This window comes from Candoia aspera, chromosome 4 (genome assembly GCF_035149785.1).
Source record: "Candoia aspera isolate rCanAsp1 chromosome 4, rCanAsp1.hap2, whole genome shotgun sequence".
NCBI lineage: Eukaryota > Metazoa > Chordata > Lepidosauria > Squamata > Boidae > Candoia > Candoia aspera.
In genome coordinates, this window is record NC_086156.1 from 46,739,853 (window position 1) to 47,242,607 (window position 502,755).

Consider the following 502,755-nt stretch of genomic DNA (forward strand, 5'->3'; position numbering starts at 1 on the left):
CAGGCAGTCTGCCATCCAACTATGACCTAAGCTTGGCCCTACTTAGCTTTCACACCTCAACAAAGTCACCGCTGGGCTGCCTTGGCAGAGTTAGTTCTGCCTACCAGAATGATAGCTTTATTGAAGAAGGGAGCAATTCAGAATTATGCAAGACTTTATTAGGAGTTCTTGCTCAGGTCATTTCAGAAGATGCTCAACTTTTATCATCATATAAGGCAGTGTTTGTCAACCTTGGCAACTTTACGGTATGTGGACTTCCAGCTGGCTGGGGGAATTCTGGGAGTCCGCACATCTTAAAGTTGCCAAGGTTGACAAACACTGATGTTGGGAAATATTTGTTTTTACTTCAAATTGGCCTTTTGAAAATAAACTGATATTTCTGGCACATGCTTGCCTGAGAAAACTTATTTATAATTGTTATTGTTTTAATTCACAATAAAGAGAAAAAAAATACAAGGAAAGGGGGGAAAGAGAGAAATGAAACCTATAGAAAATAAGTATAATTTTTAAACACATCATTAAGCCTTGACACATGAAATAATGCTGGTAGTCTTTCAGTTACATCAGTAGAGATTCAGCTCAGAAAATGCACATGCGATCCAAAATTGTAAACCAAAGAGTAATTTTTTACAGTTCCCCATGCTCAATAAATCCATAGTTTTTCATATAGTGATGTTCTAGGTTTTTCATATAAAATTCAGAAATACATTCACATCTTTAAGCTGTAATGAAAAAAGGGCTTTATTTAACATAATAACCATATATTTGTTAATAAATAAAGCCCCTTTTTCATTTCAAAAATACTACAGAAACATTCAAATGAAAATGTTTGGGGGAGATGGGTGGTAATTAAATTTGAATAATAAATAAATAACATGAAGTGAACATGGCTATGCAGAAGTACCTGTTTCTGCCTGCTTTGTCATACAGAAGTATAAATTGGTTATGGCAGGTGAAACATAAAGGTAACTTACATGCAGTGGAATGGGGTACTTAGGAAGTGTGAGATAAAACTAGACATAGGATCAAGAATCAATGGGTACCGAACAAATGTGAAGTAAGTGATAAGTATGAAAGAAGTACGTTGAGAGAAGATAAATGAGGATCAAATCACAAACAAATATATGAAGACAGAATGAATGGTTTTGAGAAGGGGAGACCAGAAAAGCTGTGATTGTATGAAGTTGATGAGATCCTCAGGGGAAAAAAAGGCAAGAAATTCAAAGGCAATGTATGAATTGGTATATAAACATGGTGGAAGCGAGGATGGTTTGCAAGAATATACTGCAGATATAGAGAAGTATAATGAATGGCATTCATGTCAAATGGATTGATCTATATTTCTTTTTCCTATACTTATAATCTCTATGGCTTATTATTTATTTCTCCTTTCCTGCACTTTACATAACTTTGCGTACCCTGGAAAGGAATACTTTGATGTGTACATGTGCAGCAGTGTTTCTCAACTTTGGCAACTGTAAGATGTGTGGACTTAAACCAGCATGCTGGCCGGGGGGTTCTGGGAGTTGAAGTCCACACAGTTGCTGTAAGTTGAGAAACACTGGTGTATACCTATGAACGATTACAGTATTTGGTTGCCAAAGACAAATAGGTATTTAAAGCAAGAGAGAATTGAACGGAGTGGAAAGACTGGTTCTCATTGGCTTGAACCGGGGGTGGGGGGGCAGGCTGGCAAAAGGCAGATTGGTCCATTTTCTGGTTCAGCATTCCCTGTTCAGATCCCCTGGACTCCCAAAGGCAGACCTGGTGTCCAGGGAAGAGGCTGAAGTGACTCTTATTTTGTAAATAAAGTATAGTTCCGTGTACGGATGGCAAGCTAGGAACAAAACCATTATGTCTTTGTATCATATGTACATTGTTGGCAGAAATGTGGCTATGGCTTTTCTGTATTTATACAGTTCTACATGTTAGTTAGGTTCCCTTTATTTTCAGACTCCGCTGTCTTGCAGAAAAAAGGCAGGGAAATGGCATCAAAAACCAAGGGAAGGTACATACTGAGGTTCTGCTGGCGTAGTTTTACAGGAACTCTCCTACACTGAATAAGTGCCTTATTTGGATCCGGGCTGTTTCATAACACTTTATGTTGCCACCTGAGACCAAATGATTTTATAGCATACTAAAATTAATCTGCTATCAACCAAAGTTTTTTGTTTGGGCTCTTTCCCTAAATGAATGTTGACATTGTGCTTTTGGAACCTAAGAAGATCCTTCAGGCTAAATAACCTCTTCCTCTGGTATCCAGTATGTATATTACCAGGCATATGGCTGCTTACTGCCAGTAACTCCAATGAAGCCAGCTTGCCTTAAAGTTCTGTGTTAAATATATACGGTATGTATTTGCACAAGCAGGGTCTTTAGGTACTGATAGCTAAGAGGAAGCAAATGCTCTTTTGTTTTTAAGCTCATCCCTTAGCCAAGATATTATGCAACCAGTTAGCTTGTATTTTAAGGTTCAAAACAACTGTGTATTTTAAACAAGACATGCAGCTGTTCTGGATGCTAAGTAAGCCAAAAGGTGCTATAGTTCAAATGATTGAACTATTAATAAATGATGGGCTGGGATTTAGTATGTGGGAAAAAATATATTTTTTGTATTTTCATGAGCAGTTTTAGGGCTGCACACTGGCCTGTCCTATGCAATTAAAGAGTGTAGGCATTTACAAATGTTTACGTTCTATTTTTGCTCTTTTGTATCTTATTTTCTGTCTTCCAAGTAATGGTACTTATTAAAGGATTGTGTTTTTCATCTCATACTTGTCTTGTCATGTTTAGTGCTTGCAGTCGTTTTAAAGTGGCCTTTCTCTAAGGTTAGTTTGGAACTCAATTTCTATCTAAACCTGTCTTCTCCCTTCACATAACCTTACGCATTTAAAATCCTTGAAGTCACTAGAGGTCAAAGATTAAAAATCCATCATATTTAAGCTTTCACTTCTTTGAAATGGATTATACACATACTTGGCTTCTGCAGATTGACTTGTGCAATCCAGAAGACAGGATAAAAAAAATAGAATCTATCAGAATGGTATATATATTCCACCTTCCCTTAAGCTCTAAGAGAAATACAGAAGTTACATTATGTCATGCCCCCATGTATGGGGGTTTACCTGATTCCACCTCCCCTCTTAGAGAATCTGGTTACCTATGTCTGATAATTACTGATAAGGAAACCAGTCACATAGTGCCTACCTCTTGGTGGTCTATGTTACTGAAAGCATTGACGTGCAGCACAAACATGTTTTGCTACTGATGATGCAAACAAGCCTTGTGCTAAAGAGCAAAGGTAAAATTCACCCTAATTCAATAACCAGTGTATCTATTCAATCAACTAATGCAGAGAATATTTCTTTGCCAATTTTCCAAATGGTAATAATTTAAGACAGAGATTGATCAAAATCCACTGAGACATCCAAGTTGATACTTTATTTTTTATTTTTATTTTATTTTTTTAGGTACAAGAACATATCACTCTCTCCTATCTGTATAAGTTACAAGGTCCAAATAAATAGGGTGCGAGTGGGAAGTTACATGTGTATTTCAGATTCCTGAACCCTCTTGGGTCGCCTCTGGTTTCTAGGGATGAAAAAGTCCTGATAAAAATGGATCTTTATGAAACTTTGCCAAGTAATTGAGGTGCCTGTGTCAGATCTTACAGTCATACTCTGAATTAAGTCTGAAGCAGATTGGAAATGGTTAATGTAATTGCCATAACGCTAATCTAACTTGGTTTTAACATTTTTGTATACTAACCTGGATGTTTGAAAATAAATGGGGGGAGGGGCAACATCAACTTTCTTTGGGTAAAGAAAAAATGCCTGACGAAGAAAACTGCCTTCCTAGAACTCCAGCCTTCTCCTGTTAAATCTACAGGGTACCTGTTGTACTTCTACATACTTTTAGTAACTTTGTGGCCAAATCTCATCAATAGGATCCGTCTTCATTCCAGCATTCTATATAACACTGGATTGAACATGTAAATAGAGAATATTTTAGGTTATTTGGTTATCCCTTTCAAATTAATTACATGCTAGGTTGAAAAACTTGTTTTTCTCCAGAACTACATTGCCCATACTGTATTCCCTAAGCTAGGCTGACTGCCACAGCACTCCCAGCCCAATTTTAAACAATTGAATTGGGTTGGATCTTATATTAGTATGTATTTTAACATTTAATTCCAAACAGGATTTAGAAATTCCCACTTGAAAAATTAATAGAACCGAGGCTTTCTGAAAATATTCTAGGATGTCATTCTTTTTTGCAGCATTATTTCTTGACTCATTATCAAGTACTGTAATTATGCAAGCAGAGAGTATTTTGAATAACTTTGATTTAAGAATTGTCAGATGAAAGCTGAAAAGATGTAAATGTCTGGAAGAACAATGGAATGGATGCAAATCTAGTCATACTGGGAGCAGGTCAATTGAAATTGGTGGGACTTAATCATGGCTAGCTTAAATTCTATTTATTTTAAAAGATGGATTTTATGCATGACTATAAAGCTAGCTTCAACCACTTCATGAACTCCAGATTTATCTAGCATGCCATAAACTTTCTTAAACTGGTAGAAGCAAGAGTGGAATGCTAGCTAACCTGTTTCATACTGCATGTATGATTTACATTTATGATTAGAATTAGATAACCTGCTGTGATACCTGGCTGCAACAGGTAGGAAAGTAGGACCACCCACTTCTGCATCTGAAAATGGTTGGCTGGAGGCTTTCTCTCTCTCTCACACACACACACACAGCCCTTCCTCAGCTTCAGGAAATTCCTGAACAAGATTCTACACAGATGCAAAACTCATGGGCAAGATGCACAAAGGTGCTGCTGAAATAAGAGTGTGGCTATCTGTGTTGTTTTTCTTTCCGGTCCTCTTATACTTGTACTTTTATGCATCCCAACTCTTGGACGGTAGGTTTCCCTTAAAAAAACCCAAAAAAACTGTATACAATGTGTATGCCTGTACAGTCATGGTATCTACAACATTGAATTCATTCTGTCAATTCTTAGCTACAATAATGCCATCTGTACATTAGGAGGAAGTAGCAGCGTGGTGGGCAAACTGAAAGGATTTATGGAAATGTAAAAAAAGAAAGAATGAAACCTAAGTGAGAGATTCTCAAAAACTGACTACTGAGAACTAAATGGACTATTGCCTGACTGAGGGATGAGATATCCTGAAGAAGACATAGTTGGACAGAAGCTTGAACATTCTCTTACACATTCCACTTAGAATAATAGTAAGTCCTCTTCCTCCTCCTCCTCCTCCTCCTCCAAAGCTTCTGTGGCAGTTAAAATTTGCAAACATAAAACACAGTGAGGAGAATGAATTGTGAAAGAGAGAAAAATCAATTATTTGATAGTCTCAAGGTTTATCTTCAATAGTTCTCTAATGCTATATCAATTCTTAACCAACAATTTAAGCAATATTTTTACTAGAAAGGTTCTTTAGAGAATAAAATCTTATGTATCTGGTACAAAACTATGCTACAAGCTGGTGGAGGTACAATACTGAACATGCAGAAATAAGAATTGGGATGTGTTTAATTACAGTGTTGACCGTTAGGGGTTCCTCGTGCATCAGAATCACATCACCTCTTGTAACTCTCATTTATAGGATGGAAACAGATGTATAGATTAGGTTTAGCATATTCTAGCTGGGTAATTATCTAAGCACAGCAGCCTCTAGATATAGAACTAGCTTTTGCCAACAATTGGATCATTAGGTCTCCCTGACAGACATTAATTTACAGTATTGAAACCCAGTCCTACCAATGTGGTATAGTCTTTGCTTGTAATCTCTATGTAATCTCTGAAGCAGGGTTTTTAATACACTTTTCTTCCCCTTTGGATGAGCTACAAGTAAGGCTGAAATGGTCTTCAGCTCCTCCAATCATATCTGAAAGGGATATCTGAAATCAAACTGAAGACTCCTAATTGATTTAAAACCTTTCCACATCCTTATGAGAAGAATGTGACAGTTTGGCTTTAATTAGTAAAGGGACTAATTTGAGAACTTGGAGAGAGCAACATACAAATGTGGGGATCTTCTCAAACTATGAGAACCCCTTCCTCACAAGGCATAACATAAAGCTTATTTTCAAAAAGACAAGAATTTCACAAACATAAATTTCCCCAGTCATATAGTCATTTTCTGTGTCTCACACTGCTTCTACCTAATTTATTAGGACTGTGGCAAAACCAGTAAGAAACTCCCCACCAGCCTGTTTCACTACATCCACCTGCTGTAGCATTTTTAATATAGTTACATGTATATGTGTTTTCCTTTTTGAAGGTTGTACAGGGGGGGCGGGGGAGCCCACCAAGTTTCTGAGACAAAGTCAGGATTGCCGAAGAACTTTCAGAATACTAGAGAACTTTCCAGATTTCCTATCAAATCCATCTAAATTGTGCTGTTTATGCATGCATTCTGCAAATGTCTACAATTTACTCTGCCTTTCTAAGCATGGAGAAATAAATGGAGCTGCCCAAATAATCAAGACCAGTGTTTCTCAACCTTGGCAGCTTAAAGTTGTGTTGGCTGGATGGGTAATTCTGGGAGTTGAAGTCCACACTTCTTCAAGCTGCCAAGGTTGAGAAACACTGATCTAGACATACCCAAATTTCCCAGTGCTGACTGGTCGGTTGCAAAGGACACCAGCACACCCACTTTAAAAATTATTACAAGGAGAGTAACAAAAGAAATAGCAGAAGCAGAAGAGATTGAGAAAACATGACTTTTATTGGATAGGAACTAGGAATTCATAACTAGGAATGGTAGAGAAAGCATATGAGATTATACTTTGAACTAGAAGACATAACTTAATTTTGGTGATATAATCATCTAAAGAACTTTTAGGAACTAATTTGTGCTTCATAGCAAACCCTATTCAGAGTCATAGAATATATATAATCCTACCTAAAACTGAATTGAGTTGGATCCAAAGTTAGTGATGCTTAGAGAAGAACTCTTGAAATCAATGTCAGTGTCACACTCCCCGATCAAATGTTCCCAGAACATCTAATTGGATTCGCATCTGTCTTCCAGCAACCCGTGTCAACCTGCGAGTCACCAGCAGGGAGGGGGAGCCAGGCTGGAGTGTGAATCATCTTGTTTGAGCTAGATGCTCCTTGCCCCAAGGTCATCTCGAGAGAAACTGTTCCAGCCATCTGGTGGCACGGGAAGGAGGGGTGCATACTTACGGGGGCAGTGGGGGGGAATTTGAAGTCTCTGTGATTTTTAAAATGTAGAAACGTGGGAAATGCCATTCACAACTTTTTCTCTGTCCTGAACACTTCGCTTCATTAAATAGATTTATAAGCAGCAGCTTATGAGTCGTAACTGAGTGAAAGCTCGAGTGTTCCAGTCATTACAGTCAGTTACATTAGTTGTGGGACTAAGCTTGAAGCCAGCCTAATATATCAAATATTGCCTAGCATATTCTAAATGAAAGAACATAAACTGATGCAGCTTTGTAACATATTGCATGTTAGCAATTAGGCCTACAAGGAGAAACAATCACAAAGTATACAATGACAAGAGAAGGCATAAACACTGACAGCATCACACAAGTCCTAAAAGAAAACCAACACAATTCCTTCTAAATTATTCCAACTCCAGATTACACATATTGTGGCTTTAGTAGTCATAAACTGTCAGAATGCTGCAAACATAAAAGCATATTTGAATAATCTCTATTAAATCTCCATTAGATAAAATCAAAATAGTGATCACCTGAAGCTACTTAAATTCTTTTAGCTTAACATTTATATCTGTATATAATCTTTTGGCCTACAATCAAGGCTGCAAGTAGAATCTATAGTCATAACATGTATCTCTAGTGACACCACCTGATAGTATTTGAGAATGCGCCTACTGGGTGATGGAAATTATCTTTTCCGCAGTTATTTCTTTTAGCTGGGTAGAATTCAGTTTGGCCACTATCTTCTTCAGTCCAGTCTTCCTTGGAGCACACACTATTTTGGATTTAAAGATTTTACCAGGTGCTATGTCCCTAAGAAAGAGAAGATAAAATGCATATTATACATAGCAGCTTTTGATTTAAGAGGTCCTCTGCGGAGAAACCTCCCACTCAAAATCTGTACCCAAGAAGTCCTTCTGCTGTAATCTATGAGTAGAATTGTAGCTAAACGTCAGTTCTTTGATATGTATCTCTCCTTCTTAACAGTAGGCATGATGTGGCACAAAAGCTCTATGTGATGCTTGCTTGTATTCCAAAAATGTTCTTTGGTATGCAGGGCATTAACTTTGCACCCATCTTCAACTCTCAAAAATAGTTCATATTTAGTGCTCTAAGTCTGTCTTCTTCTAAATTTAATATGTCATCCTAAATTAGAAGTTTAAGAAAAAGACATAAAGCAGCCACACAGTCCCAAAGAAAAAAATGTGGCTGCTTTAAAAAGTGGCAGGTAGATGCCTCCATATGCTCCAAAATGCCTATTTGGAATTTGCACTAATGTCTTATACCTCATAGGGGCCCACACATGACACCCCAAATTAGATGCTTCTTAGTGCCTTATTGAGAGCCAGTTTGGTGTAGTGGTTAAGGCATCAGGCTAGAAACTGGAAGACCATGAGTTCTAGTCCCACGTTAGACATGAAAACTGCTGGGTGACCTTGGGCCAGTCATGCTCTCTCAGCCCTAGAAAGGAGGCAATGGCAAACCGCTTCTGAAAAACCTTGCCAAGAAAACTGCAGGGACTTGTCCAGGCAGTCACTGAGAATCAGGCACGATTGAATGGATTAAAATAAGTGCTTTATTAGCAACCTGTGAGCATGTTCAGTTGTTGAAGTAGCAGCATTAATAACAACAACAGTGAGGTTGATGATGGTCATAAGCTACCATGGGACTGGTGTACCACATTTTAAAGCAAAGGAAAATAGCACACATTACCAGGTACAGAAAGAAGGGGTACTCTTAAGGTCAGTAAGTCCAGAAATCTAACTTTGCTTCAGTGTGCTATTCTTTGACAAAGGCCAGTTTGGTCTAATGGTCAAAGCAACGGACTAGAAACCAGGAGTCTGTGAGTTCTAGTCCCTCCTTTGGCATGAAAGCCGGCTGGGTGACCTTGGGCCAGTCACTCTGTCTCAGCCCAACTCACCTCACAGGGTTGTTGTTGTGGGGAAAATAGGAGGAGGAATGAGTATTAGGTATGTTCACTGCCTTGAGTTATTTATAAAAATAATGAAGGTGGGATATAAAATAAATAAAACAACTGTGGTTCAGAAGCAATGTATATTAATGTTTTATAAAGGTAAAGCTCTAAGATCAACCTCTACCAGACTTTATAGATTATAATTGGTAGCACCATACAACATCTTCTTTGAGCCACTTTCATCTTACCCTTGATCAAATACTTCCATCATAAAGATGCCTAGGCCTTCTACATACAGTTTGCAGTTTTCCAGTGGAATAGACAATGTATTCTTGAAGATAAATGCACAGATAAAATCTTGATTAACCTTTGCAGTTTCTGCCATCTAAGAAGGAACAAAGAATCACAGAAGAACAGATTCAGTTAAAGAAAATGCAGATGTGTATGAAATCAAGTACAATACAAAGATAGCAAGGAGAATATAATTATAGGGTTTTTTTTAATCAATTATATGAAGATGTTATGGCCCACTACTGGGCTGGATAAGGGTGGAGAGGAAATCCTTTCATCAACAGTTCAGGAGCCTAGACTGACTAACTGGATTTAGTATCACCCAAAGTTTGCATTGGGGTGCATGTTCAACCTCAGAGGCATTTTTTTTTAATCTAAGTCATAAGATGTAGAAAGCTGTCTTAATTCTACCCTGATGTAATCTAAATAGCAACCACCACCATATCTTATCTTTGAATAGCTGTTACTTTATCTTTTTGTCACAGAAGGTAGCAGACTGTAGCTGATCTCAAAAAAAAAAAATAAGCAGGATCAAATCTGGCTCATACTTGGCTGGTGATGATTGGGAAATCCTGTGGTTGTAGACTATACCAGGAAGTTAAAAAACATATCCCTGAAGAAGGCAGAAAGTAAGCATTTTCCTATTTGTTGCAAAGAAAACAATATAGATATGTCACTATAGTCATCAGTCATCTTTGAAGTAGATTTTACTTATTTAACTTCTTACCTCAATTTTGAGAGGTGGGTACTCAAAATTTAAAGTAAATTCTTTTGTGAGTTTTTCATTAGTTTCTTGAACTTCAGCAATAATATTGACTTTTATCAGAAGTTCATCCTCAATAGACATCATTGTTGGCATGTAAGCATCAGCTGTTATTTTCCAAGGTATTTGAATAACTGCACCAACACAGAAAAGAAACAGCTAGAGAGGGAGAAGAATTTCACAGAATAGAAGATGTACTCATTGTGTCCTTTATTTGGGTGGCTTTGTTGCGTTTTTAAGGAGATTGCCTTCTGCTTCTGAGGTGGAGAAAGCTGAAAAGAGTAAGACAATGAAGGCACAGCTCCTTATACTTCGCTATTTTCTACTTTCATATAGAAAATACTGCAAATAAAGAGCCTAGGAGAAAGTGAGGAGGAGGGAAAAGGCTGCAAAAAGGAAGCACAGTTCTAAATACGGTGTGTTTCTCATAGAAGGGAGCTCACTGGGACTGTAGACTTTAGCCCTCTTTGTACAAGAAGAGGGCAGCCACCATTGTAACGAGTAATAAACATCAAAGTAATAAACAAAAGCACTTGCTTTTGATACACACGCGCACACACCTGGTTTGCCTTCAGTCTGGACAATCTGCTTGACTGTTGAAAGGTTTGCATGCACTTTCCCAGTATATGATTCAAGTTGACAAGAGGCAGTAAGGCTGCTGGTCCAACTGCCCACAGATTCATTCTCTACAGTGACATTCAAATCAACTGGCTGTCCTGGCCACAAGGAATCTTTTCTCTCCACCCCAAGTTTCAGGTTAGCCTTCAGGGTAGGAGGTGGTACATATTCATAGCTTTGGCGTTTTGAAGACGGCAGGTAGGAAGAAGCAGTTTCCATAGCTTTCCTTTCCTCAGGAGTACCTCAAAAGCAGAAGAAAGAAAACAACCAATCCCAAGAGCAGGAAAAAACCTGAGTTCATCAGAAATATTTTCCACTGTCAGTTGCATGGTCAGAAACAAGGCACTCACTGTTAGTACTTTGATCAAAGTAATCCGTTTAAGAAATACCAGACAAATCCATATCCAAGAGTTGACTAATATTTAGAATGCCAGACTGAGGGCTCTTCCATGCATGACCAGTGGAACCAGTTAGCAGTGGAAGGGCTGCTCTTTATCAATTTGCCTTTCTGACAATTATGGCCGCATGATTTCTGAATTTTAAAATACAGGTTTGTTTTATTTATATGTTTACAGTGTAAGTACACACCTTGAAATCTGAAGTGGGTGCCATTAATAAACTAGATGGAAAAATAGAATTTCCCTGCTGATAAAAAATATCAAATACATCAGTTAGTTACCTTCCAGAAATTTGTATTGGGCAGTGATATCTTCACGAATGTTCTTCCCAACAGATTTAGTGCTGATGTTCAATCCTATTGCCTTGGTTTCTTCCCACAGCTTGACATATTCTTTTGTGTCCTCCCCATTATTTACACGCCAAAAGATCTTGTCTGCATTCACTTCAGCAAACACAAACTTAGAGTCATAGGGAAGGTAGACTTCTCCATTTTTGATGGCCTTGACTGGGCATGGGCCACACTGGTAAATCCCTACAGAGAAACATTAATTATTTTCCTATTGGTAGGCCCAACAGATGGCATTTCTATGTCTATCCAGAATTTCATGGCAAGCATACAATAGGTAGCGTTCAGTAAACTATAGTTTCCTAAAGTCCTCCACTTCCATTTGCTGGTCTTTGTGACCAGGAATTTTGTTATATTTATGAAAATACTTGGAATAAACAACTATCACAGATCTTCTGATGCTGACAAGCACTATACCAAAGTGAGCATTGTAGAAAAACATCATGTTTTCATTCATACGTAGGTTGCCATGTGATATCCCATTATTTGCATCACATAGATATAAGTGGTTTGTCCGTTGGTGAATGCTGTCAGAAACAATGGTGGCACTGTCAAGTATTCCCTTGAACTAAATCAGCTATATGAATTGTTTTACTGGGATCTAGGAATAATATTCCTGGCCTCATACTTGTCTTTCATCCCCTCTGCTACATTACATTCTTGACATTTGGTTTCAAAGTTGTCCTTCCCCCCCTTTTTACTCTGAATAATGAAAGAGTAGATAAATAATCCACATTTAGTCTGCATGTTCAATTCTGGCAGCTATGGTTGCAATTCCCAGCCTGATAGGTGGTCTCAGGAATGTTGTTCCCTCTCTACAGAAACTGTATTGCACAGGAGTTAACACAAGACCAAGAGAAGATTTCCACAACCGTGCTGAGCATGCTGGGTAAACCGAGGCCTACCTAAGAGTTTAGCCTATTGTACTCTGTCTTTTTTCACACCAAATGTGCAAAAGCTATGATGGGAATGCAGGAATTGAAAAGTAGAAGCCCTCCAGATGATGCTGAACTGCAACTCCCAGCATGAACAATGGTGAGATGCCACATGTTCTTCACCCCTGAGAACTATAGCAGTTCTGGATAGCATTTTTTTTCATGGGAACCAAGTCACTTAGATATGTCCTGCCTCATCCACTGTTTCCTGCACAATCCTTCCATAGTTTCTCTTTACTATCCCTGGTTATTTGTAAAACTAGAGTTAATAGCACATTTTATGCATATAAATAAAATGTGCACGATTTATCCAGAGTGTAACATATGCATTTATGTGGCATAAAATGTAGGAGATCAATTGTGAGAGGACAAAGTTAATAGATTTTAACTATAACCAAATGTTAACCTTCCATTTGCTTATGCATGTATCTGGAGTCCTACCTTGGCTCAATTCCTGAGGTGTGGCATCGATTGCCTGCCAGCCATCAAAGCCACCGGGCAAGTCTGGCCTTTTCATCCAGGCGTCATTCCATACGTGGAAGTTCCTACATGCAGGGAAGTTTTAGAGTTGCAAACAAACATAGAAAAGGATATCCATTTTGTTTAATTTGTAAAATAAACTGCAGAGGATGTTAAATTATGAACTGATGGAGACATCAATATATGCAATATAGCTACATGGACAGGCAACCTGTGCCTCCCAAATGCTGCTGAATTATAATTCCCAGTATTCCTTACCAGTAGCTCTACTAATTGACAGCCCTCAGACACTACACTCTTGCTTAGAACAGCTTTCCCCCCAGCTGATATCCTCCAGATGTGTTGGAAGTTACATGGGGTTTATAGCCCTTCCAATGAAAACTGTAACCCAGCACATCTGGACAGCACTAGATTGTAGTAGGCTGCAGCTCTGAGCAGAGGTTTTTCCCTGGTCTGATGACAAAATTGTTTTGAATTGGAGATACTTTGAATGAACCTGCTATGTAACAAGGTGTAGGCTTTCCTAAGCAGTTCCGAAAGAGAACGATGGGCTTCTTCAAAACCTGCACTGGTACCTGTGTGCCATAATGCCCAGGAAACTGGAAGAAGCATGAAGAGTGTTCTTCTGCTCAGGCTAGTGAGTTGGGGAAAGAATTCTGCCTCGCTGTTATTTGAAATGATCAGATTTTCAAAAAGTCTTATAATGTATAAAAGGGGCACTAAGAAGATACGTGCAAAATATACCTCCTTGTCCATAGGAAGGCAGCAAATGTTTATTCTAGCTGCACCTCATTCACCTAGAACACGAGCAAGTCTCCAGACCTTCATGAATAGCTTTTTGGGAAATGTAAGAAAGGGCAACAGATTAAAAAAAAAATAGTAGTGATTTTTGGACCCCAGAATTTTAATTGCCATTTCTGTTCAAAACCAAAAGTTGGATAATTGTTTTTAAGACTATGTATGAAGCAGAAAGTCTAACTGTGATTAATCCCTCATTCACCTTATATCTGCATAATACAAAGGCAAATCATATTCCGTGTTCTCAGTTTTTCCTTCTCCAGTTATTCTTCCTCATAAATGAAAATGTCAATAAAAAATAATTTGTTAATAATATATAGTGATGGTTACCAAACTGCGTCTGTCGTTAATGAATCTATTTTTCTTCCTTTCTCATCCAAGTAAATGTCCACTTTAAGGTTTTCCTCTGTATCATGAGCCGAAGCAAAATTTGTCACACTTCTGCACGGAATCCCCAGACAGCGCATAACTAAGACACAGAGAGAAAGGAGGCTGTTGGCTCTCACTTCTTTAGCTGCCTTACTGTCTTTAGCAACAACCACCGCTTATGACAACTCAGGATTTCAACTGTGTATGCGGACTGCTTTTTAAGGCATGGGTCACTGTACACAGGAAGCTCTACTTGAAGACATGTGACCTAACTAGAATAGCTACGGCGCCGGATGGACTTCGATGGTACTTTTAGATGATCTTCATATGGCAGAAGAATGTGCTAGATTAGACTAACTAAACTCTGTCTCTTAATGAAAGTTAAACCTGGAAAATACTCAGCTGCTTTTCAAAAGAAGTACATTTATATCCAGCGCTATGGTTTCTCTCTAGAGTGATTTTTCTTCCTTGAGTTCATTTTCTGCCAACTCTGATTTAGGTGCCATTGGAAATAGCAAGATAGTCCCTCTCTACAGAGTCTTCTCCTGTCCAAAGCTTATTTTCAATCTTATTCTTAAAACTTCTTGAACAATAAGGATGCATGTGACCCCAACAGCAATTTTATAAGACTATTTTAAGAAAATAACAAATGACTCCAGACTTTGGGGTCTTGGAAGATGTGCCTCACTAACTGTTTTATTTGATCCAGGATTTCAGGTTTAGCTCTTAATGGGAAAATAACTGGCCTGACACTCAGAAAATTGATTCCCCCCCCCCATAATAAAGTAATCTCGCTACTGGTGGCAGGTTTTTGCCGTTAAATTCAAAAGCAAATGTTTTATAGTTTATAGTAGCTTAACAAATAATCCATTAAGATAGCTATTGTGGTTTCAGCAGGTGGCAGCACTTGACTGGCTTCGTCTGGATTTGCAAGCTAAGCAGGGTTAGACCTAGTCACTACTTGGATGGGAAACAATCAGAGAATGGCACGGCTGGGATGTTAAAATAATATCACAGAATACAATGCAAACCACATCTGTACTGTTGCCAAGAAAATTGCATGGATATCTCCTTGAAGTTCTCAGGAATCATGTCCTACTCAAGGGTGTGTTTATTTCTTACAAGTATTATGAATGCTTTCTCTTGTGCAATCATTTACTCTTTTGAATTTATGATACTTTTAAAAATCTTACAATTGAAATCTGTGATTGAAATAATAAAGTTTGGCTGTCTGACTGATTAAGGTAAGAAGAGGTCTACCAAAGAGTCAACCTTGTCTATCTTCCTATCTCCAAGAATAGCCAGCCAGATGTTTCTTAGAAACCTACAATAAGATCATGAAGGCAGAATCCCTGTTGTCTTTCCTAGGATCTGGATCTCTAAAGCAGTTCATGGCGGTTTTGTTTATTTTCATAAATAAAAATAATTAATAAATGCATTCATGAAAATATGCGGGAAAGACAACGGGAAAATACGTGGATAATCATTCCACCTGGAGGATTACGTCTTACCTGTGGTAAGCACTCCAGAGAAAACCCAACACTGACCATACAAGATACTTTTTTGTGTTCTGTAATATTGCTGCAAAATTGGGACACTTCCTGTCCAGGCCAAAGGAGATGTACCACCAGAATAGTTTCCTGACCAGCTTGCAAGCAGAACTCCACGATCATCATGAGAATTAACCTAAGGAACAGTTGATGAAAACAAAGCCTCCCATTCCCCGTTGTGTTAAGAACATCCTGCAATGACTTATGGCCTCTTCTGGGCAAAAGGCACACTGCATTTTCAACCCCAAGAACCCAAGGCTGTCTTTATATAAATAAAAAGGGGATGCGCTGAAATTGTGAGCTATACACAAAAATCTCAAGGTCTGTGTGATGGGACCATATGATTCTAGTGACTGAATGACTCTACATCTCTTAGTAAACTTTGATAGTCATTGGATCTATGATCTCCATCCTTCCCCCAGTCATACATAATACTGAAAACAAATGGTACAGACCTGTGTCCTACCATTTGTCTTCACATTGCAGAAAAAGTTCTCATTATAAGAAATATTTCCAGATGATTTTCCCTTCATTTGAAGCCTTTTTGCTTAGTTTGACAAAGTACATTTCAGAACAGTATCTTATTGGTAGCAGACAACTGGCTACAAAATGAACTAGAAACCATTATGCTGTGGTCATGATGGGTGTACAGAATATAGTTTGTGTTGGAGAATAGATAGCAGAAAGAATGCATGGAGAGAAAAACACTGAAGTTAGGAATATAACTTTTGGAAAAAAAATATTCTTCAGGCTGATGCCTGTGTGAAAGAAAATAAATATAAGCTTTATTTAGGGAATAGCGTGGTTATAGGAAGTCCAGAGTTACTTAAGTCTGTTCACAGCTAAGAGCCTGTAGTGTGCTCTCCTCCATTATGGAGAGAGAACAAGGGCAGATCTGAATTTCCAGCTTTCTCCAGCACAAGCCACCATTTCTGGAAGGCAGGAATACATGATGTCATCTTCAGTTCACCTCCAGCCAACAGCTAATGTAAACTCCACCCGTGCTTTCTGGCTGCGTGTCAAAAGGAGTGTTTTCTGCCTTGTGGAGGCTCAGACTGGTTTGCATGCTGCACTTCCTTCCTTGTAAGCAACTTTCTGTACTCCTATTGACTTACTACAGTGAATGCTTCCTCCATTCTGGTCACTAATTGCTGTTCTCCACTGCCATATTTTTAACAAGTTCACTAATGGAAGGTGGAAAAACTGGTCTTTTTTTTTTTTGATGGAACAATGCAGTGATGGACCAATCTCCTCCTCCTCCTCCTATTTTAACCAGGTGAGATTGACAAGAATTGTGCTACTTTCCCCTTCAAGCTCAAGTAATAGAAAAAAATGGTAAACTGTGGTGTTTTCCTTTCTTTCTCTTATTAGGTTAGGAGAAGTAGAAAAACAGGAGAATTCAAGAAACAGGGGCTGGGGTCAACACAGTTCAGACTGAACATTAAGGCATCACGGTGGCCGAAGCAAAGGAAATCTAGAAAGGACTTATTAGAGTGGCTTCATTTTCAGCCAGTTTACATGCAGCTGAAGGCTGTAGTGTGGACAAGACTCGAGTCACATAAGAACTGAAACAGCACAGATTGGAGATAGAAGAGGAAGAGAACTGACCTGTAAGAAAAAGTAAGTGACAAAAGTACTTAGAATAATCAAAGGAGGCATGTTACATAGAGGCATGCATGATAAGTATTTTAGATAAGGAAGATGGGTAAATACGCAAAAGCCACTGCTACCTATTTCTCTCTCTATTGTCTCTGGAGGTCAATAGGTATATGGGTGTGCAGAAAGCCAGTGCATGCAAAGTTAGTCCAACAGTCTGAAGGTATATACTGTATCAAGAGTGGGACATACTTTATGCATGTGGCCTGAACATGCATTATTTTAAAGGTTTTTTTCCCCATGGATTTTTGGGAACTGTAGTGTTCCACTACAGGTTTTATGTTTTTCCCACTTCAAAGTAACAAGAAAGCATATCACCAATTTTGATAATTGTGATAGGAGAGGGCGCCCGGGACCATAAAACTGTTACTTGGGTGCTGCTTGCAGATATTTTGGACTTCAACTCTAGGCCCCAGCTAACATGGCCATAGGCAAGTGAATCCAAGAGTCGTAGGCTAACATATCTGCTGGGCACTAAGTGGTACACTTCTGGGCTAAGGCTCAGATAAATGAGAAGATTAGTTTCACTGATTTCTGTTGCTTGATTTACAGGATACAAATTGGTGTCAAAGCATTTTTGATAACATACCAAAGCTGACATAGCCCTGGAGATGATCACTGGATCTCTTTTAGCACTCAGCTTGAGTTTGCTCTTGTCCAGAAGGTACATGCAGCAATCCAAAATATCTTCCTCAAACTGTTTTGCAGTACAAAGCAAAGTGTGATTATTTGATGTTACTCAGTGTTGGAAAAATAATTTCTTAACGCAACCCAGAGCAGCTTCACAAGAGTTTCAAATGTGAAATCTGCTCTGCTGACTTCCAGTAAAAAGTGGTTCAATAAAATGATTGTTATTGTTCCACAATGAATAATATTTAATTATATCACATCTTAGTCTTTTCTAAGGTAAATCCTGATCACTGTAGAAATCATTTTATATCTTCATGATATATTGAAAAGACTCTTTCTTAATGCACAAAACATATAATGTTACAAAGTTTCCTGTAAATCATACTTGACATCTAGTGACATCATGATCATATCCATTTATAATTTTCTTAGCACTGTAACAATTGTGGTCAGACCAAAGAGCTTTTGTGGGAAACAACTGTGACAGCAGACAAGTGAAATGGCATTTAAGAAATGTTCCAAGAGACTGGGAAAGGAAAATAGCTGTTCTTTTCTACTTCCTGTTGCCTTTTCCATTCCAATCTATATTCCTGACCAGAATTCCAATGTTCTATGGTCATTGTTTTTCCAGTCACTTAAGTAGAAGGATTTTATGCCCTGAACTTTCTTCTTCAAGTGACTGAAAAAGTGATGAAATGGACTGATTTGGCGGGGTGGGGGGGAAACCAGGGTGTCAGCCTCTCAATATGGGCCAGGTCGGGAAACAGATACTGCAATGATTACAGGAATTCTACTTTATTGTATAATAAAAGAATCTTGAAAGCCTGCTAGAGTTTCCCTCTGCTGTCTCTTATATCAAACAGAATCAAGGCGGGGTTATTTTGAGTTTCTTTCTCATGCTTCCCCCTTTCCCCAGATTGAATTGTCATTTTTCCTTCCTTAACAGATTTGCATTTCTTCAAGCTTGTATTTACATTCTTCTACACAGGGAACTATAGATAGCTCAGGGAAATAAAAATAGTAATTTAAAAAACCACACAGAGACATTTTTTTCTGGGCTTTGAATTGGCAACCTTCTATTTACAAGGCAAGTGTTATAACTGTTGTGCTATTATAGCACTATTAATAAAAAACATCAGGACCATGGTAACCACTGATTTCGTTGAAGGGGTGTTCCTGATTTTGCAAAGTAGCCAATGAATTGCTGGGATCAGCCTGTAATCAAAAAAGTAGTCCAGCTGAAGCAGACAGGATCACTTGTGGCAGTATAAAGGGAGAGAAATTTCTTTAAAACTGCAAGAGGGAAGTGCCTTAGAGGTCACATTTGTGATAGGAAGAGAGTGAGTTCAAAGTAACATTGTCTGTTCCTGCCCTCCAAAAATAGCTGCTGGCCCATTCTGACAATGGGACAGCTGGACAGTTCAGATAAGCCCTTAGTCAGTGTGGTTAACATATCACACGAACCCAGACAATTGAGCTGAATAGACCATAATTTAATAAACCATAGGTAAGCCTGATTACCTAGTTTTGATGAAGAAATTGTGGCTTGAAATAATGCGAAATGTTCATTTGATTATCTTTCCACTTTTGTTTCTGCCATATTATTTTACATTCACCTTTCTCTGAATGAATGATTGTGTTGTATTATATTACGTTACAGAAAAGGAGGGCAATTGCTTAATGGTAGAACACACTGGTTGCTTATGGAAGGTCTCACTTTCAGTCTCCATTCTCTCCAGAAAGGGTTAGAAATACTCCTGTCTATAATTATGGAGAATAACAGCTGGTCAGTACCAGAGTAGACAATACTGGACTGGTTGAACCTGACTCACTTAAAGGAACCTTCTTATGTTGTTCACTTGAGAGAAAGGCGTTCTCTCTTACCTGCCCAAAATTCCATGGTCTTCCATAAATATTTGCTTCTGATCCAACATAAATATAGCCAGTATCACTGAGGATATACTCGGCTCTTTCACCATCATTCAGCATGAAAACAGAATCCGCTAAAGCAAACATATAAGCATATTACATTTAGGAGGCCAAGACCTGGTACAATGAAAATACCCAGCAGTGCCACCAACAATATGAGGGAGAAGGAGGTCAATCTGTTTTCCTCACAGTTTTGAAGCCGTATTGGATAATGCCCTGAATGTCTGGTTGGGGAACAGCACACTTGGAGTTGGACACCAGAAATAGTGGCTGTTGGTCTCCAAAATAATCTGGTGGATATTCAGATAAACAGACTGATAGATTTCAGTTCACAGCCTTTCTGATTATTAATATGTGCTAGGCTTTCTCATTCCAGCTATAGGTACCCAGGAATTATCTCACATTACAAAAAGATTCAGTATTCAATTAAGGTTTTTCTTGAAAATCTGTACTTGTTTGTTGGATAAAATTTGTCTCTCTGGGGTTCATTGTATCCATATCTTATAAGAACTTAAGAACAGCCCTGTTGAATCAGACTAAGGCTCATCTAAAGTCAGCATTTGTTTCTCACAGTGGCCAACCACTGTGGCCTTCCAGGACCTGTAGAGGCTGTGGCCAGGAGAGCCTCAGCTCAACTTTGGATGGTGCACCAGCTACAGCTCTATCTGGGGCAGGAAGACCTTACTGCAATGGCTCGTGCCCTTGTCACAACCTGTTTGTTATTGCCACTGTAATGAACTTTACTTGGAACCGCCTTTAACAACCATTTGGGAGCTGCAAATGGTCCAGAACATTCTTTAGGGAATTCTGGGGACAGGGATGAGGGTGAGGACAGGAAGTCCTACTTCTTGATTGCAGTGCCCATCCTTTGGAATGGCCTCCTGGTTAAAATTAAATTGGCTCACTCCTTACCTGCCTTCTGCAAAGTGCTTATAGCAGAGCTCTTTAGTAGAGCATTACACAACTAATGTTTATTGTTATTTTAATGTTGTTGTTCTACTGTTTTATTTTTAAATTTTAAATGTTAACTGTGGGTGTTTTAATTATATACAATTGTCTACAATCTATGAAGAACTGGGAATTCTTAACTGAATTACAGCTGGATATAATAAATAAATAAACAACAGTGATAGATTTTAAGCCATTCTAGTTTGTCTTAATTACCTTGACACCAAGCATTGAACAAAACATAGATAAAATTTTTAGCAGGACTATAAATATTAGATCCTGTGTCCACCTTCAGAAGATATTTTCCAATGATCGCATCAGCTGGGCTGGTTATAGCTATTATGCACTACAAGAAGAACAAGGTTGTTAGAGCATTACAAAATTCTGTATGGTAAATATCCAGATGCTGCAAGAAGATGTGCATTGAGAAGGTGTGCTGTGTGCACATAGCTGTGTATGAATAGGAGTTGGTGGGGAAGCATGGGCATTGATTAGAGAATGAATGGGTGACCTTTTTTTTTTTCTCTTGTTCCACCATTGGCATGTGGCTTCTTGTAATGGTATGTGGGAATGATCTTGGGAGACAGGAGGAAGGTCTGCAGCCTAGGCGATGGTCTGACAAGAGGCAGCTCAGTCTGCAGGTGAGGGGAAAAGCATGGGAAGCATTTCAGAAGGTTAAGAAGACCTTCTGGAATGCTTCCCATGCTTTTCCCTTTTTTCCTGTTTCCCAAGATCATTCCCACATACCATTACACTTCTGCAAGGTTGAATGAGAATGAATGTGTCCTCAGGTGATAAAAGATTCTGCATTCCTGCTCTAGTAGTTGCATAAAATAGATGCAAACACATTTGCCTGGCTCTGAGAAGCAATACATTAGAACTGTGCAGCTATAATATAAGAGCCAGTTTGGTCTAGTGGTTAAGGCGCTGGGCTAGAAACCAGGAAACTGTGAGTTCTAGTCCTACCTTAGGCATGAAAGCCTAAGGGTGACCTTGGGCCAGTCACTCTCTCTCAGCCCAACCTACCTCACAGGGATGTTGTTGTGGGGAAAAGAGGAGGAGGAAAGAGTATTAGGTATGTTCGCTGCCTTGAGTTATTTATAAAAATAATAAAGGCGGGATAGGAAATTAAAAAAAAAAATAAATATTCAGATTCAGTCTTCAACAGGTGCTTTGGATCATCCAGGAGTTTGAATGTAGCACCTATCCACAACTCTTGGAAGTGGCCACATGATCCTTGGAAAATGCGCATCTACTTTAAGGCATGGCAAACATTTGTGCTCCCATGGTTCCAAAGAATCTGTTCCAAAAATCTGAAATGCTACTTGGCCCTAATACACAATCTTCCTTCTGGGCATCCTGCACAGGAAAAGCAAGAAATGGTATATGAAAGTTAGAAGGCTACTTGAGGGTGGACTGCGGGGGAATGGCACATGAACTAAAAAGTGATGCATAAAAGATCTGGACTCAGAATGCTACACCTACTATTTCAGAATATATATGCATTATTCCTCAAGCAGGTAACTAGAACAAAGGGAGAGAGGAAGCAGGAATCCTTGCCCACCGATAGAGAGAAGCAAGATGTCGCTTCACTATTTCATGTAAATTTCTGCATCAGGGTCTCTGATGCTAAACTCCTCATGTCTGAAAATAAAATCTCCCCTTGTTTGAAGATTCCTGCATTTTTAAAATGGTCACTGATCAATCCCCAGTCATATAGTGACACTTCTCATAAGGAGTGAGTTCATCAAGGATCAATATCCTAATGAAACAACTCTGGAGAGTCAAGTTCATTTCCAAGAGATTAAACAATAGTGAAAGCTTGTTGACACATTACATTTCTTACCCAGCTATTCAAAGCAGAATGTTCTGTAGTTCTGAGCACTGAGCACTGATGGTGTTACCTAGCTGGGTAATAAAATGTCTGCAAGCAAACAACCAAGCTCAGGGAGCACCAAGGACTCCACAGTTCAACCCCATTCTCTTCTATTGGAAAGTTCTGTATCTAAATTGCTTATATTCAGTTTCAAAGGTAATTGTCTCCTATCATTCTTTTCATCATTCCTCCTTTTCTCTTTTCTCACCATAACAGCTATGTATACATACTATTTCTTTTATAAGATTCCACTCAATGCATTTGATGAAGTGTATTTTGATCTACAAAAGCTTATCTGGTAACAAATGTGTTAATATTTAAGGGGCCATTTTCTGTTGTTTTTGCTTGCTGCATAAAACTAACAACAACTTTACCTGTTTGAGATTGCTAAAGTTGTAAATATAACATGCCAAACTAGACTGCTCCACCCTGGTGTCTTGTGGATGTGCTGAGTTTACAATTCATAGTTTTTTCTCAATACAATCTAACATCCTCTGGAAATTGTGGTCTAGTGTATCTGGAAAAAGTTGAGAAAGACAGCTCTAACTGGACATTTCAATGAAGAATATCCCAAAACTTTATACCTCCTTCCCATTTGTTTGACAGATGCTGGCATGCCATGGTTCCGCATCCTGTTGTGCCCTTGTATTCAGGGTTATGAAGGTCCCATTAGATGGCATTGGTGCTTCACCTAGAAAAGCACAAATTCATTGAGAGTAATATTAATAAACGTGTATGGTAGGGCAGCAACCTTTGTATTCTATCTCCAGCTTTGATAGATACTACTACCACTGGAATAAAATTGTATCAACAGTACCATTACAGCAGGATTGTGGGACAGATGTCTAGGGTCCCAGCCAAGAGAATGAACTTGAAGATTTCTAAACACGAGAAGGCTGGCTTAACACATTTTAAAGTAAATGAATGCACATCACCAACTAAACAGGGCATTGGGATGAAACATCCAAGGGACTAAAATAATTAGAACTACATACAGTACATATGCTGAACAGCCTGCTAATTACCACATAACCTAAGCAGTTATATTTAGTTTCTTTACTGCAGAGAGATAAGAAACTGTGCAAGATTGGCTGTGTTAGCTCCAATATAATTTAGGCAGTAAGAGTGCACCTGAAGTTTGATGTAGTCCTGTATACTGTAAATCATCTTTTAACAAAATACCATTTTTGGAGCCACTATGATATGAAAGAAAAAGATCAGCATTATGCCGAAAGAACAGGATGGCTTGAGAAACATGATATTGTTTAATAGCTTAAACACCAGGAACACAATCACTGCTTGGATGGGGAAACTATTTGGGAGGCCCATGGATTAGCTGAAGGAAGATGGGATGTTAACATAAAATGCAAGAAAGAGCCCCCATTTCCACAGTTCCTGTTCTTTAATTCCTCTTTCCCTTTCTTTCTCTTGTCATAGGGGCAGGGAAGTCACTTATGTCCCTGAGAAGTTGCTGAGTTGCAGCTCCAGGAGTCCTGTCTAATCATGGCCCATGAATCTAGGAGGTGGAGATCAGCAATCGCTTCAGACCCACTACCCTGCTCTTTTCCATTTGGTTGGCGCCTTGTGGCATCCAGGCCACAGCAGCTGCCTTTAACAAAGGTGGAACTGCCTTTGTGGATCAGAGCAGTTGGCTGGAAAAGCAGTTGCAGCACTGGTACATGTTAGACACAATGGAGTTAATTTTTTTGAGTATTGGGATGTGCACAAGTGGAATATCAACTGTGTGGAAAGTCTTCCACAAGGTTGATAACTCTCCTGAGAAACAAAACAAAGCAAGTCCTTTGGCTGCTAGCTAAGCTCTGCTCTGTCCAGCAGCCAAAGCAGAAATGTCTATGGAGGCGCTGAGCCCTGCAGCTGAATGGGAGAGGACAGTCCCACAGCAGGCCAGTTGGAGTCCTGCCAACCCCCAGTTTCCCTTAGGCTTATCCTCCAAGTGACACAGACTCTTCATATTTTATTTTATTTTATTTATTACTCAAATTTTGTTACCAGCCATCTCCCCCAAAAGATATAGACAGCTTGTTCCATTTTTCAATAGAAAACACTAGTTTCATGCTGGATTCTGGCTTCAGCCTACCTTAGTAGCCAGCCAGCCCAAAGATGAAAACTCAGTTGTGAATGCATGTCCTAAAAAAACTGTAAATAGCCCATCTTAGCACCAGGACAAGGAGTGTGTGTGGAATAAACCAATTAGCCAGTCTGACAAGTAAACCTTCCATACATCCCTTTCAGTATATTATTGCAGATTATGTGTTTACATCAACACATGGGTTTCTTGACATCTTTTGATGGGAGAAGTAGTGACATGTGTACTTACCAATGCTCAGCAGCAGATTGACTTTGTCATTCTCTTGCAGCTCCCTGCTAAATGTCACTTTTAGCTGAAATTCCTCCCCACGTCTCACAATTAGGCTACTATGGGTATAGTCATTGGTATGATGAAGACGGCTGTTGTCATCTCTGAGAAAATCAACACCGACAGCTTTCAGATCTCCTGCAAATAACAAAGAAATGCTTACCCTTTAGTTTTTCAATTGACTTTACTGCCTTTTCCCTCCTTGCCCCAAAACACAGCACAAACATGCCCTGACAAAATGTATTTTCTGCTATGCTCCTATGATTTTGCTTTCATTTGTTCCCAGCCTTTGAATGAGACCGGCATTAAGAATCCTTAGCTATAGTGAATATATTAGTAATATAAGTAAGTATATTTTCCTCCTTATTCCATACTTTGATTCACATTTTATTCATATTTACTGAATGAGAATATGATTGTTCCCTGTTATGTTTAATAATTTTCCTCCCCTAACATATTTGAATTACACAGCAAGTTGTACAGGGGCTCTGGAAACCACAGCCAAAGCTGTGGGTGGCCTCTAGTTCTGTGCCCACTTCTCCAGGGACTGATGTTGGCATTTTTTCCTTCTCAGTTGCTTTCTTTTTGCAAAGTACAGCATTTTCCCATCCATCCTTTTGAGAATATGCCGTGTGGCCTTCAGCTGCATGAATACATGAAAGAATCTGAAATCTGACAACATGGATGTGTTGTGGATGAAAGTTCCCACTCTCAATGAGTTAAATGGGGTTTAAGGAGCTCCATTCAATTCTTGAGAGAATCATTCTTCTCCTAAAAGGCAGAGGTTGTAGCAGAGATTCTTCTGGACCTGACTTCATCACTAGAAGCCCATGTTGCCTCATGAGAATAATCCAACTATGACAACTTCTGAGTTAAGTTTAGTTCTTCCAACTGAATTATCATTACTTTTTCCAAGTTGGTATCTTCCACTGACATCCAACCAATATAGCCAATGAGAGCAAAAAGCAAATTTACATTAGAAACAAAAATCTAGAAAAAAATGTTCTTCCTAGTCAAGTGTAAATGTTCTTGGTAACAATAAAGAAATGAGTGGGAGGGTCAAATCTATCTCAGTGATAAGTAAACATTATTTTACTCTTCTCCTTTATCATTTTAAACTATATCTGCAAGGATTTTTGGCCCCAGAGTAATTTTTCCAGTTATTTTTCTCTTGACAGAGCTTTCCTTTAGATATTTATGTAGAATTATTTTTCTTAGCATGTAGGATTATATGAATCTCCAACCTCCTATTGCAGGAATGTTATGTAAATTAGACCGCCACCAGATCCTGAGCTCGTAAAGACAGAACAAGTCAAGCAGAGGGAGACAAGGCTGGTGAGACCATGTGCTTAGAGATGGTTTCCCATAGTGTGTGGGGGGTCATCCCTCCTGTCATTCAGCTCTCCTGGCAATGGTGGGGGGAGGCAGTGCCCTACTTTGTGCTTAGTGCCTGGCACTTCTGGGCTGGCATCACCAGATCCTTTTAATTGTGCTGCGCTGCTGCTCCTTTGCACAACTAAGTGCACTGCCTTCCACATCCAGCCAAAAGTTGAGCAGAAAGGCATCCCATTCTTTGCAGGGGGCCAAAGTGGACAATGCTCTTTTCCCATTGCAAGGAGTAAAAAATGACAGATTGCTCTCCTATGCTTACCAAGAAAATTAACAACTTAATTGGCTTGATAGCACCCATGCCCTACTGCTACAGCTCCCTCAAGCATTACAAATGTTGAGATCTGTATGTCCGAATGGCAATTGCCAGCATTATTTTTTCTTCTTTCAAATGCAGAGGGAACTATCAGCATACCTCTGAAAGTGTAACATTTACTACAGTCTTAAAATATATCTGTTCCCATGACATCGCCTAGGGTCAGGCCCACCCCACTATGTACTGCTGTCTTGACAACAGCTCCTTGCTTTGTATTAAACAAAAGGAGCTGTCACCATAAAGCACATATTTATTGTATTTTGTAATTAGGTGGCTACACTCTGCCTTTCAGAATGGGAAGGAACAATGTAATTCTCTAGAGGTCATTTAACTGCAGCTCCCAGAAACCCGAAGAAAATGATGTTGTGCTTAATTTGAGCACAAGTTAAAATGCTGAGTTTCTTTCTCAAGGAAACGAAAGGGAATGTTTATTCTTAATTGTTGTCTTTGGTGGCTGGAAAATAAATGAAATTTGCTTGAATTAGTCAATTTTTGGTATGTGCATGTATTATGAAGTATAAAAAATAAAAAACTATAATTAAAGGGTTTATTTAAGAAAAAGGAATATACGCTAAGTTCAGGAACCTTAACCATGAGCAGGACAAAAGATAGGAAACAGGAAATAACACTGGAAAAGACCTTCGTTAAAGTTAGGTAGGTAGGTAGGTAAAATTTAGGCCAATTGGTAGCAACTGATCATAGCAATACCCAGTGTTAAGCCTTAGTTTTAAGCAATGCATCAGCATCATTGAAGGGTTTGTCAATTAGCCACAGACCCTAAAATGGAATCAGTCACAAACCTGGAAATTAAAATGTGCTTGTATCAGATTTTTAACTACACGATTGATCTGTCTGTCTGTCTGATCTATATTTAGATTGTTTATATCTATCCCACAGAATCATCTGTGAATAGAATTGCTCCATTTTAGTTTTGTTCATATCATATTTCTTCTGTAGAGGAATTCCCTCACCTAACCTGCTTTTAATCTCATCTCCTCTATGGTAATGAGAAAAACATGTCATTTCACCAACGCAAATGTATTTGATCTGCTAATAGGCAAAGATCATGACATAATCAGGGGAAACCATACCAGATTTACAGGTGCCATTTCCTTAACTGATCCACTATTCATTTACTTACTTAGTTGGCAGCTTATACAGAAAAAGGAAATTTCTTTCTTTCCAGCTCTGCTGTGTGGAGAAAATGACTGTATTTCATTTTTTATTTATTTGTAAGTCTTCTATCCTGTAACAGTCAAATGACTTGGGCAGCTTACAGGCGATATAATCAAAAATTAAAACATCCACTGTGAAGTTAAAACCAATCAAAACCATCATAACAATAACCACATTAGCCCCTACATAAAACACACACACACACACAAAGAATAAACAACAAACAAAAGACAAGATGGCCTCAGGTAGAGTTAAGGAACACCCTCCAAAACAACTCAGTTTTTAAAAGTTTTCAAAAAACAGACAAGCCAGCCTAGTCTCCATTACAGGCTGTTCCACAGAAAAGTAGCACCGTTTAGCCTCTTTCTCTATTTCTATTTCTCTCTCGCTCACACACACAAGCTCTTGGAAATGCGAGATTACAAAAAATTTCTCCCTGTACTTTCCCGACTTTGGTGACTTCTGCACTGCAGCCTTCAGTGTTTGTCGTAAATCAGCTAAAAATGAAGCCAGCTTAAAAATCCTCTTCCAGATTTCAACCTCTTCCTCCACTTTGGCCAGTGATGGGCAGACATTCTGTCCAGGCTCTGAGTAACATGGCCTCTGACTGATAGATTCCCCTGCTTCTTTTTCCTTCCCACCCATGCCAGAAAGCTTGTGTCAACTGCTTTCCTTTTGGTGGGCAGGCCTTTTGAAAACTAGGAGGGTGGGGAAGAGAGCAGTTTTACAGTCCTTCCTGTCCCTTGAGCTAGAAGGGAAAATTTGGCAGAACTCATGTCAATTTCACCCAGCAGGAAAAACCACCAAAGAACGCCACCAGCTTTTCCTGCTTGACCAGTGCATCTGTTAAAAAAAAGCACAAAAATGGAAAAGATCCAGCCTTTCATGACAGGCAGTTAGAAGCCAAATACAAAATGGGTGGAGGGAGAAAAATGCCATTTTTTACGCAAAGCAAGAAAAGCTGGGTGGGGTCACCTTCCCTACAGATGATACCATCCATTCCTACCCCTCAAAATGGTAGCTGACCTATTCTCCCACAGTGGCAAGCAGGAAATGCAGCCTTCCATGCTGGCTGGGGAATTCTGGGAATTGAAGTCCACACATCTTAAAGTTGCCAGAGTTGAGAAACACTGATCTTGTCATTTTCGATTTTAATTTCTATCAGCCCCAGCCAGCAAAGGATTGCTGGGCACCACAGCATAAAACATTTGAGCTTGGGGTTGAACTGTGGAGTCCTTGGTGCTCCCTGAGCTTGGTTGTTTGCTTGCAGTCATTTTATTACCCAGCTAGGTAACACCATCAGTGCTCAGAACTACAGAACATTCTGCTTTGAATAGCTGGGTAACAAATGTAATGTGTCAACATGAGCAAGTTCTTCCTTCAAAACAGAAGCTGTATTCATATGACACAGGCACGTAATTATCAGGAACAATAGTTTGCGCTTTATTTTTTCAATACCTGACATGCTGAGCAATAATTTAACACAGTCTGTATTTGCAGTTCCCCAGGCTAAAATGGGACGCGGTGGCACTGCGGGTTAAACCGCTGAGCTGTCGATCGGAAGGTCGGCGGTTCGAAACCGCGCAGCGGGGTGAGCTCCCGTTGCTCGTCCCAGCTCCTGCACACCAAGCAGTTCGAAAACATGCAAATGTGAGTAGATTAATTGGTACCGCTTCGGCGGGAAGGTAACGGCGTTCCGTGAGTCATGCTGGCCACATGACCCGGAAGTGTCCTATGGACAACGCCGGCTCCAAGGCTTTGAAACGGAGATGAGCACCGCCCCCTAGAGTCGGACACGACTGGACTTTACGTCAAGGGAAACCTTTACCTTTACCTTTAGGCTAAAATACAATCAGGTCATTTGTGGCTGAGTGTACCATGCCAACACAACCAGGGTGGAGGGGAAGCATATTTAAGGCAGGGATGATGGGAAGTGAATCTTCATAATGATTCTGTTTCTTTCATTGCTGGCAGGTTTGATATGGTAACTGCAGATAGCCAAGGCATGCAAAATGTGGGCCTCCAACTATGTTGGCTTACTGGTCAACAGGTTGTTGTTTATTCGTTTAGTCGCTTCCAACTCTTCGTGACTTCATGGACCAGCCCACGCCAGAGCTTCCTGTCAGTCGTCAACACCCCCAGCTCCCCCAGGGATGAGTCCGTCACCTCTAGAATATCATCCATCCACCTTGCCCTTGGTCGGCCCCTCTTCCTTTTGCCCTCCACTCTCCCTAGCATCAGCATCTTCTCCAGGGTGTCCTGTCTTCTCATTATGTGGCCAAAGTACTTCAGTTTTGCCTTTAATATCATTCCCTCAAGTGAGCAGTCTGGCTTTATTTCCTGGAGGATGGACTGGTTTGATCTTCTTGCAGTCCAAGGCACTCTCAGAATTTTCCTCCAACACCACAGTTCAAAAGCATCGATCTTCCTTCTCTCAGCCTTCCTTATGGTCCAGCTCTCGCAGCCATATGTTACTACGGGGAACACCATTGCTTTAAGTATGCAGACCTTTGTTGTCAGTGTGATGTCTCTGCTCTTAACTATTTTATCGAGATTGGTCATTGCTCTTCTCCCAAGGATTAAGCGTCTTCTGATTTCCTGACTGCAGTCAGCATCTGCAGTAATCTTCCCACCTAGAAATACAAAGTCTTTCACTGCTTCTACATTTTCTCTATTTGCCAGTTCTCAATCAAGCTGGTTGCCATAATCTTGGTTTTTTTCAGGTTTAGCTGCAAGCCAGCGTTTGCACTTCTTCTTTCACCTTCATCATAAGGCTCCTCAGTTCCTCTTCGCTTTCAGCCATCAAAGTGGTATCATCTGCATATCTGAGATTGTTAATGTTTCTTCCAGCAATTTTGAACTAGTTGAACTCATCCTCTGTTCCTCCCCAGTAGCATTTTGACCATCTTCCGACCTGGGGGTCTCATCTTCCGATGGTATACCGACATATCTCTGGTTGTACTGATCCATTTAGTTTTCACGGCAAGAATACTGGGGTGGGTTGCCATTACCTTCCCCGGGGATCGCATTTAGTCTGACCTCTCTGTCATGACCCTCCCGTCTTGGGTGGCCCTTCACGGTTTAGCTCATGGCATCACTGAGGTGCTCAAGCTCCAGCACCACGACAAGGTAACGGTCAAGAGGTGGGGCAGCATAAAGTGTGGAAGCAGCAACAATGGCAGTGGGTCCCCAAACCATCTATCAGGCCATGGGGTGGGTTAGAGGGAAGAAAGTGTGCTGATTCAGCTATTAGATGTCAGTGATGGAGATACAGACTTCAGTGCTGTTGGGCCAAGTATTTTCTTTGCAAAGTAAATTCAATTGCTGTAATGAGGCAATGAAACTCAAAGTCAGAAGGCTCCTTGGATTTCGTAAGACCCATGTCACAGAGCCTATCCCTCTTGAGAACTGTGAAAATATATTGCAGTTTACTAGTCACTAAGACTTAAACTATCTGCAGCCAGATATTTTTAATTAAGCGTTCTTTCACAAGATTGTAAATCTTTAAATCCCAAGACTTACTTTCAGGGCATAAGCTTCATTGAACAAAGTGCTACTTCCAAACCATTATTCATTGGATAGTACTGCAAGTTTATGCTTTAGGAAATTTCCTTCAGGAACTCCTGAATCAGAATGAACTACTGTGTGATGAAACCCTCCCCCCAGAGTCAGAAAGAGTCCACTCCCTGCAGCCTGCAGGTGTTCCTAACGGTTCTTGCGGTCTTCGGAAAAGTGTCCTTGAACAGGCGAGATAACCCAAACAGACATTCCAAAGTCTCTACAGCGCCTGGTACAAAGAACAAGAGCAGCCCCCTCCCAAACAGTAACACGTGTCAACACCAGCATGGCATGGGAACTAGTTACGATGTTCACAGGAACATTGAAACAGGGACCATGACCCACTGATTCATTCTATCTACAATCTATAATAATCTATAATAATCTATAATCTCTATCTGTCATCTCTTTCTCTCTCTCTAATCATCTATCTCTGCCTGCCTGCCTGCCTGCCTGCCTGCTGTTAGTAGTCTTACATGACATATGATTTCTTCCTTTTCTAATTGCCTCTTTGGTCTATTATTGTATAGCAAATAAAATTTAAAAATATTACAGTTATGAGTTTATTGTATAGCTGGTCCACATAAATCACAGGCTCGCTACTAAATATATAAACATGCACATGCAACTTTGTTGTGGTACAAACTCTTAGGACTGCATTTGTAATGTGCATGCACATCATGCATCAAGTGTGATCCTCAAAAGCTTGTGAAATAATACATTTGTTGTCTTTAAAATGCCACAAGTCTCTTTGAGCCTTCTTTCACCACTGAGTTAATGTGCTATCCTTGAGTTGGCACAAAACTATACTGGCATGAAATTTGTTGTCCCCAATGCCAATTCTTCTCCTGTCTCTATTGCTTCACTGGAGTCACTCCAAGATAATGGGTAACATAGCCTAATAGAGTTTATAACATTGAGGCTGATCTTGGGAGGCATCAGAAATGAGAAAATACTATTACTTTGACACAAACCAAGCTATGAATGACTTCAGGCTCTCTCACTCATGGGCTGGTTATGAGATGAAGGCACCATCATGGGGACATGAGAAAAAAATGATATTGCCAGGCCATATCCGTGCTGTGTGTAGCCACAAGTAGGGAAAGGCCTTTGTCATGTTGGCTTCAAAACACTTCCAGAAATCTATTTTTGACCATTTTTGACTCTAGAAGTTTTGCAAGTAGAGTGCAATACCATTAAATATTTGATCAAAGCTAGGTGATAATCAGTAACAGGGGCTCATTCCAAAGAAAAGGGGCTAGGATGGCTCAAGATGGCATAAATAATGGGCAGAGATGATTACTATTTCTTTCTCTACTATGCAAGGGAAGTTTGGTCTGTCCTAGAATTGGTCCAAAAGGGAGGCAGAAAACTAAGTATTCTCTGCAGGACATCCTTATTCAGCTATGGGTTTCCTTAAAACTTTAATGGAGAATCATCTGTTGACATAACTTCCATCTTAAATCAAGCCTAGGTATATATTCAAATGAATCTTATATTACTGAAATATTGCAAGGCTCCTTAGACTTCCAGTCAGGGCAACTGAACCCAAGGGGAATGGTGTAGCCATAAAACTTATCACTTAGAAGCTGTGAATAATATTTAGTGCGATGCATGAATGTAAAGGGTATACATTCAGCATCATTTCAGAGCAATTTTAAAACAATTCAGTGCCCAACTAAAATGAATAAAATAAAAATGTATGTAAATACAACCTCATATAATGGAAATGACAACATAAATAGTTTTTAAATAGTAGTTAACAGTGGAGCAGATCAAGTTGCTAATCCACAGCACTGGAATGGCACTTGACAAGTGGCAGTTGCTCAGTGTGACTATTGAAAATCTGTTTAAACCTGCAGAAGCCCAGACTATATCTGCTGAACAAAGAGCTGTGAAGTGTTTTACAGAGCTAATATCCTTTACAAATGATTAGCAACAATATTATCACCCAGGCTGATGAATATTTTTTAAGAAAAATGAAGCACTGAATTTTATGGGATTGAAAAATTAAATTTAATTAAAAAATTAATCATTCTAACTAGATTATAGCTTAATTTATCAGCCACATCAGAAAGTATAGCACAGAAATTTCAGTGCAACCTGATAAACCCATGACAAAACTATTAGTCATACTGATAAGGAAAAAAAAAAACCCTGTAGAACAAATGCAAAATAAATTACAATTCACGTTCAGTATAGACCTATTAGGTCAACGGCATCCTTATCTGAAGCTCATGTAGTTCCAACTTTAATTTTAAAAGGTTGGATTTCGGCTTTTAAAATCTCAGAGGCTGAGTGAAATTCCTAATATCATTCCACCCTACCACTGTGCTGCTCAAAGTTTTGTTATCCAGAGTTATCAAATAATAGCAAAGAAGAGAAAAGGAATTTGAGTTGATCTCACATTTTCTCTTGTACTTACCAGCGGTCTTACTCATGGTATTTCTTCAGCTTTGCTCCTGCAAGTTTTGCAAGAGGCAGCAGGAGCTGTAACAGGTTTGGTGTTATTTTTGAATGGGTTGAAGGGACCTTTCTCCTTTTATCAGATCTACTGTGGTGTCACAGTGTACAGTGCTGGTGGGTGGGGAGGGAATGAGGTCACCGAAACATAAGACCGACTTTAAAACTTTACATTTACATTAAAAATGATTAAGGAGATTACACAAAAACCATTTAGAGAGATGACTTTTCTGAAATTAAAAAAATGTATTTGCTTTCATTCACAAGAGGAAACTATTACATGAAAAAGATGTAGAGTGGAATGTATTAATCCCTGTTAAATGATTCATGTCAGAAATCCAGTTTATTCCTTATAGAAACACAGTTTCTCCCACAGGTCAAAGGTTTAATAGCAGAACCTTCAGATTTTGGAAAGGCACTTCTCACTAGGCAGGCCACATATGTAGGACTCTTCTGGAACTTTTTAAAGCAGCCGCATTTTTTCCCCAAGAACACAAGGGGTGTGTGTGTGTGCGCGCGTGCATGCACGGGTATGCTTTTTTTGATATCTGAGGCTTGCCTAGCTTGACACAATAGGGTTCTTAGTCTGCTCAGTATGTATTGCTATGAATTTCAGTGGATGGTGGGACAGAGAACCTGGATTTTTTTTTTTCCCTTTTACTATAAGTCTTGATACATTATATTGTTTCAATGCAGTGATATTTATATAAAGTGATTAAAGATTATTAACATTCTGTTGTTTAAAAAGCTTAAGGTATTGGAAATAGAGAAAGAAAGGTAAGAATTCTGTCAAATTTCAATTCTTCTTTGCATTGTTTATAAAATTGTGTCATTAAGTAATATCTGGGCATTCATTTTCCATCTGAAGGGTAGCTTTTGCCAGAACTGTTAATTTGTTTTCTACTACAGATTAAGATTACTATGGTAACTAATCATTTTGGCCGGTGAAGAGGATGAATTTAATTGTCCCCTTTTCACGTGTTAATGGTTGCATTGCCTAAGGGGAAGAACTTGCCTGGACTTGTTTTAGTTTCAGTTTCCCTTCTGTGTAGGCTTGCAGAGAATATGCAGCTGAGAGAAATCTCTCCTCTCAGCAAACAGCCTTAAATATGTTTGTTTTCTGTAAATAAAATTATTTTTTATAGAAATGCCTGGTGTGTGACTTTTCTGATCTCTCCTGGGCCAAATGCTTTCTAGCACTCTGCCAACAAGAACCCCATGTTATTAAAATTGGATTATCATCTTCATATGTCATTGGAAGGATTTGTACTTCTTTGAAAGATGGTGCTAGAGTTTTAGAAGCCTGGCTATAATTTACCATCTTTATTTATTTATTTTATTTATAGATGAACCTTTATTTATGGTCATTTATAGATGAAACTTCCACAGAACCAGTAATGATTACTTTGCAACAATTATTCAGACACTAGTGGCCTCCAGTGTGGATTATTGCAAACTGTTACACCGGGGCTGGCTTTGAAAGTAGAATCATAAACACATTCAAGACAGTACAGTTAGACTGCAAACTTGGACTTTGCATTTTAAACAGGGGAAGAAAAGACCCACAGTACAAAAGCTGATGGAGTGAGTGTAATTTCAGTTTTCACTTTCAGAGAATAATTTTTGGAAATGGGTTTATGTGAAGTTTGGATAAGTTATTTTAGACTTTTCCTAACTTACTGTTATATAGATTTATTTGCAGACATTTTTTGCACTGCAAAGATTGCGGGAGTAACTATTTTTGTACTTCTAAAACAGACACCTTCAGCAAATAATAGTAATCTAGGACCATATCATGTGAACTATGGGATAATTAATGAATAGTATAACTAATGATCATAAGTAAACAATATTTTATTATTTTAGCAGAACAAATTAGCCAGAGAGATGTGGGGCTCACCTTCACTGGATGTATTCAAGCAGAAGCTAGACAGCCATCTTTCATGGATACTCCCTGTACTGAACAGGAGGTTAAACCCAATGGCCTAAACTCTGATTCCATTTAACTACACTTGTCAATTGTCAAGCATTGTTTCCAGAAGGGGAGTCACGTTTATTTGTTAATGAAAGAAGAAAAAAGCTGATTTCACCCATAACACTAAATATTGTGTCTTGTTTGATTTTTGGCTTAGGACGATGTGAGTCATTGTGATTTGCAAACCATAGGTTGAGGCTTAGTGCCGTCTTCCCTACCTGTTTGTCCCCTGGAGCTGGTTCGCAAACATTTGGAGGCGGCCTGATGGGGGAAGAAAGGATTCATGTGCTGTGCACCCCCAGGCAATTCTGATAACACATACCAATTTATACATTCTAAGCCTTAAACTTCAATATAATCCCACACCAATATGCATAGTCTTATCCACTTTAGACCAGAGTGCGCGGGAGACAGGTTCAGGAAGATTACACAGTATATTCTCTCCGTGGCCCTTCTTCCTGCTTGGTGTCCTGCTTCATGTGTGCACCCATGGCATACATATGCTTAAGGGTGTTTACTGAAAGAGCATTCCTTTTATGTTGCATGAAGATAACTGTGAAAAACATCTTTGGGGTGTGTGTCACAATAAGCAATTTATTTATCAAAGAAGCAAAAAGGCTGGATATAAGCAGATGCTTCTGCCAAGTTGGATATGTCACAAGAAACATGAAGATAAATTGACTGCAATGGAAAGGAGTATTGAAGTGTCTGGTAAAATCAAGAAGAAACAGGGTCAAGAATAAATGGGCACTTTATGAATACAAATTAAAAAACAAAAGTGAGTGATCAGTGGGAGGAAAGAAACTAGGTGGTTTGGTCAAATAGAATAAATGAGGATGGAATCATAAAGACATATACACAGGAAGAGTGAATGGGTCAAGAGGAAGGAGAAGAGTGAGAAATTCATGATGGACCGAGTTGAGAAGGTCCTCGGGGGGGGGGGGGAAATAGTAATGAGATGTTTCAAGAATGAAAGGAAACATAAAAAGCAGTGTTTGGATATGGTTGAAGAAAAAAATAGTTTGTAAGGATAGTAAGGTATGGAGAGGTATAGTGAATGGATCTGGTGTAAGCTAGATTAGCTCTATTTCTTTTATTCCCATGGCCAGGCTTTAATGTCTTTTGTTTTCTATTTCTTACTTCTACGTGTATGCATTACACATTTCTTACTATATGTGTATATATGGGTGGATAAGTATGTAGTATCTATTACATTTGATTTTTCTTGGGAACTGCTGGAATAGATGCAGGAAGTTTGTATTCATTTTAGATATAATACGTTGAGGCTTTCTTGCCTATCTAACAATTTCCCACCTTTTATAAACGATACTTCGATGTTGTCAATAGGAAGAAAAACAATACAGGTTCCAAAGAAATGTTTTCAAAGCACATATTTGGTATGTCAGACATATTTGTTTTTTATATACAGAATCTCAGTTTGACCTCAGACAGCATTCTGAGTAGTGAAGACTTTTTAAAGGCAGCAGTGTAGTGCAGAGAAAGACAATTGTGTTGCTCCAGAGCTTTGGCATATTTTCCACAGCCCATCAAAACATCACATGTTTAATGTGACAGAAGTAGAAATTATTCAATACATGAGTAACAAAATTAACTGTATTTAATACAATTAAAACCATTAAAATGCATCGTTGTTCTGACTATAACAACTAGGTGTACAACATTAACACCCAGCTTTTTATAATTTGTGGATGCTTCTTAGGTTGTGGTAAATTAGAAAAATCTCAAAATTGAAGCAGTGGAAACCTCACCAAGACTGATATTGAACAGACTTCTGTACATGGATTTATAAGTGCTGTCAATTCCATCTGTATCGTATCTACAGATAGGTTTCCCATGACTAATGACTTCCAGATCTGTTGGGCCATAGAGGATTATGGAAGTTGTAGTCCAACAGACCTGGAGGCCATCAGATTCAGGGAAAATTGTTGTGGATCCTGAAACAATTCACATGACCTCATTAAAGGGCTATCTCTAGCTTGTTTTGTCTAGACATATTTTTTTAATCTGGTAGGTGTATAAAATAATGTATGTTCAGGTCACATTCCATGCTAGAATGCATTGCCAGAAAGGAGAGAGAGAATTCAGTGAGGTCTTCAAAGTCTATCTCCGTCCCCAAACCAGAGATACACAGCTTCATAACCTGCTAATCATATTAACGTAAATAGGTCAAAATTATACATCACAATTGGTCATAATTTTTGAGAATGGAGGAGGTTGCGCCAAACCTGAATTCTTTACAAGGCTATTGCTGTGTATATATTCACTGGTCATGTTCATATGATGAGCAAAGCATAACTTAAACAAATCTTGGGTATCTGAGTATACCACATCAGCTGTATTTCTGGTGGATCTTTTTGTGTATCCCAGAAACCATTTACCTGGCTGCCATCTCCTAATATTTACATATGTATGTATGCACATATGTTTGTATGTACCTATGTATGCATTTAATCAATTTGTATGGTTGTCCAATTCACAATGTAATGCTAGGCAGATAACATGGGATTAAAAATAAACAAAATGTAACAACAAATAAACAAAAATCAACCATATGCAAGGCCAACTGCAATAATCCTCTTAACCTTTATAGAACAGGTTCAGCTAATTCCTTCACCCAATGACTGGGGGGAAAGCCAGGTTTTCAATACCTTACAGAAGGCCAGAAGGGTCAGGATCATCTGAATCACAGGGGTATGCTCTTCCACAGGACAGGCACTGCAACAGAGAAGACATGCATTCTGGGTCCCATCAGTTGGCACTGTTTCACAGAAGGGACACGGAGCTGGATCTTGTGGAACAAGCAGAAATTATCAGAGATAAGACAGTCCTACAAATAACTTGGCCTCGTGCCATGAAGGGTTTTATAGGTAATAACTATCACCTTGAATTACACTCAGAATCCCACTGGGAACCAGTGCAGCTCACAGATGTTACATAGTGTGCGCATAACTGTCTGTGCTACTACATTCTGGACCAGTTGTAGCTTCCAAGTGGTATTCTAGTGCAGCCTTATATACAGCACATTGCAATAATTCTAGCAGGAGTTGTCTAAGGGCATAACTGAACACAAGCAAGGCCTCCCACTCCAGGAATGGGTGCAATTAGCGCACAAGATGGATTTGTACACAGGCTATCCTGACCTGATGACAGCTGCCACCTGCTTTTCAGGTAGGAACTGAGCATCCAAAAGGATCCCCAAATTGCACACTAACTCTATCTGGGGTAATGCTACCCTATTCAGAATTCCTGGATTGTAGGGTTCCTAAAACATAGACACTTGTCTTCCCCATCCAGATCCCTTCAGCGTTCAGCGTTCATTGGAAAGAAACTTGGTGATACCACTTGGTCAGCCAGAGGTGGAGGTATACAACTGAGTGTCGTCAACATATTGATACTTAACTCCATGTCTACAGATGACCTCAACCAGTAGCTTCGTGTAGAATGGAGAGAGCAGAACTCTGGGGAACCCCATAAAGCAGGTGCCTAGAAGCAGACCTCTCTTGTATATATTAGAACCAGCCCTAGAGGAAGGAGGTTCATGTTTGCAAATTCAAACAATAAAACAAACCAAAATCAAATCCTATTGGGTCGGTGTCACTGAGGGGATATCATCGTTCCTAAAAACCTTTGTTCTCAAACCAGTGCTCCTATCATTTATTAGAATTTATTCTATCACAAAACGATTCATAAAATGTTGCTTTTAAAATACCCATCATCTATCCACAAAAATACTGATGTTTTCAAAAAAGGAAAGATGGCACAAATGGCATAAGGACAACTTTTCAGGACAGTTTACAAGCTTCAGTCAGAGATGGAGAAATCTCCAACAGCAATGGCTCTGAGAGGTATTATTAGTCAGATGTGTTGTCATGGGATTAGCACAAAAGGTCCTTCAATGATTTTCCAATTTGCTGAGACATTTAAAAGATCAGTAACAGATGGATTATCAAAGGGAATTGCATTTATTTTTATACTGAAACTGATTTTCTAGATTGAATGTTTTTTTAAGTGTGAACATCTTCACATGTTATAAAAATAGGAAAAAAATTTAAACTTTTATGGCTGGGTTTACACATTGTTCTAACTGAACACATAGCTTTGGCTTTGAATAAAAACAGGCCATTAGGAATTTTTCTGTTAAGCATTCCCATGTTGCATTAATCCATAGCTGGTTGAATATATTACAATGACAGCATTCACAAAGCATGCCTAACCATTAGTGTCATCACTTTGTATTTTTGTTGATGTAAATCTTTTTAAAATTTCATATTTCATATTATGTTTTGGATACATTACCAACCCTAACGATATACAATATAGATGTATTTTGTTAAAAGTGGCATTTTTATGGAGCAAAAGGTGCAAGCAAAAATGTCTGAGTGGATTTGAACAACATGGGAAAAAGAAAGAAACAACATGGAATCAGTCCGGGTTCTCTCTCCTCTTCAAAGTCTGCTAAACAACTAAAGATAGAAGACCTTTTTACAAGAAAGGAAACTAAATAAAGCAAATCTTCTTCCCACTTCCAACAGATTTGCAGCCCTTGAATCACTTGAACGGGTCTTTCAAACAGAACTGGAAAAACAACAGTTGTTAGATCTCTCACTATCTGTCAGAGAAGAGCTACAGTAAATGAAAATGTGGATTCCCTTCGGTCTCTCATTATACATCTCCAGTTCAACTTGCTAGCTCACCTAATAACTTCAAGGGAAATAAAAAATAAGTTTAAAAATAAGATACCAAATCAGTATTTGGAGACAGTCCCATGGGAAAATACAACAGTTTATGGCAAAGCAATGTCTTCTTACAGCACAAACTGTTATGTCATTATTTGAGCAGCTGTCAGCTATAAAATATTATTTAGATTTGCTGAAAAAAGACTTTGAGGCTTTTGTTCAAAAATACACAGCTGGACCTGCCACCTCCCCTAAAGCTAATGCAGAAGCTCCAGCAAAGCAAGACATTCCTGGCATGCTCTCTCATAAAGGGCAAGTCATTAAAGTAAAGCAAACTGTCAAAAGTGTGCAACGGCCAAATGACTGTACTAATAAATCCCTACTCTCTGATAAGGTAAAGAATGGTGGTCTTACACAGACTAACCCCTCTTTGGATACAAAAGAGGAAACTCCCCACAAGCAAAACCGTTTACTTCAGACACAGAAGATTGGTCTCTGCATCTCTCTGAATAGTCCCAATACTGGACGTTGGGATTCTAGGAGAGCAATTAAAACCTCTTTAGGGCAACTTCTGCACCGTCAATACAGACAGATAGATCTATCTGCTATTGAATGGCTTCCTACTGTTCAAAACTGAAAACATATTTTGTTATCTTTTAATCAGTCTACTATTCCACTAATGCTATTTAAGGTGAGACCATACTTAGCATCATTTAAAATATTCCCCATCAGTTTTTCACGATGTAAAAGTTAATTCTTTATCCAACTTTGTCTCATCTAGACTTCATACCCATTCCTAAACTATAACAGAGGTTAGCAAGCCCTCCTTCCCCCGACATACGACCTTGAAAAAAGCAAGGCAGTGGGAGTCAGCCATTCATACTAAATGAAGATGTGTCAGATCCAGCTGAAGCCAGCCTTATCAGTGCTTTTGGTTCTCTGCCTAAGAATGAACAAGATAATATAATACATTAAGCTGGAAAATCTTAAGAAAACCTTACTGGTCACTACTGCTACAGCAGAACCACTTATTGATCTTGTGTCTCCAAATACTGACACAAATTGCCATTATTTGGTGGACATTATTTGGTGGACAATGACATGGATGGAAATTGCCACCCAAATAATAATTGTTCCAGCCTGTATGGGACGAATGGGGAGCCTGCTGGAGAGTGCCAGACCTTGTTAACTATTGAGGAGGAAGTATTTTTCAGACCACAGACAGATGCTGAACAATGCTCTTTGGATCTGAGACCTTTTCCATATGATGGCCTTTTATTACACCCCTTGGAGACTACTAGTCTTCTTCCCCCAAATTTAGATCTGGATACTGTTCCTGGAAGTTCTAAAATCATCCAACTGGAAGCTACCCCCCAACCTCAGGTGATGTTACAACAGGCAACACTAGATGAAACTCTGACTCTGGCCCCATTCCAGAAGAAAGACTCTGCATGTGCAGCTAATTCACTAATACCCTTAGACTCTGAATGACTCTTTCCTACAGAAGGGGGCATCTCTATCCTCTCCTAGAATGTTGCAGGCTGGAGAGCAAAGATGTCCGAAGTTTCATTTATGGAATATATTTCTTCCTTTGATATTCTTTTGTTTCAAGAAACATGGGCTACGGAGGATCTGTTAATACCTGGATATGTTCCCTTTACTTTGAATGCAGTACCCAGTACAAAAAAGGGCAGACCATCAGATGGCCTGAGTTCTATGGTTTCTGTTAAACTTAATGTCCCAGTATTTATGCTGGAGTCTTGCTTGCTCTAGCTCTCCTATTCAGATTTAAACTTTACTCTGTATTAGTTGTTAATGTGTATCTTCCCCCACTTCATGGGCATAGGGAAATAAATAATTTGTGGGATCAGTTTGATACCTACATAAATTTGCTATCATATCAGTACCCAGACTCTACCATAATAATAGCTGACTTTAACGCATGTATTGGCCAATCTAATGCTTTTCTGCAAACTCATTTTAACTGCTCAATGCCCCCTAAAACTGACGTGGGCTACTTATCAGCCAGACAATCTAAAGCCCAGCACTATAATAATGCAGGATTTTGTTTGGCTCAATTCGTGGACAGTTTAGATCTAGTTTTACTTAATAGCACTGTCAGGGACGACAAAATGGGAGTTCACATTCTGGCACCCCAATGGGGCCAGTGTGGTTTATGATATTATGATTTCCTGGAACATTGTATATCATATAGCTTACTTGTATATTGGAACTCGCCCTGATAGTGACCACTTTCCTTTAATTTGTCTTTTTGATTCTAAAACAAACCTCGAATCATTAGAAGTGGCCAATGCCCCATTGACAGTACAATGAAGGGGCAAGTACAAAATAAATGGCTTTATTATCTGGCTAAAATTACATCTGGGCTTTTGACCTCAGAGCCCTTGCTTCAAATGCATACCCAGATTTGCTCAGCTGATTCATATGAACAAGTAATGTCACTGTATCAATCAATCATTGTTAATCTTCAACCCCCCCCCGACAAGATTTACAATAGCTAATCGTATTTATGCACAAAGATGATCTAAATCTTGATATGATAAGGACTGCATTTAAGCTAAAAAGGCTCTTTTAAATGCAATAACTTCCTTTCACCAGGAAAATTCTTAGAATGCTTCTGAATTACTTAAGATTCATAAAAAAAAATTGTAACGATCTCTTGAAGATAAAGAAATGGCAGGCTGTAAGAGAGAATTGGCAGAGTTTAATTTTAGCAGCAAAGCTCAAGAATTCTACTTGGTTCTGGCATTTAATAAATCAGTCCCTTACAGATTACAGTTTTGGCCCTATTACACAAATATCTACAGATAAATGGGACGATCATTTCTATAACAGCTTTAAAATGGAATCTGCGGTAATCTCAGATGTGATTCCCTCTTGTAACAACCTCCCGGACTGGCCTGCAGTATCCATAGCTGAAGTTAAAGATCTTACTGCCCAATTAAAACCAGGTAAAGCATCTGGAGGTGATTTTATTCCCCCAGAATAAGGGAAAATAAAGACTGGTGGGCCCCAATTTTGGCCACCTTATTCACACACATCAATAATACAGGACAATTTCCATCTGACTGGAATCAGGATATTGTTGTACCAATATACAAGAATAAAGGAAATAGACTCGACCCTACAAATTATAGGCCTATTAGTTTATTAAACACAATAAATAAATGTTATGCCAGATTTTTACATTTAAAGTTAGTGGATTGGGTACAAAATGAAAATATTATTGCTGAAGAACAGGCTGGATTTAGAGAGGAACATTCAACACTAGATCATTGTTTGGTTCTTCACCATTTGGCAGAAAAATATTCTATCCCCCTTGTGGTTCCCTTTTTGCAAGCTTCGTTGTAAGGATTGCCTATTCTAAAACATCATCAGACTCATGAGCAGGATCACAAAGATATCTGATTTATTAAAGAATAGTGTGCAGGATCACAAAGAAAGCTGAGAATGGAAAAAGCGTGCCAAATGCAAACTAAAAACCCTCGGTACAAATGAGATCCCTCTCCCTGTAGAATCTTCCCAGGCTCACAATCCCAGGTGCTCCTAACGGCTTCTGATGGTCCGTGGGAAAAGTCCTTGAGCAGAGCACATAACCCAAACACATTCCATTGTAATGAGCACAGATACAGAGCTTGGCACAAGGTTTCACAGCAGCTCCCTCCCAAACAGAAATGCGCGTCAGCGCCATGGCATGTGAAACGTTACGATGTACAGTGCACATTGAAACAGTGAACATGACATTCGTTGATTTTAAGTCAGCTTTTGATGTAATACCAAGGCAGAGATTGTGGGATAGTCTGAGACATTCCACAATTGACAAAAGACTGCTTGCACTTATTCAGTCACTTTATTCAAACACCTCCCTGAAAATTAGATGTACCCCTTGGGGACATTTATCTAAAGCAATCCCAACTTATAGAGGTGTAAGACAAGGTTGCATATTAGCTCCATTACTTTTCAATTTGTATCTAAACCCAATAATTCAAGAGCTTGCTGTTTCAGCCCATCATCCACCTATTTTGGCTGATCATGCAATTCCAGCACTACTATATGCCAATGATATAGTCATTATGTCTACTTCACAGGTGGGAATGAGAAAAGCACTTAGGGCACTAGCTTTATTTTGCACAGACCAAGAACTATCAATAAATTATCAGAAAACTGAAGTCTTAGTATTTGCCCGACACTGCCATAAAATTCGCAAATGGCAAACAAATGGGACTCCAACTGAACAGATGCGGACCTATGAATAACTTGGAGTGCAGTTCCATGCTTCCTTATATCCTGCAATGCTCATTTTTTTTACCAGGCAAGTGTTGCACAGCATACCTCATCAGCAAGATTCTACCATTCAAAAGGAGCCCATTATATCCCTGCAGCTTGTAAGGTCTTTCAAGCTAGGGTAGTTTCTCAGCTTCTCTATGGCTCCCAAATTTGCTCCCTTGCAAAGCTTAGTATTACTGAAACCATTCAAAAGAAATTTATTACAGCCATATTGATGGTACCAAAAAGTATCAAAAATGCCATCCTACTGGAAGAAATAGGTATAATTTCACTGGGAGCATGGTTTCTTCTTACCTTTTGGCTAAAGTTAATTCTTTTTCCTATAGGTTTAACCCCATTGGTATTTAGAGATTGTTTTAAATCACCATGGCTAAAAAAAGCCTTAGATAAAATTCAATTGCTGGGCTTCTGTATGGAAAGTCTGTGCTCCTTAGGATTTGATAATGCTAGAACTGCCCTTAAACAATAAATCTGGGATATACTGATCTCCAAACAAATTTAAGTAAAGTGCTATACCCCAGTATTTGTCATTTTCTTCCATTCGTTCCAGCCTATTTATCAACCATTACAATTTTGAAATTTCGCAAGGCTTTCACCTTAGCCAGGCTAGACACACTGCCCTCAGCAGTCCTTTTTGGACCTTCTAAGGGTACCCCTAAGAACCTTTGGTTATGTCCATGTGGTGATGGCTCAATAGAAAACCTAAGCCATATGTTACTATACTGTTCCCTATAAGGGACTCTAGACAGACCCCTGTATATCCAATTTTGAAATTTCCAGGGAGGGTGATTTCTATTTAATGCTACTTCTTTCAGACAAGGACTCAAAAATATCCTCCCAAGTTGCCCAGTTTTGTCCTACCATCTGCACAATATGCCATTACTTAGGTTTAGAATTTCTTAAAATAGTATTTTATTTTGATTTATTTTAGTATTTATTCTTAATTTTAGATTCTATTATTGTTTTTCTCTTATATATATTACTATTATTACTAGATATCTTGATTGTATCTGGCTTTGTGTGAAAGGTGGAAGGTCCCCTGTGCAAGCACCGAGTCATGTTTGATCCTATGGGGGGATACTGCTTTCACGACACTTTCTTGGCAGACTATAGCGGGGTGGTTTGCCATTGCCTTCCCCAGTCGTCACCTTCCCCAGCAAGCTGGGTACTCATTTTACCAACCTCGGAAGGATGGAAGGCTGAGTCAACCTGAGCCGGCTACCCAAGAGAGAATCCAGCTTCCGCTGGGATTGAACTTGGGTCATGGGGAGAGTTTCAGTTGCAATACTGCCACCTACCACTCTGCGCCACACGAGGCTGCGTATCTGGCTTTAGGGCTATAATAAACTTGACTTGATTTGGTCATGGTAAATTGTGTGGTAACTATTCACTAAATATCCTCAGGTGTCAAGAGGCTGTCCTCTTTTCCAAAATTCTATTTATGGTCCTGTGTGCTGGAGTTCAGTGTAACCGAAGTATCTCGAATATCCAGCACAACAATATCTGCTATAAGGACATTCATGACAATACTGTATTTCCATCAAATGTGGAGTCCTGTTTTGTTTGTTTATTCCTTCCCTGTGTTATGAATTAAAAGCCTGTTGAATTCTATTTCTTTTTCTCCTTCACATAGACTTGCTGTTTTTGTAGAGATGGTGCGGTGTGAAGCAACAGAAGTCCAAGGAGGGAAATGGATATTCCGACCCACCATAACAGGGCATGCATTTCTCCAAACAACAACCTTCCAAAAAAGGCCTGCAAGACAAAGGAAAGAATAACCAATAGCAAAATTGTAGCCTAATCAATGTATAAATTCCTCAGCTGCCACAAACTGAAGATGCACAAGTCTATTTTAAAACACCTGCATATGCAGAAGCAATAGTATTTGGACATACAACAAAAGGACCTTTGTGTATAACATTCCAAGGCTATACAACAGTTTAGGATTTAAATATGCTGTTTGGAAAATAGCTAGGGACTGACAGAAGAAATCACACAATGCTACCAACTCCCACATGCTTGCTAAAACTTCGTTTGTGTGTTTATAGTACTGAGTGGGTATGCTAAATGTTCTATCACAAAAAGCTCTGACACCAAAATGAATTTTTCCAAATCTGGAACAGACACTTTGATTTCGGGTCACTTGAAAACCATTTCAAGAGTGGTACAGTTTTGGCAACACAGGACATTGTGATATTCTGCATTAAAAAAGGGGGTGCTCCACCTTTTTTGGGCTTTCATCAATCATGCGGGCTCTGTGATGTCACTTGTACTCACTGAAAAGATGAAGTTGGATGCTGTTGATGTCACAGTTACTGTAGCTGAGGAGGAGGAATACCTTAAAGCTTTAGCAAAGAACGTCCACATTATGGCATTGCACACAAACACTAGACCACCACAAGTTACTCGAAGTATCATGGGTACCTGCAGAACAAATGGGGACAGATATTTTAAGTGTGACCTTTTCTACATATTTTACAAACATTCCATTCAAAGCAGGAAACAGCAGATATGCAACCTAGGTGGAACTCAGCTCTGAACATTACATTGTTAAATATCCTTTTTAAAAGAAAGAGAGAAGAATATTGTTGCAGGGGCAGTCTTATAAAATGCACTGGTCATGACTCAGATTTGCTTTGCAAATGGCATACCAAAGCTCCATTCTTCATCTTGTATTTAGTTCTGAAGATTAGTTTAAAAGGAACAATCACTTTAAATTGCACAAACTTGTGCCAAAATTCCCCACTGAAATGGAAATCGTATCTCCCTCTCTATATTTTGATAATTATCACTGTAAGCATAGCACTAATGCTGGAGCTATTGAGATAGAAATATCCTTTCAGTACATCAACTTCATCAAGGTCATACATTCCAGATGTCCACATCTGTAAGACACCAGGTTGGGAAAAGCTAGTTGAGGTGTCCAAATAGCTGGGCCAGTTAAGGAGAAACGAATCATACAACTAAGCATCAGGTGGAGCAGGAAGAAATTAGTCAAATTAATCTGGATAAGTACACTGCAAAGAAAAATAATTCATGCATTCTCATTTTTCTGACATCAACATACACTGGGACAAAACTATTTTTAAGAAATAAAGGAAATAAAGCTGCTTACGTAATCATCTCTGTATTTTCTCAACAAGATCTAAAGCCGGTTCTGGCTGAAATATAAGTTCCCTCAGTCATAATGAAAAGCGGAGGCAGAGAGAGGAGTGTGATAACCCTAGCCTCTTGGGTTATCCATGGAGGCTCTGTATCTAATTAAGCACCTGATCTTCCAGAGTCTTCAAGCACACAGTACCTACATGCATGGAGAAACCCTCCATTATCTCTACTACAGAAAGTTGCACCCTACATTCAAGATTGGTTTACTACAGCCACTCCTCATAATAACTGAAGGACCTGATTCTGGTCCAAAAGCAGCTGACCCAAACTTGTCAGAGCAAAATGCTAGTTAGAGAGCAAGCTTTCCCAACCTGATGCCCCTTGATTGTTGAGATACAGCATCCATCTAAGTCAGCCATTGGCCATATTGGTTTGGAGTGAAGGGAGTTGCAGGAAAGCATGAGACTGGGGAAAGCTGTTCCAGAACATTTCCTGACAAGGCTTTGGAGGACTCAAGTCATTTGTTATCAGGAAATTATGAAACAATTTGGTTGTCCCCAGGCCTTAGTGTTTCTCAGTTATCCAGTTTTCCCCAACTTAATATTTCTCAGTTATCTGTAGGGAACACTTCTTCAAATAATTTCTGGATGATAAATTCTGCCCCAGACGTGATGACACAGCTAGCTCAAAGCCGAAAGGATTGCTAGCAGCCGACGGTGCTGGTGGTGAACGGTGAATCCGATGTTCTAAGGATCAACACACCATTGGAACCTGGAATGTAAGATCTATGAGCCAGGGCAAATTGGATATGGTTATTGGTGAGATGTCAAGGTTAAAGATAGACATTTTGGGCGTCAGTGAACTGAAATGGACTGGAATGGGCCACTTCACGTCAGATGACCACCAGATCTACTACTGTGGACAAGAGGACCACAGAAGAAATGGAGTAGCCTTCATAATTAATAGTAAAGTGGCTAAAGCAGTGCTTGGATACAATCCAAAAAACGATAGAATGATCTCAATTCGAATTCAGGGCAAGCCAGCTAACATCACAGTGATCCAAATATACACCCCAACCACAGATGCTGAAGAAGCTGAAGTAGAGCAGTTCTATGAGGATCTGCAGCACCTACTGGAACACACGCCTAAAAGAGACGTTATTTTTATCACAGGAGATTGGAATGCTAAGGTGGGCAGTCAAATGACACCTGGAATTACAGGTAAGTATGGCCTGGGAGAACAAAACAAAGCAGGACATAGGCTGATAGAATTTTGCCAAGACAATTCACTCTGCATAACTAGATGGACAACACTGAAATCAGATTGACTACATCCTTTGCAGCCAAAGGTGGCGGACATCTATACAGTCGGTAAAAACAAGACCTGGAGCTGACGAGTTCAGATCACGAACTTTTTCTTGCACAATTTAGGATCAGACTAAAGAGATTAGGGAAGACCCACAGATCAGCTAGATATGAGCTCACTAATATTCCTAAGGAATATGCAGTGGAAGTGAAGAATAGATTTAAGGGACTGGACTTAGTAGATAGGGTCCCGGAAGAACTATGGACAGAAGTTTGCAACATTGTTCAGCAGGCGGCAACAAAATACATCCCAAAGAAAGAGAAAACCAAGAAGGCAAAATGGCTGTCTGCTGAGACACTAGAAGTAGCCCAAGAAAGAAGGAAAGCAAAAGGCAACAGTGATAGGGGGAGATATGCCCAATTAAATGCAAAATTCCACAGGTTAGCCAGAAGAGATAAGGAATTATTTTTAAACAAGCAATGTGCAGAAGTGGAAGAAGACAATAGAATAGGAAGGACAAGACCTCTTCCAGAAAATTAGAAACATCGGAGGTAAATTCCAGGCCAAAATGGGTATGATCAAAAACAAAGATGGCAAGGACCTAACAGAAGAAGAAGAGATCAAGAAAAGGTGGCAAGAATATACGGAAGACCTGTATAGGAAGGATAACAATATCGGGGATAGCTTTGACGGTGTGGTCAGTGAGCTAGAGCCAGACATCCTGAAGAGTGAGGTTGAATGGGCCTTAAGAAGCATTGCTAATAACAAGGCAACAGGAGACGATGGCATCCCAGCTGAACTGTTCAAAATCTTGCAAGATGATGCTGTCAAGGTAATGCATGCTATATGCCAGCAAATTTGGAAAACACAAGAATGGCCATCAGACTGGAAAAAATCAACTTATATCCCCAAACCAAAAAAGGGGAACACTAAAGAATGTTCAAACTATCGAACAGTGGCACTCATCTCACATGCCAGTAAGGTAATGCTCAAGATCCTGCAAGGTAGACTTCAGCAATTCATGGAGCGAGAATTGCCAGATGTACAAGCTGGGTTTAGAAAAGGCAGAGGAACTAGGGACCAAATTGCCAATATCCGCTGGATAACGGAAAAAGCCAGGGAGTTTCAGAAAAAACATCTATTTCTGTTTTATGGACTATTCTAAAGCCTTTGACTGTGTGGACCAGAACAAATTGTGGCAAGTTCTTAGCGGTATGGGGATAGCAAGTCATCTTGTATGCCTCCTGAAGGATCTGTATAACGACCAAGTAGCAACAGTAAGAACAGACCACGAAACAACGGACTGGTTTAAGATTGGGAAAGGAGTACAGCAGGGCTGTATAGTCTCACCCTACTTATTCAACTTGTATGCAGAACACATCATGTGACGTGCTGGGCTTGAGGAATCCAAGGCTGGAGTTAAAATCGCTGGAAGAAACATTAACAATCTCAGATATGCAGATGATACCACTTTGATGGCTGAAAGCGAAGAGGAACTGAGGAGCCTTATGATGAAGGTGAAAGAAGAAAGTGTAAAAGCTGGCTTGCAGCTAAACCTCAAAAAAACCAAGATTATGGCAACCAGCCTGATTGATAACTGGCAAATAGAGGGAGAAAATATAGAAGCAGTGAAAGACTTTGTATTTCTAGGTGCAAAGATTACTGCAGATGCTGACTGCAGTCAGGAAATCAGAAGACGCTTAATCCTTGGGAGAAGACCAATGACAAATCTTGATAAAATAGTTAAGAGCAGAGACATCACACTGACAACAAAGGTCCGCATAGTTAAAGCAATGGTGTTCCCCGTAGTAACATATGGCTGCGAGAGCTGGACCATAAGGAAGGCTGAGAGAAGGAAGATCGATGCTTTTGAACTGTGGTGTTGGAGGAAAATTCTGAGAGTGCCTTGGACTGCAAGAAGATCAAACCAGTCCATCCTCCAGGAAATAAAGCCAGACTGCTCACTTGAGGGAATGATATTAAAGGCAAAACGGAAATACGTTGGCCACGTAATGAGCAGACAGGACACCCTGGAGAAGATGCTGATGCTAGGGAGAGTGGAAGGAAAAAGGAAGAGGGGCCGACCAAGGGCAAGATGGATAGATGATATTCTAGAGGTGATGGATTCATCCCTGAGGGTGCTGGGGGTGTTGATGACCGACAGGAAGGTCTGGCGTGGGCTGGTCCATGAAGTCACAAAGAGTCAGAAGTGACTAAATGAATAAACAGCAACAATCAGATAATAACTGCATTTACCAAGTATTACTTCCTTATTAGCATACTCATTCCTCATTTCAATTTACACACAGAAACATATGTAACAGAAATGAGGCAAACTGTTATAAAAATATTCATACAGGGGCCATTATATACATACAAAGCTCTCAAACTTGTCCTGTAATATATTGGTCTTTCATGCAATTATTTGTCATCAGAACTGAATTTTTAATACAGAGGCAGGGAGATTTTGGAAAAGAAATTCTGCAGTCAGACTGTGAAAATCTCACTGCCCAAGCAAGTCATGTGCTAAGATTGTGCAAGAGTGTATTTCACCACATCTACAGCTGGAGCAAAGCTCATACATGTTGATTCATTAGGTTGTTTCCCCAAACACACACATCTTTTTCTCCAACATCTTCACGAATCTGCTGAATTACTCTGAGCAATAGAATAAAATGACCTGGTTCTATACTATCTTCAGAGCATTATTTTCATCTGCAAGAAGGAAAACAGTATGGAAAGGCTGGTTTTATAGGGGAAAGCCCTCAATGAGAAAAGGATTACATAGCTGATTTCTGAACCCTGCAGCTCCTCATAATTTCTTTGCTTAAAAAAAGGAGGACCGGATTTGCACACCACACTAAAACCACAGTATGTTCAATTTTGATTTAGTACACTATGTGAACTTACCAATGTGGTTTCTAAATCATTGTTCACAACTTGTTCAACAATCATGTTTAAAAGTAATAGTGGCTTAGTATAACTAGCCCAATGTTATACATATCACACGTCACATCAAGACTGATTTGTCCATGTATTAACTTGCCAGAATGGAAGCCACATTCCCTGTTTGATCCTTACACTAAACCATGGGTGCCCATTTTTTTTTCAGACCAAAGTCTGCACTTGGCCCTTGAGTGGTGTCCCAAAAAATGTGCAGGATCAGCATCAAAAATGGATGGGAGCAGGAGAGAAGCCACAATAATACATTTGACTAAATTCAATTACAGTAAATCAAGATTACTCTCAAGGTATTTAATAACTGCCCACTTCTGTTACATTAATTTTTTTCAGTTTGGTTCACAACCTTTGGAGAGCCTTTGGTCCCCAAATCAATCAAAAATTCCTAAGATTTCAATCCAGCCATCACAAATAAAAATACTAGGTAAGCTGTCTTCAAAATTTGACACCCATAAAGTTAAGAGGAATGTTTAATTTTTAGGAATATTATTTTAATTTCAAGCTGTTTAGGTACCATAAGATGATGTAAAAGATTTCTGGGACATTGCAAGCATTAATTACTGATCCCTGATTATAGCATCAGCCTATAAACGAATTGCCCTTTTGTTTCCTTCACAGTTAATCAGAGTACATTAGTGTGCATGTATGTGTGCACGCATGTGCATGCTCCTTTGAGTCAGTGCTGACTCCTGGCAACTGCCTGGACAAGATCCTGCAGTTTTCTTGGCAAGTTTTTCAGAAGTGGTTTGCCATTGCCTCCTTCCTAGGGCTGAGAGAGAGTGATTGGCCCAAAGTCACCCAACTGGTTTTGTGCCTGACTAGAACTCATGGGTCTTTCAGTTTCTAGCCTGGTGCCTTAACCACTATACCAAACTGGCTCACATTATCCTTAGTTGGGAGAAAAGTGGTTTAATAATCAGTTCCAATGAAAAACACATCCTGGGTAGGTTAACTTCATCAAGTCTGAATCTTTTGCCAGTTATTGCCACAATATCTGACAATCCTATTCACAAAAATCACATCATTCACACACACACAGATGAAAAAAGGTAAGTTCTGTATCACAATCATTGTCAAGAAAGGGTTCCAGAATTTCCAGAAGGCAGCTGTAATCTAAATGCAGTGTGAGTTTAGCACAGCAAGGCTTCCTTCTGAGGACAGATGCAGAGAACTGTACAGTACTACAGAAGGCACATGAAGACCTTTCTGCCTTCTTTACAGTCTTTTTATTTACATTTGTTTTCTACAAGCAAGAGATGGAAAACAGGTAGCCCTCCAGTTGTTCCTGGCCTACAACTTCCAGAAGCCCCAGCAACATGACCGAGGCTTCTGGAAGTTGTAGGCCAGGAACTGGAGGGCCAAAGTAATAGTAGATGTCCACAGGCTGGGGCCAAAGTAATAGTAGAAGTCCACAGATTCCCCAACCCTGTATAAAATTTGTGCACCCTTGCCTCTCAATCTTAATTTTGGAGGTACTTTGCAACAATAAGCATATTGTTTTTCCTGCGACGGCTAATCCTGTTTATGCTTCTGAAGCCAGCAAAATGGGGGAACTCTGTATTTGCAGGTTATATCAAGCAAGGATGTCACTTAGTGGCATCTTTAAGATAAACTGACGTAAGTTGAAATCTTATCTAAAATCATTAACACTGAAATTGAAGGGACTTTTGAATTGAGGATTTACAGAACCCAGGTATTGAGGATTTACAGAACCCAGGAATTGAGGATTTACAGAACCCAGGTACAGAACCCAATTCAAATTGATCCTCAGCCATGGAAACTCACTGGGTGACTTTGGAATAGGCATTCTCTCTCAACCCAACCATCCTTACAAAGGTCGTGAAGAAAAATGGGAGCGGGAGCCCGATGTAGGCAGCCTTGTGCTCCCCTAGGAAAGATGAGATATAACAATGTTGTATTTCATGTTTCTCTAGAGCTCCTCCACAAACAATGAAGCTGCGATGTTGCAGCAACATAAGCTTTTGCAGATCAGGCTCCAAACTTCCTCCAGGGCCAAAGTAGGGGCTATTTCCCCTCCTGTAAAGCACAGTAATTCGAGGTGAGGGGGCAACCTGCTGACCTGTCCTTGCTTCGGATCCCCTAATGCGGGCTACATTGATTAGACTCCCGAGCTTCTCTAATGCGTGCCTGCATGTCTTCCTTTTACTGGCCGCTCGGCTGCTCCCCAGGGTGGAGGGTTGGCTGGCCCGCGGCAGCAAGGCAGCCTCGCGCCAGCCGCCTCTTCCCCAGCAGAGGCCGCCTCTTACCCAGGCGCAGGCTTCCACGGCGGCCTCCTCTCCCCCGAGGACAGCGTCGCAGGCGGCCCGTAAATAATCAGCGCCCAAGGCCAGCTTGGCTGAGCAGGCTGCCAGCGCCCCCAGCAGGCCAGCGCCTGCGGCGTACGCAGCCCCCAAAGCCGGCGGCATAGCCCCACCGCTCCGCTTTTGGGAGCCTTTAGAAAAGACAGGGCTCGCGCGGCCCCAGCGGAGCGTTCGACTGAGGAATTGTCACCTGACAATCTGACTCCGCCCTGGTGTTATCCTCCAAACAAAGTAGCCCGCCAATGGCTTCCTGTGCTTCCCTGAGGTTATCGTATTGTACGCCGCCTCAGATAACTGCAGAGTAGCCTATTTTATTTTAAACGTCAGAATGAACGTTTATGAAACCTGTGAGCTAAAGTTGGCCTTGAAGTTGTGCTGTAACACTGTTCTCTTGCAAGGATGCTATGGGTGGGAATAAAGTGAGGGGAGATACACCCCTGTTCCGCTGCTTTGAAACTCTAGAGAAAATTTGGGTTTGAACGCACGAACAAAACGCTGCCACGAAGAGTAATACATGTACTTAAGGAAGCCCTTCCTACCCAACGATAAAACCCAGGAAAGAGGCTTTCCTCTCAAGGATTGTTGGAAGTTTCCGATAATATTTCACATCTTGTTTTATTACTCCATTAGTATCAGTCTGAAGACAAAATGATAGTGGCTTAGTTGATTATAAGGAAATACTTTTAATACCATAATGCATTATATGCCAGGAAATCATGGAAAGTAAAGATTTTTCTCACATGTTATGGATCTAGAGTGAAGCAGCATCACAGTATGGAAAAGGATGGTACTCCACCTTGGCACCTCCAATTGTTGCCTATAACCTCAAGCATTCCGATTTGCGTGGAGCTGATAAGAACTTGGTCCCTGAATTTGGGAGAGAGACTAACTTTGCAGCTTTTTCACCCCTCCAGATCACATGAATCAAAAATACTTCAGGCAAAGCAAAGAGCATTTATTAAAGGGGTCAAACCTTTTTATAGAGTACAGAAACGAATGATAGACATTTGGTAAATATGTCAGACAGCAACTAATCAAACAATAACAGGCATTAATTACATGTGAGAATTAAACAGTAGAAAATATTGATTACAGATAACTTTCCACAAGTGGCAAGCCTCTGGGTTACATCACTCCCTTTCCCAGCTGGGCTCGTATCTTTCTTAAAACTTGCAAGTGTATTCAAGGATCCTTGAAGGTGCACGAAGTGCTTTGCAAAGTGCAGCAACTCTACTCTGGGACACCTCTTCAGAGTTGCATCAAATGTATGGTTTGCTGAAGTCTTGATTGACGCAAAACTTTCCATTAAGGATTTTCACTCACTGCTGAATTGATACGCCATCCACCCATCCTTGAGAAAACTATCCCAGTATGAAATTGGATATGGTCTCTAATATGGAGCCGTATCCTGCCCCTGTTGCCAAATAGATTGGATGACAAAGCCTAACAGATTTTACACATCTTGAGAATGCCCTTGGACAGTGTTCAGAAGACTTTAATACTGGTACAGCTAAAGATGACTTAAGGTTGTGTCGCTCACGTCACAGGAACAAGATGAAAGCAAGATCACGGGGACATAGAAAAAAGCAGTTTATAACTTTTCTTCAACACAAATACAAGGAATGTCCAGAGACTCAGGATGCATCAGAGCAGGGCTGGACCTGGCCTGCTGAATTAGGCCTGAAAATAGACTAAAAACCTGCATAGTTGATGATGAAGTGGCATATATGATTGTCCAGGCTTATTTAATAAATGCTCATTTCTTGAAATGGTTGATTCTGGACTCTTCAAAAATAAGCTCACCTACATTGCATCAGAATAATCCAAGGAGATTATTTGGCTGTAGCTGAATTTACTGTACTACTAATAAAAGCAAGGCTATTTTTGTCTGGATAGGGTTATAGGTGGCTTATCAGCCTAAACTAATAAAAGTATTCTGACCGACAGAAGCTACATCTGTCTATGGTAAGAAGACTAGATCGTTAAGTATCTCCATACTGCAAATGGGCTATAGATAAGATGTATTTTATAAACCTCTTAGGTGTAAACTTTTGCAACGATTCTCTTGAACATTCACATTCTGATTACCACAGACCAATACAGTTTGAGGGGAGGCCAGGGCCCATGTGGATACTTCTTTAGGTACTCACCAGTTTCCTGTCCCACCTACATTTTTATATTAAGAAAAGTAACCTATGTTATTATTTTTTCAAAGGAAGCAATGCAAACATAGAGTACCCACCTTTGTAGAAAAAGGGAAGTGTAACCAGGGGGAAGTGTGGGGAGCATCCTGCAAGGAAGAGCTGTTTACATAGCATTGTGGTTTATCAGTGCTTTGTAACTGGTGATCCTGCCCAGATACTCAGCCATTTTGTGAATGGATAACCACCCCCAGCAGCCATCGCACAAGAGCATGCCTATCCCTATTGTAATCTCAACATTCCAAATCTACTAGGCAGCCAAAAGGATTAGGAATCCTTGACTCCAAGATAATGCAATGCTGACATTTCAAAGATAACATCATTAACATGAGCCTAATGAGCCATGCATTTCTTGACCTTTTCAATTTCACATTTTTTATGGACACTGACATTTATTAGTACTTATCATTTCAAATTCCATGTGTTTTTTAAATCACATTATTTCTTAGATGTAACATAAAAGGAGAAGATAAGTAACTATGGAAGATTTATCCCCCTTCCACTTATTATTTAGTGCAGCATATAGTGCAGCACGTCTGATTTATAGTAAGTGTTCAATATCTGTAACTCTATTTCTTTCTTATTTTGTATCAAGCCTGAAATCTGATTCATTTATCATTCAGATAAATAAAGCTTTTCCTTGATATAATTTGTTGCATATTCTGACATGGTTAGTAATTAAATTATTTCATTTTGGGCTTGAGGGCTTAGCTTTATATTCTATCATAAAAAGATTTTATAAATGCTTCTTTACTGGAATACTGTATAGGGATTTATGAATCAGTCAATACCTTTTACTTGATAATATAGTTTGATGTAACATTTGCTATTTTCATTAAGGATTAGAGAAAGATAGTAGAACATAGAAACTAGGAATATTCTTTATATTCATTGTTATGAAAGACAAGTGTACAATACAGTTTTATAAAATAAGAATGTACTTCTTGAGAATTCCATGGTGGGAATATTCTAGATTCTTGAAAAAAAAGGAAGCTGATCTGTTAGTTGGTTAAAAATGCATCAGCCTTCATACAAATAAAAAAAATCACAACCTGCATATATGAAAATGTGAATAATTTATTGTTTCTGCTATGCAAAAGGATACAAAAGCTGGTACTTTAATAGATTGTTTTCTGACATGTCAGTTCCACCTGCTCTTTGATTTGACTGCTGAGAATTCATCAGGCATTATCCATATTCTCCTTTCAAATGTGTAAGCTACAGAGCTAGGATGGAATCATGCAAAGAGAGAACCAAATGCATCTACATGTAGGCTTCCACAGCAGATTATGGAAGTAGGAAATGTTCATCTAAGCCAAAATGCAGCCTGCCTGCACCCCTTTGCTGGGGCCTTCAGGATTTCAAAGACAGTACTATCAAAACTCAGCAGCAAAATAAGGACTGTTAGTGCTGTTGCTTAAAGGCGGGATAGCTTATATAAATATAAAAGTGTTGATAGGTTTCTAAGGTGCCACAGGATTTATGAGTTTGTTTTAAACTATCTAAATACTATAGTTCCTGTTGCAACTATGATTAATCATTTTGTCTTCTTTTTCTTCCTCCCCACTCTCCCACTTTCCCATTATTCTCTCTTCTCCCTGAATTCACTGGAGAGAGAGAGAGAGAGAGAGAGAGAGAGAGAGAGGAGATATTGAGAGATTTACAGCGACATTAGAAAAATAAATATTATCACTCTTTTTCTTTTTTCTCCTGTTAGTTCAAATAACAGCAACCAGCAGTGGTGGTCCCAGTGGTTATCGGCACACTGGGTGCCATACCAAAATACCTTGGACGGCACTTAGAAAATCTGCGCATTGACAAAATTTCCATCTGTTGATTATAAAAGATCACACTGCTTAGATCCACACATATATGACACTGATACATTATGACATCATAGGCTCTTGGAAAAAACTTGATGCGAATGAAGGCCAACACCAGCTAAAGAACTGGCAGCTGTAATTTCACATTGTTGTGAATCATCATCATCATCGAAGCATTATAAGACACAAGTCCATCAAAGACGATTGCAGGTCATGTACATTGCCTGAGGCGTGTCTTACCTTAGTTTCAGTAATGGAGGGACTTCTGTGCATTTTCCAAGCTGGAATGGAGCCTGTCCTTTCAATTGCAGGCTATCTTTTAGCATTCCCAACAAAATGTTCTTCTCATAGGACATTAGCTACAAAGAGTTTTTGTGAGCAGGCACTTTGCCCACTACTGAAAATAATTAAACAAAAACAGCCATTTGTCTAGCTTATATTGCTTATGGCATTTTTATGTTATGTTTCAGCTGTTCACATTTATTAGGGACAAACCTGTTTTGTTACACTGGCTTTTTTTGGCCTTTTTGGTAGATGGCCCTTACAAAGCCTTGCCAAAGTTTTATCATCCCCTGTCTCCTGAGCTTCTAGAAGTTGAATGTGAGTGGTTCTAAAATATTTAATCTGTTGTGTATAAAGTCAAATGCATGTATGGATCAAGGCATTATGCAGTGTACAGCCTATCATTTCATATCCAGGTAGTCCTCGACTTATGACCATTTGAAGTTACGACAGGGCTGAACAAATGGTTACAACCGGTCCTTGGAGTTCTGGCAGTCCCAGCACCCCTGCGGTCACGTGATTGTGATCTGGACGCTTGGCAACCAGCTCGCACTTACGACCGGTTGGAACACCTGGCAATCACGTGATCGGCATTTACGACCTTTCCTGCCAGCTTCCCCAGAAAGCAGGGAAGGTTGTAAATTGCTCAGGTAAGTCTCCCTCACTGACACACCCTCCCTCAGCCCCTCTGTGCTATTGGCCACTTGAACCCCGAGTCTCGCCATGTCTCCCTTGCACTCTTGTGCACCCTTGCCACACCCCCGTGCACCCTCCCTGAGCCTTGCCATGCCTCCCCGACTCTCACCATGCACCCGTGCACCTCCCTGACCGCCACCATGCCTCCCTTGCACCCTCCCTGAGCCTTGTCACACCTTCCTTGCACCCTCGCACACCCCCTTGTGACCTTCCCCACCCGGCAGCAGTCACTTACCTGCCTGCCGGCCTGCTTGCAAGCCATCTGGGACTTGCAATGTCCTGCCGACTTCCTCACTGACTTGGCTGTGGGAAGCCAGCAGGAAGTTGCCTCGCCTAATGATCATGGGATTTGGTTAACGATGGCAACTGGGGCTGCAAGGATTGCTGTCCCTAAGCGATGCAGTTGTGCTTCACTACTGCATCGCTTAGTGCTGTAAATTCTGGTCCCAATTACCGTTGTAAGTCTCTACCTGTATAAGACTGGGTAGAGTACCATATAGGAAGGAGACTATAAAAATGTTTTACCTAATGAAATAAAGAAGGCAGCTGGATCAGAGAATGGGATATCTTAAGCATATCCTGATCTTCACTGTGAAATGCTGGGCATACACTCTTCACATTAAATATATTCACAATGTATTAAGACATTTGTTGAACAAGCCACAATTACTGGTTTCTATAACAAATTAAAACCAAACAGACCACATTATGGCTTAACATGTTAGGTGAACTCGGTCATCAAGTCTAACATAGAGGCCATACCACAGAAACACTGAATCATTATCTTGCCAACCAGGATAGGAGGTGCAATATACTGTAGATAGAAACTTGAAGGGCTTTAAAGTGGTTTTGGAGCTATAGAAGGATATTAACTGAAGTAAATTTTATAACTATTAATTCCTGATTCTCTCTGTTCTATAATGGAAGCAAACAAGAAAGAGCCTTTTGTGAATTTCGCAGAGTTCAGTAAGTCACATGCTACAAACAAAAATAAGCTTTAATACACCTGCCCTTTTAAAAAAAGGAAGACTCAATGAAACATTTTATATTTTAAAATATAAAAACGTTATATTTAAAAAGTAATCATGCCAAACATGAGGAAAAACCTTAAACTTAAAAATATACTCAAGAATGCATAAACATTTACATGGTTTGTGAACCAAACCCACCAACCAATCTACATACCTTCATTATTTCAGTCAAACTAAGAATAATGGAATAGAAAGCTAGCTGATAACAAAAGGATGTAAAATATTCACATTTTCTTGGGGAGTAATAATATCCCAGTGCGAAATATAAATTGATCAAGTTTCTAAAGTACTTGCTAAAGGGAAGGAATACTCTCGATGGCATAATAGTGAGAAAGACTATGAATTCAGCATCCCTTGGCTTAAGCTGGCAAATAGGGAAGCAGTTTTCATTGTGTAATTTAATAAGTGCTGATATGTAGCTGAGAATCTACCACAGGAATACTCTGGAGCTCTTTACTGAAACTACTTATCTAACAATATTTTTCCAGGTTAACTTTTCACATTGGACTAGTATCCACCAAAGTGCAATAAATGAGAGTAGCAATATGTAACTCTAATTGGATGACAGTTCTAGTATTTATTTTGAGTTGCTTTAGTTTCACAATTAAAGCAATCCACTAAAAATAAGCACTAATGCCAAGGGAAGAAAAATGCAGCGAAAAGAAAATCTAGGATAGTAAACTGGAATTGCCTACTTAAGATCTAATTAATAGTTTTGTTATACAAAAAAAGCCTTACTTGTAGAAAATATATTTGAGTAATTAAAAAGTACATTAAAATCCAATGTACATTCAATATTCAATATATACATTATGTTATATAATACAGGGACTTTTAAGTGTAAAATTAATCCAGTATAAGAAAACTGACAGGAAACCAGGAAATCAGTTTACAAGTCATTAAGGAGACAGAACTCATCCACAGTATTTACAGCTTAAGTAAATGGGGCTGATTTACACTTTGGTTCATTGAAGGAAGGAAGCAAGGAAGAACGAAATAAAAACAGAAAATTCCACTGAATCACAGAACAGCTATTCAGATCAAGAATATTCTATTCAGATTTGTTTTATATTTTATAACAACTGTCAGGAAACAGAAATTTTGGCTACTGGCAATGAGCTTAATCACAGGCCTTTGCTTTAATACTCTTACTTCTTGGTATAATTAATCTTGACATCTTCCTTTCAAAAAGGCATTCTCAACACGAAGTACTTCAACTTCCTGCAGAAAGAGAAAAATAATATTCAGCTAAAACATAAATTTATAAATGTGCACATTTATTCTTGCATAGATTAAAAACTCAGATGCAAGAGCAAAACTGCTAAACTCATGAGGAAAGGTAGTATTACTTGAAAGAGCAGCTGGAACATATGAAGCAGAGGGTGTTGAATGGGAAACAAACAAGTTAGATGTAGTTATAGTACATTCCAAACCTGGCACCCTTTTAATGGGATGGGACTGCAATTCTCAGAAATTCCCAGCCAAGTCCCAATATATCTGGAAAGTGCCTAATTTGGGAAAGCATGGAAGTTACTTCAGAGCAGAAAGTTTTAATTTTAATTCTAGACTAATCTCACCTCTATCAGTTTAGCGTTCTCTTTTTTCAACTTCACAAGATACTGAATCTTCTGATTTACATTTTGGTGACCAACCAGCTTTCCATTCTCTTCAGCAAGAGATTCAATCTGTTTTCTTAGCAAGGACATCTCCTGTTTTCAACAGAAGCAGTGAAGCAATAGGGAAATTTACTTGAAGATACCCTCTAACAACAGCTTAATCTGTATGTTATGCCAAACTTTCCAATAAAGCCAAAGTTACAGAAATTCTGTCTTTCAGCTGTACTGCAGGATTTCTATATTTTTCTGGTTCAAACTCTGAGGTTCACTCACTGTATGACTAACAAGCTCTGAAATTGTGCAACTATCAACCAATATGCATTAATTAATACCGTTTCAATTTTTACTTTTTCTTCAAACACTTCCTCCAGTTTCAGTGTCAATTGTTCTTTCTCTTTGTATGCCTTTGACTCTGAAGCTTTTGACCATTCCACTTCTTGAATCATTTCCCGAAAGGCAATCTCCTTGTTTCCAAGATCATTTTTGATTTTCTCTAATCTGCAGAAAAAGATTTTTTACATGAATTGTGAAGTTACCTGTCACACAAAGACTTTTGGGGAGGTCACCCATAGCTTTATAGTAACAGTTTCAACTTTTTTTGCAAGAGCAGGGATGTAAACTTTTAAAAAATAGAAATTGGAAATTATTTAGCAGCTGCATCTCTGTACTACTGGGCTGCCATAATTTGCCAACAGTAACTGTGTAATCCCATCTTGCCCAAACTATACTGCCTGCTGACACATTTATGGGACACTGTTTATGAGGTGAATATCCTGACTGCTGACATCTTGCTGAGACTAGGCACGTGGGAGAAAACAAAGGCAACATCAGGAAAACCAGTGATCTCCACTCCTGAGTGTCCCAACAGAAAACTCTCTTGCTCCCTCCCCACTTGGTGATACTTTGAATGCTGGACTGTCACAAATTGAGAGCTGTTGCATATGCCTGCCCTCTAAGGAGAGCACAAAGCTAGGGCTGATGGAAATAACTTCAAAGGAGGGGCATTTTTCCATGTTTCATAAACATTTCCAATTTAAAATTAGGACTCCGTTGCTTTTTTATAATAAATTTATTAAGTTGTAAAACAAAGAAATAAAATCTAACAGAAACTATAATCTAGTAAAAGAATAGAAAAGGGAAAAGAATAAAGAAGGAAAGAGAGAACAGAAGTGCTGAAAGAAAAAAAAAAAGAAACAAATACAAAAAAAAGGATGACTTCTGACTTAAAATTAGGACTGCATTATTGTTTTTCTCATCCTCCAGACAGTTTTTTAAAGGAAACACAACAAAAGATTGGGCATATTACACACCCATATGGTCACCAGGAGTTTTGGTGAACTGAAGGAGTGTTTACTTTTTCACTGAAGGTTGAATTTTCTAATCATCTTAAAACTGACCAGTGCATTTGTTCTGGAAATCCTATTCACTGAAGCTTCAAATCTATGCACACTTAATTTCAGATAAATTCAACTGAACTCAATACTGTAGAATTGCTTCTGACTAAACAAGTGCAAGGTGTAATTGCATATTCCACAGATTTTCTGTTAGGAGAACAAATCAAAACAGTTTTATAAATGAATGTTTAATACTTAGGTTTCTGATAATAACAGATATGGCACGTGTTTAAGCATATTCAGCAGGGGTAGTATGGCATAATTTTCAATTAAGTATTGTTTAGAACAATACACATTTGAATGCATGCTAAAGATAAATTATTCTAACTAGAAACTGACTTTGTTTTGGATGTCAACTGGATGGAAAAATCTTTGCAAAAAAGATTCTACTGATAGAATATTGTGCAGCAGTGCTGATGCTTGTATATAACTATAACAATTTGTTCTTGCATTACTTCGATGTTAATTTCTCTACTATCATCTTCAGTTTATAAAAATGTTATTTCTACAAAGTTGTCACCCATTCATTATCCAGAAGTGATGCTGGGAATAGAATATTCATATATTCTATGTAATTAACATGACTGTCATTTGAAAAAAAAAAGCCTATTAATATTTCTATTTCCTTTATCTATGAATTAATTGATTTTAGATGTTTCTGAACAAAACCCTTTCAATAATTCAAACTGACTTATAAAGGGTAATTGTTATGCAGTTTAGGCTGTCGCCCAAAGCACTGTAATCCTGGAAATCTCCAATGAAAGCACCAAGGCTATGGGTTATTATTAAGGTTGCAATTAGGAAGCCTAAAGAAACCAAGTACAAAGGCATATACTTGTAATATGTTCCACCGAAATCAATTCATTGATTTCCATGAACCTTTAACTCCAAATAGTTTATAAAATATACAGAATTAGTTTTCTGCTGCCATCTGCTGGATGAAACCAAGGAAGCGGCCACTTTAAAAAAAGAAAAAGAAAAAAAAACGCAATGCAACGCTATTCCACTCCAAACACTTGCTTTTTAAATCTTAAAATATTCAGCATATAGTTTTTAATTTTGCTTAATTTAACTTGACATTGTTACAATTATACATACACATACATTTTGCTTGTTTAATGAATTATACACTAGTACTGGTCAATACTATTCAAATTCAGCTACTTTTAGCTATACTTAGTTTATATATTTAGAAATGTTTCACTTACTCTGAGATAGCTTTCAGCATTTCTTCTACTGCTTTATTCTAGATGAGGGAACATAAAAATCTCATATAACTAGTAGGAACCATATAATAACTGCTCACTGATAGCCAATCCATCCTCTGAAAATATGTCAGCATTCTCTAGTTTATATTATCTTGTCTTTGATGACAGATAGAGATAATATATATATCTCAGTGACTGTGTAGGTCAGCTCCATAACGGCAAGGAATATTACTATTTTCTTTTCTCAAAATGCTCAAGAAACATTACTTAAACAATAAACTAATACACACAGTTCCATCCATAGTGAATGCCAAATGTTTATGAGATAGCCATCATTATATCAAAAGTTGCAATACCTTTGCCAGTCTCTCTTCACTTAGTTCCTTCTCTTTTTCTCTTAGGTCTTGAACATCTGGATATTTTGTACCACTGTAAAAAGCAGTTTTGCACAGTGCATTTTAATTTTAAAACATGTGTTTCTTTATAATTATAACTGCCAGTTTTATTATTTCCCTTACTGCCTCTAAAAAGTTGAGGTTTAAAGCACGGTATCTGGCTATCAACTGAATTTTACATTGATGAAACGTATTGTAGAGCAAAAAAATTTGTGAGTTTTTAAGATGCCAAGTCTCATAACACAGCCATCTATAAACAGGGCTTTAGATTCAAATATTTAGCAAATAACTGAAAACTGAAGGGTTCCTAGAAAATCTCCATTTTTAAAACCCACACAAACATCTTAGCTCAGAAGTTTCATTTTATCCAGAAATGTAAAGCAACATGTTCTCACAAAGTAGTATAATATATATTTGTAGCTTCCTCCCTGGCATCTACTGAGATGGATATTGGAGTTTTCTATCTACTGTACACTGGTTTAAGAGTCATACTACTATTAATACTTGTTGTTTTTCTGTAGCATTTATCCTGCTTAATTGCATAGGCCGCTTGATTTGCACTGCACTTGCCTAGTTCTTACATCAAAGTTATCAGTGCATGATGCGACAAGGGATTTTGCTTTTAGCATCTTGTCACAGAATCTGATGCTGATTTGGGCTGAGCAGGAGTGACTGGCTCAATGCCACTTAGCTGCATTCTGTGCCTAAGACACAACTAGAACTTGGGTCTCTGCTAGTAGTTCAGCATCTTAACTACTACACCACACTGGTTCTCACTATCATTAATGCTAATCTAATTGATTTCTTAATCTAATCAAGACAAAAGCCCAATATCACTTAGTTGGCTACGGAATGACCCAGGCTAGAAAAATTTTAAAAACAGACTTCTGTAAGTGTGATACAGAATGGCAGAGCAGAAAACTGCTCCATTACTGTAAAATATTTTAATGTAAGATAACCTAAAGTTATTAGGGACGCGGTGGCGCTGCGGGTTAAACCGCTGAGCTGCTGAGCTTGCCGATTGGAAGGTCGGCAGTTCGAATCCGCGTGACGGGGTGAGCTCCCGTTGCTAGTCCCAGCTCCTGCCAACCTAGCAGTTCGAAAACATGCAAATGTGAGTAGATTAATAGGTACCGCTTCGGTGGGCAGGTAACGGCGTTCCGTGTAGTCATGCCGGCCACATGACCACGGAACTGTCTACAGACAAACGCCGGCTCTTTGGCTTTGAAACAGAGATGAGCACCGCCCCCTAGAGTCAGACACGACTGGACTTAATGTCAAGGGAAACCTTTACCTTTACCTAACCTAAAGTTAAGCTGATTTATACCTGGCTCTCCTCCCTCTTTTGGATTCTTCAAGCTGGCTCTGCAAATTTCTATTGTTTTCCATTAATACTTGCATTTCCAGACGAGTATTTTCCAAATCACACAACTGACCCTAAATCAAAAAGGATTATATGATCCAACTGACTTAAAACAAGCATTCCATAATAGTTCAATAGCAAACTTGTATGCTTTCCTATAGAAAAAAAAAATGTTGACTAAAAAAAATTATGTCCATGTTTAAAAAGATTGGAATCAGTTTCTTCAAGATTAATTATTTAACCCATGGCCTTTGTGTCCCTCTAACTCCATCAAGTCACTTAAAATCATACTTTTATAAAGACATCAAGTAGACTTAAACTTTGTGTAATAGGCCACTAATGATCAAATTTGATGTACAAAATGTTTGAATGACTTACCTTTAATCTTAATATTTCATTATTTTTAGCATCTCTTTCTTCATTTAACTCGGATACAAGACGTTCCAAGGTAACTGCAGCGGCTCTCTGGTCTGCTATTTTCTGCTCATACGTTTCTAACAGCTTTGCCAAATTTCTGTCATAGTCTGATGGAGTTTGGGGACTCTAATTCAGCACACATAAAAAAAGCATTTGAAAACACTGCATGTTGCACATAACAAAATATGGTGGCTGTGGAAAAATTTTTACTTGACTTACTCTTCTGTTAAAAGTAATATATAAATAGTGTTTGCAGTAGATCTTTTGCCTTGTTTAAACATTGGAATCTCATTCAACATTCAAATATATTAGACATATGCACTTCATGGAAGCTGCTGCATGTGAAGCAGTGAATTATTTTCTAAGAAACACCATACCTGTGGAATTGCTTCATTAACAGATTCCATAACACAGTCTATTTGCTGCATTTTCAATTCATATTCATTTCTCCTGCTTTCCAGTTCTTCTGACTTTTTGTCCAACTATGGAAAACAGCCAATTTTTAAAAAAATCACAAGATTGTTATTTATCTTCAACACAGAGAGGAAAACCATGATTCTAGACAATTCCAAGAACCTGAAACACTTGTAATTGCCTGACAGAATCTGTTCCTAATACTACAGCTTATTACAAAGCAATACTCTTAGCTAATTTTCTGTGAGATGATAGCCAAGATCAGGGGTTTTTAAACATTTTCAGGCCGCAGAATCTGTCAATATAAATAAATAAATAAATAAATCAGTTTGCTCCATACAGAATCTCCCGGTGAAGAGATTGCAAAATAATGATCTCCAGCGGGTTTGAGAGTTCTGGGATTTGGGGGGAAAATCATGCCTAAGCTGTGATTCGGCGCCTTTTAAAGAGACACTGAATTTGTCTACTTCCTGTCTTAATTACTTTAGGAAGTTGCTTATTATCGATATCTTGGAAATTAAGAACCTTCCAAAGGGCAAGCCATATTACACCGGGAGAATCACCTTCTGCCCTGGATGAAAGAAGTTCCACGTAAGTTTAAGGATTAAAAAGAAAAGTTTTATTTTTTGGAAAACAGAAAAAGGGAGACTAGAATGTGGATTTTGGAAAGGTAAGGGGCTTTCCTTATATATATTATTTTCCTATATAAGATATACAATAGAACAACAACAGATTTTATTGGATAAAACAGAGACTGAGGCAGATTTGAATGAGGATTTGGACTTTATGCCAAAATGGACAGACAAATGAAACTAGCTGATGTCTTAATAATCAAAGGAAACACACAAATAATAAATCAGAAGAGTGACTTGGAAAGCCTTTTTATCTTGGATTTACAAAAGGAATCATTGTTAAATCAACGAAGTTGTTTCTGGAAGGAGAGAAACATAAATTATTGAAGCTGTTCCTGAAAGGAGACAAAGAGAACATAATAAGAAATAAACTTGTGGGACATTGCTTGACAGGATTAAAGACCAGGCTTTTTAAAAGAAAACAGCTCTGCAAAGTGAATTTATTTGACCAGGGTTAAAATATGTATGTTGTGGTTTCTGGTAGCTGTTAATGGGATTTCTCTTTGACGAGGACGGAATGATGAGGTTTTAAGGATCTGTTTATAAGTGGGAAGAGATTTCTTTTACTTTACTTCTTAGAGAAAGTGACAAGTTGGATTACAAAATTGATTTTTTTGATTAAGGTTAAAATACACACATTATTTCTGGTAGCTCTTAATAAACTTTTGCTAATTAGGACTGGATGATGAGTTTTTATAATTTGATTATTGAGAATGGATGAGATATAGGAAGAAGAGATTTTTTCTTCTTCTTTTATATTAGAGAAGGTGTTAAGTTACTGAAATTGTTTATACTTGTCTGGAGGGGGGGTCATCTTTTATATATCTTTTTTCTTTTCTTTTTTTCTATCTCTTCACACATCTCTTTTTCTTTTCTTTACTCTTTAGATTTTCTTTAGTTTGTATTACTCTTTTATCTTTGGATTTGTAAACTCTAATAACATTATTTAAAAAGAAAAAAGAAGCCCTGAAGCTCTAGTAAAAGAAAATTGTCTGGATTTGAGTGAAAGGATGTGTATGTATTTGCCCTTAGTCTTTCATGAAACTCCATCAAGTTTTCAGCTCCACAGAACAGTTTGAAAAACCCTAGATTACTTTTACATTGATGTAGCATTCAAGCTCTTGGATAGAAACATTTCTCTAGCCATTAAGTGATTTACTTCATATTCTGAGAGTGCGCTATACTGTATACAGTATACTGTGATATTTAAATAGGGAAATATTCATGCACATTTATTACTAAAGGAACTAATATTATGAAAGGCTTAGTTGGAGCACAGCCAAGCATGTATATATTGTGAATGGCTCGGGAATGGGATGTATTCAGGGGAACTAGCTATTACTAAGCCAATGCTGTGACAGGGCGCTCTGTATGTCAAGCCTTAATGTAAAATCTGAGAATGATGTAACAAGTATAATGAATTTGCCTTATTTTGGTATTAGAAGTCTCACAATATATTGACCTCCCTTGTCTAACACTGCTTGCTTCATAGCAAGGCAAGAAATCAACAGGACTAAGACTCATCCTGCAACGCAATAAATAAATCTGTTTCTATTTGTTACTCTTTGTGGCAAATTTGTACTTTAATCAATCCATTTCCAAGATATTTTTCAAGATCCTAATCTGAGGAACATAAGGAATATGAGAAAATATTATATGCACAGAACTGCACTTCAATTTTCAACAAGATTGAAACAGCCTTAGACTTTTTCATTGCATTCCCCTTCATATTTTCAGATGCATCCATGAGGAAGAGTTCAGAGGTTTTACTTTCATTTTCAACTAACTGCAATTTAGTACTATCTTAAAACATGTAAAAAAACATTGGAAACAAATTGACTTTATCAGCTAGGAATGAATTTGGCTCACTTTCATTAAGTCACAATTTATTAGTTGCAAACTAAACTGCATTCACCTAAAACAAGCAAAAGCTCCTAAGTTCTTTCTCACACTTGAAATTAAGAAAAGGAGAGCTTGTAAACTTGATGTTCATTCATATAATGGGCTAGGAGAAAAGGCAGTTTTTTCACTATTAATCATAACTAATAACAATAAAATTATTGCTAATAGTGCTAATAACAATAAAATTTCATATTCACCTCTTTCTGAAGTTCTTGGATTAATAATTCTTTTTTAATTAGGTCTTCTTGTGCTGACTGAAGAAGTACTGCATGATTTTTAGAAGCTTCAGTTAAATTGCTCAGCTGTTCAGCGGTATGATGCAGCTCCTCACAAAGAATCTCCTTCTATGTAAATAAATAACCTCTGTAACTAATAGCCCAGCAAATAAGATTGCTCATGAGACAATTAGCATGCATACAAACACATAGCATTTGCTGTTCCTGCATTTTTTAAAGCTGTGCTTTAAAATAAATGTAACAAGATGGTTCTAGTTACACAGAATTTACGATCTTAGATAAAATTGGTAAGTTACATTGCCATTCTAGGACCAATTAATCTTATTCTAAAGTTACGCTGTTTGTGCAGTACATCCCTGTAAAACAATTCTAACCACACTATTCAATACGATTTAAAATGAAGCTGGAAGCTAGAAAGGTTAATATTACATTCTACATTAATAGGTTATATGAATGTAAAGCAGGAATAGGCAACATAATGCCTTCCAGAAATTTTGGAGTACAGTGCCAAAAACACCTGGATAACATGAACGATGTAATTATTGGGGTTCGGTTACTCGAGGAACTGCTTCTTCCCAATTACATCTGTTCGCCTATCAGGTCCAGCAGAAGAGGCATGTTAAAACACATGGTGTTGGTGTAAACCAGTTTTAGCTATGTTTCTTTTTCTTTTTTCATGCCTTTGATTTCTTTTGTTTATTCTTTCTTACTCCCTTTCTGTGTTTTGTACAATGTTGCTTACTCCAAAAGGAAATTACATGATCCAGCCTTGAGGCAAGGGCTGCAACAGCAACAGAAGGCAGATGTACCAGCCTCTATGGAGCTAGAGGAGCTCTAAACACCCAAAGCTGCCTGTGAACCTTCCATACCGTGGCCAAGAAAAATACACAGATGTTTTCCATGAAGACAACAGCTGTTGAATTTGGCTCAAGACAATCCTTGGTTTATGGACTGGATGAGGGCAACAAAACTTAATCCAGACAAGGCAGGGATATTCCTTGTTGGAAGAAACATAAATTAAGGCTAAAATAAATCTTCAGCTTGTACTGCCCACCATCAGATTTCCAAGGTAAGGCTCATAGAACTTTACACTTTAAATGTTAGATAAAACAATATTTTAACAATAATACATAATGTAATACATATTACTTAGAAGTAATTTCCATTAAGCTCAAGAGCTTATGCCAAATTTAATGCCATTTAATTTGTGCTATCTCTTTTTTGGTTTCTGATTGTGTCCATTGACTAAAACATTATTCAGAACAGTAACAGTTGAAATTTGTTAAAAAGTATCAGAGTTCTGATTCTATACGTGGTCATGGCTAGCTGGGTCAAGAAAAGAACATACAGGTGGTCCTCCAGTTACAATTGAAATTGGGACTGGAATTGCCGTTGCTAAGCGACACAGTTTTTAAAGAGCAACATCATGTGACCACACTGCTTAGCGACAGCAATCCAGGCAGTCCTGGTTGCCACTGTAACTCCAGATGCGTGGGTGGAAAGCAGAGAGAGTCCCAGGTAGAGTGAGGGGGGTGCAGGGGTGGGGGAAGCCCTGGGAGGCCCAGTGCAGGCCGTGCATGAGTTGGGGGAGGGGGATGCTGTGGTGCAGTGCAAGCTTAGGAAGGCCGGAGAAGAGCATGCGGGGTGTGTGTGAATGCAGAGAGGCTGGGGAAAGAGGGTGCAGGATGCATGCATGTGAGTGCAAGGCCAGGGAAAGAGGGTGTGGGGTGCATGTGTGCGAGCACAGGGCAGCTGGGGAAACAAGGTGCAGGGTATGTGCAAGTGCAGGGAGGCCAAAGAAAGAGGGCACAGTGTGCGTGCTGGTGAAGGGGGAAGGAGGGCGTGGTGCGTGCGAGCAAAGAAAGGCTGGGAGTTGGGGAGACTTACCTGAGTGACTTGCAACCTTCCCCATTGACTTTGCTTGTAAGAAGACGGCAGGGAATGTTGCAAATGTCAGTCACATGACTCTGGAACACTGCAACCAGTTCTAAGTGTGAGCTGGTTGCCAAGCGCTCAAATTTTGTTCACATGACTGTGGGGGCGCTGCAATAGCCAGAACTTCGAGGACCAGTCATAAGTTCCTTCATTCAGCACCATTGTAACTTTGAACAATCACTGAACAAATGGTTGTAACTTGAGGACTGCCTGAAATCTTTTATTCCAGCTAAATGTTTATGTCAATTAGAAATTTTATGTACAGATTTTCAATATGTGTCTGAATTATAAAATGTGATATATAAAATACAGTATAAAGACATTGTGAATCTTACCTCAATTTTATCAGCAGCCTGCATTCTCTCCAAGACCTCTCTCAAATCCTCAATCTGTCTCTTCTGATCTTCAGTAATAGTTTTGCTTTCTTCTTTTGCAACCAAAGTGGAATCATACTTACTCTAAGTAAACAAACAAGAATCTCACATTATGGTAGAAACATTTTAATACTAAACAGTAATGAAAATTGCTGAACATATGCTCTATAACACACATCCCTTACCCCTTGCCTCCTATATCTATAGTATAAAGAATTAACATTAAATATATTGATTGGAAAAATACCGCAAAATAAGAAATTTGCCCCAAATGAATGTCCTGTAACAATATTACTATTTACATATTCTGGTTACTAACCAGTAGTTTCTCCTAACTTTGCCATTACAATTTTATATTTTTAGAATATCTAAGCTTTTGCTTCCCACCCACGTTTCAGTTGTTCAGTTGTTAAAACAGGCCCAGAAACATTCGACATAATCTGCTGTTGAAAGTGCTCCAGTGTCTGACTTCCGGTGGGAACATGGCCGACTGAGCAGTTGTGTCCGTGCAATCTGCGGGCAAAGCTGACAATGCGTGCTTTTTTGGGGGCTCGGCAGGTTTTTTTCCTGTAGCCCAGAGCTTTTTCATGAACAAAGAAAAAGCTCGGAATCATCCCATCTGCTCTCCTGAACGCCATCCTGCAGCCAGAGAATTGCAGTGTTCACAATGATCCGGTAGGAGACAATGGGAGGCGGGGACGTCACCATTTCCTAGCCATGTTTGTAGCCTGAAAGGGACAGTAGGTCGAGCCACCCCATTTCTAAATCACTCAAATTTATATATATATATATATATATATATTTAAGTTTAGGTACCCCAAGAGAAGCTTTCTATATCAAGAAGAAGCGGATTCTTTTGGTGCTTATCGTTATTTCTGATTAATTTTTTAAAAATCTTTTAAAGCTTTGGCTTGTTTTCCCATTTAAAGATTAAGGAGGAGTGAGAATAAATAATTGTCTTCCAGCTGTCATTTTTGTACTAAATTTGAAGGATCTGCATGCTGGATTTGCTGTTTTGAATTTTCAGCTTTCTGTTCACTTTCCCTGGGACCTGCTTGTTAGCACACTTTTTTTGGTGCCAATTTCAGACAGAAGTTTTTAATTAACTCATTAACTCCTATCTGCACGAGTCAAGTATCTAGGGGGTGCCATAATCTACTGCCTGAAACACGGAGGATTTTAAAGAGGATTTTTCAGAGTCCAGTGGTGAGCCTGAGCAGACCTTTAAAGAGATCTTTTCAGAGTGCTGTCAAGCTATTCTGCAGACTATTCGGGACATTGGGGAAGATATTATTTCTAAACTGTGTCATTTGGCTGAAGATGTTATGGAGGAAGATGAAGATTTTAGCAAGGATGGAGATGTTTCTACTGACAATGAGACTGAAGTAATGCCAGACGAAGACTACATTTTGGTGCTGAAGGGGTTAAAGCGAAAGTCTGAGCTGCAGGCTACAAAGAAAGTTGTTTTTCTGAGGGATTGTTATGGGAGAGAGGAGAACTTGTTTTGTGGGAGTTTTTTTGCTGAGGTCTGAGTTTTTAAGGGGGTGGTTGGGCTGTTTGATTTTAGTATGAAAAATGCCTTGTGTGTAAAATGGAGATATGTAAATGTCTTAACATATTTCAATGTGGGGTAAAAATTTAAGAATGCTAAATCGAATTGATAATGAGGTTTTTTATGATTTTATGTCTTTTTAATGATTTGGATTAAGATTTACTTGTCTCTTTTTAAGGTTTATTTGATTTTTAAGATTTATAAGGTATCTATAAGACATAATAATAATTGCTTGGTTTTAGGTTTAATAGGGTTAGGATTGTTGTAATATTATTAATTATAAAAGTAGACAATTTATATGTTTTTATAATCTAATTTTTATTATAGTGGACAGAAATATATAGAATAGTGTTGGGAAGGAAATAATTGAATAAATGTGTTTAGGGGAGGGAAGCTGGTTTAGAGATTTATACATTTTTTTCTTTAATATAAGGGGAAGGAGCAATTATTTAGTGATTTCTATGTGTGCTGATGGATTGATTTATAGAAATAATGTGATCTTGGTTTGATATAGAGTAAGGGATTGATTATGGAAATTGCTGTATATTCTTGTTGAAAGTTGGAAGTCACTTCTTTAGGTTATCTTTAAAATGCTTTTTCTTGTGTTTCTCATTTTTTAAGTTTTATTTCTTTTTGTAGTTTTTATCTTTGCTTTAAACTTAATAAATTCTTATTAAAAAAAAGAAAGTGCTCCAATTTCTTTTATTCCACTTTCACCCTTCACTTGTGGTACCATCTGGGTATGAATATAGCATACTTTTAAGTCCTCTAGCTCACTTATGAGCCCTTCTATGCACTCTGTCTTCTGACTGGCAGACACCCTCATCTCCAGGATCTGGCTCATGAGATCGGCTATAACCTCCTAAAACAGCAAAGCAGAATTAATTGTGACTTTTAAAAGACATATAATTTTGTACAACAACAGTCAGCATCACCAGATTTTTTGTCTAAGGACACAAACACCTAAAGAGTTCTTGCTGCCAAATCTGCTTTTAAGGTAAGAGAAGAAAGAATCTTATCTTCTCTGTTGTTTACTTTTCTTAGCCAGCTGGATTGCTTTGGACCCCATCAGCTTTTTTCCAAATACTGAAACCTCATTTTAACAGATGATTTGGTGAGAGCATAACCATCATTCCTGAATTCTGTTAAATACAGAAGTATGTCATCATGGTGATTTCTGCCATTTGTCTGATAACATCATTGCATAAATGATATAAATCACCATGAAAATCATAACATGAATGTAAACTTAACATAAATGTACTTCTTCATTCAGACTACTTCAGACGCCACACACTTGTCAGTTAATTCAGGAGAATTTCTGGATGGAAATCTGGTCTGATGTGTTGAAAGTCAGCCCAATAGGAGCTAATAAAATCAAAGTTTCATTGTTTTGCATGTGTTTTCTAACAGAACCGTAACTACTTAATGTAAAGTATTATTCCTTCACAACTGTATGTTATCTTTCCTCTATGTTCAGTTCTGATCTTGAGAAAAGATCAGTTTAAAGAGTTGAAGGCAGCTGCTATGTTTGTGCTATAAACTACTTTTTTATCTTTGATTCCATGACACTGCAGGGTACTACAGGTTTATCTCTACTGAAATATATATGAAAAAGCTAATACTAAAGTCCACTAGGATAAGGAAAATAATTTAGAATTTTGGCTGTATAGTATTATTCCATTTTTTTGTGTTTATACCTCTTTAAGGGCACAAGAGAATATTTTTTCTTGTTCCTCACTCTCCCCATATGCTAGATGAATAAAAATTCATATTGTTTTCATGCTATAGAGGATTTCCTATAAAGAGTGAATTTTGCTGCAAGTTGGCTTTATCACAGAACAACAACAACAATAATAATTCAATACAGACTTGACTTCATTAAAAGTATTAGAGAAAAAAAATCCAGGTTGTTAGCTTGTTTAGCAGGCCAGATTTTGGAAAAGTGAAACTAACTCTAGAACTATCATCTTGGAGAAGTTTGGGGAATGGGCATGGTATGCAAATCTGAGGCTTCATTCAATCTCATAAAGATTTTATGTTGGCTTAGAATTACATGTGAATTAGCCCTATATTTATAAAGAATACAACAGAAATTGTATACAATACCTTATCAACAATGTTTATTTTTTGCAAAGAAGCAACAGCCTCTTCAGCAGCAATTAAATTTTCCTCCAATTTCTGCAATTTTGCTTCCTAGAAGAAAATTATCTACTCTTAGACTTCATTTGTTTTCATGCACTTGAGATGGAAAATATGATTTAAAAATTACAACATCTTGGTTTTGCAAAATAGCAGCCAAATACCATAAAGGAAATTTATAACTAGAACCTTTTGAATTTAAAGACGAGTAGTAGTAGTAGTAGTGGTAGATGTGTAGTACCTGCTGCTCACATCTTGACACCTGTTCATAGGACTCTTTTTCTAACTCTGGGATTTGAAGTGCTTTCAAGTGTTCCCTTAGAAGAGAATGGATACATCCTTTTAGGAATCCTCATTTATATATTTAAAAAAGATACTAAAAACAAACTTTTTTTTGTTTTTGTTTGTCTTATTCACTGTTGTTCTAATAGGAATTAATGTTTTAGCCTAATATATAAATGATCATTTTTATTACCAAGGGGAAACAAAATCCTTCTCAACCCATTATGGTTATAATTATAAATCTCTCATGAAGCTATTATATAATGAGAATAATAAATTTCAATCAAAGTTTTCATTTATTTAACGTTATGCTATCTGGTTCTGGTACCTTATTTTAACATACCATTTAAAAAAAAATAAAGATGGGCTTTCATTAATAATAACTGGTAAGGCTTATCTATTAGCATCTGGATGGTATTTTTCTGGATACTGCTCTTCAAATATTGTCTCACTGAGCTGACTATCAACATGCTATTTTCAGCTTACATTAAATTAGTAAATTCAAGTTGGGTTACAAAAAGATTGGGCACAAATAATGAAAATGTAAGGAGTAAGAATTTCAGAAGTGGTACAAGTATGGCACCTAAAGGTTATATTTCATTCATTTCTCCTTCCACATTTTTCTAAACTTAAAATAAGTTTTCATTTTTTCAGTGAATGATACAAGAAACCCAAATTAGGAATCAAAATTTCTAATAAGCAGTCCTTACTTAGTATGATGTTCTTTATCTTCTTGTAGCTGCATTGTTATTTTGCGGTTATGTTCTTTTTCACTTTCCAACAAGCCTAATATATTCTAAAATATAACAAATATTAACATATTTGGTGTATGACTAGAAACATTTTCAATTCTCTTTAAATTTACATGATATCCCAATTCAAAAGTGATAGGCAGAAGCACAGGAGTACCTCCCTCGTGGTTCAGATAAAGAAATGGCTGTATTCCACTTCACACTCCAACATTTTGTCAGTAATTACTGAGGCTGCAAGAATTTTAATTTACAGATGAAAGTCCAGAACGCTGTACAATATTTAAAAAAGAAAAAGAGGAAAAAGCCAATTGCAGTGGGACTACAGTCAACGTATTTTGGAACTATGGATCAGAGATTGGAGTTTCCATTATTCTAAACATTTGGACAGCAATGCTTTAGCACTGGGAATGCACAACTCTCTCAAGTATTTTAGGTAATGCAAAGCTACTGTAGGAAATTTGTGTTTAGCATTTATTAACAAGGATGGTAGCAGGCATTATTATTACCCCTAACCCTAACTCTTATCCTGCTCTGTGACCTTAATAAGGATTTGATTATGCAGAATTACTTAAGATCATCTTCAGTTCAACAAATTAAAAAACTGCCTTTGGTGACAATGGTCCACTTTTTAGCTATTAGCTAATAAGAGACAGTTCCTTAGTTAGAAGGTAGTCTATGAATGGATAGTTCTCTTTACTCTGTCTTGTGCTTGAATCATGTATAGAAATTTGCATATGTATGTTTGCAACATGTATCTTGGGAGTTGAAAAGAGCAGGTCAGATCATGCCTCTACACTTTACCCATCACTGTGAATAATTCTAGATCTATATAGTACATTAAAGCTTTGTAATGTTCATTGCTCACCTGAAGCTCAGTTTTCAGTTCTTCACTTTCCTGATTGCTGTCAATGAGCTGCTGTGTCAATTGATCAGTCTCAAATTTCATTATTTCCTGGAGATTTTCATATTCATCTTGTAGGCTTGTTTTTTCTTTGAGTATTTTTTCATATTCTAGCCTTCAGTGAAATAATTTAATCATGATATGTGATTTAAAACAAATTGAGGGCATCTTCTCAAAGTTGGAGGCAAATGATAGCTAAAAACAGAAAGGCAGGCAAGCAGACAAAGCAAGCACCAATACACATGCACTTTTGGGGATGAAATCAATTTTTTTTACCCCTTCATGTAAAAAAGTCTTTGCATTGATGAATAGACTAAACATTCTGAACACAGTGGTAGAACATGGCATACTGTTTTTTAGATATAAGTTAGGCAGCACAGGAGAAGGTCTATTTACATCATGCAATTTAAAATTGCAGGTTTCCATTCTCCTTTCATCAGGGAACCCTTGTCACATCTGACCTGCCTGCTGATGAGTCACTGGTTTAGGATTATTTTCTTATTGTGCTTTTATTTCTCATAAGAAACAAGATAGGTCTCTTTGGTTTTATGATTACCCAATATAATTGAGAACATGATCATCCAGCAGTCTCTATACTCTACAGGAAGATCAAGACACAAGATATTTTTAATGATAATTTATCTTCCATTATCTTCCATTACAGCTCTTACAACGAAAGAAACTCATAAGTGCACTAGAATACAATTAAACCCCCCCACTTCTATAGACTTACTTTATTTACCCTTAAAATGGATGGATGGATATGACAGCAAAATCAATGTCTTTTAAATATTTAAACCACCACTTCAATACTCCCCAAAAATCTGTTGCAGTGCAGAGAGATACTGTGTATAGTTCAAACTATAAAAAACTAATATTGCACCAACATTTATACTGAGTTATGTATAAACACACAGTTATTTACTATATCATTCACCATGTCTTTTTAGAAGAACCATGTGAAATACACAGAATTCTTCCATAGTCATGTTTCCTGTGATCCCAAGATCAATTCCGCTTAATATAGTTGCTAGAAAATAGCAGATGATGATGATGGGAAGATGTAATAACAGATTATTTTAATGGAAATTGAAAGCCAGTATAAGATTTTTTTAAAAAAAGATTTCAATTAATTGAAAGAATACTGCACAATCATAGTCTAATTTTTTTTAAAGATTACATAACTGGCACTTTCATTTAGAAGAAAAGAACCTATGTGAACGTGACACAACACATGGACATCTTTCTGAAGTCATCACATGTGGCAAGGTACACTATATAGTAGTGCTATTTGTGTGGGAAATAAATTGTTTGATGGGGCCCTAAGTATATTTTCCAGTGATATATAAATGCACTCTTTTTAGGGACAGTAACATACCTAACATTATCAAGTTGCAGTTGCGCATTCATATGTCTAATAGAAAGATCACTGATTTCTCTCTCCTGATTTTCTCTGAAAGTATCATACGCCATTTTTATACCAGACAGTTCCTTATCTGCAGACTGTAGAACAATTCTCAGGTCATGTACCTCACTCTTCAATACTGTTAGGTGAAATGAGAAGATTCAAACAAAATCCATATAAAACTTGACTATTGTACAAGTTCCATTAAAATATGCTAAAAATTACTAAATGCAAAGCTTTGTCTAAAAGCTAAAGGAATATGTACACATATGAACTAAGTCATTCTTCCCTATTTCCAGAAGAAAAGTATATAAAGAAAGAAAACAGAGTCCAATTACACAATTGCAGAAGATTTAAGAGACAAAAACAGGCTAAGCACTTTGGTTAAGAAAAGATGTCAATTAATAATCAAAACTCTTCTTTCCTTATTTTACTTTCTTTTAATTTCCTTCATTAGGATATAATGAAGTTTCCCAAAACATTTGTTGAGATAAATATACTAATTAAATCAGTTTTGGTTAGTGACCCTAATAAATGATTGATTGATTGAATTAATTTAAGTTTCATTCTGCAATCCCTGATCATTCAGATAATCTGGACCTATAAAGATGGTGTTAAGAAAGCAAAAGCTCAGAATGAACTGCAATTGACAAAAAGGGTAAGAAGAACATTTACATACATAACATTTAACATAAGATTTATTATGTATTCAAAATAAAAGGAAATGAAAGAATTGTTACACCAGCTGTTCAAATGAAGACTGCAAAATACTTAAAGTTAACAAGAAAAAGACAAAGCAACTCAATTTCTATTACAGAAATTATAGAAATAGAAATAGGAGGAGAATTAGGTGAACATACCTAATAGTCCTCCTAGAGACCCAAAGACCTTGTAACCTACCTAGTTTGCCTCCAACTGAAGACTAGAGACCTTCAGAAGTAGAGATTTTTGCCTTGAGCTAAGGTTTTGCCCAAAGTGAATGCATAGCCCTAATGTAAAAAATGACAAATAACCTCACCCAGCTTCACATTTTATACCATCTAAGGTAAAAGTTGTAACTGCTACATTATAAACCTTCAGAAAGTCAGACATATCTGCCCCATTGTTAGATCTATATGGCCTCACACTTTTAACTTCCTTTTTTAATTGTCTCTCAGTTCAGAAGGCCATAAGGCAGTTTTCATAAATAAGCACTAGTACTTCAAGGCTGGTTCTTCCTCTTTTCTGCATACATAGTTTTAGGATGATATTTGGTCTTCCTCCCATCAACACTTACTTTTTATTAACTTGTTTTTTTTAATCAACTCTCACCCTATCATACTCTTGGATTATTAACTTTTTACTCCTTTCTCTTCAGGACTGCAGGAATTTTCACGCCCTATGGACAATGCAGCTGCTATGTCTCTCAGATACAAAATACACTTATTTTATTTATTTATTTACTTATTTACTTACTTACTTAATTTGTCCCCATCCATCTCCTCCCATCAGGGGACTCTTGATACATTGACATGTTCCATGTTTCAGAGGAACTGACACATTCATTTAATTAGAAAAATGTAAACACAGACTACTCTCATCCACCAGTAACATTGACCCCAAACAGTTTCTGAACAAGAGAAAAGCCTTACTTTGCCCTGTCCTTCCTTGCCCCACCAAAAGCCATTTCCACACATTTGAAAGAGGTTTTAGCCACAGAACATAGTGAAATCAGTGCAAACATTACAGTAACACCAGTATAGTCTATCTTTAGAGACTTACTATCAGCTGTGTTCTGAGTTTCCTGGTACTGCTTTTCTAGACAGTCTATTTTTTCAAGAAGCTCTTGCTTTTCTGTTTGCCAATCACTTCTTTCTGAAGCAAAAAGCTTCAATGGGCAGGGTAGGGGGGAGAGAAAAACACAAAGAAAAAATCAACAACTGAGATCAAACATGGGGATACATAAGATACACAGAATCACCTGTTTCTGTTCTGACTGGCTCTGGGTCGGTCTTGGAGATGGAAATAACTATAAGCATACAGGAAAAAAAATCCCAAACTCCATTTTCAATTGAGGATTAATCAAAAACATGACATGTTCTGTACAACAGAATAATTTAAAGTAGCTTTCATTTCTTCAGTCAAAGAAGAATCTCTTACCTCTTGCATTTGGGAAGAATGGTGTTCCAACTTGCTAATATGCTGCTGAAGCTTTATAGTTTTACCTTCTTCTGCATCTAGTTTGATCTGAAGATTGCTTAATTGTTCCTGCAGTAAAGGAAAAAAAATTTTTTTTAATGTCCCTTGTATATTTTAGTACAACCTTCAGAGGAAATATTTGATTTCTGTCTTAATATACTGTAGACATCTCCAACAAACTAGATACAGCTACTTATTTTAGAAGTATAAATATACAGTTTATATTTCCCATGTGCCACTGAAAGCTTCTCAGAATTTCAGTGAACTGTAATTGAGATAAAGAATTGTTTCTAAGCAAATCACTAGTACTGCCAATCCAACAGATTTGGAACTTGCTATAAAATCTTGGCCAGAATTCATGTTGAGAGACATATACATATATTATATTGTATAATATAATGGTGCTATAAAATAAAGAGATAAAGTCCAGGAATATACCTGGAAATATACAGAATTTTGCCTAGGGTGAAAAATCTTATAGTCTCAGACAGCTCTCATTGGAACTTTGGAGATATACGCATAAATTTACTTCAGAATAGTCTACTGTTAGTCTACTGATCTAACTCCATTCACATTTCCAAGTTCTAGTCAATAATGGCTACTTGAATTCTGCCTTTCAGTATTCTGCTTATTATACAGTATTTTTTTTTTTAAATATGCACTTTGAGTTGAAGCGTTACCTGCACCATTCCCAGCTCGTCTGCAATAGCCTCATATGCTTGCTCATTCATCTCAGGAGGGATGGGTTCATTAAAAATATCATCCACTGGCTGTTCTGAACTCTGCATATCAGCAGATTCTTGCCTCCACATTTCAGGAGTTAATCTTGGCACCAGTCGAGATCTCAGCTGATAAGCTTTCGTAGGTGTAGTCATGTTCTACAACAGAGGTTTAAGATTTTTTTTTAACGTAAGATATTTACTTAGGCAAATTACAGCAATATGACCAGCATTAACAGCAGATTTGGATCTTGAATTTTTTTCCCCCATAAATATTAGTAAATGAAAGTTCTCCTTATCTATTACTTGCTCTTGTCAGAAGTATTTCTGGAAAATCACTAATAGATTTTCCTGAGCTTTGGCATAGCCTAATATTTCACATAGTGTAAGCACTCTAAAGTCACATGATTTTCTCTTTAGTTTCTTGTCTTCCTTCTTTGGAGGACTCTGGTTTTTAATTTTAGCTATGTTTCTTCTGAAGCTCTTTCTTGTAACTTTTCTTCAGAACTGATCTGTTACAGGAATTCAATCAATACCATTGAAAACAGCTACTCAAGTTGTGACCTGGATATCCACAGGACCATCTTTTCCCACTGGCTTCTGCTCATCCCATAAGATTGGGAAGGACAGACTCTCTCCACATCCCTGCTCTTAGGGACTGTCACCTTCAGGGCACAAGAAAGTAAACCTTCTCAGTTGCAGCTTCCTGCTCTGGAACAGTTACCTCCTGAGATCAGATTGACTCCCACCCCCGTTCAGCTTTAGGGCAGCTATCATAACCTGGCTCTTAAAGAGAGCCTTGGGAATAAAGCTGCTATGAGCAAAGAGCCCTCATTGTGGGTTATTTTGATGTTTTACTATTTCTCTGGTGACAATTTTTTTGCAATTGCAATTGCAATTGTAAATTGTTACATTATTTATTTTGATTTTTTAACCCCCTTACTGTACAAAGGGAATGTAAGCCATTCAGAGTCCTTTTGGATTGGAACAGCATACTGTATAAACCCAAGTAAATAAATCATTCTATTAACTAGAAGAAATATGGCATATTATTATTATAAAGAATAACTTTCAGTCCATGAAATCCCCAACACTGATACTAATTTTAAAAATGCAAATTATTGTACACCATTATTTATGTCATTCATATCCCTTTTAATTCTGGTGTCTAGATGAACTTTTATCATTGTAGTTCCATACCTTTAAAGTTTCGCTGTGGATTTTATTAAGATGAGACACTTCCTGGCGTTTACAAGCTTTAGTTGCTTCTAAAATCTTTTCAAGATGCTGATTTGCCTTCTGTAGAGACTGAAGTTCTGATTCTAATTCCATCTGCTTTTTTCTGTTTAGAGAAAAAGAGTTTAAAAATAACAGTTGAAGCACTAAATTAAGTTGCACATAAAAGCAGTTTCACAATGAAAAGGACAATTATTAAATAAGGATGTCCATGAAACAGGAAATGTGTTTTGTTTCAAGTCCTGAACAAAAGAATCTCACTTGAAACATTCTGTAGGAACAGTAAAAATGGCTGTTTTCCATCAGAAAGCTTCAAATGATTTTTTTGGAGATTGAAACAAGCCTCTAAAAATGCAGAATTTATTTCAAACTTGAAGCACTTAAAATGCCCCATTTCAAGGTTGTTTTCTGTGTTTACCACTTGGAAGTTGCCACTTGAAATGGCCACATTTGGTTCCAAGGTTGAAACAAAACAACATGTTTATTTTGACCTTAAAAACAAAATTTTAAAAAACCCCTGCGTTTTGTTTCATGCCCAGAAAATTTTAAATGGCCATTTTGCATTTCTTCTACTCAGATGAAGGGAGATATCTCAAAATAGGCTAAACTTCTCACCTATTTGTTAAACCCAGGATTTGAAGTTTTGGAAGTAACTGAGGTCAGTCAACTGGAATTGGGGTAGAGAAAGAAGGCACTACTGTTTTTAAAATATTGCCTAGGATTGTTTGGTGTTTGTGAACTTTCATTATTAGATATTTGCTTATTTGTACTTGGGAACTTGTTTGTTAATTTGCACTGGAAATTTCTTGTGTCACAATATGAACAAAATTCCTACCCAAGTTACAAACAAAAAAATGTTTGGCTTTTCACACAGCATTTTTCTTCAGTCTTTTCAGTTACTATATTTTCATTTTATAGATCTAAGTAATAACACACAGCAAAGTTTTCTGAACCAGAGTTTTAAGAAACAGTAATGTGTAGAGAAGGGATTTTGTAGAAGAATGTTAGGATACATCCATTCATCTTACTTCGTTAGCTCCTTGAATTCTTCATGTTCTTGAGTAGAACTTGCCAGCTCACTCTGGGTACGCAGCAAGCGTTCCTTCAGCCTTTCAACAGATCCTGCGGAACTGCTATCTGCTGCCAAGGTGGCAGAACACACCTGCTGACCTGTTGGGGATTTTTTTCTTTTAAAGTTACTAAGTTCCCGTTCCTTAGCTGGCTTTTCTCACTAGCTGATTTAAAACACTGACCAATTAAACCTAAAATGTGCTCAGTATACATTAGGACTGTGCAAATCCTTCAGTGAGGCACTCTGAACGCTCCATGGCCTTCCTGAGGAATTTGGTCCATGCCTTGAAGGATCTACATAGTCCTAATATATACTTACACTTTTTAATTTTAACCTAGTTTTCTAATATATGCTTACACTTTTTAATTTTAACCTAGTTTTCTCAGATATATGAACTGGAAAATATGGCTTGGTACATCACTTGTACTCAGACTGTAAATGGGGCAGGCATGGTTGATTGTTCCTATCCAAACACATATTCTTTACATAGAAACTAGACTTACAAACCAATACCTCTTATATTTATGCACTTTTCCCATATTTTCAGAAGCTACTTCATATATTTCTTTGAAATAAAAAGGCATTCCATGTATTTGCTCATCTGAGGTGATCAATCATTATAATCACTGTTCATCGTAAACACCTTCACATTTAATTTTCCAATTTTGAGGCCACCTGACTCCACAATGGGACTGGGCAGCTTACAATGAAGTAAAATTCAAAATAGCATATACCAAAGGAAAAAAGAGCCAGTTTGGTGTAGTGGTTAAGGCACCAAGCTAGAAACTGGGAGACTGTGAGCTCTAGTCCCTCCTTAGGCACAAAGCCAGCTGGGGTGACTTTGGGGCAGCCACTCTCTCTCAGCCCTGGGAAGGAGGCAATTGCAAACTACTTCTGAAACCTTGCCAAGAAAACTGCAGGGACTAGTCCATGTTGCTAGGAGAAAAAAGAAAAGAAAAGAAAAGATGGTGCGGTAGACTGGAAGACCAATCCATAACAGAAAACCGAAAAACATCTAAACGAAAAACCCCAAAGGAGCTTGACCAACCATCCTGTCCCAAGGTTTTCAACAATTTACTAACCATGTTTATCAGTATTTGATTCATTTAATTTAGAAAAAAACATAACACTCCAAAGAAATTGGGTAAAACTGGCAAGCTTGAAAATGCTATGCCCCCAAAAATAGTGAAGGATTGCTTTGAAGGGAAAATAATGTCATGAATAAAGCAGCATTATTTGATTAAGGTGTAGTTGTTTTCAGAATAAGGGTTAAGTGTGTGAAGAAATTGAATTTATTTTCCATACCTTTTTTATTGCATTCTCTATTTGAAATTTCTAGGAAAATATTTTCCAACTCTGCCATGGTTTGAGCATCCATTTCTTGGGTTATTTTCACTGTCTGTAGTGAACGAAGTTGTTTATTTTCCTCTCGGAGGATATGATTCTCCATGGCATATTTTGATACTCGTGGATGCTGCTCTACCTATTCATAATTGTTTAAATTGATGCTATAAATTAGTACCAAACTTAAAAACAAAATTTATATTACTGCTTATGTTTATTTAAAAACCTGCTACTACACATACAGAATTGGATCCAAACAGTTATACTCATAATAGACAGCTATAGTCAGTGGAAATTAAATTAATTGCAACTAACTTAAGTTTCACTGATTTCTACGGGAGTTCTCTGTGTGATTTTCCAATTGTGTAGAAAAGAGGGATAATGTGCAAATAAAACTTTCTTAAGGCTCACCTGGCTAGTGCTTAATCATGCTTTAACTTTATCCTGTAGGTGAAATAGTTTACCACAGCTTTCCCACCTAAATTTTAAAAATGATAGCAATACACACATTTCTAACCCAACACTAACCAAATCAAACTAAGAAAGGACAGATCTAATATAAATGACTAACCCTAAGCTAACCTCCATGCAGAGGGCAGGATATGAGCTATTTGCAGCTTGAGCAGGGAAAGGCAGTTAGCTGTTGGTATATTCTTTGGAGGTGTATGGCTTGCCATATCTAAAGCATAATGGATAAACTCCAAAAGCTAGACATTCAACAAAAGACATCTACCTGTTCTCTGAGAATCTTTAATTCTTCGTTCAATTCTCTGAAAAAATCTTCTTGATCTTTAGGCAAAAAACTTCCATGAGCTTGTTTATGTATTTTTTCCAGGCGAGTTATATGATCCTCTCTGAATTTAATTATCATTTTATTGGACTGAATGAATTTTTCCTTTTTCATACACAGATCTTCCAGTTGTGTAACCTTTTCTAATAGCACCTTAAAGTAAATATAGATTGTTTAGCAAAAAACGATAACGATATGAGTCCTACATAATATTTTAGAAATGATCAAATGAAATTATTAAAAAAGGCAAGAACACATTGTTAATATTCTTTTTATATTCACTCTCTTTATTCTCAGTAAAGGAATACCATGTTAAAATTTAGTCTTTCACAAGTGGAAGAAAATTGATATGTGATAGCATAAAGACATTAGTTCTTTGATCTTCTTAAACACTATTTCTAAAATCAGTACTTACCTTTTTTTCACTTTCACATTTTTCCAAGAAGAGCATAGCTTCAAAGAAATGATTCATATAATCTGTATTTCCCACATTATGTACGATGGTAGCTTAAAGATAATGTACAATGATATAAATATTAGAATAAATAAAATCAGAAAATTACCTGTTTTACTTGGTATATTTAATGTTTTCATATGCTGTAACAAAATGCACTTTGCTTAACAATGATAATCAAAATATTAAAATAGATTAAATTATATTCAGAATGAAGAAGAGTTTGATCTCTTTTCTAAAAATAAATGTTATATTGCCAAGATATAACAACTCATTAACACTTTAATTATGCATTAAATACTGCACAATTGTAAATATGATTACTCAGTAATCAGATTTATTAGATTAAATTAGTTTATCCATTTAAATTGGTAGAGAATTAGGTGCATGTAAAACCAGTAAAATAAATGGGCTTAATTAGAAATGCTTACTTCTGCACAGGCTTGGTCATTACTTATTGTAATCATATGTATATTTAGATGGAAGTAAATTCTATTGCATAAACTGGGTGGATGAAGTTCATTAATTAATTAAAGTTCATTAGTTTTAGTATCTACTTAAATCAATGATGCCAAGTCAGAATGTCATCTTGCCTGTTAGAAACAATAACTGTGCAACCAACTGAACCTGGATTAATCCATTTTGAGTAGCTTTCAAGTATATAATTGTATATGTGCATATCACGCATAATTTGTGTGCCTACGGAATTTTACCCATAAGTTTTTAATATTGTCTAATTGCGAGAGGCATTCTCTACCTGGCTCATACTAAGGTCGTTAGCCACATGTCATGGGCACATAGACCAGCACTTTTCTGGAATGGAGGAGGTGAACTGAGAAGTATTAAAATAGGGATAGTTGAAAACTACCAGAGAAGGGGTTGCTGTTTGTGAGAGCATCAAAATTGTGAGGTGGAGAAAAAATAAAAATAAAAAAACAATGAAAAGCAAAAGTCACAAAGCCCATAGAAAAATCCCTTAAGAATGGTGATGGCTGCTGGGGCCAAAGAAGAAACTTGCTGGAAAGTAGCTGTGTGGGATCCTTGGGGGCCAGGACAAAAAGCACTCATCCAGCTAATTCCCACAGAGGCCACTGGGAGAAGGGTGGAGCCTAAGAGAGAAGAATGGCATGGCATCAACAGCACAAGACAAGCTACTGCTGTGCTCATAATGTGTAACTTTAGACCCAGGTGCTTGAAGGAAAAAGCAAGAGACTCTGGGGAAAGAGGGGAGGGGAGAGAGAAAGAAGAGATATAGTAAAAATAATTAAAGTTTAACTATAAAGGAGTAAAAGTCAAGAAAGTGTTAAAAGAGATAGATAATCGGAGAAGTGAGAGCAGGGGAGATGAAGTGAAAAACAGTAGGCAGAGAAAGATGTTAAGTGTAAATAAAGTTTCAAGGTCAAAAACTGGAGACTAAAGGAAATTGAATTGAAATAAGATAGAAAAGGAACAAACTCTTACAAATGTACAGGGAGGTTTAAAAGAGACACAAGTAAGACATCACAGTCTGTATTATGTGAGCACCCAGTAATATTTTGAATATAATTGTGTAATAAAGCACTTTTTGTAATAAAAGCCTGTTCTCCTGTCAGGTCACCATCATTAATTACAAAAGCAATAAGAAAAGTAATCTACAGCAAAAGGTATATACACAACATACACCCAGTACCAGTACCAGCCTTATACAAGTGAGGCAATTGCAAAATGTTGCAGCAGAGTAATTCTATCTGTAGTTCTAACTGTTCCTGTTTATACTCCAGGCTATTTTCATTTTTTACTGATCCTGCACAACTACTGAATTAATCATCCATACTCAGTGGGTTCTTTGGATCTATGTTTGGATCTTACAATCTTCAGAGGAAAAAAAAAACCTATTTGTTTTGGAGTTGGGAGGGGGGCGTATTTCAGCAAACCTCTGAGTTTGTCAAGCCTGCTATTACATTGCTCTAGTGTATGTAAGATACCTTTTAACTACTTAAGGAATTTATACTCAGATAACAGATGGCCAAGTTAAAATTGAAAACATTTCTTTTTAAAAGGAACAGATTACACTAAAACAAACTAGCTTTTGGAAAAACAGTACAGGTAGTCCTTGATTATTGACCACTCGTTCAGCAACCATTCAAAGTTACGATGGTGCTGAACAAGCGGTCCTTACAACCGGTCCTTGATGTTCTGGCCAGCACCACCATGGTCATGTGATCGTGATCCAGGCACTTGGCAACTGGCTTGCACTTATGGCGCTTGCAGCATCCCGCAGTCACACGATTGCCATTTGTGACCTTCTCTGCTGGCTTCCCACAGGCAACAATTGCTCCCACTCCCACTTTTTCTCCCAGGGAGTCCAGCTTCAGAGTATGAGATTCTGGGGATCTCATGCTCTGTAGTGCGCACACCCGCCTGCAGCACTCCCCGCCTGTACTCCATAGTGCCTGACTGCCTGGCTATGCTTGCACAGCGCTGCAGCAGCTACCTACGTGCCTTCCCACACCTGGCAGCAGTACCCCTGGCCCGGCTACACTGCAGCAGCCATTTACCCAATCACCAGCCTGCTTGCGGGCTGCCTGGGACTTGCAACTTCCTGCTGGCTTCCCTATTGACTTTGCTTGTTGGAAACCAGCAGGAAGTCACAAGGAAGTCCTTGCTTAATGACCCGCAATCCTCACTTAACTGTGGCAACAGGGGCTGCCGGGATTGCCGTTGCTAAGCAATGTGGCCACGTGATGTCACACTTTACGACTGCATCACTTAGCAACGGCAATCCCAGCAGTCCCTGTTGCCATTGTTAAGTGAGGACTATCTGTATACAGATAAAGATGGGGGGAAGACTTACCAGCAGAAGAAATATCATTTACACTATGCCCTGAAGTAAGCAAAGCAAGCTGCTCTTTCAATTTCCTCACTTCTGATTGCAGTTGTTTTACATTCCCTTGAGTATCTTCATTTACCACAGCCTTGAGCGGAAATTTTAAGGTAATGAAACAAATACAAACACAAAATTCATAATCACACAGAAAATCCTACTATACAATTCAATCTATGGTGCTCACTCTTAAAAGCCATGCTATAATGAGAAAATAATTTTAAAAAATAAGATTATTATTTTGCTAGTAACTAATCATTTAGCCCAGAAATTTTAAAAAGTGGAATTGTAGTGTTCCCTTGTTAAGCTTATCTTTCAGAAAAATAAACTGAGCAAAGAGCATACAGCAAAGTTTTTAAACCTGAAGGCTCAGAATCAAAATGGACTTTGGAACTGTTTTCTCCTTTTTTCTGGACATTACCTCTACTTACCTCTATTCTTACATCATCTTACATTTCTTCCTCATCTGTTTAATATTTGAACATTATGCTCTTTGCTGCCACAACCCTAACTTTCTATGTTCTAAAGCATTTAAACCACAGTAGATACCCACAAATGTTTATAAATGGATGCATACATTTGGCTTGTATTATGTAAGTTATCCATATTATGCACAATTTTCTGCCTTTCGGTTTTTTTTCTAGTTCATTAGCTCTTAACAGATTGAACTAAACCTTTAATGCAAATATTTTCAACTTATTATCTTATACAAAAATGTTAGCATGTCTTCAGTCTGATCACAGGAAACTGCAATTTAGAAGCTACTTCAATATCATCCAGCAGCTGAAATGGCTAATATTTTTTTGGAGTCCAAAATCCTCAGCAAGATTTTAAATTTAATAGATAATATATATTTATCACAAATATAAATACACATTTAGTTATAGAGCTTAACAATGTGAGATCTAGTTCCACGTATCATTTTAGGAGCTACATAAACATGGTAGAATTCTTACTAGTTTAAGGGCTTGAATTACACTCCAGGCATCTTAGAGTTTGTAATTTCATTACTTCTTTCTTTGAATCTATTCAGTTCATGGCAAGGAAGTTAAGCTATAGCCGAAATCTAGTATTAGAACAATTAAAAGAAATCTGCATCTGGTAATGAAAAACTTTAAAACGTCTAATATCCAGGTAGCAACTCCCTAATAACACAAAACAACTTGCCTAGTATTATATAGCCATTTGTGAGCTGACAACATATCCCAATGCTATACCTTATTTTTTATCAGTTTTGCCCTCTGAGCAAAGTTAAGAGTAGACAAGGTTTCACCAAAACATCTGGCTCCTGGATGAACATTTGCTATGATGCATGTTTTCGCATTACCTCCAAGTGAATCCTGTTTAAAGACATGAAGACTCCATTGAGAGATTTAAAAAATAACTTTTAATATACTATCTTGCAATATTGTTTTTAGTAAACAACAAAAACACTGGAAAACTATTTTGTGTGAATCTTGTGAATGGAACAGAGTTTCTTAAATAGCATAGATGTTTCAGAGCAATGAGGGAATCTTGTCTTGGAAGTGAGAAGAATAAAGAGCGCTGTTGAAAAATGAATTGTGGAAATGATTGTGGAAAGCATGAGAATGCTTCTGAGGATTAACTGCTTCTGTGGGGCTGCTTGCCTACTGCAAGTTAATAACTTTACAACACTAAACTGGATTTCTTTCTTTGCTTTTCTTCCCTGTTCAATTATCACTTTTTGTAGGAGTATGCAAACTATTTTGTCTTGAACTGTTTCAAGTGCAAATTTCAGGAAACCAACTCCCACCTGTCATTCTAAGCATTTTGAAAGTGTCCTCTGCCTGAAACAGTATTTCAAGCTTCAAACACTTCAGGAATGCTAAAAGTGGGACATTTCATGAAACAGTTATATGGGAAACATTTTGCATACCCCCAGTTCCCCTCACCTCTATCTAGTTATATCCCCACTTTCTCTTTCTTTCCAGTCCCAGTGCAGCTATCCCTACAACATCACGACTTCTTTGCTGGATATGCTGGAAGGAAGTAGGAGAATGCGTGTGTGTTCATGTGTTTTTTCTGTAGATGAATAGTTTCTGTATTAAAAAAAAATGGTATGTATAGATTAGGAATCAGTTTTTTTAATGGGTTGTTTCACAGGCAATTTTAATAATTATGCATTTAATTATTAACAAAAAATTTTTTAAAATGTCCTGCTTCAAGTTCAAATGCCAGCTTTGAATGTGAAATAGATGTTTTCTGGTATAGAACAGGCTGTTTCAAGTATTTCGGAAGTGTTTTTAACTCAAGACAAAGTGTTTTGTTCTCAAAATAGAGTGGTTTCAAGTTGGAAGCACTTCCAAAATGCTCACAACAGCCCATTTTGCATTCGAAACAGCTGCCTTGCACTCAAAACAGTGCATTTAGACTCACAAAAGGATGTTTCACATCAGAAAGATTAGAATATGAAAATTTTGCATATCCTTATTGTTGAAAAATTATAATTTTCCAAAAGTCGTTAGCACAAACAGACTTGAATACAAAATCAAACACCTTTCCAGAACCATTGTCTAAAATGTTACCAGTTTCCATTACCCGCAGCAGAAATGTGAGCCTGGAGTCCCTGTAGCAGATATGTCTCTGTTTTCCATTGCCCACATCAACAAGTGCAGTGATCACCTGGCCCAGGCAACTTAAAGATCGATTTATGTTCCCTGCCTCCTATACAGTGCAAGGAAATAAAAGTGAATGGATATGCATCATCGTTGCTTTTAACAGACTTTTTATCATTTTTGCTACTGACCTTTAACCTAACACCCTCAGTATGAGTATCTTTTTGTCTTTCAGATCCAGCCAAATCTACCAAATTGAGTTGAGAGGATCGAATGTTCATAACTTCATTGTTCTTCTCCATTGATTCTACTGTAATAGTGAAGACCGCATGTGACCTTGAGGATTCTCTGTTCATTGAGGTAGCTGCTACACGACGATTTCTCCAGCCCATTGTTAATACCTAGACAAGAGGAAGGCACAAATAATATTTGCAACTTGTTTCAGAACACTACAATATGGTTACTACTATTCATTAGTTATTTATTATCGAAACAGAAACCGCTTGTTCTTCAGCCAGAAAGTCTCACAGAGCAGTTTATAGTCCCTGAGGCCCACAACCCAAAAGATAAGACAATTTTCCTTCAGCGTAGGATGTAATAATGAAAGGAAGAGGATTCAGATAGCAATTAACAAAGTTGGAGGTTCACATAATGGTAGCTGTGATAGAAACAGTCAGCTCAGGATGCCTAATACTAAGCTCCAAAGGGCCGGTGCCACAGCAGAAAAGGCCCTCTTCCCGGGTCCCACCAGATGGCACTCTCTTTCGCAGAGGGACCTGGAGCATGCCTCTTCTGCCAGATCTGACAGGTAGACACCACTAAGGAGAGATGGTCCTCTAAGTAACATGGTCCCAAGCCACGAAAGGTTTTAAAGGTAATCACCAGCAACTTGAAGCATACCAGTAGCCAGTGCAGCTTACGGAGCAGAGGTGTCACATTTACAAAATGACTGGCACCCATAACTGCCCGCACTGCTGCATTTTGCACCAGCTGAAGCTTCCAAGTACTTTTCAAGGGCAGCCCCATATAGAGTGCATTACAGTAAGCCAACTGGGAGGTGACTAAGGCATGAGTGGCTGTAAGCAGGGCTCCCGGTCCAGAAACGGGTACAACTGGTGCACAACACAAAGCTTTGTAGACTTCACTGAATTGGGCTTGACTCCTACTGAGCGCATGGACAAATACTCTGTAAAACATGTATTAAAGTATGCTCTACAACCATGTCCCCATATTACTCAGAACATGACTTCTATTTAATCTATTTTGGTTTAATATATGCACATGGCTTTCCCCCACTTCCAGAAGTAAATTAGAGTAAATTGCAGCAATAGAGACAACTTACTAACATTTGATTTGAGAAGCATAAAAACATTAGGTTACATCTAGACCTTGGACAATTAGGTTATAGCTAACTTAAGCTTCACTGATTTTTATGGAGCTACTATAAATAAGATTGGCTAACAAAGGGTCCAATTGCAAAATTTTCCATGTGCATACAACATGGGTTGTAGGCTTCACAAAATGCTGTGCTCAAAAGCCCCCATAAGTTTTATGTGACTTTTGATATGTGACTACACATCTACTGCTAAAAGGAGTTTGTAGTCCACACATACAAGGGAGATTTACAGTTTTTTTCCCCAGGATGTATATAATGCAACATAGGGGGAGCTAAAAGAAAAGATATATATATATAGTAAGCTTCCTGAGCAAAAAACACCCAAGTCCTTTGTAAGCAAATTCTTTCAATCATACCATTACTATGTCAATTAGTTATCTCTTGATTATTGTTAAGAAGATGTCTACCTCTACCCATCACAACAGATCATACCTGAAATGCTTCAGCAGCTGAAGTCAACACTTTCTCTACTGCACCAACCACAAATACCCCTTTTGTGATATGCTCTCTGAGGAAAAGTCCAGATGAAGCAGAATCCAATAAATCAAATATTTGCTCATTGTAGATTTCAATAAATGAACACTTACAGAGAAAACTCTTTCCAGCACCAACCTAGAACAGAAGAACATTTCTGTTAGAGCAAATGCTTTTTAAATATAGTTTGGTTTCTAATAATACTTATAATCCTGGAAAAGGTCTATCTATGTGATCACGAACAGTTACAATCAATGATATGTGTCTTGACTTCTTAGGACTGAGACTACTGAAGGATCTAGGCCTGTACTTTAGCCCCAGGGCTGCCACCACCACCAAGGAGTGTCACTGTGCAGGGCAGCCAAAAGGGCAAAGAGGGGGAGATAGGTGGGTTGGGGAACTGAAGAGGCAGCAGTCCCTTACCTTACCGAAGCTCAGGGCTGGGAGGGACCAAGCCAGGAATGGCTTGGATTGGGGTGGATCCTCGCCTAACAGCCAGTGAGATTCAGTTAATGACGACAGTGAGGACTGCCACAATTGCCATTGCTAAGTGATGCAGTAACATGATGTCATACTTTACAACTGCATTGCTTAGCAGCGGAAATTCCAGACCCAATTACTGTCGTAATTTGAGGACTACCTGTAGTAAATGCTGCCAGGATAACATTCTTTAGTGTTCAGTTGGAAACCGAAACAGAGAAATGTACACTATAAACCCTGACACTAAATGCAGCAATGGCAACAGAAAGTAAGATTCTAAAATATGTAGTCAAACTACAATTGCCCAAATAATGAAGTTTTTTAAGTACTAGGACATGTTTATTAGTTAAACTGAACCACCCAAACTAATGAATTAACTTCATTATTTTAAAAAGTTACCTTTTCTTTTTCACATTCAATTAGGAAAAAAAGATACTCAAAGCTTCGTGGTATAACTCCTCTCAGATTATGAGTAAAATTATCAGATTCTGGAGGTCCTAAAAAGAGAATTGCCCTGATAAAAATCTGAAAAAGGTTTCTAAAGTTTACAAAGGAAATAGATTACTGTTTTTTTTTTATTCTGAAGTAAAAATTTCCTTAATAGATAAACAGTACTGTTAAAATACATACAAGATTACTTTCTCCTTTCACTACTAATTTTCAAAAACAGTGCTCTGGTAATCTTATTTATTTATCAAATTTTGCCACTGCCCATCTTCCCCATTCTTTTACTTTCCCATTGGTGAAGGAAGATATTAAATCCAGAACAATATTTGGTACAGATGATCAGAATATACACTTGGTTCATTATACCATATTTGACACAGTTCACAAACTCCTTTTAATAGACTAGTCCTAAAACTAGTATATTGAACCAATGAAAATTGGTCATGTAGTTAGCACATAAATATATAGAACAAGTACATAACCTGTATCTCACACTGGAGCACAAATCAATGATTACATACTTACCCATCATAGTAAAGGTTTTCCCTGAACCAGTCTGCCCACTAAAAAAAAAAAGGTAGATACAGAAAAATGTTCCTTAGTAAACAGCAATTATCATTTCTATATAAGAAAAATTCTATATAATGTCAATGATTAGGTCTCTAATATTCCCAATAACATTTTCTTGGCAGATTTTGTCATTGCATATGAGTTGGGGGGTTGAGAAGTTCAGCAAATAAATAAATAAATAAATAAAGATCACAAAATTAGTATTGTTAATTACATTTTTACTAGAAATGTGCAAAATATTCTGTACACTGAACAGACAGTTCTGGGTGGAAAATGCCTAGACTGAAACATGTTCCTGGAACATGTATGTGTGATCCAGACATGGATCCAGAACAACATGCATGTTCCAGGCAAAGATGTCCCAAAATGGGTAAAGGGAATGGTCATTGGAGGAGGTGGCAAGTGGTAGTGGTTAAACAGAGCTAAGAGAAATGAAAACATGGGGAAAGTGGGGGAGGGCCAGTTGATTGGTTGACATGTCCCACATGAATTCAAGTGCAGGGGCAATGGTAACATGTGGTGTGGGATAAAGAAAAGAAAGAAGCGGAAACATCAGAGGGCAGAGACACAGGTCATGCAGTAGATGAGAAAGACAGGTGAGGCATACCAGCCTTGTCCTACTTGCTCCACAGGATTCTCCAAATTGTCTCAGCCAAAGCCCCAGATAACCAGGTTTTCTGGATTTTGGTTCAGCTGGATGATTCTGCCCAGAATTGAAGCTGAACTTAATCTGTGTATTCCACTCACAGAACAAAACCCATTTTCCATTTCTATTTTATATTCTAGGTTTTCCTGTATAGAATTTTTTTTAGTTTATCTCATGAATTTTGTAATGTCATATATTATGAAGTATATTGGTTTTAAAAAAATATTTATGTTTCATGATCTCAAGTTTTTACTTTTAATATTTTTATATTTGTTTTGGACTTTCATGAATTGCCAGAGTCTGGCTTTGCCAGGAGTACATGCTACACAGATGTGATAAAAGAAATGACGTTGAAAGCTTACTAAGCAAAAATAGTTCCATTGTAGCCATTCATGCATGATTCTACTATATTTTTCGCCACACTTGAGAACACTGATTCCTGGACAGAAAAGATCAGAATCCGTTAGCATTTATACTGATGAAAATAATTACCTCATAAATTCATAAACATAATGCACACAGAACTCTATTTGTTGAACAGTATACCGTATATCTGTATATCTATCTATCTCAAGAGCCAATGTGGTATGGTGGATAAGGTGCTGGACTATGAGCAGGGAGACCCAGGTTCTAGTCCTTCCTTAGGCATGGAAACCAACTGGGGGACTTTGGCCAGACACTGTCTCTCACAGCTCTAGAAGGGAACGTCAAAAGTTTTTTATCTATAAGGCCACACTGGAGCAGCATGACAGATTTTAGTCCATAACCTCCAACAAAGAGGCCTTCATTCTGCCGTGGATTGATTCAAGCTGCTACTATGTATTATGAAATTAAGTTTTTTTCCCGTTCAATATGAGCAATGCTGCTGACATCACAGAATTGGCATTATACTCAAAATAGTGAAGTCAGTGAGACTTGCATTCAGTTAGTAACTTGCAAGAAATAGGCTAGAGTTATTATGAGAATGAGCCTAATGAATATAACTAACACAAAAACAGAATTGGTTAAATGTGACGTAAATTTTAATATTATAGACTAGTCCTATCAACCTGTTTTTCAACCTTCAGATGACACTCCTTCTTCCTTGCTTTAATATTTTTCCTGTCCTTCCTTTGCCTCTCATTTGTTAAGACTGGTTGGTTATAGCTGGTTCATCTAACGCTAATTTCTTTCTCACCTTTGTCTTTCTATTTGTTTATTGCTGGAAAAAAACTACAAGCTTTTGTTTGTTTGTTTTTAAGCAAGCAGAATATAGGAAACCAGGTGACTAGAAATGCTCAGCAACAAATGATATCAGCAGCCTGCTTAAATAATTCAACTCTATTTTGGTCACTCATTACTCCTTCACTGGGCAAGAGTTCTTCTGGCATAATCTCCCATAATTATACATTTGAACTCTGGTAAATTACCTGAGTAGTACTCGCATCTGCCACATCATCAAATGTGAAGATCTTAGGTTCAGGCTTTGAGTGCAAAAGGATACTGTTTGATGAAAGAACGGATAAACACAAGCCATTATCTCTATCAGCAACCGTAGTTCCTTCTGAAGGAGGACGCACTCTTACATAAACCTTGATAGCATCACCATCAGCACTAAAGAAAGAAACATTTACATGAGTATATTAATTAATCAATCACATGTTAGTAAAAACTTACCAAGTTATTTTGACCTATTGGTATACAACTACAACTAAACTATTATAACAGTGTGTTATAACAAACATACTGTTAAAACACATATGAAAAATGATATGCTAATATCCTATATTTGAGATTGTTATAATCAAGCATTACCACGGTGGGAAAGAGTGATCTAACTTTCCTGGAAACTGATAGGCAGAATGCCTATATCTTACAGTCTTAAATGGCCTGTCAGTCTCTGATCTGGTACCAAAGTCAGTAGCATTTATATATAAGAAGGAATTCTTACCTAGTGGGTGATGTCACCATGTCCTGTGATTCACCTAAAAACAAAAGTGAGAAACGTAATAATACATAAAAGCAAGCAAGAAAAAAGGCTACCATCTAAAAGAATTATAGCCAGCTGCTAATGCTGATGGCAGGTACTATTGGCCTAGCAAAATTTGATGTCCACATTCTGGAAAACTGGAAGGCAAACCTATCATAAAATATATGCTATCATGTCTTTGATTGACTATCCTCCATTTGGGGTGGCAACCCTTATTGACTTTCTGCAAACAGATATGCATATAAATGTGCTGTTAAATGATTATTGAAAAGATGCAACTTACATGTTAGTTTTTAGCAAAAAAAACAAACAGCCTACAACATTAATAAGTAGTTGATTCATTATGGTATGGGGTTTGTGGACAATCACCCATTTTGCTGTGCAAGAAGTGATGTCAAAAGGAAAAATGGAAGGAAGAACGTGAAAATTAGTTTATAAGTAATAAATAATATTCATGTAGGAAAATAAACTATGAAAGATTTTATTTAAACAAAATTTAAGCAGCTGTATCCCACTGAGCTGAATCAGATGTACTTCCTATAAAGCATGCTTAGAATTTCTGCTGCACTTTTATTCAATAGATATGATATATTGCAAGCCTGGACATCAACTTATGTTTTAATTGCATCAGCATCCATAATGCAATAACTACTTATGAGCAAAAGATAAGCATTTGTTCTTCTAGCATAAAGACCAAACTATAGCCCATGGAATTGAATGTTTGTGGGGGAGGGGGGGAGGTCAAGGGACTAATCATACTTCATTACCAAGCTTTATTTATTTCCCTCCTAGGGCATTATGACCTTGATGTGTCAGGAGAATGGGGAAGCTTTTTTTATATCTGTCTGTCTGTCTGTAGTTTTGCTTACTGCTTTTATTTTGTTAATTGTTAGCCCCCCAGAGACATGTATTTGAGATGGGCCACCATCCAGATGTAATACACAAACAAACAAACAAACAAAGCTGTAATACCACGGGAGCAACACCAACAGTTATGCAAGTATTTAGTAGAATCACCTTTGCCCAAAGTTTGAAAGGGGAGAAGGTAAGAGTAATCTACAATACAACAGGGCAAGAGCAGATGGGGCTCTGCATGTGTGAGAAACATAGAAGGAACTCCAAAATAAAACTAAAAAAAAAAAAAAAAAGGCAAACCACTTCTGCACTGTTGCCAAGAAAATTGATATAGCTCTAACATTTAGAAAATTTTGAGTGCTAGATGATGAGATTTCCAAGTAAGAAGGCATTTCTCTTGTTACTGGGGAAGAGTGTGAATGTTGCAAGGAAGTCTGGATATTGATAGTACCAGAATTGATAGAGAAGTTCCTGCTTTTACAAGGACACAAAGAATCAGAACACAGAGCAAAGGAGGCACGAACAAAAGGAAACCTGAAATTATCGAGGTAGAAATTAATACAGGTAGACCTCATTTAGCGACCGCCTTGTTTAGTAACCGTTCACAGTTATGACAGTGATGAAAAAGTAACTTTATGACAATCCTCACATTTACAACATTCACAGATCTGTAAAGCAAAGGAAAGCTGAAGTAAGATCATGAACACAGTTGCAGTTTCACTTAGCAACTACTTTGCTTAACAACTGGATTGCTGGTCCAGTTGTGACTGCTAAATGAGGACTCCCTGTACAACATATTTGTGCTAAGTATGTGTTTGGGTATAATCCAATAAATGGCAGGATCATATTTCTTACTATTAGCATATATTGTATCTAGTAACATTAACATTCTGTGACATTACACATTTTTATCTCACTGCTACAGAGGAAACAATCTCAAGAAGACTTGAACTGGTTATTCACAATAATTCAGGAAATAGGATGGAGATCACTGGATGGACAACACTGGAATCACTATGCAACAGGAAGTAAAAGGTAAAGGTAAAGGTTTCCCTTGACGTAAAGTCCAGTCGTGTCCGACTCTAGGGGGCGGTGCTCATCTCCGTTTCAAAGCCTTGGAGCCGGCGTTGTCCATAGGACACTTCCGGGTCATGTGGCCAGCATGACTCACGGAACGCCGTTACCTTCCCGCCGAAGCGGTACCAATTAATCTACTCACATTTGCATGTTTTCGAACTGCTTGGTGTGCAGAAGCTGGGACGAGCAACGGGAGCTCACCCCGCTGCGCGGTTTCGAACCGCCGACCTTCCGATCGACAGCTCAGCGGTTTAACCCGCAGCGCCACCGCGTCCCAATGCAACAGGAAGTAGAATAGGAATATATGGAGATCCAAGGGCATTCCAGGTGCACATTGTTATATTGATGTCAAATATAACAAGTTAAATTTAGAAAACTAAAAATAGCAAAGTGGAGCAGCAAGTAATGACATAAAAGACATACAATCAATGTAAGATCAATCTAAGGAACAGTTTTACTATACTTAACTTACATGAAAAAGAATATGAAGAACTATGGGAAAAGACTGTGAAATCCAAAGCGGTACAAAATATTCCCAAAATTTCATCAAGGAAAATCCAATATTCCCAAAATTTCATTAAGAAAAATTTGTGGCCTTTAACACAAATTATCATGATGGAAGAAGAAAGCTTTGGGTACCAGGAACGTGCAACAAGTGAACACGAACTTTCATCATCAAGCAGCAAAGGACAAGGCAAGATTTGATCAAGAAAGTCAACTAATAGAGTACTGTACAACAACAAAACAAGAAAACAAATGGTCTTTTCAATATCTTTTTAAGATCGTAGAAATCACAGGGAAATGTATAACTAAATTAGAAATACTAAAGAATAATCATGGAAGAAAACAAACAGAAGGCAAGTGAGATTAAAGGAACATGGAAGAACTATAACATAAGCCTTTACAAACAGGATTATATAATGACAGAAACGTTTATAGAGAGCAAACAGATTCAGAAATCAACTCCAATAGAAAATTTATCTATTTATTTAGAAACTTACATGGCCGTCTATTTTATACATGCTAATCCTAATATGCAATAAAAACAGAATAAAACCAGCTGAACCCCACAACATCACATATTTTATTGTAAACCGCCCAGAGTCCCCCATTGGGGGAGATGGGTGGTGACATAAATAAAATATCCCAACCACAGTACCATAACATCCTCTCAACTCTACATTTATTGTATACTTAAATGTAGAGACAAGAGACAGCAGCACGAAAGCAAAAGAGAATGACAAATGAGGGAGAGAGAGAGAGAGCAAGAAATAGATGAGCAACTGATAGAGCAAAACCGAGAAAGACCAAGTGAGTGAGAGACCAATGAGTGCAAGACAATTGGCAGATCAACTGCAGAAAGGATGGAGGCTTTCAGGTAAGCATGTCCTGTTTTATCAGGAAGCCCCCCTCCTCCTTGTGGAGGAAATGGAAGTCGTCCCACATCCCATGGATCAGATTCTGACATGGCCAAACCTTCTGTCAAAACTGGCCTCTCCTCCAGCCCACATTAGGGAGAGTGATTGGTGGATAGTTATACAGTAGCACAGCTCTCTGGCCTCCTTACCAAGGGATTGGCTGTCAAATCAGAGCAAATTATGCTGGCATATTCTTGTGCTGCCTCAGAGACTGGAGGAAAGCATATTAAACTGGCTGGATACACCCTTGGATTCATGAATCCAGCTTCTGACTGAAGCCTTAAGTCTAATCAAGAGGAACCACATAGCCTTTCTGAAGCAAATCAGACTGCTTTCCATCCTGTCAAATTAGGAATTAAACCAAATCTTGCAATCAATGTGCACTCCTAACATCATGTCACTCTAAGTAAGTAGCCTTGTCTTCCATGAATTTGCTTAGGCCTCCTTAACTGATATAAGGAGAAGAAGGGGGGGGGAAGCAGAATTTGGCCACAACCGAGTCAGATGGGCTTTTTAGATTACACCATTCTAGACATTAAAAATATGACGTGTCAGTGCAGTTACTACACCAAATATTAGTATTCCGGTTAAGAAAAAACACGGCCAGTTAAATGGCTGGCTGCGGCTGTGTTTCACAACAAGGTTAACGGCACAGCCTGATGTTCTTCAGTTTTGACTCTCCAGAGACGGCGATACCGTGCAGGGATGTGGCCTGCCCGCGGGCTAACCAGCTAATCCACACAGGGCCCTCCAGACCATTTCAACTGGAGGCTCCTGATACCGAAGCTTCCTCTCAGTCAAGAGCTGCCCCCGAGACAAAAGTCGGGGTAGGCTGACTAAGCTACGCGGGCTGAGGGGGCTCAAGCACTCAGCAACAGCGGGATGTCGTCTTCCTCCCGCAGCCCCGTTTCAGCCCCCCACCCGCCGTCCTCTCAGGGCCACTTACTCCTAGTCCCGGGCGCCATCCTCTTCCTTCCACCCCTTCAGTTCCGTCCCCGTTTGGGACTGAACCTCCCTCGGCTCAAAATGGCGCTCTCTTTGAATTTGGCGCTCAGGAAGCCGCTACTGCTGAGCTGAAGCCAACGTGGAAGCGGCCATTGACAAACAGGGAAAGGAAGCCGCTGAGGCCAGCTTCTCCCACATGACAGGGGCGGAAGCGCGATGGACTGGTGATGGGAGGCGGCGTCCCTCGAGGATCGAGCAAAAAGAATCAGGCTTCGTATGTGAAGCCGGCCGAGCCCGCTTTCCTGAGTCGCTTCAAAAAGCGAATCGGCTACCGGGAGGGGCCTACGGTGGACGCCAAAGTAACAGCGTCAAACTTCCGCTCTTTCGTTGCTAGTTCCTTTGTCCCGCCCTTTCCTTAAACGCCTTCCCCGGTCCGTCCTCAAGTGCGAGGTGGAAAGTAGTGGCTCCCCGGTAGGCTTCCTGCGAGGGTCCCCCATCAGGCATCTGCTGGCAGTTTCTAGGAGTCAAGCTCGTGCCTTGTATGGCAGAGGAAAATATGCCATTGGGAAGAGAGGCAAAGAACACGAATAGGTTAGGGCTGCAAAACACCGGGCGTCCACTAGGTGACACCAAAGAGCGAGAGCGTCACTGTATGGATGTTCTTGCTGCCACCCGGTGAGCGTTCGGAGTTTTGCAGCATAGATAAGGTAGCCTTAGGGAAGGGCGGGATTCTTGTTAGGAGGGACAAAAAGCTCATGTGAACAATATTTTCCATGTGCCCTTTTTGCAGAGTGCAAAATGGCACATTTTCCTTTTCCCTAACAATCCCATGGGAAGAAAGGAAAAATGGAAATTAGTATATAAACAGATCCTCGTGAATTTGCATGGTCTTTATTATGGGATTTCTCACCATTTCTACTGTACAGGTAGTCTTCACTTAATGACCATTCATTGAGCGACCGTTCAAAATTACGACGGCGCTGAAAAACTGGACTTACGGCCTGTGCCCAAAATTATGACTATTGTAGCACCTCCGCAGTCACATGTCCAAGTTTTTGGAGTTTGGCAGTCCACCCACGCTTACAGAGGTGTTTCTACTGCCCCACCTGCTTATCTCCCCCTCCATCTCTGCCCTTTTGGAAGCCCTGCACCCTGCCTTGTGGGGCAGCAAGCCCAGCCACACAGAGCAAGGCCACCTGTCCTGTCCCAGCCATGCAATGTGAGGCTTCCTGTCGTGTCCCAGCCATGTGCCGTGAGGCTACCCGTACTGTCCCCACTGCACGAGACCACCACTGCATGCTCCAGCCCCCCCCCCCGCATTTGTTCATCTAGCTGCCTCCTCTCCCAGTTCCCTGCACTGACCTTTCAGCTTTTTCACCCAGCAGCTATTGCCTAAACAGAAGCATCTTGCTGCCTTCGCTGACCCTTTTTTGGACCCAGCAAATGTTCCTTCTACGTGGGTCCCTTTGGAATGCTGTCTTCGGAAGCTTATGCTATCTTCTCAGAGCCTTTGGAGCAGCTTTCCAAAGCTGTGCGGCCTCTGCCTCTGGGGGTTGTCTATTGTGTTTTTATGGTTTTTAATTCTGTAGGCCGCCCTGAGTCACCGTGTGTGAGTTGGGTGGCCACATAAATCTGTTTAATAAATAAATAAAATAAATGGTGGCCTTGCGCGGCATGGACGGGACAGGTGGTTTCATGTGGTGTGGCTGGGCTTGCCACCCTGCAAGGCAGGGTGCAGGGCTTCCAAAAGGGTAGAGATGGCGGGGAGATAGGCAGGTGAGGAGAGCTGAAGGCAGTGTTTGGGCTGGGAGGAACCAAGCCTGGAATGGCTTGGATTGGGTGGGTGCTTGGGCTAACAACCTGTAAAATTCACTTAACAACGGCAAGGGGAATTACCAGGATTGCTGTTGCTAAGTGATGCCATCTCGCTTTAGAACTGCGTTGTTTAGTGATGGAAATTCTGGGTTCAATTACCATTGTTAAATGAGGAATACCTGTACTTCCCTGCTGCTGTTTTGACTCTGGGGATAGCTAATCTACAGCCACAGCTTTACTGTGCCCTGTATGGGATTGGTTTTCAGGAAGGAGAAGTTGCTTGTTTAAGGAGAGGTTGCATGTTTTTGGTGGAAGGGATCACCAAACTCACCACGCCTCTTTTATGCACATGTGTCCCAAAGGAGTGAGCTTGTGGTACAATGCTGTACCACTGTTTGTAGTGACAGCCTGTGGAAACTGCTGCATCTATCTCATCTGTATACTTTTAACCCCCTACTCTGTCACTCAGTTTTGTGGGATGGGGGGGATAAAGTCTGTACTTGGGCTTGAATAGTGTCTTGGGAGCCACACTCCAAAAAGTGGCTGATGACTTTTGGTGGGATGGATTACTTCTTTGTGGGGGATTAATGGCGGTCTACTTGTCTTTAGGGGAGCAGAGGCAGCACCACAGTGGAAAATCAGAGCCCAGAGGGTGAACACTGGATGCCAAAGTCTCTCCAGATGAAGGAAAGAACAATGTTGTAATAACCTTTGGAGTTCTCCGAGAACCACACCGAAGGCTTTTCAGGATTCTTTGGAACCGCAGATTATATATCTTTGATCGACAGGATGCTTTGGCATAAAGCAGAATAAAGCAGTAACTTATTTGGGGGGAAAGACCACATTTAGCTTTTGAATATTGTGTTGAGGCAGCTCTAAGAAATATTGGTGAAGGCAAGGAAAATATGTTTATTTTTATTTATATTTCAGTAACATTAAATACATGTCTCTATTTTTGTCACATTAAAAATTATAAATTGGTAACACCTTTATAAACATACCTGAAGGGGCGCACCTAAAGTTTCCAGAGGTGTCATGCAATTCCTTGGACTTATAAGAATATGGTATTGTAAGAGAACTCCCAAGGGGGTGGGAAAGAAAAGGGAATAATGACAAACCAAGAGCAGATTAATGTTTCAAGTCTTACCTGGTAAAAGTGTTGTTAGTCCTTCAGTTAAGCAATCTGGGAGAAAGAAGCTCAAGTAAGTCACAGAGACCCCACTTTAAAGAATTTGCTGATAAATGAAGGCTGGAGTTTTACTTGTTCAATTTCCATGATTCTCTTTCTGAACCCCCTTTTTCTAGCATGAAACCTGATTAATAAAACTCCATGTGAATCTTGCTTCCACGGTTGTGTATTATTGTTTAAGGGCTTTATACATTGCTAGTCCAGAGTAGGAAGGATTGGATTAGATCAATAGGAGTGATTTCTTCAAAAATAACACTTCATAAAAAGAAAACCATAAGCTTTACAGACCATACAGCATAAAAAAGTTCTTCAGGATGACATATTTGATACTACTTTGCAGTTCGCCCTGTAAAATTCACTTAATGATGGCAAGGGGAATTGCCAGGATTGCCATCACTAAGCGATGTCATCTCATTTATGACATTGCTTGGCGATGGAAATTCCAGGCCTAATTACCATTGTTAAATGAGAACTACCTGTAGTTTTATTTCAAACATGCAATTGGATTAATGTTAAGGATAATGCTATAACTGAATAGCCAAATGACATACTGAATTAAAAGGCCATACATTTTAATGTATGACTGCTAACTACTAAGGACTTGAATAAGCAATCTATTTGACTTATGTTATAAATAGAGTATATATACAAACACCTGAAAATATTTCAGTTCTCTTTCAGGAGAAAGAAAAAGCAAAAATATGTATGGGCAGGAGAAAACATTAAAAAAATCTGAAATATCTCATTTATATAACCATTCATGCAGTACACACAATACATCAGTATGTCTTTTGATGCAAAAAACTGCTGTTGGCAAAACTTCTATATTAATTGATTAGCTGTTTGTGCAAAATGTGGTTTAAATTTGTTATTCAATACCTTTTCTAACCCTGAAATAATCACTGTACTTTGAAACATGTTCTTATTTAGTTATAATGCACTAGACAATACTTTGCCATTAACTTTGTTTAGGGTGACCAAGATGAAAATCATTGAAATCTGCTTCTTTTTTCTTTTTCCCTCCCTTGTATTTATTTTATTTTATTTTATTTATTTATTAAATTTATTAGGCTGCCAACTCTCACACACTGACTCCGGGCAGCTTACAGAATTAAAAACCATAAAACACAATACACACCCCATGGTGGCAACAAACAGATTCATACCAGCCACTTGATTGGCTCTGATTTTTTAAAGAAACTTTCCAGGTCTATTAATAACGTGTGCTAAAAACAACCATTCTATATGTACACACACACACAGTCTCCCTGCTTTGATACTAAGATTTGTCCACAGACTATACAGGCACACCAAATCTTCTGAGTAGAATGCCAAATGAAACCATCTCTATATTGATATTTTCAGAAGGAATGTTTATTTTTAATAGCTGCACATTTCTAAGCAGTTGTCATCAGTTTAATATTATTTCTTTCTTCAGAAATAATTTGCTGGCTTGTACCTCTCAAACACTGTGTTTCCATCAGACCACCCTTTTTGTCAAGCATCTTCTGTACCATTTGGTGTGATTTAAAAAAAGGATAATCTGGGAGTGACAATTGTACAGATTCATCAGTACCAAGGGAACCGTTAAAACACTCCCAAAGAGCTAAGCAATTCTAGCTGTCTGTTCCCTAAACTACTGAGCACATCTGTGTGTGTATGACTGGATTCTGTCCAGTCAAAGGGCATTTCCATATCACCCCGCCTTCATTCCCTAATCCCTCAAAAGCACTTTGAAGCTGGGCCTGGAATTTTATTTACTATCACTGACCTAAAACTACCAGGAACCGTGTCAGCCAATCAATTCTTCGTTTCAGCAGTCCAAAGAATAGAGTGTAAAGAATAGCCCCAGTCGTTCTACAGTTGATCCACCGCGTCCTTACTTCCTATCGTGATTTGCCTGGATCACGAAAGACAGGATGTTATTTGCAAGGGGGAATTGCAAACCTATCTACTATGAAGGGGAGATTCAAAGCTGCCAAGATACCAGAGCAGATAACATTGGTAAAGAATGGGGAGAGGTTAATTTAAACCTAGGAGCCAGGAGGGAAAACAGTCTGCCCCCAAACTCTTTCGCTTTTTCATGGCAAACAGGAAGATTGCTTGTTTCTCTCTTTTGGCACACTGTGACAATAAACTGGCCCAGTTGCCCAAAACGGACAATGGTGTGAGATCTCACCAGTGGCTTCTGCCACCTGAAGTAACCAGATGCAGTTCCTTCCTGCATCATCAGTCACAATGGAAACTGGGGATTTCAGGTTTCTAGCTTGCATGATAAAGTGCGCTTGTTGACATCTGCTCCACTGAACAACTATTCAAAAGTAAAAGTTCTTTTTCACCTGATCATCCAATTGCTACCACAAGCCAGGGAACTATTGCTGGCCACTGCTTTGAGCCACTTCCTGATAAAATAACAAAATGATCTGCATCATTTTCACTGAGATTGGCAAACAGCAAGGTTAAACTGGCAGAATTTTAGAAGGCTATTGAGCTACCTTTCAATTTGGGCTCTTCCATACTTACAAACTTTGTTGAAACTTACAGTCTTCACTCCCTTCATTAACAGGATTTCAAAACAAAGATACTTCAACTAAGCACAGATATTTCGTCCTGACTATTGCGTTATTTAACAGCATTGTTTTATTTGTGCCCTCTGGGCAAAAGGGAGGAATATAATTGGATGAATAAGCAAATACATTCAGCTTATAGAACAATTATATCAATTTTTGCTTAGAAATAAGTCCCACTGAAATCAATTGTTGCAGCCCTACACTATCAGGAAATTGGTTCCATTGAATGTAGTGAAACTTTCTCTTGGTATGTTAGACTCAACAAGTTAAGCTATTCTATCTGTACTTCTTCATAAAAAGTTTCATAGAAAGTTTAAATCAAGGTACTGACTCTTAAATGCCAGACAAGTTTTTTGTCCATTCCTCTTTATCCATCCAATATATTCTGTTTCCTAAGTCAGCAGTCATTTTACATTTTCCAGTTACTGAGCATGCTCAGTCCTTTTTGTATATATGTGTGCATTTATCTTTTAATGTTAGGTTTTTTTTACTGTCATTCTTGAAATGACAGGATTCCCATGAGCTTACCCTCCTTTTTATATCTCAGTGGCTTCGTTATGGTTATAATCCTATTAGGACTAATCACCCGGGCTCATTATTAGGTGCGATAAACAAAAGTAAAGGATGAGTTATAAAATGATGTATCGCTGGTATTTAATTCCCGATAAGCTGTAAAAAATGTATAATGGAGTAATGAATGTTTGTTGGAAATGTTCTCTTGGTGAAGAAACTTTTTATCATCTTTGGTGGACTTGTGAAAAGGTTAAAAAATTCTGGGATCAGATATGTGTTAATATCCAAAAGATCCTTACAGTGGACTTACAAAAATAAAAACCTGAACTGTTTCTCTTGGGACTGATGGAGAAACAGCTCGAGAAACAACATGGGACTTCGCTTTTATATATAATTACAGCAGCAAGACTTTTATACGCACAAAGATGGAAAGGTCCACAAATCCCTACTGTTGAAGAATGGATGATTAAATTGATGGAACTGGCCCAAATGCCCAAGTTAACAGCATTGATAAGAGAAAATACCATGTCTGGATTTGTTTCTACTTAGGAACAACTTCTAGACTATTTGTTTGTGTCAGAAAAAAATGAAACGTTGATTTTGGGTTTTGATGATTAAATGGTTTGATTTTATAGAAATAATGTTACTAAGGTTTAACTAATGATAAGAGATTGTATTTGTAAAGGCATTTATATCTGTATTGGAGAAGGTCGGAAGTCACCTTTTTCTGCTGTCTGTCTAATCTTGCACTTTTTATAGTTTTTCTTTTTACTTTAGTTCTGTACTCTGCCCTTTCTATATTCTATGTTTTGTATTTTAATTATATTTAAAAAAATAAAAAAAACTTGAATATATAAAAAAGTAAAGGATGAGAATGGAAAATAATTCCAGAACAATTGCTTTATAATGCATTTTTTTAAAAAGCGAAATAAGCACATCTTACTCAGAAAAGCTGAAAACAATACATCTTTAAGGAAGCTCTATAAAGATCCCACCATTCCATTAGTAAAAAATTACTAGGCATGTCAGTTTTATATGGTTATATTATACACTGAATTCTTTGTCTAATAAATCAGGTACGTTGACGTTTAGCCTTCATTTTCAGTATTTCATCAATCGTGAAACCAATTTTGCTGCTGGTTTCACAAAGAATACCACCCTGAGTGGTAATATCACCATGACTGTGGACTGTCTGCCAACTATAAATGATTCATAGGTATAATAATTATTATGCTAGCCATAAAGTGGCTATTGTTATGGTTGCTGATGAAATTGTTAACACTTTGTGTGAAAGAACCAGAAATTACAGATGAGGAAAGTCCTTAAAGAAGTATGATTTAGATACAATGTGATATAAAGCAAGCATTACTTCTTTAAAATCTTTATAGCATAAGTAGATTGATGTAATGATTGCCTATTCTAAAACACTCTCAGACTCATGAGCAGGAATTCAAAGATATCTGATTTATTAAAGAATAGTATGCAGGATCACAAAGAAAGCTGAGAACGATAAAAGCGCGCCAAAAGCAAACTAAAAACCCTTGGTGCAAATGAGATCCCTCCCCCCGTAGAATCTTCCCAAGTTCACAATCCCAGGTGCTCCTATCGGCTTCTGATGGTCTGCGGGAAAAGTCCTTGAACAGAGCACATAACCCAAACACATTCCATTGAAATGAACATAGATACAGAGCTTGGTACAAGGTTTCACAGCAGCTCCCTCCCAAACAGAAACGCGTGTCAGCGCCATGGCATGTGAAACGTTATGATGTACAGTGCACATTGAAACAGTGAACATGACAATTGACCAATAACATACTGAGTTCAATCAGACTCTGTCATGCGTACTGATGGCGAGCAGGAGGGGGCCTCTATCCAGGGGGGAAAACGCATGCGTAGTACTGAGGAATGAAGCAGCCATTCAAAGAGACACAGATCAGACCCGCCTTAACTTTTGGGGTTTATCTGTCTGGGTTTTTCCCACGCTTCTTCAGTTTGTTAGGATTTTCTGTCTTATGTAGCAGTAATAAACACTAGAGACCTATTCCTGGTCTCAGCATGATTCCTGACTGTTAGGACAGATTCCTATTATCTGTTTTTTTTTAAAAATCTAGTGAGGTGGCCCAGCACACTCTCACTGAAAAAAAGAACCTCTGAACAAGGTTTCTGTCCAGGAGATCTAATAGAATAATAGAGAATGGAGAATAATAGAAACCTTTAATATGTAACAGACTGCCAAATTGTGGTCCATAGGAATCATGGCTGGCAGTATACTTTACATTTTTTAAAAAATAGTTGACGTTATGAATGACATCGGTTAAATGAAATCATTTGCTTGGATCAGTTTTCAATACTTCTCAATTTTACTTTACCTCAGCATGTGTCAAGATCCTTTTTCCAGAATAAAATAATTGTAGAAGTCCTGTACAGGTGTTTAAACGTATGAACGCTATAATAGAATGCAGTGACAACCACAATGTTACACAGAGAGGTTCTGATTCAGAACTTTCTGGATTTGGATATGACGAGCAAAATAACATTTCTAATCAAACTCAGGTGAATGTGCTCAAAATCCTCTATACCCCCACCCCCACCACCAGCCAGGGATGACGACCAGCTTTGTTTACCCATTTCTATACTCCAATATGTTTAGTCTCCATATATTCAGATAAATGCTTTAAAAAGGCTAAGATACCATCAGAATGCTATTGTATTTTTCTCTCCCTCTATTCATACTTTCCTACTTCTTTTCATGTAATCCTAAGGGGGGAGGGGCTCCAACTGACCAATGACTCCTCCTGATTGCATTGCAATTTGCTCTGTCATAAAGAAAAATGTACTGGAACTCCCTATTAAGCAGACAGGGAGCTGTGAACTTAACAGGCCAAGGCTCATCTTAGTCCAGTATTTTCTATCTCACAGTGGCTAATTGTTCACTCTGCTTAACCAGATGCCCCTGAGGTATTCACAAGGTTCTGACCTTTAAAGCCCTTCATGGCATGAGGCTGCGTTATCTGTGGGACCGCCTCTCCCCAATTACATCTGCCCGCACCATCAGGTTTGGCAGAGAAGGCCTGCTGCAGGTCCCGCCTGCCCAGGAGTGACATTTGGTGGGTCCCAGGAGGCAGACTTTCTCTGCCGTGGCCCCCACCATGTGGAATCTTCTCTCGCCAGCAGTGAGATTGGCGCCTCCCCTCTCAGCATTCTGCAAATCCCTCAAGATGTGGCTCTGTGATTGGGCCGGTGGTTCCCAGGGGACCAGGGAGATCTTGCAATGGACCCCTTACTGTGGTTGATACTCTCCCTTTTGTGTGCCTTTTGATAGCTATTTTTAATTCTGACTACTTTTATGCATTTATTGTTTCTTAATTAAGTGTTGTACCTCGCGCAGAGTCACTTTTATGTGAGATGGGCAGCTACATAAATATGATCAATCAATCAATAATAAAAATAAAATATAAACAGGGAGCAAACTGCCTCCCACACACTAGCACTGATGATGTTACCTAGTCAGGTAATGAAATGTCTGCAAGCAAACAACCCAGCTCAGAGAGCACCAAGGACTCCACAGTTCAACCCTGAGCTACAGATACTTTCTTCTATTAGATCTGTGTTAGAAGTACAGAAATTTAAAAAAATAGCATCTTCCACAATGTTTCCTATGTGGCAAGTTGTCATGTTCACCGTTCCAATGTTACCGTTACATCGTAACGTTTCGCATGTCATTTGGCTGATGTGTGTTTCGTCTGGGAGGGGAGGAGGATTCCATCTCGTGGGATTGTTATATGTTAGCAACTGGATTGGAATGTGTTTGGGTTATCTCGTGTGTTCAAGGTTCCTTTCCCAGGACATCAGCAGAAACGGTTACCAGCACCTGTGGGGGGGGGGGGAGTTTGCAACGGCAGGGTGAGGGGAGGGATTACATTTGAGCCAAGGGTTTTTAGTTTGTATTTGGCGCGCTTTTACTCATTCTCAGCTTTCTCTGTATTTGCATACTATTCTTTAATAAATCAGATATCATTAAGTTACTGCTTAATGTAGGCAATCATTACATAAAGCTGAGAATCCAAAATTTTTTTCCGTTAGCCCCTTTCCAGATTTATTTTGTGAGGGAGAAGTGCTAGCGATGAGCAAACCAAATCCCCAAACCACGGAAAGCAAGGAATCGAGCGAGGGGGAACCTGACTCCACAGTGATAAGAATGGAGAGAGTCCCTCCTCGAGAGTCCTCAGAAGTTCGAGAGGGGTCGAGCTCCAGCCTAGGAGAAGAGGAGGTTGGTGGTAAAAGAGCCCCTGAACTGACCGGTGAGTCACCAGGCGAGCTGATCACCTGGGATGAAACACAGGGATCCCTACCAGGGACGTCCAAAACGTCTTGGAAGCAGCGATACCCGATGTCCCCAACCATGGTGAGGCAGGGGGGAAAGGAGGATTCCCAAACCCCTGATTGTATAAAACTGGTGGAGGCCAAATTGGAGTCACTAGAATTTATGTTCTGGAAAATGTCCATGGACTGGGGTCCACGGGAGAGGAGGAGAGAGGAGTCCAGTAATAGGTATTCGACTCCTTCTTTGCCCCCACCTTCCCCGGAGGAAAGGAGTAGGACCCGGCACAGAGAGGAAGTAAGAGCGCCAAGGGTGAGAATTTCAAGGTCCCCTCCTCGAGAGCGGAGCTCCCTGGGAGCTAAGAGGAAGCCTGACCGCCCAGCTGTGACGAAGGGACTGCCCGGAGTGGGTGTCAAGGACTTCACCATTAAATTTGATGGAGATCCAACTAAGCTATCGTTCTTCCTTACCAATGCAAGGAGCTATATGGATGAATGGGAACAGTGTTTCCGCTCAGAAAGAGCCAAGATTAATGCCATTGCCACTAAGCTCAAGGGCCGGGCTGCTGATTGGTATGTGCAGTTATGTCAATCGGATGCCCCTGAACTGGAGGAGTTTGAAGACTTCCTGTGGGCGTTGAAACTACACTTTGAAGACCCGTTAGCTAAAGAAAGAGCAAAACGGGCATTGAGGGAGCTGTGCCAGGGGCCACGATCAGGGACAGACTACGCTCTGGAATTTAAGGCTCTGGCTGGGAAGGTTGAGGATTGGTCCCAATCCACATTAATAGAACTTTTTAAGGACGGGCTGAATACGGAGGTCCTGAGGTGGTCGCTTGGCAGGGACGACCCAGATACCCTGTATGAATGGATACAGCTGGCAGGGAAGGCTGAGCATGCCCATGAGACCTTCGCTCACCGGAAGGTGATGAGATATGCTGGGCTCAGCAAGGGTTCCCGCACTGCTGCACCCCCTGGAAAGGCCGGTCAACATACCTGGGAAGAGGAGAAAGAGCGCCGCTATGCGAAAGGACAATGCCTCCGATGTGGGAAGGTCACCGAGCGGCGGCATGCCCGAAGGGAAAGACCGATGATCGTCTGGGAAAGTCCTCGGGGAAATATCCCTCTTTACCCAGGAAAATGAAGGCAGCCATGGCTGAAACTGAAGTGGAGGAGATTCCTTACTTTGGGGATGAGGTGGAGCCCGATCTACTCCAGCCGGTGGGAAATGCCAGCCACCTGCTTTAAAGAGCGCCTCTGGGCAGGTGGTGGAGGAGGGGTGCGACCATATTTCGGTGAGTGGCAACTATCCCACACTGACAGTGAAAGTGAAGCTAGGCTCCCGCACAAGAACTGTTGAAGTTTGGGCATTGATCGATTCAGGGTGTTCGCGTTGCTTGATGCACCCTGACGTGGTGGCTGCTTTGGAGTTACCCAGTTTTCCACTAAAACGTCCCATGATTTTTACCCAGCTGGATGGTTCTATGGTGGGGGGGAAGCCAGTCACCCATTTTACAGGCATGGTGGCGTTGCAAATGGGCAGCCACCATGAGGGGCTGCCGTTTGTAGTGGCGCCTGTGGGGGGTCCCTTAGTCATTCTGGGAATTCCTTGGTTGGTCCAACAAAACCCATATATAAATTGGGTGCACAGGACTTTGACTTTGGGGATGGTTTCTATCAAGCCCCTGGGGAGGACGACGCTCCGCAGGCTGCAGTGGGGAGAGTGGCGGCAGCAACCCCGCATTTTGCTGTCACCCCACTGGAGGGCTTGCCAGAGCAATACCAAAGCTTTGCGGATGTGTTTGGTGAGAAGGAAGCGGACCAAGTTCCACCTCATCGAAAAACTGACTGTGCGATAGAGTTGGTCCCCGACGTGCAACTGCCCAAACCAAAAACCTATGCCATGACTCAAAAGGAACTGGGAGGGAGAGTTGAGGGAGTTTGTGGACAAAAACTTGGCCAGGGGTTTTATTGAGCCAGCAAATTCGCCAGTGGGCGCCCCCATCTTGTTTCAAGCGAAGAATGATGGGACATTGAGACTTTGTACAGATTACCGCAGATTAAATGTGGTCTCGATATTAAACAAATATCCTCTGCCAATAATAAAAGACATGTTAGCACATCTGGCTAAGGGGAAAATCTTCTCTAAGCTGGATTTGAGGGAAGCCTATTTCTGTATCCGCATATGGGAGGGGGATGAATGGAAGACTGCTTTCAATTGTCCTCTGGGTTCTTTTCAGTACAAGGTTTTGCCTTTTGGGTTGGCGGGGGCACCAGGGGTGTTCATGCAGTTGATCAATGAAATGTTACATGAACATTTGTTCAAGGGTGTACTGGTCTATTTGGCTTTAATTTATACTGAAACGGAGGAGGAACCTGAGCGCTTGGTGAAACAGGTGCTTAGCAAACTGAGAAAGGCTGAGCTTTATGCTAAACTTTCTAAGTGTGAATTTCATCAGACTCAGCTTGACTACCTGGGGTACAGGATCTCTGACAAGGGTATTGAAATGGATCCTGCAAAGATTCAAGCTATTTTGGGGTGGGAGCGCCCGTGTACCCGCAGGCAGCTCCAAAGTTTTCTTGGCTTTTCCAACTATTACCGGCAATTAATCCAGGGGTTCGCAGAAATTGCATTGCCTCTCACTGATTTGTTATGTACGAAGGGGTTGGGGGACACACGCAAAGTGAAGAACCCAGGGGCATTGCTCAATTGGACACCTGAATGCCAGTTGGCTTTCGACAAACTCAAAAGCCTGTTTACTGCTGAACCCATTCTTCAACACCCCGATCCCACTAAACCCTTTGTGGTTCAAGTGGATGCTTCCGATTTCTCAATTGGAGCGCTCTTGCTGCAAGCGGATGCTGGTGGCGGCCTGAAGCCCTGTGCGTATCTGTCCCGGAAATTTTCCGAGATGGAAAAGTGATGGCATGTTTGGGAAAAAGAAGCTTTCGCAGTCAAGGTTGCTTTGGAGGCATGGCGCCACCTCTTAGAGGGGGCTAAATGTCCTTTTGAAGTTTGGACTGACCATAAGAATTTGGAAGTGCTCAGCACGCCCCGTAAGCTCAGTCCTAAGCAGATCCGCTGGGCTCAATTTTTCAGTCGCTTTGACTTTAAGTTGAAGTTCATTCCGGGCAAGAAAAATTTCCTGGCTGATGCGCTTTCCCGCCTGCCCCAGGATTCGGTCCAGGCACCTGACGTTGTGGGGACAGTGTGGACAGCACCCCAATTGGGGTTGCAAGCTGTCACACCCAGTCAGACTCATGCACAGCTGCCCCCAGCTTCGGTTTCACCGGCTGGGGGAAGAACCCCAATTCCCTTGCAATTGCAACAACAGTTTCTGCTAGAGCTGAAATCTGACACCTGGTTGCAAGCGAATAGAGACAATGTTACATTTGACAGAGGCTTCGCTTGGAAGCAAAACTGCCTCTATGTCCCTGACAGTTTGCGAAGGGAAATTTTGATTAGGTCTCATGATGATAAAGTGGCTGGTCATTTTGGGTTTGTCAAAACCTTACACCTGGTGCACCGCCAATTCTGGTGGCCCACATTGAGATGTGATGTAAAAAGTTATGTTGCTTCTTGTCCTGTCTGTGCCATGTCTAAACGGAAGGGGGGCAAACCGCAAGGGCTGCTGCAGCCGGTGGCCAGCCCCTCCCATCCTTGGGAGGAGGTTTCCATGGATTTCATTGTGGATTTGCCTCCTAGTCAGAGAAAGACTGTGATTTGGGTGGTAAAGGACTACTTTTCTAAGCAAGCCCATTTCATTCCATGTGCTTCCATTCCGTCTGCGCAGCAATTGGCCCACCTTGTTCTAGTCCACATCTACCGGATTCACGGGAGCCCCTCCCGCTTGATCACGGACCGCGGAACACAGTTTACTTCCCAATTTTGGAGGGCGTTTTTGAAGCTGGTGGGCACCAAGCAGGCGTTGTCCACTGCGTCGCATCCGGAGACTGATGGATCTACGGAGGCTCTTAATTCGACCCTGGAGCAATTTTTGCGGGCATTTGTCAACTATCAGCAGGACAATTGGGTTGATCTGCTACTTTTTGCTGAGGTGGCTTATAACAACGCCGTCCATCAGAGCACGGGGCACACCCCTTTCCGTACTGTGTTTGGGCGGGACTTTGTTCCCATTCCTGACTTGCCTCGACCCTCCACACAGCCCTGCTCCGCTTCTGATTGGGCTGCTCACCTGGCTGATTTCTGGCCAGTGATTCAACAGGCATTGGCTGATGCCCAATCTGCCTATAAACTGCACGACAATAAGCGACGAGCCCTTCAACCTGCTTTTAAAGTTGGAGATAAGGTCTGCCTTGCCACCAAGTTCATTAAATCCCCTCAGCCCTCAAAGAAGTTGGCTCCTAAGTTTGTTGGTCCTTTTCCCATTGTGGGAATTGTGAACCCTGTCACGTTTAAGCTGGATTTGCCACACAATCTGAAACGTTTCCATCCTGTTTTTCATTGCAGCTTGCTCAAGCCTGTCAACCACTCCGATCATTGGCATCCGCAACCCCCACCTCCTGTGCCGATCATGATTGATGGACAGCAACATTTTGAGGTGAAGGAGGTCCTTGATTCTTGCAGACTTTGTGGCACCCTGCAGTACCTCATTCGGTGGAAACACTTTCCCCACCCTGAGTGGGTGTCTGCCCGTGATGTTCAATCTCCTGTTTTAGTTAGATGCTTTCATCTAGCTTATCCTATGAAACCAGCTCCTTAATATTTTTGGGGGGGCAGTATGTCATGTTCACCGTTCCAATGTTACCGTTACATTGTAACATTTCGCATGTCATTTGGCTGATGCGTGTTTCATCTGGGAGGGGAGGAGGATTCCATCTCGTGGGATTGTTATGTGTTAGCAGCTGGATTGGAATGTGTTTGGGTTATCTCGTGTGTTCAAGGTTCCTTTCCCAGGACATCAGCAGAAATGGTTACCAGCACCTGGGGGGGGGGAGGAGTTTGCAACGGCAGGGCGAGGGGAGGGATTACGTTTGAGCCGAGGGTTTTTAGTTTGTATTTGGCACGCTTTTACTCATTCTCAGCTTTCTCTGTATTTGCATACTATTCTTTAATAAATCAGATATCATTAAGTTACTGCTTGTGAGTCTGAGTCTATTAGAGTAGGCAATCATTACACAAGTTGGTTGTGTTCTTTCATTTTTTTCAACAATGTCATAATTAGGTATTGTTTTAATTTGAATTCTTGGTCTCAAGCCAGAGATGGGTAAGACTGGTTTTAAAATTGAAAAAAAAAAGTCAGATATTTGGAGGTGATTTTACCAAACATGAATTGTATGTTATTTCAGACTAATTATGTTAAACTTTGGAATGATGTTAAAAAAGACTTGAGAAAAGTTACAATTTTCTCATATGGGGCAGATATCTGTGATTAAGGTGAACATTTTGCCTAGGATGTTCTTTTTCAGACTGTACCAAATCTGACAACAGATTTACCATTTAAACGGCAAGGCAAGAAATCAAGAATTATATGTTACAAGATGCTAAAGAATGAGGGGGGTTGGGTCTACTTGATCTGAAATTGTAATTTGATGCTTGTTGTTTGCTTTGGATGAAGGATTGGGTGACTCTGAAGAATAAGAAGTTATTGGACTTTGAAGGACATGATCCAAGTTTTGGGTGGCACACCTATCTGTGGTATGATAAAGTTAACAAAGATTTTAAAAATCATTTTGTTAGGTGCGCCATATTGAGGTTTTGGAATAAATATAAAGCAAGATTGTCTCCTAATGTACCGTTGTGGCTGTCACCTCAAGAAGCCTTTGTTAGAAGAGCAAATGTGGGGGAACTAAGCTGGTTGAGATATAAAGATTTGTTGAACTTTGAGGAGCGTGAACCCAAACTTAAAACAAGGGAACAACTAAAATTGGAAAGTCACACTTTTCATTGGTTTACATTTGTGCAACTGTTAAAACAATTCAAGATGGATAAAAAGATTTAAAATTTTGTTAACGAAACAACACAATCTGAAATGGAACTTTGTACAAATAATGAATATATCATTACAAAGATGTATAAGAGGTTGTTACAAATGAATTTAGAAGATGAACATGTCAAAGTTCGTATGGTTAAATGGGCTGAGATTTTTGGGTATAATATATTGAACAATGGGAGAACATGTGGAACAAAGGTTTGAAATTTACTTTGAATTATAATCTGAAAGGGAATTTTTATAAAATGATATATCATTGGTATTTAACATCTGATAAGTTGTCAAAAATGTATAATGGAGTAACAAACATTTGTTGGAAGTGTTCTTTTGGTGAAGGAACTTTTTATCATCTCTGGTAGACTTGTGAAAAGGCCAAGAAATTCTTGGACAAGATATGTGCTATTATCCAAAAGATTCTTAAAGTAGATATACAGTTGAAACCAGAACTGTTTCTCCTGGGTTTGATGGATAAACAGCTGGAGAAGCAGCATGGGACTTTGCTTTTATACTTGATAACAGCAGCAAGACTTTGATAGGCTCAAAGATGATACATGAATCCCCACAATGGAAGAATGGATGGTTAAATTAACAGAACTGGCACAAATGGCCAAGCTAACAGCATTGATAAGAGAAAATACCATGTCTGGATTTGTTTTTACTTGGCAACAACTTCTAGACTATTTGCTTGTGTCAGAAAAAAATGAAACTTTGATTTTGGGTTCTGTCAATTAAATGGTTTGATTTTATAGAAATAATGTCACTTAAAGTTTAATTAATGGTAAGAGATTACATTTGTATAATATGCATTTATATCTGTGTTGGACAAGGCCGGAAGTCACTTTCTTTCTATACTTTCTATCTGTTTCTGCACTTTTATATTTTATCTTTTTAATTTAGTTCTGTATTCCATCTTTTCTGCATTCTATATTTTGTATTCTAACTATACTTTGAAAATGAATAAAGTCCTATAAAAAAACAAAATCAAAGGAGCAGGGACAAGAGTGGTCAGGTAAATCCAGGGGTCCAAAGTGTTAGCGAGGTAGTCAGCTGGTCCAGATTCAGAGTCACATGAGTTCGAGTCCAAAGGCAAGATACACGGAGTCTGGGTTTGTGAACAGTTGTTTCCAACAAAGAGGCTTGAGCTCATAGCTCTTTTTAAACAAGAGCAGTCCCAGTGTGGCTTATTGGGGAGGACAAGGCTGCTTCCTAGCGAGTAACCTTGCTGAATTCCTTTGCTCTGCTCTCTTTGCCGAGCTCTTGCATTGGGAGGGGGTGGTAATTCCAAGCCCTCATTTTCATAGAGTGGCGGCAGCCGTCTCTGCTGACCTCTAGCTCTTGTGTGACGTGCCTGTTCATGAAAGAAACCTTTAGCCTCTGACCTCTGGACTGGCTGACAACCCTGATCTGGCTTTTGGAACCCTAGATTGGTTTTGGATGGTATTTCTGTGTGCTGCTATTTCAAAGCAAACTCTGCTGGCAAGCCTCTGCTGTGTTTACATTCCTTTGTTTGTTGTTAAATCTACAGCCTTGAAGTAAAACTGATAATCTCCTGAAGAAATCATGTTTGTGTGTGTGTGATTGAAACCTGAAGCAGGAGACTCACCAGGCCTGGACAGGGAGGTAGCAGCAGGGTGGAGCCAGCAGTTTGCACAGGGCAGGAGAAGTGTGAGGTCCCTTGAATCATCTAAACATCTGAGTGTTAATAATCTTCAATCAACACTGTATAAAGACCACTGTATCCAAATAATATAATGTACTACTTGTGTGTTATGATAATACAATAAAACAATATAAAAGGGGGGAAAAGCTCTTCAGGTCAGCTACCCAGAGTAATCCAATGAACCCATGGATTGGGATTCCATTTATTTTACTCCACTTTCTTTTCCCCTAGGAATTGTTCTTTGTACTTTTCCTCCATCAGCCAAGTCAACTCTTCATGATCTTTGACTTTGCTCAGTTCCCACTTACACCTAACCAAACCACAAGCATGCCTCGACAATGGATTTTTCCTGCCTTGCCCACCTGGTGTTGCCTTGATATCAACTCCAGCCAGTGAGTGGTTCAAGTTGAAGTTACCTGTAGCAATGCAAATGTTTGATTAGGTTTTTCCTCCTTATTCTAGGGCAGTGTTTTTCAAACTTGGCAACTTTAAGATGTGTGGATGTCAATTCCCCAGATAACGTTTCTATTCTAGGGCAACCTCAAGATGTATCAAATCTGTTAATCTTTTTTCACTTCTTATCTTGGAGAAAAGTCAGGTGATGCAGTTTGGTGGTAAAAGGAACCCCTCTCTCATACACATATGAGCTGCACTCACAGCAAACCTATGAGATGCCTCCCCCCACCACAGCCCCACTCATAAACTGCTGAATGTGCCCTTGTAAGAAAACATTCACAGCAAGCTGAATTGACCTCTTGAGTGGCAACAGGGGAAAGAATCCCTCAGGAACTGTGGCCCAGTAAACCAAATTGTTTATATTCACTGGCTATATCTGAGAGATACTATAGCTGCCGTGCTGACCTAGTAGGAAGGCATAAATAATAAGGTCACCCAGATGGATTTATCAAAAACATCCCAACTTCATGCTGTAATTTACACTGCAAGGCAAGAAATTTTGTCTTGCCTTTGCATTGTAGTAAGCCAAGGGTATATAAGCTATGATTCTGCCTTTGCTAAGGCCTACCCAACAAGCTGCCAGAGCTTTGCAGAGAGCCCAGTGTGTGCTGTTTTATTGTTGGCATACTAATAAAATTATGTTGTATCTTCAAAGTGATTTGGTTGCTTTAGGTGAGTCAGCTTTTGGCCACAATAAGTGACCGCAAACAGGCACAAGAGAGGCAGGATAGGTGGGGACTGGCAATGGGGACAGCAAACTATCATGTTGATACCATTTCTTCCCAACTCAAGGACGGGTGGGGAGCATTTCATTAGCAGGAGGGAAAGATAACCAGAGCTGTTTAAGGGGAAAAGGTCCTCCTGTTAAAAAGTTCAGGAAAATAGAAGTTAGCATCCTTCTGCTCCATCTCAACTACACCAAAAGTTTGCACTTCTCTACTGACTTTCACCTGCATCCTGGGGATATTTTAAACAGCTACTTTGGGTAAACCAGAAACATCACATATTCACACAATGATGCAATTTTCACTGTGTCTGTTCACTATCTATGTTTCTTTTCCAGTTATTCCATTCAATTCTCCCATTGCTTGATTGTTTTTCTCCTCTGGGGCTGTTGATTTTCTGGGCTGTTGGGAATTCCCGTCCCCTCCAAAACGTTCTTTGCAGCCCTGAAAAACCACAGATCTGGAGAGCGGGCTCTGATACCTCCCTCTCAAGCATCTGTCTGGTCACTGCAGAAGCAGAATGCTGGATTGAAGGGTCCTTTAATCTGACTATCACAACTCTTTTTTATGTTCTGAATAATAGCTTGGCTTTTCCTTTCCACCATACCTGGTTTCTCCTGTCAGTTCATCTCAGCAAGCTCACGGCTGGGGCTAAATGTTTCATTTTATGTTAGAACTTGAAGCAGAAGCCCAATTAAGGTTGTGTTTTTTAATCACTGGGAGAAAAGTTCAGATATGGTTTTGGCAAGATATAAAAATAGACAGCCTGTGCTTCCAGAGGTATAGTGATGTCAATCTGGGGCAATCTAGACAATGTTTGCTACACCTTGAAGACAGGGTATGTCACAGGTAGCATGTGTTTGGGGCAGGGTGTTGAATTCAGGTTATTGTATCCATGCTGTGTTCAGTTTGCAGATAAATATATTTGGGAATGCTGAGAACAAAATATTAAACAGTGGCATCAAATACTACAGAAATGGAGAAAATTACCACCTCTAACAATTCATCTGAGTGACTTCTAATTTAGTGGTAAAATCATTCAAGGGAACACTGACTGGGAGGTCTGCACTACCCTCTAAAAGGCTATTCAGACAATTGTTAATTGTGTAAATGAATTATATTTTGTATCTTGCTTAGCTCTGAGTGCTGGAGCTGCAGGAAAAATGTATTTCTCAGATGCAGAGACAGCATTTGTTATTGTGAACAGTAATATTCCATGTTATTTTCTTCCTACACTGTCTTCTTTTCTGAGATGGCAAACCAATTTACTCTGAGTTTAGCAGAGCCACTCCCATTGGATAGACACAGTTCAAAAGCCTTTGGAAATTGCAGTGTGTGTGCATGTCAAAACAAAACAAAAAGCAACATGAACCTAGATTTTAAATTCACCCAAGTAGACCGTGGCAGTAGTACATAATTAAGCAGTGTTTTTGAGCATTCCAAATACAGACAAAAGTAGTGCTCAAAAACCAGACTTTAGCGAGATTATATGTTTCTGGGTAAAAGCAATAGACCAGATGTTCACTGCTGAGAAAAATCTTCCAAATTCTAATTGATTAATTGCCGTCAGTGTGTCATGTCACAGATTTTACAGTTAGCAAACAGCTAAAATCTCCACTTTGATTATTGTAGCAGGCTTAAACACCTTTTTTCCCCCCTTCCTATTGATTAATTCAGTTTACATCTGACCTTTTTGCTTTGGTGAGATAACAAGTCAAGTTGCCACATAGACAGGTAGGTGTGCATATGCTCTATTGCCACAGGGGGCAGAAACGGAACCAGTGGGTTAAAACTTCAAGGAAGCAGATTCAGGCTAGGACTTCCTGAGTATATGAGCTTTCATCCAGTGGAACAGGCTGCCACATGAAAGGGTGATTGCTTTGCTGGAGGCCTTCAAACAGAGGCTGCATGGTCATCTGTCAGAAATGTGCTACTGGATCCTACACTAAGCAGGCAGTGGACTAGAAGACACCTATCTTCCCTTTCAGCTCTAGGATTATTGATTATATGATACTGAACTTGCATATTCTCTCTAATGTCTTTATACCGTATCACTTTGCTATGAAAATGGCAATGCAAATTAAAAAAAAGGGAGCAACCAAATGCTTGCTTATCCACAGAAGTCATACAGGTAGTCCTTGCTTAATGACCATTTGTTCAGCAACCATTCAGTGGGACTTTGCACATACCTTATTTTTAAGACTCAGGTACAAACCTATATAGTCACTTATACAGAATTAGTAGTAGTAGTAGCAGTAGTAGTAGTAGTACCTTCGAATCAGTGTTGACTCCTGGTGACTGCCTGGACTAATCCCCGCAGTTTTCTTTGGAAGCAGTTTGCCACTGCCTCCTTCCCAGGGCTGAGAGGGAGGGACTGGCCCAGGGTCACCCAGCTGGCTTTGTGCCTAAGGCAGTGCTAGAACTCATGGTCTCCCAGCTTCTAGCCTGGTGCCTTAACCACTACACCAAACTGGATTGGTTTATATATGTTAAACAAGGCTGTCTTTTGCCTAGCTATGGTTTGTTTGACTATCCAAACCTATTTCAGGAAAAAAAAGTGCTGCTGATTCTTAGTAACAAATCACTAATTTGATTTTATAGTAACAAAGTGGTAACAAAAACATGCTTTGAATTTAGTTCATGAATCCTGCCTTGTTCTAAGCATACCTATTGTTATACTTGAGCTTGGAATCCTGGCTTAATGCTAATCTGATTTTTTACCTTGTCCAGTTCTCTTGCCAATGCAGCAAAAACAGAATGGGCAGCTGTTTCTCAGGCTAAATGCCATCTAGCTGTTTTCCCTGCTTGTTAGACTATGTTCCCATTTATACTCACATTACTTAACGAACCAGGTTTCAGTATAGTAATGCATACATAATGTCATACTGCCTTGTAAAGACAATTATTATATAAAGACATAATAATGTACAGCTTTATGCTATATACTTTCATGAATGGAGGTGCATGAAAAATGGAGCACTGACTTATGCAAAGCAGGCCAAAAAGAGAAAATTCAGCTTATGCAGCACGTGGAAAAGTACCAGAAGTTCAAAGAAGGCACAACAAAGGATGGTTTTCAAAACAACAGATAGTTCCCATGTGAACTAGATGAGGCAACGGCACTCTGATAGAAAAGAATCAGGAGTGAGGAAAGTGCCAAGGTAGGGTTAGTCAAGCATTGATATTTGGGAAATGTAGTCAAAGTGACATAAAAAATATCATTTTGTTTTGATGTCCTCTCTTGATTCTTCTGGAATTCAGACTGAGCCTTGTCAGCTACTTTGAGCTGGAAAATAGGCATGATTGTGTGAACGTGTAAAGCTTATAGTTCAGAGCATGAATAATAAAAGTTGTAAAGTTATCTTTTTTTTCTACGTGCCTGAGTCACTAGATAAAAAAACATATTTTCCCTGGCAACAGTCTTCATTCCACATCTAATTCCTCTTTGAAACACAGAGAGAAATGGAGATCTAATCTCAAATGTCAGACAGATATTCAATCTGAAATGCAGGCAAAATATGCATCTTACAGTAAATAAAAAAGCCACAATTACACTTACAGACAAGCACTCTGAAAAAACATTGCCAATTATAAAAAACAACCCCAGAAAACAACACCCTTCAGACACAGAGCCACAGCACCCCTAAATTACACCCTCAGCAAATGACACATAAACCACTAAAACCAAGCTGCAAAATCAGACAAAATACCTATTCCACTGAAGGAGGCAAGAAACACACTCATCAAATGAGCATGCATACACTCACACGCACACCGCTAAAAGCAAAGGACTCTCCAACAAACTTCTTTCTACATATATGCAGAGATTTAAAAGACCCAACTCTTCAACACACAGAGCCAAAAAGAGCAGCAGCAGCTACAATAGATAGGCGGCCTTCTATGTCAGAGATCATACTGGGAGTTCACATTTATCTGTCTCTGAGGGGGCCATAACTGGTAATGGATGACATCACTGGGGAGTGTGGTTGAAATATTCATTAAGTGAAGAGCTGTTCAGAGCAATGCTGACAGAAGATAAGAACAGAATTTGATTGGACCCTGGTATAAGCTAACATCGGAGCCTATAATTCTTTCTTCATACTTATTGCATTGTGAATAAAACTGGTCCTGTCTGGTCCTAGTTGGGCACCAGGTGAACAGGATCCCATGAGATAGCAGGGGTAGTTTCTTGCAGTGTTACCTGGGAGGTTTTAAGACTGTGATTTCTTAAGGAAATGGACAGGTTCTCTGCAGCGTTAGCTCCACCACTTGCAGACTTGAGCCCTGTCCCTCCTGGTTAGTTAAAGCAGCCAGGGAAGAAATGGGGAGAGATGGATCTAGGCAACTATCCATGCCTCTTTGCCTCAAGGGATAATACCAGCAGCCTTGAAAGAGGCACTACTCTAGCCCCCCCCTTGATAGGCCTGAATTGGATCTGCCTATATTAGACAATTGTCATACTATATCCAATCTCCCCTTAGTGGGGTAGATTGGGAGACAGTGTGGGGCAATAGCTGCAGAGAGCCCTGGAACAAATTCTCTAGATCTAGATCCATGACAGTCAAGATTCGACTTGGGCATGGGACTGAGACTACGTTGTTTGCCTTCGTGGCTGACTTGTGATGAGGCTTTGATAATGGGAAGGTGAGCATTCTTGTCTCACTAGACATCTTAGTGGCCAGGCATTTTAATGGATATTGTCCATCACAGTGTCCTTTTGAACCACACTTATTTGTGCTTCTCACAACTATTTTGTTGAAGACAACATCATTCATACTCCATGACAAGTTAAATTATTGTCAGATGATTCCAACTTGAATTTGACATGCTAATTAGATGTCCTCAAGAGCAAAAGTATCTTTCTCAAAGTCTGAGGCAGGTTTATATTTAGTTTTAGATCTTGTTTATAAGCCTGTAAATTCAGAACTCATAGCAAATCCAAAAAACAAAATTGAATACATTTCCTGCTAAGAAAGAAAGCAATTGCTGCTTTGAGATTCAAATGCCAGCTTTTTATCCTGCTCTCACAGCATGGCATTCAGCAACCTACATAAGCTGGCTGTTGCCATTGTATTTTGCCTTTGCTGAAAAGCTATACTATAGGGGTTTTTTTCCTGCAAAGAGGAAGCATTAATTATTTCACAAGATTGTATATACTAACAGCAGGGAGATCTTTCAAAGCAAACTAAGTTATCTTAAGAGAATATGTTGGTTACTTACTTTCCCTTATACCTTCCCATTTTCAGAGAGCTGTTTCTATTATAGAATCATTTTCTCTTGCAGCAACAAAACATTTTAGGCCAAACTTGATGTGACATTAAATTGTCTGTACATTTTTTAAATATGTGCATCTTAAATGAGGGATACACAAACTTTTTGGGACTGGCCTTTCATGGCATGCTGAGGGTCACTCTCCCAAAAGTGGGAAGAAACAAGGCAAAGAAATGAATCAGACCTGGACAATGACAAAGGCTAATTCAATTTAATGTAATACTAAATTGAAATAATTATTGGATTTTCTGATTCAGCAAAGGGTTTGGAGCCCCTTCTGGTTCTATGATTCTAAGTACCTAATAAAATCAAAGTCTTCTCTACAGAGAGGATCTGAAAAAGCTCAACACATCTGATTAATGGAAGCATTATTCCAAAAATCTTGCTTCAGATGAGTCCAACCTGGTCTAGAACGCAGCTGAATCTCCTTCAAACATTTCTTTTCCAGTTAAAAGGATCAGATGGTGGCTGATTTAAAATATCCTCCTTGTTAGTAACCTTGGAGAACTTAAGCCAGTAAAGAATTGACATTACTGGAATAGATTGGGGTAGACAAGAGAATCTTTTCAAGTTTGAAAGCTGCATTTGGGGTTATAAGTGGGCTGGGGCCATACATGCATATTCCTAGGCACATATATGTATTAGATATATACAACTGTGCATGTGTGCATGTACACTCACAAACATGAGCACTCACCCCAGCTACATTGATGTAGCTGAGATTTCTAGGGAAAAATAAAATATACTTTTAAAAATTAAAATTAAAGCTCTCTTCCTCACCTGAATACTATTCTGAAGTTATTCCTCCTCCTATGCTGCTTTTTACTAATCAGGACACATAAAACAAAGAAGGAATGGTGTTTTCATAGTCAGGAGGAATATAGCAAGGACACTACTTGTTTATAATATAATCAATAATCAAATAATATCAGTTAGATTTTGCAGACAATCCTTTCATATGACAATTATCCAAAATTAGACTTCTACCTCTGATGCAGAAGAGGAGGATGTTGATAGTTTTATGGTCAAGTTCAATATGAAATTGACAGAATATGCAAGTAAGATTGGAAACTGGAAATAGTAAGGAGGAAAACATAGTTGGATTACATGGCCTAAGAAATCAAAATTAATCAGCAGAATTACTTCACAGTTTTTGCCTATCCAGTGATTTCTTAATTGCTAACACAGTCTTCAAACAACCATAACAATGCCTATATACATCAACATCACCGATGGAGCACAAAGAAATATACTGAAACTAAATTGTTGATACAAAGATGGGGGAAAACTCAGTTATAACGGCAAAGATGTGGCTGACTGTGGAACTGATCACAAACTTCACATGTGCAAGTTCCAGGTCAAGTTAATGCAGAAGGAAAAAAAACCCCAATCATTTCCATGATTTGATCTTGAGCAGATAATCACCATTTTCAAGGAGAACATCAGGGATCACTTTGAAGTCCTGAACCGCATAGATAGGGAGCAAGAGTAACTGTGGAATGAATTCAAAGAAGTTGTTAAAGATGAATGTGAGAAGAGACTGCCAAAGACCATGAAGCAGAAGAAAACTCACGGGATGTCAGAACAAACCATGGAAATTGCTAAGAAGAGAAGAGAAGAGAAGCCAAAGCCAAGCAAGGCAAATATCTCCAGAAAAAAACTTAAGAATTTAAGAGAGTTGTTAGAAAAGACAATAAGCAGTATTACAAAACATCGAAAGACATAAAAGATGGAAACTGACACAGAAAAACAAGGAAAGTCTTCCAAATAAAATCTCCAAACTCAGAAAAAAGTTCCAATGTTGAATTGGTATGCTAAAGGACATCAATGGACAGGTGGTAACTGATTCAACAAGACAAAGATGAAAGGAGAATACTGTACAGTAGAGATGTCAAAATCCAAAATACTTAGAAGATATTACTTATTTACAAGAACCTCTAGTACTAGAAGATGAAATAGGTCAGCTCTCTGTTCATTACCAAGTCATAAAGCTATAGGAACTGATGGATGATCTACATAAATAAGGCAAGCAACAGAACAAGAATCTGTAAAGGCCTATAAAGACCAGAACACATCCTCTCCAGCAGCCAGCACTCAGATAAGCAGGGATTAACACCAGACAAACAATTAAGCAGAAAACAATTTCCTAATCAAGGAATTAGCAAGGAGAAAACCACATTCCCACCAAAACTGGCAGGGCAAGATACTGTATATAAATAGGGAGCAAATCCCACACTTAACTCACACTGATGATGTTACCTATGGGTAGCGAAACTTCTGCAGGCAAACAATGAAGTTCAGAGAGCACCAAGGACTCCACAGTTCAACCCCAAGCTACATATATTCTCTTCTATTGGAATCTGTAAAGGTTCCAACTAAATTATGCCAGCCAATCTGGAGAACAATACAGTGGCCAACAGATCTGAAGCAGTCAGTCTATATCAGGGTTCCCCAAAGTGATCAATATCGATTCCCAAGGGTTGATGGGACTATTCAAGGGGTTGTTGTTGTTGTTGTTATTCATAGCACTATTAGTTAAAATAGTATTTATTAAATTATTTTCATAAAATAAATATTTGGGGGTTGATGAACAATCTGAAACTTCATGAAGGGGTCAATGGGCTGAAGAGTTTGGGTACTCCTGATCTATATACAAATATCAAAGAAAGGAAATTTAACAAACTATGCATATGATCATATAATATCTTCATTTTTACATGCTAACAAAATAAAATTAAGGATCATTAAACATAGTACCCTGCATGGAAAGAGAGATGCCAGATGTTCAAGCTGGATTTAGAAAAGGCTGAGGAACAAAAAATATTATTGTTTGTGCATGCTGGACAATTGAGAAAGCCAAATAATACAAAAAGAAATCAATATGTGCCTCATTGATTATAGAAAGGCCTTTGATTGGATTGACATGTCAACTCAGGAAGCCACAGTCCAGACAGAACATGGTGAGACAGGCTGGCTCCAAGTCAGCCAAGGAATGAAACAAGGCTGTATCCTCTCCCCTTATTTATTCAGTCTACATACTGAATATATCTTGAGGGAAGTTGGGTTGTAAGCAGATGAATGTAGTTTTAAAATTGGAGGAAAAACATTAATAATCTGTGCTATGCTGATAAGACTGTTCTAATAGCTGGAAATGCAAATGATTTGCAAGATCTAATAAAAGTCAAGGAGCACAGTGAAAAAAAATGGGGCTAAGATTCAACGTAAAGAAGACCAAACTAATGACAGCAGGTACAGCAACCAGCCTTAGAATTGACAATGAAGATACTGAAGTGGTAGATAGCTTTTGCCTTTTAGAATCAACTGTCAGTGGTAAAGGAACAAGCAGTGAAGAAATACATTGTAGACAAGCACTTGGTACATTATAAATGAAGGCCTTGGAAAAGATATTCAGATGCTGTGAGGTGTCTATACCTACAAGATTAGAATCTTGAAGGAAATGGTTTTCCCTGTAATGCTCTGTGCAAGCAAAAGGTGGGCTTTGAAGAAGGAAGATAGAAAGAGTATTGATACTTTCAAACTGGTGTCAGAAAAGACTCCTGCGAATACTATGGAAAGCCAATAAAACAAATAAATGGATCATCAATCAACCCAGAGTTCTCACTCAGGACACAAATGGCCAGACTCAAACTTTCATATTTCAAAATATGATTGAGAAGTCCTCACTCTCCTGAGAAGTCCATAATGCCAAGAAAAGCGGAAGGAAACAGAAAAAGATGACCAGCCGCAAAGTGGATGGATTTGATTACAGCGGTGATGGGTGCACTGTTGGAAGACCCAAAAGACCAGGCTGAGAATAGAGCATCCTGAAGACCATGTACGTATCTATGTGGTCACTAAGAGTCGTAACTGACTTGATGGCACATAATAATCAAACATAAAGGTCAGACCCACTGCAGATTAGAAAATAACTAGATTTATTTATTTTCAGATGAAATGATGTTGAATATCAAAATGTAATTCTTTAGGTGAAGTGCTTTATGGAAACTAATTAGAATTGTTCCATGGATTCTGCAAGGGAGGATATAAAGACCTGCCCCAGATTGCATCTTCCTCATTGCATCATACTGTATATCTGTATCATGTTTTACTTCAATTCTAAGCCAACTGAACATGCACCTATTATATTGAAAAACCATATGCACTTGCTAATAATACAGCACAACAATATATTCAAATAGTATGTTCAAAAACGCAGTACCCCACTATTGGATTCACATGCAACATATTACATTGTTGCATCTCTTTCCCCCCCCAACCACTAATATAAAATAAAAACAAAAAATTAAGTTTGTGGCTGATTGAGGAAATATTCTTTGTTGCTACAGTTTATACTGCTTGCTCTGTTATGTAGGACAGGAAGATTAAAGAGGTCAATTCACTATAATACACTAGCTAAATGTTTAGGTCAAACAATAATTCATTAAGAACATAAACATCAAATGAAATCAATGGTCCAATGGAGAAATGGTTCCTGTCCTGGAATTGCCTATGTAAGTACCTAGATCAAGAGGAGGAATATTGTTACCATATAGTTATTCATATACCAGTATATTATCATGCCAGCATAGTGTCACCATTGTATAATGTCAGTATATTACCATATTATTATCGTTATGTAACACTATGTTGTAGCTGTCATATTTGGAATATCATGCCCCGGAGTTGAGATGGGTTTCCTCGCTCCTGGCCTTCCGGAAGAAACTGAAGACCTGGTTCGGCCGCCTTGCATGGGATGGGGAGGTTAACAGCTCCACCTGGGGGTGGTTGGTGCCATAGCACCCCCTACTGATTGGGATTCCATCTCCTCTTGGATTTTATATTTATTATCTTATTTATGTTCTTAAAGTGTGATTGAAGCTTAGATGTTTTTATTATTGCTTTTACTGTAAACCGCCCAGAGTCCCCCATTGGGGGAGATGCGCGGTAATATAAATTTAATAAATAAATAAATAAATATTGTTAATACTATGTAGTTTTGTGCTGTGTTTTTGTATAAAGGTATGAATGGACATATATCAAAGGTAGGCTATATGCCCACTCACAAAGTGCCCCAAAGACAGAAGGATTGTTCTAAAAGATGTCAGCTTCTACTGAAAAGTACCCAGAATGAAGATTTCTAAGAAGACACAACAGGAGGCAATACTCTAAAACAGATGATGATTCTCAAAACAAAAGATGTTCCTGTACGTGTATTGGAAGAAGTGATGATATTCAAATGGAAAAATACCAGGAGGTATGAGAAGACTACCAAGCTGAGTCTAGCCTTGTTGGAAGTTATAGAAATGGTTGGGAATTGTAGTACTTTGGAGCCATCAACAGAACAGTACCATGAATGGGGGTCATCCTGCCTTGATTCTTCTGGAATCCAAACCTATTCTGGCCAATTAGACTTTAAGCTGAGTACATATAGAAGGTTGTCTATATTACATGAGAGAGAAAGTGATGCTTTTAGCTTAGAAACTGAACAATACAATCTACAGACATACATTTGTTTCTATGTGTCCTGAATCACTGAAAACAAGAACAGAAGTAATAGTGGCATTATAAAGGCTTCTCTTTATAACCCTTTATGACACTGGACTATTCCTCTAAAGAAAGAATGTAACTAAACCAAAAGTGATATGAATTCATATCCCAACCCACAGCTCGACAGATGGGAGAAATCCATTCAGCTGATGTTTTCTGTACAAATAATACAGTCAATTGTAGTTTTAGGCATGTAGATCCCTCTCCTTTTTTTTCAAGTGGAATTTTTCTGTAATTCTAGGCCTGTTTATTTATGAGTAAACATCGCTCAACAAAATGGGATTTACTTTGTAGGAAACAGTCACTGGATTAAGCTATGCAGGATTTAGCAATCTGAATGCATCTGTATTCATCTGGGAAGGAAAGTTATTTACATGGAAATATACTTACACATATACTTACGGCCAGGTAGCACTGTCTGCCTTGATGCAGTAACCCAGATTTTCAAATAAACATGCAGAATGTGGTAGAAATCAACTTTGAAGTAGACACGTTTATCATGACAGCCCTCATAGCCATGAGGTCAAGTCAAGCCTATGTGTGCAACTGCAAACATTTTTATATGGTGGCATCTGCTTATACAAGAATGGATCCAAACTATGTAAGTCCCACTGAAACCACTGGGATTTCAGTTGCTCATAATGGCTGTCCAATCTGAAAGCTCCCTGGCCATCAGGTATGTGGCCTGCCTAGACAGAGGGCAACTTTATGTGAATGACATCAAGGTGCTGGATTATTCAGAACTACTCTGATACACAGACCGTAAGAGTTATCAGTCATACAGAAGTTTGCTAATCTAGGAGACACAAAACTGATCCATAATCCTGGTTGAGTTCCTTGCTGCAAACGGCAAGAAAAGCAAATAATTACAGTGGCAATGGCAGCATGAGCAACCACAGTGATCATGCACAGAAGGAACAGTGGGGGTAAGATCTAGAAAATGGAGACAGTGGCAGCTGCATTGAAGGATGTGAAACAGTGGCAGCTGCATTGAAGGTTTGAGATGGCATCGTAATCATGATTTGTATGAACCAGGATTAAACATATGTTTCTACTGAGCACATTGTGGCTGCCCTCACTTCTGCTTATAAGGTTAAAAAATAATCGCTAATGGTGAACTCTGTTCCTTTACAGACATTCTATATATTTCAGCAAACAATACCAACCTTCTCCAATCTAGTTCTTCCACCTTTGTTAAAACTACACCTTTAATTTTCAGCCACACTACATAGGAAGTAAAATTGTTCCCAATTCCATGAACAGCAAGAAAAAAGAAAATAAATTGTGTATTATTCCTCATAATGTAATTATCAAATAATAGTAATTGTAGGAGGAGAGCCATTTTAGTTCATGGTACCCCAAAATTAGAAAGAGTGGGATGACCTTCAGACTAATAACTCTTTGCATCTGATGAACTAAGCTACAGTTCACACAGGCTTGTGCCTTTTAATAGAATTTGTTACACTGCCCAGAGACACAGTTCTTAAATAAATAAATACATACATACATACATACATACATACATACATACATATCAACCAACCAACCACCAAGGTGCTATAAGACTCCTGATTTTTGTCCAGTAATTAATAATAATTAAAGCAAATCACCATCCTTGTGTCTTTTTCTGAGATAATCTTACTTTATTAATTAGACCTAGCAAAGCATGTTGCAAAACAATTTGTCCAAAAACAAATGAAAATTAAATTTTATTAAACTGAGTAGAGCAAAAGTCCTTGAAGGTGTGGTGGGGAAGTATGAGAAAACATCTTAGAAGAGAAATAATTATGAAAAAAAGAGCTTTTATCACCTGGAACACAACTGATCCTGGAGATTTTCATGTATTTCTGTTCCTGTGAAAATAACTGAAATCTGGCTTAGCAATTTAGGAACTTGGTAAGAATTAGAAACAGCACATAATGTAAGAAATGCAGTGTAGAGAGGTAAGCCTACTTTATTGCTTTAATTTTCCATTCTAACCTGCCTGTTGGTAGAGGACAGTGGAAATAGCCTTAGAGGACAGAAGGAAGACCTGCTACTAAGGCAATGGTCAAATAAAAGGGGCGTGAGCCTGGGCCAAGAATGTAACATGAATAAATGTTCCAGACAAGCCCCTCCCTATTTCTCACAAAGGTAAAGGGAGGGAAGGGGGGAGCACATTCAAACTTGGGTGTTTCTGTTACTATAGCTTTGCAATAAAAATAGTACCGATCTACAAGGCATTGTTTTCCTAGTCTGGTCTATCTTGAAGGGCTGACGCTGTTGGATGATTCCATTTCCTCTACGTTTTATTCATAAAAATATATTTTTGGGTCTGGCTGATTTAAAATATATTAGCCTTGTTTATGAATTATTATAATTCAATAGGTTTAAAGTGTTCAAGACATTTCAGGTGCATAGATTAGCTGTAATTGTTATAATAAGCTGGTTATAACAATTACAATTAGTTATAATTGTTACAATAAGATGGTAAGATAAGGGATATTATTCCCCATACTGTAGAAATGGAGGGAGGGAAGATTGAGGCTGAGAGTGAGTAGCTTGCTTTCACCTATTTATAAATTCATTGACTTCCTCAAAACTTAGTCTTTTAGTCACTATTGCCACTCCAACTAGAGAGAAAGAATTACTGTAAAGGGGATGAATAGCAAGAAGGATTTCTAAGGCTTGGAAATATTTGTTCATTCTGAAACATCTACAGCATGCTGGGGAATTCTAGAAGTTGAAGTCCAGATATCATAAAGTTGCTGAGATTGAGAAACACTGCCCCAAAGCCATTCCAAATGTGTTTCATATTTGATTTTACTTCTGAAGCTAAAAGATTAAATTATGGTGAACAAAGTCTATGAAAAATTTGCTTCACTCCTGCATCTGTAAACAAGGTCTTACATATATTTGCAGTACAGGCAAAAGATCTTCAGCTGTGGAATAGGCCTCACAAGGAAGAAGAGCTTCTTACTGGGTGCATCTAGGTGCAGCCGAGAGTCTGAAACTCCAAGTTTCAAAGTTTCACATAAAATCCTAAGTGGCAAAGGTATTTTGCAGGACAACGTTGCTTACCAGAAACCTGACCGGATTTCATGATATTCAGATAGAATAAAAAGAAGGGCCTATTGCCCTCTGAGATGCATTTGCCAAATATTCAGGAGAGGGCCTTTTCAGTGGCTGCACCAGGGCTCTGGAATTCCTGTGTCAGGGAGGCCTCACTAGCAATGTATGGATGACTTTCTTAATATAGTAAGCAGTCCTTTGGACTGTGAAATGAGAGCTGTTTTTTCTATTCTCTTAGGGGGCACAGTCACTGGGAGCTTTAGAGGCTGTTCATTAGTTTTACTATTTGTTCTCTACACTGAAAAATGTCCAGATTCCTTCTGAAAATAAGTAAGCAGGAGATAGGCAAGCAATAGGTCTGAAGGGAACTACAGTAGCCAAGGTGCTTTATTATCTGCTGGATGAGGAAATCACTGTGACTTTTGGAGTCTAATAATAAGCCTCAAGTTGAGCCTCACTTTCCCCAATGACTTTGCTAATAGAGACAGAGTGCATGAATCTTCTTCAACATCTGTTAAAGAAAGCTCTTGGGATCTCTTGATATATATATATACATAAATTTAAGATATATTTTGCTAAGAGACAACAATATAACTATATTATCATCTGTCCTTATTTACAGCCTCAACTACTTAAGGGCTTTTTTTAAAAAGAGAAAATTAATCACCAGAGGACTCAGGTTTGCATGTGCTGATTGATGATGTATGGAAACTGATCTAAAAAGTATTATTATTTAATTAGAATCGCAGTATGTCACATCACAGTACAAAACCAGTTACTTGTATACCTCCTCTATCAGCTGCTGTGCTGTTAATGGGCAACTTTAATGCCCCTGATCTTTTTGTATATTTTGAGATCTTTAAATGGACTTGGATGGGAAGACCTTCAAATAAAGGACATAGTCAAATATTATGTGCTGTAAAATAAGACAGATGGCCACTGTTCTATCAAACCAACGTGCCTCTTGGTTTGTATCTCTTACTGTGTTCAGAAGTACACAGATACCATTCTTTTTTTCAGGATCCTGGGCAGGGGGTATGTGGCAACTGACTCATGCTTTCCAGCTACCAGAAAATTATCCAGAAAATGCTTGGAGGATGCTGTAATAACTCTTCTGCTGCAGCTCCATGCAGAAGCAGGGATGGAATTCAAGATGGCTCAGCATGTTTAGCTTGTATCATAGAATTTCAGTAAACTTTTCCTTGTGATATGAAAAAACAGCATAGACATATAGAAAATTTAACTTCACTATTATACTGCCAATGTACTTCCATAGGTGACATTGTAAGTTAAACAGCATTGGCCCTATTAGGACTTTGAATGGGAGCCATGTGAGAGTTCCAGGACTATTGGCAAGACCAGATTTTTTTTAAAAAAAATCACCAGAGAAGTAAATGGCAAACCATTTCTAAAACTTTGCCAAATTTGGCTCAAGGGCATCTTTATCTTTCTACCAAATATTAATGATTTCCTTTCACAAATAAAAAATTACTCACCTAACTAAGGCTTAATTCCTTGAAAATATACTACATATATTAAGTGTTTTGTGATCTGATGTGTAGTCTGGGGATGAGATCCCATGCATGAATTACTTAGCTCTGCTTGTAGTTCTAGTTCTTGTTCTGGGCTAGTGGCATATTCTATGCTAATCTGAATTATGTCTGATTAAATGTAATGGCCTTAAATGAACTGTGGGGACTTCTTGCCTTAGAATTTCACCTCTAGGGAAAGAAATGTCCTCTGGCCAAAATTATTCTCTCCTTTCCTCTCCAATTAAGAGTACGACTTCTCTATCAACAATCAGTTGGCAAACAGCTTGGTTCCCATAGCAACATGTTACCTGGCTATTAATGAATGAAAGAATAGCCAAATCACGTTTAGGCAATCTAAACTGGCAGGAAAATCCATAATATTATCCAAAAACTATTGTTGGGTAATATTTATTCAAGAAGAACCCCCAAAATGTTCAAATTTCCTGACGTCTTTATTAGGGAATGTGCTACCAAAGGGAGCAGATGCAGAAGCATAACAGTACAACAACATGAGCATGAACAGTACAACAACAGTACAAGAGTCAGTTTGGTCTAGTGGTTAAGGTGCCGGGCTAGAAGCCAGGAGACTGAGAGTTCTAGTCCCGCCTTAGGCATGAAAGCCTAAGGGTGACCTTGGGCCAGTCACTCTCTCTCAGCCCAACTCACCTCACAGGGTGGTTGTTGTGGGGAAAATAGGAGGAGGAAGGAGTGCTACGTATGTTCGCCACCTTGAGTTATTTATAAAAATAATAAAGGTGGGATAAAATTAAATTCATAAAATTAAATTAAATTAAATTAAATTAAATTAAATTAAATTAAATTAAATTAAATTAAATTAAATTAAACATGTGGTTTAACTCTGAGGTTTTCAGTTTAGAGTAGGGCTAAGAGATCTGAGATCAGAGAGCCAGTTTGGTGTATTGGTTAAGGCAGCTTTTCTCGACTTTTTGACCCTGGAGGAACCCTTGAAATGTTTTTCAGGCAGCGACAAGGCAAGGCCCAGCGGCGAGTTCGGGCACGGCAGCAAGGCAGGGTAAGTGGCTGGCATCTGGCGCAATGAGGTTCTGCGGTCTGCAATCGGGTTCCAGCACAGCAGTTGGGCAGGGCTCTGGAGCTGGTTCTGTTGTGGCAGCAGGGCAGGGCTCCGAGAGAGGTTCCGGTGTGGAGTCTTGGGTCGTCGGTGTGGGCTCTCTAGAATGGTTGTCTCTGGCAACCTGTTCCAGCATTGGCTTCCTTTTATTGGCACGATTCTCGTGTTTTCACGTGTTGTTTGGCCTGCCTCTCAGCTCACCTAATGTGTACGCTGATAGGCAGTGGAGGTTCTGGCCCCTGACTTTCTCCAATCGGAGGCTCTGGCTACAATTTGAATTTCGCGCCTTCGCCCTCCCTTGTCAGCAGCTCTTCCTCTTCTGACTCGGCCTCCATCATGACAGACAAGTTCAAGTTTTTAAGTAATGGTTTTTAAAAAAACGGGACAAAATTGACATTTATATTAAAACAATGGGATGGTCGGGAAATGTGAAAAAAACAGTACTGTCCCATTCAAAACAGTACATATGGTCAGCCTACCTCAAGATGACATTACAGCAGCTATGTCATGTACTTAAACCTCTGGCATGACAAGCTGTCTGCTTGAAATATACATTCAGAGGCAGGGAATGTTATTTACCATGTCTGCATTTCTTTTTGGTAGTTTTCCTTGGGTATCCTTGAGTCATTTTTTCACAAGCTACTCATATAGCAGCAGGGAGTGCAGCTTCCCATGAGCTGTGAAAAAGATTTGTTACTGAAAGTGAATCTGCATAAGCACCTTATGAACTCCAGTTTGTATTCCCTTTCTTTATGCATGTTGCTCCTCACACACCTGGAGGCATATATGAAAAGGACTGCAGTTATTTCTGAAAATATGCGTCAAGAAATAATGGAACTGAAAAACAGCTATAGATCTTTCTATCCCATGAAAATGTTCTACATTTATACTTTTTATCTTATATCATTGGAAGAAATGCTTCATTAGGACAATTAGCAATAATATAGCATATTGTTTTGGAATCCAATGTTATGTAAACTTATCTGAACTTTTCTTCCTTTAGTCCTCTTTTAGATGATTTTTTTCTGCAAGGTCCTTTCTGGAGGATCTCTGTCAGCAGGGTTACTTAGATTCCTACCACATCATTGCATTCTTCAGGTGTGTCACATGATCAAGGCAGGTTTATTTGACAGTAAGTCCTCCTAAGTTCAAAGTAGCTTATTTCAAAGTAAGGGAAGCATTACAGCAGGCTAATCCTATTCATATATAGTTGATCTCACTGTATTTAAGCATACTTACTGCCTGGTACAAGGAGTGAGCAACCTGAGAGAGAATCACCGGTCCAGGGTCACCCAGCTGGCTTTGTGCCTAAGGTGGGACTAGAACTCACGGCCTCCCAGTTTCTAGCCTGATGCCTTAACCACTGCATCAAACTGGGTCTCTGAATGCATGAAATACTTCAGCTCAAAAATACTGCAGTAAAATCAGAGTGACGGGTTTCATCCATTCCCTTAAATCGTTATGTGACTTGTTTTGTTTTAGCTTACTATCTATGAACCCAGTCATTGTGACATACAAACTGAGTTTACAACATTATGCAAATCCAGCTATTGTGATTTATTCAATAAAACTTGGTTAAATAAACCATGGTGTAATACAAACAAACATACAAACTCAGGCACTGAGCTAGCTTTTTCCCTAGGAACGGAGGTAAAGTAAATTTTTCTGATGTTGGCGATAACTTACCTTCCACCAAAGAAACAATGATGAGCTTGCTAACTAGCCAATTATGCTTCACTGGAGTGATGAATTTACATTATCTCACTGCTGAAGCAAATATGGGTATTTGCTACCCAATTCAAGGAAATGAACTGAAATGGCACTGGTGCTAACAGCTTGGTTTTTTAAAAAAGAAATCTGAGATTGTTGCTCATGAAAGAGCCCTTGCTTTTTCTCCTGTTTGTTCTTTATTGTTAGATAAAGGAAACAGCCTTTTGCCTAGAGTTTCATTGTAAATAGCATAACTGAGAGAAACTTAAACCTTTGAGCATCTCTGGCAGTGTTTAACACCATTTCCCTCCATCTTTCCTGTTGTGACGATTGGGGAAAAGCAGGAGAAGAAACTAAGAGAATCCTTAACAAAGCACTCTAAATCTGAAACTTTACAGATATGACTGTCTAGTTTCGGCTTGCTCCTTCCAACTTCGGAGGGGATTAAAAAAATAACCATTCTTGAAACAAGAAATCATATTTTCTGGTCCAGCCACCCTATGTTAATTACAGCCAGCATTTTCCATGTTTAAAAGCCATCTACAGAACACTGTGCATTTAGCTGGAATGACTAAGAACTGTTTCTTCCTAAGTTCCACGGAAAGCTTGAATTTATTCATGCACAGCTGGGGATCCATCCATTTATCTAACATAAATGTGATTATATGAATCTATGTTATTTAATTTGCAGACTTTCATTTTGGCAGATGCATCATATAACTAAGTAAATAAATACATAAATAAATACTACTTTGCTTCTTTCTCAGCTTAGGTTTGTAACAACTTTTAACCTGACAACTCCAGAATGGTTTATTCTCAGTCTCAGCACTTTGCACTGAGCTTTCTTTTATATATTTTATCGTTTTTGGCACTGTAAGTTCAAGCTTTCAACTGAGTATTTTCAAAATGTCCAAGATCTATAACTGAAAACCCCTTATTATTTTTTAATTAAATAGACTACTACCACAAACATCTATGCAAATTGAAGGAAACTTTCTATTTTAATGGAGCTGTTTTTATTCACATGAAGATTATTTTCACAACAACTTCAGGCAGTGGCCTATTAATAATAGCAGTTGAACTTGAGAAATAATGAGCTGGGTCAAAGGATGTCCACTGATCTGGAGCCCACCCCCCACCCCTTGGAGCTTCATAGTTGAAATCTTTGTTATATCAGATAGAACCCATCAAAAAAGAGATCAACAGGAGTAATGGTCTACCTCGATCACCTCCCAACTGCCCCTTTATTTGCCCCCATATAATTAAATGGCTGACATTTGGTTGTACAGTACAGGTAAGTTATTATACAAAATCCATACTCAGCCTCTTAAAGTAGATTGCCTGATTTCCGCATTGGGGCCTTTCATCAGAATATGATTTCGTTTTAAAATTGATTTTACAGAGCACTGTTACGAGTGCCAGTATGTGCAGAATGTTCTGTTATGGAGATGGTATATTCTGTTCTGCTTTGAGATCATTGCTGATCTAGCCATTGGGCAATTTCCCAGAAGTAAATCTTCCAGAACAAGAGGTGGTTCATGGTATTTAGGTATGGCCCAATCCCAAAAGGTACATACTTGCTGGGATAAAAATACTTGATCAATTTGAATACATAGTTTCCATTTTGCTTGTTTTAGTATATAAACTTATATCATGGATTTATATATTTTAAAAATTATATATAATTATTTCATAACCCTAACCCTAACCCTAAAGTATTACAAACTGGGAGCAAGGATAATTTAGAATTTCACTGCCAGACCCCTTCTTCCAAAGGCTACCCAGCAGAATAAATTTATGATAGGTTACCACCAGACAGGTTAAACCCCTTGAAACGTTTTGTCTGCTATGCTGGAAACTTCTTAGACATTCTGTTACAGAGTTTTCCATTCAGCCCAACCCTAAGAAAACAAACCTTTGGTATTTTGCCCAAAGCCTAGAATTACAGAATTGAACAAACTTTGTTCTAGTCCTGAAATGCAAGGGGTAGTTGCACAATCTTGCAGTCTTGCATGTGGAAAAAGTTTTAGCGAAGCATTCTTATATTAAATGAATGAAGCTAAATCCTGAGATATAAACTGGACTTTAGGAAAGACAAAGGAAGGAACGATCACACACACAGAGTTCTACACGGAACATACAGTCAGCCTAGCTGAACTAGTTACTTATTACTCGCTTCTATAAGCTTTGGATTTCAGCACATATTCACAGTTCACTGCTGAGAGCACATCTGAAGAGAGTTCATCTGGGGCTCCTTCCTGCAAATTGAAAAGCAAGCTGTCCTTGCTCTTCTTTCTCTCACTGTATTCCCTTTTACAGAATATGCAAGATAATTGAAAGCCAGCCTCTTTGGGGAGACTGATTGTTGCTCTGCCCAATCAAGGGAAATGCTCCATTTCAGATGTCCTCAGTTTAGTCAGTATGTTAGTTAATTATCCAGGGGCTAAACCTACCTTCCTTAATGACCCTTGGCAGAATGACTAAAGAAGCAGTCTAGTTTTCAGCAGATGTGTGATTGTATATGGGAGATTACATAGGAGAGGCAAAGCTGATTAAGGAAAAAAAAAAGTGAAGTCTGAGACCATTTATTCTATGATCAGAATAAATCAGGATGTCCTGGAGTACAGAATTTAATCATTCAGCATTTTACAGTTAATGAGAGCTCTTTTCAGTCCCTTGCCTTAAAGCCTGCAATTTTCATTATACCATATTTGTTATGATAGTGCACTGATCTTTTTAAAAAAACATAAAATATGAATTATATATGTGCTTTAATTTGTAGAACAAAAAAATTAAGAAATCCCTCGAAACCCCCTAGTGATTTTCAAGTGATCCATAGGAAAAACATAATTTTGAGAACTAGTATCATGAGGTCCTCATTCAATTAATATTAAAAAAAAGTGTTAGAAGTGATCCATCACTTTTGCTATTGTTTCACAAAACTCAAACTTGGGACTGTGATGGTTATAGTAAATGATTATGTTAAACTGTACAATGAGCACCTTAAAATGCAAGAAATGTTAGTAAACATTTTGTCATTGCAAAATCTATACTGATTGATGAGAATTGTTTCTCATGAATGTATTATGAACATATTATTAGCTCTTCTTTGAATAAAGACACCAACAGGAACATGGTATATTTTGGCAGTAATTATTATTCAAGAAATCACTGTAGTGCTATTCTCCGATTTTTAGTAGAAAAACTTACAGGTAACAACAAATACTTGGTTCATTCCCATTCAGTCTAATCTGTTCTTATGTTTTCCCCTTTCAAGCATCTGTTTCCCAAATTAGAAAATAGTGGGAATTGAGCCACAGTATTTTTTAGGCAGTCAGAACTGGTATGATGCAAACAGGTATCATTTTCAGAAGGAAAATACTTTTTTTGTGTTAATGTGGTACAATAGCCAATAATACTGATTATTACCTAATTTTTACTGAAAAATATATGCTTTCACTGGCATATTTTGAAGCTATTTGTTACAACATACTCATTTTCTCATAGTATACACTAGATGTGAAAGGTCCCCTGTGCAAGCACCGAGTCATGTCTGACCCTTTGGGGGGATGCTGCTTTTGCGATGTTTTCTTGGCAGACCATAGCGGGGTGGTTTGCCATTGCCTTCCCCAGTCATCACCTACCAACCTCGGAAAGATGGAAGGCTGAGTCGACTTGAGCCAGCTGCCCAAGAATCCAGCTTCTACTGGGATCGAACTCGGGTTGTGGGGAGAGTTTCGGTTGCAGTACTGCCACCTACCACTCTGCGCCACACGAGGCTGTTATACACTAGACAGAAGATAAGAATTTTAGTAAGGCAGGAGACTAGATTTTGGAATAACAATGATCACAGTGTACAGACTTTTACATTTATCTCATGATCCTGTACTGTGGGTCCCTCAACAATCTGTTACAATTTTAAGTAGAAAATAAAAACAGGAGATTTCCCACAGCTTTGTGGGAACCTCAGCTAGTGGGAAGGGCTTGGTATAGCTGGATGCACACTGTTCAAGTCTGATGTTTGCACACTCAAATAACTCATCTTTACTTTGCAGATGCAGTGACACTGGTGAAAATATAAATGGTACCACAGATTATGATTTTCATTTTTTAAAGACTGCACAGCTCCTGCAATATACAGGAGTTTTAAGAAACTAACTGTTGGGGTACAATATGCTCCACTGCACCCAGAAGCAGAGTCCCATGAAACGCCATTCCTTCCCCAAGGCCACTGACAACACCTATCTTGTAGGACTGAACTCAAAAAAGAATGGCAAAGACCATCACGGAAGCTTATTCAGCTGGACTTTTTGTACCTCATACACAGGATGATTGCCCTCAATTGACCTGTGGGAAGACTCTGATAAGTTTTATTATCAAACAAATATACATTGTGTCTATTTTTATGATACAGTTATGCAAGAGTAATTTCTTGGACTAGAATATCTCTTATCCAGTAACAAAAAGGAGAAAGTTCTGGAGATAAGCCCTGGAGAGGTAGGGTCATTTTCTACAGTATGGCCAAGGAGGCCTTTTTCATTCTGTTCCTGCTAGTGCCTTTAGAGAACCATTCTTGTCATCTCTCATATTTGTTAGTGATCCCTTTGCATTTCCTGCTATTGTCCTCCTACTGAAGTGCCTCCCAATTCAGATCCTCCTCCATCTCCCTTCTAAACAAATTAACTCATAAAATAAAAAGCACACAATAAGCAAATAGACAGAAAGGCACTTCTACCACAGCTAGCAGCATGGTAAAAAATTAAAATATGATTCAGGCTTACCTTGAGTGAATCCATATACGCCAAGCCTTTGCTAAAAGACCTCCAATATCCTTTCCCTTTGAAGAGCCAGGTGGAAAAAGCCAAGCTCATTCTTCAGTTGTATAGCAGTTGCATAAGACAAAGGATTTCAACAGATGCAAACTTCAGTGTGTTCTAACTTTTTAATATTCAAGAGAACTGTGTATTTTTTGTTGTTGCATCTACTTACCATTTCTACTATGTACATTTTTCAATTAACCAGATGTAATTGATAAAACTGTCTGATAAAGTTGTCAAACAATACAGTAAGAACCCGCCTATAAAAAAATAAACTAATTTCTAGGGCCCACATAATAAACTCACTCATTTCTAAGGATGAATAATCTATGGGACACAAAGATAGAAATAAAACCACCAAGTAAGATTTGAAGTGTCAAAAGTGCTTGCAATTGATGCCTTTGGGCTTCCTCATCTAACGTTTATGGCAGAGACAGCCAGCTTAATGAGCTGATCATAATAAAAGCAGCCAGTCTTAACTTGAACAATCTGAACCACAGACGAGAGCCTGACCCAGCTTTCCAAACTGCAATTTACAAGGTACCTCCTCAAGAAGCCTTCTACCCACTACTGTTGCATTCAGAGTATCTTGCAGTGCAAGAATCAGCAACAACTTTTTGTAACATAGAAATAACATGTTAATAGCAGTAGATGCAGGATTTGGCTACGCTGGTAAAAACACATGTTGTAATTGCAACCTTAATTAGAAACTTAAAACTGGAAAGGGGTGAGGGGGGGGAGAATCAATTTTTCTGTTTACATTCACTACCGCCCCCTTGTGGATATCTTCTGAACCGCGTTAATTTTCTGAAACTGAAAATTGCTCGAGCTATTTGACAGCAATTTTCCGTTACTAGCACAGAACATCCTGCTGCAAGATCATACTTGGATCAATATAACAATTTTTATACATACGCGCACATACATATTAACACTTCACTCTCCGTCATCTCCTCAAGCTGTACCTTGACGTTAGAAAGATGGAAACAAACGTGATAAGTCTGTTTTACACACACACACACATGCTGAATACATAAATGCATGCAGATTTGATTGCATCGAATCCTGCACAAGATTCTGTTCCAATCTTATTGAACTCCGCGCAGTTTACATTCCAGTAAATGCGATGAAGGGTGGGATTGTGATTCGAGATTTAAAGCACGAAGTCCCCAAATGACTTAATTCTTCTTCCCCAGTGGTCATTCGCGCCTATCTAGATAATCTTCGGCAGCTTCTTGGAAATGCAAGTCGTGTGTCCGGCCAGCAGGAGGGAGGAAGAGGAAGTGAGAGCAGCGACAGCAGCAGCGACGACGACTGGGACGTTATGTGTGCTCGGAGGCTGAGAATGGGATAGAAAGAAAAAGGGAGGGAGAGTCAGAGACATCAAAACAAGCCGCGGCAAAAGGCGAACTTCAATGGTGGAGGAAGCGCGAGGAACCGCTAGTTGGTTTCGCCTTCTGCCTCGGGGTAGCCAAGTTCATTCTTTAGCCGCTGCACTTTGTGGAACTGATTCTACTTTTTAAAAGGTACTTTAATTTCTGATTAGGGGGAGGAGGAACAGCGTGGCTTGCCAGAGGCGTGTATTTGTGTGGGGATCGGGGGCTGCTGGGGGAAGGGGAGGGAAAGAGAAAGGGCTACAGTATTTGCGCCCGGACCCCTTCCGTGTTACTCAGGCGTCAAGTCCCTTTGAGTTCAGTGCAGGTTACTGTGTGTGAAGAGCACTTGCGAGCCTCAAGGCAGCGCGATGCTGTGCGGGTGCTGTAACGGGAATGACGCCACCTGCGCTGGCGGAGCTCTCGCTGCTAATGAAGGCATGCGTGGGAAATGCGGTGCGTGGCGACAACAGATGGACACCCCCCTCCGCCCTTAATTGCAGCACTGAGAGCGTGGCGGGGAAGGGGGTCAGGGTGCGATAGCTCCTGCGAATGAAAATGTCAAAGGGGTGTCACGCTGGTGGTGTCCTGGTGTTCCGAGGCAAAGGCGGGGGGGGGGGCTATTGCAGAGTTGTCTCGAGTAAGTGCTGCTTCTCCGCATTGTTAGTCGGAAGGAAGCTGGCACGTCGGAAGCGAAAGGTTGGTTCGGGGAATGCTGCCCCGATTGCCTTCTCCTGAGGTAGGTCGGAAATGTCAGCAGCGGGAAAAAATTAAAGCAAAACAAAATGGGGAGGGGAGGTTCTGTTAAGCGTTGCAAGAGTTGATGGCGTCTGTGGGGGAAAGCCCCAGGCTCAGCAAGAAGGAAATTTCTGCCGACTGCCTTGGTGGAAGAGGAAACGCAAATCCCCGCGCTCCTCGGGGTGGCTGGTGCTTGCCCGCCGTTGGCCCACTTCGAGAGTCCTCTAGACGAGGAGAGCGAGCGAGCAGCGCGCCTCTCCCAATTTCCCGCCTTCTCGTTGCTGCCCCAAGTAGCGGCCTCTGGGTGTTGTAAGCCACTCTCTGTTGGTGTCGGAGAAGAAAGCAAAAGGCGCTTCCTTTCTCAGCCAAACTTCCATCGCTTCCTCCTATTCTAACACCAGAGCCTGTTTCTGCACTTGACTCCTGGCATGTGTGGAACACCAGATCTCTGCTCCCTCTCCCAAAACGATCTGAAGCGCTGCCGTTTTATTAATATAAAAATCGCTAGAATGTTAGTAGCACCTGAGAAGGTAGAAGACTCATTGTAATGTAGGTACGTGGGATTAGAAAGTTCCACTTTGACATTTTATAAAATGTATACAAAGAGAGCAGGTATATCCAAAGCATTTGGGGGTGGAGCTGAAGAACTAAGTATTACCTTATGTATAGGAGCACAGATACAATAAACTAAATTACAGACATTTATTACCTGACAACTTGGCTTTCTTTGCCAATCTAATTGTAAGGCCAATTGTAAATATAAATTACACTTGCAAGTCAACACCCATTCACCTGGAAGTAAAACTCATTGAACTGGATTGACTCAGTTCTATCTTTATAAGTGCCATGTGCTATGCATTGAGTTCTCTGTACACTATAGTTCTTTAGTTCCATGTTTTGTAATCTTTTTCTTAAATATTCTTTATCACTTACTGACTAGTATTCTGGGATTTGCCTTCAAAGCAGCTACGAGGGGCTTGTTTTTGACTTCTTCAAATCTTTTCCATGAAGCTTTGGTTCATCCTCTGGTGTTTTGCCAGTGTCAGATTTACCATAAACTCATCAGGGTAGGGATGCTTTATAAATTGCAACGTACTGTGTCTGGGAAAAACAGCATTCTGTGCACATTTGTATTTCTGGATTGTGGTAACATAACTTTTTAGCCCCCAAAATATCCTGTTACTATACTGAAGTTTCATTTTAAGATTACTGCACCACTTTTAATTTTGGTACTTCCAACTAAATAGCTAATCATTCATTGGGGAGATTTAAGTGGTAAGGCAATTCAAAGATTTTATAGTATCTTGGCAATCTTTCTTATACATTTATTATAAGATTATTTGAGCTTTCCTGTCTATTTCAGGTCCTATTTTTGTACATTTTATTGAATTCTGCTTTAAGCATATAGGACTTGGGTCAAAACAAGATTACAGGGGCTGGTATGACAAAACAATGGAATTAGCATATCAAAGCATTAATTTGTAGCAATTGTTCCTATCTATTCTTAAAATTACTCTGAAGTAGCAACTATGATGTGAACTGGATCCTTTAAAAATTGTTCCAGGTGCAGAGTTATTTCACATTCTAAAAGATTAGAAACCCACATTTGTGCTCAAGGTAGACTTGCCAGAGGTATATAAGCAATCCTCATCCTTAACAAGTGTCCTTCTATATATATACATATTCATGTCATGATGAACATTTTTAATTTTATTGAGAATTAATGATTTGTCAATAGTACTTTGGCTGGATGACAACTTAAGTATGAATATTCTGATTATGGTAAAGTGTATGCCTTGGTTCTTAGTTGTTGATGCTGGCTAGCAAAGATTACTGTAGTCTTTTATACACCTGGAAAGCAACAGGCTGGAATGTATTTGCTTTTTCTCAAATTCAGTTGTATAGTGGTAAAACATATTCCTAAAAACCACTATGTCTTCTTGCGTCTCTATGTCCTTTACCCTTTGTTTTAACTCTAGCCTTGCTTGATTGAAGTCCATCTCGAGAGTAGCTGGAGAGTATCCTAGCTTTAATAGATTTGCATTAATGGCCTTGATCCATGAAGATTGGAAATTATCTCAAAAAATAAGAGGTACAAGGCCTTTGGGATATAGTTTAAACTTTAGCCAGAGGATAAGAGAGGCTAGGCGCACTCTAGACTCAACCCTAACCATGCCAGTTTCAAGTCGTAAGTATGCGTTTGATATGCATCTAGGCATCTGAAGTAGCGCTCTAATAAATTTGGCTTGTACTTTTTCCAGTGGTGTGAAGCATGAGGGGGAGGGGCCTAATAAAGTCCTGTATAGAAGTTGGGCTAATGACTTGGCCTGAAAGAGTTTGTGCTGCTGGGACATAAGATTCCCCCCTTACATTGAAAAAAAATTAAGATAACATTGATGGTTGTCCAATGGCTGCAGCATACTCGCAGTGAGCCTTCCTTGAACCTGTAGTATGAATGGCTATACCTAGATACTTAAAGCTGGTCACTTGCTCTATTTTGTGTTCACAAATATTCCATGAAATACATTTCGGTTTTTTTGTGAAAGCCATTATCTTGGTTTTTTGATAGTTTATTTCTAGTTTCTCGCTGTCACAATTGTGTATTAAGGATTTCAGAGCTCTTTTAAGTCCTGTGGGGGTTCTGGATAGAACTACAACATCATCTGCGTAGAGTAGCGTAGCAATTCTACGATCTTGTAATTTGGGAGGATGAAATTCTGGCTTACTTAAGCAGTTCACCCAATTATTGATATAGAAATTGAAGAGTAGGGGGGCCAAAATACAACCTTGTTTCACCCCCTTTTGGACTTTTACAGGCTTTGAGAGAGCCCCTTGTCTGTCGCACTTAATCTTAAGGGTTGTGTTAGTGTGTAGGCACAAATTAGATGGAGAAGCCTTCGATCGATTGATGTTGCTTCCAGCTTCTCCCAAAGTCTGTTTCTAGAAACTGAATCAAAGGCTGCCTTCAAATCTATAAAGGCAGCATACAATGCTGTTATTTTATTCGACGAATATTTTTCAATTAAATGCTGTAGAATCACATATTGTTCAATAGTGCCTCTACCTTCTCTAAACCCTGCCTGTTCATTTGCTACCAGGTTTCCCTGATCCAGCCAGATCTTCAATTTTTCATATAGGTGTTTGGCATACAGCTTACTGATTATACTTAATAGGCTTATTGGTCTATAGTTTGCAGAGTCATCTCTCTTGCCTTTCTTGAAGTTTGGGACTATAATTGCCACACCCCAATCCTTAGGTATCTGTCTGGTAGAGTCAATGAAGGTGAAGAGTGATGCTAAGATTGGAGTCCACCACTCTAAATTGTTCTTTAATAGTTCTGGGGTATAAGGTTGGCATCCGGTGCCTTCCTCTTTCTGAGTTGTCCTATAAGTGACTTAATTTCGTGCACTGTTAAGGGGGGGCGTTCAGGTAGGTCTTCCTTCATGTTCAGTGCTGTTTGGTTAGATGGCTCTTCGTACATCCTCTAGAAATGTAGTTCCCAGACTTCAGGGGGTATATGAGAGTCTATTAAGGTGGGGGTTCTATGCATCTGATTATCTGTCAGAAGAGAGAGGGATTTCTTTTAATTGTAATTAGAGCTGCTAAAATTTTAATTTATGGGCTTTTAAAATCATCCCATGGGGAATGATCCTTCGCTATAATGTGAAAGCAACTTGTAGATAGCTCTCTACGGTATTTAGCACTGAAGGGCGTGAGTCAACAGTTGCTTCTATAGGTTCTGTAAACAAGTAAAACATCATAATTATACTGTACAGAAATACTTTATATCCTCAAGTATTTGTTTATAGTTGGGTATGTTGTATAAACATACAACCTTAGAAGTGACAACTGTTATTTCTGTGTTTTAAGATTTCCTCTGTTGTATATGAATGGTATATGTATGGTATATACCCCCCAAAATGGGGGGGGAGGCTTTTGACAATATGGGTAAAATAGCCATATTTTACTCTTCAGTTTGGCTACAGTCTGCAGCTTCTTTACTTCATGAAGGTTCTGTTACATCTTTGGAGCATGTGGATTGTGCTTATAGCTTCTGGTAAATGTATACTTCTTGTAGTAATACATGCTTTATAGTAGTCATTTCCATTCTCCACCGTACATTTCTGGTCTGCTATTCTCTTGTTGGCTTGTAGCTGAAACAATAGTGCATGTAACAGCACTTCCTGACAGTGCTGTCCTTCTGTAGCAAGCTAGTGAGCAAATGTTTGCTTGTGTGGTGCTGCTCCACCCTTCCTTCCTCTCTTTGTTTACTGAAATCTCTTGGATTGCAAAGTTTGAGTTCATGCAGAATTTTGTGCCATGAAGTTTAAACTACTGAGAATAGTTTAGCATGTGATCTCATGCTTTCCATACTGACAATCAAGGGTGATGCACTTTTCTCCTCTTTCAGTCCTTCTTTTCAAGGCCTTCAGTGAGTAAGTGATAATATTGGCTATTGGGGATGTTAGAGCTATGTTGTACTGCTTTGAAAGTCAGGATATCATTTTTGTTCTGAGAACTTTTGATGTTACTGACTAAGAAAAACTGTTACAGTAAAGCAACATCTGGAAATTCTGTTGCTTTCCAGCCTTGAGTAATTAAGGCCACTCTGGTGAGCCCTTCTAAATTTCCTTTTACTAATAGGCTGTACATGTTGGTATTCCTTTGATTAGACTTTTAGAGTAGGCTGCCAGTCTCTATTCACAACTGTTCTACATTTTGAACTAAATATATAAACAAGGTTTCTTATTTAGACATATGGCCTACGCAATTCAAAGGAGCCTTACATAGATAATAGCAGTTGAACAAAACATGATGGATGGTTTGTGTTCCCATAGTACTTGCAGTCTATAAATGTCTTTATATTTCAATGAGGTTATTGAACATCCTAGAATTTGTTCTCCGTGGCACAGATGCATCCATTCCAAGCTCAGCATGCTAGGTATTGTTAATGCAAGTTTTGCTGTGGCAGTGCTGTGGATCTCAACCTATGAAACTACCCAAATTGAGTTGGGCCATTGGCCCAACGAGCCAAGCATTATTTACACTAGTCATCTTCAGTCTTTTCAGAATCAGAACTCGATTTTGGTCCAGATAATGGATTTCAGGATCTACCATAACATTTTAGTGTATGTGTGTACAATAGAAAATACTGGTCTTTCTGTTTGCTTTAAATCAGGCTTCAACTGTGCAAGAGGTTCAGATGTTCCATAAACCAGTAGTCTATGTTGATTTTCAGTGTATTCAAGATCTGAGGTTAATGTCCTTCCCTTCTTTAATTTCAGATGCTGAGCTATCTGTTTTCGTATTCTAGCGGTCTCCAGAAATGCTGGACCAGCTCCCAGATTTCCTAGCTAGCGGTATAGTGCCCTAGGATTTTATGGCAAATTTGCCTTTTATAACAAAGGCAAAACCACCCCCGTTATGTAAATCCAGCCATCTGTGGATTATTTAATAAACTTTGTGTAAGGCACAACTTGTTTAATTTGTGAATCTAGCCTACTATGTACTGATCTTTTTTCTGCAGAGTCTTTCTTGATTTACCCAGCTTTATAAATTCAAGAATTTGTTTTTTTAGTTTTACCAATTTTGTACCCATGAAATTGCTTTAAACATCATAAATGACTGGGCTTATCTAGTTTAGGAAGGGCTGTGCCGCACTTCACATAAAAAGAGAGAAAAATGCTTCCGAGTGTATGTGAGGACCCACAGTACCTGTTGGCATTGTCTGAAAGTAGTTGCGTTTTTTTCCAAAATGGTGTAGCTACTCTTCACTTTTGGTTTAAGGATTTGTGCTCTGAAACATCTTTTTCCCTTTATATCTAAAATTCAGCACAGCCCTAGTGAGTGCCTCTGTTCTTCCCTAATCTCAGTTTGCTTATAGCTTTAGTGCATTTTGATGGCTGTTTCTAGTAAATTATTTTCCTGCCCATCGTATGTCATCATGAAAACCACTTGTTGATACGGTTTAGAAATACAAGACCCATGTATTAAAGTCAGTTTTATAGATCCATGATAAGGGAACTATGCTGAAGCTTGGAGGAGTTAGGGTCTGAATATAAAATAGCCTGTAATTGATGTATGTGCTAAAGCAGTTGTGGCATCTGCAGTGTGCCTGTACACTGTATATGTCTCCTTGTTGATGGGATGTAGGTAACTGTAGAGATACATGTGGTTAAGGCACCAGGCTAGAAACCAGGAGTCTGAGTTCTAGTCCCACCTTAGGCATGAAAGCCAGCTGGGTGACTTTGGGCCAGTCATACCCTCTCAGTCCAACTCACTTCACAGGGTTGTTGCTGTGGTGAAAATAGGAAGGAGTGATAAGTATGTTCTCCACCTTGAATTATTTATAAAAATAATAAAGGCGGGATTTTAAAAAATCTAAAAAAAAATGTTTAGGCACCCCTGGTCAATTTGTATGTTTCAGTGACTATAAATGAACAAGTGGTGAAGTAACTTCCACATGGCACAACATTACACATGTCCTCTTTCTACAAATTTGAATGTATATCTATTGTTCGTGCATAGTTGCTTACAGATTCAGAATAAAACACAGTGAATATGGCTGATGCAGACAGTTGGACGTATTTCCAGAAACATGTCCTTTCAGAGAAATAATAGATCCCAAACATTTTCTGTAGCCAGCTAAGAATTGTTTTGTACTTGCTTTAGGAATTTTTCCCATTCTTCCTTGCAGAATTCTTCTAGCTCAGAAATATCCTTATGTGTCCTTCTATGCACTGCATGTTTGAAAATTTCCCACAGGTTTTCAATCATGTTCAAGTCAGGAGACCATGAAGGCCATTCCAAAACTTTTATAATTCCTTCTTGTATGTATTTCAGGGTTGATTTAGGTGTATGTTTTGTATCATTGTCTTATTGAAATGTTCAACCACTTTTCAGATTCAATTTCTTTAGTGACTGTGGGACGTTAGATTCTAGGATATATTGCTATTTAGTGGAATCCACTTTGCCATACAACCCCAAACCATACTAGAGATCATCCTCATGCTTTATGGTGGATGAGGCATTCAGCCTTTACATGCTTCACCCTTTTCCTTTCCAAATGTAACTTCAATTATGTTCAATTTTAATTTCACCAGTCCAAAGAATTTTGTTCCAGAATATTTCAGGCTTACCCGGGTTCTTATTTGCATGCTGTATTGTGGTAGGTGTGCTGTTGTTATCAGTTCAGATCAATCCACTGTAGGATGATAGCCTCTTTGCTGAAGATTGTGGACCGTAAGCTAAACTGGCCACCGGTGCAGGCTGGTAGATGGATGTTTTCCAACTTCCAAATCTAGGGCTGAGAATAACTGGCCCAAAGTCACCCAGCTGGGTTCGGTGCCTAAGGGAAGATTAGAAGCTGGCTCTCCCTGCCCAGCACCTTAGCCTCTGTATCACACTGACTTTAGTAGTGAGTATACTGTATATGTGTCCAAATATTAGGAACAGGTTTTTAGTGAGAATGCAACCTACATGGAGGGTTGGTTGAACAGTTGGAATATGCAGTATACTGCAGCCTAAAATGACACTGGCTAGGAAATATGTGATCATTTGATAGTGTTAATTAGATATAAAGAAGCTCTTAATATATTTCTCTAGTACTTGATTTAGAACAGTGAGTACAGTGAGGAACATGTATTTTGTTGATTGCCCTGACTTATCCTACCCCTTTAGTGGTCCTAACCCTTTAGTGGCTACATGCAACTTGTTTTTCTTAAATGATTTGATATTTCACTTTTTATATAAGTTACATATTTTACTCAGTTCTGAATCCTTTTATTCTTCTTTGTAATTGCATTATTACTTGAATTATATTTTTATTTTTCACAAATTACTTGCTACTGGGCAGACTGGGATATTTCTTATTCTTTGGTGTGCATTTAGTAAAGAAAAAAAATTGATATAAGAGATCAGGTCTTCTGTATTGTAACTGTGTTAGCTCAGTACCTCAGGGCTTATTTAAAGATCTGAAAACACTTCTTTGTTGAAGTATGGAGGGTTTTTTTTCTGATAAGACTTGCTAATCTAAATTGATTTTTCAGTGGATGAGAAATGAAATTGTATTATCCTTGTTTCATATATCAATTGTTTTAATATTTTCAAATAAGTTTTTAATAAATAACCTTTTAGTCAATTTTTCTGGAAGTTGACTGGGAGATAGATGGCATTCACTATAGATGGCTACCTCACTCTTGTGATCCCAGTGGTAACCCAAACATACAATAAGGCTGGTATTTATTTCTATTGTAACCTGTGACCAGAATACTTGGAACATTTCAAATTTTACTCTAGTGGAATACCTCAGCCATTTCAAGTTTTTGTTCTGTCAGAATCTGAATAACTCAACACATTTTACAGAATGTTTCAAGTTGGGCTGTTTTATTGAGCTTGAAACAAAGCACTTTTTGTTTTGTTTTGTGCATAGCCTAATGCATGGTTTGTTCGTTCATTCATTTTAAAGTTTTAGGAAGATATTGAGGATTAATTGCATTTTAAAGTACTGTGCTTCTTACAGGTTGGTTAAGGATTATAGCCACTTGTCTCATTTTGTTGGCTCCAGATTACAGAAAGAATTGAAATGAATGAGCTTGCTTTGTAACTTAGATCTCCATCTTCACTGTCATTGACTTGAGATCAGATACTGAACATCTTCCAGATTTCATTTAATTTGTAAAATCTTAAGGGTATTTTTCAGCTTGTGAGAGATCAGAAATGCTACAAAATTGAATTCCAAAAGAGATGGTAGAACAATTGGATTAGCCCATTTGCTTATAAAATGGGGTCCAGAATACAAAGAAGCATGCTTCATATTTCTGTGATGTGTGCACTAAACTTTGTGTGTTGTATGATGTTCTAGCAGTGAAATTAATACTCTAAGAAGCTGTGGTTTTCCCCAAAAGTTAATTTTACTGCTAAGTACAGGGTAGGTCTTTCATTTGACACTAATAAATATTTATTTGTTGACTCTAATAAATTATACTTCATTCTAATTCTAATTACTCCCACTGGAATCCAAATACAATTTGCAGAGAGAACACTAATTTAGGAAGTTTAGTTTATATTATGAGCCTGCAGACAGAACCATAGCTTATGGTTGCCCAATGCTTCCTGTTGCTGGCTTCATTTTTAGTAGCTTAGAATTATTGCAAACTGTAGCCGTTTGAACTGATGGGTAGAATAAAAGAAGGAACTCAAAGCACTAAGCATGAAAATCTGGTATGTAATAGGACTAGGAAGATAAAGAGAGGCAGGATGTGAAAGAGAATATTATAGGAAGGTTTGCATGAACTGGTGGTAGAAGAAACTAGTACATTATCAGGAGCAGGGACCAGAGATATATGAGTATATGTATGTTCTTGAAACTGGTGAAAAAGAAGGCCAAAGCAGCATAGATTTCAAGACACAGGAAGAAACAATTTTGGCATGTGAGTAGGAATAGTTGACAAAACGAAAGTCAAGAACCTCCAAAGTTGTTTCTAACACTGAGATTGAAATATTTATTTTATTATGTTTAATAAACTATTCACAGTAATGTCAACAAAATACGGTGACATTTTTCTTGAAGCATTTTCCTGAATGTAAGTTAGCAAGCATATATAGTACCTTCCTTACATTTAAAAGAGATTAATAGTCGAAGCTTTGGAAAATCACTTTGGTTTTAGAGCTAATGGAAATAGGGAGGGGAAAGAAAGATATTTACAGAGCCCTTTAGAAATAATGGTAAATTGACATCTTGACAAAAATGTTTACTGTATATATCTCTGCTGTTCAAAAGCAGTTGCGTTATGTTTAATTACAAAACCATCAGAGTACATATTAGAAGAGTGAATTTATTGAGAACTGACAGTTTCCTCAAATCATTCTGATTTTTTTTTATTATTGAAAAGAAGTCCTTGGAAATACTAGGTTGTTGCAAAAGGAAATACTTGTAAAACTAAAAGGGGTTGCTCAATAAAAGGACACTGGAAAAGCTGGGGTATAATATTTACCTCTCAGAAATCAAGGGTACAGTTATCTAAATGCACAAAAGATTGCAGCCTATGAAAAGTGCTGGCATGCATGTTCCTGTAGTTATGCAAAAATGCCCGTTTAAGATTGTGTCTGAATAGGAGAAAATGGTTATCAGCTGGAGCAATTTTATTAGTGGACAGAATGCTGGACTTGGACTAGGGAGATTTGTATTTGTATTTTCTGCTTAGCCGTGAAGTTCACTGCATGATCTTAAAATGGCCTTACTCCTCAGCCAAGTGTACTTTTACTGTATTGTTGTGATAGTAAAAATGGGGAAAACCATTCATATCCTGCCTTGAGAACTTTTAGAGGAAAGACAGAATACAGTACGAACATCATACATAAGATTAACTCAGATCCTTTTCTAGGCAACCTGTTCCTGTTTCTTTTTTTCCAACTCTGACCACTACCTGTTCTTTCTAAGAGACAAAAATGTCTTTTCTTATGTTCATTTTCCTTAAAATTACTCATTGCTTCTCATCATAACTTGCATGCATATACACATAAATGCATACTCATCACATTCTTTGCTTTTGTAGAAAGCAACTGTATGCAAAATGCAGGAAAAAAAAGTAAGAAGTAGCAACCGTAAGGAATTAAAGGTAGAGATAAATGAAAAGGACATATAACTGAATCTAGTTTACATTAACACCATTTGTTATCTTTGCAGACTATCCTTGCTTCTACTACATCCATACATCCATTCATACAATGACTTTTGTTCATTTCGCTTCTCATTTCAGATACTTTCTCAGTTGATGGAGGAACTCATCAAGTCCCTCCAACCACATTTTTTCAACTTGCCCCTTTATCTCAGTCCATTTACTTTTCATTCATATATTTGTTTTACAGTTCCATCCTCATTCATTCTGTATGATCAGATGACATCAATGTTGTTTTCTTGTATTGCTCACTCACTTTTGTATTGGATCTTTATTAAGAACCCATTCATTCTTGGGCCTACCTGTTCTTGGTTTATCACACATACTTACTATGCAAACCATTCCTGATGCATTCAGCTTACTTTTATGTTTCTCCTGGCATTAACTCTCTCTTCCATGCAACAAAATTAACAGCAGCATGTTTTTATATACAACTATTTTTGCTTATTTTGACTTTCATTCTTTGCAGCAGACTGCATAATACCTATTACCTTTCTACCAACATTTGCTTGTCTTGAAGTTTCTCCATCCATTTCCCCATTTTAATAAACATTCTACTAAAGTATGCACATTCATCATTCTCTAATGTTTTAATATATATATATATTAAATTATATATATATATATATATATAAACTTATAATATATATAAATTAATATATATAATTTGCAACTGTTCACCCCATTTTCTCTGTCAAACATACTCATGTCTTCAGTACATTATTATTTGTTTAATCCATATTCCTTATTGATTCCGGAGAATAACATAGCACTGTCTGCTTATATAACCTGGAATAAGCATTCACATCCCAAACCAACACACTTCTTACATTGCCAAAGGTATTTCTAACACATATATCCATAAATACTTTGAAGAACAAAGTGGACATTACATATTCTTACCAAAAGTATAATAAGAAGATGGAATGGTGATCTTAATTTGTTGTTTTGGCCTTTGGTGGCATGTAATGATGGAGATCACATAGGATACACATGGAGAATATCTGGCATGTGGGATAAATCAAACCTAGGGACATCCTCCAAATTTCTCTTCCTGAAATGAGGAAAGCAGAGTTATTGAATGTTGCCGAAGGGAGGTTAGTAGTTCTGAGCTGAGAAGTAATCACTTTGAGTATTTCTAAAGCTGAGAAGTTTTTCCCCTATCAGCACTTGGAAACTGAGCATTTCTAAGTGCTCTTCCTTATGGGAAAGAGTTTAAAATGCTAGATACCAGTTTTTGAACCAGCAGAACATCTACTACTCTTATTACTAATTTCTGTCCTGCCAGAGGCATGCTGCCACCAAATGGGAGTGTAGTTGTACTAAGCAACCCTTTCCCTGCATTTGTCAGCTGTTAGTTGGCATGCAGGAATTGTGTGATGGGAGGGACGGATGTGGGAGTATTGCATGGGACTCTGTATACCCTGTGTGCCTAATAACAACTAACAGGCACACAGGAATGTGCATAGTCTAGCCGGAAGACTGTGCATCTCTGTATCTAACAGTTGCTATGAATAGGGAGGCATGTGATGAAGTGGGAGCCTTCCTCCCCTGCATCATCTTGACAGGCCATTTTTAAACAACTTAATAATCTTCTGAAAGGACACTAAACATGTGTTTAAAAGTAGTCCACTAATAAGTGACGGGCATGGGAGGAGGAGGTGCTTGGTGCAGTGGGGGAGCACTGTGCACACTCCCCCGCCCTTTCACTGTATAGTTCTTTCTCCCCCATGGTACCTGTCTTTTTTAGGTGAGCACCTTTTAAACAAGGGTGTAATGCTCAGTATAAAATAGCCTAAATAGCAGCTGACAGGCTGTGTTTGTGTGTGTCTTGAGCCACGGAGCAACAACCAGAAAGCCATCTCTCTCCCAAAACAGCTCCTACTGCTGATCAGCTGCTGTTTGAGCAGATCCAGATCTCTGGAATAGGCTCAAAGGTCTCCTGGGTAAAGGCAAACTTGGTTTGAATGAATTGCCCAAAGCAAATGGTATCTCAGAGGATGGTGCCCAGAGAATGGAGAGGAGCAGACATACCCATTCCAGTCTAAAGTGGCCAGTGAGTACCTGGCTGATCTCACCCACCTGAAAGTGCCACAAGCAGATTGTATGCACAAGAAACTGCCATAGCTTGTTGCCTGCCGAGGGGGAAGACTACAGTTTTTGAAATGCTTACATGGTAGAGCTTGGGGATGAGAAGCAGGCAACATGTTGAGGGCATGGCCAAAAAAAGAAAAGAAAAAAGAAAAGAAATATTGCTAGGACATTTTAATTAAAAATAAATTGGGCTATAGCAACAAGTAACACTTCAGCCTTTATTAATGGGGGGGGGGGTCAACACTGCTAATGATAATTATTTCTATGGTCTGTTTTTCAGTTATGTTCATTTTGTTTTTTTTTACTGTGTGCTACCATGAGTCCATATGGAGTGTTATGATTTATAAATAACATAAGCAGATAAATAAAACTTGATACTTGCCTACCTGAAAGAACCCAATTCAGGATCTAAATTATGTTCAAAAATATACTTACATAGCATTTGGGGAATCTCAGTTTTGAACATTTCCCTTAAAGGTGTGACCTACATTTCTACTGGCTTTGCTTTTGAATTTATAATTTATAATTGACAAATAAAATTTTAAAAAAACGCACCAGCTCAAGAATATCCCCTCTGTTTTGTGGTTATCCATGTTTATGCAACATCTGCACAGATAATTTCAAGTTTTTAGCTTTTGTGGTCTAGTTGGTTGATTTCCCCTTGACATGTCAAAACCTGATTTTTCACAAACAACATATGAATTCTGGAATAGATTTCTAAAAGAGATGATTAAAAAAGAAAAAAAACCCCAGCTTTTAGAAGAGAAAGCTTGTTTGCATCTTTTATTTCTTACATATAAATTTATTGATGCAGAGTTTGTTTCATTTAATTACTGAGTGTCCACCCAATGTTGAAATGGGCTCAGTCCAGAGCAACAGGGTCACCTAACATGTCAGCATGAAGAGTAAAGGATAATTGCAGCTTATATCATGGTATTTCTAAAACTCTTCTCCAGCAGGGAGAACAGGTTATATATGGGGCCCCTTACCAGTCAGTTTTGGTTCCATAAAAAATACTGTACTGGCCACTTTGTTCTATCAGTAAATCCTCTTTTTTCTTTCTTTGCATATTAAAAGCATGTGCATCATTGCTGATTTCCTAATCACTCCAGTTGGTTTTCATGCATGCAGGATGTTGGACTTTTAGTGTGATCAGTTCTCTGATGGTAGAATTTTCTCTTTTGCTTTAAATAACACTGGAATGGTAACTTAACTTCAGTACCCTTCATCTACTACTAAATTTGTTGTTAATAGAAGGAAACTCTATGCCCCTTCGTATTTGTGACTCACAAGAAATTGCTGTTTAGTACTTCAGGCACACAGTTCCTGAAAGTACAAAACCTACAAGCTGAACATTCTTTCAAGTGTAGAAAGGATACCTTTTTGCCACAAGTTGAGAAGTCACTTTTATTGTTGTCTCACATAGGAAGGCCCTGCTGTGTTAACAGTCTTGAAGAGGACCAGCTGTCAATCACCTTTGTGCCATAATTATGTTTTCAGTCAGCTTTTGTGCAGATGTCAGAAGCCTAAAAGGAAGATTTTCAAACTTTGCTGATGAAATCATGTCACAAAATAAAGAGATTATGGTGAAAGGGTCTTAGACCTTAGCATTTATGTTTGTACATTAGGAAAATAACTGATCTGGTTTTTGCTAATAAGGATGAATTCAATTGCTTGTTCAAAATAAAATAAATTCTGTAACTGTTATTCCAGCTGGGAAGGGGAGCTAACCATATCAGCAATAGACCTTTTGTGATATTAATTCATTTCTTTGTTGCGAACATGCACGAAAATTAGTGCAAAGGAGAGCACTGCATAATATTCCCCACTTAAATATTGGAGACATTAAATGAGTTTAAAGATAGGAAGATAAAATATAAAGACTGCCTTCTTCATTCATGCTGGTACATTTTGTTAATCTTGTGCACAAGGAGAATTTAGCCTCTTCCCACAGTCTAAGAACAAAAGGCTTGTCGAGGGCAGCTTTCATTCATACAAGTAGATTCTACTCGTGACATGCTTTGGCTTCTTTGGTCACAGATTTTTCCTTCCCCAGGATGTGCTCCCAATGTGTGGGGGCTATAAGCTGTAGCCCTTCCCCTTAATGACATGACAAAAAAAAGTTGAAATAAGGTGGTGCTGACTGCACTAGGCTCCCTGCATTCTGTACTAGTTGTGGCTTCCAAGGCATCTTCAAAACGTGTTGCACTAGTTGACCCACATGGTGATGAAAGCATGAGTCACTTTTGCCAGGGCTTCCTGGTCCAGGTTGGGCTGCACATTGACCTAAGCTGGGTAAAGGCTCCCCTAGTTATGACCTCCATTTGTTGTTCTAGCAGGAGCTGAGAGTCCAAGAGAATCCCTAGGTCACAGACTTGCTCCTACAGGGGAAGCACAGTCCCATCTGGAGCTATCAGTGAAACCAATATTTATGGGCAATCCAGAACAGTATCTTCAATTTGAGTTTATTTCATGCCACTGAGTCCCTCACAGCCTCCAGACACTGAAGCAGGATTGCTATAGCACCTCAACAAATGGATGATCTCTCACAGCATTTTCACATAGATACTAAACAGCATGGATGAGAGGGCTGAATCCTGTGGCACTGACTGGAACTGCCTACTCAGAGAGGAATGAAACTACATAAAATGATGAGCCCTTCTCTAAAACTGGTTGGAAATGTAATGACTAAGTTGGATCATTTTTACATATTTGGTGACAATGTTATAAATCTCAGCAATTTTGGAAAATTATAATGGAATGAAACAAATTACAAAAGCTGAATTTCCTTTCCAGTCTATTTTTTAATTAAATAGTACTAAATCCTATATTCCACAAAGTGTACTGTACTAGCTTTATAAACAGTACCACTGTAAGGGTATTCTATGCTTCCTATTGAAAAGTATGCACAACTCCTTCTGCAGAAGAATTAAGCTCTGGAAGACCCTCTCAATGCCCAGAACAACTTTGTATTTCAAAAGTAAATCTGACCCAGAATTTAACTCAGTTTGGAAACTGTTTGCAGAATATAACTATATATAGGCTTGTACCACAACTGAAATTGGGGTGTACTTAACATAAAGTCTTCTACAATTTTTATTGTAAACAGCCCAGAGTTGCTTTCTGAGTGAGATGGGTGGTGACTAAATTTGAAGTATAAATAAATAAATAAATCCATCCATCCATCCATCCATCCTTCCTTCAATTGCTTGGAAAGCAATTTCTGTAATTACTAATCTTTACGATTTAAGCGGAGCTGATTATTGCTGTTGATATTCATATATTATTTGGATTTTAACAATGATCTGTAGTTTTCAAAACAATACAGTTTATTTAGGAAAGCCAGTTAAGTGTAGTGGTTAAGATACCAGGCTAGAACCCAGAGACTGTAAGTTCTAGTCCTGCCTTAGGCACAAAGCCAGCCAGCTGGGTGACTTTGGGCCAGTCACTCTCTCTCAGCCCTAGGAAGAAGGCATTAGGAAGCCACTTCCAAAAATCTTGCCAAGAAAACTGCAGGGACTAGTGCTGGCAATCACCAGAGGTCAACGCTGACTTGAAGGTGCACATGTGTACACACCCAGTATATTTAGTTATTCAAAACAAATACATGAATTATTCAAAATGTTAACCTGATGCTTGTAAATTCCTTGCTTATTTACTCTGTGCTTTATTTTTCTGTTTTGGCCTTTTGCCTCTTTTTTCTTCTTTTTGCCCTTTAAAAATGCTTAATAAAAATATAATTAAAAGATGACCCTAGTAGATACCATGGTAGATGGTGTCAAACACCACTGAGGGATCTAAGAAGACTAGGAAAGGCATGCTCCCCACCTCCAAGTGCCAACAGAGGTCATTCATCGGAACGACCAGTGCAATTCCTGTCTCATGTCCACATTTAAATTCTGACTGGAAATGATCCATATAATTTGCTTCATCTAAGACCTCTTAGGGGGTCTTCCCCATACTCTTTTCTATAAATTTCCCTCAAAAGGGAAGATTGGAGACTGGGTTAGATTGAAATATTACCTCATCAAGAGTGGGTGGCTCACTGCCTCTTTCAAGGCTGAAGGTACCTTACCTTTCCACATTTGTGCTCATGCTCTCCAGGCCACCTGTGAGGTTTCAGCCTGCTTCTGACTCCGAAAATGAAACTTATCCGGAGTCAGAAGGGGAAAATGAAACTCATCAGGAGAGAGTTGAAGAAGCTGAACCAGGAAGTGACTGAGCAGAGCAGGAGAATTTGCAAGCACTGATTGGACAAACTCCAGAGGGGGATTTGAACTCTCCAATCAGTGCTCGAGACAGGAGAGCTGAGAAGTGCGTGAATCAGAAAGCAGTCTGATTGGCTGCTGGAGAGAAAAGGTGCGGGAAGGATTGGCTTAAAAAGCAAAGGCACGAAGAGCAAGTTGCGGGAGACAACCAATCCTTTGAGCTCACAGCCATTGTGGAAGAGTCCTTACCTGCGAAGCCTTGCCTGTAGCCAGAGTGGAATCAGCGCCAGTGTCTTCTATCTCCATGGATTCGCCTGCTGCATACTCTGCTCCAGTCGAGCCTCTCCTTGCCATCCCTGCTGAGCACAGCCGTGTGTGTAGCTCTGGAACGTCGCCATGTTCCAAGGCATTCCAGGTGTGCATCCAGCCTTTCCTTTAGCTCTCAGCCTTGCCCAAGATCCCCAGCCCAGTCCAGCCTTGATTCCAGCTCACAGCCTTGCCTAGACTCTCTAGTCCAGTCAAGTCTTGCTTCAAGCTCACAGCCTTGCCTAGAATCTCCAGTTTAGTCCAGTCGTGCTTCAGGCTCTCAGCCTTGCCTAGGATCTCCAGTCCAGTCCAGCCTTGTTTCCAGCTCTCAGCCTTGCCTAGAACCTCCGGTCCATCCCAGTCTTGATTCCAGAGATCAGCGTTGCCTTGACTCTGAAGCCCAGTCCAGCCTAGCCTCCAGAGCCAAGCCTCGTCTACAGGTTTCAGCCTGCCTCCCTGCGTGCCATCCACGAAACCTTGCCTTCTGTTTCCTCCTTGCCTTGCACTCTAGCATCACCAAGTCTGACAGCTTCAATCAGAGAGTTAGCTGAATTCTGTCATGCGGTTCTGTCTCAGTCTGACAGCACAGTCCTGCCTGTTCATCCACCATTGCCTGGGTGGTCTTGATTGAAATTGCTTGCTTAATCACTCACAGACTTTATTGTTGTAAATAGTTGTTTTTAATAAAGAGTTTGATAATACTGCTGTCTGGCCGCCTCATAGCCTGAACAGGACACTACCCAAAGGAGCCAGATTGGACATGATTCCAGAACTCATACTGCAGAAGACTACAGTAAGGTGCTGTTTATTACTAATCATGAAAGAAGTATGTTTGGCTAGAATTTCATGTTTAATTCTTTTTATTTATTTTTACTCAAGCAGAAGAGTTTGTGATTATTGTTATATAACGTGAGCAATAATTTCTTCAGGAACATGGCAGTCTCTTCTTTAAGCTGGTCTGTTCTAGGAAGCAATAATGCTGAATTGTTGTATAAGAGTGCTTTGTTCCCAATGATGTTTAGGGGAACCCTTTGTACTTTTCACTCAGAATGCTCCCAGTGATAGAAATGAGGAGGCAAGAACATGAGAAGACAGTAGCCCCTTTAGCCAACCAAGAAAACAAATGGTTTCTGTTCTGATAATGAATGCAACAAAATAAAAATTGTGTGAGAGTGATGAAAAACAATAACTTTAGGGTTTCGTTAAAAATCACATCATAGTTCTGTCTGTCTTAATACCTCTTTGCTGGAACTATATTTAATTATAACAGCATGGCAAATGTAGATTAACTGCAATAGTTTTGCATCTATTTTAAGTGTCTTAGTTTTCAGTGGTTAAGGTTACTGAAGGATGCAAGCCCAGCTATAAATGTCATGCCAGGTCAAATCTGTACATACTGTATTCCCAAATGGATTTTTTTTGCAGTAGAAATGAAAGCAGTGCTATAATCTACTTTATTGTTATTTCAGAGCTACTGTGTCCAACCTTGGCTGAAGCACTTGGCTAGGCTGGAATGCTGCTTCTGAAACCTGGAGATAAAAGTTCATGTTGTATAGTAACCTTGTGTCCAGCAGTTCCTGTTGTTCAGTGTGTGCTTTGAGTAGGCAGTTTGTATGGAAGGGCAGGGAGGCATAATTATTTGCCTTTCAGCTATTTGCACTCTGGAACTCCTACCTTCTTCCTAATCTTTGCTTTCCCTTCATTTCCAGTGTTCCAGGTCAGTGTTTGTCTAAAACGCTGTTTTGTATGGGTTGGTAGAGGAACCAGTTGGCTAATTATCTTTTCCATCATCCTTTCCTCACTGCAGGAATTTCATGACCTGTGGTGGGATCATTGCTCAGGCAAAGCAATGAATTTGCATTTTTCAGTTCTTTTGGTATTTGAGGTATTCTATCTCATGGCTGCTGTTCTTTGCTTTAATACCCATCAGAAAGAAAGCTAGTGGAAATATTGCGGCGCTTCTTCCTTTGTTCTCCATCCATCCCTTCCCCACCTGAAAATATCAACTCTGAGTGGGACAAGAACAAAATAGTGACTATTTTAACAATGTGAGTGTTTTTGTGGATATAGTAGTATGACTAAAAGGAAACCACAAGGCTGCTTTTCTGTCCAAGTATCAAATCCTTTACTTGCTGCCCTGTGTCTTGCTAGGTTACACCTGTAAAACAATTTAAAATCCAGTTTTCTAAAGTTGAACAATTAGGCAATTGGCCATTCTGCAAGTTCTGTCTTTAGTAGCAGTTCCAGTGGATGGGGACAAATAAATGAAGTAAGAGTTACTTTTGGCCCTTTTCTCTCTGCCAGAAAATATCCCTTCTTCTCCCAGAATTCACTGCCTGGTCTCACTTGATGCATTAAACATCTCTCTATCTTCCTCAGCACAGAGAGCCAATATGCTGTCTTGAGAGGACAGGAGTTATAGTCCAATACATTTGAAAGTAAGAAGTGCAGAAAATTGTCATTGATGCCCAGATCTCTTCTGTGGTCAGGCTGATAGGGTAATATGAATTCAGTTTGTGAATTGATACATGTTAGATCGAAACATTAGCAGTTTTCCTTTTTTAAAAAAAGTTTGGATTCTTTTAATGTCTACTCAATATTAAGCCTTACTGAGCTTAATGGGAGTTATTGTCAGGCAAGTGTATATGGGATTATAATATAAATCTTTTCCATGTTTTTCCTCTGAGGATAATTCCTATTTCATTTATGTTCTGATATCAAATTCACCTCAAAAAACCTTTTGCATCCTGCTTAGTTGTGCCCTAGAGATTATCTTGTGGTGTGGTCATGAGTTGGAAGAATATTTCACTTCTCCCAGGAATCAGCTGAGGAGAATTCTTAGTAATTACATCAGCATTTCAAGTCCTCAGGCTCCTGAGATTTTTTTTTCCTATGCTGAACTCCGATAGAATGTATTCTTTTTACCAAGAACTATCCATTCTATCAGAATAACAGGTAGCTTCTTTTGTTTTTGCAATTTGTAGGACCTGAGTGCTATAAAATAACCATTTAGTAATATTTCCTGGGCCACCCTGTTGTTTGATTCAAAATAATTAAAAAAAACTCCTTATGCAAGTAAAATAAAACATCGTGGAAGTGCTGTGTGATTGCTTTTCCAGAAGTACAGTAATACTGTCCATAAAAGTGTTCATACTTCTACAGACTTCTAAAGAATGAGTTAGTATTTGCCTATTGTGGTAAAATCCTTGTGAATACTTGATCGGGATCAAAGATCTACAGTCCTCATAGGAAAGGCCTTAGTTCAATGGCAGCTCTGTGCTTTCAAGTGAGTATTATCATAACAGCCTTATGTGAGACTTGTTGCCACTCTTGATTTTCATCTCTTCAGGATGTAGCCTCAGTAATGCTGAGGATGTTCTTGGAGGCAGCTAGGAGTTAATAGAGAAGATATCAGCATGGGATGTTAGGGCAGGTGATAAAAATGAAAATAGGGAGATCAAGTGAAGAATAGTTTTTAAATTGTAGGCAAAATAGGGGCCTGCCAATTTTCACCGCAAGTTTATACTGTATGGTGGGTTCCAGTACTGAGAATTTCCACCATCACACTGCAGCTGGATTTATAGCAGCAGATTGCAGTACAATCAACAGGATAGCCAGAACATAAAAACAGGATTGATTAATAAGAAAGGTAGTTTCTTGGATATTCTGATCCCAGATCTTTAGGGCTTTAAAAGCTATCAGTGCAACCTTGAAAATGGCTTGGTAGCTAATTGGCAGCCAGTGCAGAGCCTGGAGAATGGGTGTTATATGATGGTGATATGGGGCTTCACCGAACAAGCTAACCGTGGCGTTCTTACTAACTGCAGTCTCTGAGCCACTTCAAACCAGAATCTTAAATAAAGCATACTATAGTAAGCCTGCCACAGTGTCTAGACAGTAATTTCCATTGTGCATGGTTGTATCTGATTCTGATGCAACAGGGACACCTCACTTCAAATACCTAATGACTGCCCTGGTGGTTTTATATAGGTGTTAAATATTATTGAGGAAAAATGATGTATTGGTAATCCTTCGATCCCTTTTGCAAATGCTTCCCATTAAGGGCAATGGTCAGAAGGGCATTTGAACACATAAGTAGTGAGGATGTCTGGGTGACCTGACATTCTTACTGCATTTTTCAGTGGGGTTGGGAGCTGCTTCCCAGCGTCTGGGCTATTAAACGCAGCTTAATGAACTATATGAAATCTATTGTCAGGTTTTCCATGCTTTATTTTGAAAGTTGGTAATGAATGAAGAAGCCCAGTTCTGATGAGATCTAGGTCAATTGTGGTTATAGAATCTCCATTTATGAAGGAAAGGTTGGACAAACATCTATCAAGATTGTTTTGAGCACGGAATATCTGTCAGCAAGGACTTCTAACTGGATACTTTCTGAAATATCTTACAAGCCAGTTTATATCATTACCAGGTCCAGCTCTTGCATTCTTGGACTGCTGCATCCTCCTCCTCCTAGCTCATAATGTGATGTGACTGTTTGTCTTGAAGACTTACCTGTGCAATTCTGTGTCTCTCCTCCTTTGGGAGCCTGGTCTCTGTACGTGTTGAAGGGGCTGTCATTCTGTTATTCATGACTGCTTCTCTATTACAGCAAGACATTTGTTGGAGCGTGGAATCATGTGAATTGATTTCTAAACAAAATGTTGTAAAACATTTTTAAAATTTCATTGATTATTGATGGGAAGGATAGTTTGTTCTTTCATCCATAAAAGGTTTTTATGAACTTGCTCCAAGTAGGCTTTCAGCCTCTTTGTTCTCTTTAAGTATATCTTGAGGTATTGAATTGATCTGTTGTAATTCAAACCATTTTAGACCCCAATTTTGTTCCAACTAGGTCTTTCCTTTCTATAGTGCATTTTTGTACACTTCACATATTTTAGATATGTTTCTTTGCATGTTCTCTTGCATAATGAAACTGCTGATAAAATAATTATTAAGGAAGCTAGTCTATAGTCTTGATCTAATCATGCCAGTAATTCTTAGGGATGGAGCAAAGATATAAATTATAAGAAAATTTGATGTCTTTGCTTTTAATGTAATAGTTGTCACATTAGATACCAAGTCAAAGCCCATTCAGACTAAGGCCTTCTCTCTTTCTCTTTTACAAAATAACTTTCTCGCTTTGTTTGTTAAGTACCTTGAACTATTTTTTTAGTGTCTATTTAGATAAAGTAAAAACACAGTCTTATTTTTAAGTGTGGAGAGTGAAACCTTCTTAATAACATTAGAGTCCAAAGCTGCATTCTGGAAATGTGCATTAACTTGCAAACCTGCTGAGCTGATAATAATGTTAGACTTCGGTCTGTTGGAGAATGGGACAAAGATCTGTGTGAATCCAGTTATGCTGCTGAGAAAGGTTAGAAAATGCTGCTTATGGAAATGAAATATGGTAACACTGATAGCATAAAAAAGGGAAGCAGTTTGGAACTATTAATAAAATTATGCATTTTATAGACAGTGGAGTCGTGCTAGTGTTTCTTCAGATTTTGGTGATTTCTGCTTTATGGTTTCTCTTATGATTGAATGTACTAGAGTACGCAGTTTGGCTATATAATGATGTAAATAGGCAAATCATGGTGCATTGTCCATATGGTAATAACTGCAACCTACTAAATTCCCACCAATATTGCCTTTACAAGTCAAAAGTCAAAACTGAGCGTTGAGAATTTGTCAAACATCTATTTAAATTATTGCCGTTTCATCTTTATATGTGCTTGTGCAGTAGGATTTAGGAACTTAAAAGATCTGGATCATCCAAAGGTTATGCTGGTTATCACCCTGCTCCCAACAGTATTCAACCCCTTGCTTCCTGGAAACACACACAAATAATTGTGTTTCTCACTTGTTTTTGCTGATTCATGTCGATGTTGGGTGTTTTGAACAAAATGTATGTAAACTTTGAGAGTTCCAGCTTTTAGGGGAAGTATAATAACAAGCCAGTATCTTATCCCATGTGTAAGTTTTTGCTCTGTTTTGGAATACTAACCTTTTAATGAAGTAAATTCCACACCCAGAGTCATCACAGTTAGTTACAAATATGTCCTATTTTCAGATTTCTTGAAAAATTAGTTGAGGCTATGAATTAACATAGAGAGCTCTAAAACCACTCAGAGTTTTGGTTTAGACTGCTCAAAGTTCCTACAGAATCCATAGAAGAGGCTTTCTTGCTGTAGACATTTATACATCTGAAAGCAGGAGGGGAAAAATGACATGTTGTTAAAATCAGTGATTCTGGTGCTCGCATTAATAATATATACCTCTTTCATATCTTAGGGATTTTCTGCACTAGAGCCTTAAGCTGCTGGTCTCACTTCTGTAAACTGGCTGGAAATGAACTGGCTTAAGAAATTACTTCCCCAATTTTGATCCCTTTCTCCACCAGCCATGATGATGAACTGGTGCTCTGTTCAGATCACAGCACCTGATAGGTGGATTCCCTGACTTCTTTACCTGTCCTGGCTAATTAAAGGCATGCACGTGTCAATTTCATCTGCTTAGGAAAAAAAAAGCTCCATTATTTATTTCATTGTTCCATCAATGTAGTCTTTGTGTGTGTATCCCCCAGATTTTTACCATTCTGCTTGTAAACTTGTAAAAAAAGAAGGCTATAGAGGGTTCTTAGCAGTAACAAAAGGGAGGGGGCATTCCCGCCACAGTGCACGGTGGCCAGTTGAAGTGTTTGCCTCTAATGAATGAAGTGCAGGAAGTGAGCTGGACAGTACCATCTGAGCAGGCACAAATCAGAAAACACTGCTTTGGACATGTAGCATAAAAAGATGGGCAAAGGTTGCCTTCCTGATGGGCTAGGTACAGTTAGAGGACAATTATACAGAGCCTTGGAGATGACCTTGGGGAAGCTTAGCAGAGGTACAGTGGTTACATAAACAAAAGCATCCTTTAAGCCTGGGTAATAGTGAAAGTGTGAGACAGCAGCTCAGCTTGACTCCTTCCTAATTTATTGGAGTGTAAGAGGGAGAGAAGGGAGAACTCAGGCTTTCAAGATTCTGTAACTATAACTTGTATCAATAAAGTATAGTTTTAGCCAGATTTCTGGAGTCCGTTTTCTGGCCTGGCCTACCTCGAAGGGCTGACATCAACATTGTGTAGTCTGGCCCTTGGGAAATAGTCACTGGCCCATACTTGTGCTGAGTTAAATCAGACACGCAAAAGGGCTCATAATGCATAGATGGGCTTTTATCTCTTGCAGAATATACATGCTCATATTCAGAGTGATCTGTAAAAACCTTAAGCATACTTCATGTTTCTAGGTTACAAATGGTTGCATGGTTACAAATGCCTTCTATTAGGTTTCACTTGCAATTGGATGTCATGATTTCACATGATGCAAGGGTAACTCTTTGTAAGATGAGTTACATGTATAATGTTCAGGGTTCAGTGAAAACTGATTTGCAGAGTGGCATTATTTGTGTATCTAGAGAGTGGTTTTCAACCTTTTTCATCTCACAGCACACTGGCAAGGTGCTAAAAATTCCACAAAACCAGAAGTCCCATGATGTCACAGGTTGCTGGGACTCAGGAAGAGAAATGGAGGCAGTCTGCCCATGGTGATGTCAGAGAGGTAGTGTTCTGGTTGGACAGCTGCACAGCATTTCCTGTCATTTACTTGTGGCTCACTGATGCAGCACATCTGCAGACCTTCCGTGGCACACAAAATGCGTCTCGGTACAGCAGTTGAAAACTACTGATCTAGAGCTTTACACATTGACCGAATGCACAAATGGTGATTGTAGCTTAGCCCCATGCTCTTTCATGTTTTCCTCAACTATGTTGGTAGGGACAGAGAGACAAATGTGGAAGTGCTCCATTTTAAGATGACCTGCCAATCAAGCTGTCTTGGATGCTTTTGCAAATAATTTTAACATTGTAAATCATGGAGGATTTGATAACCATTTTAAATCCAATGGACCTTCAAAAACGTCTTCTAAATGACCATTGTTATTGTCAGTTTTAAAACATGCATTTTCGTTGCCATGATAACACATTCATCTATTAAAAGCATATGCCTTCTCATTATAATTGAACTAAAATACTGATGATGATTCAAGAAAAGACCATTATGAATATGTCCTTTAGGGAAATAGGTTTTTCTAATTAGCTTGGTTCAGCAAGTATGGATAGTATTCTGAGACAAAATTAGCTTTCAGGGTTGATTTTTTTTTTCTTTTCATAAAAGGGCACATGAAGAAATAAGCTTAAAAGAATGAATAGAGTATGTAATTTCACTTCCACACAATTTCATTTGAGAAGAGGAATGAGCTGGATTTATGAATAAACCAACATTCAGCAACAGTAGAGCATTGAAAAAGCATTAACTTCAGGCAGAAAGAATTTAACAGTGTAGATTGGATTGGTGACCTACTTAGTTTCACATGAAAAGAAGTCTGAGTTTTAAGGTATGCTGTCTTGAAGAAAAGTACTTTTTCGGACATTTAGCAAAACATGAAATATGCTGTTCCATTTCCCCTCCTCCTGTCATTAATAATGAGAGGACAAAGCAATCAGCATCTTGAACAAATGGTCGAACTATTTGTAAAGACCTTTCTTATTCCTGTCATGAGTTGTAGGATGGAGAGGCATTTGTTTGCTTGATTAGCTTATTAAAATCTTTTAATAAGTCAACAGCTATATACAGAAGAAAAATAACATACAGTAAAGCAGAGGGAACAATCTGTACTCCTGACATTATTGCAGAAAGTCAGCCAGTATCTAAAGTATGATTTATTAGAATTTCTAAGTATAATGCCAAGCTTTTAATTTTTCAGACTGCTGAGTAAATGGTCACATGAAAGTTGTTTTACACATTATGTCAGTCTGTGTGATTATACTGAACCTACACCATTGTATAAATCTGCCCACAGACGCTTCTGTGCGAGAGGAATAGCTGTGTCAGTATGTTTAATAATCTGTTGGATCTGTGGTCATTGGATATTATACACTTCTATTTGATTGCATTGGCACAACATACTTAAACTGATTACTGAATTCATCCATTTTCTGGCTTTTGACAACATATTGAAACAAAGTAATCAATCAGGCTGTATTTGTGCAACCAACTAGGTCATGAAAAAAGTAATCAAAATTAGTAATAAGCTGAGCAGCTGCTTAATTTGTAACTAATCTGATTAAGCATGTTGTATGAACACAGTCTTTATGTTTATATGGTCTGCAAACTAGTTGTAGGGGGAACAGATAGTTTTGTATCTCTTTCTAACACTATTTTGTGACATATCATCCCTAGCTGTGCTTGAATGGTATTAGAGGTGAGAGATGGTTTTCAATAAGTTCTGTGCCTCAGGGCTCCCTCCCTCCCTCTCTCCTTGTTTAATCCATGCACACCAACATATACTGATAGGTGACAGCAATGGATCCGGGTGATAAGACTTGGTTGTGCAGTGAGGTTGCAGCTACCTGTATGGAAGAACTAACTATGGTTGGAAGAACTTTGGTCTGGTTGCAGTCCCTATGGATTGGATAGTGGTCATTTTCCACTGTGCCTGGGAAGTGCCAGCCTGGGTGGAAGACATTTCAGAAGTCCGTGCACTATTGTCTTGACTTTGGAAACTGAACAGGTAGATAGGTGCTGTTGGTAAGGAATGCCATTAAATCTTCTTGACACTGCTGTTGTTGGAAGAGCATCCTAGCATGCCAGTGTGAAAGCCCTCCTATGTGATGGGACAAATAGATAATAAAAATACTTAGGGATGATAAAGGGAGGGTACAAGACTTTGTTGTAGTGGAGATGTGAAATATTAGTTCTGTCCCCCAGTGGAAGAAGACTGGGAGCAAACCTGACTGAACATTGAGTAAGAACTCATTTGAGCTTATATTGTGGCAATAAGGATGACAACTTGTGCTTACATTTCTGTCATTATTGCATAAGTGCACTATGCCTTAACAGCCATATTCAAGCTGATCCATTCCCTTGTGGAAGCAGAAGGGCCTCTGTGAGGGTTTATTCAACATAACAACATAACAAACTGACCATTGCAAGAACAAGGGATAGATGGGAAAAGAATGACAGCTGGATGTTTAGACTACTTGTGTTTTGCTGGCTGTTACTAGACTATCCTTATATTGTTTCTTCTCAGATACGTTGACTCCCTTAATGCATGAATTCATAGTAGTAGTTCCTCTAGTAGTAATTCCACTAGGGGTTTAATGTGCTTGCGAGAATACTATCGTCTCTTGAAATTGATACTGGGCCATAACTTTTATTCAGTGTGGAAAGTTGCAGTAATCACATCTATGTATCACAAGTAACCATGTAATATAGTCAGGTTGTACTCACTGAAGAAGAACCAAGTGTTTTTTTTCTAGCTAGTTTCAAGAAAAGGTATCACTCATTTGTTTGTCCCAACCAATCATGGGAGGGACCAGCAGGTGCAATCTAGACAGTGTGGACTAGTGTAGTGCTTGTTCACTGTTAAACTTATTTATGACTTAATGTGACAGGCAGACAGTCCAGTGCAAGGATCAGATGACTCTTAACTGCAGTATTTAAAATGGTAGCAAAAGCAGTTTATCTCCTTGTTTTTCATTCTCATAATGCTCTACAATAAATTAGCATTCTACTTGAATTCAGCCAATTTAATACTGAATGAAGATAATGTAATTATTCTTGAGCTTTGCCTTGTTTCTGCCCCCTGTAAATTTTACTTTGGATTGCTGCAATAAGGAATAATACAGTAATACTATCAGTGCATTGAACCTGAACATAGCATGTGTCATGTTCCCCGTTGCAAGGCATATGTGCATCACAACGGGGAACATGCACATTAGGTAAGAGGAAGGGATAAGCATAATCCCTAAATCACTCAAGCACCCATATCCAGAAGGGAACCCCCAACACAATAGATAAGCCCTTCAGACCAAACTTAGCACCCATAAAGAGGTAAGGGAAACGCCTTCCCATTCCCTCCGGAGATGCATTCACACCTCCCTCAGGCACGCATGTCCACAGAGGAATATCCAACATAATGGGAGCACCCATCAGACAGGAGTTAACACCTATCAGAAGATCGGGGAAACACCTTCAGGGGACGCACCCGGTCCGGACAAAGACAGGGAGACAAAGGAGATCGCCAGGATCGCCCATCAGCTGACGCGGCGTGGTCTCAAGCACCCATCCGGTCCTGGCCCGAGGGTAGAGAAGCACAACGTCCGCCAGCAAAGTATAAACAGGGCACCCTGTCACCACATGAGGATTCCCGTCTTTCTCCTTGCACGCACACCGTTCTAATAAAACCAGAAATCCTTAGACCTTCTAAGTGAGTCTGAGTCTTATTCAGAGCGTGGCTGCCCTGACAGCATGTGGCTGGTTTCTGTATTTGTATAGTCATTGAATTGATTTTATTTCTGCTTCATAATTTGTCAGAGATACAGCTTCATCCAGAAGTAGTGCAAAACAAAACAAATTTTTTGAGTCAGGATGGGACAGCCAAGATTGATACATAGAAAATGTGATGGAATAATAATAATAATAATGTTGTGGAAGCATAGCAAATAAATCTATTATCTACCCATTGGCCTTGACTTCTAAAGATTGAGGGATTTTCACTGTACAGAAGCACTGGCTTCAAATTTATAGCTTGTTAGAGTTTAATTAAACATTAAGAGGTTTGGAAATACTGACAGATTATTAATAAATTATGTCATATATTTAGAGGTATTTTTAATTTATTTTTTGTCATACATTGACCCATTTTACAATGACTATCCCATTTGTTCTGGTTTTGTTATTCTGTCCCTGCTTTAGGCCAGCCCAGTATGTAAGGACAATGCAGTATGGCAACAAATTGGAGAAAATGGTGGTGGGATCTCCAGAAATGGTCAGAGGAATTTTTGTTTGATGATGCTTAGAATTTTATTTGTTAGATTTACATCTCACCTATAATTTGTGAGTTCAAGATAGTGTACATAGTGCTCTGTACTCCTAGTTTTCTCTCACAGCAACAACCCCTTGAGATACGTTGATGTAAGAAGGTGTGACTGGCCCAAAGTCAGATGTTTGGAAGTTGATTGCAGTTATCAGAGAAAAATACTTTGCATGTATTGATACTTTATGACACTGCTGAAAGTTTTAGGACTCAGATCTGGGGCTCTCATCCTGGGTTCCCCCAGACAGCACTCCCTAGCAGTTGGGACCTAGAGCGTGCCTCTGCTGCTGGTCCTGATGGGACAGGTAGATGAAATCGGAGAGAGGTGGTTCCTCAAATAATCCGGCCCTGGGTTTTATTGAAGTATTATTTCAAATATAACTACATGTGAATCAACAAAGATAATTCAATCAAAACCTATTTCTTAATGAAGTACTTATAAAATAGACCTCCAACGGTAACTGCCCCCACCTAGTCCTGCTGTGCTGCCTCATTGTGGTGGGGCATGTGTGTGCTCCTGGGAGGAATGAGCGAAGAACGTTGGGCGTATATGTCAAGAGTATATATTCCCAGGAAGGTCACCCAAGGTGTGAAGGTCATCCCAGTTAAAGCAAGCAGGCACCTATATTGGGCACCAGTGATATAGGAAGGTGCCAGAGGCCAATGATCTCTTTAGTGATAATGGCAAGGGTATCAATTCATACCACGTGGGAAAAGGGAATGGTAAACTACTCCTGTATTTTTACCAAGAAAACCACATGGATATAAAATATAAAATGACTGATGTTCATGGAGAAAACCTATCTGTGTTGTTGCTAGTTGAAAATGACTTGATGGCACATAATCTTCAAAAGATAACTGCATCTTGTGAAAAATTTAAGCCCTTTCAGCATTCTTATAATATACTTAATAAAGTATAATGCCAAGCTTTTAATTTTTCAGACTGCTGAGTAAATGGTCACATGAAACCAAAAACAACAACCAATGATTGCAGTATAAGGGCTGTGTGAATTCAGGGCTGGTATGAACCTGGCTGTTTTCCAAAATAATATACCATTGTTTTCTGTGGAAATTTCAGCATTTGAATGAGATGATTCCTGTTGTTGTTGTTTTTGTGCCTTTGAGCCAGTGTTGACTCCTGACAACTCTAAATCCATTATATGATATTGAATGCATGAGTCAATTTGTGATTTAGTTTGGATGTACAGTAATGAAAAATCTTGGCTTCCCTGAATGGGAACAACTATGGCTTCTGTGTGACTCAGGAAAGTATGCTTTGTTCAAGCTATGAATAATGGAATTTGCCTTGATTCTTGCTTGTTGTCACTAGTAATAGTTAAAACTAACCACCGGTATGGAACTGTGGTAGTTCAAAATTCAAACCCTCTGAACTCCTTGCTGGTGCAAAAAAAGGAGGGGTCTAGAAATTCAAATCCTGTGGCTTGATGCCCTCATTCTTGTAGTAAGAAATTATTACAGCTAAACTTGTGCCTGCAGAATATTTGCTTGGCAATGCTTTTGGAGGCCAAACCAATTGAGTCTGATCCTAATAAGGTCAGATACAGTACATTTGATGAATGTTGCCGCATGACTTGACTCTTCCCCCACACCACAAATGAAAGAAATGCTACTACTTAAAATGGCACAAAACATTAGGTGTGGCTCGTTTTTGTTTAGTTTTGGAACTCTTTCTCTTTGATTTTTAAAGATGGTATGCTGTGCCAAAGGAACACTTAATTGCTGCTCTTGCTTGTACGACTTTGTCACTGTAATTCTGTATCATACAGAACTCTATAATTCCGCAATGCAGATAGCAGAGCACAGTTGTGATTTCAAATTAGACAACTTTAATTAACTGTTGCAAAAGTATGTCTTGGTTTTGCAATGTACAGTAAGTGCTACTGTACTATCTGCAGCACAAATTTAAATAGGGCAAACATGGAAGCTTGGCAAAAGAAATGATACTGAGTGTACTTGAAAAAAAAACCTTAAATATTGTTAGTGTTCTTTTAAATGTAACTTATGTTTGTCGTATAAGCCATTCTTTATTTCGTCTGATACTTGAAAGAAAAATAATTTCTTATTAGTTGGGAGTAAATACATGTAGCAGTCTCTCAGCCCTTTGAGATTGGCCAGGTCAGGAAATAGTGCGAGGATGATAAAAATGCCAATTTATTATTATAAGGTATAACAACAGAATTTTGAAAGCCTGGCAAAGTTTCCCTCTGCCCCTCTTATACCAGGCAGATTCAAGGAAGAGTTATTTTTAGTTTCTTTCTCATGCCTTCTCCTTTTCCAGGATTTAATTGTCTCTTCTCTTGCCTTGACTGTTTATTCATTTGTTCTTCAAGTTTACTCCACATACCTCTACACACCCTGAGCTCAGTGGGTAAAAGAAATGCAGTAAATGAGAACCAATTTCCAGATGATGTACGCTGGAACTTGGTGCACTACCTTAAAGCAACCTTGTCCAATGTGATGTTCTCTAGATACGTTGAACTTCAACTCTCCTAATTCCCCAGCCTACGTACCTGAACTGTAATGTGTCTCTTTATAATAGTCAATCCTCTTATAAAAATTCTGAGAAACTTTTAAGGAGTTAAGGGAGCAGAGTAAGGCTTAAAACAGCTGTGCAAGTGGGTTGACTGTCTTTATACTTTAATATTGCGATGTCAGTCTTCTTTCTATAATTTCTGCTTGTGGATCATATCCATTTTGTGAGTGTGACAGCCTAATTCATTAGAGGAACAGCCAGTCAACAAATGAGCTAGTTATTGTTCATTCAGTGGGGTCACTTTGACCAACTGCTAAACTATGGTTTAGCGTTAAATCTATGTTAGCCCTCTGAAGTAGTCCGGACAAGAAGCACAACCATGAGTACTAACTCTGTCTTTATTGTAAGGTTACATGAATAGACTCTTGCAAGAGTGAAAGTATTTCCTCCCTCCGTTCCCTTTACTCTCTGGAAAACTAGGGAGAGTGTCTTCTGAAATGTTTCCCTCACCTCTTCTCCTTGTGTGGGCTGAGAAATCTTTTACATGCAGGTTGTCCAGTCTGCAACTCCTCCTCCTGTCTCCTGAAGTCATTCCCACATACCATTACAGTCAATGAAGTGGGTCCCAAGTTCACATACTCCTCTAGTCCCAGAGACATTCAGAAGCACCAGTGGCCTGCTGTATAATTGAGAACTAGTCACCTGGTAATTAATCTTCATATGGTCCATTTTAACTACAGATAGGTAGATAGGGACGCGGTGGCGCTGTGGGTTAAACCGCTGAGCTGTCGATCGGAAGGTCGGCGGTTCGAAACCGCGCGGCGGGGTGAGCTCCCGTTGCTCGTCCCAGCTCCTGCACACCAAGCAGTTCGAAAACATGCAAATGTGAGTAGATTAATTGGTACCGCTTTGGCGGGAAGGTAACGGCGTTCCGTGAGTCATGCTGGCCACATGACCCGGAAGTGTCCTATGGACAACACCGGCTCCAAGGCTTTGAAACGGAGATGAGCACCGCCCCCTAGAGTCGGACACGACTGGACTTTACGTCAAGGGAAACCTTTACCTTTACCTAGGTAGAAACAAGCCATTCTAAAATGAACTTTTTTCAACAAATTGACCTCACTTTAGGGTCCAGACAACATGCTTTTGAAAATTAAACATTTCTGATTTCATCTTTTTTTCAGAGAGAGGATGAGAGAGCGTGCAAGTCATAGCCTATTCTCTTAAACTATGCTGGGTAGGTACATTCCGTAGGTGCAGATATGCTCCATTGTAGATTGGGAAAATGGTCAGAAAAACAGGGAAGCAGTGAATTTTGTCCATGTCTAGTGTGTGAAAATAACTGCATGTGTGAAATTTTCTGCATAGAATGTGTAGGTTGTGTGTGTGTGTGTGTGTGTATGTATGTGTGTGTGTATGTATATGTATATGTGTGTACGTATGTATGTGTACGTGTGTGTGTGTGTGTGTGTGTGTATGGAAAAAGAGCAAGAGTGTATTTTCCTGCACATTCCCTGTGGGTAGGCACTATAAAAATTGCCTGCAGCTGCATAGGATACCAGTTATTAAAAACAGGAAATTTCTACTTGAAATGCATGCCATTTCAGAATAATTTCTTTCCACTCAGAAGACAGCTATTCAGTCTTGAGACACCATTTCCAATATCCAAACTACAGAAGATGTCAGAAAATAAAAATTGGGCCAGATCTCTCTGGTCTACAACAAATGTTTGTTTCTATGATGGGACTAAATCACCATTATTGATATTAAATCTAATCTGAATCATGGAGAAAAAGAATTACAGCTGGGGATGTGATTTAGAATATAAATGCTTATAATTTAAAAAACATTGCTTATACTTTAAAAAACGTTAATCTTTCAATTAAATGTTTGTTGCATTCCAAATGGAGCACTTGAACCTGTGGCTTTTTAAAAAAGGAAAAGATACTTGCTTTTTTGTTTTTTGAAAAAGACTTCAAAACACAGTTGACATTTTGAGACATCTGCCAACTCAATCTATGTACAGTATAGCAAAAGTAACAATTACTGAAAAATGGAATTCATTGTGGTACATATTCTCGGTTACTTTGCTCCAGGAGTATATGGTTACTATATGCAGCACTTAGCCTTGGGATAACAAATTGTTTTTCTCTAAATCTTCTGTTCCATATTAAGTGTTGCAATCTTAACTAACAAAAACAAGAATAAATTGAAATTTATTGAAATTGAAATTTGTTGGAAACAAGTCACATGGTTTAATTTTAATACGGGATGGTTTTAATCTTACCATTTATTTTCTGAAGTGTTTGAAAGAACTCCTTTATTTATAATTGCCTTTATTTTTTTAAGTTAAAAGTACTGTCTGAAACAATGTAATGTTTGATGTTGGCTTCCCTAAGAATCTGTATGAAGAATAATCATGCAGGTCTGCCTAACAGTTGTAGTCCCAAAGAATAGGCAATAGAATAAGACTAGCAGAAATGGGGATGGTAGAGGTGAAGGGCCCTTGAGCTAAGCAACAGTCTTTCCCCTTATATGTGTGGAGCCATGTTTGAACGAAATCATTTTAAATGGCAGGACACTGTCTTCAAATGTCTGAAACATGGCATGAAACATATGCTGTAAAAGGAAGACTTTAATAAAATATCCATCTTTTGTTGCAATTGTAGACAGAGGAGAGCAGAATGACTTACGCTGAACATACTGTAGCATAGTTTGCCTAACTGGTAACCTGCAATGCTGAGACAAAAAGTTGTGAATCTCAATCTAATGGATATTTTATCGACAGTAAGTTCTTCTGAGTTCAGGAGTGCTTTTACAGCTAAGGAGGTGTACAAAGAACTGCAGCTTAACTTCTGTGTGGCTACCTTCTTCAGACTATGATGCATTCATTATTTTTTAGTATTTATAGTCAGAGTCTCTCTCTCTGTCTGTCTTAAGCGAGAGTGTGAATAGCCTGGGAAGCAACAAGATTCTGAGCTAGTGTGTGAACTGGTTAACCTCAGATCTGCTGTCTGTGGGATTATGGGAGTAATAATACTATTCATCTGGAGGACACCAGGCTGGGAAAGGCTGTACTTGATGCTGTGTGATAATGCAAGATTGCAAAAGGCATGCAGTTTCTCTTTTTTCCAAGATCACCTTTATGCTCACTTTTCTAAGAATCTTCTCCTATATTGGAAGGAATATCTGTATTAAACAGTTGTTTGGTTTTTTTTCTCAATGCTTTATTTGGTAAGCTCACTTGGGGGCCTATTAGCAGTCCATTGCAATGGATTGCTAGGTAACTGACATGCTTCAATTATTTAACTGTAAAAAAAAGTTATTTCCTCTTTAAGGGTTTTCTTGAACATAAAACTTAATTGGGAACATTTTATGCCATAGCTTTCTTCTTCCAAAAGTGACTACATTAAGATAGTGATTGATCTGGACCTTATAGCTTTAACACAATGAACATTGTATACAAGAAGAAAGATGGCTTTGTGACTCTCATGTAACATTGCAAGCCAGAAAATCTTCTATAACTTCCCCCTCCCCCTGTGTTTATGTGCACAGGGGCTTATTAGATTTACTCACACCATTTTTAATAGTGGAGATAGATTTTTTTTTCTTTCTGTAAACAGCTGAAATCTTATATGCCTCAGAACTGGCCCAGAATATGAGAGCCACTGGGAAGCTACACCCTAAATCTTTAAGAAAGAATATTCAAGCAAGTGCCACTGCATTGGAAAAAGGAAAGGCACAGGTAAAAGATGGGGAGACCTGGCTTGGCAGTAATACTTGTGAAAAAAACTGGGTGTTCTTATTGACCATGAGCCAGCAATGTGGTACAGCTGCTATAAAGGCAAATGCTATCTTGGGGTACATTAACAGGAGCATAGAATCCAGATCAAGGAAGTACTGAAATTGTTTCACTCTATTCTGCCTGCCTCATCAGGGTGCACTCGGAATACTATGTTTTTTTTCTGGGCACCATGGTTCAAAAAGCTCAATGAAAAATTGGTATGTGTTCAGAGGAAGGTTATCAAGATGGCAAGGGGTCTGGAAATAATTTCCATAGGGATTGGTTAAAAGATCTGGCTATGTTTAACCTACAGAAGAGACAACCGAGAGGGATATTTGATAGCGCTCTTCAAATATCTGAAAGATTATCACATAGAAGATGGAGTGACCTTTTCTTTATTGCCCTAGAGGGCAAGGCCAGCACCAAAGGATTAAGACTACAAGAAAGTAGGTTTAGACTAGATGTCAGAAGACATAATTGACTGTCAGCTATTGGAATAGGCTGTCACATGAAGTGATGAGATCATTGTTGGAGGTCTTCAAACACAGGCTGGATGGGATCCTGCACTAAGCTTGTTCCCAGTGTTAACCTCCTTTCCAGCTCTGTGATTCTAAGTGGGGAGATTGTTGTTGGTCCATCCCATGAGCCGGGAAAGGAACAGTGACAGAAAGTATTCTTTGGCTAACTTCAAGTTGCTGGGGCTAAAGACTTTGGGCCTTTTGGGGAGGCAGCCCACACATGCTGGAAAAGAATAAGCTGCTGCGAGCTTATTGACATTCCTTCCTGAAATGGTCCTAGGGCTAAAGAACTGGTAGGAATCACATTCAGACTCATTCGATACCCATATAGATGAGGGCTACTACATGTAATACATACATCCTTACCTGGGAAAAATTCAGTAAGGCTTATATCTGAGTAGACTTGTTCTGAACAAATTACAATTTTTTTTTTTTGCTTTGCTTTACCCTAGTTGGGCATTAAGAATGTCAGATTATTTCAGAGAAGAGATTTAATACACACATAAGTGCAGATTTGGAGGCGAAGCAAATTGATATACATCATTCTCTGAGTTTTAAGACTTGTAAGGGGCTTCTTTTTCTAGTGAAATGCTAGCTCTCAAGAGGGAACTCAAAAACCAGAGGCTACTGGATCAATTCAGTCTCTTGAAGGAATGATGATTGTGTTCAAATTATTTCAGTTCTTAAGGCCTTTCAACTGGTTTTGGATTGCCAATTAAATTACTAAGGGTGAGAAAGTGTCATGGGATAATATTATCTGTGCTGATCATTTTTGCAATAAAATTACAAATCCAGTGGCAGCTTTAAAAATAAGTTTTGTTTTGTTTTTTTATTCCTGAGACTAGATTCTAGCCCATGAAAAATCCTCATGTTTAGTCTGTAAAATGCCATAAGACGCTTAGCGTATATGGCAACATAGCTATCCAGCTGAATATTTTTGGACTTGATACTGGATTATCAGAAATGAAAGACTGAATATTATGAACCAATCATTCTGGAAAACTAATTGTTGACTATCACTTATGCTTATATGTTGCTTCATGCAAATCCTACTCTAAGTGGCTTACATACTGTAGAGGATTGGATTAAGACATACGGTAAATATAGCAACAAAACTAAAATACAAATCAGTACATGGAAAGAGGAGAACTAAGATATAGCTAGAGAGAGAGAGGATAAAATATAAATGCAGTTATAACTGCTGTAAAGATTGGAAGCTGCTTCTTTATATCTCTTCTCTCCTCTTTACTTACCACTTTTCTCTTTTAAAAATTTGTATTTTTACTCTGTAAAAATCTCTTCAATATTTTTTAAAATTAAAAACAAAAAGCAAAATTCAAATCAGTGTGCCCTAATTATCACACATCAATCGTATCACTTCTTCAGGAAGAATTTATCATTTCATACCATCCCCAAAGACCTTCCAGAAAAAATAGGGTCATGACACTTTTTCAGAACCATAGCAGGAATTGGTTTACCCTTATCTATGGGAGTGCACCATTCCAGAGGAGGATGGAGTTCTACAAAGAAGGTTGCCCTTACAGCTCTTGAGGATGCTACTCCCTGGGTGTCAGGACCTGTAGCAAGTGTTGTTTTTTGGCTGCCAGAGGATGGTCAGATTCCATGCTGAGAAGGTGGTCCTAGAGATATGCAGGTCCTAGCCATGAACAGCTTTAAATGTAATGACCAGCACTTTAAATTGCTCCTGGAAACCTATTGGAAACCAATGCAATTCCCATAATAGAAGTGAAATGTGAGTAAATCAGCCTGAGAATGTTACTACTGGGTCACTGCTTTCTATAGCAGCTTTTGAATGATCAACAAGGGTAGCCTCTAATTAGAATAATCCAAATGTGGGGTGGTAACAGCATGGTTGACCATCAACAAAACCACCTGATCCAGGATTAGTTACAACTAGCACGTAAGATGGAGCTGTGCAAAGGCCCTTCTGTCTCCAATTTCCACCTGTCCTTGTAAGCAGGTTCTGTGAGTCTCAGAGGGCCTTGGCAGAGCTGTTTGACAAGGCCTCAGGAAATCTCTACAAGTATCTTCTGCAAACTGCAGATGCATCATGTGTCTGGGATGGACCAACTGAAAGCTTCCTCCCTGGTCAGCTCCAAGTAAACCAGAGAATAGTCTGACTGTGATGAGGGACTGGTGTTAATCTTCCCCATCTTCAAGCAATATCTCATCTGCTCCAAGGCAAAAACACATGTAGCCTCCTGTGTTTCTTGGGCCCATGATGACAAGCCTATGATTGTCATGGTAGCCATGAACTCACAAACTGTCTCAGATGCCCTTCCCCAAGAAAGAAATTGAAGCCCTCTAGCATTGTAAACTTGGCACAATCCACTGATACCCTGGTGGTGAGGTCCAGCAGCTTGGGCAGGGATGTAGCTGTGCAGAAGGGAAGGTGATACAACAGCAGCAACAGTCCCAGCTTTTTCTTCAAGCCCAACATCAAAAATACCTCACATACAGTTATCTGAAGGATAATGCTGGTAACCTGCACAGCTGCCTAAACAACAGTTGCCAACCGCCCTGCCCTGGTATGGAAGCTGATGCCAGTTCTAAAACTCAGATGAATACATTTCCAGGAGGGAAATGCTCCCCGCCTCACCCATCCAAGTCTTGATGATATAGGCCTTGTTGAGAAGAAATTTATTACAGACAGACCTATCATTCAGAACCAGTAGTCAGATTCCTAGTTTCCCAAAGGCCCAGTAACTTGTCTCATTCCTGTCCTCCCAACACATCACCCTATGTCCTTCATCATTTCTTCCTCCTCCAAATTCTTCACACACCTAAAGTGATTGATGTGCTAACAAGCAGTAATTTTCAAATAATGCAGATCCCAAACCCACCTTTAACCTAAAACTTCATTTGAAACTCTACTTCTTCATTTTGTACTAATGTATTTAGATGCTAATTATGATCATCCATTTGAGTGCATATTGGGAAATATCAGTAACATTGTGGAAGAAGGCATTGGGAAACTATTTCCATATTGCCACCCAGAAAACTACACAAATGTGTTCATGAAATCACCACAGGTTGAGCTTGACTTGAAAAGTAGTTATTTGGCTCACCCACTGAAAACCAGTGTGGTAAAGCATTTGTCTTTCAAGCTCTCCTTGAGGACTATGCATGCAAACTGTTCAGTCAACTGTTCTGAAGAGGACTTTAATGAGGGGAGGACAATCCAAATGTTTGCATGCTAGGGAATTTTCTGAAAATAGTCCCAGTAATAGGGAAATCTCTCAAAATAGTACCAGTGTGTTTGTATCCTTAGCAACTCATCCACTCAACTGCAGATTGTGTAATCATTTACGTACATGCTGTTCACAGACAAAATAATCTAATTGTATAGAATAGAGTGTTATTTATTTCTTAACAAAGCAAAATGTAGGTGTCCAGGTATATCATAAATAAAAATAAAACCAGTTCAAGTATTGAATTAATTTCCCAGAGCCTTTCAGGGAACCTGAGAGCAATTGCATTTGCATTAATGGGTTGTATTTGGGATAGCCCTGATTCTCCTATAGCAATTGGCAATTTAATTATCACAATATAGGAGAATATTGACTTTTCTCCTCCACTTGTCACCTCCTAAATGCTGTCTCCTGCTTTATAGTATTCAGTATGCTTCTTGGCAGGAATACAGACTGTACAGACCATCATTAATCTTGGATCTTGCATGTATTAGATTAATTTGACTTAATTTTAAGAACTTCTTTTGACATCCTTATTTTATTTATTTAGCCAAAACTGCAGGGTGATTTGTAATGCATAATTCTGCAGTTGCCTAAGAAAAATTACATGCTATGTATATCTTGCTCAATTGTCAGTGTAAAATATGATTAGCATATCATATTTTTTCTTTCCTCAATGCTTTAATGAGACATATGCATACCCGCACACATGGGCAGATGCAGACACACAAACACTTGTGGTTGAAAAAAACAGTATGCTTCTAGGTTGCATAAATTCTCAGTCCTGGAAAGAGACCCAGATTTTATTTGTGATTCTATGGGTAGAGTATATTTTTCTTAGTTGTGTGGCAGGTTTAACATCTTAGCCTTAAAAGTTTGCTGCTTCTATGCTGCTTAGCAGAGAAGAAGCAAGCAGGGTGTGAACAGTATTCTATTTTTGTCTATGGTTGTAAAGAAATGCAGAAGAGAGAGGGAGAAGTGATGTGGATGATAACCCTTTATGTTATTCATCGCTTCCACTGTTCCTATCGGGATGAAGAATATGGAGATTTACAAAACCAGGAAGGATGCATGGAAAATGGATGGCACTTTGAAACTGGAACTAGAGCAATTAGTTTTTAGATCTGAGAAAAACTATCTAGCTGATGTGTAATCTTACTTGAATAAGATCAGATTGGGTGTTTCCAAAAAATTACAGAGTTTTGTGAGGTGGAATAATAGAAAGCACAAAGTGTATTTGTGAACAGTGAGGAATGGGTCTTTGTCCACTGGTCAGATTTGTGGATGTAATAATTTTATTTGTGAAAACAAAATACAGGTACTCAACTTACGATGGCAATTGGGACCAGAATTTCCGTTGCTAAGCAGTGCGGTCGTAAAGCACATCCACATCTCTTAGTGATGGCAATCCCTGCCATTGTTAATTGAATCCCATGGTTGTTTTAGATGAGGCAACTTCCTGCCGGCTTCCTACAACCAAAGTCAGTGGGGAAGCCATCAGGAAATTTCAAGTCCCAGGCAGGCAGGTAAGTTGCTGCTGCTGGATGGATGAGGGAGCATGGGGGTGGGCAGGAGGCATGAGGGAGGGTTGGTGACAGTTTGCAAGGGTGTGTGAGGTTGCAAGAGAGGTTCGGTGTGGGCCAGGGGGTGTGTGAAGGGGTGCGCGAGAGGCATGGCATAGGTTGGGGAGAGTGCATGACGGTATGATGGGGTGCGCGAGAATGGGAAGGAGGTTTGGGGAGGGTGCACGGGGGTGTGTGAGTGGCCAGTGTGGCGCAAGCACATAGGGGCAGGGTGTGCAAGTGGGGAAGACTTATCCCAGCAACTTGTGACCTTCTCTGCTAGCTTCCCCATTGACTTCCTGGGGAAGCTGGCAGAGAAGTTTGCAAATGGCGATCATGTGATTGTGTGGCACTGCAACCAGTGCTGGGACGGGCAGAACTCCGAGGACCGGTCATAACCACCGTTCGTTCAGAGCAGTCGTAACTTTGAACGGTTGCTGAACAAATAGTCATAGGTCAAGGACTAACTGTACAAATGTTTTTCTTTATACTTACAGTGCCATCCTGAACATACTTTCTTTCAAGTTAGTTACTCATTATATTAGAATTAATGATCAAGCATTGTTATTGTTGAAGCTTATTTTGATTTCTAGTTTATGATCGTTAGCATGGGAAGAATTTTTGTCCTTTGTGTCAACAGTGAGGAGGGGGAAATGAGAAATAAGGTAACAGCATTTGCATGGTGTACATCTGAGGAGAGAAACGAGTAAATGGTTTGCAACACAAGCAGTGATTTTTCTTCTTTTAAGCTTTATTTGCTGTGAAAGTTATTATATGAAAATATCCTACTCCAAAAGAAATAAGCAAACAACAACAAAAACAACTGCAAAGAGTGAGCGGTATATAAAAATGCCATCTTGTCCAGTAGGCAAGCTTCTCGCCAATTTATTTTGATATGGATGTGTTCATGAAGTTACTAGGAGTTGAACTTGACTTCAAGAAGTTACCTGACTTACCCACTGGGAACTGGCATGATAAAGCATTCATGTTTCAAATTCTCTTAAGAAGGAGAGGACAATCCAAATGCATGCTAGCGAATGTTCTGAAAATAGTCTCAACATACAAGGGAAAGCTCACACTGCATGTGTATCCTTAGCAACCCTCCACTCAGCTGCAATTTGTGTAGTATGCATATACTATTCACAGGCAAAAAAATAAGATTTTATGGAATATGGTTTTATTTATTCCATAAAAAAAGCAAAACGTAGGTATTCAGGTTTAAAATAAATAAAAATGTGTGCAAACTGTACAGATCATCTTTAATACTGGAACTTGCACTATAATGGGTTAATCTGACTTGGTTCTTTTAACATCCTTATATTTTTTTAATCAAACTTTAGGGTGATATGTATTGCATACTTCTGAAGTTGTCTAAGGAAAATTAGGCAAGTTGTGTCAATTTTTTTCTTGCTAAGGAAAGGTTTATTTGCAAGTTCCATGTGTGAAACAAAAACCCAGACTCTTACAATGAAGTTATCACTAGCTTGAGCCAGGAATATGAACTAATGCCACTGAAAACCTGAGAGAGATGGGGATAAATTTCAACTAAAAAGTACATACAGGTGGTCCTCATTTAACAATCACTCATTCAGCAACCTTTCCAACTTGTGATGGCACTGAACAAGTGGTACTTACAACTAGTCTTCATGACTGGTCCACAAAGTTCTGGCTGTCAGAGAGCCCCTGCGGTCACGTGATTGCAATTTGTGACCTTCTCTGCTGGCTTCCTACAAGCAAAGTCAATGGTTGGCAGGGAATGAGAAGTTAAGATCACGTGAGGTCCTCACTTAATGATCCATGCAGTCCTCACTTAATGATGGTAACTGGGGACTGCCGGAACTGCTGTTGCTATGCGGCATGGTCACGTGATATCACGCTTTATTACCGCATTGCTTAGCAATGGAAATTCTAGTCCCAATTACTGTCATTGAGCAAGGACTACCTATATTGATATCCATATATATGAGTATTGTGCATGCAAAGCCCTTGCTAGAGTAATGCAAAGTATATACTTGTCACAATCCTCCTAGTTTTTCATGTTGGGTTCACTTACTGTACTTCATTCATCTTGTATATTGTGTTCACTCATCAAATTGTAATTGATTTGGTTGGTTTTGGCTTAGTGTGAGATACAAGGTTTGTGAAGAATAATTAATGGTTTAATATAATGATTTGCTTCTCATTAAAATCATGTTAAAACACACCTTGGCTTAACATGTGTGAATCCAGATAGACATTTGTGGATTTTCTGCTTCAGGTATGAAAATATCTTGCTCATCTGCAAGTGACTTTTTTAGTCTTAGTGAGTAAGCCCCATCATCTGAGAAATGGACGTGTATCATTTGAATGATCCTGTCCAGAATTTTCAGTATGATGAGCTGTTGCTTTAAACTGCCAGACTTAAAAACTGCAAATCTGAATTTGGATAGAGTTCATGCAAATTGATTTTAATTTTTCCTGTTCGCTATTCTCATCTTACAATCTAACATCTTTCTGAAGACCGGAAAGTTGATTTTAAAGGATATTTGACCTTAATTCTAACTGGTGTTTGTATGTTGTAAAGAACTGGTCTCAGTTACATATTCTTAAAGAACACATGTATGTGTGTGTGTGTGTGTGTGTGTACACACACACACTGTATACACATGCACACTGAATAACTTTGATTTGTTTGCATGGTAGTTTAACACCCTTATTCAATCTAGCGCCCTCCATACCCATTGGGTTTCATCTCCTATAATCGACCTCCCACGTATTATCACATTCCTAGAGGACACCAAGTTGGGGAGGCTGCAGGATATAGACTCCTCCAATCTGGAGACCCTGAGATGTAAACTACAATTCCCAGAATTCCTAACCAGCATGGACTTGGACTCCAATACATCTGAATATACCAGTTTTAGAAAAGCAACTGTAGTATAGTTGTAATAAATCTTCTGAACCTATGTATTGAGAATGCAGTAGCCAAGATCCCACTTGTTCCAAGTTGCTTTGTGTCAGAAAAGAGACTTGTGAGCCTATCACCTTCCAAAGAAAGATGTTGAGGCAGTATGCGCTTTTGTCTCTCTGTGTGAAAAGTACTGTTCTTTTTTGCCTTCCTTCTGACATCCTGGTTGCTATAGTGCAGTGATCTATTTATGAACACATAGGAGATCACTGCTGTAGAGATAATGTTTTCTGGTCATAACTTCATGGATAATCTTTCTTGAAAGGGGATATCATTGGAGATCTAATAGGTTATTATTTTTTTCTGAAAGACTGGAAAGGAATATACCAATCTCTTTTAGTCTTTCACTGGTGGAGACGCTGGCGCAGCAGTTGCAGAGAAGAGCTCGTGGGCTTGCTTGGGAAGGTGCTGCTGATCCATCCTGAAAATCAGCTTCCACCGGTTGAAGCTGTGCTTGCAAGAGTCAGCTGCTCCTGAGGTGCATGTCACACCCAAGTGCTTCCCCTGAAGGATAAAAAACGTGTGCGGCCGCTCTGTGTTTACAACAAGTCCACAAGCTCACCGGAGGCCATGGCGAAGCAGCTAGAGATGGACAGTGTAGTCTTTCACTAGTGATAATAGAATGTTTTAATTTCAGATCATTTCTGCATTAAAAAACTTTAATTCATGATTACTGTTCATAGTATATTCTAGTTTTTCAGCTGTCTTCTGAGTAGTAGGTTGATTAGTATCATAGTGTGTGGTATATTATTGAATTTTTAAGCTTTTAACCTGTACATTTACACACCTGTAATATATCTGTCAGGTTATGCAAACAAGGATGATAGTCTCTGAATTTGTTTTAAATGATACTCTTGTCTTCTCTCCCTCCAGCTGTGAAAAAGAGACTGTGGCCTATATAGTATTCACTAGTTTTGAAGAACAGTGGTGACTGAAAATGCCTCCTCCTTCAAATATTGTGAAAGTAGCTATAGAGTGGCCTGGTGCCTTTCCGAAATTGATGGAAATTGATCAAGTAAGTGCTTATTTTTGTGTATTATTTGCAAAAATCTTTATACTCTTAGATTGACAATTGTTAATGCTTGTTACATCTTACTTAGTCTTATAATAAGACAACTGTGGAACCTTCTCTAAGCCTTTACTGAAACAGAAGGTTTGCTATAGATTTTGCATACAAGTAGTCCTTGCTTAATGAGCCTAATTGGGACTGGAATTTCTGCCACCAAGCGATGCAGTCGTTAGGCGAAATGTGGCCATACCACTTGGCGATGGCAGTTCTGGTTGTGGTTGTTAGGCCAGGATCTCATGCTTCTCCTGCCCTGTGTGCTCGCCTCTACTTCAGCTCCCACCACCTACCTATCTCCCCCCAATCTCTGCCCTTTTGGTTGCCCTGTGCTCTGCCGCCGCTGCTGCCCGTTCCGCTCTGCACTCTCACCGCCCCACGCTCCGCTGCCCCTGCCGCCCCTGCTGTCCCTAGCCGACCTTCTCCTGCTGCTGACAAGGTGCACCTTGCCTGGCCTATCACCTCATCAGCGGGAGGAAGAAGACAGCGAAGGTCAGCTGGGGGCGGCAGGGGCAGCAGCGTGCAGGGCAGCGGGGGTACAGGGCTGTTTCTGTTCATCTGCATGCCAACACTTAATTTAGAATTTGCAGGTTGGATACCAAAGAAAGAAAACACCAAAGGAAACTCCAGGTTGGTGGTAAATCTTAAAAAAGGTTTATTAAGAAATGCACCGAAATACTTACAGCGTCAGGAGAATACGACCCCAAGCAGCTGGGTGAGCCCAAATGGTGGGGAAGGTTCAGGTTCTGGAACTCAACTCACAAGGAAGCTGGGAAAACAGGGTAGATCTTATAGCCCTTTTCTCCACACCCCCACCCTTTGGAATCCTCACCCCAGTCCTGGGATGACTAGCAAGGGGAAATTAATGTTTGTATTTACATTCATTGAAGAGGAAAAGATTACAGGAAAGTAAGCAAGTACACAATGGGAGGCTACACATTGAAGGGAATGCCTTGGGGGGGGAACACCCATTGAAAGGAATGCCTTGGCACTGGCTATCTGCTCAGCATGCTGGTGGATGCAAGCCAGAGCCACTTAAGGAAGCCTTTGGGTGAAACTGATTAGGGTCTTTATCAATTTCAGATAGCAGCACAAGCTGGCCAAGGTTGCTAAATTAACCTGTGGTTAGCGGTGGCGCTGCGGGTTAAACCGCTGAGCTGCTGAGCTTGATCGGAAGGTCAGCGATTCGAATCTACGTGACGGGGTGAGCTCCCGTTGCTAGTCCCAGCTCCTGCCAACCTAGCAGTTCGAAAACATGCAGATGTGAGTAGATTAATAGGTACTGCTTCGGCGGGCAGGTAACGGCATTCCTTTTAGTCATGCCGGCTACATGACCATGGAAGTGTCTACGGACAAACGCTGGCTCTTTGGTTTTGAAACGGAGATGAGCACCGCCCCCTAGAGTCGGACACGACTGGACTTAATGTCAAGGGAAACCTTTACCTTTACCTAGCACCTTTTAGGGAAGTGCTGCACTAAAAAGCAGCTTGGAAGAGATAGTTTGTTTAGACAATCTCTGCCTTCTGCAAGGGGGGGATTCTGCAAAGGGGAAAGGGGAAAAATACAAGTTAGGCAGTCAGCCACAGGACGAGGGCGGAGTGCAGGGCAGCATAGGCGCTACAGGGCACTGAGGATGTAGGGCTGAGTGTGGGGCAGCGGAATGCCAGGTGGTGGGCATGCAGGATGGAGTGTAGGGCAGCCAAAAGGGCAGAGATGGGGGAGATAGGGGCGGGGGGGGGAGTTGAAGTGCACCCTGCGGTCGTAAATGCGGGCAGGCTGCCAAGTGCCTGAATTTAGATCACGTGACCATGGGGGCATTGCAACTGCCATAACTTCAAGGACTGGGCATAAGTACCATTCGTTCAGTGCTGTCATAACTTCAAATAGACAGTGAACTAGTGGTTGTTAAGCGAGGACTACCTGTACTACTTTCAGGCCATGATTGAACCAAAGTGTAATTTTATGCTGATGATCTGTAAAATAATTTGGATATTTTTTAAAAGATTACTTGCCTTCTAACTCATGTATGATATATTGAAATTAATCATTATAGTTCATATAATGAATTATATTGATGAGCAGTGATTGTAGCCCTCATTGAACTTTCATCAATGTATCAGATATATAGCTTTAAAAAAAAGTTAAGTTGTGGCTTTAGGGGCAGTTGGAAGTGAAAGCCATCAGCACTACTTGTGGTTTGCTTCTGGTTTGGGAGTCTTCCTGGCAGTGAAGGGCCCTCAAAACTTTAGACTAGCCCTACTATTCAAAGTGGTCAGTAGGCCCTTCTGGACGGGAAGTTAGGAAACTTCCTGAAAAACAACTTCTCGTTCTGGTGTTGTTTTGGGATTTCCCAGACTCTGGTTTTTGTCTCATATCTAATTGTTGCATATGAATCAGTTTTGACACTAGGTGAAGAAATGGAGACTGCTGCTTGTAGATAATAAATCCAATATCAGAAAATATTAATCTGTAACTCTGACATGCTATGTTGCAATCACTGTAACTATGCTGGAGGTAGCCTTTGTAATACTGCTTTATATACTGTAGAGATCACTTTGCTAAAGTTCCTGGTTCCTTACTGAATACCCTTGTGTACTGTTTCAATTCTGAGCAAGAGAACCCAGTCACTCTAGTTGCCTCAGTCCCAAATCTGCTCCTGGCACTAGACTCTCTTGCAATCATACTCATATTTGAACTATTATGGATGGGCTCATCCAACATCCTGGCGAAATGCCCCAGGGAATGAAAATATCCTTTTTGAAATTCATTGTGAAGTGTTCCTTCAACTGGAATCCAATTTCTGTATCAACTACTATCCCATGTGTTGCTGAAAAGTATAGCAAATAGTACCTTAACAGAACTAGTAAAATAAACACTTTTTTTATGGTGCAGCATTTTCCAAACCAGAGCTTTCCAGATACGTCGCATTACAATAAACATCTCTCCTGAGCCAGCACTAAAACAGTAATTAATTAATTAATTAATCATCAATCAATCAAGCTCAGAATGCTGTATGAAGGAGGTGCCTAGAAAGTCCTGTTTAGTTGCACACAGAGGTTCTTTGAGTTACTGTTGCTATATCAGGACATTATTGGAAATGAAAATAAACATAATTGTTTATTTTAATGAAGATGTATGGCAACCTACCTATTTTCAGCACCATGTAACAGCATTAGGCTCTTTGCTTATATACTTAAACTCATGTAGGCATACCTAAGCACTAATTTTTATTTATAATACTTTGTTTAAAAAAACTTAGTTACAAGCATGTAGTTATTAATCTCACATTCAAATACTGGAGTTTCAGGAAACTTAAAAGCTATTAAATCTAGACTATATAGAAACATACTGAGCCATCTTCTCATTTCTACAATGTAAAAATATTTCAATCATTGTGACAACTTGTGACAACTGGGACCATTTTAGAGTATAGTGGCATTGAAATACTGGCAACAAACAAAACTGACATATTGTTTTCTTTCTACCTGTATAGAAAATTTTCTGAGCTACTTGTGTGTTAATATCATATGGTTCTTTTTCTTTTTTTGAAAGAAGTTTTTGTTCATTTTGTTCACACTTATATACAGTATTTTTCTTTCTTTTTGATTGTATCGTCAATGTTTTTGAACTTGAATTAATTACAAGATGACTCATCTACATTTTGACAAGTTGTGCATCTCTGTTGCCTAAGACTTGAGTTACTGCCATCAGGGATTTATTCATCATGCAGTAGGAAAAAATGAATGAACTTTCATCACCATATGTTTATATTTTTGCAGCTTCTCTTGTGCTCTCTTGCAGTGCAGTTCAGAAAATTTAACTTGACTTTCATGAGTCAAGACTTTTGTATATAGACTTGACTTCCTTTTTAAAACTCTTCTGTATACAGGGCCAATAGCAAATATACAAAATACACAAAAATTAATGTATACAGGTTTATAATCAAGCAAAAAATGTTATATTTTGCTTGATTATAAACCTGTATACATTAATTTTTGTGAAGGCCAAAGTCTGCTTTGGATTTCTGTGTCTTGATTTCAGTTGCATTTTATGTTGGGTAAAGTTGTTCTATCGCATTTGGCTTCCTGGAGGAGGTCAGTCTGTCACTCAATAGAAGTGCATTTGTGTAAATTATTGAGACACATTCTTTACCTAGAAAGTTTAACAGAGTGGCTTAGAATGAAAAGTCTGTGCCCTCAGGTTTACAGTTTGAAAAAAACATGACAGAAAAAGGAGAGGATGGGTAAAAAAATATTCAGACTTCGTTCCTAATTCTGAGGGTCTTATGAAGACCAGCATTACTGTATTGTCTATAATATAGCAAGAAGCTGTGGATTGTCCTGTCATTATTAGCTGGAATGGAAACTGCTTAAAGAGAAAAGCCCAGTACTGCTGGGGTCTTGAGAGAACCAAAGGAAGGCCCATGTTTTGTGATCCTCCATCCTGCTGGAACATTTGCTGCAAGACAGTTGGGGAAAGGCAGAGCCCAGCACTGTGAACAGTCACCCTGTAGCTTTTATTGCTGACTGATGCCAATTTTACTGTTGAGATTCTATCTGTGTGAGGAATGTATTTTCCCAATTTAATCTCTTCCTAATTTTTTATAAGCATATAATTTGGTATGCCATCCTAATGTTGTTGTTTAGCTGTTATAGACCTGCTTATTTTATGATTTCAGACTAAAATGCCTTTCATCTGCCTTGTATGGTGACACGTCAAATGCTTTTTGGCTTTGTTGCCTGCCAAGAATTACTTTAAAAAAAAAAGATGACTGTGATTATATGAAGCCTGTAGTTCACTTGGTGGGTTTGAATTTATACTGATTGAACAATTATGATTTTTAAGGATTTTCTCCTCCCCCCAGAAAAATTCCTTTTGAATTACAAAAGGAAAAGATTGGTACATTACTGTATACATTGTTAATATGCCATAGAATAAGTATATAATAATGAAAAAAGAGGGAGTTAAATGTTGTGCTCTTGTATAGTGTGAATGCTCCTGTGAAAGTGTGGTATGTCCAGTATGATAGCATTTTTCAAGCTAAATAACAATGGATACAGGGTAGACAACAGGATCTTTACAAACAGGAAAAAAAAATCTTGGCCACTTCCAGATATAAGGACTGGTTGCCAAGGCTGAGAAACACTGGCTTAGCATAGCATATGAAATCGAGTCTTCCTTGTAGGATAATTATACAACTATACGTTCTCTTATGCAGACTTCTGGCTTGTTGCTTCTGATTCTTCATGACCTGATGGACATCATTTCCCAGGATTGTCTGTCTGTAATTGCTCCTTTGAGTTCCTGTAATCTTATGTGTTCCTCCAGGAAATAAAGCCAGACTGCTCACTTGAGGGAATGATACTAAAGGCAAAACTGAAATACTTTGGCCACATAATGAGAAGACAGGACACCCTGGAGAAGATGCTGATGCTAGGGAGAGTGGAGGGCAAAAGGAAGAGGGGCCGACCAAGGGCAAGATGGATGGATGATATTCTAGAGGTGACGGACTCATCCCTGGGGGAGCTGGGGGTGTTGACGACTGACAGGAAGCTCTGGCGTGGGCTGGTCCATGAAGTCAAGAAGAGTTGGAAGCGACTAAACGAATAAACAACAACAATCTTATGTGTATTTCATCAGGGACCTAGCCACTTTGGTGTCTATCTGCTCTTTTGTTCTCTACTTGCCTTGGATTTTTTCCAAGTATCAGGGTTTTTTTCCAATCAGGGTTTTTTGCCTTTGTAATATTTATCTTTATGTATGTAAATAAGTATCTTTAGTCTGATTATTAGTGCTCCTATGAACAGTCTGATTTCATTTACCTAAAACTGAATGATTTGTTCTTTGGTCGAGGTATTCTCAACAATTTTCTCCAGCATCACAATCCAAAGACATAATTTTTTCTTCGTTCAGCATTTTGATGATTACTGTCATATGTTACCACTAGAAGAAACATGGCCTTGACAATGTGTACTTTAATTTTCAGTGTGATATCTCTGCACTTAATTTTGTCTACTTCTGTCATAAAGCAGGTGGGGGCTATGGCCAGGAGAGCCCTCTCACAACTTCATCTTGTGCGCCTCTTGGATCAGGAGGCTTTACTTATACCAACTCTGTGAATTTGGAGAGGCATGCAAAGTGAAATACAGTAGAGTAAGAAATACTGGAAGAAATCATCTTACTCATGTGTACTATTAGCTAAATAGTGATTTATGTGAGGGCGGTTGTGAAAGTTAGTTGGAGGAAAACTACACAATATTTTGCTAAATCTTCATTTAAATACATTTTAAAACTATTGTTATGTATACATTTTATGCTCTTTTTGTTTAACATTTAATGTTTTTTAAAACAGATTTATCTTCCTTATTGTAGTTATTCATTACACAGATGTATTTTGTTGTTCCGCAATTTGCTTGTTTTATGGAGCATCTCACAACTGGAATGAAGCTAGGGAATTAAAGCCATTTTACCATTTCCAGAATTAAGAAGAGAAAGCTTTGGTTTATGCAGAAAATGTAGTAAAACAATTTTGGTATTAGCCTGAGTTGGGAATTCAGTTGTGTATAATCCTTTAATCTAGTCAGTCTTTTAACCTTGCATATGTTCTTGCAAACATACTTTTAAACAATGTGTTCATGCTTCATTCCCTGGACATCAGGGTGCTGGTTTGCATTCCTGTTTTTTGGGTTCTCAGAGTCATCTGTTTTTATTTATTTATTTATTTATTTGTCAGATTTGTCACCGCCCATCTCCTCTGAGCGGAGGAACTCTGGGCGGTTTACAATATAAAACAATAAATACACAATAAATTTCAATATAAAACACATTATAAAACAATGTCACAGAGCTACCAAATATAATAAAATCCAGATGGCTGTGGTCTCATTCAGTCGTTGTATAGGAGGGGCACTTCAAGGTACTAGTATGACTATTCTCCTCCCTGCTCCAAGCCCGGTGGCAGAGCCAGGTCTTTAACTTCCTCCGGAAGGCTAGGAGTGATGGGGCTAATCTCACCTCCGGGGCAAGATGTTCCAGAGTGCGGGTGCTACTGCAGAGAAGGCCCTGGACCTCCTGGACCCCGCCAAATGGAATTGTCTTATCGACAGGGTCCGTAGCATGCCCTCTCTGCATGATCGAGTGGGATGGGCTGATGAAACGGGGAAGAGGCAGTCCCTTAGGTAACTCGGTCCCATGCCATGTAGGGCTTTATAGGTGATAACCAACACCTTGAATTGGACCAGGAAGCAGACTGGCATCCAATGCAGCTCGCGTAGCAGTGGTGTTATGTGCGCCCTTCTAGGGGCGCCAAAAATAGCCTGTGCAACCCCATTCTGAACCAGCTGAAGCTTCCGGATACTCTTCAAGGGTAGCCCCATGTAGAGCGCATTGCAGTAGTCTATATGGGAGATAACAAGGGCATGAGTGACTGTTTGAAGGGCCTCCCGATCCAGGAAAGGGCGTAACTGGTGCACAACACAAAGCTGTGCAAAGGCCCTTCTGGCCACGGCTGCCACCTGTTCTTCAAGCAGGAGCTGTGAGTCCATGAGGACCCCCAAGTTATGTTAATATTTATAGTACATTTCACAGGAAAATTTAAGGAATGTGTTGTGGCTTCTGTTGGAGTTTTATCTGAGTGCCCCTAGTGTGGATGGGTTTCTCCTAATGGGGACTAGATGTGAGGTTCCTGAAGTTTGCAACGACAGTGGCCCCCAAAACCACTTTTTAAAAAAGAATAGAATAAAATATAAAATAAACATAAATAGTTCCTGTTGGGTTGTACAATGTGGCACCTACTGTATGCTTATAGATCTGAGAGCAGCCCCCTTCTTGCCTCTGCCTTAAATGAGAGCCTCAGTAAGTATGGACGAGGCATACAACTGAAGAACTGTAACTCTAAATAAAGACATCAGTTTAGGTTAAAAGCACTTGTATGGCTGTTTCATTTTTAAGCCAGTTATTCACAAAATTGGGGTGCTGAAGTGGGTGAACTCTAACATAATGAAAAACAACCATTGTCCTTGACCCTAAAACACAGCAAATATTTATGATTGGGCAAGACAAAAAGACACCTTTCTGAACATTTTGAAAATTGAAGATTAGGAAGAGGAAAAAGGAAAGGTGTTTTACTTCCCCTTGCTAAAGAGGGATGATAGTTTTACTTTTTCAGATAAATTACATCAAATTGCACTTTATAACTAGAATCGTGTGTTTTTATTCTTTTGCCTTTTTCTCCCCACATAAGGCAGCAGAAAAATTGGTGTTTAGACAAAGTTCTGGACACACTGTTCCAACTTGCGTGGGGAGGGGGGAGACAGAGAGAGAGAACACATTGCTAACAAATCCAGCTGTCCCTTTTGCGGACACTGACTCTTTTGTTGACTTGTTTGCTGAGGGGGAGGTGATGTTGCATGTGTGGTATTTTGCAGCAATACATGTGTTACATTTCTGATCTTTTTTACTTGCAAAGATCTGCTTTATAGTCACAAACTGTGCAACTCTGATGTGGCTTGCTGCACAGAGAGAATTGTAGAAGCCTTCCTGTGGTATTTTAACAGCATCTTGCATACAGCGGTCTCCACCAGAGATTAACTGTGTGATGTTAAAAAAAAGAGAGGAAAACTCAAAATATGTCTTTTATCATATGACAAAGATTGTTAGGAAAAATGTAGATGCATATGAGGATGATATTTTTGTCTTGATTTAAATATGTTTGTAACTTATTGAAGAGGCCTTTTTACTTTAGGGACATAACAAGTATTTCCTAAAAGATGATAAGTGGCATTCTCATCATGTGTCAGTTCACTGCATGTATTTCTGAGTTGGTGGGATATGAGCAAATGTTTGTTGGTATGGCATGACAGTACTAGTCTCCAGATTAGAAATTCTAGCTTGCAAAGAATAATATGAGTGTGGTTGGGGTAAAATTGGGCTTTAGTGTACCAAAACGTTTCAGTACTGTTGTTACCATTAGCAGGAAATGATGAATGTGGCACCGAAATGACTGAGGCTGGAAACCTAATTTAAACCTTATATATCTTACTAAAAATGTTATTGAAGACTAATGGTGGGAGGCAGAGATTACTCTCCGAAGGCCCATCTGGTGATGACCATGTCAAATGGAAGATTGCAACTTGGAATGTAAGAGGAGTATACAACATAAAGAGTATGAATTAACAAATGAAATGCATGGAAGAATGAAAATAGAAGGGAAGGATGTATTAGATATGCATGAAGTGATATCGTCTTGTGGAGTGGACCTGATGAATATATGCAGGCAAGTGAAGGTGTAGGTTTAATTATGAATAAAGGGGCTACAATTTATGTCGGAAAATATGAACTGATTTTCACCTGGATTGTTGTAGGTATGTATGAAAGTAGGAATCTGTTGTTTAGCGATAGTAATGGAAAAAGCAGATATGAGTTTGGGGAAAACCCTCTGAATTAATGCAACACAGGGAGAAAAAATATTATCAGGTAATTTGAATGGAAGGCTGGGAACAAAATGAGAGACTACAGAAAGAGCCATTGGGGCATGAGAAATCGAAGGATGATGAGAGATTCTGAATATCTTTTGGTAGTGCCAAAATAGGATCTCTGGAAAATATGGACAAGACAGAAGAAAAAAGAAGTGGAAACAATTAGAATGAAAGTAGAATGACTATAGAAAGAGGAATGTGAAAAGTACTGAAAGATGGTATATTTCTGTATTTTTCCTTTTCCATGCTTGAATGTCAACTCTGGGTACAGTTCTTGATTTTCTTCTATTGTTGTGTGATCTTGTGGTGAAGATATAATCAACTATGGAGGCCTTGGCTTGATCCTGAAAATAACTGTATTCACTGTATCTACATATAATATTGAAAAATTGAAATGTATTAGGTTCTGTAAATAATGTCAGCATCGCATGTTATATTAATAGAAATATAATAGTATTATAATTTTTGTATTTATATGCTAGCGTTTTTCTTTTGTGGTCAAGGTGACTTACACAGAATCACAATAATTCAGGATTATGGAAGTGAACTAAATTATAATAACTTAATAAAGCATGACTTAAAACAACTGACAGAGCAATCAGCAATTTGAATTAATATCAGTTAAAATTTGAAACAAATGCTAAGTAAACCTGGAGCCTTAAAATGTCTGCAGAAATATATGTATTTTAAGCAGCTAGCATAAAAGCAGGCAGAGCTGCATTTGTCCCTGGAGGTTATTGCCACTCAAAATCTAATCTTGATAGAAGAACTTTGTTGCAATTTAAGAAATAACAGGGCTTCCTTGTTTGGGAGCATAAGCTGAATGTTATTCTTTTTTTCCTATATTGAAACTGTCAACAGTATTTTGCAATATTTTGATTTAAAAATTGAAATATCCAGGTAAGATAATTCAGGTAAGATCAGATCAGATAAATGAATTCAAAAGGTCAATCTTGGTCCCCAAATCAAACCAGCCTAACTTTAAAGAGCTTTAAAAGCTAACAAAAGCTTCATTAATTGAGATTTTCCATATATTTTATTTCTTTATTTTATTCCATATATATTTTATTTTACTTATTTTGTAATTCATTTAATTTATGTAGTGTTTGTTTTATTTGCTTTTCATTATAAAGTAATTGCAGGCTGGGCACACTGCAGTAAAAAGAATGAAATTAAATCACAGAATTTGTGAATTAAAAACAATTAAAATAGCTTAGACAGTACAACACTAATTTATTCATAAGTGTAGTTGGACAAATAGGTCTTCAATTGAAGTTGAAAGCTTGAATGACTCAGTATTCTTACTCATATCTGAACAGAAAGGAAATTCTACAGTTGAGGTACCTGTATTGAAAAAGTGGCTTTCCATATAGGGAGAAAAAAAATGACAAAAGTGGAACCAGGCTAGTACATTAGGCAGAAGTTGTTCTACCAGGTATCCTGATGGTCCTAAACCATGCCAACACAATCACCTTGAATCTATTTTGATAACGTATTGGCAGCCAGTTTAGCACCGTTAAAACTAATATAATATGTTCCCAGTAGACTGACTTTTTGATAATCTAGCTGCAATATGTTGTACCAACTGCCACTTATGCCTTAGCCTTATTGGCAGATTTACACAGAACACATTGTACTCATACAGTTTTGATGCTATCATTGTAGTAGTACCTTTGTCCCCAAAAGACAGCTAGAAAAAAGGGTGCTTTTGCTGCGATCCCATTGATAGCTGTGTGTCTAGAAGCATCGTTATATTATACATTACATTATGCATATATATAGAACCAGTTTGGTCTAGTGGTTAAGGCGCTGGGCTAGAAACCAGGAGACTGTGAGTTCCAATCCTGCCTTAGGCATGAAAGCTGGCTGGGTGACCTTGGGTTAGTCACTCTCTCTCAGCCCAACTCACCTCACAGGATTGCTGTTGTGGGGAAAATAGGAGGAGGAAGGAGTATTAGGTATGTTCGCCACCTTGAGTTATTTATAAAAATAATAAACAAACAAGGTGCTAGGTGGTCAAAAGTAAAGATACACACTTCATTAAACAAGCAATCTCAATTTGTTGAGTTCAGCCAAGCCATAAGGTATCATGCAGATTCACAGTAAAGTAGAAGGTGTTCTATTGAAATTCAAATATTTTTTTTAACAACCCTCCTGTGAAAATGGAAAATATTTTACATCCGTTTCTGTGCACAGATGCATGCACGCAAATAACTCAAGAAAGAAAGGGTTGTGGTATGCAGTGGAGCTAGTTTCCCTGAAGTTTGTATTCACACACTTTAACTCATGATGCATGTTACTGGCAGTTTATTAGATTTGGTTGTTTAGGTATTTAGGTGTTGTCCAGAGTCACTCTTTGAGTGAGATTGGCGGTGACCAAATTTGAAATATAAATAAGTAAATTTGAAATAAATATTTATTTTTGCATCATTCTGAACAATGCTTGTGTTGAAATATGAAGTTACTTTAATCTGTCTGGAGATGTGAATAGCATAAGGGAATCATAAAAGGCCCTTCAATGCTCCATGCTTTGTTGTTTATTCGTTTAGTCGCTTCCGACTCTTTGTGACTTCATGGACCAGCCCACGCCAGACCTTCCTGTCAGTCGTCAACACCCCCAGCTCCCCCAGGGACAAGTCCGTCACCTCTAGAATATCATCCATCCACCTTGCTCTTGGTCGGCCCCTCTTCCTTTTGCCTTCCACTCTCCCTAGCGTCAGCATCTTCTCCAGGGTGTCCTGTCTTCTCATTATGTGACCAAAGTATTTCAGTTTTGCCTTTAATATCATTCCCTCAAGTGAGCAGTCTGGCTTTATTTCCTGGAGGATGGACTGGTTTGATCTTCTTGCAGTCCAAGGCACTCTCAGAATTTTCCTCCAACACCACAGTTCAAAAGCATCTATCTTCCTTCTCTGAGCCTTCCTTATGGTCCAGCTCTCGCAGCCATATGTCACTATGGGGAATACCATTGCTTTAACTATGCGGACCTTTGTTGTCAGTGTGATGTCTCTGCTCTTAACTATTTTATCGAGATTTGTCATTGCTCTTCTCCCAAGGATTAAGCGTCTTCTGATTTCCTGACTGCAGTCAGCATCTGCAGTGATCTTTGCACCTAGAAATACAAAGTCTTTCACTGCTTCTACATTTTCTCCCTCTATTTGCCAGTTACAATCAAGCTGGTTGCCATAATCTTGGGTTTTTTTGAGGTTTAGGTGCAAGCCAGCTTTTGCACTTTCTTCTTTCACCTTCATCATAAGGCTCCTCAGTTCCTCTTCACTTTCAGCCATCAAAGTGGTTATCATCTGCATATCTGAGATTGTTAATGTTTCTTCCAGCAATTTTAATTCCAGCCTTGGATTCCTCAAGCCCAGCTTGTCGCATGATGTGTTCTGCATACAAGTTGAATAGGTAGGGTGAGAGTATACAGCCTTGCCGTTCTCCTTTCCCAATCTTAAACCAGTCCGTTGTTCCGTGGTCTGTTCTTACTGTTGCTACTTGGTCGTTATACAGATTCTTCAGGAGGCATACAAGATGGCTTGGTATCCCCATACCACTAAGAACTTGCCACAATTTGTTATGGTCCACACAGTCAAAGGCTTTAGAATAGTCAATAAAACAGAAATAGATGTTTTTCTGAAACTCCCTGGCTTTTTCCATTATCCAGCGGATATTGGCAATTTGGTCCGTAGTTCCTCTGCCTTTTCTAAACCCAGCTTGTACATCTGGCAATTCTCGCTCCATGAACTGCTGAAGTCTGCCTTGCAGGATCTTGAGCATTACCTTACTGGCATGTGAGATGAGTGCCACTGTTCGATAGTTTGAACATTCTTTAGTGTTTCCCTTTTTTGGTGTGGGGATATAAGTGGATTTTTTCCAGTCTGATGGCCATTCTTGTGTTTTCCAAATTTGCTGGCATATAGCATGCATAACCTGGACAGCATCATCTTGCAAGATTTTGAACAGTTCAGCTGGGATGCCGTCGTCTCCTGCTGCCTTGTTATTAGCAATGCTTCTTAAGGTCCACTCAACCTCACTCTTCAGGATGTCTGGCTCTAGCTCACTGACCACACCGTCAAAGCTATCCCCGATATTGTTATCCTTCCTATACAGGTCTTCTGTATATTCTTGCCACCTTTTCTTGTTCTCTTCTTCTTCTGTTAGGTTCTTGCCATCTTTGTTTTTGATCATACCCATTTTTGCCTGGAATTTACCTCCAATGTTTCTAATTTTCTGGAAGAGGACTCTTGTCCTTCCTATTCTATTGTCTTCTTCCACTTCCACGCATTGCTTGTTTAAAAATAATTCCTTATCTCTTCTGGCTAACCTGTGGAATTTTGCATTTAATTGGGCATATCTCCCCCTATCACTGTTGCCTTTTGCTTTCCTTCTTTCTTGGGCTACTTCTAGTGTCTCAGCAGACAGCCATTTTCCCTTCTTGGTTTTCTCTTTCTTTGGGATGTATTTTGTTGCCGCCTCCTGAACAATGCTGCCAACTTCTGTCCAGAGTTCTTCCAGGACCCTATCTACTAAGTCCAGTCCCTTAAATCTATTCTTCACCTCCACTGCATATTCCTTAGGAATATTAGTGAGCTCATATCTAGCTGATCTGTGGGTCTTCCCTAATCTCTTTAGTCTGATCCTAAATTGTGCAAGAAGAAGTTCGTGATCTGAACTACAGTCAGCTCCAGGTCTTGTTTTTACCGACTGTATAGATGTCCGCCACCTTTGGCTGCAAAGGATGTAGTCAATCTGATTTCGGTGTTGTCCATCTGGTGAAGTCCATGTATAAAGCCGTCTCTTAGGTTGTTGGAAGAGAGTGTTTGTTATGCAGAGTGAATTGTCCTGGCAAAATTCTATCAACCTATGTCCTGCTTCATTTTGTTCTCCCAGGCCATACTTACCTGTAATTCCAGGTGTCATTTGACTGCCCACCTTAGCATTCCAGTCTCCTGTGATGAAAATAACATCTCTTTTAGGTGTGTTGTCCAGTAGGTGCTGCAGATCCTCATAGAACTGCTCTACTTCAGCTTCTTCAGCATCTGTGGTTGAGGCGTATATTTGGATCACTGTGATGTTAGCTGGCTTGCCCTGAATTCGAATTGAGATCATTCTGTCGTTTTTTGGATTGTATCCAAGCACTGCTTTAGCCACTTTACTATTAATTATGAAGGCTACTCCATTTCTTCTGTGGTCCTCTTGTCCACAGTAGTAGATCTGGTGGTCATTTGATGTGAAGTGGCCCATTCCAGTCCATTTCAGTTCACCGATGCCCAAAATGTCTATCTTTAATCTTGACATCTCACCAATAACCACATCCAATTTGCCCTGGCTCATAGATCTTACATTCCAGGTTCCAATGGTGTGTTGATCCTTAGAACATCGGATTCGCCATTCACCACCAGCACCGTCGGCTGCTAGCCGTCCTTTTGGCTTTGAGCTAGCTGCGTCATCACGTCTGGGGCTAGGTGAACTCATCCTCTGTTCCTCCCCAGTAGCATTTTGACCATCTTCCGACCTGGGGGTCTCATCTTCCGATGGTATACCGACATATCTCTGGTTGTACTGATCCATTTAGTTTTCACGGCAAGAATACTGGGGTGGGTTGCCATTACCTTCCCCAGGGATCGCATTTAGTCTGACCTCTCCGTCATGACCTTCCCGTCTTGGGTGGCCCTTCATGGTTTAGCTCATGGCATCATTGAGGTGCTCAAGCTCCAGCACCACGACAAGGTAACGATCCTTTGCTGAAGGCTCCATGCTTAATTATTTGCAATATTATTATTATCTTTGCTTATCAAACTTATTTCTCTCCACTCCACAGTGGTTTATGGTGGTGTAAATGTAGTGTGCAAATTTAAATCATGCATAATGATTCTGCACAGTGGCCATGTTGACACAGATCAATGATGTCTGAAATCACAGGTGCTGCTTACTTTAAGGCTGCCAAGTAATGTCATATTTGAACCAGAGCTTAGTTGAAATCCTAGTTCTAGATTTGAACTCCCCTGCTTTCAAGACATGCGACTACTTCCATTACCTGCAGCCAACCTTAAAATTCTATGTATAGTTGATAGGAGTTGTAGTCCCAAATATCTGGAGTATCATTGAGGAAGACTGCCATAGTGGACTAGTATTTTAAAATCTTTGGAGTCCTATGTTTAGTTTATGATTTTTGTATAGAAACTTGCTTTATTTAATTGGGCTATTTAGATCAATATTTTCAGCAATGAATTGATGGCATGTAATCATCAATCATCAGATAAATATTTATTTAGAAGATTTAAATATCACTGGAAGGAAATATTCTAAATGTACTAATTAACTGAAATAAGTTGAAATTTTATTTTATATTACAAATGTGTACTGGAGGTTATGCTGTGATGGGCACAAGTAATGATATTTCCCCTCTTTTTTATGCTCAGAAAAAGCCATTGACTGCAATCATAAAAGAAGTCTGTGATGGGTAAGTTCTGTTTTCTGCTGTACTTTTTTCAATTCCCAAATGTAGTGCACAGAAATAAATTTTGTCCTCTTTGTGGTTAATTCAGCCATCTCAGTTTAAGGAATACAGGCAGCTGCTGCTTCATATATTCAGTTTTTTATCTTATATTGAGATGAACATCATTTTCATTGTACTGGGTAAAATAGAAAAATCTTCTGAGTTTGGGCTTCAGTAGTCTTTCTTCAGTTTTGAGTGGCCTGGGAGAAAACTGTTATTTATTACATATGCATCCCATATGCATCCCATTTTTTCCCCAATGTGCCAGACAGCCCTAAGAGTTATATTAGACAAAGAAACCATAGCCTGAGGTTATCCAATAAGCATTATAGTTGAGTTGGAAGTTGATGTTTATCTGCAGCTCTATAAGGTAGGTTTGTCCAATTACCCATAATATCGAGGATGGTTTCACACCACAGTAGAGATGGAATCAAGTGGCCTGTGAGCACCTCCCATAGGGGCAGCTAGTTGTGTTCTTGGGCTCATCTATATTATCCCACTAAATCTTATAGGAATCCCTTTGAGAACTCCAGAGATGGAAGGTGAAATATTTTAAAAATTAATGTATTGCCCAATCTTGCATTAAGAAGAATAGATTTGTTGTATATGATCTTTTGTTTTGTTTCAACTTTATGGAATTGTAATAAGAGGGGGATATTCACCTTCATATCTAATTTGGGGGGAAGGGGAAAGAGAAGTATTTTGTTCAGATCCAGAAAACCAGAAATCCTGATTTAATATATCGTGGTACGTGGCAGCATTGCAACCGAAACTTTCCCTACGACCCAAGTTCGCTCCCAGCGGAAGCTGGATTCTTGGGTAGCCGGCTCAGGTCGACTCAGCCTTCCATCCTTCCGAGGTTGGTAAAATGAGGACCCAGCTTGCTGGGGAAGGTGATGACTGGGGAAGGCAATGGCAAACCACCCCGCTCTATAGTCTGCCAAGAAAACGTCGTGAGAGTGGCATCCCCCCAGAGGGTCAGACATGAGTTGGTGCTTACACAGGGGACCTTTCACCTCACACCAAACCGGCTAAAGTATGTGCTGCTGTTGCTGCTCACAGCCTGTGTGCTTCTGCCTTCATGTGAGCGGCAGAATGGATATTTTGAGCTAGGAGCTAAGCAAGACAAGATCATAACTTTCTTTAACTCAGGATTTGTTGATTGTTAGAGTCACTTAACCATAGCTGTAGATTCAGCTAGTACATAAACTTATCCCTTCCCATTTTTTTATTCACACACATGATGTAAGAAGTGAATAAACTGCATCACCAGTATGGAACTCATTCATACTGTGGTTCATTTAGGCAGAATGTGGTCAATATCATTTTTAAGGATGATCTTAAAATTTACCTTAATGTTCTGTTATCAAAACTGTAATGAAATGGTGAAGGGAAGGAAAAAGTCGTTCTTAATCTTCTCTTTTCTGTACACATTTTATTAACGTATATCTTTGTGTCTTATAAGGTGGTCTCTTGTAAACCATGAACATTATGCATTGCAACATGCTGATAGTTCCAATTTTTATATTACTGAAAAGGTAAGAAGTTGATTTCTACTCAAATCCTGTGTGCAAATCCTATTAAAACAAGTAATCTAAATAACTTTTAATGCAAACAGCATGGTTTTACAACTGTACCTAGGAAGGTATTTATGCATGCCCCTTCTCCACCTTAATCCAGAGGGACTCTAGCTGGTTTACTAATATTAGAGAACATAATAAAATAATAATAATAAATAAACATAAAGAACATCAAAATTCCTTAATATATTAAACAGGTGTCATATGGGTGTCAGTGGCAACCCAACGATCTTCTGGAAAAGCCTGATTTTGCCAACTTCCAGAAGGTATGATAGTGGAGCCTGTTGCCTCAGGGGACAAGCAATTTCATGGGGGGGGGGGTTTCCCACAAAGAACACTCATTGTCAAGCCTCCCATTGTACCTCATGGGAGATGCAGACCCTTAGTAGGTGGCTGTCTGGATCAGGCAGGTAGAATCCATCTGGGAAAGACAGTCTCTTAGATACCCAGACCCCAAACTATATAGGACTTTAGAGATAGTGATGAGCAACTTTGATGGCATTTGGAAACAGCCTGTTAACTAATAGAACTCCCATAGTAACAGTGTTATGTGGCACCACCAAGAATGAGCAGTAAGCATATGGGCTACTGCATTCTGGCCCAGCTCAAGTTTTCAGGTGTCCTTATGGCAGCCCTATGTAGAGCAAATAACCAAAAGATGGAAAGCACATGACAAACCATTCTTAGAATAAGTGGTTCCAGGTAAGGCTGCAACTGTACATCAGCTGAAGTTGAACAAAGGTACTCCTGGCCCAGCTTCCACCTGCTCCTCAAGCAGAAGCTATAAATCTAGGAAGATCCCCAAATTTCAAGCTTGCTATTTCTGTGGGAGTACATTCCCATTGAGAGTCAAAGTTGGTACAGCCCTGGAATCAGTAGGCTTCTGAAATAACAACCTTTCTGCTTTGGTTGAGTTGAGTTTGACCCCTTTTTTTCCCATCCAGAGTGTGTCAACCTTCCTGCACCAAGTCAGAACGTCCATTGCATCTCCCATTGGGCTCAGGGTAAAGATGTACAACTGAGTATTATTAGCACATTAATGTATCTTGAACTAATGGATGACCTCTTGCAACAACTTTGAACAGGATAGAACCAAGCATTGGGGCACTTCATAATGCTTCTCCCTCCCCATTGACTCTACCATCTCAGATAGTAGAACCACTGTAAAACAAAGTGGTTCCCAGCCCTTGCATGTGGTCCAGAATGATACTCTAATTGAATATTGAAAGCTGCTGGGAGATCTGGAGGAATAAGGATGATTGTGCTCCTTCCATCCAAATTCTGCCACCAGTCAATCCATGAGAGTGACCAGTATAGTTTCTGTTCTATTCTCCTGCCTGAAACAAGTCTGTCATGGACCCAGATAACCAGATCCCTCTGTAGTTGAAGTCTCACCTCTTTCTCCACAGTTTCTTCCCCCGAAAAGGAAAGTTGTAGATTCAACAATAGCTGTCCAATTCCATTGGATCCAGGCTGGGCTGGATGGTGGACTTCGTTATTTTGCGATATTTAATCCCAAGTGAATTATAACTGGATCCCTCTATCTCAACCTCAGAAGTTTCTTTGTATGGATTCCAATTACAATGCCAATACTTGTCAGGCTCTGCCTGCTACCCAGTAAAACACAGACGCTAGTGTAGGCTTTAGGTTCTGGTTTTATTAGAGTATAGAATGCATGCCTTAGGAAAAGCTGAGAGTGAGTGGAGCACGCCGAAACGGGATTTAAATAGCCCGCACTGGTCAGTGCTCCACCCCTCCTTCTCCGAGTGTACCCCGAGCCCCGTTGCCAGTAGGTGAGGGGTCGAGCAGCCCCTCCTGTGCCTCGGGTGTCTCCTTAATTGCTTTTCTCCGGCCGGTGATGGGTCATTGCCGGGCAATCCGGTTCGTAAGCTTTCTGACAGCTCGGGCGTGCCTCGTGGTCGGGTGTTGTCAATGACTTCTCTTGCAACATTGTATCTCTTCCTTCCGAGCCTCTGGCCAGGATCGATACTTTGTTGCCAGCACCTGTTGCTCTCTTTTGTTAGTTGGTTGCCTTATCCCTTAATCCGCCCGGTGCTCATTTCTTTGTATTGTTATGTGAGCCGTTGTGATGTTACAAGCATCGCAACGGTGATCATGACAATACTGTATTGATAGAGCTAAACAAAGATGTTATGCTTATAACACTTCATTCAAAAGAAACATGAATGTGTTGCATGGATACTTGCTTTTGAAATATATATGTATTATCATGCTTCCAGCTCTATTGAAACAACTTTTTTAAAATATGCATTTAGATTTTTTTTCTCCAGTCAGTTACAGCAATACTAGAGAAGAAGAGCGTCACAGTCGACCTTAGTGATTTCAATGACTTGATCCTCCCGTAGCTCTTAAACTGAGACCCACGTTTTTTGTGGTATGTTCAGTATGATCTGCACAGATAACATATACTAAAACACTGCTGGATTGTGCCACTTTAGACACTGGGGATGTGTGTGTGTGTATTTGGTGTATAGAGATGTTTGCTGCATGTTGAAAGCCTCCTGTGTGAATAATAAATAAATCCCTTTATTTATGCTCATAATTCTTTTTTATCACGGTTTTAATAATCAGGAATGGCAAATCTGTGGCTTCCAGTCATTTCTAAACTGCAACCCCAAAGGCCCCAGCCAGCACTGCTAATGATGAGGGATGCTGGAAATTACAGTTCAGTAACATCTGGAGGACTGCAGTTCAATTCTTCAGGAGCATTTTCAAGATATATTTTTATCTATTTAATTGTCATGCTGTACAATCCACATTTAACTAGCTTGCTGATCAGAAAGTAGTAAATATCATCATGACTATTAGCCAATGAATGCTGCAACATTGACCTCTTTTAAAATAGGCTAAGTTGCTGGCTGCAAAGTTGCTGGCCAAAAATTTTGCATTTTATTGTGCATTGGATAAAGAAATACTTGCTTTTATTGGTCTTGAATCTTTCCACATTTAATTTTAATAGATGATCCCACCTATCTACCTATATTTTTCATATCAGGCATGATTTTATATATCTATGTAATGTCTCCTGTTAAGTGTTTATGATCTAAGCTTAAAAGCCCTAGATGGTCTAGATTAGAGTTTCTCAAACTTGGCAACTTCAAGATGTGTGGACTTCAACTCCCAGAAATCCTGTTTTTTTTGGGGGGGGGCATATTTTCCAGCTGTAAATATCCTTTTCAAGTGTGAGAATCAGAAGTTTATGCAATATTTCAAATGCAATCTCACTCTAGACTTATATCATGGTATTAATATATTGGATGTCTTATTTTCAACCTCTTTCATAATAATTCCAAGAATGAATTTTGCCTTTTTAAAAACAGCAACACTTTGTATTATATTTTCATTAAGCTGTCCACTGTGACTCCAAGATCCCTTTCCAGATCAGTTACTAATTAACATAGAAGTTTGGGAATTTTTGTGCCAACGTGCATAATTTACATTAAATTACATTTGCATTTGTGAGGCCCATTGATCCAGTTTTGAGAGATCCTTTTGGAGGTCTCATTCCTTTTTTTGAATACTTTATGCTGAAGAGTTTGATTTCACCAGCCAACTTTGCCTCCTTACTACTCACTGCTAATTACAGGTAGTGTATGAACAAATAAAGAAATTGCGGTCCATAACACCTTTGATTCTTTCTCTGATTTGACAACTTTCTATTTCTAGTTCTGTATCTTGTCACTAATATGTGAGATTACCTATCATTTTCCATGGCTTCTGATTTGCTGAAGAGCCTTTGGTAAGGATTTTGTCAAAGGCTTTAAGAAAATCCAAATATAAAGTACTGTATCTGCTTGATCGCCCCTTGTGGACATCATTAAAAAAGTCTCCAAAGCATGTGTGATAATGCCCTTTTTGGTCCTTAGAACCAACTCCATCCGCATTTGCCAAAAATTGGTGGAAGATTTTTCATGACTCATGCTGATTTATTCAAAAAGGGTAATAAAAGCCTTAAAACAGGCTTAACATAGTTTTAAAAAAATGCAAGTTATTCACCCCAAAGCAGTAAAAACAGAACATCCTGTTTCCACACCCATATTTGCATCATTGCTCTGCCCTGAAAAGTGCAGCTCCCAAATATCAAATACATGATCCACTTTGGCTGGGGACCTTAAAACTCTTCTGCAGTAATCCCCTTGCTAATTTTGTGTATTACTATAAAACACCCAAGCCAATTTTTAAGTTTTAAAAAATCTTCCTTCTTCCCCACATTCAAACTATTAGCCCAAAAGTCAAAACTATTTTGTATGAGTATTGATTTTTTTAAAGGAAGTAATTTAAAATAAAGCATGTTTGCTCTGATTATTTAAAGTCATCCTTCATCCTGATGTTATTGCAGTATTGAAGAGTGTATGTCATGCGCTGCCTGCCGCCGAGTAAAACACAGACACTGATTTCAGGGAAGAGCAGTTTCCGGTTTATTACAGCGTAGTGCTAGACGTGAAAAAAGCTGAGAGTGAAGGGAGCGCGCCGGTGCGGGGTTTAAATAGCCCGCGCCGGTCAGCGCCCCTCCTACGTCGGTTTGCGTCATCCCCCCTTTGTCCTGCATGCTTCCGTGCCGGTAGGTGAAGGGTTGCGGGGCCCCTGCTGGTGCCCCGGGCTTGCCCATGATCGGTTCCTTTCTCCGGCTGGTGATTGCTGTCAGCTGGGCGATCTCCGTTGCGCTATGCTGACAGCTTCAGGTGTGCCTTATGACCCGCCCTGTCTTTTGTCTTTCCTTCCTCTTCTTTTGTGACTCGATGGCTGGGTCGTCCGGCCGGGGACCTTCCCTTCTCCTCGGGGTCTGTGTCTTTTGTTGTGCGTGCTTTGCTTATCCTAAATCCCTTCCCCTGCTTGATAGGTATTGTCATGTGTGCCGTTGTGCTGATGCCTTCAGCTCAACGGCACTCATGACAGTGTAGAAGTAAAGGTCTGCCCACTGTCCCAAATGGGAAGAATTTCACAGAAGTTTCTCTGAGGTCTTTTCTTCTATTTCATTCTCTGCAGTGTAAGCTACCCAGAATTGTGTGGAGTTGGGTGGCTTCTATGTTTAATAAAGAGTCCCCCTCTTTGGGGGAAGATCGGCGGTAATAGAAATTTGAATAATAAATAAAAATAAATAATAAAGCAAACAAACAATAAATGAAAGAATTAGAGGATGTCTGGATTAAGGCTTCCGTGTGGTTGCAGAGGGCTCTTTAGTCTTCTCTCATTCCACGCTGGGAGTGAGCCTGCTCAATTCAGAATGGCATGTGAGATTCTCCCTGCTGCTTTGGACCAAGATAGTGTGTGGCAGCTGCCCTTGAGTCCCACGTAATCCAAACAGGTTATGGGAATACTGTATATGTTTGAACCAACTGTTCATTGTGAAATATCCTTCATCTCATACTGGTGACCCTCCCTCTCTCTCCCCCTCCCTCTCTCTCTCAAATAAATTCAAAGGAGAGGAAAGCAGAACTCTACTCCTTCTTCAGTGGGGGAAGAAAAAGGTTGGGGGATCTCTGTGCTTCTTTGCCCATTTATCTGTATTTTTCACTTCTAATCACTCTCCCACTGATCCCCATGAAGTAAGAGACTTGTTTGCCCAGCAATTTCAGTTTTCCACTCCACAAGATTCATTCCTTATTGTTGCCCCTTGATTTTCTACCTTTCCCTCCACTTTTTTTTTTTTGCAACTTGGTTGCCTCTCTATTGCTTATATATCGGTACAAAGCACTGTCTACACAAATGATGATATGTGTATAAAATTATGAAGAATGTAGTTGTTAATAGCAACTTAAATAGAGGTGAAAAAGTTACATATAAACTGTTTATATAGGGTTTTTTTTTCCTGATCGCAGGACAAAATTATAATTTCATGCAGCATTTATGCTGCTGGCCAGTGCTGTTTGAATAATAGGGACAGTGTGAATTTAATATTAAATTGTATATTATACATAAGCATGTGGAGTGAAAAATAGTATAATTGCTGCTATTAAACAACCAACATTTGAGTGTGAAATCAACTCTGTAGGTGTTCTTTGTGTTCTGATGGAAAATTTCATCCCCTCTGTTGACGATGATGGTACAGCTAGAAGACCATAACTACCACAGCAAGAGAGGTTTTTGAAAATAATCCCTTAATGTAGATTTGAGTCTTTAAAATCACTGTTGAAAATGCTCAGAGAATAACCTGCTGTAATACTCTGGAATTTCTTCTTTTAAATTGCTACTATTCAGTATGTCCTTCATTATGATAAAGCTGCCCAGTTATATTATTTAATGCAAGTTACAAATGTTTTAACAGACATATTTGCAATAGAAAGTTGGAAATAGAGATGAAAATGTTTTGGTTTGTGATATTTAGGAGGAGACTTTTAAGGAAGACACAAGAAGTAATTGGAAAGAAATTGAAAGGGGTAATGAGAAATGCTTTCTCACCACAGAAATGACAGATCTTGGGTTTTATTTCCAGCAACTTGTGTGCTCTAAAATATGAATCATTTTTTTGTGTGTGGATATGTGGTGGTGGAGAAATTAAAGAGTAGCAATCTGACAAAATAACTTTGGTAGATTGTTTTTTAAAAGACTCTCTGAAATGAAAGCACTTAAGTTAAAATCAAGTAGGGACATTTTGAGGATTGAGTTAGGAGACCATTTCCAGTAATGTTCAGTTTAATTTAGTTTGAGTGTGTTTCTCTGAGACCACTTCTTAACAAGCACCATAGGAGGCGGTATTTTTTGTTTTTCCATATCAAAATGAAATAAAATCTTTGTGGATCACTGCAGCTTTGAATTAAATGAATCCAGTGCTCTGACTCTGCTATAGAACTATAGTCTTTTCCAGCACAAACAAGCAATTATTGCATTATCTTCTCAACTGATGCTGTCCTCTGCAGGTTTTTTGTATAAAGCATTCAGAACTGATCAAGGATTTTGAGTACTATTTTTCTGCAGTATCTTCTGTTTAGCAGAATTAAAGTGCTCCAACTGTCAGTCTTGATATCTGTGGAGTCAACACAGGTTTCCTCTATGGGAAATGTAATACCCAAGGCCACTGAAAAATTAGGTAGCAAAATTAGTGCCTTCATCCTGCAAACATGTGGACATGCAAAAACTCTGAGTGCATACTTGTTTCCTGCAAAAGTAGATGTGAATATGTTAGCATCTCCACACCACTCCCCTTCAACAATGCAGAATTGGTGCATAAGGCTATAATGAAGTTTCAGTATTTGACTCCAAATGCCCAGAAATAATGTTCTCAATTAATCAAAAATTAATTGAAGATATATTGGCACTGTGATGGTACAATAGATTGAACTAGAACTAACACATTTTTGTAACACAGTCATCACAAAATCTGTGATGAAAAGTTCTTTCTAGGTGCCAGCAAACTGCAATTGTAGGGCAACAAAGGAATGCTTACTAGTTGAAGATGCTACTAGCAAGACAGATGGACCTCAGAGTAACTAGAGTTGTGCAATGCAATCATCCTCTTTGGTCACAGATGGAACACCTGTCATCATAAGTGAGAAGACTGGTTTGTGGAGTCCATTCCAATAGAAAATGAAGGATATTGATCAAGACCTCTGCTGAAGGTCCAGGCAAACGTTTATGGAAATTTGTAATTAATTTATCCAGGCAACTTGGGCACATATTCCACCAGCTTCCAGGACTGAGCAGAAACAGAACTTCAAAACATTGCAAAAGTTAATTACTGCCATTTCTTTTCACTCCCCAAGCTTTCTGATTCCAGGTGAGCAGTTTTTTTATTCTTGCTAGTATCCTAGTGCCCTGGCATTCTCCAGTCGCTTTCACGAAGAAATCTGGGGAGAAAGCAGAACATGAGTTTCTTGTATCTTTCCTTGATGAAGATAAGCTCACTATTCTATGCTTTCTGGCTGATGGAGTCTTTCTGGCATACTGGAGTCTTCACTATGCTCTAGAAGCACCAGCAAGGAGAAACCTTGAATAGAGAAGCTGTTCAATGTTGTTAAAAATCAAATCTGTTAGAAAGAAAGAACAGTATTTGCTGAAAGAATAATATTTGCTAGGTGGGTGAGTCAAGGCTTTCAGAGATTATATTGTTATACTGTCAGATGGATCAGTGATGTTGAAAGGAATTCAGATGTCAACGAATAAGTACATGGAAGCTCAAGGAATATCATCCGTACTGGAGAGATAGGGAGAGAGAGAGAGAATATTAGAAGATGCTTTAAGTTGACAGTATCAATTGTCACAAGTGCTTTTCTCATCTAGTTCCAGATGGTGATGATCAAATAAGGCAAAAACTTGATGTTTTTTACTATGAGAAGAGACATGGCGTATGGCATGTTATGGAGATTTCTTTACCGTTATGTACTGATACCTACAAATAGTGCTTACTTATTAGATCAAATATTATATCATTTACTGACCTTATATACTGCCTTGAGCTCCTGAAGGGAAGGCAGGATATACATAAAGCAAAATAAATTTTGGAATATTTGGGCATAATGCCATTAATGACTTGTTTGACAAGTATACATATATTTAAATGAAACTTGGTAACCTTTAAAGTGATTTCATCATGTTGGTTGGATAAAAGGTAAGTAATATATGTATTGGGCCAGCCTTGATTCTCTATTACAGAGGAAAATACATGTTCCAAACGAATATCCTTATAACAGATCTAGAATATGAGCTGTTGTGTATGCTGCTCTGAACCACATGAATGCAACTTTTCTCAATATGGAAACTTCACATATCTTCCTTGGGAAACTGCATAATGGAGAACATTAAAATGTGCTAATGACATCATTCTACAGTATTTCAGTACAGTGATCAGATTTAAATATCAAGCTGTACTTTTGCTGTAAATCTGGACACCCTTGTTACCATGCTCTGATCAGATTGGCAGCCTGTGTCAAGGAGCCCTTATCCAAACTCCAGTTGAGCATGGTCACAAATCATTGTGCTTACCTCATCTAAAGAGAAGCCACAATGGGGCAATTACTTCTCGAAGTGTCCTGCCAGTTGAGGGGAATTTATTTTCCAATATCAAGTCCTCCTGAACTCTGCAGGCAGAAATTTAATTTATGCCAAAGATAAAAAATTCTTACCAGTTGACTGGATGCAACTCTCTTGAATCAGTTCAGAGAATGAGTTTAAATATAGAATTCAAACAATAAATGCTTTTGCGGTGTCAAGTAGGTGATCCCGACAAGCAACTATTAATATAAGATAAGGAAAAAACTTGTCTATTTCATTCTTTTTCCCCCCTCAGGTTTCTACAAGTGTTTCTTATTAAACTCCATTATTCCCAAATGCACAAAACCAGTGTTCTCGCTGCCTTTCTTTTTAAGCTGCACCAAATAGTGAAGTGACATGTTGGAATAAACTTTGGTTAGAGTCACTGATTCCACCTTGTGTGAGTAAAAATGTGCTCAGAATTGCCTCATTTTTCATCAGGGTCAGGCTGCCCCAGTTAAAGCACAACCCTAGAAGACTGTTTGAACAAGCCATCAACAATTGTTGGAGAGGCATGTGAGGCAGAGGGGAGGAGCCAACTAGCTTCATAATTGGTTTATGACTAATCATGAGCTATTTCCCTTTTAAAGTTGGTCCCATCAGCTGTTATCCTATAGTAACCCATTCACTATGATGACTGAGAAGTGGTGGTTATAGTAATGTTACATGCCTGAGTCTTTGGTTTGTGCAGTATCCCAGTTTCTCTGATCTGCTAGGGATGAAAAGAAATCCTGTAGTCCTTCAAATATTGCAGAATTGCAGCTCCCAAAATCTCTTGGCAGTATCCATGATTGCCAGGACTGTTGGAATTATATCTAGAGCACTGTTTCTTAAAGTGTGGTCTGAGGACCCCTGGGGGTCCCCCAAGACATTCTTGGGGGTCTGCAAAATCAAAATTATTTGCAGGATATTAAAGATATTTGCAAAAATTTTAAACTGTCACTCTTCTTGTTATTTTTTATTTATTATAAATACAGGGTTTTTTCCATGAAAAATATTTGTTAATATCTAATAGGTTTAACATGGTTATTTTTACATGATTCAATAAAAATATTCTACAAATGTGTCAACTTTAATTTATAATATGGTAAATATCAAGAAATATAACCCATACCAAAAAAAAGCTCTTTTGGGATCCTCCATAAAAGTGGGAAGGGGTCCTGAGAGCAAAACATTTTAAGAAACACTGATCTAGAGGAACACAGATACTCCAATCCTGCTGAAGTAATATGGTTGAACTTTAAATACACAGTGATGAACAATGTAGACCAACTACATTGATGTGTCCAGTCATTCATAGTGCTGGGTGATATGTTAATGACTGGCTATATGCTATACTTGTAAATTCTAAAGAAAGGTGGCTTAAACCTAAATATGGTGCATACTGCTCAGATGAATCAACTTGGCTCTTCCTAGCCATGACAGTAGCTAAAGAAATTAAGATGCCTTCATCTTGACTTTGTTTAGTGTCATGGGTAAACTGGATGCTCTGGCTTTATTTTCATTAAACCTGAATCATAAGCTGGTCTTGTTGGTTTAAGGCATGAACAGTCATGTGGAAATAATTGAGCAATGTACATTAGGACATTGCTTGCTCATGATAAAGCTGAAATTAGAAAACATCCAGGGTTAGCTACTGTGTTAAAATATGATTGATTAAAATTGAATTAAAAGCCTTTTCCACATTAAAAATTGAAGCAAAAAAGGCTCCTGTTGTCTATATGTGACATAATGATAAAAACACTATAGTTCAGTGTTTCCTCAAGCAGTGATAGTTACAACCTTAGTATGTATAGAAATGTTTGGAAAGTATGAAACTAGAATCTGTAAAAGGGGTTCATTATATTAAGACAGGATCATGTCAGCATAAAAATGTTTTAAAATGAAAATTAAACTTTTTGATTTGGTTCTTTTAATACAGTGATTAGGAGCAGAAGTGTACATGGTCTTTCTTAATTCAGTTTCCTTGATTTTATTGGGATTAAGTAGGGAGATTTGATTTGTGCAAAATGCTTCTATTGAAATTAGTTAGCATGCTGAATGCTTTTTAATTCTGCTTGAAGGAGAATTGCCTTGGGTTTAATTGTTAACGTATAAACTGTTTCCTGGCAGACTCTTAAGTAATTGTTTAGGAATGGAAAACAAAATTGGATTTTTAATTGGAAAGTAGATATTTCCCATTTAGAAAGCTAATGGTTTTGGATTAATTCCAAGGACATGCATAGGAAATGCATGTCTCTATCAACACAAGACACTTACAGTCTTTGTTGTGGCCATCCTGATTGTAATTGAACAAGACCTATGCCATCATTTACGCCTGAGTTGTATCTTTGCAGGTCTTTAGAATCAAGTTGGGCAAATTTCAGGCTTGCAGCATATTTCTTGATTTTCTTTTAAATTATGTTCTGTCTTTACTAGAACTGAGATTCACCAGTTGGTGCAAAATACGCTCTTTTTCAGTTAAAAAATTCTAAATCCATCCCATATTTTTTCATTACTAGAACTGAGATTGAGCTGCCAGATTTTCCAGAAAAATGTCTATTCTTAGTTATTCCCCACTTTTTCATTTAGGGAATCAAGTAGGGAAAGGGAGGAGTAATTTGTTACCATCATTAAATAATTGATCGTCAGAATTCTTGTGATTTCTGGTTACCTAGGGAACTATGGGCAGATCTTGATCTATCTTCTCCTATTCCTGCTTCTGAGGGCGTAAGGACATAAGTTTTGTACTGATGTTTGATTGCAAAATGCTGGATATTTACATTCTTCTGCTGTACATATAAAATCTTCTGCTGTACATATAATTTCATGCGTATATATGTTATATGTATATATCTGTTCTGTTGTCCTTTTTGTGACTTCCATATCAATTGAGGGGAAAACAAACACAAAGTCTTAATTAAATTGTTTTTCAGTCATTATAACTCCTTAGTTCCTCCATGTATTCATCTGCAATTTTGCAGGGATTTTTAATGATTTAATTTAAAAATGATGTTTACCAGAAAACCAAACCAACCTCCCTGCCCCCCAAAAATGGGGCAAGGGAAAGTGAATCACTATTTTTCTTCCAGAATTTGAAGATTTGCACATACATTACTGTTACTAGCCTTGTCCTTTTTTACAGAGTTCTTAGTGAGTACTTTCTTTCTGCTGTATTATCTTTATGACTGTTCGTTAATCAATACATGGGGACAAGTTTCTTCTCTTCTCTTTTGGAAATCCCTGAACCAGGAAGACTGTTCCTGAACAACATCCTCTGTAGCTATTCATATGGAATGTGGCAGACATAATTATGTCAGAAGAGTCAATGCCGTTTGCCTGACACAATATATATCTTGGCAGTTTTCTTAAAGAAAAAAATCAAAATTTAAACTTGCCTTTCATATACTGAGACCCTTCAATGTGAAATGTTTCATCTCTTCCTAAGTGATACTATTTCTGAACATTTTATTTTATTGTTTGTTGATTTCTGCAAAATATTGATATGCAAAATGGGAAATTTGATTTTCAAACTGAAATTCAAATGTGGGCTTCAAGATAAGTCAGGAGGCTTCCAAATCAGTTTGAAAAGGGTTTAAAAATAATAAGTTAATAAATCATGTGGTTTGTGTACATACCTCCTATCTGTCTGGCTTCCAGTATTATGTGTTTTAAAAATATTCAGTACTTAACAAGATAATCCTTGGCCTCTTTCTCTTCTCTCCAATATTGTAATGCGCTAATCAGTTGAGCAATAGATTAGCTGTTTGCTTTGGCTTATATGTATTCCCTGATTAGGAGCATGTGTCGGGGTATGAGTAAAATTTCCCAAGGGAATGCCAGGATAAGACATGTTGTTTGATTATTTCTCAACAGCAAGGAGAAAATATCTCAGACTACTCTTGATTTTTCTAGGAATGAATTACATAATTTAGGCCAAACATTATGACAATACGATGCTAGTCAGTAAAACAAGAAGTGTCCCAGAGTGACCAAATTTGACTGAATAATGGGAGGAAATTGTCACATATGTCAGGATCTGTATTTTAATGAATTAAGACTTTGCTTATTTTTTTTTCTTATTTTCTAAATGTGAGATAGTGTACTTGGCTGCTTAAAGAAACAATCTATTTGATGTCCACATACTTTCACATCTAGTGTCCATGTGTTTTGCTTAAGAGGCAAAATTCTGGTGTCAGATCTTAGTGGCTGCTCCCAGTGGTTTTAAGATTGCATATTGCAGTTATGGAAAACAGTACACCCAAGGAAAACATTGCAGTGTTACAGATGCTTAATGATGGGTTTCAGCAGCCTACAAACTCCTGAACTATATGACGTCAGCATAGAGTCAAGTTTCATAAGGCAATTTACAGATAGCTTTGACGTTGGATGTGGAATTTAAACTTGTGTTTGGAAACTAGAAGTTGCTGCAAAACACATGAATTTATATTTGAAAGGACTGAAGCCAGATCGTTTCATTTTGCTTTTCAGGAAACAGAAAGACTAGAAGACCTGGGGGTTGAACTAGAAGACCTCCAATGTCCCTTCCAACCCTCCAATTCTATGATTCTATAAAGACACCTTTTCCCATGTCATATCTTTCAAAGGAGAGAGTATATCACCATTCATTTATAACCTTATGGATACATAATGAAATATTGGAATGAATTAATGGTGCTGGTTTCAAACACAAGTGTAATTTCAGGATAAAATAGTAGACATATCTTCATGCTAACCTGTATCTTCCTAGCACTGACAGAAAAGGAAGCTGCTTCACTGTCATGTGTCAGATGCAGCCTTTCTATAGAAAACGTATCAGTTGATTGTCAGGGAAAAAACTGCAACTCAGTCCTCCACAATCACCCAGCCAACCTAACTTTTCTTGGATGGATGGGAGCAGAATACAATTTCACAAAGTGCAGATCCCCAAAGTATACTCTTCCCTTTTTTCAAGAGGCATGATTTTATCATAGGCTCACCTGCTCACTTAGGTCACTGTCTATCATATCACAGCAAGCATTTAATGTTAGCTTTGTAATGGTTGTCATTTTTATGGTCAAAGATAGTTGAAATGTGGATCAAACATACTGGGAAGGCTAGATAGAAAATGCTGTCTGTTCTAGTCTGAACAGTCCATTTTCATTCTGTTTTGACTTGGAGTCTTCCTGGACTTCCAGCTCCTGCTGGATCAGCAGGTAGAAGCTGTGGCCAGGGGGCCCTTCATTCAGCTTTGGCTGGTGTGCCACTTGTGACCCTACTTAAAGCAGGAGGACTTGACTACAGGGGCTCAAGCCCTCTTCACCATGTTTAGACTACTGCAACACACTGTGGAGCTGCCTTTAAAGACCACCTGGAAGCTTCAGTGCTTGGGTGCTCACAGGAGCTGACCATTCGGCATATATTATACTTGTTTTGCTGGCCCTGCATAGCTTCCTATTAACTTCCAAGTGCAATTTAAGGTGCTCCTATTCACTTATAAAGCCCTTTATGGCTCGGCACCTGATTTTCTGCAGGACCACATCTGCCCACTAGAGTCAGCCTGAGCACTCAGATCTCGTGGGAAGAAGCTGGTTGTTCCTCATTCTCAGGGGGTTAGGGGAGCTGAAGCTCAGAAGTGCTGTTTTCTGTTTTTCTGTGATGGAGCATTTGTTGCAAGATTGTCTGCCTTCCAGAAAAAGCTGAAGATGGAGACATACTTTCTTTGGATTTAACCTCTCATGCTTTTTATTCTTTACATACATACATACATATAGTATGTGTACATAAAAGGGACCAAATTATATCAGTATTTAACTTTGGAATTTTCTTTTCTAGAATCGCAATGAAATTAAAAATGGAGCAATACTTCGACTAACAACATCACCAGTAAGTTGCTGATACATTTGCATATATCTAATTTCCCTATCTCTCATACTGCTATTATGCCTATTATAGCATAGTCTGTATGCTATACTATACTATTAATTTGTGAGAATGGATGACATTAATTTAAATAGTTGAATGGAAAAGTTAAGAATCAAGTTGTATGTGAATGTGGCAGCCACAGAAGTTTGGATGCCACTTAAGTAAATATTCTGTAACCCCTTCCTTTGGAAGAAACAACAACTTCCAATTGTTTCCTGTAACCAGCCAAGAGTCTTTCTGTTCTTGGGCTTGGAATTTTTTCCCCCAGTCTTCCTTGCAGAATGATTCTAACTCAGAAATATGCTCAGGTCTCTTTGTATGCATTGCATGTTGGAGATTTCCCCAAAGATCTGCAATAGTATTGAAGTCTAGGGACTATAAAGGCTGTTTCAATTTTTTTTCTTTCCTATAAGTACATTTTGATTGATTTTTAGGTAAGTTTTAGATCACTGTCTTGCTGAAATAGTCTCTTTTCAGCTTTGATTTCTTCACTGTCTTTGGGAGATTAACTTCTAGGATGTTTAGCTGAATCCTTTCTTCCTTCTATCTGTACAGTATTTCTGGCATCACCAGTTACCACATAACTTCCAAGCATAAATGTCCATCCTTGCGCTTAATGGTTGGCAAGTTCTTTTTTTCTCCAAATATGTGAACAGTTCAATTTCTGTTAGATCAAAGTTTATCAAGGTTTCTCCTCCCGCCTCCTCCCCTTTTTCCATGACCTTTGTGATGAGGCTGGAGAAAAGGCTTCCTTCTGACAACTCTCCCATGCAGATCACTGTTATGTAAGCAATGCTCTACAGGTATTTTGAGACAACTATTCTGGGGACAGGTGATACAGATCTGACCTATTATCGGTTGGTTCTATCAGAGATTTTCCTTGGTCTTCCAGACCTTGTCTTGTCTTGACTTCATTGGTTCTCTGCAACTTCTATTTCAGAACAATATATCTCACAGTTGAATTTACTAGTTGGAAGCATTTTGAGATTTTTTTATAGCCTTCCTCTGCTTTGTAGAGTGAACTATCTTCATTTTCCAGTGCTTAGAGGAGCCCATAGTTGTTGAACATAAATAGTACAACAGTCACAACCTGGCTGTTTAGAAGGATTACAACAATTGTTTACCAATGGAATTGTTTTAATCTGGCTAATTTCATGCCTAACAAGTCAGTCACCTTTTTGGCCTTATTAACAAGTTTACAATAATAAAGAAATAAAAATGTAGCTCTGAATTAACTGTTTAGACTTCTCTGCCGTATTCACTGTTTTCTTATTTTGTTTTTTCTTACTATTTTTAAAAATATTTTTATTAGAAATTTTCAATGCAATAAAATATACAAACAAAGAACACAAATAGAAAATTAGAAACAGAGAAATAAGACTTTTTGTAAAAAAGAAGAAAACATACAATTGTGCCTTCTGCCCTTCTTTCTATCGAGTAGTTATCATCTTAAATTTTCCCCAACTTCTTCATCTAATTTTTAATCCCTCACTGTTTTCTTGGAATCAATATCCAACTACACATAAATAGCAAGTCTGTATTCAAATAATGCAGACAGATTTTGTGTTTAATTTGTACCATGTAGAGGTGGTGTCAGATTCTGAATGGATCCATGAAACATACAATTCAGGGGAGCCTAAACCTTTGCTAGAAACTGTAGATTGTGATCCTGTTTTAATCAGATGTTTAAAAATGATTCCTTAACAGTTTTTGCTGAATATTCTTACATAGTCAAGCAGGGAGATTTTCTTTTCTTTTTTATAACAGAAATGGAACAAAAAAAATTGATAAAGTGGATGCAAAATTTCAAAGAAATAATCATAGTACAATAGCAGGAAGAGCTAAGGAAAAAATCTATAAAATTTAATCCAAGTTGTAATTGAAAGAAAATTGGTATAAAATGTTTTATAAATGGTATATAACTTTATCAATAATTACCAAGATAGAAAAATCATATTAACAATAAATTTTGGAAATACATAACAAAAAAGGAATATTTAATCATATGTGGTGGTTATGTAAAAAAACAACAACCCAAAAACACATCAAAATATTCAGAAAATCCTAAAAATAAAATTTGACTGAAACCACAAATATTTCTGTAGATATAATCCAAGAAAACATAAATAAAAAAATATATAACACAATTTATATGCTAACAGCTGGAAGGACAATTTTGGCACTACATTGGAAAAAGGAAGTTTGCTTATAGTATCAGACTGGGAGACCAAAATTGGAGAATATCAGTGGCAAAATTTACAGTATATATGCCTAATGGAAGTTTAACTAAATTTAAGCAAGATTGGCTCCTATACAGTATATACTACACGTTACATAGCAAGGCAAATTTAAATGTTTGTAATTTGTTTTTTTAGGACAAAAGTTATGAGACCAATGAAAAATAATAGATGAGAGGATTTAAATAGATACTAGCAGTAATCCTTACTCTTTAGTGTAAAGTATAAATATCTAGGTTGTGGTCAGTGGTTGGGAAATTAAAGTAAGGAAGGGGAGAATGTGTTACTGGAAGATGTTGCCATAATATTTTTATTTATGTTTAGCAGTTTGTTTCATTTTGTGTTCAACTGTTACTATCCAATGTAGACTTTTTCCCCTTTTGTATTTCATTATTCTAAATAACATATTTTTTAAAAAATGAGGATGTTTTTGGTGTTTGATCAATCCTTGTGGGAGCGATGCTGGGGCATGATGTTTTTCCTCTTGTTTTGGCAAGGGAGTTGTAGTATAACCATCATACTTTCTCTTCCAATAAAATATCTTAACAAAATAACATCCACAGTACAGTCCTATGCATGCCTACTCAGAAGCATATCCTTCAGAGTTCAGTAAATCTTTCTCCTAGGTAACTGGATATGGGTTTGCAGCTCAGAGAAATGTCATAACAAATAGGAATTGGGGTTGATTGACATAACAAAATCAAGCGGCCCTCCCCATATTATGCTGAGGCATCATCAACCTTTATTTAAATGTTTGGCTGAGCTGGATAATTTTGAGCGTGCATCATTACACATGCAACCTGTTCGTTGCTCTCTTGGAAAATTGGTATGATCATTTATTATATTAAGATACTTCCCCTTTTCAGAAACCTCTGCAGGCACACTTGGTTTCCTAGGTTACAACAAATGGCTGAATTTCCCAATTTCTTTAGCTGTTTCTGTTTTAGCTATATGAATCATTTTTCTGCCTCCCACTTTTTCCTCTGGTTTCATCAGCCTCTTAGGGTCAAACTCATTTCATGTTTGGAACACTATGTACCTCTATACTAACCCTGAAATTGCACACTGTTTGTGGAGAACTCCATGTTGGTCTGCCATTCTTACCATGCTATTTCCTCATTTCGGAGACTCTTTTGCAAAGTTGGCTTCAACTTAAAAAAAGAGGCTACCACTGAGTTAAACTAGATAATAGATCTTAAAACATGCATAGGTACACATACACCAGCATTGAGAGGTTAATGTCTACAAAAAAAGTACATGCTTGGATTTTATTTTTTGCACGTTGCAAATAAAGCCACCAATTCTCCTTCAGATTTGGTTATATATTAACCAATATAGCCACTTTCTGCTAAGTTGTAAAAGATTGGAATAAGTGTGGTATTCGCTGGAGCGTGCGGAGAGTCACAAGAGATAGCTAACAGCTGTACATTACAATGTACTTTCAATGGTTCAGTGCAAACAGAACAATCCTTGGTGAACTTTTAGAGTTTACTCAGGATACACAAAATGTGCATGCAGTTACTAGAAGCCATTCTCTTTTAAAATATCTTTCCCTCTATCAGGGGCCAATTTTATCATATGTCAGGATGAAAACATCATTGTGTGATTTAATGTAATCTTTCTGGCATTTTAAAAAAAACAAGCCCCCTCCCAATAATTTAAATAGCATAAATAAAATCCAGCAAATTAAAAACCACTCTCGTGTCACGTGGACTGAACATTTTGCTCTCATTATTACTACTACTACATTTGGAGATTGTGAAAGGTGAAAGGTCCCCTGTGCAAGTACCGAGTCATGTCTGACCCTTTGGGGGGACGCCGCTTTCGCTACATTTTCTTGGCCGACTATAGTGGGGTGGTTTGCCATTGCCTTCCCCAGTTGTTACCTTCCCCAGCAAGCTGGGTACTTATTTTACCAACCTTGGAAGGATGAAAGGCTGAGTCGACCTGAGCCGGCTACCCGGCAAATCATTTGGAGATTAGTTGGTGCTATATAGGAGCATTGCATCAGTAGCACCACCATATTATAGTAAACTGATACTCTATTAAGTCATACCATTGGACAATATTCTAAGAATGTTGTCTTACTCATGTATGAGCAGCGTGCTGGCATGCACTGTTACTTGGCTTTTTTAAAAAACAAAATTTAATTATATTTTCAGTATAGATAAACATGAAAAAATAGAAAAGATTAGAAGAAAACTAAAGAAAAAAGAGACAAACTAAAAAAGATGCAGAAAGTAATAGAGAAGAATACAAAAGGAATGACTTCTGACTCTCTACAGCAAAGATATACATAGAAAATACATTAATCTCTTATTCCAGTTTTAACTACAATAAACTTTATTTCTATAATCCATTTCAGCTCAGTAATCAAAATTCCAAGCTGTAACTTCATTTTTTCAGTACAAAAAGCCCAAAAGCAGTTCTCTACTAGAAACAAATTTAAATTAAATATTATCTCTCATCCCTATAATCACTTTTGCCTTCTATGCCAAATCCATTAAATTTATTTTATTGTTCCCCTAATAGTACCTTCTATCACTATACATCAAAAATCTTACTCTTATAATACAACTCGAACTATTATTTAAAACAAAATATTACAAGGGATAAATTCTAAGATACATTCAATTTAAAAACCTTTAAAATTACGATATACATCTTTCCCAGTAGTTCTTAACATTCTTAAAAAACAAGAAATACCTCACTTCATATATCTTAAAACCTACTTAACCTGGGTATTATTTCAGTTATCAATATTAGTATTATCTGAAATAAAAAGAACATCCTGGGTATTCATCTTAATCACCAACATCCATACAAACCACAGTAATAAGAATTTATCCCACCTCAAAAGGAAAGGGAAAAAGGAAACCTAAAACATCTCTTTTAACTTATTCAGTTAAAAATTCTCAACAATAAAATAGATATCTAATCCCAGTACTTATATATTAACTATAAATGACAAAAAATAACAAACAGATCTTATAACTAATACATAAAATATACTACTATTATTAGTATCCATATGACCTAAAGGGAGAGTAACATCTGAGGGAAAGCATTCATCTTAACTATCAAAAAACCACTCAAACAAACATATTTAGGATTTATTCCACTTCAAAATAAACCAGAACATTTAAAACTCTCATACTCATTATTACATAACTTTATACAGGGAATGCAGTGGTGCTGCGGGTTAAACCACTGAGCTGCTGAGCTTGCCGAGCAGAAGGTCGGTGGTTCAAATCCGCGTGACAGGGTGAGCTCCTGTTGCTAGTCCCAGCTCCTGCCAAACTAGCAGTTCGAAAACATGCAAATGTGAGTAGATTAATAGGTACCGCTTCGGTGGGCAGGTAACGGCATTCCGTTTAGTCATGCTGGCCACATGACCATGGAAGTGTCTACGGATAAACGCTGGCTCTTTGGCTTTGAAACGGAGATAAACACCACAACTGGACTTAATGTCAAGGGAAACCTTTACCTTTTTAAACTTTATACAGAGAACTTTCTCCATCTTTTCTTCTTCCCATCCTAAGTACCCCAAGTTCTCTTCTGGGACCTTCCACAGTTTTAAACCAAGTTCCTTTTCTTCAAACTCCAACAATACAGTCTTAGCCATTTCTCTTTCTAGCTCCAAATCTCTCTTTTCTTCCACCTTCAACAGAAGAATCTCATCCAATTCTCTTTGTAACTCCAAATCTCTAATTTCCATCTTATTCTTTAAAAAATCCACCTTAGCCTTTGAATATTTAGCAACACTGTCAGTTTTTCCCAACTGTTGATCCACTTTGTTCTCCAAATCTTCTGCGTTGTTTCTGTTCTTCATCTATTGAATAACTTTAAGAATAACCTCCTCAGAGATCAATTTAAATTCTTCCATGTCTCTCTACAATAATCTATGGTACCCCCTAGTGTCCCAGAATATCACACATAAAAATAAATTCAGTTCAGAAAGCAAAAGTTATTTTGGAGAAAGGGAGAGAAAGTTCTCCAGTTACTGTTATTTACACAGCTAAACCAGTGAGCACAGCAGGAAATAATAACAAAAAACTTTCCCACAGAAACACAAAAACAAAAAAGAGATTTCATCTCCACAAACAGATTCACCAAAAAAAAAAAGGAAATCTTTAATAATCCATAAAACTTAACTTGCTTCTAAAAAGGGAAAAAATAGTAATCAGCAATTTCCGCTTCAGTTTTTTTGCAAAGCACAAATTTCCAAGTTGCACAAAGCACAGATTTCCTAGTTGCTCACTTAAAGTTTAAATCCCCCCAAATAATGAAAATCTCCAAGAGAGTCATGTAAAAAGCCTCTCTTAAATAACAAGCATAAAAATAAAATGCCTTAGAAATGGGGTGGTCAAATCTAAAGTCCATTTTCAGCTTCGATGCAGTCTTGAACAAGATGACAGTCCTGCCTCCCAGCTGTTCCACTCACAGAACAATTGCTGAAACTCCATTTCGCGACCCCATACACAAGGAACAGCTGTCCAGAGGACCGGGGGTGATTTCCAGGATTCTCCTTGGGTCTGGAGAATTCTTCAGGATGCAGGGATCCCGCCCACGCCCAGAGAAAGCTGCACCGTCAGCTCTGTTTCAGAAGGAGCTGATCAGTTCGCCATTTTCCTCACCGGAATTCTCCATTGTGAACTTAGTTTGGAATGCCTTTCTCTGCCACAGGAACAACTAAGCCAATAATGATAGCTCTGACCATGATGCACAACAACCAGGAAGTTTTTTAACAACCTGAAGTTAGAAACCAAGTTCTTTCAGACAAAAACAATTCAGAGTTCTTTGTTTTTACATGATAGTAAATCATAACTGGAACTATAAGCGTTTCTTTAACCTCCCACTGGAATGCCAAATGCAAGTGATCAAGCAGCACATGAGAGATAAATATATTGCTTCTTCCTAATTAAACCAGGATTTTTCAAATTCTTACTTATAGTGACCACTAAAAAGCTGGTACAGAAAGGAACCGTTTGTGAGTTTTGTGAACCATATCGGAATGGTTAGCATGTTAAATGATGTGCTCTTTTTTTTTTTTAATAGACCTCTTTGGGATTTTATTGGGGTTTTCTGAAAACAGGATTTTTGGAAATAAAACCTACAGTAAAAGTTGATTTGCAAGGAGAAGTAGATCTGCAAGGAAAAGCTAAGAATCGAGTAAATTTTTAATTGTAATATAGTTGATATGCTTCAGAGTATGGAATAAAACACATGCTCTTCAGTGCATTGCAGTGGAGGGGTTTGGGTGAAATGATAGCATGAATCAGATTCCACTGGTTCGTTGACAGTATGATTTGGTGAATTAGACGCCACATTGCTAGTTGTCTTTTTGGTTGTGGGGGATTAGTCATCTGACTGCAACTCATAGAAATAGCAAGGGTGTAACTGATTTATCAATAAAACATAATAGAAGATATACTGTAGTATTGCATTTCATTACATTACATCACAAGATAGTATTTGAAACATACTCCAATAGAGTTTGAAACAGTGTCCTCTTTATTCTTTAAAAGGATGGGTTAGATGTTTCTCTCCCCTTCTCCCCAAAATAACATACACAGTTTTGTTTGTTCCTGTGACAGTGTTGGTGGAGATGGCATGTGAAGAAAACGCCTGAGTTTTATCCAAGAAGTTAATATATGACACTCTAAGCTCCACTGAGAGAGCCAGTTTGGTGCAGAGGTTAAGGCACCGGGCTAGAAACTGGGAGACTGTGAATTCTAGTTCTGCCTTGAGCAGAAAGCAGGCTGACTGACCTTGGGCCAGTCATTCTCTCTCAGCCCTAGGAAGCAGGCAGTGGCAAACCACTAATGAAATCTTGCCAAGAAAACCGCAGGGACTAGTCCAGGCAGTCACCAGTGGTTAACGATGAGTGGAAGGTACACACACAAACATACCAGCTCCATTGAGCAATGAGGGTGGAAGAATAAAAAAGTTAAATGATACTTGGATTTGTGTAATACCATCACTGCTGAGCTGTCTGTGGGGTGCTAGCTCCACACAATGATTTTTCGTTTGTTTCTGTTTTGTAATTGGTGATATAACCTCCTGACAAGAGTGGATACTTGACCAAGCTTGCAGCAGTTCTATTTAATGCAAGGATGAGGCATGCATTTAACTATTCTGCCTTCTGCCGGTAAAGTAGGTAAAGTGAAGAAACTATTGTGGTAAATGTTCTGGGATCATTTATTTATTTATTAAATTTTATCACCGGCCATCTCCCCCCAAAGGAGGGACTCTGGGCAGTTTACAATAAAAACAAAGTTAAAATTCAATACAGTTATAAAACCAATAAATGCAGAAATAAATAGACAGTAAAAATATAAAATGTGATAAAATCCAGTTGGACTGAGAAATTCTGTAGGAATCCTTGAGTCTAAAGGGCTGTTCTAGGGGGGCTAGCCATCCCCAGGAGTAACTTATTCCCCTTCCTGCTCCAGGCATGCTAATAAAACCAGCATTATGAGAGCTATGGAGTTGTAATGCACAGACAGAGCAAAATGGCACCTCTGAGGCAGCAATGATTGCTTACATACTGTAAGATGATTTGAGAATTTTGTATACGAGCATTTGCAATAAGCGATCTGGGCTCCATAAAATCTTCCATGCAGGGATATGCTACATAAACAATTGTTCAGATTGAATCCATAATCTTTAGTAGTAGTTGCAATTATTTTTTTATTAACAGCTGTTTAGTAATAGCTTTAGTCTACAAATATACGCACCTGTTGAAGGCTGAGTCAGACTGGGGCCCAGTCTAGCCCATTGTTTTCCATTGCAGTTGCTATCAGCTCATCTTAGTCTGGCTTTTTAACAGTTGTCCTTTTATTCAGGAGCTGAATATTGGATCTTCCCATACAGAAGATGCATGAACTGATCCCAAGTTTTATTGTCTTAATGATCTGTTTCCAAAATGTTTCTGTGCAAAGTTCCTTGAAACTTTGGCTCTGAAAATTAGCTTGTGCTAAGAGTTTAAGATAGTCATCTTGTGAAACCGCCTCTGTCTTTTAACAAAAGGGCATCAGGTCGGGCTGAATCTGGCATGGTGTCTTTTGACAGTAGAAACACTGTCTCTATTTTGCTCTCATTGTCAAAGCAAACTTTTACTTTCATTTCCCCCTCCCCCACAAATAATACTATCTTCTTTTATGTATTTACCAGATCAAATTACTTTTAATAAGATGAATGTTTATATGCTGATTTTTTTCTTGTTTAATCTTGCTAACCAAACCACAGTATATTCTGAAGAGCTTTTCTCTTTTCTGCTCTGCCTTCCCAGGATCACTAATTTCTGAGAACTCCTTAAAAACTGTTGAAAGCACATGTCCTGTAGGCGTAGTTTTTAATCACATAAGGGGATGGGAAAGGCTGTGTTCCAGAGAAGAGACACTGTAGCAACAGGAGCTGGGATCAATGAGGCATGCACACTGAGTAAAGCAGGGCTTCCATCTTTCAGTTGAGACAGCAGCCAGTTTTACCCCAACCATCTATATTTTTTGTAAAAGAAAATATTCGCTTAATCTATAATCACAGTCAATTTGTCCTGCCTTTACTAGCTCTTTTAGAGACTTATTACACTACTTTCAGGGACAAAGACTTGGAATCTATCGGTTTTCACAATGAAGTACTTATTTTATTTTATTTTCAACCTTTGTTCCATGCTTTTCTATAACATACTAAAGAGAGCTGGCAACAAATTATTACAATTATACACAGTAATAAAAAGTGGATATCAATAAAATCCATAGTAAACTTGAACATGAATGGAATGGAAGTACTAGCTTTAAACAACACAGAGTGCTAATTTGTAAAAACTGGCTGAAAATGGACTATTTTTGACTGCCCACTTAAAAGTGCACAATAAAGGGAACAGAAGGGCTTTGCTGGGGCTGCCTTGTGATTGCTTGACTGCTGTTGAAAAAGATACCCACCTGATGGGATAGAGAAGATGTGGGAAACCAGTGGCTTATCAGCTGTGGCTTAATTACAGCTGGCTTCTCTTTTCCAACTATTTTTGAGTTTTTTAAACAATGCAGATAAAAACAATTAAGAACAAAACTTGTAAATTTCATTTTGAACTGTTAAGGAATAAACTACATACTATAATAAACTGAACAATCAAAGCTAAAAATAAACTAGAAGAAATAATACTAAAAATATATTTTTAAAATAATCTGAATCAAAGTTTTACTACTGTTTTACAATGTTAAAATACTATATTTATACATATTCATTTATTCAATTTATAAGGCACTCCACTTGCTGAAGCAACACTGGGTGGCTATCATAATATTCAAAACATTAATCAACAATAACAAACAAAACCAAACATACATTCTGGCCATCATAGACATCATACTATGTTCTGAGATGGGCACATCTAATATCCGTCCCAGATGCCCAGGACATTTTGTTACCATTCAGTTTTTTATCAACAAATTAAAGCTATACCATAATGTCTGATCTTGCCTCTCTGTCAGTACAAAGCCATTCAAAGCCTGAAAGTTGACAGATTTTGTTCAACTAGCCTTTAGAGTCTATACACATCCTTCTAGGAACACATAATCTGATTTGTTGCAATAGTCCAGGCATGATATATCCAAGACTCTTTATAAAGAGAGAAATTCCAATTATTTTGGAATATATTTGAACCACACATTAACATCTTTCTAATTCCCTTCAAAGAACCTGGTTCACTACTGCAATTATATCTGACCAATATAGAACTACCAGTGGAAATATCCAAAGCATATCCATTAAAGTTCTTTCAAATTTATTATATCTGCAGTATAAAAAAGATGACAGCCAAACTTAGGTGAACATCTCTTATGGAATCTAATTAACCTGAATTTTTTTTCTGAACAACTCAGATTTTTAATTTTTAATTATATGGAATGTACTTAACATTTCTTGGAATTTGAGCCCATTGATTTTGCCAAATAAGATATTCGCATTCTCTTTTTTAGATTTCTTACACATTATGCAAGTTTATTTTTGTAAATTGTTGATAACTCTGAATTGTTTTAGCCTCTATTAAAGCTTTCTCCAAAGTGCTCAAAGCCTATTTTATCAGAGTACCAGAGGCTGTCATGGAATGAGGGTCAGACAATATGTATATATTACTATTTGGTTTATTTTGGTAAAGTATATTCCTTTTGTAATTTTTCAGAGATTTTAAAGGTATTTATTAACAAAGAGTAATTATAATATTGTAACATTTTCAACTCAAAGTTTCCCACAGTTAGGAATTTTAGGTTATACACTCCTGGATATAGACCCAAAATGGCCTTAAAAGATGGATGGAGTTGTCAAGAAGATTCATACAGAACACTGAAGTGCACTATTGAGGTTGATACTTAATGAAAGTACTTTGCATATAAAGTTTATCCACCTCTTCTGTATATATCTGTCAACTTAAGATCACCCTTCGTGCCTCGGATATCACTGATTTCTGTATGTCTTGGTGATTCAATCATTACATTTCACAAATGGTGGTTTCCAACAGCAAACTAAAATCCTAGATTTAGAAAACTTGAAAATATATAAACTACTTGAATGGCTTATATGGCCTGTGAGAGAATGGAATGTATCTTGTGAAATGATGAAAAAAATATTCAGCAAAATATATGGTAGTCTAGGCAGCCTGTCAGAACATAAATGCCTCATCTAGTGGTAAAACTGTTCTTAGAAAGCCCCAATTCAAGTGATAGGAAGCAAAATAATTTCTTGAAGCTTTTATGATACCTCCCTGCTCAAAGAGAACTGAGCAAGGACAGGGATTCAATTACTGCCACTTTCTCTGATCTGAAGCCCCCATGTACTCAGTGGGGACAAGTTCATTTGTATACTCCGTCATCCATAGCCTGAAGTGGAACAGTGCAAGAACAAATGTATCCCATGGTAAATTACTTGTTTTTAAAAACTCTCAGTATTCAGTTCTGCAATTGATAAATTATATATTTTAATGCTGTAACATAACTTTGTTGCTGAAGTGATAGTACCTGATCATGAATGTAATACCTTGATCATTGTACAGTGTTTGGATGCATTGTTGTTTAATTATCTCTTTTTTTTTGTTGTTCCCACAAACTTGTTATTTTCTTATATAAATATTTGAATATTTTTTAAAAAATCATTAATTTTTAAAAAAATGGTTCACCATCTTGATTTTTTCCCCTTAAGGCAGAAACTGAGTATGTATGAGTAATGAGACAAATATGAAGCAGAGAAGGCAGAAATAATTTCACTAAATATAAGCTGTCTAGTAGCTAAGTTTGGCTGGAAGGAAGCAACTGCCAAAATACCTGGACAGAATAGATTTATTCTGCAATGCACCTCTGTGTAATGCCAGCTGCTTCAGAGACAGGAGATCGTATTGTAAGTCAACATATTCAGCCTATGTAGTATGGCAATACAATGCTACAGATTTGATTTGGAAGAGGGGCTTCAGAATACATGGGAACATAAGTATGTCATTGAAACAGACATGTAATGGTGGAAACAGGTGCTGTGTTGGTGCTGCATGTTTTCTGAATGGAATATGATGCATTTCACAGCTATAATGTATAGCTACATAGACGTGCGCTTGAATTATGTGGGTGCATCTGCAAAAATATAGATATATTTAACCAAATGTGATTATGTAAATATTTAATGTTATTTTAATTTGTCAGCCTTTTAATAATCTCTGATCTTTTTCCTCAGATACATTCATCAATTGATAACACTTTAAATTAAATTCCATTTTCTTTTTGTCTCTCTCTGTTTCTCTGATGTCTTATTTTATTAAATGTTCTGTCTTTGGTAAGACCCAAAATGCTCTTCAGCTCCATGAGAGGATTCAGTCTTCTAGTATGGATGCCAAATTGGAAGCACTGAAAGATTTAGCCAGTTACTCACGCGATGTAACATTTGCCCAAGAATTTATCAACCTAGATGGGATTTCACTCCTAACACAGATGGTTGAAAGTGGCACTGAGTAAGTATTCTGTTGTAACTGCAGTAGCATTTTTATATATTTTTCATAGTTATTTTAAGATAAGCTTTGCAAATTACTTTCATTGGACCATTTTTTAAAAAATGACTGAAGTGTTGCTTTCTGCACATCATTCTGTTGAAATGAATGAGAGATATTATTTATTTATTTATTTATTAATCAAATTTATCACTGCCCATCTCCCAAAAGGGACTCTGGGCAGTTTACAATAAAATATACTGTTTACAGTATATACGGTTTACAGTAAGATATACTGTATGTGAAATAAGTTCAAGAGAATTTGTTATTTTTATGAAGTTTAAGCAAATCATTTACTTTGTGTGTGTTATCTACTGCAGGAAATCCTGAGGTGAATCCTAACAGAAATCCTAAATTTCTGTTAGTGAAGTCATCTAACTTTCTTGAATACAGGTTGGAAGCTGATGAAGCTGACCTTAGTAGCTATTGAAATCACTGGGACTTCATTCCACTAAAACGAATCAAAGTTGTGGCTAACTTAGTCTGAATCTAGTCCCAAAGTTTTATTTTCATAATGTATAGAACTAAACTTTGGATGATCCCAGAAGTGCCCAATCCCTGTGATATTGTCAGGTTTTCTGATAAGAAGGAGGCAATCTCCAAATAGTGAGTTTTATGAAGTGATGTGATTGATAAGTCTGTTGAAGATAATTCTGCTGGAATGCAGGTAATTCAACATGATTTCTGCTTTGGGAACTGAATAATTCAATCATATTGACATGGAATAAATTACCTGCCCTCTAGGATGGCCTGACTAGAAGTATGGAAGGTCAGAACAGTAAATCATTTAGCAAGGCAGCAACCAATCTTCTCTGTGAGAAGCAACTTCTTAAATTCATTGTGGCATACTAGTTTTGTTGTTTATTTGTTCAGTCACTTCCGACTCTTCGTGACTTCATGGACCAGAGCTTCCTGTCGGTCGTCAACACCCCCAGCTCCCCCAGGGATGAGTCCGTCACCTCTAGAATATCGTCCATCCATCTTGCCCTTGGTCGGCTCCTCTTCCTTTTGCCTTCCACTCTCCCTAGCATCAACGTCTTCTCCAGGGTGTCCTGTCTTCTCATTATGTGGCCAAAGTATTTCAGTTTTGCCAGTTTTGCCCTGAATTCAAATTGAGATCATTCTATCGTTTTTTGGATTGTATCCAAGCACTGCTTTAGCCACTTTACTATTAATTATGAAGGCTACTCCATTTCTTCTGTGGTCCTCTTGTCCACAGTAGTAGATCTGGTGGTCATTTGATGTGAAGTGGCCCATTCCAGTCCATTTCAGTTCACCGACACCCAAAATGTCTATCTTTAATCTTGACATCTCACCAATAACTACATCCAATTTGCCCTGGCTCATAGATCTTACATTCCAGGTTCCAATGGTGTGTTGATCCTTAGAACATCGGATTCGCCATTCACCACCAGCACCGTCAGCTGCTGGCCATCCTTTCGGCTTTGAGCTAGCTGCGTCATCACGTCTGGGGCTAGTTGAACTCATCCTCTGTTCCTCCTCAGTAGCATTTTGACCATCTTCCGACCTGGGGGTCTCATCTTCCGATGGTATACCGACATATCTCTGGTTGTACTGATCCATTTAGTTTTCACGGCAAGAATACTGGGGAGGGTTGCCATTACCTTCCCCAGGGATCGCATTTAGTCTGACCTCTCTGTCATGACCTTCCTGTCTTGGGTGGCCCTTCACGGTTTAGCTCATGGCATCATTGAGGTGCTCAAGCTCCAGCACCACGACAAGGTAACAATCCTTTGCTGAAGGGGATACTAGTACTGTTTTATAAATCACACACAATTTGAGAATTTTAGATTATGCATTAGGAAATAGAAATAATTATATGCAAGTTAAAATAACTTGGTTTACTTGCTTAACAGAGACCCCCATGTACAGAGGTTCTTTACATTGTTCAGTTACAAAGTTTTGCATATTCCAGGCAGTTGTAATTATAGTAGTACAAGCCACATTATGAGGACAAAAAAGTGATAGCCTAGCCTTCCCCAGCCAAGTCTCTAATAGTCTCTGTTCATCAGAAATTAATCACAACAAGACGCAAGCCAAATATGTCACCAACCCATAGCAACTCCTGTCACATAGTTAATTTGATTCCCATATTTAATAGGAAAATAAGCCTAAGGACTGAGCGGGATGCTAACCTCCCACTCACTGTGACAGAATTGAACTGAAACCTTCCAAATTACTTCAGGAAAAAAACTTGTAAAAGGTCACTGCAGGTCAAGCAGAAATAAGGACACTAGAGTTTAACAAAAATAGTTAAAGCTGCATCATAGTCGGACTTTCTTTGTTAGTTATGGATCCTTTTGTTTTGTTTCACTTGTAAGAGAAGTGAGAATTGCTCATGGAAAACTGAGGATTTAGCAATGACATCTGCCCCATCCTCCCTTCCCAAGAAAGATAGAAGTTATTTTTATTTTTTATTTTTTTTAAAAAGGACTTATGGTATATAATAAACATTTTTCCTATATTTGGTAATAAAAGTAGATTGGACCTTGTTGCAATTTTTGCATGGGAGCTTTGGAATTACAAACTTGAACCAACTTCCATGCTATCTCTAAATGAGGACAGACAGGGAAGGCTGTGGCACCTTCGACATGGTGTTGCTGTGCTAGGCCTTGGCATCTTTTACATTGGAAACTAAAGTGAGAAGCTTATTCAGTTTTAGATCAAAACTACTATCAGAGCTGAATAGGATTGTTCCCATTTAACAGATTAAGTCTTTTGAGGTTATCTTCAAAGCTTGTACAGTATCTATTTCTAATTTACCATTGGAAACTGAGAGGAGGGTACTTAGGAATGTTTGGAAGGAGGGATGCACTTTAAAAAAGAAATTAATGTAATCCTTAGAAATGTTCATCTTCACAGCTTTTGGAAGAATGAAAAGCAACAAAAGCCTTTTTCAAGATGGTGCCATTATCACAAGTGGCCATGCTAACTGGATGATGGGAGTTGCGGTATAATACTTCTGGGGAAAAGCACAGTCCGGGCAAGGCTGAGGAACAGCTATTGTAACTTCTGAATTCATCTTAGATATTTTAATGCATATTTTCTTGAGTAAGGTATAATTACAAATTATAGTGGAATAGCTGAGGCTTGGAGTGGAAGGCTGGGATTTTATACCTCCTCTCCCAGAAGCATTCTGGATCTTCACACTCTGATGCTGCCTCCAGAGGAGCACCTGTCTTTCAGGGAGCATTGCCCTTGGCATCATCCCCTAGCCCTAAGGTGTGGGAAAGCTAGGCTTGTTGCAGCCTATGTTGCTTTCCTAGCAATTACAAGTGAAAAAAAAGGAAGATGATTTCAATAATACTGCTTCCTGGCCCCTTAGCATAAAGAGTGGTGACTAGAAGTTTCAGCCTTCCTTCTCTTCTTGGGAGATAAACCAGTCTCTCCAGAAATAAAGACAAGTTTATTTTTATTTTTAAAAAGGAGAGATAAACAACAACAACAAAACCCTTTCACTTTAAATCTTAAAACGCATACATTGAATACTGTAGAAAAGGGCTTTTTAAAAATCTCGCTGCTAAAAAAGGAGGTCCATTTTTTATTTTTATTTTTTTCATCTAACTAAGAAACAGTGTATATAAATATTCCTTATTAACAGCAGTATATGAATAATATTCCTTATTTACAGTAGTAGTATACTGCCAAACTGCTTTAATCAATTCAGAGTTTGTGTTTAGGCTTAAGATACAGTTTAGCGGGGATGGCACTGATTTCAATGAGCCCTATCAATTTCACTTCCCCGTGGTTGCTGTTGTTAAAAGATAAAACATAATTTGCTTTCCAGAGTCATACTGCTACCTACTAATTAGCTCTGAATATAGCTTGCAAGGAAAGGCTTGACAAACTAGTGCTCCCCTTCTAGATAGTTGAGGAATAGAATTCCCATATTTTTTTGTCATCCCTGCTGTAAGAAAAAGGCATCCACACATTTGCGCATCATGTTTTAAAAGAAAGAAGTATAATTCGGGCATCTATCTGCTCATAGTAAAAAGGAGTAAGAATATTCTATAGCAGTTTTTGCAAATCAGCAAAGCACTTGGATGCGCTTACCTCATATAATATGGTAATATTAACAGAAGCTCTGTTATTCAATAAAGATGTGTCCACAGAGTCCTACCCACTGATTTATTTTTAGCTTGGGGTTGCTGTTCCCTGCTGTTCTAAATAGCTTCCCCCTTCCTTCTCATTAATGGAAGAGGGAGAATTCTAACTACTGGCAGGGTTTATACGTCACACTAACCCATTATATGGTTGGTTTGTTTTGGCTGCTGTGTGATCCCAGCCAAATTAGGTTTCCCATAAACTGTGGTTAAACCAATCATGATTGAATATGAAATGTGAACAGAATCCAGTGACTTGGAAAATGTTCACAGCATTCAATATTAGTTTTGCCAGGATTGGAGGAAGGGTCAGTTTTTGTCTTCTTTGTTGAACTATAGATTATGAGAATTGGGATTTCGTTTCTTCCTGAAGTATATACAATTAAGTCTAGACCACAGAAGACCAGGCAGCAAGAAATAGAAGTTTATATTGCCTGTTATTCTAGGTAGAATTGATTTATTTTTGTAGAATCCAGGCAACTTACATTGGGTGTGTGATGTGCCTTTCTTGTATACTTCTGTAAATCACAGCGTTATTTTTCATAGTTGGGTAAGTACTGCACATTTAACTTGGTGATCCCACATCTGATTTATGATATTAAAAGATCCATTTTTCCCACGTCTGATTTATGATATTAAAAGAAGGTATTGTCATGAAGAATATTCCAGATAAATTTATTTTAAAAAATTACAGAAGTCTAAATAGCAAGGATGAGATTTTTGTGACATCCATTCTTTTCTCCTCTAGAAATTCCAGTTTCTGCCTGTTAGTGCATAGAATCTGTCATTGCTTGACCCCTTACAGCCTTCTGGCAGCTTAGTGTTCTCCAATGCCCAAATATTCCAAATTTGGGCAAATATCACTCTTGCAATTAAAATGTATCATAGTAGTGTTCCCTTTTTTTTTACAGATTGAATCCATCTAGAGAAATTGAATTTTCCTGGAGGCAGGGTTTAGATTCATTATTACCAATTGTACGATCATATTTTGTTCTCCTTAAGTCATCCTAACTGAATTTAAAAGTAAAGACCTTATTTTTATGTAATTAGAGGTTTTGCCAGAAATTCCACAAAGGAGTTTGTCTCATCAGAGCTAGGCAAAATTTGTCTCAGCTGGAAATGACTCCTGGCAAATATCAAATTGCACGTTCAGCAAGTATTAAGCCTTTGTGGTGTAGAGAATTCCAAAAGGAGCTGCTGTCCTTTTGATAGGAAGCCAGCTCTATAATCCAGAGCCCCTTCGGGACCAAACAGTGAGCATACTGTGGTAAACAAATGTCTAAGCAAGCATCCATTCACTATTATTCCTTACTTTTGTATTGCCATTCCTCTTCAGTTTTTTCTGTTAAAATTAGCATGAACAAAAGTCTGTGGCTGGTTGTTTATGCCTCCTGAATTATTGAGGTTGGTGCTTTTTTTTCATAATTATTTGAATTATGTGGCCTTTTAAAGGCATTCGATTTTCTCACAAAACCACTATGAATTATTGGAATGCTTCTGGCCTGCTAATTTTAATGTATCAACCATCATTCATAATCTACAAAAGGCAAATGTGACTTTAAGAAGCAACCTTAAGTTATGTCCAGTCTGTTTCATCTTACAACAACTTTGTTGACAAGCAAGATTGATGTGAATTCGTGTTATTTTTCGGTTATCTTCAGGTCAAGGGCCAATATTCAAAATAGTGAATAGATTGCTTCTTCTTCCAATCTGATATAATGGGAAATGTCTTAAAAATCTGGAAGTCTTTTCCGCAATAAATCTGTATTTTAGTTTGAATTAAATATTGAAAGCTACACAGGATTTACTTAGTTTCACTGCGTAAACCCAAACTTGAGGCGGCCACATTTAAGTCAGTCTGAGGGAAATAGTATTTTTTTTTAATGAAGACTGTTTGAAATGCTAAACAACAACAACGAATAATAATAATAACAATAATAATAATAATACTTTTTCACCCTCCTCAAATTTCTCATATTCATGAAGAAAGACATATAGATGGTTTTAATTCAATCTTTTTTCAGTGAAAAGATTGAGTTGTCCTTTAGCCACAATCCCACTGAACTCTTGGCGGTGTTACAGAAATACAAGCAGTGTAACATCAGCAGTCCTATACATAAAAACACAAACCTGAAAATCTGAAAAACAATCCATAAAAAGAGATATCAAGTGCCGAATGCCTGCTGGAAAAGCTCTATCTTCAACTGCTTCCAGTGTGCAGCCAAACTACTTTCAGTAGGAGGCCATTCCAAGGGCATTGGTGCTGTTCTAATAAGGGAGCACCTCTGTGCTCCCCTCCATCCCCTGGTACTTCCTGGAGTGGAGACCACTAGTTGCTTTTTCTGGCAAGATTGAATAGGTCAGGCCGGTTCAAATGGGTGAATGCAGCCGTAAAAGTAACTTGGTGCTAAGCCTTAAAGGGCTTCATAGGTTAACAGTATAACACTTTAAATTGCATCCAGTAATCTATAGGGAACTAACGCAGGATCCATAGCCCAGGTGTAATGTGCTCCCACTGGTAGGTACTAGATAGACACAGGCTGGAGCATTTTGCGCTAACTGGGGCTTCCAAGTGATCTTTAAGGGCAGCTTCATGTGGAGTCTATTACAGTAGTCTAACTGAGTCACTATAGCAAGGTCCCCCTGCCCCAGGTAGGATCATAACTGATGCACCAGCCAAAGCTGGACAAAGGCCCTCCTGACCACAATTTCCATCTGCTGTTCAAGCAGGAGCTGTGAGACCAAGAGAAATAAAGTCATGAATCTGCTCTTTCAGGGCTAATGCTCCCCCATTGAGTGATATCACTGCAACTGCCCAAGCACCCCGATGGACAAACAGTAACTCTTTCTCACTAGGATTTCATTTTAGCCTGTTTTCTCCCATCCAGCTCCTCATAGCTTCCAGGCATTGGGACAAGATCTCAATATCCTCACCAGTACAGCCTGGAAAAGAGATGTAAAGCTGAGTATTACCCCAGACCAGTGCGTGACCTCACCAGTAGCTTCATGTTACATATTAAACAGTAGAGAAAAGAGGACTGACCCCTCTGGCATCCCACGATGGAGCAGCCACTGAGCTGATCTCTCCTTTCTTACCATTGGTGACTGGAGCAAACCTCTGAGAAAGAAGCAGAACAACTGCAAACCAATGCCCCCAATCCCCAGCCCTCAAAGCTGGTCCAGAGAGATAACATGGTTAATGGTATCAAAAGCTGCTGAGCGGTCAGAAAGGACCAGAATGGGCAGACTACACCCATTTAGCTCCTGACAGAGGGAGTACAAAGAAAGCTGTCTCCATGCATCTCCAGGCCAGAACACTGATTGACAGGAGTCTAGATAATCTGTTTCACCGAGGGCACTCTGTACTTTGCCCCTTACCACCGTGTCAGCACCCTTTGCTAAAAAAAAAAGGAAGGTTGGAGACCAGGCAATAGTTACCGAACATCTCTGGATCCAGAAAAGACCTCTTAAATGCTACAGTTTTCTTCAAGGCTGCAAGCAACAGCCCTTCCTGTAAGGTGATCTGATATTGGCAAGAGCTTTTTAATAGTTGTATCCTGGACAGTTACCCTTAATTTCAATAGAACACATCTAGAAGATATTCATAGTTGATTATTTCCATTGGTTTCATATGTTACCATAGTTCAGATATTAATATAGTTTATTCCTTAGTCAAGCCTATTTAAATTAAGTTGTTGGACACCTTAGCTTACTGCTAATATGTGTGCGTGTGCATTTGGCATATAATGATCAGTGTGACTAATCCTTTGTAACTTAGCAATGCTCAAATTTATATTGCATTAGTGTTATGCTTGTGAAGTAGTCATTGTGTTTAGATGCTTATAAACGGCCTTACTGTTTCATAGTTCATAAGGCATTAAGTCAAGATGTTGAACTTGTAACGACAGTAAATCTGTCATGATTTATATCTTGACTCAATGGAATTCTATGATTAGTGGAATATTAGGTAATCAATTACATGATTTCTTGCTGTTCTTAGGAATATCAAGAAATGTGAATGTTTTAGTACTGGAAGACTGACATAACAATATTGGTTTCCAGAGGATTAGCTATTTTATTTTTTTACACCAGTTATAACAAAAATCATCTTGTGATTCCTTAAATGCTAATCAATATAATATTGTGTAAATGCATGGAGCGGTGTGTTATGTATGTGTGTGCACACGCATACTCATATACACACATTCACACTATTATTGAGAGAGGAGGTGGTAAAGTTAGGAATAATGAAAAGAGAGTGAGGGAAAGGATAATTATAAATAGTGACCCCAAACAAGGCAGCAATTCTAGGTGACATAGGCATTCTTACACTGAGTAGCTAATGAACTTATAGGAGGATAAATGAGAAATAGGGGTAAATCTTCTGGCACAATATATTCAAGAAGAAATAACTTCATATCTAGTGAAATTAAACTTTTTGGTTCCTAGTTTTTTGCAGGGCAAATAATTGAAGGGACTATGTAGTTCCTATTTAAGGATGTAGAAATTGCCTGCAATATTGTAGATTTGATGCTATAGTTTAAACCAAAATATCAGTTACTTACAATTAAAGTGTTTGAATCTAATCAGAATGCATAATAATGTAAGTATCCCATACATAAAAAACTTTGTTTAGTTCTAACCTTCCCTGTCTACAGCAGTTGAACAATTTTTAACTTCTAATTGCCATTCACCAACTTGCAGTGATAAACCTAAGAAGGATCCCTTCTTCTTGCACCTGCTTCTCAGGGATCAAAGTCCTCTCCCAGGTTTGATGCCATAGAGTCTCCGAACAACTTGATTGATTCACTCTGGGTGAAGAACCTAGCAACTAACCCTGCCAACATTGAATGAGTAAATCTACTGCAGCATGCTTAGGGAAAACAGTTTGGTATCCTCTTCACTCACTTGCAAGGATGTCCTTAGAATCCAGATGAGAGGGGGAAAAAAATGTCTGCAGAAGACTTGTTAATTACTGGCCCTTCCTGGCCTTTGAAAAGGGTTGGGGTTAGGGACAATGTAGGTTCTTGAGAGGACAAAATCTGAGGCCCAGTGGCTGCTGGGTGGAGGGTGAGTTTCCTTCTCTTTGTTAAGGGAGTTCTGGAGTGAAGGGAAGGAGAACAGGGTTCAAACACTCTTTCTTCCTAAAACAGACGAGTTGGGCTTGGCTGCTATCGACACATTTTTTTGGCAACAATTAAGGCAGAGAGGAAAGTATGTCTGATCCTAACAGCCAGCAGTCCCTGAAAAACAGTCTGTCTGTCTATCGATCACAAAGATCCTGGAGATTTTGCTGACAAAATTCCATGACAGTTTGTCAAATTTTGGAAGTGCGATTTCATACCAAAATAAATGAACAAAGATGTGAAAGCCTTGCAAAGGGTTTATAAACTAAAAAAGGAAAAAAACCCCACCAGTTTGAAAATCCCAGCCCCACCCACTTGTGTGCCACTGTTATGCCAAAAGCCCATTCACTGTAGCTCTTTGCCATGGGAGGGGGAAATAATGGTACAAAAAAATTGTCCATCCTGTTTTAATGGAATGATATGATTATCATCTGTCCAGCTGTGATGAAGTTTTGACATTGATAATTCTACTAAAAGTTTTTAACATTTTCAGTACTTAAAACATGTCTGTTTCCTTTGTTTTTTTCACCCATAAATGTTTGTTGGGTTGATTTCATATTTCCTTGCAAGTGTTTTTAATCCATATTGTTATATATTTGAGTCAGTTTCAGTTGAATGATTGCCAAATATATTTTTTCTGGTTGTGTTTTATAAGACGTTATTCAAACTCATAGATAAATTCAAACAATGTTTTTATGTTTCTCCTTACATGAAAGTTTTTAAATTTTTGCAGACGATATCAGAAATTGCAGAAGATAATGAAGCCCTGGTAAGAACCTGATTGGCTCATGACCCTGCAAACTTCCTCTTCTTTGCATGATTAAATTTCAGGCCTTCCTGCTGATTTTATTTATTTAAATATCTGCATATTTTGATCCAGTATATTTTCTGCTTCTTTCTTCTGTTCTTTTAATTCTATTTGCCACAGTTTTCTTATGGTTCTTTCAGTTATTTTTTATTTTATTTACTTTTGCATTGCTTACAGAATGGATACCTTATATTCCTGTGGCTGCTACAGATTTTGCTGATGCTTTTGTTATATTGCTATTTTGAGTGATAACTATTTTATATATCAGAATGCATAGTTAATAGACATAACCATAAATCATGATCATTTTAACTTCTAGCATGTGACAGCTGGGGATTATGGAGGTTGAAGTCCAGCACAGTTTGAAAACATCAAATTGGTGAAGACTGTTTAGTGTCTGATAATATGACTAGGATGAATGTATGTTATATCTTTTTCTGAATGAGATATTTCTGTATTTAATAGGACACAAATTAAAAATTTACAATATATAATTCACTTCTAGCTGTCAGTTGTTCATTACAAGAAATTCTTGAGATTATAAGGACATGTTTGATTAGTTTAAACTCATTGCAGAAGCTTAAAATTTTGTAGGCAGGGGAAAGGCATTGGTAGTCTTGTAATCTCATTTGCTCAGCAAAAACTTGTTAATTCCCATTTTGTCTGTGGGGTTATAATGTTCCATCTTCAAATCTCAAATTCAGTTTAGGTTTTTCAAATTGAACCTATTGTGTAAGTGTTCTAATTTATATTCCAAAAATGATAGGCCATCTGAATGATGAATTGCAGGATATCCTTGTATTTTTTCTAGGTAAACTTTATGCTTCTCTTTTGAGTGGCTGTCCACTACTCATGACTTCTAAAACATTTTGTTTGTTCTAAAACAAAATCTCGTAAAGCTCTGAAAAATGTGAAAAATGCATACTGATAACCAGATATAAGCTATTTATACTATAAACAACAAACAATACTGAATACCCACACTGAAATCTTTTTTTAAATTATTTTGATTGAAGATTTTTAACAGTAATAAAAGCTAATTCAAAATGAAATTAGAGAGAAAATGGAAGAAAAAGAAATAGAAAGAAAAGATAGAAAGTGCAGAAAATAAAAGAAGAAAGACAGGAGAAAGATACTTAAAAAGGTAACTTCCGACCTTCTTTACAGTGGGTACGAGCAAACTTGATAACTCTCCTCCCCCTTTGAAATTATGTTACATATATCGCTTCTTCCCATATTGCAGCCCTTTTCAAACTGCAAATCCAAAAATCAGTGACAGTTGTGTCCAGTTTTAGCAAAAAATCCATAAAGGATTTCCAGTTTTATAAAGTACTTACTATCTGTATCCCTGTCAAGTCAAATCAAATCAAATCTTTATTATGGTCATAGACCAGCATAGAAACAAGTCAATTTTATATCCTTTGCTGTTATGTAGTATTCTGACATTGTTAATCCTTAACTTGACATTGAAATATTGTTGTAGGACTTGGTTTCCATCCATATCTTCTTTTGCCCATCCTAATTTTTTTTGAGGCTTCAACAGCCCTCTCCTTACTATTTTCACCAAGTTCTGTAAATCTTCCTTTCTCTTGTAAATCCAGCAGTAGTCCATTATCCATGGCAACAGGCTAGAAACCAGGAGACCATGAGTTCTAGTCCCGCCTTATGCATGAAAGCCGGCTGGGTGACCTTGGGCCAGTCACTCTCTCTCAGCCCAACTCACCTCACAGGGTTGTTGTCATGGGGAAAATAGGAGGAGGAAGGAGTATTAGGTATGTTTGCCACCTTGAGTTATTTATAAAAAAAAGGCGGGATTAAGTAAGTAAATAAACGAATAAAATTCACATCAATTTTCATCTCTTGATTTAATGTTTGTATCTTCCTTCTGTTTGATATCTCTGTTTTGTTTTCCAAAGTTTCTGTTCTATTTCCCAAAATTTATATCTTGACTTCACTTTGAATTAACTTTCCACTCAGTTGTCCTGTAAATTCTTCAAGATTATTTTTCCTCCCTAGTTTTATCTCATCTTTTATTGTTGTTGTAGGTATAACATTCTTTCCCACTTCCTCAAAGACCTTTTGAAATGTCTCAAGTGTGATACCTTTGTCTGTAATTTCTCTAGGTTTCACTACTTTTCTAATAACAGCTATTTCATCGGGTACAAAATTAAAAGTAAAAGGGAGACTTCTTCTCTTTTTTTTTTCCTTTTTTGCATTTCTCTAGTCCTTAAGTCTTTGATCCCTTCTGGCACTCTGTAATTCTGTGGTCATATGGTTTGTCTCAGATTTCTTTTTTTCTCTTTGCTTTGCAAAGTCCACCAATTGTCATTCTACTAGAACTCTAAACAGTCTGTGTTCCCATGAAGGTATTATTCTATTTATTTAATTATTTTAAAAGCACTTTAGTAAAAATCCCAATATTTAAAATTTAACTGGCCCCTTAATCCATTTTAAACTTTCTTAGATTGAGCTCTTGTTAAGCTTTTTGCCATTGATCTTAAATTATTTAAATTCTTTTACTTTTTTCTTTAATCTGAAATGAAATGTCATTCACTAGAAGGTTTTTTTTAAAAAACTGCTGTTCCGAAGATCTCTTTTAGCTTTGAAGTAATTGTAATTCCAATGTGTGTAAGAAAATGAGATTTTAGTGAACCTAGTGTCCCTATAGGCTCTGCTGTGAATGTGAGCTTTATGTTTTTCTTATGGCTCCTGGCATTTTGACTCACGAGTTGACCACAATCCTGCAGTCTCCTCTTGAGGAGCAGCTGTCCAGAGCACAAGTGAGCAATGGCCTCTCCTTCTCCAGGGAGGCTGTGTAAGCCGGGCCATCAGTCTCCACTGCAATACTGTCTCTGTTCCCTCAGAGATAGCTTAGTCCGCCAATGTTCTCACCTGGAAGTCCCCAGTATCCATACTGAAATCTCATACAGGAGGAAAATAATGTGAGAATTCTCACCCCTTTTATTTTTGCTGATGGGCTCACTGGGTTTTGAAAATGTATTATGCATGCTGTTGCATGATGGCAGCTGAGGAGCTTGCCCATGTCCAAACATTGTCCTGGGAACATCACTGGTTAAAAAGTTTTGTATTCCATGAACCTCTATAGCGCTCCTCTTCAGGCAGGATTTTACCACTAATCCTGCTGTCTTTGTCCTTTTGGAAAGCATGTGGACACATTTCCAAACCATGCACTGCAGCTACAAATAAGACTAATAACTCTGGGCAGCAAAGATATGACAACTATATTGCAGCAAAGAGTTACTGTATTCTATGTCTGGGACCCATTTGGGACCCTGAAGCATTCTTAGAGATAAAAATGATGCTGAAGGCTAATCCTTTACTTTGTACCATGCTAGTCCCCCCCCCTTTTTTTTTTACTTAGAATTTTTGTTAATATAAATGTCCAGTCATCAGATAACTTAACAGGTACCAGTGCTGATGGGCAAACTGGTACCCATAGATAGCAAGTTGGGAACCCAAGGCCTAATGCTCTGTTTATTTTGACATAGTATCGTAGCTGGATTGTGCTGTTGACTTTTGACCTGATGGTTAGTTATACTTTCAAAGAAAAGGAATTTTTAAACCTCAGACTGAATTGTCTGCTGTATTAGGGAAAAAAATCCTTAAAATGGATCCCAGTACCATGTACTATAGATTACACTGTATCTTGATGTCACTGTGTTCTGCATTTCTCTGCCCTTAATAACAGCAATAAATCATGTGGGATGAAAAAATATCTACCACATAACGATACCATATTTTTATACAGTAAATTGCCATATGCATTACAACAGAGCAAAGGACATGGAATGTAACTGACAATTTTGGCAGTACTCTATTTTTGCAGGAAGTATTTTCAGTGCTGAGACAAACTTTTAGAAGCTTTCCATATGATCTGTTGTTATTTTTCTTTATGTGAGGCTTCTTTTTACTGGCATAGTATAGCAAAGAATGACACTATGATAACATATGGAGTGGCACTTTGCACAAGGAAAAGAATACTGGCAACGTTTAAAAATGGATTTTGTAAATGTCATGTTCCTGTCCAAATTCACTATATAACTAGCTGCCTTTTGAATATCGAAACTGTAATCATAATAACTTAGATTCCAGATGAAAATAAGGACTAGATAAAAGTGTTTTATTTTCAGGAAACAGAAGTGCTAAAAGCTTTGCTGATGAATGATTCTTTCATAAACATTCTGGTACTTGATGTTTCTCGGTTAATGTAAAGGCTGGTAACATCCATGAAATTTTCATTTTCTTGCAACAATGGTATATGCTTTGGGGACTTGTTAGCATAATTCTTTCCCCTGTTGCTGGCTGTGTGTCTTACTGCCACAGCGTTTATGAATCATCATAGGCAAAACTGTGTCCTTCTGTTCTAAAAATGCAGTGCAGCTTGACTTTTCCTTTGTTGTCTGTGCTTGCAATATTTTAATTTGCTTAAACATATTTCTTTCCTTAAGAAATTCATGTCCAGATGAATACTGCAGGTTTCAGAAATTAATATGAATTCTATAAATTTTTGTTCTGGATTAAAAAGAAAGAACTATTCTCTGGGATTTCTTAAATAAGGTTTTCATGTGGATAGACATCTGTGAATGCTTCTGTAAATGACTATTTGAGGACACACTAGAATCACTTAACTGATCTTAGAACTGTGTATATGAGCAACAGTGCATTGCAGAATCATTGTTCCTGAAGGTTATAGTTAGAACACTGCCCAAAATATATCAAATCAAGATGAAAGGCAATTACTGTTATGACTAATTCTAGGAATTGTTATTTATAATCAATGTCTGTGCATTAGTGGGTTTTGCAATAAGGGAAGCCTCTGACAGTGATTGGCTGAGCAATCCTAACCTCAGAGAAGAGTACAGGGTGCAGAAGGACTTTTAGAAGCCTTTAATTCAATCTGCTCTGACCTTTGAGAAAAACATGGTAAAGAGAAGGACTAGGCCCAGGAAAGCTGAGTACTATTAATGAGAAGACAGTAGACCAATAGAAGCAAAAAGTTTTAAACGAAAGGGTATCATGTTGTAATAATTGGATTGGTGAAGAAAATTTAGGAGGCAGAATGCCCAAGAAAAATGGGTATTCACAATCAGGTGGTATATGAAGTAAAGAATGTTCAAATATTTGTTTGAAATCTAGTCCAACCTCCCTCAGGAATCCTTAACATCAACCTAACCTAACTAGGGGATTTCAAAGGTATGAGTGGTAAAACAAGAGACAGAGTCATGAAGAAAAGGATGCTGAATGAAAATGGATTAAATACAAACATGAGTCACTAGAAATAAGTTGAAGTGGTTTGGTCATATAGAGGAAAAAATAGAATACAAATGTGTGAAGAAAGAGTGACTGACTCAAGAGGAAGGGGAAGACTGAAAAAATTGTAGTTGGGGCTGAATAATTCAAATTTGATTTCATTGAAACTTGTGCGTGAACTGTATCTGGGTAACACATAGGAAGATGAGACATAGAACCAAAAGAATTCAGCAAGAAGAACCAGTGGATCCAGCAAAGATGGCTAGCATCAGGCCAAGCCAACACATCAGATATAAAGCTAGAAGGAGTGTCAAAGAGTTGTGTCTATTGGATCTGTGGCAGGATTACTGGAAGATGGTGTATCTATTTTTCATAAGGAGCGGTTAGGTCTAAGACAAGCAAATGAATATACTCATGTTTGTTAGTAAGCATAACAATTATGGTTTTGCAGGCCAGGAATTTCCAACTATTCCCAGTTACCATAAATATATGTTAAACCAGATTAGATTTGTAGCAGATGTACCCTGAATTACTAGAATCAGTCTTGCAGTGTTTCAGTGCTCCTATAAGCTTTGGGGATGTCACAGGGTTGTAGAAAATAGCAGTTTCATTTGTTTTGGCCAGTGTAAGGTTTATATTGGTTGAAATACTTCGCTAGCATTCTTGTTCTAATCTTGATTCTAGTGCACATTTAGTACTTAAATAGATTCGAAGTTTTGAGGGCTTAGAAAGCATGTATAGTTAGGAAGCAATTCCAATATTCTTGTGATGTGAGGGAAAGTCATCGCTCAGTGAAAAAGCAATATGTGTTGCATATATAAGATACAAAGTTTTTTCTTCAGATTTGTTATCATTTATCTGCATGTTTATCTGCATGTATGCCTTAATAAAAATAGCATCAGAAAATTGATATTGTTCTCCCTTACTTTAAAAATATGGTTCTTTTGGTGGATTGTTTAATTGCCTTGCTGAGGTGCAAAGTGAAAAGGCATAAAATACACAGATAATAATATGCAACAGAGCTGCAATGAAATGCAAAAGAACGCATTGCTAGATGGCAAAGCAGTAAGATAAAATCAACCCCAATCACTTAAGTCTAATTATTGCATATATGCCCATCTGATCACAGAACAAATGCTTATTTATTTGAAGATGTCTTTGCCCAATAACAGAGGCTCTTCAGAAACTGAGCTAGGTTGAGCCTCTTGGAGCTGCCACCAGTTAGTCCCTCCCTCTGGAGATTCCAGCATAGATTTTCAGACATTAGTCAGGTAGAAGATTATTTTAAAACCTGAGCAGTCTGGTACGGAAAAGACTAGTCTTTCTGATAAACTATACCTAGGTGGGAAAAAATCTTGTAATTCTAGTTAACCACTTATACCGACATTGGTGTGTCTGTTGGGGGGGGTGACGGGGAAGGATTAGTCATACCCTTTCAGTAACATTTGAAGCAATCCAGTGTTAAAAGCAATTCCTGTAATTTATAAGGTTTTCTTGGTCAAGTCCTTTTCTACATTTTCTCCCCATATTTAAGAATTGGAATAATGGTATCCTGTTACTCATGGTTGTTGTTGTTTTATATAATTTTTAGTAAGAGTTTTTACATAGATAAAAGACAAAGGTGCAAAGAGCAAAACAGTGAAAGCGAGATAATTAAAGAAACAAGAACCAGAAAAAATAAGTGACTTCCGACCTTCTTTTCAACTGTTATAAACAGACTCATTGTCCTTCCTCCCTCTTAAATATTACAAAAATCCCTTCAATCCTTTTTTGACTATCAAATCTAGAAATCATCATTTCACTTTTTTCCATTTTCAGAAAAAAAATCATTCATGGTCGTTGTAATGGTCAGAAGGTAACAAGCATAAAGTCAGAACTCAAAGAAAGGGACAGACCAAAATTTGCCTTGGTCAATTGTAATAGTTGCAAAGAAAACAGTTAATAAATGTAAGGCTCTATGCACCATTCTCTCCTTTCTGTGAATGTTGACCAAAAACATAATAGTTTGCTATAATATTACAGAACGCTATATAAATTTGACAACAATAACAGCAGCTAGTCTTAGCTTTCCAAGAAATTTTCCAAGAATGACAAAATATATGTTACAATTTTTTCTTCCTATGAATGCCTATGCCAGGTGCTGGGAAGGAAAAAGAATCTTTACGATAGAAATGGAACCTAACTGAGCTTAATTCTGAACACATATATTTAAGGTTTAAAGTTAAATGACTTTAGTGACTTTTGTGTAGAATGTTTTGCAGCTTTAAATCCTACTTAAGCAAACAGCATCAAAACAGGGGCTTTAGACTCACCTCCTCCCCCACTTCTGTGAGTGCATATTAATTCAATGAATATGAGCTTGCCCATGGAAAAACTAGATTCTATGGGAACTATGTCATATTTTTTGTAACTGAATGTGAGAGTTTATTCGGACAGTTGACAGATAATGTAGATTGAGTAAAGAGCTTGTATTGTGATCAGCTTTCTTTCAAGCTATTAAGCTAATGAGCATCAAAATAGAACATAGTACCATGTGAAAAGTTTGAATATTTAAAACTCCCCAGAAATATTCATCCTGATGCATAAGGATATTCTTGGGAAATTCCCAAGATGACCTCACACTGAAGCAAAAGAAAACCAGTCATGTGAACTGCTGAGCCCCTGAAAAGTATGTATAGTTGGTGTTTGTCCAGCAGCAGGCTATGAAACTATGGCTTCAGCATTTAAATGCACATAATAATATAAAAGTGAGATCCTTTATACTGTTCACACCAACTTTCAGAAGAAGATATAGTGATAGAACTTGAAGGAAATTTTCCAATATAAAAGATATTACATAATGGGAGAGACCTGGGAGCCACTCTCAAATCAAATAGCAACACTGGACTTTATGAACAAATCATTGAAGCTGTAAGGTAGCTTTTTACTATAATTCTGGTAGGAAATGTCACAAGCAGAGCATCTCACTAGTGTGTTGTAGTGAATATTGCCATGTAAATAGGCTCAGCTCAGAGATGGCGTCTCCAGCCTGATGCCAATGGTAATGCTGGTTCAGGGCGATGGGAGCACCAGCTTGCTTTTTTTCTTGCTAGTGGCTGAGTTGTGGTATTTCCATGTTGTGTTAACCTCAAACTTTGGAGATTTTTATAAAGATGTCAAAGGACTATAATTCTGGAACATCAGAAGTTCATTCCAGTTGTATTCCCAAAATGTCCAGATATGGCTGAGGAACTCATGCTTGATGAATTTCAAACTTAACTTGATGAGACAGTGAGCAAGTGTCTTCCTTGCCCCATAAACAAATCCTTATTTTCTGTTACCTTGTGATATTTTTTTCTGGTCTATTGATAACATTTTGAATCCTAAATTCACATTTATTTAACCTGGATTGAAATATATAAATATATATATATATTGAAATATATAAATTGAATCTATGTATGATTCTATGAATATGTCATCAAAAATCCTACTGTGTTTTACAATGTTTATGCCTAAGTTGCACAAGATTGGTTCACCAATAATTTAGTCTTCTCTGAAATGTGTCTTGGGATAATTCTTTGCCTCAGTATTTACAATGTCTTTTCTTCACTGGTCCTCAGAAATTTTTCTGGTACTACAAGGACATCTAGTGAGAGAAAAATGAAATGTTTGTATTTTCATAGTCTAAACCATCACCAACATATACTTGACATAAGAGAACTAAAAGTAATACTGGGAAACAGTTTCAACTATGGTGATTACATTCATCTGTTTGTTCTCTATTGCCATAGCCTTGATTGAAGATTATGTCTGTCTCACATCACATTTTCTTTGGGATTGTCTTCTAAAGTTTTCCACCAGAGTGGCCTGCTTGACTTCAAATACGCAATATGCCATGAAATGTAATATTAGAATAGGTTTTCTTGAGTTGCTGTGACATATAGTAGCTGGCAATCTTGGTTGCCGCTCCTATGAATTGGTCCAATCTTTCTGAAACTCCTTTACTTACTTACTTACAAATTTTATATACTGTCCAGCTGCAAGAAGACTCCTGGGAGTTTACAATATGCAATATCAATTACAATAAATAAAAACAGATTAAAAAGCCACCAGCCTAACTCAGTGTCCACACTCCATAGCAACAATCCTTACAAATTAAAAGCTCTGTGGAATGGCTCCATCTTAACTGCCTTCCTAAATACCAGCAGTGTGGCTGCCATCAAATCTCTTGGGGAAGGCTATTTCAAAGGGACAGAGACACAACAGAAAAAAATATATCTTCTGTTCCCCACCCCACCACCAAAGCTTACAATGTAGAAAACCTCAACATCCCACCTCTGAGCAAAAGACCAGACAAGTCAGTTCTACTCAAAGGAGATGATCCTGAAAATAACTAGGAGCCAAGTCATAAACAGCTTTATAGGTTAAAGCCATCTCTTTTTATTGTTCTCTGAAATTCAATTGGAAGCTAGAGCAGTAATTGTAAAAGTAGCCATCTCCATGATTCTGTTATAGATTCCATTCATTATTTGGTCTTCAACCAAGCAGCTTCTTTCTTCCTGTTCCTTTTTGTCTCCTTGCTACACTTCCATTTCTATTGTAAATATCCTTTTTTTTTCTTTTCAGAAATTGTGTTGCTGTGCTCAGATTAGTGAGTTCCTTCCTGTCCATTTGTAGTTTTATGGTCTGCTGAATTTTGATTTCATGACAAATTTACGTGAGCCAGGAAAGAGGGAGATGTTACACTGTAAAGGGAGAAAAAAAGCCTTAAGACCAAAGTTGTTAAGTCATATTGTCATGTTGCATATGCGTCCAGTAAAAGGTACTTAAAGTTTCAAAATACACAGCTTGAAAGGTGCTCTGTTTGACTTCTGGTGGGTGACATGGCGGACTGAACAGCTGTGTCCGTGGGTTCTGCAGACAGAACTGACAATGCGGCAGTTTTTTTGGCTCAGGAAGGTTTTCCCTGAAGCCTAGCAGTGTTTTCACAGACTAGAAAACGCTCAGAAGCACCGCATTTGCTCTCCAGAATGGCAACTTGCAGCCTGAGGATCATAAACAGGCCAGGAGATGGGGATACCATCATTTCCAAGCTGCACTGTAGCCTTTAAGGGATACTAAGACCAGCCACCCCATTTCTAAATCACCCAGTTTTTAGCTTTTTAAGTTTATTTACCCTAAGAGAGGCTTTTTTACAGCAAGGAGAAGCAAGCTCTCTTGGTGCTTATCGTTATTCTGGGATTAATTAAAAAAGAAAATCTTTTCAAGTTTTGGCTTGTTTCCATCCAAATTGTTGGTCCTAAAAAGACTCCTTGGTTCGTGCACTCGGTGCGATTTTCCCAATGAACACAGAGTGGGAGAAATAACTGACTCATTTATTGAAGACGTCAACATAAAGGAGGTCTCTCCATATGCAAGGTGGAGAGCCCCGAACAATTCCACAGTTTGATTTTTATAAACAGTTCCAACCACGCCCAATCCCAATCATCTAAATGTAGAAATCATTTCCTTTGAAATTTTTTACATATGCAGGCATAAATTTGCTATGTAGCCTTTCTCCGTGTCAAGTTCTTGCAAGTGTCTGCAGTTTCAGCCCTAACTTGCCTTTACCAAGTGTAAACTCCTTACTTAAGGATTTTTATTTTCATACTTCTCTGTTCCTTGTCTATTTAACTCATTCTCTGTCTGGCACTCAGGACAATCGCACATATAATATGTCAACTCCCCATGTCTGGTATTTTTCCTCATAGTCCCCTATGTCCTGACCTTCCAATTTTCCACAATTTTCCCTATTCTGACTCTCAAAATATTGAGGAGGATTGAAAGTAAATGTTTGTCTCCCTGTTATTTTTGTACTTAATTTGAAGATTTTAATATTTTCCTACACGCTGAATCTGCTGTTTTGAATCTTCAGTTTTCTGCTGCTGTTTTTCCCTGGGGAACTTTCTCTTATTAGCCTTCTGCTTATGTAAACAGAAACTTTCCATTACATTCTACTTTTGCAATTTAAGTTCTTAAGAGGGCTCCATAACTTACTGCGTGAGACATGGAAGATTTCAAGCAGATTTTCTCAGAGTTCCATTGAGACTTCAAACAGATTTTTTCCGACTCTTGTCAAGTTATTATGCAAGATGTTTGGGACATTGTTGAAAATACAAGCTTTGAAATGTGGCATCTGGCTGGGGACATTGTGGAAGGAATTGAAGACCTTAACAATGATACAAAGGTTTCTACTGACAGCGAGATCGAAGTTTTTGTTGAAATGCCAGAAGATTATTGGATAGTTGACTGGAAGAAATTAAAGGACAGATCAAATTGCAAACTATAAGTGTTGCTGTTCTGAAGGAATGTTATGGGAAGGAAGGGGTTGTTATCTATGGGAGGCTTTTTGCTGAGAAGTTGGAGAATTTAAGGGGGGCAGTTGGGCTGTTTGCTTTTTCTTTGAAAAATACCCTGTGTGTATTTTGGAAATATGTGAATGCTTTGGTTTATTTCAAAGTGGGGTAAGGGTTTGAGAATGTTTATTTGGATTGCTTTTAAGGCTTGTTTGATGCTATTCTTCTTTAATGATTTGGACTGAGATTAGTAAGGTAAAATAACTGCAGTATTATTAATTATAAGAGCAGAAAATTTATAAATATCTTTTTGTAGTTTGATCTTTATTATAGTAGACAAATCTATAGAATAGTGGTAGGAAGTAAGTAGTTAAATAAGTGTTTTTGTGGGGGAGATGGTTTAGGTGGTTTATATATTTTATTTTAATATAAGGGGAGGGAGCAATTACATTTAATGATCTTTATAATATGTTAATGGAATGATTTATAGAAATAATGTGATTTTGGCTTAATATAGAGTAAGGGATTGACTATGGGAAATTGTTGTATATTCTTGCTGTTAAAAGTTGGAAGTCACTTGTTACATAATCTTTTAAAAAATATTTTTTCCTCCTGTTTTTTCTCACTTCTTTAGTTTTTTTGTAGGTTTTTTGTAGGTTTTTTTGTAGTTTTTATCTTTGCTCTAAACTTAATAAAATTCTTATTAAAAAATGAAAGGTGCCCTGTTTGCTGTTGCATATGAAAAGTAGCAACTGTGCTTTATATTACATAGTTAAATGGCAGTGGGGTTGCAATCAATCTCTGTTCCTAGAACTTGTACTTAGTAATACATGCATTGTAGATACATAGTATGTTTTTATTTGTATTTGCAAAACACAGTATTTGACTCAGCTGGCAGTATTACAATTTTTTTCTTTTTTCATTAGAAGTGAGAGATATTCATATGAGTATAAAAGCAATCTTACCAAATTATCTTGAAGTGTCCATTTTTGCATTTAAAAATGCAAGAATTGTAAGCTGTACACTTTGATCCTTTTTGAGAGGGTCCAACGTCTGCTAATAAACACAACAACTCCCGTTAAGAAAGTGGAATTACTCATCAGATGAAATTTCAGCATTCTAAACAACTAATATAATGACATAGTGTAGGTTACTATGCAGATACTGCATTGGTTCTTTCATTGACCACGATTATGTGTACAGTGTTTTCTCCTAATTGATTCTTAGAGTTTCTTTTTGACCTGTTGGCTTTAGTGAATTGAGTTATCATGGTCTCTGTACTAATCAGAGGCCTGACAGTGGCTGGTTAGTTTTTGAAAAAAGCAAAAAAGAGAGAAAGCAATTTGTACAGCAGAATTTTATTAATGCAGATCTGTGTCCAAATTTAGATTAGACTTGCTAAATAAAATGTTTTTAAGCCAGGAATCTAGTATAATTAATAGTCTCAGAACCACAGTAGTCCTCTTAACTAGTTGCAGTAGAAATAATTGGTGGTGTTCAAATCAATTTAGCAGGACAAGAACTGCAAATGAAATTTGGTTTATCGCTTAATTATAATTGAGAGCTCATTTGTGCTCTCTCCTCTCACATGATTTCCCACCCTTCCCGTCTTCTGCCAGATTAGGTGTATTTAAGTATTTTCACAACATTGGCTATAATTAGGCCTTTTATTTAGAAACCATAGTTTAAAAGTGATTTTAAAAGTCTAGTTAAAAGTTAATGGTGAAATTTAGGCTTGATTTAAGCCTTATTGATAGATAAGGCTGAAAGACAGATGGAATTCATGCGGGGAAAGGAACAGAACTACGATCTATTTCAGGACTGGATGTTGGTTGCCCAAACATAGGGAAACGGTTTTAATGAAAGTTATTTCATTTCTGCCTTCTGAATGTTTTTAATGGACAGGACTGGGCATGGCATAGTCTTTCCCCTAAAGCATATAAATAGATCCTCACTTTTTCTCCCAACTGGTAGATTATTGGTTTCCATGTAGAATTATTTTGATGCTTCTTTGCTGCACAGCCTTCATTTTATTCTGCTTGTACCCTTTTTGCTTAGCCGTGCTTCGTTGTTCCTTGCCCCCAGAGCTTTTCATTTCCCTGTATGTGGTCCCACCCATTACTACTATGGCTCATGTCTCTTCCAGCTTTGGAGATATGTTATCCTATACATTGACAGCATTTGTTGAGCTGATGGATCATGGAATTGTATCTTGGGATACTTTCTCTGTGGCTTTCATAAAAAAGGTAAGGTTTATGTTTGTCACTGATATCCGAAGTAGCTTTGAGGACAGCCTCATTTATTTATATTTGTGTCTGTCTCATTCACATATAAAGTAAGGAATGTGTGGCACATAAAAAATAACTGGATAAATGACTGGGTTTTTACATTGTGCTAAGCTGTAGCTTGCTTAATCATCATTTATTGTATAAATTAGTTTGGTTCATACAGCATGTGATGCTATAGTTTATTAATCACAATACCAGCATGTTCAAGCAAAACCAAACTGATTCTTTTACAGCTTAGTACAATGTATTAGTAAAGGTAAAGGTTTCCCTCGACGTAAAGTCCAGTCGTGTCCGACTCTAGGGGGCGGTGCTCATCTCCGTTTCTAAGCCTTAGAGCCGGCGTTGTCATAGACACTTCCGGGTCGTGTGGCCAGCATGACAACTCGGAACGCCGTTACCTTCCCGCCGAAGCGGTACCTATTGATCTACTCACATTTGCATGCTTTCGAACTGCTAGGTGAGCAGGAGCTGGGACGAGCAACGGGAGCTCACCCCGCCGCGCGGTTTCGAACCGCCGACCTTCTGATCGGCAAGCTCAGCAGCGCAGCGGTTTAACCCGCAGCGCCACCGCGTCCCTATGTATTAACCAAACCAATATATGATTTCTACATGTTTGCAGTTCATAGATATTAAAAACTAATTTGGTTAGTGGTATTGCTAGAATTATAAGTTTGCATCCAAGTTTTAATTTAAATTCAGGGCCTGCATGAAGTTTGTTGGATACACTTGTGCAGAAATCCTGTATCTAAGTTATTCATATGGGTTTTGTGAGGATAAAATGAAAAGTTATGAACCTAATTCCCCAAATGTATAAAACAAATTCTGAATGATACTGGAACTGAACTGCATCAAAAGGAAACATTTTTCCCATATATTTGGCAACTCTGGAAATAGTGAAATCCTGGAATGCAGCTGTGGAAAGTATAAAAGATATACTTAGTATAGTATCAACTTAGGGTTGATACAGATATTATATTCATAGGTGCCCAGCTAAAACTTCAGACCTAAAATGTGTCAAAAGGTTTTGTCACACATAGATTTCCCCCACAATTTGATATTACTTAAGTGCTGTTGTTAATCATTCTTAAATACTTTCACAGGACTGACCCAGTCATTATATAAAATGAAGCAACTACTTTGAACAGCACTCTGTCTTAGTTGGGCTAAGTCTCCCTACCCAGTGCTCTTTTCAACTGCTACTATAGTAGCTGTTTCATGACATCTAAGATGCCTACCCAGGCAATTACCATGGTCATCTTAGAGTGTGTTACACTGGGTATTCCTGCAGTTATTGTGTAGCATGCCTGGCTGTTCACTGTCTGGGGAGTTGTGAGGATGGGTGTTGCAGAGGAACAGCAGATATTCCTCCCACTTGAAGTTATAAGGCTTCTTGGGTTGTTCCTGCAAACATGAGTAGTCTCCTATCTCAGTTGGATACCCAGAGTGTTATAATATTATAATATTATATTCAAATTCTATTCATTTTACTGGAGGATTTACTTTCAGTTCTGGATTTACAGAAAAATTGTGATCTGTTCATAGATTGCAAGTTACGTGAGCAAGTTCCAAAATGATAGTGCTATACTACAAAGATCATTAGCCATTTTAGAATCAATGGTGCTGAATGGTCATGATCTGTATCAGAAAGTGGCACAAGAGATAACAATTGGGCAATTAATTCCACACCTACAAGGGTAAGTTTTCTTTGATTGTTTGTTTGTTTGTTTTTTTGCTTGTTTTAGCCTAGCTTGTTTCAAGTTAGAAACAAGTATAAGAACTAGTATAAGAACACAAACTCTTAAAACTCTTCCCGAATCAAAGATCTTTTTTGATTTCCGTTCAAGGCTTCCCAGTTGTAATAAATATAAAACTTGATAATTAAAAACCTCTAAGGTGTTGTGCAGTGTTAAAAAGAAAACCCCAGTTATTCGACCTCACTTATAAAACTGGTAACAGAGGAAGCTGGAGCCACATGTCCAGGATCCTCAAGTCATAGACTTGTTCCTTCAAAGGTAGTGCAATCCCATCCAGAATCAACATTGGGAATATAGAGGAACCACAATGTACAAATAATAGCTCAGTTTTTCTGAGGGTCAATTTAAGCCTGTTCTCTCCCATCCAGACCCTAACAGCCTCCAGGCATTAGCACAAGACTTTGATGCCTCGCATATTGATCAGCTGTTTGGCCCCTAGCAGTGTAGTGCCAACAATGAAGCTGGTTGTTAAATACTTACCAGCACATTACTGGATGTATTCCATGACAGTACTGTCTTTCTGAGGCATATTATATTGAAACAATATTTTTAAAAATTCACTCCAAATATAATGGAGGTTGTGGTGAAGTTCTATGCTAAAGCTTGTATAGTATGTAAAATGCTTATATATAATGTACTAATGGGAATGAGAAGAAAAGAATATGTATCCTGAAGCATTAATATACACCTCTTATGTAAATAAAGTATATATGTTTTCTTTTATTGATCATGGATCATATAAAATTATCAAGCCAAACCATAGCCATCTGTCTGTGTAATATACTAATGCTGATGTATAATTTATTATGATAAAGGAGTCTAATATACATTTAAAGTGCAATTGTTTTAAGTTGTTTCAGGGTTCTGCTTCCTTTCCAGCAATTTGATTCTGTAGGTTAATATTCTTTCCTTGCGATCTCCTATATGATAGCAGCATTGATTTTTGATAATTGAATATCATACAGTATTCTTACTGTTTTAAAATTGTGTTCTAATGCAGGGCTGATCAGGAAATTCAAACATACACCATTGCTGTGATAAATGCACTTTTCTTTAAAGCACCTGATGACCGGAGGCAGGTCAGCTATTGTTAATTGTTGTGATTTTTAAAATATTAGTCAGGTATTTCAGTATGGTATGTGGAATTTGGGAATAATATTTAGGAAAAGATGAGATATTGTAGTGGTACAAGGATGAAAAAATATCAGGGGTAGAAAGAAACAAGGCAGATCAAGAGTTAGTTTTCATGATTTGCATTGAAGTGTAAAATAAAACAATATTTGGCATTACAGTCCCATTTCTCATCATTTTCTCATCATATATTTTTCTGATCAAGTTTAATAGTTTAGAGAAGAAAAAAACAGTGATTTATTAGTTTTGTTTGTATAATTGTCCTAACAGCCAGGAAACACACTGAGACAAGGAACTGGTCTCTAATATTTATTGCTAGTACTTAACAGGAATCCTAACAAACTGAAGAAGCGTGGGAAAACCCAGACATATAAACCCCAAAGGTTAAGGCGGTCCCGATCTGTGTCTCTTTGAATGGCTGACCAATTCCTCAGTGCTACGCATGCGCTTGACAGTCTGGATGGGAGCCCCCTGCTCGCCATCCTTACTCATGACAATAATGGACTTATGAATTAAGTTACCGAAGGGAATGACCTATCCAAGGTCACTCCACAAAGTTTATCATGGCTGAGCGAAATTCAGAACTCTTTCTACCAAACAACAGATGTATCCAATATATTGCTATGCTATTGCTCAGTTCTCTAACTGATGTTGATAAAGAATGAATTGCTGTCATCCAATCACATCAGTGAAAAAGGAAACAAATTGTTAGCTACATGAATGAGACAATTGTAGCTTGATCTTTTTTACATGAAAGTATGCTATGGTGAGGTTGACACACTCCACCCTGTGTTACAGATACTGTATATTTCATCTGCCAAGTATATACAGGATAGTTAGTTTTCCTTTGGAGTGCTGTTTTGTAGAAGTTGTTAAAAAATTTAGCCTTCTCTTTTGGCGGGGTGGGGGGGCAGGGGAAGGTTCATAAAGTAATCTATTTCCTGTCTTACCTTAAAAGCAAAATAAGAAATTATATCCCATTCACATACTGTATTTGTTTTTTTTAAGATATAAAATTATTGGCAATACTGCTACAGAGCCAGATGGATAGGGGACAAGGAAAACCCATTAGTCACCAAAGAAAATAGATCTGGCTTTTTCAATTTCTCCCTGCTTTGTGTGCTGCAAGCAATAAGAAGTTAACGTGTTCTATTCCCTAAAATATGTGATGCTGCATAACAAGATTATACAGTGTTCTCAAACTATGTTATTACTTTGTTTTTCAAAATTAGGAAATGGCAAATATTTTAGCACAGAAACAACTTAGGGGAATCATTTTACAAGTAAGTACTTTAGCTTTTTTCATTTTTCTGAGTTACACATTAGTATTGTAACAATTACATACATAATCTGATCTTGCAGTACTACAACTGAATTAATTCTCAGCCTGATAATATTGCATCTTGGAGATTATCCTAATGCAAGTCCACCTCACAATATTATGTTTTACTTGGCAGCCACTTTCTATTATCTATCCAGGCAGATATCAAAACTGGAGTTTTATTGAGTTTTGCTTGTTAATAAGCATGATTTATGCATGATACAATGGGTCACAAGTTAAATAGGCCTGTGCTATAAAGTGAGAGGATCAAAGATAAAAAGAGGGGGAAAATGGTAAAGGATCAGATAAAGTTTATTAACAAATTGTATGCCATAGTAAGTGTGCTGGTCTTCATGGTAACAAAAGGTTATCATGAATAGATTTGTTCTTCAGCTTGAAAGCAATTTTTTAATTGTACACATTTTTCACAGATTACTTTGTAAGAACAAAGAGGAATTTACAACTTTCATTGTAAATTTATATTTCATTTATATTCATTGACAAGTGCAGTGAAATTACATTAATACCAAAATATCTAAGTAGATCCTAACAATCCAAATTTCATCATCCAACCTGATTGCATCTCTGATATTATTGTTCCTTTTGTCTCCACAGTCCACAAAGCTGGATAGAATGTTTGCTGATAAAACACATGTAGATGGAAGCTCTCCTGATTCTTTTGTTCTTGCTTTTATTTTCAGCATGTTATCAGAGCTCAAAGGCCCATTAATAATGAAATGGCACATCAACTTTATGTTCTGCAAGTGCTCACCTTTAACTTATTGGAAGATAGAATGATGACAAAAATGGACCCTCAAGATCAGGTAAGCAAAACAGTCTTGCTATACTGTAGAGGCGGGCAGCCTCAGGAACTTGTCATATCATCCTTGGAGCAAAATTATTAACAACTGTGGCTTCTCTTTTACACATTGGAGGCTTTTGTCAAAGGTATTGAAAAGGGTGTTGTTTAAGCTGATGAGACTAGAATCCTTGATTCTCAGTTCCAAAAAGCCATTTTGTAAGCAAGGGACTGATGGCATAAACAAGCAGTCAAATGGCCATTGATTCAAAATGGTGGGAGGAAGAGTTCCAGGTCTCAACTGACCGTGGATCAGGTTGCCAATTCTTTACTGTAGTATCAGAAGCAAGTTGTGCCTGGAGGACCAGTTAACCCAGTCGATGAAGCGTCTAACCCAGCTGAAGGGACAGAATTTACCAGACACAGTAGCTCTGGTAGTACTCTTGGATCAAAACCCTGCATGCATTGCTGCTCCAGCAGCAACTCTCCAATGCCAAACATCCCTTCGGTGCCCAACAAGTATGATGAGAATCTTGGCAGTCTTACTTTCTTCCTTGCTCAGTGTGAATTATAGATCTCTCTAAGACTGGACTTTCCCACAGACTGATCATGTATAGGATTTATAATTCACCAAATGGCTGAGGGAAGGTATAAAATGGGTAACCTTTTTTACTATGGCTCAGAGTTAGACAACTCTGCTAATTCTGTGACACTCCTGAGGACTAAGTTCAATGAGCCCATCAAATAGGTTGTTGCCAATTGCAAGGTCTGTCACTTACAACAGTGTAAGTGCTCTGTACAAGAGTATATGGTGACTTTAATTCTTAATTGAGCATATGGGCTGGAGTTAAAGAGGCTTCATTGACCAATATGAAGAACTGCCTTATGAAATACAGAGCAAACTCATTCAGTAGAGGACCCTAGAGATTTTTCTTGTGTAGCAGCAGGGGCTTGGTAGAAGAAGAAGACACCATTATTTTCTTTAATTCTCATCTCCTCCTCACTTTTCATGAGCTTTAAAAATGCATCCATCTGCTTGAGAAAAGTGGGGCCAGTACACACAAGTTTTATGTCTTTATTGTGGTGAACCTGAATCTCTTCCACTTACCATCAACAATCATCAAGAATCCCTGAAACTCTATTTAGACTCACCATTAAATTTTCCGGTTGTCCTGAGAATGGTCTGGGTTCAGTCTCACTATTCATTGAAATCAGGAAGAGTTAACTTTTGATTTTCTGGAAGTGCTTTAATCCCCACTTCTAGCAGGAATTCCTTCCCACCTTGCTTGCAAAATATGGAAACTATGCTGATGTATTTGTAATCAGTCTCATTCATGGAACTCAGATTCTTACAAAACACCACTATACAATGCAAAGGCAGAATTGATATACTCAGAAGATTTATCCAGGAAACTGTGAGTCCTAGGCCTCCCTTAGGCATAAAAGCTGGCTGGGTGACTTTGGGTCAGTCACTCTCTCTCAGCCTAAACCACTTCACAGAGTTATTGTTGTGGAGAAAATAGAAGGCAGGAATATTAGGCATGTTCATCGCCTTGAACTCTCTCTCTTTATATATATACGGGGGTGGGGGGGAGAGGGAGGGAGGGAGGGAGAGGTAGGATAAAAATCTAATAATCATCATCATCATCCACCCATCCTTCTCCCTGCAAGTATTCCTGCCTTTATTGTTAAGAAGAAGGATGACCCCATGTATTCAAAATTATTAGCTCCTTTGCTCTATAACCTTCAGGGGTTACTACCTTCCTTCCCTCATTTTAGAACCCCTGGGACAGCTACCACCACACCCATTATTACCAAGTTAAGTCTACAATCTTTTTCCAATGGACCGTGAATATCTAATTGCCTTTGCTACTTATTATGGAAAGTTTGAAAATATGGTAATGTCATTCAGCTTCAGCAATTCTCCCTCCATCTTAATATGACTTATAAATAATATTTTTCAAAACCTTTTATATATTTTTCTGGTCATTTATTTGGACAATTTGTTTATTTCCTTTGAGTAACCCAGATGGAATATGAACAGGCAGTCCTGCAGGGTCTGTGTAACCACAAACTCTTGCTAATCTAAAAAGGGCACCTTTGACCTGCATGTGTTGGTCAATTTGGGCTATTGTATCTCCTCAAAAGGAATTCAGATGCATTCAGCTAAAGTTGAATCTGAAGCCTTTCATCTACTTGAACAGGCATTCATTTCTTAATCCATCCTTTGTCATCTAGACCCCATCTGCTTTTTTTTTTTTGTTTTGTTTAAGCTGATGCTTCTGATTTCACCTTGGACACTGGCTTTTACAGTTCACTCCGTAATTTGATGATAGTATGCCCTTATGCTTTGGGGGGGTTTTTTTGGCCTAACATCTCTTTCCATCTGAACAAAAGTATGTTGTTAAGAAGAAGCTTTTGACCATCGAAGATGCTTTTTAACTTTGGTGCTGTTTCCTCAAAAGCACATAACACCCACTCAAGTACTGAACTGATCATGATTATTTAGAAAACTTCACACATACCTATGTAATGCCAAGTTGTACAGTATAGTTTTAACTTAACTTTTAACTTTTTTTCTAGCTTGCAGAACAAAAAGGCTTATGTTTTATCACATAAGCCAGAATATTTCTCACCCTTAGATCCTCCTTCCACATCTATTTTGTGCCCAGAACATTTAGATTCTCCCCCATTTCTGGTACCTGCCCTGCCTGGTAAAACTTTTGGAGCCAGATGGGATATACCTTCCGTAATTGATCAAATCTGTACTCAGTAACAGCAGCACCCAAATGCACCCTTGGATAGATGATCTTCTGAAGATCTACTGTATGTCTTTCTTGAGAACAAAGAAAATGCATCACAGTGATTAGCTATAGGTTCCTCCTTCCTTCAGGGAAGAACTCTTGAAATTCTGCCACAACAGCTGGACATTTTGGAGTATTTGAAGTGACCCATCTCCTTCTCAGTATTAGGGAATCTATCAAGGCTTATGTTTCTTCTTACCATACTTGTCACTGTAACAAGCTCTCAGCAACAAGTCATATCATTTCCATTTACAGTCCTTAGAAAACAATTTCCTTGGAAGTTATCACTGACCTACCATATGTTAGACCTGGATGCCATTCTAGTGGTATTCTCTATTCATATGTCACTATTTCTGGTCGCATATGGTAACCACCCTTGTCTGCTGTCTAATGTTTTGGACTGTTGGTTCAGGAGGGGCAATCTGGAATATCTGATTCATTGAAAGGGCTATCCAGAGATATATTCTGCAAAGCTGCCGAGGCTATGCATTCTCCCAACTATCATTGGTAGGTCCATTTATGGTACTCCTACAAACCTCATACAAAAGATGGACCACATATCCTGGCTTTGTCTTCTGCTATTTCTGTGTCTGAGGAAAAGGAGGATTGTTTTGGGAGGGGAGTGTTTTAGAATAAAGGAAGCACCTGTGATGGAATGTGAGGACGACCTTGGGGAACAGGGAAGAGATGCTGCCTAGGGAATGATCAGACGAAAGGAAAGGGAGTCCGAGAGAGGGTAACGGTCTAAAAAAGAAATTTAGGAAAGACCCACCCTGAACACTCAAGTGATAAATAGGGAGGGTGGGAGATTTGTACTTTCACATTTGCAATATTCTGTTAATCCAGTAAAATCAGTTCAACTAGTCGTGTTTCCTGTCTGGTTTGCCAGGGGTTGGGGGGCGGGCAACTGACAACAATCTTGCAAATCTGAAAGTACAATTTTCCTGGACTCCCTTTCCTTTATCTGATTGTTCCCTAGGCGGCATCTGCTCCCTCTGTTTCCCAAGGTCACCCTCACATTCCATCACAGCACCTGACAAAAAGGTCGAAGAGACTCTAAGGGAAGAATCATTCCCAACTCCAACCAAAGAAGAATTCCTCTCTGTCCTGAGATTTCCAGCAAAGAAGATGGAGAGATTGAAAGAACTGAAGAGGAAGGAAATAGTTTATTCTCACTCCAGAGAAAGCTATGAGAAGCGGCCCAGAATTTAAACACTGGTATATGTATATATTGGGCAGGATTCCTAGTTAGATGAAGAGCTACTTCCTAATTCTTCGCAGTAAATCTACTTTTCCAACCTTCTTGTATCTGCTTGTGAATGCAGAGTGGAAAGAAGCCTTAACAAAAGGGGAATTTGTGCAGCAAGAGATGCCATATGAGTTGCAGAAGCTTAAGGCACCCATTTTACCTTTCAAAAGTCTTTCAGCTATTCACAAAATCAGGCAATTTTCCTGGTTTGCCTTCCAAGTCAAAAATATGACCACCAGCTCTTGTTACCCTGGGAAGCCACAGCAAATTAAAATGCATCCCCTGGCTGCAAGAAAATCGTGTTGCTATAGTGAAATAAATGCAGTCTTCCCTATTCTGGTATCCTGAAGAAGATATTTTGAATTTCAGTTCTAATAATCCATACCAAAATGGTCAGCGGTATGATGGTCACAGCTTGAAGGAATCATTAGGATTGGGTTGGCTGTTGTTAGAAGCAAGGAGAGAAATATGTGTTATGCGTACCTAGGTGGTACATTATAAGATACAATGATGCCAAAATGATGCTATATGCATCATAACACCACCATACAAATAACATGCTTTTTTAATTTCTGTCAGTTGTGTTACAATATCTAAGTACATTAATTGCACTGTGTATGTGCATGTATAATTTGCCCCACTTGCTCCCCCTTCCATTTAAGTTTTATAACCTCCCCTCACCCATATAATAGTTTGCTATGCCTCTTCTACCTCTAATCAAAAATATTTAGATTTCATGACTTGAACGTATATAATATGATACAGTTGCAGAATAACCCAATTCTTATCCCTTATTGAATAACATTCAATTACAGTAAGGAAGCTGCTGATGTACAGTAACTTTTATCCAAAATGACATGCTTTTAAACATTTTTATTTTAAAAATTTTAATTTAAAAATCTCTTTAAAAACCCATCAGGCCCAGAGGGATATCATATTTGAACTCCGAAGAATTGCTTTTGATGTAGAATCTGAACCCAACAGCAGTAGTGGTAATGTTGAGAAGCGTAAATCCATGTACACCCGTGATTACAAAAAACTTGGGTTTATAGTAAGTATTCTCATTTCATCATACTATCATTCTAATTGGTTTCGTTTTAATGTCTATGTGGTATAGCTAGACGACAATGGTCACAGTCCACGTTGTTTGGCTGTTTCCCTTATTTTGACTCAATTTATCCAGGCTGTTACTTATGGAATGTGTAAGGATGGGCAAAATCTATCCTTTATTTTCTGGAGTTTTCTGCATCAGGATATCTATGGACACTGCAAGTGTTTCACATGTCTTTGATTTTAGGAATGTGTGCATGAGCATGATCAGAATGTCTGTACAAAGGCACATGCTACCCATTTCTTCACTGGGGTATGTAGGTGAATGCCCACTCCTATTATTTAACCACCCACTCAGCTATATTGCACAACAGTTTATAACTCATCCTCTATAACATTTTTTCCTAGTGGAAGTTAGTCTAATTAGAGAGAGAAGTTGGGCCCAAGTTAACAGTAAATTCCAAATCAAATCTGGCCAGTTACAATGGCCTGTCTAGCTAAGCCTAGCTAACATTTTTTTTCCATATTATTGTTTATACCAAGGGACTCCTGGCTTACAGGCTGCATGTGGCCCTCTGGGTCATTTTGGGTGACCTAGTACTGTCATAGCAGGGCTACAGTTGGTACTAACTCCCCTTGATGAAAGCTGGGACCACCACAGATTAGCAGAAATATTAAGCAATATTCCAGAGCTCATCATGGTCTCAAAATATTTGTTTAAACAAGATCTTGGCCTATGGTATGGCTAGTAATTATTGACCCATTAAGTCAAATATCAAGAGTTTCTTGCCAAGAACTCCTTTGGTATACAAACTGCATGTATATGTGGTCAAATTTCTTACTCATTTATTTCCCGTTAAAATTAAGAGGCAATACTTGTATAAAAGATGTTGATTCTTTGGCAATAAAATACTCGTTTATGAGAAGAGGAATTAAAGAACCCTGCTAAAGTGGATTGTTATTAAAGTTTGTTTTCTTTAGATTTACAAACATTTGTAAACCAAACAGAATTAAAGTAAAGCTTGTGTACCAGCTGCAATCATGGGAATACTCCTCTGGAAGTAAACCCACTAGAACTTGTGGAATTTGTTCTGGTAAACATAATGGGACCATGATATTCTAAACTTTTCTAGAGGAAGAGTAGTATTTCTGCTTAACTCAAGCTTATACTATTTACATTTGAACTGCCTCTGCAGCCAGTGATTGCTCATTTTTCTCTTCATGTCTGGGGACATTTCTGGGCTATCTGTATATTTCTATGAATATGGAAAAATACACAATAATTACTTGCCATTGAGGGTTTTGCTGGTTAAGTGCACATAATTATATGTGCTGGACTATTGCTTGCTGCTTTTTGTGATGAGTTCTGCACATTCCTGCCAGTACAAACTCTGAGGTTGTGGTTTACTGCTTCTATTGCAGAACTAGTTAGTGATGCATATTTCCTCTTTCCATCAGTTGAGTCACTTGTGATAGAGAGTGCACTCCATTCAGGGCCCCTCTCGTAATACGTTTGGGCATTATAAATAAATGTTACTAGTTAATAGTTCAGTCATCTCTCCTTCACCAGAACGAAAAGGTTGAGATCTTCCCCTAAGATGAAATCTGTAAATTCCTGCACATTTTCTTGCCAGAACTTTAGACTTGAAACCTCCTCACTGAACACTGGGTCAACTGAATGCAGAGGTCATACAAAGTACAGCTTTGGCAGATTTTTTTTAAAGCTTCTGATCCATTTTTAAATGGATAGCTTATTAAAGTGGAGAAAGATATTGGTTTAAAAAAATGTTATGATGGTTTTAGTTCTCATCTTACGTTAAGCCTTTTGGATTTATTCTGTTTTACTGTAATTTTGCAAACATCTTCAATTATCAGTGCCATGAGAATGGCATTTTACTAAATAAATATATTGGGGCTGGAATGGACTTGATCTGCCTGCTTAGGGGTGCATGGAAAGGATCTGGCAGTAGGCAAGCCAGATAGCAGATTAACAATATTTCAGGTACTTTTCTCGTATGCCATGGAGAATGACTGTGGGTTTAGTAATGTTCCATTTGCATAGGCAAGTGGGAAAAGTGTTAATGAAGGAGAAGCTCAGATGTAACTTATTAGGCCTACAGCTTTTGGCATTACACAAAGGCTAAAAAACCAGTAATCCATACTATTTAATTTATATATGTATGCAAATGTGTGTACAGTATATACATTCATTTTTATTTTTATTTTGTGCCTTCAAGTTAGTTTTTTACTCCTGGAGACTGCCTAGACTAGTCCCTGCAGTTTTTTGGCAAAGTTTTTTGGTAGTGGCTTGCCATTGCCTCCTTCCTAGGACCGAGAGAAGGTGACTGGCCCAAGATCACCCAGCTGGCTTTGTGCCTAAGGCAGGACTAGAATTCACAGTTTCCCAGTTTCTAGCCTAGTGCCTTAATTGCTACCCCAAAGTGGCTCTCTCTATTCATACATAATAGAAAAACAATAGTCAACAGATGGAAAACAAAATGTTTTACAAACATTTAATAATGAGATAATATGACCAGAATGAGGGAGGAAGAGTTGAATAGTGGTTGATCCTAAATTGAGCCAATTGGATAAGCCATGCCATTTCACCCCTGATGGATGTAGAGGGAGGGTTAGATTAATACTTTTATTCTCATTATGAGAGTTAGGTCTGGTAAGATTGGAAGCAAACAACCTGAAACTAGACTGGTCTGTTTACTGTAACAAGAGACAGGTGGAATCCATCTCTCCCATCAAAAAGAGACAAGCTTCAAGCTTTTGTGCTACTTCAGCAGGGGAAGACCCGTGCAAGAATTTGAGCATTGACTTCACTATTCATAGGACTCATATAGCAGTCACCGGAATTCTCTCCTATAAGCTTCATTAGTTTTGCCATAAGCTTATCACAGAAACTTGTCTCTTTGAATGCCTTCCTGCACCTGCTTCCATTTCTGGTGTTTGCTGTGAGACGCCTGACACTCATCTTTTGGAAGAAACAATTTGTTTGATTTCAGCCTTTTAAAATCATATCTGTGCCTGTAAGAGTCCAAATTACAGGGGAGGAGGGTGTTTTCATTTTCACTTTGTGGTTTTTACAGTTAAATGTGGAGTCTCATGATTCTAAGAAAACAGTTCATACATTTCAGAGCTTGATTTTTCTGAAGCTGTTTTTAAGTTGAAGACATGAGATTATAACATTCAAAATTGGGTAAACTAGAAAAAAGTGTGCTGCTTTTATGAATATGATGGAAAGTTAAATTTATAGGTTTCAGGTTAAACTTTTTTAAGTTTAAGGAACTTAGATAATTTATTTGTTGGAAGGCATTGATTTTAACCAGCTGATATCTGAAATGATAAAGAATGGAGGGAGCATTTTGCCATGCTACATCTTAAATCTTATATGAGGATTTTATCTATGCCTTCATCAGCTCTTAGGCCTGTGATTTCCTGTGGTATTGTTAACGAACTGGAGTAGAATTAACCAGATTCTATCTTAATAAAGTCAGTCAAAATGTAGCAACAATAAGACATAAGCAGTTTATGTCTTTTTTGGAGAGTCTGCCCATATGGTGACTAATTTATAGTTCTCTGAGTTCTTTACGGTGGGGTAACAGATGTCACATCTACTTTGCTTTTCACTAAAACCCCATGAGTCACCATCAAGAACAAAATGCAAAAGACATACACTTTGCATAAAGGAACAGGTGCCTCAGGGTACATTTCTAGTTCCAGAACTGAACTAAGCTCACAGTCATTTTCATACAAAAATCAGCCCATAGTTACTCTAGACTTGCTTCGTATTATCAGCCTATCAAAAAAAATGGTAGGGAGAAATTCTTGTTGATCTACTGCAAATCACCTGTTACGAAAAAAAAATATTAGTAAATCGACCTTTTATCTTAGATTTATCAAGAGGAAAAGCAGGATAAGTCTGAAAGAAATAGAGAACGGTTATGAGTTAAAATAAGATAAAGTACATATGTTTCAAATGTTCCTATTTCATACAACATAAAAATATTTGCCTTGAAGGAGGGGATTTTTAGTAATATACAAGGGGAAGTATGGCAGGACAGATGCTTTGAGGTCTATGTTTTGGGCAACTGTAACAGTACTTTTAAAGGGTGGGGGAAGAGTGATAAAAATGAGCTAGTGAAACGAAATGTAGTAATTCTTCAGAACCTCTTGTCTTGAAAAGTAAATGCCACTTTTAAGTCAATCTTCCTGTCAAGCCTGACCATACTTCATGATTGTTTGTCCTTCAAAACATTCACAAGACACAAGAAAACATTTCTACAAGAAGCATTTTTGTCTGGAGTAGTATTTTATTTCTCTTAAGAGAAGTACTTTAATTCATGAAGTCAGGTTAGAACACTTTCTTATGGAAAAAATGAGAGTATCAGCCAACTGAATACTACTTACAATCAGTTTTATCTAAATGTGATGCAGAAAGCAACGGAAACTTTCATGGGCTGTCTCAATGGTAGGGATAGACAAATTTGGCACTATAGCTGTAAAGTTTATAATTATTAGCATGCCTAAACTCTGTCCATGTGGGAGTATTCAGCAAATCATTTTTGGACTACACCATACAGAAAATAAATAGTACCTTGTGTGCCACAGATTTTCCATCTTTGATTCAGTAAGGATAATTGGGTCTTGTAGTGATTTTTTTTAAATTACAGGATTTTCAAGATTCTGTCACCCATAACCAGGATTATTTACTGAATCTGCCAAATTGAATTTAGGCAAGAATTATTTAAATTCATCAATAAGCAAACTGCTTTTGCTTTTTTCAGCATGTGTATACTATAAGTGTGTGTGTGTGTTGAGCCCATTTTCCTCAAATGCAAATTGCAGAAAAAGCTGCCAGCTCAGGGCCATATTTGCTGCTGTTCTACACATAGGAATGTATCTAAAAATTTCTTAAGTAATTAAAATGATCATATGGGAAGGACTCATTTGCTGACCAGTTTCCAGCTCTTAAGGGATAAGATTTTGTCTGAGTGGGAGAGTAGGCACTAATTAAAAAACAAAAGAAAAAGTTTCTGATACGTTCCTTGCTGTTTTCTGAGGAACCACTAAAAATGTGGTAGCATCTTAAAGACCAACTCATTTATAAAGTCTCTTTCATCAGACAAATGAATTGTTATATTGAATTGTTGGTAATATGTCCACATAGTTTTGAGAGCATTGCCTTTGAATAGGAATAGTGTATCATTATGAAGAAGATTATAAATGGCCAGTCAGTTGCTTTAATGTATCTTCTTAAATGTATATACGTAGTAGAGATAATCTAGCATCAAATAACACTTGTTTCAGGACAATCTTAAAGCTTTTTGTAAGCTAAAGTACCCTGAATGTTTTAGGAAACTTAAAAGTAAAATTATAATTGACATTTAGGAAATATATGCATTTCATCGCTATGGAGGTGTGAAAGGTTTCCTCCATGATATATAGGGTACTAGATATGTGTGGGTAGAAGCTTGGAACAAGTTCCAAGGTGTAAGATTGTGTTCTGACTCATTACATGATAATCTGTGGTCCAGGTCTTATTGGTACTGCGAATTCTATCTGGCAAAGCTACATTTGACAGCTACACAAGCTGTCTATTTCTCACACATTTCTCAATATTTAGCACCTGCTGCTCTCCTAGTTTTTCATTTTCTTGATATACATATTTACAGATCTGTCCTTGTTTCCCAGTGAAGGACATGAATATTAAACCCACTCCTCCCTCACTTAACCAGAGTAAAGGTGCTTAAAATATAGATCTAGGAAATCTTATGCTTTCACTTCAAGACATGAACTTTCAGAAAAGAGACTTTAAAATATATTGAATCTTTCTAAATGGAGGCAACATAGATGAGAGCAAGAATAACATTAATGTGATATCTGATCCAAGGGGTAGGTTGCATTGAGAAAGAACAGTAATATAAAATAAAATAGCAAGAAAAGAAAGTGTTGAGGAAAGTGGTAGTAGACAAAATAAAGACTGAACATGGTGATTATCCCCTTACTTTTAAAGACTGCAGGAAAGTCCAGGCAACTTCTAATGACATGGGAGGTGAAGAACAGAAAAAAGGCAAAGAAGAGCTGCCTCCTCTTCCTCCTCCTCCTTCTAGTTGTTGTTGTTATTCAGCAGAGTGGAGTAAATATTGGTAGCTTTTTTTCTGTGCCACTCTAAAGGAAAAATAATCTTGGTGATTCAAGAGACTTCATAAAACAGATTCTAGGAAGATTTGATTGGATTGAACTGAATATATTTTTTTTAAAAAATAAGGCTTTCATTGCTATACCCTCATGACATTTCAAGGCCTGAGGCTTCCTTAAAAAAATTTAGACTTCAGAAACTAAGGTGAGAAGGTACATAAGATTGCTAACATGTTTTGTATTTTGGCTATTATTCTGGCCACAGTTGTGTCCTCCTTTCCATAAAGTTTTTTTTCCTGAGAGCTGTTAACAGAAATAAGATCGTCTAATTGGATGAATAATATTTTGTAATTTTCTTTGTTCATGTTTTCTCATGTTTGGCATATCCTTTATAGTACATTCTATAAACCATTTTCATGTTTCCCCTTGTTCTTTGCTTCTTTAACTATTAAAGTTTCTGAGAAAAATTCCTTCGTTTTTATATTTTAGCCTTCTGACAAAGTTATGCAAATAGAAATCTATTATTGAACAAAAATATGGAAAACATTTACAAAAGATTAACAGATGCTTTTTATGGGATTGGCTATAATAGGTTCTTTCGCAGTTCACTTGTTATTTGTCTTTGGGGAATATCATAGAGTCAGCACCAAAAGAGTAGGCAGTCATTCCCATATGGTTCTGTTTGCCAGTATTTTTTTAAAAGTAGTAATTATGGTATTTATGACCTAGCCATAGTAATAATTATGACATGAATGACCTAACCATGGTTTCCTGCTTGGGATGAAATATTACATTATAGTTGAATTGTGGCTTTCAGTTCAATGGAAGCCAGCAAAAACAACCCACGTGAAGGGGTTCTATCTGCAACGTCACGATTATTGGCTTGGTCTGACATTTTTGTGTTCCCATTGTGCCTTTTAACTCAATGTGAACATTCTTCTTTGATCCCAAGTGGGCATGTCAGTTAGTAGCTTTAAAAACAACAACAACTCAGGAACACTATTAAACATCTAAGCAGTGTTCCTTACATCATATTGTAGTAAAGGTAGTGAACTGAATATGACGTAGCAAGGCAGATGGAAATGAACTCTTCTAAAAAGAGCTATTACCCAGGATGAAGTGTAAGTTGAATTAGTTGATTCATTGTAATGTGTGCGTGCTAGGTGAAGGCTACTGCAATGGTACTCATAATGTGCAAATGACCTAACACACCTTGTTTCAGTTTATTTTTAAGGAGAATATAATTTAGTTGGGTAAAAACTTTTGATTTTATCTTTGGGGAGTACCACTAGAGGTCAGCAAACTTCCAGCAGAGCCACTTAAACTGCCAGCTATACAATAGTTTATCAGATACAAAGATGTTCTGGAATTCACTGCAAATTGGCACTCCCTGAGTGAGATGGGATTAAGTCTTACACTTCTAACTATCTGATCTGAAAAATATCTTTGTATATTTGTATACAAATTTACTTGTATATAAATCACAAGTAAAGCTGTTTTCCTATGTGCTTGAAAGGAAGCAAAACATCTTACTGGATGTAGGACAGTTAGAAAGGAAATTTCTCTGTAGCCTTCTTTCAGCTGTTTTTGGAAAGGGCAAATAAGGAGAAAATAGGGGAATAATTACTTACATATACTTTTTTTTTGCTCCTGAAATGAAAGATTGGATAGAAACTTGCTTTCTACCTCCAGAACTAATACTGTATGCAAATTTAACATAAGATTTTGCACCTACCCAAATATAACAATTCAATTCTCTAATTAAAAAAATATTATACAAATAGATATACACATTAGAGGAAGGGAGTTTTTTTTTTTAAAGGCTGGGAAAAAGTTTCTAGAATGTCATGTTGTTACAAAGACATGAAACCTGCCAAATTACATAGATAGGTGCAGTGAGTTTTTAGCAACATTGCTTTAGTAGCTAAATTCTTAAAATTATTTTTTCTTGTTCTGAGATAGAATAGTGATGAAACTTTCAGTGAAAATGGCTTCTACTATGAAAAATATCCATTACAAAGTTTAGATTGAGTGAGAAGTGTTGTAGAAGGAATAGTGATAATGATGTCCCTTCCTAAATGTGGTGGAGCTGTTGATGTAGGGGATTTTATTTATTTATTTATTTGTTTTTCAAATTTAGTCATTGCCCATCTCACTCTAAGAGCGACTCTGGGCCGTTTACAGTAAAACAAAAATAAAAACTAATTAAAGTACAATAAAACAATATTCTTAAATAAATAATATATTCCAAGGCATAGATAGTAAATAAGTTCTTGATTCACTGGAGCATCTTCAGGGTGTTAACCACCCCCAGGGTTGGTTACCACTCCTCACGCGAGTTGATGGAGCCAGGTCTTCACCCCTTTCTGGAAGGCCAGGAGTGTGGGGGCTTGCTTCACCTCTGGGGGAAGAGTGTTCCATAGGGCAGGGGCAATGGCAGAGAAGGCTCTCTTCCTAGGCCCCACCAACTGACCTGCTTTCACAGACTGGGTCCACAACATGCCTTCTCTGCCTGACTGGATGCGATGGGTATTATAATGGGGATGAGATGATCCCTCGGGATAAATGAGATAAATAATAGTCAAATAAATCTTCCCCATTGATTAGTAATGTCAAGCAGATACTCTCTGAAAAGGAAAATTGTCAGACAAGTCAGGAATTTCATGGAAAGATTGAGCTTAGCAGAGTTTATCTCCAAACCAGTATTGGAGTAATTAAAACCCCCCATCATGATGACTTCTTGCCACTTTGAAAGATCTATAATGTGCTTTTGGAAGGCATCATCCATATCTTCTTGGTTGGGTAGGTGAAAGGAGTTACCAATTTCAATATTTGTTTTTGTTCCTTTTAGTTTAACCCAGATGTCTACCCAGCTTTGCCAAGTTCATTCATTTGTATTTCTTGAGCAGGAATTGGTAGTTCTAATGTACACCACAGCCCCTCTCTTTTTATTGGTACACTGTATTCTTGAGTTCTTGTCATAATTGGAAAAGTGGTTCACCAATCAAATAGCATTATTGGTCATGTCCAGTAATCACTCTGAAAATGCTATTCAAAACCAGTTTTATTTTTTCAAACAGTGTCATGCAACTTATCAAATTAGTTTGTCAAATATTTCTCCATCAACTTACAACATCAGATTTGGATATGGTTTCAGTACTGTATTTGAAAATGATTAAGCCAAAGCAATTTGTTATTTCTTTTATTTTTTATCTTTTATTTAATCTTTTAGGATAGTCCAACCATTGTTTAAGTCTTAGTGATTGCACTGTTAAACACCTTCTTAACCGCCCCCCCATCCTAACGGTACTTGGCAGTTATAATGGGGTATGCTCTTATTTATCATTTGACTATTTACAGCTGGAAGCTGGAGCATATAAAAAAATTTATTTAGAGCCAAATAAGCATTTGTGTGAAAGATTAGAATGCTATTTGCTTAAGTGTATTTGAAAATGATTAAGCCAAAGCAATTTGTAAACTAACCTTTCTCAACTTTTTCAACCTAGAGGAACCCTTGAAATATTTTTCAGGCCTTGGGGAACCCTGCACATTCTGGCTCAAATATAGGCCAGAAGATAAAAAAATGATTATATTCGTTCATGGGTAGGCCTGTATATATGCATTAACAGTGTTCTTGAACTAAAAACAAAGAATGAAACTTACCTCTTCAATGTGAAGTTGCCCAAATTTGAAATAATTTTTTAAATAAATTGTGATCTCCCAGGGAACCTCTAGTGACCTCTCGCGGAACCCTAGGGTTCCATGGAACCCTGGTTTAGAAACCCTGGTTTAAGCTAATCATACTTTTAATTAAATATTTTTTTCAGTATTATTGACATTTATTGAAGGTCTGTCCCTCCCTCCCTCCCTTCGGATGAAATTTGTTTGGACATCGTAAGTGTGAAGAAGATCACATTATCCTCCCTGCTAAAAGTGGTGGTTCAGTTTGCAGGTTGAAATCTAACACATTAGATAGTATTCACTCAGTATATAATAGCAATGAATATGCAATACAACAGCAAAAGAAAGTCATTTCACAGCAGTTAAATAGCAAACAATTCTTTCCCAGAAACTATCCTCACTCTGAATTTCTCAGTGGCTTATTATGAGATAGGCGTTCTTGGCTTCATACAATGGAATTAGGAGAAGAATCCAGAATACAAAAATTTGTTGTGGCAGTGGCTCCCAAACTATGGGCTGCTGGCCCCAGGAGGGCCAGTAATTGCAAAGGATCTGCAATATGCATTAACTATGGAAAACAAAACCCACTAGTGCTGTTCTTCCACTGGCACAGACTAAAAAATTCTTTATGACTTGGGGAAAGGTGGGAGGGAGAGAAAAACCAGGCTCCAGGATGGGCTGGCGATTGGGCTAGTTACTTCCCTTCTTCCTCCTCACCAATATTTCAATACGTTGATGGCTATTCTCATTGCTACCCTAATCTCTGCATGGAACCTTGCTGTGATCCCTGTAAACTGCCCATAAAATCTCTTGCTTCATAACTAGCACTGGTGCGTGTGTGTGTGTGTGTATTCATATTTTGCTCCCCAGAACTACCCAGCTACCCCATCACAGCATCATCCCTGCATGGTCCCCTCTTATATTTACCTTCTCTCATAAATTTTGACACCTATCAGCCTTAGTCCCTTGGGCTGTGTCAACAGTTTTCCCCAGCCACTTTCTTCACTAGCAGGGTTCCGAAGAGGCAGGGCCTACACTACAGAAGCAGAGGAGTCACACTCAGGTCCGCCCAGATGGTCTCGGCATACTGCCAGCATTTCCTAAGGTGAAGTCCTCACTCACCTGACAACTGTCACCTGTCACCACACATACAAACACAAGTACTTGACTGAGTGGCTGGTAGGGAGATTCAGTAGGCCCTGCAGGAACTGTGGACTCGCCTGCACCTCCTGACCTGTCATAGCAACAAAATGGAGAGTGGCTTCTCTAGGCATACAAAAAGGATTTCCTTCAGCAAATAAGAAACTAAGGTCATGAGTGAGGGGTTGGAATTTGGTTATATGAAAATTATTTCTGGTTGGGTTGTAGCTTTCATTTATCCTTTCTTGAACACACATTGGGGAGGAGGGCATGGCGCCTGCTAGAAGAGCAGGCAGAGGCCATATCCAGAAAGGCCTATGTCCAGCTTTCGCTGGTATGCCAGTTGCAGTTTTACCCAGAACAGGAAGTGCTGAAGATATAGTCCTCAACTTACAACCATTTGTTTAGTGACTGTTCGAAGTTAGGACGGCGCTGAAAAAAGTCACTTGCTACCAGTCCTCGCACTTAGGACTGTCGCAGCATCCCCATGTTCGCATGATTGTGATTCAGGTGCTTGGCAGCCAGCTTGCATTTATGACAGTTGCAGCATCCTGCAGTCGTGTGATCACCATTTGCAACCTTCCCAGCTGGCTTCCAACAAGCAGAGTCAGTGGGGAAGGTGGCAGGGAAGGTGGCAAATCATGGTCACGTGATGTCTCACTTAATGACAGTGGCAAAAAAGGTCATAAAATCAGGTGCGGTAACATGATGCCTCGCTTAATGATCACCTCACTTAACAACAATTTTTCTAGTCCCTATTGTGGTCGTAAGAAAACAACTGCCTGTAATCACTGACAGATGACAGATTTAGTCATCTCTTGCTTGGATTATAATTTGCTCTATACTGTATAGGGCTGCCCTTGAAGAACATCCAGATACTTCAGTTTCTAAATGAGTCATAAACAGAGTTTTCTTGCTTTGTTTAGGATTCTTGCTTAAGGAGAAGCCAAGTGAGGGAACAATTTAACACAAATTCCGAATGCAGTTACCTGTATTGATAGCTGGCATCCAAACATCATAAACAGATGGCATAATTCACTTAAAAACAACAACTCTCAAGTAAAATCCTGGACAAGCATGCTGGATAATACAGGACTTTCGTATGTAGTTCATTAGATAACAGAAGTTACCATCTCCAAAAGCTACCCTGTTTTTTTTTTTTTAAAAATCTGGCTGGGGTTGCGCAGTGTACAGTACCCAGCACATGGTTGACAAAGTAAAAAAAGAAATATACTTGGAGAGCAGGCTGTCCTACAATGCTATGCTTTCTAGTGAAAAACAGCAACTACTTTGGTGCCTTAGCAAAACAGATGGCAATGATACAAAGCAGCCTTTCTCAAACTTTTTATCCTGGAGGATCCCTTGAAATAATTTTCAGGTCTCAGGGAACCTGGCAGGTGAGTTTCCGCATGTAAAAATTCCCACCACTGTGAGTGCTAGCACTGTGTGCCAGACAAACTTGAAAAAACTATTTTTTTTTCTTTTCCAGTCTTGATCTCCCATGGAACCCTAGAGTTTCATGAAAGCCCAATTGAGAAAGGCTGATATAAAATATCTTAAGGGAAGAAATGAAGGCTGATTTTTCGAGCTGTGACTACTAGAGAGTATTTGGTGGGAGAATGTAATTTCCCAAACTAGAGTCTATCTAGGAAAGCTTTATTCTGCCCAAAACCACTGTGATCTGCTTAATGGCCTCAAGTAATCAGTTTTAGGTTGACCTTTTATCACACCATTGGCATTTTTAGTAACATAATATTCTGTTACGTTGAGTAAGATTCATAGAGTAGTAGCTTTTTTTCCAGTCTTTATGTAACTCCTATAGGTAGGTGATAGTATAAAATAATTACTTCAGGAATAGATATTTGCTCCTATAGATTTACAAGCCAACTTCTACAATCTCACTCCCAACTATATCCATATTGAAGTTAATTAAGTAATTCAATTAAAGTTAAATGCACATACTGTAAGACTTCAGAAGTTCAAGATAATTTTTGCATTACTGGTTCTGTATCATATTTGTTCCCAGTACCAGGTTTCTTCCACTTACGACCTGAATTCAACACTCTGATGGAGTGATTTGATTTAAATCATGTTAAAACATGGTTTAAATCACTAATCAGAAAGACTCAATTTAATAGTTTAGATTTGATGTGTAAATAAGGAAGTTTTTATTACCATTTCCAGTAAAAACACTTATTTGTTATTTCATAATATTCATAATATTCTTCAGTATTCCATAGGTAGACTTCATTTTTAGAAAGTTTATGCCATCTAAAGCATTTTTCCCATCTTTTTAGGTATATTTTCATCAAAAAATGGATTATGATTTTAGTATGAAACAGATACATATTTGTAAACTTAATAGGTGCTGAAATCATTCTAGCAATTAACTGTTATCGATATTTTTGTTCCAGTGCTAGAATTATCAAACACCTCTTAAATTGTACTCATAGTCTTTGTTCTGGCAAACCTTCTTCCACAAATAGTAGAAAATAGAATGTTAGTTTAAATAAAAACAGAATGTTACCGTAGCAAATATTAACAATATTAGTTTATCATACTGTATATTTATAAACCTCTTATTCAATGGAAGATTTTAGCACAGCAGCATAAGAAACTTAGAATTGTTGAGTGGATGATAAGTTCAGTCCTCAATTCCCAAATTGTTTCTTAGTTTGGAATGAATTATTCCCAAAGGAAAAAAGTACTCTGTGCCAGCAAAAAAGCTTTCAGCAGTTGGATTATTACTTCAGTGATCTCCACATCCAGATTTTTAAGTGATTTCTACCAGCTGGTGTGACTTTCTTTAAAATATAATTGGGCAATCCTATATTTCTTGAATGTATTAACTCTTTGCCCTTAAATTTATTATAGTTGGTATTACAGAAGAACGGTTATTGTATGACTATATCAGAGCCAACTCCTCTTCAGCAGGATTGACCATGGTACTGAGTATTGTGAATATTGGCAAGAAAATTAGATGGAGATGTGCTTGTTAGTTCCATTTTTAACATGTATAATTTAATTCTGCTGCTGCATATTTCTCTTTTCAAGGTTACATTCAGTTCCTTCTAGAGTTCACTAGCATTGGAAAACTTTTTTTTTTTTTTGCATTTTGTAAGGACCACAGAAATAGTTAACAAAAACACAATATTTAGTTTAGCCTGATACTGAGAATTTTGTGAGAATTTCATTTACTTCTCCATGACTTAAGTTTACAAATTGCAGTTAGAATAGGCTAGTTATTAATATAACATTCCAGATAGTCCACTGGTTTCCATCTTATGGAAAGGTTAATTTGTTTTCCCCACTATAGAGCAGCTGCTGCAAAGTCTATTATGTGCCTACTAAGCTTTGCCAGGAGCACATTGGTACAAATTCAATCAATACATAATGTTCTAGAACAGTGTAATTTTTTGCTATATATACGCTAGATGAACATTGCAGCCACATGCTGTTAGTTTGTGGACTTTCTTTTTCTTTCCTTTCTTCCAATTTTTTTCTCATCTTGGATAATAATGCAAGGTTAGCTGTCATGAATCTGCATCCTTAAGGTTTTTCCTCATGTGCCATTAACTATGCCAGAAAGATGCCCTACTAACATATCTTTATGACATTACTTTTTCTCATCCCCAGCCCACTGCAGAGGCATCATACCTTTGTCTTCAGCTGTTCAGTGTTGAAGCAGTTTTTTTTTTAATCTTTTCATGTCACAACTCTTGGCACATGAATTATCTTTAGTGCTCCCTCAACAATGCTGGTGGTGAGGCTCTCAGTGACTAGGAACTGCTGAGTTCTTATTAGCTCATTTGAGCTGTTGCAGCCATGCCCCCACCCCACTGGTCACTGACCACTATTTTCCAGAGCTTTTCTGCTGTTGACAGTGAGAAAGCTCAGTTCTTTTAAACCAGAGTCTCATGCTACTCAATTCCATGGCACTCATGGACTGTCAGTTTGGGAGTGGGGAGGGTGGGGGGAAGAGAGGCAGAAGAACTGATCCATGTGACCAGAGACCTGCTGCCTTAAGAACATTTTCCTTTGAACCTGGAGATGGGGGGGCATAAGAAGTGCGCATGGCAAGAGAGAAGAAAACTCTTTTGTTTGGGGCTACTTTTTCAGGCTTTTAAAAATTCTGCTGTACTACTCTTGTGAAAGAATGCAAGATCCAGGTTTCAAAATAGTTTCTTCACTTCTCTTGCCAACCCAGAAAGATACCTCTGTAGCATGAGGAGGCATGAGAAAACAGAAGATCCACTTACAGTATGTCCTCCCCACCCCTCGGCATGGAAGGTGAAGAACAGATGTATTTAAACATAGATTTTTGCTCATGCACTCTCAAGGCTGATCCGCTAGATGGCTTGTATCTTACCTCTCTCCATTGTGGATCAGATGCAGCAGTGCTGTCTGGGTGAGCGTTCTCTGGCTTCAGGCTCTGGACAGTACTGTCTGGGCTTGAGCATCTCCTGCTTTACTAGGTTACAGTCCCCCCTGCCCCCCAGATGAGCTATCTTGGGACCAGGTTGTGACAGAAAACTTATCCTGTAACTGTCTGTCAAATATCATTTCTCCCTAAGGGCCACCTATTGGTGGCACTTTTACCTGCTAATAAGAGATGGCAGGGAATTCTGTCAATCACTTTCCATAAGCTATCCCATATTAAGTCTGCGAGGGCTGGCCTTTTTTTTTTTAGATCAGGCAGAATACATTTTGATCATTAGGGAAGCACAAACTAAGCCAACATACCTTTGTTCAACCTCATGAACTGGAAGAAAGCACATAGACGTAAGTATGAAAAAAGGGCCGTTAGACATGTGAAATCTTAAAAAAAAACAATAACAAAATCGGATTGTTACATCTTTCCTGCCCCCCAATCTTTTTTTTTTCTTTTGTCCTAAAATGGGGGTGGGGTGATAAAACATTTTGGAAAGAGTAAAATTGAAAAAGAATGAAATGTTTTCTTGTAGCATAATGAGTGCAACACGAAAACATGCTCAGATATTGCTATCTTTTTTTTCCTCTGAATGTCTTTTGATAACATGTAATAGGAAAACATTTATCTACAGGAGCAGAACATTAGAGTCCTTGTGCACAGAGAAGCTTGATTCAATCTAAGGAAACACTTCAGTTTTCAGAATAGAAGTCTAATTCTATCAAAAGGATAAATTAAGTCTCAGTGTCAGGAGCAGCAAAAATTGCTGAGAATAGTGATAGCTCAGGAAATTAGATTGAATAGACAGCGTCTGCAGACAAAATCTTTTCACAGCAAGTCTTTTTTTCCCTGTTTCCTCAGGTCTTTTTCTAAAAAATAACATGAGAAATCCAAGGGCAGGATATATCATTTTATTTTATTATGTTGATGGTTTTGGTTAGTAAATATTATTTCTTATTAAACTGTTCTATTACAATTAATAAATGTCAAATCAAAAACATCATTATACTCTTCTGAACAATTTGTGTTTCAAACCATTGATTCTATTCAGATTATTAAATTTATTCAGAAAAAGAATGTGCCCATCTCAACTGAATTGGTGAATTGGATTTCCAAATGGGTTTGAAGATGTCCAGTTTGACAATAGAAAATTAGGTTTAGGGGGTGATTTAATTGAATAAACCCTTAGAATCAAATATTTGAAGGAAACAGTCAAGCAATCCTTGGACCTAGTTCCAGGGAGACTAAGTGAAATAATACCTCTCTAGATAGAGAACAAATAAGCAAAGTCAGGCCAATCAGGTCTCTGGTTCTGACCAAGTAAAATGAACTAAATGATGGTCAAGGACAAGTACACACGGACAGAAACAGATACTGAATTTCCATAATCCCAGATAAATGAGACAAGTCACAGAGGTGAGCAGCAATCCAGATTCAAAAGGAAAACATTCGAAGTGTGTATGGCATGCAGCACCTCTTTACAATGAACGTTTCAGAAAAAGAGCTGCTTTCAGGAGTTGCTGAGAGCTGCTATTTGCATGGCGTTCACATGCTCTGATTCACCTTTTCCATTTTGAATCTAGTTCACTGCACTGTCCTTACAGGTAACACACTGAATAGTTTCAAGTGGAGTTTAAACTAGAAATAAGGCAAAACAGATTCTCCAACAGCTAGCAAACTCTGAGACTTAACAATTAATCCAGTCCCTCTTGATAACTAGCTCCAACCCTGATGAAAGTTGGTTCCATTTTTAAAGGGACCTAACCTGTTTTAAGAGCCATTGAATCTAGCAGCATAGGGATGGGGAGGGAAAAGAAGAGGTTAATCCAACATAGTTTCTTGAAGCCAGAGAGGAAATAGCCTAATAACTACCTCTGTAAGATGAACTCCCAATAATGCAGAAATAAATATGGTTGACTCTAAGAGCAAATTCTCTTCCTGGTTCAATGTGTCTTCTATATCCTGAGGTTGATAAGTTACTGCTCTGTGTCATGGCACAATTATACTATTACAGCCTCTTTTCAGATGCAAAAGGTGCTAATGTTGACTTGGCCTGAAATCCATAATGCCAGTGTCTTTTCAGGGAATCTATTTTGAATAAGGCAGGGAAGGGGAAGCCGAGATTCACAGCCTGTATTATTTTTCATGGTGGTTGCACATTACACTTCATATTAAATTACAGTTCTGGTCAGTGACTATAATAAAAATATATTCAAGTTATAAAAATCATCCTGTGTGTTTAAAAGCAAGGAATGTTGTGCATTCATTGTGCAAACATAGTATATAAGATAAAGTAACATTAAAATTTCCTTCTAGGTTGAGCTGTACTCTTGGTGATTTCATGGACATATCAATGCAGGTTTCTTGGACAACTGTATGGAAATAGTTTACCGCTGCCTTCTGAGCAGTTTTTTTCAACTTTCTGGTCTAGCCTACAGTTCTGGAATTCACTGATGGTCTTCCATCCAGCTACTAACCAGTCCCAACTCTGCTTACCTTCCAAACCAAGTGTTGCTACATAATGAGACTTAAGATAGCTGGCTGGGAATTTTAGGAGCTCAATTCAATACATCTATAGTTGATATAAGGCTATAAGGTAAAGGTAAAGGTTTCCCTTGACGTAAAGTCCAGTCGAGTCCGACTCTAGGGGGCGGTGCTCATCTCCGTTTCTAAGCCTTGGAGCCGGCGTTGTCCATAGGACACTTCCGGGTCATGTGGCCAGCATGACTCACGGAACGCCGTTACCTTCCCGCCGAAGCGGTACCAATTAATCTACTCACATTTGCATGTTTTCGAACTGCTTGGTGTGCAGGAGCTGGGATTAACAACGGGAGCTCACCCCGCCGCGCGGTTTCGAACCGCCGACCTTCCGATCGACAGCTCAGCGGTTTAACCCGCAGCGCCACCGCGTCCCTTTTATATAAGGCTATACTATTGCTTATAATATTTATAATATTCATTCATTAGCCAGGCTTACATAACACACTTGAACAAGTCTACTATTCCTGTCTGAGGTAACTTTTCATTTATTATACATTATTTATGTCCTAATTGTGTGAGAGCCAGTTTGGTTAGTGGGCTAAGGTACCAGGTTAGAAACCAGGAGACTATGATTTCTCATCCTTGGGCACAAAGCCATCTGGGTGACCTTGGGCCAGTCAATCTTTCTCAGCCCTAGGAAGAAGGCAACGGCAAATCACTTCTGAAAAACCTTGCCAAGAAAACTACAGGGACCTGTCCAGGCAGTCTCCAAGAATCGGACACGACTGAACATATTAAAAAATGTCCTACTTAATTAACGGACTATGGGCAGCTTACACAGCATACCAAAATCTAAAAATAAATCTCGAGGAGGAGGAACCCATAGCATCTCCTCCTGGGCTGCATGAGCAGGCTGAGCAGATTCCATTTGGAGGAAATTGTCCCATAGCTGGATCCAAGCTATGTAGAACTTTATAGGTCAATAGCAGCAACTTGCATTGTACTTAGAATCCTATTGACAACCAATATACCCAATGATTCAGGAGCTGGTAATGCGAAAAAATCCATCTAAGTGTCTTCTCAATTTGTCTCATGCTTGGCAACTATTGGATATTTTAGGGGGAGGAGGAAGTTTAGGGCGAAAAAAGTAGGGGTCTGATTAGAGTTGGAGCCCTTCCAGATGGGTGAGGGACAGGCTTAGCCACCCTGTCTCCTCTCAGCTTCCTTTTCACTCCTGTGTGTCCCAGGAGATTAAGAAACAAGAACAATAGTAATTACCTGCTTAGGCCCCATTTTTGTGAGCTCTTTTTAGGCTCTGATTTCTGTGCTTGACAGCTGGAAAAAAAGGTTAATCTTATATTAATCCTCTTTTGGGGTTCATGTACAACATGCTGTCTGAATTAGGATAAGTAACCCATAAATAACTTTGCAATTATTTGGATCCCAACCATGACCTTGAAATGAGGGGTTTGGTGTTTGCATGACACCTTGAGTCACACATTCTTAAGCATATTGTGTAAATGCAGCCAAGTATAGATGTTGCTGATCTTAACCCTGACCCTAGATGACACTACTGTGAAAACACACACACACACATACACACACATACACACACCATTTCTAAAAGGAACCCTTCTAAACATCTAGCTGAGTGCGCTTTCTATGTGATCATAGAAAGCACAGTCAGCTAGATGTTTAGACCGGATTTGGCATTTTTGTCCACCTATTGAGTCCTTCACAAGGACCTGGGATAGGCAGATGTAAAGATATTGTTGTTATTACTATCATTATTTAAACTTGTATGCCACTCTGGGCAGCTCACAACAATCAAACAATGGAATTACAATAAAATCAATATAACATAACAGATAAAGATAAAAGATGGCAAGTGCAATGAAGCAAGGGGTCTGTCTTACTTTCCCTCACCAAAGGCTTCGGTGAATAAGGTTAAGATACAGTAACAAGATAAGATTGCATGTGAAGAATTGCATTTTTGTAGTTCCTGCATGTTACATTGGGCTGCTAAAGAGACAGATATAGATATGAATATTATCATCTGCTAATATCTATAGGGCAAGCAGTTATTAAAGGCATAGTTTACAGCAGGGATATACAACCTGTGATTCTGTTTGTGGCCACATAGCACCCAAGATTGCACTGCTGAAATTTGCCATTTTGGGGTCATTGGAAAGGGAACAGGTGCATTTTATGAGAGGAAAGTGAGTGGTTTGCCTCCCGGACGCTTTTTACTCCTGTCTCTTCATATAACCCTCCCAAAATACTAATTTGCTGTTCAGCTGATTGGGGAGCAAGTTAAAACTCCAAGCCTTGGTAAACTTGCCTCCTCTACTTTCATTCATCCATTCCTACCAGTGAGACTGTTTCCTAAGCCTCTGTCAGGCCCAGCCCAAGAACAACAAAGAATCAGGCCATTCAAACGTCAGCTCTTTATTTGCTAACGCTGTACAGAATCTTGCCATACTAAAGCAACTCTACCTAACCTAAGGGGAAATAACCTGGGAAAGCTCTAGGGCGAGAGTATTCTGAACCTTTTGGTTTTCCCACAATTGCCCCCTGGGCTATGTCTCCTCTTATCTCTTCCACCTTCTTGAAATATGCTCCGTCCTTCCTGAGAACCAGCAGCATTACTGAAATCCACCACATCCCCAAAACTGTAGGAGAATTAATTTTATTTTCATTTATTATTGGAGAGGGAAAGTTTAAGTTTTCCCTGCCAGTGTGCTATGGGCTTGTTGTTGATTAGAATCTTTCCTACCTGTAACTAAGGAGGGTTGGGTTTTCTTTTGCTGAATACATTGCAATTAACACGAAGTGTGTTCCCTGATTCCCATCCTTAAAGGAATCAAGGTGAGAACTCAGAAAATGACCTCAGAACCTAGATAGGGTCAGTCAAAAACAGGGCTTTTCTGAGGTAGGAGATAGTTGGAAGCAAAACCTGGGCAACTTTTAAAATGATTTCATTTTCCTCAACATTCCAGGCTACTTGAACACTACAGCTAGTCACAATGACATCATGATGCAAACCCCACACTTTTGTCTTTGCGTCCTGACATCTGAAACAAATACATAGTTCACAGAGTTTGCATTTTGACATCCCGTTTCTGTTCTCCCTCCTCTGCCCACAGATATTTATGCAGTTGTCCAGTTATTCATGCGACTACTTTTCTAATGTTACCCTTTTTTGCAGAATCATGTGAACCCAGCAATGGATTTTACTCAGACTCCCCCAGGAATGCTAGCCCTGGACAACATGCTGTACTTCGCCAAACACCAGCAGGATGCTTATATCCGGGTAAGGCCTCTTTCTTATTGCAGGCCTCTTTATCATTTTGCCTTTCTGTCCCTCTTTTTTAAATCCATTATTCTAGGAAAGCAAATGTGGTAATAGCACAGTTAATAGGAAATAAGCATAGAAGAATAGTGCTGTATAGAATTACATTTTTTCTGTATGTTTTGATGACAGCTGAGCAGTGATCCCTAGTTTACTTTCAGATCAATATAAATGCCATTCTGACAGATGATTTGAATGACTGAAGACCTCTTCTGCATATTTTGAATCCCAGAAGGAAGGAATTGGCTGTGATTGGTTTCACTTACTTATGGGGGATAAAGGAAGGCTGATTCATTTTTCTATTTTCCACTTTTAGTTCCTACTCACTTTTTTGCCTACACGCCTTATCTGAAAGGTAGCAGAGAACTAGATTTTGTTTCTTTTGCATATTCTTTCTGACATTTTAGCAAAAACTGGTTGAGTAAGCTTCATAAACTTTTTTTAATCTAAGGGAAGGCAGTGAAATTTAGAAGTTTTAAGTGGCAAGGTAGTCATGCATCCCTTATTCTTGCATTTGGTGGGCTTAACACCATGGGAATAGAGTAATCATTACATTCCAGGAAAAGCAAGATAAAGAATTCTTTCTGTTAATGGTTTTCCTACTAACAGATTAAGGTGCTATTGTATCTAATCATTTTGGCCGGGTGCAGAGGTTGAATTCAACTGCCCCCTTTTCGAATGTTAATTATTGCACCTGGGGGGAGGAACCTGCCCGGACTTGTTTTAGTTCCTCTTTCTCTTCTGTGCCGGCATGTAGCAAGCCAGGTAGCTCTCAATGAGAGCTAAGTCCTTTAAATATGTTTTGCTTTTGTTTTGCTTTCTGTAAATAAATTATTTTTATAGATATGCCTGGTGTGTGTGACTTTTCTGATCTCTCCTGGGCTAAAGGCTTTCCCAGCAATCTGCCAACACTTTCCTCCCTCCCTCCCTCTAAAAAGTCTTATGATCATAGATGGTGAAAAATAAGTTTCATGTCAATTATTCTGCAACTTTTATTCAAATAGGGATAACACCAAAGGTTGTAAGAGTTTTGGAAAGGGCAATTTGACTAAAACACAGAGAGTGGGAAAGAAAGAGTGCTTTCTAAATGCAATTTCACCTGGCCACAAGATAATTAAAAACAGTGACTTTCAGATCTGCCGTTTCAATATCTCCCATCCAAAATCTGTTAAATAAGCAATGATATTATTTTAATGGTAAATATTAACTATTCAATAAACCAGGATTTTAATGGTAAAGTGCATAGATACTTCAATGTAAATGTCTTTACATAAAGTACTTTCAATTTTCAAGTTAAAGGAAAGCTGCAGCAGAGAATTAAATGATGTGGTATATGTATGTGTGAGAAAGAGCATTTCATCACCAAATAAGACAATTTCATCAGTACTTTTGACCCAAGGGAGTAGGGTTTGCTGGTTGTGGCATACGTGGCAGCTTGTTCTACCTGTCTTCAACCTTGAGCTACACATACTCTCCACTATTGCTAAGACTTAAATTAAGCCAGTAATTAATCAGTAAAAGCCCACGTCCTGCCACAGTCTTAGTCAGGTCTGCTTCCAGTAATAGTGCTACTTTAGACACACATGGTGCTACTGAAAAGGCAGGCCAGAAAAATCTTGACTGAATTATTTTCAATTATTTCAAATCGAGATGTAAGCCATGTGTAACGCAGATTTAAGTTCTTGGGAAAACTGTCTGCAATCCATAAAATGTTCTTGCTTCAGATGGGTATTCCATTTTGGGCAGCTTCACCAAGTGCTAACAAGGTAAGAGGAATCCTAGCGGTTCAGACCAATGGAACATACTGTGCAGCATTCAGTTCCCACCAGTGACAATCAGGCACCTATAAAGACATCAGTACAGCTTACCATTTGTGTTTCCTACTGTCTTCACATCTTCATGTCTTCTATGGGAAGAGGTACTTGTAAGCATTTTGAGTTCACGTTCCTTTTAGCAACACCAGGAAATGTGTGCTGTATTTGTTTATAGTTTCTTAGTATAGTATAGTTTCCTAGTATACTATAGTATAGTTTCTTATAGCAGCACAGAAGTTGGCTGACTTGCTTAGGCTCCAGGGTCTCTCCTACCCTACATGACAATTGTCACCTGCCACAGCCTCTCCTGATGCTCAGTGTCTATGCTTGTGGCTTCATAAGGAAAAGAGGCCTTTCACAGTTCCTTTATACTTCCCCATTACACACCGTAGGGGCTTTTCTTCTATCAGTGCAAATTTATTTCTGTTTTCCCCAGCAGTCCATACCTGAACAGGTTGAAGTATGTCTGTCTAAATTAATTTCTTTGATCAGAGAAAAAACAGTATCTACATTTATGGCTGACTGGAAACCTCTTACAGACTTTTTGCATGAAATAGAAAAAAATGGTTTTGATGATTAGAAAAAAAATTGGGTAATAGAAAAAAGTGAGCTTTTTTTTGGTAAGCATAAAGTAAGAGATAATTTTGTACTTATATTTGCTGCAAGGGAAATTGGAAGCTTCTTTCTATTTTTTTTTCTTTCTTTCTGCACTTCTGCTTTTTTTCTTTCTTTGCTTCTTTCACTCCTTATTAGTTTGTGTTAGTTTTTATGTTCTTTATAAAACTTTTAATAAAATTTATTTAACAAAAGGTTGAAGTATGTCTGTGTCAAGCTTCTTTTCTGGTATGGTTATCCAGCCATCTCATCTACTCCTGTCAAACTCCTGTCGCTCTAGTCACTTTTCTTTAAGTGCTTTGTCTCATTCCTCTACATGGTGAGTTTTAAATGTCAAGCTCCTGGCTAGCTGAAAAAAGGACGTTACTGCCTCATGCTGCTCTATCTGCATCTAACAAGAATATAGCTCAATCTGCTGTGGATGAGGAAAAGGTTGCTGTCACTGGGGACCTTCATGTGTGCTACATCTGCCAAGTGTACCTCCTCTGCTGACTCTGTGGTTGGTTTCAGGCATCTTTACCCAGAGACCTGCTTCTGTAATTCTCTCTGTATTTTAGGCCTTTCTTCTTCACTTTGTTACATATACCCTGAATTTTAATTCTCAAGAAGCATTTACCTGACAGGAAAATGAGTTTGTCCCAAATAATGAACTGTCATCTTACCTTCACTAAGAATAAAAGATGCTGTTAGAATAGGTAGGGCTCATGCCTGCTGTTCAAAATTTGAAATTTTTTCTCTCTTTCCTTTGTTTTCTAATCATAGCATTATTTCATTTCCATCCTGATTTTTTTCTCTTCTGTTTGCTGTTTGTGCAGGAAGGATAGAACGCAACAGTTATACTGATTTATTTCTGTATATGTAACCTAGAGAAAGTACAATGAAGTATGCAGCTGGGGAATCAATTTTAAAAGTAATAACAGTATACATTTTGCAGACAATTCATTTCTAATCAGTAGCATTTAATACAGTTCATGTTATTTACTGTCCTGGTCCCACCCTTTTCGGGATGTGGCTTTTGGTACGTATACGTATGCAAATATACTTTTACGCACACTCATATTTAACCATTTATGGCACTGGAACCTTCAGGATTACTTTTACCTGGAGTTGGCAATCACTAGTTAGTGTTCACTGAAATTGAAATACCAATTGTGGCCACTGGATTTGATTCATATATTCTGAGGGCAGCTTAGGTAAGTTACTGATTGCCTTTTAAATTTTTCTTTGAGCTATCAGAACTCTTCAAGGAGGAGGAAATTATTTCAAGTCATAAAGGTGCAGACAAATGTCATTTTACTGTGTAGACCATTCAAAACTTAATTAGTTTGAGTCATTCGGATTGTGTGCTGTATATTTCATAACCCATGCATTTGTTGTATAGAGCACAGCCTACTCATCCTTCTGTAAGCTCCAGAAAAAACTTTCTGCCCACTCTTAATAAAAATGAATTGCTTGATATGTTGTGTGATAATTTCTGAAACTAAATTCAATGATGCTGGTGATGCTTCTTCCCCAGCGCTAGGGATGCAGTTACCCTTGGAAAAAAATGGAACTAGAAATGTATTTCTTTTCTCTACAATAAAATAGAAAAGGAAAAAAAGAACTTGATTTTTGTTCATTGTTTTCTACTAAATTACTTCTAATAAAATACCATATTCAGAACTTCAATTAAGAGGTTGTTATGTTCCCAAGCTGTTATGTGATCTCATCTTCACTGCACTGTATTTTCTTCCTTGTTCCTCTTACTCTGTTCTTTTTCTTCCTTTTTTTGCAGTTCCCTTTCATTGGTATTTTAGTTTTTATAAGTATTCCAGTCTTCTACTTTTTTCTTTCGTAACTATAGAACTTGTCTTAACAATTCTCTGGATACATTTGGTATCCAAGAAAGAAATTAAAATGGCTCTTGTGACAATAACAATACGACAAATACCTCGAATAGCTAACAGTTCATTGTTGCTTGATGAGACAACCCACAAAATCATAGTCTTGGTTAGGTAGCTAGGTAACCAAGTCCAACTTTCAGTAGTACAGAATCTGCAGCATTGGATACATGGCAAAAAATACTCCATACTCTCCTGGAAGAAAGTGCAGTAAAAAAGAGAATCCACTGTCCCCTGAGCCAATCTCTTCCTTTGTAATGCAGTTTCACCCTTAGAAAATTTCTTTTAATGTTTTATCACATCTCTTTCCTTTCAGTTTTCGCCCATTATTTCTAGTCCTGCTTTCTGGAATACTTAAAAACAAATCCTTTGTATACATGGTAGTCTCTCATGTACTTTAAGACAGCTATCCTGTCTCCTGTTAATGTTCTCCTCTAATCAAACCCAGCTCTTTTTACTCTATTTTACAGAAACCAGTTTTGAGAGTCATAATCATCCTGCTTGCTGCACTTTGGATGTCCTTTAGTTTATTCTTTGTAAAATGGGATTTCTGGAAAATGGCCAATGTAGAATAGGGTAAAAGTATTAACTTCCTGCAATTTGAACACTGCTTTTTAAAGAATGAATATGTATGTAAGTAAGTAAGTAAGTAAACAAATAAATAGCTGGATCAAATTGGTGACTCATGTCCAACTTCTGAGTCATTGTCACCTATTTTGAAACACTAGTGCCAACCCAGGCCTTTTCCATACTGTACCTTTGATATATTTCCCATCTTATCCTTTGATTTTGGGGAGGGAGTACCTAAAGGCAAAAATTTACTTGTATCTTGTTTGGGGTTCAGATAACCTTCCTTCTTAACATCATGTCATCAATATATTAAATAATTACCCTTCCTAAGCCTCAGTGCAAACCTGGTCTTATGAGAGAGGCCTGTTCATTCTTCTTGAAACCTTATTCAAAGACTTCCTCAGAGTTGATACAGAGCAACTAACTTTAATTTAAGATATAATAAAATCACCGCTCATGCAAAGATAGCAAAGTATAGAACAAAAACCCGTTGTAATGATTGCCTATTCCAATAAAAGGAGTCTCATCAGTAATTACTAGAGAAAACTAATTTATTGAATGAATAGTATGCAAAGTACGAAGAAAGCTGAGAATGAGCAAAAGCGCGCCAATTACAAACTTAAAAAGCCTTGCTCCCGTTGCGAACCCTCCCCTCAGGCTAGCATAGCAACCACCCACCCCAGATGCTAGCAACCGTTAGAATCGGCCTGAGAAAGTAACCTTGAACAGCAGAGATAACCCAAACATACATTCCAGAAGATCACAAGTCAGCACAAAGGAAATTTACCAGCGTGGCCAGGCAGGCACGCAACTGCAGATATGACATGTGAAACGTTACGAGGAACCATAAACATCGGAACGGGAACATGACACCCGTACTGATCATGTAAACTAAAAACATAAGCAAAACAGAAGGGAATGCAATTATAAAAATTAAATGGCAATAGAATATAAATGGATAGGCTAAATAAAATTTTGGGGCAAATGAAGCATTAATTCAGCTGTTGCTGTTGCTGTGAATGAGTTGATAATTGGAGAACATAATCAAGAAGCCTGTCTCCTTTATTAAGACATAATGTGAAGCATTATTTGAGGAGATTTCTATGGTTCTTAAAACATGGGCAGTTTAGTATAGCAATAATCAGTCATTAGGCATGATTCTCAAGAAGCAGTGTTGATCCATATATCATAGCTTGTCATTAAAAGATGGGATGGGAGGATTGTCAAATGCTTCAGTAAAATTAATATCTATCATCCACACTGATAATTCTATCAATGTTGGAAATAGGGTGGGTCTTCAGTCTTCAATATTTGAGTGCTCACAAAATGACCAGATCTATTGTTCTGAAAGCCATTCTTGATGATTCCACATTTTATATATGAAGTACCTCATTACCACTTTCAGCATCAGCAGTTTTTTCACACTGGATATACACAGGGTGAAACAAAAATACTTTTCTGATATACTGCAAAAGAGAGAGGAGGAGACATATTTTGAAGAATGTTCTGTATACTTGTTTCTTCTGATACCAGAGATATTGTTAAATGTAATGTTGTAAAATTATATATAAAATTGTATTTGATGCTGCTTTTTCTTCTAGACATATTTATAATATGTATCCAATTGAAATCCCTTTAGAAACTTATCAATCCTCTTGAGAAACAGTTCTCATGAGAAACTTATATACAGGCTAGGAAGCCACAGCATGGACAGAACATGGCAAAATAGAGCTGGCTCCAGGTTGGCAAAGGCATGCGACAAGGCTGCATACTCTCCCCTTATTTATTCAATCTATATGCGGAATATATATTAAGGGAAGCTGGATTGGAAGAAGATGAGCGTGGTTTTAAAACTGGGGGAAGAAACATCAATAACCTGCACTATGGTGATGACACGACCCTGATAACCGAAAATGCAAAGGAACTGCAAGCCCTAGTACTAAAAGTCAAAGAGCACAGTAAAAAAACTGGGACTAAAATTAAGTATAAAGAAGATCAAACTAATGACAGCAGGTAGAACAACCAGCCTTAGAATTGACAAGATATTGAAGTGGTTGACAGCTTCTGCATTTTAGGACCAACCATCAACAGTAAAGGAACAAGCAGTCAAGAAGTACACTAGTACACTGCAGACTAGGTAGAGCAGCCATGAATACCTTGGAAAAGATATTCAAATGCCTTGATGTTTCTATGCCTGCAAAGATTAGAATTGCACAAGCCATAGTATTCCCTGTGACTCCCTTTATGGAAGTGAAGGTAAAGGTAAATGTTTCCCTTGACATGAAGTCCAGTCGTGTCCGACTCTAGGGGGCAGTGCTCATCTCCGTTTCAAAGCCGAAGAGCCGGCGTTTGTCTGTAGACTCTTCCGTGGTCATGTGGCCAGCATGACTAAACGGAATGCCGTTACCTGCCCGCCGAAGCGGTACCTATTAATCTACTCACATTGGCATGTTTTCGAACTGCTAGGTTGGCAGGAGATGGGACTAGCAACAGGAGCTCACCCCATCACACGGATTCGAACCGCCGACCTTCCGATCGGCAAGCTCGGCAGCTCAGTGGTTTAACCCACAGCGCCACCGCGAAAGTTGGACTTTAAAGAAGCAGGATAGGAAGACTATTGATGTCTCTGAACTTTGGTGTTGGAGAAGACTCCTGGGAATACCATGAAAAGCCAAGAAAACAAACAAATGGATCATTGGATAAATCAACCTAGACTTCTCACTCAAGGCCAGATGACCAGGCTCAAATTATCCTACTCTGGACTCATTATGTGAAGACCTAGCTCTCTGGAAAAGGCTCTAATGCTGGGAAGGGCGGAAAGAAAGAGAAGAAGAGGATGACCAGCAGCAAGATGGATGGACTCAGTTACAGTGGCAATGGGTGCACCATTGGGAGACTTGAAAGAACAGGTTGCTAGGAATCAAAAATGACTTGATGGCACATAATCCAATTGAAGAGAAGGGGGCTCTACAGTCTTCTGAAGAACCTACCAGATTCTCTGAACAAACTTTACAACAACCTTCCCTTCCCTCGGTGCTGATTTTTAATTTCCATAATCTTCAGCCCAGCATGATGAACAGGATGATATTAGTCTCACACAACATAGCAGGTGAGATTATGGAAGGTTGTTCTTCCTAATATTGGGCTAAATAGTATGAATTTTCAAAGGCAACTACTTTTAAGCTTCAACTTTTTGGCTTGTTTTGTTTGAACTCTTGTAATGCTCTCACTTTCTCTTCAATAATTCTGCACATTCAAATTCTATCTCAAAATGTTATTTCTGATTAACTATATGGGGGTTGCAGGGAGGTTGTGCTTCTGCATATGAGCTCTCTCAAATTAGGAACAGTTTCTTTAGCATACCTATCAGGTGTTCAATCTCATAAAATTAATTGGAAAATGAAGAAAATCTTTACTTTTCTATTAACCCTTACATGATATAGCTATTAAAATTTGTTTCCTTGCTTTGTTTTTATCATAGAAATTCAACATTTATCTATTTTTATTTGCCAAAGTTTTAAAGATTTTTTTTTAACATGGTTCTTTTTGTTTTCTCTTTAAAAATCCCTTTCATTGTTTGTTGTTGTTTTAGTGTTTTAATTTGAATTGATGCTATATTGTAGAGTTTTATTTTTTTAATTGTAAATTGCTTTGGAAGGCAATGTACTTGAAAACTGGGAAATATAAATAATCATAAGTAAAATCAGTAGTACCTATAAGATGGGTACAGGGATTTGTTGCATGTATTTTAATGACCATTTTTATTGTCCTAAACTACCTAATTGGAAAAGGCAAGATATAAACAGAAAACTAAATGATTTTTAGAAAAGAAAGTTTATTTCAGCATTTGGAAGATGAGAAAATAAAGGCCCTGGCCTGCTTCTAAATACCCTTGCACTATTAAGCATCGATGTCAGAGTACATATCTTAATAGACTCTTGTTTGTTTTTATAAGTATATTTCATCTGAGCTCAGTTTATTGACTTGCATCTAAAACATACTATACCTTGGTCTATTTGCCCTGTTTTCCTTCTGACATAACTTTTTCTGGTTCATTCAGTTTCTGAATTCCATAAGAAGGGGACTGTATTAAAATAGAGAATTAGCTGAAATTATGTTTTTTTACAAAAGGCACATGACTTAAAATATCTATGGGAAATCATTGATCAAAAATGGTAAAATGGCTAAAGAACATAACATTGTTTTTGTTCATCTCACTGAATATTTTTTCTAATGATCCAAAGAAAAGGTTTCCATATAAATGTAAAGAAAAAAAGTAAGCCATAAACATGGCAAATGTGATGTGTAAGAACAATGGTATGCCTAGAGCAGATCAAGTGTTCCTAAACTGATGGCTTTTTGACAAGGTATCTTGTATGTGATGCATTGATGCATTTTGATCAAATATTATGTTGGAAATCTCTGTTTAATGTGCTTCTAGATATTGTAACAATTCTGACATCTGTGAACTAATGATAAAATTGGATAAAGTAGCTTATATTTTCAAATAAATTAGATACTGTTCTCCTAACCCAGTGTTAACCCTCTGGTAGTTGCTAACTAGGGTCTGTTCCATGCCTTCTATTTGATATCCTTTAATTCAGCCTTCTAGAACCTGGTTTTGGACTTATTTCCTTTACTCACTTACTGCTAGTCTAGAGGTTTTACACTTCTGAAGGGTACCAGATAATTAATAATTGTAGATAAAATATTGTATAACTATACTTGCACCTCCTTCTCCATATCATTCTTGATCAAGTATGTTTGGAGGTTTTTTTGATTATCAAAATATTTATAGCCTGTCTTTATCAATGTTCTTGAGACAAAATAGCTTGACTAATTTCCCAACATACAGTATAACAGCTGTCATTCTTGACCACACCTAAAAGCCTTTGGAAGAAGAAGGTAGGGGATTCATTAGTTGGGCACAATCCAATTTCAAGTACATAATCACCTCCTGGAGAGTTAAACTACCCACAGACCTTCTAACTACAAAGTTCTGTAAATCGGAGTACAGCTAAGCACCTGTTCTTTTGTCACAAGAGGAACAAGAGGTAAGTTCCCTTCTGACAAGAAGGTATTACCAACTCCAAAGGAATCACCTATTCCCACTGAAAAAACTGACTCTCAAATCATATAGACTAGCATTTCATCATTTAATGGAATATAGTGGGATGGGATGGTAAGATCATCAGTTTTTCAAGTATCAGTCCAACTTTGATATTCTTTTCTTGCAACAAACATGGGCCATATTTAATATAGAGTTAGATGGTTATCACATCAACTAATGCAACCGCCCAGAGTCCCCTGTTGGGAGGAGATGGGCGGGGATAAATTGGATGGATGGATGGATGGATGGATGGATGGATAGATAGATAGATAGATAGATAGATAAATACATCTCACAGAAAAGGAGATGGACATCCTACACGAGGAATAGCAATCCTAATTGGCACAGGGGTGGAAGTAAATTGTATATCTCTTTTTATCCTTGGAACATTTGTTATTAACCTCCTTGCTATACTTCAGAGATACAGAAATTATTATATTTAATGTCTGTGCCCCTCCACTTAGAATACAGGCACAGACCAGAGCCATCTGGAAACAAATTAGTAATTATATAGATCTCTGTATTTGTAGAAAGCCATGGCCTTGAAGGAAATATTGAAAAGTCGTTACAAAAACAGACGGACAGAAGCATTCTTTAAGCCCTGGAAAGGATTAGGTATTAGGAAGAGATTCAGGCTGGCTGCTCACTGATTCACTGGGGTATATGGGGGTGCGGGGAGGAAAAAAGCAGACATCCAGCAGCCTGAGTTTTATTGGGGGGCGGGGGACAGGAATCTAAATGGTAGGGTGGGTGCTTTTTTCAGAAATGTAGGTACCAGGAGGTCCCTTTATTACCAAAAGCTGCCAAAGACCTAAGTTGTATCTTGGCCAGCCTCTGTGGCAAACAGCTGGCTCTGTGTTGAGCTTGTACACATTAAATTGCTTTGGGGAGATTGGCAGAAGATATAAGTGCAATATAGAAATTGGATATGGCTGAGTGAGGTTTTCCTCAAGTGATCTTCGCCAGACACATCCAACTGAATAGTGGCTCTTTAAACTTTTGTTCTACTTAAGAAATAAGTACCATGTGGTTTTTTAAGCTTTTGTTTAGAACTTTACCCTTCAATTCCATTCCACACAAGTTGTGGAATCCCAATCCAGGTTGGGATGGAAGTAACTCTTGGGACAGCTCCTGGGATACAGCTTTTCCCATGATAGTTCAAATAAAATCAGTCTATCTGCTGGTAAGGCACATCAATAGCTATGGAAATAGCAGAAAGAAATAAGGTAAAATATTTTAAAATGTTTTTTCAGGAATTTTGGAGTATTTCAAAGTAGTCGTTTGATGGGAAGCCAGGTGTGAATTTTCTGCATCAAAATCCTAACGACAGATCTCATATTTTTAGGAGGACAAGGCAGCATTTTTTTTCTTCAGAGTTATTAAGCTTAATATTTTAAAAATAAAAATGAGGATTTTCAGGTTTCAGTTATAAAAACAATTTATTAACATATACTACAGATATATGTTTGATCCTTAATTTCTATATTAAAATTGTATACTGAATTCTAAAAATACATTTAAAAATAATACTTCACCTTAGGATGTATCCATTTATTCTATATAATCTTTCAAAATGTTAGTGTGGTGGTTTTCAGAATTCTTGGCTCCTTAGAAGACTATTGTGTATTCCCCCAAAAACAGCATTAGTTATCTTCTGTAGTATTGCATAACTAAAAGGGAGTGTTGCATGGATTCTGAGACACAAATCTTACAGGGAAATAGCCCTATAAGGACTGGAAGACCCAACATGAACTGAAAGGGATCATATTGTAATAGTCTCTGCAGCAGGTTGAGGTTTCACAATAAATGCTTGATGGATGAACTGTTACGCCACAGAATGTTTGAATTCCATTGTTGGTTAATCCTTATACAGTATTCTGCTAGCACGTGGAATAGGGCAGGCAGTAGGGAATACTGCTATAACTCAAGTGATTGGTTTCACAAACTAGCAATTCTGTGCTAAAGACCAGAAGCAACTTTCCTTAATACTGATTTGGACAGCTGCCAAAGCTTTTGATCTAGTCAAAAAGAGTCCCCCTTTTTGGGGAGAGACGGGTGGGATAGAAATTTGAATAATAAATGTTCATCTGAAAATGCCCTCTGCTGTCACCTCCTGCTGTATCCATCCAGTTTAAAAGGTCAATACTTTTCTATACAGTTATTGGATTCTTTTGGAAGGTAAAGTTTGGAATAGCGGTGGTCAGAGTGGGACCACCTTGCTTAAAAAATACGCTTTTCAGAGTCTGGCAGAATCTTCCCAGTTTTAGGATCTAAGAATGTAGGATCTAAGGAAGCAGTCACAGGCTGGACTTGAGAACTAGTTTGACCTTAATTTGGGATTGATCTTCCTGTTGATATAGTTCTGATCTATCTATTTGTTAAGTTTTGGGTTTTCTTTTTGTTGATGTCATAGGCTGCTCAGAGTTCTTTGGAATTGGGATAGCTTAAAATAGGATAGGATAGAAACATACTTGTCTTTTTCTAGTCCCACCATAGGCATGAAAGCCAGCTGGGTGACTTTGGGCCAGTCACTCTCTCTCAGCCCAACTCACCACACAGGGCTGTGGTTGTGGGGAAAATAGGAGGAGGAAGGAGTGTTAGGTATGTTCCCTGCCTTGAGTTATTTATAAAAATAATAAAGGCAGGATAGTAAGTAAGTAAATAAATAAATAAATAAATAAAATAAAATAACTTTTTTTTCTATTTCAGATTGTATTGGAAAATAGCAGCCGAGAAGATAAGCATGAATGTCCATTTGGTCGGAGTAGCATTGAATTAACAAAGATGCTATGTGATATCTTGAAAGTAGGAGAATTACGTAAGTCTGTTAGTGCTTTGTTGGAGCAATCATTTTGTAGAGTAGCAGGGAAAGTATGGTGAGTTGCATTAAAACTGTACATTTTCTGATTATCTGGATAGCTGTGCAGGTAGTACATTGAATAAAACATACAGTGTCAATCATTCTTTTTTTCTTGGTGAAAATATCCATGCAGGTTTCATTCCCAAACTGCATAGATATTAGTTTCAGTTCATTGTTAAAGGAAAATCTAAAAGTATGATATTTTTCTGGTTTTTTGTGGTTTCCAGTCTGCAAGACAAAGATCTTTGATGTAATAACTTGATGCATTGTGTATTGGTTTGATAATCAGTATATGATATTCTTCTCAGTACCAAACCTAGGGTTCAGCCATGATGAGAGAACCATGTGATTTTGTATGGTTTTTTGTTTTTGTTTTTTGCTTTTCTTTTGGTGAAACTAGACTAAGTAGTTGATTCTGATTGTCAGAAAATAAGACCCTGCAAATGGCAGGTGGATTATATGTGAACCAGCAAAAGTGGTATTGCTTGTCCCATTCAATTGTTATCTATATAATTTGAAATGCACAATAAATTTTTTTTACCTCTAGAAATAATAATAGTTTTAAAAAATCTTAAAAGGCAGAATTAATACATCAGATTAAAAAAGTGCATTTAATTCTGATTAGCTTTTGTCAACTCACAATAAACATGATCAGTTTGTATGTATTTATGAACACACTATCTTTGCAAGTGCAGAATCCAGGAGTCAATTTTTTGCTGTTTGCTGTTATTCTTTTGATGTATTAAGCAGAAGTTACTTCTTACTATTGGGACCACCAAAAATATGCTTAGTGGTTACCCCAAATGTGTGGAAACCTTTTAGTAATTTCATCAGTTCCAAGCCTAAGCTCTTGCTAGAACAGCAGCAATATTTGAACTGCTTTTATGAATAGCAAAATTCATAAAATTTAGTGGATTTCATAAGAATGTTTTTCCAATCTAGTTCTCTTCCTAGATACTTTGTTTTGGGAGGGTTGCACAATAACTATAGAGTAAATTTGTTTGCAAGCAAAATATATTATTTTGACTTACCAAGTCCTCTGTGCTCCATGAACAAAAAATTCGCTATGCCAAGATTTGCAAAATTGAGCTGTCAGCTTAGGAGAACACACAGAATAATTCTTTCAATTGGCAATAAAGGCTGCATTCTCCAATAGCAACTGCAGCACTAAAATCAGCAGTCACAATCAAGAACAAAGGCATATCTGACCTGAAATATTTAGAATTTCAAAACATGTATTACTGTTGCAATGGGTTTTTCTGTAAAAATCCACCACTGCTAGTGTACTGAATGCATTTTTAAAATAATTTCTAATGTAAATAATGTAATAAATAAAATAAATAACTTTGTGTGGAAGGTAGTTTACAGAACTAACATGAAAACAGTGTTCATGCTGAACATTAACGCTTTCAACTTGATTACAATTGTTTGGATCCTGATTCGGTCATACTGTATTGAATTGAGATTCACAGAAATCAGTAAGATGTAAGTGAATCATGGCTTTCAAAACTCCCACATATTCCAGTTAGTCTGAAAGCAGCTTGTGGGTTTCCAAATGTCACTAAACTGTAACTCCTAGCATTCCTTTACCATTGGCCAAGTTGTCTGGGGCTGCTGGATATTGGAGATCAACAACATCTGGAAGGCCATAGATTTCTCTTCTTTGTTACAATGTAAAGAATAGTTGCCATAATAATACATCTTTGATGTTGTGCATTCAGTTCTAATGTAAATTTGTGGGAAGGCTAGTTCTGAAATACTGAAAATGAATTTTGCTGCTGTTCAGTTAAATATTTTATTTAAAGGCAGAAGTGTCCACTGATCCCGTAGCTTGTTATGAGTTTCTGTGATACATTTCTTTTTACTATGTTCACAATTTAAGGACTGACATTTAACAATATGGTTGTCACATTTGCCCTTCCATTTCTCCCAATCCCTTCATTTTCCTATTTATAATGTAAAGATGATGCATCATCGTAAAAAAAAATCAGGAGTCCAGTAGCATCTTTTCCAATTAATAATTTTTATTAAAAGTCATAAGAGTTGCAGCTCACTTCATCAGATGTATAGAATGGCTAGGCTAATGTAGGATTTAAATTGGGGTGGGAGTGGAAAAGATGGGGGAGAAAGGAAAGATGTTGCTTATGCAGATACAGGTTACATGTGAGACAGATTACAAGTGCCTTATCAATGAATAATTGCAGTATGTTAAAAACCCACAGTAGGCTTTGGGCTGGTTTGTGACATTGACAGAGTTCTGTTATATGATTTTAATTTTAACTTAATTTTAATTTGCTAGAGACGTTTTGTTTTTGAGTTGTATAATTGTGAACTGCCAAAAAGTTCTGAGATAATGTTGGTATATAAATTCAGACTTTACTATCACAGAGAATCAGCTACCTATCTGACAGGAAGATACAGTAATAGAGGTAAAATCAAGTCATTTTGTTTCTGTAAAAGATGCAATGTAGGAGAATGTGTCTAACCTTTTCAAAAAATACCAGAGCTACAAGGGCCAATGCAGTCATTAAAAAGGGTACTATTAAAGCTACTATCTAACAAAGCAGATGGCAGTGTATTAACATGTGCCCTGTAAAAATACGTTCCAGTATTGGGGTATATTCTGTGATAGTCCCACATACCTGAATAGTCTGTTTGATCTGAGCAGGTCCAAGAATCTTTAGCCTTGTAAAGAATCTCTATTTTTAGGTGGGCTTTTGGAAACTGACACTACAAGAATCAGTGGAAAACTGTGACTATCAAAGTGAGGCTCAGTTGGCAGCATATAACATGATTAGCCAGGCAAAAAGAAATCAAAACATAATCAAAGCTCAACCATTTGTACCCAGACCAGAGTGTAAACTCTCCTAGAGGATTGTTTTCCATAACATCATTTAGAATGAGTAGGTCCAACTGATTTGACAATGTCAGGTCAGATTGCTTTTATGATCCCTAAGAAAATACATAACCATATTTGGAGCATCTTTTTATTCAGGGTGAGCTATGATGATAGGAGTTAGATTAAATCACTGATCCCCATTCTAGCATTTAGATCATCTCATAATTATGAATGCTGAAGATTCTAATCCACTTCATGAATGTTTGATCTGTGAATGCACCCAATAGCATTTGTTAGTTTACAGGCTAATGAATAGCAGAATGAAGACTTTAAACTTTAGAAGCATCACTGGCATGTAACAAGTTCTGTTCTAAATTTACAAAGAAATAATCAGCTGTAGACCATCCCTGGATCTTTCTCATTAGGGAGGGCATTATTTCAAGGAAGAATGAGAACCATCTATTAGGGCCTTGAGACATAGTTGGAGGTAAAGGGGAAACCAGGAGTGGGGTCAGGTAGAGGGACTGGTTGTTACCAAGCCAAGCTTTTTGCCATCTTTGTGTTATTCAGGCCTTGCTACCATATTGCCACTGCCAAGCTTCTCCCAACCACCAATCTTTTTCATCCCTCCCCCAGCTTCCTGCTACTGATGGACTGGTATGATTTGGGGTGGATTGGCCCTATTGTGATCTGTGGCCTACTCTGGACTGTATGTTGGTTGAATGGGTGGGGTGTGGAAGTAGGGTGGGACTGATTGGTTTGGAAAGGTATAGGTCATTGCTGTCCCATGGGTATTGATCTGCTCCGAAGCTGCTGAGTGCCAGCAATTAAGCTGGAGCAGTCAGGCTTTTCTAGCCTGACGTTAGGAAGATGATTTGTACTTTCTAATGTTGCAGAAGTATGTTTTCTTTATGCAGCAGCAAACCATTGGCTATTTGACCATCAGAATCAATGGAAAGTACAAACTTCTTTAAGTGATTGGGGAATTCTCAAAACTGCCATTAATGTGAAATTTTTATTTCTTCAATCTTGAGATGATTTCCTTCTGTATCACATGTGGCAGGTTTTTACAACTTTTTAACAAGCTCCTCTCTTCTGCTGCTGTTTGGAGATCTTCCAACATCATTACTGTTGATATCTGCTGCCTATTGCTTGACCTTAAGTGGGAGGAAAACATGAGCTCCATCTGATCAAGAGTATTATTTCTTATATTTCACCTGCTCCTACTTAAAGACAGCATGGTTTTTACATTTCTCTCTGAGGAAAGAAAGAAGACATTTAAATTGGAAAAATTGGGCATTTGAGCAAATAGGTCTTCTTTGTAAAAATTGTATGTGGCATAATAATCTGATTGAAAGATAGAAGCATTTTCCTATATCCATACCAGCTAGGCATTCAATTGATTTCTTCCAGATCAGCAAATAGAATTTGGGACTAATGGATTTAATAATTCTTGTCCTATTTTTCCATCTCCCTTAAGAATTTTGTTGTTGTTTATTGGTTTAGTCGCTTCCGACTCTTTGTGACTTCATGGACCAGCCCACGCCAGACCTTCCTGTCAGTCGTCAACACCCCCAGCTCCCCCAGGGATGAGTCTGTCACCTCTAGAATATCATCCATCCACCTTGCCCTTGGTCGGCGCCTCTTCCTTTTCCCCTCCACTCTCCCTAGCATCAGCATCTTCTCCATCTTCTCCATCTGTCTTCTCATTATGTGGCCAAAGTATTTCAGTTTTGCCTTTAATATCATTCCCTCAAGTGAGCAGTCTGGCTTTATTTCCTGGAGTATGGACTGGTTTCATGTTCTTGCAGTCCAAGGCACTCTCAGAATTTTCCTCCAACACCACAGTTCAGAAGCATCGATCTTCCTTCTCTCAGCCTTCCTTATGGTCCAGCTCTCGCAGCCATATGTTACTACGGGGAACACCATTGCTTTAACTATGCGGACCTTTGTTGTCAGTGTGATGTCTCTGCTCTTAACTATTTTATCGAGATTTGTCATTGCTCTTCTCCCAAGGATTAAGCGTCTTCTGATTTCCTGACTGCAGTCAGCATCTGCAGTAATCTTCGCACCTAGGAATACAAAGTCTTTCACTGCTTCTACATTTTCTCCCTCTATTTGCCAGTTATCAATCAAGCTGGTTGCCATAATCTTGGTTTTTTTGAGGTTTAGGTGCAAGCCAGCTTTTGCACTTTCTTCTTTCACCTTCATCATAAGGCTCCTCAGTTCCTCTTCGCTTTCAGCCATCAAAGTGGTATCATCTGCATATCTGAGATTGTTAATGTTTCTTCCAAAGATTTTAACTCCAGCCTTGGATTCCTCAAGCCCAGCATGTCGCATGATGTGTTCTGCATACAAGTTGAATAGGTAGGGTGAGAGTATACATCCCTGCTGTACTCTTTTCCCAATCTTAAGCCAGTCTGTTGTTCCGTGGTCTGTTCTTACTGTTGCTACTTGGTCGTTATACAGATTCTTCAGGAGGCAGACAAGATGACTTGGTATCCCCATACCACTAAGAACTTGCCACAATTTGTTATGGTCCACACAGTCAAAGGCTTTAGAATAGTCAATAAAACAGAAATAGATGTTTTTCTGAAACTCCCTGGCTTTTTCCATTATCCAGCGGATATTGGCAATTTGGTCCCTAGTTCCTCTGCCTTTTCTAAACCCAGCTTGTACATCTGGCAATTCTCGCTCCATGAATTGCTGAAGTCTACCTTGCAGGATCTTGAGCATTACCTTACTGGCATGTGAGATGAGTGCCACTGTTCGATAGTTTGAACATTCTTTAGTGTTCCCCTTTTTTGGTATGGGGATATAAGTTGATTTTTTCCAGTCTGATGGCCATTCTTGTGTTTTCCAAATTTGCTGGCATATAGCATGCATTACCTGGACAGCATCATCTTGCAAGATTTTGAACAGTTCAGCTGGGATGCCATCATCTCCTGCTGCCTTGTTATTAGCAATGCTTCTTAAGGCCCATTCAACCTCACTCTTCAGGATGTCTGGCTCTAGCTCACTGACCACACCGTCAAAGCTATCCCCGATATTGTTATCCTTCCTATACAGGTCTTCTGTATATTCTTGCCATCTTTTCTTGATCTCTTCTTCTTCTGTTAGGTCCTTGCCATCTTTGTTTTTGATCATACCCATTTTTGCCTGGAATTTACCTCCGATATTTCTAATTTTCTGGAAGAGGTCTCTTGTCCTTCCTATTCTATTGTCCTCTTCCACTTCCACGCATTGCTTGTTTAAAAATAATTCCTTATCTCTTCTGGCTAACCTCTGGAATTTTGCCTTTAATTGGGCATATCTCCCCCTATCACTGTTGCCTTTTGCTTTCCTTCTTTCTTGGGCTACTTCTAGCGTCTCAGCGGACAGCCATTTTGCCTTCTTGGTTTTCTCTTTCTTTGGGATGTATTTTGTTGCCGCCTCTTGAACAATGTTGCAAACTTCTGTCCAGAGTTCTTCCGGGACCCTATCTACTAAGTCCAGTCCCTTAAATCAATTCTTCACCTCCACTGCATATTCCTTAGGAATATTAGTGAGCTCATATCTACCTGATCTGTGGGTCTTCCCTAATCTCTTTAGTCTGATCCTAAATTGTGCAAGAAGAAGTTCGTGATCGGAACTACAGTCAGCTCCAGGTCTTGTTTTTACTGACTGTATAGATGTCCGCCACCTTTGGCTGCAAAGGATGTAGTCAATCTGATTTCGGTGTTGTCCATCTGGGGAAGTCCATGTATAAAGCCGTCTCTTAGGTTGCTGGAAGAGAGTGTTTGTTATGCAGAGTGAGTTGTCTTGGCAAAATTCTATCAGCCTATGTCCTGCTTCATTTTGTTCTCCCAGGCCATGCTTACCTGTAATTCCAGGTGTGATTTGACTGCCCACCTTAGCATTCCAGTCTCCCGTGATGAAAATAACATCTCTTTTAGGCGTGTTGTCCAGTAGGTGCTGCAGATCCTCATAGAATTGCTCTCCTTCAGCTTCTTCAGCATCTGTGGTTGGGGCGTATATTTGGATCACTGTGATGTTAGATGGCTTGCCCGGAATTCGAATTGAGATCATTCTGTCATTTTTTGGATTGTATCCAAGCACTGCTTTAGCCACTTGACTATTAATTAGGAAGGCTTCTCCATTTCTTCTGTGGTCCTCTTGTCCACAGTAGTAGATCTGGTGGTCATTTGATGTGAAGTGGCCCATTCCAGTCCATTTCAGTTCACTGACACCCAGAATGTCTATCTTTAATCTTGACATCTCACCAATAACCACATCCAATTTGCCCTGGCTCATAGATCTTACATTCCAGGTTCCAATGGTGTGTTGATCCTTAGAACATCGGATTTGCCGTTCACCACCAGCACCGTCGGCCGCTAGCCGTCCTTTCGGCTTTGAGCTAGCTGCGTCATCACATCTGGGGCTAGTTGAACTCATCCTCTGTTCCTCCCCAGTAGCATTTTGACCATCTTCTTACCTGGGGGTCTCATCTTCCGATGGTATACTGACATATCTCTGGTTGTACTGATCCATTTAGTTTTCACGGCAAGAATACTGGGGTGGGTTGCCATTACCTTCCCCAGGGATCGCATTTAGTCTGACCTCTCTGTCATGACCTTCCCACCTTGGGTGGCCCTTCACAGTTTAGCTCATGGCATCATGGAGGTGCTCAAGCTCCAGCACCACGACAAGGTAACGATCCTTTGCTGAAGCCCTTAAGAATATTTACCACTATTTGCAACATTCTTTTTGTTTGAAGGGAGCAACAGTTGTTTTGGCTAGTTATTATTGTCATTAACTTGACTTGCCTCAGTTTAGGGCAGCCTTTTCAAATTTGATTTCTCAACTTCTTTTTCATATAAATTCTTTTTTCTTTGATTTCCATATATTCCTAAACATTCATTTATGAAATAATCATTAGGAACATTTTAATTGTCTTCATTTATCATTTTCCCTGTTTTTTGAAAAATCAAGTTAGACCTGATGTATACAGAATTAATTGAGTTTATCCCATTAGTTGAATCACTGAAAGACAGCAAATCTTATCTTTGAGCTGGTATAAATTATTTGTTGAATGAAGTGCCTTCTGCCTGTTCTGTTGTTTTTAATCAGTTTGTTGGTTTATTATTTTTGTTATCCATTGGAATACTTAAGTTCACACTAAACCAAAGCTTGCTTGATTTGGAAAATAACCACAAATTGAAGGGAACAAATACATAGAGTTGTCAGCTTGTTGCCATCTTGCCTGTAAATTGATACTTTAATCTGTAAAACATCAATTCTCATATTAATGAGGTTTATTTTTCAGTGGCAGGCGGATTTGTGGAACTGTTCTCTGCTCATGGTCTTTTGAACATTCAGTGTGCATGTCTAAATGCTAGAATTCAAGCAGCTACTTTAGATGTATCCAAAGACTTGAGTAAATATAGGTTCTGCCTTTTGTATTTTATCTTAATGTCACATTACAAATTAATTCTTTAATTCCATAATTGACTTCTTAAGTACCATGAGGAAGGGCAGGAACTCAGTAGCAATTTCCTTTGAATTCACAGAAGAAACGGAAGATCTTTGGATTCTAGGCTACAAATTTGGCAAATATTTAATTGATAGAACAGTCAGATAGCTAGAAAAATTGCAATGAAGTGACATTTAAAAAAAAAACTTCAAAAATGATATTTTTTAAATTTCCATTTATCAATAAACCATTTAACAATAGGGTTTAGCTGTGAAATATTAATAACTTTAACAGGGCATATAGGCTTGCTGTATTTCTGTTGTTTTTCCTTTAAGAACAGTGTAATCAACAATTGGAAGAACTAGACTTTCACAATGAAACTAACACTGCAATTCAGAAAGATACTTAACTCTAGGGTACTGATGTTTCTGTTTGTTTTGAGGTCTCATCTGTCACTTTGTTTTTTTGTCTAAAAGTACTTGCTAATGAGAAGAAAATTAGCTCCTAGAAATTATATTTTGCTTGTCCTTCTCAAGGATGTTTACATCAGTTTAAATCACAAATGGAAACCACAGACATTTGAAGTGTTATAAAAAAGTAACGTTCAGCTTTTGGCGGATACTAACATAGATAACACACACTGAACTCTGAATTAGTGTATTTAATTTTGGCTGTAAATTACAACAAGCCCTTGTATTTTGAGTATTTAAACAATATACAGTAGAATTGTCTTTTTTTCCCCCAGAAAATATCTAACTGGGTATGATAGTACACATGCATCTTTTTAAAAAGCTCAGTGATGTTTGGCATACATGCACATTTGGCAGTGAACATATAAATAATACACTAATTATACAGCTAAAGATCTGTTCCATCAATCATCCTTCTCTGCTTCTACTTGTTCAGCATGTCATCTAAGTGCCAAATATTCATACATCTAATGATGGACAATCCTTGTTGATAAGATTGGATGGATTCATATTATATCTACATTAGCTGTAAATGGGGTCCTGTGGAATTTCTTTTCCCAGTACATGCAGATAGGCTGTGCAAGCAATTTTCCACACCCCAATTTCTGCCTGAAAAAAAAAGCGGGGGGGAGAAGCATGTGACATGTCACTCTATGACCGCATCACTTAGCAATGGAAATTCCGGTCCCAATTGTGGCCATAACTCAAGGACTACCTGTAATATCTTCTAGCAATTTCTAACAATTGAATTTTATATATACTTTATACAGTATATATACTTTTAGATATACTTTCTGTTTTATAGGTAGTCCTTACGACCATTCATTCAGCAACCATTCAAAGTTACAACGGCACTGAACGAAGGGACTTATGACCTGTGCCTGAAGTTATAGCTGTTGCAGTGCCCCCCCAGTCACATGATCAAAATTTGGGCACTTGGTAACCACCCTGCACTTATGACCACAGGAGTGCTTCAACTCCCTCCCACCTACCTCCCCTCCATCTATGCACTTTTGCCCCTGCTGCTCTGCACTCCACCACCCCAGCTGACCCTTGCTGTCTTCTTGCTTCCACTGCTGACAGGGTGTGCCTGCCCAGGAGCTCTTTGCAAAGGGGCTGCTTTTGGATTTTTTTCCACAGTGCAAAGCCCAGGCCTGTCCCGGCCCAGCAGCCAGCCAGGCACGCCTCATCAGCAACAGAAGCAAGAAGGTAGCGCACAGGACAGCAGGGGTCTCAGAATGCAGGGTGGCGAGGGCAGCTGCAGCTGGGACTGGGATGAGGTGGCTATGGCTTCCTGAGGCATGGCAAGGGGGGTGCAGGTGGCCCAAAGGGCAGAGATGGGGGGAGATAGGAGGGGGGAGCTGGAGGCAGTCCCTTAGCTTACTGAGGCTGGGAGGGACCAAGTCTTGAATGGCTTGGATTGGGATGAGTACTTGCTTAATGGCCTGCAATTCTCAGTTAATGATGGCAATGGGGAGTGTCAGGATTGCAGTCGCTAAGCGATGCAGTCACATGATGTTTTGCTTTACGACTGCACCGCTTAGCAATGGAAATTCCAGTCCCAGTTGTGGTTGTAAGTTGAGGACTACCTGTAATATCTTCTAGTAAGTTCTGATAAATTTGCAACAATATGTCAACTGGACAGTATCTGATAGATGATTTAAGAACTATTTAAGCTATATTTTCAATCTTATATCTATTTTTTATTGAACTATGATTAATAAACATAATGAAGTAACTAAATTAACATAAATCCAAAATGCATAGAGAAAAAAGATATAGAAAATATTTTAAAAATCTACTAAAAAGTAAGTAAAGAAAACAGGTACTGTACATGCACAAATTTACTATATATTTATATATATAAATAAAGTATTACAAGTATTATATTATGGTATATTGCTAGTGAGGTAAACCTTAAAATCCTTCCAAATTTGATGGAATTGTGGTTCCTGCCTCTGATGTCTCATACTTTTAACTTGGTGATTTTTTCTAATGTGGCAATTGAAGAGGCCTTGTTAATCCACAACTCAATTGTTATGTTATCTAGAGCTTTCCAGTGTTGGGCAATTATTATTTCAGCTTCTGAAATTAAATATATAATAAGTTCCTTATCTTTAAGCTTGAGATTTGCTTCTATAAATAAATTTGGTAAACCTAACTCTGAGGAATAGTCAAGCCTTTGTTTAGTAATCATACTTACGTCCCAAAAATGTTTTGCCAGAAGAATATAGCTTTATTGCATGACCACCACAAATGAAAGAATGACCCTCTTTTGTCAGCCTCCCCAACATTTGGAATGATAATTTTGATATATATGTGCCAATCTGACTGGTGTTAAGTGCCAGTGATATATAATCTTCCACTGCAATTCTTGCATTGAACCTGAGGTGAAATTGGCAGGAATTATGGAAACCGGGTGATTCAATCATTTACAAGTAGTCCTCGGTTAATGACCACTCATTTAGCACCCATTTAAAGTTATGACAGCTGTGAACAAGGAGACTTACAACCAGTCCCCGTAGTTGCGGCCATTGCAGCATCCCCACAGTCACATGATCACGATTTGCACTCCTGGCTCGCGATTATGCAGCATCTGGCAGTAATGTGATTGCCATTTGTGGCCTTCACTGCCAGCTTCTGATAAGCAAAGTCAATGCGGAAGCCAGCAGGAGGTTGCAAATGGTGATCATGTGACGTTGCATTTAATGACCGTGTGGGATTTGCTTAACGTCTGCAACAGGAACTGCCATCATAAGTTAGTGCAGCCATATGACATTGCACTTTACAACTGCATAGCTTAGCAACAGAGTTGCTCCTCCCAATTACCATCATTAAGCGAGGACTACCTGTGTCTAATATTTACATATTAATAAGCATTGTATGAATTTTATAGTGGAAAATAAATTATTAGATTGAGTAGTATATTATTAGGTTAAGCTTTCAGATATTAACATACCAAGATGCTATATCTGTATGTGAAAGAATCCCAGATGTTTAATATTTCACATAATGATAGGAATTACTGCAGACTAATACTGACTGGTGAGCCCCAACACTGGGTAAATCATTACATATATTGATTGCACACTTCACATTCCAGGAGTCCCATTTCTAGAGTCTAATTCCAGGAGTTTCTTTGATCAACTGATTATGTGCCATCGTCAATGTCAGTTAGCTGCCACATAGATAGACATTTGAATATCTGTCCCCATCCTGCCCTTCTGGTGTCCAGTGATGCATTCATCATCACTGTAATTGAGTCCATCCACCTTGCTGCTGGTCATTCTCTTCTCTTTCCTTCCACCTTTCCCAACATTATAGATGACTTAAGAAAGCTAATGTATCCAAAATATGATAATTTGAGTCTTGTCATGTGTACCTTGAGTGAGAACTCTGGATTGATTTGTTCTATGATTCATTTGTTTGTTTTCTTGGCTATCCATGGTATTCTCAGGAATCTTTTTTAACACAAAAGTTCAAAAAGTTGAGACAGAATGTCAATACTTTTTTTATCCTGTTTTTTCAGAGTCTAACTTTCACCTCCATAAAGTGTTGCAGGGAAAATTGTTCTTTGTATGATTCTGACCTTTGGAAGTTTAGACATGACATGGCATATGTAAATCTTTTCCAGGGTTTTCATTGCTATCCTACCAAGTACTGGTCTGCAGCGTATTTCTTATCTTTTGGTTCCTTTACTGTTGATAGTTGATCCTAAAAGGCAGAAGATGTCCATCACTTCAATATCTTCATTGTCGGGTTGGCGTACCTGTTGTCATTAGTTTGGTTTTCTTTGTATTTAATCTTTTAATTTTAATTTTTTCCATCATGCTTCTTGACTTACATTATTAGAACTTACAAGTCACTTGCATTTTCAGTTATCAAAGTAATGTCATCAGAATAGGGCAGGTTATTGATGTTTTTTGCTCCAGTTTTAAAACCGCACTCGTCTTCCAGTCCAGTTTATCTTAATATATATTCAGCCTGTAGGTTGAATATATAAGGAGAGAGTATACAGCCTTGTCTCATTTCTTTGCTAACTGAAGCCAGTCCATTATACCACCTTCCATCTGGACTGTTGCTTCCTGAGCTTTGTATAGGTTTTGCATGAGGACAATGAGATAGTCTGGGATTACCATTTTTATAAGCACATCCCACAGCTTGATATGAGCTACTCAATCAAAGCCTTTCTATAATTAATAAAACACATATTGACTTGTTTTTGATACTCTTTAGCTTTCTCAGTTATTTAGCATGCATCAGTAATAATGTTTCTTGTTCCTTGACTTTTTCTAAATCCATTTTGAACATTTGGCATCTTTCTTTCCATGTAGGACTAAATATAAAGTTAAGGATATTGTACAGTAGCTGTACACTCTGTTAAGACTCCTTTCCTTGGCATTGGTATGTATGACCTCTTCCAATCTGTTTGCTACTGAGTCATTCTCCAGATTTGCCAGCATAGCTTGGTTAAAACCTTTACTGACTCTTCTGCTGGTTGCCATATTTCTGTCAATATTCTATCAGTTCTTGTAGCTTTCGAATTTGGCAATGACTGGAGCTAATTTAACTTAATCTTCTAGTGCTAGAGGTTCTTGTAAATAAGGAATATCTTCTGAGTATCTTGGATGTTGACATCTCTACTGTACAGAATTTCAGTATATATCTTCCATCTTTGTTAGATCTTCTTTGATTTGTACATTGTTGTCCTTAACATACCAATATGAGGTTGGAATCTACTTATGAGATCATTTGGAAAACTGTCCTTATTTTTCCATTTCTGTTTCCACCTTCAATATCTTTGCAGATGTTGTTTTGATATTGCTTCTTGTTTCTTCTAATGCCTCTCTGAAATTCTTTGTTAAATTGCTTCTTGAGATCTTTGTCTTTCTTGGCTTTGGCTTCTCTTTTCTTCTTGGCAATTTCTACCATTTGTTCTGACATGCAGTTTGCTTTCTTCTATTTCTTGCTATTTTCACAGTCTCTTCTTTTTCATTCTTAACAATCTCCACAATTTCTTTGGACTGGATATTGCAGCATAACATTTTAGTGAAGGAATAAGTCAGCTTTAGAGAAAGAAGATCAAGTCTAAATCCTCCAGCATTTAGCCAAAAAATGCTAAATGCTACCCACCCTTGGAGAAAACTGCATTTTGTGTTTATGTAGTGAGTCAATATCCAGAAACAAGCTATGGGAGAAACATTTAACCTCTTCCATTGACCAACATGTCCTTTAATTATAAACCTTCATGAGAACAATACAATACAGGTATATGTTGGCTTTCAAGGGGAAACTCTAGACACTTCCCTTATACTTATGAATAGAAGTGTGAACAAGGCTATATTCAGACACCTGTTCTTTTCATTGCTTATATTTATTCATCAGTGGGAGCCTTGTAAAGTTCCACCACCACCACTACCACCTTGGTAGCCAGTGTACCTATTTCAGTTCTACTGTATGCAGATATTTCATCCATTCTCTCTACATCCCAAGTTGGCTTGAGAATATTCCTCAGAGTTCTTGCCGCTTGCTCTATGAAAAGTTATCTCGTCATCAGTCATGATAAAACATAAAGTCACTATGTTCTCAAGAACACACATCATGCACATTAATGCTAGAAAATAGGTGGCAAATCATTCTTTCTCTGTGTCAATTCTCTGAGTCAATCTCTTGGAAAGAACAGATAAGAATTAAATTTACGAAGCGTCAAAAGCTGTTTTGCCTTTTGTGAGTCTCACAGGTAACAAGCATGTGCCAGCAGCTATTAAGATCTATAGGTCAAAGATCTTGAGCTATCTGATTTACAGTATGGTGTGCAAGTCCATAAATCCATAAAGTCCTTTGTAAAATTGTTAAGTTAAAATTCTTAGAGATCTTGTTAGGTATGTCCATCATATATCCAGCTCCCTGTTAAGGAGAGTCTGGCCTAATCTCCACTGAGGTTTGTATGTAGCTTTGCTGCCTAAAATATTTGCTTATGCTGCTCAAATTCAAAGATTATCTGGCCTCAGAAATAACTATTTCTTCATGGTTAAATAGAACTTGGATTTAATATTTCTGCTAGATAACTTGAGAAAGCTTGATTAGAGGTGAAATAGTCTGACTTAAATCTACAGAAAGATCTAAGTTCTATCCCAAAATTGTATTGCTCTGGTTTATTTAGCATACCATTTTTGTCATCTCATGCCTAAGGCACAAGAGAGTTTTACTCCTGTTAAAATGCTTGACCTATTGTCACCAGCATTATTAAAATGAAGTTTCAAAGGTACCCCTCTGCAGGAATGTCTCAGTCCCTGTATGCTGAGGAAAGATAAATCAATCATATTCTTCTTCATTATCTTTTCTGTTTATTTTGGCATAAGGACCTAGTTATGACTTTTTTTGTCTAATTACCATAGAAATTCAGAAGACAGAGACTTGTTCTCTTCTTTCTAGCTGATCAGTCAGTCATGTTATCAAGGGATGTTACCAAATCCTGTAATTGCTATTGCAATTCAAAATGATAATGTGTAGTCTTTGAGTAATATTGCATGGGAGTTTAAATTTATCTTTTATGATATAGGTTTTTGGAAATTTATGTTGTAGGTCTTAGGATAAAGTATGTTATGTGGTTATTGACCATAAATAAACTAACTAAAGGATTACATTGAAGTATTTAATACACAGAAAAAGTGAGTTTATTGACATTTCTTATATCAATAATTATTCTACTGTAGAATATATTTTCCAATGTGGTGTTGAAGAATAAAGTATTTTTCCTTCACTCTTTGCTTCCATGTCTATAAGCTAACAATTTTTTAAAAAATTAAGGCAATTGTGCAAAAAGTACAGCATTCCAGTATCTCTTTTATTTTTCAGGCAAAATTGGTACTTAATCCCTATAGCTGTTTAAGGCACCCATTTCACCTTGAAACCAATTCCCAAAATGGGTCCTTGGCCCTGCCTACTTTTGAAAAGTAGTCCTTGATATGCCACATCAAACTTGTTTTTCAGTCAACAGAAATTAAACAGAGTCGTTTTGTTTATGCCTTATTGATTTAGCCTATGATGATTTTTCAGAAATAAGACAATGGAAAAGGCTCCCTTTTCCACCTAAGCTTCTAGCATCCTACTGAATATTTGTTATAGTTTTCTAAGTCTACAAATGTGATCTACTCTGGGCAGCATGAATTGAGACAGTACATAAACAAAAAGAGCCAACATATTTCTGATATGCAATTACATGTGAAAGTTTCCTGCTGCAGACAGTTGCCTGTACTTGCAAAGGCCCAGTAACAGCATTATTTTAAGGAGGGGAGCAGCTGCTCACTGTTCCTCAAGTGAACAGATTTCTTAAATGGGATCTTATCATTCCAAAAGGCAGGTTAAAAAGATATAGAAATGTTTTGGTCTGCTTCATACATGTGTAAATGTCACATGCTTTTTCATTGGTGGAAATAAGATTGAAAAGCTGAATCCTCTCCTGAATTTTTCTCAGCAGCCAGGTGACACCCAGCATAAACAATACTGTTCTATAATGTGTTCAGTTTCACCTGCCCTAGAGGACCTGAGAAGACGGTAAAATAAAAATCTCTTGAACTTATCAGTGGCCTTGAGGTAATAGAACTTCAAGAATCAATTGGAAGGAAGGCAGGAAGGAAGGCGTGTGTGTGTGTGTGTGTGTGTGTGTGTGTGTATATTCTGATAATGTCTGTGTGAAGAAGCCACTGAATTATATAACAACAGAGAGCAGTTTTCAATAGTTCTAAATATATTTGTGCCTGGTTGGATGTTACACTGTTTCTTCTGGGATTACTAGCTTCTTTAATTCACATTTGTTGGATGACTCTTGTTATGTCAGAAGGCAAAATAAGCACAGCTCTCGTAAAAGAATGCTTAGTGTTACTAATTTAGTAACAAGCCTGGAATATGCAGAAAATTTGCCATATTTTCAGTGCAACTCAAGTAATCAATTTAAGTACAACAATTTTCATGTTATATTTCACATGACTGCAACAACACGTTATAAGGGTAAAGAAAAAAGGTTATGATAACTCTGCTATTATCTAATTTTATGCTGTGAACAAGGAAGTTAAGTGATGCATAAAGATATATATTCTGAAAACAAAAGGGTACATTAGAAACCTGCCCCCAAAGATTTGGATGGTTATAAACAACATACAAAATTGAGCTGCCTGACAGCATGCATTTTTTTTAAATGCCTAAGCTCTGCCTGTACTGTTTCTCTTCCATTTCCCAAGCTCATAGACCAGTGTTTCTCAACCTTGGCAACTTCAAGATGTCTAAACATGCTGGCTGGGGAATTCTAGGAGTTGAAGTCCACACATCTTGAAGTTGCTAAGGTTGAGAAACACAGGCCTAGACTCTTGACAGAGTGGGGAGGGCCAGAGAAATACTTGCACAATATGAGAAAATTCCTGAAATGGTCTGGTAGTCAGGGAAGAGGAAGAGGAGCCCTCCCTCTCCCAGAGTCAACATGGGTAGTCAACATGTGACAGTGAATGAGGGCTGGTTAGGTAGAGGCACTCAAGTAAGTTTTTAAGAAGACATTGAAGAAAGGAATGTAGCTGTTTTTCTCCCCAGTTCCAGTTGCAGAGGTATGGGAGAAGAGCTAATGGAATGGAACTACCATATTTTTTGAATTCTGCAGTTTTAATGGACAGTCAGCAATGCATGTAGCTAACTAAAAAGTGTTTCTTTATAGATGAAGTTATGAATATCTATTTCTGATCAGAGTTTAAGTTATTCTGAAATCAGCAGCTTACTGAAGTATTTAATTGGGAAAACTTAATTAGCTTACTAAACAAAATGTGTGGTACTACCTTAATGACCAAGATGCATAGGTATAAATAGTCAGTACAGGGAATGCAAATATTTCCAAATATCAAGCTAATGTTGACATTGTTATAGGCAATTAACATCCAAACTAGACAGAGGTTTTATTTTGTTTTTTGTTTTGGTAAGAAAATATTGATCCTGTAGTGCTCAATAGATTTTTATCTATCATGTGTCAGTTGATGCAAATTAAGCTGCTGTCCTATGCACATTCACCAGTAAAGGGAGACTGCATGTATTTTATCTGATGAGCACTAGCAATGCAAAAAATTACTCTTATCAGTTTATTTTGTTTAGAGGATTTTTAATTTTTTCCCATTCTATAAGAATAATTTTGGTTGCAATTTTAAAATCATTACTATTTGTGCAGAAGGTCCTCCTATGTTTTTAAGAGCAATGTTTTTAAAATGCCCACAATTTCAGTACTTCTCAAGTATTTGCTACCGGAAACCCAAGAATGTCACAGGGCAGGAAGAATGCATCCATCCATCCAAGTTTCTGATTCAACCCAGGCCTGGGCTTTTCTGAGAATGTCTAGTTTGCTTCACATTTATCTTAATTTAAATTCAGAAGTGAATACATATCTTTGCAGTCTTACACTCTTAATGTTCACATAGTCATCCTTATCTTGTCCATTCTAAAGCCACCATTTTAACCATTTTCACAGTTGTCCTTTTTCACAGTTGTCCTCTTCCACTGTGTCCTTCCAAGGAGTGAAGAGGAGCTGGCTTCTATAAAAGCTGTTTCAAACCTGGCACACACTTGGCTTACCTCCTCATCTCTAGTGCAGGTGGTGAGGAAAGCCTATCACTTAACCTAGCTCCTTCTCTTTATTCTGGCTGCCATCTTGCAAGGAGTCAGTGGTCTTAGTCACTCATCCTTTTCCACTTTGATCTCCACAAAAGGCTGAGGTCAAGGGAAATGCCTTTTTTTGTCTGGGTAGATGAGGCTAGTGCCAGCTTTGGTGTCTTCCTTTTGAAAATGGAGTTTATAGAGGAGTGGGAACAGAAGCTGGGCTTCAGCAGAGGGCAGGTATCTGAACGTGGGCCACATAAGCAATTAACTTTTGTGCCATGTTTGAGTTGGCATCCAGCCAGTAGCTGGACTGAGGGGCATAGCTTGGAACTGTGGGTATCGTACCACCCATGTGCTAGGCTCACTCAGGCTGTCTTCCTCATCTGACATGAGCTCCTCAGTTATCCCTTGCCACATACACTGCTTTTTGAAGCCAAACAGTCATGCTATCTGTGAATAGTTCTTAAATAGCTAACAGTGCCTGCTCTGTAATTTCTTCTTCTCTTTCTCTTTGAGCCCTTTGAAAGGTTTGAAAGATTTGATATTCACATCGCTTTGTCAAAAAGTAGGCTACAAAGTCATCTCATCTAATATTCTGCACATCTCCCTTGCATATTCTGTCAATTTCAGATTGAACTTGACTGTAAAACTTATCAACTTCCTCTTCTGCATCAGTGGTTGGAGCATAAATATGCATAATTGTCATATTAAAGGGTTGTACACAAAACCTAATTGATATTATTTGGTTATTGACCACATCGTACCCAAGTACTATACTTGTTATATTCTTCCTGTCTATGAAAGCAGTACCATTCCTTTATAATTTTTTGTGTCCTGATCAATAATCAGTATGGTTTTATGACTGAAAGTATCTAATTTCCATCTATTTCAATTTACTGATGCCTGAGATTTCAGTGTGTAATCAGTTCATTTCATCTTTTACAATGTTGAGCTTTTCCATGTTTATGCTTCTTACATTTCATGTTGCCACTGTTACTCTGTCTTTGCAGCTTCAGATTTTCTTTTTCTGTATTGCAAATCAGCAACTAGATATCCCAAAGGCTTTATTTCAGCTACATCCTAAACATCATTGGTACTGTACTCTGAAATATCCTAAACTCCTTACTCAGGTATTTCAACATGTTGAAATATCCTCAACACATTGAGTGCCATGTGACTTGAGGGGTTTTCAGCATTTTATTGTCAAACACTTTATATTGTCTATACATGTGGTGTTTTTGCTATAACACAGGAGTGGTTTACCATTGCCTTGCCCACTGCAGTATGGAATGGTGCCTCTGCCATTGTCACTAAATGAATATGCACCAACCGCATCTTCCTATATCTCTGCTACTCAGTATAGGTCTCTGCTTGCTTTAGATGGGAAGTTGGTATGCCCTTCATGCCTTGGGTGACCCTGATGGGATTATATACTCTTGGTATACAATCTACCATTTTTGCTTATCCCTCACCCCCACCAGCCTAATGAGACAACACAGCAGGACTTGAGTAGCTATTTGAACATGTATCGTTGATCTTGATAAGGAGGGATTTCTCAATATGATTTCAAAAATGTTTATTCTATAATCCTTTAGTACAGTTAGATTAGACTGTGGTTTTTCTACATTCTCTAAAATTAAAAATCTGGCTTAGCACTATATGTGAACCCAACTCCAACCAAAATGCAAATGAAATGAAGATGTAAATGTAAGTTTAATGTACGAGGTAGTAAGGGAGCAGATTATCACTGTAAGAGGTTTTGTTCCTTTTAAAAATATTGAGTTTCACTATATGTAAAATTATGAATAACTCTTCTGGAGCAAAAAGAACAATCTAAATGTAGTGAAGGAAAATGATACACTGGATGAAGGAGATCTGAATGCAGTTAAATCCTGAATATTTTGTTTTCAAAAAGTAACAGAAATTTAACTCTTAACAGAGATTTAACTGTTCTCAGTTCCAGTTATATGCCATATTAGAATGAGCTATCCTTATACACACACACAGACACACAAAAATGAGGGCATTTAAAAGGAAATGCTTACTATCACCCCATGCAGTAGTTACAATGCGCAGCAGTTAGGAGTTTGTTGGAATTCTGATGACCTTGTTGGATGCTTTGTCTAAAAAACAATATTGTTTTCCAGTATAATGCATTTTCTAATGCTATATATTTCCTTGATTTACTATAGGAAAAAAAGTAGGATGTAAATTAGTAGCATAGATAGCTATTTCTTTTTTATCCAAACTTTTGTTTTCCTGGTAGAACGGTGTGCCTGTGTGAAAAGACCCTGTATTCACTGTGGAACATAGAACAGCAGAGTTCAAAAAGGCTTAATATCCTTTTGCTAGTGTCCTAACTTCTTCCTCGTTGGTCACAACCTTATGAACAGTACTTTTTAATAGGTAAAACAATTGAAACTCTCTTTCTTGAAAATAAATTCTTAAACAGACTTGCAAAATAAAATGTTTCTTTCAGCTAAAATGATTTTTATGTGAAATGTAAATAGTTTGAATTGCTTTGTCTGTTTATCACTTAGTGCAACTTCTTTAAGGAGGTGCCATCGGGTATGGTATGTATGCCACACCCAAAGCACGTTTTTTGGCAAGATGCACCTTTTCCTAGGCTTGAACAATAGCTGTACATTCCTGGTTCTAAAGTACCTTCTTGGCATCTCTAATGCATATTTTCCTGAAAATCACATTCAAACTGACAGAAAATAGCTAGTGGGAGAAGCTGCTTTTGTTTATACAGGTACAAAAAGTTAATATTATGTAATTCTGGTTGGTCAATCGGACAACAGATCTGATTAGTGCTATACAGTTCCATATACAACTGCTGATTAATACTTTCAAAGCAAATAGATGAAGGCCCTAAGAAGGAAAGAGGTTAAGGAAGAACGTGATTGGCCAGATGTTCCCTAGGGTATGTTCAACATGTTCCATTCTGGGGAACTTCCATTCTTGATCACGTCAAACTGGCTATTCCAGGGATGGTACAGGAAGTTGTTCATGTTGTTTGGGATGTATTTGGCCCCCATTTTTTTGATTCCTATGGAATTTTTTAAGTAATGTGGAAATAGGTTCAGTGACAGTGATGATAAAAAAGATGGAAGATAGCAACAGCTCCTACTCCCTCTCCCTCCTATTCTCTTACCTATAACATAGTTGGAAATACTTCCTTGTTCAGCTGTGGGGAAAACAACAAGGACATAACTCATGTGGCAGAGTTATAACTTCATTGAACAGCTTCTAGGAGGATGTGGGTGCCAAAGTGAAAAAACAAATTTGGGTTTCCTAAGCATCAGCAGAGCTTCTGCTCTGGATAGTAGCTTTTTAGTTAGCAAGTAAACTACCTCTTATAGTTTACTTCTCCATGTGAAAAAAGTTGGAATCTGGTATGTATATGTCTAATTATAAAATGTGCCTGCCTGAAACAAGTAGATAGTTGGCAGTACAGAGAACTAGCAATTCCTGGTCACTGAATGCTGACCCAGTGGAGGAAGAGCATCCTAATCACTGCTTTATGTCATGAGGTTAGTCTCTTGAGGCCTGCACAAAATGGGATTTGGAAAGGCCCTTCTAGGAAAGCAGTTTGTGGTGAAAAAGATTGAAGAGCTCATGCTTCTGTGCAGCTTCTTTTGGTCACTGCATGTGATGGCTGTTTGTTCTTCTCATGAATGTTCATTAATTGGAGTGGCAACAATTAAAATTGAATTTTCGCCATTGTCCAAAATATTCTCAAGGGGGAAGGGAGTGTGTTAAAGCAATACATGTAACAGTACATATTATTCATACAGTGCAATATGAAAATGTATAGAAGGCAATTTCTACAGTTTCACTTCATAGCATGAATTTATTTGTTTGAAACCAATTATTGGAGTAAAAACTGCTGTTTAGTAAGTTATCATAGCTATAGATTAACATGTGTCTCAGCTAAATGTCATATTCCAACATAATTTCACTATTTATGCTCATATAGCCACTTAGCTCATATAAACTAAGAAGTAGGAGTGTGTTTGCATCCTCATTCTGTATATAAAAAAATTATTTTGGAAGAAAATATGTATCTGGGAGAACACTATGTTAAATCTTGTTTAGAATTTGCCACAATATTGGTAGTAATGAAGAAATAAAAAGATCTCTAATTACACAGTAGCACTCTGGGACAAAGCAAATGGAACCCAAAGTTAGCTGTTCCCCCCCCCCCCCCAGGCTTACATATATATTCTGTGTAAGATAAAAGATGGAGCTAAAGACATCCCCATCCACGTGACAGGGTGAACTCCCATTGCTAGTCCCAGCTCCTGCCAACCTAGCAGTTCGAAAACATGCAAATGTGAGTAGATTAATAGGTACCGCTTCGGCGGGCAGGTAACGGCGTTCCGTGTAGTCATGCCGGCCACATGACCACGGAAGTGTCTACGGACAAACGCCGGCTCTTTGGCTTTGAAACGGAGATGAGCACTGCCCCCTAGAGTCGGACACGACTGGACTTAATGTCAAAAGACATCCTTATATTCATCAATGTGGAAAGGCAGAAAAAAAACAGAATGAAAGTATCCATGCTTTCAAGCTTCTTCTCAAGGGAAGCATGGAGTTAATTATCAGATCTGTCTCTTCAGCCTATTCCATGATTTCTTTTTCATATTTCAATAATATGAATGTATACAACATTTAAGAATGCCTTAAAGGGGAATACATGAGACTCTCACCCAAACCAGCTATCTTTATAAGTACAGAGACAATCTTCAATAGCTGTGTCTATACTTTTGAAACATAGCTGCTGAAAAGAGAATTTTGATATTGTAAACTATCAGTTTCCATCTGTAGTTCCAAAGAGATACTGTTAAGGCAAAATTTGGATTGTCAGATTTTTAAAATTAACACATGGTAGATTTCTCTAAGCTCTGCATCTTTTACCATCTGGGTTTTCAATTACTACAAGAAGATAATTTTTAGAGTTTAACCAGAGCTCATTCAGTCATTCTGCCAGTTCATATGCAATATGGATGTATCAACAAACAATGAAGTTGAATTGTAATTAAAAAAACTTGCTCCTGGACAGCTAACAGTCTCTTGAGGAATCTCCTAAGCAAGAACAGGTTTATAGGTCAGCTCCTTGGGAGTCTTGTTTTTAGATGAGTATCTTATGGATATACACATTTAATGAGACTCAGGCCTATCCCCATCAACCAATTCCTTGGCCATCTCATTTTGAAGTGGTTTGGCTGATCTCTGAACTCATTAGTTGATGAGCTGATCTGCAGAATTATTGCAGGCATGTCTACACAACAACAACTTTGGGGCCTGGGCTTGTATGTACTAGACATTTACATTTCAGTAAAAGCTTGGGCTACTGAATGAAACACAGAGATTTATTTAAAGAGCTTCATTGTAAATTTATAGTAAAACAGAAGACAAACAACCAGTGTAAGTTCGTCTCTCATTCCTTTATCAGTTCATATCCAGCTCCTCCTCCCCCTTTTTCTTTGAGAAGGGTTCATGACGTACACGCTGATAAAGCCTTCACTACCGCTGTATTGAAGTTTATGCAAAGATGTCTCTTGGCTTACTAAATATTTTCATGTAAGCTTCACTCGCAAGACATGAAATTTATTAAAAAATTGACATGCAGCTAACAATTCAAAAGGGACACTATTATGGTTTTTAAATAACAAGTCCTAGCACTTGTGACAATAAAAAGTAGCATAGGGGTCTTCTTCAAGGAAACTTACATACTTATTTACAGGACTGTCTCTCCCCATTTGTTAATACCCGTACTACATGATCTGGCAGGAAGGACATACTCCATGTACCGTTGGCTAGGGAGTATCAGCTGGTGGGGCCCAGAAGGAGAACCTTTTCTGCTGTGGCACCCGCCCTTTGGAACATTATCTCCCCGAGATTAGATTGGCCCCGTCATTGTTGGCCTTTCGTAAGGCCTTGAAAATTTGGCTTTGTGCCCAAGCCTTGGGCGTGGGATAGAGCTCGTCTCCTGGATGTATGGATTATTGTTTGGTTAAGCCTGGCTGCTTTGTTTTTTGTTTTTATTTGCTTTTTTATTTTATATATTTTAGGCATTTTATTTGTTTCATTGTAAGCTGCCCAGAATCATGTAAAAGTGAGATGGGCAGCTAAATAAATCAAATAAATAGATACAATTTGAATTGTCTCTATTTTATGTTACTGCCTTTAATTGATTTGCTTTACATACAGTGTTAAATAATTAAGTCAGTGAGCTGGAGCAATACATGTACTTAGAGAATACTCTTTGAAATTAGTAACTCAGATCCCATTGATTTGTATGAATTTCCTCAAAGCATGATTAAGTGTGGATCTAATGCAGTGTGATTGCAGTCAGTCAGTGTTAGTAACTTAGGTGAATTTTGGGTATCTGAGGATATTTTTTGTTATGTTGTCTATTTTTTTTTGACCCTGACCTTGAATAATTCAAAGCAGCATCTGTGCCTTAGAACTATCTTCTGCTTGGCTTGGTTTGGTCCCTTCTCCATCTGTTCATATATTTTTTTACTTTCAGTTTTCTTGCTGCTGTTCACTTGTTAAAATGAGCAATGGTGATGATTGTTCTTGATAATTATTTGAAACTATTGCCTTGATTTTTCTCCCTAGTCATTTTTTCCCCAATGATCTTGAATAAACATCAAAAAGAGTTCAATAAAGATGATTGGAAATAAGCAAAAATTTTGCTATATTACATAATCAGATTTGATAAATTGGAAACTAGTTGCCTTTGTGCTTTCAAAGGTGGAGAGAGTAACCATTTCCTTTGTCCATGAATACTAGATTTAATCTCATGAATAACAGTTATTATTAGCTACAACATTTTATTTTGAACTTTATGACTTTATGAATGAAATAGCTGGCTGAATTTTTGGATTTGTTTTCTGTTCCTTCCCATTCTTTCCTGTGAGTAAGATCTTGCCTAATGAAGAGAGCTTGAGAGCTTGCACATTTTTGTGCCATTTTTGTCAATCCTGATAAAGATATTACCTAATTATGGATTGTGTTTTCATGGATTGGTGCAGCCATTGTTGCTTTTTATATACATTAGAAATAGATTATATTGGCACCTTCATTGCCACCCAGTGGCCAGCTGAGAGACAAGAAGTCCTTTAGAATTCTTAAGACAATCAGCTCAGACCAGGATGAAATGCCAAAAAGGCATTTATATATATATATATATATATAATTTTATTAAAGATTTTTAAAAGAATATAAAAACTAACACAAAGTAATATAAAGTAAGAAAAAGAAAAGAAAGAAAAAAATCAAAGAGAAGAGCAAAAAGAAAAAAGAAAGAGAAGGTAAAGAAGAAATAGAAAAAAATAAAAAAGTTACAAAGAAGTAGTTACTGATTCTCTTTACAGCAGTTATAAGTACAATTATAAATTTGCCTCTTACTCTAAGGTTACAACATACCTCTCTTCTTTCTATAGTCTATTCTGTTTAATCATCAAAACCATAAATCATAAGTTCATTTTTTTCTGTTTCTCGCAAAAACTCTATAAGGGCTTTTCAGTTAGCAATAGATGTAGACATTGACTCTTCTCTGATCAAAGAAGTCAATTTAGCCATCTCAGCAAGGTCCATCATAACACTTGGGGATAATCTGATGCTCTATCTGATTAGTAACTTGGGAACCCAGATAAGTGACGCTTTGCTAAAAACATCTTTATAGGAAACATTGTGGTTTCCCCTTCTCTTAAAGGTGTTAGATGAGGAAGCTCATGCTGTTCTCTTCATCTTAATTGTTATAAGTAGGAATGCAATTATGCAATCTGCAGATCTTGTTGAGTTATACACATATTGCCTCAGCTGGCTAAATAACCCTTTCTACACAGTTATTTCTTATATATGCAAAGGGGAAAAGGGTCCACCTCATCATTGCCTCACAAATCTTCCACAGTGCCTATACAGCATCAAACATTATTGTTAAGGCTACCATTATTGTTCAAGTTACCATTTATTCTGCTGACACCAGGATTGAAAAGAAGATGCTTTATGGATTTGTTTATAGATAATAGTTGGGATATGGGAGGAAGAAATAAATGGTTGTAACTTTGGAGAGTGTGAAGAGTCACTGAATTCATTTATACTTGTGATGAAGGCTGGAAGTCACTTCTTTATATATTTCTTTTTTCTCTTTATTATATTATATTATATTATATTATATTATATTATATTATATTCTTTTCTCTTTTTCTTTTTCTTTTTCTTTTTCTTTTTCTTTTTCTTTGCACTTTTACTCCTCTCTATTCTCTTTTCTTTCTTTAAGTTTAGTTTATATTAGATTTTACTATTATAATCAAAACTTTTAATAAAAATTACACACACATACACACATAGTTACCATTTATAAACTAAGTTAAATTACTAAGTTTACAACTTAGAGAGTTGCCAAGGCTCTAAATTAATTATGATGCAACAGGCAAAGTTGGTCTCCGATAACTCAGTAGACTGCCAATTTCACTTAGTTCCACTGAGGTATCATTCAATTTATAGAGATTTGCCTACAAATCTCTGGTATACATTAATAAACAACTAGAGAAGTAGGAATTCTGACAGAAATATCTCACCCAGTCTTCTTTCATGAAAGTATAATGCAGTTATTCTTCTATGTGGCATCTTTTCAGTTGATTGGTAAAGTTTTCTCAAACTTTTATTGATATTTTAACTGAATCCTTTCCCAAGTGCTTTGCACAGAGCTCTTGCTACAGGTGGTCTCTAGATCTGCTTAATCTGTGCTAGATTCACAATTCATCAAAGAACATAAAATCAAAGAAGCTTTAGCCAATTACAGTCTCAACATTTTAGCAGCAATTATGCACTTCCTCAGAAGGCTTCTGTGTGCTCCAAGTTCACTCAAATAGCCAAGAAAGCTTCACTGGCTTTGTGGGATATCTGTTCGGAGTATGACTCAGCAAGCCAAAACAACACATCAACTTACATTTAGAGGGCCAAGTCCCATAACCTTCTGGTTTTGCTCTTGTCCAGTACTGCTATAATCAGGTACTGTAAATGTGACACCCTGACAGCCCAGAGATATGAATAATGAGCTTAATTTAGATTGATGGTCATTCTTGCTCTTGACAAGAATAAAAACACTGAAAGGTACAACCATTCAGAATTTAAGTAGATTTTAGATCTAAAAATACTGCAAAAGATGTATGGTACATTCAAGTAGTACACAAAGGACTCATTGTTGAGAAATTCTACATAAGCATCCAGTAATGTGCAATAATTGCAAATGTTCCCTTTTTTATACAGTACTGTGAATTTCAGTAGTTATGAGATTATAAGATTTGATAAAAAGAAGCAGAAGTGAAGCAAAGCAAGGAGAAATTGATGACTGAAAAGGCAGTGCTAATGGTCTGCCAGGCTGGTATAAGAAACCAGATTCAGTGGCTGTGTTGTTCATCATCCCGTTCACCCCATCCCAGTCATTCCTTTTCTTCCTCCTCCTTGCAATCTATCACCTTTCTCTTAAAGCCTCTGAGTTCTGGCAAGAGCACAAAATGTACTAGTAATGCGGGCAAGAGGAAGAAGCAGACTCTCCCCCTCCCCCCTCCCATTTTCTCCTTTTTGAGCAGTTAGAAGGAGAGTCTAAGTAGATGAACAGTATTGGCAGTGACAAGAGGTTGACATACTTGGCTGCTGAATGAGCTCCTTCAAACCCAAAGCAAACACAGTAGTCTGTTATTCAGATTTAATTTAGTTTAATTTCAAACCCATACAATTAACATTTCTTTAAAAAACCTTAGTGATATGTGGTATTATATATAGAGTAAGTAGCAATATTACTATTATATAAAACACTATAGTTTAAAAACAAAAGCTGTATAAAAAGCTGTATGGTGAGATCTGTCTATCTCTCCTCAATTAATATGGTTTTTCAGTTAACATCATCCTTATTCAATCATTGCTGAAAGTAGACATTTAAACTGTATGGGGTAAATCATTCCATTCTTTATATAACAATTCAGAATTTGACATAATTGCTACCTGTTCCCTTTTGGGTATTTAAAGCAACTATAATGTATGGTAGACAAGTAAGGTATTGAAAATAAATGGAGTTGAGTAACTATGGGTCAGTATGAACTAAACCATGTTGCTTTCTGCCTATGTTAATAAGCTCTATCTCAAATATAAAAAATATAAAATAAAAATATAAAAAGGAAAAAACCTCCATTTTTTCAAAGAACAAGGTGCTTTGATATGAACAGATTGTTCACTGTTCTTAGGAAGCTTGAAGAATTCTTAATAGTTTTTTCCCCCTTAGATTAAAAATTAGTTCTAGTAAAGCTGATCTAACAAATTAGATACAAATTTGTTCTAGCAAAGCTAACAGAACAAAAGAAAAAAATGATTTTTTCATAGAAAAAGGTTAAACAAGCTGAAACTGAATCATTGCCGGACAAAAATACTGTTTGCCCAAAACCCATCTGTCTCTCTGCAGCTCTGATGCTGGTTCTGGAGGACGCTGCACTTCCCCCAAAGGATTAGTTCTTCCAGGAATTCTTCCTGGAATTATAGCTGCTGCTTGATCAGCAGATGGAGTTTAAGGCCGGGGAGCCTTTGATCAACTTAGGCTGGTGGTTGGTGACAGCCCGTCTTGGACTGAGAGGCCTTGTTGATAATAACTCATGTCCTCACTATGTCTGGTGTGGACTATTGCAATGCACTGTGCATAGGGTTGCCAGTTGAAGACTACTTGGAAACAGCAGCTGCCTCAGTCACACGACATGAGTTATGCAGGCATTGTTTTGGCTGCCAGTTCGTTTCCAATACTATTCAAGATGCCGGTTTTAACCAATGAAGCCCTATATGGCTTGGCTTCCCGGTATCTTCAGGACAATCTCCTTTGAATAGAATCTGCCCTCCCGCATTCTCCATGCAGACAACATGGGAAGAGATGCTTTGTGTCCCCTCCCTGTGACAAGCTGACACAGACTTCTTTTTAATGGTGGCCCCAGGCCTTGGAATAGCTATCCTTGCAGATGTTTTACCTGTCCTATCCTACTGTCTTTCAGAAAGGCAGTGAAAATGTTTTGTTTCATAGAGTCTACAGAGAATAATAAATTATGCCATTTGGGGATGGGTGTTGGAAGTTGGTTATTTTTTGTTGAGGTCTTTCACTTTTTATTCATTTTTGAGGGAACTGGGTTCTGGATCATTAAATGATTATTGTTCTGATTGCTTGTTCTGTCTGTTTTCATAATAATTTACCATCAGGACTTTTATAGAATAGGGTGGTATACAAATACAATGAATGAATGAATGAATGAATGTTGCCATAAATCTGTAAGTCTGGAGATGATTAAATGTTATTGGCTTTCCTGAAGTCATAGCTTTCAAGAGTTAGAAATGTGAAAGATTTAATGAAGATTAGATCATAATTAGTGTAAAAATAATTCCATCAAACCTGTTTTTTGTGTGACTTGAACTTTCCTTTTGGCTCAGTATTCCAACTGCATAATAACCATCATAGGGAGAGTGTCACAACTGGCTAATAATGAATGTGTTTCATTTATATTTGGAAAAACTGGAATTGAGTTATATTTGTGGTAGTTAGATAGTATGCTTATTTTGTTATTTTGCACCTTTTAAAGAAAACTATTTCTACCTTCATATCATAAGCTTTTGTACGACAAGATGCAATATTTCAAAACAAGGGAGAATAGAAAATTCACAGGAAAAAATATCCACTAAATAGAAATAGCTTGTCAAAGCAGTTCTTTGAAAATATGTGGACTCAAATCTGGTATACACAAGCAATACAGTCCCCTACATAGTACTATTTTATATTTTCCAAGCATCTCCAAATGTGTTTTTGTCTATACATTCTATCATGTTCTCAGATAACAGGCTTCCTGGCATGCTTGCTGGAGGTAGAATTACGGTCCCTCATATTGGAAAGTTGTAATAAGGCAAAGGCTGTTGTAGGTAGTGAATTATGCATTCCATGATTCCATTTCTCCCACTCAATAAAAACACTCTAGCATAGCAGTCTTTTTCCAACCATCTAAGCTTCTACGGTAAATTGAGTTCTTATTATTGGGCAGGTGTGTGTGTGTGTGTGTGTGAGAGAGAGAGAGATAGAGAGAGAGCGATCATGTTAAATCCTCTAATGTTTGGGGTGAGGGATTCTAAAATGTGTAAGATTGCTGGTGTAATGATTGCCTACTCTAATAGACTCAGACTCACAAACAGGAACTTAATGATATCTGATTTATTAAAGAATAGTATGCAAATACAGAGAAAGCTGAGAATTAGTAAAAGCGCACCAAATACAAACTAAAAACCCTCGGCTCAAATGTAATCCCACCCCTCGCCCCGCCGTTGCAAACTCCCCCCCCCCCAGGTGCTGGTAACCGTTTCTGCTGATGTCCTGGGAAAGGAACCTTGAACACACGAGATAACCCAAACACATTCCAATCCAGCTGCCAACAGATAACAATCCCACGAGATGGAATCCTCCTCCCCTCCGAGACGAAACACGCATCAGCCAAATGACATGCGAAACGTTACGATGTACTGGCAACATTGGAACAGTGAACATGACAGCTGGGTCATACCTAGACATTAGAAGATATTTTAACTTACATTACAACTCCTTAGATAACAAATATTTATCAACTAATCTTATTAATTGATGTAAGATATACATTCCACAGTCCAACCAGGTTCTCCATTGAAAGGATTGCTTTTAGAATTCCCCCAAATCTTAATTTAACATGATCATAAGGAACATCCTAAACTGGCATACTCCTGCATGCCGTGTTTCCCTAATATAGAAGAAGGGGATTTCCATATTTGACGAAATAAATAGGTCCTCATATTTTCCAACAATATGCCAACTCTAAGGTAGCACTGTTATTACTAATAGGGATAAATGAAATCTGAAACTTCAGTATAAATTGGATGGAGAAAGAGAGAGAGATTGATTATGAAAGCAACAATAAACTTTTTTTAAAAAAAAGTTTATCTGTTTAAGATTAAAGACTAAGGCTGGGGATAAAATGTTAGAAAAGGCCTTAATATGTCAAGACTGTTGCCTGCTTTCATTCCTATGTTTGGCAAGGTGGTTTTATTTTTGTTTGCACTTAATGCTGTTTGATAACAACTACAAGTGCACCTTGGGATTTGCTCCTGTTATAATCAATTGTAAATTAAACATCTGATAATCAGAATTGCTTTTAGGCACAACTGCAGTCAAAATGAATGGAAATTGAAGGTGCCATATACCTCTGAAAATGAGACTTCTGACAAAGTCATTTTTGTTTAATGGTTCAGACTTGATTGGTAGATTGAAGCCAATGACTTTCATGACTCTCCTTAAGAATTCAGCCGTGGAAAATAATGAAGTGGCTTTGGATCTGGACTATTAAATAAGCTTGCACACAACAATGAAATTGATTGGATTTTAATGTATCTGACATTACAATTAAAAGTCATATTTAAAATAACACTCTAGGTTTCTGCTTCATGGAACATGGCACCTCAAGGTCTCTGATCTGTGCAACTTTTTGGTGATTGCAAGTACTGTATAACTGTAATTATAAATGGCATTCATAGTACACTGGGCATTGAATTGCAAATATGATAGTTTGCTTCTTTTAAACATACCAGGATGTATAAACTCATCTATAAAGAGTAGTGTTATATGTGAACCGGACCACCACTGTATAGCTTGTTAAATAAATTATACTTCTAGCATACAGTGATGTACTGTATGAATCCAGCCGATCCATCAATGTTATATTATGAGAATATTCCTGATTTCTGTTCTGCATCTTTTCACCATACTAGCAGGGGCTTTGTATAAATGAAATAAAATCACATTTTACATTCCTGATCATAGAAATAGTTTAGATGTCTCCTGTTTGACATCTAATTTAATATGTGCAGTGGTATGTGTATCTCAAGGTGTGTGTTTATGTTATGAATTTGAGTGTATCCATTGTTAATTTTTATCTGTAGTCAGGAAATATGTGGAACAGGAGCAGTTTATACCCTTAATTGTGTTTGTAAGAAGTGAGCCCTAGTTTCAGTAGATGGAATATAACAAATCCTAGTCAAAGTAGCATGCTCCAAAGGTGTGTTCTGCTTTTGATTTTAGATTTACATATGAATTGAAAGTAGGGCACAATGATGTTTGGTGTATTGATTTGGGTTGAAACTCTACACAGAACTTACCAGGGCAGAAAGATCTCCTAGACTAGATACAATGAAAATAGAAATCCATAAGGTTTTCAGCAATTCTGATAACTTCATTATGTATTTAAATAAATAAATAATTTATGTTCTTCAACCTTCTTATATCTTTCTACCCAATAAAACGATGCAGCATTGTGTAACATATAAGATTTATTCAATAATTAATCATTTGTGTCACTAATAATAAAGATGTTTAAAAAAATTAATGTGTAAGTAATAGGGTAGTTTTTAATGTAGGGGTGTAAAAATATTCCAATTTCTGGTAATAACTCCTTATATTGTTTTAGAAAGACTTCATTTTGAACTATATTGAGTAGACTGATAGAAATGGTTCTGTGTGCTGGAAATTTATTTTCTATCCCGCCTTTATTATTTCTTATAAATAACTCAAGGTGGCAAACATACTTAATACTCCTTTCTCCTCCTGTTTTCCCCACAACAACAACCCTGTGCGGTGAGTTGGGCTGAGAGAGAGCAAATGGCCCAAGGTCACCCACCCGGCTTTCATGTCTAAGGCAGGACTAGAACTCCTGGTTTCTAGCCCATTGCCTTAACCACTAGACCAAACTGGCTCCCCAGTTTTATAGTGTCTCATAAGTGACTGAAAGTTGAACAGAACTCAGTATGATATTTTAACTATTATTTAAGGAAGTTGTGTTAACTGTAAACAAAGGGCAGAATAAAGGCATAATGAGGACCTGTGTAAATGTGTAGGTGACTATCCTTTATTAAAATAGTGATGGTGACTGAAAGGGAACTTTCAGAGGCTTAAGGGGTAGACAAACACATGCTATTCTTTTATCATAGAAAAAACTGTTCAGAAAAGCAACTACTTACATTTTTCCAATATGTCTGTAGACGTTAATCTGAGAAAATTTAAGCTGCTTTGTTTTCTATTCATTGGAAATTAATTTATTTTATGTATTTATGGCAAGTGGTCTTTAAAGTATATATTGTTCACAGGTAAATTTGATGTCAGTGAAAAGTTTCTTAATGTGAGTTAACTACTGAGTAAATTATGTATATATTACATAGTATGAGGGAGAATAAAAGACTTAAAATAAGCTTTGGGGTGGAGGAAATACCACATTTTCAGAAGAAATATTCAGTAATGAAAACAAAAGAACATCAAACATTTTCCCTCTGAAATAAATTTGTTCTGTGATATTTAATTTACTTTTCACAAATCACTAATTTAGGGAAGCTAATTTAACAGCACAGTAATAGTCAGCCAGTCATTTTATTTCAGTCATTGACCAGCAATAAATAAATAAATAAATAAAAGGGTTACAATTTATTAGAATAAAACAAGCTATAAAATCATATAAAAATACAAGTAAGATTGTAAGTTAAGAGTTTAAGAATTTGGGGCATAAAAATTAATATATTAAAGTATGATACAATTTATATAAGGCAACTAAATAATTGTTTAGAATAACAGAATAGTAAAATTACCAATTTGAAATATATAGAACAATTATAATACTAAAAGCTATAGAAAAGTTGTAATTAATATTATTAAATCTAGATAAAATTTAGTGATGTAATATATAAGGAAGGATAATACATAGGAGTGATTATGGTTTCAAAACGAAAAGCTAGAGTCCAATTATACTGTTTATCTATATTGTTAAAATAACTCTGTCAGCTAATGAAATTAAGACAGAAATATGATTCAACTGACAGTAATGACAAAAAACGTTGATAAAAAGTATAAACTAAATGGATAGCTCTATTTGAAATGTTTCCAAACAGAAAATATCTAGGAGATGTTTGAAGAGAAACTGCGGTGTATTGTACAAACTATGGAACAGTATTTGGCTGTAATCATAAAAGTAGAATCAGATTGGTCTGATAGTAGCAACTTGAGATAGAAAGAATCAGAGCATCCAGAATGTTTGGTAATGAGTGGAAATGGTAATTCCTGGTGAGCGTCAGCATAGAGGGAGCAATACAATATAACATGTTCCAGCATTTCAATTGCTCCTCCACCACACAGGCATAATCTCCGTTCAAAAGGGATGTTTCAGTATCTCCCTTCAATAACTGCTATTGGGAGGGCATTGAATCTAGCCAAGGACAAAGCCGTTCTGAATTTGGGGGTTGTTATGCAACTGAAATATCTGGCTGGGTAGAGTAAATGTACAGAGTGGCTCAGAAATATATTTCTGAGTAAGACTGACAAATTGATTGCAGCTCTTAAGCCAATAGCATGTTGTTTAAGATCAGCTAGTGCACGTTCATAGCCCATCAGGGTGATGGCTCCCTATGAGAAGCCATGAAATTTTAATTTTTCATGTATTGCCTGACATCAGAGACACTGGAAGCTGTCAGTCATAATTAAAGGGGCCAAGCCAGCTGGAAAAAAAAGAAGTTTAAGCCAATAGGAGAAGATGTGAATCCAGCCAGAAGTTTCCATTTTGAGTAGGCTGACTTCAGGGTGAAGCACCACATTTGGAACGCAGCAAGATATTTGGAAGATAGATCGCAGGAACTTAGACTGAACTCTTTCAAGGCGAAGAAATGACCTGTAAGGGCTCCAAAGAGGAGCTGAGCTTGGGTCTTGGCCAAGAAGACTTTGAGTGTGCAGGTATATGCTGGACTCCTTCGGAGAAGTAGAAAGATTGTAGAGATGAAGCTATTTTCTGTGTGTTTAAACTAACGTAGTCAATATGGGATTTGCAGTTGTGTGGAAAACAATCCCTAGGTATTTGAAGGTCTTAACTTGTTCTATTAGTTGTTTAGCTGCCAGACATGTGCCTTAGGGTGCTTGTCAAATACCATGACCTTGGTTTTTGAGTAGTTAATTTCTAATAGTTCTTCTCAACAGTGCTCAGCAAGTGTATAAAGTGCCCATTTCAGGCCAATCTGCATCTGAGAGAGCAGCACAGCATCATCTGCATATAGAAGAACAGAGATGTGTCTCTTTCCTAGTTTTGGTGGGTGGAGAGATAGTATTAAAACTGGCTAAGGGCTCAGAACACTGGCACCTGGGAGGAAAGTTCCCAGCACCAGTGATGGTCAGTGGGGAGGAACACTTTGGAGTACAGGAGATACTAGACTCTAGGCAAAACTGAAATACTTAATACAATGGAAACACTTCCCTAAAATCTCAGAGCGAATGGGCAGATAGCTGTAATGTGAATGAACCCATCCTAATGAAAGAGTTCCATAAAAAATTCCCAGGAAAACCCAGAGAGGGGGAAAGACACAAGCATTGCAAGAGAGCAGTTAGCCAGGAAGGAAGAAGGGGGAGAAATCCTTTCAGGGGGGCGGCACGTCATGATGGTCACCCGGGGACCATCGTGACAACTGGCAGCCACCAGGCCACCTCGGCCAGGCGCCGACAGGAAAGCACTTATCAGTCCATAGGTAGAAATCATGGACAGAAGGAAGCTGAGGCGCGAACACAACAGACAGGCTTTGTGGATTAACCCATAGGCAGATATGGCAATTCAGCACCCTGGACAGATGAAAGCGAATGGCCGCACTGTCAGTGAATTCTCATGGAGGAGTGCGAGACAGAGAAATAAACCAAGGCGCCAGGGGCTTCTGGATGGGAAAGTACCCTGATGAAGGTACTTATACTGTTACTCATGTGTCACTAAGTTACTTGAATCTTTAACGTGTTTTGGATGGGATGCTGACCCAGTGAAGACTCTTTCATACATGCATTGTGTCAAGAGTGCTGCTCCGTTGGGTTCAGGCTGGAACCTTGACAGATGGACCGTTCAATTTGTGAGGGTTGATGAATAGATTGAAAAGGAGGGGAGCTAGAATGCATCCTTGTCTCACACCTCTTTTGACTGGGATTTCCTTGGTGCAACATCCATGCATATTATATTGCACTTTCATCTGGGAAGTTTCATTGAGTTTATACATGAGAACAAGCTATCATCTATCCACTGAGGAAGAGTTCAGTTTCTCCCATAATGTAGATCTAGAGATGAAATTGAAGGTGCATCTAAGATCAATGAAGGCTGTGTAGAGTGCTGATCAGGCTCCAGAGGAGTATTTCTCAGCTAAACGTTGAAGAGTTAAAGCCTGGTCAAAGAGTGAGCAGCCTTCTCTGAAGCCTGCCTGCTCATCAGCCAGGTTGTTCTCAGTTATGATCCAGTCCAAAAGCTTATTATACAGGTGTCTAGCATATAATTTACTGATAACACTGAGAAGGCTAATCGGACGATAATTGGCAGGTAAATAACTACATACTTTTTTGTAGATTGGAATCACCAAGGCTAAACCCCAATCAGCAGGGATCTTAGCATTGTTATCTATAAAGGTGAATGGAGAAGCCAGGACAGGTACTCACCAATCTAGATTATTGTGGAAAACCTCAGCAGAGATGAAGTCATACCTGGGAGCTTTGGTCAATTTCAGTTGCTTGATCAGTTTAGTAATCTCATAGCCTGACCCAGGGGGCCAGGGGGAAGGGGGAGTGAGTGTTCTTCATAATCTAATCCCCTCTCTGGCTGGGATGGCTCCTCATGCGTGTACAGCAATCTGGTCTTCCCAGGCTGAAGCAGGAATAAGATATGAAATTCAAAGACTGGAGAGACCTGGTTTGAGAGTTATAAATTTCCAAAATATAGCTGAATTCTTGGAGTAAGAGGCAGTTGGTTCCATGGCTCATCAAGGCCTGCCTCTTCTTTAACTGTAATAGCTGTTTGTAATGACTCTTGAGAAGCAACAAATTTTGAGTTGAACAGGAAAGGGAATTATTTTTGTATTCCTTAAAGCAGATGCTCAGTTGTTTCTTGGCTGCATGGCATTTGCTGTCAAACCAAAGGTTGGTTAAAGGGAACTGGCTCCTTTTAACACCAGATGGACAAGTAGAGAGAATTGGTTGGAGAAGCTGAGTTAGCTGGGTATAGGAGGACAATATTGGGCCAGAAGACTTTCCATCTAGTATGGCTGTGCGTAGTCGAAGTCGAAGCATTTGGGTTAATTTATCCTTCAAAAGGGGTGTCCATTTGATGCGTATTGGGAACCTGAGGATGTCTTCAGATGGAACAGAGTATGTTTCCAGGAAAAGAGCACCGAAAGTTTTCAAAAACAGCACATTGGGACAGTAGTTAGTCTCGGGATGGTTGTCAATATGAAATCTAAGATGTGAGGAACATAGGTTTCTTGAAATAGTGTAAAAGACAGCCTTGTGCCAGCCCAGTGTGAAAATTCTGCTAGATAGTTAGTGATGGTAGTGCCATTCATGATCTGGAGATCTAACTTGTAAAATGTCTACAAAATATTTAGACCCTAAAGTCTCCACCATGGTCATCTGTGTCAAACTTTGACCTTGGGGTGGAGGGGACTTTAAGAGTATCAGTTATTTTATCATCCAAATCAGTGAAATCTGTCCTTGAAGAACAGTTGAATTCTTTTGGGGCCTTGCACTTAAGTAGTTTGTTCATATAGCCAGGTGTACATAGTTCAGTGAAATTAAAAAAAAAATGAGAATCACATGTTAGGGTTGTTCCTGGAGCAATAGAGGGAGAGCAAGCATTCACTTCTTGCTGAGAGGCAGAATACAGGTGCTCTGGGTCTAAGAGTTTACTGTGTCATCCTGTGAATGAGCAGTCTGAATATACTTAAGTTCATGCCAAATCAGGGTACTGTTGACATTTAAATGGGACACAGTATAAGGTGGGCTAGTTTTAGCAGAGGGCCCCAAATGACTGTTTTTTGAGACTTTGCCAGTATTGTCTGTGGGGCAAAAGTCTGATGACAAACAAGTGTTGAATGGAGCAGGAAGGTCTGAGTTAGAAGACTGAGACTTTCTGCCTGTGTCTGGCTCTTGGGGTGTCAAGTCAGTGAGTAAAGAGGAGTGTCTCTTCACTTCCATGAATGAAGGAATACAGAGTTCACAGCATAGGATGTAACAATCAGTTTGATCAGTAACATCAAATATTACTAGTGGACTGTTAGACTGTTACACCTCCTCTTTTTTCTAATAGGGACAACTGAAACTTTGTGTAAGACTGAGGCACTGAGGTGAATAAATTGGGTGAGTATCTCTGCCAGAGGCTAGGGCAAGTGTCCATGCTGAGGATATGGCAGATGTTAAAGAGCTTTAGGCTTCATTTAAGCCAGAAACAAGTCCATTCTCGGATATAGAGTAGAGGGAGGGGGTAATTCATCTGTCTTCTAAGTTAGACAAGAGGGCCTGATTGCAGCTGATCAGTGCTCCTTATCAGTTGCAGGGAGTCAGTGCTGAAGTGTTGTGAGCTCCACAAGATGGAGGGTGAATCTTGTGCTCTAATAGTGGAAGAATAGAGGCATCTTTAAAAACTCTTAATAGGGATTATTTCAAATTTGTTCAGAAAGTCCTTCATTCTGATTAACATGGAAGGATAGAGTGTAGGTTTAAAGGTAAGCATCAATCTAATGTATTTGGCTGGAGGGGGGAGCCAGTCCAAATCCAGTAAGTCACAATGGAGCACTGGGCAGCGAAGAATTTGTGAGAGGGAGAGTGTTACAGCTCTCTTTGTCTGCTACTTGCCGGAATTAAATTGTTTATTAGCAGTCAAAAGCATGAGGCTGTGTGGTTGTAAGAAACATCAGTTGTTTGAGCTGGAAGAGCAGAAGCCTTAATGTCAGAGTATTGATCCACAGCGGCATTGGTTTTCTGCTCCCCCCTAACATCCTTATATAGCTGGATTTTAATGCTTGCAGATAGCCAGTCTTTATGTGACCAGCTTCTCTGATCCAAGATATACTGGTCAAGGAGACGTTTTAGCTCACTGATCTTGTTATTAGCTGTCAGCAGCTGGTCATAGATTGAGACTACAGTCTGAGTTGTTATCAAACAGTTCTTTGCCAGCAGCTCCACATCAGTTTCAGTGGAGAGGTTTCAGATCTTTTTCCTCCCCGGTCTGAAATTGTCCTCTTTCTTTGGGGAGTGCAAGTTCCCCACTTTCCCAATCTAACAAGGTGCTGCGTGACAAAACGTAAGAATTTGACTCACCTACAGAGGCATTGATAGGTAGAAAGTTCTCAAGTGTAAGTTGAGTCTTTCTTAGTCCAGAGTGTTTTTGTCATCGTGTTTTAGGTTTTGCCTTCTTTTTATCTCTCTTATTGCTTTTTCAGTGAGATCTGTTGTTAGAGCTGTTCCCCATCTGACAGCCACTGGCAGGGAAGTTTGGATTTGAACAGTAATTAACAAAGGCTTAACTTCTGCAGTGGGTTAAATAGAAATATCTAAAGGAATTGCCAGAGCTCTTTATGGTATATACTGCCGCTTCGCTATCTTGCCAGCACAATAATAGTGTAATACATTGTGGATACAAAGTCCCTTTTTTTTTTTTTTTTGTAAAACAGCATTATAATTTGCAAACCTGGATGCATTATTTTGTCAGATCAATTTTACAATTAGCATTTAGCATCTATTTATTGTAATAGAAGAGCTAACTTAAGTCATGGATCCTTGACAGTTTTGGGAGTGTCAGTTCCAGGTAGACCTATGGGCAAAGTCGGTATGCTATGGATTCCCCACCTCCAAGATGTAAAGTGATGGGACCCTGGAAGCATGTATTCTCAGTCCTATCCCCCTCACTCTGGAATAGCCTGTCCCTGAGGTTAAAATGGTTCCTTCCATATTATTATTCAGGAACTCTGTAATTTTTCAGAGAGCTTTCAGAACAGAGGATACAGCGTGAGTTATGGTAATTGCTCAGGAGTAGAGAGTTGAATTGTTTTCTGTTAATTTTGTTGGAGACTTGTTTATTTATGTGTGCTGGTTGTATGATATAAGCCACCTAGAATTGTTAGATGACGCAACATATAAACAAATAAATAATCTAGTTATTGGAAGAATATTAATGGTAAAAGTAGAATGGACTTTGGGATAGGGAAGGAATTACCAATCTGTTATAGGGGATTGGAAGAAAGATTATGCAGTCTTGAGAAAGACAGAAGTGTGAGAAAGAAACTCAGAATAAATTCATAAAGAGTTTTGTTTAAAAAAAATCCATCTGATCAGAACAATAGTTTTATAATTTTCTGTCAAATAACCATTTAATACTCATTTCTTTTTTTCTGTTTTTAATAAAGCACAGTGCTCTTGATAAATATATGCAGTTCCCCAATGACTTAACTTTTCTATTATAATAGTAGTCCACATTTTGACATTTTGATAATGAGATATACTGTATAATGAAAGACTTTATCCAAAATAACCAGTTTCTTAATGTTATACATAATTTTAGTAGATTTATACCTGACTGGATTAATAGTAATCATTAAAACTGTAACTTTTTTTTGTGGTTTATCAATCTTTTAGAACATTATGAGGCAAATCAATCAGGTCCAGCTGATTTATTACTTTTATCTTTTTGAATAATTAACATCACTTCTTCTAAGGTGGGAACTTCAAATTTATTAGATTCCAATTGTGAAAGCTGTGTGTGTGTGTGTGTGTGTGTGTGTTTTAAGGATATACATCTTCAAAGAATAACAGAAATTCTTGCAAAATCTCTCTTATTGTTTTTTCCCCCCTTATTTATGCCTATAGTTAAAAGTTAGAAGTACTTTTCTTGTCTTTTTTCATCTATGATTTTACATCATAGTGTTGAGGACCTATTACCATGTTCAAAGCCCTTTTGCTTGAAAAAATAATATTTTCTAGTTTATAGCTGCTTTTTGATCTAGTAGTCTTTTCAGAAGCACACTTTTATCCTATATTTATTTACATTGTCTTCCAGTTCTGCAATTTAGGCAAAGAGATGTTTACTATTGTCTTGTTTTTTTAATTAGTTCACAGACCGTTGAACTAATTTTTATTCTTGAATAAGAATACCTCCCTAAAAGAATTCCTTTTACAGCATCCCAGGTTTTTGTCATATAACATCTACAGTATGATGTAATTCCAGTCATCCAGTCATCCATAAGATTTTCTACAATCCTCACCAATTCATTATTATGTATTCTTCAACCACAATTTCATTGTGCCAATATCATATTACCTGTCAAATTAAATGATAAAAGCTCAACTTCTGGTGACTTTATGGACAGGTAGCTTCCTTGATACAGAAGTGCTTTGCCATTGCCTTCTCTGGATTTTTTTTTAAATCTTCCCAGTCTAACCAATGTAATGGAGCATAGGGTGTATTTAACAAATAACATCACTTGGCCTATTGGAGGTGGGGAGCAAGGGGGCAATCTGGAGCAAATCTTCCTGTTCTAACAGATTCTGATGGTCATAATTTAGAAAAAAAACTTTTGTATTCTTTTTTCTTTATTTATCTTTAGCCAGTGAGACCGGCAGTGACTTCCACCCAATGTTCTTCACGCATGACAGGTCATTTGAAGAGTTCTTCTGTATTTGCATCCAGTTGTTGAACAAGACATGGAAGGAGATGAGAGCAACTTCTGAAGACTTCAATAAGGCAAGCTTTGTTGGGAGTGTACAATTCTGATCAATACCATCATTTTCTCAATTTAAGTAATTGATGTGTATTGTTAGTTTTGAAGGTGATTCAGATCTTGGGAGAGAGATTATATATGCCAGAAACTTCTGCCATTCTTCCTAAAATAACGAATATATACTTGCAGGTAAATTATAACCTGAAAGCACTTTCAAAAGAAATATGATTCTAGAAGTATGTTACTACTCTCAGTGAATACAGTTCAATGAGAGAACTATATCGTGTTCTTTCTTGCTGGTTTAAATTGGCTTTTTTTCTTTTCATTTTCTTTCCTGAAAATAAAAAGCTACTGTGCACATGTGGAGAATTAATCTTTTCCTACTATTTTAAAAATGAGAATTTGGAATAGAATTTTTGAGAAAACATGGCTTGAGATTTCTAGGCTGTGAATGCTGCTTTTAAAATTCTAAATCAGTATGGGACAATAGTGTAACAGTGTCTGGGAAGCAATATTATAACAATAGTAATAGTGTAACAATGTTTGTTTGTTTGTTTTTGCTGCCTTCAAGTCAGTTTTTGACTCCTGGCATGTGCCTGAACAAGTCCCTGCAGTTTTCTTGGCAAGGTTTTTTAGAAGTGGTTTGCCATTGCCTGCTTCCTAGGGCTGAGAGAGAGTGACTGGCCCAAGGTCACCCAGTTGGCTTCTCATCTAAGGCAGAACTCACAGTCTCCCAGTTTCTAGCCTAATGCCTTAACCACTACACCAGACTTGCTCTCTTATTTATTTATTCATCATATTTTTATCACCACCCATCTCCCTCATACGGGGGACTCTGGGCGGTTCACAATAAAACAGTTTAAAATTCAATAAAATTATAAATAATATCATTGATCCATAAATATCAATACCAATAAATAAACATAAAATGTAATGAGATCCAAGTAATGGCAGATCTAATACCACCCAAAGGGGAACAAGACAGGGCTCGGCAGAACTAGGGAGCCAACCAACCCCAAGAGTGGCTCTTCCTCTCCCCACTCCAGGCATGGTGACAAAGCCAGGTCTTCAATCGTTTCCTGAAGTCCAAAAGGGAGGAGGCTAGCCTCACTTTCGGGGAAAGGGTGTTCCAAAGGGCGGGAGCTACTGCAGAGAAGGCCCGCCTCCTGGACCCCGCCAGATGGAGTTCTCTTGCAGATGGGGTCCGCAGCATGCCCTCTCTGCATGAGCGGGTGGGACAGGTTGATGTAACGGGAATGAGACGGTCCCTTAGGTAACCTGGACCCATGCCATGTAGGGCTTTAAAGGTGGTAACCAACACCTTGAATTGGACCTGGAAGCAAACTGGCACCCAGTTTAGCTTGCGCAGCAGCGGGGTAATAGGTGCTGATCTTGAAGCACCCAAAATTGCCTGGGTAGCTGCATTTTGGACCAGCTGTAGCTTCCGGATACTCTTCAAGGGTAGCCCCATGTAGAACGCATTACAGTAGTCTATATGGGAGATGACCAGGGCATGAGTGACTGTTTGAAGGGCCTCTCGCTCCAGGAAGGGGCGTAACTGGCGCACAACACAAAGTTGTTCAAAGGCCCTTCTGGCCATGACTGCCACCTGCTCTTCGAGCAGGAGTCGTGAGTCCAAGAGGACCCCCAAGTTACGCACCGGGTCTGTCTGGCAAATTCCTTGGAGCAGAGGGGCCATTAACCCACAGCCACTCCGTCTTACCAGGGTTCAGCTGAAGCCTGTTGTTCCCCATCCAGGCCCCCACACCCCCCAGGTACCTGGAGAGGGCAGTCACAGCATCAGTTACTTCCCCCAGGATAGAGATGTATAACTGAGTATCATCAGCTTATTGATGATACCTCATCCCATGGAGACGGATGATCTCACCCAGTGGTTTCATGTAGATGTTAAAAAGGAGAGGAGAGAGTACCGACCCCTGTGGCACCCCACAAAGGAGGGGCTGTGAGCCCAATCTCTCCTCCCCTATTAACACCGACTGGGACCGGCCCTGGAGGAAGGAGGTGAACCAGCATAAGACTACGCCACCCACCCCCAACTCCCTGAGCCAACCCAAAAGGATACCATGGTCAATGGTATCGAAAGCCGCTGAGAGGTCAAGGAGAGCAAGGATGGATGCACTGTCTCCATCCCACTCCCGCCAGAGATCATCCATAAGTGCGACCAATGCTGTTTCTGTCCCATATCTGGGCCTGAAACCTGACTGAAAGGGCTCTAGATAATCCGCTTCCTCCAGGATCCTGTGGAGCTGCAGTGCCACCACTTTCTCAACCACCTTCCCCATAAAGGGGAGGTGGGAGACTGGATGAAAATTATCCATCACGGTAGGGTCCAGCAATGGTTTCTTGAGGAGGGGGCGTACCAACGCTTCCTTAAAGGCTGCCGGAAACACCCCCTCCCGCAAGGATGTATTTACCATCGACTGGACCCAACCACACATCACCTCCCGAGCTGCCTTCACCAGCCAGGAGGGACACGGGACTAATTGACAGGTGGTGGCATTTGCAGTCCAGAGAATCTTGTCTACTTCCTCGAGTCCAACAGGATCAAACTGTTCCCAGATAACTGGATAAGTACGCTCCCCAGGCATCTCCACAGACTCCATCCCATGCTTAGAGTCCAACTTAGAGCAAATCCGAGTGATTTTATCCTGCAGATGCCCCCAAAATTCCTCAGCACAGCCCTGTAGATGATTTTCCAGGTCCCCTTTCCCCAACAGGGATCAGGTGATCCTAAACAGGGCCGTTGGGCGGCATTCTGGGGATGCAATAAGAGCGGAGAAATACTGACATTTCGCCGCTCTTACTGCCACAAGGTAGGCTTTACTTGTGTCTCTAGCTAGTGTCCGGTCGGGTTCGGTCTTTGTCTTTCTCCAGCAGCATTCTGGCGTCTCTTAATCCACTTCAGAACCCTCAGCTCCTCTGTGAACCATGGGGAGTGTCAGGTTCGATAGGATAAGAGAGGCCGCACAGGTGCGATCCTATCCAAGGGTCTGGCCATCTCCCTATTCCAGGCAGCAGCCAGGGCCTCCACTAGACCGTGCAGCAGATCCTTGGGTATAACCCCCAGCTCCCTCTGAAACTGCATTGGGTCCATCAGTCACCGGGGGCGGACCGATCAAATAGGTCCTTCCTCCCTGCGGAGGGAGGTGGCATATGAGAATCCCAAGATCACCAGGAGGTGATCTGACCATGACAACGGGGAAAGATGTAACTCTCCCCTCAGATCACATTGCCACTGCTCTGACAAGAAAACTAAGTCTGTTGTGAGGCCACTGTCTTGAGTTAGGTCCTGAATAATCTGAGTCAGGCCCATGGCCGTCATGGTGGCCGTGAACTCCCGAGCTGCCTCCGAGGCCTGCCCCAGGGATGGCAAATTGAAGTCCCCCAGAACCATAAGCCTGGGGAACTCCACCGCCAACCCTGAGACCACCTCCAGCAGAGAGGTTGCTACACAGCAGGGAGGCTGGTACAGCAGCAACACTCCCAACCGCTCTTGGGCACCCAACTTGAAAAACAGGGTCTCACAACCAGTTACTTGTGGAGCAGCGCCCCTGAAGGCCGCTAGAGACTCTCTGATGACAACTGCCACCCCTCTTCCCCTGCCCTGTCATCTCTGCTGGTGCCACACCCAAAACCCAATCGGGCACATCTCTTAGGCGATTCTAAATAGTCTGTTACAAATGCAGCAGCCTATCAAAACATCCCATTGTCAGACTTCTGATTTTAGACATAACATTGAATAGTCAACTAAATGAAGAATGAATATTAATTTCTGGAGACTTTCTTGTTCTAAATAGTATGGGATATAGTTACTTTTTATACTTAATGTTTATATATTCACTTAGCCAAAAAAAAATGTATAGATCTGTCAGTTCTGGATGATAAAACAGTTATTTTAATTGTGTCATTTTCCCTCATTCTGTTTAGTGTCCAATGCTATAGCCCCAGTTTTTATAATATCTTGACAGCATCAAATTTTCTTCCCTTTATTGTTGCATTTCTTGGAATTTTTCAGCAGTCTTATTGCTAGAGCAGTACATTTAAATTTGTCTTCCATGTCTTTTCTTGTTCCTATGAGCTGCATGATTGGTTTGGGGAGTATATAATAATTGCGTATCAGATGTTATTTGTACTTGAATCTGGTTCTCTAGGACTCAAGTCTTTTTCTGAAAGCAACTCTGCCAATTTTGGTTTTTATTCGTAAGCAAAGAAGAAACACTTTTTTGTTTAATTTTTCTTTAATCAATATTAATTGTGTAATCTAAACTAGAGGCAATGGGGGTCTTTCAGCCTATGTGTAGAAGAGGTAGCTAATATTCATTATTCCTTTATGTTGTTTTTTTAATTACCCATTCATTATATATCCCTTTTTTCAGTTGTGACTATGGCAAAAATATGTTTCAAAGCACGTAGCTTTCCTTCCTCATAATGGTGAGCCTTACTATAGCTTTTGCTTCTTCTACTTATACTACTAGCAGAGTGCATTGATTTAATTATTTTGGACTACTTCAGTTTTACCTGGATGCGTAAATAATTCATCTCATGTGGTGTTACAGAGAATGAAAGCACAGTTGCTTCTCTAGATGCACATAAAGCATGTCGGAAACTGCTTTAACTGTTACAGTTTTCCTTTGTGAATTGTGTTGGAATTATCAGGGGTCAACTCAGCATTGTCTCATAAGCATAATGTGGTCTTTCTAGTAAATGTATCTCTATTGTGCTTGTGGGATGTCTCATGGGTCACCTGATTTCCACTTCCTCCTCCTCCTTGGGTTTGGGGATTAACAATCTCCATTACCTCTTGGGCACACCTGCAAGCAGGAGGTGCTGCAGAATGCAGCTCTCATCCTCTCATCTCGCTTGCACTCAGACTTTCTATTTCCATAGAAAGTGTCTACAAAGAACCAGTGATGAATAAGTGCTTTCTACTATGAAGCTACTTGTATCCAGATCTACTGGATAAATGTAAGCTACCTTTTTTTCCTCTTCATCTAACTACTGTGTGAAGACTGAATTATTTTCTGAACGTAATTAAGCTTAACGTGCAAGTTTTGGTTCACGTTTCTACTTTGCAAGATTATTGTTAGCTGCTTGGAGTTCTTTTATTAACCTTTAAAAACTCCATCAAATTGAAGGTTACCTAAAGATCCTTTTTCCATGTCATTTTTATTGAAAACGCTATACATGAGGAGTTAATAAGTATGACATTCTCAATCCTCATGCATGAAGTTGGGTGTTATCTTGGAATGTGTGCAGAGTTTTAAAGCTGAGGAATGTAAAATACAGTAGTTGTTCCAGGATTTAGAGGATAAGGTTATGTCTGTCCAGGGTCAGCTGCCTAAAAAACAGTCTCGGTTAATTATCAGTGTAAGCGAGGAGGTCAGTCTACCTGTGTGGCTTCAGGATGCAAAGAGTTGGGCAGAAATCTGGATTGGAGAGTTGTATGCTTTTAAAGATTATTTCTACTTTAAATTAATATTTAATCAGACGATGATAGGTAGGTAGGTAGGTAGGTAGGTAGATAGATAGATAGATAGATAGATAGATAGATAGATTTAAGCAGATGTGCATGTTACATGTTATATGCAGAACAGTAATTAAAATCAGAAGTTAAAACTGGGATAGTTGAATAGTTTACCTTTTCTACAAATGGAATGAATCAGGGCAGAAAAAATTTAAAAATATTGTTTTTTTCCCCTGGATGAAGGCCTCGTATGTTTTTCTGCCTCGTTTTCCCAGTGGCGTTTCATTGCAACTATAGTTTAGGTCAAATAAATGTCTAACTAAATGACATAATTAATGACTAATTGTCCAAAAGCTTGGTTTTAAAATGAACAAAGCCTTATGGTACTTCCTCTGAAGAATATAGTATATCAGCTTCAGCAATAATGGAGGCTGTTTCTGGCAGGTATACCTCATATGCTTATAAAAAGTATAGTATAGGAATTCAGGAAAACTAAAGTATTCAACTTAGAGATCAACATATTAAAATTATTATGAGTAAGAAAGATGTTTGATGTTTACAACTTTCAGTTTTCTTAAAAAGGTATTTTTTTCCAGATACAGAAACAGATCTGTGAGCATACTAAAATAGTTAAAATAACATCTCCAAGTTGAGCTCAGCTCTTAGTGATTTCATGGTTATGCCCATGTAGTTTTCTTGTGGTTTACCATTGTCTTTTTCCAAGGTTTTTTTTCCCCCCTGTCTAACTTGTAGTCATAGTATTGCCTGGCAGTTTCCCATCCAATACTAACCAATTCCAGTGCTATCTCACGTTTCAAGACAATTATGGTGCTCTTATTTAGCTAGGTAGGAGCATATTAGTATGTTCCCATCCAGTTAGGGTGGAAATATAGCAAGAGGAATTTTGATGGCTGTTTATTTTAAAAATTGCTACATTCATTAATCTGTTTTTGAATATTCTTATATTTAGATTTGTTCACTTGTTATTTTCAAGGGGGAAAATTAAATCCATAAGAAACTTGACTTCTCATGGGATAAAGAAGTGCATGTAGCATTTGATGTCATATTTAAATGCAGTATCTCCTTAGCCACTTTAAGTAAAGGCAGTACAACGTGGTTCAACTATTCTGTGTTGGGATTAAAGGGAGGTGAATTGTATGCCCGAGACTTGTTCCCATGTGCTATTATGTCTTATTTCCTCTTCTTCCATTTGCAACCATCCCCCAGATGATAAAAAGAAGCTCACAAGTCTGTAACAGACCATTATAGCCTTTTTTTTCTTTTTCCAAACTTGGAAAGCTGTATACATCTGCAGACCCAAGAAGCTACAATTTTCACATGACTGTTTTTTTTCCAGACCAATACTGTAGGTACATGACCGTCTAAGTCCATTATTAGAAGAAATGCTATTATCTGAATAGATTATTCATATGCTCAGAGCAAATAAAAACTCATGCCATATTTACCAATCAGTAATACAAATGGTTTTTGTTTTGTTTTGTTATGTCATATACTATTTGAGAAGGTATTGCACAAAATGGAATGCCCCAGGCCATCTCTGGTCACTATGTTTTATAGTATATTATGAAGAAGCACAGGGTCAGATTTTTCCTTCAGTTACAGAAGAAATTGGGATCAAAGCCACTGCCTCACTTCTTCTTCATTTAATCTTGACTATTTAAGAACGTCACTGTGGTTGTAGTATAAATCTAAACACAGATTATCTGTTACCATCTGTCTAGAGAATATATTAATTAAAAGTTAGGTAAACATCACTAGAGAAAAACATCACATTCAAATTAGCCACACCTATGAAAAATATTTTTGAATTCTCAGCAGATTAAGTGGTATAGCCTGACCTGAGTTGCCACTGCAAGTTCAATAATTCATTGTGGCGAGATCAGTCACAGTCTCCTTAAACATTTGGTATCATAGTGATGGATATTCACATTCAAGCTAAATTAACAGTGCATGATGTGGTTTTTTTGCTGCACCGATTCTTGTTGATGTAAATGTCAGTAAGCTTATAATATCAGAATTGCATTTTGCAAGTCACAATGTATGCCTGAAACTCCCCAGACTATAGACCTTATTGTAGTTAAATAAAAGGAAGAGGGAGGGATAATATTCCAGAGGGTGTTTTTTAGTTCGAATAAGATTATCACAATGAATGAAGTTGTCAGTGACATTTTTAAAGCATCTATTAGGCAAAAAAAATCTACCATTTCTGCTTCTTCACTTAAAGTAACCATAATCTAAATATTGTAGGAACCTCAGCAAGGGAAAGGAACCTGTCAGATTCATTTATATCTAATTCAGGATTTTCTTTGTCCTTTGTCTTTGTTCCCTTGAATAGATATAATTGATTGGTACTGAAATGAAGTTTTTTGTGGAATCACATATGCAGTTGCAAAGATCCTAAAGGCCATAGAGTCCAGCTACATGCCCAAGGCCAAAACAGTCCATCCACTGACTTCTAACAGTTGGTTTCCATTCCCAGAATAATATCAGTTCTCTCATGGTTAGATACTTTCATATTGTTTTAGTTTTTACAAGGTGTTTGATGCAGTGTCCCTGTATATATAATCTTATAATAAACATATTATAGACTATAATATGATACTTGTAAAGAATTTGCTTTCTCTGCAAATATAGACAACAGATAATATCTGGAAATCAAATATTGTACTAGAATAATTGCAAATAATGTTGCTTTGATATGATGTGGAAAGTAGGGAAAGAAAGAGTATAGTTTGGACACAGCATAATATTACATGACACTAGCTTTTCCTGATAAATGAACAAATGCATTCTGCTAAATAATCATTGTATCTTTAATTTTCCTGTTTATCTCTTTTTTGATGAATGGCTGTGGAAGTGGCTAATTAAAAGCCATAAAACTGCAATAGAATGAAAGTAAGATCAGTGATAAAACTATCAGCACATAATCTTATATTAAAGCAGGAATAACCATATTTTGTAAACAATTGCAGTTTATTGATTCAGTTACCTGAGAAAGGAGAAAGCCTTAATAATTAAAAAGGCAGATTGCATGGCTCTTATAATCCCTCTGGCAATACTTCCACAAATTCTAATTTTACTGAATGTTAACCTTACCTCTGACAGTGTCAGAATCTATCATAAGGCCAATAAACATTGTACAGAAATTTTGGACAGTGAAATTTAGGCAGAAAAGGCCATGTAACCTATAAAAACATCCATTTTAAAAAAAACAACCTCACCTCTCACCTCCAGGCTGCACTGGGCCAAAGTGGGGCAGAAAAAATATGGAGAAGGGGCCTGGAACATCTCCATCACAGTCACGTTCTGGGCAGTTGAATTATCTGAGCCTGAAGTTAGTATTTACTAAATTTTAAAAGTTATGGCAATATATACAAAGAGATAATATTAGAATGGGTAAAATTTGCATATTAGCAAATAAAACAACAAAATGAAAGAAGATTTCCTGGTCATAGCTACCACTTGGAATCAGGAACAGAATCAAATTGATATTGAACAGCCCCTCTGCATGCATAACCTTTGAGGAGTGTGTGATTCTGAGATCTATCCATTATATCATACATCAGTATTCTTCAGTAAGCAATCCCTTCATATTTGAATTGAATTTCAGCTGGCCCACTGATATGAAAATGTATGACAAAATCTTAATCTAATGTAAAGAAAAACAATTGAGTACAGTAATGATGACATATTTCTTGTAAAATTCATTCTTCAGATTCCTGGATACTGATTTCCAGTGATTGTATGTAGAAGTTGAACAGCCTGAGAACTAGAATCCATCACTGTAGAACCCTTTAGCATTACTACCAAAAAGCTAAAACAGCAATTGTCTAATACCATCTTCTGGAACAGAAGCACAAATCACAGAACTACCTCAGATGGTACCAATTTTTTACTTTATTTTCTAAAAAGTATAACTTAGATTTTCTGAATTATATCAAGTGTTGTGAGAGATCAAGGAAAATGTGCATCACCACAATCATCCTGTCTTTCCTTAAGAGATCATCCACCAGCTTTGGTCTTGGTCCAGAATCTTTTTTGGTAACCAGACTGAAGTAAATGCATGAAGCTGCTAGGTTGGTGGGGTACAACAGAGACATTAAAATGTATCTCTCTAAGGTCTAACAAATACTGGTTTTCTCCTATTAGTTCATAGACTTGATTTAACGTTTGGGTTAAAAGTGCTAGTTAGAAAAGCTGGAAGAAGCAACTTTGCAGTAAGCAAGCTTTTCCTTGAACATCACAGTAAATTTTGTTACCAGTAGAGTTTATTTAGCTTAATTATTCTGTATGTGTTGCAAAGATTGGCAGGGATGGAGGTAATTTCAACAATGTTCAAACAATTTCTTCTGAAAAAAAAACAAGGAGCAAGCAGGGTGAAATGTTATATAGTTGACTCTCTTTTTAAATCCTTTTACTGAGTTTTTAAAGCAAACTGAGGCTAAGAAGAATAATACTCTGTGGTGGATTGTTACCAAGATGTCAATCATAATATCCACAGAGCAGATTGCAACTCTAGCATGTGGATGGTTGACATTCGGGAGCACTCAGAAGATCAGTTTCTAGGAGACTTGTTAGATAAATGGAAATGCTGAATAGATGCAAAAGCTTTAGGAAATGCACACCAGAAAGTAGTCAGAACTGGACCTGATATGTGGGCTGAATCTGAAATAGGTTTGTTGGAAAAGGAAGTTCAGAGAATGCATTTCAACAGCTGCTTCTTCCTACTTGAAAGAATAGTGTCAATAGTTACTTAACATCTTCTCAAGATAGAAAAGTTGGGAATAAAAAAAGAATGAGGGTGAGAGTGTAAGTGGCGTCAACTATAGTAGCATGCTGTGCTTTATATTCTTTTTAACATTTAACTCATAACTTCAATGGAAACATGTACAACCTCTTACCTTGTTCCTCCAAGCTATGATGTTTCAAAGAGTTCGTGCAATGTCTCATTATTTCCAATCTTTAGAGGGGAAGTATCATTGCTTAGATGCATAAACTGCCACTATCCAAAAAGAAGGACTGACATATTTCAAGAGTCAAGATATGCATAAATACAAACCAACTGTAGCAAAAAGAGGGACCAACTGCCTTCAACCTACCACAATTCCTGTGTTCCTCTTCAATTCACTGTTTCAGTCATTCACCATATATTCAAGTATTCTGCCTCCCTACTTGCCATGGTTGCTGCTTCATAATCTTAAAGCAGCCTTCTCTAAACTGTTGCCCTCCAGATATGTTGGAGCCACACTCTCATTATCCTCAGACATAGCTGTTTGATATGATGGGACAGGCAATCCAGCACATCTGGAGGGCATCAGGATACAGAAGATTGCTTTACAGCAACAATAACTTGGAGGAGAAGACACCATGAATAGGAGCACTTCCTTTAGAAATGTGAATTCACAGTAACAGTTTACTACAGTTCTCAGATGTTTGTTATCTCCCAATTGTTCAAGTGGTGCATGCAAATATTATGTGTGCTATCACTCATATAAACCAGGGGAGCTGTAGATTGAATGGAATTCCACATTTTGCAGATGTATAGTAAGATTTTTTTTTCATTATATTTTGCTAGAAGTAGAGTTGCTGGATGAGATTTGGTATGCTGTTGGCCACATAATGCAAAATAACTGTTGCAAGGGAAGGGGAAAGAAATGTCATTCTATGGAGAATAGCATGGTTGATCAAGTAGGCAGAAGCAATGCATATAGTAATATTCTGCTTTAGGTCCCATTTCAGTACTTCTGTGATTGGTAGTGGAAGCATACATTTGGAAGAATGCCTCACTAGCTTTTTAAAGCAACCCATTTGTTTATTGAATCATAATATCCACTGTCAGCATTTCAGCATTACTGTCAGTGAATATGATCAACCTATATGACAGTTGTGAAAGTGCTGCCTTTTATTAGTATTTCTTATTTGCTTAGATCATATACGTAACATGATGGAACCCAGAAGCCCATAAACAGTAGCCACGGAGCTAATTTTATGTGACTTTTAATTTTATGACAGCTGGCAAAGAACTGGCATAAGGGTAAGGATGGGGTGGAAGACAGAGAACAAGAGAGAACAATATAATTAAAAAACTGCAAGTTCTGTCCACTTCTGCTGTGTCTGGAACCAGCAGGAATCAGTCATCCCAACAGCATCAACAGAAACAAGATTCCCCACAGTTCTCATACATAATATATAGTATTTCGAATTTGAGACTCCCTCTTGCTTTTGACAATAAAATAAGATTGCAATGAGAGACAAGTGCATGTCATTACATTCCCTAGTTAATTTCTTAATAGGAGCAAGCATACATTTCAGGGTCAAACATCCTAGACATACAGTATTTCAGAATTTGTTGTTCAGTCGCTTCCGACTCTTCGTGACTTCATGGACCAGCCCACGCCAGAGCTTCCTGAATTTCAGAATTACTTCCTGAATTTCAGAATTACTAAGGATTAAAGATGATGTATGGTTATGATTTGGATATTACCTAGCTGCCTTGAAATTCACTGTATTGGTCAAAGTATAATAGAAGGATGTGGTGGAGTGGGGGGATTGAATGATAACTATGTATTGATGGAAAATTCCAGTTGACCTCCATAACTGGTGACCTTCCCAGTTTTGAATTCCAGGATCATGAGGAATTATCTGTGACAAGGTTTACACATTATGCTAAGGCATGGTTTAATACTTGTTTATTGAATAAAGAACAGCTGGCTGGCTTCATACAACATGATAAGCCAAAATCAAAGAAAATATCATGTGACTTAGCACTGAATATGACCAAAAGTAGTTTTTCATCCTTTTCATTACCTTAAGTAGTCTTCCCCATGTTAGCACATTCAAGATACATTTGGAATGCAAAATAGTGAATTTTCAGACAGGGGGTTCTTGACCCAAGATACCTAGAAGGAAACAGAGTAAGTACAGACTTAAAACAAGCACCTAAATCATTCCCTTTCTCAGGATGGAAATATATTCAACCGCCGGAATCTGTAATGGTTGCCCATTCTAAAACACCATCAGACTCATGAGTAGGAATTCAAAGATACCTGATTTATTAAAGAATAGTATGCAGGATCACAGAGAAAGCTGAGAATGATGAAAGCGTGCCAAATTCAAACTAAAAACCCTCGGTGCAAATGAAATCCCTCCCCCCCGTAGAATCTTCTCAAGTTCACAATCCCAGGTGCTCCTAACGGTTTCTGATGGTCTGCGGGAAAAGTCCTTGAGCAGAGAAAATAACCCAAACACATTCCATTGTACTGATTTCACATACAGAGCTTGGTACAAGGTCTCACAGCAGCTCCCTCCCAAACAGAAACGCTCATCAGCACCATGGCATGTGAAACGCTACGATGTATAAACTACATTGAATCAGTGAACATGACATACTGCCCCCCCCCAAATGAAGAATACATTAAGCAGCAGGCTTCAAAGGATAAGCAAGATGGAAACAGTTAACTAAATCATGAGCCTTAACATGGTGGGCAGACACCCATTCAGGATAAGGAAAGTGTTTCCATCGGTCCAGATACTGCAGGGTGCCTCGAAGCTTGCGAGAATCAACTATGTCCTTGACTTCAAAGTGTTGTTGGCCATCAATCATAATTGGAGCGGGAGGAGGAGGTTGAGGGTGCCAACGCGGTGAGGGGTGCACAGGCTTAAGCAAGCTTCAATGGAAAACAGGGTGCAAGCGTTTCAAATTGTGAGGCAGTTCCAGTTTAACAGTAACTGGATTGACAAGATGAACAACAGGAAAAGGACCAATGAATTTGGGAGCAAGTTTTTTAGAGGGTTGAGGTGATTTGATAAATTTAGTAGATAGATACACCTGATCCCCAACTTTGAAGTCGTGTTGTAAAGAACGATGCTTATCAGCTTGAGACTTGTCAGCAGCCTGGGCATCAGCCAAAGCTTGTTGAATTACTGGCCAGGAATCAGACAGTTTAACAGCCCAGTCAGACGCAGAACATGTTTGGGAAGGGGGCTGTGGCAGTTCAGCACTGGGAACAAAGTTGTGACCAGAAACCACGCAAAAAGGGGTTTGTCCGGTACTTTGATGCACAGCATTGTTGTAAGCAACTTCAGCAAAAGGTAACAACTCCACCCAATCGTCCTGATGGTAGTTAATGTATGCTCTAAGAAACTGTTCAAGAGTGGCATTTAAAATCTCAGTAGAACCGTCAGTCTGTGGATGGGACGATGTGGACAGTGCTTGTTTAGTGCCAATCAATTTTAAAAATGATTTCCAAAATTGGGAAGTAAACTATGTGCCTCGGTCAGAAATTAAATGGGGGGGGGGGGTGCTACCGTGGAGGCAGTAGATGTGGTGGAGAAATAGGCTCGCTAATTGTGGGGCTGACGGGATGGATGCACATGGAATGAAATGAGCTTGCTTAGAGAAAAAATCCTTTACAACCCAAATGACAGTTTTCTACTGACTGGGAGGTAGGTCCACAATGAAATCCATAGAAATCTTGTCCCAGGGGCGGGGTGGCTGGCCACTAGCTGTAGAAGCCCCTGTGGTTTCCCCCCTTTTTGTTTTGACATGGCACAAACAGGACAGGAAGCAACATAGTCTTTTACATCATGTCTTAAGGTTGGCCACCAAAATTGACGGCGAACCAAATGCAAGGTTTTGACAAAACCAAAGTGTCCAGCAAGTTTATCATCATGGGAACGCTGCAAAACATCAGCTCTTAAAGTTTCAGGCACATAAAGGCGGTGTTCCACCCACACCAGACCGTTTTCAAAAGAAACATTGTCTCTATTAGCTAGCAACCAAGTGTCAGATTTCAGTGCCTGCAGAAAGTCCTCCTGTAACTGGCAAGGAACTTACACTTTCCACTTCCCAGACTGTGTTGGGGGCTGGGTTGCCTGCGCATGGGTCTGGCTCCAAGTGACAGCAACCAAGCCCAGTTGTGGTTCAGTGAGAACAGGCCCAACCACATCTGCCACCTGGTCAAGGTCCTGAGGTAAACATGACAAAGTATCGGCCAGAAATTTTTCTTTCCCGCAATAAATTTTAACTGGAAGTTAAAGTGACTGAAAAACTGAGCCCAGCGAATCTGTTTAGGGCTGAGACGTTGTGGGGTGCGGAGGGCTTCCAAATTCCTGTGATCAGTCCAAACCTCGAAAGGGCATTTAGCGCTTTTAAGGAGATGGCGCCAGGTTTCTAAAGCTGCTTTTACAGCAAACGCCTCCTTTTCCCAAACGTGCCAACGGCGTTCTGCTTCAGAAAATTTCCTGGATAGATAAGTGCAGGGTTTTAAGCAATTTTCTGAATCCCTTTGTAACAAAATAGCCCCAATAGAGGAGTCAGAAGCATCAACTTGGACCACAAAAGGGCGCTCAGGATCAGGGTGAATAGGCTCAGCAGTGAAAAGGGTTTTTAATTTCTCAAATGCTGCCTGGCATTCAGGCGTCCAATTCCTAGCACTGCCCCAGGGTTTTTTACTGTGTGTGTCTCTTGGTACGGAGTAAATCAGTGAGGGGCAGAGCAATCTCAGCGAACCCCTGGATAAATTGCCGATAGAAATTACTGAAACCTAGGAAACTTTGTAATTGCCTCCGGGTGCAGGGACATTCCCAACTTAGAATTGCCTGAATTTTTGCAGGGTCCATTTCCATACCCCGGTCAGACACTCGGTAGCCCAGATAGTCAAGTTGGGTTTTGTGAAACTCACATTTGGAAAGTTTGGCATAGAGTTTGGCATCTCTAAGTTTGCGTAACACCTGTTTGAGGAGGCGTTCGTGTTCCTCCTCGGTTTCAGTGTAAATGAGAACATCATCTAAATAAACCAGTGTAAATGAGAACATCATCTAAACCCCTTTAAACAAATGATCATGTAATACTTCATTAATCAATTGCATGAAGACTCTGGGCACCCCTGCCAACCCAAAAGGGAGGACTTTGTACTGAAACTATCCTAGTGGGCAATTAAAAGCAGTTTTCCACTCATCCCCAGCTTTTATGCGAATGCAGAAGTAGGCTTCGCGAAGATCGAGCTTGGAGAAAATCTTGCCCTTTGACAAATGAGCTAACATTTGTCCTTCATGAGGGGCAGAGGGTACTTGTTGACAATAGAGACGGAATTTAACCCTTGATAGTCCCGTACAGAGTCGAAGCGTGCCATCTTTCTTTTCCCGGATTAACACAGGAGCCCCAACTGGGGAATTAGCAGGTTCAATAAACCCCCTTGACAGATTTTTGTCAATGAAGTCCCATAACGCCTCGAGCTCCTTCTGAGTCATCGGATAAATTTTTGGCTTGGGCAATTGAGCATTGGGGACCAACTCTATTGCACAGTCAGTTTTCCAATGGGGGGGGGGGTAACTGATCTGCTTCCATCTCCCCAAATACGTCTGCAAATTCTTGGTATTGAGCAGGCAAGCCTTCTAAATGTGGCAAGTCAGGGCGCGGCGTGGCAATCGCTGCCCTTCCAACCCCCGCACATGCAACTATCTCTGCTGTAGGAGCTTGGTAAAATCCATCTTTAAAAGTCACAGTTCTGTGCTCCCAGTTTATATAGGGGCTTCAATGGGTCAACCATGGGATCCCCAGGATTACCAAGGGATTGCCAACAGATGCTACAACGAATTTCAAAGTCTCACGGTGGCTGCCCATTTGCATTGCCACAGTTCCAGTGAAATGGGTTGCCTCTCCCCACCCCCGCTGTCAGATTCCTCTGAATAAGAATTGGAATTCGATTCATCCCTTGACAGGTCTTGGGATTCTGAAGGTTCTGTGGTGAGTTTCAGTTCTCCACTCTTGACCGTCGACTTGGGCATCAAGCTAGCCGTCTCCTCGAGTCCCCCGGTCATGGATTTTGACTCAGCCATCGTTAACTATTTTTCCTCACAAGACTGATCTTGGTAGGAGCTAACGGTACAACTTTGGGGATTCTCAGCTTTATGTAATGGTTGCCTATTCTAAAACACCATCAGACTCATGAGTAGGAATTCAAAGATATCTGATTTATTAAAGAATAGTATGCAGGATCACAGAGAAAGCTGAGAATGATGAAAGCGTGCCAAATTCAAACTAAAAACCCTTGGTGCAAATGAAATCCCTCCCCCCTGTAGAATCTTCTCAAATTCACAATCCCAGGTGCTCCTAACAGTTTCTGATGGTCTGTGGGAAAAGTCCTTGAGCAGAGAAAATAACCCAAACACATTCCATTGTACTGATTTCACATACAGAGCTTGGTACAAGGTCTCACAGCAGCTCCCTCCCAAACAGAAACGCGCATCAGCGCCATGGCATGTGAAACGTTACGATGTATAAACTACATTGAATCAGTGAACATGACAGAATCTCTGTCTCTACATTTCTATAGTGATTAGTTTTCTTTTTGAGCAGTGTTTCCTCTAGCTTTATTGCTAATAATCTGCAGAATATTTAAATGTAGTTAGATTAAGTATATTCTTCCATTGGGTTCAGATGGCCATTCACTGAAATGAATGAACACTGCATTAATAGGACTACAGTTAGCAGACATAATTGTACGAGAACAATGCAAGTAATAGGGGCAGTTTTTATCCTCAATTTTTATATACATGGGGCCAGGAATGGATTCTCACATAAGACTCAGACATTTAAAAGGTAAACATGAAACTTCCCCAGAAGCTATTTCAGTGATGAAAAACATTGCTGGGGAGCTTTATCTCTATCTGCAAACATTTGCTGCAAATGTTACATTCCCATCAAAGGGCATCCCTGCAATGCCAAACACATAAGAAATAGAAATTGGTAAGTCTGAACCTTATGGCAAATGCACACAATCTATGAGATACATTATTAAATAAAAGGTTGCAGCAAGTGTTTCAATATTGAGTTATTTAATCAGAAGTAGGCCTTTACTTAAACCCATGTTGGACTTACTTTGGCAGCATTCCTTGGTTAATACAGTTTTCTCATTCATATGATTGTTACACTCCAGGTGAACATTTGTTTACATTCATCTATTTATTTATTTTAAAAGACTTATATAGCTGCCTATATTGTAACAAAAACACTGGGTGGTGCACAAAATAGTAAAAACAAAAACAAAAACTCCAAACAATCAGAATAAAAATAAATAAAAACTCTATACAACTCTATAAAAACTCATGGCACCCTGGGGCAACACTGTCCCATACATCCATATACTATCTTACTAGGCTCCAGCCTTATCTTACCACAATGTTTATAGGAAGAACCACCTCTTCTGGAAGGCGGGGATGTGGGACTGCTGAATCTCTGGGGAAAGGGTGCTCCACAGGGCAAGGGCAGCTATGGAGAAGGCATGCTTCCTGAGTCCTGCTTAGATGACAGCATTTCAGAGAAGACCTGGAGTGCACCCACCCTATCTGACCTGGTAGAATGGGCAGATACCCTTAGGGAGAGGTGGTCCTGCAAGGAGCCTGGTCCCATGCCATTTCGGGCTTAAAAGGTGATAACCAGCACCTTGAAATGCACACCCCAATCCTGAGCCCTCCACAGATCATCAACCAGTGCTGGAACCTGGCTGGAACCCCAACTGAAAAGGGTCCAGATTCATCCAGGCCCTCTGAAACTGAGTGCCGACCACCTTCTCAACAACCTTCCCTAAAAAGAGAAGGTTGGAAACTCAACAAAAATTATCTAATAACAATTTGTGTTCAAGGATGGCCTCTTTTTCTATTATTAATTTTTAAATAATAAAGCTTTTTTAAAATAAGAGAAAAATAAAAAACAAACCACACACAAAGATGCATACATTATCAAAGAATGTATGCTTTAAAGGTGCTTTAAAAAGTGAGAAAAATATAACAAAAAGGAAAATTAAATTTGAAATATATCATTATACAGTAAACAGTTACAATTCTATATATATCTAATCAAATATTACACCCACACACCCACACTGTCTGTGTGTGTGTATAACAATTATATAATCATACTGCTTTTCCCTAAACTTCTGTATTGTATATAGGTGAGTCCCATATTTCATTATACTTATCCATACAAAGTCTATCAATCCTCTCATAGGTGGCAAGTGTAACCAGGTCTTCAATCCATTGAGTAAGTGGGGCCACACGTTTATCTTTCCAAAGTTGAAATATCAGTCTTTTAGCCATAGTAAGGCCATGGAGAATCCATTTATGTTGTCTAATTGTCAAATTCCATGTACTGGGTATGTAATTCAGGAGAATATTGTCCTCTGAAAAATTTAGCTTTTGTCACACAGTTACATTTATATGATCTACTATTTTCTCCCAAGACTTAGTAACTATAGGATATTGTAAAAACCTGTTTTAAAGAAGCATTGTCCTTATTATATCTCCAACACAGTGCTTAGACGTCCTTTTCTATAAAAACATAATGGAGTCCAATAAATTCTAAATACTATTTTTTGTTTTATAAGTCTTAATTTAAGGACCGTTGACACTCCTGCTATAGAAGTTATGAAACTCTCCCATTGTCTAGGCCATATAGAAACCTCTAATTCTTTATTCCACACATCTCTTAACATCTGCATATCAAATTGATTTTTTGATAAATATCTATAAAAACTAATAGTAGGTTTTTTAGTTCTAAAGGATTTAACAAGTTGTTCTAATATCTCAGGTGTCTCAGAAGCTGAAAATGCTGCTAGCCAAACAATGTTATTAACAAATGTTGAAACTGTAAATATTGCCATTGGGATAAATTTGGTAGATGCTATATATCTCTTAATCCAGCATATGTTAAAAATTCATTTTCATCATCTATTAATTGGTCTAAAGTCAATATCCCCACTTCTATCCAATTTTTCCATATCACCATCTTTTTCCCAATATTTAATGTTGTGTTTCCCAATAAAGTCAATTTAACATGGGAAAAAGGATTGAATCTTTTTTTTATTAGACAATACATTCCATAGCTTTCTAATTGACATAATTGTTTCCAGAGATACTAATGTTCTGATGTATTTAGATCCTAATACTGTCTATCCAACCCAAGGTGATATATAAGTGTTGCCCACATAAGAAAATTAGCACCAGTTGTTGGCTTCCAGTATTTAATACTTGGTCCAAGGATGGCCTCTTGAGAAGGGGGTGTACCACTGCCTCCTTCAAGGCAAGCAGCAGCAGCACCCCGCAATTATTATAAATTAATATTATATTATTATGTTTTTATCTTACCTTTCTTATATGTAACTCGAGGCAAATATTCCATATGTAGCTGCTGCCTCCTGTTTTCCCCACAACAACCACCCTGTGAGGTAGATTGGGCTGAGTGAGAGTGACTGGCCCAAAGTCACCCAGCCAGCTTTAATGCCTAGGTGTGATGGATCTTGGAGCTGAGGGGGAAGAGAGTGCATTCCAGGGAGATAAGTGTTCTCACAGCTTGGAGAGCATTGGGAGGCTGGCCAAGAAAGTTAGACTGGACCAGCCCTAGAGACCCAGAAGTACTTTTCCCTTTAGACCAGTTAGGATACCTTTAGTCTGGCAAGATTCTGTATAGGGTACAAATAATAAACTAGAGTGCAACTATAGCTCAGCGTGGTTCTTGCCCATTTTCCTGACACTAAGGGAGGCCTAGAACTCACAGTCTCCTGCTTTCTAGGCCAGTACCTTCACCATGACACCAAACTAGCTCTTAAACTGGCACTCAAGTATTAATCACCTCTTGGACCCAACCATGTGCCACTTCCCAGGAGGCCTTAACCAACCAGGAGGGCAAGGATCTAAAACACAGGAGGCAGAGCTAACTGCCCTGAGGACCCTGTCCACTTTCTCAGGAGTGTTTGGTCAGCTTTGCTCTTTGTCTTATGCCAGCAGTGCTCTAGGCCAGTGGTGCCAAACTGAAATAGAAACGGGGGCCACTAAACCATACACAAGGATTCCTGCAGGCCACACATTGATTTAGAAAACCACATCTGTTTATATATTTCTTTGCTTATTAATACATGAACACATTAAAATCAATAGGAACTAGATAATAAATATAATAAATAAAATATTATTATGAATTTGACCATTTGTTTTCAATATGTTCATGGTCACTCATCCCTTGGTCAGCTCCTAACTGGATTATTGCAATGCACTGTATGTGGAGCTGCACTTGAAAATCATCTGGAAACTCCAATTGGTCCAGAATGCAGCAGCATAGGTAGTTATGGGTGCATCTTGTTTTGCAGGTGCAGTTCAAGGTGCTGATTATCACCTTTAAAGCCTTATGTGGTAAAAGACTGGGTTACTTGAGGGACTACCTTTTCCCAAGAGCATCTGCCTGCCCTACATGTTCCCACAGGGAAGGCACACTCTAGATTCCTTCTTTTAAATCTTGTCATTTTATGGGACAGTAGATGGCAAACGATCCTCACTGCTGCAGTTAAGCTGAACTTGTGCAGGACTTGCGAGTCATAAGCCTGGAGCTCTATAGTGGTGGTTGACTAGATTTGTTATTTAGTTTTAAAATGTAATATTGTCTACATTTTATTGTATTTTTATTTTACTTTGTTAAATATTTCCCATCTAAATTTTAATCTGGTTCAGGCCACATTCAGGAGCGTTGTGGGCTGCATGCAGCTCGCGGGCCATCTGTTTGGCACCTCTTGTGTTGCTTCATCTCCTGCAGCTCCTCAGTAAATAAAGGAGTCCTGTGAGATCAGTGAACCCAAGAGTCCACACAGGGACAATTTATTTGTTTGTTTGATTGTTTATCAAATTTTATCACCGCCCATCTCCCTTGCAATCCAGTCCAAGGTCCCAGTTGCGTTCTCATTCCAAGGCGCAACCAAGGCCTCCACTGGACCGTGCTCCAGAGCCTCCAGAAAAACCCCAAGGGTTGCTTCTGAAACCTAATTGGGTCCATCAGTCCCTGGGGCGGTCCAGTCAAATCAAATCAAACCTGCAGTGGGGTTTGGCCCATAGAACTCCAGAGCCAAGAGGGCATGATCTGACCATCCCCCAAACCCAGATCGTATGTAGAAGCAGAATGCTGAAAATTTGCCAACTCTGTATGATTCTTCTGCTACTAAAGATTTCCAGAGTGTCCCAAAGTGCTTGATTTTATGTTGTACATATTAGCTATGACTTCAAAACCTCTGGTTTAACTCTTCACAGGTTTTAACAGTTGCTTAATTATTAAAAGCATTGCTCTTAGCTTTTGCAAGAAAGCAGAGGGTATACACCTGGTTCCGTCCCAGCAGCTTCACGTTACTAATACCAACAATACAGTATCTGCTTTTGTGTCTTCTCTTTTTTTACACATGCAGAAATTAAACCACCTTTCAATTCCTGTTGTCACACTCTTCTTCCAGTTAGGTTTTTCCCCCCCTCATTTTAGAGACTAACCTCTGAGCATAAATTGAGTGCCAAACAGGAATTTACTACCAGCAATTAAAACAGTTCCCTGTGGGTTCATGTGCATAGTTATTTTTGTGGAAACATATTAGTGAATATTTGCTTTATTTATTAGTAAAGATCATTTCTTTGTGTATAAACTTGTGTTTTAGATATTTCCTTATCCTTTCAAAGAAAAGCATAATGAAATTTTTGGCATGTAATGAAACATACAATTTCCTTTATTTACAATATAGAATATTAATTAAAAATGTGCCATGACTATGTTTTAGGTCTTGAAAAAAACTGTAAGTATACTTACTCCAAGTGAAATCTGGAATAAAATGCTGTGGCTATGTAGAGCATATCCAGAGTGTATAGACACCCTTTTCCCCTCAATTGTTCTATTTTGGCTTCCATACTTAGTTTTCTATTAAAGAGAGGGATCAATGCAAGTACAATGTAAAACAATGAAAATACCTAATGTCTGAAGCAGATGATACTCCAAATTATAAATATATGATACATAAAAACTTTGTAATTTACTTGCATAATTATGCAGTGATTCCTATACCTCTTTAACTATTCTAAAGTCATTTCTTATTATTGTCATAAAAATGTGCAGCTGTTGTTTACAGTTACATCCATGAGCATAGGTATTTAATGGAATGGAATGGAATGAATGCATATTTTAAAATGCATTCATTTATTCTCTGTCTTGCAAACACACACACACACACACACTGTCTCATGGGTACACAGATTCCCCATATCTCATGCTTTAGATGTCATTGAATGCATATAAATTCCCAATGAGATAAGCAGTTGGAGTGGGGGGGATAAGGGAGATGAGACTGCATTTGCTTATGAGCCTGGCAGCAGATGTTCTACACAAATCCAGCTCCCTGCATCCAGTCAGTTTCCATGGTGATGGGATCAGTAATTGTTGAGCTCAGGCACTCCCCCTCCTCTTCTCCATACAAGGTAGAAGCTGGGAATGCATCTGAACTCTCCCATGACAATTCCTCAGCCCTAAAAATATAGCAGAATGCCTAATGGGGGTGAGGGGTATGCGGAAAAAAGAGGCGCTGTAATCTCCCCACCCGCCCCGGAAGATCTTGGGATTGAGGCTATCCTCCTAGGAAATATGGCAGCTAAGGATGCTAAATAAATGGGCAGGAGTTTCCGTGAGAAAAGGCAGGGTTGGTGATTGGCTGTTCTTTGCCAGGTGCTTGCCAATTGGAGAACAACTAGCCTTCAGCACTCTAAACATAAGCAAAGCTACATGCTTATTCCTTTTGACTCCAACTGTACACCAAAGGTGCGTAAAGAGGCTCTGTTTCCACATGGCTAGCTGAAAACGGATCGCATTAGAGAGCTTCACCAGAGGCCATCTGCCGTTCAAGAATACTCTTCCTTCTGCAGAAAAGCATCAAGTCATTCCTCTGCTGTGGTACCAAAGGAAAATTAGCTGTTGTGAATGATGGAGCCACAGGATTTCTGTAAGTAAATGCCCATGGATTTTTAACCCTGTTGTTTTCAGTTTGAGAAGAAATTAGGCTAAGCACCAACTTGACAAACCAATGAAGGCTTTGTTTTTAAACCTAGCAGGACTTTATTTAATTATTTGAAGTGTATAAACGCACAATAAGTTATTAGCTGTCAGCATTGTCTTCTTTGAATACACAGTTGAGCAAAATCTGTAGTTTGTTTTAAAATAATTCCATCATCCCTGTTATTTTATACATTTATTTTTTAAAAAATCTTTCATTCAAAGCCTTATGTAGAAAAAAATGGCCCTAATGTGTCTCTAATGTTATATTATTAGGACATGGTTTTTCAGTTGATTAAAAAAAAGTTAATTCAGGTAACTAAGCCGAATAAATTATATTTTCTGTTCGTTCGTTTGTTCATTCATTTATTTATTTTCAGCACACTGAATTACCTTTCCATTCTGTTTTAATTACTTTCACATCCAAAACAAATCTTTCATGTGAATTTATTCCTATGAGGCATAACACTTGTGTCTGCCTTGGACAAGTGAGCTTGGAAATTCAGAATCCTCTCTCTTCTCTTTGGTGAATAAGAAACTCCAACTTTATTTGCTCTGCTTAGTCAGCTTACAGTGCAGCTCCATGCATGTCTCCTCAGTAAGTTCAATGGGAGTTACTTGTAGATAACTATTAATACTATTTGCAGTGTATGTTTCATCTTGTATCTCCAGTTTCCTTGTCTCAACCTCTTTCTCAATGTGTGGCTTCAGTTAAGAATTAAAACAGCAACCACATTTGATAAATCCTTGTTCATTACCTTTTACATGATGATACCTCATTTTCCCCTTCCAAGGACTATAATTTTTTTTAAAAATAAAACTGAGAAATAATGTGAGTTCTGGAAAACTTCTTTTAATATTTTAGGCACTATATGGCTAGAAGCTTTGACACTATAGTAATCACATTGGATACAGAAAGCTTGAGATCATTGCTTTCAGCATAATATTATAAATTGAGTCTTTTGCTCTGAAATTGTATGGAAGTAAGTTGATACAACCTACATTTTAAAAATCTCTCTACTGGGGTTTGTATTCTACACTTCTAATCTTAATGCATTTTTTGCCTCAAATATTCCTCATGTATGATTTTGAAGGTAAATTATAAGATAGAGTCTGATATTGCATGAAGTGAATAGTCAGATTAAGTCTTTGATCAAAATGTGATCTCTAGAGGCTGTGAAAAAGAAGTTGTAATAGGAGTGTACATCTTGTATGAATATTTCCAAAAGGATTCTGGAAGAAACTGGTTGATTGAACTTCTATTCAGATTTTATTTGACTGTTAGGGGTACGTAGCAATGTAATTGGTTGGACCCAAGCTCATGCTTTGAATAGACCTTCTGAAATTAATGGGACAAGTATGTCTTAAGTAATTTAAGTCCTATCAGTTTCACTGCTTAATTCTGTTCATGACTAAATCTGAATTCAGTTTAATATTAGTAAGTCCATTTGCCAATGCTAATTGTCAGTGATCATGTGCAAATCATTATTTCAGAATTTAAGGTATCCTAATTCTGATGAAGTAAAGTATATGTTAGTCTTGAAATGAGACATAAATTGGTCAATAGAATAACTTACTCTCCTGTATCAGTGCCATTTTGCACTCAAAAGTTCTGCCACGGATAACATTCCATGTAGATATAACTAAAAGCAAATGCTTTTCCTCAGTGGGAAAAGAAATCCAATGAAAAACATCATGGCATAAAAGCAGCCACTTATCTTTTGCTAATATTTCAGGGATGAGGTTAAAATAGAATATAAATCTGCCAGCTTCAGTTACTGTTGATAACCCAAGATTGTTTGCAAGAATTCTTGAGTTTCTTGTAACCTTGTTTGACGGATTTGTTTATTATTCTCTGTGTGTTAATGTCTGAACAGCAAAGGATTGAGGGGGCAGGCTTTTTAATTGCTAAGCTTTGGGTCATGGATTGTGACTGTCTTGTTGGTTTATAGCCATAGTAATGGCTGAATTAGAAAAATCTGCTCTGCTGTTAAAGCTCCCTATAAATTCATTTCAGGCCTGAATGTTGAATAAGAGCTTTATTTGCTGTCAGCCCAGGGCTGTTGTGTTATGCCAGCTTCACAAGGAATTGGTTTCTGCTTCATCATACCCAAGGATCTGAGCAGGCTGATATACTCTTCCAGTAGTGAAAGTCTACTGTACTACTATAGTGTATATCCCAATATATAGTGTATATTGGGATATACACTATAGGCAATGTTAAAATGCCTTTCATTGATTTGAATTGGTATGGAAATCTAATTACGTTTTAAAATAGAAATTGGTAAGGATGCTAGACTTCCTTCAAAATCTTTTTAAACAATTTTTAATCTGAGATTATATATAAAATAAAATCAACAGGACAGGGGCAACTTAGAGTACAAGAGGGTATAGTGTAGATTTCTCCTAGCTCTTGACTTAACCCTACTGGATTTATACTCTATGCACTTTTTGCCTTAAATAATTTATATTGTGTGGACACTTGGTTCGTTGGTTTGTTTGTGTGGTTGGATGGGTTTGGTATGCATTAAGCATGCTCAAAGATATGGTGTAGGTTTTCTTGCTTGGCAATCATACTTATTTTTCATCTTTAAAAAATATTGATAGAATAAATCACAGCTTAGCCAAATTAATTCAAGGACATCAAGACATTTAAGTTTTGCTCAGGTGGTTTTTCAGATAGCATTATATAGAACTGGGAGGACAGGCTGTTCTAATAATGCAGATTCTTTGCATAACTTCCTATGTATGAATTTCCGATCATTTAAGCTGTTTCTTATTACAATGTAACATGACGTTCTTTTATATCAAAAGCATGTTATGGTTGATATTATGCTGCAAACTAAATAACTGATAAACTCAGGAAATCGTACCAATCTTAATCAGTTTTACCATAGACATTTGCTGTAAAAAGCTGGATAATGTACCCAGTTGAAGAACACAATGGAAAAAACGGTACGAACCTAGGATACAAATGATAATTTGTAATTGGTAATAGTAATAGAAAAGGATTCAAAGATGCCAAATATATCACTTCCATAGATTTTGTTTAGATTGTTTCTGATGGCCTTCAGTGCTTTTTAACCAGGTATAATTTTATCCTATTCTGTTCCATTATGTTTTTTTCATAATCACCTATTGTCTGCATGTTGTTTATAACTTGTTTCATTGTTCCTTTATCTAAGGATGCAAGAGTTGCATTAAAACATTTTTATACTGCACAGGTTAACTTGTATAACCCGATTTATAGATTCCTGGAAGCATAGGACATAAGTGGAATGCATTGGAGCACAGAACTAGTTGAAATGAGACAAGTGAGTACTGTAAAATTTCCAACTTGTGGTGCAGGGAACATTGATGGTCCATGAAGATATGGTAGCTACTGTAGATGGGACCTGATTCAGGTGTCTAAATAAACATGTCATGGTCAAAATGTCATATGATTTGGGCATTCTCATTCATTGTCTGTCTTGTACGTTGTTCGTGTTCTTGACCAAAATCTCACAAGGCTTCAATCATTAAAAATAATATTTATTTTGGAATCCTGAAGATTCCATCTGAACAAGGACCAGTACTAATCCCTGCCTTATGTGGTAGTCCTCAAAAACATTCAACAACCAGATAGTATACTAGTCTCTCCTTGATGGTTCAAGGAATGTAGAAAAAAAATCTTCATGGGAATACTGTACAGTAGATATCAATAGACAAGTATTTGCTGATAATATTGTTCATTATGTTTTTACAAGGTTGATGAATGTCTTCAGAATGTTTACCAGTTTAAAACAGGAAGATGACATTGGCTGAAAAACTGGCCAACATCACATACATTGAATAAAACAGAAATTACTTTAATTTCTTGTTAACATAAAGAAATTACTTGGAAAGTTTTTCTATATTATTTTTTAAAACAGTAACTAATTGCCAGACATATTATCTCTATCCCTCAATCCACTCATTTGATTTCTCCCATGATTCATGCAAGCAAAACTGATATCACTAAATAAAGGTGAAATATGTAAAAAGTAAAGTAGAGCCATAAACTTCCAATTAGCTTGACATTTATTTTTATTCTGATTTTTTTCAGGGTGGTTATTCAAAAACTTCAGCACTCTTCTGAAAATTCCTGAACAATAAGAACTGTCAGTTCTGACAGTTTTTACAATCTGACAATTGTTCTTGCATTTTCTTGACATTCTTCTATGTAACATGTGAAGGAGAATATTTTTGGCAGTTACTTAAGAATAATCTATTCACAAAGAGTCACATGATTTTAACTTAATGCTAAGTTGTTACAAGTAGAATGCCTTTGATCACAGAACTACAAGAATACAACTCACAGTTTATACTGTTCTTTAACCTTCACAAATACCAGTATCTGAAAAAACCTTAGTCATTAAAACAAAAAGTGCAAAGCAACACAAGAATATTAAGCTGTATAATATCCTTGGACTGTTGATTAAAATAATATGATAAGCTGAATGTCATGGGAATCTCTGCTTTTTAATATAGTCAAGGTATTATCAGGATTCTACTCAATTCTGATGGCTTCTTCTGATCACAGTGCAAGCTTTTAGCAGCAGGTAGCCTCTTCTGCCAAAAGACCATTATGCCAAATTCCCTATAAACATGATTATTGATGAAACCAAGCTTTCCCAAATTTGCTACATTTTCCTTCTTGTAGTAAATTTCTCACAGCAGCAGCTTTCATAATAACTTGATGGTTACTGAAAGTGCTTTATAGGATTGTACAAGTAAATCATGCTGCAAAATATGTCTTTTCCCTTACACTGGAAGTCAGGAGAAAATCCAAAGTGCTTAGAGAAAGTTGGCTTGCCTACCTCAGAAGTACAGATGTAGTAACTACATAGAAATATGCAAACCCCAGTCCCATAGCAGCTCATAAATTATGATGATTTTAGCATGTAGGAAATAAAAGTACTGGGATGCAGGAATGAGTGTATGAATCTTATCCTTAATATTCTAACATTGAATTGCCCCATGTATGTATAAAGACTTGCACAAGTAGACACAGCCCATGCTGCTACAGCTTCCCACATTGCTTCTAGAAACTGTAATATAAATGTAATCAATGAATGGACTCAGTCCAAGTAATTGCAAGGATCTGATAACCTGGCCTTGGGGTCAATACTGATGGCTGGAGAACAAGACCAGTCTTAGCCACATCCCCAATAATCCCACAAGTGGGCTGCTCTCACCTTCCCATTGTATCTCCCTTTGACCTTGGTGGAACTACTTGCCCTCTCCTCCCCTCCAACGTCTCCACCCTCTTCCCAGGCCATAAGCACATTCAAGCACCCTCAGACAAAACAAGCACAATGACACCCTGGGCCACCAACCATTGCCATGGGTCACCAACCATCCACAGCTATCCACCCCATTCACTATCCTCTTTCCCTCCAATTCCTGTCCCCCACATAGGCAGTGTCTCAAGTAGAACATAGGTCACATTGGAATCAGTCCACCCCAGATATCCCAGTCTGTAGATGGCAGGAAACAGAGGAGGGATGAAATGTTGGAAAAAGCTCAGCAGGACAGATGCAGCACCAGCAACTTGCCCTCAGACATAGAGGGCAAAAAGCAGAGTAGCCATGGGGTTCAGGTCAATAACAACCAGTCCCTCGACCCAACCTCATTCCCACTGCCCCAGCTCCCTCCAGGTGCACTTCAAGTCGCTTTCCCAAAAGCTCTCTGCTGAGGACCAGAGAATCCATCAGGGTGCTGCTCTGCCAAGTCTGCTTTGTTTACACAAAAGGAAAAAAAAGGGAAAATTCAACTTGCATCTCTGCATGGCCACGAGTACACAAGGGTCAGATCTGAGACCATCTAAAGAGCTAGCAAAACTAAAGGAAGTTGCCAGTGAAGTTGCTTCTGCAACCTGACAGTATAACACTCAGGCCTTGTCACACTGCCTTCCATCTTTGGCTCCCTTTTAAAATCCTACCTATTTAAAATAATATTTAGAGTTTATTGAGAAAACACAACAACAAAGAAAAACATAGATGGTTGTCAGGCTGAAAACAAATGATCTGGCCTCAGAAGTGGAAATGCAACAATGGAACAATTGAAATTTCCATCTAAAATGACAGTTAGATCTCCAGAAAAAGACTAGCTTTGAAGGAAATCAGATAAGCTCAACTCACGATGTATAGAATAGAACCAAAGCAAACTTACTTAGCTGGTTGTTTGCTACACCTAAAAGCCTGGGTAGAGAGCCAGTTTGCTGTAGTGGTTAAGGCATCAGGCTAAAAACTGGGAGACTGTGAGTTCTAGTACTGCTTTAGGTACAAAGCCAGCTGGGTGACCTTGGGCCACCCAGGCAATGGGAAACCACTTCCGAAATCTTGCCAAGAAAACTGCAGGGTCTAATCCAGGCAGACACCAGGATTGACTTGAAGGCACCAAAAAAAAAAAAGTCTATGTGGGGTAGTATTTCCTGTGCTTTAGAAAATTTTATCACATACCTGGAAGAGGTTAGATTCTTTTTCTTCCTCACAACCAACCATCACTTCTGGGGAAAATTCAAAAGAGGGAAAAGACCAGTGAACTCCTTCCTCATTATTTTACTCAAGGGTAGGGAATTTGTTTCTACTCAGGGATTTGGCTGACTGGCTCTCATAAATTTATCTTACTAGAAGAGATTACTCTATAGTTCGGTTTTGGATGATTTCTGAACTAGCAGGACACTCTGCAAACCTTCATTGCTAGAGATATCAGTTACAGCTTTACAATAGCCACTGATAGAAAACCAATTTCTGTAGCCACTGCTATGATTTTCTTTATTCATGTGCAGTGTTAATCTATCAAGCACTTCAATAGAAACTATATTTAGCTAGAGATCACTAAGAGATTGGCCTTTTTAATATTTAAGAGAATGAAATAACAACCCTGGTTAAATACTGAGTGCATTTCCCTCTGAGACGAGAAAATGATTCCTACACATCTGGGTTTAAGCACTGCAGAGTTCCATTTGAGGACAGCATTATTATTTCTGGGGAGGCTTCATATCAAGTGGCTTTGTTTCTGAAGTCAGTTTCCGGGATTTAAATGAGTGAAGATGGAGCTGACTGAGAGGTTTATACATCTGTATGCATTAGGAGGTACAAATAATAAGACTGCAAAAACAAAAGTCCTTCAGCAATGGAGCTTGCTGAGGGGCCATAGTATCTCAGAGTTCCTTTTGCTGTATTTTCGGTTATATTGATCAGCTGAGTGACACTACCCAAGAGTTTGGGAGAGTGACTCGTAATGACTCGTAATTGAGAGCTTGTGACCACAATCCATGGCAAGTGAAATTTGAAATATATGATCTGAAAGAATAAAACCTTAATGAGGCAGACACACTGATTGCTCCTCCTGACCCTATGATAGTATCCAAGCAGTCCACAACAGCTTCTACACTATCTGTCGTGGCCTTTTACATGATAGGCAACAAAATAGTGCATGTTCAAGGGGCTGGTTTCTGTAGCAATTATTGAGAATAAACTATGCCACTTTTGTTTTCTAGCTGTTTTCTTTGTACTTTTATAATAAATCAGCCTTTTTTAAAGTGTAAACATTAAAGGATTTCACGTTCGTATCCATATACTGTAAAACCAAATTGTTGTTTCAAATACCTTCCCTCACAAAATAGGACTATGAAATTTAGAGCCAAATCAGAATCTCTATTTTTCTCCCTATAAATAGCATCACCCTCTGAATGTTCTGTTCTTGCACTTCTTTACAGAGTTCACAGCAATAGGAAAAATAAAAATACCTTACATGTATCCTTATAATTTTGACTGGAGTGTAAAATTCCACAGGATCAGTAATAACAGAAAATACTGTAACCTTTGTAGCTACTAAATAATATGAATTATCATTCCATAATAAATCAACTTAAGTTATGCTGACCAAGTTATATTTCCTAAAATGTTAAGAACAGAAAGAAAGTAATAATAGATTCTAAGTCTGAAATACATTTTTTGTAAATATTGTTGATAAAAACTTAACTATGTTTCATATGCTTGGATGAAGCACAAGAAAAGATTCACTGAACTGAAAATAACTACAGGTTGTAGTTATTGTTTGATATACTCTGTGACTATCAAAATTCTTGTGATAATTAAGATGTGTACACTTCATTCTGACCTTCCTTTTGGAACTGAATTATTATGTTTAAAAAAATTGGTAGTAGTATAGCGTGTTTTCAAGCTACTATATATGTGAATTGTATCTATAGGGCTGCCTAACACCTAAAATTGTTGGATGAGAGTGCAGTTCTACTATACTGTGATGACCTCTAGATGTAAAGCCTCTCAGAAATTATTTATTTATATTTCAAATTTAGTCACCGCCCTTCTTACTCAAAGAGTGACTCTGGGTAATTTACAATAAAACAAGAATAAATAATCATTCAAATACAATAAAACAATATTCTTAAATAAAAATATAATCCAAGACATAGAGGTTAAAAAGATCTTAATTTATGGGAGCATCTTTAGGGTGCTAACTGCCCCATCTGGTTATTACATAGATATACTCTGTGTGTTTTAGGAAAAAAACAATCTAATCCATTTTTAAGCTTATTAAATTCAAGGGATCAGGCATAATCTAAAACTCTAACCATTGGACCACCTGGCAAAGAAATCACAGGTTCTCTCTGAAATAGCATGTTGGAGGGTTATATGCCAATGTGGATGGAGTAGGAGCAACATTGGATGTGATCAGAGTGCATCTCTATTTCCACACTCTGCCTGTCTCACACACATTACAAACATACTGTACATGCATGCCCACACACACCTTCTCCAATATGTGTTTCTCAGGCTTACAATGCCAGAGATCCAACTTGTTTTGAAATGCAGGGGAGTTCTACAAGAAACTAGAAACATATGGTTCTGCAGTTCAAATGAAATATATTTATATTTATAGGCTCCACTGGATACACCTAAGAAATTTTAGGGTACTTCCACATAGTCATCAGCTGTATCTGCACTTTTGCTTTGCTATTTTTATGACTGGTCCCTGGTACTGTAGTCAGCAAGAAATAAGAAGGAGGGTACAGCCATCCAGCTGGTCAGGGAGCTGGAAAATCTGTGCTTTGTCCAGCATTCCACCTGATCCTTGTTTCCTTCCTAGGTGTTCTTTTAGAGTAAAAGGAGAGCATGGGGTGGAGGTTGATTGTTTTGATGGAGCAGCAGAACCACTTCTCTGACCATTCCAAAAAGTCAAGGGACATGGTACTTTGACTTCAAACAGGAGGAGAAAATCCGAGGAGTCAGGCAAGGTGGGAGTTCTTGCCAGTGGAATTTGCCTGCCTCACAGATCCAGAGGAAAAGCTGCAGAAGTAGCCTACCATTATGTCCTTTGGAGCAGGAGCTGAGCCAGAAATTAGTCAGCTCAGCTTTCCAAGTCCCAGGTTAGTGGTATACCTGCATGTGGAAGGAACCTCTGCCTTCCTAAAATAGTTCCTTGGGCTTCAGCTATGATGTAGAAGAGCCTTCTCTAATCTGGTGCCAATCAGGTACACTATGTTGATTGGGAAAAATGAGACCTTTATAGTTTCAAAACAAGACTGAAAGAGGTCAATTAGGAAAGGCTGCTTCAGAGCCATATTCTTTCTCTTGGAAAGGGAACGAACGTTTTTGGAAGTAGTTATTTGGAATTATAAATGTACTTGAGAAGCAAGTAGCATTTTAATTAAAGAAAATAACCAGGCTATGCAGTGAGCTGGATTCAAAGGGGAAAATGTGATTTGGATTGCTTGTGGGCATGCGTATCACACCTATCTACAATTCAATTCATTTGATAAAAGGATGTACCTATAGATATAACATGCATACTCAGACATATTCCAAATTACCTTTTCTCCTTTGAATCTGGATTACTGTACAGCCTAATAAATAAATATAGCGGCCATCTAGGTAGCAGCACATAATTGACTTTGGCTAGAAAGATAAGCAGAGTCAGCTCTGGTTAGTGCTTGGATAGGAGATATCTCAGAAGGCCAGGACTGTGGGCAAGGCTAGAAAGCTGAAAAAAATATCCCATAAGAAGGCAAGGGAAAATAACTTCCACATCGTTCTAAGGAAATTGCTTGGATATATCAGTACAAGTTACAAGGAGTTAAGTGAATTCAGATGTGACTTTATTTAAATACTGATCACTCTGCTTATTTTTCATATGTTCCACGGTACTTGAAATCTGTTATTAATACAAGCTGTACCCATGAGAAAGTGAAATACTTCCTTTAAAAATGTATAGTTCTGAACTTCACACTTTTGTTTCAACTATGTTTGTAACCTGAACTTGCAAAGGATCATCTGTCCAACTTTTTAAAAAGTAGCTTTAAAACTGCACTGAGTAATGTGTATTACAACAGCAACTTAAAATTAAGCTATAGATCTGGAGTGCAAATATCTGGACAACCACTAGAGGACAGCAAACTGAAGTTCTTAGCTGTCATCTATTGGTTGTCTGGATTTTTACAGCCCAGATAATATTCTGAACTGAAGGTTCTATTTAAGGGTTGAGCCTGCTTCTTTGATGGCAACATATACTTTAAGAAGCATCAAAAAAGGACTGTGAGGACTGCTGACATTTCATTTATATGCTACAGATGCTAGATAAGAAACCATTCTTCTTTAAATAGAATGGCATGGGGAAGACTATGAACAAGAAACCTTTGAGCCTGCTTTGTGTACTGCCCAAATTCTAATTATTAATGCACAACTGCTTTCCTTTTCTTATGGTTCTTTAACTTTAAGCTGCCTTCAGAGAAGGATGCTTTTAAATAGAACACTGCATCTCTCCTCAGTTCTTGAGGCTGAAGCTGTCTTCTGTAAAACAGGACACACAAACACCCTATTTGATATCTTAGAAGCAGTCATACTGAGTTCCGTATATCTTCTGCTTGATAAAGAATTCAGTGAAGAAAAAAGGGAGGTATACTTTGTTTCTATTAAAAAGAGGAAAAGAAATAAAGGAAAGGGAGTATCAAATTATACAATCTCTTTGGTGAAACTGTAATCTGATAAATTGACCTAAAGTGTTTTTTTCTTCATTAATTTCACTGGCAATAGTTCTGTTGCATTTAGCACAAGTCAGAAAGATTTCCTTTACCCCATCTTTTTATATTTGGGTATTTATTCTTTTATTTATTAAATAAATTATTAAATTTGTAGGCCACTCAAATCTATACAATTCTGGGCAGCTTATGGGTTGCAATAATTTAAAAAACCCAATAGTTTCTTTACGTGCCACTGTTGCTTGTCAATATGCGAAATCCCAATTATGAATCATGGATACCTCATCTCTAAATGTCAGTCTGCTGACCCTTTATTTTGGATTTTGCAGGCTTCTTTGATCTATTGACTATTTTCCTGTAGTTGCAGCAGATTTTCCTTTGTTCCTTTCCCTTTTCATAGTCTGTTATAAAGCATTTAAAATTCTGTGAACATAAATTTTAATTTTTAGAATAGATTTAATAATATATATCCCTTCATTTAAGAATGCCATGTTTTATGGGACCTTGGAATTGACCCTTTTCTGTCACAACACCTGCCTCTGGAACATTGTAACCCCTCCCCCAAGATCAGAGATTGGCCCTGATCCTGCTGACCTTTCCTAAAACATTGAAGACCTGGATGTGCTTCAGGGTTTGGGAGTTGAGACGGCCCATTGAGAGGGCTCTGTTAATTGTTCTGTTTGGATTTATCCTTGATGACCATTGCTGGTTTTTTATTTTTTACTAATTTTTAAAATTGTTTTAATGTGCCATTACCTGCCCAGAGTTGCAGTTGTGAGGTATGCAGCCATATAAATTGATTCAATAAATAAATAAATTTATATCACTTATTTTCTCCTCCTTCTCCCCTCTCCAACAATTATATCTTGACCAACCATAGCACTGGGTAAAGCAATAAGGTTCTATCAGCTGCATTCAGAATATGCCAAGTTTTTCTTCCTGAAACATAAATATAGAATACGAGGTATAACTAACCACTAGTGAAATAACTAGCTATCCAATATGAAGGGGGTTAATTAAAATGTTTAGTAGTTCCTCCACAGTGCATTTGAAGAAACGATGAGATACAGGTTAAAGACTTCTTTAGTTTTAATTATATTTTTGCTATGCATTTTTGAAAAAAGAAAAAATAGTCAAACAAGAAAAAAGAGGACAAATAAAGAAAAATGAACAGGGAATTTACAAGCATCATAGAATTAGGTTAACATTTTCAATATTTCATTAATTAGTTTTAAGTAACGAGTATATTATATCATTTTGAAAATTACAGATTGTACTTAAAGTCCAAGTAATATGTAAGTATCAGCAGCAGTAATCAACACAGTCTAAATCATAAAATAAGATTAAAGTTTATGCTAAATTTTACCAAATAGAAGATCTATTCTCATTTAACAGATAATTAAAAACTGGAATATTATGACTTTATATTAAAGGGAATACAAATTGTGAGTGTGGTACAAGCCTATATATATTAGAATCCAAAAATGTTTTCTAGGTTAAAATCTGTGTCCGATTTGGGCCAGTCACTCTCTCAGCCCAGCTCACCTCACAGGGTGGTTGTTGGGGGGAAAATAGGAGGAGGAAGGAGTATTAGGTATGTTCGCTGCCTTGAGTTATTTATAAAAAAATAATTAAGGCGGGATAAATAAAATAATTTATGTCTGAAATACAAAGTTATTTTGGACCTTGAGCCATACTCGTGCAATTTAATTAGCCATTTTTCTGCAGAGAAAACTACTTACTTTCTAGTAGGAAGCATAGAGTATCCTTGCAGTAGTTACCATTACAATGCTAGTTCAGTATTCTTTGTGCAAATGTAAGGTTTAGTAATATTTAATAAGAGCAAATTGGAAAGGAAATTCAGCTTTTAGTTATAGTAGTAGTAGTAATTTTTACTGATTAGTCAAAAAATATATCAAACTTAAAACACAATTCCATATGAAAAACATAAAATAGGTACAATTATTTCACCACTAAAATATACTTTATTTGTTTGTTTGTTTGTTTGTTTATTTTTCAAATTTCTATCACCACCCATCTCTCCTGGAAAGGGGACTCTGGGCGGTTTACAATAAGATCAAGAATTAAAAGGATATAAGTTACAATATAACGAACCAATAAATAAAGATAAAATAGATATAAAATCCAAGAGGTGAAGATCTTATTTGTTGGGGGGAGATCTACGGTACTAAGCACCCCCAAGTAGAACTGTTGCCCCTCCCACCCCAGGCGAAGCGGCAGAACCAGGTTTTCAAGTTCTTCCGGAAGGCCAGGAGCAAAGTGGCCTGCCTCACTTCCAGAAGCAGAATGTTCCAGAGGGTGGGTGCCACTGCAGAGAAGGCCCACCTCCTGGACCCCACCAGGTGGAACTCCCTTACCAGCGGGGTTCACAGCATGCCTTCTCTGCATGACCAGGTGGAACAGGTCGATGTTAAGGGGATGAGACGGTCCCTCAGGTAACCTGGTCCCATGCAATGTAGGGCTTTAAAGGTCATAACCAACACCTGGAGGTGTTGTACCTGATGGAGGTACAACAATCTAATATTAAGGTCCCAATGGACTGTTCTAACTAGTAATGGATCTAGATACTGGGTACTTGCCAAGGAATATAAATTACAATCAAACAGATGTCTTCTATAGCTAATGCTCCATGTATGCACTTCTTTTACTGATATGGTATTTTCTGGAATCATCCTTATTTTACCATAGAGTCCAACACATTGAATCTTGCCCTGGTAAAGACCATCATTTGGCCTTCTATCAAGCCTATGGTTAAGTATTTTTTCTGTTTTAAATGATGTTTTGTTCTTGGCCAGCCATTTTAGCAGTTTAGTGCTTGAAAGCAACTCTTATGTGTGTCAGTTTGAGCACTGACACCCAAGACTCTTGAAGATTTCCTTGGTCTGATGTCCAACCAAAAATACATAAGAATGTGATAGTATCAAAGTTTTAAAAAGCTGGTTTACCCAAATGGAGGACACAGACAAGCCTAGCTGTTTTTCTAGGCAGAGTTTGGATAACCTACTGGGATCCATTTGTAGGGTCATCCACCAGTAATTAAAGGGTTTGATTAGAGAATGCATACCTAATTCTGCCCTGTCAACGGGGGCTAGAGTGTCTTTTCAGTTCTCAAGATGTATCTTAAGGAACAGCTCTGTTTTTGTACAACTAGGGAGGCTTATATAGGCCCCTCAACTCTGCCCCATAGGTTAGTACAGGGGCCATTTTGACGTTATGTACCTTTGGCATGGCAGATGAAGTGCCAGGATGGTTATAATTGAATAGTTTTAATAGCACATTAGAGCTTACTGTAGCTGTCACTGCACATCTTGGAAATGGTCTACCCATGGCCCCATGTTGGTAAAAATCTTACCTAAGTATGAAAAGGATTTAACTTGTTCTAGAGGCTCTCCATCCAGATGCCAATTATATTTCACACATTCCTTGCCAGATACTACCACTTTGAACTTGGCCTTATTCATTTTAAACAAAATAAACTTACAATAAGCAGATAGTTTGTGAAGAAATCTTATTAGGTCAACTTCAGAATACAACATGCCATTGGCATATAACAGAATGTCAATAGGTTTATTAGAAATCATAGGAATTTATATAGTTTTTGCTAAGTATAATATTTAATGTCAATTTAATGTTTGTCTTCCATTGAAATTCCCATTGTGGCATATCAGTTGTTGTATCTAGAGTCTTCCTTGAGTTAATTGTACAGTCTTTAACTCGTTCAGCTTCCAAGCCATATTTCACCAAAAGTTTATAAATGAGACCCAGCAAATGCTCTAAAAGTTATAAGGTTTCAAATTCAGTCAGGACTCTAAGTGTTCCCCTTGTTCTTGCAGTTCTTTTAATACTATGCTGCTTATTAGAAGATTGAAATCAGTTGGGTGGCTCTGGCCATTCTGAGGAAGAATTTCTAAATACAGTTGATTGACACTTTTGCCACTGGAATCACCTGTCCATCCCATCCCTAACAGGATGTCTGGAAAGAATGAGAGATGGGGAAAGAAATAGTATTTACCTTTAAAAAAAAAAATTTTTTTTTATTATTTTTCAAAGTATAGTTAAAATACAAAATGTAGAATATAGATAAGACAGAGTACAGAGCTAAAGAAAAAAGAAAAACTATAAAAGTACGAAGTTAGAAAGAAAGCAGAAAAAGGTGACTTCTGACCTTCTCCAATACAGATATAAATGCATTTACAAATATATTCTCTTACCTTTAGTTAAACCTTAGTAACATTATTTCTGTAAAATCAAACCATCAAAACCCAAAATCAAAGCTTCATTTTTTTATGACTTAAGCAAATAGTTTAAAAGTGGTTGCCAAGTAGAAACAATCCAGACACAGTATTTTCTCTTATCAATGCTGTAATCATGGCCATTTGGGCCAGTTCCATCAATTTAATCATCCATTCCTCCACTGTATTTACCTATATTTATTGATCAGCAAAGAGAGCCAGTTTAGTGTAGTGGTTAAGGTATCAGGCTAGAAACCAGGAGACCGTGAGTTCTAGTCCCGCCTTAGGTATGAAGCCAACTTGGGCCAGTCACACACTCTCAGCCCTAGGAAGGTGGCAATGGGAAACCACTTCTGAAATCTTGCCAAGAAAACACCAGGGACTAGTCCAGGCAATTGCCAGGAGTCAAAAACTGACTTGAAGGCACATAAATCAAACAACATACTTGCAGGTACGAATTTATTTCCCTCCTCCCAACCTTTATCTTTGTGAGAGCTAGGGAGGGTCTTGTCTGAGTTGTTTTCTCATGTTACATTTCTGCCCTGGACTCAGCCCTCTTTTATCTGATCATTATATTTGTAGTGGCTCTTCTTCCTGTCTCCCAAGGCCATTCCCTTTCTTCTACAGTGGTAGTAATACCAAATATAAAAGGAATCCCAGACTGTGAATTATATCATTCAGAAGGAGTGCAATCCCATCCAGAACAAGAATATTTCCCAAATTTAGTCCAGCGCCAGAATCAACAAATTCCAGCCATTACACTTTCTTTTGGCAGTGTAGATTGTTTTTTCTTCACTGTGTAAACCTTCCTTTCCCTTTTCCACTCAGATAAGATTGCAATCCAACGTATCAGGAGGCTACCAAGTTGAGAGCAGCCCAAATGCTGAAGGGAAGATCACCTTTGTTATCTTGTGTGAATACATCCTTTGACTTTTATGTGCTAGTCAATATTATGAAGATAATATATCTGAAATAGAGCTTAAATTCTGGTAGCTCATTCTCTTCCTCCATTTTAGGCTTTTTTTTTTTACTATTCTGATTGTTTCAGGAATGTTTGTTTTATTAGGCTTACTTTATACAACTGCCCCACCCATACAAACACACACAGACACAGTGCATTCTGTTCAGTTTTTATAATGAGTAGTTTCTCAGGGGGAGGGCTATAGCATCTGCTTTGGAGTTACTTGCACACCTCATTTGAGTTGTGGGATCTTTTTGTTAGGAGTTTTAATGTACTTAAATTTAAAAAATGCAATTGTTGCATAAATGGATTTTTCTAATGTGCCTTGTCAGAGGGAACAAATGTATTGATGGCAAAACAGATTCTCGTTGCCCATTTGATGTTAATTTATAAAGAAGAGCTTATGATGAAAGCAAAGGGAAAGTTTCGCAGAAAAATGTAGTGTTGTTCCTAGTGTGGCTCGTTATTTTAGAGCACTTTGATGTGTACTTTACTATTCCCCGGTCCTTCTACAGCAGTTTAAACTGAAGCTTCTGATCATCTTCATTCCTGCTGGCCTTGAAACACTGAGAACTGGCTGAGCAAAACGAGACAGTCAGCACTATCTTTTCAGTTGACCGTACATAACCATCACACAATTTTTTTGGAGGTTAAATAATACCATACAAAGCACAAATAACAGTAGGATGTTGATAGCAAAACAAAGGCAGGATATAAGAGAAAAGAAAAGGAACTTGGTCTAAACCTGTTTACACCAACACTATTCATATGTGGAATGGCCTATTATCATCTCCTCCTCCTCGTCTCAACCAGGGGTGGGTTTATATGAAGTTGAGTTGTAGATAATTTCTGTATCTTTTAACATTTTGGAGGCTTAACTTCCATTGCATTTGCTGTTATCCTGGGGTTTTCTTCCAATAATTTTATTAAGATTTTAGTGACATAGCAGAAAAACTTTGTTTTAGAACACATACTAAATTTGAATATTTCACTTTGAACTTTGGAGTTTACACTTCCATTTCTGGAAAGCAGAGGTGGATTACAGAAGCCAACAAACAAGAGATTCAATTACTAGTAAATGCGGGTGACAGAGGGGTGGTCAGCTGAGTGAGGTAACAAGTGAACAGGTGAGCATAAAGATAAAACATGTAAATACCAGGAAGGGCAAGTCTTGGGCTACTTGGCCAGTACTGGTGGAGACCTTTGATGATTGAAAGACTTATCAGAGATGCGCATCTACACTCTCTTCTGTAGTTCTACCGTCCCCTGCCCTCCAGGCAGCTACTCTGTTTGCTCTAGCTGTTTTGAATTGGAAATCAAGAACTCATTGAATTACTAGATGCTGAAATTAAATTGGACATGACAGTTGGCTTCTTTATTATTTACAGCTGTCTTATCTTATTACAATGTATCCCTTTCCTTCATCTACTTTCAGTTTAATGATTTAGAACCTGCACAGGTTTTGTCGGGGATATTCTTCCATTAGCATAGGCTATATTACATTGTCTGTCAATACAGCCTATACCAGTAATGTTGCAATTTGTCTCCCAAATGTTATGTTCCAAGGCTGGAATCTTGCACTATATAAAAATATTTGGAGACAGGAGAATTGATTGTAGGGAACAGAAAGAACAGATTCTCCTCCACCACCTCTCAAAAAACAACTTTGAGATGTAACATTTTTAAAATGTTAGTGCTTATAGGAAGAAGTGTGGAAAGCTTTTTAATTTGGTTTTCTTTGGAAAGTTTTGGGGAAAAGTTTTATATGCAATATATATTTCCTTTTTATCTATTATATAGATAATATACTACTATCAAGTAAAAGCATATTTTATTATTTTAACAACATACAGTATCTAAATTATTTATAATTCAAATAGCGTATAGAACTGCTCTATTTAGCATATGTATTTACATAGATACATTAATACATAAATACATTGTATTTACATAGAAATTCTGTGCATATTTTTTTACAAGTGAGATCCACTTTATTTTATGGAGCTTATTTCCAACAAAATATGCATTACATTATGGCCTTACAAAGGGAGGGAGGGGGGGAGCATTTAGTTTCAAGCTGGAAAAATGGTTAATACTGTGTATCGAATACTGAAAAAAGAGAAAGGAAGAATGAACTGCAAACTGCATGACAACTCTATTGTGTAAAAAAAACATTCGTCTAAAGTCAGTGGTACACTATGTTAATGGCATCAGTTGGGGATCTTTTGCATTGCAGATTATGTGTTCTACCAATAATTACCACCCTTCCTGTTGCATGCATTTTAGAGACATAGAAAACTCCCTTATGCTGAATCAAGCCACTATCAAACCTGGTTCAATATTGTCTGGCAAATTTTCTTTTGAACATTTTCCTCTGAGCATTTCCTCAGCCTTACATAAGATGCCAGAGATTGAACTTGCAGCCTTCTGTATGCATGTACATGACCCTCCGTAAGGCATGTGTATGACCACTGAGCTATGGCCCTTGGCATAGTTACTGTTATGTACATCATCTAAGCCAAAGAGGAAGCAACACCTGGTGACCTTGATTAATCTAACAAGTACAGTTGGACCTGGTTAGTACTTGGACAGGAACTACCAGAAATTCCTCTGTTGTAAGCTAGATTGGGAACTTGAAAAAACATCCTAGAAAATGGCAGTGGCAAACCATTTCTGTATAGTTGCCAGGAAATCTACATGGATATTGGCAACAAAGTCACCAAGAATCAAGCTTGATTCAAAGAAGACTTTATCTCTGATATAGGCGGAAAAAATGAATGATTGTGGCTTTGCATCTCAATTCTCCCATATCATTAAGACAGAATGGTGCTCTTGTGGAAGGCCTTGTTATTTTCCTAGCAGCTGTAACAATGTTTGACATCAAGTTAATAGTTGTCATTTAAGAATATACCTGAAAAAGAATTTAATTCAAAACCTGCTGAATGTAATAAAAACTTGTTTTCATAAACATAAAGGTTTTCTAATCTCTTCTTCCTGGTAATCTTAAATAACACACCGGTTCTTCGGCAAACAATTTATCATATGAGCATTTGAAGTTAGTTTTCATTTTAGAAAGGTTCTCTGATTGTTCTTCTTGTGAACGTGTTAATATCGGCTTTGTAGTATTATGTGATCAGTCTGATATTTGATTTGGGATTTCCAAACATTCTCGCAATATTTTAACCTATTCTATAAAGAATAAACAAGGCTCTTGAGCTTGGATGGCATTTCATGGCATGGCAGCATGGCTAGTACATGAAGGGGAAGTGGAGAGAAGCAAATTTCAAAAGTATGTTTAAAGTAATTTCTCTAGGAAAATTCCGCTGTTGAGTATGAAAAGCAGCCATGGTTAATGACAAAGATGGATGACAAAATTTGACAGGGCTGACAGGTAAATATTGGCTTTGCACAAACAAGTTTCTATAAATAACTTGTCTGCTCCAGAAGCTCCACTGATGGCAACAGGGCTGCCAAGCTATTGATTTAGGCAGAGTCCTGCTCACTGCTAAAAAGCGCAACTGTCAGTTCTGCTGGTCTTAGGCTGAAGGCTCCTGACACTCCTGCTGGGAGCGCTAAAGCTTGCCAACGTTTTTTCTGAGGCAAGTAGCAAAAATCTTGAAAGAGGACTAGGACAAAAATGAGCCAATAGGAAGGATAACATGAGACATGTTATCAGTTTTCTTCAGGTTTCTGACCTATCTGTATTAACTAATCTATTTTAGATCATTCAAAGAATTTTGTTCCACAGTAATAACAATCATCTTGGCAGCAAATATATTTTTAAAACACTAATGGGGCTAAAGAAAGTCAGAAAAGAAGATGAAAAAAGCTTTTTTTCCCCCTCTCCTTCCTCCGCTTCAACATAATGTGAAGTAAAATTAATAGATATTCTTTATTGGTACTTGAAGCTTAGAAACAAAGGAAAAGAGGACACAGCTGGAGATATGGAAAGACAGACATGACTTGAAACATTTCTGAATACAGTGGAGACAATGGCTGTTTCTACAGATTGTATAATCAGCAGTTACACAATCACAGTGCTATATAAATTTTAATCCCTCCAACAGTCTACCAGCTGGATATGCTAGTCCAACAGTGGCTCAATCAATCACTTTTTCCTACATACTTGGAATGCAAAATGAGAAGAAATTGTCAAGCGTATGAAACACCATAATATATGACTGTGCTGAGTTTAATGCATCACAGTTGTGCAATTTGATTAGCATTGTCTTTAATGGAACATTCCTTAGAATATTACCAACATACAGTTCTATGAGGAAGTAATGCTGATTAAGCTGATATGTTGTGCTTTCTGTCTTCCAATATTTCAAGGATCATGCAAAGCAAAAAAATACCTGTACCTGGAGGGGATATTACCAGAAAACACTGGGCTAGATTGGGAAGTAGAAAATCCAAAGTATATTTCAATACAGCCCAAATATATCTAGTTGCCTGCAAACCAGCAAAAAGATGTATCTTTTTGATATATTATAATTGCAAATACTTTAAGGGAATAAATAATAACTTTACCAACTGTCAAGGTTGATACTCATCTAAATTCTCATTCCTCATAAATATAGATGCTAAAATAAATGCCCAGTGATATTTTTTGAAGTCTGGTAAATTAAAACTACCTTCTACAAAAGATTACACATCATTGAGGGCTACTTTTTATTTTAATAACAATAATCTTACCCCACCAACTTTTGGAATTTTACTCCGTTTATTAATATTCATTACAATCTTAGCTATAATATATACCATATTAAGTCCCACATATTTTGGGAAGATTTTTGTATATATAGTCCTAAATATTTGATATATTCTATACTCATTACAGAGCCCAACATCTTACATTAATCAGTATCAGATCCCCAAAAAGTAAATTATTATATATAATGACTGCACACTTCTGATTCCAAGACCCTATTTGATTGGTTGGTTGATTGATTGATTATGTACCATCAAGTTGGTGTTGACTCTTAGTGACCATAAAGATAGACTTCCTCCATGATGATCTGTGGCCAACCATGCACGTCAGCTATCCCAGTGGTGTACCATCACCATTACAATAAAATCAAGTCCATCACTTTGCTGCTGGTTGTCCTCTTCTTCTGTTTCTTTCCACCATTCCCAGAATTATGGACTTCTCAAGAGACCTGGGTCTTGGCAAAATGTATCCAAAATATGATAATTAGAGCCTTTTAGTCCTCTTTGGTATCTAAATTGGGGAAGAAATGAGTCTTACATATGTATTCATATCATGCAATTAAAGTATTAACATTTAAGTAATTAAACTTAACAATGAGAAGAAAAAGGAGTTTTTAATGTGTAAATTAGCATACACAGTACAAATTCTAAAAAGTTCTTCAACTGGGACTAAAAGCAGCAAAATGCGTTTTAAAATATAAAGAACAGGTGAGATCTTCAGATTGTTGTATTGGAGAATAAGTATTTTCTGGTTGTAGTCTTTTCGTGGTCATAAAGGAACAGAATGAAATTTTTCCATTGTCTTTCTCTGTATTTTCAAACCACTGATAACACAATTTACACATACAGATGTCTAAAAAACAGTGAGTCTTCCAAAACAAAACTAATGTGTGGAAGAAATTCCATCCCTAAAAGGGAGCCAATATAGCACATGACTACATCATATGAACTAAAGTTTAGAGCAAAAGATGTCCAATAGTTAACTGAACCCTCCAATTTCTTCCTTAAAAAATGTATTTAAATATGCACAAAGCAATGATTGATGAATTTCTCATACTTTTGAATTTATAGAAATGTGACATACAATTGTCAAAACGTTATTTTACTGATTTTTATAAACCAGGCATTCCAATTCCAATACCAACACTTAATTTGGTGTAGCAAATGTAAAATTATAAAAAATGTTGTACTAATATTAGATTGTAATAAACATGTTAAAACTTCTAGTCCTAAAACAAATTCTGAGATATATAATTCCCCAATTTTTAAACAATTCTTTTTTTTTTTTTTGCTTAGAGGCCTGAAAAATAATGGGTTTTCCTTAACAAATAGCATATAGGTGCCAGGGTCATGCCTATACCAGCTTTTCAAAATTGTTTTTACTGTACACAGCCATACTATCTAGTAATTATATGTACCCACTCTCAGGTGTTGAATATGTCAGCTAAATGATATGTGGGATACATCTAAAGTCTACATGGTTATTTTTGGAGTACCCACCACAGGAAATTTCAACACCAGAGTACATTCCAACAATGTAGTTCTATATGCCTGCTTTAACAGTTATGTACATTTAAATAATGGCTCTGCCTGCCAGTCCAAATATGGGGGTTAACAAGCTTGGTGGAAGGCAACCAGTCCAAATGTTTAGTAGACTGAATTTATTCTGAATGGGTCAGTTGATGAAGCATTGTAATCGGGAAGTACACCTATTGGAAGGGAAATGAACTAGTAATATTGTATTATATTGTAATTTTATGATATCTGATATGTGGGACCAGAGCCTTAATATAAGTACTTCTCCTGAAGCAATAATTTTCTTCTGACAATAGATCTCACCATAACTAGTAAATCACTAAATTAGTCAGTGACACTGTTATGCAAAATATTTGGATCAGATGGACAAGGACAAAAGAGAAGATCATTGTTTAAAAACTTGACGCAAAGTCTGCTCAGTGTCAACAAAAGGAAGATATTGAGAAGGTACTGGGTGTATGCCAACATATAATACCCGGTGTGCTTCAATGTTGGTGCTTCAATCTACAGTAAAATAAGAACAAAAGGAATAGATATAGATATACTGTAGATATGTGGAACGATATTATTATAAACACATCAAAGCCAACATTTATTTAGCTGAAGCCTCTAAAGCTTGTAGAGACCTGGATTCCTACATGAACTGGAAAAAATATTAGGAAAGAAAAAACAGAACTAGCAGTGATGAACTCAAGTCTTTAGTTATTTAACTAATGTACCACCAAACCAAGAGTGCCTCCTGGCAACCAGAGGAATTGCCTTGATGTAGACTTTTACCGTATGAGTCACCCATTTGTTCATCTGACTCAATTTCCCATTTACTTACTATAATGCATTTTCTTCTACTATAATTTGATAAGACCTTCCTAGACTGCAATTATAACATTTGGTTAACTTTAATATTATTATTAGCAAATTAATTATAGACTCAGTGAGTACTGAAAATGGACCAAGCTGCTCTCATTTAATATTCTTTAGATCCATATATATTTTCTCCATAAGATTATTTTTCATTGCTTACATACTTATATGTAATTTGGCTAATTCTTTCTATCACAGACAGCTGTTCAGAAGAGTAGTTTAAATAGGATATCACAATCTTGAATATCGCTTCCTAGGATTTTTGCTTTATAAAATGTTAGGACCGGATTACTGAAATTTATAATAATGCACTACATTTTACCCCAGAAATGTTATTTTAACAAGATAAATTAAGAGTTTGTAGATATTTTGCATCAAAAAATCATGCCAAAAGATTCTTCAGATTCTGTACTTGAACAAAGGAAAGAACTACTTAGTTTCAGAGTAAGCAGACAAGGACAGGATGAGATTGTCACAACAGCATTTGTTAGCATCTTGGGAACAATTAAGTGGAGCAAAAAAGCTTTAAAATCAAGTTTAGGAGAGTTCAAGCATACACAGAAGGTACATGGCCAATGTAGTATAAAAACATATCTAGATGTAAGTGCAGTCTCAGATTGAAGAAAAAGCAAATATAGTAAGAGTCTAGGGGGAATCAGTGGATTCTCATTTCTTCTCTTTGGAACTGTTTCAGGATGAACTACTGAATTAAGTAACAACAAAACGTAGTTTTGGCAAAACTCAGAGAGATTCATCAGCCAGAAAAAAAAGAAATCAGTTCTAAGAAATGATCCAAAGAAACCTCAGTCATATAGACCAATTTTCTTATAGAATGTTGATTATAAAATATTAAATAGAGTGTTAGCTGAACATCTGAGGAAATGCAGTTCCAAAATAATACATAGAGATCGAACAAATTATACATTCCCCAGAGGAAGATGGATAACAGCAGATTTATAATAAATGTATTGGAATACATCACTAAGAAGGTCTCAGTAGTATTCCTAGATGCAGAAAAAGTTTTTGATAATTTGGAGTGGCCTTTCTTACTAAAGGTTTTAAACAAATTAATCCAGGAAAAGAGTTTAAAACTTGGGTGGAGAGTATATATCAACAGCAAACAGCAAAGAATACAGCAAATGCAATACTCTCCACGGGTTTTCATTGAGTAAAGGTACAAGGCAAGGGTGCCCACTTTCCTTTACTATTTATAATTGCTGTAGATGTTTTGGTGAACAAGATCCAAAAAGCAAACAAACAACTGGAATGAGAATTCAGGGAGATCATTACAGAATAAAATGCTCTGCAGATGATGCAGTATTAACAATTATGCAACTACAGATCTCCATAAGGCAATTGATGAAAACAGTCAAAGACCTTTGCCAATTATCCAAATACAAAATTAATGAAAAGAAAACAAAGATAATAAGATACCTAACCTCTGGGGGGGGGGGAAACTTTGTGAAAAAAAAAGGCTGGTTGTGAGATAACAAAAAAGACCTCATTGAAATATTTGGTACTCTAGCTGACAGGATATAACAAAGACATATTTAAAACAATTATAATAAATTATGTAAAGAAATAAGATCTTGATAAGTGGAAAAACCTAAAACTTTCTTGGGTAGGACTTACCATGACAATAAAAATGAATATATTACCCATGATGAGCTTCCTATTCCAAATGACATGAATTCCAGTCTCAGACAAAAGTTTTGGAACTGGCAAAGAACAGACTGTAGATTTATATGGACCTTGAAAAACCTGAGAATAATATTCAAAGTTGTGTAAGACTAAAAAAAAAAAAGAGGTGGACTTCCATTTCCTAACCTTAAATTATATTATTGAGCAAGCTGTCTATCATACGTAACAGAATGGATAAAATCCCCACAGTATAATATCAATTATAGAAGGAGCTGGCTTAGCCAATGGACTTCATAGGTATTTATGGTATAAAGAAACAAACGGAAAAAGAATCTGAAGGGATATATTATAAAACAAAGTTTATTAAAAATATGGAATCTTCTAAAAACAAGGATAAGTCCAACTATGCAGTGTTAGCACACTGTCAAATGCTTTTTACTTCAAGGACCATTATAGTAAGAAAGATTTAATCACATATGCCAGTATGGGATATACAGACTCAGAAAACAGACACATCACAAACTGCTCAGAGAGGGTAGGAATTTACCATGGTTGATGTATTTCCAAATAGCTAGAAGAATTAAAAAATGATCTCAAGAAAGAAGAACCTTGAGAAAGATGACCAAATTTGAAACAGTTATATAAAACCAAGATCATCTGTTAGGATGTATATTTAAGCTGTTATTGAAATATGACACGGAGAGAGAAAAAAAGGAAAATTGCATGACAAAGTGGATGCAAAACTTCAAAGAAGTAATCACAGTAAAACAATGGGAAGAGCTGTGGGGAAAAAATAACATTTATGGCAAAGTATAATTTGAGGAGAAAATGGTATAAAATGTTTTACAGATGTTATGTAACTTGTCAGTGATTACCAAGATAGAAAAATCATGTAACAACAAATGTTAGAAATGCTACAACAAAAAATGAACATTTTACCACATGCGGTGATCATGCAAAAAAAGAGAAAAAAACCTTCGAAAGTATTGGAAGGAAATAAATCAAAACATTGAGAAAATTCTAAAAATAAAATTTGAACTGAAACCACACAATATTTTTATTACATATAATTCCAGAAAACATAAATGAAAAATATCACAACTTACTAAGTATGTTGATAGCTGTAATAACAAACTTGGCACAACATTGGAAAAGTGAAACTTTGCCGATGATACAAGATTGGGAGACCTAAATTGAAGAATACGCAGCAATTGCAAAACTGCCAGTCTAAATTCAAGCGGAACTGGCTCCCTTATATGTGACAGCAAGACAGATTCAGACATTTTGAATACCATTTTTAGGAAAAGGGTTAGGAGACCAATCAAAACAAATGAAATTACTTAAACGGATACTATTAATAACCTCCACTGTTTAACATTCAAAGTACAGTACAGTATTTAGGTTAAAAAAATAAATGGAAGAGAAGGAAAGAATGTGTTACCAAAAGGGATTTCTTCTCATAAATTTTGCTTCTGTTTTATTGTTGTTTATCTTTGCTTTTAGTATGCTTATTCTGGTGTGATTTCTGTTTAAGTAATCTATCAATGCTTTGCAATTTAAAAAAATACTGTCTAACAACAAAAAGGAAAAGGGTTTTAGAGTGGCAAGAACAATTAATGAGGGAGATAAATTGTTCTGTTTTTAGGCTTACAAGGGAGCAGAGTAGTCAGGCTGTTTCCTATGGGCAGATCCTGTCTAGTCAAATCAGCCATGACTAACCAGGTCAAGGCAAAATCTGATTAAGTCTCCCTAAATCTCCTTGAAATCAGTACTCTGGACAGCTCCCAATGGGCATTCCTGCTGGAGCGCTCTCATCATTACAGCTATAGAGGATTATTGTTAGAGCAGAGAGCTACATTCCTCTGAATCTCTGCAGACTGACAGAGCTTATTGTGTGCTTGACTTTCCCTTCATGGAGAAGATGACAAACAACCTGTATTTCATTCTTCTCTGATTTCCTTAAGGTACTGTACATTTCTGAGATCAAACGTCATGACAAAGTTCCTGTGAATAACTGAATATAAAGTTATTCATTATATTAGCCGTTATTGTTTCTGTACTCCACAAACAACAGATTCTTACATCTCTTTTGTGTGTGTTTAAATGTGTTCTGTATAAAAATCATTTTGTCTGTGCATGCCTACAATCTTACATGTAAATGAAGACTTGGAGTTTAAAACTGGCTTCCCACATATTTCCACTGTATATAAAAAAAACGTGCTGGCCAATGATTCAAATGCTTCAAAATTCAAATGCTTCAGAATGATTCAAATTTCTTCCCCATTTTTAAGTAGGCTGTTCAACTGTTTAAAATTTAAAGGCCACGTTCATTGTATAAAATACATTGTTATTTATCTACCAATTAAACTCGGTATGTACTCTACAAAACCTGATTTCAAATGGTTATGTTGCCCAACCAAGGTTAATTACTCTCTGGTAAATATAATTTTTATTCATTATTGGAAATATACATAAATTAAAGTATGTTACATTCTTAGTGGATAGAAGGTAGGTTTAGTACAAATATTAGAAAAGATTATGCACATGTGAGAGAAAACTATAAATATATGTAATATTGTTATACTTGTATGCTTTGTGAGTTGAGGTGTGTTACATTGTCCTAGGATAGAACCTCTCCAGTATGTTAAAATAGCAGGACAGGAGATACCTAGATAAATTGAAGTATAATGCATAAGCGGTAGCATAAAGGAATCATAGGTTTTGTTTGATTTACTGCAAAAATATCTTTGCAAAACAAAATGGATTTAAAACTCAAAAACTTTGCAGTTCAGTGTTGTCCCATGCTTATATGTTACTTCCCCCCCCAAATAATAAAACCATCTAGTAGCATAACTTTTGTATGTGGTCAACCAAAAGTGATATTCTCTATCAATCCAGTTTTAAAGGCATGAAATAGATAATTAAATCACCATAAGATTTGTGTGTGTGTGTGTGTGTGTGTGGTATGTGTTGCATGCTTTTTTCTACTTGTTATCAAAGAAATGGAATTGGTATTCATTCAGACTTCTGCTCAGAATCCTGTTGCCTTCCAGATTGCAGTCTCATTTCCTAATTTGACTGGGCCCATAATAAAATCCTTACTGAAGCAATCCTCCCTGATCGGAGAGGTTTATTCAGATATAGAGCTGTTCCAGGTATGCAGCTTCTGGGCAAATGAATCAAAGAAGTCATGACCATGCAACTTAACTCCAGACAAATAATACTGATTTTCTGGATCCAATTTATTGGGCTTTCAGGTAGGATATGGCACTGAAAGTGTTTTATTGGGTTATCTAAGTCAAAAACTGGATGAAGAAGCGTAGCTTTCCTAGTCCTCCTAGATGTTTTTGTGGTTTTCAGTATCATCAACCATAGTATTTTTCTTGATTTCACTTGGTGAGATTGGACTCTGGGGACATTGTTTTACAATAGTTCTGGTCCATCCTTTTCAGTTATGTCCAGAAGGCAGTGTTGAATGACTGTTGTTCATTATCAAGACTATCTGACCTATGGTGTCCTATTGAGGTCCATCTTGTCTCCTATACTGTTCAACATTTACATAAACCACTAAATTTACAGATGATGGTTGTGGCAAGGAGCACCCTTGCTTGCTTATTTATTTGACTTATATGCTGCCCATCTTAAGAAATAACTCTAAGCAGCTCACAACAGCAATACAAACCACAGAGACAATAAAAATAATAAAAGCAAAAACCTGGTACCTCAGCCATTCTTCTTCAATGCAACCAACACCACTATCTCCAAGCTCCAACCTTACCCTATCCCAGGGCTTGTATACCAGCTGTGTCTCTTTCTCAGATTGGATTTGGCAATAGTTATCTGCACTTTGATTGCATCCTACCTTGATCACTATAAAATGCTGGACATGGTGCTATCCTTGAAAAGTGTCTAGAAATTGTAGTTGGTGCAAAATGCAGCACCAGTGTGTAGGTACAGTTTTAAAACAATCTGTAATCAACTAGACTTAATGGAAATACATGTCACCTATAAGTAGTTGGATTTTCTAAACAGAAATATTTTGAAAAAGGTAATAAGTAAGTCTTATAATCATTGGCTTACTAATTGCGTAAAGAATAAAGCAAAAGAACTATTATTTCTACTTGGGGTGGAACTAGACATGTTTCCACAATGAAGGAGATTGTTAAATATAAGATTAAATAGGAAATTATATAGTAAACAGACTCAAGATTATACAGGAAACAGATATCTGATCTGGAAAAGATTGAAGCGTATATGAAAACAATACATTTTTATCACATTTACAGGTCAACGAGAAAGTTCTTAATAACCCCATGACAGAAAATGAAACTAAAGAATTTTAAAAAATTGAAATTAAACAAAGCTCTACAACTGATAATATCTCTGTAATATAGTACAAGAATTTCCAAGACAAGTTTAACAATTTTGGTTAAACTACTAACTAAAATAATTTATTATTCAACAGTAATTGATATTATTTGTTATTGATATGGTTCAACAATATCAAGGTTAGGTCATTGTTATAAAAATAACCTTTCATCTCTGATCTACAAAGAAGGAAATAACCTAACTTATCCAGAGTTGTATAGGCCTATTTCTTTATTGAATGTAGGCTACAAGCTTGCTTACAACAGCAAGGAAAATAAATGATCTTTTAATTAAATTATTACATCCTGATCAGATTGTCTTTTTCCAAAGAGATACATGAGAAACAACATCAGATATAACTTAAATGTTATTGATCATATGCACACACATATACTGTATGTGTATATATATACACACACACACACATGCGCGCGCACACATACACTTCGATCTTTCTCAATGCAGAGAAAGCTTTTGATAACTTGGAATGGTCTTTCATACTTTCAACGGTGAAAAAGATTAATTGTGGCTCTAACTTTTTCACATGGATTCACAATATTTATCAAAAACAAGCAGCCATAGTAAACACGTTTTTAACACCAAAATATACCATAATGAAGAGGCTAAGACCAGGTTGTCTCCTTTTTCCTTCCTTATACTTATTGGTATCAGAGCTATTGGCAAAGTCAAGAATATAACATTTCAGGAATTATACAGAATAAAGAGAATGAACTTGATGGACAAGGGGAAGATCTCTTAAAGCAACAAAAAGTGAACCATTGCTTAGTCCAAATAATGGGGGAGGATTACAAAACCATCTTAGACAGACGCCCCTCTAATTCACAAGAATATAAAAGAGGCAGCGGGAGTCACAGCTGCATTACAGGACTTGTCAAGTGATCTAGGGCAGCTGCCAGCAGAGGAGGGGGAGCAGCCCATTTGCAGTTCGTTCCTACAGCCTGACTTGAATTTTTCTGGGAATATGAGGGGAGGGACTGAGGCTGGCAGGTGAGATTATATAAAAAGGATTACCTTAATGGAGAGGGGGAAGATCTGTTACCAAAGCAACAAAAAGGGAACCATTGCTTAACTCCAAACAATAGGGCAGAATTATGAAAACATCTCAAACAGACACCACTCTAATTCACATAAAAGAGGGTGGAGGGGAAGCACAATTAGACTTGCAAGATTATGTTACTACAGACAATATAAATAAAACTATTTTTTTTAGTCTTTCATGAAGTCTGTTTTTTGGTCTGGTCTGCCTTGACAGGAAATAATTAGCAACTTAAGAACATAAATTGAAATGATGTGCTGATGATGTGCTGATGATGCATTTGCAACTACTCAACCAAACAACCATTTACAATTGATAATGGAATACATACTTAATACAGTTTGACATCAGCATATCAGATCGATAAGGATAAAACTCAAATGTTGAGATGGGGTTAACTGAGGAAGAAAGGCAAAGCTTGTACCAAATAACAGGGTTTAATATCACTGCTAAAATGGTTAAATATCTAGGAATCTATTTGATGAAAAAATAAATACCTATTTAAAATAATTATTCATAGATACGGAAAAATATAATGGCAGATATTATATTCAGTTACTCCTCCCTCAGGGTACCCCCATTGCCTATTTAAGGATGGAGATAGGGCTACCTTCCATCACTGTTACAATGCATTTTGCATTGCTGGAGCACTATAAGAAACTAGAAAGCCTTCAAGATTCCCAGCTTGCCAAACGCTCCTTTCTCCATTACATAGCTGGGAATCAATGGACTAAACTTTTGTTACCTATCCTACAAATGTGTTCCCTACCACCTTTCAGAGAGCTTAGATCTTGGAGTAGAGAAAATATTAGAGATAGACTTTTTGAAAGGGATGCTAATAAAGATGCCACTGTAGTACAATTATCCAAATTTTCATCTTGGTATCATCATTATAAAAACATAGAAGCCTCTCCCAGTACCTAGTTAGCATAACCAGTGCTTCACTGAGAAGGGCTTTAACTTCCCTTCGCCTGCAGTCCATGCGCTCCACGTCTCTCGAAGGGAGATTTTGTAATCTCTCTGTCAAACAACGCCTCTGTCCTTGTGGTGTTGGTCAAGTGGAGGATGTTATCCTTTATGTCCTCCACTGCCCCATTCACAATGAGATCAGGGCCAAATTATTAATGGCAGGTGAACTCAAGGCTCTGACCTTGAAAAATTGAACTATCTTCTTGCAGATGTGTTCCCAGCTGTCAGCAACCAAGTTGCTACTTTTACTGTGCTGTTATTTAAACTTAGAAAGTAGTTTGGCTTTATTTTGCTGTATCCTTTTTACATCTAATACTTCTTTTATTGCTTTATTTTATAATTTCCCTATTTTATTGCTATTTTATTGTATTTTATGGCATTCCATATGTTATGACCTGTGGTTACAACAATAAACTTATTTATTTACTTACTATTCAGTTACTTAAAACATGTTAATGAAATACTGAGAATGTTAACCTAATTCTGTAATGCTTATAAAATTATTGTTTATTCATTTCATATTTTATTTTTCTTTATTCTTTTTTTCTTTTTTTCAAAAGTGCTTAATAAAAATACAACTTTTTGAAAAAATAAAAAAAATGTGTTAGGAAATAGAAAAGGAACTGTACTTTTTTGAAATGTTCTGTGTTTTAAGTGCATTTAATTGATTTGTCATAGGGGTAGTGCTGATTACTTCCAATTCAAAGCTATATACAGTAGGTAGATGTAGATTGTTGTTACATATGCACTTTACATTTGTGTTGAAGAAATTACATTTCTTCAGGCAAGTTCCAAAGAAAATCACACTTGCCCAAACTAGATATGTCAAAACAAATCTTATACATTGGTCAGTCCTGTAAAAATCTCTAAAACAAAACTATAGCATAAATCCTATTAAGTATTGGGGACAGAGAAGAGTATGTTAAAAAAAACACCATATTTTAAACCAAGTGAATGTTTATGCAGAATGTCCATCTTAGCACCCATTGTTTGCATAAACTGACAATAGTTATGCTAATTGTTTTGTTCGAGGAGAATGAATAAAGTTCTTATTGCACAAAGACAGAACTGCAGGGGCAGAGAGAGGAAGCTACCAAAGGAAACCCTGTTTTAAGAGAAATCGTTAAAACAAGATTGATTGGTAGGACTGAAATGTTCATCTGTATTCCATTCCCTACTGTGCTGCAGAGAAAGGGGAAAAAATAGCCATCCTGATGTTCTGGAATGAGACAGAAAAGAATAATACTGTAGGGAGGAAGACATGATCTATGAGAAGTAATAAGGGTATTTAATTTTCTAAACCAGACTGATTAAATAAATGTTGTTCTGACTGTCTGCTTTTGCTTATATTAGTTGGGACAAAATTACAAGGAGACAATTTATCTTCAGTAAAAGGCTTAGAAGGGAGAGTCTCCATACTTATTCTTAACTGTACTTCCTTCATAGTTTATCTGCACATTCATATCCTGGGTTGTCCAACAGGAGTGAACATGTGTCTTATAAAAACAAGCCTGCCTTCCATTTTTGGATTGGGAAGGTTGGAGGAAGTAGATTTATGGTGTTATGATTTTTCTTGATCGATGAAGTGCCATGGAAGTAATTTGTTACATCCATGGAAATAATTTGTTATCTCCTTCCTTCTCTTATTGTGTGTTCAACTGTTTACTTTTCAAACATATTCCTTCCTGTGATACTTCACTAAAGGCCAAGTTTATTTTAGAGTATGGATTCTGATCCTGCAAAAAATATTGGCTTGCTTACTGATTACTGACACATGAGATCTTAAGTTAAAAAACTTTTGTATACCATCACTATCTGGTTTTTTGCAAATGAATCTTACAATTGGCAAATAACTATTTGGGTTTTTTTTAATACTAATTTTATTAAAAATTATATTTACAATGATAAAAAACTAATACAAACTAAAAAAGAAAAGAATAAAAAAACAGAAGGTATAGGAAAAAAAGAGAAAGGAAAGGAAAGGAAAAATAAGAATATAGTAAAGAAATATATAAAGAAATTACATCCCCCTTCATCACAAGTATAAACAATTTTAGTAACTTAGCACTTTCTCTTAAAATACAACAAATGATCTCTTCTTCTCATATCCCATCTCTTATCTATAAACAAATCCTTAACACTTCCTCATTTCAGTCCTGATCAGCAAAAGTCCATTACGGGTTACCAGAGATAACAACATACCTATTTTAATCTTGATCAAATAAACCTTTATATTCCTTCCTTTTACTTTTAACAATCTTGATTTTTAGTCCCTTCAAATAATGTCCTAAAACTTGATTTCTTTTAATTTTTTCTTTGTCCCTTCTCACAAAATTCTTCAGAGCTTTAACAAGCCTCTTTTATAAATCCAGTATAGGAAAATTATCCAGGTCACTCTCTTGGTTTATTATTTGTATATCCCTTTTAATTATTAAGACATAGCAGGTTTCTTTTGGATGTCCAGTGTAGCATCCTTTTCCATATCATTCTTGTAGCCAGTCATTTTTAAATCCACTTTCATATCTGTAGTCTATCTGGTAAAACTTGTTCCTCTTCCATAACGCCTTTTAAACACAGTCTATCTATAGAAGCAGACACTCTTAAAATTAACTTCTGGGTCTGTTCAAAAATATCCTTCAATATATCCAATGTTTTGCTCCATTCTATATTAGTAAGTCAAATTAAAGTGTTCTTCTCCTTTAATTGTAATCTTTATTTCCTTCTACTGTCCAGCCTCTGAAGTCCCATTCTATCGTTTAAAAAAAAAAATCAAAACGAAAGCATTTTCCCACAGAAAGGGTTCTTATAATTAATTCCAAAATCTTATTTCAAATCCATCAGGACCATTAGTCATTTGTAACTTTCCAAAATCAGGGTTCTAATCACCTTTTTGCTGTTTATTCCAAAACAGCAAATTTGTATTTAAAACTTCTTTTGCTAAGGATTGAAGGAAACTCACCTGGTATTTTCAGACTTGTCAATCCAAAGGTTCCTAATAGCTGAAAAGCAGTCAACAAGCAATCTCCAAAAGTGATTAGAAAAGGAAGTATGTGAGCCCAGTGCCCTTTTGAAGGTGCTGACTGCAGTTTGGGCAAAGATGGTGTTCCTTTGTCTCCCAGAGCTCTAAAATCCCTGGAGAATGGTGTCTTGTGGTCTCCTCATGAGGAGCAACTGTCTGGAGCGCTTGAGGGCAATCTCAAGTCCTCTCCTCATCCAGAGAGGAATTACAAAGAGCCGGACTACTTGCCGGTTCTTCATTTTGCCAGGGTGTTGGCTCTGCTTTTAGCAGAGTCATCTCAGTTCGCCATTTCTTGTTTGGAAGCCCCACAAATAAATTTTTGCAAGCCACCCTGACACAGTTAACATGCCACATCCCATTGCATATCCTGGCTGCTTCTTAATTACATCCCTATGTAATTCCCTCAACTTTATTTTCTTTTATCTGATCCTGCCTTAAGCTTAATTTGCCTTGATTCCATACAATGTGGCAATTATGTCCTTCCTGAAAACCAGCTCAAAAACTGAAAATTGAATAAAAATGGTACAGTACTGTATGTTTTTCCAACTTTTGGGGACCAGTAGATATATTTGAAAATGTTGGGAAAATGTTATGGGCAGTCTTTGAAATGATGGATGTGGCCATACATTTTTCTCAACATTTCAGATCTATCCATTAGCCACAAAATGTTGGGGACCCTTGCTTTACTATAGCATTTTTATTTTATGTGCACATTGCCACACCTTCAAGAAAAACACTAAGATGCACTCATACTCCTTTCTAAGACTTTCTGGATATATGTAAGTTGTAGAAGCATTCTTGGACATGCATATAATTCTTTGGATTAATGTTTTTCTTTGTAGCATGCTAGTTTTCCATTCTTTAAATAAGTAAAGGAATCTAAAAAATAAAACCCAGTGGGACGTGAAACCTGACAGGCACCACAGGAGTTGTTACTGGGCACTTTGTTTACATTTGGAAACCTAAGTAGCTAATGTAACATTTACTATATTCTAAAAATGAAGAAAAAAACTAACACTGTTGCTACTATTCCTTGAAGCTGACAATGAATTCCAACATCTCATGAAAAATTAGTAAAATGCCCATACTTTTACAATCCAAATATGGCCATGTAATTTGAGAACAGAAATATGTATGCATTTTTAGTAACATACTCCTTTCAATTTCCCTGCACATGTTCAGTATTCTTACAGCCATGTTAAATTTTTATCTCATGCTACTCTGTGCTGTAACACTTACATAAAATGAATACTGTGCACTTGGCCAATCCTATTTGCAACTGTTTCCTAGAATTTGGGGTTCTATTCACAGCACTGCTAAATAGTAGACTAAGTGAAGCAGAAGTAAGGAATCTGAGTCCCTCCAGAAGTTACCAAATTATAATTCCAAGCAGTTTCAACCAACGTTGAGGGATGTTGGGAACTGTTTTTCAGCAACACCTGAAGAGGCACAACTTACCCACCTTTAGTTAACAGGCATGTCTGGAGTAGGTGTGTATCAATCAATGTATGTGTATCATACCCTGATACATTTGAACAGAGGTCTCTTTCTAAATCCTCCTCCATATTTTGTTAGAAATATTGTCCCCTTCAGTTTACCAATAACAAGATGACAGTGAGTGAAAAAGGGACAGACCGAAACCAAACAGAATGAGCTTCAGGGAAGAGATTCCAAGACAGATTTGTCCCAAGTTATATATGAGATATATTTCCATATATATTTTATACACACCACAGAAAGAGAGAAATTGACTGTCAACCGACTGAAGTTGGATATCTTAAAAAATCATTATGAGATTGTAAAGGAAGTATAACCAAAAGCACTGGAGGTGTGTTAAGTAATGTAGACAGGCTCTGATGAAAATAAACTTGTGGCCAGATTTAATCTCTTGGCTGAAAGAGTCACTCATGCACAGTACTAGCAAGTGAAAGCTTTCCAATAAGAGAGTTGCTGGGTGGATCAGTAAACCACAGTTTTCTTAACACTTCTTGGGTGCAGTGATTTGTGAATTGGTTTAAGAATTGCAATAGTTATGACAGTTTAAACATCATTAGTCTACCTTTCTAATTTAATATCTAAGTGACTCTATTTTATGTTGAGGCAGTTTCAGCCAACTAGTCATTTAGATTCAGCTGTTCACATAGATACCTTTTTGCTGCACTCCAATTAGTTAGTTTTATAATAGTCTTCATTGGAGTAATGGATACAAGCTAAGAATGCCTTTTAGTACCCCAGTTTGTCAATTGGAATGTTGTTGGTTCAATAGAAACCCCATAAGATCTGCTGCTTAAACTGAATGCATATGATACTTCCATTATACTGATGGATGGGAGAATAATACAGTTCCTTTCCTCAGATGGAAACATATACTGAAGCTCAGTGTCTCTGATTCCTGTTAACTATAGCTAGAATGTTCCTCTCTCTTTTCTAGTACCTGTTAGAATGTGGATGACATTCCATTCTTTTGAATAGAGAAATGCACATTTACATTATATATTGCTAGTGGTACAAAGAAGTGTTACTACTATTTCAACTTTTTTCTACACTGAGCTGCTGAGCTTGCCAATCGGAAGGTCGTTGGTTCGAATCCGCATGACGGGGTGAGCTCCCGTTGCTAGTCCCAGCTCCTGCCAACCTAGCAGTTCGAAAACATGCCAATGTGAGTAGATTAATAGGTACCACTTCGGCGGGCAGGTAACGGCGTTCTGTGACTGTCATGCTGGCCACATGACCACAGAAGTGTCTACGGACAAACGCCGGCTCTTTGGCTTTGAAACGGAGATGAGCACCACCCCCTAGAGTCGGACACGACTGGACTTAATGTCAAGGGAAACCTTTACCTTTACTATATCTGCCATACTGAAATTATTTGTGGCAAAGGTAACGGTGCTATTATAGAACTATGTGCAAATGGGTCCCTATTCCAATTTCTTTCAGCAGAGAGAGTGCAAATCAAATTATATTGAGAGGTCGTGAAACAGAGAATTCTGGATGTAGGGTGTTAGCAAGCAAATAGTGTGGGCCCAAGGTGCCTTATGCAGCAGAGATATCCCTGTAATACCAGTCCAATTGACTGTTGCCAGTCCTTGAGAAGCATTAGACATGGCAGAACTTCAGTTATTATTGATGGTAGACATCATAAGATCCCTTACTCGGAATGTTTTGCTCTTGTGAATCTCGTGCAATAAAGGACGTAGGCCATAACTTACTATACTGTAATTTCTGTAGTGATTTACACACCATTTTAATCACACCTTTTTTGAAAAACGTATCAGGCTGAAGAAATGTCACTCAGAAGCAAAAACCCAAATTAATTTCCTTATGCTATATTATCAGGTTAAAGTAGTTTCCCTCTTCTGTTTTGGAGACTGTTTTTTTTTTTTAAGAGCAGAGACATCACACTGACAACAAAGGCCCGCATAGTTAAAGCAATGGTGTTCCCCATAGTAACATATGGCTGCGAGAGCTGGACCATAAGGAAGGCTGAGAGAAGGAAGATCGATGCTTTTGAACTGTGGTGTTGGAGGAAAATTCTGAGAGTGCCTTGGACTGCAAGAAGATCAAACCAGTCCATCCTCCAGGAAATAAAGCCAGACTGCTCACTTGAGGGAATGATATTAAAGGCAAAACTGAAATACTTTGGCCACATAATGAGAAGACAGGACACCCTGGAGAAGATGCTGATGCTAGGGAGAGTGGAAGGCAAAAGGAAGAGGGGCCGACCAAGGGCAAGATGGATGGATGATATTCTAGAGGTGACGGACTCGTCCCTGGGGGAGCTGGGGGTGTTGACGACTGACAGGAAGGTCTGGCGTGGGCTGGTCCATGAAGTCACGAAGAGTCGGAAGCGACTAAACAAATAAACAACAAAGATTGTTTTTTGCTGCATTCACATATGCTATATCTACTAGTCAGTGACCATAAATAAAAATACTACTACTGATAGAATATAATGACCATATAAACCCACATAATGAATGATCCATTCATTATGTGGGTTTATATGAGTATATTGAGTCAGTATATTTTCACTAGCATATAATCCAATCATTATATAATTTCATAACAAAGTGATAATGTGCAGCTTTAAGCTATGTATTTGTGAATGGAAGATGGTGTATGTGGGACCAATTCAAAGCAGGCCAAGAAGGAAGAAAGACTTGCTCAGTTTCAGTTTAAACAGCATTTGGATATGTACTAGCCCAAAGAATTTGAAAACACACACACACACACACACACACACACAGATAGTTCCACAAACAATAGATAGTACCTGTATGAACTAGATGAGACAATGGCACTCTGGCAGAAAAGAACAGTAGGTGTGATAAAAATGCCAAGATGGGACAGATCAAGCTTTGAAAGATTGGTCAAGCCTTGTTGAAAAGTATAAAGATGTATAGGAACTGTAGTCCTGTGGAATCAACATGTATGGGAACTGTATTCCTATGGAATCATCTTATAGAACAAGTGTTCTGTGTTCCCATCCTGCCTTTATTCTTCTGAAATTGAAATCTAACCTGACCAGCTAGACTTTCAGTTGGGAAGGTATGTGTGGGTATGTAAATATGCAAATGAGTGGTGCTTTTCATTCAGAAAGTGAATAATAAAAGTTGTAAACTTGCATTTGTTTTAGGCAGCCAGCTTAATGTGCTTTCTTCTAATCAGAGAGCACAAAAGTATGCCAGCATGATTAGTACTGTCCCAGCAGCCAATATCTTGGCAACAAGGTCATTGAATGGTATTGTCCTGACGGCTCTAATAATGGGACAAGTTAAGGGAAGTGATTGGTGGATTTCCTATCAGTGGGGAAATCCCATCATTTTCTCTCATGTGAGCTGGGGCTGGGAGAGGAGGTGAGTTATGACTAATGGTTTTAGACATCAGTCAGTACCTGATCTGTGGGATGTATGGGGTCTTCCTTCATCTCCTGCCTAACTAGGAAGTCTCTGTTCAACCAATTTATCAGATGCTGAAGCTCACACCCCACAGATGATCTGCAGATTATCTTCCTCACATGCTGACTGTCTCACCTGCCATGCTCACTTGGTCTTTCTCACCCATTCAGCTTTTGCTCATGGTATCTCTCTTTTGCTCATCTTTCTCCCTTGTTCAGCCTCACTGAATACAAATTGCACACACTTGTATTTAGAGAAATTGGCATATGATCGGTGAAATGGGCACATACTTTTTGCATCAGATAATGACCATATAGTACATGTGAAACTGAATAACATCTGAAGTAGTTTCTTCAGTTGTACAGAAACTTGTATTACAGGACCAGGCTGTTAACCTGAGTAATTAGAAAGCAATGCTAAAAAAAGAATAAAATAGTTAAGTCCTTTGGTGATGTAGTGCATGAAGAGAAATCCCATCTCAAGAGATTCAGATACAAAAGATTTAAAAGAAAACATGAACCTGATTTGTCAGTCAAGACTACACCTATCAATCTAGTTAGTGAGCAGAGACCATTAGAGCCTGGGAAAATCAAATTCTGAAGAACCAAGCAGAAGCAGGAAACCTCCCCTCTCAGGTGGGCTTTAAAAAAGAGGATGGGGCAGTTCAATTTTTCCTTTATTATTCCTTCTCTTTCTTGGAGAGAAGCAGCTGTCACAAAGCCAGATAAGCAGAGCCTCCAATTCCCAGAGATCTGGAATTGGAGAACCAGATTTGGATTTTTTTTTTTTTATGGAATCATCTGAACTGTTGCAAAATGTTCTATATCTGTGTATTCCTGGCTTTACAGATGCCATTCTCCCTTTGGCTTTCAACTCCAGATGGTTCTGTAACATTGGTGTACATAATAAAACCGTGCATTTTTACTGAATCAGCTCTGTCATTGTAAAAGGAGTTTAACTTGGACACACTCTTATTTCTCCATCTTGGCTAAGTTTCTGAAAATGTCAGATGTGGTTTATCACTTCATTTCTTGTGAACAACACAGTGCAGTGAGAGATTCTATAGACAGTGGCAGAGTTCTGAAGGTGCATAGTGTACTAAAAGTAGTGGCCATGTACCAAGTACAGTCTGCCTGGAGTGGGGGGGGTGCAATAGTGGTTTGTAGTTAGAGACAATCTCATGAAAGCTAGGTGGTCAACTCCATCATACCCCAGCTGTTCTTGTACAAACACACATCCCATTACAGTATAGTTTTCAGATTGCAGCAATCTTGCAAGATAAAGTTAAGCTGAATTCACAGGCATTAGCCCTTCTTTAATGTATTCCACGTCCCACCAATTTTATTTGAATGATGTCAAATTCTATAGACCAAACTACTGTCCTTCAAGTTTATGGCTTCCATACAAGTTATGATCCTGCATTAACAAGGTTCTGGATAATATAGTAGCCAATATGTGGGTGGCTGTATACAAAAAAAGCCTTTATCCAGATATCTGCAAAAGAAAGTCATAATTTGCATAACATCAGTAGATGGAGGTGCTTATCCAGAGAACTCGAATGAATGAAGAGAGTTCCAGGTAGAGAGCTATCTTTGATCCGTGTCTCTTCTGCCCAGCCTCCCTGATTGCCATTATACTTTTTGCCTATGGCCAATTGATTAGTTGAGGGGGGAGGGGTTACAAAAATGATTGATGATATCTTCCTAGGGCCTTTGGGAGATGAACAGCTTATTTCTCTCAGATTATCTTTTTGAAGTCCCCCCCCTATATACACACATACACACACACACACACACACACACATACATACATAGATACGGTGTGTGTGTGTGTGTGTATACACATACGTACATACACATACACATACAGTATATATTTAGAGAACTGTGTGATTGATGTGCTGTTGTCAACTTACTATAACCTGTGAATGATTTCTTTGTTCATGCTGGAGGATTCAACTGATTTATCCAATCTAAGACAACCATGAACATTAGCTGTGTCTGTAGCCAACTGGATATCTATATATTCTTCTAGTTTTATTTGCTCAGCTTGCTTTTCTAAGGGAGCAGTCAATTCTCATTGAAATCCTTTTTCCTTGGCTGTCTTACTTAACCTTTGCTGCCAAGTCACACTTTTCAAACTGTCTATTTTGCCGTTTCTTTTATTCCAAGCAGTATATTCCTATACTTAAGGCTGCCTTTGCTGGTGTTTTGAAGTAGAATTTTTTTGTATTTTTGTAGAAAAGAAGGAAAGGAAGACAAAAATATTTAGTACTAAGAGCAGGAAGTGACAGATCATAAAAACCGACATCTGAAACGACCACATGTAGATCTTCTACATGCTCTCAGTATGTTGAATTTGGCAAAATGTTGAAAAATGGTATTATAGAAGCACAAGAAGGTACAATAAAAATATACCTATTGGTTTTACCAAAAAATACATTAATAAAGTCAAATTGTATTGATCTGAGGATGATAAACATCCTCCTTTCCCTACAGAAGTAATATTTTTCATACCATGCAAGATGCATGGAAGTTAGCTAGAAATTAAATAAGACCAAATGTCACTTTGGTCGTGAAGGGACATATTGTCTCAGCTGAAGGACTTAAACTGGATTCAAAGAAGGTAGAAGCTGTTGTGCAACCCCAGCTTCTGAGAATCTAGATTTAGTATTTTCTAAAAAGAGTTTTAAAAACAAACTACTGCCCAAATTCTTAGAAATGATATTCTTGGGAAAATTCCTAGGAACTAAAATAGTTCCTTAAAAGTAAGTAAAGTCCACAAAGTGCAGGAAAACAGTACCTTGATTTAGGCATTGTTCTAACCCTATCCAGAAAATACGTTTTTTTTTACTTGTATAATCAATCCATTGCTTCATATAATGGGTATGGGAGTAATAGTATTTGTTGTATGCATCATTTTTAAAATGTTTCATTTGAGAGACTGGAAAATTGGGACTATAATCATGCTGTCTTCTCACCTGGAAGGCTTTCCTTCTCTACCTGGAGCACTATATGCTGTTAATTCACATCTGTGACTCATGTTGCATGACTTAAGAGGACAGTGTGCCAGTGAAATACAATTGCATTTTGAGAGGGCACTGGAAAAAGCTCTTGCTAGAAATTAAGCTCAGTGCTACATGATATGTGAACAAAATAAAGAAGAGTGTATTTTCTCTGTATTATTGGCTGGCATACTTAGCCAGCAAGGATCATGAGGAGACACTTAGATGGTAGAGTGGCATCGCCATTTTACTCTTGGTAAGTTGGAGCTTCCCCTTCCATTTTAACATTTAATAAATTGAACATGACAGGCTCCTGAACACAGGCTCCTCTCCCTCTTCGAGAATCACAGCTGTACGTTTATGGCAGACTGAACAGCTGTGCCTGTGGGCTTAGTGGGCAGAACTGAAAATGTGGCATTTTTTTTGGGCTCAGGCAGGTTTTTGTCATGTTCAGACTATGAGGCAGCCAGACCAAATTATCAAACTTTTTATTTAAAACTATTTACAACAGTAAAGTCCTGGTGAATAAATAAGGCAAAGCAATTTCAATCAAGACCACCCTGGCAATGACAGATGAACAGTCAAGGCTTCAGGATCAGACTGTGGCAGAACAGCAAGGCAGAATTCAGCTAACTCTCTGATCGAAGCTGTCAAACTTGGTGAAGCTGGAGTGCATGGCAAGGCAGAAGCTGGAGGCAAGGTTCTGTGAACTGGCACGCAGATAGGACCGGGCTGACATGTGGAGGCTAAGCAAGACTAGACTGGAACCTCTAGGCAAGGCTTGGCTCTGGAGGCTAAGCTGGACTGGACTGGAGAGTCTAGGTGAGGCTGAGATCTGGAAGCAAGACTGGACTGGACTGGACTGGAGAGTCTAGGCAAAGCTGAGGTCTGGAAGCAAGACTGGACTGGACTGGAGAGTCTAGACAAGGCTGAGGTCTGGAAGCAAGACTGGACTGGACTGGACTGGACTGGAGTGTCTAGGCAAGGCTTGAATCTGGCAGCACACCTGGAATGCACTGGAGCGATACAATGAGGCTTGGAGCTGGATGTGAGACTGTGCTCTGCAGGAATGGCAGGCAGAGGCTCGACTAGAGTGGCTTGTGCAGCAGGCAGGTCTGCGGCGGCAGAAGATGCTGGTGCTGGTTCCACGCTGGCTACAGGCAAGTTTTATGATGCTGGTAAGGACTCTTCCGCAATTGCTGTGAGCTCGAAGGATCGGTTGTCTCTGGCAGCTTGCTCAATGTGCGCTTGCCTTTTAACGCATTCCTTTCCACGCCTTTTCTCTTCTGCAGCCAATCGGGCTGCCTTCTGATTCACGTGCTTCTCAGCTCTCCGGTCTCGTGCACTGCTTGGAGGATTCAAATCCCCCTCCGGAGTTTGTCCAATCCATGTCTGCAAATTCTCCCACTCTGCTGAGTCACTTCCTGGTTCAGCTTCTCCAAGTCCCTCCTGATAGGTTTTGTTTTCCCCTTCTGACTCCACATATGTTTAGTTTTCAGAGTCAGAAGTGGGCTCAAACCTCACACTTTTTCCTTAAGCGCAGAAGTGTTTTTCCGGGAAAGGAAAACACTTGGAATCACCCCATTTGTCGTCTGGGTGGTGGCTTGCAGCCAGGAGATTGCAAACAGAGTTCACGCTCAACTGGTAAGAGTAGCCAGGAGGCTGGGACCTCACCATTTTCCAAGCCGCACTGTAGCCTTAATGGGACATTAAGGCTGGCCATCCCATTTCTAAATCACCCAATTTATATATTTTTTAAAGTATATGTACCCTAAGAGAGGCTTTCTACAGCAAGGAGAAGCGGTTTTCTTGGTGCTTATCGTTATTTTGGGGATTAATTTTTTTTAAAAAAATCTTTTTAAGTTTTGGCTTGTTTTCCATCCAAATATTAAGGATTGAGAGTAAATAATTGTTTCCCTGTCATTATTTTTGTACTGAATTTGAAGATATTAATAGTTTCCTACATGTTGAATCAGCTGCTTTGAACTTTCAGTTTTCTGCTTCTCCTTTCCCTGGGGAACTGTCTTCTTACCACTTTGACTTGTATAAACATATTCTGTAACTCCTTCATATCCTCAACTTTTGCTGGTTAAGCTCCTAGGGTGTGCCATAATTACTGCTTGAGGCATGGAGGATCTTAAACTTTCTCTGACTTCCATCGAGATTTCAAACAGATTCTTTCTGATTCTTACCAAGTTTTTATGCAAGGGATTCAGGACGTGGAAAACATGAGCTTTAAAATGTGTCAGTTGGATGGGAATGTCATGGATAGAACTGAAGAAATGTCTCTGTTGAAATGCTGGAGAAAGATTGGATAGTCAAGTTGAAGAAATTAAAGGGAGAAATCGAGTTACAAGTCATAAGTGAAATTGATCTTCTGATGGAATGCCATGGAAAAGAAGGGGTTATTATACATGGGAGGTCTCCTGAAGAGAAGTCGGAGTTTTTGAGGGGGGCAGTTGGGCTGTTTGATTTTTGTAAGAAAAATGCTCCGTGCGCATTGTGGAGACATGTAAATGCTTTGGTCTATTTTGAAGTCAGATAAAAGTTTAAGAATATCTATTTGGATTGCTTTTAGGGTTTGGCTGATTTCATTTATCTTTAATGATTTGGATTAAGATTACTAAGGTATAAAAGTATTATTTGGTTTTGGGTTTAACATGATTAAGATTATTAAAATTGTTGTATTAAGTATAATGGTAGACAATTTATATGCTTTTTAGTTTGATTTTTATTATAGTAGACAGGAATGTGTAGAATAGTAGTAGGAAGGAAATAAATTAAATAAAGGTTATCCTTGAGGGGGTAGTTGATTAGGAGGTTTATAAATTTATATTTATATCTTTTATTTTAATATAAGGGGATGGAGCAACTGTATTTAGTGATTTTATAATGTGCCAATGGAATGATTTATAGAAATAATGTGATTTTGGTTTAATATAGAGTAAGGGATTGATTATGGAACATTGTTGTATATCCTTGCTGTTAAAAGTCAGAGGTCACCTCTTTTTGTAACTCTAAAAAAAATTTCTCTTGTGTTTTCACACTTCTTCAGTTTTTTCTTTTTCTTTGTAGTTTTTTTAAAGTTTTTCTTTTTTCTTTAGTTCTGTACTCTAGCTTTTCTATATTCTATATTTTATATTTTTACTATACTCTGAAAAATAATAAAGTTCTTTATAAAAAAAAAGAAACACAGTTGTAGGTTTATTGTTGTAACCATAGATCAAAACATATAGCACACCATAAAATACAATAAAATGACAGTAGAATAGTAAGATTATAAAATGAAATAATAAAAAGACTATTAGATATAATAAGTTAAAGCAAGATAAAGTTAGAGCTACAACTAAGAACTTAAATATTTATTTCTATAAATGACAGCAGAGCAAAAGTGACTGTTAACAGTTGGAAACACATCTGCAAGGAAATAGTTCAGTTCTTCAAGATCCAAGCCCTTGACTTCATCTATCATAAATAATTTGATTCTAATTTCATTATAAATGGGGGGTGGTGGAAGACATAATGAATAATGTCCTCCACTTTACCAACACCACAAGGACAGAGGTATTGTTCGACAGGGTGCTTACAGAATCTCCCTTAGAGATATACTGAGGGCATGGTCAGCAGGGGAAGGGCTGTAAAAGACCTTCTCAATGAGGGACTGGTAATATTAACCAGGTGCTGGGAGAGGCTTCTATGTTCTTTATAGTGATGGTACCAAAATTAAATTTTGGATGATTGTACTTCAGGATCATCTTTACTGGCATCTCTTTCAAAATGCCTATCTCTAATATTTTCTCTTTCCAAGAGGTATGTTTCCCCAACTGTGGTAGGGAATACATTTGTAGGATGGGCAACAAAAATTTAATCCATTCCTGATTATGTAATGGATAAAACAGAGTTTGACAAGGTGGAATTCTTGAAGGCTTCCTAATTTGTTATAATGCCCAAACAATACAAGTTATATTCTAACAGTGATGGAAGGCAGCCCTACTTCCATCCTTAAATAGGCAGCAGGGGTGCCCTGAGGGAGGCCCAAAATCTTCCTTATACTTCCAATTGGAGAGTAACCTCCTCATCCCACCCCCAGATCTCAGCCCCATACAGCATCTGGGCTATCACCTTGCCCTGAAATATTTTAAGGGCAGGGACTACCCACTGCTGTCCTTTACAATAGCAATAGTTCAGAACAGTGCCTACTGTACACTGGGAAGTTGCTAAGACAGTTGTTAAATGTGTTTTCCATATAAAGACCTTATGAAAGGTATGTACAAGAGGGGCATTGCTCTATTTGTTGGACATCAATTGTCCATCTGTGTTTAGCATTACTTCTGCCAAAGACCACTACCTACCTTATATTTTATCCTCAGTTTTTCCCTATCACAATAATCAGCTAGTCTGGCCAATAATCTTCTAAGGCAATCTTGGTACAAGTAATAAGAATCATGTCATTGGCATATCTTAACACTGGTTTTTTCTGTCCATTAAGTGAGGGGGATAAAAAACTTTGTGACTTCATGGTCACTACAACATCATTAATATAAAAGTTAAATAAGAAAGGAGCAAGTAAGCAGCCCTGTTTGACTTCTCTCTCCAGTGAAATAAGGTCTGGCAAGGACCCTTGTGGCCCATTCTTACTCTGGCTGTAATATCAGAATGTAATTCAGTTATTAGTTTGAGAAAGTACCTATCGATATCTTTCCTTGCTAGTTTCTCCCATAGCAAGACCTGTCAATTGAATCAAAGGCAAAGATAAGATCAATAAATGCAACATAGATTTTTTTTTGTATGTCTGTTGGTATATTTCCGAATAAAAGCCTTCAAAGTGGTGCAGTGATCTACTGTGCTATATCCTTTTTGAAACCCTACCTGTTTTGGATGGAATAATTCCTTTTCAGTTCCTTTCCTGAGACAGAAAAAGGATTGATAAAACACTGCTGGGAAGATACTTAAATAATGCATTACTAGCCAAATATGGCTCATGGTTTTTGCTGCTGTTCTTGCTGTTACAGTTCAGTCAAATATGGGTTAGGAGAAGAGACAGAACAATGCCCATTTAATTTAATTAAGAAGCAGTTCCAATGTCATATTCATCTTCCACATCCTGTTGTTTGGATAGTAAAACTTCCTATGTTATAGGTCCAGGGCCCCAAAAATATTCGAGCATCTGGGCACATCTGGATTATTATGAGAACATTACAGGTGCTGTCACAAAATAGCTAATCTGGCCCAGCTTTTTGCCTTTTTAGGGAGTTCAGAGGGGAGTTAATGGATAAAATGAATATCTTGAAGCTTCCAAAGATGATTACTTTTTTATATTTAAAAAAATATTTTTATATTTAAAAATGAGTCCAACGAAAGCTATATACTCCCTCTTCAATGTCAATACCTCTGCAGATTATCCGTTAATGATACAAAAGCATTAGGTCCTTTCATTTGTCTCATTGCACCCACTAAATTTCAGTTATTGTCACTAGAAGCCAACAGACAAAATTCACACAGGGAAATCATGGTGTTAGGCTGTGCAAGAAGTATACATCTGATGAAATTTGCCTATATGCCTGTGGACTAGTTAATTTCTTACAATTTAAGACTACTGTTAAACAAGTCATGTGTTCATATTTAACTCCTAGCAGACTCTTATTTCCTTGCTTATGGATTCCTAGCAATTCAATAAGTTAATGTGCTTATTTCAGTAATTAATTATCCCTTTTTTCTGAACAATATTTATAGAAAACATTTGCACATCAGTTTTCAGATTCTCAGTGAGATCATTGTCCTGTGGAAACTGAATTCCTTTTGGTTTTTCTCAGCTGCCTTGTACACTTTACAGACATAAATCAAACAAATGTATTTGGCCTTCTAATTTAAATAAAAAATATTTTAAATTCCAACCACTCATTGATGATCCCCTAAAAACCTCTCCTTCATTGATCAAAAAACTCATTTTTACATCAGATGCGGAATGATATTTCTCTATATATCTTTGGACAACGTGCATTCCTTAAAATTGTGGGAGTTACAATCTCAACAAATCAGTTGAAAGCTGTTCTAAAGTGATTTATATAATAAACAAGTTGTCAAAACTTAATGAAGGTTAACCACATTCTGAGACCAAGCTGAAAAATGGCCTTATGGTCTGTAAAAAATCATTATTTGTATGTTATCTTAAAAAACATAATAGTACATGAACTTGAAGTAGCCTCTTAGATGTATTTATCTTAATAAGTAATGAATCTTTAAACAAGAAGTAATGGTTAGTTAGGAGTAAATAAATCTTTTCTAAATACTGTTAGAAGTTAATATGTTTAAAAGAGTCAAATAAATAATTGTACTGATTATGCTTTTTTTCTTGTAGTTCATGAAAGGAACGGGTACCTAGGGCTTCTTTTTTAGTAAATAATAATGCTTAAATTATATTGATATAAAAATAAGAAATTGCATTACCATTTAAAATGCAACATATTCAGTGGTGTAAGGAATTTCAGTAGAAATCTTGCTGAGGAATTTATATGCAGTTTCTCCTAATTAATTAGTGTGGATGGCCCCTAATTGCTGATAATTGCTGTAAAATGATAACTTATCCTGGCATCAGCTAAGTGCTACTTTTCAAATGTGAAAAGTATAGAAATGGCATATTCTCACTTAGTTTTTATTTATTGTTTTGATTGTACTTGATTAGCCTGCTCGCCAGCAGAAAACGTATTAATACATCTGACCATCTTCTGAGAAAAAGCAATAGATACATTGTGCATTATGAAACTAAACATTAGAAAAGGCCAGGAGCATCACAAAGATGGTAATGAAGAGAATATATCAGAAGCTGACAAACTGTTCAACTTAATGCAATTGATACATATAGTTAACCTTACATGGTAACAGGTGGCTTGAAAATACTCCTGGCTAGATGCTAAAACAGCATAAACGTCCTGCCCAAACAAATATCTGTGTTGTTTGCTAGATTTTAGTTCTATTAACCCATAGATTGAGATTGGGCAACACTGTGTTTAAAGTGTCTTGGATCCAGTTATGTTAGTGATATAAATCAACTGATTGTAGCTCCTTTCAGATCTCCAAGTAAAGGCTGAACAGTCCATAAATACATAAATCTCTTGGTACAAAACAGTATCCTTCAGCACTTTAAAATGTTGTCTATTGAAATGTGAACTTTCATAGGCAAGAATCATCTGAATCAGTTATATCAAATAATAAGTAATGTAAAGTCTAAGGGATGCCTTATATTAATTAAAATCAATATTATACATATTATTACATTTGAAGAAGCCTCATGTCTTTATTCTGTTGGGATTATTTTACAGTTAATGTAAGTCAGGCAATAACTTTGTGCATAAACTTACATTGTCCATCCATTGTGTTCATCCCCAACAGTGTAGAACATTTCTATATCCTGAAACAGCACTATTTTCTTTGGCTACCCTTTATGTACTGAATTACCTCACAAAATGCCTTTGTGCAATTGCATGCACTTTCCAGTATATATGTGAAAACAAACTATAGCCATGTCTATTCCTAGGCATATAGATAAAGATATGTACATAATTTCTACATATATTGTCTCTCCCTCTGTGGCAAGTTAACTCTCTTTTTCTCCATGCATGAAGAATGAGTTTGCCTCTTTATACGCTGAGGAGCATAGTTCCTGGAAAAGCAGAGTCTACAACAGGGCTCTGCTAAACTAGATAGGAAGGCTCACACTTTGAATCTAACCCACAAACTGGATCTGGGTTAGTGAATTATCTGCCATTTTCTACTAGTCCTGAATGGCCACAGGTTTTGTTTTTTAAAGGTAATGCCAGGTTCCTATTTATGGTCAGCACAGTAGCAAGTGGAAAAATCTATTTTATCTCATTTATCTGGAAATTCTTTAAGATGCTGAAAATAAGTAACGTAATACCTACTCTGTTTTCTAACAGTTAAAATGGTGATGGTCAAAGAGTTTTGCACTGTTAATTTTAATTATTATTGCACTGGCAGACATCAAGGCCAGCAAACATATTGGAAAGTACTACAGTATATGGGTAGAAAAATAGCTTTTAATGTAAATAGAGTACTACTTAAATTTGGGGGGAAGGGGATCTTTAGGTGTCAGAGTGGAACACACTTGAACGAGTTGTCAGCAAATGAATGCAATTTATCAGGAACAAATTAATCTTTACTGGAAAAACTGAGTTGCCCTGAAATGTCTGTCTTCAGCAATAGAGTACTGTGCATTTGTTGCCCCCTCCCCACCCCCAAAAGGCAAGAAATAACACTGAAATGAAAAATAGTTTAGGTAAAATCTGCCCTGACTAACATTAGCACCTTATCTCTTTAATTCATTTGGCTTTCATTTCTTCCTTCTTTTCTACATTCTGCATAAAATAACTCATCCTGAAAAGTTTGTTGTTTTATTATTATTACTATTATTTCCAGAAATGCAGTTCTATGAGGTGCAGCTTAGATTTACTATGGCCTGAATTGTGATTGTCATTTCCAGGTTTTATTTCAGACTAGGATGAACAATTTTTTTGTGAATATATTCTTCAAAAACTATGCTAGAAGCTATGATCTCATGGTGCATGAAAGAGTTATAAAATTAGTTTGAGTATTCAGCATGTTGCTAAACATTTCTCATTAAGTTGAATTTGGGTATTTATTTTATTTAGAAGTGATAAATTTGTGAGCAATGTTTAAAAAACTTCCACAGCTGATAGAATGGTTAGAGGGTTATAATTATGCAAATATTTTAAAGTATTTAATGTTATCAGGATTGACAGCAATCCAATAACATATGATGTATAGTTGTTTGAAGTGATATGATTCCCCACCATCCACCACCTGCACAAAGACCCATTTCCTGGCTTTCAGTCATCTTAATGAACTGCATCTCTATAATACTTTTTCTGCTGGTTTTGATATGCAGATTAACTGCTTTTGAATTATTTATCATTCTACTTCTTAGTTTATATCATTCATAGTTCTCCCTCAGAGCCTCTCTTGATTTACTTTTGTTTAAGAGCAATACTTCTTTAAAAAATATAAGACCTTCAATAAACAGATTTTACATACATTTTTGTTGGAAGCCAAGCGCGCGTGCGCGTGTGTGTATATGAATGAATCATTGAGTAGAGGGGAATTAACTCTAGCATAAAGGATTCTATGAGCTAACTGACAACAGGAGAGGAATGAAATCTTACGAAATTTAACATAGTTGGTCCTTGAAAATAAAACATGTACTGTATCTTCTTCACGTTTCGTTGTGGAATAATTTCCACTTTTTCTTTGGAACCTTGATTTGTTTTTGCTATGTCCTTCTATACTGAGAAAAAGAAGCCACAAACTTAGGCAGTATTCATGGCACAGCTATAACACAAATGTAGATGCTATCTATATGTCACATCATTTACTTACCAACTGACTTAGTGAATTACTGGATAGGTTTATATTCTGCTTTGCTTCCAAGACCTGAAGGTGGCTTATGGGGAGCTCCCTTCATATTACTTCCATAGCAGCAATTTTGTGAAGTAGGTTGTGCTGAAAAAAACTGACTGGACTACCATCTTTTTTTTTATCATATGGAGCCTGAATCCTCACGAAGGCTAGAATAACCGTTTAGTCTTATTTAAAATTAACTTATGAATTTAGATTGTTTTATTTAAAATGAAACAACAGCTGGAAAGTTGCCAAACATAGTAATTGGTCTGTATTTTATTTTAAAAAATCAGGTGCCACGTACCTCCCAGTTCACCAAAGGTAAAATTGGAGATGTCTGATCAATATAACACAGTTAGAGTTACAGCATTTCAGGTCTTTTGAAAAGCAGCTGCAGGTGGCTTCTAGAATGAACTGGTGCTTGATTATCCAAGGAGAGTGCTACTCTGATGTAAGTGCAACCTTTGTTTTCCTCCACAGGTCATGCAAGTGGTGAGGGAGCAGATAATGAGAGCACTGACCACAAAGCCTAGTTCTCTGGATCAGTTCAAAAGTAAACTTCAGAATCTGAGCTACACAGAAATACTGAAAATCCGTCAGTCTGAGAGGATGAACCAGGAAGATTTCCAATCTCGTCCAATTTTGTAGGTTTCCTTGTTTTTTTTATCTACCTCCTTCTTGCAACAAATATGACTGACATTTGTGACCTCTTCAGAAATAACCCCAGGAAATGTAAATTATGTAGGGCCATGATTTAAAGAAAAGCTTTCACATTTGCTTGGAATGCATTCATGAGGGTTTACAGGAATAAACAAATATGACCCTTTATGTAGACCAAAATGCTTTCTTCTACTCTTGTACAGTCATTGGGAGACAAATAGCATACATGATAGATAGATAGATAGATAGATAGATAGATAGATAATGTATTTGCAGCAAATGGTATTTTGACATTTCCCCCCTGTGTGTGTGTGTCCTTTTTTCCTTCTTCTCTATGATTTTTTCTCTCCTTCCCAGTTCTTGACAGAAAGCAAAATATTACCATTAGTGAACCAGTCAAATGAAGTATGGAACAGAAGCTTGAAATAACAGAGAAGCCCTGAAAAGGATGTTTTTGCTCTCTTCATTTCTTGCTCAATTTTTTTTAAAAAATAGAAATCAATTCTCATTTTACTCCTTTGCTTATGTTCATATTAACTAGAGTGATGTCGTTGTTACTGCACCATGATTGATCCCAGACTATGTGTATGCATGTGGCAGAGCATAGAGGAATTGGTCAGCCTTGGCCATTTATAGATTTTTCTTGATTGGAAACTTTAATCTTCATATTTCCAGAACATATCTAACCCTATCCATAAAATAATTAATTGAGCCATTCAGGGTATTAAAGTGTCAGAATGTGGCATCAATACTAAATGTTAGATAGCCATGCATTTCTCTGCCTGAGCAAATTGATATGTAATGTAATTTCTCAGTGCACCATAAAATTCTGTAGTCTCTTTGATTGCCAAACTGAAATTACTTTTATTGATTTATTTATTTGGCTTGACATAATGCCAATTTCTGAAGTCTCTTGGTAGTTTACAATCAATACATTTGATCTTAACAGGACTGGTATATTACTAGAATATACCAAAACAAAATTCTATACATTCAGAAATCAGGATTGCATCAGGAGGTCTTTGTTGGGAAAGGCATTCAGAGAGAAGATACACTCATCAGAGAGCTGTCAAAGGTTGCAACACAATATTGGCCTCTCTTGTGGGAGAAATGATGTTAGTAAACAGCTATGCTTCTTGCTTGAAACTTTCAAGGAAGCACCAGTCCTTTTCATCCTCATGCTGTATCTTGTTCCTTGTCTTTCTTTGGGGACGGAGTGAGTCCTAGGGGTTAAAATTAATTCCTTCAGTCAGCTTGGTCCAAACACCCAGAGTTCCAGGTACATTGCAGTGTCTCAGAGGCAATATTCCCTTTTCAGGAAGTGGAACAAATAGAGAGCAAAGTCAATGATGTGGGGCATGTTTAGGTTTATGGGTGGGATAAATTTCTCACTTCATACGGAACATAAATCTTTCTCGGAGAAAGATAGTCAGTATGTAAAAAAAAGTTTATTTAGGATATAAGTGAGAGATATTTCAAGTTCTTTTTAAAATACTGTTCGGAGTATTCAGAAATAAGGACAGATGATTTCTTGAATGTCGAGGCAGATGTTCTCCCTTGTTCTCAAGAATATTTGGTGAAGGGAAACTGTAGTTTGTATTTGGTGTGTACAATGCAGACTTCTTTTCTAATTTCAGTACTGCGTCAGAAGAACCTAGTACTTCTTTCCTAACCAGGAGAATTGGGGATGATGGCTATAGTAGTTTAGGGCACCTCCAGTTGGAAAGGACTAAAAAGGAAAATATGGGGGTACACAAAGGCTCATGTCTTTAATTACCCAGCCATGTGGCCTCATCCATAGTCAAATACACCCAGTCTAAGGCAGTGTTTCTCGACCTTAGCAACTTTAAGCTGTGTGGACTTTAACTCCCAGAATTCCTTGCTGGCTCCCAGAATTCTGGGAGTTGATGTCCACACACCTTAAAGTTGCCATGGTTGAGAAACACTGGTCTAAGGCAAGATTTTATCAGCAGAAGTTCAATACAAAAAATAGTTCTTTGGTGATCAATTAATGTTTGATATTTATGCACATATATGATTTGCCAATTAATTGCCTAATCAAGCCCAAAGTAGCCCTCGCAAATTGTTCTTTAAAAGAATTGGCAGCGTTATCAAGCTTCTTCAAGCTTCTGTTAAGTAGAGGTAGAACAAGCAACATCTTATCTAAAGATGTTTTACATCCAGTGCAGAGTTTAAATTCTAGCTTCCTCAAATAAATGGATTAGAGTTCATAAGCTTGTCCAGAAAGAGCCTGTATCAACTGCATGGTGTGACTTTCTCATTGTAAGAACCTCTCACTATGTAGGTCTGAGACCATCTCTATTTATTTGTGTTTTCCTTCCAGGGAGCTAAAAGAGAAGATTCAGCCTGAAATTTTAGAGTTGATAAAGCAGCAGCGTCTTAATCGTCTTGTTGAAGGAACCTGCTTTCGGAAGCTTAACAGTCGACGGCGGCAAGGTACTAACCGGGACTGTTTCCCCTGCTTCTTGTTTGCCCTGCTTCTCTTTCCCTTCTTAATAAAAATATCCTTTTCATTCTGTGGTTATGGTGCTTTCTGAATGGATGAAGAGAATGTCTCTTAGCTTCTAAAGTGCCACTTTTATAATGCTGTATGATAGTCAGGAAGGCTTATTATTACTTTAAAGCTAGCTATGGTATTATGGTAAATATAAACCTTTTGCTGAAAGCAGCAGGTCCGTGTCTTGCTTCTTCCCGTCCACCAACAACCCTTGGTTGTGGCCACCCATGGAATGTTCCCAAGGGGGAGGAAAGCATACATTGTGATGATGAGATCCCAGCACATATTTAAAATCTGCAAATTTGGTTAAGAAAAAGAGACGGGACTAATTTTTATGGCAAGAACTTTGCCCTAGTTCCAGGCTGAATTTAAGTTCTGTTGAATGAACTTTTCTGATAGAGTTCATAGACACAGCAGTCAGAAAACTATAATCAGCATTGCACCTTTTAAGTTTAAGACTATTTTAAAATACTCTGTTTTCATGCTATAAAATGTGGGTTTCTTATCTTTACCGTTTCGGGGAAAAATTCTTAAAAGTTAGAAGGATGGGGGAGTTGAATTATTTTTTCCTTTTTCCATTCTGTGATATAAATAGCTATTTTTAAAGATTTTAGGAATATTATATTAACTTTTCTTAGCCATAGAATAAGTATATGGCATTTCACATGAAAGCTTCATGGAACCATTATCTGAGATTCATTTCCACACATCATATATTTTCAGTTCATGGATTCTTGAAACAATAAGTTGGAGTAGAAACTCCAGCAAACAAACAGTCTGAAAGTACTACAAAATAAATATAATTAGATACAATATTGACAGTTTGATTGCAGCATTACAACTGAAACATGGTACATATTCATAGAAAATATTCAAACAGTATCCAATATTTTTCCCCACTTGTGGTAATTATGACTATTAGATTTGCTTCAGCCTCAATATTTGGCAACCTCTGAAGTTTACATCACTGTTATCTGACCTTGTTCTAAGTGAATAGGAAGAAGAACTAAGTTCAGGTATAGCAATATAGCATTTTTGACAGATCCACATTATATATCCTGTTTATTAAATAAAGGTGGTCTAGGAAAGAGAAGTCCTTGCTATCTTCATTTTAAAAAGATAATGAGTAGGTATATACTGTACCTCTGTTGAAACCTGAACTGTCAAGAAATACTATCATTTTTAAAGAAAATGTAGTGAGAGAAGATGAAAATGGTAAGGAAATTCATGGAGTCTGGAGCATAAAATAGGGCTACAAGATCTGATGTTCCACAAAATATTTATTGATAATTCTTACTTGTTCCTTGCAGTGTAGTAATTATTTGTTTCATTCAAGGTGATGTTCTCTTGATTGTTATGATACAGATTAACAACTTTATTTATTTATCAGACAAATTTTGGTACTGCCGACTCTCACCGAATCATAAAGTTTTGCATTATGGAGATTTGGAAGAGAGTCCTCAAGGAGAAGTTCCACATGATTCATTACAGGATAAGTGTAAGTAGTTGAGATGCAACAACCCTTCCTTTTTTCTACATAATATTTAGTATTTTACACTGAGATTGAGAACATTATGATGCCAGCTAAATTTGGGTTACAAACTTCTTGAAAGAACTGAATTCTCTGAGAAAACTGGGAGAATAGGGTGAAGAGAAAGGGAATTATGAGAGAGACAGACAGACAGATGACTCACATGAGGGGATCCTTTAATCTGTTTTGCTTTTCCCCTAATAGCCGAAATTTTATTGCAACATTTTACCTTGGGGAGATCTATGAGTGTCCTTTTCTTCCGTTACTTGGAAATGCATAAAAAGAAAGTGATGTATTATGAAAAGCCACCCTTAGTCTGCTTCTGTTTGGAAATGCGTGCCAGCCTCACTTCGCCCAGTTCTCTTCCAAGCTACTCAGCCACTTGGCTGCTATGCACAACTCCAGCTTTGTAGTATCACTAGAGTTCCTCATGCTCAGGCTCAGATGGTTGTTCAGCGAGAAATCTGGGAAAGCATTAAAAATCCACTTATACATTACCAGTCATGGCTTTCTTTAGTTCCATGCCCTAGATTTTTATAAATAAGCTTTGTGGGCTACTTGCACCAGACTTCAACATGCTATGACAGATTTTGTCTTCTTTAGCTCAGATGTTTTAAGTTCTCATTTTCCACAAGCAAACTGAAAGTCTAATAGATAGCTAAACCAGGAACATATGCATTGAGTTGCTTCTTTTTTAAAAAATTCTATTCATCAGTAAGATTATTCTTTATAAAGCTCATTTGTCACATCCTTTAAGGAAAGCTTAATTGAACAGCAGGAATCATTTGTCAGAGCCTTCTGAATATTCTTCACTTGAGCTGAATAGGTCCACTGTAAGATTCTGATGTAGAACAACAGTTTATTTTTAAAAAATGCCTTGTTATAAAATATCTTCATTAGCTGTTGTTCATAACACTGTATCTTCAAGAAACGGTGCAATGTAATATCGGTAGTAATTTTTTTTTATTTTAAAGACCGGCAGTAGAAGCAAATATACATTCACAAAACATGCAGTGCAGTAGCTTAAAATGTGAGCCAAGAGTAATGAGATTCATAGTTATAAGATGAGATTCTACTCTCTCCTGCAACCAAAACAGAAATAATTACAGAGAACCTGAACCCACAGCCTTGTGGGAGTTGGCAGTCCTGCAGTGGGCCAACTGGAATCCAACAAGCTGCCACCCTCCAAAGATGACTCCTTTACATGCAATGGAGAATGTTCACATAGGAGGTTTTATTCTGTCTTCCCATAAAAAGTATTTTCCAGCAGGATCACCTTCTGCCTGCCTCAGCATTAGGCTGGCACCAAATTAAAGGTTCCATAGTAAGGAGATATCTTCAACAAACAATAAATGGCCCAGGGCAAGGAAGATGTGTGGATGAGCTCCTAGTAAACGTTTAAGAACGCTGCCCAGTCTCTCTCTTTTGGGAGAAATGGGCGGTAACAAAATTTGAATAATTAATGAATGAATGAATGAATGAATGAATGAATTTATAATTCTCCAGTCTGATAGGTCACATATTGCTAAAGTGGTATTCATGAAAACACTTAGGATATGAAGCTGCAGGTACAATTTATAAACAAAAAGCTAAAATGTATGTCAGAAAGTACGAATTTGTATCATCTAGATTTTTGAAGGGACATATGAAAGAAGGATCCTAGATCGATGATAGTTGCATGTTATGTTCAAGTGATGGATGATTATGAAAAAACATGGAAAGGTTATTTGTATACCTAAGAGTGAAAGTGATTGTGATTGTTGATTGGTGAGTATCTACTTAGAAGAAAGTCTGCTTCTTTCAAATATGTGATTTAAACATACATCTGTTCATATATACACACAACAAAGGGATGAATATAAATCTAAAAGCATAATTGGATTATTTCTGATGAAAGGTTTAGACAATTAGTGAAACATGGTATTCCCCGTGACACTGTATGAAAGCAAAATTTGGGCTTTGAAGAAAGAGTATTGAGGCTTTTGAACTCATTCGAGGCATAAATGACTTGGCTCAAATTATTCTACTTTGAATACATTATGCAAAGACCTAGCTCTCTGGAGAAGATCTGATGCTGGGAAAAGTGGAAGGTAAGAGAAGAGGATGACCAACTGATAGCCAGGTGGATGGACACAGTTACAGTGGCGATGGGTGTACTATTGGAAGACCTGAAGGACAAGTTTTGGGACAGATTATCACAAAAATATCTATCTGTGTGGTCACTAAGAGTCAAACACAGACTTTATGGCACATAATCACAAGGATGATGAAAGGTTCTGAATGTACAGCAAACCAATTTTTGATAGAGTCAAGAATGGATCATGAAAAGAATCAACATGGAAGAAAAGAAAAGTGAAAGTAGAATGAAAGTATAACAACTGCAGGGAAAGAAAGTATAAATCTTGTATGAAAAAGTATTAGAAGATAGATTAATGTTCCAAAAGAACGAATGTGCTAAAGAAGCCTGTAGAATTACACTAATGGGAAGTATAAAGCAAGATGCTTGATGGAATAATGAAGTGAAAGAGGCTGTGGATGAGAAAAGGAATTCATATAAGAGAATGATTGCTACAAAATATGAGGAATAAAGAAAGATTTTATGTAATCTATTGTGTATAGGGAGAAAAGGATAGTTGCAAGTAAGACAAAGAAAGGAATGGCCAAAAAAAGTAAAATGATTTTGATTGAAATAAATAAAAAATTTGGAAGGAAGGTGCTGCACAAAGAAAATCCTCTAATAATACCTTTAACACTTCCCTTTACAAACATAAACTTGGAAAGCTGGAACAGTTCGTTTCATTCATAGAAGATAAATAAAATATGAATAGCTATTATATCCTGCTAAATATGGAGAAAAATGTGGAACAAAATATGTTCTTAATGTGTTTCATAGGATGATTTTCCAAAGAAAAGGTAATCATTGAAGGTAAAAACTAAAGAGGATGTTGATATATTTTTTTATAATAATTCCACTAAAACCACCTAGTATGAACATTCTCGACTCTAAACTGGATTATTCTAAACTAAAAAGTAAAACACTTGTAAAATAAATTAGACTTTGAACAAATTTAGCAACTTCATTCTACAAGCAACATCACTTCCAAATATATTTCTGTAACGTAAGTAGCAGATATAGCACATCTGTTTCCTCTTCCCCAATTCTGTCCTGATACATTTGGCACTCTTAATAATTTGGAGTGCTGCACCACACATTGGTCTTACCAGAAATGCCTCTTCCAGTGGCAAGGTTACCTCTCCAATGCTTAGGGCCAGAATTTTATTTATAAAGAAATAAAATTTATTTATTTATTTATTTATCACATTTTTCCACCACCTGTCTCAACAATGACTCTGGGCAGTTTACAAGCAAATTTAAAACAGTAAAAAATGAAATACCGATTAAAAGAGATACATTATAAAATATACATATACATATACAAATATACTAAAAATTCTAAAATATAAAATACAAGATCTGAAACCCAAGATGGTGAGATCACAGTCTTGATAAAATTCCCTGGGCCTCATAAAGGTGCAAGCCATCCCCATGACAAACTATCCCCCCTCCACCCCAAACGACGTGGCACAGCCACGTCTTGAGCCCCTTTTGGAAGGCCGGGAGAGTGGGGGCTTGCCTTATCTCTGGGGGTAGCTTATTCTAGAGGGCTGGGGCTATGGCAGAGAAGGCCCTCTTCTTGGACCCTGCCAATCAACAATCTCTCATGGACAGGATCCATAACATGCCCTCTCTGCGTGACTGGGTGGGACAGGTCGATGTGATGGGGGTGAGGCGGTCCTCAGGTAACCTGGATCCGTGCCATATAGGGCTTTAAAGGTGATAACCAACACCTTGAATTGGACCCGGAAGCAGACTGGCACCCAATGCAGCTCACGCAGCAAAGGTGCTATGTGGGCTGTCTTTGGGGCTCCTAAAACTGCTTCTGCAGCTGCATTCTGGGCCAGCTGTAGCTTCCAGATACTCTTCAAAGGTAGCCCCATATAGAGGGCATTGCAATAGTCTATACAGGAGATGACTAGGCATGAGTGACTGACTGGAGGGCCTCCCGATCCAGGAAAGGGTGTAGCTGGTGCACAACACAAAGTTGGGCAAAGGCTCCCCTGGCCACGGCTGCCACCTGCTCTTCAAGCAGGAGCCGTGAGTCTAGGGGAACCCCCAGGTTCCGCACCGGGTCTGCCTGGGGCAGTGCAACCCCATCCAGAATCAAAATGGTAAGTTCCCAGATGCCGAGGAGCTCCCAACCCACAGCCACTGCATTTTACCAGGGTTCAGCTGAAGCCTGTTGTTCCCATCCAGACCCCTCCAGCCTCCAGGCACTGAGAGAGGGTGACCACAGCTTCACTTAAGTCACCCAGGATGGAGATGTATAATTGGGCATCATCAGCATATCGATGATACCTCATCCCATGGCAATGGATGATCTCACCCACCAGTTTCATGTAGATGTTAAAAAGGAGTGGGTAGATTACTGAACCCTGCGGCACCCCACAAAGGAGGGGCCGCGGGCCGAATCTCTCACTCCCTATCAACACTGATTGGGACTGGCCCTGGAGGAAGGAGGTAAGCTAGCGCAAAACCACACCACCCACCTCCAACTGCCTGAGCTGAGTCAAAAGGATACCATGGTCAATTATGCTATTGCCATTTAGAATAACACTGAAAATACAATCTTCACTGTACAATGAATCTAGAAAAGATTTCAAAATGATTTCAAATAAAATCGTTGTATACATTTTTACATTTATATTGGCATCATATGTACATTATGGGAGATGGGCAGTGATAAATTTGATTAATAAATAAAAAAATAAAATATAAATTATATTCCAGAAAAAGGCAGTGTCTCATTAATGGCTAAGATGCAGTTCAAAATGTATGTCTTTCATACTTAATGCAGAAAAAAACATCAATTTCTTAAAGTAGTCAGAGTTGTATTATATTTATCTGGATCTGAAAAACCTGTTATATAATGAAAGAGAGATGCATCATCTGCAAAATACAGTTATCCAATTATTTATGAGTATTTTGGGAGTAGCCCCCTCCCAGCCCTCATGCCAGACAAGGTCAGATGTATCCACTGTACCACTTTCTCTCAGGTGCTTAAGCAAAAGGTAGTTTTGCCTCTACCCCTGTCCTGACTAAGCAAGAACCACGCCGAGACGAGGAAGAAGTCTCTAGTGCTTTATTATTGCTATAGTAGACAGAAATCCTACCAAACTGAAGAAGCGTGGGAAAACCCAGACGGATACACCCCCAAAAGTCAAGGCGGGTCTGTTCTGTGTCTCTTTGAATGACAGCTCAAACTCTCTAAACTACGCATGCGTTTTCACCCCTGGATAGTGGCCCCTTCCTGCTCACCATCAGTACTCATGACAACCCCTCACTCTCTATGGGGGACTACATGCTGAACTCCGGGTAAAACCAAACAACGGATGTTGTTGTATGAAAGCTATTGACATTCTCCAGCCTCATATTAAAGTGGAATTTCCAGGTTAAAAAGGAATTTCCATATAACAATTTGAATCAAAAATAGAATTGGATTCAAGGATAGTCTATTCTCTAGAACAGTGTTTCTCAACCTCAAGCATTCACTTGTTCTAAAGACTCGGGTTCTGTGAATATGTGAAAAGCCTTTACTGTTTCAGCCTGAAAACGTGATGGAGGAACGCCTTTATTACTTCTCTGAGATCTGCGAGGTAATACAGGGCTTAAATTTTGACTCCTATCACTTTCCTGAGAAGCATCTGTCTCATCAGACAGATCTTCAGTCTGCTTTTCTGGTTTAACGTCCTCATCAGGCAAAAGATCACCATCAGCAAGTCCTTGCTGTTCTCTTGTGGTGGTCAGATCAACTGGAGAGCTAGAGTTTAATCTCCCCCAGTTTTGTTCAGCAAAGAAGCACTTTTGCTAATTATCAATTTCTCTCCCATTATGAACCTGTAGCTCCTTTGGCTTTGTTCATAGCCAACAAAGATGGCTTTCTTTGTTGTGGGGCCTCCTTTCCTTCTCTGTTGTTTTAGTATATGAACCCATGCAGTGCTACCAAACACACTAAGATGGTTTACCTTTGGTTTCACACCATAAAACAAATGGAATGGAGTGTCCTGAATCACAGAGTTATACAATCTGTTTTGTACATAACAGGCAGTAGATATTGCCTCTCCCCAATACTTAAAAGATAAATGTGAATCTTGCAGCATGCATTCTATCGCATTTTGCAAGGTTCTGCCCTTTCTTTCAGCAACACCATTTTGCTGAGGGGTGTAAGGGTTAGAAAGAATTTGTTCTATCCCCTTTTCCACTAGGAACCTTTTGAATTTGTGAGAAAGGTACTCTCCTCCTCTATCACATTGGAGTGCAGATACAGGCCTAGGGAATTTTCTATTTGCCCATGTCACAAAACCTTTAAATTTTTCAAATGCCTCATCTTTATGTTTTAAGATGTAGATAAATGTGTATCTTAAGAAATCATCAATGATGATCATTGCATACCTTGCTTGTCCAAGACTTGGAGCAAAGGGACCAATAATGTCAGAGTGCACAATTTCCAAAGGTCTAGTTGTAACTCTGTCACTGTGCTTACTCACAGGAGCTTTGAGTGTTTTGCATTCTTTGCAAGCTACACAGTCTAAGTATTTATCACAGGGTTTTATCTTTAGGTCAGCACACAGCTGTGGCATTTGTGCTATATACTTGAAATTAGCATGACCAAATCTCCTGTGCATCAGGTGTACACATTGGTCATGATATGGAGTGTTGCCAACTGCAGCCTTGCAGCTTGGCTTCCTTGCATTTTGCACAATGTACAAGGAGTCTTTTAATATACCAGTAGCACACAATTTTCCATGTTTACGTATCTCACAACCATTTTTCTTAAATGTTATGACGTACCCTGATGCAGCCAATTGTGCCACAGATAAAAGGTTTGATTGTAAATTTGGCACATACAACACACCTTTTACAGTTTCTCCCAAGCAGGATAAATACAAGTCACCTTGTCCCATAATTTTGGTCACAGACCCATCAGCCAAAGATACACTTTGTCTTTCAGTTTTAGACAGTGACACAAAAGAGCTTTTACAATTACATAAATGACAATTGGCCCCAGAATCTAACACCCATACATCAGAATTACCTTTCTCAGCAACCTGTGCAATTTGGGTTGTCAGAAGAGCCTTCTTCATCACTGAGGGCTGGGAGGTAGCCATGGCTTCTTCCTTCTTTTGCAAGTCACCTCAGCTGGCTTCTTTGTCCTGTAGACCGTCAGTTGCTGGAAAATCTCCAGGTGGCTCCAAAGAAAATCTTCACAGGTCTTTGCTACCTGCCTTTAAATTGTGCATGAGGTGTGGAGATGATCTCTCTATTCTCTCTGGGTTTTACTGGGCTTACTGGGCTGCTTACTGGGCCTATAACCTGTTGGCAGATTGCTAGGAAAGCCTTTGGCCCAGGAGAGATCAGAAAAGTCACACACCAGGCATTTCTATAAAAATAATTTTATTTACAGAAAGCAAAACATACTTAAAAGCTTCTGCATTCTTACAGGCTCTCAGTGAGAGCTGCTTAACTCTACATGCCTACACAGAAGGGAAACTGAAACTAAAACAAGTCCAGGCAAGTTCTTTCCCCCAGGTGCAAAAATTAACATTCGAAAAGGGGACAGTTGAATTCAACCTCTTCACCTGGCCAAAATGATTAGTTACCATAGTAACCTTAATCTGTAGTAGAAAACATTTAACAAAAAGGGATTTTTACATGCCCACTTTTCTTTTTTTGTAATAACAAAGTTTAATTTTATATATCTTCTGTGAGATTGATCTGTCTCCCAAATCTCTCATTTGTTCCCATCCCCCTTTAATTTGCCAGAAAGTAATACAGAGTGTGGGTGCCCTATCTGTACCACCTCCTGGGGTTTGAGGAGATTACTGTGCAAAATAACTAATGGCAGCAGATTTCTGCTCCAAGGCAAGGAGGCAGAGCCAAGGTTTGTAAACCCAGAGGCTTCTGGGAGAAGAGGTTTGAAATATCTAGCCTTTCACCCTACCAGCTGCTAAAATGGTTTTATGGTTGTATGGATGATAGGTCAGATCATGCCTTGCTGCTATGTAGTTTTATTTTTGTTTTGTATTATGTATTTTGTGTTTTATTTTTATTTTTATTTGAAGTTACCTAGAGTCACATAATAGTGAGATGGGCAGCTATATAAATCAAGTAAATAAATAAATAAAATTAGCTTTATTTGTTTGTTTGTTTGTTTATCAAATTTCATCACCGCTCATCTCTCTCCCTCAATATGCTAACAAATTATTTCATAAGCATTCTTCTTAATGAAGGGAATTTAGGTTAAATGCACAATGGTTTTCTCTAAAGAAACAAATATTAAACTAATAGAAAGTAATTGTCTGAATATTGTATTAATAAATAAGATACAAATTTATATTAGGTTTTTTAATTTAAAAAAATATTTGCTAAAATGATGAAATACAAAAGAAGGGAATCTACATTAAATTATTATATGGTGAAGAAGAAGAAGAACCAGAATATACAAACCACATAAAATATGTATAAATACAGTATGTATTGTATAGGACTAGGTTCAAGGACATAGAAGAGGCAGCATTTATGCTACTTATATTCCACGTACTAGGGAATAACCCCATGGAAATCAACAAGGCTGATTTATGAGTCGACTTGCATAGAACTCTTTATTCCCACAGATTATGGGAAATAAAGATGGCAGTTGATAGTTTATCAGTACATTTGACCGTGAAATCCACTGATTCCTGATCACCCCTTTGGTTTCTTTCACACATCAGAGACGTCACTTGGTATTAGGGATGTCATTTCTACCACCCTTTCATCTTGCCTCTTCTTTGATGCCATGTGTTTCCCATGACTTAGAGTCTGTCTCACCTTCCTTTCCTTTCTTTCTTTCTTTTTTTGTCTTATCCGATACAGTGCCTGTGGCAGATATAAAAGCGATTGTTACAGGGAAAGACTGTCCTCACATGAAGGAGAAGGGAGCCCTTAAACAAAACAAGGTATCATTTTCAATTACATTCAGTAACCCTTTCGTTGCAATTTTTGGTTTTGACAAAAGGTCTGTTGTTCCTTCTGCTTAAAAGGGTTTGCACACATCATTGTGAATGTTCTTTTTCTAATTTGTTCATTCATCTATCTCAAATGCTCAGAGCAGTTAGCCACGCTTAGTATTGGAATAATATCCTTCCATAAAACCCATTTAATATTTATTCTCTGTATGCAAAGCTCTCACCAAAGTATGTCTAGTACAATAAAATAATCATACAGTATTCCCTGAAGTTCATCATCCGAGAAATTGTGGACAGGCTGTGTTTAAGTGCCATTGATGTCGAAGTGGAGTTATTGAAAGGAGATTGGACCTAGAGACTCTGATGTCATTTGGCCTTTTTAAGTCAGACACACACCCAGGTATAAAAGAACCTGTCATCTTAAGGTGATGAGCTCATCTTTCTTTCGCCAAAGTATAGTAAGTTCACTCCATCACAGCTAAACAGAAAACAATTTTATGCTCTTCATGCTTAACAACCGTTTTCATGTTTTGTTTTGTTTTGTTTTTATCGTATGGCATAGCAGTTCAGTGTTCATGCTGCTTTTTCTTGCTGGGAAATCCCTGTGAGGTCCAGCAGCCAGATGTGTAGACTATTTAGCCATGACAAGTCACATTGCCCGGGGTACACCACGAGGAGGCTAGTCTACATTGCACCGAGTTGGGCTGAGAAAGAGTGCCCAGCCGGCTTTCATGCCTAAGGTGGGACTAGAACTCTCAGACTCCGGGTTTTTAGCTCAGAACCTTAAACACTAGACCAAACTGGCTCTCTTGTTTTCATGTCAATGCCTTGGCAGTAACAGAAATGCCACTGCTACAAGCAGAAAATGAAGTATTTCCATTTGCCAATGACCAGTTTCCATTCTTTCAAAAGGAAAAAAATTAGCAATAAGTCAAATGGAAATTGTAATATGGCCTAATTCACTTATTCTGTCTGCTAGTCTTCAGAATTAGTTTTAATTCCATCTTGTCCCATTATTAATGTTTTTAAAAGTTTTTTTGATTGCCTAACTCTTCTAATGTGATTTTTGCAAAAAGAATACCCCCCACCCCTGATCTACAAAATGAAAACCTCAGCAGTGTGTTCCTTAAATAGTATGTGCTGGTTTAATTTTAATTACAGAATTTATTTAACTCTGCTTATTCCCCAACATCCCTTTTTGCGGCAAACATTTGGAGGGAAAGAGGTCTTGAGACCTCTTTTTAAGAAAATTCTGTAACTACCGTTGCTTGAAGCATGCCAGGATGGTAATTTCTTGTGCTATCAGATGAACAGTATGACACTCAAAAAACAGTTCAGGAAAATGTCTGTAGAAAAGATAGATGCATCTTTCTTCAGAACATCTTTGAGTTCCAAGACTAATGTTGGATATAGGGTAATTTATGAGCTTATGCATTTTCAGAGAAAAAAAGTGATAATGCTTCCCAGGGGCAGTACAACTTCTTAGTGTAGATGGCTGGGGACTGAATGGTTGAATTCTCCTCAATTTAAAAGTTTAGGATAGAAATGTTCTCCTCGACAGCTAAACAAGATGTAACACTGTTCAGATTGTTTGGCTAATTTGGGAGATGAGGCTGTAGTGGCAATGCGGAAGACCATTGTATTTCGAGGAGTTTAAGTGGCATATTTTGATTTTTCCTTCACACAAAGAAGCTTTGTGTTCTCCCTGAGCCATAGTAATGTTTAGCTGGCTTGTTATTTTTCACTCTTGCTTGAAAAGGTGGGGGGGGGGAGAAAACCCCAAGATTGTTTATGTTAGCACTAGCTTGTCTGTATAGCTTCCCAGGCTCTTGGAAACAGGTGCTCCAGACCCTGGGAACTATCCCGTCAAGGTCAGATCCTGCAGCCTCAGTACGATGGAAACAGGGTCATGAAGTCTTAGGGCCAGACTCTGATAAAAACCTGAGGATTGCCTTTTGAGTTGGGGAGCTTCTGCACAGACCTGACTGCTGGGTGCTGTGGAAATGGAGCCGCCCTGGCATATCTCTGCTGTCCTTATTAAGGAGCTCCTGACAGCCTATGGGAGATTGGGTATCATCTTGCTTGGTATGTTATGATTTTCCTTTATGTTATGCTTTCCTTGTGTTTCTGTTTAATCTGCATAAATTGTGTTTCTGTTTAAATCTGTTTGCTTGAGTTAATAATAAAGCTTAAAATCTCTTCACTCACTGGTGTATTTATTGTCTCTGGATCTAAAAGAACCAATTGTCTGGGCACCTGATCCTTGCCTGGACACTTGGCAGAACAGAGGGAATAAGAGTTTTACAAACAAAAAGGTAATGTGTAGCAAGCACAGACCGGTAAGTTAGATCAAGACCATGTTAGAAGGTAGGAGGCATCAGAGAATTCCTGTTGATGGGACAGTAGAAGGGTCAGGTTTTAAAACCCTTCTGTGTGCGCTATGATTACAGTGTAGCTTGGCTCTTACTGTGTCTACTGTTTGTTTAAAAAAAAATACAAAGCCAAATAATATAGGCATAGAGTTTTCAGATGGAAATTCATATCCATCTTTTCTGTTGCAATTCCAAGAAGGGATATGCCATATAATTCTTCTGAATATGTAAAATAGCTCTGAGAAGGAGAAGACTTTGTTTTCTCTTTCAGCTGAGAATGTTTTCAATAGAAAAAGACCAAGGCCTCCTAAAATACATTGTAATGGAGGAAACATAAGCACTTCCTGTAGTAGAATTGTATCTATAGGCCATGAATTTCCTCACTGTAACTATATTTACACATAACAACCATTTTTATTCTTTCCCAACCCTATACATACAGGAATGCATGAGTTGAGTTTCACAATTTAATATATTCCAATTAGATTTCTACTTCTATAGCAAAGATTTACATAGGAATTATGAGGAACTTACTCAATTCCCTACTCTGAGATATCTTCATCTCACAGAATATTACGTTGTTGCATTGTTTATTACATCATTTTCTCTATTTTGTTCTTTCCCTTTCTTCTTTGATATGGAAAGCGCTACAGGATAGATTACCACTGAAATACTGTAGACATTAGATTGAATAGCCAGTCCAGGATATCAAGATCAGAGCCCAGTTATCACCAAATGTATAAGCATTTACTTCCCATGCATCCTTACTTGATATGCTAATTTTATTATTGAGATAGTGTGTCCTGTTTTGTATTAATAAACACTATCTTCATTATTCTATTTCAGATAAGTATTCTAATAATGTATTTACTTAATTTGCCAATAAAATCATTCACTATTGCTTTGACATGTTGCAAACTTAGAACTAGGAAAACATTGGACAGCTCTTACCAACATCTGTCACACTGAGACATTTTTCTGAACAGAAAATGGCATGGTGTCAACAACAGTGTTATTTCTCTAAAAATGGTTTTTAAGGTTTTGAAACATGTTCTTTTGGAGCAGTAGGCTGCATATCAAATCAGACACCATAAGAAATTTCTGTGCTTATATCATTTTTAAAATAAGAATTAATACTTATATTATTAAGATATATTGATATTGATATATTATATTTTTCCTTTACAAAATTGCCTATCACACAAATCATGTTTTTCTGGAATAACATGGTTATAATAAATTGAATTTGAACAGTTTGAGAAAATAAAAGAGACTACTAGTATTATTCATAACATCTGTGGTTTCCGTTATCCCAAAAGTTTACTAAATGTTCCAGGGTTTAAGGAACTACAGGACTGTCCCATGGTTAGAGATACCGTTTTTAAAACAATGATGGATGCCTCTAGTCTTCTGAAGCAGGCTTTTTATATAACTATTTATTTATTTGTTTGTTTGTTTGTTTAAAATTTGTCACCACCCATCTCTTCCCACTGGAGGGACTCTGGGCGGTTTACAACAGAATAAGGTATATCTACTATATACCTTATCTAGTCATTATTTTTGGTTCTAATTTAATAAAAAGAGAGAATACAAGCTAGTAAAAATGAGAAATTTCATTTCCTCAATGATTTGTTTCAACAAGTTTCAAAAAGATTGTATTTTTCAGTTGAAAGGTAGGTAGGTAGATAATGACAGCCAATTAGCTGTCCATAAAGCACATTACATACATAAAACTAATATTAGTAAAATTAAGCATATCAATAAAACTGCTGCACACCATACAGTATATCTTGCATGACAAAATATGGCTACACTTAAAGAAATAAAGCCCCTTGAGTCTGAGAATAGTAGCTGTAAATAAAACTGATCTGAATGACCAGAGAATTTCATTAAGTGTGAAGGTATCAGCTTGAGGTGGGTGTCAGCATAAAGCAGACATTCTAATAGGACATGTCTTATGGTTTCAATGGCTCCTTCTCCATATGGGCATAATGTAAAACTGAATGGAATGTCTTTTTATCTCTCTCTAAAACTGCTGTTGGGAACCCATTGAACTTGCCAGGGTTAGGACCCCCCTGATTTTAGAGACAGTAATTTCAGACTTAAATATCTAGCAGGTCTGGAAAAAGCTCAGGAGCTAATTAAAATACATATTTATGAAGGACTTCAGAACTAATTGAATATCAATGTCTTTAAAAAACATTGCTTGATTTCTCTTATTGCACACTCACGTCCTAGCATGCATATTTGATTTAAAGAAAAACCTAAAAATTCCAGTTTCTTATATATTGCCTTGACTAGGATGAAACAAAGTAATCATAAAAGACCTGAGAAGTTACACCCGCCGGAGAGAAAAACAGTTTAGTCCAGTATGTAAAGACATGTATTGAGGCATTAGATTTGATCTTACTAATGACAGCCTCACAATTTAGGGATCATATTTGAAACACAACATGGAACTTGGAATATGTCTTGGCAGAGTGCTGGAAAGCATTTGGCCCGAGAGATCAGAAAAATCACACATCGGGCATTTCTATAAAAATAAATTTACTTACAGAAAGCACAAAAGCATATTTACAGGCTTGTGCATTCACACACGCTCAGAGAGCACTGAGCTGCTTACTCGGCTGCAAAAGTGAAACTAAACAAGTAACAAGCAAGCTGCCTTCCTCCAGGCAATGCAGCTATTAACACCCAAACTGAGGACAATTAACTTCGACCTTTTCACCCTGCCAATACTTAAGGAAGTAGCCGAAAACAATATACCAACAATATGTTCCTAAGAAACTTTCAAGGGGGCAAAATATGCTATATTAGTTGAAATGATAAACTGTCCTAACAGCCAGGAAACACGCTGAGACAAGGAACTGGTCTCTAATGTTTTATTGCTAGTACATAACAGGAATCCTAACAAACTAAAGAAGCGTGGGAAAAACCCAGACATATAAACCCCAAAGATTAAGGCGGTCCCGATCTGTATCTCTTTGAATGGCTGACCAATTCCTCAGTGCTACGCATGCGCTTAACAGTCTGGATGGGAGCCCCCTGCTCGCCATCCTTACTCATGACATCAACTGTATTTAACTTAAAATAGGAAGTGATTGTCTTCACAGTATTGTTGAAGAAGAAAGGCAGGGTAGCACATAGACTTAGGGCTATATGGCTCAAAATTAGGTGTGAATTTAGTACCGATGATATCTGATTGAGAACTTAAACTTGGAGAATATGCAGCAATGGCAAAACTTACAGTATACATACAAAATAGAAGTTTGACTCAATTCAAGCAAGAATGGCTTCCATATATATCACACATTATTCAACAAGGAAAATACAAACATTTAGAGCATGGTTTTTAAAGTTTATATCAATAGATAATGAAATCGGTGGGAGAACAAAGAAGGGGGAAATCAGAAAACAAATATTTATATTGTTTTTAGAAATGTTTTTCTTTTACCTTAGTTTTCTTTTCCTTTTTCTTTTCATTTTACAGTTTATAAGCAATAACATAGTGAATACTTTGTTACTAAGCTCAAAAATTCATATTTCCTTTTTTCTTTTTAATATTATGAAAGCAACTCAGTGTACTTTGCTTGATATCATAATTGATGTTATATTAAGCATCAGTTGTACACTCGTACTATCTGCCACCTATAGACATTATCTGAATATATATATCTGTTTTAATTTTTTTAAAATTCACACAGACACAGAAATAATAGGTGTGAACTGAGACTATGAAATATTAAATAATTGTAGTTGAGTCTCTTTTTTTTTACTTTATTATTATTGTCTCTTTTCAGGAGGTGCTTGAACTTGCTTTCTCTATACTATTTGATTCAAATGGACAGCTAAATTTCATTGCTCCTGACAAGCATGAGGTAAATCTGTATATCTGTTTTAAAAATATGGAAAAGAGGAAGAGACAGTTATTCTTTATATATATAATGATGATTTGAAGCAAAATGACAGGATCTCGTAAACTAAACTCTAGGAATTCAAGATGACTAACAACCTCAGTGATGCTGGTAATTTTAGAAAACCAACAATAATTAACATCTTCCTTTCAGGTTGGCAGAATAATGCAAATATCAGTGCATCCAACTATTTAATTAAAGAACCAGATTGATTCAAATTAAAATACACCCTATACTATTTGCCTTCTCAAAAAGGGGAAAGGTTTTTCCCAGATTATTAATGAAGAAGTCAGATAGGTCTCTTGTGAAAGGGAGTTCTAGAGTTTACGTCAACCTTCAAAATATCCATTCTGTAATCCTAGTTCATGTTTTCTGGAATGGATGAAGTATACAAAAGGGTCTCCTAAGAATGATAGCCAGTCTCTGACCAGCAATGGAACTTTGAAATTTATTCGGAAATAAACCAGAATTTGTTCCTGTACATGGATCCTGTTAACAATCAAACTGTTGCATTCTACAAAGGCACACCTTCATTTCAAATATATGCTACTGGGCCAGACCTACATTCTCTAAAAATGGGGGTAATTGATATAACAGTCTTAGCAGGACAAAGGTGTTTTGGCCATAATCCAGTCCTACAAACTATAGCCTGTATTTTCAAGCAGGGCACCACCACACCTAATGCAAGATGAAGTGCAATTTCCCTCTACTTCTGACTTGTCTATATTCTGTTTATTAACCTCACATCCAATCCATTATCATGTTTAGGCAAGAGTTCAGGGCATCAGCAACCTTTTAAAAGAAAATATTAGAATACGGGATCAACCACATATTAGTAACATCAAGTCATCTCAAGCCATGAATGATTTTCCCCTGTAATTTAATGTAAATATTAAAAAAGAAACAAAATTGAACCTGACAGGTAACAGCCAAGTTGCTCAACAGGAGTCCACTAGCCCCATCATCTGAAGCTGGAAGTCTAATATTACAAATGTATTGTAGTCAAGAGACATGAAATAGAATATAGATATTGCAGAACTTAATACTTTAAGCAATAGGGGTGTGTGTATGTATATACATGTACATACAGACACATATACACACACACCATAAATATTCAAGACTGGTTAACTATGAAGAGTATATCCAAAATAATTCAGTCATTCCTAATTAATTAACTAGCTGTGTCTTTAGTCTGATAACATCTTCTGTAACTGGCACTCCAGGAAACATTGAATACTCTTTAACAGCATACTCCTTCTTCTGATCCTTGCTGGCCAGTCCAAAAGGGTATCCTGGTTGATGATACTGGAAGCTGCTAAGAGGAAAGGCCATCCTAGCTCTAAAACTGAGATGGATATAGAAAATGCATTACAACCCCAAAGACCAGAAATTGTCTAGTTGAATGAGAGGACAACAATTGCTAGTAGGCTCATAGCTACCATAGGGGTCACGAATTCAAGAGCTATTGTACTTCTGACAGAAACTTCAGTATAGACAAGAGATAGTCTAACAGAATCCCTGTCCTGCTGAAATTGAGGTGAAAGGTGAAAGGTCCCCTGTGCAAGCACCGAGTCATGTCTGACCCTTTGGGGTGACACCGCTTTCGCAATGTTTTCTTGGCACACTATAGAGCAGGGTGGTTTGCCATTGCCTTCCCCAGTCCCTGCTGAAGTTGCCAATTTTATATTATACAGATACTCAAGATCTAGTGAAAGTACTTCATCAGAGTGATAGAATAACAGTAAAATAGTAAACCAGAAAACAGTAAACACTGTTCCTCTATTCTTTGTGCTGATGTTTCTTCCCTTCTATTTCATGTTCATACAACCTTTCATTTTCTTGCTTTTTAACTAAAGCTGCATTCTGCAAGCTCTAGTTATTTTTATTTTATAGCATGCAGTCAGCTAAATTTAAAATCCATCTATTGGCATGGAATCCAAAACAATCCTTTATATGATAAAAACACTGTTATAGGTGATTATATTTTCTACTTATAAACTAGGACATAAGCCAATGTGACTGAAATCTTTATTTTTAAATTGTCTCATTTAAGCACTTTTGTTCACAGTTGCATAAATGGCTTTTCAAATGGCTTTTCAAATTAAATCATGCTTGACTGTTGTTCATGAAATCTCCTAGGATTGTCGCTGATTTCATACAGTTTCTCCAGCCATATTTACGTGGAACTATCAGCCTCAGGAAGATATGGCTTCTATTTTTAATTTTTTTAAAAATGGGTGAAACAGATTTTTTTTTAACTGTATTGTCCAATCCAGCATCCAGTTTGCAATTTTTTAAGCAGTCTATCATTATTTTAATATTAATATTATTTTAATATTAATTAATATCATTATTTTAATATTAAGCACAGAGGGATGTAATATTTTGTAAACATCCTCAGATAGATCCAGTGTTCTAATATAGAGCCTTTTTTATGAAAGAAATCTAAAAATACAGCTTTATATCTGCTTCCTTCCACATCCATCTACAAAACCAAGATCCCTCGCTATTGGAGAAATACGTTTTCACAAGTCAAATAAGAAAGGATATTTGTCTATGTAGTGGAAGTCAGAAGGTGGAAATGTTTTTAATGAGGCTTTTATTTCTTTTTAAACATGATGATCAGATATTAACCTCAGTTTGTTTTAATAATTAAGGGTGTATGTGTACCACCAAAAATAGGTAGCTATATAAGAACAAAAGCCATAGGAAGTGACATGTTGGATATATGGGGTGAAGGAAAACTGTGTCTATCATGTCTTCCATTCAGTAGAGAACGAGTGTGGCATTTTTCTTTTCGTGTTGATGAAGTTCCACAGGATGAGAATGATGTGTGAACTTCAAATACAGGGGAAGTTTCTCCTACAGCAGTGATTCACGAGTTGTTGCCATAAATGTGACATTGTGAGCACAAATCACTTCTGCTTCCTCTTCTCCCTTCCCAGTGCTTTGATTTTAGTTCTTGAAACCACCTGAAAAAAATAACTTTGCTATATAATGTTACACTCAAACAAGATAGTATATGATAATGCATCTGTATGTGTCTATTTCATTTTAGTCCTAGATTATCAAGATGCTGGTAACTCAAAAGCTGCTGCTATTATAAAAATGTTTTGTCTAAAATGAAAACACATATGTACATTACTGACGTGGCATGGTGTTTTGGATATGCCTATGAAAGTCAGATTAATACAGATCTCCCTCTTCTCCCCTCCCGCACCAGTACTGTGTATGGACAGATGGTCTCAATGCCCTGCTCGGAAAAGATATGATGAGTGAACTGACACATAACGACTTGGATACTCTGCTCAGTATGGAGATAAAGCTGCGCCTCCTGGATCTGGAGAACATACAGATCCCTGATGCTCCGCCACCTATTCCAAAAGAGCCAAGCAATTATGATTTTGTATATGACTGCAACTAAAGCAATTGTCACTCCTCAGATTTACAACTAATAACTGGAAAGTTTTTTTTTTTAAAGAAAAAAGAGAAAGAACAGAAAGAGAACAAGTGATACACATTGGACTTATTGTTATGGTGGGACTGTAAAACAGTTACTTCTCCCTTTGCTTTCTGCCTCTCGTTCTTATCCATTGCTAGTGAAAAACACCACTTCCATTAACATTTTACTATTGGGCAAGATCAAATGAATATTCCAACTTAAAAGATGTCATCAAAGGAACTTACCTATTTTTTAAATGCTGGAGCACAGTTCCAAATAAGAGGACAGTATGACCTAATAGCACAATCACCAAACCAGATCCAGCATTGCAGGTGCTTTAACAAGAGGAAATGAAGTAGGGGAGAGAGAGAGCTACGGTGAATGAGGTAGTGCGAGCTGTCTCCCACCCAGTCACTTCAGATTTTGAGTCAACAGGAGATCTCAGTAAGAATGAAGATGGTTAATCACTTGCAGCTTCTACACTGTTGTAGTTGTGATCCACCACCATCCTCTTCATTAACACCAGCATCTTAAGTCAGGAGACTGTTTTTTTAATAATGCCACAGCTCATTATGTAATCCCTTAATACCCACAACTTAGTATCTCATCTGAAATGTCCAGACTTTTAACAAAGCCACTTGCTCTTTATGTCCTGTTGTATACTTATATATCACTAACTGAAAGCAGTGGGCATTTTTTAGTCCAGGCTACGGTTGATTATTTCGTTTGCAAAGTGGCAGATGCCATCGATACCGAAAATGCTGTATGTTCAGGATTATGTTATAGAAATGTGCAGGGTATTATAAATTTGCAAGGGACTTGGATTTGTATAAAACATTTGAACAATACTTGCCAAATATATATTTAATTGAAAACAAAATTATATTGTGTGTACTTTATTAAAAAAATTACCTGTTTTGAATTCTATATTCTACTTGGAACATTCTCCTTGGAGAGAATATACACCAACATTCCCATCAACATGGCTATTGAATAAAATGGAACTTGTGTTTATGCCTGGAGTTGTGTCCTTCTTTTCAGGTTCTCATCTATTTGTTATAATGTCTGATGTTTCTGCATTCTTGGTAAAAGACAAGGCAACTGTGAATGAGTCTGCTGTTACACTCTGGATGAAAGAGATGAAATTATTGTGGAAATGGGCTAAAAACTGAGCTGAAAAGAGGCCATGAGGTACCAAAGTTTGTCCACTGACCCATCACAGACCAACAAGCCTGCAGTAGCAGAGCAGTGCTGCAAATGATGTTTTGCAGGCCAAATACCAGCTACATACGTTTATGCAGCTACATACCCAGCTGCATATCCTACAGAGGAAAGCAAGTTATTCTCTCAGTCTCTAATTACTAGAAGGAATTGGTTTGTAGGTGGTGTTTATTCCTAATCCCTGACTGACTGACTGATTTTATTAGTTCACTTCTCAGTCTGTCAGCATAAACAAAACTCAGCCATGGATTCCTGAGGGAAAAAGGCTGTTTTGTGAAGCAGGGTACTTACTGTCTCTTTAGTTAAATGCACAGAAACACAGTAAATAAACTGGACTACGTCCATGTGTTTAACCAATAGTATGCTCATGTTACTCTTTTTTCTGGAATTATTGTTTCTTGCTAAATCACTTTTTATAGTATATCTCCATAATGTAATTGTAGCCTCTTGCATTCCAGGACATGAGAATACAGCCTTCCTCAACCTTGCACTTCAGGAATGCTGACTAACCCCCATAATCTATTAGCCAGCATCCAGTCAATTTACTTTGGAGGGAGCCATCAGAGTGGAGAAGCTATATTATAGACAGGCCTTGGCCATGGAACAAATTATTAATAGTATAATTTGTGTTCTGGAGAACTTTCACATTGCTAAAATTAGTTTCTTCAGGGAACTGCAACCATATTCAGACCCACTTTGGGACTGGGATCAAGCCTGATCATGCAAATAGCAACTCTGTCAGACTCCACACACTGGATCAGGACCTCTACAGCATCCTTGGCCAATCCTGGGGTGGTGATATACAGTAGGATATTGTCATGAGTAAGGATGGCGAGCAGGGGGCTCTCACCCAGACTGTCAAGCGCATGCGTAGCACTGAGGAACTGTTCAGCCATTCAAAGAGACACAGATCGGGACCGCCTTAACCTTTGGGGTTTATATGGCTGGGTTTTCCCACGCTTTCTCAGTTTGTTAGGATTCTTGTTAAGTACTACTAATAAATATTAGAGACCAAGTCCTCGCCTCAGTGTGTTTCCTGGTAATCAGGACAGATATCAACCTATTGATATGGGACGCGGTGGCGCTGCAGGTTAAACCGCTGAGCTGTTGATCGGAAGGTCGGCGGTTCGAAACCGCGCGGCGGGGTGAGCTCCCGTTGCTCGTCCCAGCTTCTGCACACCAAGCAGTTCGAAAACATGCAAATGTGAGTAGATTAATTGGTACCGCTTCGGCGGGAAGGTAACGGCGTTCCGTGAGTCATGCTGGCCACATGAGCCGGAAGTGTCCTATGGACAACGCCGGCTCCAAGGCTTTGAAACGGAGATGAGCACCGCCCCCTAGAGTCGGACACGACTGGACTTTACGTCAAGGGAAACCTTTACCTTTACTATCAACCTATTGATGATACCTCACCCCAAATTGACATGACCTCTCCTAATGAGTTCATATAGATGTTGAATTGGGGGGGAGGGGCACAATCCCTGTGCCATCCCACAGCAATGGAGCCAAGGACTCAGCTGCTCTTTCCAGATGCACACCCACTAGAACCATCTACACAGGAAGGAGTAGAACCACCATAAAATGGTTCCTCCCACTGCCTACCATGCATACCATAGTTAATGGTACCAAACACCACTGAGAGGTCTAATAGGACTAGGAGAGACACAATTCTTCAATGTCACAACAAAGATCATTGATCAGGGCAATCAATATTTCAGGCCCACGTCTGTGCCTGAATCCTGACCAAAAGGAGCCAAGATAATCTATTTCCTCTAAGATTGTCCTAACAGTCAAAAGTCACGCTGAGATGAGGAGTAGGTCTCTAGTGTTTATTACTGCTACATTAAACAGAATCCTAACAAACTGAAGAAGCGTGGGAAAAACCCAGACAGATAAACCCCGAAAGTTAAGGCGGGTCTGATCTGTGTCTCTTTGAATGGCTGCTTAATTCCTCAGTACTACGCATGCATTTTCCCCCCTGGATAGAGGCCCCCTCCTGCTCACCATCAGTACTCATGACATCACCCTCCCCTCCAGATTCACATTCCATTTCAGCCCCCTCCCTTCCAGAGGCTTGATAAGAGTCTATGTCTCCTTCTAAGCTCCCATGGGAACTGGGCAACGATGGAAAGTCTTCAAAGGAAAACTCCTCCAAGGACGAAGCAGTGTTGCTCTCCAGGTCTGATAACTCTTCTGGCCCAGGTGGCTGCTGCTGGAAAATAGCTAGATAATTAGAAGAGTCGTCCCCCCTCCCCCCTGGGAAATGCAAGCCTGAGGTGGAGGGCTGCAGTCCCCCCCCCGTTACTGGTGTCAAGGCTTCGGGGTGGGGGTGGGGGTGGGGGTGGGGGTGGGGGTGGGGGTGGGGGTGGGGGTGGAAACTGCAAACTTACAAACTCCTCTGCTTGGGATTCCTCTGCTTGCTCAGCCAAGTGAGGAATTTCTGGTAGAGTGCGAGGCTTGGGTTTGTGAGGGAAAAGCTGATGGAATCGATGAACCAGCGCTGGTGCATGCACATCTCTGGCATTCTCCCACGTGCGCTCTTCCTCAGGGTACCCTTTCCAGTGTATGAAATATTGGATGCCCCTTCCCCTCCTCCTAGAGTCCAGAATTTCCTCGACTTCGTATTCCTCCTCCCCCTCCACAATTACTGGAGGTGGGGGGGGGGGCACTTGCGATCGTAAGGCACTTGGGGGAGGGTCCTTGGCTAGCAAGGCTCTGTGAAAGACTGGATGGATTTTCATGGATGCTGGCAGCTTTAAGCGATAAGCCACTGGATTTATCTGCTGTACCACAGTGAAAGGGCCCACAAACTTAGAGTCTAACTTCTTGGAGGGTCTGGTAGAGGTCAAAAACTTGGTAGAGAGCCACACTTTGTCTCCTACTGCAATCGCTGGCCCTTCCTGTCTGTGAGCATCTGCAGCTCTCTTGTAAGCACTCTTTGCCCTGTTCAGCTGCTCCTTTAACAACTCCTGTGTGGTTTGTTGCTCTTTAAGAAAATCAGCCGTGGCTGGAACAGCTCCCTGCTGGGAAGAGGTGGGCAACACCTGAGGGTTAACCCCGTAGAGTGCTTGGAAAGGAGACATCTTGGTAGAGGACTGTACAGAATTATTATATGTAAATTCTGCCATGGGGAGCAGGGCTGGCCAATTGTCTTGCTGATAAGTGGTGTAACACCTGAGATACTGCTGTAACCATTGGTTAATTTTCTCAGCTTGCCCGTTACTAGCTGGATGATGCGATGATGACAGGTGGATCTGGACCCCTAATGACTGGAAAAGGGCCCTCCAGAACCTGGAAGTGAACTGAGGGCCTCTGTCACTCATCAAGTGATTTATCATGCCTCTATATCTAAAAACATGGTCCATGAACAACTGCGCTGTGGCTTGTGCAGATGGGAGGCCCTTGCACGGAATAAAATGCACCATTTTTGTGAAAAGGTCCACCACCACTAGTATGGAAGTCAGCCCCTGGACCGGGGGTAAATCAGTGATGAAATCCATGGAGATTGTACCCCAAGGCTGACTGGGGGTGCGAGAGTCCTGTGGGCTTCCCTGGGAGAGGCTTGTCTTGTCTACAGGTATGACAAGAAGCCACGTAGCCCTTTATGTCTGCAGTCATCTTAGGCCACCAGTAGTCTCTCAGAGCTCTATGGAGAGTTTTGAAAACACCTCCGTGGCCTGCCATTTGATGGTCATAGCAAAGTCTCAGTACTTCTTCCCTCGATGAGGGGGGAATGTATAATCGCCCGCTATGCCAGAGGATTCCTGCCTCCACATTGAATGGTGAGGCAGTGTCTTGCGGGTCCCTCTGGAGGTCATCCATTCTGGCCCTGGCATACGGGTCTTGTTGCTGCTGAGCTCTGACTTTTGTAAATAGGTCCTCTGCTTGTCTGTCTGCTGCTAAAATCTCTGTTTGGTTCCCCCTCATAGACTGATCAAAGTTGTGAGGTTGTAATATAGTAGCCTGTACCTCCTGGTGAGTGGCGGGGGTTGCCTGAATGGATCGAGTCAGGGCATCTGCCAAACAGTTTTGCACCCCAGGAACATAAGAAATAACAAAATTGAAACGGGAGAAAAACTGACTCCATCTGATTTGGTGTGGGGTGAGGGATCTGGTGTTTTGTAGAAGCTGTAAATTCTTGTGATCGGTGCAAACTTTCATAGGAAAGGCTGCACCTTCTAGCCAGTGCCTCCACTCTTGGAATGCTGCTTTAATTGCTAGCAACTCCTTGTTAAAAACATCATAGTTTCTCTCTGCTGGTGAGAGCATGCGTGAAAAAAGGCACAAGGAAGTAATGTATTCTCGGTTTTGTTTGTATATTGCAATAACACCACCCCAATGGCAATATTGGAAGCATCTGAATGCATTATAAATTGCTTCGTGGGATCAGGTGTCTTAACAGCAGCTGGGATGCAAAGAGTTGCTTGAATTCTCAGAATGCTGCTTGCTCCCTCTCCCCCCAAATGAATTTTGATCCTTTCTTCAAAAGCTGTGTGAGGGGTCTAGCCCTGTCGCTAAAGTTTTTTATGAACCGCCTGTAAAAATTGCAGAACCCTAGAAATCTTTGTACATCTTTCACATTTCAGGGGGGTTGCCAAGAGAGAATTGCCTGGACCTTAGAAGGATCCATGGATATGCCTTCTGTCGATACCTTATAGCCCAGGAAATGTAATTCAGTTAAATCGAAGGTACACTTCTCTAGCTTGGCGAACAGCTTGTTCTCTCTCAGTCTTTGTAAGACATTACGTACATGGGTTACATGAGTTGTAGCATCCTCAGAGAAAATTAATATGTCATCTAGATAAATGACCAGATACTTATCTAGTAAATCAGAGAAAATTTGATTCATAAATCGGGAAAATATGGCTCCTGCATTAGACAAGCCAAAGGGCAAAACAAGGTACTCAAATTTACCAAACCTGGTGTCGAAGACAGTCAGATATTCATGCCCCTCTTTCATCTGGATCAGATTGTACGCATTCCTGAGGTCCAACCTAGTAAAAATGCGTGCTTTCTGTAAGCGATTCAGCAGATCAGGTATTAACAGCATGGGATAATTTTCTTTTATTGTGAGTTTATTTTAAAAACTGAAATCGTGGACCACTCTCATGGGTGCCTCCTGAGTTGCCGGTGCCAACGGGTCAGGCTTCTTTGGTATGAAGAAGGTAGGAGCAGACGCTGGGGAAGTAGATGGTCGGATGAACCCCTTTTGGAGATTAGAATCCAAGTAATCCTTTAAGGTGGCTAGTTCTTTGGGGGACATGGGATATTGTTTCCTTGCTGGAATCTTGGCTCCTGGTATCAACTCAATGGTGCAATCACAGTCCCTATGGGGGGGTAGTACTGTGGCCTCTTGTTCGCTGAAAACGTCTGCGAAATCTGCATACTTGGCTGGCAACTGGACCCCCCCTGATTCCGTGACTGCGTTGGTTGCTGAAGAGAGGAGAGCAGTTTGAAACTTGTGGTGCTGGCATTCCTTAGCTGGGAAGGAGATTGCTCCCATAGTCCAGTCCAACAATGGGTTGTGGATCTTCAGCCAAGGTGTGCCCAGGACTATAGGCACATTAAGTGATGCTGTAACGTAAAGTTGGATCCACTCAATGTGGTCTCCCATTGTTAGTTGCAAAGGTTCTGTGAACCTTCTAATCGGCCCTCCCTTGAGGGGCTGGCCATCAACGGTCTCAACTTCTATGGGACGTGGCAATTCTATGGTTGGAATGTTGAAGTCTTGTATGGTCTGTACATCAATAAAATTGGTGGAAGCTCTGGAATCCACGAGGGCCTCTAGCTTGACCTGGTGCTGTGGGTTTACGTGCATTATGACTGGTAAGTAGTAAAAGGATTGCCTGGAATCCTTGGAATGAGCCCTTCTTAATTGATTGATGGTCTCCCTGCTGAGCTCTGTAGAGGGAGACCGATGGAGTTTCCCTGGTTGGAAGTAGAGGCGGAGGTGGCACTTGTGTTTCAGCTGCTTGCCCTGGGACTCTTACGGAATTTGCTTGGCTTCTTGCTGGGCAAGCTCTCACCATGTGCCCCTGGACTCTGCAGTAGAAACAGAGGGCTCTCTCTCTCCTTCTCTGTCTGTTAGCCTCAGAAGTAAGCCTCCTGCTCACCCCAATCTGCATCGGCTCCTCTGGTCCTGAGTAAGGAAGTGCTGTGGAGAGAGCTGGAAATCCTGGAAGCGTCCTGAGGCCCCTGCCTCTCCCCGGCTGCATCTGTCTGAGCTCTTCTAGCCTGGCATCTATGACCACAGACAACTGATATAAGGCTTCTAGGGTAGCTGGTGTTCCCTGGCTCACTAATTCATTTTTAATTTCTTCATCCAGCCCCTGTTTGAATTAGTCTTCCAAGGCACTCTCATTCCAGTCCAGATCTCCTGCTAATAGCTTGAAATCAGCAATGTAGATTCCCACCCTCTTGTTGCCTTGCTTGAGCTTCCGAATTTCCCAGCTGGCAGTGACCTCTCTGATCGGGTCGTCAAAGTGTGCTCGGAACCCTGCCAGAAAATTCTGGTAGTCGTTGAGAATTGGGTCATTGTTCTCCACCATGGGAATAGCCCATTTGGCTGCTGGTCCCTTTAGCAGACTTAGAATGAAGGTGACTCTGGTTCTGTCTGTGGGAAACTCTGCCAGTCTGCTGTCGAAAAACATTGTGCACTGTGTGAGAAAGGTTCTCAACTGTCCTGCTTCTCCTCCAAACTTCTCTGGTAGACTGCCCTGGGATCTCAAGACTACTGGCGGGCATGCTGCTGCTGCTGCTGCTGCTGGTGCCAGTTGTGGGTTAAGCAGAACTGGTTGTTGTAACTGCTGTAGCATGGCAGCTTGTAATGTGTTAACCTGTAGATCTACCTGTTGTTGGTGTTGCTGCAGGGCTGCTGCCAATTGTTGGATGGCTTGCCGAAATTCCTGGTTTTCTGAAGACATTTTCCAAATGTCTCTCCTTTATTTTTCTTTGTTCCTCCCTCTTTCGATGGGAGTAGGAGTTTGTTAGGATTGATGCCCTAACAGTCAGAAATCATGCTGAGACAAGGAGTAGGTCTCTAGTGTTTATTGCTGCTACATAAGACAGAATCCTAACAAACTGAAGAAGCGTGGGAAAAAACCAGACAGATAAACCCCAAAAGTTAAGGCAGGTCTGATCTGTGTCTCTTTGAATGGCTGCTTAATTCCTCAGTACTACGCATGCGTTTTCCTCCCTGGATAGAGGCCCCCTCCTGCTCGCCATCAGTACTCATGTCAAAGATTCTCTTTAGCTGAAGCCCCATCAACTTCTCCAAGTTCTTCTCCAAAAAGGGAAGATTGAAGATTGAGTGGAAATTATCTAATATAGATGGATCAAGAGATGGCCCTTTCAGGAAAGTCACACCACTACCTTCTTCAAGGCAGATGATAGCTTCTGTCCCTCAGACATTGATCACTTCCCAAATTTAGCCATACATACTCCACCTGGTTGCCTGAAGGAGTCAAACAGGTAGTGGAGTTCATGCTATAGAAAACCCTATCAAGTTTTACATGATCATAATAACATCTTAAGAGAGTCAGTTCACAAAACCCTGCCCAACTGGCATCAAACTGAACGAAGGTGAACAATTTTATCTATAAAAATGGTATTTTGCATCTTCATCAAAGATGTTAACAATTTAGTTTTTACATTTAATTCCATGTCCTGAGCAGCCTTTTTTTCCTGTCTCTTGTCAGTAGATCATGCAAGAATTTTATCTGAGGAGAATGAAAGTGAGTCAGAGAATTACTTTTCTTTACAAAATCTTGCACGCAGTTAATTGTGTGTATAGCTTGTCCATGCAAATATAAACATTATGTGCACTACTGCTTTTCTGAGTGGCAATGCTTTCAGTGATGATAGATTTTAATTTTGCTTATTGGTAGGGCAAGCATTTTTATTTTCCTAAGACTGACAAAATACGTTTCAATATTCAATTAATAATTAGAAGCTGCAGGGCTTCTGCTCTGTTTCTTGGTTTTTGACCTACATAATGCTCCAGGAATGTCCTTCTAAAACTACTAGCTGAAGTTATTAAAAAAAAAATCTGAGCTGAAATGGTTTCAGCTCTCATCACATCCTGGGAGGCAGTAGAAATTCTAGACTAACAGTGCAAGGGTGTGGATTAGAGCTGTTTGATCTTGCATTCATGAAATTGCACTCTCTCTTAAGACATGGATTTGCAGAGTGGTTGTTGATGGATGATCAGGTGGTATTTTTAATGCTGATTCCTTTTACTGATACTGTTTTAAGGCAATGTATTGCAAAGTTTAAAAAACAAGAATCTTAAGCAAAAAAGAAAAAAACTCAAGGAGCAAAAAATACAACTTAAGATACCCAGGGGATAGTCTTCCCTGCCCTGGTGTCCTTTGGATACGATGGACTACAGTCCCTAATATTCCTAAACAACATAGTCGTGATGATCGTGGCCAGGGAAATTAAGGAGGCTGTTCTAAGTTACTAATGTTCAGAGACACTTTAGCAGAACCATGGGTTCTTATGAATTTATACAACATTGGAGATCTTGGCAGGTGAAGGGGTGGCACTATATATAGACAATTGAACTGCAGTCAAATATGAGTTCTCCACTATTGTCTGATATAATCTAGTGTACTCATCTTCATCATATTATCTTTATTTGCTGGATGGTTGGTTAATTTTTGTCAAGCTGCTTCTTAGCACATGACATGCACTAACTTGCTTCTGGCAGAGATTTCTGTGTTCTGAGATCCTAATGAAACCACAAGATGCTAGAATGGATAATGTGATTTTCTGATGGAAGAAAAACAGTTAATGAACTGTAAATGTGAAAAGCAAAACAATTCCATGTGGTACAATAATTTTGAAGAATTTATTGAGGAAAGAATATTATCTTGGATGACATTTATGATTTGTTCTGAATTACATGTGTCTACTTAAGTTGTCATTATGTGAATTTGAGAGGTGATTAAGCACTGCAATTATATCCTCCATAGGTTAATCATTAGAAGATTAAAGAAAGGGGAAAAAGGAGGAGAAGAGAATAAAAATCATCTGGAAAGAAAAGTGATTAGCCTCACCCATCTCTGATTCCTCAATAGCAATAGAAGTCAATAGCAATTTGCAGTGCAAGGAGCCACCTGAAGCCTATTGCTACAACTGGAGAAGACCTCCCAAGCAGGGAAGGCATGGCAAAATGGCAAGAAAATAATTACCAGAGAAATATTCCAGAGTGGAAATCTTTAGGATCTGTTTGGCCCAATTGTTTGCTCTCTGAGAATGAGCCAGGATATCCTACATGAAGGACAGTTGCTAAAACTCCAAGTGGCTCTCCTTTTTGGAAATTCAACTTTAAACTAAGAAGCAATACTCTTAAAAGGCCTTTCATATACCTAGACCATTCTGGTGCTCTTTGGATATGTTGGGATTATAATACCCAGATCCACAAGGCATCACATTGGGGAAAGCATGATCTAGACCAGTGTTTTTCAAACTTAGCAACTTTAAAATGTGTGGACTTCAACTCCCAGAATTCCCCAGCCAGAATTTCCTAATTGCCATTGAGGATCTAGCTGCTGTGTCATTCATGTGTTCGTGGTGGGCTTCTCAGGATCCTGAGGTATGGAATATTGTCCCAAGATATTTGAGGGAGGACATGTGCCATGTGCTGGTCCCACCTGCCATCATCTATGCCGTTTTGCCTTAACGGACAAAAATCATTACAGTATTTTGGACTTCTGATGGTTAACATTTAGTTTATAAAGATCACAAAAGTGTGCAATAGCACTCAGTGTCCTTCTGAGTCCAATTTGAGAATATGAAAAGACCATAGCATTGTAAGCTTATAGAGGTAGGTGGATCTGACATCCAGAAATTTGGGGAATATGAACAATAAGAGGATCTAAGACTTTCACCTTATCATTGATATAAAAGTTAAATAGTGCGGGTGCTAAAATACATTCCTGTCTGACCTTTGGAAGTATGTACATTCCTTGTGAGTGTTCCTTGAAGGTTTGAAGCAAGGTTTTAGAAATAACAATTGTCTGTCAATGTTGGTACTTCGAAGCTTTTCCCATAACAGGGTTTGAGATATCAAATCAAATGCTGACTTAGAGTCAAGAAAAGCCAAGGGAGATTTGTATTTATAAAGGTATTTCTCTATTAGATGGTGCAGCACAAATATTTGATCTACCATGCAATGGCCTACTTGGAATTCAGCCTGTTCCAGTCCAATAATTCCTTTGGAGTCCAGCCAGTCCTGTAGTTTCTGATTCAAATGCCTAACATAGAATTTGCCTATTACTCTCAGTAGGCAATTCTCTCAAGTGGCCTAAAGTTGGTCACTTTTGCTCCTTTCTTGTAAATAGGGACCACAATTGCCTTTCTCCAGTCCTCAGGATATTTCCTATTTGGTCAATATAGGTGAACAGAGAAGCAAGGAAAAGTGCCCACCAATCCAAATACTGCTTGAGCATCTCTGGTGAAACATAGTCACAACCAGGGGCTTTTTCTGTTCTTAGGGATTCTATAAGTTTAGCAGTTTCAGAAAGAATGACTGGTGACCAACACTCAAACACAGAGGGGAACAGATGAGGTCCTGTTAGTTCACCTTTTCGCTTTTCCTTTTAGAAGCACCATGTCTGCCTGGAGCAATGCAGAGGTGACTCACAGTATAACTTACTTGCTTCAGGCATGAACAACACTTCAGAGGGTGTTGGGTGTAGGGTGTAGGATGAAAGGTAGCATCTAGGGGCATGCATCAATTCTTCCATGGGTGATAAGGCGGGTCAAGGAGTACGCTGGTCAAAGATGTGGAAGGTAAAGTCAGGGATGCCTAGAGGTGAGGTGATTCCCCCAAAGGGCCTCTGGCTTTATTGATGGTCCTTACCCCATAACTCATCTGAGCTTTGCACACTCACGGCTTTATAATGGAGCAGAAGCACAACTCTTGACATTACACTGACCCAGGCCTCACAAACTGTCTTGGTTGCATTGGCCATTGGATATGATCTTTTAAATAAGTGCTTTACTAATTGGATGTTTTCTACCTCCCTGTGAAAACTACCCTAGTCATAAAGAAATTCAGATGTTTTAATTAAGTTTTATTATCACATGTACCAGGGTGCAAATTACAAAGGCTATTGGGTAAATTTTCTGGTTAACATGGGGGAAGGGGAGGTAGCTGACTTTTAGACCTTTAGCCTTCTTCAAGAACCTTCCCCTTGGAAAATTTAAACACCATTTAATATGGTTAGAATTTCAAAAAAAAAGTTGACTAGTCTAAAACTCAGCTAAGCATTTACATCCTCCAAGCAATTCCTGATGACTTCCAGAGCCTTCAAGCATGTCTTTAATAATGAAAGACACTCATACCAGAAGTTGCAAATATGAATGAAAAAATGGTCATGAAGGTCTGTTTACCCTCTTCCCTGTAATCAGAATTCCCCACCTTGGTTGCTTTCCACATGTGGTTAGAAATAAAGCTGTGTGAGTGTTCTTAATTATGAACAACAACAACATCAACAACAATAACAACAAAAACTTGAGAGGGGAAAACATTCAACATCCTCTCCCCTATCAATTGCAGGATGCTCTGCCTGCTATCAAAAGTTGGATTGTGTTGATGATGTGGCTATCTCTCATGCAAAGAACTTGGCTGCATTTCATAGACAAGCAACAAACAAACAAAAAATCCAGATGTTGTTTGATCTATCTCCTACATAACTTCCCATTTATCTTTGCATCCATGGAATCCTGCAATGTAAAGGCTCCTGGCATATAATTCGTGCTGTCAGAAAACTCAGAGACTTTCCAGAGTTGCAAATGCAACACATCAGTTTGTCCTCTCCCATAATGCAAGAAGTTAGTTCCAATATCTATCTTTCCTTCAAATTCCCTTGGTGTAACTTACAACTATGACCCAATACTTTTCCTGTTTCCTGCTAGATATTTGCTGTTCACTGGTTGCTGACTATCTGTCTCTTATGATATAGCCTCCAGAACTACCTCCAGGCATCTCCAGGCATGAACTGCTGGATAGAGTAGTGGCTAAAGGACTATTTTCTGCAAAGCCACCTTTTGACTCTCCCTTTCTGAAACGAATTGAATCATAAAGAATTTAACAAGAACAGTATTCTCATAATAAAATCCTGTTGACCCTTACAGATATATAACCACTAACTCTAAGCTAAAGTGTATGCTGATTATATATAAAATCTGGTCCTCGGGGCAAAATTATGCACAAACAGCCTGATTGCTCATCAAGTGAAATGCAAGAACAGAGCAGCCTTTAGTTTTCTCTCCCAATAGGCAGGTGACACAGAGCGCGAAACACTCCATTTCCTGATGTGCTAGACACTTAATACCCAGCAGAATGTCATAAATCATTCATTCCCATTCAATGTATTATTCCACACCTGTCTGATTGTTCTGAATGGCATATCAATTACGTCCAAGGGAATATGTACAGTATGTGTGTGTATGTGTATTAGCTATATGAAAATGTCAGAATAAAATTCCATGTTCTTTTGCTAGGTGGTTTCCTTTTACCTAAGCAACTGGATCTATCTCCTAGAGGGATAAAAACAGGACTATTTTTTCAAGAATTTAGGAGCAAAGTTATACCTGACCACCTCCCTCTCCACCACATAAAGATTAGTACATAAAAATTAAAATATGTTAAGAATGAATTTGGTACACTGTGACATGGTGAATGTCTTTCAAAAACGAATTCTAAAATATGTTGACTATATTAAAATAGTCCTACAAATTTCTTTTTCAAAACCTCAGATAGGAGCTGCTGCCAGGAATTCTGCACCAGCTAAAATTATGCACCATGACTTGTTGGTCACTTACATTGGCACTGAATATTCTTTTACGCCCTATAGGAATGCAGATTAATTTCTACAAAGGGACAGGAGAGAAATGATGAGATATGCCCACCCTGCATGTGATGAATTCAATCCAGATCAAACTACTGATTAAAAATGTAAAAATACTTAAGAATTTCAGGTTGGTCTTGAGTTGGTTTTCCAGGCAGTGCTAAGAAACCTCAAAAGACAACCACAGCTGTCACCAGGGTATATATGCCAAAAGATATGGGGGAGGAGACATCAGATGGAGCAATGCTACTCAGGGAAGGGGAGATTACCAGAATTTTCAAGGTTAAGGCCCAGAGCATAGATCAGCACAAGAGTGGGTTACTACATCATGTCAAGATGACTTAGTGAACAATTGCATTTTCTCCTATTTGTTTCTGTTGCAATGGGTTGCCCATTGCTCTTCTCCAAGGCTGCCCTTTCAGACTGTAAGTGCCTTGGGAAAGACCTTGTCCATTCTTTCTCTTACAGAATTCTGGTAACTTTGGATATATAATGACATATTTTGGCCAGCTCAATGATTTCACATGAGCAATTACTGTACACGAGCCTATATGCTATGCACTGTATATCAAAGGTAACATGTCTGTTTCAAGAGTGATTGTCTTATATGTAGCCACAATAAATCCTAGATTAACTATTTTAAGTAGCTGGCAGAGTTCCAGAATCCTCAACCACTGATGCCTGGCATTTAAAATTAAAATATTAATATGAAAAAAATATGTTTCTCTTTTTATTGGCTTCTAGATATTTTTTTTTCCCAGTAGGATTGTGCATTAGGTTTGACTGACTCTAGAACCAGATTGAGCTGATTTGAAAGCATTACTGGCATGTTGATTTCACCACTTTTGTTAGTGGAGGCCAGGGTTAATGCAACACCGAAGAAAGCCCACAGATTTGCTAATGGGACTTGGTATGACTTTGCTACCTCTGATAATTTGGGGTTGTGAGGCATCAGAAGGATTGTCATAGATATTTGCCAGTCTTAGGACTTTCTGCGAAGGTTTCCTCCATTATGGGCTTAGTGTCATGTGGCACATTGGCACATTTTGGCCTCTTCTGAGAAGGACTTGGTTGTGTCAGAGATGTGCAGTAGCTTGCTGGCAGGACACTTATCAGAGGCAGCGGAAGGGGCAGATACCCCCTTTCAAGATAACCATGAATAGGAGGTATTGCTGTCCCCCCTATTTAGAACTGTTAGAGCTAGTATTTGTACATTTCAGTTTGGATCCTATTCCCTCATGGCTAATGACTTAATGACTTAATTTTGTTTGACTCATGAAGAATTTAAAAGTAAGATGTGACCTAAGAGTGCATACTAGACTCTTAATTCCAAGCCCAGAAACAATATTAACAATATTATTATTAACAATATTAAGTAGATGATAAGGAACTTAAGGATTTTTCTGCCAGCCTGTGTCATCCTGAGTCTGAGCTGTTTTCAAGGATATGTGATGGATGCCTTCAAGTTTCCTTTTCCCAAAGCAGACAATAATTCTGCATGTATTGCTACACTTTGCTAAAAGCAAAGGGGATGACCTATGTTCTGTCAATGTTGTTCAGGCACATGGCATGAGTGACTTAAATGGAAGTGTAAGGAACTTCTTATACAACATGGGGAAACATTTAACCATTAGTTTGATAGCTCTCTGTGGATGGTTTCTGGGGGGATAAAGGCAGAGATGAGGGCTTTGCCTAGATTAAAGAGCTAGTTTGTCTGGCATCACATGAAAAGAAAAAGTGAATCATTAATTCAAAATTAAACTAAAGTTACAATTCTAAACATGCTTACTTGCAAATCAACTACAGGTAGTCCTTGCTTAGCAACCACATTTGGGACTGGAATTTCAGTTGCTAAGCAAAGCAGTCATTAAGCGAATCCAACCCAATTTTACAATCTTTATGTGGTAGTCATTAAGCAAACCATGTGGTCACTAAGTGAATCACACAGTTCCCCATTGATTTTGCTTGCCAAAAGCCAGCCAGGAAGATTGAAAATGGTGATCATGTGACCACATGATGCTGCAATGGTCATAAATGTGAATTGGTTGCCAAGCACCCAAATTGTGATCACACGACTGTGGGGATGCTGCAAAAGTTGTAAGCGTGAGGACTGGTTGTAAGTCGGTTTTTCCAGCATTGTCGTAAGTCTGAACCATCACTAAACAAATGGTCATTAAGCAAGGACTACCTGTATGACAATCAGAGAAAACTATGTATAAAATAGACATAATAATCTGGATTTTACCATTACAGGCAGTTCTGACTTAATGACCATTTATTCAGTGACTGTTCAAAGTTATGATGGCACTGAACAAATGGTAGTTATGACGAGTTCTCAAAGTTCCAGCAGTTGCTGCACCCCCTGCGGTCACATGATGAAAATTTAAGCATTTGGTGAATGGCTGCATTTACAACTGTCACGGTGTCCCACAGTCACATTCTCCTGCCCTGCACCAACTGCCTTTGCTTCAACTCCCCACCTGCCTATCTCCTCCATCTCTGCCCTGTTGGCTGCCCGGCACTCTACTGCCTACCCCTTGCTGCTGCCACTGCCCCCAGCTGACCTTCACCATCTTCTTCCTCCCACTGCTGGCCAAGGATCCAGGCCAAGCAGTGCAGTCACATGATGTTTTGCTTAATGACTGCTTCACTTAGCAATGGAAATTCTGATCCCAGTTAGGGTCATTAAGCAGGGACCACCTGTATTTCTTTTGGGAATCTAATTTCCTTCCCCACTTCCATATTTTGGTCTCTGGTGCTGTCCATTTCAGTACAATAAGAAGAATGGAAATAAAACACGAGAGTAGATGTTCTAACAATTAGTAATTGTAACTTCTATCATTGTCTCATGAAAAAGACATCATTTGTTTTGGGAGCAACCAGCTTAATTTAAATTTAATCAACGATCACTCTTTAATTTCAAAAGTAGGTATCCTGTAGCCTCCAGATATTGAATTAAAATTCCAATATCCCTCACCAATGGCCAAGTTGGGGGGGGCAGTTTGCTTAGAGTCCTGATTTATCTGGAGAACCTCAGGTCCCCTTGGGTCTACATGGAGGACTGACTGAGAAGAATGAATTCAGACAAAAATCAAGCTTGAGTGGAGGGTAATGTATATAGCTTACAGGAGCTCCCACAGCAAAGAAATATCAATGACTAATCAGGTTAATCTCAGAAGTGAGAAGATTTGCCACCTGCTGAATGAGCTTATTAGGCAAAATCATCTGAGGGAGGGTGGGAGAGATGACAGACCAAAATAGCACCAATGAAAAGACATTACACAATGAGATACTGACCTGGTCTACATAAAAATTATTGGGCAGGCTGCACTTGGCTGACTCTGTAAAACATGCTAAACCATATACTTTGCTTCACAAATTATAATGACTGGATTCATACAACATGCTGTGCCCCCCCAAAAAAACCCTACATTATGACTAATGCAATATGTGAAATCAATGAGCATCAACCAAATCAGGATTTAGAAAGAAGATACAGTCACTCCAGTACAGGTCATGTAAGACTCTAATTACAAACTTGATGTTCCTCTTCTAAGCAGATCTTGCTATTTATCTGTCTAGTGCAGGCGCATCCATGGAGGGAGGGGAAAAAAGATGGTGCCCAAAACCACGTGATCAAGGGTGGTGCTTTGATCACATGGTTGCAGCAACCATCTTGATCCCCTCCCCCACAAAAAACTGGTCTAAGAGGGATTTTGTAGGAGATTTAGGTTATAGCTATATTACATGATAAGGTACAAAGATATAAGATATATAAGTGATCACAGTGCTAATGAAAGGAGAGAAAGGAGTGTTCACCAATCAAGTGAATTTTCTCAAATTACCCTCATGTGGATTTTTTTTAAAAAATGGGATAGCGGATGAACGAAGAGAGAAGAGGGTAATCAGCTGATTCTATCAAAAATTCCCCCTCTTCCTACATGCTTAGATGCAGGGGTGTCCTTAGAGGGTTTGAGAGGGGCTAATGTGTAGTGACAACATTTTGGCAAAAGCACTGGGTTCTGCAAATGCCTCTGCTTAAATGCTTAGGTGACTGGTAGCAGAATAGCCATTAATCATTGTTTGTTTGTTTAAGAAAGTTATTGATCTGATTTGAATAACACAGATCACACAAAGGCTGTGTCCATTTATCTTTAACTGCTGTAGCATTTGCAAGAGAACCAGAGTTAGCAGACAAATAAAAATTATTTAATGTGTGTTTCCTTCCTTCCTTCCTTCCTTCCTTCCTTCCTTCCTTCCTTCCTTCCTTCCTTCCTTCCTTCCTTCCCATGGCAATTAAAGCTTTTTTTCAGGTGATCAACCCTAGGCTGGAGAATCTGTTAATCAGCTTAATTTCATAGACAGATCTTATAAAACTCAGGGACTCACAGCTATGTGGAAGGGAAAGATTACAGTGTTCTTGGAACACACCTCCTTTGGAACACTAGAGCTGAAAATAAAGCTGGATTTTCCAACCAAGAGATGATAGGTTTTATATAAAAGTTACAGATGACTTCAATCTCAGGGGTCTTGATATTTATTTCTTCCAATCATCGGTCATAACTGCAGTGTGAGGGATTACAGAAATAGACTGATGTCAGTGCATGAATAATGAATTTTTCACCCCAGTGGAAAGCTTACAATGGCCCTTTGTGTGATTATGATGTATCTGTATATTTACAGCAAATGTTCGCTGCTTTCAAACACAAAGAAATCATCTTTCTCATTCTTTACACTCCAAAGTCCCAGACTTTTCTTGTTCAGGTGTTTAGCTTCTGTCCTACAGGTTTTGGTAAATCAGTGCAAACTCCAAATTACAAGGAAGTTGAATTGATTCTAAAGTAACTTATTTTTTTCCGCCATTTGCCAAAAGCATGGCTTTTGATATACAGTATCAGTATTGCAGACTCATTTTTCAGTTAATTCCTGACATCTCCAGATGATGGGGAAAATCTGTGCCTACAGAAACCCCGATTTTTCATTGCCGCTATCACTGAACTTACTTTATCTCTGTCTCTGTCTTCTTTCCCCTTGCCTGGCCAAGGCAGCTGCTGGCCCTTTGCGAGGCCACACAAGGCCTCCCTGACTGCCTTGACTGGGCGCACCACATCAGAGTGGGAGGAAAAAGAGTGTAGAGGTCAGCTGGGGCCAGCGGGGGGTGGTAGGGATAGGCAGCGGCAGAGTGCAGGGTGCCCAAATGGTCAGAGATGTGGGGGAGATAGCTGGGTAGGGAGAGTCGAAGCAGAGATGAGCACGGCAGGGCAGGAGAAGTGTGAGGTCCTTGCCAAATGATGGCATGGTCCTTGCCTAATGACCACAACCGGGACTACCAGTTGACCGATTTGCTTAGCGATGGAAATTCTGGTCCCAATTAGAATTGTTAAGTGAGGACTACTAGTCATTGTAATAATTAGCCATTAAGGTTAATAAATAATTCCTTGTTAAAAAGCCCTCTTACAAACTTAAAACATGGGTCAGGTGGTTTGGTGTTGTTCAACATCATCAGAGTTGGCAAAGTAGCTATTTATGTACCTTATTTATAAAGCCTTCATCTTTAAAGGATCCAAACATGGGATTATACTGGACAAAATAAGGAAAGGGGTAATCATAAGAATATATCTTGCTGAGCTTTCTTATTATATTTGTGTAGTTACTGTTCAGACTCCATGTCTGTTAGGAATTCTTTCTCTGTTTTAAAAAGGAGAATTTCCTTCTTTAAAGTTCAAAATGTATAGATGGGGACAGATCAATTGATTTTGAAGCAGAAGGAGATAAGAACAAGTTTACTCAGCTCAACTGTGCTACTGCAAAAGCCTATATTTACCCACTCCATGGGACATTAATACCGAACAAATCTTGTGACAAGAACACCTATTCAGATGCATGCAACAGGATGTACCGCCCAGAGTCCTCCTGTTTGGGGGAGATGGGCAGTGATAGAAATTTGAATAATAAATAAATAAATGTAATGATCAGCTGAACAGTTTGAAAAATAAAACAGACTTCTCAATGAGCACTGAGCATCATATCACAGTGTAATTTGTCAGAACTGCTATTCATATTGACTTGGTTAGTTAACTCAGTTGAACAGGTTCAGAGGAAAGCCATGAAAACTGTAGTCAGTTTACTAGTTAGACATCCTGCAGAGTATAAAAGCTGAAGTATCAGGCAGTATGATTGAATTATGCCAGCAAGAACTATACTTTTGCAGAAACTTTTTGCATTAAAGCAAGAAAGCTGCAGAGAGGAATGCCATTCCAATGCCCCCTTCCTTGTTGAAACAATTTTTCATTGATTTTGCTGTATTGATCTCTGAAGGATAAATGAGAGAAAATTGAGTTCAGCATCTCTGAGGATTGCTTCATATGAACTATTTGTGTACTTGGTTGGGATTCCCAAGGGACAAAAAGTGCATGGCTGCATGTAAGAATATAAACATTCTGCTACATGTTTGGCCTGCTTCTGTTATTGCACTTTGTAGGCAAAGGTCCTTATCTCCATGCTATGATAAATTAATTTCAGCAGAAGAAAATTGAAAGGTTCAAGAGCAGAACAGATCAGATAGTTCACTGGTTATTTGCAACTCTACATCAAAAGTGCACATCTTTGCCCCTTCTTATGGTGAAAGCTGAGTTATATTGCTTTTCCATCAACACATATTACAAGCTGTCAACTAGATGCTGAAGTACATAAATACAGGTAGCCCTCACTTAACTACTGCAATTGGGGCTGACAACTGTATTGCTAAGTAACACAGTTGTTAAGTGAGACATCACATGACTGAGATGGACTTATGACCTCACTTCCACCACAGCCATTAAGCAAATCACCCATGGTTGTTAAGCAAGACATCAAGTGACTATGACTTACAATTTTACTGCCAGAGTAAATTACTCCTCCATTGGCTCTGCTTGGAAGCCGGCCATGAAGCACACAAATGGCAATCATATGACTGTGGGATGCTACAATGGTTGTAAACACCCGCTGGTTGTGGAGTGCACAAACATCAATGATCAAACATTGATCATGTGACCATGGGGATGCTGCAATGGTCATAAGTGTGAGGACCAGTCATAAAGTTACTTTTCCAGTGCTTGTTCATAACTTAAAACAGTTGCTAAAGGGGGCAGTCATTAAGTGAGGACTACTTGTACCTGATATCAGCACTGTCATTATATTCTGTTTCTGTGTCTGTTAAAACCTAACCAGAACAGGTCCTATGAGTTAAAGAGAGGGATGTTGAGATTAGCAGAGGAGTTGCCCATGGGCAGGTACAGCTGTAGTTACTTCAGTGGGTAAGCTCCATTTGAGCATCTTAAATAGTTGGACTTATTTATTTATTTATTTTCCTTAGGGCCAATCCACATAGCCTCCTTGCCCCAGTGTGAGGATGGCACATTAACCATTTCTGGAAATCATGTCCATATGCCATAGTTTGTATCTCATTGTCCACTTGCAGTTAAAGTAGCCCAAGAATAGCTTTAGGCACTGCTTTCTGGAGGGAGTGTTTCCCTTCTTACCCTGCTTCCTGACATTGCATGTGAGCAGTGAAAGACGCATTGATGCGCATCAAGGGAGGCAGCTTCAAATGACATGTTTTGTGTCAGCAAATTCGTGATTTCAGTTGGTTCAGCCAGTTTCCTGTGGGAATTTAGTTCCTGATCTGTTCACTCACCTATTAATCCTCTTCTGGTTGTGAGGGAGCTGCAGCTCCTGCAGCTACTTTTCTTTTTTAAAAAATTTGGGGGGGGAGGGAGTGTCAACCATTCAACTGGTTCACCTAGAGAGTAAAAAGTAACTTTACTAGACTTATAGGCTACTTAGAATCATTTGCAATTGGAACAGCCTATATGCCAAGATAGATAGACGAGAGAGAGGGTCCCCTTCTGATCACAACTGCAACCTACTAGTCAAACAGGAGTTGTGAATCCAGGAGGACCCCCTCCCCCAGATTATGCACCAGTTTGTCCCAGGGGAGTGTGACTTAGTCCAGAACCAAAGATGGAATATCACAGGGGTCAGTTGGCTTTTGAATGCAGAAACATTTTGTATTTTTGAGATTGAACCCGGGTCTGTTATTCCCCATCCAGATCCCCACAGCCTCCAGCTACCAGGAGAGGGCCTCAACTGCACCTCCTTCTTTGGCCCAGGATTGAGATATATAGCTGAGTATCATTAGCATATTGATATACCTGACCCCATGCCAATGGATGACCTTTCCCAATGGTTTCATGTAGTTAAGAAGGGCAGAACTGTCAACTTTGTTGCACCCCAAAATGGAGGGCCCTGAGGCTTAACCTCTCCCCTCCCAAACTCTTCAGGGAAGAGAAGTATTGCAGAACAGTGCCCCTCACTCATAGTCCAGAAGGATACCATGAGCAGTGGTACTGGCAACTGAAAGATCAGACAGGACCTGGAGGGCCACACACATCTTTTTAGCTTGTCATAATAGCCTGATCTAGAGCATACTTCTTATTTATAAGATTTAGGTGTTCAGATGTGCTGCTAGCAATTTCTGCATCTTCATTCATCATAATGCAATTGATGTTCCTTGGGACCAATCAAGAACTTACTTACTTTATTTGTTACAATTATTTGTATGCCACCTACTTAAACAACTCTGGCATTTGGCTTTGTCTGCTCCTGGAAACTCCTTGAGTGGTGGTGTCTCAACAGAGCTACCAGGAGTCACTGACTCAAAAAGTTGAGCACATACAACTTTGCTAAAATCAAATCAAGTTTCTGGGATGCTCCTGCCAGGAAGTGGTATAAGATGACTCACTGATGCAGAGATGGGCAATTTTGGTGCTATAATCCAAGAAAATAATTTTTTAAAAGTTTAGGAATAAATTCAGGTCAAGAAATCCCTACCTTTGTTCTAATAAACAATTGATTGCCTATACCTTTGGAAGCAAAGCTGAATCACTCAGGAGAAAGAGCAGATTTTCCAAGCTGCAGGGATTCCTTAGATCTGCAGAATTAGATACAGCACATTTGTAACTTAGGAGAACAAATGAAAAAAAAAAAGATGTCAAAACCCTTTTGAGCTTCAGGATGCTTAGATAACAGAACTGTTATCTAAGAAGTTAAGAAGAGAAAATAGCCTTCTCCAGTCCTTTAAAGTAGGCATGAAGTTGAAGGTAGGAAATAGTTCTTTAATGTATACAAGTATACAATAGCCATATCAGAAAATCCCTGAGAAGGGAGAGAACATATGTTGTTTTACAGTACACCCTTTAAGAAGAGAGGTTTTGGACTTCCTTTTCTCCCTTGCCTCCCCCCCATCTTTTTCTTCTCTCTATATTAATTCCTTGTATGGCAACCTTTTCCTGCTACTAGGAAGCCCTGACAGGGGCCCCACTATGCTCGTTCTGCATGCAGAACTACACCCCTCCCAAAACTCTTGCTGTTCATTCTATAGAGTTTTGATCTGGTCATAATGAGATCCCCTCTCCTTTCTGTTCCACTAGTTTTTTTATAACTCGACATTACCTTCAAGAAAAATGCATTTGTTAGATCCACACAGAACAAAAGGAATCCCTACTACACTGCTGGTTTGATATAGCCAAGGAAGGGAACATATATGTCTTTGTCTGCCATACTGTACTCTGTAGAACAGCCTTTGGGTTGCTATAGAATCCTACAATTCTGGGGCCTGTCAGAGAAAGAAGAGGACTTTGGAAATAGATTTCAATTCCCCAGCCCCACCCCAACTCCCTGGATACAATCTGTTTTCTCTCACTAATGGTAGGAATGGAGATATTTAGAAAAAGGCCACAAAGCAGCCCCTCCTTCCCCTCCTTTTTTGTCACATTCAAAACGGCCCCAAATGATCTTATTCAGGAAACCAAAATAAAGACCACATCAGCAGAGATACCCTTTTCTACCCTGCTCACAATGTTTATTCCTGCAACTTGAGCACCAAAAATCCTCCATAAAATGTGTACTAAGTCATTGCTCCAAGCTATGGAAAGTCCCCAAATAACGGACTTGGGCAGTCTCAAATGAGATGTTATCAGCCTTCCCCTTCCCCCAATTTTCTGTTCCCAATTCAAAGCTCCTGGCTCTTCTGTCAGAACTTTTTAGAAATGGGGATGCTATGAGGATAGGACATGTTTACATGGTGGGATGTCACTCAGTCAACTGTAGCTTCTTTTCTTTTTTTGCCCAATGACCAAAACTAACAAACTGCCATCCAGCCCATGCTTGGTTGCTAGCAATTATCAACCAACTCTCATGTTTATGCCATTCTTCCAAGAAATAAAAAGGAAATAAACAAGAAAGAGTCCCAGAGTTTCCATCCATTTCCTTCTAAGATGCTAAATTGCTGTATTTGAGCTCTTTTGTTCAATCAAGTCTGCACACTGCAATGTCAGGGAAGCTGGAGCGGGGTCTTTTCCAGAGACAGCATAGACACCCTTTCAGTGTAAGGAAGCCAAACCAAGTTATCTGGGTCATGCCATTTGCTGCCTGCATTAACTATTACTTGAAAAACAGAAACTTGGGGTGGCATCATTCTCCCAAGCCACCAGCTGCAGCATAATTTGATTTGGCAGAGGGTTTATTACTATTTTTAGGATCTGCATCTCCATCCAGATGTCCCCCCAAGCTTCAGAACTCTTTTGATTATCAACTGTATTTGTTATTTGCAGATCTGAGAAACATGTGGGGGATTATTTTGAAAGTCAAAGGTGAAATAGAAATGTTTCGTATTTCTATACATAGCTAACTCTTTGGCTACATGTTACTGCTTTGATAACTGTAGGAGGGATGTGTAAGGCAAGCTTTAAAACCGTATCTGCTTCGTGCCCATGTAATGTCTTGAGCAGAGCAGATTTCTTCTTTTCCCTCACATTTTAGTTTCAGTTTTATAAAGTTTATGAGCAAGTATAGCCCCACCCCCATATCAATCAGCCACATTTGTTAGGAAAACAGGAAGAGGAAAACCACCACAAGAGTCTTTCTCTGTGAGAAGTTCTGTCCTCAGAAGAGACATCTGTTGGCTGCTGAGTGATCAGAATTACTGGTAAGACATGATGCCTTTGCTTAGCATGGGGTGGGGTTTTGATATGGTTTGGTTTGGCTTCTTGCCTGTTTTCTTTTGAGGCAGGATTTTCTTATAAAGATGTGGTGATGTGAAAAGCTTCATCAGTTGTCTTCCAGCAGATCTTGAGAGAGTTATGGGGCTTTTGCCTGGAAAAAAAAAAGCACTTATTTCTATTGATGTGGTGGGCTGGATTTGTATAGTCCAGTAATTGCATTGGGGCTGGCAATTTATCCTTGAAGATAAGTCCTGCAGCACGGAGTGTTCGTTTTCAGGATTCATGCAGTGCTTGCAACCATATCCAGGGTCTGGGATCAGGAAAGTTAAAAAGCACTTAGATCATATGGAATGGTAAACTTGCCAAGTCTAGGCAACATGCGACACTCCAGATGCTTCTGACTTTCAACTCCCAGCAGCCCAAGGAAGCAAGGCTGAGGACAAAGAATGCAGCAACATCTGGAGTACTTCGGGTTGCCACTCCAGGTAAATGAAGGATGAGTAACCTTTTTGTCCTCAGTAATCAGTAAGGAATACAGATCTCCCAAAGCCAAATGTTCCCAAGAATGAATTATACTGTTCTGATGAGGTACAAGCAGCTTTGATGTGTGGGTGTGCTTTGGTGGCTCCTTTCCAGCTTGATTTCAGTTTTGATTTGGCTGCAGGTTTGGTATAATACGGATGGGCTTGTCCTGGGAACTAAAGTAAAATTCTGATAAACCGTTCCTAGTCAATAACTCACTTTGTCAATCAGGCAATTAAATTGTATCATTGAAATAGAAATGCAGGTGTCTCCCATAAAATTGGGATTTTGTTCCTTGTTTATCTGTCCAACCTGCTGCACAAGTACTGGATAGGCCACAACAGGGCCCTGGCACTTTCCCATCTTATGATTGTTTATATGTAAACTGGATTTGGACTGGACCCCCCATTCCAATAGAGAACTTAGCTTTGGAAAACAAGAAACATGACCTTCCAATAAAGGAAAACATAATTCTGTGACAGCACGGAGAGCATCACCCAGCTGTACCTTGAGCTACTGTGCAAAGTTGGCTTATGATACAGCAAATGATTTCCAAGGTTTTCTGGGATGGGTCCAAATGGGCCTTTAAATTAGATGCCAGTGGCTGCACTCCAGAAAATAAGACAAAAACTAAAATATATCATTTCCATTTCCATTATGTTTAAAATGAAATATGGGTAATATGTATTTTCAGTCAAATATCTAATCATCTTCACCTCCTATCATACTGAAATTAAAATTTGGGGATGTCTTGGGGAACACATCCAAGGATTTAAGAAGGTACAGCTTTATACTCCTACAGTATGTCATACAGGTTTAGAAATTGGGGTGGGTGGGTTGATTGAATTACAATGGTTGCAACCAATTTGGCATTTACTAGTTGGATGCTAGACTGGAAGGTCAACCATATGTCTTTAGCTATTTCTCTCCCTTATGATCACTGCTGCAAGGCCTTGACTTTGAGGTATACAACAGCAAGGAATGTTTGGATGGTTTCTCAATTTTCTGGTAATTGTTTTGGGGCTACTTCAATAGTTTTGAAAATCTCTCTCAAGTGATTTAAGTATTTCTACCCTAATGGGAAACTTGCAGGCTGAAAGGGAGATTCCCATTGCAGCAATGATACAAATGGTCAGGTGACAAGATATTGAACAAGAAAAAAGCATTAAATGTTTCAGGATCATTTTTATTCTGACACAGCTTTTCATTATTATCAAGACCCTGCACCACTAAATGATTCAAAGTTGGGCAGGAATTAGTCAGCAACCATTTCAACCAGATCACTAGACAGTGTTAAATAAAGGTCTTGTGAATCAACTCAAGTTATTTTTTTCCCCTCATTTTAAATCCAGTTTAAGGTTTAAGAAAAAGTTTAAGTAAAAGAGGTGATTGTGTATTGTCTTCTAATGATGTCAGTGTTAATACAAAAATGAAGCATCCATGATTTTAAAACTATTTAATGTGTGATTATTTTTCTTTAGTCGCTAAAGACTTACGTTCTACTTATAGCTGTGATGATTGCCCGAACCCAAATAAAACGAAATCTGTTCTGGAGCGAGAGGCCAATGTGATCTTTACAGCTAGGATGGGGCAGTCAGCACTCACCATGTTGGTATCGCGCCCATTCTTCACCACCTGTCCAGCGGCGCTGCTTAAGACAGGTGGAAGTCGTTTCCCACTGGCAGTTCAAGGGCAGCACAAGCATCTCCCCCGAGGTAGACATCGTCCTCCTCCTCCGCGGCTGCCTTTGCCGCCAGCCGACGGGGAGGGTTAGGTGTCTTCTGCGGAGGTTTAGACGGGCGATCCGTAGGTTTAGTCTTGTGACAGTCCGCAGCGCGGTGACCTGGTTTGCCACACTTGATGCATTGCCCTCGGGCAAAACGTCGTTGTTTCTCATCGTCCCACCCTGTGGCAGACGGCTGTCTCGGGCTCTTTCCACTGGAGTGCAGCTTATCCCCTTTAGTGGCTTGCATATAGGTACGCTGGGCATGTTCAGCCTTACCGGCGAGACAGATCCAATCATGAAGCGAGTCCAGATCATCCCTGCACAGCGCCCATTTCAACACCTCCCGATTGAGCCCGTCCTTAAATCTGTCTATCAGGGTAGCTTCGGACCATTCAGGAACTTTACCTGCCAATACCTTGAATTCCAGGGCATAATCGGCAACCAATTTCTGCCCCTGCACAAGTTCCTTTAAAGCTTCCTTAGCCCTTGCCTTAGCCAGGGGATCTTCAAAGTACCGTCTCAAAGCGACTAAAAAGGAGTCGAAGGCACCAAGCGCTGGGGCTTTTGCCTCAGATAATTGTACATACCAGTTAGCAGCTCTGCCCTTCAGCTTTGTGGCAATCGCCATGATCTTTGCCCCTTCTGAGGTGAAGCAGTGTCCATATTGCTGCATATAATTTGCCGCGTTGGTAAGGAAAAATGACAAATTTGTGGGGTCGCCATCAAACTTCACTGGAAAGTCCTTAGCGACCCCGCCAACTGGTGCAGCCCCAACCGGTGGACGAGCTGGGGTCCCTGACACTGGAGTGGGACCACGGAGACCCGGGGAAGAGTCCCGTGGCCGGCCACTCCCCCTCGGTGCTGGCGATGGAGGAGGGGGGATGGTGGGTCCCATCGCTGCACCTGGACTACCAACAATCCTCACCAGGTCCACTGCAGTTGAAATGGATTGTAGCATATACTCCATAGACTCGATCTTGGATTCAATGACTCTGATCCTGTCAGGCGTGACGGAGTCCTCCAGCCCTGGTCCATCAGGTTGATGACTTGCCGACACTTTGGTGGACTCCTTCTCAGGAGTCAGGGGGCACCGCAGCCTCCATGAGGTGTGGGATGTCCCTGGCCGGGGGTCTGCCATGGCATCCCACATAATCTGTTCTGTTACCCCCTCGTCCGTCGGGTCCCCCAACTCCGGGCTGGAGCTTGATTCTCTGGAATGGGGTGCGAGGTGGGATGGGAGGGGGCTCGGGTCCCTGCTCGGAAATGCCGACTCCAGGAGCTGTCTGGTCACCTCCCCAAACCCCGTGGACTCTTTCCTCGATTCTGCCATCGCTAACTTCTTCTTTCACAGGAACATTTCTTGGTAGAGACTAGCGAGGTTTTTTCGTGAAATGGTTCTCAGCTTTATGTGATGATTGCCTGAACCCAAATAAAACGTTCAGACTCCAAATCAAAGTTTAGGTTCTGATTTTATTTAGAATAGAGTGCAAACAGAAAGAAAGCTGAGAATGAGAAAAGCGCGCCCAAGGTCAAACTAAATAGCCCCGCTTCAAACAACGTCCCACCCACCCCCTTATTTCATTACAATCCCACATTCCCAGGTGCTCCTAATGAGCTCTGCTGATCAACGGGCAGAAAAACCTTGACATTAAAGCGATAACCCAAACACATTCCTCCACGGCTGAGGCAAACAGAACTTTCTATACAATGTTTATCAGCAGCACCCTCCCAGCCAGGAACGCGCGTCAACACTCTGGCATGCGAACCATTACGATGTTCAGCAACATTGAAACAGGGAACATGACAATAGCTCTCCCAGGCCTTGGCATTGGCCATAGGAAGCAATTCATCAGGAGTTGAATAAAACTTGCCTGAAACTGAGAAAACAGGAAACTTTCAAACTTCAGGTAAATCACAATATGGGACTGTTAGTCTGTATTTTGCTCAACAGCTCATAAGTTGTGCAGCCCTGAGTTAGAGTTAGTTGACATCTACCACTTTTTTTTCATTCAAGAAAATAAAGATTTGATTAACTGCCAGGTTTTCATAGCATGAATGTATAATATTAAGCATCTCCAAGTTGCTTTGCAGAAAAGGAAAATTATGAGAATTCACTGTCTGCATTCTTTGAGTAAAGTTTCTCTTGATCCATTTTTCTCAGGCACATACTGTACTGTACACGTCAAATTCAACTGCCAGAAATCTCAGCAATGGCCAAGTTGGTGTGAAAGCTGAAATCCACAATCTGGACAGCAACCAGTTTGGGAAATGCTGTTCTGGATATTTTGATCTATTCTTCCCATTGCCCTTACCATTGGCCATGCAGGCTGGAGATAATGATATGATCCAAACATCTAGATATCATCTGGTTGGGGAAGCTGCCCTAAGAATCTCAGTTACATCTTATTCCTGATTTTGTTTCTCTTCCCTTGTAATTTTTCTTTATTCCTTCAGAAAAAATATGTGTTGGAAGAAAGCTCCTTCCTTAACTTTCCTGCTCCTTCTCATGCTTTTGATGAGTGGCAGTTCCTTTTCAAAAGATGAACTGAAGCTGCTTCATGCTGAAGAACACGACAGATTTCCCTGTATAGGTATGTCTTCAACAGGGATACCATATCTGTGCTGCAAAAATCCAGATGACACTAGAGGTAGCAAGGAGGAATCTGGAGTTCTGAAGCCCAGATAGTGTAGCTCTAATGTTCCATGATGGAATTTGTGTATTGTTTTGTTTTCTGCTTGTCTCATGGATGATTGTATTAAGAAGGTAGACATAAAATACACATATCTGTTCTCTGTGAATGTGGCTTTACAACTATGAACTTAAATGGGGTTATACCATCTGTTTGGGGGGCAATGGATTCATTTGGAAGTGGTTGCCAAGGTAGGTGTGTCCAGTACTGGTAGGTGTATCACAATGCTACACATACTATATTTGAACTTTATAAGTTGGTACATACTGTTTGATATTAAGATCAACTGTCAGAGAAATGGGTGTGTTTTGGATGTCAGAGAAAACAATATCAATATCAGAAGAGGCAATTCTAGGGATGGCATGAGACCCATTCTGTCTCTGAGTGGCTGCTAATCACTGGGACAAGAATTCTTCTTTGTCAGTTTGATCTTCAGCATCCCCATCTAGCCTCCACAGTGATTTAGAACTGTTTTGGGGGGGATACAATTGGGGATTTACACTATAGGAAGGTACTGGTGTTAAAAGCATGCTTGGATCTGATGAAGGCAAGAAATGAGTCTTTTTTCAGGGTCTGCGTACTTTAGATTCTCTAATTGATGTAGCATTTTGTCAAGCTGCAGACTACAGTATCGGGGACTGGGTTAGACATTAAAGGTTGTCCATTGATGGTCCGTGTGTCTGGGCTTTTTGTGGCTGTGGCGGCATTAGCAATTTGCTGATTGAGTTTACTGCCACAGTCCTAAGTGCATGGTAGGACCTGATCAATTAATGGTTTTGTTATGGCATGTATTGTCACCAATGTTTCTCTTAATTCATCCAACCTCTGTATGGTGTCTGCTTGCTCTGAATCTGGCAATGCACCAAATCAGTCAATTAACTCTACTTTCAGTGAGTCCTTGGCAGACTCTCTAGCTGTAGATAATGCAGTTTGTTGAATAGAGGTCTTCTTTCTCAAGGTCACTGCAGGTATTCCCACCATTCTTGAGGATCTGCCTCTTACAATGGCCACCACTGGGAACTCAAATTGACATTTGGATACCTCTAAAACCCTAGCAACTTTCATGGCATATTGCAGGCCAGAATGCTAAAACTAAAGACTCACTTCCATGAATTATGTCACTGAATTTGACATACTCCTACTTCAAGAAACCTGGCTATATAACAGTTTGTTTATAAGTGGGCATAAGTCTTTCTCACTTGCAGCAGCTCCTGGAGCAGGATGAGGTAGATTGTATGGTGGCTTAAGTATACAGATTTCAACTAATCTACATTCAAACGTTATACAGTTAGATCCAATGGAGCATTATGCAATGTCTGTGCTGCTAAAATTTAATAATGCTCTATTATTATTGATCAATGTCTGTCTTCCACCTTCTCAAAATAGGTCCCAATTTAACAGTTTATGGACCAAAGTCAAAGCATATACTTCCAAAATCCAGGTGGTCACTAAATGGCAGCAGAGATATACAGAAAACTCTTTCAGCTCAGATAACACACAACAATGCACCCATTTCCATATCACCCCCTCTAGCTCCGCAAAAAGTTTTTTTTTTTTAACATTTATCTTTTTTTCCTGGGCAAGGGTTCAGATCTGCAAAGAAACACTGGGATGAGGCATTTTTATTTTCTAGGAATTTCTTTTAGATCTATGAGGTCAGTGTGAGATAGAGAAACATTCTTGGAAATGAATGTGTAATATGTAAGGCTACCGCTTTGTTTTATAGCATGCCACATACATACATACATACCGTAGATGGCCATCTGGCTATTCCTTTGCAGAAGAAATGTAATGTAGATTGCAGAAAAGGAGAAAGAAATAGTAGGATAAGATAAGTAAAAGAAAAGTTAAAACTAGTTTTTTACTATACCTCTCCATAGCATGCTAGCATGTAATTTATTTGTTTTTAAATAAAATATTTAAAATAAAATCAGATACAGGTATGAAAACCAGCAGGACCATGAAGTGTTGCTGGATACATTGGCACTGCCCAAGAATCCCACTGGAGATCCAAGTCCTACTTAATGGGATGTTCCTTATCTTTTATATATAAAATGGGAATTGAATCTAATGACAAGAATGTACCTTGAAACACCTTAGTAAACTAATCCTTCGTTTGAATTGAGAAAGTTGTTACTTGTTATATTGGATTCGTTCTGCTCTGCATTATAAGGCAAGGAAAATTTATAGAAATTCTTCAGCAAAATGACTATCAAATACAGGCATGTATTTTTAACTTAATGTAGCCTTTCACAGTTAGAAAAATGCTCCTTTCAAGAAATAATTTCTCACCAGATCATTCCACCAAGAGACTTGGACATAATGTGAAAGTTCTTTCTGTCAAAATAAGGCAGTGGGTACACAGATTATGAAGATTTTTTTAATGTATATAAATATCTCAGTTTTATGTCTATGCAAATGTAGAAGAAACAGTTTTCTCAGTCTTGAGGCTTGTAGCACACATCTTAATTGCAAAGTGTTTTTACACCCACAATAGCTAGAAATTCCTTTGCTCTGAAATTGTCTATGCTTTTTTTACTAAACATTTGGATGGTATTGCTACAGGTTATGGCATTCCATTGTTTCTTATGCTATAAAATTCTATTTTTTCAGGCACTTATTTTTAACCACAAAACTCAGCTACAATGCTAGTTTTCAATAGGGACCAACTGATGCTTTAAGAGTAATAGTGTGAGTATCTTTAAGAAAAAGTTTCATGTTTGTAGGTTAAGCTAGTTTTATTGTTCTCTATACAGCACTACTGTGGGATTATTTATTAATATCCAGTTTATTGCTGAGACTGTGAAGCATAACAATCTCCATTTTAAAAAATCCATCTTTCCATAACAAAAAAAAGTGTTATAGTGAATTTAGAGGTCTGCATGTTGGCTGGTACTCTAAGTATAACCCTAACTCTAATTTACACAATTAAAGTCTCACAGATGTATCTACCAAAGTCATTTGTCTAATACAGTGTATTTTTTTAAAAAAAAATAATGTGATCAAACATAGGAAGGTTTTTCAACTATAATCTTGTAGTTATACTGTCGTTAATCACATTTATCCCCAGTCCTCAAGTATTCTGGACCATCTGTCTAAATTTTCTCTTATTTGCTTCAAAATTGGGGACAGGAACTGGGGATAAGTTCAAATTACCAATAAAGAACTTAAAATCTACAGACAGCTATCAACAATAGTTAAACTTTGTGCTATCCCTGATATATTCTACCCAGATGAAGACACTAATTAGTTGATTGCTATTATTACATGGACCAATGAAATAAAGACATTCTATAGATTATTAAAGTATATGAATCTTAAATGAAATATGAATTTCAAAAAAAGCAAAAGCTGGGGGAAGACGAGAAAGAAAAAAGGCAAAGATGGCTAAATACACCTTTGAAAGAAGCTGCTGTTCATAATCTTTTCTTATAGCCAAAAGAGATACACCAAGAAAGTGTATAATTAGGAGCTAGAGATACATTTGGGTTTAGCAGTCTACATACTAGTAAGCATAACAGCAGAACACTTTTTAAAAAATCCTCTCTCAAAGAAGTTCAACAAGAACAAAAAGAGATAAGATCTTTTTCAGTTTCTACAGGATTATGAAATTATTCCTGAGTGCCATTTGATAGTTGCAAAATAAGGACAGCTGGAAACCTAATGAAATAACGAAGTTTCTTTCCTCAACCAGTTTTTCTCACTGTGTTGTTGAACATCCTTGTGTAATCTGGGAAAATACTGTAGTTCAATAATAAAAAACTATTTTTTTATCTCCTCATTGAAATACATCAATAGGTCAGGCAATGTAATTGTCCTAATAAATGCCCAAGTCTTTTCAGCTTAAGAAAAGAAACTAGAACAATGAAATTCTCAATATTTAACTGATTACATTTAGACAAAACCAACATTTTTGTATTAGAATTTGAACTTCTACATACAGGGCCACAGCTAGGGGCGCAACCAGGGCATGTGCATTAGGACTACGCATTGGGGCATGTGCATGGGACTACGCATTGAATGGAATATAAGCACATATTCTATTAATACTGGAAATAGCACCAAACTAAGAATATGGTGATGCTGTATTTGTAAAGGATCATAGTTCAGTGATAAGCACATGCTTGGCATGCCAAGTACAGAACACATAGGATCCTGGAGTTTATCTCTGGCATTTCTGGTTGGCAGAACTTCAAGAAAATGTGACAGAAAAGATTTTGGACTGAGATCTTGGACTGCTCTTCTGAGGGCTACAACTGGGGGGGGGCAATCGGGGCATGTGCCCCAGGTGCCACACTGGTGGGGCGCCAAAGTGAGCACCAGGGGGAGCCCAAATGAGTGCTGGGGGGTGCCAAAATGGGCGTGGAAACCATGTTTGCCCTGGGTGACACAGACCCTAGTTGCGGCCCTGTCGCAGAGAACCTGCTGACTTTTCTCATTTTTTTCCAGAATTTCAATCTCACATAAACTGGCCTGGTAAAAATGAGATTTGAGGGCTATTACTTTGTCCTGAAGAATTATGATGATTTTCCATCATCATTATCTAGCTAAGCATAGGACTAGTATACATGAATGTCATTCAGGTAAACAGAGCACAGTGCTCAAACTATGGCCTGTTTTGATGTGACAGTAAGCTGCAAAAGTGAATCTCATGGGAAAAAATTGTTTTGCATGATATCAAAGATCTTCTTCATTGTAAAGAAAACTTATGCAACATTTGTGCGATTACTTGATTAACAAAGAGTTATTGCTGATTCAATCAACTGACCTCATATTATTATATATTATATTGTATTGTATTGTATTGTATTGTATTGTATTGTATTGTATTGTATTGTATTGTATTGTATTGTATTGTATTGTATTATAATCATATTAACACAATGCCTTTAAAGCACTCACAGCTTTTTGCATTTTAAATATCACTATTTCTTTATGAGGTTCCAGGAAAGATTGCCAAGATATTTAAGAAGGCGAATTTGTTCAGTCATCTGTTGACCCTGTTCCCTGGGCTACATTTGGCAAACACTGTATTCTTTGCAAAATTGCCAAAAGATTCCATATGGTTATTAAAGCTAGTCACAAAAGAAGAAATAAGCTAGATCATGTGCATGTAGGAAGATAAAAACTTCTCTGGTCTTAATTACAGGAGACAGGAATTTTACTTTTATCAGCAATTATACAAGATCGTGTCTAAAGGGATTACTTATGCCAATTTATGGCTTCCTTTATATCTTTTTTCTTATGTTTTTATAATAAAATTGTAGCACTATTTTAAAAGAAAAGGGGGCAAGTGGAAGAAAATAATTAAAGATACAGAAAAGAGAAATAAGTCCTCCTTCCTACCAATAAGGAATATAAATGTAAATGTGCAACCTAATATAATGGCTCTTCCAAATAGAAAATAATAAAAACCTGAATCTGTAGAGAAGAAAGTTTTAATTAACAGCAGAAAGGACAGCATCTTCTTAATGGTGAGTAATTGTTCTGTGTTCCATACATGGAGGGATCCATATCTTAAATATAATTTTGTGCTTGAAATAATCTGATGGCTCGGTATTTTTCACAGAAAGCAGCAAACCTAATCAGTTAAAATATTATGTTAATAGTGATTTTAGTATTTGTTCCCCACCCACTCCTGATCACTAGGCAATTGATGTTAATTGACAAAAAATGGAGAAAAAAGTTATTGATGTAGGATGCAGAGAGAAAAGAACAGAACCTTTTCCAAAATGATGAAACTTGCATTATGGCATCACAACACAACTGCTGCTCCTTATGTCCTTGCATGTGATGTCATGGTGGAAGTTCAAAAGGGGCATGAATTGTGTTGTAGCACATGTTTAGTCATTTGCTTCTTTCCACAGATGTCCATAGATGGGAACAGGGGCATCCATTGGAAGGAGAGGTCAAGAAAGTAAAGAAAGCAGCTGGGACTGCATGACTGAAGCCCTGCCCCCTTTTTTACATGTGCTGTGTGTTCAACACATGTTAAAAGGGGCTAGGGCTTCAACTGTGCAGTCACAGCTGCCATCTTCAGTTTTTTTTTTACCCTCCTTGCAGATGCACCTGGATGATAGAGAATAATTAAATCAGTGTTTTTCAACCCTGGAAACTTTAAGATGTGTGGACTTCATACAGGGATCATTAACGAACAGGACTGATGTTTCATAAAATGTTGCAGAAGAACCTTGGCCATAACAAAGATACTGGATACTGTAGCATCATTTCAAATACGCTGTGAAACTTTCATTTTATTTTCACTTTTGCTGACTTGAAAAAAGCTAATGCTTCAGCAACATTGCAGAGCTCAAAGTATGGAAGCAATCTTTATTACTGAAACGAGAACTGCATGCTTTAGGATTTCAGATGATGCACTAATTCATGTTATTATTTTCTCTATTTTCACTGGAAGTATAGAACAAGAACAAGATACAGGTTTTTGGTTTATTTTAATTTAATTAAAACTTGAACTTTGACAGGATTACCGCTGTAATTATTTCCTTGTACTTGATTTTTCTTTCCATCACTGTTAAGATAAAAAAACCTTGTGGCATTGTGCTTGAAGAATTCTAGCTTGCTCAGACTTGTGAGGATAAGCCCAAGAGACCTATTAATCACAGATAATCAATAAAAATTAATTGTCACCAAATACAAGGGATCATGAAAGCAAGCCCTCACTTGTTACATATAGGAGAATTAAATAGGAGATTTAGTAGTACTACCAATCAAAGCAAATATTCGTAGCTCAGGGTTGAACTGTGGAGTCCTTGGTACTCTCTGAGCCTTGTTGTTTTCTTGCAGCCGTTTCATTGCCAGACTAGGCAACATCTTCAGTGCGAAGAGGGAGAGGGCCTTGCTCTCAGTTTATATACCGTGGCCTGCCCTGCTTGTGTTGGTGGGGGTGTTGTTCTTTCCTTGGGAGTTCTTTGATTGGGCTGTTGTTTGCTGCTTGGTTGATTGCCTGAGTTAATAGTTCCTTGATTAGGGTGTATTGTGCTGTTTGATGGTTCATCTGGTGTTAATCCTAGTGTTGATTTTTGCATATCTGGGTGTTGATTGCTGGCAAGGGAGTGTACTATTAACATTGCATCACTGTAAGAACTAGGTGAGCACAGTGCAAAAGCAAACATACCCTGCAACCATGTGGGACAAACATTTAAAAAAACAATATATATGTATGAAAAAAATGTGTGATTTGGGATTTGATTTCCTCCAATATGCTAACTGTGAAACTGAAAACAATCAGTAATGGGTTCCCCCATCCCATCCTTCTCTTGTTTTTAAGAGGAAAAAAATGTCAACCACCACCAAAGAAATATACTAAATTGCTGCTTCCCAACAGGCTCATTTTGCCTGGCAACCCTGAATATGGTTAATCTATCACTTCTGGATAAACCTGGATCATCAAGGAAAAGTGTGGTTTGCTAATGTGACCATGTCATTATGCTCCACGTGAGGAACCACAGTGCTATGCAAAGTAAATGTGCTGAGTAACTTTGCATTGCTTATTTGCATCACACATACCTCCTGATTTTCATCTCTGTCATTTGGAAAGTGTGAATGCATAAATGCTTGGCTAGGAAATGTGATGCACAGATGATAGGCTACATAGGAAAGAGAAATGAGATCTGGGGAAGGATGGAAGATTAAAATGCCATGCAGAAAAAATTATCCTGTTTTTTTTTTCTTTTTCTTTTCTATTTATTCTCATTCACTTTGATGAAAGAGAATTTGCTTCTGGCATTTCAGTATAAATTCTCAAGGGTGGACAGTGATCATCTTGCACATTTAGTTACAAGGTGGCCAAATGTCCTGTATTTCATTGTACAACCATCTCTCCAGCAGTCTACAGCCTTTCTGGCTCCCCACACTTTAATTAAACACCAAGGGAAGACCTAAGGGAGGAAGTCCTTCCACGGGGTTAATTCAGATGGGGAAGTGAGTGGGCAAACAAGGAAGCTCAAAAGTAATTGAAGGATGAATAACAGAACAGAAAACATCAACGCTAGCACCTTCTGCAAGATTCTGTTACTGTAACCTTCTAGTGAAGGTAGTATTAGTACTCATGATTTGTGCTTCTTGTCTGGACTACCTTGAAGGGCTGACATCAATCTTGCAAGTCTAAAGCATTTCTCCCCTCTTTTTACTCTCCAGAAAACCAGGGAGGGCCCCTTCTGAAATGCTTCTCTTGCACCTTCTGCTTCTGTGGGCTGAGAAGCCTTTTCCTCCTGTCTCCCAAGGTCATTCCCACATACCATTACAATACCCTCCAGACTACTGTTTTTCAACCGATGGCCTTTGCAAAAGAGATACCGGCAAAGCAGGGCACAACGTTCATGAGTGCAACACTTTTGTTTTATAATACAAATGGCTCCAGTTCAGTGAATCAGCAACCACAGTTTCACCTTTCGTCCAGACTTAGATCCTGGTTTGTTAGTCAGAAAAGTTGCTATCAGAGTCCTGATTTTTTCCCACCATAGATTGTCATGGCTCTCCTCTTACTTGGTTCCCAGGTAATAGTGTGTTAGATTTTAGCTTTTAGAATGTCAAGTCTCTTGTGAAGATATCAATTTGAAATAATCAATCACCTTTATTACACTTACTGATAAATATTATATTCAGTTTCATGAAAAAAGTTACAAGGCTAAGAAAGAACTAAAATGAATTTCTAAATAAATTACACAGACTAGGATATAACAAACTAAAATATGATATAAATGAAAATACTAAAAAACTAGCAAATATCTCAGGTAAATAGGAGTAAATTATGCTTCTAAACTACTAAGTGAATAAAATATTGGAATATTGAATGCTGAGCAACTAAGTTACTAAACTACTAAATGACTAAAATGCTAAGTTATTAATATGCTGAGTGACAATTTGAATTAATAGTTTTAAACCCATTACATATTTTAAGGCATTAATTGCTTGGGAAGTCTTTTAGTGGTATGTTAAATATATACCATGTCAAAACCTCCTCAATTATGTACAGAATTAAGACAAGAGATATTAAATAACAAAAAGTAAGTAATTATTAAAGAATCCGTGCAATCTGATTGTAAAAGGAACAGACTATATAGACATGTCGTGTGAATCTATTATCTATCTATCTATCTATCTATCTATCTATCTATCATCAGCATCAGCATCAGCATCAGCATCAGCATCAGCATCATCAGCATCATCAGCATCATCATATTTATAGGCTCCCCAAATCTATCATTCTGGGCAGCTTCCAAGTAAAACAATAAAAAATAGCATACCTACAACAATGCCTACAAAGGAAGAGTCTGGAAAAACAACACAATCTAATAAAGCAAAAATCCCGCAGGGAGTCCATCACCCACTCTAGCTCAAAGCCAGGTTTTAAGGGCTCATTTAAAAAATTAATAGAGTATTATAATTGAAATGTAAAAAACAGTTACGTTTTAAAGATGTACAGTATCTTTTCCCTTGATGGCATGTATTTTGCCTGAATTCTTCAGATGTATCTGATCAGGTTTTTATCCTTCTGAGTCATTTGTCAGGTCTCTGTTTCTAATGAGGCTAGTCTTCCACTGAATTTCAACAGATGTTGCTACATTTGCAGAAATGATAGATTGGATAATTATGCCATTCTTTAAATAAATCCAGGTACTATTACATTGAAACAATTATGTATTCCCAAGAAATAGAAGTCTTAAGGTTTAGCTGGATTTCAAATGCTTTTGATTCAAAGCAACTGTACTTACACTGTTGATGAAATCAGCATGCTAGAAAACATTATTTACGTCCCATTGGGAATTGTCCAATGCTACACTAGGCATATCTCTCTAATCCATAATTCATTTTACACTGTAAATCAATCCAGCAGTGTCAATCCAGAGTTACTTCATGGATTCCTAAGCAGTTTATGCAGGCATAAATCAGAACAGAATTTGATTTAGAGGCAAGAATAAATATCAAAAGTCTTTCTTCTTCCTCTGAATAGGCCTGGAGCATCATCGCCTTTAACATCAGGTTAATAACTTAAATCAGTATTAACCCTCAAAAGATAAAGTCTCCTCCAAGTCAGTTTGACTGTAGGTGACTTCATAGACACATCTATGTAGGGATTTTTGGCAACAGTACAAAAGTAGCTTGATATTGCTTCCTTGTGGATTATTTTTGATTTTTTATTTCTCAGTCTAGCCTACAGGCCTGGGATTTCCTGATTTACTTCTATCCAAACATTAACCAAGGTATATGTCCTAACCGCCAGGAAACACGCTGAGACAAGGAACTGGTCTCTAATGTTTTATTGCTTGTACATAACAGGAATCCTAACAAACTGAAGAAGCGTGGGAAAAACCCAGACATATAAAACCCAAAGGTTAAGGCGGTCCCGATCTGTGTCTCTTTGAATGGCTACCTAATTCCTCAGTGCTACGCATGCGCTTAACAGTCTGGATGGGAGCCCCCTGCTCGCCATCCTTACTCATGACAGTATACCTTGATTCACTTTTCAAGACCAAAGTCAGCTAAATCCTGTCTATAGATGTCTGTTTCTAATCATGATGACACCAAAATGACAAAATGTGCATTGTGGTATCATCGTGCAGCTTTGCCATTTCATATTTGCACTGCATTGTTGGATGCAAGAGTTTGCATCACTATGTCACAATGCACATTTTATTACTTGCTCTTTCTTGCCTTCCCCCATTCCTGCAGATCCTTGTAGTCCTGAGGCTTAGCTATTAACCATTAAGAATACAATTTGTATACAGAGATACTTATTTTTGAAAGATCATTTATTAGTAAAGTTCAGTTCTCCCATTCTGTGATATTTTAGTTCATTGACAATATTGTTCTTGAGCAGAACCCATCACAGAACTTTTGAAGTAATTAGTTAGTGTCAGCGGGAAAAACCTCCCAGAAGAATTCCAATTCACAAGGTTCGATGATGCAGAGAAAAGAGTTTATTTGTAACGCGTTTGCAAAGGCGGGTCCCTCTGTGCAAGAAGGAACCAAGAGTAAAGTTAACACAAAATTTTTATACCCTATCTGTCCTCCCCCTCCTCCGAGGGCTCAGCTCACAATCTTCCTGTTTTTTCCCAAACATTCTTTGACCTAATTGCTGGATTTACATGTCAGCAGGATGTTCCTGCAACTCTTATCACCTACTTGTTTCAGGGTCTTATTCTGATGCAAACATATATTTGCCGGCGCCAGCCAGCAGTTTATGCATCTTTGACTATAAATGCTTACTTTGATGACTGTATTTTGTCACCCATATCCTTCACCCCCCCCTTCTGTTCAGGGTCCGGTGGCATACTTCCCTTTTCATGAGTTTGAGGCACATTAGCTTGGTCCCCCCACTCACATTAGTAATTGGAAAGGCTTGGATCCAGGCTTTGTCATTATGTAAGGAGAAAAAATGAAATCAACCAGACTTGTTAATACTAACTCCTATTGATTTCAAAGAGTCTGCCATGGAAAAGGAGGATCCAAACAACTTTCTTCAAAGAATCATAGTTGCTATGGAAGGAAGGAAGGAAGAAATCTGAAGAAAGATTTCCCTAGTTCTAGAGTGGTTACAGCTCATTTGATAACTAAATGATTCTTCATGCTGAAGATCTTCATTTCATGTACAAACCATGAATCCCCTCCATAGTCATAGACCATTGATTATTGGTAGAGAATAACAGAAAATGTTTCTGAAGAGAAAGAAAGTGCAATAAGGGTAGAAGATTAATAAAACAGAAAAACAGCAGCACAGCAGAAGAAAGAAGATGGTGGCAGAAAAACTTTAGCAAGTCTTTAGGCAAGGTTCTAGTCCCTGCAGGTATAAGAAATCATATCGGTGCCTCCACTATTTACCTTTTCTTTCTACTCATGAACTGAAAAATAAATTCTGGGTTGTTATCCTGTGAAAAACTGCAGATCATTCTGATCATTTCTATATTAACCACAGAAACTGCAAAGCCTGTTAGATAATATATTATGTAACATGCTCTCACACCAAAATTTTCATATCCCATTAATAGAACATATTGTAGAGATGAAAGATGACAGGAATGGATACCAAGCAGCCGTGGCAAAATATATACTTGGCAATGAAAAAAACAACAACTTTTTTTCCTGAAAAACTTAATACCACCCCCCCCTCAAAAAAAGTGATGACAAGTGAATTAGTGCTAAGCTATGGAAGGAGAGAAATTATAGTCCCTCTCTTTTCCTATCACTTATCCACTTTGCTTCAATCATGGGAAAGTAGGAAATCAAGGAAATCAAATTGTGAGAAGCAAAAAAAGGAGTTATATAGTCTCAAAATTTGGTGCCATTCAAAATTCAGTGCCCTGAACTGTCCTACTTACAGTCATGGGAAAAAGTAAGTACACCCTCTTTGTGTTCTATGGTTTTATGTATCAGGACATAATAAAAATAATCTGGTCCTTAGCAGGTCTTAAAATTAGGTAAAGACAACCTCAGATGAACAACACATGACATATTATACCGTGTCATTATTTATTTTACAAAAATAAAGCCAAAATGGAGAAGCCATGTGTGAAAAACATTTATGATTCAGTAGCTTGTAGAACCACCTTTAGCAGCAATAACTTGAAGTAATTGTTTTCTGTATGACTTTATCAGTCTCTCACATCGTTGTGGAGGAATTTTGGCCCATACTTCCTTACAACATTGCTTCAGTTCACTGAGGTTTGTGGGAATTCATTTATGCACAGGTCTCTTAAGGTCCTGCCACAGCATTTCAGTCAGGTTGAGGTCTGGACTTTGACTGGGCCATTGCAGCACCTTGATTCTTTTCTTTTTCAGCCATTCAGTTGTAGATTTGCTGGTGTGCTTGGGATCATTGTCCTGTGGCATGACCCAATTTCGGCCAAGCTTTAGCTGTCAGACAGATGGACTCACGTTTGACTCTAGAATACTTTGGTATACAGAGGAGTTCAAGGTCGACTTAATGAGTGCAAGGTGCCCATGTCCTGTGGCTGCAAAACAAGCCCAAACCATCACCCCTCCACCACTGTGCTTGACAGTTGGTATGGGATGTTTGTGCTGATATGCTGTGTTCAGTTTTTGCCAAATGTGGTGCTGTGCATTATGGCCAAACATCTCCACTTTGGTCTCATCTGTCCAAAGGACATTGTTCCAGAAGTCTTGCAATTTGTTCAGATGTAACTTTGCAAACCTAAGCTGTGCTGCCATGTTCTTTTTAGAGAGAAGAAGCTTCCTCCAGGCAACCCTTCCAAACAAACCATACTTGTTCAGTCTTTTTCTAATTGTATTATCATGAACTTTAACATTTAACATGCTGAGGCCTGCAGAGTCTGAGATGTAACTCCTGGATTGTTTTGCAATTTCTCTGAGCATTGCACAGTCTGCCCTTGGGGTGAATTTGCTGGGATGTCCACTCCTGGGAAGATTGGCAACTGTCTTGAATGTTTTCCACTTGTGAATAATGTTCCTCACTGTAGAATGATGGACTTTAAATTGTTTGGAAATGGCCTTATAACCCTTCCCAGATTGATGGGCAGCAACAATTACTTCTCTAAGTTCATTGCTGATGTATTTACTCTTTGGCATTGTGTTAACACACACCTGAATGCTCAAGACCACCAAACTCTTAAAACTTCAGCTTTTATAGAGGTGGTCACACTTGATGATGGTCAACTAATCAAGGGCATTTGATTAGTAGCACCTGGCTGCTACTTAGCCTCTTAATACCTATGAAAGCAGTAAGGGTGTACTTACTTTTTCACGCATGGCTTCTCCATTTTGGCTTTATTTTTGTAAAATAAATAATGACATGGTGTAATACGTCCTGTGTTGTTGTTCATCTGAGGTTGTCTTTACCTAATTTTAAGACCTGCTAAGGACCAGATGATTTTTATTATGTCCTGATATATAAAACCATAGAACTCAAAGAGGGTGTACTTACTTTTTCCCACAGCTGTAGATGCTTTACCCAAAGTGCCTTAAATCAGCCTAACTGTAGTATTTAGAATATATATGTAGATACTTTTATTGCTACATTTTCTGGCACATTATCCATAGCATTATAATGTCTTCATGATATGAGAATCTTTATTAACAGTTGCTTGCCACTTCACAAACATATCTGATCACACATTTTACATGCCTTGGATTCCTCAGTTAAATGGTGTGAAGGGATAGGATGGCTTCCCTGAGATTTTGACTTGCCTGCTCTTGTTTTGTAGCACACAAGCCCTGGGGAATTTCCAGAATTCTCTGCTGAGAAACTGTTGTGGAAATGTTTTGAAATATAGCAAATTTTCTACATGTAGAAACTTGAGGCTGTTTCTCAATGTTTGGCCAATGTTGCCAGCTATGCACATTGTATAATAGGCATCTCTAGAATTTGAAATCCTAAATTTCAGCACTTCCTTTTGCCAACAGGAATTTCTACATCCTCAGTTATGAGGCAGGTTTTGCCCTAATGAGGTGCAAATCCAGAAATATGCTTGGAATTAAAAATTATCATGCAATCTGTGCACTGTTGGCTGTTTTGTTGTTTTTATTCGATTGAATGGATAAAAATAAAAGCATATAATATTATGGTTCCATGACACAGTCCTAGGAAGGAGGTGATGGAAAACCATTTCTGAAAAACCTTGCCAAGAAAACTGCAGGGGATGTCCAGGCAGTCTCTGAGAATCGGACATGATTGAATGGATTAAAAAAAAAAAAAGTATACAGAGGTGTCCATTACCAGCCATGTTGATGTCAAAATGACATGTATTGTGATATCACCCTCAAATGATTAAATTAAGTGCTTGTGCAAGCATCTGATGCAAATTATGTCATTTGCATGATGACATGGTGAAACATGCATCATCTCTCCCCCTTCCCCTTAGGTACCCTTTATGGGTTTTTGTACAGGCTATACCAGTTGAAAGATGGGCACCAGTAGGAAGCTGGGCTAATGTTTCAGAGGGCTATAGATTGACGATATTATCTTCTATCCCTCTTTTCTAAAATAAAAATGCTAGGCTTTCTGTCAGGTTCAATTAATATGAAAAGCACCATCTGGAATGCCACTTAATCTCGGTAAATATAATAATGAAATTGGGGTGTTTCCCATATCTAAAATCTGTAGGCTAAAGTAAGGCTATTCCTTGGAGTTTTGCCTTTTATCAGCAACCATTGATGCCTTTCTAATTAGAATTCTGTTTGTATATTTGCTGCAGAAGTAGATTAATTTAAACAGTCTGTTCAGCTTGCCAGAGGGTTCGTGGCCAGCAAGCTCATGCTCTGACTTCATTAGCTGTGATGTGATTAAAAAAAAAAGATCCTCTAGTACATTGGAAATGCCATTTTATTATTAAATTTTCTTTCTTGGTATGATGGAAGGACAGCTCCTTGTGCATTTTCCGATTACTGCTGTTGAACAATGGAGTACAAATTTAGAGCAAGTGGAATAAACTAGAACTGGAAAGGGACAAGCATTTATGAATCTCAGGTCTAGCTTCTAGTAGGTTATATATTTTGTAATATGAACGCAATTCTTAAATACATAATCACCATTTTGCATAGGATAAGATAACCACTGTCAAATGCCTCCAAGGGATCTGTTGTTATTTTTTTTTTTTTGAAAAAGTATTATATTCAACTCCAGAATTTTGACATGAAGAGGCACTGCCTTCACACAGTTGAAGGATTTTAATGCCCATTATTTGGAAAGAGTTTGAGAAATGTATGAGCCTAAACATATAATGAGAGCCAGTTTGGTATAGTGGTGAAGGCACCAGGCTAGAAACCAGGAGACCATGAGTTCTAGTCCCACCTTAGGCACAAAGCCAGCTGAGTAACCCAGGGCCAGTCACTTTCTCTCAGCCCTAGGAAGAAGGCAATGGCAAACCACTTCTGAAAAACTTTGCCAAGAAAACTGCAGGGATGTGTCCAGACAGCCTCCGAGAATTGGACACGATTGAATGGCTTAAAAAAAAGCATATAATATTATGGTTCCATGACACAGCATTCCAAGATACATAGGAGAGATCAGATCTCAGATTCCCCTTCTTGAATCTTTCAATCCTTCTTGAAAGATCTGTGCTGGCCAACTCCCAGGATCTCCCATTTTTAATTGAGATGAGTTTAGCTGTAAAAACACTATTGATTATCATAGCACCCAGTAGAAGGATTTTTTTCACCATAATAAAGATTGCTGATCCACCTTATCAAATTGAATTCCCATATTAACACAGAATTATGGAAGGCCAAAGGGGGACTATGCATTGAATGGAATATAACCACATATTCTATTAATACTGGAAATAGCACCAAACTAAGAATATGGTGATGCTGTCTTTGTAAAGGATCACAGTTCAGTGATAAGCACATGCGTGGCATGCCAAGTACAGAACACATAGGATCCCAGAGTTTATCTCTGGCAGAACTTCAAGAAAATGTGACAGAAAAGATTTTGGACTGAGATCTTGGACTGCTGTTCTCAGGGCTGCAACTGGGGGGGGGGCAACCGGGGCATGTGCCCCGGGCGCCGTGCTGGTGGGGTGCCAAAGTGAGCGCTGGGGGGGGGCAAAATGAGTGCTGGGGGGTGCCAAAATGGGCTCGGAATCCATGTTTGCCCCGGGTGACACAGACCCTAGTTGCGGACCTGGCTCTTCTCCACCAGGCCATGCAGTACTTGGTTAGGTGACAAACTGAACAGTTGAAAGGCAGCTTCCTATATTGTTTGCAGAACATTGCAGTACACTTGATGACTGCCCGCTGGGACTAGGAATCTATTCCTTTGAAAAGTACTGCATGCTGTAAGGAACTGGGGAGGTTGTATCTGCCAAGGCCTTTTTGCACATGCTAGGTCATCATCGCTGGTTGTGATGTGCAAACCAACACACTACCCAAAGGTTTATTCCCAATTAGTTCCTTTGCATTCATTTCAGCACTTAATTTGAAATGTAGCTCCAACTTGCTTTCTACATGCAGGAATGAAGATCGCAACTGGAAGTTCTACAACACAGGATTATCCATGTTTTTCTGCCTGGTTTCACACAATATTGTCATTTGGACATAATCAGCAATGAAAACATACCAACATTTTACAGCATAATGGACAGGGCAGCTTTTTGTGGCATAACAGTTCAACAGTGCCAGTTGTTAAAACATACAGTTTTGTAAACAGTGATTATAACATAATTACACCCCTCTGATCAAGTTTCTATTCAAAGCAAATATACAGATTAAAACAAAAACATCACCGTATATAACTGATCAATGTTAGCATTCATTATTTCATTACAGCAAAAAAGAAACATTGTTCCTCTTATTTTTAAGGGTGAAACATGAGTATTAATAGTTATATAGCCAAAACAACACAATCCATACACCAGAAGAAGGTATCAAAAGATCTGGCAAATCCTACATGTTGTAGCTCTAATAATAATAAAAGCAAATAAATAAGTTAGAAAGGATTCTTCAACTACTACAGTATGTGAAATGACTCTGGATATGGGTGGGGGAGAAAAACCTGTGGATAGAGGATGGGAAGGGATATTGGAGAACAGGACAAGGTTCTACTCATGATAATCCTATCTGACAGAGGAATTCAAGTGATAAGAGATCTCTAATTCACTTACCCTCCACTAGGCTTCTTCCAGTGAAAATAAAGGGAAAATAAAATCTAATTTTTAAAGAAATAGATGAATTAAATGAAATAGCTTCTGACATGTTTTGAAAATAATGAAAGGTACTGAAATATTATGTTATGCTGCCTGGACATTATGATATGTATATTCTAATTTAGTTAATTTTCTGACAAAGAAACAATATAGTCAGAATATGGCTTTGGGGGTTAGGGGGAGGTTGAAGGCTATTAAATAGCAAGCACCTAACTGCCAAAGCCTGATGACTTTGTTCATGTAATATCATGTCTTGCCGATTTTCCAAAAGTCACATCAATAATTAGAGGCTAAAGTTAAGTATTAACTAATACCCAGTCTGCCCCAATAGTGAAATCTACCACCCAGGCTCACCTAGATCATAAAATTAAAACCCTGGTCTCAGAGCTGTCCCATCAATATGAGTAAGTGTTAGCTATACTAAGTTATACTGTGTGAACTCAACCTTTGTGGTTTATAAGCATGAATTATAGTTTAGAAGCCAGCTGCTCTGGCTTATTCAACACACTGGTTAAAACTAATCATTGGTTAACATGATATGGGAACCCAGCCTATACGTAGCAAGATCAGCAATCTGTTTTTATTGGAACATGGCCTTCTGTTTAGCCCTATCTCCCAGTTTCTGGTTCCATTAATCTGATTTTTATGGGTTTGGACCATCATCTTAGCATGTGACAGCTGATAACAGATCCTTACTTTGTCAGAAAGAAAATCTGCAAAACTATCAACCAATGAACTCAGATGTAAGGTCTAGCAACCTAGTTGCAATAATGTCAGGTACCTAGTAGTCCATATTTAATAATGCTAATCTTGTTAATGTTGTTGTTAATTTTATATTCCTATATCTTTTCTCAGTTAATGGCTTGTTTTTATCCTACTGTAGCTTTTTTTCATTTTCCACAGTTTTATTCATGCCCCATCTTGGGTTTTGGAAAAGGGCAAGTTTATCTCCATATTTTCTTCCTCCTTGTTCCTTTACCCTTGTATTTCCCTCTCTGCTTGTTCCTTGTTATTCTAATGCATCACAGCATTACTGGATCTTGGAGATCAACTAAGATTGACCACTATCTAATTAAAAGTATACGTTATTTAAAATTATTCCTGTTTATACTCCTCAAGAAGGGACGCGGTGGCGCTGCGGGTTAAACCGCTGAGCTGTCGATCGGAAGGTCGGCGGTTCGAAACCGCGCGGCGGGGTGAGCTCCCGTTGCTCGTCCCAGCTTCTGCACACCAAGCAGTTCGAAAACATGCAAATGTGAGTAGATTAATTGGTACCGCTTCGGCGGGAAGGTAACGGCGTTCCGTGAGTCATGCTGGCCACATGACCCGGAAGTGTCCTATGGACAACGCCGGCTCCAAGGCTTTGAAACGGAGATGAGCACCGCCCCCTAGAGTCGGACACGACTGGACTTTACGTCAAGGGAAACCTTTACCTTTATACTCCTCAAGACTTTTGTTAAGTGCCTATAGCTCAATAAGAACTGTGAATTGTGTCTAGCACTCTTAATCACTGTTAATAGCTCACTCTCTTGATCACTATATCTCATCAGATACTACACTTGATCTTAGCCAAAAGGCTCCTGCACAACTACTTTTCGGTGCCCAGCCAGGACCTTACATTTCCTTTACTCCTCTTGACAGGATCCAATCTAAATACCTAATGGCTATATTCCATGTAGGCCCTCACATTCCAAATGTAGTATTAAGGAAGGGAGCCAGGGCTGTCTAAAATTGAAACAGGTGCATGGATCATAACACATTGGTTGAAATTACTGTTTTTTCCCACAGGTTTGAGTTCTTTCCTTATTGAGGTAAAACACCCAGGAAATTCTGATCTTTTTAATGTACAGTTGTTGTTTTCAGATCACTATGATTCAGTCTCTTTGAATGTAGCTAAATTTTGTTATACTGCCTGTAAAATTAGGCAGCCTTTGATTATCACTGACAAACCCACCACCAATCGTGATATTTTGTCTTGTTTTTACTTGATTTTTATTTTTAATGTGTTTTCGTTTGCAATTCTGGTCAGTGACCATAATAAAAATATTCACATCTCACCAGGATGTTCCCTCTGTCATTGTTTCTATGATTTCTTCTCCTTTGTTTTTATTGTCTTCTTGATTTAAAGTTGACCTACGTACAAAAAATATATATGTTGGCTGTAGGGAGGAGGATGTAGCAAGGTAAAGAGGGAGATATTTATGCTGCACTTCTCCCAGTTCTAGAATTTAAGATAAAGTATTACTGATTTTCACCCTGTCTGCAAACTTCCTTAACATTAACTTGCTGATCCATTGCAAAGTTTGGAGATGGCTGGCTGTAATAGAAAATAAGCTTCTTTGTCTAAGCCGTTCAACTCTTCTTTAATTTTCTGCAACTAAGTATGTTGGTTTTGGCTTCCTGTTGCTTGCTGTGCTTCCCTGCTCTCTCTTTATTTCTTGAGAATAATAAAGCTCTTATCATGTCTTTTGCTTTCTCCTTTGCCATTTTTCAATTCCATGTCCTATGAATTCTACTCTTGTGGTACAAAGTTCTCTTATTATCTGTTACAGATGTACTCCAATTGTGCTTTACATCAACAGGAAGAAGGAGAACAAGGAAACAGTTGTAGATGGATTAAACTTCACAAGACTGGCTTCTAATCTTTACAGAAACATCTCTGAATAATATTAAATAGCCTGACAGACCTGTTAAAATATAAGTAACCTGGCTTTTTTTTTTTCTTGCTTTGTAGGTTGTGTAGCTGTGGTGTCTATAATAGAACAGTTTTCTCAAGTCCACAACTCTACAGTAAAAGCAGCTCTGGAAAAACTCTGTACCTACTTACCTGGTAAAAAATAATATGCCGTACATATATCCATTAATTTACCAGTGATTATGAATTCATGTTTATGATACAAAATACTGTTCCTCTTATAAATAGTTAACATAAAGAGTCATTTCATGCGAGATGGGCAGTGATTAAATTTGAAATATAAATAAATAAAATAAATAGTTACAGCTACTTGAATTAATGAAAGGTAAGATATTCTGCCACAGCAGCTCTCAATTCATCCTTCTTCACTGTGGGGAATGTTAAGGAATTCCATCATCCAAAGCAACCTGCCTTTTGGGGAAATCTCTCTAGGGGTGTCTTATTCTAGAGAGGGAGGAAGCTGATCTTGACAGAGATATCCAGGAACTGTTACCAGGACAAAAAGTGGTGAAGCATTTTAAAGTCCAGAACAAGGGGATAACATTCGGAAGTGGCTCAGGCAAATGCCTCCCTAATTTACCAAAGTATAAGGAGTAGGAAGAGGTATATCATGATTCTGTTATTATAGCCAATCTCAGTAAAAATAGTTTTAGCCTTCCTGTGGAGTTGATTTCATGGCCAAGTTTGCCTTGTGGGGCTGACACTTATTCATCCAATCTTTAGATAGCAAAAGTCTTAAAACAGGCAAAGAAAAGAAACAAGCTTAACTTTCATCATGAAGGCCAATCTATAACTGATAAAATGAGAGGCAGTTTTAATTATAATAGGAAAAATAAGTATATATATTTTTATTTAAAAAAGAACAGAAATTCAGCTAGATAGATTGAAATCTAAATAATGATTGGAAGGTATAGCTGTGCGCTGACATTTCATAAAGAAATTGTCGGTCATGGGACTCTGTGCTTTTAAGACTGTCTTGGTCATAAGGCTTGGCTTCTCATACATCTTGGCTGCCATATTGCAAGTGACACATTCGTTCCATCCCATTAAAATAATTGACAGGAGAAATAAAGCTCCCATGGCCCTCATACTAGATCTTCAATTTACTTTCTTTCCCATCTATGTTACGGTCAAACTAGAATCCTCCAATGGGAGATGGTGACACACTTTCCTTCTTCTTGTATTTTACTGCTAATTTTGTGCAGCATAAATATCTCAGTTGCCACCTGGTATCTCTAACTGATGTAATTTCCACAGACAAGCATGGGAAGAATCTGATCAAAGTTTTAAAAAAGTGTTGAACCACATATATTATTTGTGGAGTACAAAGATGCCTTCAACAAGAGTAATTCAAAGCAAACTAGCAGACCTACTGACCAGTTGGTTATCTGAAAATGTGTACTGGCTTGATGTTTGGGCAATGAGTCCAACTTTGGAAGAGGAAAGGCACACAGCCTGGCATGTCAGCTCTAAAACAGTGTTGTATGAAAAGAGAAACTACCTGTCTGTGGTTGCATGTATGCTGATCCACCAAATACTCACCATCAATTCTTTCTAGCTATTGGTTTGATGTTGCCCCGAGAGACAATGTAGATGGAAGTGCCTTTTCAGTGAAGCTCAAACATAGAATTTGGGCTGATAATGGGGTCTGTGTGAAGGAAGCAAGAACTTTAAGCACATTTTAGTGATACCCATGGATATAGCCCCAGACACCCACTTAGGCTTTCATTTCACCGTTCATTGGGAATAACAAAATAAGCACAATGTGTCTTTTCCTCTTATGTTACCAGCAAAACTATGCCTTACCACAGAAATTATTTTAGATGCTGCTGGCAGATTGATGATATTTTGTGAATAATTTGTCCTGGCAAGAATGTATACCTTTTGCTCTTGTAGCCATACCTAATTGTTTCTTTTCCCACAAAACCTGTGATATTTTCACTCACTAATTAATTAAAAGTGATTTTCCTCTTTCCTAGAAGCCCAAAATATGTTACAATTATGACTGCAAATTGGCTGTTGGGAATGTTAATTGCTGAGGCCAAGACTGAAGGGCACTTCTGTTTATTTTTTAAATTTAGTTTTGCTGTGTTGCTGAAATTCTGAAATAAATAAGAAATTAATAAAGGGTTATTTTTCTTACAAAGGGTGACTCCAAGGGAAATTGCCTCATATATGCACCTACGTTGAGGATGGCTCTGGAAATGAATAGAGCTATTCAAATGCAATTGTTTATTTAGTTAATAACAACTAATTAATTAGTGTGGCAATAAATTATTACCAGGCAGCTTTAATTACAATAGAATTTAACTATTTATTTTGTGTATGTTAGGCATAAGATAAATTGTTTAAAGTTGCCTAACAAGTATAATGAAATCAGTTTTATAGCCTCAGTTCACAGCCAGAAAATCTAACTATCTTTTTGGCACTGGTTATGTTTTGTTTTTGTAATAATTTCTGTGGCATTTAGTTGTATGAAGGTGAGAGCAGGTTTTGTCTGTTGACCTTGCTCCTACTATCACATCAGTATTGCCCCACTTCACAAATGTTAGTGTTGGCTTCTTCAGTAATTTAGAATCCTGGACCTAGGCCAGAGCTTTTCAAACTGTGTTCTGAGAACTCCACAATTCTGAGAGAACTTGATGGGGTTCCATGGGAATTAAATGCATCCTCCCCACACACAGACGTTTACTCAAACACAGCCAGTTCTATTACTAGAGCTTTGCCTCTTGATCAGGGCTTCTGGAATTTTTTTTTTTAATTAACAGGTTCTACAATCTGAATATGTGTGGAAACCCTTGACCTAGATCACATAGGAACCTTCAGTGTAGAGCAGGATTTCTCAACCAGGGTTCCATGGAAGTCTAGGGTTCCATGAGAGTTCACTAGGGGTTCCCTGGGAGATCACAATTTATTAAAAAAATTATTTCAAATGCAGACAACTTCACATTGAAGGGTAAGTTTCATTCTTTATTTTTAGTTTAAGAGCACTGTTAATGCATATGTACAGGCCTACACATGAAATGAATATAATAATTTTGTAACTTCTGGCCTATGTTTGAGCCTGAATGTGCAGGGGTTCCCCAAGGCCTGAAAAATATTTCAAGGGTTCCTCCAGGATCAAAAGGTTGACAAAGGATGGTGTAGTGTAAACTCCCATCTTCAGATTGTCATGCTAGGCATATGGATGAATGGTTCCAATAGAAGAGAATATTTGTACCTCATGGTTGAACTGTGGAGTTCTTGGTGCTCTCTGAGCCTGGTGGTTTGCTTGCCAACAATTCATTAACTGATTAGGTAACATCATCAGTGCTAACTGATGGTAGCACTGATAATGGTAGCACTGATGATATTAGCTAATCCAGTAATGAAACATCTGCAAGCAAACCACCAAGCTCAGAGAGCACCAATGACTCCATGTGGATGAATGGCCAAGTCAATTCATCCATATGGAGTCATTGGTGGCCACTGAATGCTGGGACCATGTGGCCCTATTTGCCCATTCATACAATATTTCCAGTAGCTACTGGAAACAAACAGGGAAGCGCTACACAATCTTACCTGGGAGCTTTTTGTAACATCTCTTTGGTCTCTGTTAGAGAAGCATGCTGTATTAGAATAACTTTTCTACTCAGACAGAAGGATAATTAAATATCTTCACATGTTTAAATGTAACCTTATGAATGGTCTTTTTTTTCAGTGTATGGTTTTCCAGGAACATTCCACCTACAAGGTATTTGTTTTCTGCTTGTTGAACTGTATGGACCAAAGATTATTAAACTGTAAGTATTAATGACAATACTGATAAATACATATTCTAACTATTGCTATGTCTTCCATAATTAATGCTTGTCTTGTACAATCCATCATAGTTGGCATGCTCTGGTCCCATTAATCAAACAATGCCATCTGATAGGACCAGGATATCTTTGGCATGACATTCCTGCCAAGATTCATACAGCCCCCCACCCTGACCTCACTCAGACAACAACCCAATGCTGGCTCTTTTCCCAGGCCTTGGACTAGCATGGGGTGGCAAGACTCCTGGGACTTGTTTGATCTGTGAAATAATAGGTTTTTTTGAGACTTTTCTTTTTGTATTGTGTGGATTGCATTTTTATTATATATTCATGCTGCCCAATGGAATCAGGCAGCCTGTAAATTTGATCTCCATCTCTTATCTCTCTATCAATCACTTTGCACCAGCAGTATTAAGTACAAAACTTCATATCTGTATAAGAACTGATGGCAATAACTGTGCACAGATTAAAATATGTTACAAATGGCAGCAAGCCATTTTTTTGGTTACAGTCACATAATTAGCATGGCTTAGAGCAAGGATCCAGTCACTGGGTAGCCTGACTAGCCTCAGTTTAAGTTCTGTCACTGATAGACAGTGGTTGAAATCCTACTCCCACCAAGTCAACAACATCTTAGGCATAAGTTGCAATATGGCTTTGTTCTGAATTGGACTGGTATGTTAAGAACCAGTTTGGTCTAGTGGTTAAAACAACGGGCTCGAAGCCAGGAGACTGAGAGTTCTAGTCCCGCCTTAGGCATGAAAGCCTAAGGGTGACCTTGGGCCAGTTGCTCTCTCTCAGCCCAACTCACCTCACAGGGTGGTTGTTGTGGGGAAAATAGGAGGAGGAAGGAGTATTAGGTATGTTCTCTGCCTTGAGTTATTTATAAAAGTAATAAAGGCAGGATAGAAAATAAATAAAGGTACATCCCAAGATTTCTTACGGGAATCCTCACTTGTGCTTTCACCTAGTATGGATCCAGTCCAATACATCTATCTAGTAGGCTGCTGCTGTACAGTACACAGTTATGTACTTATAAAGCTAAAACTGCTGTAGAAGCAATTCAGTCTAAAAGTTGAGAACTATGCTCCAAGATCCCCATTCTGGGACACTATTCCCCCAAGATTTATATGGCTCACACATTGGTCCTATTAACATGAGCCCTTAAAACCTGGGTCAGGTCTTGCTGTTTTATCCAGATGTTTTCTCTTTCTAGGCAATATATTTAATATTAAGGTTAGCAAACAATAAAAGGAAACACTGTACAGATTGCAGCCAAGGGAAGCCACTTTTACTGTTCCTGTGCAATGGATCATCTCTTGGAAACTTGTAATTTTCTACTTTTGCCTAAGTGCCATTATTGAAGCAGTCACATCAGTCTAATTACTGTCCCCTAAATCAATCCTGCGAAGAAGTTTTGGGCCTCCTGCTGAACAGATTGTTCAGATCAACCTTCTGGTGGTTGACATATCCATGAGTGGCTGGATAGTGTAGTGGTTAGAGCACTGCCTTTGAAGCGGGAGGCCGGAGTTCAAATTCTGGCTGGTACCTACCTTACCAGGAGGGGTCCTTGGGCAAAGACCCCCTAACGCTTCACCTGCCTACCTCAAATATGAGAGTGACACAAATTAAGAGAGTCATGCCAGCTTGGATGTCACCCAGATTAACAAGGTCCACATCAGATGCTGGGGAACCAGGACAATCTGATGATAAATGGGCTACTGGAACAAACCATACATGGACAAGACAAGATAATCTGGAATTTATTTATTTATTTATTTATTTTTCAAATTTTGTCACCGCCCATCTCCCCCCAGAAGAAGGCCTCTGGGCAGTTTACAATAAAGCTAACAAGTTAAACACAATAACCATAAATAGTATATAAAATATAAATACAAATACCAAAAGGCACATCGG

General features: G+C 38.3%; 5 protein-coding genes and 1 long non-coding RNA gene across 7 annotated transcripts in view; 2 read left to right on the plus strand and 4 right to left on the minus strand.

Annotated features, from left to right (window-relative positions):
- Positions 1-6,761: 6,761 nt before the first annotated feature.
- Positions 6,762-28,626, minus strand: TGM4 (transglutaminase 4). The gene is made up of 15 exons (XM_063302039.1): positions 28,424-28,626; positions 27,777-27,802; positions 25,062-25,238; positions 23,308-23,414; positions 21,064-21,193; positions 19,855-19,973; positions 17,930-18,037; positions 15,646-15,820; positions 14,096-14,234; positions 12,929-13,032; positions 11,487-11,738; positions 10,750-11,049; positions 10,154-10,323; positions 9,384-9,520; positions 6,762-8,033 (listed from the first exon to the last, which is right to left on the minus strand). Exons 1-15 carry the CDS (start codon positions 28,624-28,626, stop codon positions 7,892-7,894), a joined length of 2,289 nt encoding a protein of 762 aa, XP_063158109.1. The 3' UTR covers positions 6,762-7,891.
- A 14,753-nt stretch (positions 28,627-43,379) lies between these two features.
- Positions 43,380-54,851, minus strand: TMEM42 (transmembrane protein 42). Its single transcript, XM_063304030.1, has 3 exons — positions 54,621-54,851; positions 47,260-47,406; positions 43,380-46,737 (listed from the first exon to the last, which is right to left on the minus strand). The coding sequence occupies exons 1-3, from the start codon at positions 54,777-54,779 to the stop codon at positions 46,591-46,593; spliced, it is 453 nt and encodes a 150-aa protein (XP_063160100.1). The 5' UTR covers positions 54,780-54,851; the 3' UTR covers positions 43,380-46,590.
- A 6,974-nt stretch (positions 54,852-61,825) lies between these two features.
- KIF15 (kinesin family member 15) lies at positions 61,826-98,832 on the minus strand. The gene is made up of 34 exons (XM_063304032.1): positions 98,803-98,832; positions 98,282-98,465; positions 97,235-97,311; positions 96,182-96,219; positions 95,609-95,706; positions 94,688-94,867; positions 93,051-93,260; positions 92,843-92,968; positions 91,501-91,623; positions 90,254-90,374; positions 87,382-87,473; positions 86,904-87,119; positions 86,138-86,309; positions 84,789-84,930; positions 83,725-83,866; positions 82,486-82,683; positions 81,767-81,874; positions 81,389-81,494; positions 79,601-79,766; positions 78,187-78,337; positions 77,280-77,365; positions 76,529-76,604; positions 76,255-76,341; positions 74,903-75,007; positions 72,555-72,677; positions 70,246-70,392; positions 67,478-67,582; positions 67,062-67,226; positions 66,648-66,757; positions 65,282-65,354; positions 64,926-64,963; positions 62,656-62,821; positions 62,285-62,416; positions 61,826-61,928 (listed from the first exon to the last, which is right to left on the minus strand). The coding sequence occupies exons 1-34, from the start codon at positions 98,820-98,822 to the stop codon at positions 61,872-61,874; spliced, it is 4,140 nt and encodes a 1,379-aa protein (XP_063160102.1). The 5' UTR covers positions 98,823-98,832; the 3' UTR covers positions 61,826-61,871.
- Positions 98,833-141,532: 42,700 nt separating this feature from the next.
- LOC134496208 (uncharacterized) lies at positions 141,533-145,504 on the minus strand. The gene is made up of 2 exons (XR_010067879.1): positions 145,321-145,504; positions 141,533-142,440 (listed from the first exon to the last, which is right to left on the minus strand). It is a non-coding gene; the product is annotated as an uncharacterized LOC134496208 (long non-coding RNA).
- Positions 145,505-146,664: 1,160 nt separating this feature from the next.
- ELMO1 (engulfment and cell motility 1) lies at positions 146,665-447,657 on the plus strand. Of its 2 annotated transcripts, none has more exons than XM_063304033.1 (22): positions 146,665-146,882; positions 192,060-192,201; positions 208,148-208,188; positions 209,690-209,762; positions 224,586-224,636; positions 237,736-237,905; positions 247,925-247,960; positions 261,734-261,833; positions 263,418-263,569; positions 264,630-264,708; positions 265,993-266,043; positions 266,783-266,905; positions 271,853-271,984; positions 293,070-293,174; positions 305,912-306,020; positions 347,941-348,077; positions 423,618-423,781; positions 426,142-426,254; positions 427,706-427,813; positions 436,821-436,903; positions 443,085-443,162; positions 446,425-447,657. In XM_063304033.1, exons 2-22 carry the CDS (start codon positions 192,124-192,126, stop codon positions 446,623-446,625), a joined length of 2,184 nt encoding a protein of 727 aa, XP_063160103.1. In that variant the 5' UTR covers positions 146,665-146,882; positions 192,060-192,123; the 3' UTR covers positions 446,626-447,657. The 2 variants fall into 2 exon arrangements, with proteins under 2 accessions (XP_063160103.1, XP_063160104.1); XM_063304034.1 differs by having other exon boundaries at positions 146,665-146,799.
- A 28,816-nt stretch (positions 447,658-476,473) lies between these two features.
- The window catches only part of AOAH (acyloxyacyl hydrolase), an 84,436-nt gene continuing 58,154 nt past the window's right edge, over positions 476,474-502,755 (plus strand). The window contains exons 1-3 of the mRNA XM_063304035.1: positions 476,474-476,605; positions 497,078-497,173; positions 500,739-500,820. Of these exons, the coding sequence (XP_063160105.1) occupies positions 476,476-476,605; positions 497,078-497,173; positions 500,739-500,820 (308 nt within the window). The 5' untranslated portion in view covers positions 476,474-476,475. The remainder of the gene's footprint in view (positions 476,606-497,077; positions 497,174-500,738; positions 500,821-502,755) is intronic.

Bases quoted from the DNA above. Each gene is read 5' to 3' on its own strand.
- TGM4 (XM_063302039.1), bottom strand. From the start codon at position 28,626: ATGGGTGGGAAGGAAAAAGAAGCAGGGGAATCTATCAGTCAGAGGCCA. The intron at 13,033-14,095 runs GTAACCATCACT...CCCTGCATGTAG, and splicing joins TTAACGACAGACGCAGTTTG to GAACTTCCACGTATGGAATG. The intron at 9,521-10,153 runs GTAAGAAGTTAA...GTTCCTTCTTAG, and splicing joins ACCCACCTCTCAAAATTGAG to ATGGCAGAAACTGCAAAGGT.
- KIF15 (XM_063304032.1), bottom strand. From the start codon at position 98,822: ATGGTGACATCACCCACTAG. The intron at 82,684-83,724 runs GTATGGAACTAC...CCTCTGTTGTAG, and splicing joins TCCACAGCGAAACTTTAAAG to AACATGACTACACCTACGAA. The intron at 62,417-62,655 runs GTATTAATTAAT...TGTTGAAAACAG, and splicing joins AAAAAGTAAAAATTGAAACG to GAGATGTCCTTGCTAAGAAA.
- TMEM42 (XM_063304030.1), bottom strand. From the start codon at position 54,779: ATGCCGCCGGCTTTGGGGGCTGCGTACGCCGCAGGCGCTGGCCTGCTG. The intron at 47,407-54,620 runs GTAAGAGGCGGC...TTTGTTCTGCAG, and splicing joins CCGTGGAAGCCTGCGCCTGG to GTACCCATGATACTTCGAGT. The intron at 46,738-47,259 runs GTGAGTACAAGT...TTTGTCTTGCAG, and splicing joins CATCCAACTTCATCTTTTCA to GCCTTTTTTGGAAGGTTGTT.
- ELMO1 (XM_063304033.1), top strand. From the start codon at position 192,124: ATGCCTCCTCCTTCAAATATTGTGAAAGTAGCTATAGAGTGGCCTGGT. The intron at 266,044-266,782 runs GTAAGTACTTTA...TTTTATTTTCAG, and splicing joins TTAGGGGAATCATTTTACAA to CATGTTATCAGAGCTCAAAG. The intron at 426,255-427,705 runs GTACTAACCGGG...TTTATTTATCAG, and splicing joins TAACAGTCGACGGCGGCAAG to ACAAATTTTGGTACTGCCGA.